Genomic DNA, 576,716 nt, shown 5'->3' on the forward strand with positions numbered 1-576,716 from the left:
ACTGCAAAATCCACCAAGGCAGACTGACTGCCTTGTAGGAATTTCTCTTACTGACACCTCTTTTCCTCCAATTTTAAAGGGTCTTAAAACTCCACTTCCCTTAATATTTCTCTGTCTTACTTCTCCTCTGGGAAACCCCAGTAACTACTTCACCAAAGGATTCTTTAGAACAAAGTGACATTATTGCAAAGGCAACCATAAAATGGAGGTTGGGGCTACCCACCTATAAAACCACACAGCACAAGCAGGAGGAAATATCTGGGTTATCAGAGGAGACATATCAGTTCAGATACTGAAAGGCTAATGAAAGTGTCAAGCTTCCAGTTTGACTATTAAAATTAGACCTGCTGTTGCTTAACTCAGAATATTTGTAAGCTGGCTTACCTCCAAATAATGATGCTATTTATGTGTAAAGGCATGTGTTTGTAGCTTGACTACTGGTGTACATGAATGTGAAATGCATAAATATGTGTCCTATTAGCAAATTCACAATGTCATGTACAAGAACATAGTTTACAAAGGGATGTCTAATAAACTGTTGGTGCTGCTGTGTCTCCCATTGAGATGCTATTTGATTAATGATGTAACTAACATTTTGTTCCCAATGCCATTATTTTAGTACAGAAAATGTAGATTATTGTGAAAATAAGGTAAATTTGTGGCTGAAGAAGTCAAGCTTCACAGTTAGCTGGAGACACAGATGCAAGTGCATCCATCAACAGTAAGATGACAGCACTGAACCGTAACAAAATTTTTAATCTGCAAGAACTACCACTTTGAGTGAAGAAACTGTAGCAATGCAGTTACTGATGCAAAATTAATAAAAATATTCTTAGTTTCTGAAGAATAAAGCCATTATTGTTGTAAGAAAGGACAATCTTGCTCTTTCTTGAGCATATTGGTCTGGCTAGTAATGTTATAGATGGGCAGCACAAAAGGAAGTCTCAACATCCTGTTCCAATCATGTAAGGAAGCTTAAGTATATCAAGGTTTGCCATAATGAAATCTTGTGAGAGTAGGCACCATGTTAAAAATGAAACAGAACAAAACCTGGACAGTTATTTGCTGCTTTTACTCTGTACTTTGCTAAAGCATTGCTTACAAAAGAGAGCAGGAATGTGCTTGAGAGCACATTATAGCATAGGATAATAGTGGCAAAACTGATTCACAGATCATCCAAATTGCCAGAAACTACAAAACAAAAAGACACAGCCTTTTAGTTAGTTTAATAATGTATGGTAATTTTTTCACAGTAATATGGAAATGTTTTTCAAAAACCCAGGCAAATTCACTAGATTCAAGAATTTACAAAAGAGCTGCATGTTGTTTAAAATAATTTCTTAACTTTGCACTGTTTTTTAGCATACAGGAATGTGCTCCCTTCTCTGTCAATTAATGTGAATTCTTCGGTTTATTACATACTTTCATTTGCAACTTCACTCTTGCATCAAAACCCTACCAGAATGTTTATCAGTAAATACTTATTTAATATCATGGATTTGTAAATCAGTTTCTCTAATTTCAGTAATTTACCCTTGTTATAATATGTCAGAGCTGGAATTTAGCATTTATAGACATTTTCTTGGTAGCAAGCAAGATATTAAGGAAATAGAAAATAATACAGAAAAACCATAATGTTGTTACACAAATTACTTGCCTGCCTTCCTATGGATATAGTGTTTATAAAAAAAAGGTAAAGATTATAATCAGAGAAGGAATATCCTGTGAAGGTAGCCTACCCAACTATATGTAGGTGGATAAGTGAAAGAAGTCACCAAGTTAAGATGGGATTAACAATGGAAGCACAGTCCAGGTAAGAATTGCCTGGCTACTTTTTAAGAATTTTGACATACTACAAGTATTTAAAGTGAGGTAGAATATGCCCCATGGTCACTGGGATGGCAAAGTAGGGCTACTGCGGTAGGGCTACTGCAGTAGGGTTAGTGTATGGCTACTGCTTCAGAGCATGGCAGCTGAAAGACAAGAACTAGAGTTCAGGAATTCAGACCACACCAGGAAAGCAGATTACATTTGTTAGTGAACCCACAAGGTGCTCCTGGGTTAGGGGTTAAACTGATGAAGTTTGGGGATGCCAGGTGTTGCTAATGGGAAATGTTGCTGGTGCAGGAATGTTTCAAGGGTTTCTTGTGGAAGGGGCTACAGATCTAGACTTACAGCTAATGGTGGCACCAGACATGCCCCTGGTCTAAAATTAAGAGTTGGACAGCTCAGAAGGTAAGATTATTAGAGACAGATAAACCATTTTTCTGCTACTGGAATATTTTATAATTTCACTGTGAAAAACATTTAAAAAATAATCTCTACTTTTGCAGGGAAAATGCTACACAAAGACTGGGTAGTTGCATTCATGTGCAAAAAAAGACTAGTTGTATTTGCTGGGAAAACAAAGTTTTTGATTCTTGGTGTTCAATGCTAGATTTCTTTTCTTCATATAGCAGAACAGCAGGCAATTCTGACACACTAAGCTTCTGCTAATGAGTTTACAGTTTTCTACTTCACAATCAGCACAATTAAATAAACTAGCTGCTAGCGTGAGTTTTCTTTCTAAAGGAAAACTGTATTGGTTGTTGATTTGACATTAATATTCTCCTGAGTTTTGCTGTTGGTTTCTTAAAATGAACGAACCCTGAAACTATTTTGACGTATTACTTCTCATAGCAAAGCCTCACCCTATTTTGTGCTGCCAGTGATGATATGTGTGACTCAGTGGTACATTGTAGGTGCAACTATCAAAAGGAAACTCTTTGTTCGTGTTAATTTGACAATGAAACTTCCTTTGTTAAGAAACAACATGCTCGGCTGAAAATATTGTACTTCCAGGCTAGTGCTGTGCATGCCCAACAATCAGGACATTACACTCATAGCAGAACAAAAAGTAGGTATGCTCAGGGTGACTGTAAAAAGCTGACAATCAGTACTATTCTGTAGCTGAAGCTGTTTCCGGGGTAACTTTTTACCTGCATTTTATCACTTCATACCCTAATACATGCAATATCCTTCAACATCCCTTCCCTTTCTTCATTTATCTTCAAAATAGGTTAAAGAATTCATGTATGATTGAGTTTCCCCAAATTAATTCTTGTTACAGAGGAACAAAGCACTTTGCTTTTTACTGGAATTCTGACATTACTTTCTCAAATGCCCAGGAGGCCAGTTGGCTCCATTCTCCTTCCAGCTAACCTCACTCCAAAGCTGCTTCACCAGTTGTAGATTGTTCAGAATGCAGAAGCATGTTTGTTTGTGGTTTCAACAATCAAGAACATATTATGCATTCCTTGCATTATTTATATTGGCTACTTATAGGTTGTTTATTTATTTATTTATTTAAAGTTTCCATCTGTAGGTTCTGGATACATTTCAAAATCTCCCCCTTTGAGCATGTTCTAATGAATATCTGTTCTCCCAGAACATCTGTCCTTTAGGGTCCTATTATATCTGTAAGCTAACCATGACACAATTTTTCATTTTATTATATGTGTACAGTTTTTTAAAATCCCCAGAAACAAGTCATGTCATTGTAAAAAAAAAATAAATAAAAAATTGTTTCAAGTCCTCATAGTATTTTCAGTCCTGACAAAAATACTAACACTGTATTTGCAATGGCAGACCTCAGGATAGGGAAATACTTTACACTGCTCTAAACCTGTTATGAAAAGAACAAGTCTATAAAAATGTGCTAGTTCAGATCACCAGGGGTCTCATATTCATAACCTTCTTTTAACCTGCCTTTTTTATTCTTTTATCTAACTCTTTTAGTAAAGGAAGAGACCTCCACAAAATTATTTATATAATTAAGTAGCTTTAAAATGTACAGAATATACTAGCATCTTTGTTTTACTTGTCTTCAAATATTTTAGATCCTAACATATCTACCATTATGGTATCATGGACATAATTCAGCCTGCTGCATCCAAGTGTCATGATCCACCTTTCTGTTAGAAGAATTGATCCACCTAGGGATGTCCACAGAGAAACGTGATGATATCAGCAGACTGTGGATAAGTAACAGTAATTTATCTCTAGCTTCTGCTGCTAATTGTATCAGTAAAAATATATCGGCATGGGTTTCTGCAAGTACAAGCCTGAAGATCCGTGGCCTAATGCTGAATGTTTTTACTGTAACTTTACTATTAGTATACTATATCTTTACTATTATTATGGTTTGCCATAGGAGATGACAGCAAGTGCAGGTATGTTCCAAGAAGGTCTTACACTTCACATGTTTTTAAATTCTATGTTTCAATAGTAGCTCTGCAGAACCACTATATTTTATACATAGCTGATGAATTACACACAAACCTGAATGAATTATTGTTGCTGTTTTCCTTGTTAAGGTAGAACCAGATTTACTGTGGGTATTACAGTTCAGCTTCTGCATTGCCATCTCATGTGTGCCTGTGCACTCGAAAGCCATTTGTGTGCTTCCTGACTTGGCAGGAGTGGAAGTGCAGATGCAAGAGATTTATCCTCTGAGGAAAGACAGCTCTTCAACTACTTTCAGATAAATGCTAAGCTCACAGGCTTTGAATTCAGACAGTGAATTCAGTGTGTGCACCGGAACATGGGCAAAGAAAAGACCACCTGGGTCACCGATCCCCAGAAACTGCAAGCAATCATGTGATAATATTAAAAGCAAAGTGTCCTGCAGGATGTCATAGTCTGCCCTCTCCATTTATTGCATGCCATAAAGTAACATTCTTCTAAAATGTACACTTTCATCAAATCATCATCTTTAGGAGATGAGCTGGAAAGTCTCAAAAATTATAGCATATGAAAGGAAAAGCAGAGGAGGTAAGGGGAGGAGGGTACCACTGACACCCTGAGGTGACTGAATATGTTACATTAAAACATCCCTACAAGACCAGTCCAACTATGCTGGAGGAAAGGAAGAATCCCAGAAATCAAGTAAGCATTGAAGCAAAAAGCTCCTCCTGCACTTCTGAAGTGGCTTGTGAAGTCCAAAGGAAGAGGAATAATCAAATGCAGTATTACTGTACAACAGCAAATATAACTGACAGATAGCTCAAGTCTGTTTCCTTCAAAGCTTGGGGTAGTGAGGTGGACTGTGAACTGGCTGAAGGAGAGAAGCCAGAGAGTTGTAGTCTACGGGGCGGAGTCTAGTTGGAGGCCTGTACCTAGTGGAGTGCCTCAAGGGTCAGTACTGGTACCAGTATTATTTAACCTATTCATCAATGATTTAGATGAGGGAATTGAGTGTACTATCAGCAAGTTTGCTGATGACACTAAGCTGGGAGAAGTGGTTGACATGCCAGAAGGCTGTGCTGCCATCCAGCGAGACCTGGACAGGCTGGAGAGTTGGGCAGGGAATAACTTGATGAAATATAACAAGGGAAAGTGTAGAGTCCTGCATCTGGGCAGGAACAACCCCAGGTTCCAGTATAGGTTGGGGAACGACCTGTTAAGAGAGCAGTGTAGGGGAGAGGGACCTGGGGGGCCTAGTGGATGACAGGATGACCATGAGCCGACACAGTGCCCTTGTGGCCAAGAAGGCCAATGGCATCCTGGAGTGTATTAGAAGGGGGGTGGTTAGTAGGTCGAGGGAGGTCCTCCTTCCCCTCTACTCTGCCCTGGTGAGACCTCATCTGGAATATTGTGTCCACTGGGCCCCTCAGTTTAAGAAGGACAAGGACCTGCTGGAGAGAGTCCAGCACAGGGCAACTAAGATGATTAAGGGAGTGGAGCATCTCCCTTATGAGGAAAGACTGAGGGAGCTGGGTCTCTATAGTTTGAAGAAGAGAAGATTGAGGGGTGACCTTATTACTGTATATAAATATATAAAGGGGGAGTGTCACGAGGATGGAGCCAGGCTCTTCTCAGTTGCAAACAATGATAGGACAAGGGGTAATGGGTACAAACTGGAACACAAGAGGTTCCACTTAAACTTGAGAAGAAACTTCTTCTCAGTGAGGGTGACAGAACACTGGAACAGGCTGCCCAGGGAGGTTGTGGAGTCTCCTTCTCTGGAGACATTCAAAACCCGCCTGGACACGTTCCTGTGTAAACTTATGTAGGTGTTCCTGCTCCGGCAGGGGGATTGGACTAGATGATCTTCTGAGGTCCCTTCCAATCTCTAGCATACTGTGATACTGTGATACACCCACAGATTGGGTACCCAGCTCCCAGAATTGCAAGTTGTTACTGAGACCTGCAGGTGCACTTCCACTCAGTAATCTCATCCTTCCCATAAACCTCACCTACAAAAAAAGGTGGTTTTGTGCCACAGCTATGTCTGGAAAGTCCTTCTAGAATTTCACTCATGTCTCTGGTTAGCATGTCTTTTTCTAATTTCCGGTCTAAACATATTCAAGACACACTTAAGTCCACTTGATTTTCTATCTGTATTATTATGTTCTATTCCCTCACTCATATCTGAACCCTCAATGTATTTTAAAAAGTAGACATTTCATTTTGTTCCAAAATCAAGTAAATCCCAACCAGTCCTATAACAGGGAGGTATGGAGGCACACAATGCAAATACTCATCCTCTATAACTCTCCCAAGTTTAAATAGGTCATATTTTGATGCAAGTAACCAAACCATGATAGTTTAAATGAGGCTTGTACAACTGGGCAAACACTTCCTTGTTCCTACTTCCTAGGCACAGCCCGAAATCCCTTTCAGCAGCCATCAATAGTGGCCCCTTGGTCCTCTCAGTTTAAGCTCCAAAACAACCTATAAACAGACCTTCACAGGAGAGTCTGTCAAACTCAGCAGTCCCTGTCAGACAGTAGTAGCCCATGAAGCACAGAGCTAACTGTCCCATGGGAGAATTTCCCAACTCCCAACTGACCCCCAGACACTTGCAGTTCACTCACTGCCTGAACAAAAAGTAGTCTTCATGCTTTTCAGGCCCTGCTACACTTTCTTCCATAACGCTGTCCTTTTGTTATCTGCACCTATGTGAAATGCTAGCATCCACCTCCTGACGTAACTCAGACTCCACAATATTCACCACCTGCTACGAAGACCCTTCCTTTGTATTTGCTGAGCATTCACCATCCTCTAATTTCACTTCCTGCCTCTGACTCTGGAAAAGAGAACAACCAGTGGGTCCCTGCTCAGTCTCAGCAGCCCCAGGGAGTGTTTTCAGACCTCTATCTCTTCACTATGCCAATGAATGCTAGTTTAATAGTTTCTTGGAAGATACCTGTGTCATGCTTTCCATCCTCCAAATTTTCTTAGCTCCTGCTATACCTGAGATGGAGAAAAAGAACTGCACAGTACTCAAGATGCAAGAGAGACATAGGTTTACATGGTAGAAATGTAAAAATATCACATGGTAGAAAATATCCATATATATCCATGCATTTTTTTGTACCTTTCCTTACACTACTTGCTTTTATAACCATTACCGACACTAAAGTTAACATTTTCAAAACTAAAGTTAACAGTCTTAGGAAAGTATCTCTTATATTCTACTGGTCTAGCTATGCCCAACATTTTGGTCAGTGAGTGGCAACACTCAGCTCAGCATTCATTACCTCATATGTGGGATTTTTCTCGTCTTCGTTTAGCACCTCCCTCCAGCGAATCTCACCTGCCATTGCCTTGCCCAGGAACTTTTTTTGCAAAATCCCTCTGCAGTTTTTTTACACTCAGCACTCATTTTCAGTGCTCTGAATAAAAGCATCACCAGCACACTCCTGTCATCTTTTCCAGTTCAGTTATCAGTTGAGTATCACAGGATTAAGCACAGGTTCTTTTGAGACCCTACTGCTATCATTCTCTCAGAAAACTGATCAAGTCCTACCTCCGGGTTCGGATTTTTTGATCATTTTTTTGTTGATCTGTAGAGTGTTCCTTTCATCTAATGGAAGCACAAATTCTTAAGTGTACAGTAATGAAGTACCACTTTCTCACCTTTTTGGCTTTAATAACTAGTCCTCAGAGGGTTAGCCATAGAGTATAGCTTACCCATATTTCACTGGGGAGGGCCCATTTCTGGGTTCATTTTCTCCTTTCTACCACCATGACATCATTTTGGCATGACTTTGAGGCTGCTACTCTGGAGGTGGAATAATGCTAAAATGTTCTCTTTTTTTCCTCTTTCTCAATAGTTTTAGGGTTCTTCAAAAAGATGTAGCTTTGTAGTTCACTAGCTTCAGTAGTGTGTCAGTGAACCTTTCAGTGTTCCTGAATTCCTCAAAGAAGCTGATGTTGAGGACATTGAGCTCTCCCAGTCAGCACACATCTACCAGTGGGAAGTAAGGCTGATGCTCAGTATATTTTGGCACACTTCAAGAAGCTGGGCTGTCACACCATGTGCTGGCTCTGACTGCAATTCTTCTGTGAGGTGGGACAAGCACTGAATGCATCAGTTTGCCTTTGTACCAGGTTGAGCTGACCCACAGTAAGTGCATTGCTGCACTCCTCCCTCCCATAGCCAAAACCGTACAGTTTCATACGTTGGCTACCTCCTGGGCCTCCCCTTGCTTCATTACAGTTATTACTCTGCCTTCAGCCTTGTATCTGTGGCTGTGCTTCTGCTACAGCACCTCTCCTAGTTGAGGTTTCTTACTTCAAAGTAACATGACTGCTCACTTAGTGCCTGAGATCTGCACTGGCTTGCTTCCAGGCTTTTGGTTTGTTTGGGGACTTTTGGAGCGGAGGAGGCAAATGGGCTGGTTATGCGAAGATCAGTTCCTCAGCTGCTACAGTAACCTACTTATTGGTAGTCTTGCAACTTTCTGTTCCTAAGGTAAGGTTAATGTTCACACCTGCAGCAGATTCAAACTTAACAGAATAAGGTTCAGAACTTGTTATTTAAAATCTCAGATATAATTTTACCAGAATTTGGATGCCTATGCTCTAAATTAGTTAAATTGCAGTGCTCTGGTAAACAGGTTTTCATGAAAATTATGTAGGTTACAAAAGCTTATGCTCTGTGCTACAACCAAACGCTACTTTTTTCTTTTAAGTCGAACTTCCATATGCTGAAATCCTAATTTGTAGTTACCCCCCAGCTATTAGTCCCTAACCAGCTAGGCAGTGTGCTTATTACATTTCATCCTGTCTTTGTTATACTAATCCACAAAGTCAACAAAATTCTTCCCTATAGTACTTCTGTCCTCAACAGTATTACAAGGGTTTAAAAAACTGTATCAAAGACCTTGTGCCAAGGTTACTAAAGGAAATATTACAGAAGACTGGTCCCGAGACCTGCCCCTTATGAATACCTCCTATAAATCCCCTGCAATCTGGTAACTCACCTCTCGGTACATCCTCTGACAGTCCCGTCTTTTCTCAACTCCTTATCTGCTTAAGACAGCTTCTTATAATTCCTGTATTAATCTGCACCATCTCCACTTTAAGTAATAACTTCCTTTGGGAACTACACTGAATGAAAGCTTCCTATAAATCTAGAGGGCTTAAGCCCACTGCGTTACTGTAGTCTGAGATGTTCGCTATTTTAGCAAAAAGAAACATTAGGCTTGTCAGACTAAATCACGTTCTGATCAGAATTTTGCATTTTATCACACTTTTCACTTATGATGATGCTCTCCATTACTCTTTTCTCAAAACTTGTCCTAAGACATTACACGGTGTTGAAGTGACCTAATTTGCATGTACTTTTCAGGATTTCTTGTTTGCTCTTTTTGCAGATATGTGAGTATTCACCAGTCAGACTACGTTATTCCTATACTGAAATTAACCTTAATAAACAAATTAACATGTGATAGTAGACTTCTGGTGACTAGAGGAAAAATCAGAAAAGTAAGCAGTTTCTACAAAGGTGGTAGCTAACAAAAACATGAGTTTTCCTCTCCTTTACTCATCCTCAGTTAGAATCAACTCCCAGCTGAAGGGAAACCAGTCATTTAGTACTCCAGAATGATTTTACAGCTTACTAGTTCAACAGCAATATTAAACCAATGGTGGAGCATTTAGAAGTGAAATGGAAATACTGACATGATAATTGCTTTGGCAAAAATTTGTTCATGTCATTTTACAACAACTGTCTAATATTGTTTGTTTTTAAGCTGGTGGCACAGATGTGCTACCCTGTTCATACTTTTTCTGCATTTTTCATAGGAAAGAAAATACTTTTTTCATTTTTGTTTACACTGCCATCCAAGTTCAGTGAAATCTGCCAACAAAAAGGAACAGAACATATTTCTACCTTCTCTTATCTCACTACTCCTTGTTTGAAGTCCCAGTTAGCAATTTACAAGTGAAAACATGTCTTGAAGAGAGATAACTCTGGTCATGATAGTTGTATTTCCAACAAAACCAACCACCTTTTCCCTGTGGTACACCAGAGCTGCTGAGCTGATTTTCATCTTGTGATTGAAATCAACAAATTCTTAGTGCCATGGAGCGTACAGCAGCCATAATTCCAAAAGCCTCCTATCAACAGATTTTCTATAATTCCCCTACATTTTCTGAGTTAATATTTCAAAGACATGACTTTCTGTCACAAATACATTATGCAAACATTATTCCCAGTATAAGTGTCTATGCAGACATCTGAAAATGTTACTAAATTTAAAAACAAAAAACTAAATGGAATATAAGGAAAAACATCTGTAGTTTTCAGGAAGTGCAGGAAACAAAGCGGTAAATAAAAAAATCCCAAAGTGAACTCAGCCTCAAGGAATGCAGGTTACTAAACGGATTATTGGGAAGAATATTTTGGAAATCAATTTCACCCAAAGCATGCCCATATTAAAAGGGAAATTATGGTACCTTAATCGCACTTCCTAGCCGTGGTTGTTGAGACTATATGTTGATCACCTGGGAAGCAAAAAACAGAAGATTAATAATATTGTGCATATTTTAATTATTGATTAAGAAGAGCAACTCTATCACATATTAATCCTTTATAAAAATAGTTTTATCCTTCTTATTTTAAAATGGAGAAAAGCAGAATACATAGCTTTTGATATCTGTTATTTTATTCCAGATAGAGGCAGCTTCAAATAAGAAAAATAACAAGAGAATGATGCCTGAGGTTTTCATTAAATAGTTTACATATATTCATGAAAGCTGTCAACTCAGAAACCAAGGAAAATTTATAAAAACTTTTATCGTTATAAAATATCTACCCTAAAACATATCTATCAGGTGCTTATCTCTAATTTGTTTAGACTCAAATATATTCTCTACCCTTCCACAACCTAAAGTATTTAACAGTAAAATCTCTGACTGGTGCTTTTCTATGTGTATATGGGTTCTCCCTGGGATGAAGTACATAACTGGTGAATGTAGTAGCATTCTGGGGGCCATTCCTCTGGTGTTTACCTAGGTGAGACATGGAATGTCTATAAATGTTGGGGGATTCAAGAAGCATTTGGGCCTCCAGACTGTCAGGGTTGAAGGTTTCACCTTTCTCACAGCTTCCTGGGGAGATGTGCAAGGACCTCTAACGCAAGGACCTCTAACAAGGAGTGTCTTCCAGTAGGGACAGGGCAGAGACCAAAGGGCTCCTAATGGTGTAAGACCTGGGATAGTAGGGGGCAGGGGCATTAGGAACCCACTGGGGAAACTGGGTGGCCACTGGCTAGGCCACCCCTCCATAGGTACCCCTCTTGCCTACTGTCGTGGTTTAAAACCAGTCAGGCAGCTCGTTTACTCCCCCCTTTCTTTCCCTCCCCCTACTCCCAGAGGGACAGAGAGGAGAATTGAAAAGAATGCAACTCCCACGGGTTGACATAAGAACAGTTTAGTAACTAAGGTATAACACAAATCACTGCTGCTGCCACCAATAATAATAATAATAAGGGAAATAATAAGGGAAGAGAATACACCTCACCACCAGCCAACCGATAACTCACCCCCCCAGCCTGACCAAGCACGAACCCATACCTCATCCAACCCTGCAGCCCTTCTGGGTAACTCTCAGTTACATCCTGAGCATGATGTGCTGTGGTATGTAATGCCTCTTTGGTCAGTTTGGGTCAGGTGTCCTGTCTCTGCTTCCTCCTGGCTCTCCCTCCTCCCTGGCAGAGCATGAGGCTCACAAAGTCCTTGGTCAGACTAAAACATCAGCGTTATCAACTCCGATCCCAGGCCGAAAGTCAAAACACAAAGCTGAACCAGCTACTAAGAAGGAGAAAAAATGACTGCTACAGCTGAACCCAGGACACCTACTCTCCCATTTTTTCCACTCTGTAACTACCCCTCTTGCCTCATCTTGCTAACATCTTGTGTCAAACTTCTGGAAATGCATGAGCTTACCAGCTATCAGCATAGTAGTACCTGCATCAAGCAACAGCATTGCTTGGATAGTTTACTGAGTTATTGAGAGAATGTGACTGTAAGTTATCCATATTTTACAATTAAACCTAAAGCAAGACTACAGTTCTAAATGCTTCAAAACTTCAAGGTTATACATAGCTTAAAATAAAATCTGAAGTTAAAAAGTTGTATATGGTGCCACTTTCATACTAGGCATACAAAATACACCTAAACCAAACCCATCGCAAACAGTTCCAGAATCAGAAGGCTTGCAATGACCAAGGCATAACTGCCTGCTGCAGCTTAGGCCAAGCTCTGCTTGCTCTGTGCAGCAAAAATCTCAGGTATGAAACCAAGTTTGAAATTGCATTTAACAGGATCTTTTATTTTGCGGTGGAGATTTTAAGTTGTTACTGGTTGCCTTTAAAAATTAATTTACAGTTGCCAGACTCATTCCACCTCTCTTTGTCAGCAGAATTCAGGTCTTTACTAAAAGAGCATCTGTCAGCATTATCTTCGGACAATTTCACATGAAGCAAAGACATTTTGCAGGTTGAATTTTTCTCTTTTACTTTAGTATTTGTAAGTTATCTGCATAATAGGACTCAATTGTCCAGAATATGCAAACAGCTATGACTCAATCAATAAAAGAAAAAAAACTTATTCTCAGGGCTGTTAATTGACAGCACAGAAGCTATTTGTTATATTGGAGTCAGCCAACTTGCCATGCTCTTAAAGCTGAAAGCACATATATTTGGTTATACATGGTTTGCTTTGCAATAACTGAAACTGTTGGTTTGTTCTGAGGTGGAGCAAATGCATGGTAGGCTGGAAATTTATAAAATAACTCATGGCTTTTAAGGCTGATGGAAACTTGTGGAAATACAGAGAAGTTGTGTGGACTTAAACAAAAAACAACAGAAGAAACAACAAGGAGAAACAACATGCTATTTTATTAGCCTCCAAAATGTAACTGCTTAAGTAAAAAGTATTAAGTTTCATTAACAAGACACCGTATGATTATGGGAGAACATAACCTTTCCCCAGAGGAGGTTTGCTTGACCAAATAATTTATCTCTACTATATATATATAAATACACACACATACATGCATACACACAAAAAGATACAACTACACAAAAATAAGGAATAAACAACATGCAGTTCATTACACAAACATTTGTCCACATTTCTGAAGACATCAAGCAATTCTACCTTTTTTTTTCTTTTTAAGGGAAAAAAAAATACTTCCAGCAGACAAATGTATTACTGAGAACTACTTCTGAAAGAACTCATATTCTTTCCTTTAGTAATGTTGTTTTAAAATTGAAGATGAAAGGATAGGTGCTCATCAAGTATGAGCGCTGCTCTGGATGAAATACAGACATGTGCTACCAATGCCATGGTTACCACTGACTTGACATTCCACCAGAATCCCACAAAAATCCAATAGTGTTAAGGCTGAAATTAGTTTGCCCAGACAATGACCAGTCTTCCATGTGTGTAGTAGAGGGAGAGGAACAAAATGAATTGCATTGCCATGGGAATTGAGTTTACTACTTGCTTTACTAAGAGATTAATGCCTATTGTCAGCAGATTTTATGATAAATTATCATAATTTTGCATTATTGTAATGAAGATGCATCATGCTGTGAGTTGCTCACACACTGTAGAACACTTTTCCTCTAATCACCAAGGGCTTTTAGTTCTGTGTATTATTTTACAAAAAGTAGGCTGTTTAGATTGTGACTATTTCAGATTTTAACATTAAAAAGAGACAAACACTTCAGCTTGGAGTTTTTTACAGCACTAGAAGATAACACAGCTAAAGACCGCAAGCTATTACATCAGCCTGTGATTTGGTGCAAGAGAATCAGATGAAAGCAGGCAATGTTGTTGCCATTTCATCTACACAATCTATAATTTGGGGTTTTACTTCGGATTTTACATCCCCACCATAAGTGGTCTTCAAAGGTATGTGAAGGATCAGTCACTTATTTGGACTGTCACACCCCTATTACAGGACACAGATAATTTTATGCCCACTGGAACAAGGCTTCTGGCTTAGTTTCCTCCAAAGGAACTCCATTTGCATGCACCAAAACACTCTGAACTGACACAAAAATGCGATAAACAGGAATAATCGAACAATTCACTTTAAAACCATGCTACTGCTCCAAACTAATAACTGTTTCTCTTGTCGAGAGGAAGAGATGGGGATATGCTTAGAGAAATACAGTACCATGGTAGGGTAAGGAAAGAATATCCCTTTATATAACTCAGTGCCCTTTCCTTGCCCTTGTCTGCAAGTATCACATAATATCCAAATTCATCCTGAAAGGGTAAGAACTTGGGAGGACCCTCCTGTTAGCAGGGATGACATGGTTATCTAGTAAGCAAGCATTAAGCCCATATATTTATTCAAAACTGGACATTTGGCCTTTTATTTCTTTGCTGTCCTTTCAGTGAAGTGCTTTTCCTACAGTGAAAGGTGTTCTGAAATTCTGCTGCCATGATTCCTTGTAACCAGAAGATGTATACGTTTGTTTTAAATTGGAGAGGAAGCACAAATGGCATGTTGGTATAATATTTTCAAAATACTGTGCTGATTAAATACATTTTCAAGGCTGTAATTCTATTGATGACTGCCTGAAAAACAGCTCCTGTCATTAAATCTGAAGCAAGTTTTGGTGTATTTTTAAGATTCTCATTTTTGAGGCTTTTTCTTAATAATACAATAAATTATTTCACCTAAAGGAGAGCAAAAGGCCAAGTTTGGGAAGAAGAAAGGTAAAGAGGTCTCTCTTCCTAAGAACACCCACAAGCAATGGGAAAACCCTGAAGGACAAGCTCAGTCTGTAGATTATGCCCAGATGCTTCCAATTTTTAATTTTCTGAAGATTGAAGGAATTGCTAGGAAAGTACAAGTCATAGAACTCAAGTGTATAAAGGATTCATTTTCCTGAAACGGGTCCCTGACCTTTTGCAACAGAGATCTGCCACGTCTCCTGGTATGCTGACATTATGAGTTTGCAATACCCAAGACCAGGGGTTTTAATCTAGAGAAGCTGGTTTTATTTAATGTTGACGGACTAGATGCCTCTTTGTGCATCTGCACTCACCCAGTTTTAATTGACAGGTATGGAACTGCTTAGGTATGTCCTGTTGAAGGCTGACAGTATGTTTCCAGATTTTTATACACAGCCAAATTCAGACAGCTATAGCCAGTGGTTAATAATAATCTGCAATCAGGTTTGGGGATGGGAATCAGACAGCAGAGCAGAGGCAGCAGCAACAGTGATAAAGTCAAGGCACACCAAACTGAAGCAGAACTGGCCTCAAAACTGACAAAATCAAACACTCTTTGATGTAAGGAGGTCAGGGTTTCAAACAAGGAGTCATGAGTAGATCAGGAATCCAACAGCAAGAACATAGACTGAGCATAAAGGTACCGGATCATGACCAAGCCTAGAGAGCAGACACAGATCCAAAAGATAGGGGCTAGAAAGAAGGATTCTAAACGCGAGATGATAAATAATGAAAGTACTAATTATGGAGCCCAGTGCCCAGAAAAGGCTGCCCAACAGCATAGTTATCAGACCGATATTAGAAATGGTGAGGTTTGAACCTTCCCTCTTGGGTGACCTCAGCCCTCCCTAGGTGTCTCCCAAGCAGTAAAGTACTTCTTGTCATTATGGGCACTCCTTGTCTGCTCCCATTGCTTTTTGCCTTAAAAGTATGTGAAGTAAAAGTTTTCATCTGAAAAAATACAAAGACAACTATACTGTCTGCAACTAATTATATTTACCTGTCCATGGTAAAACAATATGCTTACTTCTTAGCAAGCAAAACTTACAGGTGGTGTTCCTAACATCTCCTAGAAAACCAACATTTTCCAAAATTCTCCATCAACTATGAATAATACGTAAAAAGCATTATTCTGGCATTTTTATTGTAAGTTTTGTTGTCAAATTTAAGCAATAAAAACTTGATTTGCTTCAATCCTTTTCTGGAAAATCAACTCAATCATATTTTTCTTGGCAACAGAAAGTAAATTTGAGTCAAAGTAAGTGATTTGGTTTAGTATTATCTCTTGCTTTCTGTATGCATTTCATATGTATTTATGTCTGCCTTTGTTTATAATGCATGTAAATGCTGGTTTTGCACAGTTGGTGGAACCTGGTTGAGTGAACACAGGAGCAGTGATCAAATTCCAGAATTATAATAGTTCAGATTTTTTTTCTGTACTCTGTGCCACACAAGCTCACTGTATAATTCAACTGCATTCAAATTACACTTAAAGAATTTACTGCTTATAATAAAACAAAGCCTCCAAAATAGTTTTTAAAATGTTTTAGTGATTTTTTTTTTCCTAAACCCAGGTCACTCAGAATTTCACAGTGCCTCAGAAAAAGGTTTGCTTACCATTAGGGATTGCATGTTTATTCCATCTATAGAATAAATAAACAAAACAACTCAGTGCTTGTTCCATATTCCTCATATGTCTTTATAACATCTTACACTGCCTCATACTTAAATTCTTCAGGTATTGCTTGCTTTGATTGGCTGTATAATACAATGCATTAATACTTAAAAACCCTGTGTAAATAAAATAATCTTGACAATCAACAGCCATATTCCGTTAGACCTAGCACTTGCAGTGGAAAGGGATACCATTACAAATCCCATCAGATTAAAAGAAAGAAATATCTGTCTCAGTCCAGAGTGGCTTTCTATTATACCAGACACTAATGGAAAATGAAGTACACCTTGGCATTGAGCTTTTCAGTTTTTCGGAAAATTGATGTGTGGGGGGTTTGCAGCCCAAACAACAGATTACCCAGATTCACCACTGCAATCTGTTGTCTGTGACAGACCAATGATGAGTTGATAATTTCAATGATTGACAGCCTGAATTGTTTTAGCAACACACTAAAGGAGAAGACAATAAAATGTTCACAGAAAACATTAGACAAACGTGCAGAATTTCAAGACATTCATAATGCTACCTAGATACCTAAAGGACAGACAACTGAAATACATACTCACATAGATACACATTTACTAATAGTTTATCTCTTCTTCAGTTTCTCTCAGCTGATGATCACTAGGTTCTTACAGAAGATATACATTAGAGCCCCTCCCAGTCCTGGTATCTCAGCATGCAAGATCATCCAAATGGCTTGAGGAGAGAATATAGAAAATTTCATCTTTCTTTGGCTTGTTCAGGCTGAGAAGGCTTTAACTCATCTAATACTGACTTCCTTATAAGAGCAGAAAACATGGTGGCCTTCTACAATAGAGCTACAGCATTGGTAGATAAGGAGAGAGAAATTGATGTCATCTAACTGGACCTGTGCAAAGCATTTGACACTATCCCACATGACGTTCTTGTCTCTCAACTGGATGGACCACTCAGTGGATAAGGAATTGGCTGCATGGTCACACTCAAAGAGTTGTGGTCAACAGCTTGATGTCCAAGCAGACACCAGTGATGAGTGGTGCTCCTCAAGGGTTGGTATTGGGACTGGTGTTGTGCAACATCTTTGTCAGCAGCATGGTAGTGCACCCTCAGCAAGTTTGCCAATGATACCAAGCTGTGTAGAACAGCTGACACACTGGAAGGAAGAGATGACATCCAGAAGGACCTTGACAGGCTTAAGGCCCATGCAAACCTCATGAAGTTCAACAAGGTCAAGTGCAAGGTCCTGAGCCTGGGTCAGGGCAATCCCAAGCACAAATACAGGCTGAGCAGAGACTGGAGTGACAGCAGCCCTGAGAAGGACCTGGGGGTGTTGGTCGATGCAAATCTCAGGATGACCTCTTAGTGTGTGCTTGCAGCCCAGAATGCCAATCATATCCTGGACTGCGTCAAAAGAAGTGTGACCAGCAGGTCGAAGGAGATTATATTTTCCCTCTATTCAGCTCTTGTGAGACTCCACCTGGAGTACTGCATCCAGTTCTGGGGTCCCCAGCATAGGAAGGACATGAACCTTATGGAGCAAGTCCAGAGGAGATGCTCAGAGGGCTGGAGCACGTCTCCTGTGGGGACAGGCTGAGAGAGCTGGGCTTGCTCAGCCTGGAAAAGAGAAGGCTGTGTGGAGACCTTAGAGCAGCCCTCCAGCATCTGAAAGGGACCTGTAAGGATTCTGGAGAGGTGCTTTTTGCAAGAGCAAGTAGGACAGGGGGAATAGGACAAGAGCAATAGGACAGGGGGAATAGCTTTAAACTGAAAGAGGGTGGTGTATTTAGATTAGATATTAGGAAAAAGTTCTTTACTGTGAGGGTAGTGAGGCACTGGAATAGGTTTGCCCAGAGAAGCTGTGGCTGCCCTGTCACTGGAAGTATTCAAGGCCAGGTTGGATGGGGCTTTGAGCTACCTGGTCTAGTGGAAGGTGTCTCTACCCATGGCAAGGAGGTTGGAATTCAGTGATCTTTAAGGTCCCTTCCAACCATAACTATTCTAGGGTTCTACGCCTGTCCCCTCCTATGAAATGCTCTTACTCATCAAGGAGGGAAGTTGGAAAGAAACCCAGAGAAAGAAGAAACTGCAAATATGTCCTTACCCAGCCCCAGCTATGCCAAGTGAAAAGCTGCCTGGGCCTACACATCTCACAGCCTACATTCCAGCTGCTCCTCACTGCTGCTCTGGCAGAGGCACCCACTTCCCTAGAGCTGCTGGGAGCACAGGCTACCGGCTTGCCTTCCAATCTGTTTCAATCACAGTGAAACAAGTTTAAGTGACAGGCTGTGCTTCATTTGTCAAAAAATTCTTTCAGCAAAACTCCTAGAAGCTACTCAGTCATGAGGCTTGAGGAGGTGGGAATGCAGCGAGAGCTTTTAACTAAGCACAGCAGGCTGACCTCAGCAGAGTCACAGAGAAACTGGGTAACAACCTTTCCACTTAAGAAAGACGGGGTACCCACTGATGTGCATTTGGAAATCTTACTCCTCAAGGGAAGTTAAGTCTGCAGCAGATTCAGAGTTCAAACAGATCTATGTATGATCTGCAGTTGGAAACTGACAGCAACAGATTACAAATGCAAAATATGCATGAGACAAGAAAGATTCTAGGATTTCCTCTAAGCAAACACAAAGCTGCTGCTGTTCCGAGACCAAAATAATGCTGTGGTTTCCCCCATTCACTCCACATTCTTAAACCTGGACAGAACCAGCAGACAGACATTCCCAGTTAACAGTCCTAGACACAATCACTTGCTCACACTCTGTGCTTACACAAGAGCTCTTAAATAGGAATGACACAAATCTGTATGACATAATTACACTAAGCTTCTTAAACAAGTGTTCGTTCTTCCATGTTTGTTCGTATTTTACACTATCCTCCTGAAATACCCCATCTTAAGAAAGTTCAGGAAGGTTTGAGCAACATATTCTGAGATAAAAGCTCCACTGTCTTTCATTCCTCAGTCTGTGCAATATTTATGTTAGCCTGTTTTAAGTTGTATCTGGCTTGGTTAGTATTTCTCCCACTTACATGAAACTATTCAAGGAAACATTCAGCACTGCATAAATTCATGGTTCCAAACACATTTATTCCTTACTCTTTTTCCTTATTAGTCCTCTGTCCACTGATAAACATTAACTAACAGCAAACTCAAACTCATATCCTTTACTTTTACAGCTTACCCTTTACTTTTCTACATCTGCAAAAATTTCAGTACCAGAAAGCAAAGGGTATCTACAAGGCCATTCAAGTTAAGAATCACACACATACAGTTACATTATGTTCATGAATTCCCACACATCTCTCTGTGGCAGAACCTACAATGTAGCAAATGCATTTGCACATTCCCATATACGCATTGTGTATGTACATAACTGCACATGAGACAGGACAGAAACTTGGTTAATCAAAGATTAGTCACACTGATGTGTGACATAAGGAATAGCAAATTTTGCCTGAGATATTAAAACTAGAAGTCTAAGTTATTTTGATATTTGCAACAAGTGTTTTTTTAGCAGCCTGCTGACTTAGGCATTTGGGGTTCAATTTATATTTAGACAAGATCTATTTTGCATCATTTTGGCATTTAAAGTATCATTTAACAGCAAGCTACAAACAATTTTAGCCTTTACAGTAAATTCAAATAACATTTACAACAAAAAAAAAAAAGTACATTTCCAGAGCTTCTCTGTGAGATAATTTAAATAGTCAATTTTAATTTTCAGTAGGTTCGAAAATGCCATTAGAAAACATGCATTTAGGATCTGGTATATTGTGTTGTACAGAACAAAATCCCAAGGCCTGAGTAATATTACAAACATTGGCAATCTTGTTGCTAGGTGTTCTCAGACACTGCTAAAACTTGTTTCAAATTACTGGACATATTTGCTCTTAATCAGCTTTGATCTCAGGTCTGAAAAAGCTCAAAAATATTTCTACATCTCCTACTGCCACCAGCCCCTGCACTTTGAATTCATGTATTTTGTACGTCTCTACTTAACGCCCGGTGATAAATGAATACCTGCAGGATTTCCAGAATTTACAAACCATCTTATCCAGCAAATTATTTAAGCATGCAAATAGTTTCACACATTCCCTGACATTCCTGCAAATGAGAACAGAATCGGAGCTGTAGCATTAATACATCATACTCAAATTAAAACTTTGCAATGCATGAGTTGTTCAGATTTGTATTCAAATAGAACAAACATGTGTCAGATCCAGAGGGGGTACTGAAGCTGACATTAAGTTTTACTTTTGGGATTTTTCCCTGCATACTAAGTTTGGGTTCAAGGCCTTTGCTTCAGTAGGCACTTAAGAATAACCATCTTAAAAAAAAACATATTTCTCATCAAAGGAGTCTTTTGAATTTACAAAAATCAAATGGAATGCTCTTCTTGCCCCATTTCCAGATTTGCAATTATCTTATGATATTAACTACAGCAGCCAAACTCTTTAAAGAATGGTTTACACAGGTAGTTTTTTAGTTGATGCAGTATCACTGCTGTTTTAAAATATTTATGTCGCTTGTTTGTGTTACTTTGCTAATTTTATTGTAATTTAATATGAATTAATAGCTCTGTGGTTATAAAGTATTTAATCAGTTACAACTCTTAATTATGCCACAGCATTGCTTGATAAAACAATACACTATTGGGATTAAATCAAATTAATTAAATTAATCTGCTATCATCTTTTATGGGTAATTCATTGCACAATGAAAGCAGTTGTGAAATTATTTTCATGGCAACTAGCCTAAACAGACTTTGCATATATTCTTACTTTAATAACAGAGAAAAAGTGTCACTGTTTTCAATGGTTTCCTACAGATCAGCATGAGGATCCTAACTGTCACAAAAATAGACAGCCATAGAAACTTAGTAATGAGGTGACCTTGTTTCTGAGGTAATGCTGAAATAGAGGACTGCCATACTTGGCTCCAGTCAGTAACTGCCCAGCTAAGAAGCCTGTCCCCAAGAGTTGCCAACAAACCACTGCTTTAGGACTTACTTAGCTAGAGGTCGCACCTTTGCCTGATGAGGTCATGAGAAAACTTTTTCTCCATGAAGTTGTCAGATTGCATCTTGAACCTGCCTAAGCTTTTGCCATCTGCCACACTCTGTGACAGCAACATCCACGCACTAACCACTACATGGGAAAGTACTCCATTTGCTCACTTTAAAGCTGCTACTGGATAATTTAATATATTCTAATCCTACTTCTTGTATCATGAAAAAGAATTACTAAATTGCCCAAGACCACTTTTCCCCACTTTGGAACTTATATCTCTCTATAAGGTCCACACTGCAGCTGCATCTCTCAGGCTGAACAGTCCAAATCTGTTTAGTGTCTCCTCACACAATGTCATTCCATCCAGTTGTTCCCCCTTTAGGTATTTTTAGTTCTATTAGTTATGCATAGCCATTTGTTCTATTTGGTATTGCCTAGCACTTGTCATGACTAAATTGTACTTTAATTATTTCAGATCTTTTTTATGTGACAACATCATTTAAAATTATAATTCCGTCCTTGCTGAAATGCTTTCAAATCTCTCTGAAGCTGTTGTGTCTGCAACTTTTCAATTCTAGCTTTTATATCACACAAGCCATTTAAAAAAATAATAAACATGACAGTCTCATGTTTAATATTTGTCACAAGCTCATGACAGACTTTAAACCACTTTCCTGTGTGACAGCACACATTCAAGACAATGAGTTCACATTCAGCCATGACCATGTCACTGATGATTTACCCTAGATTATAATTCCAATGTTCACTTCCGAGAACAGCATGTGGTAAACTTTTAAAAAAGCAACTTAAATCCAAATAAACTGCAATCCTTGCCCTGTCCCCATCTACTGAATCAGTTAATTGTGAAACAATCCCTTGTCAGTCATCTGGGGCTTCTTCTGTCACCTGTCAATCTCAGGTGTGAGTCATAGATAACAGTTCAGAGACTGTTCTGACCAGCTCCACAGATGCTTTAGGGTGAATTTCTGTAGTCTGATGACGTGAATACAAACCATGTCCCTAATTATTTTTCTAAATTTATTCCTCCCTGGACCCTTGCATTATCTCCTTAAATCAGTGAAAAAACTGATTATATTTCCAGGGCTTCTCACAATGAGAGGAAGCATTTAATTAAATATTTGTAGAATATAATATTCAATACTGCATCTTTGAAAAATGACTGCCACGTATTTTACCTGGTAACAAAACTAAATGTAAAAAATACCTTAAAATAGACATTTTACTGAATGAAGTGTGAAAATATTCACACTCCAAAGACTGGTTCATCTCTTCTGACTTCAATTATTGTATGTTAAATGGATGGGTATCATCTTGTATCACAGCCCTACAAAAGACTTGAAGAGATGGAGCAAAACTGCTGCAGTTTTTGGAGAAAAAAAGTTAGAAAAAGGAACTGCTCACAGCTATAAAGCCTAGCAAAAAGATTTTGAGATGGCTGAGTTGATATGACTTCTCAGCACCATTTCTCATATATGTTCAATAGCTCACACGGTAGAACCTTTGTTTTAAACTATATTTTAGATTTTTCCTTCTCACAAAGTATTTGCAGAGATGCAGTTCTGTGCCTAACCATAATATAATTTGTCCTCTGTATAATTTGTCCCTTTACTAATTATCTACTTTTGCTGTTCGCAGGGCTTTACTGCAGTGACGCCTTATCAGAATGCACACATGAAAGGATGAAGATCGCTCAACAAAAACGAGATTGCGACTGCCTTTACCAGGAGGTATCTACTCCGTGCAACATCTTTGCATCACTAGCTACACCATGTTTTATAGTTCAGGCATTACTGAGCTGATTTTTTTTCCCAGCACTCATCTTCCTCCTAAGCCTGCTGCTTCTGGGTTTTTTTGTGTTTTCTGTAGACAGAGAAATTAATAAAGTTTTGCTTCTGTCTAAGTAATAAGCTGTCACATGAGATGGCAGGAAGGGTGGTACCAAAGGACACCAAGTGATGTAATTGTATGAAATCTGCACCACTGCAATGAACCACACTGAACCATGTTCACTGGGGTTCTCCTGGAGCAATGAAATTACATACTTCATGTACGTCTTTTTTGAACGTAGCAAAAGGTTTGTGCAGAGTGGCCGGGAGTTGGCTGTTCCACTGTGACCCTTGCTACCACTCAGTTCAGGCTTGGTTTCCTCTTCCAGCATTTTCATCCGTGGCGCTAAAAACAACCCTTAATATACTTGTAGGTAATTTTAAAAGGTGACCATGCTTCCCATGTCATACAGAAAAATGCCTCCACTGAAGAACAGTGTAGATGTCATGAGGTTGCATTGTAATTACTGAGAAGAAGGAGCACAGATGATTCCAGGCTGGTTCCAATTGCCTTTGAAACACAGGAGGAGGAGGAATGCCTAATACATAGAAAAGCAGGCATCAGATTTGAATTTGAGAGGGAACCTCACTGGTGACACTCAGCAGTATGGAAAGAAACTCCCTACATGACTCGGTCAAACAAATGTAAATAAAAAGTAAATGCAAAACCAAGAGCAAGTAAAAGTTCTACCTAGCACCTACATGTGCCTGGGAGGGGGCAACTCAAAGGAGACGCAAATACATTTGTGCATTTCAGCTGTGACCTCCCACCTCACTCCTGGACATCTGGGGGTTTAAGCATAGACTCACTCTGGCTGTCACAAACCCCTAAGATAAAAGCAAACAGCTCAAGAAACTCACTGTCCACGAATGAACATCATGATGTAGCATTTTAACTTACTGACTAAATACTAAGACTGTGTTCCGATTTCAGCTGGGATAGATTTGATTTTCTTCACAGTAGCTGATACAGTGCTGCATTTTGACTTTAGTGTAAGAATAATGTTGATAACACAACGGTGTTTTAGTTGTTGGCAAGTGGTACTTACTCTAAATCAAGGACTTTCACTTTCTCATGTTCTGCCAATATGGAGGGCACAATGAGCTGGGGAGGGAGAGGAGTGGGAGAAGTACAGAAAGGACAGCTGACCCAAACTAGCCAAAGAGGTATTCCATACCAGAGAACATCATGCCCAGTATATGAACTGGGGGGGAGTTGGTCTGAAGGGGCTAATCACCACTCCAATCAGGCTGGGTACTGGTCAGCAGATGGTGAGCAACTGTATTGTGCACCACTTCAGGGTATTGTCATTATAATTTATTTCAATTATGAAACTCTTATCTCAACCCATGGGTTTTACATTTTTTCTGATTCTCCGCCCCATCCCACTGGGGTAGGAGAGTGAGTGAGCAGCTGTGTGCCAGCGAGGGTTAAACCAGGACACAGCATTACAAGAACAATGTTTAAAAAATGTATCTTTCATTTTCTGAGGAACTTTATTCCTACAATGCTTTCTTATTTAGGAGGTAACTCTAGGTCAAGACCTAGCACTAACATCTTCTAGATCATATAAATTGTATAGAATCGCATCTGCATTTCTGCCCACAGCTAGTAGGAATTATGTTTCCTGATGGTTACTTAGCAACTGAAGGTTAGAAAGAGAATAACTAGGGCATTAAAAGGTTTTCTTTCTGTTACTCTCCTACTTTTTCCTTTATATTCAGCAGTTATAAATATTTCATTTGACATAAAAGAACACATGTAAATCTTAAAAGTCGGCTATTGAAGCTGTTCAGTCTGAGCAGTCTTCACACATACAGAGCTATCTTCAATATGCGAACATACTAGGGGCAACAGTTCCCAACTCCCTTTCATGCAAGCCTTCTACCTTTCATTACTCCTCATTCTAGCACATACACATGCTGGTTAGAGTTTGTGGTCTTAAGGAGTGCCTCCTTTTTAGTTCCCTGGAAAGCAAGAAGAAAAAAACCCAGAGCTCTCCACATTGCACTGTGCATAAGGCAATGCTGCTCACAAGTCACAGAGCTCAGTCATGAAGGTGAAAGGTGCTTATACAACTCTCTCAGCACGGACACACCTAAGTCCAAAAAGACAGAAGATTACAGATAGGTACCATGGTCTTAAAGGTCAAGAAAGAAAAAGAAAAGCAAAGAAACCAAAAAAGGAAGCAAGGGAATAAGAAAACATGACACATGAAGAGAATAGCAGACACTAGGGAGAAGCACACCACAGAGTAGGAAGATTCCAAAGAATAACCTTACATTACACTCAAATGTAGCCACTCCATCATGGCAATTATTCAGAAATATTTTAGAACTTGCCATCATCACTAACAGCTATTTACACTTGGAATGTACAGTTGAAGTTGCATAATACTGTACTTGTCCTGTCACTTATTTAGTACAAATTCAGTAATTTTTGCTGTGAAAATTCATGTGGAATCATAGAATGGTTAGCGTTAGAAAGGACCTTAAGATCATCTAGTTCCAACCCCCCTGCCATGGCCAGGGACGTGCCACACTAGACCATGTCGCCCAAGGCCCTGTCCAACCTGGCCTTGAACACTGCCAGGGACGAAGCATTTTCCACTTCTTTGGGCAAGCCATTCCAGTGCCTCACCACCCTTACAGTAATGAATTTCTTCCTTATATCTAACCTGAACTTTCCCTGTTTAAGTTTAAACCCATTACCCCTTGTCCTATTGTTACAGTCCCTGATGAAGAGTCCCTCTCTGGTATCCTTGTAGGTATGTCCAGATAGACGATGTCAACTGCTTTGCCCCTATCTATCACTTCTGTAGCCCCATCATAGAAGGCCACCAAATTGATCAGACAGGATTTTCCCTTAGTGAAGCCATGCTGGCTGTCATCAACCACCTTGGCATTTTCATATGCCTTAGCATGCCTTCCATGAGAATTTGTTCCATGACCCTGCCAGCCACAGAGGTGAGACTGCCTAATCTGTAGTTCCCCAGTGCTTCCATTTTCCCCTTCTTGAAAATGGGGGTTATATTTCCCTTTTTCCAGTCATTGGGAACTTCACCTGACTGCCATGATTTTTCAAATATGATGGGCAGTGGCTTAGCAACTTCGTTTGCCAGCTCCTTCAGGACCTGTGGATTGATTTCATCAGGTCCCATGGACTTGTGCATGCTCAGGTTCTTAAGATGATCTTGATCCTCTCCTACAATAGGCCTAAGGTGCTCATTCTCACAGTCCCTGCATTTGTCTTCCAAGACTTGAACAGCATGGCTAGAGCACCTGGCAGTGAAGACTGACATGTAAATCTTGAAAAATAGCTTGCAAGTGTTTTAAGCATGAAAAATCTGTTTCTGCAAAAAAACAAATGCCTAACAATGCCTAACAATGGCATTTCTTCATGTCATGGCTGTATGTTACAGGAAAAATACAAGTCACAGTTTAAGCGAGGTAACAGGGTAATATATGAGTGAAAGGGTTCCCGGCTGTCAGGAGAAGACCTGGCAACTGAAAAGTGAGAGAAAAATAAGGCATCATGAAAGAAGAATTAAAGCAGTGCTGTTTAGTCTCTCCTTTCTAAAATGGCACAGCTATGTTGAAGTATTTAAACCTATTATAGGAACACAGACACCCACACATTCCCCGATGCATGCAACATGCCACACTATCTTCAAGAGACTGATGAATGAAGTTTGTCAAGAAAGAGAAAGCGCGCCTTCATTTCAAGGAGAATTTCCAGAAAAACAGATCCAAATAGATTAAAAAAGAAAGAGCGGATGGAAAAAAAAAAAAAAAACCCAACAAAAAACAACAACAACAACAACAACAAAAAAGATGGATCAAGAGTTTGTGAAATGCCCCTCCTGTATGCTGTGAGTGTGAAATTGCTTAATTGGCTCTGCCAGCTTCAAAAGTTACTGCGGCCACAACAGTCCCTTCACCTGGAGGTTTCTTCCCTAACCTAGTAAAAGGGGTCGAATAAGAAAACCTTACCGTGTTAGATTTTAGTGATGTGGTAGACTTCCTACAGCTGTGGATGGAGACAATGGCTCTCTCTCTGGTAACCCCAGGTGGAAGACTAAAAATTGAACACCCTGTAGGCTGATTACCTGAGAGTGGCTGAAAGGCAGTTCACAATAACAACGTATTTTACAACTTGTAAGCATAATCCATTTGTATTTTCCCTCTCTCCACTTCCAGCAGGTCAGAAGATACTTGTGCCTGCAAATAATCAATCTGAGCTATATCTTGGCTACCTTAACACTGCCAGTAAAAAATAAAATGATAATAAAAAGCTTTTACATTCATCAAACACAAGAAGGCCAATGGCATCCTGGGTTGTATTAGAAGGGGGGTGGTTAGTAGGTCAAGAGAGGTCCTCCTTCCCCTCTACTCTGCCCTGGTGAGACCTCATCTGGAATATTGTGTCCAGTTCTGGGCCCCTCAGTTTAAAAAGGACAGGGACCTGCTGGAGAGAGTCCAGCGCAGGGCAACTAAGATGATTAAGGGAGTGGAGCATCTCCCTTATGAGGAAAGACTGAGGGAGCTGGGTCTCTATAGTTTGGAGAAGAGGAGATTGAGGGGTGACCTTATTAGTGTATATAAATATATAAAGGGGGAGTGTCAGAGGATGGAGCCAGGCTCTTCTCAGTGGCAAACAATGAAAGGACAAGGGGAATGGGTACAAATGGACACAAGAGGTTCCACTTAAACCTGAGAAGAAACTTCTTCTCAGTGGGGTGACGAACACTGGAACAGGCTGCCCAGGGAGGTTGTGGAATCTCCTTCTTTGGAGACATTCAAAACCCGCCTGGACACGTTCCTGTGTAACCTTATCTAGGTGTTCCTGCTCTGGCAGGGGGATTGGACTAGATGATCTTTTGAGGTCCCTTCCAATCTCTAACCTACTGTGATACTGTGATACTGTGAAACACACCAACCTCACCCAAAAAGGATTTTTATGTGTACATTTTGTTTTAAAAACAAGTACTAAAGAAGGCAATATCTCAGAGATCTCTGCTTGGGACAGTTACTGACAGCATCAGAAGAGATCCAACATCCAACATGCAGTGTTTAGAAAAAAGAATTAGTTGATCTTGTAATATCAACTTTGAAACTGCCTTCTCTAGCACCTAGAGAGAGCTTGCCCTTCAGGCAGGTTTTTACAGGCTCTCACAGCTTTACTTTGATTGCTGTTGTAGCTGAAATATATAGCTTTAATATGAAGGGATTATCTGTTATCCTGCCCTTTGGGAGAACCTCATGCTGTGACAAAGACTTTTCTGTGCTTAATCTCTTAAATTTAACAAAACTAACAAAAGTACAGCACATCTAGCATTACATTTTTTTTTTCCATAATGCCACTCATACCCTTGAGGGCTAAGTAATCACTGAATGGTATTTAACCTCATCACATCTGAATTTTAATTCTCTGATAAACTGAAGTTTGATGACATTTTTGGGTTCATAATCTGAATTGGCTAATGTCACGCTGCTCAATATGTCCTTTCTCTACTGTATTTCAGGGGAAAGAACCAAGTCAGAAAGGACTAGATCACAGCCCTGCAAATAAAAAAAAACCAAACCAACATCAACATCATGCACTTCAGGATCAACTGATTTTGGTATCCTCTGTCAAGTTTTACCCACAAGGATTACCCCTTGGTATCAACAGAACCATTTAATCCCTAGTTGTTATTCGGTATATTCCCTCCTGGCTCAGAAAAATCTTCACCAGCGGCTACTCTTTTCATGAGAGACTTAATAACCTGCTAGTGAAAGGACATTAGTTTGTTTCAACTTAGATCATACAAACCAGAGTTCTTTAAAGAACAAAAGCAGGAACAAAACCAGAGGGTTTATGCTGGGCTACGTGGCCCATCCTCATACTAGTGACACTTTCAAAGCTGAAGGGCACAAAGAAGGCAGAATATTGCTTGTCCAGAGTGTTACAGGCAAGCTTAGGACACTTAGCTTCACAGAGGTAATATGCCCAAAGAAAGCAGGAAGCCCAAGTCCTGCACCCTCCAGTGGGATATGGATTTGTGGGAATTGTGCTTGCAGCTAAGAACCATCATGTGTTACAACCAAGAATTTCAATTTATTTTAAAGACAAGGAAAACTGAATTTTATTAAAAAACTGTGTTTTTTTTTTTTAGAAAAACTTAATTTTTTAAGAATAAGATAACCCAACAAACTTTCTCAGTTAAAAACTGGATTTACTTTAAAGACAAAGACAACCTACAGATTGTAATTTTGCATAAGTAATTAGGGTTATGTTAAGTAAATCACTAAAAGTAAAATCAAATAAAAGTCTTCTCCTCCCATTTCAATTCACTTGCTCTTGGATTCAAATATGCATACAAATACAGGAGGTTATACCTTGTTCATGTTTTCTGACCTGAAGAATATGCTGCAATGCAGATGAACTTGAGCAGACACCACCATTTCTTCCCTTCTACTGGCAGCACTTCCAGGGAAGCACTTCCATGTGTTCATACATGGAAGGTGATTTCTTCGTGCCCTCTCAGCAATGCCAACTCACAAGCAAACAGTGTTATGCACTGAAAAGGATTATAAGGAGTTTCTCCTTAAAGGAAACATAATATTATGTGCCAAGACCTTCCTTTGGAACACACTGTTTCTACAAGCTCAAAGCAAAGTAAGCAATATAAAAGACTACTTGAATGTTAAAATAGAGAATTCAAATGTTAAAATAGAGAACATGTAATTACATCATATAACACAGCATCTGTAAGAATATCTTAATTGGGAAGAGCCTCACTAGGTTATGTATTTCTGCTGACCAAAACATACAGGGTTCACTTGGTGTAAGTCTACAGTCACAAAAGAAAAAACAACCTCACAACAGTCCCATCTAGCCATATAATCCATAAATCTAGTCATCTTAAAGGAAAAAACACAGCAATTCTTACACACACACAGCTCTACACTGAAGGCAGAATTCACACTAGCAAAAATTACCAGGCAGCAAAGCAGGAATAACAACAAAGATCATCTGTATGCTCAGTGCTTGTTTTGTTACTGCACAAAATCACCTCCATATATATATCCAAGGCAGGGAGGTTGGAACTAGATAATCCTAAGGTTCTTTCCAACCCTAACCATTTTATGATGCTATTATTCACCTTCCAATTTCCTTTTGCTTTCATTTTCAGTGGTTAAAAAGACCAAAGATCTTGTCAATAGCCCTTCTAACTCAGCACATTCTTCAATGAAATGTAAACCACTAACAGTAGCGCTGAAGGGTGAAAGATCATCTTTCCACGTCTCCAGATTTTTAAAATCGGAGGCAGCAGGCTACTACCCAAAGAACACAGTACAAAGCAGGAGCCTCTAACTGAATGTGCATGGAGAGCTCGAGAGCAGAGAGATGGAAAGGCTGTTGTGCTGGAGGATGCAGAGTTTATGTATTCTTTACCAAGCAGCTGAGGATCCTGTTTAATCACAGTCCAATTCAGGTCTCAGTCCTTGATCCTCACAGAGGTCTCCTTTGGCACAGTGTCTGCTTTTCTTACCTCTGATGAGGCCAGGAGAAGAATACTGAGCATCCACATAAGTAGAAAGGACTTAGATCTACTCATAGTATTCCAGTCTGTGAAGAAGAGGGAAACTGAGGAAATTAGCCATTAACTTTATAAGAAAAGAATTCTTATTTTTTAAAGATGTTTACTATGCTTTTTCTGCTTCTTTACAAAGCTAGTTGTACAAAGAAAATGTTTTTGTTTCAAGGGATTTTTGCATTACTATTTCAGTTGCAATGTTTGTGTGCCAAGCAGAGAAACAATATAATGTAAACCGCTAGGCAAAATATATCCATCTGGTGGCTACCCATCCCTACACCAAAGAAACAGATGGATGAACCCAGCCAGATCATAAGGCGACTGTGCCACTTCATAAATAATTTTCTTGAGGACTCCTAATACTTGTATCAATGCCATGAATGTTATATTTTTGTTGTTGCTTTTAAATTACTTTCTTCCAATTGTTACCATTTTGGTGGGTATGTAGTCTGAGTGTTAAATCCTTTTATCTTCCCTGTTAGCAGAATGGTAAAAATTAAGATTTTTGTTCTGCTACCAGATAGCCAGGAGAAGAAATAACTTTTCCATTCATTCTGGTGGGCATCACATTAACGTTGATGTCCAGTTTTGTCCTTCTTGCTGATGCCAGCAATATCCTTAAAATACATTTGTAGAGGTCAGTCTTGCAGTTCATCAATAAGAAGAGAAACCTGTCTCCATCTATGGCAAATGACAAAGAAGGTCTACAAGAAAGTCATTGATTTCCTCCTTTCTTTTTGCTCATTTGTTACAGTATTTCATTCCAGAAAAACAACCGTCTTCATTGTTAATATGTGTATTATTTTCTAAATAAAATTCTATTTATTTTATAATTGAATAATAGAAGCAGGAAGATATCTAGGAAAGGAAATGACAAGTAGATAAAAAGATGAACAAGAGGAATTCTAATAAGAAAACTATATGAGAAAATATGTTTTTTTTTCAACAATTCAAGAGTGAATATAAATTTGAAGCATAATAAAAACTAAATGTTTGTTTGAGTAAGAAGGAAACCAATCAAAGAAAGCAATCATGTAGAAAACCATCCCTTCCAATGGTAATTATACCTCTATTCCAAACAGGCAGACAATGTTTGAGACTTGGTGCAAGCTACATTTTTGTCTCCATGTTATCGTCTGCACTCATTCAAAAGTACAACCGCTGCTCCAGTTGAATCCTTGAATTACTCATGCTTCCATCCTGGTAATGTAGCTGAAGATGGAAAAAGGTATTATTTCTGAAAAATTATAATGAAGAAAGTATGAATATAGGTGACAAACTCAGGCAGACTTGGTTCAGAGAATTAACATGATAGCTTGTTTTTCACTTCCTAGCTAGTTTGCCTGTATCTGGATTCAGAACATGTTTATAACAAATGATGGAATTTACTTTTTTTTTTAATGCAGAAATTAGATGCTAAGCAAGGCATATTTTTATACTAATTCCATCCCTTCCATGCATTCCTTTTTAGCTGATCTCATTTGTGTGCAGTACAACACTTCTACTACGAGAAGTGTAATTTCTTCTTATGCCACATTAGGGGAAACTGTTTTATGATCCAATTGTGCTAACTTATTTTCTTACTATGAATTCTTTATTGATGCTCATACTACTTAAAAGTTAAATAATGTATAGTATACCATATATAGTATATTATCTATATGTAATATACAATATTTTTCACATTTATCATTGAAAAAATAGATCATCTGATACCATCCTTACCTAAATTAAAAAATGGACTATGACTCTTGTGCAGAACTTCCTTCTGTCCTCATACCTAACAAAATATATAATGAAATCAAATGAAGAAAAATATTTCATTAGCTGAATCAGTCTTCCCAGAAAAAGTAACTAGATTTGGTAATATAAATGTTAACTTTGCCATTGTTAAATCACTCATTAAACTTGTGAACACTCAGAACTCATTATCCTTTGCAGGATAAGAAGCAGTAGAGTAAGATAACATCAAAATACATATCTTTTGCCAGCTACACATACATACATACTTGCCTGTCTTAGCCATAACTAACGAATGAAGAGCCTCTTAATTTCCAGAACCTCTAGCTCAACTACGCTTAAGACTTTCAAAGATCAAGAATTCAGCGTAGCTGGCACTAACGTGTTTTATTACTTTGTTTTTGGTTTGTTTTGAGTTGGGTTTTTTTCCCCCTTATTACAGCACTGAACAATGAAATACAACAACTGCTCTTCAGCAGGCTGAAGGGCAATAATTCAAGGACATTGACTATAAAGTAAAAAATGTGGCTTTGACTGATGTAACAATAAGCAGAATAGTCAAAAAAAGGACATTTTTTTCTGTGAAATCTCTAATAAAATCACAGAGTGATAACCCTTTGAAACTAGCAAGGAATAAATATTTTGAAGATACTGATGTTTTGTAACAGCATTAATTTCCATGGATATTTGAGTATTTCATAGATATTTTAATTTTAAATAAAATTACTTTAAATTTTGGATGACTTTGATGTTTTCATTCTACAGACCACAGCTAAGCATACTTGTTCATTTCAATAAGGGGTATTTTCCTCCATCTTCTTGATCATTTAGAAACGCTTGCCAGAATTTCAGTTCCAACCATAGGTCCCTGCAACCTCTCAGTATGCAGCATCTGGATACCTTACACAAGCCCTTTCTCACTATTGCTCCACCACATCTTTTCCCATAAAGCTTCCAAAATATCCAACTCCCCCTCTGTGCCACAGTATGAGTACTTGTGACATACTTTCCAAGTGAATCAGGCCTGGTCCTAGTACAAGAACCTGGGGAACTTCATTGCTTCCCTCTCTTAAATGCCAAAACTGCTCATGTTTCCTTATCACACACTTCCTATGTACGACTGACCTTTCTGAAGTGCTTCAGTGTGCTCAAGCAGCATACTTGATGTGCAAACACTCAGGATGAGAATCCTATGAAAATACTACATATGGTGTAAGAACAGATTTAATTAATACACCTAAACAACAGCTTAACTTATATTCTACAGCAAAGATGCACAATCAACAAAACAAAGAATTATTAAACTAATAAAGGCTGATATTTCTGCTACCTTATCTGCAGCAAAGAATACTCCACCCTACTTGCCCAATTCACGATCAGCAAGGAAATCTAAAGCTTTAAATTGGCATATTCATATTGAGTACATAAGACCTTTTAGGCTAAGAGTATGTTATTCCTGTTTCTCATTGAAACCAAAAATCTAGATTCACATTTACTAAGTCCAAGTGGTATCGATGTAAAAAAAAAAAAAAAAAATTCCCTACACATCTCAACTATAATAAAATAACATTGTATGATTTTTTTTTCTTTAAGTCATCATGTAGTGAAATTGGAAACCAAGCATACAGTGGGAATACCATAGGGATTTTTACACTGCCTATTTGTTTTGTTATGATTATAGACAGGAAGTAATTCAAGCTATTGCTCCTCACTAATTCAGAAGGAAAAAACTCATTTTATTTTTCATTGGGCAAATGTCACATAAAAGTAATTTTATGAAATGCCTATAACTGGTACTGAAGAAAGACACACAGTGGTTTTCAAACCCTGCAAACCACCTGAGCTGTGACCAGCTGAATAAATTTCACTATAAATTTATTTCAGAATTCTCAGAAGACAATTATTTGATCCCTGTTACATGCATCTGCAGGCTGCCAGAGCTGGAAATTTGAACTCATGTTAATTAATAGTTTTAATTAAACCATGAAAAATACAAACACATTAAGTGTGCTGATATACTAAGCTCGAAACAGAGATGGATTCATACATAAAATGCTGCAAGGTATGATTGCATACTATGATTATTAAAGCTTACAAATCAGTTACAACTATAAAACTGCCACTGAGAATATTTACACAAAAAAAAACAAACAAGTTATTTCATTCTCATATCATGAAAGCTCTTCTATTAAACTGCTTCTTATCAAGACAACCTTAGCTAAAAGAGGCTGCATTAAGAAAATCACTCAAATCTAAAAATATAGACTTTTTTCTAACACAAACCTAAAAAGACTAAAATAACCTTGGATAAAACTGTACACGCTTATTCTCAGCGTAACAGGAATATTATGTAGACAACATGCAATTATGAAAAAACTTCAGAACAACAATGAAAAAATCCAAACAAGTGATAATACCAATATCATCACAAGGCCTATGCTGCAGGAACAAATCCAAGCTGTGCACAGGAAATAGTATAGCTATCACAAAACAAAAATGAGTAACCTTTGTCACTGAAAAATGTGATTTCAAGTGTCTTTCCTGGACAAAAATGGATGTTATTAAACTGCTCCTTCTCTCTGCCTCTGTACTGCTTTTATCATGGACACATGCAAATATCAAACCTTAACATGTTTACATATATTTTCCTCGGTGGGCAGAAAAAAGTTTGTCATATGTTCAACTAACCTTCACATTAGCTATTCTGTTCCACTCCTTTGAGGACTGATGAAAGCAAAGTAAATTACTTTTTTCTGTTCTCACAACTGGTTTCAGCTGGGTTTGGGTTAGTTTCCTTTCTAGTAGCTGTTAGTACTGTGCTTTTTCAATTGAGTATAAGAATAATGTTGATAACACACCTGTGTTTCAGTTGTCACTAAGTAGGCAAGAACTGTTCAGTTTCTCTTGCTCTGCCAAAAAACACAGAACTGTACCAGGTATTAGGAAGAAACTTAACTCTATCCCAGCTGAAACCAGGACATCTCACCCTTACAAGCTTTCTACATGACACAAACACACCAACTCATGGCAGAATAAAATGAACCACTTACAGAGAAGAACAATAATCTTGGCTCATTAAGATAAAGTGGACTATGCTAAATTACATGAGCACACTGCACCTATATTTTCCCATATAACACTTCCATTTGTCAGCAAGGTACTCTAAAAATGCAAATACTGTCCAATGTATGAAGGACAGCAGCAGCAACAGTGCCACCACAGTGACCCTTTGCCACCTCTGTTTTCCAGTGTTTGCCCATCCTTTGCTAACCCAGCTTCTGTGTCCCTTTGAAGTGGGGACAACCAAAGTACTGTTTCAGCAGCCCAAAAGCAACTCTGCTGCTCCATGCACCATGGGCTTCTGTGTTATCTTGGTCCTCCAAATTCTTCCATTTCCTTCCAGACCTCCTTCGTTACTGTAATTTCTTCAATATTTTCACAAAGCTACTTTGGAACCTAACAAAAACTGTATGTAACTCAGCTCTCACAACACACACCTTCTTACCTTTGCATAAGGCCTAGAAGAGTTTAAATAATTTTTTTATATAGCACTGAATATTTTCCTTATTTCTTCAAATGGTGAGGCAAATTGCAACACAGGCTCCACTAAATATCTGAATATTGCATTTGTTCATAAAGTGGAGATGGAGAGCAAACCTCCTGAAACCAAAATCATATTTCAGCAGCAAGATAAAAACAAGCCCATATCAAATAACAACTTTAAAGTACACTCCTGCATAAACAGCATGAGACTTGAAATGGAAAAAAACGCCATGTAAACTATGCCAGCTTGCAAGGTCTGCTTTTTACAAAGGTATAAGTTAAATACTGTGACTTTCTGGCAAGAAGACCCCGAACAACCCCAAACTACCCTCCATCAGTGTGACCCTTATAATTCAAGTCGGAGTCCAGTTTTAAAACAAACAACATTGTTATTGTAAACTTACAGATGCAATTTCATGCCCTTCTTCCTCTGCACAATCACACAGCATTAGATTTAACGTCACCGACTTGTACTAAATGCAGGGGCAGTCTGTGTGGGAGAATATTACCAAGACATATGGAAAGAAAAATATGTCACATTCAGGAAAATGCGACAGCTTTACATTTCTGATGTAAATGGCTACTCTTTCTTATGCTTTACGTGTGACTCTCTGGAGTAACAGCTAATACCTACCAACACTGTCCTCACTGCTATTCTAAGGGAAGCCTTACACACGTGCCACTGTCCTCCACATCGGCTCCTACTCTCAGGCTCTGGTTGAGCCTTCTGCAGCTGAGCCACCAGCAAGCTTAGCCCTGGTGCTGCTGTGCTGGTGCAGAACAGAGTTGTACTGTGAGGCTGAATCAAGGTGATCACAGTACATATTTCCCAGGAAAACCTGTAATGGCACTTCCGCTTACCTTTTCTGTATCATTTATCATGCAAGAAAATACATAATTTTTCACTAGAAGTGCTGCTTTGTGCATATGCAAGAACACTTGCATTAGAAAGATGCAACATAAAACTTTTCTCATCTGGGGAAATCTTCCTGTATTTGTTTTTAAGATGAAAGAGCTGCTGTCTGAGCCTTATGATATGTATCAGTCTATACTATCCAAAATACAGACTTAAATACTCAATGGGTCAAAACACCCTATTTGCTTCTGAACTGAATTTATAAGTATGTTTTCCAAGCAACCTCTGGGAGGTAATCACACCAACTGATTATTAGCAGGATTTGTATAATATAACCTTTGGGTGTACACCCTTATGGCACTCCAAATAATTTCTCCATGAACTTAACCTAGTTTGTGTGGGAAGAAGCCTCACCTATCTTACAGGGTTGACACTGTATTGTTAATAATAGTAATATTGTGATTTATGCTTAAATAATTCCTATATGAAAAAGAAGCCTATTTTAAATTTTAAAAATAATAATTTGTCCATGGAAATTACCTATAATTGGCAAATACATTATGAAACCCAGAAACCTGTAAAGTGCTATTTTGCAGTGGTGCTCCACAGCTGCCATGCTTCGCACTTAATCTTTTAAAATACGTAAGAATAATATACCAACAAAGGTATCAATGACGGGCAAAAAGGACATGAAAGAGTTCATAAGGATTCAGCTTAATACCAATATCGCTATCATTCATTCTGATGAATGATACTGGTGCACTAAGTATGTTTCATATGAGGAAACTACTTGGGTAAACAAGTCAATATCAGGATGACTGCGAACTACCACCTGCTATGACACACAGAAAGGCAGACATAATCCTAGGATGTATCAAGAAAAGATACAAAGAGAAATTTTATCATTATACCGAGTACACATACTCAAAACCACTGCAATTATATTGAAACAGGTACACAGGAGGCTTTTGCAAAAATGGGGAGAAGTGCACTTCTGTTATAACAGCATCATAAGTCTAACACTGCATATGGCTTTTAGTTGAAAATTTCTGGACTAAATATCATAGAAGAGGAGGTGCTGCTACTCATGCTCACCTTTTTCTGCTTCTTTTGCACAGTAACAGACAGTTATAAAGTGGGAATAATTCCACTGACTCTGGAAATGAGAAAGCTAACCACTTAGGACTTAGAGAGGGAAAGATTTCAGAAACTGGGAGCTAAAGGAGAAAACAAACAAGTTTCATATACACGACAATAACTTTATGAATGATAGACCAAAGCAGTCTCTCACCACCCTGACTGCACAATTTTTAGGCGTCCTTTGAAACTGTTTTTCTCCCCCTCATGTCCTAGAGCAGAACAACAGCTTTCCCTCCTGAACCTGCAAAGACAGTGCTATCTGCTCTGCTGCTTGGAAATAGACTAAGGTCAGACATTAATTGTATATTACCTCAACACCAACAATAGCAAATAAATCTTTATGCTCAGGGCTGACCTCAATTTAATTCTCATCCATAGCCCATGAATGAAAGTAAATAATAGCAGCACCTATGTAGTCCCAATATCCCTAGATTTCCTTTTGCACATACATTTTTTTTTACACCCAACTTCCCCTGTGCATGCAAGTCTTTACCAATTTGAACCAAAACAATGTGTAAGAGATGGGATAAAAATAAGAAGATGAAAAGGGAAGACACCAGGATCTGTAAGTATAGTGGCTATCATAAGTATATAATATGCATAGTAGCTACTTCATAAAGCCTTGAGAGATGTGTTTACAAACATTTGTTTTCACAAAGGTAGATTATAAAATGCAATTTGAATGATTTCATATCTGCTTCAAAGATCTGTACAGAAGAAACTTCAAAAGACAGGAATACATCATTCTGAAAATGAAACTGCTATCCAAAATCACATTACTGTTGTTCAATCTCCCCTGCAGAAATGAATACATAACTCACAGTGGTTGACTTCTAGAGAGAAACACCATAAAATTTTTGATATCTTGCAGGGCAAATGTCTGCATGGGCAAGATAGCATGGAATTATGTTACACGTGAACCTTAAGCAACCTTCCCACTGATGACACTTGATTACATGCCACACAGCTATGGCTGTCCCAACCATAAAAATGCATTGAACCACTGAACTTCAAGTGGACAGAGGTCAGTTAGGACCTTTGCAAAAACATGAAGGGCAAGCCTCTTTAGGCAGCAAATGTTTTACTGCCAGCAAAAACATTAAATGTATTTAACCATTACAACATAATAGCTATGAAGCAAAAGGTTTCCAATCAGTTTATACATTCGATTGCTCCTCCTTCAATGATTTCTGATTTGGACAGCTGCTATTATTAGATGTTATTTCAGGGAGGACAAATGCATATGCATAAAAATCTTAATATTAAAACCAGTATTTCACAGCTGACTCCTACTAGAGTCAGGAGATAATTACTTTCAGATGATGATGTCTTAGATAATATTTGTTCATTCATTTTCAGCCCTACTGCTTTATAGCAGTGCTGCAAGTCTTTCAAAATGCAGGACATCTCAAGCTGAAACTGCAGTGCCAGGAAGCTGCACTAGTGGCACGGCTGATACTGAGCTCTCTTAACCTCTCAGGGTTCTCAGACTTGCACTGGTTGAGGATTTGAGGGTGATTGGAGGAGCTGCTCACTACGCTCCAAGCTCTCTACATCGCACACAGTTCTGTTTACACAGTCCCATAGGTGCTCAGGGATCTCTGCTGCACTGCAAGCTGCTGTATGATGAAAGAAGAGGAATTGCAGCAGTTATGACCTACTTCATCATTTCAACCAACTTAAGGAGAGATCACATGACATTTAAAAACAAGAGCCCCCTCAAAAAATCATACTGTGATAGATATACTGAAACTGAAACAAGATCTGGAGGTCAAAAAGCACACAAATGAAACACTAAAGTAAAAGCATCCTTAATTTTATAATGCTGCTAAGTGGCCTTAAAATCTCACAAAATCTAAGAATAATTCCATCATGTAATGAAAGACTAAGGATGTGTGCATATAGTCTTTATGACTTCATCTTTTTTCTTTTTGTAGTCACAATCAGCTTTACAAAAGTTTTAGATAACCAAAGACTGGAAAAAAAAAAAAAGGTTCTGCTTTCTATTTTATGTGTTTTCAGCTAAGATATTGAAAATATAGGTAGTTAGAGCTAAAAGCATTTATATGTGGATTATTTTCATTAAAAAACGTTAGTAAGTTCATACAAGATGTTTCCATTGTATCAAGAAGTACCAAAGAATACTATTTACACTATTAAAAGCTTACATTGTGATTTTTGCATGTGTATTTATATATTCATCATACAAACCAGGTTTACATGAATGTAAAAAAATTACATTTTATTCTCATGGATTTTTTTTTCAGCAAGTTAAAGTATGGAATTACTGATAACCTATGTAATGAGTAAACTTGACGTGAAATAATTCAAGGTTTTTACAACCTTCTGGAGTCATTACGTTAAACATATAGCTGTATAAATGACTGAGTTTCTTCAAGCATATCTTCACAACCATTACCCCACCTTCCTGGCCTTAAAGTCTTCTGCTGGTGGCCCTGGTCAAACGAAATGCTGGCTTCAATTCTGGCAACTGAAGGCCTCACATTTCCTGCAGAGGGATATTGCTGACTGCAGGAAGCTATTACGATTTCTCTATTAAGGAACTCAGGAAAAATAAACTAGCACTGGGTAGAAGGCAGGGTAACTGCAACTCAATGCAATGCTGTCGTGTTTTTTTGGTGTCAGGATGTAAGAAAAAGCCATTGCACACCAGCATTACATCCTAAAATGCTTCCTCTGCCATCTCTTTCCCTGCAGCAGCACATCCCTTTATCTTAGGACTAGAAAAGTGGAGATTTCATTCCTGTCCTTGCTGTGGCATTACATCTTCTGTGACCTCAGCAGAGAACTGAAGGAAGTTCTGAACTAAGGAGTAACTTAGATAATTAACTTTTATGTTTCTTCTCAGTTCATGAAGCTTAATCTGTATCTTAGGGTTTCCTGTGGGGATTTTTTCCTGCAGCAGGGGAAACTTGAAATTTCCATATCACCACCATTAAAAAAAACCTAATAAATAAACAAACAACAAAAAAAAGCCTAACCAAAAACCCAAACTAGGATTGGCATTTCTCCATCTGGAATCAGAGACCACTGTTAAAAAGAAAAGAAAAAAGATTTAACATCCTTTGGGATTCAACCAATGGTTTGAATAACTTCTGAGGTTATGATGCAGTGTATGTGATGAGTGGAATTAGCCACTGGGTATATTCAAATTTTCTCACCATAGGAATAAGGCAGTTAGATGGTAAACACAGTAAACTGCTACAATGAACTGCCTCTCTAACACACACTGCCTTGTGTACCAATTCAACCTTAACAGAAATGTTGAGGGACCATTGTGACTTCCCTGCTGTAATACTGATTCACTTCCCAGTGGCTGGTGAAAGCAGCCTTTTCACATTCACCAATACGGATTCTGCCCACTCAGAGGAATGCAAGAATGATGGGGACAGTTATCTTTACCGTGTGGTTCAAAAGCCAGCAATAAATTGCTTTCATTTTTAAATTGACATGGATTAAGCTTTTTAGAAATGCACATAAGCTTGGAACTGTTTTTCCCAAAGCAGGATTTGCTAGTAATCTAGCTACCAGCATCTAGAAAGAGCCTGAAATCTTAACATGTTCTTTGGGTAAAAAAAAAATCACCTTCCCTGTTCCCTTGCTCTCTCAAGCTAATTTTCCATTTTGAAGCACAGTAAACTTGGCTCTCCACAGTAAGCCCATCTAGTCACAAGGGGATTTCTGGTGTTGCACTGATGGGTGACAAAGCTGCTGATTTACTAAGACTAATGAATTAATACTGCCTCCCCAACCATGATATTCCATCAGCATTTCCTAACTTATTTCAGCCCATTAAGTCCCGTTCATTTTTTTACTACACTTTTGCAGTAAGAATCTTTCCCTCTTGTTCCATGTTGCAGGCACTAGATCATCCATAACCTGTGTTTTCAGACACCAGTGGCAGCTCTTGGCTTCCAGGCAGCCACTCTAGGAAGTTTCCAGGGGCAGGTAGCTACCAGCTTTTCCGGTTACTCTAAAATTACAGGCCATCATGAGACTGAGTCATGAGATAGATTCCATTCAGGGGCCTTATGGGTTTGCCCACGATAAGAAGTTTTCAAAAGCAGGTAGCTTTTGCATTTTGGATTCCTCATTGCACAGATGGATAAGCAAACCACAACCATCAAGCACTTCCAGAACAGCACTTTTAGGAAAAGGCACATGGAGCTCTCCTGGGTTCAGCAGTAGTAGTCATTTTTTTCCTCCTTCTTAGTAGCTGGTGCAGTGCTGTGGTTTTGACTTTTAGCCTGGGAACAGTGCTGATAACACCGATGTTTTTAGTTCCTGCTCAAATGTTTAGTCTGACCAAGGACCTTCTGAGTCTCATGCTCTGCCAGTGAGGAGGGGAAGCTGGGAGGAAGCAGAGACAGGACACCTGACCCAAACTAGCCAAAGAGGTATTCCATACCATAGCACATCATGCCCAGGATGTAAATGAGAGTTACCCGGAAGGATTAGTTCACTGCTTGGTCAGGTTAGCTATTATCGGTCAGCGGGTGGCATTGTATTCTCTCCCTTTGTTATTTCCCTTATCATTATTATTATTGGTGGTAGCAGCAGTGGTTTGTGTTATACCTTAGTTACTGAACTGTTCTTATCTCAACCTGTGAGAGTTACATTCTTTTGATTCTCTTCCCCATCCCTCTAGGAATGGAGGGAACAAAAGGGGGGGCGGGGGGGGGGTAGTGAGAGAGTGACTGCATGATTTACGGCTGAGCTTAAACCACGACAGCAGCTTTGACCAGCAAAGCATCCAGTCTGACGAACAATCTGCCTTTAGTGCTGAATGCTAAACACGGTTTAGATAGACATGAAGAGGCACTACCAGTGCATGACTTCATATATACTCTACATTACGGCAGTAGTAAAATATTAATAAATGCATCTTTTAGAATCACACTTTAAAACGTTATTATATACTAACCTAGAACTATAGCTGTGAAAAATAACCAAATAAAATAGTATTCTTAATATTCCTCTTTCCTAGTTTTAGAACTGAACTCCCATTCAACCTTCAGCTTAGCAATTACTGAACAATATTAAACAAAGCCAAATAAAGGTTTTCATAGCATATGAAATTGTTTGCATAGACACTATTCAGCCAGTAACAGTTGTTTCACGTCTAATCTTCTTTCAGTATAGGGAAATCAGCACTACCAAATAGATTTAATTTGTCTTTAAACTACTAATCCTGGTCTTATTAATAGTATTAATACTGCATATTAAGTAACTGGGCCATACAGAAAGAAATGCAAATAGGTACTAGTGTTTCCAGCTGACCTACAGTGTTTCAAAGTCACTGTTTCAATATAATTGAACATGGAGACATAGCACCTATTTAAATATATCAGTGATTACTATGGCAGTACGATTAATTCTATAAACCATCAATCTCTAACGACAGAACATATTTTTACTAAGTAATTATAACAAAGTTAATACATTCTCTCTAAAATCAAGGCATATTTCAAACTGTTATCATGACAATATAGAACACTGCATTCTGAGTCACAGGTGAATACCAGTAATCTGGGGACAGTCTAGTCATAATTAACACAACTCAACAGAAACTTTTAATGCCTCATGTTTTATGTTACTGAAAATATGTGGTATAGAACTTTTTATTGAATACTAGAATAAAAGTGGTAAAATACTAGGTAAAAGCACTTCTATAAAAAGATGATTTGATCCTGTCTTTTAAGGTCTGCTTAGCTGGGAGTTGTCCTCCAGCTCTACATCTCTGAAGGGCCAGCTAGAGACTATGGTCAATCAGCTTGCAAGGGAACACTGGGTTTCCTGTGGTACTGGTATAAAACAGAATCTCTAACTAGGGTCCACAAAAAAAGTGAATGCACAGTCCAAACCCTGACCATAACTTTTCATTTTGATAACCCTGCTCTATAAGATCAGGATCAATACATGAGGTGACAAACAGGTACAAGGGAATTTGATGATACTGGTTCAGATATATTGCTGTATTGCACTTAAAGCAAAAAATTCTAGTAAATCCAAAGGAAATGGCAGAAGAGGAACAGATAGAGAGAAAAGCAGCCTGTCATTACACTCCTTGGTCATGGATGTGAAAGTGCCATGGACATGTTAACACGGTGCAGTCTTATGCTAAAGTCATATGCATATGTTTCTGTCGTGACAGCATGTTTGTCTTGCATTAGAGCAGGCTGGCCAAACCTTCTAGAGCTGCTGCAACTATATGAATAGGTAAAGGGAGTTAAGAAATACCCAGTGACAGAGTTTCATACCAGTGTAGCTCAGTAATCCAGTTATTTCAATTGCAAGTATGTCCTGAGAGAGCAAGTGACTGCCAGTGAAAACCAGCAGCAGAAGCACCTCATTCCCCACCTGATCTGATGAACAACCCACAGAACATACTGCAGTAGAGCAATTTACCTTTTTGTAGCATTTGGTCATGACTTCTGACAGAGCCAGTTACAGTAATATCTCCCTGTTACAGGGAAATATATAGAAGTGACTCTAATTAGAGTATACATGTATAAGGAGCTCTCACTTTCCAAGTTGGATTTTCAAGAGAACACTACAATACCAGATGCTGTTTAAGCTGGTTTCACTACAATCCCTCCTCCTTGAGACTTCAGAGTTGCTGAGACTCTTTATTTTTCTTCCATTCTCTGGAAAAGGCTCAAAGTATCTTTTGTTCTGTGTACGTTGGTCCTTATTTAATATTCAGAGAATCACTGAAATTATTCAGTGAAGTTTGTGAGACCTGGAGATCATCACCACCTCTTAGACAGTGTAAAAACACCAGAAGACAACGTAATGCTTTTCGTCCATCTGTCGCTACAGAGGTGCATACACAACCTTTTGCAAGCACAGAAGATAAAAATAGTGATCATGTATTTCTGCATGTGTGTATATTTAAATATAGTGCCTGTAAAGTACGGCAATGTCTTTTAAATTAATATTTCAGCAAGTGATGATCTCCATTCCAAATGATCATAATTTAGCGCTGCCAAAGAGCTTTCTGAATTTGACTGGCTGTTGAATTCTGACATTTTCCACATAACTGCTAGACTGCAACTACCCTGGCTGCTATATAATGTGCCTAAAATTATACTCTTCAGCAAAACTCACACCGAACAGTCTTATGTGTCATTAGAACAGTCATCACGTCATTCCTAGCTATATATATGTTCAGTGAGAGATCATGTATAAAATCAGTCACATCCCTCAGTAAAATTATTCTGGATAGCTGGAATAAGAGCTAAGAAACCATATTTAATTTTTGTAGTTGTACATCAATCTACATCAAGCACAGACAGACTGATCCTCTACCATTGCTGAATTCTCACTACAGATAGTTTTGTTTGTGAGTCTCAGATGATTAACCTATTTTCTTCAGTGAGTACAACATCAAACACAACCTTTGTTTCAGCTTTATACGCTCCCGTCCTTCCAAAATTTTGCTCTTGTCAAGAGCTAAATCTGGGGGGGCCAAGGGCACTTCCTAGCACCCAAATGCACACTCTACACCAACTTCATTAAATTCTCTTCCCAAACCAGTTCCTGTTGGAAGGAAAATCAAGAGCATGGAGGGGAGTGCAGAAAGGCTCTCCAGGCTACACCAAGGACATAGGGTGTGGGGCATACCATGACTTTTAGACAGTGTGTCCTAGCATCAACAAGTACTCCATGTCTAAAGAGAGACTTACTACTGTTTTATTCTGCGGGGAGTGAAGGCAACAAGATTTGCATGAAAAAAGAGTTTGGGAATGAGCTCTGAGAACTTGGTGCATGACAAGCCCTGGTCGATGAGTTGGAACCTTAAAGGACAGGAAAGATAAACAAGCGAGCCTTGGGAAGATGGCCCAGGATGTAGTTGTGGGGGGAATCTTGGAGGCCAGAGGATGTGGGGGTTGTGAGAGGGTCTGCAACATTGTGATTGGACTATTGACCTGGAGAGTTTCACAGTGGCCAATGAGATTGAACGTTGTATGTATGTGCAGGTTGGGAAAATACAAACAAGGGGATAAAAAGGGCTTGGTAATAAACGAAGGTTTGAGTCTCTGCATCAACTTGAGTCCATGTTGTGAAATGCCGCATTATTCTTGCTCAGTAACTGCAGTGTAAATTAACTTGGTCATTTGCTCCTTCTTCCCAGCAACAATAGCCTTCCCAAAGAGACAGAATTCTTATTTAAGACTTTCCAGATGCTTCTTTCTACACACTTTTCTGGAGTGCTCTAGCAGTAACATGGTCCATGGTCATCTGCCCTTCATCCATCCTTTCTATTCCTATGTCTCAACCTGAACTGCACTTTTTTATGCTGTCAGCCTGAGCCCCACACACTGTATTGAAAAAGCAACCATCAACATCTCCAAAGTACAGCAGATACACAAACCCAGAGTCAATAAGCAAAGGCAGTAGGTCTGAAACTCTTGCTTGGATTGAATGACAAATGCCAGAAGCTACCAGGATTTTAACTCTCAGGCCCGGAGCACAGATCAAGTACTCCAACACTGTCCCAGCAGGAGCTGAGAAGGGCATGAAGGAAAAGACCAGGAACAGACTGAGCTTCTCCTGCAGCAACAGTGGTTTCTGCCACAACTCAGTCATCTTACCCTTTTGTCAGCCAAGCACTTCGAGAAGTGTTGCTATGCTCCATTAAGCCAGAGAGAATCAGCCTGGAAGTGACCCACTAATGCAAAGAAATCATATTACTCTAAAAAGTACAATTTGTTACAGTATTGTACACAGGCTGGCAAATTATCCAGTACAACAAGAATTATACCCCAGCTAATCAACTATGCCCGCTTGTTGAATGGGCTTCATCTATGCTGTGCAACAGTCAGCACAAGAAAATAAAATGGTGTCATAAGATACCAGCATCTCTCAGTACATTTGTAGACATAGCAGCATGAGGTTCTTAAAACGGTTTAAGTAGTGCATACTGACAGTCAACACATAATTGGGGTGTTCATGAATGTGTGAAACTGAACTATAGGACTCTCAAGCAAAAGCCTTTTACTTGCCATCTGTATGAGTAAAGGCTGCTAAATTTCGATAACACTAGGATTAAACAGAACTGACATGTTCTGAATCCTTTCATTAATAAAGATAGGTGAGTTGGAACCACAAAATAGGAAGCTGACCACGTGTGCTTTGCACATAGCTGTTTAGGCTGAGAAAACTAGGGATTTGGGGCCTGAAAGGAAGGTGGCAATCATCCTGGCTGGAGGAAATGTGCTGGCAATGCAGAAAGACTTAGAAATGGGAGAGATCCATGCAGACGGATATCATGGAATTCCCAAGGCCTTGATCAGCTATACGCAAGACTGGTAAGTGAACACTGCAGAACATGAACAAACAGGACTTGTCCAACCTTTACATCCAGCAGCAATCCACCTGATGGGGAGGGAAGTCAATATCTAACAAATGTGACTCTGCACTGAAGGTGGTTCACAGGGGTGTGAGATAATCAAGTAAAAGCTCTAATCTCATTAGGTTCTTAAATAAACCCCAGTATCTAGATACCTTATGGGCTCCTATTTAACTTTTGATATGCCCAAATGCAGACTTGTTCCTCATTGCCACTTCACACTAGGTACAGCATTATAAGCCTGATCAATCTTCCAGATCCTAGAGAAGGAATAAGCTGCCATCTGGCAGCAAAGAGGAGCCACATGCTCAGACTGCTTCTTACTCCAGGACTGCTTGCAGCAGCACAGCTGTCACGAACATACAAAGGAGTAGGCATCACCCCTGAATCTTTAAACTGCAATGAGGTCCTCCACCTTTTCCACACTTGCAGACCAGCTTTTCTACTTTTGTAGTCTCCTCCTTCTCTCCTGACACTTTGCAAACTGGCACAGCTCACCTGTGCAGGAATTGAATGTGACCTGTGTTTCTCCCTACCAATCTGCAGCTCCAACTTTGTGGAAAGAATATGTCTAGAAACTGCTCACTCCTGTGCTCACTTGTAATCCTGCTCCCAAAGTGCTTCCCCCTCTTTCAGTGCTGCTGTTATTAATGCCAGTGGAATCAGAAAGAGCATAAAAGCACCAAAACAAGTGGGAAGAACAAGTAGCACTGGAGACAAGAAGACTGAACCTACCACTAAATGCAACAAATTGGGATAAGCATCTTAAAAAATTGAAGGCACATGGAAGACCAACAATTATTATTTGTCATTGGTTCAGCACCACAAAAACCTAAACATCATTATTTATAAACAAATATTTTGCTTAGTAAAGTTGTATATAATGAAGTAAATTATAATAACCTCCCAAACTGCAATTTCAACTTTTGTCTCAGAGTACACTGTAATAAGAACTTAATACCCTGTCAGGATAATGCTTATGTAGCTTTTAAAGAACCTTTATAACAGCCTATGGAAACACATGAATTTAACTCAGTTAGTTTTTATAACATTTACCAAGACCTGTCAGAATCAGCAACTCTTCCAAGTGAAAGACATAGTAATAATCACATTTAGCAACGGAAAAAAACCCAACCTCAAACCTACCTATCCCAAAAAAAGTCTTCAAGTCAAAGACAGCAAAATCTAAGCTCAAGTGGCAGAAGCTCTCAATAAACAAACTTAAAACAGCGAGTAGCAGCCATTTCAGTGTTATTACTTATTTAGAGAATATTTATCTTCAACAAACCACACTCAACAGACACTTCCTATTCCACTCCAAACCGATTCTCACTTCTTATCTCCTAGATGTACAAGATAGAAAAATGTGAATGTAGAAAAGGCTGATTTATAGAAGCATGAGCAGTTTTTAAAATCTACAAAGCTTAGTACTTGATATCACTTTCAAAAATAGCTTCTCTGTATAAAAGTATTAGCAGAAAAGCTAAAATATTTACAAAACTTGTAAAATATAAATTTGTCTTTTATTACATCCCCCTTAAATTTGTCTGCTTTATCTATGCTTTCTGCTTTTCCTCAACCCATTGGCAGGTTTTAGTGTCCTTACTCTTTCATGTGTTCACAAAGATGGACGAACTTAACATTTTGTTTGGGTTTTTTTTCTAGGGGGCAGGGAGGGAGCCAGAATTCAATTCATGGGGTCTGTGTGGTCTGCAACATTCCTGCACAAGACTGAGACACAGCCAGCTGCTGCAAAACAAACATAAAATTTGACTGTGAAATACTTCTGTGTTCTGTGCATGGAAACAAAACATGCAGCAGTCAAAAAGATGTCATTATATATTACAATGCTGTAAAGTGCTATTCAGTGGCAGCTTCAGGAACACAGTTTGAGACTTGATCCCATTTTACCTGGGCAGCTAAAGTTGGAATATCTTACATTCTGACTAAGAACAAAGTAAAAAATCAGAGGATCAGAAAGAAGAAAAAGTATTGGTGTCCAACCTTGCACATACCAGAAAAGACAACTTTCTCTTAAACAGATTGTGCTAATGGACTGTATTTAACATAAGGCTGTGTAAACATAACACTGTAAGTGTTAACAATATCATGTTAACACAACAGGAAAGACAACTTTCTCTTAAAGTGACCATAGGGTGACAAAAAACCATTACAGCTAGAAACACTTGCCTACTTTATTACTTTTGTAGGTTTTCTTATTCAAATCTATCCTTTCCTGAAAATATGGCACGTTGCTGACTCACTTTTTGGGTTCTTCTTACCTGTTTCAATCTCACACTTGTTTTCATTCAAACTCCTCTCACTTCTGAAAAAAACTACACTGCTCAAACAATGATGCATACTTTTAATTAAATAAATAGGTAATATTTTTGAGGTACAAAATGAACACACAACTCACAAGTATTTTCTCTACTCAGAAGGCCACAAGAAATTTCACTTTTCTACATAAATGAAACAACAAAATCTTATTATTCATGTTTCCTGTACCAAACCTTATTCCAACTTTGATCAAAATCAATGTCTTTTGTATTACTGCATGCAAAATAAAGGCAGAGTATGAGCCTAGGGTGGTGACATCCATGTCCTGCACACCTTGTTCATGGCAATTCAAAAATCTCTCTTGGAGTTTCAACTCATTAAAGAGTTAATATTAAAACATTTGTTAGCCCAGTTTTATTCCACAGGATAAACCCTTGGACCTCACTATCTTTTTCTTAACTGAGGGGTCCTTGTGACCTCCATCACATGCAGACTGGGGCAACAGACTGCTGCTGTGAGGATGAGTGATATGCTCTCTCAGCAGGATTTCAACACCTGCTGAGAACAGGTCAGAAGAGAAACCCAGCCACACGCTCAGATAGTATCACCAGCTGCCCTTTCAAGAAAGGTCAGAAGTATTTACTACCCTTGAAGCCCATAGGAACAGCAAATGCATCTCCTCAGCATCACAGAAGTCCAAAAGTTAGGTGACATCCTTTAATTGCACACAGCTATTTGCTGAGAAGTCTTTTAGCAGTACCCACTAAGAATTACATGTGGTAAACTCAAAAATTATCTTTTCCCCAAAGGAAAAAACTTAGTACTGGATCCAAACACTGAAGATGTTCCACTCAGATAAAAAAAGTTTGGAAACAAATGATTTCTGGAGCCTTCTGACACCATCTCCTTGCAATCTTTCACAGTGGTAAGGTCACCAAAGAGCAAATTAAGCAGGAACAAATTAAGCGAAGGCTAGGACTGCACCTGCAGTTAAATACTGAGGAAACATGAAAGGATTTAGAGCTATGAGGACACTTACAAAAACAGTAAGAAATCTGATTTTTATACAGCCTGTAAAACTAATGAAACAGTTACATTATAACTCTAACTCACACTTCCAAACTGGTATGTATTGATGTAGAAATAATGTATCCCTTTGATTGAACACACCCAGAAGAAATTAACCCTGAGATCCATGACTACTCCTAGAGACAAGAGCCGGCTTTGGCACTCGGTGCATGCAGTAATTTTACCATTTTTGTAGATGTTACTATGGTGTCACACAATAAACAGCAACATCACATCACACATGGGGAGTGTGACGGGACTAACGTAGATGCAAGCCTGTAGAAAACGCTGCAGCGTCAAGCAAGCTTTGGACATTACACATTATCAAAAGAAGCACAAGGTGAGCTGAGCTCAGCGGGTTCAGGGGTCTGCCAGCTCCCAAGCCCAGTTAAGGCCCAAGTACATGAGGCAACACAACCTGGCAGGTATCATTAGGAAGGAAGACATAAGGGAAGAAACTACATTTTGCACTCCTGAAAAGAAACTGGTGATGATACTTACTAGCAAATAACTCAAGACTCATACAGAGGTATGTCACACGCATCCTTAATACCACATACACACATTAAAAATAGGTAAATAATTTGATCCCTTCAGAGAAGCAAACATTTCTTATTTATAAGAAAATGCCCTATATAACCTTGTAGCAACACCAGGTCATCTTTAATAACAATAAAGTAACATATGGCAATATTACCAGCATTGCACAACCAGATCAATCTTAAAGGTGAAAAGAGGAAAGATTAAAACCAGGGAATAATAAACAACCTAAAAGCGATCCAAGTGGGACTTAACCATAGTGTTCTCAATCACAGGGTGCTAAATATCAGTGTACACATCTATCAGCTAAGGAAAACAGACTGAATCAAATGCTGTCACTTGCAGCCTTAAAATACCTACACCAGAACTCACCAGCAAATTCCTCAAATGATTTCAGGTCCACCATTTTTATGCAGCCTTTTAAAAGCTTCCTTATAAATTTCTCCTTAAATACATCAACTATGTCAGCTTCAGAAAAAAGCTTGCTCCTCAAATAACTTCTGTTCTAAGGAAGTTACAAAGCAAATCACAACTACATTAAGTTCCTACAATAAAAAAAAAAAAAAATAATAAAAAAAAATCTCAGGGGCACATAATCTGGAATTAAGGGACATGTTAGTTACAGAATTAATTACCACTGCCAATTCCTTCTCTAAGAAACCAGATATATGTATATACTTGTAATACATACACATGTATTAGGCATGATCTAGCCAAGGCCTACTCCTACTTTCTGCTATAACCTCCGAAGCCCCTTCAACAAATCTGCTATGAAATTCTCTGAAAATCCAGAGGTGAGTTTTGTCAGTGTTTCCATAAAAGTAGTCAATATATTAAAAGATCACTGTTGTGGTAAGATTCATTTAAAGAAGTTGGAAAGTTAACAAAGCTACAAACCTAGGAAAGAAATTAATAAACCTAGCAGGTCTGGACTCTCGTGAAATGCAATATGACTTTTGTGTATGGCTGATAGGTATTCCAAGAACCAACCACAGTCCATACTCTATGACAGTTTATGTCCATATTTCTTACTTCTCACACCATGAAAACGGCCAGCCAAAGCTACTAGGTGAAATAAAACCATAATACATCAGTGCATCACTAGCATTCCAAAAAGACTGAGCAAGAACAGGAATTATGTCAAATGGCTGAACACCCTGTCAAAGAGAGAAAGTGTCAGAGAAAGAAGATACTGCAGACTGATTTAGTGCCTTGAATTTCTCTCCCAAGATGGATACGGTCAGAGAATACTAGAGAAAACCAGCAACAACATTAGACCCTCTACTGCATGTTTCTCTTTGAAAATATACATATTCTTTGTACTTTCAGCTTTCACCAGACAGAAAGGAAAAAAAAAAAAGGTTACTCTGGTCATGCCACTCCACAGCAAGGGCTGCTGCCAGACACAGTGGTCATTTCAGCAATCCAGGAACTTAAAAGCCCTATATCTAACAGCCAGAGCTACATTCTTATCTACCATTAAGCTGCCCAATAATCAAAAGAAATGTGTTCACATCTTTAACTGCTAATACATAGAGCCCTGTTGAGAGAGTCCTAAAAAATGTATGAATATTTATAGCAGATCTTTAATCCTCGCCTATAAATGAACTCGATGGCAATAAAAAGTGTACATAAAGGGATAGCAGCATTGATACCGCAACATTTCCTGTGAGAAATGAAATGTCATTAAAAGAAAAACAATGACACATCATAAGTCTACTTTCCTCAGCCAGGTGAATGATGTTATTGTTCTGCAGTCAAAGCCGTATTTTACTTAATTTGCTGCAACTTAATAAAGTCACATAGGAATTATCTTACCATAAACTGTACATTTCCTGCAATTACTTCTGTTCATGTATCTTCAGCTATTTAGCAAAGCTACTCTTAGCCCTTCCACTTCAAGCATGACTCCAAACAATTTATGTGACTTCATCACTGCTCTCACATGTATCATAGAATCACAGAATCACAAAACAGTTTGGGTCAGAAAGGACCTTAAGATCTGGTTCCCCACCTCCTGACATGGTCAGAGATGCCTCACACTAGACCATGTCACCCAACTTTCTGTTAAGACATTATATAAAGGAAATGCTCTCCTGTTGTAGTGTATGACCCAGCCATTTCATGAGCATCTCCATGGGATACACTCACATAAGACCACTTCCTATCAGGTACCTTATGAAATCAGCTCCTACCCCTAATGACTTTGATCCACTAAACTGCAATAACTCAGACTACACATTCTGATGCGAACAACCAGGTTGCTGCCGGGAAGGCGACTTACCTGTGTCACCTTCAACATTTCAGCAGTTCAAGGAGTATGTTGATTCAGTCAAAAAAGAAACAGCATAATGACAAGAGCAGATCAAAATTACGGGGGACAATTTCAAATGTAGGGCTCAAAGGATGGAGAACTGCTAGTTTGGTATGAGAAAGGACTCCACTGCTTAATAGCTAGTGACATTTTCTCCCTGTTTTCTTCAGACAAAACCAATACTTCAAGATTACTATGTTTTAATTTGAAAGAGAAAAGCCATACTTGAAAGCAGTATTAGGGCATTTATACTTCCTTCTTTAATATGAACATGCATTACAGCTAAAAATAAAAATTAATGCTAGTGACTATAATTATTTCTTTTTTTTTTACACGGCCCTAACATAAACCTAAGAATGCAGAGAAAGTTTGATCAGGCATGATTAATTATACATACCAAGCCATTTTATTATAGAACTATAAAAATATATATGTTCTAATTAAAATGTTAAAACCTTTACACCAAGCTAACTACTAAATACACTATGAAACCAGTGAAACAGCATTTACTTCTGGCAAGTTCTCTAAAATATCTAACGAGGTGAGAACTTTATACAATTAAATTCCTTGTATTTTAGTAAAGGCTCTTACCTCAGCATATCACCATTCTGAAGATGCTGAAATTTTGAACCAAGTCTATTGGCACTTAGCAAGGCCTCTGGCTACATGCACTCACCAGGAGAGAAAGGTAAAACCAGTTTCATCTCATTAGCAAGCAGCAAATGCTTCGAACTTAATTTCATGATTGGAAAATAAACTTCCCTCTTAAAAAACTGTCATGGAGAAAATTCATTTGAAAGCATGGACTATATATATCTTTTATATATATATTATATTATATAACTAAATGATGTGCAGAAACAACTGCAAGAGACTGCATTGGCTCTGACCTTCCGTAATTTCAGTTCTGCTTTTAACTTCTTATGGGAGTTTTGCACTTCAAGACTTGATTCTTTGAGTGTTGCAGACTTAAACTGTAATTCACTAAGAGCTATGGGGTTTTTTTTCTATATTTCATATAACTAGAAAGGTTCTGACTAGGACCACAGCATACAAAAAGTGATCTTTTTCAGATTAACCAGCTCATAGCATGTCAAAAGCAGAGAGAGCTCCCTTTTGGATAATCCATGTACCCCTCTGCAACATTTTCTACAAATTATATACCACTCGAGAAATCCAAGCACCACTGGAGAAAGAAGCAAGGTGCTTTAACCTCCTGCTTTCTGACAGATGCCAGAAATATCTACCCTGCTCTTCTTGGAGCCCAGCAAATGCTCCTTACCTTGTTCCTTCCTATCTAGGAGCTCACTTGGCTCCTGTGCTCATGGTTCACATTATGTGGGTCATAATCTGCTCAATGTCTTCTCCTCATCATCAGTATGTACTCACCTGCTTCAATCACTCTGAAGAATGGAGACACTATGAAGTGATGTCAAGAGGAATTACCATCCTCAATCCCTACATCACAATAAAAATAAATTGAAGAACATGACCCTCCATTTAAATGACCTTGTCCCACTGCTTTTCAGTCAATAACACCAATCCCACTGAATGTAAGTATGGCTTTTTAAACAAAGCTCTGAAGGATCTTATTTGACTCCATCAGAACCTCAGGAACCCTAGAGGTTCAGGCCCCTGTCCTGGAAACCATAGGCAAGTGACTACAGCTCAATTATGTGCTTGAAAATTTCATGCAGAGCAAGTCCCAGTATTTCCTAAATAAGAGGAAAAGATCTACTTAATGCATACAAAACACCTTCTGGGATCAAACCTCTCTAGTCTTTAAAAATTATGATACCCTGCTCAAATATGAAATTATTTTATAAGTGCTGTTTATTTAATTACACATTTTTATTGCTTTATGTTCTTGTTTCTAAACCTTTATGGCTTATGTTTCCAAGGGTTTTGTTTTGAAAGACTAGAATTTCAGTTTTGTAGACATTTAAAAATGCTAAACATTACTTCTTCTATAATTGTAGTACATACGCATATCTTTGAAATGCTGCAAATTTAAATACATGTCAATTAGAGAAGAAGGAAAGGCAGCCTATTAGAGAAACTTACTGAAAAGGGTTCTATTATTTTAAATATATATATATTTATATATATGTATTTAAACAAGATGAAAAGAATGACAAGATTGATGTAATCCTGGGGCAAGCTGAAGAACTCCCTTTATTATAGTTTACTGCAGAAATGCCAGCTCTCAGCAAACCAGTTTCACAGTATCACAGTATCACAGTATGTTAGAGATTGGAAGGGACCTCAAAAGATCATCTAGTCCAATCCGCCTGCCGGAGCAGGAACACCTACATAAGGTTACACAGGAACGTGTCCAGGCGGGTTTTGAATGTCTCCAAAGAAGGAGATTCCACAACCTCCCTGGGCAGCCTGTTCCAGTGTTCCATCACCCTCACTGAGAAGAAGTTTCTTCTCAGGTTTAAGTGGAACCTCTTGTGTTCCAGTTTGTACCCATTACCCCTTGTCCTATCATTGTTTGCCACTGAGAAGAGCCTGGCTCCATCCTCGTGACACTCCCCCTTTATATATTTATATACACTAATAAGGTCACCCCTCAATCTTCTCTTCTTCAAACTATAGAGACCCAGCTCCCTCAGTCTTTCCTCATAAGGGAGATGCTCCACTCCCTTAATCATCTTAGTTGCCCTGCGCTGGACTCTCTCCAGCAGGTCCTTGTCCTTCTTAAACTGAGGGGCCCAGTGGACACAATATTCCAGATGAGGTCTCACCAGGGCAGAGTAGAGGGGAAGGAGGACCTCTCTCGACCTACTAACCACCCCCCTTCTAATACACCCCAGGATGCCATTGGCATTCTTGGCCACAAGGGCACTGTGTCGGCTCATGGTCATCCTGTCGTCCACTAGGCCCCCCAGGTCCCTCTCCCCTACACTGCTCTCTAACAGGTCGTTCCCCAACCTATACTGGAACCTGGGGTTGTTCCTGCCCAGATGCAGGACTCTACACTTTCCCTTGTTATATTTCATCAAGTTATTCCCCGCCCAGCTCTCCAGCCTGTCCAGGTCCCTCTGGATGGCAGCACAGCCTTCTGGCGTGTCGGCCACCCCTCCCAGCTTAGTGTCATCAGCAAACTTGCTGATAGTACACTCAATTCCCTCATCTAAATCGTTGATGAATATATTAAATAATACTGGTCCCAGTACCGACCCTTGAGGCACTCCACTAGATACAGGCCTCCAACTAGACTCCGCCCCATAGACTACAACTCTCTGGCTTCTCTCCTTCAGCCAGTTCACAGTCCACCTCACTACCCGATCATCCAGACCACACTTCCTCAATTTAGCCACAAGGATGCTGTGGGAGACCATGTCAAACGCTTTGCTGAAGTCAAGGTAGACCACATCCACCGCTCTGCCATCATCCATCCACCGTGTTATTTCCTCATAAAAGGCTACGAGATTGGTCAAGCATGACTTCCCCTTGGTGAAGCCATGTTGACTGCCCCTCATAACCCTCTTATCCTTGATATGCCTTAAGATGGCACCAAGGATAAGGTGTTCCATCACTTTCCCAGGAATGGAGGTGAGGCTAACCGGTCTATAGTTACCCGGGTCCTCCTTCTTGCCCTTTTTGAAGACAGGAGTGACATTTGCTTTCCTCCAGTCCTCAGGCACCTCTCCCGTTTCCCAAGACTTGGTAAAGATGATGGAGAGCGGTCTAGCAATGACCTCAGCCAGTTCCCTCAGCACCCGCGGGTGCATCCCATCTGGACCCATGGATTTATGGATATTCAGATTGCTCAACTGGTCTTTAACCCATTCCTCATCGACTAAGGCAGACCATTCCGTTGACCTATCTTCATCCGAGGTCTCAGCGGTACAGGGCTCTTCAGGACTGCCCCTGGCAGAGTAGACAGAGACAAAGAAAGCATTCAGTAACTCTGCCATCTCTGTATCTTCTGACACCAGGGCACCCGTCCCGTTCATCAGCGGGCCTACATTGCCTCTGGTGTTAGTTTTACCTGCCATGTATTTGAAAAAGCTCTTTCTGCTGTCCTTGACCCCTCTCGCCAGCTTTAATTCCAAGGAGGCCTTAGTCATCCTAGCAGCTTTCCTACATCCTCTAGCAGCAGCCTTATATTCTTCCCAAGTGGCCAGCCCTTCCTTCCATGACCTGTAAACTCTCCTCTTCCACTTGAGCATACCGAGCAATTCCCTATTTAGCCACGCAGGTCTCCTGACCCTCTTCCTTGACTTCCTACATGTCGGGATGCTCCGATCTTGAGCTCGGAAAAAGCAGTCCTTTTGTTCTGTGGAAACATGCTGGGAATAATCACGCAGATGCTTGCATGAGAAGACATACAAATTGAGATATACATCAGAATTAAGGACTTTTGACTTGAAGGAAAAATGAAAATTGCAGGAAAAACCCAGCAGCTGGCAACAGTTCTCAGGTGAGCAGTCAAGTTACTGGCTACTGCCAGAGACAGTGGTGTGGGCAGCACTCACAGATACCATTGCTCAGTTGCCTGGATGCAAGAAGCAAAGAAAGATTTTCACTGATGGAAAACTTAATCTTGACTGAACTGACAAGTCAGCACCCAATGTTTCAGCCTTTGCTTAGTGAACAACAGAAAACTAGCATAACTCCCACCTGTGCTACAGCATAAGGGTGAGAATTGAAAGAAAACCACGCTGCAGCTGATAGAGATTGCTTTACCTCTCTTGGATAGTCTCTTTGGTTCTTGGCCTGACACACATTAGCCATCTTTCAGACAATCCAAAGTCATATTTTAAAGGAAATAGGTGCAAGTTTAATGTTCTTGCATATGAAGTTCATTGCCCCAGTTCGTTCAGCCAGTAAGGCACAACAGCAGAAACAAATGCCCAATTCTATTGGGTAAGACCTGAGCAACCCAGCAATTAACTGTCTCTGACAGTCCAGAAGCACAGATAAGGTCCTACTACACAGAAAGGATCCCAGCCAGTTTGTGCATCAGAAGTTAGGGTGCTATTTTAGGATGTCTGCACTAAAACCCACAGTGCAGGTAGATGTTGGAAGTAAAGTTGAATTTGGTGGTCAACCCTATGGCTGATACAAGTGTAACAGCAGTCCAAAGACATCACAGCTGAGCAGTGGTGTCTGTTAGTGCTGCCCACACCACTGTCTCTGGCAGTTCAGGTTCAGCCTGCCTGAACTTCTTACAATATCAGGTTATTCATGGGAAGCATAAACGCTTGCCTGCGCAAGCTGTAATCACACACCTCTACAAGATAATATAGATGTATACTCAGCAAGGATCAGAAATGTTTTCTCAAGATTATAGCATTGTAAATTAGTTTAATAAACTTTAGAACTGGGAATTCTGTTCGATCATACATACAACTTCTTGCTGTTCTTTCAAAAAACGGTATTTTCCCCTGGGCAACAAGGAAATCACATGGAACAACAGCTTTTCAACTTCAATAATCTCCTTTTGTATTTACTAAAAAAGCTTAAGCTAATCATATATGTAAGTCTGACACACCCAAACAAAATACTGTTTTTTGTATTGAAATGAAGTATGGCATGCTCACTCAGTGACTGTGTGAGTGAAACAAAATACCCTTTATTGGAACTGGAGCCTCTAAGGAAATCATGGAAGGAAAGAAAAAAACCAAACAAGGCCTTGACTGTGACTAACAAAAATGCAGGGCTATATTTACACCCTACACAAGCCCATTCAATGTCAGGGCTGGATTCTGTCTAAAATTGCAGTTCTGCTGTTGCTTCCATTTCTCAAGGCCTCTATGGATGATGCATTTGTTTTGCTGCTGCTGTTTATGAGATAGATTTCACACTGAGTTTCTGTTGAATAAAGTGGTATGATTAATTTCTGCAGAGACATAAATACTGAAAATACTACTTACTGAAAATTAGTATGGTCTCTGAGAAGCAGGAAGTTACTCCCCCCCAGCTGCATTTCTGCCTAACATGTGAACACCATCACTCAAATTATAGTAACTAAAGATCTTTATCATTTAGAACACAAAATCTTAATGCTGACTCTATAGTATCAAATTAGAAACAATGTAATTGAAATTAACTCACATTCCATGAAAGGTCCTGCCAGACCTAAAAACTGAAGGCACTGGAAAATAAACTTATCGTGAATAATTTGGCAATATAAGCTTCTTCACAGTGACATTTAGTATACAGTCTGAGAAATCAAAACTCTCCTGAAAATCTCCGTTGTCAATGAGTCTGCAAATACCATTAGGAAGGTGTCAGCTGCTGAGATCACTGCCTATCACAGTAATGAACACCATCCTGAAATTTCCTGAATTCACTTCCCATCTCTGGTCTTAGACTGTAAACTCTTCTGAATTTCTCAGATCTGTTTTTGTACACTACTGACCCTAAGCTAGGCCTGCTAATGGATAATAAGCAGAAAAAAATATTAGATAGTCTATTTTGGTCTGTGCCCCAGTAGGTTATTGATACTCTAATACAATGAATCTAAGGCAGGCTAGTGCACAATTAGTTTCTATTTAGACGATGTAAACTATGATTTTCCTCCTGAACTAAATTACTAAAATTGGAGGAATTGCAAAGCTTACTTAATTTAAAATCAACAAAGCTGGACTGAGTTAAGTGCCTATTAATTGATTTAAAACAGCTGAAGAGGTAGTCACTCCCTTTGAGCATTTCAAAATCTCACAAGTTTTAACCTGAGGGATCACATTTTCTGGAATGTATTGTCCAGACACAGTGAAGATTCCTGATTTTTCAACTGGAAAGATCTCACTTATCTTCATAACTGCAGGAATTTCTTGGAGAACTCAAACATCCTATGTAAAGCATAACTTTCAGTCTAAAGAAACAAATGAGTATCTCAAAACCCTTCTTCCACCAGCAATTGCAGTCTCAGCAACATAAACGTAGCTGCATAAAAGTTGTCTAAGATGGCCATTTGCTAATCTTAATTCACTGTAGATTCATTTCTTTGCACATAACTTCAAGTGATTCTTAACTTTTTTTCTTTCTTTTTTTAAAAAACAGAAAGGATGAAAATTGAATTCATAGGTATCCAAGCTAGTAAATACCTGGCACAATAAAAAGGAGTAGTTTGAAGAGAATACGGGTTTGGTTCTTAAATTTGTGAACCGCAACATAGTGAATGCATCTTATTTAATTTTTAAAGCAACCTGAATAACAGGCTGTGTTTTTTTTAAAGTAGTTATTACCCACTGCGGCTGTGATACCAAGAAGTTTGAAAGGAGGAAATCTATGTTTCTTAGTAAAGGTCCAAGTCTGAAATCAGTACCAGCTTCATCCTTCAGACATTTCACCTTGTCACAGCTAGAACAAAAATCCATCTCCTTGTTCTAGTTATGTTTGGCATTAAAAGCACTGAAGAATGGAGCCTTGGGACACAACTAAATTTTTATCTATGCAGTGCATTTAATTCACAGGCTATTGAGACATGGTTACTTGTGAGAATGCTGTTTCAGAAGTGACAGGTAAGAAAATGTACATACATATAGGCTTAGAGAGGGAAGATTTTTAATATATATATATATATAAAATGATTCAACCCTTTTCTCATACTCCATGGAAAGCTATAGAAGAAACAGGCCATCTCTTTTATAATTCTGCACAGTAATGTACTTTTTGTTTCATCTTCTATATGCCTGCAAAATTAATCAAATGCTAATGGCAAAAGCTTTTTTCCTCCCCAATAAACAAAAGAATTAAATGATCTCAAAATCATCAATGATTTTCTAGAATACAAATACATGAAACAATAACAGACTATGAACTATGGGAACTTTTAAAGAATATTGCTGGAATTTGAATTACTCCAGCAAATCTAGTACAACACTCTCAACAATCCATCTTCAAGTACTGCAGTAAACTCTAAGGCCAATTAGCATTTATACATTTTCTGCAAGCAAACCTCCACAGTGAAAAATGATTTACCACATCGCACCTCAAAATTAAAGAAAAAGTACCAAATTGCTAAACTGGATTACTTGTCAAGTGAATCAGATCAGCAACTCTCATGTACCCCTCCGATTGAGCTCACGTACATCTAGCACAACTGTCTTGAGTAAATATGGGCATCCTACACCCTCCTCATCTTACGTCCTTGAACTTTTTGTTAACTCAGTTTGGGTTTGAGTTTGCTTCTTTGTTAAAGCCAGTGGAAAACAGCTAGCAACAGATTGTTTTATTTGATAGCCGAAACTATCTTATTTCTCTTCTCTTGTCCAAAAGCCATTTCACTTGTTGTTTCTAAAGTGGAAATTTAACAGAGCTCTATCTGTGCTTTACTTTTTTCTTCTACCAATGAAGATCTCTTTGTACCATAAATTGCCTTTTCCTCTCTGCCCACTACGTATCTTCTTGATTCACCCAGTCTAGTACGTTCTTTCTTAAACAGTTTCTGAGAGTTTGGTCCAGGCACTTAAACACTGTAATGGTTTAGACCAGCTGGTAACTGAGCACCATGAAGTCATTTGCTCACCCCTGCCATTCCCCCCCACTTTCCGGGCAGGATGGGGAGGAGAATCAAAAGAATGTAAACCCCACAGGTTGAGATAAGAACAGTCCACTAACTAAAATAAAGTAAAATACAATGACAGTAAAAAGAATACCAATAACAATAATAACAGGAAACAACAAGAGAAGAAATTAAAGCTCAAAAAACACAAGTGATGCACAAGCTCATCTCCTGCTGACTGATACCCAGCCTGAGCTAAGCAGCAATCTGCCCTTCCTGTGACTCCCCCCGTTTATATACTGGGCATGATGTGATACTGAATACCCTGCTGGCTAGTTCGGGTCAGATGTCCTGTTTCTGCTTCCTTTCAGCTTCTTGTGCCCCTCCTCACTGACAGAGCATGAGAAACTGAAAAGTCCTTGATAAGGGTAAGCAGTACTTAGCAACACCTAAACCATCAGTGTATTACCAGCATTGTTCTCAGACTGAAGCCGAAACAGCACTAGGAAATAAAATACCTGCTCCAGCTGAAACCAGGACAAATACAAAAACTTGTCAAAACTATGAATTAAGACAACAGACTTTTTTCTGTTTGTTTTATAAACTAAGACTGCGATGCATATACTGGTCATGAAGAAAAGGTAAACTTTCAGCACAATAAGGAATACATATGTAAGACCCCCTGCATGCTGCTTTGTACAGCATTTGTCAGGCACAAATATTTAATTCCAGAAGTCCACCTCCACTTCCTCTAGAAAATGTTATTTTTTTTTGATCACTGGACAATGGAATACTTCTGTAATACTAGAGTTTGTCAGGGAAAAAAAAAATAAATGTTTACATGTGTGCATATGTGCTTGATTATAAATATTTCCTTTTAAACTGTGTATTGACAAGATATGTTAGTGTTTTCATCACTTATCTGTATTCATACCCCACCACAATCTATCATTTATATGATACACATATTTGTGGCAATTTCATTTAAATTTTATAATTAGAGGTTTGGGATAACAGTTGCAGGCTATTCTTGAAAAGTTTCTCTGTAAGAGAACAGCTGTAGACTGCAATTTTGCTATTACAGCTATACATGTACAAACCAAATGAATCGATAAAAAATGTGAAAGCACTAACCGTAACTCATAAAATTTAATGACGCATTAAAAATGCAAATATTGGAGCAGTTTACAACTTTGCCTCTACGGTATTCAGTATCAGGAGTATCAAAATGGTCAAACTTCATGGAAAATTTTCATAAAATCTAAATTCACACATTTCTGATAAAATACTTGCCACAAATGGAAGTACAATTGACAGTGAGTACAGGTTGCATTTCTAAAGTTCTAAACCAACTCATGCTATTTTCTGCTTTTTTCTTCCAAACTTCACAACTACTAAACTAAATTGTGTTTGGACCTCAAAAATCTCTGCTTATGGCATTGTTCCCACCCACATAATGTTTGGTTCAACCTTTCTTGTTTTACATGAGGATGGAAATCCATATAAGTTTCATACTGAGCAAGAGTGTGCATGCACACCAGTTTTGTCATCATCCCTTTCCCCTGCTAGGTCTGTATGGATTAATTCACCTCAAGCCTCCAGGTTCCTTTAACTGTTTATGGTTTAGGCTTTTTGCTCTTTTAAATTGAGTCTAAAATATTTACTGGAGAAGTCAATCCCACACCTACTAGAAGGCCATTTAAAGCCATTCAAACTAAATTTGTTTCAATAAGGAATAGGAGGAAAAAACTACTGGTGTAACAGCAAAACAGTTGCACTGCTTCCACATGTAACTCAAAGTGCTGTGGATCTCCAGTGCAAAAGGAGCAGTGATCTGCTTTGTGGTGTGTATTGCTTACCAGAGAATCACAGAATCAACTAGCCTGGAAAAAACCTTTAAGATGATTAAGTCCAACGGTTACCTCAGCACCGCAAAGTCCACAACTAAACTGTGTTATCAAGGGCCTCATGGATTTTAAACACTTCCAGGGATGAGAATTCCACCACTTCCCTGGGCAGCCTGTTCCAATGCCTGACTACCTTTTCAGTGAAGAATTGTTTCCTAATATCCAATCTAAACCTCTGCTGGCACAGGTTGATGCTGTTCCCTCTTGTCCTATCACTTGTTACTTGGAAAAAGAGACCAGACATCTCCTGTCTCCATCCCCCTTTAGTTTAGTTGTAGAGAGCAATAAGGTCCCCATGAGCCTTCTCTTCTCCAGACTAAACACCCCCCTTTCCCTCAGCTGTTCCTCATAAGACTTGTGCTCCAAACCCTTCACCAGCTTCACTGCCCTTCTCTGGACCTACTGCAGCAACTCAGTATCTTTTAGTGAGGGGCCCAGAACTGAACACAGTATTCAAGGTGTAGCACAAACCCAGTGTCGGCTGCCTACCCTCTCATTTCTCCTTTGTCCAACCTCAGTGTTTCATTTTCTTCACTTTGCATCTCAGGATGAAAGAAATTGAGATATCTCCTTGAAAAAACGTACCATTTAAAGTCACTTACCTGCAGTGTTTTTTGTCCTCACAGAGAAGTTTTTTCCATTTTCTTCTGATGTATGTTGTGTCCTACAGTGTGAACATAATTTTCTTTGTATAGGAGAAAAAATAGACACTTTCTGGCAAGAGCTCCAAATTGCCCTTCCTCCACCTTGCACTTAATCCAGTATATACTCTAAAATATTCTGTGAGGTTAGCAGAGTACTTAAGCAGATATTTAACAGTGGTCAGGGCATGCACTCCATGTCCTCCATACTCCTCCATGTGCTTATTAGCTCATTCACAGTTTTGTCTTCAGAAGGATTCAAGTGTGTGCTTGCAGTTAAGTGCACATCTGAATGCTATGCTGAACTCAGTCCCGCTGAATGTGGGGAAAGTCCCCATAGAACCATGAGCTCAGATCTGCTGCAAAGCAGGGCAGCAGGACATTTCAAGCAAGCATACAGAAACAAACAAACAAACAAACAAAACCACAAAAAAACCCAAATAAAAAAAAACAAACCTCAAAACAAACAAACAAAAAAAATCTGAAACAAACCCAGTGGAGTGAAAGCACAATTTGAGTTACCTTTTTCTTTAGGACAGATTTTGTTAAAGTCTGTTTTAAACTTACTGCAGTAACAGCAATTGGTTCTGCTGCCACTACATCCTAAGGGGTAGTGCTTCCAAATCCTGAACGTTTCCTACACAGCACATGCGTGGGGTAATGAGGGCCTGATTTGCAAGAGCCTGAGTGCCCATAGCTCCAGACGAGCTTAATGTTATCATGACTTTGCTGTAAAATCCAGGGCACCTCAGCACAGAGCCAATAAAAAATTAGGGAACCTCAATTACAAATCTCTTTGTAAGAAGATTCTCAGTGTATTACTGACCACAGGTGGATTCAGACACCTGAGCTTGGTACTACCAGTTATAAAACCTCATTTCTAAGTTTGGCATTAAAATGCATGCTGGAGAAAAGGGAAGTTATAATGAATGTACTTTTTTTCATTAACTATGGCAATTGGGCAGCACTCAGTAGACTGCAGGGCATTCTTTTGATGCAGCACTGTCTCTTATATTGGAATATATTATGTACAAACCACATTTTACCTGGTAATAAGTGATACTTTGGACAGCACTAGAACAGTTAAATACACATAGGTAGCTCTCCCGCCAGTGCTCAGGACTTATCTTTTTAGACAGACAGATCATTAATTTCCCTAGGTGTTTATTATCCACATGAAATATCCTATTCCACTGGTATCAAGTGGTTTATATCTGTGGCTTTGCTTGTGTGAAATCAGTGAGATGACCAAAGACCTTGATATTATCCTGATGTTATTACTCAATATGACATTGCTAAGCCTTGGTCCCCTGAGCATAGCAAAAGCAGTTTTATAGTCTATCTTGTTGCAGAATAAATCAAACCATAATCCTCTCACCCCTCCAAAATCCATGATTTTTTCTTCCTAAGGTAGTCTAGGCACCAAAATACATACTATATGACTACGTACTAAACTTCAGACTTCCAAAGTAGGTGATGAATTGCTACAACGCAACTTACTATATATGCCAAATCACATAAAATCTTTAGATCTTATTCTTACACTGTCTGCAATTCATGAAAGTATGCTCTTTTCCTAAAGACCATGCTTTCAATGTTAAAAGATAAGTATGACAGCTTTATCCGTTAACTATCATGTAAATTTTCAGAGAAGTGACAGGTAGCCATATGTCATATTAAACTGGTATTAAATCCTCCTTTTTTCATGGCACACTCTGTAAGCTTTTTTAAGATTGCATACCTTCAGAAGAGCATGTATAACAGTGCAGCAAAGTATACTTTATCTATACAATATATATTACTATTTGTTTTTTCTCTTTTTCATACATAGTCTTAAGTGCTTCTTCCCCTGCAGTGGGGTGTCAGTCTCAGAGCTGCCACTTCAAACAGCTCACCTCAGCTACACCTTAATTTCACATTCTTCCTAGCACAACTAGACCCACCTCTATTGCATTTTTCTTCTTCTATCAGTTGAAACAATGTCAATGACAATTATGCCTTTTATGCCATCCAACACATTCATGCTTTGTTTTCTTCCCCCTCTGCTATTATAAAATTCCTTTTCATTGGTGGCACTGTTCAAAGGGAAGTAAATCAAAGTATCTGGATAATTCTAGAACAAAATTTGAAGCAAAACTTGGCTAATGTTTTTATTCATGTCTTTTGTGATCCTTTTAAGTTGAGCAACATTGTTAAGAAGGCTTTTGGTCCCCATTAAACATGAAGACTGAGAACTCTGTGAAAATGACATACTCATTTGCTGGCTTCCTCTCCCAGAAGACAGCACTTGCTAAGCATTAGGAAAAGTGCTATTTCAGCGTAATATGATAACAATTTAAGCTCTACAGTCACACATACCTTTAATGCTTAGGATTTTTAAGGAATAAAAGTATTTTTGCTCCTCACTGTGCCTACATACCTATTCCATCTCCTCTGGGAACTGGTCTGTGTCTATCTCTTTAGCTTTCTCACAGCCTTACTCCACAGCAGCCTTACACTGCATCATCCTGACCTTTCCTGCTCTGTGGATTATGCAAAGTCTGATGTGTCACCTTCTTCCTCTATCCAAGACAGAATCTGCACTAATTTCAAAGAAAAATTCCATTTTTTCTCCTGGATGGCCAGGAAGTAAATATCCTATGGTATGTGTCCTGCGGAAACCGGCTGATGGTGAAGACAAAGGATAATAAGTAAACAGGTAAAGCAAAAGAAACAGTCGGGGAGGTTTGACTGTGGTAAAAATCCTCTGATTTGAAGGTACAGAAAATTGTTGGACCCTTGGCCACTATATAGTCCAGAGGACTTAGCTTTTAAGTCTGACGCTCTCCATGCACTGCTTCAGGTGAGATGTGTATAGCAGCAAAGAACACCAGACAGTAAGCAGCCAACTTGCTCACAAGTAGTCATCCAAAAATGCTTACAGCTTAATAAGATTAGAAGGAGGATGTAGAATGGGAAACTAGAATTGCATGTTGCAGACAACTGCACCCTGCTGCAAGTAACAGTGCTCTAGCAAAAGGAAGCAGCCATATTTAGATGCGCTCTTTCACACTACTACTGAAGACCATCACTGTAAATGCAATTGCTTAGTCATTTCATCCCTCAAACAGCTTTTCTATTTGCATGAAAATACTTTAAAAACCAAATGGCAAGTAACTTCACTGATCAAAAGTAGTGTTGCACTTGTCCTCAAATGCAACTTTTCAAAACAAGGAAACTAAAATGAAAGAAATATGCAAATTGAGCCTTATCTCTACACCCATATGCTTGCAATGCATACACTCATTTGCTTTAGTATTATCTACAAATGGCCTCCAGTAAAGCTCTAAGCTGGTGCCACACAATTAAACCCACATCTGTTAAATTTCAGAAACTCTTTGTCCTTGATAACATCACCTATTTAATACTATGTTTTTATTTAACCATTTTTAAGCCCATAAACAAACCCATCTGCCACTTAATTACCATCAGTCAGGAGACGATCCATGCTCACTAAAAATGCCTTGTTTGCCCTGTAAGGAGCTCCAGACAGACATACAGACTCTCTCTAGCCATATCGCTCAACCACACAGATCAGAGTCAGGCAGGATAGCAGTTATTTTATCATTCTCTTTGAGCCCTCCAACATCCTCCAAATACAAAAGCTACAACTCTGTAGGGATACCACAGCTAATCCTAGGGCAATTCAATCCAACTAATACCATGATGGCAGCTGGAGGACCTGAACATAACATGTTCACACTGTCCAGTCAACAGCATGCAAATCACAATTTTAATATTTTCCTGACAACACTTAACAGAGAAAAAAAGACAAGAACCTGAACTAAAAAGAACTGCAGTATGGAAAAACACAACACCGTGTGATAAACTGAGAATGAGAAGACAACTAAACTTGCCTCACAAATCAGTTATTAATTAATGGACAGAACTGACTTCTGCATTTCATCTAAAACTCAACCATCTCTGAAGATATATATTAGAAAACAACAAGTCTTTCACTGTTTGTAATTTTTGTATCTTGTAGCAGAGATTAAAAAGGATGAAATTACTATTAAAATCATTAATGGCATAATATTGTCAGTCATGGCTTGACTTCGCGAACGAAGATTTGGGAAGGGCATTTACCCACGCTTACTACAAGCGTGCTGATGACTAAGAAGGCCAATGTGGGATAGGCAAATCCGGCTACAAAAAGCACAGCAGAAGGTCTCCTTGGGTGAAACAGGTGGGGCGCGATTCTTCCTGTGTTGTCTTTTCTCCTCGAGACTAGTTCTTCGTGAACTCTCAAAGGAGTCAGCGGCATTATGTATGGTGTGCCTCCAAGTCTCCCGATTGGAGGCCAAGGTGGACCACTGATGGTAGTCAATATGTCCAAGGCTAAGGTATTGTTTCAGGGAGTCCTTATATCTCTTCTTTGGGGCACCTCTCTTGCGGCTACCGGTGGCAAGTTCACCGTAAAACACGATCTTGGGGAGGCGGTGATCCTTCATTCTAGAGACGTGCCCTGCCCAGCGCAGCTGCAATTTCAGCAATGTGGCCTCGATGCTGGTGACCCCTGCCTGTTCGAGGACAGTGACATTAGACACATAGTCAGTCCAATGGATGTTTAGAATTGTACGGAGGCAGCGCTGATGAAAGCGTTCCAGGAGTCGCAGGTGATGACGGTAGATGACCCATGATTCAGACCCATATAAAAGAGTAGACAATACAGTGGCTCTGTAGACACTGATCTTTGTACTTTTCTTCAGGTGTTTATTACACCAGACTCTTTTATGGAGTTTTCCAAAGGCTCTATATGCCTTTGCTATTCTGTTGTCTATCTCTTTGTCGATCGTGGCATCCGAGGAAATGATGCTTCCCAGATAGCTGAACTGCTGAACTGTCTTAAGCTCTGACTCGCTGATGGTAATATGGGGATGGCGATAATATTCTTGCGGTGCAGGTTGGTAGAGGACTACTGTCTTCTTCAAGCTGACTTCCAGCCCAAAAACCTCAGCCGCCTCCGCAAAGCAAGATTTTAAACGCTGCAGAGCTGCTTCTGTGTGGGCAACAAGGGCGGCATCATCAGCAAAGAGCAGTTCACGGACAGATGGTTTAGGGTCTTAGTGTGGGCCTTCAGTCGCCTTAGATTGAATAGGCTACCATCGGTACGGTATCGAATATAAATGCCGTCTTGTTCGTTGAGGTCTGCTGTAGCCCTTTGGAGCATCATGCTGAAGAAGATTGTGAATAAGGTTGGTGCGAGAACGCAACCTTGTTTCACACCATTGGTTATTGGGAAAGGCTCAGAGAGTGCATCACCATACCTGACTTGGCCTTGCTGATCCTCATGTAACAGAATAATCATTTTCAGGAACTTGGGGGGACAACCTAATCGTTCTAAGATCAGCCACAAGCCTTTCCCGCTCACAGTGTCAAAAGCTTTGGTGAGGTCAACGAAAGTTACGTATAACCCCTTATTCTGTTCTCTACACTTTTCTTGCAATTGTCTGAGAACAAATACCATGTCTGTGGTACTTCTATTAGCCCTGAAACCACACTGACTTTCAGGTAGAAGTTCTTCTGCGATAGCAGGTACTAGTCTGTTCAATAGTATTCTTGCAAGAATTTTACCAGCAATGGAGAGCAGAGTTATACCACGGTAGTTTGAGCAGTCTGACTTGACACCTTTTTTCTTATACAGAGTGACGATGATTGCGTCACGAAAGTCTGACGGTATTTTGCCTTGTTCCCAACAGCATACAACTAGCTCATGAAATTTAGCGTGAAGTGCTTGGCCTCCATGCTTCCATATTTCAGGTGGGACTCCGTCAACCCCAGCTGCCTTGCCAGTTTTCATTAATGACATAACAATTAATGTCATAGCTACTTAAGTGCATAATAGAACAGCTTTCTTCAGGGAACATGCTTTCTGTGAAGAGTCCTTTTGTGAAACCTATCTAGCTATTTTTATCCTTGATTTACTAAATAGTTTTGCATGAATATTAGCAGGCTGGGCTCTTTCACCAGGACTCTGAAGCTTCTAAGTCAACTATGAAACACATGCTTTCATGTAGCCTAGTCTTATGTTAATTGGCCAGCTCAAATATCCTTTCTATAATAAATTTCTTACCAGTTAGGTTCCTCTCTAACAGCAGATCACAGTACCGGAAAATGTGTGTTTATTTGCCTTTTCTGAGGGAAAAAAGCACCAAGCACATCTTAGCCTCATTTTCCATGCTATATGAAAATATTCACTCCAGAAAAGGAAGATAAGAATATAACTTTAGCCTAGGCATTCTCCAACAACATCCTTTAAGGGAACAGCAACAGAGGGCACATGAAGAGAGGACAAAAAATGCAGTACAGAGAAACTTTTCTATTTAACCAGCTCCAAAATTGGCAAGACTATGGCTAAAAGAAAGATCCTGAGATGAGGCAAAAGCTAAATGGCAGTCAAGCTTATTTTCCTTTTGGTATTTTCTCAGTATATATATATTTAAGTAACAAAATACGTTTCACAAACCTTATAAACTTCAGGCATACGAAATTATGCAAAAAGTCTATCATTCAACAGTGTAGGCACAGCCCACTGCTGGCATATGTATTGCCATAATGGCAAAATTCAGTTATATATAAACCTCCAATCTTGAATAAACTTTTTTTTTTTTTAATTCTAAATATTTAAAAAAAACTTTAATAGCAGTTCTTACCCAACTGAAAACACAGCATCCCCAGGGGAGGCAGTTCATTTGTGTGGCCTGCAAATACAGCTCCCAGCTGTCCCTTCTGCTTTTAATTGCAGTCAACAAGAAAAAGACAAGGTAACTCCCATGACTGAGGAAAAAAGCTGAGTACATTTTTTTTTTATAACTACTACCTTCAAGGGACAGTCACTCAAAGAACCAATTTTAACCTCTCCCCAAAATGTATGTGATTAGTGGAGACACTATCATAAGGAAAGAAAAACTCAGAGGGAGTTAACTAATCTGATCTCTATCATAAATAAAAGGCATACCACATAACCATAACTCACAAACTTTATGAAGTATCTAGACCAAATACTTTCTTCGTCTAGGTGAAAGACTGACATTGCTTATGTAAATAATGAAATAAAAGACACAACTTAACACACCTGAGTGAAAATCAACTTTGTATGAAGAGTACCTCAATTCCTATACATCCTCCAATGACATTATAATATGTGAAAGTACACATTATTAAATATAGTCTTTACATATGCTAATGTAAATTTTATAATGTGAAACTTAGTGAACAACCCAGGCTATTACCCTCTATAATTGACCTCCTTTGAGCAGTTTTATGCCTTACAGAATATACATTCTTCATACATCACACGAAAAATCATCTGAAAGCCTAGTACATAATACAAGAGTTTTAAAGTTTAAGTTAATCCAAAGCAACATTATATCACACACAGTGACCTGAAAAAAATATTTCTCATGAGAAATCTACCAGGGAACAAAAGAACATAACCGTTCAATCCCAGAGACAAGTAAAGGTTAGGATCATATAAGACAACTTACACATACCTACTTCTATAAGAATCCCTATAATGGAAAACCATAGCAGTGATAATACGAAGGCATGAATGAGAAAACTTCCCTTTAAATATTCTCAGAGCTGTTGACACATGAAAGACAAGGCAAAATCCTTCTCTAATTTAACTGTATCACAGTTAAACAGTAGAAGCAGGAACAAAATCTCCATTATAAATTTAGTGTCAAATAGCAAAGATATATGAAGAGAAAATAGTGTCTCACTGAGTATAACTAATAGGGATCTCTAGTTTCCCAAACAACTGGCACATTTGACTTATCCCAGCACTAGAGTATGTGTCAATAACATAATGTTTTAGACACTAAAAACTACAGTGATCAAAATAAAAGATTGCAAAGACTTTAAAGGTGCAGCAAAAGACAAGCAAAAGTATTCAGAGTTTTGTAGACTGAGTCTTAAAAAAAAAAGGATTAGGAACTAGCTCCCAGCAAGGCAAAAAAGGGAAATCATGTTGACATGAACCAAATCCTGGAGGAGAAGGGTCAGATTAATGTGAATGCTTTTAGAAAAAGGCAACTGACTGAAAAACAAAGAGGTCATGTGCTGAGGTTTTGAAATGAACTGACCTACAAGCAATTACATGTTTTCCTCTGAATGAATGGCTAGAAAAAGGACCTCAGTAGTGAGAAGGAAACCATACCCAACACTGCTGTGAATGGCTGCACACCTCTATAGAAAACACATCCTGAAGGGACAGGTTGCAGCTCAGTGCTTTCTGGTTTGGAGGACAATAAAAGACAAAGCTTCTCAATCATCTCTACCCTAAGCTCCATCTCATACCTCTGTACATAAAGAATGACCTTTAGCTAGGAAGAGAAACTGGCATGCAGCCAGTTTTCCCTGAGGGGAAAAGTGTTGTACTGAGGAAAGCTATACATCCTGTGTAACAATAATATCTGTGGCACACAATGAATCCATAATATAGCTCTTTTATTGCAGCCTAAAAAACGGCTCAGTATGTACGCTAGAATATTAATGTATGCTACTTTGCATTCTCTACGATATTTGTGGAAAGGGAAAAATAATCTACAATTCCTTTGTCTTAAAACAGGATACGTATGAATTTTCTGAACTGTATTAAGAGCTGAATGAAGTTCTCACTCTTCCCCAGTAGATCAATATCTGGTTTATATTTGACTATCATATATGACAACAAGAAACATATTCAGTGCATTTTATACAACAAATGAAAATGAACACCCTTATCTTTACAAAGATTATGATCTCCCCTTAATGGACTGATTGAATTGCCCTATTTTATCTTACCATTTTCACTTTCCTAGGACCCGACAAAATGTTCACAGAAATTTTTCCATTAACTTCCATGGAAATTAAGTTCAGGCCTACATTGTCTTTACGGTTGTGGGAATTCTGTGTTCTCTGAATCGAATTGTTCCCAAAATAAATATAAGCCTATTTGGATACAGGGAAAAGCATATTCTAAATATAACAGTTTTGGTTTTTTTTCTCTTGTAAGTTTGATTTGTTGGTTTTGTGGTGTTTTGTTGAGTTTTTTTTCCCCTTCTTTTGTCTTTGTTTGTATATTTGCTTGGGTTTTGTTTAATTGAAAGAATTGTCACTTTTTAAATATATTTCCATTTCAGCATAACAAGAACATCATCTTTGCTCCTACCACGCCTTAGCATTAAACTAATTAATCTGATTATCAGCAAACATAAAGGACATTGCCTCAATTTTTCCTGCTGTTTTCAAGGTAAGGCATTGTTTGTGACAGAGAATAAAAGACTGCCAAGTGCCTGTAAACAGGAACAGCCAATGTATTGCCCCAATGTGGACAAGCAATGAATAAAGGATTGGAACAGAACTCCCAGGACTCCCCTGTATAGTCTCCTGCCACTACTTACCAGTCATTGGTTAAACACTGCCTAAATTTTTCAGGCTCTGTATTAAAACACAAGAACATTTTCTGTGCTTATGCTTTCCCCAGAGCCTCCTGAAAAGCTGCTTGCAAAAGTTCCATTCTGTGATGACCTGCACATAATTTCCACAGTTGATGGACTATTTTTGCTATTTTCAAGTAACATCTTTCATCTCCAGAAGTTTAGCTCCTATCACACCAGTGCTATCACTGCTCCAGCCAGCTTCCTACTCCCTGAAAAATACTCAATTTGATCCTTATTAATCCCAGGCACAGCTACAGACTGGGTAGAGAAAAGATTCAGAGCAGCCCTGTGGAGAAAGACTTGGGGGTGTTGGTCGATGAGAAACTTAACATGAGCCGGCTTCAGTGTGCGCTCACAGCCCAGAAAGCCAACTGTATCCTCTGCTGTTCTACTCTTCCTCAAGAATTCAACACTAATCCCATTCTAAGTATTATGAACTTCTTAAAGCACTAAAAATTATCGTACAAGATAAAATCCAAATTTGCATCTACACCTCCACACAGCCCCTTCCAGAATTTCCCAGGTATCGAACAAAATGTAAACAGTTATGTTCTACTCTTGATAGCATGGTTTGTGGGACCTTTCCCTCCTGTGGGTTTTCAGAGCCTTAGGGAATTACATTTCCTTTGAATACCATTTAAAACAAATCACTATTTATTTTAAATCTCAAGCTTACAAACTTCTGCTGTGAAACAGAGGGTATAAAAGCAACAGCTCATGAAATATTAGCAAGAACAAAATTTTTTTATCAAGAGCTGGCTGGTTTGCTGAAAACTGTCTCATATAATCCAAATACTGGAATGCCTCTGTGGTCATTCAGCCCTGATGACAGCAAGAATCCTTTCTGCTCTCAGCATCTTTCCTCCAGTCTCTGCATTTCCCATACACGACTATGTTTAGGTGATGCACAAGTGCAGAGGGATGATACATACTGACTACTGAGGAGAATGATCACGGGACCTCCCATATGAAGATAGGCAGAGAAAGTTGAGGCTGTTCAGCCTGGAGAAGGCTGCGTGGAGACCTCATAGCAGCCTTCCAGTACCTGAAGGGGCCTATAGGGATGCTGGGGATGGACTCTTCATTAGGGACTGTAGTGGTAGGACAAGGGGTAATGGGTTAAAACTTAAACAGGGGAAGTTTAGATTGGATACAAGGAGGAAATTCTTTCCTGTTAGGGTGGTGAGGCACTGGAATAGGTTGTCCAGGGAGGTTGTGAATGCTTCATCCCTGGCAGTGTTCAAGGCTAGGTTGGATGAGGCTTTGGGTAATATGGTTTAGAGCAAGGTGTCCCTGCCCATGGCAGGAGTGTTGGAACTTGATGATCTTAAGGTCCTTTCCGACCCTAACTATTCTATGATTCTATGATTCTATGAAAAATAAGGAAAACAGTAGCGTTTGGAATTTCACTAGTAATCACAGGTGCTAATAATGTGTTCTAAGAAACATGATTGCTGGATTGGAAATAGGAAAGGCTATGAAGCACATGTTTTCATTGCCATTTCTTCAGAGATTGAAAGGATGACAACAACGGCAATGCCAGAGGAGCTTAATGTGACTTGCCTGAAGGAGTTGAAACACAGGCTGTCTTCTGCGCTTTTCTTTAGCTTGACTATTTCTCATTCATACTCTAGTCTTCAGTGCAGAGACATCTGAATATTGCAGTTATTACATTCAGTTCAAATCTGACAATTTCTTTTATAAATCAGAAGGTAATAAAATTTTTATTTCGCATACTCTAAAATTGTCAGGGAACCATATAAATATATCAGAATGCCTGGATATTCCTGTGAACTGGGTGTATAAGATAGTACCTTGAAAGCACATTCTGAATATCTTTTTTTTATTATTTTATTTTTTAAGCAAGTAATTAAATCTGCTTTTGTATTAATCAGGTTTCTTTTAGATTAGGTTTTCCTAATATCCTTCTTTTGCAAGTGTAGTAATGAAAGCACCTCAAAGAGACAGCAAACAGTGCTAACTGTGCAAAGAAGCCATGAGCCACAAGCATCTATCAATTTGCAAGATCATGATAATGAGAAGTTTTTCTTCAATACTCAATACTTCCATATTCTAATCTAAAAAATATATCCACAGAATTAAGATAGAGGTTATTCTAAGTAATAGTCTCAGTAATATAATGACCACAAACAATTTGAGATGCATAACTTTAAATAATAATTACCTGATTCTAAAGTTGCAGTCTGTAGTCATTTATTTTACAGACCATGGTTGTAATTACACACATCCTTTTTTTAAAGTTTTCATACATTTGGTGACCTAGCTTCACTTTGTCAAATCTCAACAATGACCTGCTGTACTTTTAAATACTGAACCCAGGAAGTGCGCTCTTCAAGTCAGCTGCTCATGTGATAGATGCTGTGATCTATAACATCAGCTCTGTTTTGCCACTTGAACAGAATAACATTGCAGACATTTTTTTCAAGCAGGGTCAATTTAACACCTGGTTTCAGCTCTGCTTTCAAATCAGCAATATAATTTAGATGGACACTTGACAGTGCAGAAAGCCACACTTGCACATGTTTTGGTAAAATATTTTGTGGCTTAACAAAACTGGAGACAGAAACATATAAAGAAAAACTTGCATGGCTATCACTGAATGTAGGCAGGGATCTCAACAGAGAAAGCTAAGGACTGTAACTCCAGACACTCCCTTCCCCAAACCCTCCCACATTCCAGTTTTTAGACATATCACTTACTAGGTCTCTTTCCTCTCTACTTAACAGGCACAATACAACCTGCAATTACCTCTTCTGTAGCATTCACAATCGTGAAGGCTTCTCCCAGTCACAGAAAAACATTCTTTTGGGCTAGTTAATTGTTCATTTATTCTGGTATGTGATACTAGGACAGCTTATTTTCTGATTTCAGATAACACACATTCTTGGAATAAGTTTTCACAGAGAATCACAATCACGTGGGTTTGTGTTTGTTTTCTATTTACAGTAAATGTGTCATTTTTCAAGCTTGTCATCTGTGGATATATGGCTCTGTGTACGCACAGAAACAGACAAAATACAGCTTTTTTTTTTGCTATGCTTTCTGATTAAAAGTTTAACGTTGTTACTGGAATGTGGGGTTGGAAACAATGATTTGCCATAAGATAGAAACTGCAAAATGACTGGAATTAGCTCTGTAAAATGCATGCTTTCTTGCCTAGTTTGTAACATTTCCAGTTGCACTCCTGAAGCTTGATATGACAGTTAAACAAAGCTATAAAATATTAACTACATTCATCAGGGCACAGAGAAGAACATTTCATATGACAGGCCAAAGCAAACAGAATTGAAGATTCACCTTTTAAATGCAACAGATGCTGTGTTACTGAAACAGATCCACAAGAAAATTTCATGCTGGGAAACAGCTGGCTAAAATTCCATGCTTGTCATCCTTTTTGTGAGTTTGCCTCAACCAGCAGGTCTGAAACACACTTAAAGCTACCTATACCGCAAGTGTTAATTGTTCACATTTAACTTAAAGAGGTTCAAAATGGATGCACCAAGCTGAAGGAAAAACATTCAGAAATCAATGCTTAGTACTATCTTTCTAAAGCCTCTCTCCGTTTTAAAGCAAACCAAATCAAGCCATGTAGATCAGAAGTTGCAATAATATTGTCAAAAGATCATCTTCCAGAAACACAGGCAGTATGCAGCTAAAATGTAGAGTCTTGATGCTATGATAAAGACTGAGGCGAGGAGCCACACTCTAGAAAGTACTTTCGTAGAGCAGATTACCAGTACACGGCTAACATGATACAGTCTTTACCAAAGTTGTTAAACAAAGCATAACCCTAAACCAGTAAAAATAAAAATTGCTTTGAAATAAATAAATTGTACAAGCAGTCCTCCTCCTCTTTCACTAGTTTTCTAGGAAAGCCTATTCAGAGAATTAAGTGTTCACAAGTGACAGCACTCACCTTGCAGTCACTGCTGCACTGAAGGGACTGATTATAGCATTGCCACAGACTGAAAACAGTAGGCATTACCATTACTTGCACCTCCTGTATGAAGATGGGCTGAGAAAGTTGGGTCTGTTCATCCTGGAGAAGAGAAGGCTGCGTGGAGACCTCAGAGCAGCCTTCCAGTATCTGAAAGGGGCCTACAAGGATACTGGGGAAGGACTCCTTATTAGGGACTGTAGTGACAGGACAAGGGGCAATGGGTTCAAACTTTAACAGGGGAAGTTTAGGTTACATATAAGGAAGAAGTTCTATATTATGAAGGCAGTGAGGCACTGGAATGCATTGCCCAGGGGAGTTGCGAATGCTCCATCCCTGGCGGTGTTGAAGGCCAAGTTGGACAAAGCCTTCGCTGGCATGGTTTAGTGTGAGGTGTCCCTGCCCATGGCAGGGGGGTGGAACTTGGTGATCTTAAGGTCCTTTCCAACCTTAACTATTCTATGATTCTACTTCAGGATGTTTCATTTTTAACAGTCCCCCAAATTACAGTATTTCTATCTTCAATGAGACCAGTAAATACTATCAGGCCTCTGTGATTAAACTTAGGAACAGCATAAAATATTTGAAGCACTCTTTCTTACAAATGTTTTTTTCTATATCAAAAGGAAAAATGATGAGCTCACTGAAATAAATTCAATGCAGGTACACCAGAAGGCCAAGTTTAAAGATGACCTTCGCAACAGATGGAAAAGTAAAATATTTGGATTCTGTTGCCAACCCTGACAGAGATGAGGCTTCAGGCAGCTCTCTTATTTTATCCTGAATACCTGCCCACTGTAAAAATTAGTAAGTTTTATTTATGTCTGATAAAGCGCTAGTGCTATCTGTCCAGACAAAGTACATGTAAAATCACCTGAAGGACTGTTCAGAAGGTCCACAGAGGTCCTCAGTTTCAAAACATTGTAACTTGCCAGCATTATTATTTGATATTTTCTCTTAAAACATTGTTGCTCCTGAGCCTTGTTGTAGGGTAAAAATACAAACATCACAACTGTCACCCAGAAAACTGAAGATTTGGGTTCAGTTTTCTGGTTTTGCTGAAGGGATTCAAAGGAACAACTCCCATTCCCTTATCAGTGAAGCCACCTCCAATGTTTCGACTATAAATTGAAATCTCTTGCTCAGGAAAGAAAAGGGGGATGGGAAGAGGGAATATGGCTTTAAAGCACACACACAAAAACTCCTCCTTCATTTGGGCTAGTGGCACGTTCCATGACAGCAGGTATTTGGCTGTCAGAGCTTTCACTCAAAAGCAACCTTTTCTGTTTTACTGTATGTGAAAAAACTTTGAAAAATCGTCGTGTTCTAAAATAATAATAATAATAATAATAATAATAAAAACTATCGTAACCTTTAAGAGTGAGTGATTCAAACAGGGTAACAATCAAAGCTGAATTGTCCTTCAGATGTCTGCTCAAAATTTTCCCAACAGCTTTCATTTCTTCATAGTATTTAAGATGAAAGAAATGAAACAAATTGTTCGTATACTGACAGGGAAAGAGAATACATCCTGACTACTCACTCAATATTAAAGTGGGTGTGACAACCTTTCCCTTACATTTGCCACTTTTTCTTCCAATGTACCTACAGGGTTTTTCCCTATTTGGTCTTCTTTGTTTGGCTAGATAAACATTTCTTTCTGAAACAAAAAACATAACTAGAAAGTGATATCACACCACAACCTGTGTCTCCTAAGCTTAACACATATAGTTTCCAAGGTGAAAACTGCATGTGTTACAGAGATTTCAGCTTTCCAAATACAAACATACTAATAAATGAATGTACATTAGAGAGCCAAGCAAAAAGGATGCTTGCGACAAGTCACTAGCTGACAAGAACCCCAAAGTTTGTAATATACATTTTGTAATCACTTTATTTTAGCTGTCTGGTACCTATTTTGCAGAAGGAAAGAAAGAAAACTCCACAGAAATACTAACCTTTCACAAGTGCTTTTAAAGCAACCCCCTCGTAATATACTTCAATGCCATTTTTTATTGGCTACCTCCTTTAAAACAGGATTCTCTAAACAGCATTCCAACTCTGACAATTGCACAAATGTACACATATCTTTAAGAAAAAATAAAAATTGCAAACCATATTTAAGTTCTGACAAAAACCTGCATAACAGAATCCCCCCTAAACACATCATGGTGTTTTCTTCTCCTGTCATCACAGGTTCCCAGAGATTTTTGTTTATTTCCCTGATCTGCTTTTAAAAACAATGCACTCATCTGAACACTGTGGTCCTGCACAGAAAAGATTTATCTCAATCAACTTTAAGCAACATAAATGTTAAAAATTAATCACTGGATTTCAAATTTGCAGCTGATTTTGTATTTTCACATGGAGTGGGTGCTCCCACATTTATGAACATTTATTGATTTAAAGTATGTGAAGAACCAAACCTCCAACCCCCATCCTGTTGATAATCATAAAACTGCATTCAGGATCTTCCTTAAACCTCATCATGTTGTACAATACCCTTGCAAGGCAACTCTTTAGTTCCCCTTATTTGTCTACAGAATAATTGATAGAAGACTCCTGGAGGGAAACACTGTGAAGAAAAGACAAACTTTTATGAGCCCTGGTTAAAGCTGGCTGTGTCACTACAGGAGGTTTCCCATGAAGAAAAGGGAAAGAAGTATCATTTCGCACTATCTGCAAGGGCAAAATGTGACCTTACAATCATACATAACGAAAGAAATTATGCAGATAGTTTTAATTTGACTTGTTGATATCTGAAGTTTAAAACACTCACATAATTTGTCTTACTTCCTCCCAGTGCAGAAGTGCTTCTAAAATACCACACACTTCTAACAAAGTATTTGTTATACTCTGCAACATCTGTTTATTTAAACCATAGAATAAAGACCACAGACAGAGAAACCCTGGGTGGCAGAATATTAAGCAACTGGGCTAAGAAGAGGGGTGAAGTGCTCCTCAGCAGACAAGTGGTCGGCAACTCTGTAAAACACCTTGCTCCTGTGTAGCTGCTCACAGACTGCTAGTGCACATCCTGATTCAAATCCTAAATAATAATGAATAATGTGTCTGGGTATACACTGTAAGTAATAACAACAACTGAAAATGAAGAATACCATGGTGATGTGACCTACATCACCATGTAGGCCAGACAGGGCTCTCTCAAACACAACTGCCCACTTGTAGTCACAGGAAGGTAGACAGTACCCTCTATCTGCCAAGCATTAAGTCTTTGTCAAGAAGCTTAACTTTTACAGGCTGAAGGTATCCTCTGCTATGCTATTCTTTAGCACAAGTACTAGTACATTTTTCTTTATTTTCTCCTTCACTTACCATGTCCCTCTTCTGATCCTGTGGGGATATAGCTCTGCTAGTACATTTTCATTTACTGAGCCCAGGTCAAGGACTGCTGAGACAAACATATTTTATAAAAAAGTGTTACTCTATTTGGCATTGCTTAAAGGTCAAGTGCACAAAATATACACACATTTAGCTTTCAAAAGGACCACAGCTTCTTGAACATCAATAGTACAGCCAAAAATAATGCTGCACTTCCCGCAACCCCAAGAACCAAGACTAGAAGAGGTTAGCAGAAATTATGTTTCTCCCTCACTGGTGTAACTTGTGCTTTTGAAAGCACGCTGCCTAGAACTGGCACTGAGACTATCCTGTAAGATCAGTCAGGCTCTGATCCCATAGTAACAGCCATGCATAGGCTCTGTTACACCACAGGCAAGACCTGTAGGAGGAGTTAAACACTTAAACCCAGTTCTGATTCAATGTCGTTGGGTCATCCTAGCACCAGAAGAATGACATGCTCAGACCCAGAAGGAACAGACTCCTGCTGTGACCAGGCCAAGCCACCATCACCACCATGTAGCAGTTGCTCTATAAAGCACTGTGTCATTCCCCCATCTATAACTATTAACTTGATGCATATCAAGAAATGCAATTTTTGGAGGCTTAACTGACTTCAGATACAGCTCTGTGGGGATAGAAGGAAGGACAGGAGATGTTTATTAGCAGTGTTTGCAACCTGAAAAGATGAGATTTTTCCCTAGTCGCAACCTCAGCCTGTCTACTAACTAACATAAAGGTTTACCTGTAAAAATGGCAAAGGACTGCACAAGCATTAGGAATGCAAGTTGTGCCATCAGAGTGTTTCCTTTCCCTCCAACTCTAAATAACAAGATTAGGCTGGCCTTGTATGTATGCTACTCCTGTCCCCAACGACAGTGTGATCATGAACTTCACACGTGTACAGCCATCATTCTGCTGGCCACAAATTCAGAAAACAGAAATCTCCGCCAAATTAATCACAGAACATTGAGGCACCCTGTCAAAACAAACGAACTCAAAAACAAAGCAGAATACTTCAAAATCACATGGACCACATACAAACTGTGTGAAGAAACTATTAGATACATGAAGAAAGTTTATTTTACCTAAGTGTTATTATGCGCACTTGAATTCAACTTCGTCAGCACAGTGTCTTGACAAACTTACAATTTACATTATTGTCAAAACTCCTACCTGTAGTTTCTTCACACATTACTTTCTTCTGCTAGTCAGTGAGCAATTTCTTGATGTATGCAAACACAGCTTATATTAGGTTTTTGTGTTAAAAGGATATTTTTTACTATAATAATTTTTCTTTTCTAAAACCAGTGCCTAAAACAATAACAGGATAACAAAAAAAAAAAAAAAAAGAATCCTCAAGGACACCAAAAAACATTGTGGTCAACAAGGTGAGAGTAGGAAAAAACAACACTCTCACATTGTCAGTAGTAATGGGGTTCAGCACTGAAGACCATGTCTCACACTTCGGTACCTCCCTGAAGCCGGCTGTACTGCTCCATAGCCATGGTTACAACATCAAGGGAAACATCAGACTATTTAAATTCATTAAATGACAGTGACAAGATACTGGGGAAGAATGAACACCACATGTTGAAATATGAATATTAAAATTAATTTTTTTTTTTTTGACATTATCCACAATTCTGTCTTTCAAAACTCATCATGGATGCCAAACCAGAAGATGCTTCAAACGTTCTTGGCTGCCTTTTTGAAAAGTAATTAGACTGATGTCTTAAGAAAGCAACAATCTGATACATTGCTAAATGTACAGCACCACAGTGGTGAGTAGTCTACAATGTCTTTCAGATCTGTCTCACTTAGTACAAATTATTTCCTGTGGCTTAAATTAAAAAAATGGTGTGGTCTTTCCAGCTCATTAATAAATTGGATTTCTGTAGACATCCTTAATTGTAAGCATTTCTGTAGTCCCTCTCATTTCAGTATCCCCTCACAATTGAATTGTTTGTAAAACCTGATCACAACAATGAAAATATGTACATTATTGTGGTCTATGATCTCCTGTTACAGTGACGCAGCTGTGACGCAGCAGCCACCTTTACTAAATACTGATTCTGTGAGGGGAAAAAACCCAAAACAAACCCAAACCCCTCAAACACACAGCAAAAAAATTAAAAAATAAAGGAAAGCCAGCCAGAGAATACTCATTTGGTAAAATGAATAACAAAAGAAAAAATAACAAACACCCACATTTAATATTTCTGCTTAGTGGCTTCAATTAGAGGCAAGTGAAGAGAGCCCTTGAAACCCTGGAGCTGCATGAAAATTCTAAACGTCAAGATAATCCAAATTATATCTGTGCCAGGTGTTTTGCCACCATTATCCAAAATTCCTCTAGAAACACTAGGAGGTGATGACCCTGATGGTGATATACCCAGGGGATACCAGGGAACCATAGTTTACTTGTGCAATAGAGGTGACTTGATAGAAAATACAGTACCGTGGAGGATTCTGCAGAGACTATGAGAACAAGTAAGGTGTGAGAATTCAAGCCATGCACCCTCTGACAGCTTACAACAAAATCCTCCGGTCAGCTGCATTTTGTTTTCATAGAGAGAAAAACTTGAAAGTGACACTTCAAGTTGGATACATACAAAGCAAAATATGCTTTGCTCGGGACAAGCTCCTTTGGAGTTCAGACAAATATACTGCAGCATCCTCTTTTCAGAGGAGCAAGCCAGTCAGAAGCTTACCAGACAGATTCCTTGGGATTCTACAGCTCTGGTATGGCAGCAAGCCTTCACAGAGATCTGTCACCTCCCCTCCTATAAAAGGCAGGGCAACAAAGGGTGAAACAAAAAAAATCTGTCGCACGGCAACCACATATGCTAAAATAGTTTCATGAACCCCACAAGTGTCTTGAGCTGTGGCAAAAAGACCGTATTCCCAATGCACTACAGAGGAGGAATAAAACCCTCAATCCTGGTGCTGAGAAAAGCCATTCAGGAACTTTTTTCTCTCAGGTGATTCAGTGTATTTCTATATTGCATGGGAGGTGCAATGGTCCTTGCCCATGAAGGGGGTAGGAGCTTACATATTTTCCTCCACATGGAGCACAGCCCTTCTCTGGGGCTCTGCACAGCAGCTGTTTCTGGAAGACAGTGATAACTACAATCCCAAACTCCTGTTGTATTGTTAAAAAATACTTTCTGTTGGTTTACTGAAAATTAGTATATTTTTCTTCATTCTCCAAAAAAGCATTTGCTACTGACACCAACAAACAAATGCTGAAAGATTAGAATTATTTGTATCATAAACACGCACTTAATAGCAACCAAACACACCTCTGAAATCACAGACACTTCATGAGGCTAGACAGACCAAATGAAGGTTGGTTCACTCGTAGTGGGGGATATCTGTTGCAGATCTGCATCCTTCTTTCATACAAAGAACAAAGAAGGAAACAATTTTAAGAGGCAAGTATAAAAATTTCACTGTATTGTACATGACGCATTTCAAGGCTCAATCAAATCTTTTAACATGTTTAGAGGAAATTCTCATAATCTTAAAATGGAAAACTCATTGTTAACATGTTCATCATCATCTGTGACATTCAAAACTGCTGCCTGTTGGAGAACCCATTTGAAGTTTCTTAAGCCTCTAGTCTTTCAAAATTTTAAAGTGCATTTTAACATTTAGTGGCAGCTTTATGAATCTGAAAATTTTATCCGTTTTAGCAAGCAAGTCATTTTTTAAATAGAAATTTTAGCACACTTTGGGGTAATTTCAAATATGTATAATGTGTTCAATTTTGTGAAGCAAATCTTATTTATTCCCCTCTCAGGAAACTGTAATTTACCAAAACCATTCTTTAACCATGATCTTACAAGTTAGCATGTAAAGAGATGGTCATTAGTTTTCTATACTGTAGGCGAACAAATCATGCATTCATCAATGACAAAACTGGGAGTGAGTCTAAAAGGCTTTCAGCCAGATCACAGACAACCTCATTCATTAATAATCAGCAATATCACAGTTATGGTCCTTATTTTCTACAGTTTAAAAAGGATGAACTATCTGAACCTTGGAAGGAAAGATTATCACTCACCACCACCTCCATGGTCCAGCTCTGCTGTGGCAAGTGGTTTCACAAAGCACCACCACAAATCAAGTTTCTTCAGCAAGGCTTTTGCTATCTGATCATGAATCACCACTGGGAAGAACTGGAACGGGCTCATATTTTCATGAAAATTGAAGTGTCATGGTATGCAAAGGCAAACAGAAACATTTTATGCCTGAATGAGGAAGGTGAAAATTCACACCTACTAATTTCATAGAATAACAGAATCAACTAGATTAGAAAAGACCTTTAAGATGATTAAGTCCAACGGTTACCCCAGCACTGCAAAGTCCACAAGTAAACTGTGTTACCACGGGCCTCATCTACATGGATTTTGAACACTTCCAGGGATAATTCCACCACTTCCCTGGGCAGCCTGTTCCAATGCCTGACTACCTTTTCAGTGAAGAATTGTTTCCTAATATCCAATCTGAATCTCCACTGGCACAGGTCAATACTGTTTCCTCTTGTCCTATCACTTGTTACTTGGAAGAAGAGACCAACCATCTCCTCTCCACAGTTGTAAGACAGCAATAAGGTCCCCCCTGAGCCTTCTCTCCTCCAGACTAAACACCTCCGGTTCCCTCACCTGTTCCTCATAAGACTTGTGGTCCAGGCCTTTCACCAGCTTTACTGCCCTTCTCTGGATCTGCTCCAGCAACTCAGTATCTTGTAGTGAAAGGCCCAGAACTTAAAACAGTATTTATTGAAGATGTTTTTTGACAGCTTTCGAATCGTTTCTTCACAAAGGTCCACTCCAAATCAACCAACCTGGTTATGCTGGCACAAAATGTGTATCTGTAATTCAATAAACATTCATTTTTAAACATTTTAACTAAACTTTTATTGCTTCTAGAAGATTCTTTTTTAAACTAAATTGTCACTTTCTGAGTGCGTGAAAACAAAAAATACACTAAAAGAAATAATTTATTTAAAAAACCCCATATTGCTCACTTAATGGAGAAGACTAAGACAAAATTCAGAGAAACTTAAACACAAAAAGGTTCTCATATATGTAATTAGAAATTAAATATATTACCTAACAGTGGCAGACATCCTTAACAATATTTTCCAGAAGTGGTGCCCAGCACATTGCAGTAATGGCCCTAGCTTTAATACTGTGTGCAGAGGTAAGACAAATCAAACCATGTCTCCGATAAGACTGCTGTATCTTGCCATGAATACAGAGGATATAGCAGTCTGTTGAGGAGAGTTTAATGAAAAGACAGTTAAAGAGAAAAGGTTGAAAGCAAAGGAAGAGTGTATATCTTAGGTCTCAGAGCGTATATCTCAGCTCTTTCAAAGGAAGTCTGTTCATTTTATCAGTTCTTTAAGGAACAGTGCTTAACCTTGGCAAAGAAAACCCTCTCTCTGGTAGTAAATACAGTGCAGGTTTAAAACTGGTTTTGGAAGTTTGTCCAATTGAGTTTAAAAGGCTTCAGTAAAAGCTCAGAAACTTTAAAAGAGCAACGTCATTACTTTGCATGTGCAAGGACTTGTATGATATATGAGGGTTTAACCCCAGATCCTACTGACTTCATTTGATTCAGATACTCTGTGTAAATGAAAGTATTTTGCACCTTCACAAAGTAATATCTAAGATACAAACACTGTGCTAAATTTTATCAGAGCTTTCATAAAAGCCAACACCTTTCAAATAAAGCTCAAATTTTTATTAGTACTGCTTTTTAAAGCTTTGAGAACATCAATTTCCTAAACAATGATTGCATTGACATGCACCAGAATGTAAGAGCGCAGTTTCATTATTTTATATCTAAAACTAATGCGTTTAAAAATCAAGTACCAAACAAGCTACAATACTCAAAAGAAATCCCTTTGTATTTACACATATAGTGTCACACATACGACTTCTGTACACCTGCATAAATAACACAGTGTAGTGATCTAAGCACCTGCTTGAAAGTAATCCAGTAAGGAAAAAGAAGTCAACTGTGAAAAAAGTTACCATTTTGCTTTATGCAGCCATAAACCAAAAGTACCATCAGAAAACACCTGTGAAACACAACTGGAGACTCCTGTGTAAATCAGTGAATCATCTTTACATTTTATTCCTCTAGGAAATTACTGAAGGATTCAAGTGGCCAAACACAAGAACATAAAACAAAACCAAACAAACAAAATAAATAAAAAACCCCTACCCTGCTTGCAGTACTGAAACTCGACAAGGCTTTTGCTTCTAATGAGAAAACAGCCACACAGGCATCACTTTCACAAGTTTGAAAGAAATAAAAAACTCCAAAGCCTACTAGAAAAATACTGAGAACAGGAAACAGGCAAAAAACCCCACCCCAAACATATAGACACATGCACAGAGGAAAACTTCAGTGTGCTTCCAACTTTGAACCTGTTATAACCCCAAAGCAAATCAACCAGAGACAGCACATCACTATAACTCAACACACTACCAAATATGAAGTATATATAAATATCTAACTTGACTTACTGTATCTGCAGAAAGCAGTCTGGGAGAGGGCACCTGGCTTGGTGGTATTACCATAAAGGAAACTAGTACGATGCTGCAGGTAAGTAAAGTTAATGTGGTTACTTCATCCACTGAACCCAACCCAAAATACTGTCAAAATCCACACACACAACCTGAAAAAAACAGAAGTGTTTTTTCTTGTTCACAAAGAAATCCTAGGTCTCTTTTCCCAAGTAACAAGTGACAGGATGAGAGTAAACGGCCTTAAGTTGTGCCACGGAAGGCTGAGATTGGGTATTAGAAAAAGTTTCTTCGCTAAAAGGGTTGTCAAGCATTGGAACAGGCTGCCCAGGGAAGTGGTGGACTTGGGAGTGCTAAGTTAATGGCTGGACTCATGTGATTTAGAAGTCCTTTGCAACCTAAATGATTCTATGATTCTACTAAGATTTAACATTTCCCCAGTAGCAGCTTCTTTGTCAGAAACTTGGTCTGATCAGTTTTAAATCATATATATTGTAGAAGCAGTCCTTGAGGAATGCCTGAAGGTGAATTAAAAAAAACAACATATCAAATGAGAGCAATGAGAGCAAAGGATCACCATCACTGACAATGTGTACAATCATAAACATAACCCATTCATTTGAAGACACAGCTTAAACTGGTGAGAAAATATGCATGTGTTGCTTAATTATTACATCCTTAAGTAGAAGTAACTTTAAAACCTCTACTAATTTATGAAAAAACTGTTCTTTCATTACTAGAAATCAAATCTTTGAATGGCCTATGAATATATATTTAATCCAGCTCTCTGTCCTGGGTTCAGCAGTAGCAGTCATTTTTCTCCTTCTTAAGAGCAAGTTCCAGAATTTAGGATTTAAATCAGTTTCATGTAGGGTTACCTCAAAACTCTTGATGTTTTTATTTTATGTATTAATTTATTTTGTAGGTTTATTTTCTTCAATCACTGAAAAAGTGCAGATGATTTGCCAGTGGTTTTCTCCACCTACCTTTCCAACTAAAATCTCAATCATCGCCATGAACCATAGAGGCACACAACAGAATGACTCTTGAAGCAATTATGTTCTCTGGCTGAATTCATATGAACCATTTGCAAGACTAAAAGCACAATATGAGACATTTCTGGATCATATATTGATCATTTAATTATTTTCCATTTTAACTGCATGCTATTTGTGGCACAGAACATTTATGTTGGCTGGACATCCCAATTAATCTTCTAAAATATCTGTATGTCAAAAGTCAATTACTCAGGTGACAGCACTAATGTTTAGATTCTTTGTTAACCATGATTAATTTTTGAGGTTCTGAATTTAAAAGGTATCTGAAAGCAATAATATTACCTTAATCATGAAACCAATTTTCATCTTAGTATGTGTAGGTTGTATTTTGACCCACTTCACAGTAATAAATGAACATTACTGTTCTGTTTATGAAGTTATACACATAAAATATAAAAAATGTCACATATTACTGCTGAGACCGTTAAAAAGCTCCCTCCCCCAATGTTATTAATATTACTCTGTGTTTCTCACAAGCTTGTCTATGGGTGAGGTTGTCATCCATAATGATGGGCAGTTAAACCATCATCCTGGGTTAGTCTGCTAATTTCTCTAGGATTTACAGCTTTTCAATGAAACCAGGGACAAATTTTCTATTTAAAATTCATTTTATTGAATAATTTTTCCATAAATCAAAGTACACATGCTGAGGAGGAAATTACCTGATTTTTAGGTATCCATAATCTGTTTTGTGTAATATGTTACCATTATTCTGGAATTTAAGAATTTTATTACTCTCATTCCCTTAATTTCAGTCAATCCATGCTGGTTTGTTTTCCCTGCAATTATGATATTAGAATATCTCATACACTGTGTGATCAAGCTGAAATAAACTCTAATTACTATCAGAGTCAGAGCAAGGTTCTATATCCAATCTACTTGTTTTGCATGACACTGATAGCACAAAGCAGGTGGAAAGTTAGTTTATTCAGTTGGCAAGGGTACAAGCAGATGGCAAGCAAGGCACTAAAGGACCAAAAGGATCCTGCTACAGTGGTACTGAACTCTTTAACACCTGCCAGATGTCTGACAGCTGGTAGTGGATACTGCACCTATATAAAATTTGAAGACACTGACTTTTGACCAGCCTCAGGTAAAGCAGACCACTAATATTTCATATCAGCATCTCTGCTGATCCCCTCCTCAAGTCATCATCTTGAAAGCTGTCCAGTGAAACGAGGCTGCAATGATGATGTTTAAGCATAAGCAATGCCTTATACAGTGCAGATGACAACCTGCCATCTTTTCTTTAAGCTGTCTTACTATCATGTACTTGCAAACAAGGTATTATTAGAAATCCAACAGAAATTATGTAGGATCATGAAATTTGTGAGAACCAAATTACGTGATGCAAGAAAAGTGAATTTAGAGTTGAGAAATAAAGTGGTTTTGAAAAATGCTCGCTTGGGTTTTCTTCTAAAATACAAGATGAGCTAACAACAAAAATCAAGAAGGGCGTGAATCAAGACTCACTTCCTGAATGTGAAATTTTAAGGATGAGTTTAGGAGATAAATAAAATTCAATGCAGACTCTCTGTTCCCTGATATTTGGGATCACATTCCACCATTTTTATTTGTCTTACTGTACTTTAAGTGGCCAAATGTAAAACCTGGATCCAGATTTGACCTCTCTCAGTTCTCAAAACCACAGGGAAGCTTTGTTCATTATTTGTAAGATGTTAGAAAATATATACATCAAACCACGGACTGTGTATGGTTTGTTTTGTTTATTATGGCTTAAAATATTTTGTGTCATTGCAGCTAATTGGCATGTTTTCTTAGCAGAGTAAATACATGTTCAGAAAACTCACAAATCAGACTAGCTGTGTTTGTAAGCAAAATTGCTACATCAGACATTTTCTGGTTTTGTACACAAAAATCAAGCTGTTGAAATACCCAAACTACAACTGCACTCATCCATGATTGGGTTAGACACCCTTCACACAACAAAATGCTATGGCTTCTTCCAATAGAGAAGTGTAATAGCTAACCACAATATTTTTCCAAAATTCAGCTGTGTAGATGAAAAATAAGGGGAATATTTTTTAAGGTAGAAAGGGCAATTAGGTCCCCAAATCATTTCTCTATGAGAAATCTATTTCTCTCCATTTTTTTTTAGATTTCCTTTCCTTACAGGATTTGTGCAGTCATTTATAACAGCCATAATCTGTAAATTTCCCAGACAATAACTACAATGGTTTCCTGAATTTCAAATATCACCTCAACCTTGTGGCTCTGCCCTGAAGTTGAAAACCAACACAGCATTCAGTGGGTAAAAAGTCCAAATATATGTTTATTATGGATATACACTGTCACAGTTAACCACTGTGCTGGGCCTAGATAAGGAAGAACAGGGCACTGCCAGAAGGACAATCTCACATAACTGAAAATCGTAAGAGAACAGGCTAACTTTCTTTAAGACTGGACTGCAAGTAAAGCAAAAAAAGTAGAGGTGAAAGCAGGGAAGAACATCTTCTATTCTGAATACCTCAGTAAGTATGGGTATGGCAGAGATATGTATAAGGTGCAAGTGAAGTAATATGTGCCTTACCGCTCAACCAACAGTTGGGACATTGTAAAGCCCAGATGTTGCTAATGCATAGCTTGTGTCAGAGGATCAGTTATCTCCAGCCCCTTAAAACTTTCAGCCTAAGATTTAATGCTCACTACAAAATGTCTTGATTTTCTATTGAAATCTAGAGGATCTTGACTTGAACTATTTCCAGTCCCTAAGAGGTCTGAGCCCCCTGATTTTCAAATATCAAATACAACTTAATGGGGAAGTTACATTCCAAGCAGAGTATCAGGCATAGACAGCATACATCTCCAAAGTTGCCTGACACTGTTTTTTTTTCCACTGCACATCTTCAACAGAGAAAAAAAAAATCCTGTATGTACACAGAATGGCATCTGAGTTTTGTATCTGCAAGAGTCTGCCCACACAGAGCCAGCCAAGCCTGAAAATCTGGCCTTCTAAGTGCTCTGCCTAGATACTGCAACCTCAACATTTGTCATATTTTCCCCATAAAATCTAAGGGAAGAAAATTATTGAAGACCAATGCTACAGAAAGTGAAGAATAGAGCTAGACACAGTAGCAAAAATTAAGATAAAGTCCATTCTGATGTACTGGTTTTACACTGATTTAAGTAGGGCTAGACTTCCATACCAGTTACATATTTAATCAGGAACTGTTTTTATTTGCAGAAACCTGAAATATCTGGAGTGCTTGCTGAACCTTTCGCTCATAAAATAGCTTACAAAAAAAGCATAGAATTATAGAATCAGAGAATAGTTAGGGTTGGAAAGGACCTTAATATCATCTAGTTACAACCCCCTGCCATGGGGAGGGACACCTCGCACTAAACCATCTCACCCAAGGCTTCATCCTACCTGGCCTTGAACACTGCCAGGGATGGAGCATTCACAACTTCCTTGGGCAACCTATTCCAGTGCCTCACCTCCCTTACAATAAAGAATTTCCTCCTTATATCCAATCTAAACTTCCCCTGTTTAAGTTTTAACCCGTTACCCCTTGTCCTGTCACTACAGTCCCTAATGAAGAGTCCCTCCCCAGCTTTCCTATATGCCCCCTTCAGATACTGGAAGGCTGCTATGAGGTCTCCACGCAGCCTTCTCTTCTCCAGGCTGAACAGCCCCAAATTTCTCAGCCTATCTTCAGACAGGAGGTGCTCCAGTCCCCTAATCATTCTCGTGGTCCTCCTCTGGACTTGTTCCAGCAGTTCCATGTCCTTTTTATGTTGAGGACTTGAGAACTGTACACAATACTCCAAGTGAGGTCAGTGAAAACATAAAAAAAACCAAACTTTCTACCTAAGTGTTTCAATGAAGCACTTCCCAAACTAAAAGACTGATCCATCGAAAATCTCCATGTCATTTTTATTACGTGCTTTAAAATCTACTTTCTTTCTTGGTATCAGAATTAACTGAATTCTGTTATTAATATTCATAAGATCACTCCTTTCTTGAAGCACTCATTTATACATTGACACAGTGAAACAGTTAATATTCCTTGATCTTGAGAGATAAAGCCATACTTATATTAAAATGAAGAGTGCATTAGACACTGAGACCTAACGTTGAGACCTACAGTTCAAGAGCACTTGGAGGTAAGACTGGCTTGCAGCTCTTTCTAGCACACACATGCACATATGAGTGAAAAATAATGAGTCTGTACTTCCATCTAATAGATTAACCGCTTTAAGCACCAGAAGGTTATACTTTGATCCTTTAATGCTCTATTATGTAATCATTTTGCCAGTATTTCCTGGCTTCAATCTCAACAGTTTATAAACCAGTATAAACATACATACAGTCACCTGTTTGTAGGCCATGAGTCACATCTCTGTTTAGTTTGATTCATGCAGGTTAATAAATAAGATCCCCAGCCTCTGTTGCATATCCATATTTGATGCACTCATCAACTGTAACACCTGTCTGCGAAATGCTACTTTACAGGATCTGGCTCTTGGTTAATTAAAAATCCAGTCTAGCCATGTTTAAAGCTTTTTTATTTTGTTTTGCTTTTTTTTTTAAGGGATACTGAAACAGCTTGAGAAGCAAAGTTACGGTGAAATCTACCATATACTACAGCAAGTTCCAGCATTCATTCTTCTGAAACTTCACCTGTGCAGATGTGCCACAAGTGTATAATAGACATACAGAAAAATGTTACTTGAAATGTCTTTAAGAAACTTGTCTCTACCCAATGTATCAGTCGTTAGGCTACTATACATAAGGGCACTTTCTCCTGATTACACTGAAGATATGCTAGTGGGCAACACAAAAAGTCTGATTTGTAAGACTACTGAGAGAAAGGAAATGAGTAAGAATACACACCCCAGTGACTGCAGCACGTATCATGAAACATATGATGTGGGTGCATAAAGACCGACCACTGGGGCTGTTTCAATTTGGTCTAATAACTGAGTGACTTCGTGAATTTTCATGCCGTACTGTCATTGCAAGCTAATTAGGAATGTGCTGTGAAATCATTTATTATACTACATCTCCTGCAGAGTACAGGGACACATTGTTTATAAGAAGGGAAATATCCTGCTTTCCGTCTCTGCATGTGAAATGCTCTGTGTATTTAGGTAGAACTTTATATCTTGATAGTTACAGTAGACTTACCTACATACCATTGATGCAAATCTTGAAGATATCCATACTGTAACATTATTCTGTAAATCGTTACTAGATATTAAAGTACAGCCTTTTACTTTGCAGGTAATGCCACAATTCATTCCAATTCAAAAAGGAAAATAAGGCAAGAAAAGCTGCAAATCTAACAGAACTCTACCCGTCTCGCCACCAGGGGACACTGTAATTTCATTTCAAAATCATGAGGAAACAAATTTTTGATTTAACACCAGTAAGTCAAATTTAGATGGATAGATGAAATCTTTAATGTGATAGTTGTGTGCTTCCTCACAGTACAGCTAGTAAACATGATAAACACATGCCCAAAATAACATTGAAGCTGAGAATTGTCTTTGAGACTTTTATAACACACACACCTATGCATCTCCAAACAACCAAAATGGTCAAAATAGCTAAAGAAAGAAATGTGTTTACACTGATTTTATCTGTTGATGCTGATAGTTATTTACAACATGCAAAGTGAGATTTAGTAAATTCTTATTTGATATACATTTACATTTGGATTAATTTATGCATGGATCTATGATTGCCAAACAATGAGAATTGCATATCCACAACTCCTATAACGTTATGTTATAGGATTATACATTACATCACCTTATGTAAAGTAAAGTATAACACCTTATGTAAAGCAGGAACTATGTTCTTCAAAATTAACAATGTGGAACCAATAAAACATGAGATAAAAGAATGAAAACATAACCACAGAAAACATGGAGATGGATTTATGAGGTTTTCTGCTTCAATCAAATAGGTCTGCTTGTCAAATAAACACTTGTGCTGCTTCTTTATGTTAAATTGGCAAATATGTCTCTATATACTTCAACTGTGTCTTGAAGGCTACACAGAATCACAGAATGATTAGGGGTGGAAAGGACCTTAAAGATCACCTAGTTCCAAGCCCCGTGCAACTAAGCTAGGTTGCTGAAAGCCCTGTCCAACCTGGCCTTGAACACTTCCAGGGGTGGGGCATCCACAACTCTGGGCAACCTATGCCAGTGCCTCACCACTGGCAAACAATGTTTTCCTAAATATCTAATCTAAATCTACCCTCTGTCAGTTTAAAGCCATTGCCCATTGTACCATCATTACATGCCCTTGTAAAAAGGCCCTCTCTAGATTTCTTGTAGGTCCCCTTGAGGTACTGTAAGGCTGCTCTAAGGTCTCCCCAGCGCCTTCTCTTTCTCTGGATGAACAAGCCCACCTTTCAACCTGGCTTCATAGCAGAGGTGCTCTAGCCCCCTGATCATCTTCGTGGCCCTCCTCTGGACTTGCTCAAGCGGGTCCATGTGCCTCTTGTATTGGGGTCCCAGAGCTGGGTGCAGTACTCTGGGGGGTGGGGGAGTCTCACGAGAGCAAAGTATAGGGGAAGAATCATCTACTTTGACCTGCTGGTTACAGTTCAGCTGTTGGTTTTCTGGGCTGCAAGCACACATGTTGAGTTTCTTGTCAGCCAACACCCCCCAGCTTTTCTCCTGATGCTCTTAATCCATTTTCTTCCAGGCTGCATTTGTGCTTGGGTTTGCCCCAACCCAGGTGCAGGACCTTGCACTTTGCCTTGTTGAACTTCATGAGCTTTGCACTGGCCCACCTCTTGAGCCCGCCAAGGTCCCTCTGGCTGGGAACTCTTCTCTTCAGCATGTTGACCGCACCACGCAACTTGGTGTTGTCGGCAAATTTGCTGACAATGTACTAGTACCATATTGAGAAAGGTTGGAATCTATGCTTACAGTGAGATGAAAGTCCCCCTGACAGGCATTGACTTTTTAATTAGTGATTTAGTTTAATTCAATCAGTTTTTGAAGGTGTAGGCTTCATTTGCTTTTTGCAACTTTAGTGTTCAGTACTTGCTTCAATAAATTGAATGCACACATCAAATGATAAAGGTTATAGGAAATCATTAAGTGAATATTCCAAGCAGTATTTTACTCATCACCTTGGGTAGCTCAAGATTCAAAATTTCATTTGTTAAGCTTAAGAGTACACTTGAATTATGAAGGACATAGGAAACTGTACATAGGTTAACTACAAGCCCAGGGTATTACCATCTAGAGCTGAGCATTTTACTTTAGAGAAATTTAGTTAAAAAATAAGCATTAGTTCTGTGTATTCTGTACAACTTGAACATCTCAGCTAGCAATAAAAACAAAATCACCTCTCCCAAGTTAAAACCACTCTCCTGACTTATCTTACAGCCCTGTCAGATGATAGGACCAGCAGTCCTTTATTGCAACAGCATTCATGGCCCGTACTGTGCCTATTTCAGTTGTCAATATCATCAAGAGAAATGATCAGTCATGTTTTCCTTTACTGCAATTTTTTTCCTCAACTGCTGTTTCACTTCAGCCTCACTGTGCAGTCACCTTCCAAAAGCAAAATGAAGTATATTCATTCCAAAATCTAAGCAAAGAGTGAAGACTTTGGAAAGACTGGAAAGAAGAGATCTCCACCCAGAACTGTGACAAGAAGGGAAAGCTCATAGGTAGTGGTCAACAGCTGTCATTTGAAAATACAGAGGAAACAAAAAAGAGGTTGTCACTGCTTCCAGTAAAGCTGAGAATATAGATTCACTAGTCAATTAACAGTTTATACAGAACACTCTGTCGCATCTGAATTTGGGCCATGGAAACTGTCTGGTTTATACTGTATCTGCCAGGCCTGAGCTGAAGCAGCAGGTGTGCATGCTCTGAAGCATTTGCAAAGGTAATTAAGCACATCCTCTCAGGGTGCACTGTGGTAGGCCTGTATATCACTGTCCCCTAACACTCTCAGCACTTGTCAATTGTGAGCTAAGACTCCCACCATTCTGCACTAAGAAGAATGAGTGCTCCTATACCTGTTAGAACCAACCAGCTTAGCTCAAGCATTTATAGAGTTATTTCAGCCTCAACTGTTAAGCCCCTGGCAATCTGATCTAATTAGACCTACTTCAGGCAGGGACTGGATTTGGTCCCCTCCAGAGCTCCCTTTCAAACTAAGTTATTCTATGATTCTCTGATCTTTCACTGTTTAAACTAACCCAAGTCACTAAAAGAAATTGGGTTGTGTATTTATGGAGATGGCATCCTCCAGGAAACACACACAAAGTGGCTTAACTGGCGTAACAAGTGGAAGTCTGTGCACAGCCTTGGCTACTGTTTTCCCATGTGTTGACAATTCCATCTATAAACCATTTGTACAATATAATCATAGCATTTACAGCACACTTTCAACTAAAACTCTCAATGGGGAGAATATGGAGACAAAAGTTAATATACATTGATTAAGACATTACCTAAAGAGGACAATTTAGTTACCACAGATGTGTCATAAGCCTTGGGAACTCTGAACATTGAGGTGAATAATGTTGTTTACATTGCAGCTATGTCATTATAATCCGTACTGTTAACAGTTGGTGATATTAACTTTGGTAAGAATATATTCTTAATTATAATAAGAACTAAAAAACAGGAAAACACAACGTTTGAAAGGAATTTTACTTTACTGTGTTTTCGGTATTACAGACTTCTTGTCTTCTCTGGAAGACTAGGCAGGGATCAGACAGGCCAGATCTATTTAATATGTTTATATTGCTAATACTAGAGAAAAATTTGATGGGTTTCTGACCCACGCCTTTTCTTTCTGCAGGCAATAAGTACTAAAAATTGGATCTCCTGCTGTGCAGCCCTGATGCTAACAAACATTTTCAGTTCTGACATTTCTGTGACACTTTATGCAACTGTCAGTGGGCCTTATTCAACATACCAGATACAACTGCAAGCTTATGTCTCTGAGATGACATTGAACCAATTCAAATGTCTTTCATATAAATCAGCAAAAATGCCTTTTTCCAGGACCTTTTTAGTATGCACTGAAAGGGTTTGATTAAGTGTTAAAGTCTGATTAGTCTGTTTCACAATTAGGAAGGATTGCACTTGACAAAATCTGACAGTGTCTCAGGCTAATCTCAGAGCTACACAATATTTGTAAAATCGAAAAGATGCAAAAAAAGAAAAAATATTTGAAATTAACAGCTTTGTTAAAACGTGAGGAACAAAAGCTAAAATTCAGGCTGACATCAAAAATTCATTCCTTAATGACTTAAGACACCTAGGTGGACCAGTGCCCAGTATCTTTCAGCCTCCTCAGAGCTACTCCTTAAATACTCATATCACGGGTACATTCAGTCATGATGTTATTACTCATATCTGTGGTATGGACATAGGCCAGGACTATAAAGACTGGTGTAGAACTGGCAAACTGCATCAGTCTCAACTGAGAATGCCTAATCCTGACAATGAAAAATAGGGGAAAAACAACCCATAACGCACCCATGTGACTGCAAAATACACTCACAGAGGAACATTTGCTTCTTGCTCCTACTATTCATCAGCTGTGCCCAAACACACAAAAAGAGGTTACAGCATTCACCTTAAGCATACATGCACATATACTAAGTAAATGGGTGAAAAGCAGAAATTGCACTTTTTGTGCTTTATTTAAATTCTTATTTAATAAACTAATGCCTTTGTCACATTCTTAAAACAGTGTCTAGCATAACACATTTAAAAGCAGGCTGGGGTAGAAAATACCAGAAAAAGAAGAAAAACTGTAGTCTTAGAACTTGCCATATGAAGCCACTAATGAACTTCTTGCATTAAACAGGTTAACAGAGCCCTTTGGTTATAAGCAGCACAATCTTACAACCAAGTTGTTCTCCCTACAATTTGAAATAATTTGGATTAGAGTGGTTCATAGCAGAAAAACTGTAAGCATGTAAGCTTTGAGGATGCTTAAACACTGCAACAGGTTACCCAGACCGATTGTGGAGACCCATCCTTCAGGATACTCAAAACCCTACTGAACATGGCACTAAGCAACCTGCTCTAGATGACCCTCCTTGAGCAGGAGGGTTACACTGGACATGTTCAGAGATCACTGCCAAGCTCAGCGATTGTGATCCAGTAAGTATATTATCTTAAATATTTTTCAGATAAACAACACAAAGTAAGCATTGAAGGGCTCTAGATAAATGTACCAGTTATACAAAATCATTCTCCATCATCAGAAGATAAAGGACATGACTGAGCACTTCTTCATTCTCATATGAAATCTGCCCTCTATTATAGGAAGCAATAACTGGGTAACTGAAGCACCACGTGCCCAGTCAGCACAGCATGTGTGAGCACAGCTCAGTGAACAGAAACACAGGTCCCACAAGGTATGCAGAATCACACTTCAACCCTAAGTAGCACTTACTTCACTAACATCCCTTTGAGCTGACACAATAGGGCTTGGTCTGAGTGATATGGTTTCTTTAAACAACTGTAAATGTAATCCCATACTTGATGCATTTTGAGGCATGTAGCTTCTTTATTAAATAAATACTATCTAAATGTCATTCTTTCTGGGCTTTTAAATGTTATTTAATACTGTGTGTCTGCTTTACATAGAATCCTTTTTAAACTTGGTAGAATACTTTTTTTGGGTGCAAATAATTGAATCCTTTTATAAAGTTATCCTCCACAAGGTACCCTGATCTAAGAGCAGGCCAAGTTCAAGCACCAAAATTTTTTTCACTAGTTTCAGTACAAAGATAGTCCTGAGAAGACCACTAAAATCCTTGAACTTTAGAGACATTTAAGCTTCTTGATAATTTAGCACTATAAAGGGTACTCTTCTCAAAGTCTTCCTCAGAATACCTAAAGTCAGAAATCATGCCAGAGATGGGCTAGGTTTCTTGCAGATATTCATATAAGACAAAAAAATCCTATAGATAGTATCACCCATACAGGAACCCGACTTTTCACATATTAAGTTACTAAAACAGAAACTGACAGAACACTTGTCAGCTTCATGGGATTGGGAAACTGCATCTCTAAGGGGATATAAAACCACAAAAATGATGAAGAACTTGTCAAGTCAAATAATATAGACACAGACCTCATAAAAGAAAATGGGTACATTTATTAAATCAAATTTAACTTCCATGATAACTGAGGTAATCACTCCAGCCACTGCCCTTGTCAGTTTGAGAGCAGTGCCATGTTTGAATGGGAAAATATGCTTCAATACTTTTGAAATACCTAGAAATGTTGGGCAATGTTAAAAAAACATAAAACCTTTCCCTTAAAAACCTTCTTTCACTTAGTTATAAAATTAAGAAAAAGAAATGCCTGTGAGAAGCGAGAAAGAAGAAATCAATATTTTCAATTGAGGTACATTATCTTGCAATATCCTGAACTGTTCCTAATGTAAGCCTTGGAAACACAGAGAAATATTAATAATTTCTCAGAATTCTGACAGGAAAAAAAAAGATACAGCTTCAACAGGAATTATTGTAATTGGTGCTTGCTTTACACAGGAATTACTAGCTGGATAACTTTAGGTCCTCTTTAAGGACGCTAAAGAGAGTGAGTATTTTTCCTTTTATTGTGCAAAACCTGTCATAAATTTTACCTTCAGAGATGCAAATATTCCTACTATTGTATATATTGCTACAGTTTTTCATGAAATTTGCATTCAAATCACTCAGCTTACACTGTGTGGTTGATTTATTGGAGTTTTTTGTCTGTTGCTTTTCTACTTTACTTCATATGCCCAGGATTACTATGATTCAATCTGAACCAGATCAGCATTTTAAACACCTTTCTCTTTCATCCCAACCTAGGTAATCTGAACAGTGCAACACTGGGTATATTATAGTTGACATCAGGAGTGCATTCTGCTTGCAGCACACACACTGGGCTGCTTTCAGATGTAGCTAAACGAAAGGTATTCCACAGGACTAAAGGAACTAAACACTGCAACTACTACAGGTCATCATATGCCCAACACAACATCCCAAAAAGTACATATACCATGAAAGCTGGACCTTCAGATGTTTCACTCAACTGATCCTCTCCTACTACACAAATTACCAATGCAGACATGGCATGGGGCTCAGAGAATCTGATCCGTATTATTACCAAGCAGAGAAACATGCCGCATTTATGACTGCCTTCTGGTAGGAATACAGCTGCTGCCTTTGATATCAAGAGACCATTCCTGCTGGGAAAAGGTGGCAATACCCAGTAGAAAGCTTGCTGTAAAGTCAGCTCTCAATATAAGGAGATTTGAGTCTCTCTGCTTACAACAGAAGCTTAAGTCCACAGTTTAACATGTAGCTCTGTAGCGAGGATAAAGTAGGCATTGTCCGACCACCTCTTACATGCCTGTTAAAGGAATAATAAAATGTGCAAGAGAAAAAGAAAGGCCTAAGCAAGGACTAGCCCTCTGAGTCACCAGCAGAAAAACAAACATCTCAAAGATAAAAATTCTTTTTCTTTTTTAAGCCTGGCAAGTCGTCATAGCTATGCACCAGCTGTTCAAATCAAGAGACGGCATATTTTCAGCTATAGGCAGGAGAAATTACTCAAAAAAAAAAAAAAGAAAAAAAAAAAAGCTTCTAATGATCAGGAAAATGACAAGAGGAAGAAAAGAAAGCCAAAATGCTCCATCCCTGGAGCATACGTGTAATAATATGACCAGAGCATCTAAGGCCATGTTGGACAGAGCCATGGTCTAGCATAAGGTGTCCCTGCCCATGGCAGCAGGGTTGTAACTAGATGACCTTAAGGTCCTTCCTGACCCAAACTATTCTATGATTCTATGAAAAGGTATGAAGCCTCTTCTTTTTTTGTCTGTGTCTCAAATGATATTCATAACAGCTCACAGCATTGAAAAATGGACAAAACTTGACCGCTTACTTACTTGAAAAATAAAAAAGGAAGTGTCCTGCTACCAGCACATCAGGACTTGAATGAAATACATGCACCACATCTAACAAAACCTTATTTTGCAACTTAGTGGGAGAAAGAATGTTTCTGTCAAATAACTAAAAAAACCCAACCAAAACAAAAAACATAATTATCAAATAAAATGTAACTAAATCTAAATAGACATAGCTGCCAAATTACATCCAAATGAAATATACTATCAAAATGTGCCTTGGAAAGCCTCTCAGTGGAATCCTGCTGGTGTAAGGCCACAGGGCAAGACTAGGCATTTTCACCATTCCCCACATCTTTCAGGCTTGATTATATGCTGGGATTCAAAACAATTGCAACTTTCCACCACAAATTCATTGCACCCCTATGATGAAAGAGGGTCTGCAGCACACCCTGCAGCTGGGGAAGGCTGTCTCCCCCTCCTGCCTCATCAGGGCATGCACCATGCATTCCTCCCCACCCTACAGTTGCCAGACAGTTGAGCCTTCCCTATAAAGTCCTGGTGTGGAAGGAAGCCAACAACACAGATGAGCTGGGCTGCCAAACATGCCAGAAGAAGGCTCTCTCAGAGGTGACTGTGACATGAGCCCAGAAAAGTGAGCTTTGTGCTGAACACACAAACACCTGACATCCTACATCTAATTCAGAGTGTTTCTAGGGGGCCAAAAGGAGGATCAGGCAGCCAGCCACTGAAGCTCAAGGGCACTTAAGCTTATTGCACAAAACACCAGCTGCAGGGTTTGCAATTTATTCTCCATTTAGCTACTTCTACTGCAGGGACTTGAAAGTATCACTGAGTACTCGGTGACAATACAAAACTGACAGCCTTCTCATGTGATGTCTGATACATGAACATGCCGGTAGCTCTGGGGCAAGAGATGCCACCAGCCGGGAAAACAGGGAATAAGAAGTCTTGCAGACCATGCACTTAAAGCAAAGCTGGATCCTGCAAAACCTCTCCGAAAGAGTTTTTTGCTTCATAGCTAGGGTGGAAATAAAATGAGAACTCAAGCCAGAACTGGGCAGAGAATCATAACAATTTTTTTCTTATTGTGAATGGCAACTACAGAATCTCTAACATGCAATGGGATGAGAATTCCCTTCATAGGAAACGGCAGACATATCCCTCCAGAGCTCTTTGTGCCCTCCTCTGAACTCCAAAATGCATTCCAAGAGAGCAACTAAATATATTAGTCTTGTTATATTAAATCACTAGTTGTAACCAATAACTTCTATGACACTTAACTGAAGCTTGAATCCCTGTCCCTGCAAGCACGAACATGTGTATGAAGTGCATGCCTCTCCCCTGCACTTCCTAAAAGTCTGTTCTCTTGATAGAACCTTTCTATCAATAGAGTGCTATCAGGGGGCATGTATTAAGTGGAAAACTTCCTTGCTGATGGCAGCTCTTGTCCTACAAAAGCTCAACTGCCACATCATGTCTGATGAGGACATCAGATTTTATGTCTGCAGGCTTCTGCATTCATATTCAGAATACATATCTGAGCAATGTTCTATCCACTCAGAGAACATAGGGCTATTGAATTTCTCAAAGAAAAATCAAGATAGTAAGAGAATTAAAAGAATCTCTGTAACACACTAGCCCTTTCCAAGCACTGATTTATTGCCCAACCGCAAGTTCATCATATGAAGACACACCGTATTAATAGAGACTGAAGTGATCGCAACAGATAACCTAGCACATGTTCCAAGGTTTCTTTAGCATTCAGGAAAGAGGAGTAATTAAACCTGTTCTTACCGACAAAGACTCCCAAACAATGCATCAGAGATGACCACCCTGGTGTTTTTCAGTCTTTGTCATCAGAATTTTTTTCAGGCCATCTAAAAATCAAACTTTCTTCCTGCAGTTCAACTTCTTGTCCTACCTATCAAGGATAAGGGGAAAGGAGGGATTCAAACTTAATTCGAACTTAGAACTCAACAGAAAACAATTACCACAGTACTAACATATGCATTATATTGGGTCCTGCCACCCACCAATGATGGTAACTCATGTGCAAGCCAGCTTTTTAACTTTTCTCAGCAAATTTGGCATTTCACTGCTGTCAGAGTGAATCACTGCTGTGTTCTACTCCTCCACAAATTTATCTAAGTCTGCTTTCCAAAGCACCTCCTTGAAAAAGCAGCCCAAAAATTCTTATGATTCTCATGCCTAGGGAAGTGCTCCACATGTTTGGAGCATACGTGCCAATTTGACTACAGTTGCACAAAAAAAAACAGAGAGGCAAAAGACTTCTCTACTTCAAATACATAATGCACCAAATTAGTACTGGAAGGTGAACATTTCAGCATCCTATAAACTGCCAACCCTAGGAATGCCTAAAACATTGATTACTTACCTGTTGCTACCTTGACATAATTTTTTCTAAATAATACAATCCAATATAAAGTACACAGATACAAATGCTTCAAAATCTACAGTCTTATGAACTCCTATCCACGTGCAAGTAGGTTCAAAATAGCAAGTGCTTTCAAAATGTCAAATTCAATGTTTAGCAATATTGTTTACACCAAAAATCTTTTGAGAGACATCAGATAAAATGAATCTATCTTAGGCTAGCATCAATCCCAAATGTTATTAGCTTCGCTTTGTATTTCTTGTTGACACTTCAAATATTATTTGCGCAAGTTAAGCAATTAACAGCCTTCAGTCTTCAAAGGCTTACAATACAGGGGTCTGTAATGACTCCCACTTATCAAAGTGAAATGGCATCTGCTTGTAGGTTACTTTACCAAAGACCAGACAACTTCCACTGATTTCATCTTCTGCATTAAATACATCTGGACTTTTTACCAAATAGTCAACATGAAAGAAGACAGCAAAGCTTGTGCTTGTTTTTGACACCTCACTGGGTTTATAAATATTTCACAGACTATGCAATATATGAAACAATCAGAATTATTTAGCAGTCTAAAATTATGTAAATTAACACAAAGGTCCGATAGTCAACAAATACTGAATTTTCCAAATAAAGATTCCCCTTTCAGGCACTCTCATTCTTCATTTAAACAATAATTGTTGAAGGCTAAATGACCATGTTTCAGGTAGCAAAATGGGAGGTTTTTGGCTCCAAAAGTTGAGGCAATTATCTGAACACAAAAATTTGATTTGTCACTTACTTACAGAGACCCTCCCAAGTTTGTCTCATATGTGATTGTTGAAAAGTTAGAACATTCTAAGTGTGATTCAAAACAATGATATCTGTCATGGTTCAGCAACTAAGTACCACAGAGCTGCTCACTCATTCCCTCCCTTTTCCCACTCTGGCTGGGATGGGGAAGAGGATCAAAAGAATGTAAAACCCAGGAGATAAAAACAGTTTAACAGCTAAAATATATTACTACTATTACTACTAATAATAACAAAAATAAGGAAATAGCAAGAAGAGAAATATAAAAAAAAAACCAAAACAAAAAAAATCACAAAAAACCCAACAACCAAACCAAACAGAACACCATCAGTAAACACAAGTGATACACAATACAAGTGCTCACCACCCACTGAGTAACTCCCCCGTATTTATATACTGAGTGCTGTGGTATGGAATACCCCTTTGGCTAGTTTGGGTCAGATGTCCTGTCTCTGCTCGTCCTGGCTTCCCCTGCCCCTCCTCACTGGCTGAGCCTGAGAGACTGAAAAACCCTTGATCAGGGTTAAGTGGTACTGAGCAACAACTAAAACATCAGTGTGTTATCAACATTGTTCTCAAGATTAAATCCAAAACACAGCACTGTACCAGCTACTAGAAAAAAATAAAACTGTATCCCAGCTGAAACCAGGACAATACCATACTCTACTACACTGCTTGTAGTCACAAATCACTTAATTTTGCTAGCATTGTAATAATTTCTTTCATTATTTGCAACTTGCCAAATTGCTTTGCTGCAAACTTTTATTCATAAATAGTTTAAATCCAATATCCAAGGATCAAATAATCCTACACAGAAAACACCTATCAAATTAAAGTGAAATGAGACTGAATATATGAAGACTTTTAATAGCTATGAGGTGTATATTGGGTCTGGACAAGAGAAATGAAGGCAGAGCAACCATGGTTTATAATTTCATTGCTCACATATTGAAATCACACTATATTGGCTCCATTAAAAAATATTACTCTGAATGTCTCTACAATGAAATTAAAAATAGATTTTTCCTCATCAGACAAACATGTTTCTGGAACAGTCTCTCAAAAACAACAGTTGGGTGAAAATACTAACCACTACCCAGATGGAGCTTGCTTTTCTGCAAGGAAGTGCATAGTGTGATTGATTATAGTGAATGCAGTGAAAATTCATGGTGCTGGAGATTCCTAAGGTTTTCACAGTCTTTTTAAAGGAAAAACCAAACCAAGACAAAATCTAAACCAACAACAACAACAAAAATTCACAATCAGTAATAATTATTCAAGTACTTCTAAATACCACAAGTATTTGCTAGAGACCTGGCATTGAAATGGAGATATCCAAAGCATAATGAAAACTCCATTTCAATGGGAAATCAATATATATCTCTATCAGGAAAGACAAATCCTGTCAAGATGAAGAACAGCTGGGAAAAAAGTACTGTAAATCTGTGTTAATTTCATTAAAAAGCAAAATATATAACTTTGTATAGTCTTAAAAACTGCCTGTTATTCCCAAAGAGCTGAAGAATGCACACATTTCATATGTACACTACAGATGACTCCTGGGGCTACACGACTGTGCTACTTCACTGCTGCTTCCTTGGTTATTGTATTAGTCTTTCAAGTTTCACAAAGTCTCTGCCTCATAAACCAGCTATGTACTTCCAATATATTATATCCAGTGTAATCAGCTTATAGATCTTTATGATTCATGCTCATTTAAAAACAGTTTTCCTACTTGCTTGTATTGACAAGACACAAATTTTGCCACAGTGCCTTTTACCACAGGCTTGCTCAGCACTTGGTCTCAATGAGGATCTCTAGATATCACATCAATAGGTAAAATTACTAAAAATGAACATTTGACCCTGAGGATTCCCCAATACATTTAAATCTAAAAATTACATGCACTGCCTTCCTGTGCACGTGGTACTAAAACTGTAGATGCTTGTAGACAAAACGGACCTCAGAGAATACTTAAAAACTCTAGTCATTTTATTCAATACAGGAAAAAAACACAAATTTCTCTCAACAGAGTATTTTCTAAATAATGTTTCAGGTTTTCCCCTCTAACTGACATCATATTGGACTGTGTTTTCTTACCTTTCCTTCCACATACAGCCACCTACCTACATACATATGCAGACATTCTAACTGCAAAGAAGCATATCCTGACACGACAGTGAAAAAATACAGCAACAGGTTTTGTTCTGCTGTTCCATTTTTGTTTCTACTTTAAGAAATAAAACAATATCTGATACATTTCCTTCATATTTCATGGCTCTGTTGAATGAGCTAGTTTTGGTTTACAGAGCTATTAACTGATACAGAACTGGATAAACCAAAACTATTAAAAAAAAAATCAGGACAATTTAAGCTTTTACTTTTAAAAGTCTTTCACCAACTTTTTACTTTATTAAGCAATCAAATACTTTTTCAGGGTTTTTTATTTTTTTTTCCACATTTGCCAAAGGAAATTTGACAACATTTGGCATTAGCATCTACAAAATTACTGATTTTCATTTCAGAAGTAGCCTATATATTTAAACAAGACTGGATTATTCTCAAAAGAATGAAACATTTAACTTCTGAATAAACCACAGCTTGTGGGTTGAACCAAAATGAAACTTTTCAATATCTCATTTTGTTGAAGTATCTTCTGCATTTAGTTGAAGCTGCAAAGTTTTCATCATTTTTACTGTCAGTACATAAAAACTTTGATCATGTGTCTACCTTTAGACTGTCATAAAAAAAAAAAAGAACTTAAAAAACCCTGTGTTTTCACTGAAAAAAAAGATGTGATACAACAAATCTTACTTTTTTTTTTTTTTTTGTGTATGTACTCTTGCTAATGCATAGCAGGCATTATACAAGTACACACCTCTCCATGCAGGCACAAGCCAAATAGGGAGCTCTATCTAACTTTTTATCTGCTCTCCCAGAGAAAGGAAATATGAGCCTGGCATGCCAATGTAAGATGAGTGCAGGGATAACCTTGTTGGATACTTTGTCCAGACTTCCCTTTCACTAGAAAAATCCCTTTGTAGGTACACCACACAGTTGATACTCTAAAAAGAAGAAAAGCCTGTTCAGCCCTTCTGTACTATTCCACTGCCTTCAGTAGTTACAATGTTCTTATTCACCTGTGCATGGCCTGACACACATGGGAGGGGTAACCACGCAGGAACGGGCACAGCAGTGTGACCTCTCCAGAAATTACGTGCAGAGGATGTGAAGTTACACAGGAGAGGTGAACAAATACTAGAAACCATGTCACTCAAGAGAAGAATGTGACTGCAATATATTTTTTTTGCAGTCACAGAGGTTGGTATTTGTTACATGAAGGTGAACCAGGTATCAAGAAGGTAGGTATCACTGCTCAGCACAAAAATATACAATTACCCTTTTTTGAAATCACTGCCTGTTCTGTGATGACATTTTCCTTAAAAGGTTTTTAAATAAAAGAAAAAAGTTAACTGTGATAGAAGAGCAGAACTGAACAGGTGGAGAATGCCATTTTCCCTTGTTATATTATTATCAAAATAACATATCTTTATTAAGAGAGAATCAAGAAAACAAAACAAAGAATTAACTGCTATAATTGACAAAAAGGTTAGTCCAAAGCACACTAGTCCTCTATGCCTTTTTACACCTTTTTTCAAATACTTTACTAAAGCATTTGCTGTTACAGTGCATAGCAATAAAATTGATTTGTCATTCTGCAGGCTAAGAACGGCTTGAGGACTGAAAGCCACCCATCTCCGGAGAGCCATTAAATGAGGAGGGGAAGTGCCAATCAGGAGAATTTCCAATGACAGAACTATTTCCACAGTGTCTTCACTGATAAGGAAAGACATGTCCAGCAATCCCTAACAACCACTAAGAGGCTATTAGTGTTTAAACAAACAGTAACACCTTTAGACTTACAAATAATCTACAAGTATTTTGAATACTGCTATTAGTAACTTAACACTGTTGAGCTTCAATTTCATTTCCCTCAAAAATAAAGAGCCCAATATTTAAGACTGACTGAAGCTAGTGAATCATCTGCTTCATAACTGGATTCACATATGTTCACCTAAACTTGCAAAATCTTGAATTACAGCAGATTTCCTGGAGGAAATCAGGGTTATAAAAGAAGTCTTGAGTTATTGTTTATTCCTTCAATGCTGTTTAAAAATAATAAAAATAAGTTCCCAAAGAGGTAATCCAAAAGCTGTGACAGAAAGAAATCACAAATTTTAAAGCTCAATTTTTCTTTTGTTTCATTTCATTTTAATTACAGAATACTGTTACGCAATTTCCATGGAGTTCCTATTTCTCTTTTGAGCACTGCAGCATGCACCTGTTTGCAATTCTGCTGCCATGTTAAGCACAAATTTCAACACAACAACTTGTATCCTTGGCAAGACTGGTCGTCCCCAGACTCATCTACTATCTTTAAGTATGTTTCTCTGAAATGCTCCCAGATTGCCTAAATTCAGGAACGCACAGTAGAGGAATAATGATTTGCAATTCAACTTAAATTGTTAAGCACAATGAAACCTCAGTGTGGCACTCAGCAGACAGTATAACAAGGTTCAAGGAACCATGGAGATGGCCTAAGTGACACAGTTAATAACACACTGGAGCAGGGAATAGGTATCAGATACAGAACAAGGAAAAAGAAATCTTGTGCAAATCAACAGAAAAGGGCAAGAACTTGGAAAAAAAAAATGGGGGAAAAAAAACCAGGTGGTTAAACTGGAAAGCAAGAGGAAAATGGTGGCAAATGAAGAGAGGAAACAAGGGATTATTTTGTACACCTTGCACCTGTTTTTACAGCAGAACTTGTACTTATTTTGCTTACCAGAGAAAAAGGATACAAATACTTCCCAAGACAAGAAAATATTCTTTTCAATTCACTGGAATACGTCACATGAGATGAATATGAAAGAAGTGTTACTAAACTATTGTTTTAATGCACCTCATCAATTGCCTCTGCTATTCTACTCAGAAGCACGCAACTAAGCACAGGGTGAAATTTCACACTTGACAGAAACTACCATGATATTATCATTGAACTGGAACAGTCAGACAGTCCAGAGCTGGATACATCTGGAGACAGTCAGTTATCCTTTCTGCCATTGCAAACCAGCAAGCTGACTTGGCCTTAGAGAACACTAAATACTGCAGCTTTCCAGCTGCACCAGGGTACTCATACACCCAGCCAGCATCCACTGGATAGCCCAAAAGTTAAGACTTCCACAAACTCTACCAGCCTCAGCTCATACTGCATTTGCCTTACCTGAGAAAAATCTAATTTTCCACTGCTTGGCTCCAAACATAGGTCCTACATTTACTCTTTCTCCAATTTACAGACTTATACAGGAGTACAGCACACATCCCTCTGATGTGCTAATGTTCCCTTTCACAGACTTTTGGCAAAGGGCTTACTTCTTCTTCAGCTCATTCCTTTGGGAAGGAAGAAACCATGCCATTTCCAGCTATTTCTTACACCAGGCTTGAAGTGTCTGGCAAGTTTGCTAAAAGGAACCTTCGACCATAATGCTTGAGGGATAGAGGCCACCAGGGCAGACAGGGAAGAGGTCCCTCTGCAGCAATTCAAGCTTTACAAGGACTTGTAACAAGAATTCACCCTGAGGAATAAACACAGACGGGATATGCCAAGGGTGTGAGGGACACCTAGTGCAAAGGACTCAGAGGTGCTTTGTGTGCTTAAGGCTGACAGCTAGACTCTCTGCTGATTAGAAAATAAGTTTTGTGGCATGGGAAGATGGCAGAGAACAGGGGTATATTCTGTTACCTGAGTTCATTTTACCATTAAGAGATACGATTTCATATTTATCTTTTATTCACACTACTTGAATAGTAAGCAGAATTAATAAACACGGTATAACTTCTAATTTCTTATTCTGGGGTGATATGATCATCCATTATCCCTTAGGGAAAAAGGGAGCCAACTAGACTTCATACCAGAGCACAACCTCTATTTCCAAACACCCACAGAAGTCACTTAGAGAATAAGGAAACAGTATTTGAAATACCAAAGACTTTGACCACAAAATTCATAGATAAAATCTATTTCCACATCGGAGTGAAAAGTACTATGTTGGAACAGCGATCAAGTATTTCAGTATGAGCATTATATAGCATTGCTGCAGTTGAGAAGCTGCACTTCTTTCCTTACTTCATGGCAATTAATTTGATGAAGCAAATACCCTGCTGGCAAGGCACGCTTGTTACTGAAATGCCAGATCATAACCTGAAGAGCAGTCTGTCCAGAAAAGCAGCATGTCTTTTCCCCATAGTACACACAAAACCAAGAAAACTGGCTCCTAGACAATATTATCTAAGAATCAGAGAGCCTCAGCTTCAGAAATCAATTCACTTACCTGGACTTTCTTGTACAAGAATACAATCTGCCCCCTCTTCCCCATGAATAATCAGAACACTTCTGAAACACAGCATGATGCAGGCTGAAAGGGACCTCAGGAAATCTCTGGTCCAATTCCCCACGTCCCGAAGCAGGACTAACATCATCAGCAATAAATCGAGCTGCTCAGGATGTCCAGATGAGTTTTAAATCGCAAGTTGGCAATCTCACTACCCCTCTGAGCAACCTGGTTTCAGTGCCTCCATTGTGAGGTTTTTGTCCAATTTCGAATCAGAACCTTCCTTGTTGCAATTTGCAATTTACACAGGTCCCTCTAAACAAAACTAAGGATCTAGATACTTACTCCTTAATTTCAGCCAGTAAGGAAAACCAATTATCGCTGGCTACCATCAGTCTCTAAGACAATTTCAAACTTAAGCACCCTTATAGTAGCCTAAACACAAAGAATCCACTACAGTCAAACTGAATACATTACTGGTTATGACTTGAGGCATGCAAAGTTACTATGAGTTTAAATTCTGTATGACTAGGTATGTATTTGTATTACATGCTTAACAATGACTATTCAAATTAAGAAATAATGGAAAAATAAAAGCCCAAATGTGAAAATAAAAAGTAACTAGTGTTCCTAGGAGAAGAAAAGAAAGGCTTGTGAACTCTCAACATTTACAATTAAACACACAATAAAGGAGGCCAATTAAAATTTACAAGACTATTTTTGCATAAAAGCTTATAAATCTTATTTTCAAACAATAATGAACAAAAATATTTGCCAAGGAGCCTGTAGAAACAACAGACCTGATCAAACCATAGAAAAGAAGTTAACAGAAAGATGTTTTTGCATGCACATCTGACTCAGGAAAGTTTGGGAAAGCAAGAATACTTCTTTATAGGTGGCTTCTCAGAGGATATATTATAGCTGCTGGTAAAAGGGGCTATAGGGTAAACAAACAAAAAAAATATTCCTTAGCTGATTACAAATCATCAGAACCAGACATTACACAATGTTTTGCAACGACCTCACCAGTGAAACAATTAATTACCATTTGTAATTCCTTAAAAATGATTCTGCGTTGAAAAACTGAAAGGTGGCAAATATGATATTGATTCACTTTTAAATGCTTTAGAGAGACGAAGAGAGCTGCAGATCATTACATCTGCTGCCTGCTCCAGGTAAATTGGTAGGAGTAATAGTGAACAATAGAATCGGTATACAAAGTGACAGAGATTCAGGGAAGGATGGCAGATGCTGATCAAAAGAATCAAGTGGCTCCCAGAGAAAGGACAGTGGCATGGACCAGCACTCATCACACTGGGAAAGGGACAACTGAGAGAAAATACAAAAGGTGTCTATAAACAAGTAAGTTACCACAAAAAAGACTAGGGCACAACTGTTCCTTGCCTCCTTCAACTGACACTGACTATTACACAATAATAATGTTTTCTTTTGTTTGGCAGATGTATTCAGAACACAAGTGTTTTTGTGCTGTTCCAGGATTTTCTGTTTATATATATATATACATTTAAATAATTCCAAGTGACATCAATGAACTTACATGTTCAAAAGAAACAAAAATTGGCAGTTCCTCACTCATCATACCATTAAGCTCTAGAATTTTCTGTAAGTAGCATATTGTGAATACTGTAAATTTATTCAGACTCAGAAAGCAACTGGGGAAATTTAGAGAAGAAAGTGTCCAAATAAACCAGGCACTGCCTCTGGCTCAAAATGTCCCCAAGTCAAAAACTGCTGAAAACTTGAAAAATATTCTGGAGAAGGATGGCATTTTGTGTGCCTGGTACTGCCCCTCTTTCAAGGCAACTGGTACTGGCTACTGCTGCAGAAGGAATTCTGGTGCTACTTGAAACTTGCCTTGACCTTATAGTTTCTGTGTTTCAGGTTGCTGATGGTTTCCATTCCTGATAACTGCAATTAAAACCAAGACAATGCCACTGAAGTTCAGTATAAACTTTTTGATTTTTTTTTTGTTGTTTGTTTTTTGTTGTTGTTGTTGGTGGTGTTTTGTTTTGCTTCCTGGGGTTTTGTGTGTGTTGCTTTTTATCTGGTTGGTGGTTTTTTGGGTGGGAAGGTTTAAAAAAAGCTTCTGTCCTGGGTTCAACAGTAGCAGTTGTTTTTCTCCTTCTTAGTAGTTGGTGCAGTGCTGTGTTTTCAACTTTAGTCTGAGAACAGTGCTGATAACACACCCACATATTTAGTTGTTGCTAATTAATGTCCCCTAAACAAGGACTTTTGAGTCTCATGCTCTGCCAATGAGGAGGAGCACAGGAAGCTGGGAGGAAGCAGAGACAGGACACCTGACCCACATTAACCAAAGCGGTATTCCATACCACAGCACGTCATGCCCAGTATATAAACTGAGGGGAGTTACCCGTACAGCCCAGACTGCTGCTCAGGTTGGACTGGGTATCGGTCAGTGGGGGGTGAGCAACTGTATTCTCTTTCCTTGTTATTTCCCTTATCATTATTATCATTATTGGTGGTAGCAGTAGTGATTTCGTGTTACACCTTAGTTACTGGACTGTTCTTATCTCAACCCATGTGATTTACATTCTTTTGATTCTCCTCCCTATCCCTCCAGCAGCAGCGGAGGAGGAAGACAGTGAGTGAGTGAGCTGCTGCATGGTTCTGAGTTACCAGCTAGCCTTAAACCAGGACAGCTACTCTACACATTATTGAGGTATTAAATCAGATGATTTGAAAATTTTAGATGAATAATAAGCTGAAAGTATCAAAGCCAATAGAATTCCATGGGGTTTGACTTGAATCAATGGGAGTTCTTTTATCTGAATGAAAAGTTAGAGATTTCTGAAAGCTTCCTGAACTCAAGATTTGTCAACGAGCAGTAAGAGAAATTAAATCATATGACAAGGTCTTAAAATTCTATTAAATAAGCAAATATTCAGATGTGCAAGTAATTTATGCCTACCTAAGTATAACTGCAAGTTCAAAATTCAGGCTGGATATAACACAACACAGGTATGTCCTGTGTTTGTGTTTAGGGTGTTTTTGCTTTGTTGTTGTTGTTTGGTTTGTTTTTTTTTGGTTTTTTTTTTTTTTTGTGCTAATAAGAATACTTCATTTTGATTGTTTTGGAAACACCTAGAACTAAAATATTTTTGAAGTAAATCAGGGTCTCACTTATGGAAATCCTTGGAACTAATAACAGTTGGAAAAAAAAAAAACACCAATAAAAATAAAAACAGGAGAGCGGTTAAAAGTTAGATACATAATTCACTCTTGAGGTAGCTCTTTGAATGCACCTTTTGTGAATTTTAATACATATTTCTTATTTATCTTTTGAAAAAGGCATCTGAACACAGTTAGGGGTGGCGGGGTAGAAGACATGGAGCATATAACTGTGACCAAGTCCAACAGAATAAAAAGAGCTTTTCACACAAACAAAAGATAATGAGAAAAAAGTGTTATCAGAAGAAAAAAAAAGAAGAATTGTAAAAGTAAAAGTCTAAGTGTATGCCTCCTCCTTGGACCTTTGGAAAAGGAGAGTTAACAGTTCATAAGAGAAACGGCCAAGAACCCAGGACTTTACTGCTGCTACTGGTTATGATACTTACACAAAGCTACAGAAAACCACAGTAGGAGTTATAGATAAGGAAATGCCAGAGCAAACAGAAAACAGGCACTAGGCAACAGATATCTGCAGCACTTCCAGAGACTAAAACCATGCTTGTTCAATGGGACCCTAGCAAAATAAGTCCACACAAAGAGGGGTTTACCCCAGCTTTTTCTCAGATGGTTGAAAAACAGAAAAAAAGGAAATACTTGGTTGATAACAAAGCAGCTATATGAATATACTGCTCTCAATCTAATGTCAGACTGGGTGCTTTTCAGGATTTGACTTAGTTTTCACATTTATGGAATACCATGACGTCATATCTCCCTTATTTCAAAATATCATCATTCCCCGATGCTAACAGAAAAGAGGATTCCATACAGTTATGCATTATAGATCAGTGTTATAGAAAAGAATGGAATCAGCAACTTCTCAGATGGGTACTTCAATTCACCATTCTGCTCTTATAAATGGATATGCATAAGCATGTTTCTTATAATCTAGTGCAACAAGCAGGCTGACCTAGAAATCAACAGGTTCAAAATCTCTGCAAGACAGAACTACAAAGTTAATGTAAATAGACAGTAGAGATGGAAAAGAAAGATAGCTGGGTACTCATGGCTTGGTTGCGTGTACTAAACCTGGCTGGATGGCCAAGCCCAAAGAGTGGTGAATGGAGTTAAATTCAGTTGGCAGCTGGTCGCAAGTTGTGTCCCCCAGGTCTCGGTATTGGAGCCACTTCTGTCCAATATATCAGTGACCTGCATGAGGAGATTAAGTGCATCCTCAGTAGGTTTGCAGACACCACCAAGTTGGGCTGGAGTGTTGACATGCTGGAGGGTAGGAGGGATCTAGAGAGGGATCTGGATAGCCTGGAATGATGTGCCAAGGCCAACTGTATGAGGTTCAACAAGGGTGTCAGGTCCTGCACTTGGGTCACAACCACCCCAAGCAACATTATTGGCTTGGGTAAGAGTGGCTGGAATGCTGGCCGGCAGAAAAGGACCTGGGGGTGTTGGTCAACAGCCAGCAGAATATAAGCCAGCAATATGCCAGGTGGCCAAGAACACCAATGACAGCCTGGCTTGTATCAAAATAGTGTGGCCAGCAGGACCAGGGAAGTGACTGCCCCCCTGTACTTGGCACTGGTGAGGCTACACCATGAATACCGTGTTCAGATTTGGGCCCCTTTCAACACGACAGACATTGAGGTGATGGAGCAGGTCCAAAGAAGGGCAACTAAGCTGATGAAGGGTCTAGAGTACAAGTCTTATGAGGAACGGCTGAGGAAACTGGGGTTGTTTAGTCTGGAGAAGGCTAAGGGGAGACCTGACCACTCTCTGCAACTACCTGAAAGGAGGATATAGTGAGGTAGGTGTCAGTCTCTTCTCCCAAGTAACAAGTGATAGGACAAGAGGGAACAGCCTTAAGTAGTGACAGGGGAGGTTTAGGTAAGATCTAAAGAAAAAATTCTTCACCAAAGGGGTCATCAAGCATTGGAACAGGCTTCCCAGGGAAGTGATGGGATACCATCCCTGGAGGTATTTAAAAGACTTGTAGATGTGGTGCTTATGGACATGGTTTAGTGGTGGATTCGGCAATGCTAGGTTAACAGTTGGACTTAATGTTCTTACAGGTCTTTTCCAATGGAAATGATTCTATGATATCCACAGTAGTACATAACCTTTCAATCAAGAACAAAACAACTGGAAGTGGTATGCAGAATCACAGGAAATTATTGATGCTTCTTCTAAGATAGGAAATTTAAGAGCTGCCTTATCTAAGAGATCGATAAATTCTTCAAGAAAATGATCATTAAAAAAAAGTAGGGAAAGAAAGAAACTTGGTGTAAGGCATCAACAAAACCTGGGAATAGTACCAGATTCATTAGGACAGTTCGACTTCGGTAATACAGCCTTAGAGTAAGTATTTGATATCCCTTCTACTGTAAGTGGATAGGGCTGGAATTCTGTGCCAGAACACACACATGTTAAGTCATTGAATCAGCATCTGAGGAAACCATCACAGCTTTACAAAGAAGTAGAGTATATATAACTTCCAGCCGGGTGGGTAAAAAAAATAGCTGCAAAAGTTTCTCATGCACTAGGACCCAAGACTGGCTGACCCAGGACCAGGAAGGCTTTAAGATTTTGTATCCAGAACAGTAATGGAGAGGCCAGCATCTCATGGTTATTTGCACAATGGTCTGTCACTGTGCATCTGCACATCAGATCAGCTTTGGGACTGGGAAGCTGCCCACCCCTTAGGTGAAGACCAGAATCATTACTCATCTTCCTCCTTGCCCCCCTCCCCCTTTTTTTTTTTAATTTCAGTTACAGTTTAACCACTTATAAACTAATTCATTAGGAGCCTTACTTAAGGAATTTCCTCAATGCAAAGCCCCTCAAAATAGGGCTATGCTCCATGGACAAATATAACAGAACAAGACTAATTCCCTCTAACAGTACCTGTTTGTAGGAACCTCTTATTCCAAATCAGTGAGACTCTGGTAATAGGAACCTCTTATTCCAAATCAGTGAGACTCCGGTAATTTCTGCAGGAGCCAAAGGGATGAGAATTAGTCTCCACTTGAAATCAGTCCTGTTTGCTGATCCCTTCTGGTAACGGAAGAGAAAGGCACTCTTAACTGTATGAAACCAAGCATCACTAGGAGGTGACTAGTGATAGCTGAGAAATGGCAAGGTGTGACTCATCCATCATTCACACAAGCTTGACCTCTTGAGAAAGCTGCTTTGTATTTTAATAACTATATAACAGCTCTATGTGATGACAGAAGTCTTGATGTGAATCTCTAACCCATCTTTATGCCATGTGAACGACAGACATGTCTAAAAGTTAATTATCTCCCATGAAGTTATCACAGACTATTATGGAAGTTTATCTCTCAGGATTAACATTCATCTCTAATTTTTAAAGTGGCTTGTATTACCAAACGTTTACTGACTTTGCAGAACCAAGAACTTGATTAAGAAGAGAGATCCCTTTGGCTGAGACTGGAGGTGTTAAATACTGACTTACCCATTCTAATTGAAATTTAGGTACCATGCACTTTATTGGATTAATCGAAAGGAAGGTAGTTAAAGCCTATTATATCAGCTCCAGGGAGTAGTGAACAGACAGAGGTTACATCAGGATATATTTGACCTATAGTCTTAAATTATTACCATTCAAATAATAAAGCAAGAAAAGACTTCAAAAGTATTTCTAGCCCTCATGGATTTTCTGTCTCTGAGCAGCTGTGCATAATGTAGTATTGGAAAAGCTGTATAAAATACAAAGGCAGGTGATAAATCAGTCACCCCTATGCAATTATTATTAAAAAAAAAAAGAAAGAAAGAAAAAAAAAAAAGAAAAAATGTGCCTTTGTAGCTGGGGCTTTATCGGTTTCACTGATTAAAATCCTAAAAGTTCTCAACCTCAACAGATTAACTTTTTCATACTAGCTTCTAAGCTTCTTTAAAATTAGTGATATTACACAAATAACGTCCTAAAAAGTCATACCGATCAAACTTTTCACAGGCTGCTAGCATAATGCCCTAGGTTGTGAGTGGACTTAAAATGTTCTTAAAATGGGAGAGCCCAACATGAGTGCTCAATTCCACTAAGCAAGTAATTCCTTTTTTTACACTTAGCACTTGTTCAGAATAACATCTTTTAAGCACTCTAACCTTGTGTAGCTACCAAAAACAATATTAGTGAGCAACAGTGGAGGTTCCTGTTCTAAAGAGCTACAGACATAAACCAGCTCTTCTCCACTTGATCTTGGCAAAAGCCCTAACTGACAATTCTAATAAATAGGATAAAAGAATAACATTTATCAGGAAAATCAGCTCACTGGAAGAAATTATGTCACACTCTATTCTTCTCTGCCACCAGCTTCTTGAGAAGACACCAAGAAACAGAATTAATAAATGTTTAAATGACCCTTTTCCCAGAGATCAAATTAACAGTGTGGTCACTGTTGCAAGAAATAAACTTTGGAGAGTCTGTCAAAGCTATTGACAGTTCTATAAAGTTTTACGAGCACCATACTGCTGGGTGCTGAGAAAACAGAAAGTATTCATCCTGATAGAGATCATTAATCACAGGATTATAGAATTGTTTTGGTTGGAAAAGACCTTCAAGATCATCAAGTCCAACTGTTAACCGAGCACTACTAAGTCCACCACTAAACACTAAATAATGTCCCTGAGCACCACATCTACACATCTTTTAAATACCTCCAGGGATGGTGAGTTAAAGTAGATCACACTAGCAAATTTCTGTAGAAAGACAAACTGACACCATTTTTATCTTTTGGGGGTAGTGGGAAAGAGGGACAACACACAGACATGGACAACACCACCATGACACTTTCACATTTTATCTGAGGAAACTGTCCAGGTGAAGATTTCTTTTTCTTCCTTGTGTGTCAATAGTTCCTACACAATGACAAGACCAACAAGAAATGAAAGCCAGAAAGATGGGCTTGTTTTGTCTGTTTCTATTAAGATAAACAGACTGGAAGATTGCTGGTGAGAGGAGACCAAACTTGAGCTAAGTGGATATAGACCTGTCCCCCTTGGGCAGTTAATTCAATACTTGCACAGTCAGTGTCCCAGAGTACATTTCATCGGGATACCTTACAGCATGGTGCTATGCAGACTCCATAAGAAACAGTTTTTATCTTCACACTCGGAAAGCAGCCTAAACCTTGGTCTAATAGACCTGGGTGAATAGTCTCTGTGCTAATGGTCAAAAAGCCAGCAGAGAAAAAAGGAGGATGGGAAATCAGAAAACATTTGGGTCCCAGAACGAGTAAAAGATTTTTTGGACTATATCTGAAAAGTGTTGAAAATCATTCTCACACACTACTAACTCATGCAAAGATGATACATTCAAACGGTGTACCTTTTAGTCATACCCTAGTCCAGGTATTCAAGCAAATTTTCCTGAGACCCCTTTATCGATCAAGGTTTTTGGACAACAAAAAAAAAAGGGGGTGGGAAGGAGGTGTCAAAAAAGCAAGCTAAAGAGCATATGACCACACTAATTTTCTTAACTTTAAAAAATGTTTCCTTTTTCTATATTCCACTGAGTTTTACTGACTGTAAACACAACTAGATATATCTATAATCAAGTTAGATGATTACAATAATTTTAAGTTATATTCTTGAGAGATTCACATAAGGTTTAGAATATGCAATCTGTCTCGGTTGCTGCTGTCCAGGCCTGAGTAAAAATCCTGTAGTATCCAAATTCGACGAAAAGGAGGTGGGCCCTTGCATTTTGGCATTACAGCATAGCTATTTCACCCATCTTCAACAAGGAGGTACCCACACTAGCTATTAGCCATGCTTTACTGCTACTTATCTCTTCTAAGTAATATGACATTCTGCGGCAGGTAGTGCAAACCCAACGCTTTCAGTGCTACACAGCTTATCAAAAAAGCAAAAGATTTCCCAAGGCATACAAATGTATAAGCCAAAGAAAATCATGGGCATGTAAGTCCAACACTGTTTGCTTCCCTTCAAGTAATATTTCATTTAACATTTTTGTCCTCTTTTTTTTTTTTTTCAGGGCTAGGGGAGAAAAGCACACAATTACTATCCCTTGATCTAGGATCAACATTTGTCACTTAAACACTCCTAATTTACTGGGTTTTGATTTCAAGGTGTTGCTTTGGTTTGGGTTTTTTTTCCTATTACTCCACCTAATCTGTTATTTAGCTACTGCTTTTTTTATCTACCTATTTGTTTTATATGTAAAGCTTATCTGAAATAACCCCCACATAAAGGACTATGCTAATTTTTACTTAGTTTTCTCCTACTGTTTAGGTGACTCAGATTCTGACCAGGGCTAATCAGGTGAGAATTATTTCAAGGAAAAATTCATCAGGAAATTCTCTTTGTTTCACCTAAACAAGCTGCCAGCTTCCAAAAGTTTTCAGCTCAGTGACTTCGTGGGCCAGAGGCAGTTTCTAGATATTTAACTTCTAATGATTTTTTTTCTTCCATAATCATACGGAATTTCCCCTTACATCCACATAAACACAAGCCAGCAAAGTCACAGCTCATTGTGTCAAATCACCTCACTGTTTTAAATCAGCAAGACTCAGTTTGCCTTGTAAGACACAAACAATGATCACTTCTGTGCATCCTCTTGTGATGCCCATAACTTATTAATTTCCATTTTATATGCAGTTAATTGACACTTAATCAGGCTGTATCCACTCTACACAGAGAAGTCATTCTAGGATTTTGATTATCCTGACTTCCCTTTTCTGAAAATTTTATTATCCCAAGGAGTCTGAAGACAAACACTAACTTCACACATCAGAGGGCAATTTGCTTCATTCCCCATCCTCTGCCCTCCCAAATAGTAACTGATGTTGTTTACATTTTTGATAGGCAATCAACATTGAAATGACATTTCTGTCAAACCATCCAAAATAATCATAAGCTCTTTCATTTCATTGTAAGGTTGTTCTTACAAAGCTTTGTCTAGCTTGCTTAACTGCAATTAAAAATGCATTCCCCTACTGCTATTTCTGTTATACTTCTGAATAAGAAGATACACGTTACCAATTTTTTTCTTTTATTCCCAGAAGCAGCTTAGTTTAGACTACCAATGATGGCATCCACTAATGTTGCAAACCCTATGCAAACACCTCTGAATTATAAGGATCAGTCTGTCAAACTTTTATTAACAGAGGAAAACTTTTTTGACCATTTTTTAATCCAACTCCACCCTCAAAACCAAAATAAAACACAAAACAAACAAAACCAAACCAAAACAAACAAAAAAAGCAAACAAATCAAACAAAAGCCTGTGATCATACTTTCAAATATTTCTTCCACACATTTTCATTTTCTCAAAACACTCTCATCTGCAGCTTGTGATTCAAAACAAGGTATAATCAATAATTGCAGGGGGCGTTCTCATTTTTATTTCATTAACTACTATATCGTACATTTGTGCATTAAGCTTTCCCAGCTGTTTCACTTTTTAGGATCACTGGTGTCTGAAGCAGTGCAGGTTAGTTGTGCATCAACTACACATATTTGCCTTTTTACCTAATTAGAGTCAGTGTTACTTTAATCATATCTTCTATGCCCCCTCTCCCTTTCATAATCTTTTGGTCTCTGCCTTAGTAACTCCAGGTGTTCAAATCTCATGTGTCAGACCATACAAAGATTACGACTTTTAAGGAAAAATCCTCAGATACTTAAAAATAGATTGGGATTTTTTATTTTCCTTCTCCTGCTAAACCTTTTGGAAATACACATTTAAAGCTTTGTTATGTTTTTTTTTCTGTAGCCATGAGCCTTGCAGTCCTACTTATATCTTTTAATGAAAGCCAGGGTTCACATATATGAAACTAGGAGCCATCAAAAAAAAAATAATTAGGGCTTTTTACAATACAATTTTAATGGTTTTTAAATTGTATTTGCAGTATTTTTAGACTACAAAAAGAACACGTAAAAATCAGTATGCTCCAGGGTCGGTGGTCATCTGATACAGTTTTATTCACAGTTCCAGTAACTACTCAATTTTCACTGGAAAAGATTCTAAGGAATAGACTCAAGGAAGGACAGTTTTGAACTCCATGAAGCTGCATCTACAGTATACTACAGCAAAGTATGAAAGGCTGCCAGTCTACATGCCTATTTAAGTATTTGAGAGTACATAGAGAAAAGTATAGACTATTCCTAGAGCTCTTCCAAAAGTAAGCAGTCCTTTCTTATTTATAAAGTAACTACTTACTTTATAACATTTATTTTTAGAAGGCCTGAAATAATCTCTCTCTTCTAGTCACTGATGCTGTCTCCCCCAACTACAAGGTCTTCCTGCACCAATGCGGAACAAAACTCTAATAGACTTAAGTCACATTAAGAGACTTCTCTAGAACTCTGAGTAAAGTGTTTACATAGGGTTTTGAGGAGGAACTGCTAGCCAGCAAAATAGGAAAGAAACTATTTGAACACTAATTATGCAGTCAGTCCTACCACTTGCTCTTTAAAGACACAGTGTCTAACCAGTGTGACACATCTGGTCTTGCTTAAGTCCTTACACCTTTTTTTTCATCTGTGATAGGCAGTCCCTGTTGGTTGAGTTTCCCTCCTTCCCCTGCCCCAGTTGAGCAGGTAAGCCTGTAGAGGGCTCCCCCCCCCCCCCCCCCGAGCTGGAATCCCACAGAAAGCTTTCTTGTGCTACCAACAGGCAGCCTTTGCTTGACAATGTAATTTCATATCAGCTACATGACCATTTTTTAACATCATCTTCATCCAGACTTGCCATTGTCAATCTTCATGCACATAGGCTAAAATGATTTTTGAGAGCATTCTAGCCCAAAATAAGATGAAGCTTGCAACTTAGAAAATTACAGGATGGAAAAAGGCCATTCAAAATTATACTTAATAATGGCACACTGCAGTTTGAGAAACTCAGCAGTACAAATTAATACTAAGCTTCAGAGCAAATATGCATCTCAACAAGAGTAGCCATCTTATAATTACAGAATCAAATGAGTTATATGCTCATATATTAAAATATTTGTATGCAAGTTGGTATCAGTTGCACTTTAGAAACAAATAATTCATTTACAAGCTGATTTGAGCAATACAGACTGCCAAATTCAGTCTGAGGCTTGAAAAATCAAAGTTCGGCAGGATGAAGCTAGTCCTCTAATTTCTCACATGACTGGAGACACAAAATTAAGACAAAGTGTCATTTTATTAATTCTCAGAAAACATGCTTTTAAAACTAAGGTGCATTTTAATTCCTTAGCTTCTCCAACTTTTAGAAACAAATACCTGTCTAAAACATCTCAGTGATGAGGCTTTCTGGGGTGAAGGCAATCTGTGTTAATAGTGCCTACTGTGGAATGGAACAGATTTTTTTCTCTCACTGCCTTTAGCTTCAAAATAGATACTCTTTTTACAACTTCCTATTAGTAACAACAAGGGCAAGAAATTATCAGTCCATCTTAGATGTCATCTTACTTAAACTTAAGACTATTTCTGTGATCTAAGAAGTTTTACCATTGTTCTCCATGAAACAACTGCTAGAAACTTAAAGGCACGAAACCATTTCTCCCCTAATTACATGCATTGCTAAACTTCTTAACAAAATGGAGTCAGAATTTTGTGGCTGGCACTATAATTTGAGTGGAAAATCATATTATAGCAACTGAAATGAGAAATTACCAGGCTGAAAACTCCTGATTTAAATAGGTAGTGTTGTAACAATAATACCACCAGATACTGTACAACAGAAGGTACCAAAAAGGCTTCCTAAGGTTTCTGAAAAACTGATCAAGAAAACTGCCATTACGTTCTGTGTTTCCTCAATATAACACATTCCAGTAAATACGTCTCTTACAAGAACTAATTATCTTACACAGATATTTAAAACTATTTAAAAAACCTCTCTAGCTTCATGATCTATGCAGGCAGGTAAAAAAGGTGTTTCTCAATGTAAAATCAGCATAGCTATATGCCAACAGGTCTAAAGAATGGTCTTGACATTTAACATTTGTAAGAATGATTGTCTTTACTGTGGATTAAAAAATTAACAAATTTAGAATACTGCCTCACATTTCGGTGCTACATCCATATAGACTTTTTTCATCTATTTATTTCTTACAGAAAAAAACAAACACCACTCAATTCAGGCCTGTATCTGACTAAGTAAACCTGACCTCTACCTCTGTCACTTTCTTTTCCTTTCTCTGTGGTTCTTTCTCTTAACATTACTTGACCATTATAATATTATTTTTATTATACCACCTGTCTGCACCAAAGGTGCAGTTCTATTAAATTTAAAAGCCAGCTGAAAGCATCAACATAGACATAAACATGTTGAGGCAATTCTTCCTCCCACAAGGTTATACTCTGAAACAAAAATGGCTACTGCCTCGGAATTTCCATGCTACTTTTTATTGGAAGGGGAAAACTTCAATATATATAATCAAACAATATATATTTTCTTTTACTGACTGATTTTTCTGATTACTATTTTCCTGAACATAGCAAATAAGAGCACAAGACCACAGTTTTGTTCATTATTTCCAAATATCTTTCCTGCGCAGCAACCCAACATAAAAATATTTTACCATCACACTCCTAGCATCTTAGTTTTGTGCTTGTTTGACTGTTTATGAATCTTTTCTGTGCTTCCGTTATCTCTAGATACAGCCATTTGCATACAACTACTTCATTGTGTCTTGTCTCTAGTAACAACATACTGCCTAAGTAAAAGCCCAGATGCTGGCCAGCTGGACAAGGACCTGTGTTGACACAACGGTTGCCTTTGTTTCAATGTATTTTATAATTACATCAATTGTTGAACATTATTTACATTCATTTTTAAGTTCAATGTCCATCAGTTACAACAGTGCTTCATCTGCCCTCCCCCCTCCTATACATTTAGGACATTGCTTATCACACTTTTAGCAACAGCTTTTAACAGCTCTTACTCCTTTCTTTTCTTTCCTTCTCAATATGGTATACTAGCTCACAACAGGCTATGCTTACATTGTTAGTCCCCAACTTTACAAAGAAATACAAGCTCATACCTTTACGTTCATATTTGTGGCAACAGCAGATCAGTGCTTGATTTGACATCTGCCTTGAGGACCTCTTTTACCGTCATTTCTCCAATTTATATTCATTACAGAACACCTGTTGAATCTGTTACCCAAATTATTCTTTGTCATGTGGCACCCCCAAATATGTGATATTATTACTTGTGCAATCAAAGCCTAAGCCTTGTTTGAGAAACACCATGTAAAGAAGATTGATTTTAACTTGGAAACGTCAAAATTCTGCCTATAATGATCAGCCACATTTTTCTGAAACAGCAGTTCAGAAAGAGCCACAGACCTGATAGATCTCTAACGTATCATGATATATGTGACAGGTCTATACCTCAGTGCCAGAAATGTCCTCCAACAGAATGAGGCAATCAATGAAGAATAATAAAGTCTATCCCAGATCACAGAATTACTTTTTGTACATACGTAAGAGAAAAAACAGCACGGTTTTTGTATCCCTGGAGAATCCTATTTTAATAAAGTATCACACTAACTTTCTTTAATATTATACAATGCCAGTTACAAAGTTTTAACTTTATCTGTTTGATACTTCTCTGTCTAAGCTCCTAACACGCATTTTTGTGTTAAGCTACTGGAGAAAAAAAAAAAAAAAAAAGATGGAATTTAAAACACACTTTCTTGCTAAAAGAACAAGTTCTTCTTACCTTTTTTTCTGGTCCCTCTGTCAGCTAGAAGAATGACAGCTGTTCCAAATGAATCTGTTGAATTATGTCCCCATCATCCTAGAAGACACTGTTATTGATTAATACTGCATCAGAATTTTACCTTGAGTGCACAGTGTGAATACATTTCATTTTCCTTTTTGAAAATCTCCAGATTGGAGACAAATTACATCAAGTTTTGAAAAGTTAATTTGACATTCATAAATCAAAGCTTTCTAGAGAAATAATTGGTTTGATTTATAACTAATGTCTTTGAATGTATTCTACAACCTACATTTCAAGTAAAAGCCTTGACTTTACCAAGGGAGAATATTCTCCAAAATACGTATTTTCTGAAGTAATTTGACCATAACAGTAACAATACAACCACAGCAATAGCAGCTCAAACACAGTGATCTAGAATGCACTTTTTTTTCATGGTAACATGAGTACATTTAACATTTTCAGTAAGTAGAGTCAATAAATCTAAAATCTGCTGTGTGAATAGGTTGATAGTTGCTTGTGCTTATGTATGATTTAAAAAATACATCCATGCATCACTGTCATAATTCTATTATTTCCATTATGTTATACATTCATAAGTACATAAACAATATTTAATGTTGTAGTAACCAAGAGAGTTTGAATTAAGCAAAGCACACACTCGCAGAACAAGCAGATACGTAATTAAAGGTCACAAAATTCTGAAACTGGGAACTTAATGACATGAGGGTTTTCATGGCTAAAGAACTTTTTATTTATTCACACACAACCACAATCACTTAGGTTTTCTTAGACTGCAGTTTCAGTGTAAAAACAGCAGTATGACAGAGTAGGAACATTATGGCACTCTAGTACTCTCGACTCATAAAATACAATGGCTGCATTTATAAAGAGGCTGAGTAGCACCTGTGTAAGAAACAAGAAGCGGGGTTTGTTTTGCTTTTGAATAAACATTAAATGAACAAGTATATAAACAAGACATTAAGTCAGAGACACACCTGCAACATACCAGAAGTGTTATCATAAACTTAGATAACATAAGGCTCCTACATTTAATTTGATATTGCATTCTTTGAGGGTGTTTCATCATCAACAGTCAACGGTTAAACAGATGCAGTGCAAATGGGACATTCACCAATTTGCATCTTTATCAGCCCAAGCTTCATATCACATCATCATGCTCATAGTTACTCCTTTGAACTCATACACACTTCATGTTACAAAGACTCACTTGGGTCCCTGGCCAGCTGAAATGCCTGCTCCAGCAGCTCATCACACACCAACTCCCTCCTGCTTTAGTCTCAAAGGTCCTTAATCTCAATTTTGAAAGAGGCAGATCAAACCTTCTCCAGATAGCCCCTTTCTCCCCAAACCCCAGCACCCTCATATACACCATTTCTTCCACCCTCAGGCATTGCCCAAACCTGCTGCCCCTCAGGGCTGGGGCTGCCTTCAGGGCCCTCACACAGGCAGCATGTACCAATTGGCCACCTCTCCAAGGTGCCCTCCTGACAGGCTACTGGGATGGACCTCAAGAAAATGCCACCCTAAGCCATTCCAGATTGTTCTGGAATCTTCTGGATCACTCCTCCACCCTCAGTCACCTCCCTCTTTCTGCAGAAACTAACCCCCCAAGCATGCCACAAAGATGGCTCACCACACCTATTAAAAAGTAAAAGTATTAGTGGGCTAATCAGCCTGATGGAAGAGTAACCTGAATTTTGCCTGGAAAAGGTTTGGACTGCAAATTAGCAATTGCCCCACACAACTGCCTTTCCTTTAGCTTTCTGAAATCTGCCCAAAATAGATTCACCTGAAAAACAAGCAGAAAAGTCGTCTGCTTTAATGAAGAGCCTACTAACAAGAAAACACAGAGAAGCACACCTCCACCTAACAGGGAAGTGAAGAATCTGTTAGCACAATGTTCATAACCTCACAGGTAATGCCCATTTAAAAATGGTAGTGACACACTGCAAATCCCAACAACCTCATCGGGCAGCAGCTCTTCCTCCTCTGACTTTGCCTCAGTGAGGAATCAGGTACATGCCGCAAGATAGGCAATATATATCGTTAGCTCCTAATGCTGTTTTGTTCTGATACTTTGATAAAAGGGGTAGCTTGCTGCTCCTGAGTAGTCTAAAATAAGCAAAGGGGAATATGAAATAATATATAACCCCCATTTAATATAACCCTCATTTTCAAGAAGGGGGAAATGGATGACCCGGGGAATTACAGACCAGGTAGTCCCACCTCTGTGCCTGGCAAAATCTTGGAGCAGGTTCTCCTGGAAGGCACGCTAAAGCACATGAAAAACAACAAAGTGTTTGGTGACAGCCAGCATGGCTTCACTAAGGGGAAATCTTGCCTGACCAATCTGGTGGCCTTCTATGATGGGGCAACGGAACTGATGGACAGGGGTAGAGCAGTTGATATCATCTACCTGGACTTGTGCAAAGTGTTCGACACTGTCTCACACAACATCCTTGTCTCTAAATTGGAGAGACATCAATTTGATGGATGGACCACTTGGTGGATAAAGAACTGGCTGGATGGCCACACGCAAAGAGTTGTGGTCAATGGCTCAATGTCCAGTTGGAGCGGTATCCCTCAGGGATCGGTGTTGGGACCGGTCTTGTTCAACATCTTCGTCGCTGACATGGACAGTGAGGTTGAGTGCACCCTCAGCAAGTTTGCCAATGACACCAAGCTGTGTGGTTCAGTTAATAAGCTGGAGGGAAAGAATGCCATCCAGAGGGAACTTGACACAGTGGTGAGGTGAGCTGATGCCAACCTCATGAAGTTTAACCATGCCAAGTGCAAGGTCCTACACCTGGCTCGGAGCAATCCCAGACACAGCTACAGGTTGGGCAGAGGAGAGATTCAGAGCAGCCCTGCAGAGAAGGACTTGGGGGTGCTGGTCAATGAGAAAATGAACATGAGCCGGCTTCAGTGCGTGCTTGCAGCCCAGAAAGCCAACCGTATCCTGGGCTGCATCAAAAGGAGCGTGACCAGCAGGTCGAAGGAGGTGATCCTGCCCCTCTGCTCTGCTCTCGTGAGACCTCACTTGGAATATTGTGTACAGTTCTGGTGTCCTCAACATAAAAAGGACATGGAACTGTTGGAACAAGTCCAGAGGAGGGCCACGAGGATGATCAGGGGACTGGAGCATCTCCCATATGAAGAGAGGCTGAGAAAGTTGGGGCTGTTCAGCCTGGAGAAGAGAAAGCTGCGTGGAGACCTCATAGCAGCCTTCCAGTATCTGAAGGGGGGCTACAGGGATGCTGGGGAGGGACTCTTCATTAGGGACTGTAGTGATAGGACAAGGGGTAACAGATTAAAACTTAAACAGGGGAAGTGTAGATTGGATATAAGGAGGAAGTGGTGAAGCACCCCAGGGAGGTTGTGAATGCTCCATCCCTGGAGGTGTTCAAGGCCAGGCTGGACAGAGACTTGGGTGGCATGGTTTAGTGCAAGGTGTCCCTCCCCATGGCAGGGGGTTTGGAACTAGATGATCTTAAGGTCCTTTCCAACCCTAACTGTTCTCTGATTCTATGAAATGCTGAATGCAAAAAAAAAAAGAACAAAACCCAAATTTCATAATTATGTGTGCATGAATGCAGAAGAATCTCACAAAAAAGTTATCTTACAGTTTTGTACATGGCTTCTTTACCCCTGACACCTTCTGGGTAGACATGGTTTCATTATCAAGGCTTCTGTGAAGGAGAGGAATCTAACATGTTTTCATAGTCCAGATGTGAGAAGTGAAGTACAGCAAGATTATGATACGCTTTCAAAGAATAATAAAATGTTCTTATGACAATCAGCCTAATCTGTGCATCCCATACCTATTTCTAGAAAGCACTGTTTTTTTTCTTTTTCCAAGTGAAAACAATAGTACAGTAGCTGAGGAAAATAAAATTAATAGGAGCTGTGCATCACTGCTTTGTAATAGTTTCTGACACTTTAAAAAAGAATTCCATGCTAGGAAGTGCAGGGGGATGAGACAGAGTAATGCGAACTCTGGTATTTCTCTTCAAGCTTGGTAATATTTTTTGTACCGTATTTTCCCTGGAATCTGCCAAATGCTCTGAAAATGCCTATTTCATACATAACATTTAATTTCAAAACAACAACCTTAAAAAATTAAATTTAAACTTTTTTCTAAGAGCTTAAATAACATTTGAAACGTACTTTAATTTTTAACCATAGTAAAATATTTTGCATTTTTATAATGAAGTTGCTTACTATGCCTGAAGCTAGTTTTTAATTTTTCATAACCAACAGACCAGTTCACCTAATGATCTCTAATTTTAATGTCAGCATACTAATTTTCAGTAAAAACATAAGTTTTAAACAAATATTAAGTAGATAGCAAGTCTAGAATCAGTACAATTTTTGCAGCATCATGCCATTTTTTTCTTATTTTGTCATCAATAATAGTGCTAGAACCAGGCTTTCCAAACTTCACACTAAGAGATGCTCATCTGTATTAGTAAAATCATGGTACTGCTTCTTTCATATAAAAAAATAATATATATATATAAATGGTTAAATCAAATATTAATGATCGAAGTCAGTTGAACCTTAAATAGTTTCATCTTGGATTTCTTCTTATTATTTGTCTTGCAATCAAAACCAACAATTAATCATATAGCCATTTTATCCCAATGGCAGAAATAATTTAGAGTTGTATATCCATTGTACCCCAATGGTAGGGGATTATTGTATTGGGTGGCATGGTTTAGTGGGAGGTGTCCCTGCCCATGGCACGGGGTTGGAACTAGATGATCTTAAGGTCCTTTCCAACCCTAACTATTCTATGATTCTATGATTCAGTCTTAAGAGAATAAATATTTGAAAGCATAAGCTTCGACTGTTTGTTTTACAGAAGTTTTTCTTTAGCATAATGCTGGTTTTGCACATTTTCCTCATATTGCTGGAGCTCCAAAATCTTACCTTTGTGTCTTCAAAACTGCTGTATTTATTTACATTAAGAAAAGAATATGGGTTTTCCTTATCTTGTATCATCTCTAATCACACTGCACACTGGCATGGGAGGGAGGGTGGGAATTCATCAACAACCTATCACTGGCTAACTTTATTATTCTACTACATTAACAAATACTAAATTGGTTGCCTCAATTTCATTATGTGATTTGTCAAAAAGTGGAAAGTGAAAAACAGTTTCAAGCTAAAAGCAAAAGTTTTCTTACTAAACTAGGCAAACAAGACAAAATTTTGGCATAGTTTTCTCAGCTGGAATTAATTTTAGCTGCAAAATAATATTAACAGTTTCAACTAAAACCTTCTGAGAACTTATTCTGCAGGTAGTGTGGGGATCCCTCAGGATCTTATTTCTTTCCTTTAGTTATTACCACTGTTTGCCAATGAAAAGTCACCTAAGTCAGTATTTAAAAATAAACTAATAACTAAATCTATTCAAGACCAGCACACTCCTGTACCAATACCACTTTAGAGAGATTATTCAGATTGGCCCAAGAGAAGTGAAATTATGAGGGGATAATTGTAAAGACTTATTTTATTAAGCCTTACAATAAAATCTTTTCACTTCACTTTAGAAAAATAGAACAAACAAAAACCCTATTTTTACATCCCTTAAGCAGAGCTTATATGGCCTCACTTTCATTAAGAATGATATTTTATTACTTGGATAGAGAAACAAATCTTGATAGAGCAAGGGCAGTTAACCAACAGGTGTCTCTCAAAACCTCCATGGATATACCTAGCCACGCATGAAATAATCAGCTCTCGAGGCTTAATCCACAACAGGCAGTAAATAAAATTCATCCCTTCACTGTGTATGAAATATAGAACTCAAGTAATTTAACTCCCAAACAGCAATTACAAGATGTTGGAAGTGGGATCTGTCAGCCCTGAGGATGCAACAATGACCCCAGGTTGCTGATGCTTCCACTTATACTACACTGCAAAGTGGAGCACCTACTTTAAATTAAGAATCTATAATTCATGTTCCTGACACATGGTGGCTTTATAAATAATTTCCCAATATCCTGAGCCTGAAATGTTTGGGAGCCAAGACAATTTCCAAGAGCATACTGAAATCACCTGAGGAAACTTTTCTAGTACCTGCTTGCCCTGTCAGAATCATCTGGAAGAGGGATTCCTAAACTGCATTAAGCACTAGATCCACATTATACTCAGCCCACTGCAAGGTCACAAGCTGGCACAATAAATATTGGCAGCTCCCAAGCAAGCACCCAAGCACGCACCTAAGCAAGAGCACTTAGCAATGCACTACTGTGTAGCTAATAAGCATGAGACTGAGTTTCCAAAGAAAGCACAGCACAGCCATTTACAACTTCATCATACACCAAGCAAGATTCCCTTGCCTGAAATCTTGCTTCTTCTGATCATTTCATCATTACTGAACCTCACTATAGTAGTAACAGATCCAGAATACAATAAGTAGCCAGGGATTGATTTCCTGCACTCTCTTTCCTAGTATTAGCTGTCCATATAATCAGGGGAGCCCATCATCAGGATAAGATTTGGTCACAGAGAATTATGCCCACCTGGCTAAGCAGTGAGGAGGCCCTTCATAGATGATCTCTACCAAAACTGTTGTGGGAGGCAGACCATCCACAGGTCATATGGCTAAAAAGTCCCTTGAATCTTTTGTACTATGTCCTTGGCAGAAAAGCACATGTGTTGGTGGTGTATTCCAGGAAAGTAATGTCTCAAAGGTCCTCTATTTTCCATTAACTTCCTTTAAGTACTGGATCCAGCAGTGTCTTAAAACTGGTCACTACCATCTTGCTTCTTTGTCTTCTTAGCCCCTATTTAATCAATCAAAAATTAAACTGTGATATACATAATGGTCATAAAAAATAACAATTACCAAAAAAAAAGCACAGATAAAAAATAGGTCCAGCAGCATGTCTATGTCATCAGACTACTTTAAAAATGTTAAAGATTAGGCCTGTCATAAGGTTGACTAAAGGTACCTGTAAAACTCACTTTTACACATACTGAATCTAGAAAACATTGTACTGCAAGCACATGTATCTAATCAAGCCTTTCAAAGGCATCTTCGTTCCTTCTGGGCTTTTCATGTCTAGCCCATATAAAGGATACATATTCCTTTAAGTGGCAATGATTTCATTCAATGATACATTTCTAACTGATTTATATTTAAGCAGTGTACATAAAACTTGACAGGAAGCTCTAAATTGATGAGTATTCCTATCTTACTGGTAGGAATTGCATAATCTCTTAAGAAATTGCAAGGACTGAAAAATGCCATTCATATGGTGCTAAAGGCTTCCTTTTATTTTTTTTTTAAGTAAACAAAAGTACTGTGAAACAAAGTTAACAGACAGGCTGCTTTCAATGGCCAACACTCTCCCTGAAAACAATATGTTCCATTGAAAACAATCAAATATTACGAAAAACTATGACAGTTTAAGAATAGATGATGGGAAGTCAGTTTAGCCAACACTGATGAGGCAATTTTGATGTTCAAAGGTAAGTTAACATACTTAGACATTAAAATCAAGGGTGAAAAGCCCTAAATTTGAATTAACAAGATAAATTAATCTTTTTCTTATTATTAAGTAAAATACTTCCTACAAATTTTCTACAACCTTTTTTCTCAGTATTAGCTGCACCTGCAGCTGAAGACAAGTTATCAAAGTACCTTGCAATGACTTAGATGGTCACTTATCTTCTGGCTAATTAAAGGGTTTTTCCTCTATGCCTGAAGCCATCTAATCATGCAAGAAGTATTCCCCCATCCTTAGAAATGACTCCCTGGAATTGACTTTGCAGCTTGATGCAGACTGAATTTAGTACCTGGCTTTTATAGTTATAATAGTTATATATAGTATATATAATTATAATAGTTAGATGCAAACCTTCCTAGGTTTTCAATATAAACTTTTTTTTTAAATCTAAAAAAAAACATGATGAAAGGAAGAGGCTAACATGATTACAGATACAGTCCTAAAACCAAATACTTGGACACAAAAACTCAAGCATCCCTGAAGGTCCAGAAAATGTTTGAAACACATCTATAAATCAGTGAAAATGACAGGAATAAATTCAGATATAAATTTATAGAGCTAAACAGCAGTCCTGATCAGCTCCTCCAGCAGAGTAAGTGAATAATGAAATCTAATTATGGCTACAGAAGTGAATGCTTACCCTACTGTTCTTGAGAAACATAGCTGTTACCCATCATAAACAGGTCTTGGCTCGTGCGAACACTTGCAGAAGTAATTTCTGAGTGTCCCCATTTCCACTACCTAAGTTAAAACTAAACTAGCTGCAACAAAGAAGGTCATTCATAGAGAAGTCAAAAAGAGAAAAAGCAGGAAGGATCAGTGGAAACCTTTCCACTAGCCAAAGAACTCATGTAGTGGATGAACTGAGAAATCCAGTTATGATGTGAACTCCATCTTTCTGTGTACATAACAACATAAAACATATCAAAACATGGATAATGAAGAAGTTGCGGAAAAATGATGGAGATGACAGAGTTGTTTTAAAGGCTACTTTCAAGGCTGCCACAGACTTATGTGATTTTTTAATTATTCCTTTTACCTTAATTGTGCTGAGCTACTAAAATAATACATTGCCTCACAGTTATGGCCTCAGGTTTAGCCTAGCAAGAATCTGAAAACTCTTTGTGATTCCCAACTCAACCTCAAACAAAAGTTTCTTCTGGATGGGATAGGGATTTCTTTCTGGTTTTAAAATTAAGAAAGGCTTGGAGTGAATACACACCAGGGTAAATTTGGTACCCATCACCTGGAGAAATGTGTTTGTTTTAATTTGACATAAAGACTACTCTTTTTCAATCCAGTAAATAAAGCAGATGCGCACACACAAAATGAATGCCATGGAGAAATGGGACACATTTCAAAGAATGTGGATTTCTCTTTTTCTGTCATAAGTTATTAAAGAATTGTGCTTTGTGCTAGAAAACAAAAAGACGACAAAGGGAAAACATTCCCTTTGTGTTGCACACCATTTGCACTCACTGTATTATACATTTTCCAGTAGTCAAACAAGTCAGTTGATAAAGCTCTTGTAAGTCATCATCATCCCACATTCTCAGCTGCCAGGATTTCTTATAAGACACTCAATAACAAGTCCTCTGCTTAATGACATTATGCTCTCCTCTGCAAAGTAATCAAACCATTCACATTGCCATACAGTCTCTGAAATAAATATTTATGAGTGCAAGGAATACTATGTTGCAGAACACTTCTTCACTGTTTTGTCTGTGTGATGATTTTTAAGTTAAGAGTCTTATTCTAATCAGTGCAGCAGTTTTCTTAAAAATGAGATTGCACTCTTTTGTCATTTATAACTACTTAAACTGAGCAATTTTGTTTTCACAAAAGACAAACAGAATCCAAATGATTAACCAGCTAGAAGTCCATACATATCTAACACTGCTAGCCCAACTATGCCTGAGATAAGATCTGTATATAATTTCAGCAGCTTTATTGTTTTGGCTGTTTTAAGCTCTTGGCAGAATCAGAAGCAATTGTAAAGGTCTAAAATCTTTCAAGACATCTTTTAATTTCCGTTTTATTTTTCATAATAAACAGAATAAATGTCATCTTTTAATATGCTGAATTAGACAAAAATGTTTAAAAACAAAATGTTGACTGGTATCAGTATAAAGATAGCAACATATCCTTTATTAGCTTCAAAGTCCTTTACACATTTTTCTGTACACTGATTTCTGGAATTATTGGCTATTCTGGGAAAAAAAACACCTGCTTGAAATCAATACTTAGGTTGCACAGCACATTCCCTAAAAAATTCTCTTCGTTCTTGTTTCAAAGAAGGTCCAAGAGAGGCTCTTATCTTGTCTATGCCTTTCAGGGACAAGGCTGTAAGACATGAAATTGAAATTTTCCCTGGAATTCAACAATTCAAGAACTGTATTTTCCTGGTATTTTTTTCAGCTAATGGAGTATCTTAATTGCTGGCCTTCTAAATAACTCCAAACAGGATTATTCTTATCTGATTTTATACTCATGCCCTCAGAACAATACATGACATGAAGCATGTAGGACCTTCTAGTAAAAGCAGGGAAAGCCAAGATCTCTTGTTACCCCAAAACATGTTCTGGTAACACAGAACAGTAACACAGAATACAGTTTGGGGCAACAGGAAGAAGGCAATAGGCAGAAGAGGGTCTTCCACACTAGAATCACAAAGGTGTTTTCTCCCTGATGCTTTCCAGGATAAGGAAAGAGACCAAGCAAAACTTCAGAGCTAAATTCACTTCCCATCTTTTATTTTTAGAAATGAGATTGTGACCCTCAGTCTGTTACCAACCATTTCTTTAACTCTGGCATCACAGCTGTTCCTGCAGTAGCAATGTTCCTGTACCACTAACTGAAGAAACTTCCTATGAAACACAAATGCAGCATGGAAGAGTTCAAGACTGACACTCTGATGATGACTGCAGTGTTCCTTCGTACTTGGCACCACAACTGAACAAATGCAGAATACTCTATAAAAAATTTGTATTTTAGTGCTGCTGCATTGTCTCAGCAAAATTAGAGTACTTACTAAAGTAGCTTACTACATTTTCCACTGCTAAGAATCATTTGCTAGGTGAGATCAGGAGAGGACTCACCACAAAATTTCTTATCTGTTGTGCACGTTAGGGCACTTACAGGCTTCTGTCAGCAGCTGGTGCGCTGGCAGGGCACCAAAAGTAGAGAAGAATTTATGGAAATAATGAGTTACCAAATGGTAGTAAAATCACAACTAAAAAAAAAAAAAAAAACAAAAAAAAAAACCCACCCCAAAACCAAAAAACTGATTTGGGAACTTTGACAGAAATTGTAGAGGTTAGAACAAGCCTGTGATTTCTCAGCAGCAGCATAGCTGAATATATAGCAGAGTTTATTCCAGCAAAGGGAACAGCAATAATAAAAGTAGATGCTTAAAAAACAACAAAAAGTCTTGTCACTTTAAATTTATTTGAATAAACTCTTTATTAGATGGGCAAAACCATGGGGAGGCACATACAGACTTTAGTACTAGAAAATTCCTGGAATAAGTTCATGCATTCATGGCTTAACTTCGCGAACGAAGATTTGGGAAGGGCTTTACCCACGCTTACTACAAGCGCGCTGATGACTAAGAAGGCCAATGTGGGATAGGCAAACCCGGCTACGAAAAGCACAGCAGAAGGTCTCCTTGGGTGGTACAGGTGGGGCACGATTCTTTCTGCATTCTTTTCTCCTCGAGACTAGTTCTTCGTGAGCTCTCAAAGGAGTCAGCGGCATTATGTATGGTGTGCCTCCAAGTCTCCCGATTGGAGTCCAAGGTGGACCACTGATGGGAGTCAATATGGCCAAGGCTAAGGTATTGTTTCAGGGAGTCCTTATATCTCTTCTTTGGGGCACCTCTCTTGCGGCTACCGGTGGCAAGTTCAACGTAAAGCACAATCTTGGGGAAGCGGTGATCCTTCATTCTAGAGACGTGTCCTGCCCAACGCAGCTGCAATTTCAGCAATATGGCCTCGATGCTGGTGACCCCTGCCTGTTCGAGGACAGTGACATTAGACACATAGTCAGTCCAATGGATGTTTAGAACTGTACGGAGACAGTGTTGATGAAAGCGTTCCAGAAGTCTCAGGTGATGACGGTAGATGACCCATGATTCAGACCCATATAAAAGAGTAGGCAATACAATGGCTCTATAGACACTGATCTTTGTACTTGTCTTCGGGTGTTTATTACACCAGACTCTTTTATAAAGTTTTCCGAAGGCTCTGTATGCCTTTGCTATTCTGTTGTCTATCTCTTTGTCGATCATGGCATCCGAGGAAATAAGTAAGTTCAAGCTATTCACATGCACGTGATTTGCAACTGACTTTTGAAACTGTGTCCAGAAAGCTTGGAAAATACAGCAGTTATCTTGTTACCTCATGTTTCTATTTATACTCCACCTAAGTTTAGAGCAGCTGTAGGTCTAAAATCCTTGTCAAATTTTCACAAGTCTGTTCTCTCCACAGATCATAAGAGTATGAAATCTTCCAAACTACCCTAAAATGATTAGTCAAATGGAAAAGTCAAGCAGGGAAGACAGAAAGAGGAATCGGGCAGCAACGCTCTATTTCAAGCCAGAAAGACATTGTCTACTTTTACGCTGATACGAAGAAAGTAGACAAAAAGGTACAGTTTGAAGCACAGGGAGACAGCAGAGCCTCACAGGGACAACAAGGAAACAAAGACAAGAGACAGTCTAATGCAGTAGCAAAACCATCAGGGGCAGAAGTCATTCCATGACAAACATAAGGATTTAAGTAAACTGGGGTTATATTTTATTACATATGTGGTTAAAGTGTTCCCTACAGGTCACAGGTGAGAAACAGAAACTGTGTTAGGGAAAATGTCACCCATCCATGCCTGGTTATATAGCCAAATGTAGCTTTGGGGTTAACTGCAACAGGTAAATTGTGAAGCTTTCAGAACACCAGTCCTACTGGCCTTACCTTACCATGTTTCTTCCCAATGTCATGCATTGAGATCCGGATTAAGATTTTCTTTCTGGTTTTACCAACAGGACGTCACTTCAGCCCAACATCAGTAGATTCCACTATATAAACAACCTCTTTCTTATAAAACATTTTGTTTTGTTTGAAGTTTGAAGGCACCTAAACATTCACACTGTTTCCAACATTGGTGCACCTGAAGTAGTCTGTGTTTAATTCTGTCTCTTTGGCTGAATGTCTGACAATATAGAAGTTAGAATACACATACTTCTTCAAAGAAGGGTTTGGTAGTCCTCTAAAGAATAGCAAGACTTAGTTTTAAGAATAACCACAGTTATTCAGATCAAGCCAACTCAGTTGCTGAAGAGCAAGAAAATTAAAAAAAAAAAAAACACAAACCAACCAAACACAAAAAAAACCAAACGAACAAAAAAAAAAAAAAACCGCACAAAAACCCCCTCCAAAACACAACTAAGAAAACAAGCCATATGAGAACACTTTAAGACACTATTTAGAAGGAAACATGGATTTAATGCAATATGAAACTGTATTTTAGCAAAAGTCATTAAAGCAATAATTTTAGTGACAATCAGCTATATAAGTTAAAAGGTTCTATAATAAGTAAAAAATAATTAGCCATGTAATATGCTTGAACTTTTGCCACAGATACTGTTGTGGACCAGGTTTTCATTTAACCCAAATAAAAACCCAAGAAGTAAATTTTAAACTAAATGTATTTAACTGGATTACTCATCTGTAACCAATTTAAGACAAGGAATAATGGGCCAGGCAGAAATTCTGTAAAACAGGATCCAGATTCTATAGAAGACCCATATTCAGGTAGAGAGATTATTTTAGGTTGCTTTAAGAGTAAACCATCCAAACATTGTTTGTGACTATGCTTTTAGTACCAACCCACTGCTCCTAACAGACACACAAAAAAGGCCACCTATAAAGCCTAATTAAATAAAAACTGCTTGAGCAACTGTGTTTCAGCATTAATTTTGAAGTCCAACACCAAGGATTTGAAACTACCATAAAAATTCTTGAACTAGATTGACAATTTTTTATTGTAGCCTACTACAGAATTTAAACAAAAAAAATCTTTTTGAGAATTTTCATAGTTAAATCTAGTATACTCTTATCATGTAATTCTGTAATTCTAAAATACTAAGTAAAAGAAAATTGCACTTAAATAGTGAAACTGAACCAAAATTAATGATTCACTTATTTTGCATTTTAAGTACAGAAAGACATTGATGAGTTTCCTATATGTATTTAGCAGTGACTATTAAAACAGTGAAATTGATCCTGGGTGCATACATGACTCAAAATGTACAAATAAGGCTAAAACGTCAACCCAAGTAGTACTGTCACAAAAATGCCTGTACAGCCTTATTTTAGCCCCTTGGGGTACACTTTCCATAATATAATGTGTGACTGCATAACATTTTTGCCATGGGATCTCTTCCTCAAATATTTCACAGGTTGGATAGAATCAGGTTAGTAATGAACCTAATGTATTTTCTCCTTTAGAGTATGATTCTGGATTTTATTCACTGCACAACACTGAAAAACAGCCATGCTAAATTAGACACTCCCTCCTGAGCTTTTCTGTAATGCTCATCACCAGTAAAGTAGCACAGAGACTGAGGCACAGACATTAACTGGTCTTCCTAATGCGTCGGGAGCTGCTTTCCCCACTAGACAGACTAGAAGCAGAGCACAGAGGACAATAAAAGCAATAAAGATTTTGCTGGTTTCAACAGTCAATTAGAAGTCTCCCAGTTTTCAGATTAACTCTGACAAATAATTAATTTACTCACATTTAGGAGTTTCTTCAACTCAAGAACAACGGAATACAGAAGCAGAAATAACCAAACCGTTTGGTGAGGCCAACTGCCCACCTTCAGTAATGGGGCTGCAGAACAAAAGAAGAAAAAGTACCTATTTTTCTAGTAGTGCACTGTTCAGTAGCTTTGATAGATATGCTTTCCTAGTCCTGCTTCATGTACAACACACTTTGCAATTTCTAAAAATGGGCAACAGTCATAAGGAACTACATGATCTGTGCCTGCATCAGAGCACCATGTGTCACTACTAACATACACAACCCGTGGGAAAACAGGATATTGTCTTTACAATAACAGACCAGATAACAAGCAACCTGTTAAAAGTTCTGAAGGCTCCACTCTCCTACTTCAAAAAATCATTGCTGAATATATTCTTAGTTACAACATGATTTATACCTCAACACTGGAGAAAGGCTAGATATATGCTCAAACCTCTCACTTTCAGAGACTGCACCAAATACTCATAAAAATATTCAGCCTAACAGCACTGAACATTTATAAAATCATCTGAAATGGTATTTCCTAGCTCCCAAGTTGTTCGTTTCATGAAGATCCACTGCATTTTCTAAAAACATTTACCCTTATATACACACACACATCAATTATATGTAGCACAATATGCACCAAGAGTGCAGCAGTTCAAAACGTGTCTAGCAGTAAGAAAATTTCAATCCAGGACATGCATAACAAGCACTGAGGTTTATCACAGTACTGGAGCCAGATCTGCAGAGCAGCAGTAGCTTCCCTTCTGGCAAAGCCAAGAAAAAGCTGTTTTACTGAGCTTGTGAGCACTTGCTCTCTGAACTGCTTTCAGTGACAGGGAAGTCCCTACAGAGTGAAGAAAATTAATTTTATGACAACTACCTTGTCTTGGTACATTTCAAGTGTCTGATAAAAATACAGATTATTACAGTGCACTGAAAAAACCCTTACTTTGACTGTTACTTCCTGATTCTAAGTTTCACAAACAGATAACTAGCCAGCCTAGAAATGTCTCATTAGTGCTAGAGTGCTCTGTTCTCAGCTAATGACAGACTGTGTGAAAACACGGAAGTATCATAAGAGTGAAATAAGTTAACTTTCTAAGTCAGCAGAGGCTTAATCTAACATATTTTGCAGAAACTTCAAACATCCAATCAGAAAGTGCCTCTTGGATCGTACACAAATTGCTCTCACCCTGAATTCCTTAAATCCATTATTTATCAGTGGACAGGCAAAGGATCAGTGTAGGGGAGAGCAAGAAAATACTTCTGCATGACCAGATGGGCCTAATGTCTAGGATCAACAGTGACTTTTGATTAAACAAAACAGTTCAGAGAAAAATTAACCTAGATTTACCACTGAATAAAAAAACAAACAAAAAAACCAAAACCCACAGAACCAAATCTAAAATAATCAGTCTATATGATCAAACAATATGATTGTAAAACTAGTAAAAATAGAGAAAGTAAAAGCTGAGCAGAACACTCTCAGCTGTTTCTGCATTTTGCACATCAGTTAAATATGGCACTCTTTTGTAATCATAAAAAATATTAAATCATATTTCAAATGCCATAGTTACTGTTATTTTACACACATGGCAAGACATGCCAACTGCTTGATTTTACATTGTAATGTCCCATTTTCACAAACTGCTTACCTACAACCCATTTATTAAATATTTTTTAATCATGAACGTTTCTACTTTTTGCAAAGTCCGTTTTGCAATTTTACCATTTCAGGTAGAGCTAGGGGACTGCTTAGATCCTAAGGAGCAACACATGAAGTTTTATCTTCAGTATGACCTTTTGTCCTGCCTGTTTACTTGAAATTAATCTTTTTTTTTTTAAGTGCACAGGAGATGAAGAGAATACAAAATTAGGGAGGGAGAAATACCCAGAGGCTATTTAACAACACAAGTCAAGGTGGACTTACCTTCTTAAGTCTGGCAAAATGAAGGCCATGAAAATATGTTTTTACCCTCTGTATATACACCAACTGTGTGAAGGGCAAACAAGCTAAACTAAGCAATATGAAACTTAAAAGCAAAAGTATAAATGTATATAAAAGAGCCATAGGTAGTTTGAAGCAGTATGTTCACAACTGCCACACTGTAGGAAATACAGGAACAAAATGACCTACTCAATTTGAGACTGTCTTGATTAATGTGCAGAAAGATTATCTGGCACAGCTAGCTGAAAGGGCAGCCACCTGATGGCCTCTCCAGTCCAAAGGCTTTATGTTGGAGCAGAATCTATGGACAACACTGGGAAAAATCATTAAACACTTGACACAACACATCTGGGCAATGTGCAGCAACGCACACACACACAGTGCAACATGGCAAATCATCTCCGCCAGTGCTAGCAGCCCTAGCATGGCCCTCCTGCCTCAAGGACCTGCACACTTGATTCTACAGGAACCGCTGCTGTTCTGTGCAGTGCAACACACCCACATCACTTTTTGTAAGCTGTCTCACCCAGTCACGCCACCACCCATCACACCTGCCTCATACATCTGTGTAAAAACAGACACAAGGAAGTACTGACGCAAGGGTGCAGAACCCCCAGAGTTAGAGGAATAATCCTAAAGAAACATGAAAGTTCCATCTTTCAGTGTACACAGACATAGCTCATATTTAAAGCATATTTAGGCTGACAGGGAAGAAGACTGAAGCTTTAGTGCATTCATATTCTGTTGCTGTCAAGTTACTGACTTCCTATCATTTAAATACAGACTGCATTCTTATCAAAATATAGATATATTAAAAGTGAGGAATTCCACCTACACATTAAAGGCTTCTAAACAGTCGTAAGAGAAGCACCAGCTGCCAGTCACTAGCAAAAAAAAACAGCCAGAGTTCTGTACTTAGTGAAAAAAAAAAAATCTAAAATTTGGATTCAATCTTTCTATTTAAGAATGACCTACACTCTCAGGGAGGTGATCTGACTGTAGTTTCATTCTTTTCGCAATAATATTGTTATTCCTAGCATCTACCTATCTATCTAGCTCAAACTACCAAGGATATTTTTAGAACAGAGTTATCAAATATCAGACGAAAAAGGATGCATCCCTTTCTGTTCCCTGCACAAGTCAAGCAAAAACCCGAAGGTATTTCTGAACTGTACTTACACAGACTAATAGATGCAAAATATGTAATTATATAGAAAATATAGAGGAGCTAGCCTTGAGAGCTTTCTCTACTACACAGCACAGTTCAGATAAAGGGACACAAACACAGAGAGGGATTGTTGCTGTAAATTCAAAGAAAACTCACACTTACACTGGAACAGCCCCACCGAACTGCATTTGGATCTTCAGCCCTGAGATTTACTTCCTGATGGCAGTAGGCTCGAAGAAGAATTTAGAATTAAAAAAAAAAGAGCATTTTTGCTAGATGGAATAGACAGGTCTTTATTGGCATGAAGAAAACACAAAAGTATGTCAAAAGAAAGAGATCACAAAGAGGTAGAGGTTCACTTTGTACAAAATGTAAGTCTAAAACCACTTTAATGATAAAATTACTAGCATCAGTGCAACAGTAGAAATTTGCATGAAGACAATGGAGTGATTGAAAAGTCACACCTCATTGCTATCCAGCCAAGTAAAACTAGATAAAGAATCTAACCTAATTAACTTAGAATTGTAAAGGCCGAATAAGGATGGATCTTATAGATACTAATTAGGATCAGAGTAAAGCAGAACAAAACAACTCTGCACTACAAAAACAGGGATGGAAACCTGCCTAATCTGTTAACACCCGCACCCCATTAAAAAAAAAAAAAAAAAAAGGACAAAAAAAATACACACAAAACATCACCAACCCCCCCTAAAATTTTAGGACAAGACCTTTTAAAAATAATTTGCGCAGGTATCACTTCAATTTAAGAAGGTAATTTCAGGATGTTCCTTTTGCAGTATTTCTATTCCCCCATCGCCCAGGCATTTCCAGTGCTTACTTTTTTTTTCTATACTGCTGATTATTTTTATTCTATTAGATTCATTAATCTACAAGTTCCTTTCCCTGCTCAATTGTTGCTTGAACTCTTCAAAAACTCATGTACCCCGTTGAAAACTATTAAGGGTACTTTGTGCATATGATTTGTACAAGATTACTTGCTGCAAAATCCAGCCATTCCTAGACCACATTTTGATGGATATGAACTTTGATCAGGATTAGTCAGAAAACAGTGCCAGAAAACAGTGCCTTATCTGCATACTAATTTACATCAGGATAGCACTGATAGTATGATGGGTGTTTTCTCATTGTGAAGATGCAGAACAATCTTACCTTTTCCTCCTTTTAAGGGGAAGGGAGGAGTATTATGGATATTTTCTTGCTTTATTGGATTATTTACTGTAAGGAGCTTCAGAAGGGCACAGTTCAAGGAAAAAAAAAAAGTAAGTAAGTATTCACTCAGCTCCTGACTTACAGTTATTGCAACCAATCTTAAAAGGAAGCACAGGGAGGTTGCATTTGTCCTCTCAGGAAGCCGTATGTGCACTGATAAACCTTCAGTAGCAAAAAATACCATTAATATATAGTAAAAATGCTGTATATAGACCTTTAACACCTTCTTTTAATTCAGTAGAGTAGAGCAAAAGCAGGCAACAAAGCTTATTCAAGGTAGCTGCAGTTTTAAAATTCATGTGCCATTTCCAAAGAATAGGAGCTTTAGGACTCCGGACAATATCAGAACAGCAGCAAAATATGACAGTCAAATACAAAGAATACTACTTTTAAGTGGCTTGTTTGGGTTTTTGTTGGTTGTTTTGTGTTTGGTTTTGCTTGTTTGGGTTTGGGGATTATTTTTTTTTGTTCATTTATTTATTTTACATTTTCTTTTTAAGCAGGAATTTTAACTTCTATTTAGAGAAAAATGTCACAATAAGACCAAGTGCTCTGATCAGAATGTAATAACAAAACTGAAGGCTAAGAAACACCACTACTGCATGCTGGTAGACAACCTAGAATACAGTTGCTAATTGGTGCTTCCCTTTCAGGCTTTTCAGAGTCTGTAATATTTCCCTGAAAATTTTAAGTAAAAAGAAATCAAATATCTGGGAACACTACTGGTTCCTAGCCAAAATGCCAGGATGGAGAAACTTGCTGGAATGCCTTAGAGGGTTACTCTCTAGCAGGACTTATTTTTTGTGCAGTTCCATTGCAGCAACATTTTATTTACTTTTTGTCAAACAATAGTTACTGCTTTCAGAACAATCATACCACTCCAAGTGGCACGATATCGCAACAAACATTTTCAACAGCTCTTGAAAATGCATGTGGATTTGTGGACTGCTTGTAAAGGGTATGTGAAGAATGACTATGGAAAGCAAATATATGGCAGCCTATGTATACAAACTGAAAATACAGAATTACACTCCACAAAGTCAGTGATCTATTAAGACCTATTTTCTTCATTTTATTGCATTAAATTAATTAAGTACCACAGAAGATATATGATGCATTGATTCTGCCAGCTATTTTAACAACACTTTTATTGTTAACAAATAGAGTCCTTAAAATTTATAACTTTTATTATTAACTTTGAACTGAAAGAATTACTAGTATGACATAGTATGTGAGAAAAAAAGTTGGGACAAAAAACTATAAAAGTATTTCCTTAGAACAATCTGTCTGCATTAACAAAGAAACAGTACTAAGAATTACTATGTGAATAAGGGTTGCAGATTTTGCTGGAGGTAGTCATGACAGGACATAAATTTTTCTATCACATTCTCTGAGCATTCTGCTTAGGTTTTCTTCTGAAAAACAAAATGACAAATGGAAACAGACATCTCCAGGGTACCTAAACCTAAACAGACCTAGGATTAAAACGCATTTGTTGCATGTGATAGCAGCTGCACTGGATCACGCAGAAGTTTCATCTTGCTGAAAGGCGTGTCATTAGCCATAGTCACTAATTGGTGATTAAGGAAAATAAGTGAGGACAGGAAATAAAGAGCAATTTTGTCATTATCCACCTCGAGAGAAATTTAACATAAAGCTTTAAAATTTCTTCTTCAGAAAAAGGACCCTTTGCATGCAGCATTTGCTGGTTGCTTTTTAACCTCTCCAAAATCATATTTAATACCACTTTGAAGATCCTGAGTGTTCTTAAATTTAGAAGTACTTAAGCTTCAGCTTCAACTCAATTCCAGCTTCAGTGTGGATTCCTCTCTCCTTAAGCTCGGCATCATCCCCAACAAAAAAAGCTTTCCCCAAAACTATTACTAGAATTTAAAATTAAACTGTACTCTTGAACCTGTATAATTTTAAAAACTATCTTGATATTGACTATTTATGCAGTGGTGTAATTTCTCTTTCTAAAAAAAATAAAAAACAAAAACAAAAAGAAAAAGCATTCAATTCTTGAAGTCAATTTCCAGCCTTCACATGGCACAGCCTGGCAAGAGCAGTAGGCAGATGCAGAAATCTAGAATGCATTTTTCTACCATGTTTCTGGGCCTTTCCTGGTCTCACCAGCAAGGTCGTGGGGCAGCTTTACTTTTAGTATTTTGGCAATGTGGTGGTCAATGTGACAGCCTAATGGAGAATCCGTTTTATTCCCTGGAATTCTTGCTTCACATAATGAAATGCTTTTCTGTACAACAAGAATACTCTGCAATATTTTTCCAAGTTTCCTCTAGCAGCAGTATGAGACATATACTTACATAAACTACATCTGCAAATGTAGTTTAAAACTGCAACTATATCTATTTGATTTATACACATACAGCTTCTAAGGAAAAGATATTATATGATTAAGTGATCAATGTAAAATAATTTTGGAGATGAAATACCCAATGTGACTGAGGGATTGAGGATTAAATTCCGTAATCTCAGCATTATCATGTCTCATTTATTAGCAGTTCTGTCTAACATTTACAGCCTTCTGCAAACTTCTGCAGCATGGAAAGATAAAAATTAAACTAGGTATCTGAAGTGTGAATTGTATGTTCTAGAATTAGAATATAGTCCTTGACCCCATGAGATTTCTCACCTTGTGATTCTGAATACACTAAAAGTAGATCATTGCTTGCACATTTACTTCCACAGATGTTCATTTTACTCAAGAGGGTTGTAAAACACACAGCCGTTATTTCTCGGTATTTAAAAAAACTAATTAAATAACCTCTGTTCATTCTGAAATAAAAATGATCAGAACTTGCAACATTTTCTCCAGGGCAGGCATAATACTGCTCAGCAGTAGAGGCAAAATTGAATTCTACTGCCCCAAAGATATTAACAAAATAACTATTTTTTTTCTTATGCCCAAAGCAACAGCATGTATTTCTGAGAGCACAGTGGACCTGCAGGCTCCAGAGTCTTCAAGCTCATTGTTAAAATCTCCCACACAGGCTTAGCCCAGACCTTCTCATTGCAAACACTCATGCCCTCCTTATTTGTTTCTGCAACCTCTTCTACCTCCTCAGGCTCACAGTGCTGGGTCTGTTCAAGGTCCATCTCCTGAAACCAACAGCCAACCTATCATTTTCAGTAAACCTCCATTTCTAAACACAACAGGCTCCTTCTCTAGTGCTTTCTTCCAACCCTTAAGAGGTCATGGAAAATTACATCTAGGTTGAGAAAACTAATTTGCTGCAGTGCCTCCTGAACAAAGTATATTCCTGCAGCTTGGAAATCAAGAGAATTACATAAATTGCATGCAAAAGCACAACTGAGGCCTAGAAACCTAAAACAATGTGATGAAGAAATGTTCACTGTAGCAGCTACTGAAAATGATATACTGAAGTATTTGGATAAAGCAGTGGAGCAGAAAGTCATTCAAACCTACTGGTACTTTATAAGCTGCAGTGAGGACAACTGCTATTAGATCCGGGCATTGTACATTATGTGTCACTCTGAGACTCAAGAAAACATGTTATTTGTACTTCTAAGGAAGCAGTGTCCAAAAAAACACTACCACCAAAACAAAAATCAGACAAAACCCAACATCCCCTCCCCAAAACACCCAAACAAAAACAAAACCACAACCAACCAAACAAAAAATAAAACCACCCCCCCCAAAAAAAAAAAAAAAAAACACAAAAAAACCACCTCTCTTCTCTTAGCACTCAAGTTCCATTTCCTCTTGAATTTTCTGGTTTTTATGTCCTGAGAATGCTCAGGATGCCAGCAGCATCTGGGTCACCTGACATATACTGAGCGCAATGAAAGATGTTTTATGTATAATTAACACATTCAAGCTTCCTAGTTTCTGGCATTCATATGAGATTAATTATGTTTAGTATTTAGAGCACTCAGATTTAAATTCTGAGCAGCTTTTGATTCTCATACTTGAAAGCACTAATGAATCATACTTTCATCCCATTTGGCTTCTGAGCAGATACAAGTACAAAAATTATGTAAGAATTAAAATGACCTACAATGCTAAATCACAAACAGCAAAAGGTAGGAAAGATTTAAGTTATCACAATGTATTTCAAAATAACAGAAGCCTCAGCAATAAAGTTTGTTTTAAAGTTCATCTGTATGAAACTTGTTCCTCATTCATTACACTAGGATTTTGTACTGAAGTGCTGTCACTAAATGTAAGAAACAGGTATTTTTCACATTGAATATTTCTTACTCCAAGGCCAGTATTTTACATCCGTTGCACATTCACTCATTCAAAGCTAGTACTCTATATTTTAACTTCACTTTCTAGTTAAAATAACCTTGCAAACACTTTTAACAAATCTACTTCTGCAGTACTTTTGTAAATTGGCAAACAGGCAAATTAAGCACAGTGCACAGACTGCTATGAATTCCCCTTTCTGGAACACATTAAATTCTCCCTACATAGTATCTGCAGCGGCCAGGCACTACTGCAGGCATCAGGTTTAGGAAAAGGAAATACTGTATTATTATAATGCCGTACCACTGGATGGTCGGGCTGCAAAGCATTTACCATCTACAGATAAATCAGCAAGATATATAGATTTTCCCCATTTCCAAGCCAATACTCCCAGTTTTTCTTTTTCCTACTTAGATTTTAAGAATCTTTTCTGACACAGGGAAATAGATTGGATCTCTGAAATCTCTCTCTACTATACCTTGTGTTCTCTCCACTATAACTCAGTATTTGAAAAAACAAATGCCAGCAAAATAAATACAATCTAAAATATACCCAAAGGAGATGTCACATGTGTAAATCTTAAAAGCAAACAAGTTCATAAAAATAAAATCCTTTTTTATGCAAATAAACATCTTAAGAATTTCAGTCCCATTGTACATTTCAAGCATTTTCCTTTAATATACTTCTGTTATTTAATGGCCTATCTAATCCAAAAGCTATGTAAATTCCATTCTTCTTGTTACAGATAATTATTTCTTGAATCATAACCTTGAAAACTAAATCTACAACTAAAAGGTTTGACTTCTCACCCACCAATTCACAGCAACAAGACACTTCTCACTTTGAAAATCCAAGTTCATCGTAGCACTGCCTCTTGTTGTAGCCAATTAGCATTACAAAGAACTTAGAATATAATGTTCCACGCATTTGAACTGATTAAAAGCTATGCTTTGGTTCGTTATAGTATTTTAACAAGGTTGCCTAGATCCTTTTAAACTTATTACAAATCAGGTTCACAGTATGTATTTATATTAGCATTTATTAATCCAGATGTCATTAATTCACAACACAAGGTGAACCCTAGCAAAATAAGGAGTTAGTCATAAATTAGTTTTAGAAGACATACAATGCTGACTTTATTTCCATGTTCTCCCAAGATAAGCCCCTCTACTATCACCACACCTATTTACAGAATATTTCCTTCAATTGTTATGTTCTTTCCATAAGCTACTTTCCAGTAAGTAAAATTAAAGTAAAATAAAATTAGTCTAGATATAACACTTCTGAGTCTCTGAAGCAGTAACGTCTGCATGGGACAGTCTCTTAGACACAGACAGTTCTCTTGTCACACACAGCTCATATTTTCATATTTAAGTTAGTGAAAAGTAGAGAAATAGAAGTCTTAACCTGCTACTTACCCCAGGAATTGTCTTTCTTAATTAGTAAGGACATCTAAAAGTAGTTGTATGTTTGTGAAAAGCTAAAAGAAATGCAGGTAAGAAAATGTTTCAGAAACAAAAAAGATTACCTCAGTATGAGCTTTTTTCTTTAAGAAACGTGAGTACCCTACTCCAGTCTGATCATGTTCCTTCCTCCCTGAAAGTACAGAGATGAAAGAAGAGAAGCAATGTGCAGTAGAACTAATGCAAGCTAATGAATAATTGTTTCCATCTTATTTATATTGGTCCCTACAGTCATCTTTCAATTTAAATGACCACAAAGTGCAATATGTAAGAAGTATGTGTAATGCAGTAAAGAAAAAGTTATTCACAGAACTCTAATTTATAAATTTCATGGACAGTTAATCTAAGTTAGAAAACTACTTTGAAAAGGAAAGATTTTCTGTTTACAGTTGAATGAAATGCCAACATAAACATAAAAGAAAATAGAAAAATAAATTGAAAGATCTCCACTTAAACTTTGTCAACATTTGCATAGGCCTGCCTATCTTGCACTCGCTATTTTATGCAAATAAATCTATGCCAAATGACAAAAGTTATCATAACTATAGAATTCATGCTAAAAATGCAGTTGCTCCTTTTTAGCAAAAAATAGCCCCCTAAATCTGATATCAAGCTGCTGACCAAACAACATTCATACAACAGGAAAAAGGAATTAAATTAATCTTGAAGTAGTTCTTCCATTCCAATTATCTTTCCACCACAAAAACTTCGAAGCATACCACCCTACATAAAGGGATTCCAAATCTGAGTGAAAAATTTAATGCATAGAGAAAATATTTTTTGTTTAACTGATGCTTATATTTAACTCAAGTGCAACCCCCTCTTGCTTCTAAACCTTCAAGGTCACTGGTGGATTTTTAAAGATAGGCTTTAAACCCTCCCCGTGTTCCTATGTTACCAAGTCAGTCACAGCTGCTTTAACTATAGACTTATGCATTGTAGCCCACCTATCTTGCGTGTGAGTAACCCTTAGGTCTTCAAAGAACACTAAACAACACCAGCAAACTGGTGTTTTCTACATTTCCTATTCACACATGAACTGATAGTTATTTCTGGCAGATAAACCTGTACGTAAACAACAGCAACAGCAGCATTATAACTGCTACGCCGCACAATATTTAAGTTCAACCACAGGCTGTACAGAAATAATTTTATTCACATTACAGAAACTGGTAGTGGAGAGGCTATTTCAGATATCCAGAGAAGGGAAACATATCAAAATGATTTATTCCTCAGACATTTCAAGAAGTTTTTATGCTGTACTGTGGTTAAAAGCATTCTTTCAATATATAAGCTTTATCTCACTCCCACTAAAAGGTAAGTGAAAGTCATATTTTAATCTATCATCTAAATGTTTTCCCTCCAGAAAGGGATGTGTAAAAAGCCCATGTGGTTATCTAATGCTCTGTAATGCACTCTCATGAAAAAAAACTTGGGAATTCAAGAGCCTGTGTTGACCATTTGCTCTTTCTCCATCACTGGATGAGAATGACACAATGACATTAATTTTCTGCTTCAGTGCCTGCTGCTCATCAGACCATGCTAGGCCATACAGGGCCAGATCCTCAACTGGGATAAACAGATGTTATTTCAATTTAGCCCAAATGAGAAGTTATATGCAGGTTCTCATGCTATTCTTAAAACTGCATTTCAAAATATTGAGGAAGAATACACAATTTTTCACAGTTATCTGCCCTTAGAATCCTGAATTGCTGTAAACATATTTCCTTAGTAGTATTTCAGGTCCTAGTCACCAACTACGTGGGTTTAGGTAAAGCACTGTCTCCAGGGGCTTGATATGAGTATAACAGATACACAGATTACTCTGCAATCTCACTGCCCATTCTCATGCTCTCCTCTAAATTTAGAGAATCATTCTGAATCTAGTACAAATATTTAGAAAGAAATTATTATTTAGCAGACACACTACATCCATGTTATCTATGCATACTGCCAATGTTACAACTAATGAACTGGCCAAAATAAAACTTGTGGTGAATTAATCCTTTTCTTTCTGTCTTAATGAACATCTACCCCAACCTCCTGCTCAATACAGTTCAACTCAAATAGGTCACTCAGTGCCTTGCTCAGTTACGCTTGAAAATCCAGAAGAATGGAGTTTCTTCCTTGTCTGGGCCCCTTTTCCAGTGTTTAAACACTCTTCTGATAAATAAATGAATAAATAAATAAATAAATAAATAAATAAACAAACAAACAAACAAACAAACAAATAGATAGATAGATAGAATCTTACATCTAACTGGAAGTTCTCATTTAACCTACGCCTTATCTCAGGTGGGAGGAGCTCTGACCCTCTACACCCCACCACCAGATGGCTGAAGGGCTTTTGTACCATGAAGCATTCAAAAGGTGCTCACCTTCCCAGCTTGCTTGAAAAACTGAATACTTCATTGATTGTTAAAAAAAAAAAAACAAACAAAAAAAACCAAACAAAAAACCAAACAAAACCCAACTGCTGAGAAAAAAAATAAAACAAAATGCAAGAAGGGTTAAAAAAAATAATAAATCAACACTTAAATAATTCATTTACTGAACTGTCATGAAGTTTGCATCTTCCAATTTTATTCACCTGGGTACCACAGAACCTAAATGTAGTATTTCACTTTTTTAAAGGCTCTTGAGACACACAGCCTGTGCACCTTAGAATGCAGATTCATTTTTTTAATATATTCCTAATTTTATAAAGTTTAAAATATTTTCAGATAAACAGTATCAATCTTAAAACCAAAAGGCACAGCATCTACTGATATTCAGTCCTTTCAATAATCTACTTATACCCCATGCAGATAACTGTCATAACCACAAGAGGAATGGCAAGGGAAATTTTATAGGCTATCTGGAAAGTTACTAAGTCTAAAGTGATTAACTGTGAAAGGAACTGGGATGCTCATAGACATTAGTTTGAGGCTTTGCTGCTGGAGTCCTGATCCTCATGTCTACTTGTGACAAAGCAGGTCACATGGCACAGAAAGAGGGACAGACTTAGATGAAATGCCAATATGTATTAGTGAGGGTATAAAGCAGATTGCAAATACAAGTACAAAACTCGCTATCCTCATACATTCTGTCCAAAGCAATATGGGACTCCTGAAAAGATCTGGTTTTCAGATCAAATGCACAAAAGCAATTTTCAGGACCAGTAGAGAAAGACAATTTGAAGGTTAAGTTAGCTCATGGAGAATGAACTACCTTTTTATTTCTCCTTTAACGAGACAATTCTGCTTAAAGTATGTCACCTTGTCAGAGTCATCACTGTACAGCACAGACTACTACTCAGATAGACACTGACCTCCTCAGCCTTCGGAGATCAACTTCCAAAAATCACAGAGCAATGATCTAACATGCCTGCCATACAATTTCTCATATCACTCATAGAGGATTAGCTTCCAGCTTAATTGAGGCTGACCCATAAAAGGTCACGAAAGTAACCTGAAGTCATGGTAACAAAAACATAAATTGATCTTACTGAATTGCTGAATGTCAATAACAACTCCACCTACCTGCTTCAAGTTTGACAACAGGGACAGGCTTTCTGTAGCAAGCCTTTATTATGTTTCTGTGTTTAAACTGTTCTATTTATTCGACTGAGGTCTTTAAATTAAACATTTTCTTTCCCCATAATCACAGAAAACCAGAATATTTCCCCATAATCACATTATTTTTGGATGTAAACAACATTAAATGAAACTTTTCTAGAGGATAAGAACAGCAGCAGCAGCCTAAAAACATGTACCTTATTTCAGAAAAAAGGTAGAGCAGCAGCTTGTAACAAAAGATAGCATTTTTCTTCAGAAGTGCAAAAAAAGGAGGCTATTATTTGTAACAATATAACCTGACAGCCCAAGAAAATTCCTAAGCCATTCCTGGTAGCTGCATACCAGCATGCTAGTATAGGTGTTTCCTTTAAAAGTAAGATATTTTCTTTAAACCTCATGAAATTCGCATACAAAAAATCGATATAGTGGATATAGAAACCCTTGTCAGTATTCTTACTATATTCCCATATATAGCTTTGCAGTTTCCTTATAACTTACAGAGGAACAGTAAAGAGAAGACACTGTAACTTTGTACTAACCCACAGCTGCTATGCAACTGCAATAAAGTTCTGCTATCTTCTGCTAGAATTCATTTTAGCCAAGGGACCATGACTATATTCATGTCCAAGGAACCATGACTATATTCAGAAAATTAAAATGTCATCAAGTTAAGAAAATAAATTACCTTGGCTGCAGAAAAAGTAAATTTAACTGTTGAAGTTGATCCTCTCTTTTACTTTATGCCTTGAAGTCACTGTAATTTAAAAATGTTAAAATAAAATTCCTCAATGTCATAGTCTTTAAAATAGATGTACCCATTGCATGACTGCATTTCACTACCTGCCAAGTCAAGCAACCAGTTTGCATCAAAACATTTGCCAAATACTTTAAAATCTATATAGTTGCAAAAAATATTATTCATACACAATTTGAAAAGGCAATCCAAAAATTAAGTGACAAACCACCCACATCAATCTCCAGCTGTTCCCACGTACATGCCCAGGGAAGTGCATTCTCCTGAATGCAGACTGCTACAGTGATCAATTCTGGTTTTCTCTGATTGTTCCAATTATTCAAGTGACAATTTGATCATGCATTGCTACTAACAATACTGGCAACAACTTCTATTATAACAACATTCTGATGTCAAGAAAAGTAGGGAGAACAAAAAGATGATGTTTGGCTAATGGGTTTTAAGATTTTTAACATAAATTCTATTAAGTTAATTCTGTTTCAGCATAATCCACAAGTGATCAAAGTGGTTTTAACCTGTTTCCACTGAGTGTGCTGGCTAGCAAAGTGAAGCTTTTTCCCCTAATTTATTCAGGGCCTTCAGAAAATTCACTCATGTAACTATATTCAACTGTCTCTGCTGTATTTAGATATTTAGAAGGACTAATAAGGAATTGAGAACCAAATGGAACTACAGACATGCTGTAAACAAAGTAGTAAAACTGAAAAAAGGCAGGAAAAAAACAAGGTTTTGCCTAAGCTCCTCAAAGCAGTGAGAAAGAGCCACCCAGAGTTTAAACAATTAGGGCAGCAGGGAGATGAAAGTGCTGATCAGACTCCTGCCTGAAGTTTCTCCCATTGAATAGGACATGAGGAACTATGAGTCATGACAAGAAAAATTGCCTGCCATGTCAGGTAACAGTGTAAGAAGTGACAGACGTGATCGTGATGTAAGGCAGGGTAGGACTTCGTGGTGGTTAAGGGGAAGTGATGCAAAAGTTTGTGGAAATATCAAGCTGAGGTACAGACGCTTCAAACTAGCATCACTGTGTCAGTGCCCTTTCTAGGTCAGATGAACACCATCCTAACAGATTTCTATCTATACTAGTTTATTTAAACCACTTTAGTGCTGCAGAGGACACAAATAATCCTGTACATGTGCTGAGACACAGGGAATGAGGAAGGGAGGAAACTGGCTTATCCTTCCCAGCTAAGTACCATCACAATGGGCATGCATGTGATTAACATCAAAAGTAGTCCCCAAAGGTCAACACAAACAACTTCTGATTTTCTTCTCCTTGTTGTGATGTGGCAGACATCTATAAGTATTTCACCTAGAAATAAATGATATAATAATATCTATACACAAAAGTTTGTAGCAAGAGCTTTTCAGTTAGTATCTTTAATTCTGATGAAGAACATATCCAGACAAAAGCACTCCTCTAAAATGAATTAGAGCACCAATGCATTAAGAAATGGATCTATTTAAAAACCCTTTCAGATTTTATGACCTGAGGAACTGATTCACAAAATAAATATGTATATCTGAGAAGAGTCCCTGAAAAAATAGAGAATTAAGGGATATCATTTGCAGGTACTCCAAAAATTACTTCTGCTGCAAGCTTATTTCCAGTTCTACTCAGGATGGCCTGTCATAACAACGGTACAAAATACACTGCTCCTTCAGTGCAAATTAGCAGTACTTAACTCCTCATTCATCCCTCTCTCAGTTCCACATAACCGGTGGTTGAAACATGGAGATTAAGAATCAGAGAGATGCATTTGATTAATTTACACAGATTATGATGGTCATTATTTCAAATATGTCCTACGCTCTCCCTTTTTGTTTGTGATGTGGTTTTCTGCAATCAGTACAGATGCTTATTTTTTTAATATATTTACACAACAGTTCCTGATCTTAATTGCAAAACTGAACTTTAAATAACCGAACAGGTGGTTGAGTTTTCTCATGTCCATGAAAAGTTACACACATGTTCCCAGTGGCTGTTAAATTGAGCCTCTGCCAAAATACATGAACAAGGACCACGAACTGAAAGTGGCACATGGAAATTGAAAAGCATTCTATACAAGCCTGGTGTAGGCATTCTTACTCAGAAACGAGTAAGGTCAGCCTGTTCCTCTCAAGCATTACATGCAGCATAATAATACTGTGCTGTACAGAAAGAACACTCATTTCGTTTGGCAGATAAATTATGGTAGATTCAATTTCAATTCTTCCATTAGCACAGCACAAAACCAGAGAAATTTTGTCTGAAGCCCACTGAGACAGGAAACAGACAGACAAATTGGGATTGTGGGGTTCTGAATGTCATATATAATGCTCTAAGTCCCAATATTTATTTCTTAAGTGAAGCAATTAGTGAACAAAATGATAAAACAGTCATTTTAGTCCAAGTGACTATTCTGCAGTTATTTTAAAGTGGATACGTCGTATAAGTTTCTAATTTCACAAGGATATAGTATCTCTGGGAGATCTATTAAACATGTAAACACGCATGTCCACATGCCTAGTGATTTCCTTTATATGTCATTTAAAATTGCCCAGATAAAATAATCCTCCAAAATCAAGTCTTAAAAGGATATTTATACCAGTAATTTTGTTTCCAATGCATCCCATATCAGTTACTGTTTTACCATTACTACTTTAGGATAGGAAGTTGAATTCCTGTTAAATATTTATTTTAAATTAACCTCTCCAAAAAATTACATTCTCCCACCTAAGTCCATATTCTCTTTTGTCAGAATGGGGCAATAGGTTGCATTTCCCAAAACAAGAAATATCAGTCTTTGATTGCTGACAAGGAGCCGTGGGTTTACTGCAGTAGCAATGAGCTTAATAAAGTATCGTGTGCTTTATCCTTACCACTTCCATCTTCAAAGACTGATGCAGGCACGTATTTGGTTGATCAATGTACTGAGCTTAAACTAGCACTGAGTCATGCAAAAACCTGGTGAACAAATTAAAAGCTTGATTTGCCATATCATCTCCTATTTTTACACCAACAGTGTTACTTATGCTCTTAGAGAATATCTAATCACTCAAACATAATCACCCATATTTTGTCTTCCATTTCTTTATATGCCTAAAGTTAAAATCTCATGAAAAACCCTTTAAAATTAATTTTTCCTTCTGATTAGAAGAGGCCCTTTCTAAGCTTAATGTCTCTCCATGTGCCACACACTGTTTTCAGTCAGTTTTGCAAGGTGTTCCAACAGACATTTCTACAGAAAACAAAACCAAGTTACAAAACAAACACAATGAAAAATCCTTCTTGTATTAAATTAGTCATCTGCAGGGAAAAACAACACTGCACAAATGCTATTTGCATATATGGCATAATAAATATAAGCTATGGAATACTCAACACAGATACAACAGTCCTTGATTATGCTGCTTTCACCTTGCAAATTCTTGAGATATGAAGGTTTAGACTAATATGATCTATGTTCATATATACAAAAGTGCAAAAAGCATAGTCTTAGGGACAAATCCAGCAAGTAGACTGGTCTATTTGGACTCCAGTACTGTGACTCCTGTCTGTAGTCCAGTACAAGACAGCAAGGTCCTAGTGAAAGCAAAGTATAAACACAACTAGGTGTTTCTGAGACAGTCATTATGGTATTATGAATTCTTAATTTGAAGACAGACATTAATAAATCACTTCCTATGTTTTTAGCAAGGAATGTTTTGATTAAGTGAAGGAATATGAAAGCATACCATGTTATTCAGATAACTTCAAACAAACACTTCCATGATATAACCCATTGGCTGCTGCTTTTTAACAACTCAACTTTACAATTACAGGGAATTCTTAAAGCCTGACAGAAGATCAGATGAAGCTGTGTTACTGAAGCGGGACTTCACAGTACAACAGAGAACCACCAGCAACTGTAAGACTAACTGCAAATTAGAGAATATTCAGATTAGTTGCAAGTATCAAGATGGTGTTCCATGCAGGTTGAACCACCACAATGACGACAATGACTCATTGAAATCACTCATAATTAACACCAGTAATTGCTGGTATTAATTTTCTTATCAGATGGACTAGATGAATGTATCTCTCTCTAAAGCTGTTTCATGTAATGCTTTAGAAATGAAGCAGTACTTTCAGCATGCCACAGTAAAATGACCTAGGAAACCCAATGACTTGATGAACACACAGGTCAACATTCACATGCTCACAAGCTTTACGCATACCAGAAAAAGCTCTTAGGTTGCAAGAGCTTTAAACAGAAACCTCTGACATTTCATAGAACAGGTCCCAAATAAAATCAGTACGTGCACACAGAGGCTACAGTTTACAGCACCTAGTTAGTTTATCATTTTGTTTACCAAGAATAAACTGCACCTCTTTACAATTGCAGCTGATACTAAAAACAAGAAGTATTCAAGCTAGAATGATACACAGTTACAATTATGAAAGACATTAAGTGAGCAGAATTGAATTCAACAGCCCATTTGATGGTGACAGGATGATCTACAGTAATGGGGAGAGTAAAAATCAGACTATGCAGACTAATCTAGACTTCTTGATGAGGTTGCTAAATAAAGAGCTATTTGACCAAGTCATGGATAAGGCCTATCAGATACATCAGCTATAATACAAAAGAAAAAAAAAAAACTTTTCCTTTCATTCTTCATTTTGGATTCTCTGAGTTCTTACTGAATGACTTTTTTTCTAGCTTTAAATCCTTTAGGGCTCAATGTTCATTCTTCTGAGGAAAAGCAGCGTGATCTTGAGCATGCATGTCCAGTGGTATTTAGTTAAATGCAGGCAGCATATTTGAGCATCACTGCATCCTTCTTGCTTGTTCACCCCAGTGTTGAACACACTGCTCTACAGACCACAGAGTTCATGTAAGATAAGACACAAGAAGATTAATTCACAGACTTCACTGTTATGTGAACTATGAGGACATTAGGCTAAAACATTCTCTCACATTTTATGGGAATTTTAGTAACAATTCACAGCTGTACAGGGTAATGGAAGCCGTTTGCAGAAACAGGTAAGAATCACAGCCAGTCACCAAACACCATACACTTGGGGGCTGGTAAGGGTTAGAAGTAGAGATTGAGTTTAAATAATTCAAGAAAAGTAGCTCATGTATGATTCTTCTATTATTCAAGTCCCTAAAAAGCACCTCAATGGACCTAAGAACTAATAATAAGCATACAAACACCTTTTGAGCAATTACTTTCAAATTCTGGTTTCTCTAATCATTTAAAGCCTTTTTTCCTCTTCAATCCTTTTCATTTCCTGACTTGCAGTTCCTTCAGGTTTTCTGCAGTTACTCAGGACCATTCAGACAACCAGGTGGAAAGGAAATCACCTGAACTGAAGTCCACTAATTGAAGTGCTGCTGTAAGTCACTCAGAGATCACTACATACTTAAGAGTGGACTTCTGTTTGGAAGAGAAAAGAGGTACGGGGTTTTCTCTTTCATTTGTGTTATTACTTTACTAACAATGCTTTATAGAACTGACTTGTTTCCAAGTTACCTAGATCACTCTACACATGAAATGGCAAACAAGTCTTTTTGAAAGGTGGTATTAAAACAATCTTACACACGTGCTGAGAATATATTCATCTTGTAGCTACTCCAAGCAAATACAGAGATGATATGCGTATCATTAAAGACACTTGTAGAGGGTCTTCACCTCTTTCCTATTCTCTATTACATTACCCCAGTCTTGAAATACTGTTCCAACTTCCAGACACTGCACAACTTAAAAGGTTTGCACTGAAATAAATGACACATCATGCAGCTCCAGAAATATTTATATATCCTCTCGTGAGACCCCACTTGGAGTACTGTGTGTAGTTCTGGTGTCCCCAACATAAGGACATGGAGCTGTTGGAACAAATCCAGAGGAGGGTCACAAGGATGTTCAGCAGGCTTGAGCACCTCCCATATGAAGACAGATTGAGGAAGTTGGGGCTGTTCAGCCTGGAGAAGAGAAGGCTGCATGGAGACCTCATAGCAGCCTTCGGTGTCTGAAGGGGGCCTACTAGGATGGGGAGATTCAGGTTAGATATAAGGAAGTTCTTTACTGTGAGGTTGCTGAGGCAACTTGCCCAAAGAAGTGGTGAATGCTCTGTCCCTGGCAGTGTTCAAGGCCAGGCTGGACAGTGCCTTGGGCAACATGATCTATCTAGTGTGAGGCGACCTTGCCCATGGCAGGGAGGTTGAAACTAGATGATCCTAAGGTCCTTTCCAACCCTACTCATTCTATGAATCTATGATTCTATGAATGCAAATAACAATTTTCTGCACAAAAATATTCCAGAATACAAAAGATTTTTTCATTAGTTTTTGAAGAGTATCTTTTAAAGGTGAATGTCACAGTTGTTCAGTATCTGAGCTGTAGCGATGACCTATGGCTAGACACAGGCTCTATTTTCAATGTCAATGGGAAGGGATAGTTTCCTACAGGCTGGAGAAATGTGCTGGCAGCAACCCTCTGAAACTTCCTGCCCAAAGAGATGTATGCAGTGAAGCACATGCAGTGAAGCATGATTCCAGTTAGGCTGTGCAATCTCCATCCTCAGAGATTTTCATGTCCCATGTCCCATGGCTGGATAAAGCCCCAATAAGCCTAGTTTGACCTTACAGCTGACCCTGCTATGAGCAGGAGAATGGACTAGGTCCTCTCACAGGTCCTGTTCTACTCAAATTATTCTTACTCCCATCCCTAGTTTCTCACTACTACAGCAGTCCTTCGAGACGATGAATGAAAGATGATGGATTCCATGCTGTGAAGGTCTTCTTTAAAACTGCTTTCTCAGAGTCCCTTTAACTTTCAGTCAAATGATGGTAGCCAAAGAACATGGTTATACAGGAAGAGATATTGGAAAGCATGCAAGTGACAATTAAAGAAATGTCTGCCATATTTGCAAAAAAAGGGAATATTTAATAGTATATTGTGCAATGCAGGTGGCCAGTTTTCCTCTGCCATAAAGACAAGACTTTCTTAGGGGCAAAAAATGAACACCTTGTTTACCAGTACCAGCAGATCATAGCATATTATCATCATATAAAACTAAGATAAACCCAGATATGCTGTAGTTTAGCACTTCCAGTTGGGTCTTTGAAGCAAAGTGACAACTGTGTACTTATCACAACATTACAATGCAATTAAAAGCACAGAATTAACAATGAGGAACTTAATACATTTTATATATCTCACATAACAAATATTCTCATCAAGCACTTGAAAAAAGCAAAAAACTACACATCACAGAACACTGATCTTAAATGAACTATTATATTTTTACTTACACGATCTCCAGCCATTAGCACAATATTGTCTTGCTATTGGCATGAATATTATCTAAGATTTGAAATCCTATTTTGATATAATGTTTGCTAGTCTTAAAATTAGGAACAAAAAAAAAACCAGCATAGTGCAGAGATGCCAAGCTTGCCTATTTTATTCATAACAAATTACAATTCTTGAATAAGAACTTTTGTATTCTTAAATAGATTTTTTAAAATCTATTTTAAACTGTAAAACCACACAGAGTTACATGGCCACAGACAACATCCATTTTGAGCTCCTTTTGAAAGTATATACAAGGAAAGCTGCTAGGTTAATTTTTGGCCACATTTCTTCATCTCTGCAGCAAGAGATAAGTGACACAGATGAGAACACTGTTGGGCATCATCAAACTTCTACTATTTACATACCAACATTTGTGGTTTAGAGAATCTGTAGAAGTTTTCTTTAATATTCTGTGCATGATTTAATTTTATTTGCAACAACTGCATTGTAATAAAACACCTTTTTTGGCAGTTGTAAAATATTGTGATTTCCTCCTAGCTGTTATACCAAAATTGCATTTACTTCATTCAAAACCACCACTTGTGTATCACAGTGTGAGCTAGAAATGTGGGTTAATGAAACTTGTGTATGTTTCTTTTTATTTCAGTCTGAGTTAAATTTATAAATTATTAAAGGTGTATTGAATTATGTTTTTATAAAAGTACAATACAGTAAGATAATAAATACTTAAAGTTTGTTTTGAATCCTTAAAGCATGTTGCATCCCTGGCAGTGTTCAAGGCCATGTTGCAACAGGGCCCTGAGAAGCTGGTCTAGTGCAGAGGTGTCCTGCCAATGGCAGGGGAGTTGGAACTAGATGATCTTTAAGGTCCCTTCCAACCTTATCTGTTCTATAATTCTATGACTATCAGTTAGGACAAATGTAGTTAAATCCTGAAACACACAAACTATCTCTCCTACAGTATATAGCTTAGTCAGCGAGACATATTAAATAAAACTACTAAAGCACGAGAACTGATCAATAATGTTTATGCTTACACCTGTAAAGTCCAGGGATAAAATACTAGTACACTACACAGATCAGGAGTTTTAGTACCTAAAACACTCAACACTACAGAAAAAGGTTGAAGCAAAGTATGAAAAGATGTAGTCAAGTGTGATAAGATGCAATATCAGTGATTTGTTAAGTGTGTTAGAAGTAGGTCTTAACTGTGTTAAAAAATAAAAGTGTAAGTAATTCACGCACAGGCTTGCTTAATAAACACACATGGTCAGTTACAAAACTGCAAATAGAAAGAAACAGCTATTGTATAGTATCTAAGAAACATGAAAGTTTAATGAATGAATTGCTATTTAAGAGTAGTCTATAAATGAAGTTAACATAGTTAGGGGACCTGCTGTTGAGCACAATCTTTCAAGCTGAGGAAAAATGAAGAAACTTATTCAGTTCAGAACAGCCCTAAATTTAATAGTAGATATACATACTACATTGGTAATACTCAAACTTCTTAAATTTTTCTTAAGCTGCGGTTCCATTGGGATCTCTTGTATATCCATTTAACCTTTTTTTAAACAACACTGAATTAACAACATTAATACAAATTTAAATTAATTCCAAAAGACTGTTTGGACACAAAAGGAAAAAGGGAGAACTGAAAGCCACAATACCCTTTACTGTGAACATGCATCACATGTACAATCTGGCCTAGAAGGAAAGGTGGTGTAAATACTGAGGTAGGTGGAAACTAGCAAAATATTTGAAAAACGCAAGCTTACCTCAAGCAAATAATGAACAATCCCACTGAAAAGACCAGAATCTATCACTTTTGTGTGTGTGTGTGTGTGTGTGTGTGTGTGTGTGTCCTCTTGCCTTTAAAATTCATCCTTTTTCAGCTATTATTATTTATTTGTTACTAAATCCATACAGAAGCAACATATTCAACTTGGTAGTCAAATTCCATTCTTAAGGTTGGAAATAATGGTAATACAGTCACAGGAAAAAGAGGCAGCAGAACTACTTCTCTGAAGGCTAAACGTCTTCGTCAAACTGATCATTGGAAAGTCGTAAAACTCTAAACCAAGCTATTTTCCTCTTTCTTCCTCTACCGAAAATTCAGAAACATTCCAAACATTTAAAATGTTATCAAAACTTGCATGCTTTGTAGATGTGAATACAAACAGACTTGTTAATACTTGCCTTGTGGCTACAGTGATAAGGGGAATATGCTGCAGGCAGACAAGAGCTTGCTGTGAATTACTCTGTGAGCTCATCAAAAATTGCACAAATGATGAACACAGTTCTATGATTTTAGTGATATAATTCACCACTCCACAGAGCTTATTAGCTCAGGTTCAGAGCCACACTAACTGCTTTTAGTTTGCTAGAGTACAAAAAGAAACCGTATTTCCTGATTATACACACTCTGATGCCATATTCAAATCACCTTTAGAAGCTATAAAGACACCCTGTGTGACTCATACATACATATGATTAAGATTTAAATTTATCATAAGTATTAAAATTTCTCATTTTAAATGTTTTGTTTTGAAAATATTTCCCTAGTTACCTACAGAATTTTTTATGCTAAATAAAAATTGCAATGATGCTTTCAGCACAGTAGAATCTTTGCTTACAAAATTTCCATTCAGAAGTACCAAGAAAGTTAACTTGACCCAGATAATCAAGGTAAACACAAGACAGGTTTAAAGGCATCACCTTGCATGCCTATCTGACTTGAAATAAAACAAAGATCCTATAATAACTCTACTTACCACAACCATTAATAACTTTGAAGATGCAGAGTGTACAGATTTGGGGGTCCACATCAAATAGGGACTGGTAACAAACCATCGACCTCTTCATACATAATAAGAGGATAATGTAAGGGAACCTAAGGCAGCACATGTGACTGCTTCTTGACATCAGAATAAGGCAAACTTCAGAGAGGTCTCTAGTTTCTCCATCTTTTGCTCTTCATCTCACTAGTTTTGCTACTTTCTGGCACTTGCTTGCCCTTGTTCTAGTAGCAAAGCACGGCATCTCTGAATTTCAGCTTTTAACTCACATAATTGCGTTGTCTCAGATTCAAAAAAAGAGGTGCAACCATCAAAAGCTTCCATTTTTATAACTTCCTCTCACGATCTTTTTCCTCATATCAATTCAGACAGAATTTATTGTATGTTGGAGTGTCACACACTGTTCTCTGCAGAACAAACAAAAATGCTGACCTCTGCCCTCCAGCTGATACTCATGTCCCATGCAAAGGCACCCTCTGACTTTGTTTTTCAGTCATCTGTGGCCTTCTGTACAATATCTTAAAAACACAGGAAAATTTACTTTCCAGCTTTTCTGGAACTGTATCTTCCCATCTCTTCAAAACTAGAGAGCTTTTTGGATAGAAAGCTTTCTTTTATTACCAGATTCTTTTGCACTAGAGAGGGTCTTACAAAACTTCAAAATCAAATCATTACTGAGCTTTGAGCAATGTTTTTTTAAACTCCACATTAATTTTCCTCATTTGTTGACAGCTTTTTTGTCTTATCTCTTGGTACCCCACCCAACACAAAGCATACAAATAGGATAAATTGAGGAGACATCTAGTCAAGACGAAGGATGGAAACCTGAATTACACAAGCATTTTCCTTCCTCTCTCTCTTAATAGATAGATAGATAGATAGATAGATAGATAGATAGATAGATAGACAGACAGACAGACAGAAAGTCTTGTTCGGTGCATGCTTGTAGAGTGGTGTGACACTCAGTCTTGTGATTACAACACTCCATGACACACACATCACAGTCACAGTCTGTTCCTGTGTTAATATATTGTTGTGTCATGATAGATGTCTTTCAGTGGAATCTAAATGTCTTTGAGTGAACTGAAAGAAGAATTTTACATCTGAAGTGCTCAGGTTTGCTACCTCATCACCCCTCCTCAGACTTGAATACAGATTTGCCTTTCTCTCAGAGTAAAACAAACACCAACCCCAAGACAGAACATTCCAACTCTGACTCCTTCACTCCTAGCAACTCACATCACAAAGTCCCTGCATACTGCAGGGACTTGCCTTATTTGGCAAAACCACACCCCACCATTTGGTGTTGTTTTAATCCATTATGGAACAAAGCTAATCCCTGCAGACACAACTGCAGGACCCAACTCCCCTCTGAATACTAGCAGCAAAATCTTAAACCAATCCATACAGCTCAAAACCTCTCTGAGAAGAGCTGTCATTTCACCTTATGGACTGATGCTCTAAGTTGGGCAAGGCACAGCATCCTATAGTGGAGGTCATAGAAAAAACTGTACATAGTGCACCTGTCATTCAGTGGTTATGAGCAAACCCCAGTTCCAGTCTTAATTCTCATTTTCATTCCCATGTTTACTTAATGCAATCTAAACTGAAGTTGCCAGGGAGGGGAACCTCAACTCATCCTACTCCTACTAGGTTGATATCAATGCCAGAGAGAGATGCCCCAGAGCCTGAAGACAGATCAGAAGTCAGCAGGAGAGCACTTGAAGACTAGTACAAAGGAATTCCAGCCACTCCAGCCAGTAAGTCAGCTTCATCAGGGGCCCAGCTCAAATACTGCTATGCAAATGCATGTATCATGAGGAGTTAGAGAAGTGTGCACACCTGCAGGGCTACAACTTTTATTGGCATCACAAACAGAAGTGGAATGGCTACTATGACTGGACTGTTGGAATGGAAGAATACCGGCTCTTCTGGAAGGACATGCAGGGGAAACAAGGAGGTGGTGTTACCCTCTATGTCAGTGACCAGCTGGAGTGCATGGAGCTCTGCATGGGGATGTATGAGGGGCCCAAAAAAGCTTTAAAATTTATGGCACTTTTGACCAATATACATTTCTTTGGTGCTAAATGGTTTTCGAATACAAGCTGTATCTGTATTAACTGATACCAGAATAAAAACCCTGAAATACCATAAATTTTCCAATTATTAAACAAAGCCCACAAAATAACCCAGGAAGATGCATATCATTTGAATAATATAATACATGTATATATCCAAAATACAGACAGATAATCTATTTTTATGCATAATTCTAAGCCTATTGTAGTATCTGCAACTCCACCTTAGGTAATTTAATTTCATACTATATCAAGAATATACTACCGCAGTTTCATTTAAAACACAATTATTCTTTTGAAGAATTTGTAAGGAAAGATGATAAAGTTAAAAGAAATTCCTTGCCCAGGTGGGATTTCTTAGGAAGTTTTTAGTAAGCAAACCTATAAGTGTCTGCAGATTTAAAATCTGATCACACTCACGATTACCCCAAAAGGAAGCTGTGAAATTGTCATTTCAGTGAAAAGATCTCATCAGAATTAGTGATCTGTCCCTGAAAATTGCTAAAGGATAGGGGATGTGGTGGGTGTAGCAAAGGCAGTCAGAATCAATATAACAATACTGTGTGCTATTTATACTAGCAGGTCTTTAGTTTATTTGTAATGTCTGTTATAAGAAAGGTTAAGATTTTCCTTATGCTTCAATAAAATATTCAAACAAGATTGGATGACTATTTGGGGAGGGCCTGAGGAGCTATAGATAAGTATGACATTATGATAATTAAGTTTTATTTCTAGTTCATCACCTGCGAATTTAGAGCACCAGTACTCTGTGAAAGCTACTGGATTCACTTTTTGGCCCCCCAGCCCACCCCCCCAGATTCTCCCCACTGTTTACCTTACTTTTACTAAAACAGTTGCTGGTATGAAAAAGTAACTGCTCATTAAGACTTTCTCCATATAAATGATTGATAGAGACAAAGTTGACCTTCGATAGAAACAAAGCCAAAATCTATCTTCATGAAAGTTTTAGAGACCCCCTAAAGCAAAATTATGATTACTACCTATGCCTTCTCCATGGGCACAGGAATATCCAGATGACATAACTTCTGAGAGATTTCACTCGTGACTCAAACTTCTATTTTACAGGATGCCAGTGTTAAAGACAGCTGTGCAGGAATCTGCTCTTCCAGCAGCTGCACACTAGAATAATGACAGGCAGGAACAGTCAAAAATTTAGAATTCTAGAATTTACTTCTGTGACCTGGCTTTAGCCAGGCCCAAGGCATCCTGTTGTTTACAGCCACCTTTAGCATCTAGCTGTGGCTCTCTCAATACACAGTATTTTAATTGCTACCATATGACCTCCATTTTTTTCTTTCTCTCAATTACACTTGGGTTCATGCTGCAACCACCTTTCATACCTAATAATTTCAGCTCAGATACTGTAGCTATCTACAGCTATCCCTTAGCTGTTCTTATAAACCATATTTTTGTGCATGCCAAGTCTGCCAACTTCTTACAACTTCTTTACTTTTTCATCAAGAAAATGATGTCATCTGAGAACATGCTGCAATGAAGCCATATCCCATGCATGGAAGAAAATCAGGAATGTAAAAAATAATTTGCTATCCAGAGTAAATCTTTGTGTGCCTTCCTCACATTAAGGGATGAAAGAGGGGAACTGACTTTCTCCAGTTCCATTTCGGTAAGCCTACATGGAATATTGCACATAATGTTGATTTTTTATCACCCATGGATAAGCTAATAAATATTTTGACTTTATATGTATTTTTGTATTTTGCATTACATGTTTGACTTAATACATATTTTGACTTGTTCTGTTACAAAATCAGAACAGAATCAAATCAAACAATAATTAAAAAAAAAACCCACACAACAAAACACAACAAAAAACCACACACCACAAAAACATCCTAAAAGCCACAGCTTTCTTTATTCTCCTTTGTTTTTATTGTTATTTGTCTTGAACACTTCCTCATCTCTCCTCCTTTTACTATTACTATGTAGGCATGTTTCATGTATAGTATGAGCAAAATATTAGACTGAACTGAAGCTACAATTCAAGGACTTACTTGCTTTAAGACAAGTCTCTCTAGTGGGTCCAGAAGACAGAACAAATTACTCATTAAAACTGGAGAGATTACTAACATTGTCATGAGAACTATCTACAAGACATTAAGATTATGAAGTCGATGGGCACTTTATTATTTTGCTCATGTTGCTTTTCCTCATTGATGTAGCACTTTGTTCCTTCTTGTGGCATCAATAATAGATCTTTATAAACGAGAACAGATGCCAGAATTACACGTCAGATTAACAGTGAATGTAGAAGGCAGTAACGTATATTGTTCACAGACATGCCTGTACATTGAGTATGGGATTGCCCAAAGCAGAATAAACTACACAACCTCCCCATTCAGGAATCTCCAATTCTGAAAGAGCAATCCCACCTCCTATTTTGTTAATGTATGTAACTCCCTTCTACAGAGAAATATGTGCTGTCAAATATCAAATGTCCTCTAAGAATAAAACCTTGCTAACACTTGAAGGAAAAACTCTTGTGGAAACAGAGGAGAGAACTACTAATTAGTAACAACTCTATGACAACTAGAATGACAATTTTATTATCGTAACAAAAATAAACATGAAGATATTTTCTTCAGTCCCATATTGTACTGAGGAGAATAAAAAGTACTTTTTGTGGTCTCAGAAACAGGTAATCATTTTGTTTCATGCAAATAAACAATTACTACATTTAACTATGAGTGGCCTTCTGAATGGCCTGAGATCCAAGAAAACAAATGAAGAAGTTAAACCATAGGAAGAGCAAGGAGCTGTAAATAGATGCTAACAACCAAAGGTGCTTCTCAAAATAAAACATATGATCTAGTCAGCCAATATGGACATAAGGGTCCCTTCCTGCATACAGGATCAATATGGCAATGGCAAGACACACCTGCTTCAAATACCACATGGAAAGGACATTTCCCTGGTGGGGATCACTCCCTTGTGTTGCTTGACCCATATAACACGAAACCCTAGGGAAAAGGCACTCTGCCTCAGCTAGATGCTAAGCTACTTGATTCATACTACAGCTCACAAATATCTTAAAAATCAAGGCCAGCACATACACAAAACCTCAAAAGCCTTTTCAGACACTTTCAATTGATGCCATTAAGTTGATCTCAGATCCTCCAGACTCCTGTTGTGTTTCAGGTCTACTGTGCTTACACTACTACCAGGAATGTTTATACTGCTGAAGAAAGCTCTAACATTTAATTAGAATTTCCTTCATAGGCCTTTATAACTTACTGTGGAGAATAATGTCAGGAATAAGATAATTCCATAAGTAGCCATTTGGCTAAACTACAGTGAAAACTGTAGTCAAGCTTTAATGAATACAAAGCAGAACTACTGGAAAAAACATTAAGGATGAGTAGAAATGAGTGAAACCTGGCTTTTACTTGCAGAAATCAGTAAGCCAATGTTATTGCAGACAGATGTATGTTACCGCATGTAGAATAAATTAAAAATACACAATTTTCCTCTCATAGACACACATATTAAGATGGCTTAGTACTAGTGATTATAAGAGCTCTGTTACAAGGCTTCTAGCACTGAACCAGACTCCATGTTGAAATGCCAGTTTACAAGTGCTTTTTAATCTGCAAAATTTATTTTCTGAACTTAGATGAGTTAGGCTACAAATATATCAGACAACTGATGCCTGTCAGTGTTCTCTGAAAAGAACAGCTCTAGAAATCTGGTAGTATAACTAGCACAAAACTTGGCTTATCCCGGGAAAAATGGGAGCACAGCCAGTACGCAGGGATGCTGGTCCCCTGGAGTGACAGACTTGCTCACAAACAGCTGAATCTGTGAAATACTGCAAAAATACGGCTACTGTGAAATACAGTTCACAGCTCCAAGCAAGCACCTGAACTGGTAGTAAAAGAAATGCCGACTGAAATTACATTCTTTGTGCAATGCCTATTAGGGAAACAGACTACATTACAAAGCCCCTCTTTTATCACCCAATCACCATAAAGATTTTACCACAAGACTGAGGAACAGACCTTTTTTTTTCCTCTACCATGTATGAAAACTTATCATATGCTCATAATAAGTTAAATATTACAAAATACCTCAAGCTTGGAGGTAAAAGAGTGATAAGAAGGCCATGAGGATGACTTTTAAATATATTTTCCTGAGTAAATATGGAAATCCTCCTGATTGGAAGAGAAACATGGAAATTACCAAAACTCCTCCTCACATTTCTGAGACACCCAATATCTCCCAGTGCCTTATAAAACCCGCTACAAACCCATCTCAATCTTCCTCAGTGTTACACTTTATTTAATCTCTCAGACCACCTTCACAATTGCCTTTAATCTTTCGCTCTGCAAATTCAATTTTAGACCATAGTGAGATCTGCAGGAGTTGAATGAAAGACATATGCCTCCAATCTGGTGCTTTGTATAATCACATTCTGCCATAAATCCTTCTGAAATCACAAAAGCCTGACCAATATAAATGAAGTTAATTATAGTGGTGTTTTAACATGATTATGTAGGTTATGCAACTCAGAAGAATAACTCGGTAACCATTTTATGGGGGTAATCATTATTCAGAGAGACATTTGAGAGAATGCTCTATATGGTTTAATAATTTAAAAATGAAGGCTTCAGCAATCACAAAAAAATATTTTTATGTTCTCTATAGAACAATGTGTCTTCACTACCATGAAATAGAGAAGACAACAGAAAACATCAGAAAGAAATAGGAAAGATCTTCTCATCACCTTTAAGTTCCTGCTGTGCACTGGGCATTTAAGCTGAAATGGCCTCTTTTCCTAAAGGGAAATTTAAAAGCTCTTCTTAACTGAACATGTATTAGACTTAATCAATAGGCAGCTAGGGATCAAATCTTCAAAACTAGGCAGCACCCAGCAGCTCTTATTATGACCTGAATGTCCAGTTCAGCAGATGTTCAAGCAACTAGAACAATTTGGGGACTTAAGATTGACCTTGTCATAGACAAAAGACAAAATGTTTTGTAGAAGCACAATTTTTGTTCCCCCCTACCATTCTACTCTAAAGAAAAAGTACTCTTGCTTCCTGGACACTAAAAAAAGGCTTATAAAACTTAAAATAGATCGTACTGCTTTTGTGGTGCATCAAAACCTCAGCAGTTGTAAGGTATCATATTTTACATTGACAATTGCAAGAAGAAATGTTTCATCGATAGGTTATTCTATTCCCACTCTCAAAGCACAAACTTTGAATAAAAACATACTTTGTGTTGAGGATATCCTTCCCACCTCATGAAAATCTGATTGTGACAAGTCACATATCTCCATAAAAAAAAAAACCCACAACAAACCCTAACAGCATTCCTAAAGTGTATACAGGTACTGAGAACAGTCACCATAAAACTTAGCTAAAATGTCCAAAGATTAGGACCATGCTGGTATGCCAATACATTTTCACACAGGTTTTCCCAGGACTTCCCCTGAAGTTGCACAGCAGACCCCAACTAGAAATTAAAATAAAGACATCATCTGTCTCCTGTCCTCAGTGAAAACTTCACTGGCAGCCACACAAGTTGGGAAGAGAACATGTCTCAAATTAATGAAGCAGACAAAAAGCCATATGCTAGAAGGAGGCATTAAGTTTGGTACTGAATGAAGAGGGAAGGAGAGTTACGGCCAGCTGAGACAGGAGATGGAACAACTCAGTTTACCATCCTTACCTCCTCCCTTTATATTACTTTCAACTATCAATCAGTTAAACCCTACAAACCTGCCCCACTGCTTTAAGTATCCACAGGAACACCTCCTCTTCAACAGCATCCACAGTTTCTGGGAAAGACAAGGTCAAGATGGACAGGGTCTAAGAAAAAAAGTCTGATACTAGTCCAGAAAATCCTTTCATAAGAAAATGAAATTAACAAAAAGAAACCAAAATGATGATTTTTTTATTCTTCTAAAATGATGAAGAGAGGAGACAGGATTGCCTCTAACTATGACGCAGGATCAGTCCTGATTCTAGAGACCTCCAGAATTAGTGGCCCTCTGCACAATTTATAAACTGACTTAGCTGCTGCAAAAAGACTAGCTAAAGCTTTCTCCAAACAAGATACATATGCAATTACATATTGATAATACAATGAACTAGTCATGGTTTTGACATGTGCTTGAGAATATTAGCAAAATTATCATTTTGGGAGTACTGAAGAAGGGAGGAGAATTCTGTAGAAACCTTTTTCATGTTATGATAAATGAAATGGTTCTCTTTCCTGGTATGTTTGGCACAAAAATCTCTAAGAAAGCTTGAGAAAATGGGGTCTTAAGTTTAAGTTTTAAGCTTCTAAAATGTCTCTGAGTCCAGCTACATTCCAACAATGTTTTACGTCCATAGTGCACTTCTCCATTGAAAATTCAGTCATAAGAAATGTCACTGGGGAGGTTCAAATGTCCAGTATTCAGTAATTAACAGGTCAAAATGCTCAGGCTGTATGCTAAAATAAAACTACCAATTAATATTATATTTAAAAGAATCCCTGAGGTGTAAAACCTGACATACTTAGGAAAAGCAGAAAAGTCATACTGGATTTTTAATTATACATTACCGGAATTGGTTCAACCAAACTGATTACAACCTTGGGGACACACACTGGCAGCTCCACTGACCAAAGATCACTGGCTGGAATTTGGTAAGCAATGCCTTAATGAGAGAAGGAAATGGGTTATAAGCAGGTTCCAGAGCAGAGGGCCAAAACTCAGCTTTTGAAGGGGAAAAATATCAACGTCTTCACAGACACACCTTCACATTGAACTCTAACATTAGACACTTCTTCGATAGTTCACTAAAATTTATGCTTAGAAAAAAAAAAGTAAAATGCAACAACTTTACAAGTGCTCTGGAAGGGTCTCAGCTTCATCTGTTTTAGACAAAGAAATACGTGGCACTAACGTTCCTTTGACTAATAAAAAAGCTCTCTGACACACTACGCTTACTTAATGGCTATTTCAATTCAAGTATTAAAAGCTATGTAAAGCTGAAAAAATAATCAAAAATTAAACCCTCTTAAAGGGTACTTTTGCAGTTCTAGTCTTGAGCGAAGAAAAGAAACTTTGTGCATTTAATAATTCAAGCTTTATAAGCAGTAGGAAGTTATACACACAGCAGAGCTTTTGACAGGCATTTCCTGTAATTGCAAATGCTTCAATAAGCACAAGTTTGGACTGTTTAAGTCACCAATGCATTTTTAGAAGAGGGAATTAGAGATACGCATTCCAGGTCATTACTCATGGAAACCAAGGAGATTTCCTACTGCTACAACAGGTGGATACTAAAGAACTATCCTTCCACCCTGGCAGGTTGTACACACTCCCTCTATTATTCCCTCTGCATTATTATATGGAATTCTTTATAACTGAAAAATAAACTTGATTATCAATAGGTCCTTCTGGACTGCACAATGCAGATCTGTAATATCATTTCATCTTATTTGAAGGTTCAGGAAATCCAATTTCCATGGGCTTGAAATCTGTTCCCCTTTCATTCTGCCAAACCGAAGCACAGAACTGTGTTCACTGGGGTGTTTATTATTAGACTGTCTAGTGCAAAAAGGGAAAAACATCCAAAAAGGCTCCCAGCTACAATTTTACTCTGAAGTCACACTGATAGCAGGCAGTATATAACACATTTGAATGTCATCAAGCTACTTTGACATAGAACACAGAAGAGAAATTAGTAGATGTATTCAGAGATGTGGATCTCCAGGTTTCAGCCCTTCCCAAAAGACATCTTGTTTATATCAATGTAAATCCTGTACGGTACCCAAAAATATTTTTTATCTGTGAAATTTTTCATCATATTCCCTCTGTATTTTCATAGATGTAAAATAACAAATGGAATGAGATATTTATCTACAGAAAAAATGATTTATATTTTAATGGCCATATATATGAAGCACCAATATATCTGAATATCACTTCTGCTCAGTAAGCTCATTTCTATTAGTCACGACACCCTTTTGACCTCAGAACTGGCTGCATTATCTTTTAAAATTGTCACAACTTTTTTTTTTTTTTTTTTTTTTTTTAAAAACTTCAAAATGAACTGTTCTCCTGAAAGATTGTATATAATTTTCTGGCTTCCCTCTTCTGTACAATGCAACCCATGCTACAGAGCCATTGAAGGCCTGCATAGAAAGTAAACCTTGACTGTCAATTCCCTATAAAGGAATAGGCTGGTTGACCTCAAAAACCTACAGGTTTTCTTCTTTCTGTCCCCAAAAGAAGAACCATAAATTATTTTCTGTATCTTCCTTTAACTGAACCCAAAAGCATTATGAAGTGAAACATCGGGCATCTATGAGAGAAGTATCATTTGCCCTGTACACCTACTAATGATAGCCTCATTTCACCAGATTACAAAACTCCATCAGTCATTTATTTTGAGAGTAATACTTCTTGGAGACAGGCTGATGACTAACAAAGTAAATGAGGGCCAGGAGCAAGCTAAATGAAAGAAATTATATGCCAAGAATCACCAGTTTAAAGGAATGTGCATCAACAATTGCAAGCAAAACTGATGGGAACACAAGGGCTGGGCAGTCAACACAACTTAGAAAGATCAAGTATTACTTTCAGTGCTGGTGGAAGTTAAGAATAGCACAACATAGCTAGATTTGTTGAGGCAGGTGATTGTCCTACTCTACATGGCACTGGTGTGGCCCAACCTCAAGTTCTATGTGCAGTTTTAGGCACCTCAATAATGAGGACATCTGTCACCAGACGGTGAAAGGTCTTGAGGGCAAGACTTACCAGGAGAAGATGAGGTCACTTGCTTTGTTCAGCTAGGAGAAGGCTGAGGGGGGACCTCATGCTTTCTACAACTTCCTCGAGGAGGATAGCACAAGGGAGGTGCTGATGTCCTCCCTCTGGTGACCAGTGTTAGAACACATGTAAATGGAACGAAGCTGTCAGGGGAAGTTCAGATCTGACATTAGGAAAAGGTTCTTCACTAAGAATGTGGTCCATCACTGGAACAGGTTTCCCCAGGGAAGTGATCACAGCACTAAGCTTGTCATAGTTCAAGGAGCATCTGGATGATATTCTCAGCCATATGATTTAGTTTTAGGTAGTCCTGTGAAAAGCAGGGAGTTGTGCTCTATGATCCTTATGTGTCCCTTATAGTTTGAGATATTCTATGATTCTAAGAATCTCAGCAGAAAAATAGCATTGGTGGCTCAGAAAAGTGTCACAAACAATACAATTAAGGTACAAAGGTGTTCCATCTATTGTGGAAAAGGTCACAGTTTGGAGAAAAAAAAAAAAAGCATGACAGCAGATATTATACATCTGCTCAATTAATGCTTTGTCCTTAAAATAACAGCTCCTTTACAGAAGACAAGGTATTTAGGAACAAATAACACACATATCCTTTGGGAGATGACCTGTCAAGAAATGAACTGAATATTGCTCACCTGGGTAGGAGCAATCCCAGGCACAGCTACAGGCTGGGCAGAGAAGAGATTCAGAGCAGCCCTGCAGAGAAGGACTTGGGGGTGTTGTTTGATGAGAAAATGAACATGAGCCAGCTTCAGTGTGCTCTCACAGCCCAGAAAGCCAACCGTATCTTGGGCTGCATCAAAAGGAGCATGACCAGCAGGTCGAAGGAGGTGATCCTGCCCCTCTACTCTGCTCTTGTGAGACCTCACTTGGAGTATTGTGTGCAGTTCTGGTGTCCTCAACATAAAAAGGACATGGAACTGTTGAAACAAGTCCAGAGGAGAGCCACGAGGATGATCAGGGGACTGGAGCACCTCCCATATGAAGACAGGCTGAGAAAGTTGGGGCTGTTCAGCCTGGAGAAGAGAAGGCTGCATGGAGACCTCATAGCAGCCTTGCAGTATCTGAAGGGGGCCTATAGGGATGCTGGGGAGGGACTCTTCATTAGGGAATGTAATGACAGCACAAGGGGTAATGCATTCAAACTTAAACAGGGTAAGTTTGGATTGGATATAAGAAGGAAGTTCTTTACTGTAAGGGTGGTGAGGCACTGAAATGGGTTGCCCATAGAAGTTGTGAATGCTCCATCCCTGGAGGTGTTCAAGGCCAGGCTGGACAGAGACTTGGGTGACATGGTTTTGTGTGAGGTGTCCCTCCCCATGGCAGGGGGGTTGGAACTTGATCTTAAGGTCCTTTCCAAACCTAGCTGTTCTGATTCTATGATTGTGGAATATTATTTAAGAAAAACCACACAGGTATGATCTTAACTGTTTAACTTACAATGTAATACAATGTTCAAAGTAAGATCAACTATCTTGTTTCCAACCATCTTGTTTCCAACACAAGTTCATCCTATGTTTTACGTTTAAAGAACCTCTCTTCGGAAATCCCTATCTGCTCCTTACTTTTTCTTAGTCACACCAATTTACTACCCAGAGCAACGTCCCCAGCTAAAGTATGCAAAAATGCATATATATCCAACACTTTTCTTAAATAATACTTTTAAAAATAATTTTCTTACTGTATTATGAAGTTTGTGTCTTTGACTCAGTGAAATCAAAATTAATTGTCTAAGTACATATATCTTTGCACCCAAACTCAAAAATGCTTGTATATTAAATTTCAAACTTTAAAACTTAAGCCATCACAGCAACTGGAATGTTGCTCATGCAGGTAACATTTCTTAAATGGAAAGAAAAAATGCCTTGTCCTTTTTTACTTTTGTATTGAAAATTTCTAATTAAACAAGTCAGGTAAATAACTGTTATATATATATATAATTTTAAAGGCTAACCATGAAAATCTCAAAGAATTTGAAAGCTACAAATATAAAGCAATTGTTAACTTAAATAAAGGCAAGTTTATCCACTGCTCATGGTTTATATATGTATAAATTGACAGAAAGACAGAGACACTCAAAGTTAGAATGAAATAATCACAGTATCACTAGAAAAACCTGACTTTAGCATTAAGATTGTCTTGGGAGAAAAGGCAAAGCCAGTTCTCAGGGCAACATAATGATTGCCATATATATCAGATAACATATAGGCATGTTTGGAAATACCACCATATCAGAAATATGGGTTGTGAATAAGGTATCATTTCAGTTTCAATGTATTATTATCTGTATTTCTTTAGAAGCATTTTTTTCTAGTAACATCCATTTAACTTATTTGCACCAACAGTTAAACCTTTCTCTCCAAACACACTTGTGACTTACCATTCTGTGGAGGCCTATCATCACTGACAGGGCTTGAAAATTTTTGCCCTACCAGTTGCACTGGGTAGGAAGATAAGCTTGTGAGGTTACAGTCCAATGTACTTTAAGACATTTTCTATGATTCGGTGCTAGTTTGAGAAATTGAATCAAATGTATCTGCCTTCTCAGTAATGTACAAACTCTGGTTTACTATTTAATAAATATGGCATTTCAATCACTTGCATTAACCAAGCTCTCTGTTTCTACCACAGAGTCACAGTAAGCGCAAAGGAAAGCAAAAGCAAATAGCTGGATACCAGAAGAAACCTGGCACAATTGCATGCTGTCACTTCATCTCTTCTGTCTGTTCACTGAAAAATTAATGCGCCCATTACTACCTGTGATGATTATAAAGATGTCATTTACTCGATCTAAAGTGGATGTCAGAATATACATTGTCTTGATGACAGCAATAAAGAAATAAAAAAAAAAATCACTTCAGGAAAAAAGCGTTGAAAATTGCCATGAAATTCCCATTACCTCTGGACTTCTGATAAAAATCACAACCTTGGCAATCAGTACATCTGAACCAGAAGCAAGTGAAGTATAAACTAGGCCACTAGTGAAAGGAAACCAACTCTAAAGTCAAGAAATCATCAAGAAAAGAACTGAAGTCTGGATTACACTTACAGGTTAACCCCATGCAAGTAGCACATGATTTGGCCCAGATTTCCTAAAATCATACATTAAATAAATTTGGCAGGAATCATTTAACATTTCTCTTTCTAATAGTTATAAATTTGCTTTCACCATTGTATGCTGTATGGTGTGTTACAGCACAATTTTAACAAATGAAACCTTTCTGAGCAGCATCTTAGAGCCACAGTATTACCATAAATAATGGTATGACACTAGTTGAACTTACTCCCCTGCCTTTCTTGAGCTGTGATGCTAGTTTTATCTCACCTGCAGGCAGTGCTGCAAGACTTAATGCTGCAAGACATGGCTGGTGAACACACTTGTGTTCTCTCTGACCTCTACTGTTTGTTGTCTTTTTCCATGAAAAATATTCCTTTTTTTGTTTCCATTCCAATGTAAAAATGAAAATTCAAAGTCTCTGATATGGCCCATAAAAGATACAAAAGCATATTACATATATGCAGATACTCCCATGCATAGCAGTTATTGACCAGTCTCAATAACAAAGATAATTAGTATTTTTACAGATGTTTGTTGCTAGTCCTATTTTCCCTATTCTTATTACAATATTTTCTTCTAAAAATAGATGCAATCCTTCAGGTTCCTCTTTTCAATATCTGCTTTCAGGGTAATTTTGGTTGTGAACTCACTTATTCCAGTAAAACACAAATTTTGCACCTATTTCCTCATGGAGCAAAGCCTAGTGAGAGCAAAGCACTGAATGAAAGCACATTACAAGAACACTCTCCACAAAGCTTTACAAATGTGTCAGTCCTTATATTTCTCTTGACAAAAGGAAAAATAAAGAAAAAGAGACAGTAAATTACTGTAAAACCTCTTCTGAACTCTAAGCTATAATGCAAACACTACATAGGAAAATGCCTTCTTTAGCTTAATCTTTCCATCTTTATATGTTATGCTTATATACAACCACACAGATACCACAATAAAAATGACAATTTCAGTGTAAGCACAATGGTGAAAATCCACAAAAGATTTCTGAGAAGCTGTTATTAGCTCTTATATATTACTCATAAGTGTATTGTACTTCAGGCTTTCATATGATACTGAGAACAGTTGACATCGGCAAAACTCTGTACGCTGTTGCAGGTAGCAAAAAGTGCTTTTTGCGTTCCTTGTCTGCCAGCAACACCACAACTGAACTACACTGCCTGCTGGATCATCATATGCCAGCTTTTCCTGTAGAAAACAATCGTAAGAAGCAAAATGTGAGAAAGACAGACAAGTCTAATATGAAGCATTAGATATCAAGTACACACACATGTATGCGGCTACTAATGGTTCTTCATCAATTGGATTGCAAGCTCAAGATGCACAAAACACAGAATATATTATCTTTTATTTCTTGCACTGCCAGAATGTAGCATATTGATTAAGTAACACTTCTCCAATTTTATCATTATAAAACCAGAACATATCAGAAAAATTTATAACTTCTTCATTTATAGCAATCCAATTAAATAAAGAACTGTTCTTCCCATTTTACAGAAAGACACTGGGCAGAGGACAGACTGAGAATGCTGTTATGTAGAAAATCAAGTTTATGGTTGAGATGGGAATGAAATCCATTAGCCTAATGTTACTTCAAGCACATACTACTTTTAGGAGGCACAAACTAAGAAATAACAAGATTAGCACTGCAATTCTGATGAATTACACATGGATAATTTGGAACATTTTGTGATGATCCGCTACAAAGTTCAACTGATAACTTTAACCCACTTGTCAGATTCTCACACCCTCATCCAGTTTGTCTCCACCAGTTGAGCAGAAGTTATCAATGAGCACCATTGACATTACACTGGCCAGCAGGAAGTCAATAATTTGACCTTATACGTTTAAAAGATGTGCAGATTGTGACCGATTTATTCTCCTGCCTCATCCTTCATATACCGCCTCTCTTTTCCAAACCTCATCCTACAGTCAGGCATGCGTGTATGACTCCCAGACTGCTCCCAACTCCAAGGCTTTCAAGATGGTGGCAAATATCTCTTACTCTTCAGGTAATGCAATGCATTTCTCATCTCAGTTAGGGACTCTGGTCTCAGCTCTAGGTCTGGTTAAGTCCTATACATTCACAAGCAGTAGGAAATTCAAGACAAATCAGGAAACCTTAGAATCAATTCAAGATTCTTGAAGTATGAGTGACTGTATTGTCTGACTTCTAAAAGTGCACCCTTCTAAAGCACTTGACTGGGGGTAGGGTTGCTGTTAAACAAGTCAGTAGACAGCTGACATAAGGCTCTGTCCAAGTAGAAGTTATTTATCAGAATATGAAGGCTACGTGCTGTAAACTCTGCTCTTTTGCCCTCTCTTTTCTCCCCCAAGTGAAGTGACAGAGATTTAGGTTGCTGTTCTCAGAGGTCTGTATGAGATCTGGGAAAACAAACTTTCTGTATATAAATGACAAGCCATTAGATACACAATCCTTATCCAGTCAGACAAGAAATCTTAGAAAAGCCTTAAGGGCTTTTGAACACAACAGCCATTTCACCATAGCTTGTGAAAAAGTGCACTACTACACTGAAAGAGAACCATGTATAGAAATGCTTTTATTGAGATTATTTTTATTAGGTAATATATCTTTGCAAAGTAGTAAGACAATATCTGCTGACACAAGTACTTCTGAATAAATCCCCATTTTTCATATTCCAACTCCATGCTGACTGACCTAAATTCAGTATTCAGAATCTGTATTGATGCACATTTCTTAAGTATTTGATACCACCTCTTACAGTATCCTTCTGCAGGAAATGTATCTACTCTTGGCAATATGCTGAGACAGCCGTAATGACAGCAACAGGACTTATACCATCATTGCACATAACGGCTATTTCTTAATGGTGACATTCTGCTTGCATTTAAATAGACAGAAAAAAAAAAATCACCAAAAAAACAACAAACCGTCCTGCTTAAAGTGCTTTCTTTAAGCTGTCATTTAGCCATCATTCTGATACACTAGGAAAGGACTGAGGTAGACACATAGACCACTGCCTTATTTATAAAATCAAGTATACAGAGTATAAAATTTCTTCTTTAAAAATTTCCTCAGGGAAACAGAATTGGCAATATGGGTGTGAAAATGTTAACCTGGCTTAAGAGTATATCCTGAGACAGACATTTCATATAGAACTGCCCTGGAACTTTTACCAGGAGGCTTTCTACCAGTCAAACCTGGAAGGAAAGCCTTTCACTTAAACTAAACTGAGCTTGAAAGTTTTCTATTTCCTTTTAAATATAACGACTAGTTCAAAATCCACGATTTTCTGAAGAGTAGATACTAGATCCACAAGGATCAGAAAAGTTGAGACTTAAGGCTAAAACCTTTCCAATGTACCTTTACTAAGTCTCTCTCTGCAGCACAGCTGACACCTGCCCCTCTCAAGTATGTGATACCCTGTTTCACAGCCTGTTCCTATGACCAGACCACATAGCTCAACAGTCTTTCCTGGCCTGCAGCCAGAGTTAGGCTGCCAACATGCACCATGCACTACAAAGCTTGAAAGAAAATGTAGTCCTTGATATAAACACCCAGAAAACAAACCAAATTCACAGCACCAGCAACAATGGAAAATTCAATATTTGTGGAATGACCTTAAAAATATCATAATTTAGGGCAATACAAACCAATTTGCAGCAAGATACCTTCTTCTTCATATTCCACCGAAAAAAAATTGTATTCTGTATTAAAGTTCCTATGAGAAAAGGGCTAGAAAGATAAGATTCATCAACCTACCTACAAGTAAAAAAAACCCAAAACAAACAAAAAACCCAAAACAAACAAACAAAAAAACTCTCCAAAAAACAAAGCACCAAAACCAACCAAACAAAAGAAAAACCCCAAAGAAAACCAAAACCCCCCCAAAACAAAACAAAATAACCATAGAAGGCAACATTGTATAAAACACCTAACACAAGGAACACAATTTCTCCAGAATTCTCCTTGCCATGCAACCTAGCTCTTTCTGAGTTTATGGAGAGTAGCTGTAGCTGGAGAGTCCCCTGTCAAGATGTCCAGCTCTCAATAAGCAGCGTCCTCAGTCCACGCAGCCAGGCAGAGAATGCAGAATCTTCCAACCATACCCAAACATAATTTGAGAACACCTGATACTACACCAGTGAAGGATTTACCATTTCACTAATCCACAATGTTCTTATGTCATGTCTGAAAGATTGTATAAAGCTATCAAAAAGATTAATTCATCCAGCAGTAAAGGTTTAACCTTTAAGGAGTAAGCAATCCTGGGTTTTGTTTTTTTTTTTTTTTTGCGTAACAAACAACAGAGCATAATCCTGACTCTACGAGTCTAAAAGAGATGAATGGCATTTTCTAAATGAGAGTGACTTCCCTGTTATTCAGGAGAATCAATCTGCCTATGTAAGCTTTAGATTACCTTCAGGTATATGTCAAACTGCAACATCCACCTGACATTTGGGATAAATACCAGAAAGGTAGCAAGCACTCCTACTCAGACATACAGTTATCATGAATACTCATGGAGACAGATCCTTGTGTCAGTCAAAACCCTATAAACTGCAGCCAAGTAGGCAGAAGACATAATTATCAGAAGTTTTCAGCCACAGAGCTTCAATCCTCTGGGGTTAGATCATCCTATTTGAGCTTTCACCTGCACAGAAAAAAATTACAGGCATGTGCATCCCAATAATGCTCTCATTTTTTTTTCACGGAACTCGATTAAAGCAGTAAAAATCCATTTGCTGCTGAGAAGGGTAATAAGCATTAAGGAACTTTAGTTTGCTCCCACTTAGACAGACAAGGTGGCAAAAATTGGAACAATGCCAAAATTCAGAAAAAAAGGCCATACTGGAGCTGTCTTGAGGGGTAGGCCAGTTCATTGCCGCTGATCAGATCAAAAGTACAAGCCAAGGGAGTAGAACAATAAAAGAGGGGACACACATATCCTTGACTCTTTCTCCACGTTCAAGCATTTTCAGATTAGACAGATGTAAAACCGTATTCAGTTCAGTTGCTCAGTAACGCTTTGCAATGGGTTTATACTCTAAAAACACATCTGCTCCTCCCTTTAGCCTGTGTGAACTTCCAGCACCCACAGTATCCCCTGGAAGTGTGTCCCAGAGCTCAAACACCAGTGGGGTGAAAGCCCACCTCTCCTGTTTGCATTGAGCCCTGGCTCCAGCAAGCTGGTTCTTACACTCAAAGCAGTAGTGAACAACTGATTCCCCATCTACCCTCTTTACAACACCTTTTTAAGTTATTGATTGATAAATACTGAATGGATATTTTTATGGAATTATCTGATGTAAGTCCAAATTATTGCTCCCGAATGGTAACAATGAGCTCACAGATGAAGCTGTTAATTATTATTATTCCTCCATGTGCATCTTTTGCCAATTACTTGTACTAAATTTCATTTGGCATTTTAATGGCAATCACTCTCTCAGGTCTTCTTCAGATCTTCCTTGTCAGCTCTTATCTTTAGTACACCTTAAACAACTTACTAGCATCTCTTAAATATTCTCATCTCCCTGACTAAGCCTATTTTCCAGATCATTCATGAACATAATGAACATCAGAGATCCTGATGGTGCCCTGGTGAGGAACCCCTTCCTTCATGAGGACTGATTCTAGACTTCTAATCTCTGTTTCTTACTTTCTAATCAATTATTTGTCCATCTAAGGATTTCTTTGCTAAAGTCCCAGCTGCCTAACTTCCTTAAAACACACCAGCGAGGAATTTGGCCAACAGCTACTGATGCATAACCCTTCCCCATTGTTTGATGCCCAATAAACCATGTGAAACAAGAAAATCCATACCATAGCGGTTTTAACTGGGACACATATACCAGATACTTGTATCATCATGAGATGTCGTAAAGCTTTATCACTACAGTCTACAACAGCCAAAAAAACCCCAAATAGTGTCTTTAAGTCTCTCAGTCTCCTGCAGCAAGATTTTCATGCAAAAATCCCCATTTACCTTAAATCAGAGAAGAAGGGGTTGTTATTGTTTCCTTTAGAAGTTTGCTGGTGGATATCCTCACAGAATGCTTTGATGCATCCAAGAGACACAGTATACAGTTGAAAGCTTAGAGGTTCAATTAGTTTCATAGACTGAAAAAACTGATACCTATGAACTAAGGGCAGGTTGCTGTTGAGTGATTTTTAGAAAGTATTTATTAACAGTGAAAACCAGATTTGAAGGCAGGCATAAAATTTCAATCATTTTCAACCTGTTAGATGCATGTTTCTAGAATTACTTGAACCATACATGAAAAAAAGAGAATCTCTAGATATTTATAGTCTATGTAAATATGCAGCACAAATGAAAACAAATATACATATAGGTATATATATGTATGTAAAGACTATGTGCATGTGATTACACTGAAGAACGCAATAGTTAATTAACACCAAATCTCAGTTTACCTTCGGGTGAAAAAGCACACTTGGAATAAACAGTTTATTGCACAGTGGTGATAGCTTCCTACATAGTATTGGCTTATGTCACTACCTATTCAATCACAAACTGATTTCTTAATTACCTAGTATCTTCAGATGGCTTCAGGTCTGCATTTTAACTTCTATCTCCTGCATAATAACCAGTGTCATTCAAATGAGAACCAGGAAATTTCTTATGATAGATCAGGGCACAGTGAGCACAATTACTTTCAGTTAATACGCAACCAGTATCTTGCCACAAGAGGTTTCTTGTGCTAAATACAGCTACCCTTCTGTCAGCAAAACTGGGTAAAAAATCCTCCCCATAAAGCAAGAGTATTATTACAAGATAACAGAATTGACAATGGTTCTTGATAATTCAGTTGTCATACAGAATACTGTAAAACTTCAGAGCTATTGGCATCTAATCTCTTTCTATGCAGTATGAAATGCTAAATCCATTATTGAAACACTACAGCTGGTTAAATAAAGCAGGATTTTTTACTATTCCCTTCTGCTACTGATTATTTTACATATGCAAAGCAGCATATTCAAACCAACTCATTCACACATGCATATTTTTCTCAACTCAGAAAGGCCTACTTTTCTTTGTTGTACAACTCAAGAAGAGTCTGTGGACTTAAATTAGAAATGGAAAGACTGAGTTACTGTGATTCTGTAATTCAGTTAAAATCTGACCATTTCAGGCTGGACATAAGTTGATAATATTCAGCTGTCTGAAAGAGAAAACAATCCTTGACATACCTTGAAATCTCTATCAGTTTTTTTAATGCCACTTTATCTGGTTATACCTGACTCCCTACATGATACAGCAAGTTTCCTTAAAGAAAAGATGAAACAGCTTATTCTGAATAGACAAAAATTACAAAACAAATCCCATCCCCTAAAGTGAGTTCATTAAATGTTCTCTTTCTAAATGCAGCACATTAGAAACAATGTACAGCATTTTGCTGATCCTATGACTTTGGGTTTCATGACACCGGCCACCTGCTCCTTCACCACCCCTCCTTTTTCCTGAAGGATGTTTTTATTATATTCTGATATTGTCCAAGCAAGCCATAAACGAAGACCACTAAATAAATTTGCTTGATAAATTTACACAAGGTTTGAAAGTTTAATGTAACTGCCAAAAGATTTTTGGAGTGCTGGGAGAATTAATCTAACTATTCATTACATTTATTGATTCAAATCAAGCTTCCGGACGTCAGCATAGGTGCCACTGCTAAGAAATAAGAAGTTTCCAGGAAACCTGTACGTAATTCTAAAGTGACTGCCAGTTTGGGGATGGGAATACAGAAGGAGAGTGCAATCTATATACCAGTAAATGCAGTGCTAATACGTTATCATCCACTACTTGGGGTGGTTTCACTAAGATGTTTCTATAACCAACTGAAGATGAAACTACATCTTCAAGCCTGTAAAAGAGACAGTACTCATAACAGATTTTTCTCTTTAAAGATTTTTTGAATAAAATTAGGGATAAAAGAAGCAATAAGGAGTTTCCATATCCAAAGGCTGGATTTAATTTTATTTTTTTTAAATTAGAAGTTGAAACTGGTTGAAGGTAAAGTTGAACAGGTATCTCCAGCCATTAGATCATTCTATGCTAAATAAGTAGGAAGAGTCTAGTTTTGTTGCTACTTCTGCTCTCAAGTATAAGTGATGGATTTTGATGATGGAAGAAAACAGTGAGTGTGAGTTTTATAATTCATGTGCTACACTTGGTAGAGCAGACCTGAGATTAAATAAGGATCTGAGAAAGGATGAAAAATAATGAAGTAATTTTATGTAAAATAACCATTACAATATCCACTTTACAATGAGTACCATCTGACTGCAGAAACAGACTGGTTCAGTTGCAGAGAGAAGTACTTCCTGGGACATAAATTTTATGGAACTGTTACGTGATGACAAAACCAGAACTCTCAGCATAAAATATGGAGTCTGCTCCACACTAAATAAGTTGCTATATATAAGCGAAGTAACAGGAATATTTTGCCCTCATAGCTCACCACTGTAGTCAGGGAATGAGAGAAGAAAAGGGAAAGTGAGAAAGTTCTTACAGTACCTACAAAGTTTGTTGCAACTCTCAATTTCTTAAGTATAATTTTTATTTGCTCTAGTGTGCTAATAAATAAGAGCAATACCAACAACAGGTCTACTGAAAGACCTCTCTGGAATACCTGTAATGCAACCTAGAAGTCTGGGCACTAAAAATATCACACAAAAAAAGGGAATAAAACTTAACAGATTCACAGATTCACCTGTAAGTCCTGAAAGGAATACCCAGAAGAAAAAAAAAAAAAAAAATCAGAGAGACTTCATACAGATATGGACTTGCCATGACATCTTAGCCCATTTTATTAGGGAAAAATCTTATATTGAAGAAAAATTAAATGTAGGTATTAATTGTAATCAAAAAAGAAATAGAGGCAAAACTGAACAACCTTCACTCAAAATCCATCTTGGACTTGCATTCTTGGAATTTGTTGTTAAACCTTTTTTTAGTTAAATTCCTGCATTCTTTGGAAACACACTACATCCACAAACCCCTTTGCTTTTCTCTAATGTGTATAATTCAAAACATTTACATTTCACCCACAAAGAAACATCATCAAGTCTTGCAAATGGTTTCTTTTTAAATGGACCTAAGCAAGTCCTGAGCACCCTCAGCTTTCTGCAACACACATAGGCAGACTTCATCTTGCTTGCACTGCTGTAACTTGATCAGAAAATAACAAACCAAGAGAGAGTACCTAACACAACACAACCCCCCCAGCAGCACACCTGCAGGCCAAAACACCTCAGTGCTTGTGCCACTTTATATTTCCACAGAAATAAAGAGCAACAAGTGTCCTAGACTTGAGGTGGTCCTCTCTCAAAAAGTCCAAAAATTAAATCTAAAACCAGATTCACCATATACACAGGTTTTTTTTTGTTTGTGATTTGTTTTGGGGTTTTCTGGTTTGTTTGGTTTGTTTTTCCCTCCATTCTTAAGCTATGGATGGAAACAGGACAACATTTAAATACAGAAATGTTCAACCCAGATTGAAAACGTAACTCGCTCAAATGACTTAAAATTCACATAAATTCTCTTGCATAACTTGTTAGGCAGTTGGGGTAACAAACCAGGGGTTTTGTGTTGGTGGTTGTGTTTTGGGTTGAGCTTTTTTCCTTGGATCAAGGAGGAGAAAGTAACCTCAAATGGTGAAAGCAAGAGACTGAAAAAACAAAAAAGGCATAGAACAAAAAACAGATTGCCAGCCTTAGAATACCCACACAGTAATGATAGAAAATAACTGATAAAGATCTTTAACTTATGCAAAACGCAGCTGGTAAGACAGTATTTCTACAGACTTTTCTCTTTGCTCTCAGATGACAGCTATGGACCAAGATCATCTCTCACAATAAAATATTGAAGTCTTCTTGGTACTGGTCATGCTGCTCACAAATGCATATTCTGGGAAGTTGAGTCCTAGCTTCTAAAGCACATGTGAAGACTCAAGCATTACCCTGACACCCTGGTTTTGATTATCTGAACAGATGTGCTATTTATTACCTACAAATAAAGACAGGACAGTACTATCCATTCACTAACGAACAGAGCAACTGGTGAGAAAAAAAATTCCCATAAAAATTAGATTTTATTTTATACCTAACAGTAGTTTACAATCCAATCCAGTGGAACAACTGAGAATTTTTTTTCTAATTTAAGAAGCAAATACATAGAACAAAAGCTCATGCGAACGGCCTTTTCTGTGTCTTTTCTGTGCCATCACTTGACTTTGCAAATTAATCCTATTTTGAGACATGCTACTAAAACAGTTGCATAAAAAGTAGTTTAAACTTTCTAACCAAGTCAATTCTAACCCTGTTTCCTCCACAAAAATAATTTACTGCCTAAGTAATACCCAGAATATTAACCTATAGGACAACAGGATCAACTTGTTAAATTTGTATACAAGCTTTCATTAGTTCATGATTCCAAGAAGGTGTTGCTGCTCTACTCCCGCCAAAAGTCAGAGTTTACTACTGATAGATTGTTTGACTACCCCTGTAACAGAAAGCTCAAGTACAGTCACAAAAACATTTGCAGTATTTTTCTTGTCTATAAGCTAGACCTTACAGGTTCATGGGACAAACCTTGATAGAAGGAATATCAACTAAGACACAGTGTGCTAAAAGATCACCTATTAAATGGAAGGGGAAAGTTGGAGCCAGAAAAACAAAACAAAACCCCAACAGAAAACAAAAAAACAGCACAAAACCTATTACCACCAAAACATCTCTGTGTTGTCATTTGTGTATATTTAGATATCCGACAGAGAATCAATAGTATGAAGGCTAATTAATCAGATTGACTGACAACGGAAATAGATGCAAATATAGTCATTTTATGCACTGGAATTATTTGCATTAAATTTTAGATGATACTACAAATAAAGCTCAGGTTGTACTACTGATACTATCCAGAACACCAACTGCAAATCTGTTATAACATTTAATAAATAACACACATTCCCCAGCAGAGCAGCATTAGGAGCCTTTCCGGCAAGCACCTGAAGAGCAAATACTTCAATGTAACACTTAGAAAATTAGTTAACATGAAACCCCTACCTTTTGTCAGTGGTTCCAGAAAATAGCTATTTCACCAGAGAAATGCAGAGTCAGGTCAACATTTCAGAATGGTGCCATTCCTAGCACTTTGTCTCTACCTCTCCCCTTCAGCATGCTGTGCCTTCCACCATCAGATAATTCCCATTTAAAGCATAGCAAGAGGAACACTGTGTCTAAAGCATTTAAGACAATTCACACTGTTTTCCTCATCTCTATCCTTGCTGTGGCTTTCCTCCTCATCTTTAATTGCCAGCTATAATTTTATACACTACAACTTAAACTGGATAGACAATGCTTTCTTATCAGCTCCAAACAGAGAAGAAAAGGCTAGAAGGGAACACTACTTTAATCAGTTTGGACAGCCCCTGCAAACCATAGTAAAGAATGTTCTAGCTAGACCCATGGTGGTATTTGCTGAAATCTGTATAATTTTGATTTAAAAGCATCAAGTAATTATCTCATCTTCAAGCTGTTTTTCAAATACTTCTTTCTTCCTATCTGTTTCTATTCTGTATTTGTCTGACTTCAGCCTCCTACTGAGGATCTTGTCATGATCCTTTCTGTCATTCCAGGCTGCCTCCAGTTATCAAGCATCTTATTCAGTCTCTGCAGCTCCCCAGTTCTCTTCACTAAGCTGTCAGGCAAGAGTCATCTCCTTGGAAACTTATGCTCCAAGGACATTCAATCACTATTAACTGCCCTAAAACAACATTCTAAGTGACCAAACTGAAAAAAATTAACACACGTGCTTCTTCATATAACTTTCATAGAAATGCACACTAAAGACAACTGTCTTCCTTGAATCAAACAGATAAATAAAAAAATGACATAAACAAACCTACAGGAAATCTCACCTTTCAATCCTGGATGGATCTGGCTTCTAGTAACAACTCCAGATGAATATACTATATCCCTTCTGCTTCTCTGAGCAATCTTCTTCCACAGCTTCCTCGGTTCTGACTTGCTAGCTGGACCTTCTTCTACACATGTGCAGAAGAAGCCAGTGCATATCCATAGAGTATCTTACAGCTTTTACTCCCTCTCCACAGTATTTGCTGTGTTACTTTTAGTTCTGAAGTCAGTAAGAAGACCATGCGTCAGCTCTGTGAAAGAGAAAGTCAGAATAAGCCAGGGTATATGGACACAGAATAGGATGGTCAACTTCACAGATCCTGATCACACTGCCAGAGTGACAATAAAACATCCAAAGCTGAAACGATCAGAAGAGTAGCTTGAAGGAATAAGACAAAAAGTGTTTCAAAAGCATGAAAAGCATCAGAAAAGAGAATAATATTCAAAGAGAAATCAAGATCCGGTATCAGATATGCAATTAAGTTGGTTACAGAAGAGATGCCCAGTGCAGAATTTGTTAGCCTGAGCCATTCCAAGCCAAGTACCTTGTAAAACACTCATTAAAGGTCAAATGAAGGACTTCACCCGTATTCTCGCCCAACCATGTCTTTTTTTCTAGACATTTTAAACTAGCAGCAAGCCAATCCTTGCAATTCTTCTAGAAAAAGAGTTCTGCTTGGTGCATTGTTCTTCAGACATGGGGGGGGGGAGAAGGCAAAACCAAACCAAAACTAAACTCTTACTAGTTTTCATTAACTAAAAACTTAAAACCATGTGGTTTATCAGTAAATCCCAACTGATACTTAAACAGATGTCCAACAGCATCATCAGAATATAGAAAACACGAAAGGAATATTTCTTGTACATTCTCATCAGAAGTGCACTGTAAATAGGGTAAAGATAATTTTGTGGAAGCATTTAAAAAATACTAAAGAAAACAGTAAATGTGAGAATTGTTCTGTTTCGATATTACTCTTTGTAATGAAGCTGGTAATAAAAACATGAAAATTAGTTAAAATGTCTTTAAAATATTTAAAAAATGCATCTTGAAATAGTAATGATTTAATCCAGGATAAACTAAGCGAAATGTACCTTAACACATCTTTAACATCCAACTAATGCACAGCTGACAATTTCTACTGAGCCACAGTTCTTCACCCACATAACACAGGCAGATGGCACAGTAATGCACATCTGAAGTCTTACCAGACAAACAGGTGAACTTTAGCCATACTTCAAACCACCAGAAATGATTACAGAAAAGTTGAGGATGAATTAACATAGACTCAGTGTGTCAAGTGAGGCCAATGACATTTACACATTATGTCTTCTTCGCCTGCAGACCATATGCAAGAGTTACCACAACTTGCAGTTTCTTTTATATAACACTATGACCTGAGTGCTATTTATTTCCATATCAGGGCACTACCACATGAGGCACAGCTCAGACAGAAAGCAGCAGCCCCCCAGGACAAGGGGGAATGGCTTTAAGCTGACAGAGGGGAGATTTAGATTAGACATGAGGAAAACTTTCTTTGGTATGGGGATGGTGAGACACTGGAACAGGTTGCCCAGAGCTGTGGCTGCCCCATCCCTGGAAGTGTTCAAGGACAGGCTGGATGGGGCTTTGAGCAACCTGGTCTAGTTGAAGATGTCCCTGCCCATGATAGGGTAGTTTGAACTAGATGATCTTTAAGGTCCCTTCTAACCCAAACCACTGTGTGATGACCCTAAAATAATGGGCTTTGCCAGTCTGGGTAGCTGCAGTGGGCACAGATGCCTTGAGCTGAACAGCAGAGAGCTGCTGTACAAGCAAATGCAGAAGCAGAGGATGAACTGGGCCAATGAGTCTATTTTTTCAATCACTTTTAAGGAAAAAAAAAATTTGCAACACTTTTCATAGATAAGTAAGAAAAAAACGTGGCCTAAATGGAGAGAAAACTGCAGTGCAATGGCTGAAAACCTTAGGAACACAATCTATAATGAGTTTTGCTGGTAGGGAAGAACAGCAGAACAGTAGAGCTCCTTTAACCATGGAAGGAAATCACCCCTGAAAAAACTATTCAGGTTCCAAATCACTTTAAATCCACAGATATGCAGGAAATCATGCCTGAACCAAGTATTCAGCTTCCAAATTACTTTAGATCCACAAATATGCTAGAACTGCTATAAACCTTCAGCAGCTACTAGGAATTAGGTCTTTAAACTCATCTCTATGACAAAGAACTAAAATGCTTATTTAAGGAGCTGGTGTTGAAGAAAAATAATCCCTACTTGTTTGATGCAAAGAAAATTGGAGCCACTTGAATAACATACAATATTCCTCAACTACTGTTCATATGTTTAAAAATACTAATAATCATGAAGATCAACAACAGCTCATCAGAAAACTGATCCTGCTCCTAAATTTATTCAGCAGTATGTAATAAACTTTTCCAATGCTTTTTAAACAAAATTATCCACAGAAAGATACAGTAAAAGAAGATTTAAGAAATGAGGTCTCACAGTGCTGAAAACATCAGATTTACAGCTACTGGTGCAATCTTAGTTTAGCTCTGATGCATACATTTATCATGAAACCATCCGGAATCGTGTTCCTTTACTCCAGAAGGCTCCTGCCCTAGGCTCAATGCCAAAGAGCAAAGAAAAAAGTAGTGGTACATCCAAAACTTCTGAGTGTTTGAATGCCTAACTTAAAAAACTTTGATTATAGCCTTTGAACAAAATGTGCACATACCTATACAGGCATGTATCAACTCTGTGTCAAATGTTTTGCAGTTCAAAGAGACAGCTTCCTCCTGAAAAAGACTGACTCTCCAAGACTCACTTTCCATCAAAAATATTCACCAACATCCTCCTCTGGTTATCAGTGCTATGAAAAAGAAAAACCACCGTGAATTTGCACAGAACCTTTTCTCCAGGCAAGTGACGTTTAGCCCACTGTTCCTTCACATCTCTGGCAACCTTCTCAAGCATGCTAACATTAATAAAAACATTTAAGGTAAAAATTCTTAGAAATATGTCAAGGACTGGGGAAGAAAGTCAGCATTTGAAAGAAAAATCCATTAAAAGAAATGAAAAACAAGATTTAAATCAATTATGATCCTCAAATTGCAGGACAACAAAATTGCCTTTTAAATTTGCCTGTAAAAAGAAAAACAAACATAATGGAAAGAATTAGGAGAAACAGAGACCTTCCCAGTAGGTTTCCTGACCCAAACTATCTGAAAGTTTCTTTTAAATTTAACAAACATACGTAAGATTGAGAAATTCAATTACTTTTTCCACGAACACTGGCTTCTAGGCATTTTCTCTACTGAAATCCACAGGCAGACATCTGTTTTCCTGAGATGTATGTCCATGCACATGTGTGTGAGGGAGGAAAAGAAGGCTATAACATTAAAGGTATTTGCTCAAAAAAAATTTCTTCTCTATTTTCACCCACCAGGCTTCCCTGTCTGTAGGCTCAGAGGTTTTGGTTCAGCAGAACAGTGGTCAAGAAACTCCTTAAGTACTCACCCTAGAGCAGTAAGTTTAAGCAAGAAAGAAAAGAGTAAATCAGGCTACAAAGTTCAAAGGTTCAGAAGTTTTCAGAAGAGCAATTGCTTAAGGGATCACATCAGTAAAGAGGAGAATGATGCTAGAAGCTCAGTCTTTGACAGTGAAAGGGTAACATAATGGTAGTGCAATCACAATTACAAAAGGGCTGGGAGCCTGTTTTCAGCTGACATAAATGCAACAGCTACTTGACTGCACATCTGGCAGGTATTTACTACCTCATTTTAATATTTGTTACCAGCAGTAATTCATTAGCTCATTTCTTTAACAAAGTACCTGGTTATCTTATACAGCAATAATCTATAAAAGACAGAAAACTAAAAGATATCTGGATATCTCGAAATCCTAGCACAACAAATCTAAAACTGAATTTATAACCATCCGCACTATGGACTCCACCAATGTCCTGGGATTGAGGACGCTCAATCTCCTGTCTCTTTGGGGGAAACAATGAGAATTTGTCAATCTTACAATAAGTTTTAGATCCACTGCTAAACTTTCCAGAGATCTAAGCAGAGTTTCATGTAATGAACTAAGTCCAGAAGGGACTTAATTTATTAAGCAATAAATTACAACCTGACAGATCCTTTCATATTTCTACCAAATACAAGATACAAAGGGCTTCAGTTAATTATTAAGGATTGCTGAAATCATGTGAAGTATCAGAGAAATCAAAGGTAGGGTTATCCTTCCTAAGAGGGAGAATAAAAAAATTAACAAAATCACTTGATGGCACTGGGGGGTGTGGGGTGGGAAAGTTGGTAGAAATCATGCCTGTGCTTAACTTAAACACTATAAACTTTGCAGAGTGGGGTTCCCAAAATATAAATTGAGTGATGCTAATGTATGGGAAATACATGCGTCCAGCTATAGTTGGACCCTAGTAAATACAGTATCGAATGTTTCATTACATGCATATAAATTAATATTACACATATTAATTAGAATAATTTTAACTAGTGCTTACATTACAAAACTACTACATAAATTAAAACCAGCCTGAAACCAAATTAAAATTCTGAAATTTAAGAATGGCAATTTTCCAGGTTCAAAGAGCATGTTTCCTAACAACTGGCTAAAAGTATACAAAATAAAATGTAGTTCAGACATCAGAAGTTACTTTTTCTTATACATAGTTAGCTATTTTAATGAGGATGTTTCCTATGGGAAGATGTACTGTAACTTGAGCAGTTTTTAAGTAAAAGGCTAATGAATACAAAGTACGAAAAACAACCCTATACTGGTAGAGACAAATGATCTCATTAAGGTTGGTGACACTCCCGGATTCAGTTATAACAGAACTGCACACCTCAGTACTTCAGCAACCTTTAATTGATTTATTTTCCCAGGCATTATCAACTGTTAAAAGGAATGAAAGTTTCATAATGTGAATGCATAAAACTCATTTGAGGAGAAATCCAGGGTTGTTTTCAAATCAGGAAAACAAAACTTTATGACTTTCTGAGGACAGAACAAGCCATTATTGTCCCGCTTAGAAATATAATGTTAACATGAAAAATAAACAAAGCCTCTAACGTTAAGATGGACCCGTCCAGATGATTTCCTTATAGTCAGCCTCCCAAAACTGTCTGAAAGATACTTGAACACGTACCAAAAAGCCAAAGTTGATGAGAACAACTAGGCTAATTAACTTTTCAAATAGGGAAGATCAAACTAAACAAGGAAGAAATGTAAACAACGTATGCGCACAACTCTCTGTCCAGTCACTCCATCTTCCCAGGCAGAGCCTTGCTTCCATGCAATTTCATGACCTGTGGGAAGTGAACTCTGCTCACTCTTCTTTAGAGCTCAGGAAACTCTCACACCTCCACGCTACGTTTACAGGCAGCTAGCTTCACTAAGCAAAAAGGAAGAGAACTGAGGCCACTCCTGATGCCAAGAAGCATAACCTATTTCCAGCTAAGATTCAACCCAATCCTAGGAAAAATTCCTTAAGGTTAGCATGACTGGGTAAAGATATGACAGGTGGAGACTGAACAGATTTACACAGGGAGCTCTGAAGTAGTCTTCAGTTTGTGCTTGAACGTGAATATCTGAAGCCTGAGCTCCTGAACAAACCTCATCTGAGGCTTGAAAGTGCAACACTGCTCCCTCTAACATCACACTAGTATTGGCAATGCAGGTTTGATGATAGAACAAAGAGTAGCAGCTACAGGGGAAAACAACATTTTCAGTGAGCAGTGTTTTCTGACTCAATTTTTGTATCTCCTATTTGTTCTCCTCTCCAAGTGTATGTTCTGGCAAGAAAACTTCTTTCCCAGAATGCTCCTTGCATCTCATTACTAATACATCTGCTTCATGCCAAGTCTTTTTTCATCCTAATGCAAAATTCTTCATTAACTGAAAATGCCAAATGATCTATTTTTCTTTAGAGGTGAGCCAAATCTGCATACTTGATTTCTTAATTAACAATATCCATTTATACCAGCTACAGATTCCGATTTTTCCTACCATGATATGCTCTTCTTCATCAAAGACATTTAACTCTCCAAAGAATACAAAAAGGAATATATCTACTTATATATAAAGTACCATTCTGTGCAACTACGGCAATAGATTTTACCCCCCCCACACTTTTTTTTTTTACAACACACCAATAATAGGTGTATTTTCAGTAAATATAGCTGAAACAGTTAGCTAGGACTAATATATATTCTGAAATAAAACATTATGTTATTTCATCCATTTTAACTCTAAGACTAGAGCCAAGTTCTGTAACTACATCGATGGTCTACTCCTTGAAGCAGAATACTGTTCACAGGCCTGTTACACATGAGAATAATCTTCCTAACTTCCACACTTCTGAAAATAAATCCTACTGGCAACATTTTTGTCACAAAAACTCTAAAATTCCTCAAAACACACCGTATATTATGAAACCTCTAAGTGAGGCAATGGTTCAAAGCCTGGCCCTAGCAGAGATATGAAAATCAGGCCTATTCTGTAAGCTTTTGAAAGTATCTGCTTACTTATCTTATCTGACAATTAATATTTTCTTCTTTGCACGACCAAAAGACATCCACAGAAAACACATCAGTACTAAAAAAGTAAACAAAAAAGAAAATACCACAGTGGATATCAGCAAGAAATTGACAAAGCTCTCTTAATATCAGCCTGACCATTTGGCTTCAAATATGGGATACACATAATAGATATTATATTATTCTTAATTATATTATACTTAATTCTCTTACTGTCAATCTCTTCTAGTGCCACCAAGACATATGTAATCAAATATATAATGTGTAACAGTACTAAAAACATAATGTGTTTTTATGTTGCCTTGAAGCAGGTATTAAATCAGACCAAAATAACCCGATCAGCCGATATATTTAAAAGTATTAAAGAGAAGAAGAAAGCTTTCTACAGCCCACTTTTCTCAGGATCTGCAGTCCTGATCTTCTCTTCTGTGTGTGACAGGAGACATTAGAAAAAAGTTACATGCCCCATGCCTGCTTAAAGTCATCTGTCACAGACATGTCCTTTAGATAAAGCAGGTAATGCCACCATCATTTATTCCATAGACTTATCAAGGTCTTCATAGTCTTTAAATGTTTAATGATCATGTGATTTTCCTCTAGACATATAGGGTACCCTTTAATGACAACCAACTCCAGTCAGCCTATTGAGTTATTTAAAACAGGAGCAGAAGATTTTCAGGTGTTTCAAAACATCCTACACCTGAATATCTACTCATATTTTAACCCAAGTCTATTGTACATCATCTGGTTTATATCTTAAAATTTCAGACATTTCTCTGAAGAATACTGAAATGCCTTATAGGATAAGCTTTGAGAAACTGATGAAGTAAGCTGAGTCAAATACCCATTTACAGACAAACCCAAATCAAGAGCTGTGAAGCCACATACACTCCTCAAGTAACATGAGAGAAGTCAGCTTCTCTTGTTTTTACTCAACAGAACTGCTTTCTGAGAAGTATACATTAGACATCTCATGGATTTTCTGCTCCACAAATAGGAACAAATTACAGTGTTTCCAAAGAGAACACACAGAGATATGGTTATGGCTTATATACATAAATATATATGCTTGTTTATGTAACCATATACCTATATCTTCTTGTTTTGTTATGCTACCTGACCATCTGAAAAACACTGAGACGAGTAAAAAGTTTTCAAGAACAACATGAAATGTACCACAAATATATTAATTATTTTCCCTGGTTTCCTTGTTTAAATGTACTGCATGACAGATTTTGTGTTCCACACGTAACACCAAAGACCATAGTTATGTCAGTTAAAGTTTCTATGGAAATCTAGAAGTTAGACTCCACAATTTTTATTATGTTTTCTTGGAATCTGAACTTTAACACTGTTCATACATTTTCTACTTCTAATTTAATTCAGAAAAAAAAAGGGTTTAACCTAGAGCCAGGATAAAAAAATAACAACCCACTTCAAAACAAATCCCAAAATTTAATTTCTTGCAAGCTCATATAAAGTTGCCTATAATGCTTTTTGATATATGAAACTTTTCATCCAAGTTGCAATGAATCAAAATAAATATTGGAATTTCCTGTAGGTAGCCCCAGAACCACCCCACATTTTGTGTTAACTTTGAAGGTTCTAAGTTTAGCTGTCAGTATGAGCAAGTAAACAAAATACTAAAGATTAATAAATACCTTGCTGTGCTTTTTCCAAGAAGAAACAGGTACTACATAATCTCCCATTTCTCAGCTGAGTCAGTGATGGCTGCTAAACAAAGCAGAGGCACACCACACTTGCCACACAGGGAAAACAAAGGATGTTATGCCTCTTCACAAGGTTGTTCTCTTCAGTTTAACAATTCTTTGACTTCCACACTATATTCAGTGTAACAACAAATGTGGGAGCTGTTTAAAGAACCAAACCTACTAGATCAAGCACCTGGTTTATCACATACATTTTTGACAACACTTGTGTTCAATCAGATTACAAACACTTTATAAAGTCAGCTGGGTGCTGAGAAACGGTTTACCCCTGACATATTTACCTTGAATTTTACTGATAAAACATTTCTGAAAGCCATAATCAAAGGTTATTGAAACCACCCTTAAGCATGGGTGGAAACAAAGAGTTTTTAAATAGTTCTTATTGTACCAGCAATTAACATATTCTATATTGAGTCTATTTACCAGGTTGAATCTAAAATTATACCAGTGCTATTAATGATTTGTCTGCTGCACAGACAACTTTACACTGCTCCCTGCCTTCAGGGAATCCTCTGCCTGGTGACTCCACATTTCAGATTCAGAAAGAGATTTCAGATATTTTTCTGGCATTTCTCCAGTATTAACTATGACACAGTTAATTCAGCAGAGAAATGACAGATTCCATATAGCTCCTGAGTAGGCGGGATTGACAGTACTTTACTAACAACCTCCATCTCCCTGCTTTTATTGCAAATAATTTTTATACATATTTTTCCTAATAAAACTTGATTTTGTCAACATATCCAGTGGGCATACAATACAGCTATTGTTGCTGGAAATGTCAGTACTTCAAATGTGATTCTTGATGTAGCTCTCATAGGATATTGAGAAATAGCCAAGTAAACTTATTCTTTGTATCTAAATGTCAGTTTAGGTATAAAAAAATTAAATATCATGAATAGAAGTATGTGCACCATATATCTGATGTGACAACTTCAATAAGACACAAAATTAAATCTCTTTCATATTTGACGATTGTACCTAACAGAGGAGGATGTCAACAGCTCCTCTATAAATTGAAATGTATATTACAGATAAAAATTATTTTGCAAGGTCCTTTTTTATTGTAACGATAAAACCTAAAAACATGATGAAATCAAAGACATATTAGAGTTTAAAATACAATAAACCAGAAACTATTTATATCCCTAGCACAGTGGATACTTTACAGCAAGACATAATCACTAAATAAAAATCTACCTTATATTAATAACGTAAGATCTGTATTCTTATGAACCAGACAGTTTTCAGCAACTCTCCTTCTCCCCACAAAAGTTAACAATGCCTTCAGTTATAGAAACCAAAATAATATTGGATGAAGGTTAGGGTCTTAGCATGAATAAATAATTGGCTATCAAGATACAAAACAAGGCAGAATTAAGTGCTCAGAGTTTTCACAGGGGAGTCAGCTTACCAGGGAAGTCTTGCAGACAGCCAAGCTAGGAGCTGTACTGCTCACATACTCATAATTAGTCAGGGAAAAGAGTGACCAGATGATAGCAAGGACAGTAAAGATGAAGACCACCTGCAAAGATCTGAAGATGGACCTTCCATGTCTCAGTGAGTGAGCAATCAAAATGATAGATGGAATGCAACAGGAATAAATGTAGAGTGATGCACCTGGGGAAAAAATTAATAATCCTGGCTTTGCATACAAAATGATGGACACTGTGCTGAATATTAATATGCAGAAATAATAACATGGAGCTGTTACTATTAGTTCTACAACAAAATTGACTCAAGACTCCTTGTAAGTCAAATAAAAATTGAAACAATTAGAGAAAGAACAGAAAAACAGAATGAAGTTCCTGTATAAACCCTATAGCACATACTACTTGTACATAATTCTGATTCCTCACCTCAAAAAGCATACAAATAAAGGGTTCAATAGAGGGCAAGAAAGCTAAGACCATTCAGTCAGGGAAAAGAGATGACTCAGAAAATGGATGACCAAGAGACCTCTGTAAAATCAAGAGCAAGATGGAAAGAGTGAAAGTCCAGCCTGGTGCTCACTATCTCTCTCAGGATCAGAGCTAAAGGGGAATCAGACAACAGTTCAGAATGAACAAAAGGCAGTGGGGTTTTCCTACATAGCCTGTAATTAGGACGAGGAACTTCACTCCAAGATACCAAGAAGAAAACTAAGAGGAAACTAAAAAAAATTGTAAGAAAGACCCTGTGACTGTGCCTCTAGCTCCCCAGCTGCCTGAGCACATGAAGTCTGCAAGAATTTTCTGAAGTTTTATTACATGCTTAACCTAAATTTATTGTGCCATACAGGTATCTGCTTTTCAAGTGAAGAACCCTAAGAATGCTGCAAAGGCACAAAAATTAAGTAGCATCCATGAGTAGCAGAGAAGAACCCTCCATCTTGAGCTTAAAAGTGCACAACTGCAGCATTCAACATGAAATGTAAGTGCACAAACACTGTGAATATAAGAGTCAAAAAAAAAAAAAAGGTAAAGATCACAATCAGCCTTACAGTGTTCCTTGGTGTCCTGGTTTCAGCTGGAACAGAGTTAATTTCCTTCCCAGTAGCTGGTGCAGTGCTGTGTTTTGTCTTTAGTCTGAGGGCAATGCTGACAACACACTGATGTTTCAGTTATTGTCAAATAGTGCTTAGCCTGATCAAGAACTTTTCAGTCCCTCGCGTTCTGCCAGTGAAGAGGGGCACAAGAAACTGGGAGGAAGCAGAGACAGGACATGTGACCCAAACTAGCCAAAGGCGTATTCCATACCATAGCACATCATGCCCAGTATATAAACTGGAAGGACTCACCCAGAAGGAACTGATCACTGCTCAGGTTGGGCTGGGTATCAGTGAGCAATTACATGGTGCATCACTTGTGTTTTCTGAATTTTAATTTCTTTGTTATTTTTTTCCTTATTATTATCAGTAGTGCTATTGTTGGTAATATTTCTATTATTGCTACATTTTACTTTATTTCAATTATTAAACTGTTTTTATCTGAACCCACAGGTTTTACATTTTGATTCTCCTCCCCTCTCTCCACTTGCTCAGTCTCAATCACAGGAGAGACCATTAACTGGAGGACTGATGTGTGACTCCAACTGCGATTTGCACTGCTGGCTGGGGTGGCAGGACCCACTCAGTTGCTTTTTCGACACAGTACTCAGGGCTGATGCTGTCCAACTCCTGCAAGCCTAAGCTCCTCTTTAATCTCTGCCAACCGCTACACCTGTTCCTAAAACACCCTCCAACCTCATTCCAGTCTTCACCCAAATGCGGTGTAAACTCCTTTCAGACTGACATATCCCCTCATTCTTTCTGTCAGTGAAGATAATTTCCTGTTCACAGCAGTAATCCCTGGGCCAGAACATCTTCACCCAAGTCAACAGGTTGGTACATATATGTAAATACACAGGCACATGAAAATGAATACTGAGTACCAGTAAAGCAAACATATTATCCAGGGATGTACATTCTTCTCCTTCACAACACTTGGCTCTCAAAGACCAGCATCTAAATTCTAGGCTAAGACTAGAGGCCTAATTAATTTGCTGAAGGTTATATAGATAACTTTGGCAGAGATCAGAATCAGACTCCAGTCTTGTGTAGTATTTTAATTGTCAAGTATCATCTCCACAACGAGATTCATTTTTCTTGATTCTACTCTAGTATAAATAATAAACCTTACTCTGTAATTCCTAAAAGCTCATTACGTGCTCCAGTAAAACTATTCATAATTATTAAGTCATCTGATTATGTTTGCCCTTTTGTGTATTTGAGCACTTCAGAGTCAGAGAAGGTTTTAAAGCGTTACAAAATAGGCAAATAATTTATTTTCATATCTGAACAGAGTTCACTGTGGTCATTTGCTCTTTCATATTGTATATTATTACATGTAATCAGTCACCTAAACTACATGTTGTGACCACTTTCCATATGAATACATGAATAGCCAATAATGTCAGCTCTAAGTAGGATTTCTATTTAACAGCAAATATTCTTGTCTGGACATGAATACCCTGTGCGGGCATGAATATAGATTCCCACAGAATTAAAAGTTGTTCTCTGAATACTTGCTAAAACAAAAACATACTATAGATACTTGCAAGGAGCCTGAGAATGACTGATAAGAAAGAAACATAAATCTGTGGTGTACATTTGCCAACTCAATTTTAAAACATTCAACTGATTCTAACTGTAGATTACTGACTTTCTCCAACCATCCAACCATTTTCATCTTCTGTTGAAAATATTCATTTACACAGACCGGCAAACCAGCAATCCAGGACACCCAAACTTTAATAAATCACAGACATCTATTTAATCTCACACAAATGAAGCTTTCCCTTGTCCTTTTAAAATAAACAAGGAGGACACAGAGGCCTGCACATAATCACTAAATTACAAAGAACAGATGTGAAACATTAAGAAGGAAATGCTCATGCTGGCAAGGAGAAATCACTATAAAACAGCACACACTGTACCAAGCCAGATTGGCTTTTAAATGACTCATACTTACAAGATTACAAACAACAAGGAACAAAAATAAAATAGTTAATTTGACTGGGCCTAATACACATTAGTTACTTTAAATTAACTGCTAATTGTGCCATTTCTTTCCCTTCTACTTTTCCTTTTGACATCTTGGTTTAAATGCCTTAACGGAGAGGTAAATAATAAAACCCACACACATTTCATATCTAGTCATTTACCTATCAAATTCATTATTAGTGCAAGCATTTCCTTCAAGATAAGCATTTATTTCTCTGAAAAGAAAGCATCTCTCTCCCCTACCTAACACATTACTATGCCATGTATGCATACAATGAATTTTTTTCTCAGTTTTTAGAACAGCTCTCTAAAGATTTTATTCCATTCATCCCATGTATTACCAGGCTTTTTTTCTCACCCTTCACTGGGAGAAAGAGAAAAAAGAGCAGGAGTTACTTCTTACAGTATTACCAAAGGAAGCAGAACAAGATATTTAGGATAACAGAGATGAAGAGCCATCATGAAGTGCAGGGTGATGTAAGTAAAATGCAAATAGCAACTGAAATTTTGTGTGTCCTAAGCTCTTTTGGCAGTTAATGGTATTTTCTGCAAACAGGCTTTTTAACTATAGTGCTGACACTGCCTGCTTCTCACACACACACATTTTCTATTCATATGCCTATCCTACAAACACTCCCTCATGTTTCAAGCAACTTCACAGTTTATTGTCCAGGGACAATTTAATTGGCTTGCCACCTTTACTTGCAACACTAATTTATGCAAGCTCCCCTAGTCTAGGTGTACTCTGGCCATTATGCCCCCCATGTGAGATAATGTCAAGAAAGCTCAGTTTCCTTTCCTTTTCACCTTTAACAAGGACCTCAAGCAACATGAGACTTCCAAAAGCCACTAAAATGCCAATGACAGCAGCCATTGCTGCTCTATGATTTGATACTGAGTCAGACAACTACAGCATCAGGAATTCACTGCTCATACTCTTCCCACTTGGCTTCCTTAACAAAAAATTTGCCTACCTAAACCACCTCATATTCGTACTGATAACCAGAGAACCTTCTAAATTCAGAAAGTTACCGTGGAAAACATTTTAAATCAAATAAATGCTACTGGTGCCTCCTTCCCTTAACTGCCCCTCTCCCACTTTCAAATAAAGATAATGATTTCAGCAACTTCAGTTGCAAAATGAGTTTCTTCCATGTCTTGTAGTATTTGCATCTAATAATAACAACTCAGAAAGCAGCTCCATGCATGGGGCAGTGCAAGAAAGGAGAAGTCAGAACAAAGACTGACCTGTACTAACTGACCTAGAACTGGTCCCAGACTTGCATTACAGAAGTATAAGCTCTGACTTTTGTAATTTCCAACTTATGACTGCTGCTAGGGCTGACTCAAACGGTCCATAAGAATTATTAAAAAAAAAAGGAAGTATTTTGGTGTAGACAGCACACTGTACCTAATGTGGTAGAAAGGACCCAAGGAAGATCTACACAATCAGTTCCAAGAGAGTCATAATAATGAGGATGGAGTATGTTGGGAAATTTCTGCTGCTCCAACCACTCATAAATGAATCATTTTTTATTTTTTCCCATATTTCTCATAGAGATACCTGCATGCATGGTTAAAGCAGAAGTCCTTCATTATGACCATCCTGGATTAACCTCTTGATAGCACAAGAGACATCTGGTCTTCCTATTACCTACTGAAAGGGGAAATCAGGGAGGCAGTGAATGTCTTAATTTCTTAAGATTTCCACTGGTGGAGAAATTAGCACATCCTTCAATAAACTGCCAGGAATTATTTATACACAACTGTTAAATATTCAGGCTTTATTTGCAATCTGAGCTTCTCTACCTATAGATCCTATTTAACAGACCTTCTTATGCCTCCATCTACTAAATTGAAGAGTCCTTTAGTATTGCATAATCTGTAAGGACTTACGCAGACAGAAGTTTCGTTAAAACACTCCATGCCTTTTTTTTTTTGTTAGATTGAGATGAACAATTCACTTCTCTCTTGCTGCAAGTCAAGCATATAATTGCTGTGGCTCTTTCATGCACCAGCACTATTATCTTTTTCCAATGTTGTTGCGGTTTAAGCCCAGACATAACTCAGAGCCACACAGCTGCTCTCTCACTTCCCCACCTTCTTCCCCTCCACTACCAGAGGGATGGGAGGAGAATCAAAAGAATGTAACTCCCACAGGCTGAGGTAAGAACAGTCCAGTAACTAAAGTATAACACAAAACCACTACTGCTACCATCAATAATAATAATAATAATAAGGGACGTAACAAGAGAAGAGAATACAACTGCTCATCACCCACCAACCGATACCCAGCCCAACTGAGCAGTGATCTAAGTCTTCTGGGTAACTGACCCCAGTTTATATGCTGGGCATGACGTGCTGTGGTATGGAATGGTATACTTTGGCTACTTTGAGTCAGGTGTCCTGTCTCTGCTTTCTCATGGCTTCCCCTCCTCCCTGGCAGAGCATGAGACTCAGAAAGTCCTTGGTCAGACTAAACATTACTGAGCAGCAACTAAAAACATTGGTGTTATCAGCACTGTTCCCAGGCCGAAAGTCAAAAACACAACACTGCACCAACTACTAAGAAGGAGAAAAATGACTGCTACTGCTGAACCCACGACAAATGTTGATACCCAAAGCAGAATCATCAAGCCTAGGAATGATCTTCCTACTACTTTATATGGAAATAGCACCACTTCTGAGTTGAGATTGATATTGCCCTTTATTTATTATTATTATACATATGCACGTAAGTCTGCTCTAAAGACCACTAGAGAAAATACAAACAAATTTAACTGGTTGCAGCCTTTAGTCTTATTATCCACAAGGTATCAGTCTATTAACAGATTATGTTTCTTACTCTTTGTAAGGAAGAGCACTGAAGCAGCTATTCTTACAGAAAGTACCTGAGAGCTAGAGAAATATGCACTTTATGAAGCTGAGGAAGCAGCAAATGAAAGAGACAGGCTTCAGAAGGTGATCTAAAGGAAGTATCTGGAAACAAAAGCTGGAGTTAAGCAAAGAAATTGTTTTGTTTTGTTTTTTTTTAATGGTTTAATCACTTTCATATTGAAGAAAAAGAGCCATCATTGCAAAGGGTGCCAAATTGTGGCAGTTGTGAGAAATTCCACTGATTTATACTGCAGAAATGCACACTTAGTCTTCCCAATCAAAATATTCATATTAGTAATGAAATTTTAACAGAGTTGTTAAAATTCAATATTCACGCTAAAATTTTCTAAGATTTTTTAAGCAAAATTGCAAGAAATAATAGAAGAAAGCTTTATGGCTGTGGTGAACTTTAAAGCTCAATTTCAATGCCAAAGTTTTAATCTTGTTCAAGCTTAAGGGAGCCTGAGAACCACACATTTTGGTGCTTCCAACCTACTTTCACATGTAACCTTAATGAAAATGCAGAGGACCACGGCAGCACATGCATTATTCAAGCCACATTTTCACTATTAGCAGAAATGCACTACAGAATTAAAATTAAGACTTCATACCAATACAGAAAATTTCCAAAAATCACTCTCAGTATTTCCCATCCACTTGACAGAAATAAATAAATAAATAAGTCACTACTGGAACAATAATAACAGAACATTCTGCCTGTACAAGGAGAAGAATCAATATACAGTGACCAGAGCACAATGGGAAACACTGAAAAAATAAATTAAAACAAGAACTTTAACTGCTCTACTAACAAAAGGTTTTCTACAAAAAGGTCTACAGGGCAACAATTTAAGGGATCAGAACATTTATTTTCATACAGCAGCGGAACAAACATTTACAGTTATTAGGATTCTTCAGCACACTAAAATCATCATGCATCCAGCAAAGCACAACAAGCCAGGAAAAAGTAGGTATTGGGCTTATCAAGGCCACACACAGGAGCCCAATGCAATTCTCTCATAAGGCATAATAAATGTAGTAGTTGAGACATCAAATTATTAATAAATATCCCTTATTATTATTAGATATGAGGAAGAATTACAAAGTCACTGCCCTGCATTTAGCAGTAGCAGTCATTTTTTCTCTTTCTTGGTAGCTGGTGCAGTGCTGTGTTTTGACTTTCGGGCTGGGAACAAAACTGATAAAAATGATGTTTTGGTTTGGCCAAGGACTTTGTGAGCCTCATGCTCTGCAAGGGAGGAGGGGAAGCCGGGAGGAAGCAGAGACAGGACACCTGACCCAAACTGACCAAAGAGGTATTCCATACCACAGCACGTCATGCCGAGGGGGGGGACTGGGAGTTACCCGGAAGGACAGGGGTGCTGCGGGGTCCGACTCGTTGTTCGGGATGTGGTATTGTACTCTTTTCCCTTGCTGTTATCTCTTATCACTGTTGTTAGTGGTGGTAGTGGTGGTGATTTGTATTGTACATTGATTGCTAGACTGTTCTTATCTCAGCCCCTGGGGGTTGCATTCTTTCAATTCTCCTCCCCATCCCTCTGGGAGTGGGGAAGGGGGGGCAGCCCCTGGGGAGGGGGGGGAACGGGGGCCTTGATTGCTTCCAGCCTGGCACCACTCACTGGGAGTGAGTGCACAAGTTGTCTGGCTGGGGTTAAACCACGACAGTCACTCATGAAATTGTTCAGGGTGAGCCCTCAAGGTCTCATATGAATATTCCTGAAGAACAAAATGAATACAAACTTAGTTTTATTGAAACACATGCGTGTTTGAAAGAAAAGGCTCACCAACAACCTGGTAGAGCAATGTCTCCATGGCCTACCTGGAAAGTATACACAATAAGGGACATTCATCTTCAGGCAGACTAGAAATCAGCGCAAAGAACTGGACAATCAAATTGGCTCAGTTCTGTTACGTTCCCAGACAAAAATGCTTTGTGTGCCCACATTATCCATCCTTTCCTGCTCTAGAGTCTAGAATGGTTTTAGGAAAAGATGAGTAATTTAGCTCGTCCTGAGAAATAACTGCTGATCACATACACAGCTAGAGAAGCACTTGGTACAGATCCTTCACCGTAGGGGTACATTTAACATCAGACAATTAAACAAGTCCAGTCTCTAGAAGTGTTACTCTGCCAACCAACAACATCCGTCTTACCAGCTTAAGTCCAAAACCTGACTTTATTTCTAGGATACTATTTCCAGAGAGACCAAGGACTTTGACATGCACCTACGACACAGACAAACAGCACAGGTGGTGGAAAATGCTATTTCAGACCCTAAGAAAAGCACTGCCTTACCCCTTTCAGATGTCTTCAAAGCAATGGTGGGCAAGGCCTTTGAGATAGATAGACATGAAGGAAGGACATAGCTTCATAGGACAGGCTCAAGCCTCCCTGGCACAGAAAATCATGTGTACTTCTCAGTGAGCAGCTATGACACCCAAAATAAACACATTTCAGGAACTACTCCTCCTTTGTCACTGCCGCCTACATTTTTAGAATTTAACAGTGAGTTTCTTTCTGTTGCTGGAATATGTGAAATGACCACAGCTACCCTTTCCCTAGGGTAATTTTCATAGTCTGAAACACAGCCTTTGTATGAATTAGGTGATAACTAGATTCTTCTTTGCTTATTTATGTTCTTCTCAATTTATTTATGTTAGAACATTACTAGCATGAGTGACTCCACTGTTCAAGCCCCGTTGAATTTGACAGAATAAGAAGGATTAACATCCAAACAACAGGTACAATAGGTACAAATAGGTAGCCTGACACATTTCTGCTCCAGAACAAGGCTTTCCTTAGATCAAGTCTGTGCATCCCCAAACAATACAGCAGGCAAGCATCTGTGACAAGCATCATACTAGGGGGCAAGAAGGAGAGCATGAAGCTTTTAATGTTTGCACTTAACTGGTCACAATATTAATTCTCATATAACTAGGGGCAGAAGCAGCCTTTTATTCTGTCCTGGGCCCATGACATATTCACACAGAGCCCACACCGGGTGGATAACAGTCAGGTGGCCTAAAGAGATTGAAACACAAGCCCTTCTTACTATATCTTTTTGCTCTCAAACAGTAATTGAAGAGACCACCATCTCCCCCGCTCCAAACAGACTTTGGTTAGAAACAAGTCAAAACTTCCATGAAGTCTATCACTTTCAGTGATACAAGGTGCTATTTCTCTTCACCAAGAAAAAAATAGTACGTATGCTACCTGTGCTACTACCTTCTGCTTGGCCATATTGCTAATCAACCAGGCATCTAGACACAGACATGAGCTCCTCATGTTTTTAATCTGCTGGATCACTCCCTTGCCATTCTGTGGCTAGTTACAACACCGTGAATTTCTGAAGTTAACATTTCCCAGTGATCTTCCCTAAGAAAAGTCCTAGAAAACGGATGGGATACGTGAAGAACAGAAGTTGACAGTGACCAAGTATTTCTAATACAAATACCGAGCAGGTAATTATAATATATATGCTGAGTAAGTATTTATAATAACTCAGTAATCAATGCTGCAGCAAATTCTGCTCACCTGAACAGCACGTATATTTGCTACATCAAAGATGGATCTCAGTAAAAACACTGATCTTGTTCACACACCACTGAGAGATATATATTAAGGACAACTATGGTTTATATTCTCTATGTGCTGGTTATTTCTTTTATGATACAAAGGCTGCTCACGCTAGCAATCAAAACAGGTTCCAGATTTTTAATAAAACAGAAAAGATAATAAAAATATTTAACTGAAACTTAAAAATGACAGAATGAACACCAACAAATAGAAAACCAAAACACACTTCCTTTTATTTCTACTAATAAGCACATAGCTTGTGGTATCTGGTACTAAAAAAAAATTAAATTCTTAGCTACAGTCCTGCATTCCTAACAGCTCACTGCTACATACCCAAACCAGAGCAATTTTTTCCTACTTAATATTACTTTTCAGAACTGAGGAACAGGTCCCCAGCAAGTATAAAACAGTTCAGGATCTGTTCTACACTTTACTCCATGCTTGGGCAGAATGAAGGCCATGTCACTATATTTTCCCTTTCTGGCTACCTTACCCAGCCTATGCCCCCTAAGATCTGTAGAAAAGAATGCACCATTTCAGAGATTGGACGGACCTCTAACACATCTTAAAAATCATAAAACTATCCCACCTTGTGCAAATCAGGCCCTCTGCAGCTGTGACTGTGAGCAGATCAGCAATCACTTCATTTTGTTTGGAAAATCATGTAACTGGAGCCAAATGGACCCAAGGGGCAGTCACTGGGCTGACCAAATGACTCAGGCCAGGCCCCGAAGGGCTCCACAGCATGTATGCACGTGGGTGTGTTTATAGGGGTCTGCACCAGCAGTTGAAGGGGGGCCATGGTCCTCTGCGGCTCACATGATCATGTCAGCAACTGGGGAGATGGATCCAGGGACAGCTACTGGATAGACCAAGTGTCTCTGGCTGGCTATTGAAGGGATCTGAACTGTACAGATTTCCCACTAAGGGACCTTCAACCTGATCACTGAGAGCAACTGGGATTTCCTGCAGCAGCCTTCTAACCCATCAACCCTTTTACTTCCACCTGCTTCACTGCCTTCCTAGTGTTACTTACCAATGTTACGTGTTACTTACCAGTGTTACTTAACAAGGTGTTACTTACCAATGAACCCCAAGCAGTGACAGCTTATCTCTCCTGCATGTTTCCTCTAATTTCATCACAGAAAGGATCTTTCAAATACTACAACATGACCTTACCACCTTTCTTAGCATGTGAGCACAAGAATCATACAGACATGTAGCAAAGCCTGCTACAATCCGTGAAATTTGACCCCAGAAAGTGCCAGTGGCAAACACAGCAGCAAAACCAAAGTCCCTTAGGAAGAAAGATGGGTGTATTTGGCATTTCAATTAATCAAAATCAGCAAACTAAAGATACAGTACTGCAAAGAGTGAAACTGTCTACCTAGTATCTTTGCTTTCTTTGGAGTTATGCATCTTACTTTCACTGAAGAAGGTAACATCCTTGCTGCAGAATGTTTTTTGTTGAAAGCCTTTAACTACTACCATTGAAGATTATTTTGAAATATGTTAATACCACAATATCTTCCCTACTTCAATTATAAAGTTTATTGGTAAGCTATTCACAGGTCCCACTACACCCAGACTGACTCACAAATTTCAGAACAACCCTTTAAACTGCCTTTCAAGTCTTGGCAAGGCTAAATAATACTAGTAGCAGTACTAGTACTATTAGTACTATTACAAATAATAAAACCTTCAATCATGAAAACTATGAAATGCTGAGGACTGGTATCAAATATTTAATATATGTTTGAAAAACCTTCCTCAAAAGTTTTAAATAAAATGTTAATCAGCATGTAATACTTTGCAATATCAGTTGCACTATCAGCCATTAATAAATATACATTATGTGTATACCAGGAATTAGCTTTAGTATAAAAATACACATTCAACTCCAAAATATTGTCAGCAAAGGACTTAATATTTTTGCTGAGGGCTGGGATTTGGGGCAAGGTTGGTTTGTTGCCATTACTAGGACGTATATTTTCTTTAGCTGAGAATCTCTCCAGACTTACTGGACTGGTCTCAGCAGTGATTGTTGAACAGAGTACTCATGGTAGTACATGTTGATAACAACAGAAAATTTCAGATAATTCATATATTTTAATTTATCTCTCATTTTTTAAGTCATTTCAACCAACAGTGATGGCACATCTGAGAATAAAGAGTTGAAGGACAACATTCCTCTTGGTGTCATAACTATTCACAAGAATCAGGGGAATGACACCAGCAGACAAGTCTGCCATGTAGTTGGGGTAAAGTTTACCTGGGTCTGATTCCAGTTCCCATCCACCTTTCTCATGCACTGGCCAGGCAACAGCATCCTGTGCTTATTAGGTCATCTTCACTGCAGAAGCTACTGCTAAATATGTACCTGCAGCTGTCCCTAGACACACTGTTAGGTTTCAAATAATGTTTGTGGAGTAGTTATTCCCTACTACACCAGAACTTTTTCCAACCTCTCAAAGACACATAGCTTTAAGATAAGCTACTTTGCTTCACTTCTGAAGCCAGAGACAGCATTCCATTGAAGAATCATGTTAAACTGTGTCACATATAAATGATGTGGCTTCTGCACACAACACACCAAAATTACGGCAGATCTGAGATTCATTTTTGCATGCTATTATTAATAGCAAGCAATGCTGACAGTTACTCATTGTAGCCTGTAGGGAAAATTTCTCTTGGGCAAAAACTCCAGACATCGCTGAAAAATCTCAAACACTCCACACAGCATGAGAATATTGAACATGTCTCTCTTTCTGCAAACAGACTAAAAGGAATTATCAAGGACTCCACTGGTGATGAACATCAGGTTGTGATACACAACATCACAGGATACCAGATAGTAACAACAGAAGGAAAAGAAATCTGCTGGTTGCTTTCATTACCGAAGACTAGCAAGTCACAAGAAAAAGTGCTGAGAATTTTAGCACTAGGTCTGTCCAAAGCAGAACATTCCATTAAAATAAAGAACCCAGAATAGATAAGACATTGAGGAAGGCAACGGAGACAACATGGTTCCCCACCAACACACTGCAGGAAAGCTAACCAGATAGAAATAAGGCTATGGACATTAAAACAAACAAACAAACAAACAAACAAAAAAACCAACCAAACAAAAAACAGACCCACACTACAAGAACAAAACAAAAACCCAACACCATAGGGTTTTGTCTTCATCAAGACTGGTAGCAATTGATAGAAGAGCATAGAGCAACATCATGTAGATTTGCTGTAAGACTACAGCATTGTTAAATTCAGAAAATAAAAGGTATTATTTACTATAGAAAAGTGTGACCCTATGTGATTCCTCAAGCCTAAAGTTAAAAGCTGGAACACACCTGTCGCTCACTATCTCCTGCTGTCTGAAATACTTTCTGGATGAAAATTCCTATAAAATTGATTCAACACTGGTTTTGTTGTTGCTTTTTGCTTTGTTTCTTGTTGGTTTGGGTTTTTTTGCCACTTATCATTAGAAGAAAATAATATCACTTTCCAGGTACACTAGAACAATTCTCCCTATCTGCTGCAACATCCACAGATTCAGTAAATGGATATTTTCAGCAGCATGCATTCAGCATAAAAAGCAGAATAACCTAATAAAACCAGACATCTAATGAACAAAACTGTGCAGTATTAATTCCTCTGTGCAAGGGCGTGAAAAGACTTTTGCCAATAAAAATACTAAAACCAAACAACCAGCAATCACAATTTTGTAGGCTAACAGATGTAGATCAGATCATCAAAATCAGGGAATACTTTACTATCATTGATACTGTTAATGCTTGAAAAGACGTGATCTTTCACAAGAAAGCATTCTTCCTAAATATGTTTAGGGAATGCATGTTTAGACAGTGATGGAGGTTAAAAGCCCATCTCTCACTGCAATAAAAAAATACCACTGCCTGGGACATGGGCAAGCAGTCAGTAAGAAGCATAATGTTATGTCCTGGAGGCAATTACAGCAGGTACAGCTACAGAGGCAGTAAAAGCTTCCATGGTTGTGCATTTATGACCTGTGAAGTTGAAATTAACTTGATGTCCTATGGAAACGTTTATATGAACCTCCCCAGTTTAACACAGCAGTTAAAATAGAGAACTTACATTGGCCAAAAGAATAAATTACACATTAACTTTGCCTTTGGGATCCATAAGATCAGACACACATTTTGTGCTTGTTTCTTCCCCACCAAAGAACAGTTCTTGCAGCACCAAATCAAGGGTGGGAGAGAGATCTGTAATCCAGTGCTAAGTTAATTAAACTTGAGATCCACAAGCAGATGAAAAGAGCATGAACATTTTATGTCAAGGTTTGTAGTTATGAGCAAAGATAACTACCAACTTAGCAAGCAAAGACTCACAGGATGTAAGCTACTAGTTTAGATCAGTGGTTCTGATGCAGAGGTATTGCAGGGCTTCTTTTCTGCCCTCTTAACCGTTTAGTGAACAGAGTGTCAACCATGAGGCCGTCAAACCAATTCCCAGTCAAGTACTTCTGGCTACAGAAATCACTCTGTTAACCTGACTTCACATGTCTGTTTCCTTCTGCACATGGGTCATGCACAAAAAGGAGATTTCAAACCATGCAAAATGGGAGATTTCCTCTCCACCTGTGAACAGCTCTATTAGGCATCACAGCAGTTGCGATCAGGACTACTCTTTTGTTCCCTCCACCCCCTTCAGTGAAAGTACGTAACAGTTACCCAGAACAGACTAAGAGAGCAACTTTGACCAACACAGAAACCATGTTTTTATAACCATGAGACTAGTCTTAAAAATAAAATATGATATTAACTTATCTTTTCCCTCCCTCTCTGAACCCTTGAGGACATCATCAAGTGGAAATAATTTTAGGAGACAAAAACTTAAGCAATGATTTTTTTAAATGAGGACAGCTACAGAAGATGAAAACTCCCCTCAGAGTTAATCAGGAACAGTCCTCTGCTCATAAGCCCAAGAATTTCTGGTTTTACCCCAGTGTACATTTGGCCTGATACCTGCTTTCTGCAAAGGGGGACTGATTTCCCTCTTCTAAACAGATCATACTGAAAAAAAAACCCAACCCCACATTAAGTTGTATCTGCAACCCAACAAAACCTGAAAGGTATAGCCTAATAAATTATGATTTTGCCATTGCTGGTAGACATCAGAAACTTAGCATTATCCTATCAGTGAAGGGTTTCAGGATGTGCCAAAATAAAGGAGTGATATTCATACTGAGAAAATGTTTTTTATATAGTAATTATCATGAAATTTGACAATGAGTTACAGGACACTAAACCAGCTGCATGTGTAAGAGTAAAAACAGTCAAGGACTGAAAGTTAAAACCTTCAGGGATTCTAAGAGCATCATCCTTTACACAGATGCCTTTTCTCATAAAACTCAGTAAATCAATTTTTGAAATTTCTACCCTTCTGTCAATTCTGGTTGGAATTGTTCAATGTACCCAAGACCTGCTAGTGCAAGGGAGAGAAATGGAAACAGGTAATTGCACACAAGAGGCTGTATGATCACATAAGCCTTATTTCCACAGATAAGCTAAACTAGCAATGCATGAGAGAAGAAAAACAAAGAACACATGAGAAAGAAATGGGACAGAAACTACCTTATTATATCAGTTTTGTTACGAACCAAGCGCATGAGTCCTGTTGAAGCCTGAGATGTACTTTACGTACTTATTTGAATTGAACCTATACACCTTAAAGAGTATATTAGAATGTTGTGTTTTGGCACTCTAAAAAAATTAGCTGTTTATGGGTTCAAATCTCAGCGAACCAACATTATTAACTGCCAAGTTATATCACTTGCACCAAAAAAGAAAATAAATCAGTATAATATTAGATCAACTGGATCAGACAAAATCAGATCAGATTTTTATGCCTCAGCAATTACCTGAATGTTCACCTGAATGTTCACCTGAATGTTCACCTGAAGATTTTTTATTTTAAGTTGTATTGTCCAAAGCTTCATGTCAAATAAACTATGACATGGAACTGAAGATTCAAGAGAAAACCGTACGATAAGATAATGACATGACTTACTATAATGCTAAGTACATCAGTACAGCAAAAATAAGCAGCAGTCAGACTTTCTTGCCATAACGAATTGTTTCCTTTTTCAGCCCTCAAATACAAGACAAACTCCTCTCTTGAAAAAAGAAAAAAAAAAAGAAAAAAAAGTCTGTTGTTGACACACACACACTAACAGGTCACCTTCAGTCTGCTGCAACTTCCCCATGCCAAAGCCACAAAAGGAGTGTCCAGTGAATCTAGAAATGAGGCTTCACAGAAAAAGTACAGATTTCCTGAATTGTGGGCTACATGCAAAATATACTTAACAAAGATACGTATTTATTTATATAAATAGAAAGACTGCCACTAAAAGATGTTAAATCACTGCTGGGAAACACTAGGCTATATAGGAAGTAGCCAAAGACTGCTGGGAGTCACAGGAGCTTTTACCTTAAAGAAATGCATCAACTTGCTTATCGTGAGCAGCCCCCTACTGCAGAGGGTGAAAAGAAATATGAAGTATTGGAAACTGTTAAACAAATAAAGTATTATTAAATCCTAATACCAATAATGGCTCACTTTTAATTGAAGGGAATGTCTGCTTCCCCCACCTCCCAACAAAGAACCTCTTCAAGACATTCACATTGAAGAAAAAAAAGGAAGCAAAAGGGAAAAAAACCCAAACAAAACCAAAAAACACATAACAAAAAAAAAAAAACAAACCCAAAATCCCAACAAACAAAACCCTGAATTTCTTAATCACAGATCTTCTCAGAAGAAATGGCATGAAATGTAAAAATGATTTTTGCTGTTACCTTGGTTTGCCCCTTCTTCATGCTTCATTAAGTACATACACACAAACACACCATGTTTTATAAAAAAACAAAAGACAATAAAACCTGCTGAGTTCCCAGGAGCGTTTTATTCTACAGTCTTACTGGTTTCTGCAATGCTCCATATAAGGACAACAGTTTACAAAAAAGGCCCCTAGGAGTTACCACTATGACTCATACTGTCTACTCAATAAATAATAATAATAAAAAGCTTTAAATATGTCTGTCTACAAATAATGAGGGAAGCTTACCAGCCCTCTTCAAGAGCAAGTAGTAAGCAAACCCTGGGGAGGAAAAAAAAAAAAAAAGACTTACAAAAGAGACCAAACATGCTTTCAGCAGCTTCCTTTTGATAGACAAGATAGCAGTTTAGCAAACAGGTTCTGAAACATACTTTAAAAAATGTATTCCACTAAAACAATAAATCATTGGTAATATCCGCCTGTATATAAATGGTCTATTAGCATATTTAATAAAGAGCAAATAAAAAGCAGGACACCTATTTTTTTCATCCAGGAATGAGGCTGCAATCGTTAGGATGATAAAAATCACTGATAGTGATGCACTGGTTTATGTAGGTGTTAACGTGAACGCTGAGCGAAGACTGAAAAATGGAGACCATTATTCAAATGCCAAAAATTTATCTGAGGTCATCTAATGGGCTGGTAAAACAGTATCAAAATGCCAGCAATGGACCAGGCAAATCCAGCAGAGTGATCTTTGAGGCACTGAATCACCAGGAGGGAAAGGGTTTCTCTTGGGTTTCTGTAGCAAAGCTGATGATGAGCATTTAATCAGGTTTTACAACCTCTTCCAAAGTAAAATTTTAAACACTCTGGACCCTTCTGGTCTCTCACTTTGACATGCTACATTGCTATAATTTGCACAATAATGCATATTCTTCCAAAACAAAGGCAGATTTGAAATACTGCTGAGATTTATTCTGAGAAAATGAACAAAAAGAAACGTCCAAGTGCTTCAGCAGCTCAAGGTACAAAGCCCAAAATGTATACATTCATCCAAAGCAGAAACCTGACAAAAAGCCTTTAAGCCTAATTAAAGAAATGCTAACACGCCAAGCAGTTCCCCATCTCTTTTGAGACTGTAATACCAGCTAGTCCTCTAGCAACTTCAGCCCTATTTTATTACACTGTACTCTGCAAGGGAACCAAAACATCTTGTTCTCCTTTTCTAATGCCAACTCCTTCATTTATCCTGAGGGCTACGAAACATAACTCCCTAGGGCCCCAACTTCTACACTCCGCTTCTGCTAACACCAAAGGCCAAACACAGCCCAGGGCAGCAGATGATTCATATGTTCCCTTACTATCCAGCAATTATCAGAGTTTGGCTACAAGTGGAAACAAACTATGGAGCAATGCTTCACTTTATCATGATTGCTTTTTTTTTTCCCCTCCTCCTTAATTTTAGAAGTATGATCCCAAAGGAGCAGGAGAAAGTACTTACATGTTACTGAGGGATATAATTCTGGGTAGCGTGGGCCTTGCAGGCTATGATCACCTAGTTCTTCCTCTGAAAAATCTTTATTTATAAGTCAGGTGAAATGGCAAACTTAGCATAGTAGATGAGGAAGAAAAAAAAAGGAATTTCTTTCCACAACTTAGAAAACTGTCTCTAATAGTGGTATTGAAGCTCTAGAGCCAGTAAAAAGAACTGAAAACTAGCATTTCAGGTTTTTATCTGGAGGAACTGGATGACAGCTTTACTAATGGGATTAGAAACAAAGTTTTTAGGAGTAGTTTAAGCCCTTCAGACAGCAAAGGATATTTGAAAAATCTGGGACTTTTTTTGCTTATAATTAGCTTTTTATTCAGTCTTCAAAAACCTATTCCAAGACAGTTCTTTGCAACAACTGTTCTTTCAGATCTTTGTTAGTCCTCATCCTCCCACTTAAAAGAATGTGGCTTTTCTTTGGCACTGTGAACTTTTTAATTTTCTAAAGTAGAATTTTTCTCCTCTGCATTGCCACTCAGACTTTTAAAGATAGAAACAAGATACATGTGTACAGTAAGTATAGGAACAATTTTGTATGACACTGTTCCTAAATACAATTTTAAAGCTTAATGTATTAAGCTGTTTACAGAAAAACTCAGGGCACTGGAATCAGAAGGTTCCCTTTTGATTGGCACCCCTCCAACAAAAACATCACAGCTTTTGCTCCCCTCCAGGTCTTGTCCAACACTTGAATAAATAACAAGGGAAGAGCTTGGGCCACTGGGCCTACCTGAGGCTGCTCCAGAGTAGAAGTTTGGAAGAGGAATACAAACAACCCTTAGAGGCAGTCTTGGGTCTGAAAAGGCTTGTGGGGAATGGCCTGGAAACCAAAAGGAAGAGAAAAATTATTTGCATGGTAAGAATATGGAGGAAATTTTCCAAATCAGTAGTGAACTTGAGGAGAAAAACACATGAATTGGTTTGAGAAGGGTTCTGCCATGGTCATATAACAGTGGTATAAGGGAAAGACCAACTAATTCCTTCCCTATGTCTCTGCCAGGAAAACTCTTCTTTCTTCTCCATAAAGAAGGGGTGAGGACACCCACCATAAAAACACACATACAAATTTAAACAACATTCCTATCACTCACTTTTAACAGTTAAATAGAGTGAAATACCCAAAGGAGAGTGCACAAACACCCTAGCAAACAGTCAAGACTTCAATGAAGCATATTGTATCTCCCAGAGTCAAAATTCCACTACTTTCAAACAAGTCAGAGTCTCCACTCCTACTACAAAAATGTTTGCAGGCTCTATCCTTGCCCCACTTGCTTCCCAATAACTTCAAAGCTTCATTTAAAGTCTTCTCTCTGCACCAGCTGACTAAATTCAGCCCTGAAGATCTCCTGCCTTTCCCCAGCCTTTGAGAGACAGGTTTCTGGAGCAGTACGGAGCTTGAGAGATTCATTTACTCCCACTGGGCTTCAGTAAAAGCTTTTAGGTATAATCCCATAAAACTACATTCTTGACATGTATTGCATCCTGGTCCTAACATGCATTACATTCTAAATTCCTCCCACCTCCATTAAACTTGAAATAAATTACAAAGCACACAGACAGAGAATGTCCTTTAGTATTACTTAGGAGAAAAACCCTGCTATTTTTTATTATTTTTTTTTTTTAATTTAAGGGGTTGTTTCCTTTCTTCTGGCACGTTTTAGGGCTCCAGAGATGCATAGAACTTGGTCCAAATTCAATTACGCTACCAGCACCTGGTAAAATGACATTTTCATTCAATGCATGTCCTGCTTTTCCTGTTTCTTCTTTTCTATTTAAAGCCTTTGGTAGTCACTTGACAAACATTTATTTTAAGGTTTGGATTTATTTTTTGATAGCTTCCCTTTTTTAAATGATGACAAGGCCTTAGCTATCATAACACCTTACTCCATTTTAATTCATATTTTCTTTAAAGATTATTGGCAATACACATATAGCCAAAAAAAACTGTGTAAAGATTACTAAAACAGGTAAAGAATGAGGGTGGAGAGAAAAAAGAAAGAAAAAAAAAGTAGTGTTCAGCTGTTGGAATTCATCCGTCAAAGATAGGCTGTGTTGTGCCTGCATACTGCATCTGTAAGCTAAACTGAGTAAAGAAATTAGTTTTACTTTTAAGTAAAGATTTACGTACTGTTTTCTTTTTTCTTAGTTCTTACAAGAACAGTCTTGTAAAGCAGTATACTTTTTAATTTTTATAAAAAATGACAAAGATTAGGAAATGGGCTTTACTCTTAGTCCCAATGAACTTTACTCATTAGTTCAAAGAAGTGTTGGTAAGCTGTGGCTTTCATGACAACACATGTTACAACAATGTTAAAAAAAAAACTAACAATTTCCTCATGGAAAATTCCTCAGCAATGACCAACATGATCAAACTATTATTTTCAAACTCAGGAATTTCTGGTTCTTCATTTTTGTACTTTAATAAAAACAAACAAACAAAACAAAACAAAAAAGCAAAACAAAACAACCTTCAAACTATCAAATAAAGCATGTCATAGTAAAAGAAGATTTGACGGTGAAAGACACCTCTGCATTTAAGCATTTCTGTGATAGTGCAAAAAGCAAAAGCATGAGATTGCAGACAACATCTCTGTTTAAATAACTTTCTTGCCATGTACTCTTTTAAGTCAATGTCAAAGACATAAAAATGCAAAAAAACTGGCACAGCAGTTTACTGTACTACTCAAGCATAAATGTCATTGCTACATAGACTTTATATTATCAACTTGACTATTAAGGTTTGCGATTACAACTCTTTAAAGCCAAGACCAAAAATTGTCATGTAGACCACTACCTAATAGTAAACCTAATCAGTGCTGAAGACCTCTTTCTAGAAATATTCAAAGCATACTGTTCCCCCGAATTCAATTTCTCTACTAGCCTACAACTTCTCTACCTTTTTTCTTGTAGCACTGAAAAAGGGATTGCAGCTTAATTGTCATATATAAATTTCTAAAGTTTTACCCTGCGAAACATGTAATGTTCGGAGCCATTATTCAAAGTATTTCAAAAGAATTATACTGTCAAATTTAGTCAAATAACTCTGGGAAGATCAATTAGATTATTCTTCTCTTACTTTTAGTTTGAAATGTCTTTGACATCTTTCCCCCAAAACTCTTAAACCTACCTGGGGTTTGAAAAGACTGCCAATATCAGAATCCCTCCAGGGTTACAGTGAGGGAGCAGATGTGAGAACTGGTTTCAAGAAACATTTACTTCAGATAAAACTTATGGAGCAAACAGACAACATGAGTAACAAGCAAGCAAGGTCACATGCCATTCACTTGGGAACTATATAAAGAAGTTGGATATAGAAAAGCTGGATTATGAACTGGGAGTTAAACCACTCACTTCAAAACAGCCTCTGGATGTATTGATGTGAAGGCAGCAGCAAGAGGCCAATGTTTAAAAAAGAGTGGGAAAGTACAGATGAGCAGGTCTAACCCGAGGTTAGGCAAATGTAGTTGCAAAGAGCAGAAACGGGTGAAATGAGTAAATACAACATATGGGGAAGAGTCAACGCAGCTTTTATAAGGTGAAGGTACATGTCAAATTTCCTGGAGTTTCCAGAAAACAAGGTAGTAGTGGTGGTTGACAGTCTACTTTACTCTTCTACAGGTTTCAGCAGTCTTCCAGCAAGAATCCTACGAAAACTGTGCTGCCATAACATGAGAGGAGGCCCTTGCCTGTCTCTGCAAACAGCTTGCTAGAAGACCATAAAAATAACAGGCAGGAAAAAGCAGACCCTGGAATATCCCAGGACCCATGCTCAGGTTTGTGCCATGCAAGATGTTTCTTAGATGACTTGTAAAGCGAGTGGGATGGTGAGATGACAAAGTTTGCATCAAAACAAGGTTTGAGTTTAGACATGCTTGGAGCTGAACCACAGAAAATACTCTCTGGTTTCTACTCAAACCTTCAAAGATATCAGAAAATTACTGGATGACTGTGGCAGGTTGACAGTGGCACTGGCTTATGGTGGAAAAGCAGCACCCATTTGGTGAAAAAAGATTAAAAGTTTCAACTTTTTTTCTCAACAAATCTTTTAGCTTTACACACTGTCAGATATTGATATTGTAATATTCATGAAAACCTAAAAAGCCATCCCTAACTAGCTGCAGAAACAGCTGAGTGACATTAACAAGACTGTCACATAATAAGTAGTCTCTCAGAAAAATAGTTTGAATTTTATAATGGAGTACAGCATTAATAACCTCTAGCCCAGCAAGATTTAAAAAAATTACTCCTTTTCAGATAAAATGTCAGTAGCTACCTCCAAATTGAATTATTTTTTTAGCTTCAACAGCCCATTTGAAGGGGAATTCGGAAAGCACTTTCAATAAACACATCTCTCAACAGTGAAAATGTTTTATTTCATAACTCAGTACAGCAAAAACCTATGATGTTAATACAAAATTTTAGGTGCCTTACTATCTCTAGAATGCAAGTGCCCTGTCCGTATTTTTAAGTTGCAGGGGAGTTGGTTTGACCCTTTGAAAGCTAGACTGATCAAACAAAAAAAAAACCAACCAAACAAAAAGACTATTTGCTAGTAAGCAATGTTGTTCAAGATCTGCACCTTCAATCAGCAGGTGGCATGTGCCCTGCCATGCAAGACAAGGAACGTTGCTGTCCTGTGTTCATTCAGGTTGCATGTATGCTTCTCAGCAGAAACATTTATACCCTCTCGTTTGGCTTAACCATCAGCTGTCGCTGGTGGACTACATACCATCTTGTCTTTCGACAGAAAGGAGAATATCATGCAGCCAAAGCAACCTAACCTTCATTATCTTTTCCTTCTGAAGACATCTTTTTTTCTTGCTCTCCTTGCCTTGGAGACTGACTTCTAGGAAAAAAATCCAAGTAGTTTTCATGTTCCAGAAAAAAAAACCTAAACCACTCCAACTATTAAATCATGGCATTACATTAACATTTATATTTTGTAGTAGCTATTGTTTTTTTTTAATCCTGAAATCATGTGACATACCATTGTCACGGTCAGCTCCTGTAAAAATACTGCTCCAGCCTAAACAGTCCTCATGCAAACCCTTTCCAACCTAAAAGGCAGTAAGAGCTAAATACACTACGCAAAGCTGATTACAGTATAGGATACTACTGCTAATCAGAATAATATTAGCATATTTATAAAAACAAATTATCACTGCTATAAAATAAAAAGGCTGAGTCTTCTTTGTACCTTTACCAAATGCCTAAAAACCCTCAAAGAGAGGCTGGTACGATTTTTTTCATTCATGATAAATTAATGCAAAGATAAGACAAAGGTAAAATATTAACAGAGCAGCATACTGATAACTCAGATGTCAAATACCTTTGTAACTCTGTCCTGCTGACCTGCAGCAGCAGAAACACACTAACCTCACAAAATACCTAAGATAGCAACAGCTATCTTAGATAGCTGGATAGCTGGATCTCATCCTCACTAACAAGGAGGGTCTGGTTGAAGGAGTGAAGGTTGAGGGCTGCCTTGGTTGCAGCGACCACAAGATGGTAGAATTCACGATCTTGTGTGGTAGGGTCAGTAGAATAGCAAGTAGAATTGCAACCCTGGACTTTAGCAGGGCAAACTTTGGCCTCTTCAAGCGATTGCTAGGGGAAATCCCATGGGCTAGGCTGCTTGAAGGGAAAGGGGCCCAAGATAGTTGGTTGACGTTCAAGGACTGCTTTTTCCGAGCTCAAGATCGGAGCATCCCGACACGTAGGAAGTCGAGGAAGAGGGTCAGGAGACCTGCGTGGCTAAATAGGGAATTGCTCGGTATGCTCAAGTGGAAGAGGAGAGTTTACAGGTCATGGAAGGAAGGGCTGGCCACTTGGGAAGAATATAAGGCTGCTGCTAGAGGATGTAGGAAAGCTGCTAGGATGACTAAGGCCTCCTTGGAATTAAAGCTGGCGAGAGGGGTCAAGGACAGCAGAAAGAGCTTTTTCAAATACATGGCAGGTAAAACTAACACCAGAGGCAATGTAGGCCCGCTGATGAACGGGACGGGTGCCCTGGTGACAGAAGATACAGAGATGGCAGAGTTACTGAATGCCTTCTTTGTCTCTGTCTACTCTGCCGGAGGCAGTCCTGAAGAGCCCTGTACCGCTGAGACCTCGGATGAAGATAGGTCAACGGAGCGGTTTGCCTTAGTCGATGAGGAATGGGTTAAAGACCAGTTGAGCAATCTGGATATCCATAAATCCATGGGTCCAGATGGGATGCACCCGCGGGTGCTGAGGGAACTGGCTGAGGTCATTGCTAGACCGCTCTCCATCATCTTTACCAAGTCTTGGGAAACAGGAGAGGTGCCTGAGGACTGGAGGAAAGCAAATGTCACTCCTGTCTTCAAAAAGGGCAAGAAGGAGGACCCGGGTAACTATAGACCGGTTAGCCTCACCTCCATTCCTGGGAAAGTGATGGAACACCTTATCCTTGGTGCCATCTTAAGGCATATCAAGGATAAGAGGGTTATGAGGGGCAGTCAACATGGCTTCACCAAGGGGAAGTCGTGCTTGACCAATCTTGTAGCCTTTTATGAGGAAATAACACGGTGGATGGATGATGGTAGAGCGGTGGATGTTGTCTACCTCGACTTCAGCAAAGCGTTTGACACGGTCTCCCACAGCATCCTTGTGGCTAAATTGAGGAAGTGTGGTCTGGATGATCGGGTAGTGAGGTGGACTGTGAACTGGCTGAAGGAGAGAAGCCAGAGAGTTGTAGTCTATGGGGCGAAGTCTAGTTGGAGGCCTGTATCTAGTGGAGTGCCTCAAGGGTCGGTACTGGGACCAGTATTATTTAATATATTCATCAGTGATTTAGATGAGGGAATTGAGTGTACTATCAGCAAGTTTGCTGATGACACTAAGCTGGGAGGGGTGGCCGACACGCCAGAAGGCTGTGCTGCCATCCAGAGGGACCTGGACAGGCTGGAGAGCTGGGCGGGGAATAACTTGATGAAATATAACAAGGGAAAGTGTAGAGTCCTGCATCTGGGCAGGAACAACCCCAGGTTCCAGTATAGGCTGGGGAACGACCTGTTAGAGAGCAGTGTAGGGGAGAGGGACCTGGGGGTCCTGGTGGACGACAGGGTGACCATGAGCCGACACTGTGCCCTTGTGGCCAAGAAGGCCAATGGCATCCTGGGGTGTATTAGAAGGGGGGTGGTTAGTAGGTCGAGAGAGGTCCTCCTTCCCCTCTACTCTGCCCTGGTGAGACCTCATCTGGAATATTGTGTCCAGTTCTGGGCCCCTCAGTTTAAAAAGGACAGGGACCTGCTGGAGAGAGTCCAGCGCAGGGCAACTAAGATGATTAAGGGAGTGGAGCATCTCCCTTATGAGGAAAGACTGAGGGAGCTGGGTCTCTATAGTTTGGAGAAGAGGAGATTGAGGGGTGACCTTATTAGTGTATATAAATATATAAAGGGGGAGTGTCACGAGGATGGAGCCAGGCTCTTCTCAGTGGCAAACAATGAAAGGACAAGGGGTAATGGGTACAAATTGGAGCACAAGAGGTTCCACTTAAACCTGAGAAGAAACTTCTTCTCAGTGAGGGTGACGGAACACTGGAACAGGCTGCCCAGGGAGGTTGTGGAATCTCCTTCTTTGGAGACATTCAAAACCCGCCTGGACACGTTCCTGTGTAACCTTATGTAGGTGTTCCTGCTCCGGCAGGGGGATTGGACTAGATGATCTTTTGAGGTCCCTTCCAATCTCTACCATACTGTGATACTGTGATTTTATTCTTGAAGATGATTCAAACTGCACCCTAAAACAAAAGCAGTCTAAATGAAGAGCTGTCAATACAATGTACAGAGACTCAGTTCTGATGTGCAGCCTTTTGACTCCATTTTAATTATGAAATTTTCCTTTAAGGTTATAAATCTATTCTTAATATTATCCCCAGCAAAAGAAGAACAGATTGCACAAGCAGTGAAGTGCCCAGTTCCCTGTGCACATGCTCATGGCCATCAGAAAAATAAAGCTGCTTTGAAATGAATTCAGGGTTAGGATACCTAGGAGATAGCAAAGGGGAAGGATAAAGGACACAGCCATGAAATATCTAGTCAAACACAACACTGCATCTCCAGTGGAACAATGAGTTTTGCTTAAACTGAATAGGTTTACAATACCAGACAAGACAATGTTACTGTTCCCCTCCAGGTATAGAACCTCACTGATTCCCAGTTATGGGTGTTTCCCATAAACCTGCTTATGTTTTGATTATATGCCTAGGAATGGTAAAGCCAAGAAGCTCATCTCTTGCAAGGAAGTAGGAAAATAGATCTTTTAAGGCAAATTCCAAGTTGGGTCTGGAGAAGTCAAGATTGAACCCTTTGCATGGTCCTTTTCAACCCAAACCATTCTATGTTCAATTAGCTTAGAAATAAATCAGTAAGTCACAATACCTTCCAACCCTCAAAATTTGTATGAAGTAAGTAATTTGTAAGTAAGTAATGTGAATCCCAGTATTAACCAATGAAGAACCTACAATAACCAAGAATATTTAACACTAGACACCCTCACTAGAAGACATCTTGAAGAGTACAAGAAACAAAAGTTTATCCTGACAGTATAATACCTGACAAAATCTGATACCCCAATCACTTAACTCAATGTTCCTGTCCATAGATATAACATTATGCTTTCACTGCTAACCTGTATTTTGTAACATTATTTAGCATCTGGAATATTTAGCTGAAAACAAAACAGGAAGAAAAAGCTGCATACTGCAAAGCTGGAAACCGAACAGTGGTATTTTCATGTGACTCTATTTCAGACAGAACTTTATATATACCTCTGCAGTTTATCCAAGTCTTTCAACCTCAGATGATTTAGCCATTTTAAAAGAACCCCAAATAATCAGCAGACCAAGAAAAACTTTTCATATAAACATAAATCACAATGCTGCTGTTTCTGATTGTCCTGGGTTCAGCAGTAGCAGTCATTTTTTTTCTCCTTCTTGGTAGCTGGTGCAGTGCTGTGTTTTGACTTTCGGGCTCGGAACAAAGCTGATAAAAATGATGTTTTGGTTTGGCCAAGGACTTTGTGAGTCTCATGCTCTGCCAGGGAGGAGGGGAGGCCGGGAGGAAGCAGAGACAGGACACCTGACCCAAACTGACCAAAGAGGTATTCCATACCACAGCACGTCATGCCGAGGGGGGAACTGGGGGGGAACCCGGAAGGAGAGGGGGTCGGCCGGGTCGGACTGGCGGTTCGGCGCGTGGTATTGTACTCCTTTCCTTTGCTGTTTTCTCTTATCATTGTTGTCGTTGGTGGTAGCAGTGGTGATTCGTATTGTACCTTAGTTACTAAACTGTTCTTATCTCAAGCCATGGGAGTTGCATTTCTTTTTGATTCTCCTCTCCGTTCCCCCAGGAGTAGGGGGAGGGCAAGAAGGGGGGGGAGTGGGTAACAAGCTGTCTGGCTGTGGGTTAAACCACGACACTGATACAGCTGCATTGTCAGTTAATACATTACAAGTTGCTTAGAGTCAATGAACCCAAACATGCCTTTCAGTTCGTGGCTCAAAAAATCATTAAAATTAGATAAATCCTTCCCTACGTCTTTGACCACAGGACTGAAATGTAGAAGCTTATTCCAAAAGTAAAAGAACAATTATGGAGTGAATTGATTCCTGTATGTCTGCAACAGGAAACATGATCTTCATCAAAGTCATCCTGCCATAGCACTCACAATGGTGTTATAAATGACACGATTGCAAGAAAATTAATTCAGTTAGTATGTTTTGGCTTACGTCTTCCAGTAATAGAGACAGTCAATGCATCACATTTTTTCAGAGATGTTTATCTTAATGTATTAGTATTAGTATCTTCTTTTGAAGTATGTATTTTCTAGTAAGTTTTCTAATAAGTTGATATCTCTTTGCATATTAAAATTTTCCAATCTTACTTTCTAGACTGTGCTGATGAGATAAACAAAGATTTTATGCAGGTGAAACATGTTCCAGTAGAAATAAAGTTCTTGGGAGCTACAATTTAAGTTCATTACACAGCATTTGACTTGCAAAACTCTGATTGTCCTTTCTTCAATTAATTCTGGATTACATGCTATCAAGTGTGTAAAACCCTTTTGCTCACAAAATCGGCACATACTAAGGAATATTCAAGTGTATTTAATTCCTACTTCATAATAAATAAATTCAATAAGTAGTTATATTTCTCATTATAAACCATTTGGACACCAGCCTGCCACACTCGCATTTCTGTGCATTCTTTTCCCTTTTTAGTTTGCCATTTTGCTCATATATTACATTAGTTAAGAAATTATTTTTTTGTGTCTTCTGCATAAAGACACATAAGAGTAGCCTGAGTATATTTATTTTACTTTTTAGGATTCTATACATTCAGTAAAAGCATATTAGTTAACAAAAGAGAAGATAGCTTAAAAGAATGGAATCCAAGAATATGAGAAATAGGAAGAAAAAAAATGGAAAATTGAACTGAAGTGCGTAAGAGATGAATGAAAATAACACAATATCAAACAGACATCTTATGTATCATCTGACATTTTATTACGCCAATGACAATAGCTCCATGAAACAAGAACAGGACAAAAGGTGTACAACTATATCATAGGCAGGCACAGCTTATTTAGAGAGCACGGGTAACAGCAACATGTGCTGCCAGGTGTCACAAGGTGCATTTGTAGCAGGAAAACACAACAGAATTATGGTCTAGGCAGGACATGACATTAATTATAGTCCTCAACGGCTTTTAGAAAGCAGTATAAAAGGCTCAAGCCAATGCACTAAGCATGAGAGTGCAATGGGGACAGTGCTGCCCCCCCAAGAGGCTGCAGAAGTTATCAAGAGAGCCAATAGCTCATATCTAATTTTAACTAAGAAGGAACTAATAGAACTCTAAAAGCAAAAGTTATTTAAATCAATAGAGTCTTGCCAAAATATAAAGGAGAAATTAGCAGAAAGAGAATAAAAATAGAAATGCAGAGCTAGAAATTACTTTCAAATATTTTTTTTTCATTTTTTAAAAGTAGGCTAAGTTGTAGCCAAAAAAACACTACTGACAAATATTTGTCCAACATACTATTTGAAAATGCCTACAGCAGAGATCGCAGAGTTGCTATCATTTATTTCCATGTTTGACTCTGCCTACTCATAGGACTTTTTTTTTAACTGCCTCTGTGTTGTAACTGAACATCACCTCTTCCCCCTGTTAATTCTTTACCAAAATAACGCAGACACATTTAAAACTTCCAGGATAGTCTTATGTATCTAACTTCTCATCCTTTTTCCTCTCATTATCACACACAGCCAATACTTACAGATGTTGTAGCTTTCAAATATTTTTTTACTGATATCTGGTTTTGGAAACAGCTTGACCATTGACTTGCATTAGTTTTCATTCACCATATCTCCAAAGGATTTTATCTGAAACTGATGTCTAGCTATCATTCACCAAGTACATTCATGTGGATTATGGTTGCCTAAGTTCAGTACACTGCATATATTCCTCTAATTACATCCCATTTATGTCAGGCTACTTTTAACTAGTGAATATTCTCCTGAAACTTAAGCCACACTTACAAAATACATCCATCTCTTCCTTCCTCAATGCTCAATATTCAAAAATGTAACAAGTACATTCCACCAAGAAAGACATTAATTAAAAAGCTGAATAGGACTGGACCAAAAAAAGACACTATTCAACATATCTTTGCTGTACATCAGCTGTGAACTCTGATAACTGCTCTGAATAGCTTCAGAAAGCTGCAGGCTGTGAAGAAACCTAATAGCAGCCACATGGCCCAGGCCCAGGATTTTTTTTCACTCCATGCTTTCTTGCTATCACTCAAGATCCACTCTGTCCTCCTTGTTTTCGTACTACATTCTAAGCATATGAGAAGGTTCTCAATTTTTGCCTCAATGACAAAGGTTCCATCGTTGAAAACTCCTGACTCTATAGACCCTGGAAAACTCTGGGAGTACTGGAAACAAGCTGAAGAATAAAGGAAAGGTCAGCCATTCTTGGAGCTGACTGCACTAAGGAAGAGCTGAGCAGCTCCAAGGAAGGAATCCCAGTATGAATGCTGGGGCAGCTTTATAGCACCTAAAAGTAATTTCCTTTTAAAGAAAAAAAAACCAAAACACATGATGCATTCTCATGTCACACTCAATCTAAGTGGGGGCTGCCACCAAATAGGGCCATCTGTTTTGCCCTATGCACCATCAATTCCTGCTCCTTCCTGTGTTGGATCTAGCGATCATGCAGCTGCAGGATGAATTAATCAGCTTATCAATGTGATGGAAAAAATAATCTGCCAAAAACACACCCAAAGATGAAACCAAACTGGTTAGTCTTGTTAAATGAGAGTCAACCTAGAGAATGAGGATGGAAATTTGTGGCAAGGTGAAAGAAAGCAGGACAGCTCCTTCTGAGGCATTCTGCCCACTGATTGTATCATTTTGCCAAATGGTACAAGCACAGAGGCATAAAACCAGAAGTCTAAGGTATAAAATAAATTACAAGTAGCATGGAATGCAAAATGACAGTATTTAAAGTACTGTAGAAGTAGAGACAAAGGCAAGTACTAATGACTGCATAATAGAGAAGATAGTAATCCTCTAATGTAATCCTCTAAGTAATGCTCATACCATTTTAGTGTCTCCAAGGAACTATTAGGCCTGACCAGGTATTTAGGCTACCTAACCACAGTTCAGTAGTCTCAACTGTGTGTGTGTGTGGGGGGGGGATACCACAACTACAGAGTATTACGTTTATTAAGAATTATTCAAATTAGCAGGGCTGGGTAAAGATTACTTTTTATTATCTTAGGTACTAGCAGAAGCAAATGCCAAACAGAGAGGACTTGAAATGTCCCTAAGGACTAGAGAAGGACAAATCTAATACTATGTTAAGGGAAGAAGGACTCAAGAAATTGGAAATCAGTAAGCTTAACTTTGCTACCCAGAAAGATACCAGAACATATTATTAATCAGTTTATAGGCACATAGGCAATAATAAATTGACAGCAAACAGCCAGCATGAATTTGTCAAGTATAAATCATGTTGAACCAACCTAATTTCCATCTCTGACACAGTAACTAAATTAGTGCATAAATGCAAAATGTCTTCACTAAAGCTTCAAACAGTGACATATATTTTCTTCACAAAAAAGTGAACCACATTTTGCAATTAGGTAAAAAGGCCCAAGAGTAGTTTTTGAAATGTTCTCTTTTGACCCAAAGGACATCTGAAGTACAATTCTGAAGAGATATGTCCTGTGTTCTTTAATATCTACAATAACGATTTAGAAGATGAATTATAGAGTAGACTTACAAGAATGTGCAGATGATGATGATGAAAAGGGTAATAATAACTCTGGAGAACAAGATCAAAATTTGAAGCCATCTTAGGAATCTGGAAGAAAAGTCAGAAAATCTTATCCAAACAAGACAATAAACCACACAGAAGAATTTACATCAAGAGAAAAAAAACATTTTGATGACCCCACGGCAAGAGGACAATGTTGCACAAACAGAATTACGACTTTCTATAAGCAGCAAATTAAATGCTTGTATGACAAAGTAATACTGCTGCAGAAATAAGCATCCGGTTCATACTACTGCATCATAAAAGACAACATGGATTAACTGGAAAAGGTCAGAGGAAAAGAACAATAATAATAACCAAGAGCATATTAAAAGCAGCTGAAAGAACTGAGCTAGTTTTTTTGCAAAAAACAAAAAACAAAAAAACCTCAGAAAAATTGTGGCCCTTAAGTCTTCAAACTTATAAAGGTTATCAATAAGAGGAGAAAAATCAGTCCCAGTCCTGACTCTTTTAGCAAAGACCAAACAGGAGCAGGTTCCATTTTCAGAAGAGATTACTGAAGTCAGAGTTCAGACAAAACTTTCTGTGCAGAAGGCCAGCACAGACATACTACAAGGCACCTGGGGAGCTTACAAACCTCTTCTGTGAGAGCAAAATTAGGCAAACATCTAACAGGATACTTGTTTCCTGCTTCGAGGTAGGAAGACAAACAATGATGAACTCCCTAGTACCATTCCAGTCTTAAACTAAGGTAACTTTTGCTTTTACACAGCCAGTTAAGCCCCAGTTTACCAAGCACACCTACTCATGAGCTGATAAAGTAAAATCACAGACACAAGATCAGCCTCTCCACCACTTGAAATGTCTGTCTTGACTAAAACTTCTACCCTTTTTTCAGCTTGTAAATTATAATAATACAAGTGTGTAGTCCAATAATAAAATAACAGAAGTAGCTACAATGTTTTTTCCCTATTAATTCTATAACTATGCTAAAAGCAAGTTCTAGAAAGGATCCAAAGTTACTGTTATCAGTTAGACTATGTTCAGGGTGTCAGCTTATTTTAACCAGTTCCATGAACTCATTTAGCTGGTTAACATTCAAACAGATTATTTTCCCCTATTTTTAATTGGAAAAAGTGGAAGACAACAATGAAAGAAATTCTCATGCTGCATTGTATTTTGACATATCATTAGCAAAAAAAAACAAAGATTGAAAATATATCACATTGAAAACTGACACTGACTTGAGGGGTTCACCCATTAAAACAAAAAAAGCATTATTAACCACCTCTCTCCTCAGCCTCAGCAAGCTTGGCAAGGAATGATTTCTAAGGCACTTTTTAGCACCCAATCTGACTGACTGCTATTATTATCTTCAGATAAGAACACAGATGTCATGTAATTTGATTTGGATCAGAGCAGGAGCTTTCAAATCTACAGTTTTATTCGTGGATGTTTATTAAGAAACTTTCCAAACACATGGCATATTATTGATTCGGTTATATCCAAATGTAGTCTAACAGAGTTACTCTTTCTTTAGGCTATTTTTATATAGTTTCCACCTTAGTCTTCACTTTCAAGAGTGCTGAAGAGAATTGTAGCTGCAGCATGAATTCCTTTTAGTTATCAAAAATGTGGAGGTAAATATTAAATATAAAATAAAAAATAAAAAAAAGGGTTTTTTTCCAAGTTATTTTTAGCTTTGCTTTTCCTCTTTTTTTCCATTTTACATTTAATCCTTCAATACAAAATTTTTAAGGAGATCTTAGTGAAACTGGGTGAAGTGCTAAGTTTACACAGACAATTTGCTACTACTAATGGCACTAATGGAAATCATAATTTTCATGCTCTAATGTACGGCTTAAATAGACAGACTTGTATCAACTTTTTGTTCTTCATTTCTTTGAAAAGGTAAGAAGCTCTACAATTGTGTATCATAAGTCCAGGAACAAGTTGCCTTTAGAACATAAGCACTGACTTAATTCACCAATTTTGGTTTCCAGCACAATGGTCAACACAAGAGATCTATTAAAAAAAGTATCCCTGGCTTAAAATCAGAGAGAGCTCCCAGGAAGGCTTCCCACACCCTCAGAATCAAGAGTCTTCCTTAAAACACAATGATGACTTCAGAGTGCTGATATTTTTAACTTTGATTATTCATTGGTGGCAACAGTTCTTCCTTTCAGGCCTGCTTGCTGTGCAAAGCAAAAGGAAACCAAGCTAGGCTATCTGCCAGACAGCGTTCAGAGATGCTCATTAAGGGACATGTGCAACGCAGCGGTGTCTTATCTCAAGTGGGGGTGACAATCAGTGAAATACTAAATCTTAAATACACAGTTCCTTTGCATCAAGAATTTCCCAAATTTCTTTGTCGAGGACCCACACCAGGAGGTAACCAGAATTGAGTGTGCTTCACAACTTCACTCAACAGTTTAATTACCAGCAACAGAAGCAAACAGAAGGTGACTTCACACTAAGCAAAAAGCACACATAAACTTTTTATCCCTCAGTAGTTCATTTGTGCAAGTGGGTCTCTTTGGTGAGGCAACTGCTACAAGCAAATGGGCAGGAGAAGCAGACATGGGAAACACTAAGAAAATTGCCAACTGGAAGGAAAAGTTTTGGATGAGAGATTTTAGACAGGCTCACACATTCCAAAAATACTTTGCCATTCCTGTTACAATATAAAAATAAAAACCAAATTAATAAAAAATAAAAGCCACTCCAGTTTCTTTCAACACTGATCACAAATTTCCCACTGTAGGGATTTCTCAAGGAAAACCCGATTGTGCCACGGCCACTATGGTATTCTTCTGTCACATTTCTGGTTTCTGGGACAAGTTTAGGAAATGAGAAACAAGCGACATTCCTCAGGGGGTCTGTACTGGGACTGGCGCTGTTCAACATCTTTGTCAGTGACGTGGACAGTGGGATCAAGTACACCCTCAACAAGTTTGCCAATACCACCAAACTGTGTGGTCAGCACACTGGAGGGAACAGGTACCATCTAGAGGGACCTGGACAAGCTTGAGATATGGGACCATGTGAACCTCATGAAGTTCAACAAGGTGAAGTAGAAGGTTTTGCACTTGGGTTTGGGCAATCCCAAGCACAAATACAGGCTGAGTGGAGAATGAATTGAGAGCAGTCCTGAGGAGAGGCATTTGGGGGCGTTGGTTGCCAAGTTCAATATGCCCTGGCAGTATGCATTGCAGCCCAGAAAGCCAATCATATCATGGGTTGCACCAAAAAAGGAAGCAGTCAAGGGAGGTGATTCTCCTATTTTACTTGGTTGAACATGGCTTTGAGAAACCTGGTCTAGTGGCAGATGTGGGTAGATGCCCACAGTAGGGGAGCTGTAACTAGATGATCTTTAAGGTTCCTTCCAATCGAAAGCATTCTGCATGATTCTATGAAAACAAAACCCCTGGGACTGAGCTAGTCTGTGACACTCCATCACCACAGTATTAGCAGCTTGTAATGCTTCACCTGCTGCTGCTCTTGGCATGCCCTGTTCCGCGAAACTTTTGAGTGCTGGGTACAGTGTGGGTGAACACCATTCAGCTTGCCACAGCACTAGGCTGCAAGAGGATTTAAAAAAGCTCACACAACCATCAACAGAACAGGTCAAGTATTGCTTCTTTAAAAAATTCAGGCTATTCCATAAATAACCTATCCATACAAAGATAGTTCTACACATAAGCTTAGTGGAATATAATATGATTTATAGGAAAAAGAACAAAAATACCAGTTTAAAGTTTAAAATAAATAACAAGTTAATGTATTCCCTTTGATTTAGCATGCTAATTATCAAATTACAAGCAGATGCAAATTTAGGGACTATATTTAAAGAAGATAAACTACTTGTTCTGATGCAGTGATAATACAATGATTTTCATCTACCCATTCATTAATAGTAATGGTTTTAATTTGTTTGCTGTTATGTTTAATTTGTTAGCTCTGCTAGCTGTTGCTCCATTTCATCTCTGTTCAAACAGTTGAAATTTTACCCTTCAGAATGAAGACAGCAACAGAGAACAAAGCCCTGCATTTTACTGCCAGTTAAGAATATTTGGAACTCTATTTTTGGTTTAACTTACTGAAAAAATTCTGGTTGGATTTTGGAAGAATAAGAAGGTACAGGCTTCACAGCATGTCAGGATCCTTTTTAAATAAACTTAATATCACTGACAGAAAGCCATACCAGTACCTAGAATATTGTTTATGTAATGGAGATTAAGATGAGAGCTTAACTTTGCAAAAACAAAGCAGTCTTCTGAAACTGGGAACTATAAAGAGCTTTCTTTCCAATGTAAAAAAACCCCAACATATGGCCATATAAACAAAGAGGCCCAGAACATACATTAGTAAAATTTTTTCACCACATACATGTAGTTACAGCTTTGGATTGACTTGTTTTACAACTAACCAAGCAGCTGGGAAGACAATTTGTCTTACCCCACCTATCTGGATGGTAGAAATCAACAGACCTTTTTCCTGAGTGCTAGAGCCTAGGCATCTTGAAGGAGGAAACCTGGGAGCTAAAACCTCAGACCTGCAAACAGAGATCCATTTCTCCTTGTCAAATTCGTATTCCCATCTTGGATCAATTCAGTGATACGTTGTCAAGGCTCTCACTTTCATAGTTATCATTGTGTTTCCTAAATGCATCATTTATCAATACATATTTACACTCTTCCAGGCTGGGAGGAGGGGTGAGAAATGCAAACTCCAAACAATACAAGATAAAACTGTTATTGGAGAAATACACTTCAGAGAAATTGATATAAACTAGTTAGCCTTGCTGGAGTGAGCCATTTCTTTTTATTATTCATGGAACAAAAAAACATGAAGGAGAACCTGGGAGTGTTGGTTGACTGTTGGTTAACAAGAAGCTCAACACACCCTGGCAGTGTGTGCTGTAGCCTGGAAAGCCAACCATATTCTGAGCTGCACCAAAATGAGTGTAACCAGCAGAATGAGGGAGAGGATTCTTCCCCTCTACTCCACTGTCATGATAACCCCCCTGCAGTGCTGCACCCAGCTCTGGGGCCCCGAACACAGGAAGAACATGGACTTGTTGGAGCAAGTCCAGAGGAGAGGCACAAAAATGCTCAGAGGATGGGAGCACCTCTCCTATGAAGCCAGGATGAAAGAGCTAGGCTTGTTCAGCCTGGAGAAGACAAGACTCCAGGGATAGCTTAGAGTAGCCTTACAGTACCTAAAGGGGGCCTACAGCAATGATGGAGGGATACTTTTTATAACAGCAAGTAATGACATGACAAGCAGGAATGGCTTTAAGCTGAAAGAGGGTAGATTTAGATATAAGGAAGAAGTCTTTTACTGTAAGGGTGTTGAGACACTGGACCAGGTTACCCAAAGAAGTTGTGGATGCCCCATGCCTGGCAGTGCTCAGGGCCAGGCTGGATGGGGCTTTGAGCAATCTGCTCTATTGGAGGGTGTCCCTGCTCATGCTGCAACTGCAGAAAGTTAGCTTTTAATCAGTATAAAACCTTTGCAGGCATTTTGTATATTGCTTCTCTTCAGATGCTGGGCAAGTCCATACATTAAAAAAAAAAAAAAACCAAAACAACCACAAAACCAAAATCCATTTCAGGGATGACTTATAGTAGTCGAAACACCAGCAAGATAAGTAAGAACACCAGTTAGGAATAACCTGAATTTTGATAAACACACTTTAGAGCCCATTAGCTCTCACCCCTCCAAAATCAGATACATGTGCTGAAAAATACCAAATTTTATCAGCTGTAACATCAAATGTATTTGTGTGTAGACTGCAACACAAACAGTAATTCTGTAAAGCACTACTATTAAGGCATGAGAGTTGCTGAAAAGCAGATTTTCTTCATTAGGAATTACCACTGTATTAAGTGGTGGCAGGGAGAAGCATGTAACAAATCTCTAGGAGATACAGCGAAGGAAAATTTTCAAAAGAACAGAAATATATATATAAAAAAAATAAAATACATCCTGATGGTATTCCACCATACAGAAGTCTACCAAACATTCTAGAAGAAATCTGGCTGAATAGTGAAAATATGAAGAATCTGGAAAGATAAATGGGTGCTTCTCAGTCCTGACTCGTGAGAGATGACTGAAAATAAGGACTAAGCAGAAAACAGAAATGAAAGAAATAAGCACCAATATAAGAACTACTTTTCTGAATGCAACCCTCAAATTGATCAGGGATAAACTGTAGCATTATGCAAGCAGTGTGCTTTACCCAAGTAACACAAGGAGAAGAAAAAAAAGGCAGCTGAAGTCTGTTCTTCAATCCTACACCAAGCTAACTAAACCAGGGCAGAAGGGTGCAATCATGCCACTCCATCACACACTGAAACACCACATAGATCTACAACCACAGAACAGTACTTCTGCCAAGCCCAGGATTTTTGTTCTCACTGCAAAGGCAACAGTACACATTCTGTATGGGTTGCATTTGAGCTCAATGCATAGAACAAACACCCCATTCCCTTGAGTAAGAACGCTGATCCTGATGTCCTCTAGTTTCAGCTTCATCTTGCTTCTATTTTCTACAGGAACAATTGTCATATCCTACCCAATGTTCAAGTTCAGACTTGTTCACCTTATAACACATACCCGGAAAACTGAACAAAGGCATTATTTATCAGTCGAAAGATATTTGGCAGGCTTCCTTAGCATCTTATTTTCCAGCAGGATTGCATTAGTGTCAATGGACAGATGTGTGACTGCTACACAACCTTCTCCAAGAGTTATCTGCCTCACTGTCACTTGATAAATTAATGTCATTATGAATATGTATGGAGTCATGCTGTTCTACAGCCAAAGAACCTAGTGATATTAAAGGAACAGCATAAATCAGTGACTCTAGGAGAACACTGAAATCAGCACCCATCTTGGTGAATCACGTAAGTGTAACTGAAATGTCATTAAGTTTCTGCCACAAGAAGGGTTTCCCAAACACAACACCCTCTTCCCCAGCACTGCAGTTACCAAAGATGACTCTTGTTACACGACTAGTCTGAGGCTTCCCTCTATATACATTTAACTGAATTACAGATAAATTTTTTAATTAGCTGGTGATGGTTTTGCACATGCACACCAATTTTCTCAACTCCAGTAAAGCACTAACTAGTTTTAATTTGGTATCAAACGGCTGGCATGAGAGTGTGTCAGATGCTATACTATTTTACCTATAGAAAGCTGATAAAAACAAACAAACAACAACAAAAAAAACACACACACACACACACAAAACCACACACCTTTTCAACTCAAATGCCAAGAAGATTCAGCAGGAAGTCAGGGATTTTTTAGCCTTTTCTTGTGATCAGACTTTTTCTGTAAACATCTTGCCTATGCTGCAAGTTTTTACTAGTGCATAATGCCACAATTGTATACATGAGCTTAATGGTATGTTATCTGTGCATCTCATCTGCCACTATTCTCTCAGAGCTGCCTACGCAAGTTTGTAAAATAAAATAAATAAAAAAATCCATATTACTGATGGGTCTGGTATCAAAAGAGACATTCTCATTTCTTTACAACAGAGTTGATTTGACAGTTGTTGATTTAACAGCCAAAGTCATTAGGAAAAAAGGGTATACAGTTTTCATTTTGCATTTTCTCTGCCTTGCTTTCTCCCAGCTGCCTTTCTAGAACACAGACTTAGCAGCCTCACTGCCATCACCTTTGTTATGTACTCACAAATTAACAGTCTTAAGAGTCCCAAACAGTACACCCCACTATGGGCAATGGATTCACAGATCACAGCATTGCCTGAAAGAATAGCCAAATTAATAATTTCTTTCAAAAGGCATTCTTCTGCTACATGATCAAGTAAGAATGGGCAAAAGAGGCATTTAGGGTCTTCTTTCTTCTAATTAAGGCTGTATCTACATACAGAACAATTACTGCCTTGCTCTGAGCAGTGCTTCAAATCATTTGACCAAAACACCACAAAATGCATTGTTACAAAAATGCAGAACTTTCCTGATTAACTCGACGCTATTTCTTTGCCAGATTCTGTCATCACTTCTCATTAAAAATCATTTATTCCACAGCTGTCCTATTGATTTATAAAGTACTAAAGGATGTATGAACCTGGCACAGCATGCCTTTTTCAGACAAAAATACAACTGCTGGAATTCAATCATTTAATTTTCAACTCTTTTCTTAGGCTAAGTGTATTATCTATCAAAATGATACTACCGGAAATAGTATACTACAACCATCAGAGACAAAAACTGAGATGACATCAATCACACTCAGGTTAGCAAATGTTAGCAACTATGGCATGCAGCATAAGTTTAACACAGTTTTCACTGGGCTAATAGGAAACAAGATGATGGGAAAATGCCAGAAGGGACATTCTGAAGACAGAAATGAGTCAGTGCCTTACACTGGCAACTTTCACCTTATTAACTTTTGCCTTATTAAGATGATTTACCTTTTAAGGTAAATCATTTTATTAGGATGATTTTACCTTATTAAGATGATTTGAGTTCTGTCCTGTTACTTTACACAAGATAACTTCACAGTTGCAGTAGAGAAGGGCTAATGAAAGAAAGATTCTGAAACAAAAATGGTTTTCAACATGGGTGCAGATATTCCTATCTGAAAGCACTCCAAAACTTTCACTGAAAGTTAGTGTTTAAGTTTAAATAACTAATACATTTCACTCTAAATTCAGACTTTTTCTTTCAAAGTTCAATTTTAATCTCATCTAGCATCAACATAACTTGCAATCACATATATGGGAAAATTGTGTAGTAATATCAAATGTGATATCTGTATTGCGCTGCCTTCTGATTAACTACTATGAAATTTAAAATGCACTGAGTTTTAACTTTTTGCTAAAAGAGCTACTCTTCAGGGCAGGCTCCTTGAACAGTTTTAAACCCCATCATTTAAATCCCGTCTGGAGGTCAAGCCTGACGAGAATGCAGTATTCCAACCACAGCGAGATGAATAGACAGAGCAGGAAGTTTCCAATGATTTGGAAGCAGTGGGCTTAAATAGCATTATGCAAAACCAGCCAGCTAAACATGATGGATCAGAGTAATGCATCATTTCTATTCAGCTGCAGAAGTTATTTTGTGGTCTTCTGTTTCTTGAGAGGGAAATCCAAACAGCAGAACAAGTAGCTTCACCATTTAAGTCATAATCAAAGTTGATCTGCTGCAGGCTGAACTTCTGGGAGGAGAGAAAGCAAAGAAAATCCCAAGCAGGCTATCTCCTCCTAAAATACTCTTGAACAATATATGAAGAGGCAAGTCTGTACAGTGGAGGCCAGTGCTGGATGAGCTCCCAGGTAATCACAGACAGCCCTTCCCCAGCAGCATGGTGTGGGTACAATGCCAGGACATGACAACATCAGAACCTCTCAACAGCTGTGGCTCCACCAGAGAAACAGTCATGGTGCACTCAGCCAGAAATGAAGCAGAACACACAGAAACAACTGCTGCTTAGTAATTGTTAATCACTCTTAAAAGCTGGGTGAGTAATTCAGCCATGGTCACCCTTAACTACACCACCAGATCCCCAAGGCAGCCTCCACCTTGCTTGTTTCAATGGTTATCACCCTTCCCCCAAAAAACAGCTAAGAACCCCTTTTTGTTGAACATGCTTGTGAGCACTAAGCATCAGCAACTGGAACAAGACAACAATGGCAGAGGAGGAAGCCATTTTGTCTTTCCTCAGGCAAACTCTCCACTGTATTAAAATTGCATTTTCATCTCAGTAACAGCAGGGTTTGGCCCTACAGTTATTTGCACTGTAATTTGAGCTCTATCAATAAAAATGACTGAAGTCATAAGAAGACATCAGAGCTGCAAAGGGCAAGTAGAAACAGAAAACTGCACTCCCAGATATAACCAAAGAAGCTAATGCTAAATAACCTGGATATCCCTCCCCCCCCAAAGCACTTGTAAGGCTCTGCTGTAAGCCAGTGTCTTCCTTCTGTGGAAGGATTCCAGAATCTTAATGTAAGGAAGCATAAATTCAGCGCTTGGATTGAGATAAATGGAGTTGATGTGTGACTTCCATTATGTTTTCCATCAGAGGACCTCAGCAGGTATGCACCACATGATTCCTATAAACTGTAAGACAAGAAACATGACCAGGCAGGGAGGGAGCCAGCAAAAATGAGGAATTTGGATACAAAAATACAGGATTATCAGTCTTCAACTTCTATATTCCTTAGAATTGCTTCAAAGGCAACAAATGTCAAGCAAGTTGATACAAGCAGGCTTTATACAAAAATCACATTTAGTGTGTCACAGAAGTAGAACAAAGCTGAGGCCAGCAGGGTCTAGAGAGACCAGGTATAACCAGTGGCATATTTTGTAGACAGCAGTAAATCAGACATTTTTGGAGAACAACTAAGGAAGAAAAGAAGTTTATCCTAAGGTACTTACTCCTGCATTTATCAGCATTAACCTTCATAAGAAGGCACAGACAGCTTAGGACTTCATGGCATGGTTCTAGAACGCTATTCACTTTGACTTGAAAATTCATCCAATTCCTGCTCCCTTTCTCAAACTTGACATTTTGCTGGCAGTGACCTGTGTAAGAAGAGAAGCTGTTCCTCTCTCAATACTTTTCAAAGTGATAGGCTACATAACAACTGACATGATTTTTGTAAAAACTCAAGTTAAGCTTACTCTGATTTTGTAAAAATGCAAGTCAGATTTATTCTGAAGCAAATTTAAGTAAATAAATCTCTTTCTCTAGATTACTGTAGTGCAATACTGGACACAGCTGCCTTTGTTGTGTTTTTTGGCAGACCTCTCATGAAATAAATATAAAAATTCATTTGGCAATTCCAAGCTTAAAGAATAATAAGTTTTAATTTGATTAATGGGTTAAAACTTAAACAGGGGAAGTTTAGATTGGATATAAGGAGGAAATTCTTTCCTGTTAGGTGGTGAGGCACTGGAATAGGTTGCCCAGGGAGGTTGTGAATGCTCCATCCTTAGCGGTGTTCAAGGCCAGGTTGGACGAGGCCTTGGGTGATATGGTTTACTGTGAAGTGTCCCTGCCCATGGCAGGGGGGTTGGAACTTGATGACCTTAAGGTCCTTTCCAACCCTAACTATTCTATGATTCTATAATTCTATGTGCTTCAAAGTGACGTTCACACTGTCCCCATCATGGGCATCTGGCATGTCAGCAAAAGCAGTCTGATGCATGCTGGGAGCCAAAACGCATTGCTGAAGCCCACACTAGCATTGTTTCTCATATGTGTATATTTTTTGGTTTGCGGTTTGTTAGGGGTTTTGTTGTTGTTGTTGTGTTTCTTTTTAGGTTTTTTGGTTGGTTGGTTCTGTTTGGTATTTGTTTTTGTTATTTCTTTGCTTTATATAAGCAGTCTGGGGATTAGCTCCCTGTATAGGAAACGGCTAGGAGAAAGCCAGCCATCTTTCCATATATTTTGTTGTAATCTTAGTTCCCCCTCCAACATAACACAAATGTCTTCTCATATGGCCATAATATAGACAAAACTCACTTATTTTAGCCATTATTAAGGTTTTGATGGCATGGAAGCCCTACGTGGAAGTAGTGCTCCTGTAAAATTTAGTAGCAGGCTCCCTGAATGTAGGCTGAAAGCACAAACTTAGATTATTCAGTATCCTCCTGGGAAGTATTTGGACACTGCCTCCTAAAAGTTTTTCTTCCAGGTGAATACGTGTTTCAGGTTAAAATTTGCCATTTAGCTCCATTAAAGTTCACAGTATTGTGCATACATCAAGTTTATCAAAAGCAATACAAGAAAGTTAAATCCAAGGAAGGTCCATATAGTTTGCTAACTTTTTAGTTTGGGGCCAATAACGTCTCTACTAATGCTTCCTCTGTAGTTTAGATCACTGTTTTTTTTTTCTTCATCATACTCGCAGTTTGCAATAGGGAAAAACACAAGCAGAACCAACTCACCAGCTCACCAAAGGCCATGTGATGATGCTATAGGCACTACTGAGATAAGCAGCAAACTGCATTTCAAAGCATTTACAAACATTTCAGTCCAGAATATTTAATAAAATTAAGCACATCTTACCTCTATCATTAATTTATTAAAATAACCTGTATCTGTGGTTTCTTAATCTGGTATCTGTACTATTGACCTGAGTTTCCAAACTTGTTAGCCCACAATTACTTATCTTGGCATATGCAGTACTATAAGGATAGCAGAATCAGAATGGAGCTTAGACACATGAAATTAAGCTGTCCCTGCTTAAATGCTTGAGTAAGTAGGAGCCAAAATACTCAGTAGTATAAAGCAAGCATCATTTTTCACACTTTCACAAACGATTGAGTAGCTTTCAGAAGTTACCTATACTTCATACATACATGGAGTTATTTTTTATTATAATCTTTCCCTCTGGAAATTCATTTGATGAGTAAAAGTCTCCACAAAAATGCCAGCACTAAGTTTATCCTGGAAAATCCTGATTACATAAATAATTAATTACTTGGTTTAGGAGTGCAGTTTTCAGCAGAATCTCTTTGGTGTCTAAAATGCAATAAACCCAGGAAATTTCATGTATTTTCCCTCAAAAACTTTTCTTCAAGGTCCACTTTCCACTAGGTAATTATTGCACAAGATATTGATAATTAAACCTCTGTATCTAAATGTATCTCTCAGTTCAAGCAACAAGATGATACAGTTGGAGAATACTTACAGGACTGGTTACAAGGAAAATGGCAGGCACAACTTTCACATACAGTAAATTACACAGCCTTTTAATGTGTCAGATTAGTATCAATTTAAAAATGCTTGGAAACTGGTTTTCACAAATTACCTGGGCTCATAGAATCATAGAACAGTTAGGGTTGGAAAGGACCTTAAGATCATCGAGTTCCATCTGTAGTACTGTCTGTAAACAGGAGGCAGCAAGCTACGAGAAGTTCCCATCAATTAGGGAGGGATAACAATACGTACACCTATGACCAGTCCAGCATTAATCACATAAAACTCTTTCTTAGGAGTCAGGCCTGTATAGCTATCAATTACCCTGCAGAATTAGACCAAGTGACGGGCTTATTACATTCCCAACCCAGAGCTGCTATCTCTCTCAGTTATTGCACAGGGCTTGCAGCAAACTCTTATTTAGGGCAGTTGTTTGGTTGGAGGTTTTGGGGGGGTTTATTATGGTTTTGGTTTCTTTTCTAGTAAAAAAAAAAAAAAAAAAAAGCCTTCATGCTTCTAGAGCAAAAGGGGCACATCAGCTCCCAGTATAGCAGAGGGCACCTATAAGGACACAACAAAAGCCCACCTTTTTATGAAACAATCACCAGTCAGAGAAACCAGCCACTTCTTAACATACCCACAGCTCCAAAAAGCCTGGTTTATGTCAAAATATAGCTGCATGTAAAATTATTGCTTTTGTACATGGAGCCAGACACCCTGACTTCAATGGTATGACATTTTTAGGGGTTTAATAAACTAAATTTCTTACCTAGGAACATGTCTACATATATATACATATATATGAATATATGCACACACACATATATATATCACATTACCAACACATATAAATGGCTTCACTTGGGAAGTGAGAACCAGCAGAGTTGTTTTGACATAACCATCTCTCTTTTATATTGTCAATACAATGCAAAGTTTATTAATGGCTCCTCTTTCTGAGGGAAAGGATATTTTAATCTCATTATTTCCTCATTAAGTGACAGTAACAGAAGCACTGAGTCAGACTAACACAGACAGCACTAGATCCCACAGCAACCCAGCACAGATTTATGAAATGCTAAGAAAAACTTAGGTTTCAAAACTGAAAAAACCCAAACCATATAAGAAAGCTGCGAGATAAATATCATAAATATATAGCCGTAAGTATGATGCAGCCCTGACTTGCAGTTTTATTGTTCCTGCAAATAGAGGAACTGACATGTTATAGCTTCATCACATTAAAAAACATAAATATCTATTAACCACTGTGCTAAATTGTTCTTACAAAAGCTATGACATGATTTCTAAATGCACGTTTTGTTTATTTTTCTTCCCAACTGACAGTTTGTGTCACTATTATAACCCTTCACTCTTCTGATTCCAACCACAATGATTCAATTCCCACACAAACATAACACAGAGATGCCATGTAATTCCCCTTAGTGCACTCTTTTCTCAATTTAACTTAACATTTGTTGTCCTTCCTGCAATTTTTATTGTGTGGCCTTTTCACTAATCCAGGACTTAATAACAAGAGCTGGCAGCTGCTACTTCTGCAGTGTTCTGGTCAAGAGCATAAATTACATTCTATATTTACTTTATCTGCTGCTTAATATTATGTCAGTGCTATCTGGCAAATATCCAAAAAGTGAATTGTTACTCTTCTTTCATTCTTGCAACTGAATTGATCTAGAGTCAAAAAACTATCAATAGGTCTTTTCACCAACTTTTTTTTTTTTTAAGACTACATACTCTCTAATTACTGTTTTTTCTGGTGTAAGGAATCAAGCCATATCCTAATAACAGCTACCAGAAGATACTTTGACACCTGTTTTTTACTAAAAGAAATTACAGAGTCTGCTCATTCTTAACCAGACCCTTCATTTTTATCTTTAGCCTTTTTATCATTTTTCCGGATATCAAAAATAAGTAGGAATTATGAATTGCTCGTTACTCAATCAAGATCTGGATCCTAAAACTGCACAATAGCCTTGGATAGCCTTCCCAGAGTAAACACTAAATAATTAGTTACCCGTTAAGAAACCAGTTTCATGCAGTGTTAACCTATGATCATCAGTGGTAAGCAAAGATCTCAGTGCTTTGCAGTCTTCCTGTGATCAACATCAGATAGAGCCAAGGAACCTAATAGGATTATTTGCTGTTGCTACTGGGACAGAAGAGTGGAAAAAGGACATCTGTATGGTGCTTCAGCAGTGCTTCCCGAGGACATTATCTGCCTCAGTGATGATGACAACTGGTCACCTCCTCAAGGCTAAGGATTAATAGAGTGCAGGGAAAAGAAATAGTGCTGCACTGTGTTATGTTGATAACATAAACCAAAAAATATGATCTACTCCCCCCAAATATATATATATTTCTTACTCTTTTCTTCCTCACAGTCAAAATTTCAGGATATTATTAAATATTCTCTTATGAAAGTTTCATTAAATAGTAACAAAGATTCTTGCTTTTGTCCCCTCCTTCCTTTCCCTCCCTCACCCCCCTAAACCAACAGATAATCTCAAATACAAAAACCCTCCAGATGGCAACAGTGTGTCATAATGCAAAAGTTAACAGTTTGTGCCGGTGAAGTGGAGAATGAGACACTGGATCAGGTTATCTCTTCAGGTCAGACTTTTTTTGGGACAGATGTAGGCACTCTGGCAGCTTGGGGGACTGCCTCTCCTTAATGCGATTAGTTTATACAATAACACAAGTACTCACTCCTTTCTCATGTGAAATACATAAATTACATCTACTTTATCTGGCTACTTCCCTCATCTTCCAAGCCAGATACCCATGATGAGCTCTTTGGCACCATGCACATGCTGTCCACATGGTGAGCAGTACCATAGCAGCACAGTTTTGACACAGCTAGTATTATTAACAGTCTGTATAAGGAACTGAGATTAACTGCACTTCACCCTAAAGGTACCCACATCTAGATTCAAATGCCACAGTAAGAGACTTAAAAACCACAACAGTGCACACTGTGCCAGACCCAAGTAATGATGACCATTCTCCTGACCCAAGAAATACACTAGAGGTCTTCCTTCTGGGCAGACACTACCCTAGGCACCAACTCAAAGCATGTATTCCCTTGTCTCTTCTAGGGATACTCCTGAGCTCATTTCTAGAGTCAGTGCAATTATTAACTTTTCTTAATGCCCTCCAGCAAAACAGGTGAAAACAATGTACCTACCCAAGGGGTAGGGCCAAGGGCAGGTTGCTCCTATCTATACAAAGCTTTCTTTATGTGGAGGCCACAAACAGCAGTAGTGCAAAACTCTAGGTAACACAAGGCTAAGATGAGTTGAGAGGAAAAGAAAAATGCAAAACTCCATGTGGCTCCAGAAGAGGCAGAAGGAGGGACACCCCTGCTACCAGTAGCCATGAACTGTACCTAGTTTGATAAGTGATCAGTGAAGCACAGAAGTGGTGACTGAACTACTCTTAACAGGTATGGAGACAAAAAAGAAATACCACTTTTTTAAGGCAACAAAACCAGAACAAAATATTGGACATTATTTTTAGTCCCTCTCTCCTTTCCATGTTTTACATCTGAGAAAAAGACCATCAGATTCATCTGCATGCTGACTGAACTACAACTGCAGCAATGGAAACTCACCATAAACCAGATTTAACTGTTTGCTAAAACATGTTTACATACTGTGTTGATATAGCAATGAATTTGTCCACTGTGTTTTGTGATACTGCATTTTATTTATAAAAATAGTCAACCTAGTTTAAAGAAATCAATTATATATAAATTATTTGACACATCAATAAACCAGAGAGAAATCGTTCAAAAGGGGATCTTCCTCTTTCTACAGATAACTTTTGGGAACACATAGTGTATTTTCAGCATTTAAGTGTAACTCCACTACACTGGGCTAGGTATGTCAATAAACACAATACATGACACTTTACAGGCTTCCTACTCCCTCCAAGAGAATATTTAGAATTTGTTTTCTCGTGAAATTTTTAACATTGCTAATTTGATTTTGATCAGAAGCATCCCAAATACATCGCATCACACTTAAGTCAAAGAATCTCATATGCCATAATAATGAAAATGTAAATGTCCTTTTCCCTGTGAAGAGAATCTTCAAAACCAGTCTCTGAAATGGACCGAAATACCTAATTCTTGAAAAAAAAAAAAAAAAAAAATTAGGAGATTTAGCTGCTTCTTTCACTCGAGATCATAAAGCACCCCCTACCCACTGATATATGCTATATAAAGTGAGCAGATACTGAATAGCATGCCAAACATTCTGAGAAATATTTCCTTCATCACACCACCTGTGCCACCCATTGGGACAACAGAGAAAACTCTTGCTGGTGGTGTGACAAGATGAGCAGAAAAAGGGCATCTGTAGACACTTGAGCATCTTAAAAATTCTGAGTTCTACAATTGAGAAGGTACTCATGGGACTCTACCTCTGTGTCTGAAGTGTCTGCTCCTGTTAGAGAGGTACAACTGCCATTTTTTGTTCCTTCAAAACAACACACAACTATTTCAAGCACACAAGGATGCTGAATCATTTTACAAACAAATTGTATTTCTTACTGAATAAAGCTGTACATGCTGCAAATACTACTCTGACTTCCGTACTGCCTAGGCAATTCCTGTTGTCCTTAGGTGCTCCTGGCTAGTGCAGGCATTTTTCAACACACCAACTTCCATGCAAAATTTCACTGAGGAATTTGGCAGAAGTGTAACTGCTAAATGAGCAGCGACCAAATAGTTCACCCAATAAGTTTTCTAATTCACCACAACTGCTAGAAATACTACCCATTATTACTGAATGTAGCTTTTAGGGGAAAAATACATGCAAACTTCCTGCAGTATCTAATCTATGTGAAAATTATACAGAACATCACATTAAAATCTAAGTAAACACTTTGGCATACTCTTAATGTATGTGCATAGATTACTCGGGTGTACTTCTAGGATAAGTACCATTTGATGTTCAGATTATGGGTGGATATTTAAAGTTGATTACCCTAGAGATAAGATATAATTGGTAAACAAGGAACGCATACAGAACAACAACATAATAACCACAAGTTTTACGTATTTCACAATTTATTTCTACACTTGGGACAACAATTACATAAAGATACTAATTATTTTTTTAAACTAACAAAATGAAATCAGAAAGTACCAAAAGCATCACTTTTCATTATGTCACATTATGAACTGAATGGAAGACCTTACCTTCACTATTACAGCACGACAACTGACACTGTGCTACTTTGAAACTTGAGCTGCATTGCAGACACAGAGGCAAAACAAGAGCTCTCAAAAGGTACAAAACACTGTGCATCCTCTCAGGGTTACTTGTAGAGAAAGACTTACACAGCCCAGCAGTAAATCTCAGGGCTCCACTTCAGACTTCTTTTTGGTTTACAGCACTACAAGGCAAGGAAAACTCCACTGGTCATGGCAAAGGCTGGTATTTATTTCAGCAGCAAAGTGTCAGAGATGGAAGAATAAACATGCAGCAGCAGATAATAAGAGGAAAAACAAAACGCATGTACATAATAAGAAATCAAACAGAGAAGAGACACTGGTGCGCTAACAAGATTACTGAAGAGATCAATCAACTCACAGATGTGATGGTAGGGACACGTTCACTTTGCTAACACATATTTAATTACCTATATTATTTATCCTTTTCCGTGTAGGCACCTTGTCTAGACATTGTTTACACCCAGCTGTAAGCTGCTTCTGGGTTTTTTCTCTCTCTCCTCTTATTTTTACAACATCTTTTGCTACACAATATGGTTCAACTGTAGTCTCCTTCCAGATTTCTGCTCCCTTATAACTGTAAAGCACTGAAAATAATTGATGTTTGTTTTTTCCTCATTGATGACCTGAATTATCCACTACCATCAGAGCCAGGCCATCAGCCTCCCTAGTAATTGAAGTTACTGCCTCTCAGGATGGAAAACAGCTCCATTCTTCTGAATGGCGTGGGAAGCCAAACTAGAGACAGGTACCCTCATCCCCTTCAAACATCAGATGTTACAGCTGACAGCCAAAGGAAAGTAAAACCTATGGAAAAGATCCTTCACATTGAAAGTATTATTGAATAAGGTGGATATTAATAAATAAAAACTAGATAAATAAAAAGAGTTACATAAAAAAGACTATTTAGACAGTGTCCTACACAGTTGCTTATGCTTGGGGTATCTGTTAATAAATGCACAGCCTGACTGGATCTGAATATAGGACACATCAGGATCTTCCCATGAGGCTACACTTCCTCCAGAAGTGCATGTGCCCAATGCCAGCACATATTAAACTGATTTCAAGCACAAAGAAAGTAAATGCCCTGAATTGCTGCTAAAAGACAATGTGAGAATCTCACAGAACTCTATCACAACAGATGTACTAAAAGACCTTGGAGTAGCAGTCTGAGCCTTCCTCACATAAAGATGAGACTCCAGCAGTCAGACAGATGAGGCAATAAAACACTCAGGAAGAGGGAATGGGTTCTGGTTAAATCCTACCCAGAGCAGCCATAGAGGGAAAGTCTAGCTAAAGTCCATTTAAGCACTGATCTAAGCAGTGGGAACGGCTAGATGCAGCTATGAAGTAATTTTAGTCAGTTAAATCAGCACATTAACATGTGAGCGGGAAAAAAACCCCATGTGTTGTAAGAGTATGGAAAAAAAAACCCACTGAGACCTAGAATCACGTGGCTCAAGGACACAGCAGCAAGAACCAAGCATTTTACAACTTTTTTTAAAAAAATGGTGGCATATTCATAACTTGTATTTCTTTCAAACATCTGACACCAATTTCTGGAACACTTGTTGCTGCAGGCACATCTGCAAGAACAACCCTCTTAGCAGTACCCTAAGCTGGTACCAACTCCAGTGCTAACTCCAGATCTCTTCACAGAATTCATGTGGGCTGTAAAATGGTTACTCTCTCCTTGGAGTGGCTTTCATTGCAAAAAAGTATTGCCCATATAATCTGTGAAGTGCTTTCAGAACAAAGTCACTATAAAAACCTCACACCTCAGGTAGCAGGCAGGGTGGTGTTTCCACAGAGTTAAAAATGCAAACTTTGTAGGTGAAAAAGCCCTCTGGAAGCTGTACTACCATATCTCCACTGCAGACAGAGCCAGTTTACAAAAACAAATAATCGAAGCCTCACACTTTGATGTGCAAAAAAACAAGCCAAAAAAAAACCCAAAAAAAATAAAAAATCCACCAAACACAATTAAGGATTTACAGATGGAGAGAGAAATGGGAAAAAAAGTTACTTAAATCACCTTAGATAAGAAAGATTTGAACCAGGAACAATTATATTCTACTGGAACCTAAATACTGATTTTAACAACTTCAAGAATCTCATGCATGCTTTTGTCTCCTCACCATTTTGATTTCATAGAGCATCTAATAGAAACCTTATGTGCTTCACAAACAGGAAGAGGAAAAATGTTTTTGTTAAGCATTAATTCTTGAGTTTTGGTGGTAGTGAGCATCTCTGCCACCTGTCTTAACAGAATTTCAAACAGCATTAGAAACATGGGCACACTGTTCTCATTATTACTTGCTTTTCAGGGCAAAGGCAGTGCGCTCCAGGTACTAAGTGCTCCTAAAAAGCCTGTAAATGTTTCAGTAAAAGATCTTTGGAATCCAGACATGAAATTCCTGAATTAACCTAGTGCCACTGTATCTAAAGCTGGACAGGTGCAACTTTTAAACTGTTCTATAGAAAATGCATTAAAAAAATCCTACCATAACACAGCTTTGCCAATAGCTCATTCTTTCAAATTAGTTTAAATTATATCACAAATGGAGAGCTTGCAAGGAATATGGAGAGATTCTGTGCTAAGCACATGACACAGATAATGGAAATCAGTGTAATCCAGAAAATCCAGTTTTGCTACCTGAAAGAAAGGACAGTTATCTGCCTAGAAAAATAAAATCCAACAGCTCAAAAAAATTGACAAAACAAACAAAAAAGGTCTTTATCATACAAGAGCAGTTTTCTCATGTATTTCAATTACCAAAGCATCTAGGATTCACTTAACAGCTTTGCTGACAGATCTCAGAGGCACTGAACTAAAAAAGGATTATATAAAAATAATGTATTTAAACAGTGTACATCAAGTCAGCTTTTGCATAAACACATCATCGCCCATGTGTGAACATGGGAAAGGCGCACTGATGTAATTCATCAACCACTGTTAAACACAAGGCAGGTATGATTCCCTATCTTTTCTCACATTACTAAAACAGGGAAACACTGTTCACACTGCGGTTCAATTCTTCAGTGGCTGCGAGATAATGAGGAATGTTGCCCACTAAAAAAAATATTCCCAACCATCGCTACGAGTTTCTGTATATTAAGTAGCCTGATGTAGCAGGCAAATGTAGTCCAGGCAGAATCACAAGACAACTAGAGACTATATGCTCAAATAATTCTTCTGGGTTTTGAGATTATCAGCCCAAATAAGTAACAAGGTAACACAGCATCTTACTGTGTGTCAGCTCACCCACATTTTAACTTTTGAATTTTAACTGCAGTCTTTGAATCATTACAATAGAACCAGAAACAAGTCAGATTCTTTTTCATAATATATAATCATTCTCTTTGGCAACCTAAATAATTCAAGTATTCTGCTCAAAAAGCATATTCTTAGATTATCTTTGTAGATTTCCTCAGCTTTTGTTCTGAGACAGGTTAAGAGCCCAGCAAGCATAGTAAGACATAAAAGCTATGATCAGAGAGTCCAGAGAGGCTCGACATGCCTTGCTTGATATCAAGGACAGAGTGTGGTATGCTCATTCTCCACCCTTCTTTTTACTATTTCCCCCTTCTTGTTTTATGAAGGAGAAACCGTTCATCTCATCTCCTTTGCACGTTACTGCTCCCCAGTTCTCCATGCCAACAAAAATTCTGTTTCATTCTCTTCTTGCTGTTTTGGAAATACGTTACTTAAGTCATTATTTTAGCTCATACTGAGGAGACTTTTAAGACTCATACAGTTGACCAAGCAGACACACAAGGCACTGTGGCACAAATACCTCTGAGCTTTCCAGTGTGCACATCATGATGTAGTCCTGTCAAATGGCACCTCAAGTTTAGGAAGAGATTGGCTGCTGAGTCCAAAAGCAGCAGCAGTACAGATATTACTACACTGTACCTATATTTCAGTTTGGCTAATGCAATCATTCAAAGCAGCAGCTCATCAGAAAGACCCTCAAGAAGAAGTGTAAACTCTGTGGCTTTTGTCAGCAAGATTCCAAAGGGAGAAACAGAAGTGATGAAGAAAAAAAAATTCTACAACTTCTAGCAGCCAGCAGATCAATGAAATACATCAGTACACCTCATCTCAGGCCCTAGCAGACAATGTTTGGCCTCATGGAACATGCAATTAGTCAAAACTGGTAAGAAAAGATCTTCAACACAGAGCACCACTTTCACTGAGAATTGTGAATTCTAACCTACAGCACAGTTTTCTAATACACAAAGATCTAAAAGTTGCTCACAGAACAACTGCTCTGAAGTATGAATTTGCATTTCTCCTCAATCACACACTTAAGCCCTAACTTCTCGTGCATGTCTGATTAGTATGTGAGAACAATGCATACATACGTTAATCACAAACTGCTTTTGTTACAGGACGTTTTTCTAATTAAGGTTAAAGGAGAAACTGGCTTTGAATGGCTTCAAATTATAAGGAAAATTAAACATGTTTGGTTCAGCAGCCTATCATAACCTTATCACAGAGCTGAGTGATTTCAGAGAAACGAGAGCACTGTATTTATATGTGCCTGTAAAAGCATGTCCCATAACAAATACACAGCCCATAAGAAGTGATTACTTCATTGCATTCCTGCAGAAGACAGCATCCAAGACAAAACTTTGTTTTTCCCCTCACTCTCTGGAGGCAGTGTTGCCCCAGTACCTGTGCAGCCAGTACTCAATAGAGAGGACTCGCAGACTACTTCAGACAGCACAACAACCATGCTTTTCCTCCACTGTGGCAGCAGAACTGAATCAACTGGCACCTGCCCAATTATAAAGTTGGAAAATCCGAAGAAAGTCAACAACTTCAAGAACCCTGCCTACATTTTGGGTGACTTCATTACAACTGAAATCTTCATCCCCCTTGGGTTAAACATATTTTCACATGCAGCATCCTTTACGGGATACGTGCTTTGGGGCAACGGGAAAGGCTGCCTCACCTTAGACACAGAGACATACTGGCCTTTCCTCTTTCCTCCTACATGGAAATGTAGAATGCAGCTTAAGAAGCATGCATAGATTTATCAACCCACCACAGGGTTTTAAATTACCATCCAGCACAAATTACTTGACAGAAAAGTTGCAGCCCTGCTCTTAATTCTTGACACAATTCTGGGCTACAAAGCAAAGGAAAGCAATGCTCTAGCTTTTACAACACTGGCTATGTAAAATAGAAAGACTGCCTTAAGGAAGAACCCAAAGACTTTGTTAAATGATGTTACAATTACTGCTTTTTGCTTCCTTGCTTAGGAACAAGTTTGTCTGTCTCTGCCATTCATGTGCTGCAGTTATAATATGAAATCAATGAACACTGCTCATTCCTAGTCTCTCACACTCAGTTAAGCAATAGCTACATAAAGTCATGTCTCTTTCCCCAAGCACAAGCTTTAGGGCATATAAGCCATTTACTGTCTCTCTTCATGGGTTTTTATACACAAAGTATCTTTCCTTTTAAAGAAGAAACCTTTTCTGGGGAGTAGTGAAAAACACATTGGTTACATCATTATAATGTAATCATAGCAGTATTTTGTTCAATAGTTTGGAACATAGAATTTTACTGGCAGAAGGGAGAAAGATTTCCATGCAATAATAAATGCTACAATCCTAAAATAATCACTTCACTTGCATACATCTTCAAAACATATACTAGTTTATTATTACTGGCATGGAGGGAATTCTTTCTCTGTGCTAGATAAAACTGTCAGGTGTTCAGAATCACAATTCTTTTTCTCCTTTTACTCCCACTTTCAACCCAGCGGTAACATATCCCATTATCTGGTTTGCACTAATTAGCAACTATAACAACAACAACAACAAACACAGCTATTTTAAACACAGATATTTTTTACGAAAAACAACATAAATTGTCATGGCAGCCTTACTAAAAGGATGAAAAGGAAGAAAGTAAAGAAATCCACAAAGCTGAGTAAAATTACTTTAAATTCTGACTGAGTGAAGGCATATTTCATGGCATGAGAGAAAGGTATATTGGTTATTACTGCCTTGCACAATCAAATAATCCACCTGGTTACATGGGAAAAGTGCTACCTATACAAAGACCAAGAGAAGACCCTAATTATTTATTAGCACATTTTTTAGAATCTTCTATTTCAGTAAAACAGCAAAAGGAGAAAAAATGTTTTATCAGACCTGCCAAAGAGAACCAGTATCACAGTTAATATTAGAACAATTATTAGGAAAACTTTCTTTACAGAATCCAAAAAGTTTTACAAACATGGTCACTTGTTAAAATGTAAATATTAAAGTACCGGCTCAAAGCAGTGTTTGCAAGCTCAGCAGCTTTCTCTCTTGAAGAAATTTTTCCCTCAGTTGGGCACTGCAGCACACCCTCCATCACTACAGACTCACAGGTAGCCGTCAGAAGCTGCTTTCTGGGTCAGAGCCTGTGTGAAGACCTGGTGGGATCAAAATCTTTGCAGTTGTAGCATTGGTGGCCATTAAGTCCTCCAAAACATGTTCACTACAAAATCTAATACACCTTGTTTTTTCACAGACTTCTTCAGCCGCAGGTGCTACAGTGCTATGAATGCTCAGTTTTACAGGGTTTTCTAGCAAACTGGTTCATTAGTAGAACAGATGCTAACTAATGCTTTCAATTCATTTCCAAAGCCCCACTACTCTGGGAATGCTTGCTGCTCCCTTGCCTTGGCTGCTTTGCAGCAGTAAACAGAATGCTGTATGGCAGGGGGAGAGGGAGGAGGAAGCATTCATTTTCTGTTCAGATCCAGCAAATCAATTCAGAAGTCGTGTTCCACTAGGTAAGACATATGCAGTGAATATTTTACAATTACAAGAAAAAGCATCCTGTTAACAGGAGTATAACTGAGGATAACATACAGGCAAGCAAAGGCATCTGGGGTATCCCACCACACCAGACAACATCCCCCCAGTAAGGGCTACAAACTTGAAGCTGTGTGGCAAGGCTGACAGCCCAAAATCATAGGGTAGTTAATAATTCCCAAAAGAAACAAGAGCAAGTGTGAAGTCCTGTACCTGGGGAGAATGAATTCAAAGTGAACACCTAGAAACTTGCTACAGGTTTACAGATCATGTTCCTACTGACACATAACCTCCCAACCTTCAAACTGCCAGAAATCCTGAAGAGAAATTCAACAACATATTTCAGTAACAGAAAAAATATTAGCAATACAAACCCATTCAATAGTTCTTAAAAGCATCTCTGTTCACATCAGCATTCAAAAGCAGAAAATCAGAGCAGTTCAGTGCACACATATGAGAAAGAATATCAGAAGTGCTCACTCATACACTGCTATTAATCTATATCCACTGGCATTCATAAGCCAACCAGGCCGCTTAAGGGACCATTCATCAAAAATAATTCAGAAGATGAGCAAAAGGTAAAAGTGCCATTTTAAAGATAAATAGTATTTATTACTTCAGTTTAAAGGTTGTGTTATTTTGGTAATGTCACTTGTGAAAGTAACTTTACATGCTACAGCACAAATAATAGCTATGAAAATAGACAGGCAGTTCAATCAAGAGTCAATTTCCTTTCATACTCATTAACTAAAAAAAGAAGTTTATGTTTTCCAAGTCATGAAAAATTAGGATAACAGACTTTAAAGACCCGTTCCAACCTTCCCCTGCAATACCACCAACTACCCTTAAGATCCCCATGGATTTATCTAATGCAGCATTCTAACTTCCCCTACACATCTCCCAAACTTACTCCATATACCACTATTCTATGCTCCCTCCAACATCATGAAATTATCACTGCTTAAAAGGTGGCATAAAGCATGGCTGATTCAGAGCTACACATCCTGAATGGTGAGAAAAGATAAATACAGCCAGTAATTGTTGAACCCACACTGCAGTTTCTCTCCCATTGCAGATACTAATTTGAGCATGTTTTCTACAGTCAGATGCAATTTTCCTTCAAAGTAAACAAGCTTTGAGAACTCTACTCCTGTGTCAAAACTGATCAGAAATGGATGATAGGACAAAAAATTACTGGAGATGCTGACAAATGGCGGAGGAGGGGGGAAAAGGCATGTAAGACTTCAGTGAAAAGCCAGACAAAGTGTGTGTCAGTGCTATGACCAGCAACTTGGTTCACGATACAGTATAGTAGGAAAGTATTAGCTGAGGTTTCAAAGACTGATAATCTCTTAGATCTATGCTCTACTATGCTCTTTCCTTTAACACTATCCACTGACATAAGCAAGACAAGTACCACCTGAGTGTGAGAGGTATTGCACAGTACTGCAACAACATGTTTTGTGCTGGCTGCCAAGGAGCAAAAATTAGACACTGAAAGATGCCAGTAATATCTTTATTTGCTACCATTAAAAAGGTCCAAAATCATCAATTAGACTACTTATAACTTTGGAAATATCAGCTGACCATATAGACGTGTATACTGAGAAAGCTTTTTCACCCAGGAAACGAGGAGGTTGCTCCAAACTTCACAAGCTTTTTGATGTGCTTCACGTATACACACCTTCCATTGTTCCACCAGTGTGGCATGACAGAAACAGCCAGGTGGCTTCATAAAACATTTGCGCTGGAAAAGCAGAGAAAGGCTCCATTATAGGAAACCAGCCTTCTGCACATAAACTTTTCTGGCACATTTTGTGCCTAATCCAGGTCAGCAAAACTGCTTACAAAAATACAGTTAATGCTGTTAAGGCAGTAAGTACTTACTCATCCTTGAGGTTTTACAGGCAGCTGACACTTTCCAAAGCCAATCTAGTTATCTGAAATCTCTATGGAAGGCACAGCACATTTATCAAGAGATTATCAAGGTGCAATGTTGGTACATTAATAGACGCACCCTTTATAATGTTCAAAAAGTAGATGGACATAAAACATCTACTGCCTGAACTGCTGAAAGAATTCATTTTCTTAAGACACTATGCAACAAATCGAGTTCAGCTAGCATCAACTTTTGTGGTCAACATGTTTAACATGAGCACCATAGCTCAACTGTTTTCACCAAAGATCCTGTATCAACACTGATTGTTCATTCACTCTGTGAATGAATTCTGTGTCAAATGAGTTTCACAGTTGGCACTTACCAACAGATGCTTTTCTTTCTTGAGCATCTGGCAGACAAAGTGTACCCTGTCATAAATCACATCCACATTATAAGCCACCAGCACTACTGAAGGTCGAAAGCTGAATTTGTGCTTATCAGTAGTTGTCTTTACAGACTGTCCTCTCCACCACCATTTTAAGACCATATGAATTATGTCTTATCATGTTAAGACAATATCTTTGTAGGGAATGTAAAAAAGGGGAAAAAAGGAAAAAAAAATTAAGGGTGGAAGAATTTTTAAGTGTCTGCCTCTAAAGCAATGCTCCTACATGGACCTCCATTTGGTTTGTGCCTTCAAGGCACTAGTAAAATTCTGTCAGCATGTCAGTCAAGCTTTCTATTTTTTCTTTCCTTCATTTACAAAAGGAAGATAGTAGTACCACCTATATCAACTGCACAGCAATGTTGAAAGGATTAATTAGCTAATATCTCTACAGTCTTAAGCATGCAGAACATCACAGATGCACAGTGTAATTACTGTTATTAGGGAGTAATTTCTTTGACTCATTGGGACAACACACATTTTATCTGTCATTTTTTCACGGCACAGAAATCTACCGTCAAATGTCCTCAGCTAAAAAGAAACTTGAATAGCATGGCATAAACTATCCACTGCAGGGCTTTACTTCTGAGCATCTATTGTTTCTCACTAGCATTTAGGGATGGAAATCTGTGGGCTGCTGATAGCCAAAAAGCCCTAAAGCTAGCCACAAATGAGTGCTGACAGAAAAGATACTGACCTACTTGCTAAGTGAAGTAACATCCTAAAAAACTAAGTTATGCTGGGTCTGCTGTTCCTAGCTGCTAGCAGTGTCTGTAAAGGCTTTAACTGCTGGCCCAAGCTGCAGCATCCAAACCAGAGAGTTCTCCTTAGGATATACTGGTGTGACTGAGGTCAGTAAGGGTACTGAAGCCTCAACCAGATACGGTACACTGGTCACACATTTTGAAGAATGCTATAAAACTTATGATTTCTCTTTCTCAGACCTTGGTACACAGTATCTGTAGTATAAAAGCTCTGAGACCTCCTGCAATGCTGAACCGCCTTCCTAAAACAAACCACAGAACAGAACAAAGTCATCACACACAAACAGAGACCATACTTACTGTGGACTCAAAAGTAAAATAAGCTAAACTAAAAGGGATGAAAGTTTGATTTTCATGCAAAATCTGAAGAAAAACCTTAGCAGCAAAGGACCTGAAAGGAGTGACAGAAATGAAAACTGTAGTTGCACGCGTATGTCAAATATGATGCTAACCCAATGTTAGTAATTTCACACTAACAGGTGATTCCAGGACATTGATATTTTTTCCCTGGAGTAAAGCTCAATGTTTTTCATAGAAATTCAGGCCAACACACAGATACAAGCCTCCTGAGCACACATCAAATAACAGTTTAAAGCAACATGAAACCAAGCAGCCTAAGAAATACAGTTGACAAATACATCATCAAAGGTCACAGTAAATTCTGTCTTACGGATTTGCTGTTGGGTATGCATTGCCACGAATCCTTGGTGCTCCTTAAGGAAAGCGTAGCAACAGAGCTACTCAAAAGAGTGCAACCACACCATGTACTTACCTACCTAAACCCACCGCGGTTCCTTACAACAAAAACCTTTCAGTTTGTTTGACAGTGCTTATATGGGAATCTGTAAGGCAAGTCACCTGGCAGACCTTCATTTCCTCAGCACACCTGCACTAGACACTAAGTAACACCATTCTTACCATCACACCTTCACAAATGGGTATCTCTGGTAGCAGCCAGCTGGGATCATTTAAATCAACTTTAACAGTAACACTGCAGTGCAAAGTAGGAAAGCACAGCATTGTTCTCACAGCTTCTTGCTTTTACCAATCTGTCATCCACAGAAAGCTGCTTGCAAAGCCTATCAGTCACAGCTGAAATTCTAACCCTTCATGATTAGCTAGCATTAGCTAAACCAAATCAATGGCTTGATTGCGGATTTGCCAAACAGAATTGCAATATGCATGCATTAGAATGATTAGACAATTTGCAACTTCATTACCTCCTCTAGAGATACATGAGATATTACCCTAAAAGTGGCATGCAGATTTTAAATAGTAATGAAACATATAGCTGTCCTTTTTTTCCTCCCACAGCAGACTACCTGATGATTAACAGCTGAAACACTGAGGCAAAGCCTGTCATGGCAGGCCCCTTTGACAGCCTTGACCATACACACCATCATTAACCTACATTAAAGCAAATATTCAGAGAAATTTTGAAAATCATTTAAAGAGCACTGTCATACCTGATTTTATTACTGCTTCACTGTTTGCACCTTCTAGGAACTGTAGATAGGTAATTAGTGCTTCACACATTACCATTTCGAGGCAAAGGTGAGCAGCTCCAGTGCTGACACAATTTCATAGAATCATAGAATAGTCAGGGTTGGAAAGGACCTTAAGATCATCAAGTTCCACCTCCCCCCTGCCATGGGCAGGGACACCTCACACTAAACCATGTCACCCAAGGCCTCGCCCAACCTGGCCTTGAACACTGCCAGGGATGCAGCATTCACAACCTCCCTGGGCAACCCATTCCAGTGCCTCACTATCCTAACAGGAAAGAATTTCCTCCTTATATCCAATCTAAACTTCCCCTGTTTAAGTTTTAACCCATTATCCCTTGTCCTATCACTACAGGCCCTTAAGGAAGAGTCCCTCCCCAGCATCCCTATAGGCCCCCTTCAGATACTGGAAGGCTGCTATGAGGTCTGCACACAGCCTTCTCCAGGCTGAACAGCCCCAACTTTCTCAGCCTATCTTGAAGCAAAGTGCTCTAGCACAGTGCATAGGGAGATTTCCCAGACTGGGGAAACCTCAGGCACAGCCAAGAGAGCCACCAGGAAACAGTCTAGGTGGTTCCTCAAGTGTAAGATAACTTCCTGACAGAGGTGGTTGGGGATCCAACCAGGGAAGGCAGTTCACTGAACCTGCTGTTTGAGAACAGAGAAGGACTTGTGAGTGATGTGATGGCTGAGGGCCATCTTGGGCACAGCAATCACAAAATGGTAGGTTTTTATTCTTGGAGAAGTAAGGAGTGGGATAAGTAGAACTACTACCTTGGACTTCTGGAAGGCAGTCTTTGGGCTGTTTAAGAGCCTGGTTGATGAAGGCCCTTGGGGACAGCCCTGAAGGGCAAAGGAGTCCAGGAACGCTGAGGTGGTGGGTGGGAGTGTTGATCTGCTTGAGGGTAGGAAGGTTCTACAGAGGGATCTGGTCAAGCTGAATCAATGGGCCAAGGCCAACTATATGAGGTTCAGTAAGGCAAAGTGTCAGCTCCTACATTCGAATTACAAAAAAAAAACCAAGCAACTTCCCCCAGGCAACAGGTCTGGGGAAGAGTAGTTGAAAAGTTGACCAGCAGAAAAGGACCTGTATGTATTGGCTGACAGCTGGCTGAATAGGAGCCAGCGCACAGTGTGCTCAGGTAGCCAAATTAGCCAATAGCATCCTGGTTCAGCAGGACTAGAGATGGACTGTCTCCCTGTACTTGGCACTGATGAAGCTGCACATCAAATACTGCATAGTGAGGGGAAGAGAACTGAAAAAGAGGATATTGAGTTAATGGAGTGGGTCCAGAGAAGGTCAACAAAGCTGATGAAGGGTCTGGAGCACAAGTACTAGGAGGAACAGCTGAGAGAACTGAGGTGCTTTACTCTGAAGAAAAGGAGGCAGAGGAGAAACCTTCTACAACTACATGAAAGGAGGATGGAGTGTGATAGATGCCTGTCTCTTCTCCCAAGTAAGAAGTGATAGGATGAGAGGGAACAGCCTCAAGTTGTGCCAGGGGAAATTTAGATGGTTATTAGGAAAAATTTCTTCACCAAAAGCATTGGAACAGGCTGCCCAGGGATGTGGTTGAGTCACCACCCCGGAGTTATTTAAAAGACATGTAGATACGGTGCTTGGGGATATGGTTTAGGGATGGACTTGGCAGTGCTGGGTTAAATGGACTTTATGATCGTTAAGATCTTTTCCAAACTAAATGATTCTATGATTCTGTGATTATCCCTGGGCAAAACAGAAGCACAAATGCCAAGTGTATGAATGGAGTGACAAGTTGGGCGTGCCAGACTCTCCTTGATCGCCCATGCACAAAGATACACACAGGAGGAGATGGACATCATGAGAAACAGCCTATTAGGAATCTTATCTTCAGCTAATAGATGAATGACTACACGGAAGCAAACTACATAGCTAGAGAAAGACCAGTATTTTCAGGTAAAGCACTTGAGTTTTTTGAAACTAAAAGTAGTTTTTGCAGACAGAAAATTATTATCCTTACTCACCACTTGTGAGGTGAAAATTAGAAGTTGCATGCAACTCTAGCCACTACACAGTTGTTTAGAAGAAACCTCTGGCTTTTATGTAAAGTCCATGTCAGAATTGAGAAAAACTTGAATCACTCTGCAGTCTGAACAGTAACCTGCATTTTACTAAACCATTATGCTTACATTTTTAATGACAGCTCTCCCGTGCATCCTCCTTAAACTGACATTGCACAAAAGCAGGGGAGTTTCCATGCATGTCATGTAATAAGCACTCAATAATACAGCAGACACCTTGCCTACTACATGTCACCCTGAAACTCTAGTGTAGTTGCATGCTGTAGAAGTAACTAAAATTACAGCTTTAATACTTAAATGAAAAGTAAAGACATTTACCTAGTTTAAATAATTTAATGGGGAGAAAACAAAGAACTTTCCCACATCTAAAACAACTTGCAAATACCATAACTATGGAAGGCAAACAGTGACCTACAACCACTCCATGAAGCCTCATCTAAGCAATGCCTACGCATATGTCAAACTTTAAGAATACAAAGCATACCAGTACAGGCAATGTCCTGCACTTGAACACCTACGTATGTGTTGCTGAAGAGTAAATCGTTTTGTTTTGGTTTTTAAACAGAAAATCTTCTAAAAACCCAGAAGAATACGTATTATCCAAGTTGTACTCCTACAAATAATTTACGCTACCTGTAGATAAAAGATTGTTATCTAGCTTGTTGCAATTGGGTATCATTGCACTGTTATATTTTATATTTCTATTCATTACTGTTAATGAATTGAAATTATTCCAGATATCAGTAACTACAGTGTCTGCAAAATTTTAACAATACTTCCACAATAAAGCAATAATTAAATCTAATTAATCCTGACCAAAATCCCCCTCTCAAATATAAATTACCAATTAAGTAACATTAGAAGATTTAAATCAGAAACCTTACCTATTTTAATATTTAAAAGCAAGAACACTGGATCAAGTACTACAGATGCATACGGCTTATGTACTCCAGAAAGGCTCTGGCAATTTGCTCTGGTAGCTGATGCCATACAATAGTGCCATAGGCAGCCAAACTAGCTAGAAAGCACCTGCAGACTACCACATAGACCAAACCAATCTTACATACCTGTCTAATCACATGCAATTAGGCTAATGCAACTGGAGTGAAGAAACTGCAAGGTACTGGCAAAACTTCTGGCTTTACCATTACTAATTTGCAATGGATTTCCTAGCAAAAGTCTAATTTGTCAGTCTTGCTACATCATCACAGCTGTGTTAAAATAGTTGTTTTAAAACAGCAATAAAAGAAAGCAGTAACTTGAACCCCAATACTTCGGCTGGTTTGAAAATGAAGAAAGAACCTAACACTATTGTTCCCTTTTTATCTCTGACAGCTGCAACTGCACTTAACTCCAGCACAGAACTGTCAGGTTAGACACACAGTACAACTTATATACTAACTAGCATCCATGTAATCAATATATTGATAATTCAAGGTCAGTTCACACTACATGACACAGATACTCCTCTTATATTTCTCCATTTTGCTGTACTGTTAGATGCCACAATAAGCTCTGTTTCACTTGCGTTTTCTAAAACTATAGACCTATGAGTTCTGTGTGCAATACCTGCAAACTCCTAAGCCTAAGCTGATGGTAAAGACAGTTACTGAGAACACAAAAAAGTTATGATTATTTGTTATCAGAGTGTGAAACAGGCTTCTTAAGATGTGTCCACACTGATTAAAATAACTGGAAAAAATAGTTGCTGCTATATAATCAGAAGCAAAGAAGAAACAAAGCAGCCCAATAAAAGTAAATAAATACTTGCAATATGACCTTAAAAGACAGACACAGCTGTCTCGGGCACCAGCTGGAAGATCTGCAGAACTAGGAGGAAAACCACCGTCATCTGAGGCACAGCTGCACCTTGTATGCTGTATAACTGTTTTGGCAAACAAGCATTAGAGAGAAACACCCATAGAGAAAAGAGTTGCCTCTTAATAAAGGTAAGCTCAAACACACTAATGTCTAGTTGCAGTTGATCAAAATAGCAATTTTTGCATATTATGATGATAAAACAAGTAACACTCGGAACGGCCTACAGGCAGGACAGCCTGAAATCTAAGCACATAAACTGCAACAGAGAGCAGAGGAATCTCTTTGAAGGACAAGGATTTAAAAAAAAAAATTTGAAGACATACTTAAATCGAATACTAATTCGATAAATAAAGTTTTAACTGTGTGCAATGTAGTGGTCTGTGAATAAAGAAAAACAAAACAACAGTAATCATAGAAGATCTAATAGCTTTCTTGTGCCGTGTTACATATGAAGGAAGCTTTTAGAAGAAATTTGAAGTTGTTTGTTCATTTGGTTTTGGGGTTTTGTTGGTTTGGGGTGGTGGTGGTTTGCTTTGGGGTGTTTTTTTTCTTCTTGTGGAATACAAGGTGTCTATGAACAACTTTAATTATTTTACTTTTTTTTTTTTTGTAGGAAAGGGCATCTCTAAGCCAACCTTCACCATGGCCAGCACCAAATTGGGTCATCTCTCACCTGTTTGCTAGAGAAGCCCCTTTCCCTTGTCTCTATCAGAATTAGTCAGTTTTGGACTGGGAGAATCTCTTGGGTTTATGTCTGTTAGTACAGAGATACAAAGCAAAGCATCAAATACAAAACTGATTTTTATCTTAGTGTATGAAAGTTTTGAAGAAAGTGAAGCCATCACATCTTTGAATTGATAAAGAGCTGCTTCTAAGAACATCATCTGCATGTCATATTTAAGGCTTGCTTTTGTTATAAACACTTTAGTAATGGCCTTGCTATTCTGTTTCAGATGGTTTTGAGTAAGAGAAAGTAGATGTTCATGTGCTTTCAATGTTTATAAGGCAATAGATATTTTTTTTCTTAGATATAAAAACTGATGACCATGTATAAAATATTTACTGAAGCTGTAACTTTTAAACTTGTCACAGGTCAAAGCTTTCATGTTTATGCAGGAAAAATTCTGATAAATTTTTCAGATTGCCTATAGGAACTTAGGTGAGGTGCTATCAGAACTGATCCTGCAATTAAAAAAAAAAACAAACCCAAAACCTTGAAACCACCACAAAACCATTTTTACCAGAATCCTAGATCTCTTACTAATTCCATATGTGGAAAGCAGTAGAATAGCATAAACTGTCAGATTAAAACAGCAGCACTTTCTTTAAATAGCCCTTCCTACAAGTAACTGTTGCCATCAAAGAGCAGTTAAATAATGTACTTTATATCACCCAGAGAAGTCTTAAAAGATTTCTCTCTTTAGAAAGTAGTAGTCAATGGCTTATTAAAGAAACAGATCCATCTAGTGGTAACACTAGTTTTACGCTAATGCCTATGTCAAATACGAGCAGCAAGGATTGAGGGCTGAATTAAGAGGTTAAATTATGCCACCAAAAGGAAGACGGGTAATCAAGGTTCCACTTTAAGTCAAGTAGGGAGAACTCCTTCTCTAGTGAAGGTGATAAACAAGCCTTTTCAAATAATTTGGTTTACAAAATATTAGCACTTGTAATCTTTAAAAAAGATGGAGCCTCACTACTCAGCCTTGTCAGTTAGTATCAATATCAGATTATTGTAGAGAAAAATCAAATGCACGAGGCAAAGGAACTGCTGAAATACTCTTCAGGAAATGTAACTTGAGTTCAAAATATCTAAACTACTTAAATTATTTTTTTTATTATTACAACGACTGAGTACATCTCTGTCTAAACAACCTGCAGTTTTGAATAATAGATGCTTTGTTAATTTGGTCTAGTATTGTTGCATATGACAATTCTGAGTGGAATGGTCCCAGGGAATGGGGGGAGGGAGGGGAGGGGAGGAGTGCCAAAACCTGAAAGCCATACAATTTTGGGCTTGTCAAAGCATTCCCAGTAAGAAGTGCTAAAAACTAAAAGGGGCTCATCTAATAATGAACTGAAAATGACAGTAAAACTAACATCACTGGTCACGATTTCATGGTAAATAGATCTTGTCAAAATAAATCACTATGCAGTTTTTCAGTGGGAATCTCTGACTTTATTACTTGGCACCCTCAAGCCATCTTTATTACAAAACAAGAGCACTGCAGCAACATAATAAAAGGATTAAAATCTGTGATGGACCTCAACATGCAGCTCTAAAGGAAAGCAAAGATTAACACATTGTTCCAGAGAGATAGTTTCCCACCTTGCCCTAACTCCTCCTCTGCCAATGTATTATAGAATCACAGAACACCAAATTGGAAGGGACCTCCAGGATAATCTGGTCCAATGCTTCTTGGCAAAGCATGACCTAAACTAGACGTCCCAGCACACTATCCAGCCAACTCTTTAAAATCATCCAGTGTTTGGGAATCCACTACTTCCCTGGCAAGGGTATTCCAGTGGCTGACTGTTCTCACTGTGAATAACAATCTCCCCAGGAGTAACTTGTGCCCATTATGCCTCATCTTTTCCATGTGACAGTAGGTAACAGAGCACACACAAAATGACCATGAAGACATTTACAGGTAGCACACACAAAAAAAGTACAAAAACCATCAAGTAGCAAAGTAAATAATTTCACTTGCTACTACTGCTGGGATCAAGTGAACATGGTATAGTTTGTCGAGCAATCAGCTCAGCAGAGATCTATTCTTATTTTTAGGTGTCTTAAAAATGAGCAAACAATTTAAAAAACCCCAACATACTAAAAAAACTCTAAAAAACAAAAACAAACCATGCAACCCTCATTACCCCTTTCAATAAATGGCCCCCCCCTCAAAAAAAATCTTCAACACACCCAAACAAGCAAACAAACACACACCAAAAAAAAACCCACACAAACAAAACCAAAGGACACTTCAGAAAGGAAAGGTCATCTCTCAGACAGTAAAATTCTCCAAGGATGATTTCAGAGAAAACCTACTAGTATGAAAGAAGAAAAGGACTTCTCCACATTTATAATCTGAGCCACAGTTCCCCCTCATCCTCAGAATATATCAGTCTTGCAGTGCAAAAGAGTATCTCTTGACTACAGTAAGGTCTCTTTAAGAAGTTAATTTTCACTCAAACACCCCTTTTCTTCTACCATGCATTATGAAAATTATTATCGCTTTGCTTTTATTTACTGATCTGACAGTATTTGGCAGTGTCTCAGATCTAGAAGGTGGCCAAAACCCTCACCTGGTGATGTCAACAGCATCAGCAGCAGGAGCTGCATTCCAGATGAACAGTGTTCATGCTCCTATCTGATGCAAGCTTTAGCTCCTTGATTGAACTTGAGCCCAGACAGCACCTCACACAGCTCACAAAGCTGGGCAGCTGGTTCTGTTACCTGACAGGGCAGAAAACCTTTTAAAGGCTGCGTAGTAACTAAGTTATTACAGACTAAATATAGATGCACTTATTTAAATGCAGCAAGCACACAGGTGTCTGTGTTGGTCACAGCAATAGCTTTCAGCTCCCCCACTCTCTGAATCTCCCAGCAAGAGAGCAGGAATATGTCTTTGCTCTAAGGTACCATTTACTGTCCATGCATTCAGTAAACTATTTTGATTATGTGTGATGAATCAGCCCAGTAAGTGTAAGATCTCTGAGCTCGAGTCACAAGTAACAAATTGGTACCCAGTTCAAGGATTCTATGCTCTCTATCTTTTTGGGTGCCATGAAGTTGCAAATTTAATTACTGGAGGAACGGGGAGGGAACCACACCTTCAGTGAGCTGGGAGTTTTCTTTTAAAAGATTAGGCTTCTCCTAGAGAGCTTCTTCCCAGGCAAGAAAAGCAGTAAGGAAGTCAACCTCAAGCCCACGGCACTTTATTGGCTCCTGGGACTTTCTAAAATGAATATAAAAAGCCTACAGGGAAGTCACTTGAGAGTGGTAAGAGAAAGGTTCCCATAAAAAGCTATCTGACAAATAATTTGTCTACTATACAAATAGCCCAATGGAGTCCTGGAGATAAATTAAGTACTCAAATGATGCCCAAAGGAAAATAGAAATGAAATTGAGCAAAGGAAGGTAGAACAAGGATTGCAATCACACTTCTTAGCAAAGACTGATATGCTTAGCTTTCACTAGTGAAATGTATTGCCAAAGCTACTATTTCTATTCTTTCTTTTTCCTCTCAGATTGGTGCAAGGCACCAACCCTGTGGTTAGCAAAGACATTTTTTGTACGTGGCTAATGCTCACTGTGCAAACCAAAAACTAGAACTCCAATGCCAAATCAATTCTTTAAATAACTGCTTTGAGACTGAACTTACAAACTTACAAAACAGCATCTGTATTGTAAAGCTGGATTTGATTACTTCATTTTTATTGTTACTCCCACTTTCATTTTTAAGCATCTTTTATAATAATACCCGCAGACAAGTGACCAGTATTGTTATATTTATATTTCTCTGTGCAAAGGGATGCAGTAACTACAGAAAGATGGATTGGACCATTATGCAGACAAGTGTCCAGTAACTGAATTACAAACTATCAAGACTAAAATAAGTTTAGATTATAATAAAACTACTAAAACTTCCATGAAGAGACAATATTTTTGTACAGAGCTTAAATATTTCAGAGAAAAACTGGTTTTATGTCTTTCTCATACTTCATATGATGCAAACCCTGGTAGAACCAGCTGGAGGCTGCAGCAGGGTGGGGGAAAAAATAAGAGAAAAAGGAATGTAGTGGGAAAACAGGAGTGACATTAGTACATGATGATAACACAAACTTTATCATACCTACAATTATGCATGGTAGAGTTACATGAAAAATGGATTTAACATGCCTGTACATGGCTCTCCACTGGGACTCTTGCATAGTTTTGGAAGTAAGCTGATGGATATGATTAAATCAAATCAAAAGACAGTAAATGAAAAAACAGCCTTTAGTTCAGCACAATGCCAACAGAGCTGCAAAAGGGAACTGCTGAGCTGCAAATTAATTGATAAACTGGTGGAAAACACTTTTGGGACACTCACCTCCTGCTTTAGGAGTTTTGAACTACACTTGCTGTCTGACCATAGCAATTCACGCACATAACATCTAAGTGGCTCTGTTGCCAACTATGTGATGTTGGCTTAAATGCATAGATGCGTCAGTTTTGAAAATTTAGTGCAGGAAAGGAAAAAATAGAGCACAATAAAGCCTATCTTTTGGCACAGCTGCTATTAACATGGAAAATGAGAATAATATCAACTAACTGTGGGAGACACAAATTCACCCAGCACTTTAACCCTGGAATAGGGTGGAAACCATCTGAACTTCATGCCACCCAAAGCTCAAGCACAGCACAACACAGAACAGGACATGTGAGCAGTGGAGCTACAAACTACATCTAGTCCTTACAGGTAAGAAAACAGGAAGTCTTTTGAAGCTGGGAAACCACATTGCTACTGTATAAATTTTATATATGTATATATATACATACAGATACACACAGAGGTATTTATTTCCATACACACAGCAAGTCAACCTCACTGCCAGCACTGGGAAGAGCTGCTTTAAGCCCTTTCTATTTTCTTTTTGCCTATACAGCAACTGCCTCTGTGCTTATATATTCATTACTTATATTTTGATTCACTTTGATGTGCATGAAAGATTGCTTCATAAAATCTGATAACTCTGGTCTGGAGGGTGAAAGTATAGCAGATGGCAAGTTTGGAGGTTTTGGTTGTGATTTTTTTATTTGGGGGGGTGTTTAATATTTCTTTAAACATACTGATCGATTGTTCTAAAGCAATGACTGATCTATAGTAAATTTAAAAATACTGGTATTTTGCTAAAGCTCTGCAAGCAGACTCAACAGGCAGAAATCAGACAACCTTTTTTTTTCTTCAGAGGAGCAAAGGAGTCACTTACTATCCTGTGTGTTTAAGTACAGCAAGATGATGAAGAATACTGATGTGCAGAGAACTGGTTCCTTCCTCTGGTGCCAATACTCTTATTTAATACTGAATCTGGAGATGTAACCCAGAGTGCAGCAATGTGTCGACGCATCTCTCAAAAACTTTCCTGTGAAAGCAAATGATGTCCTTTAAGAAACAGACCAAGAATAATATTTTGCCCTTGAGCCTATTTTGAGCTTCAACACCTGCCTCCCGTGTGAGCCACTCTTGTAAACCCAACCATTTGTAAGCATAAGTTTCAGAGAGTGCAGGACCAAGAAGCCTTTATTAATGCACACATGCTTGTACTTATCACTTATCTGGTGCAGCTCAAGCTCTGCCAGGTCCATAGCAGTACTTATTTATTGTTATTTGATCTCTGGAAGAATAATTAAATGGGATGGTATTCATCATAAGGATTAAATCAAACTCAGCAGAAGAGCTAAAAGCCAGAAAGGTACTGGAAAACACTGCAGGGGAAAAAAAGTTGTAATTCTAGTAATTATTTTAGTCCTACTTAACTTTGCCTAAGCACAAAACAGGATTCCACTTTTTCTGAAAAAGTCAGAGGGACATATATGCTCAAATTGCATTACTTCAGGATTCTTCATTTTTTAAGAGATTTCCACACAGCTTATTCTGAGAACACACACATTTGTACCCAGAGAACAGTGTAAGTGGAGTATGTAAGACTGGGGTGTTTTGTAAGCAAAAATTCTGTATTCTTCCTAAAGAAAGACTGCTGCTTTCTGATGCCCCCCCCTTATTCTTTCTACTTTTGTTAGTCAGTAGGTGAAAAAATACTGTACTAGCTCACACTTGGGTTTTCCTCTGGTCTCCCTGTGACAGAACCACAGTTAAAAGCAGTTCAGCTAACTCCCATGGTTGGGCAGCCTCTTCAGGTGAGAATTATTTTCCTTCCAGTTCTCTGCCAGGCTTAGACATTAGCAGTGCAATGGGATCAAGCTTTACCCTAATAAAGGAAGATGTCATTCTAAGTAAAACTGGAATAGTAATCCCCTGCGTGAAGAAGAAAGCTACAACTGGCACTCTGTCATCTTTCACTGACAAGCTAGTGCATCCACAAAGCTGGTTTTAACTCTTACCACTACAGTCCTCCTAATACTCTGTACTACTTTGCACAGCTATTTAAGGTAATGAAGCTGCAAGAAAAAGGTGACATCCATAGCAGACTAGCCTCTGGTAACAGACATATTAAGGAAAAAAAAATTAAAAAAATCTCTAAAATAGCATTTTTACCTCTTGCATTAGGATCACATCCTAGTTTTAGAAGTTGCTATGCCCCTTATTGAGCTGACTTGTTCAGCTGTGTGCACATACAGATACACAGGGTGCCAACCGAAACCATGCTGTCTTTCCAGAGTTCCTTTCCCTTTTTTTCTTGGCTATACAAAGAATAATGCTGCAATATAAAAGGTGGGTTTCAGGTACAATAGGGAAGAACAACAACAAATACCATAGCATCACTATAACTTTTTCTTTGTTTCTTTAAAAACAAATAAACAAAAAAAGGAAAAAAAAAAGGAAAAAAGCACCCCCCCACCCCCACTAAACCGTTTCAAAGACAAAATAAAAATGCTGCTTATTCAGTATGAAAAATCGTGTTTTACCATTTCATCTCCAAGGTAAAATACTGAAGCAGTACTTCACAGCTATCCACTATTACTCTCACCGCCACATGGTGCTGACAATTCCACTAAAATCCAACTTTGGCAATTTACCAGTGTAAGAATTTACACCTGCACTAGAAATTAGAATTCAAAATATATCTAGAATCATCCATTCTATGTTTACTAACGTCATTTATTCTGCTTTGTGATGCAGAGTTAAATTGCTTATTTATAGCATATTCAGCACTGTTTTCATAACTGTTCTTTAGATGTAAAAGGTGTGTATTTTTCATGTGTGTGGTTTCCATTTCTGTGTGTGGGTTTGTTGGGGTATTGAAGTTTTGGGATTGTTTTATTTTGGGTTCCGATTTTTTTTGTGTGCTTTGTGGGAGGGGGGAGGTGTTGGTTTTGGGTTGGATTTTTTTGTTGGTGGCTGGAGTGTGTTTGGGTTTTTTCAGTATTTACAGAGCTTTATTTTTCCACTACCTGCATAGGATGAAAAATCATTACAGTGTTAGACTTGTCATGAATGAAAGTCACATTCCAGGTAACTTAATTGACTGTAACAAACCCTTATTTCAGCACGCCTTCTCAGTACCCACTCTGATAACATCAAATGTTTGTTCTACAAGAATTGGTTCAACAAATGAATAAAAAAAAAAAACCAAACAGGCCTTTATCCCTAAAGATGCCATTAACAGATGTGAGCATTCAGCATGCTGGAAGGTTAAGAAATACAGTAGTATGTCTCAGACTGTTTAAGTAGCAGGGCTAAACTGTATTGTCCTTCTACCTTAAAATATGTTTAATAAATATTAGTAGTTGAACTTACAGCTGTAATATACTGTGACCTAGTATTTTCTCCTAAGCAAAACTACTGCTGATCATCTTTTGGATAACTATAGATGACGATCTTTACATTAAAAAAATTAAGAAAAAAAATTGAGCTATTATCTGCTCAAGCTTCCTTAAAACACTACCACTCGTCATAATGATCAAAGTACTTTTAAGAAATACCACAATGTCATAAAGAAAACTTTAACCATTTTGTCTTTTTCATTTCAAGGAATACCATCTCATTTTTGCTCCAGTAGATTAAATGTATAGAAAAAACAGATCCCACACAGGAAATGTGAAGCACTGTCCTGGGTTCAGCAGTAGCAGTCATTTTTTCCTTCTAAGTAGCTGGTGCAGTGCTGTGGTTTTGACTTTCAGCCTGGGAACAACACTGATAACACCGATGGTTTTAGTTACTGCTCAGTAATGTTTACTCTGACCAAGGACTTTCTGAGTCTCACGCTCTGCCAGGGAGGAGGGGAAGGAAAGCAGGGGGCAGAGGGGGGGGAGTGAGCGAGCAGCTGCATGGTTTCCGGTTTGCTGTCCCGGCTTAAACCGTGACAAGCACTCCGGAAGTCCCTGAGAAATAAACTCACAACAGTCACAAATATTTATCAAGGTTTCTGGGAAGGAACAAGTAATTTTGATGTCTGAAAGGCTTCAACAAGTCACTCCTTTTTATGGAACACCCTGGGAGTCACCTACAATTACAAGTCACTGCTGAAATTGTCTACTCTTTATTTTCCTTAATGCTTAGAAGCTTTGCCCAAATAGAAAGCCTGATACATTAGGAATGTTTTACTATAATCTATCCAAATGAGCTGCTCTTCATAAAAATTGAAACTTCTGTTCCACACAACACGTGTGCCATTTTGCAGTTCTTTCAAGACATAATGCAGTTCATCCTGCAGTCTTCCAAAACAATTTGTTGTCAAACATCACACATACATATGGATAAGGAAGTGCGGAACCTAAGGCCATGAATAACAAAACTGAGATTCAACTTCACACTTCTCTATTTCTCTCCCCAGAAGGCTGGGACTCTTCTGAGAGAGACTTAGAAACCCCTGAACATTCTCGCCACCATCCCCACTCCAAAAGTGAACCCACCTTGCACAAGAGAGATTTCTCTTTCACCAATCTGAGTGCTCACAAGAATGACAGCGATTATGGAGGAGAGGCAGGCAGGGAACCTGGGACTTCTAAAGGCTCAGAGAACACAACAAAGGCACATCCCGAAAAGAGGCCAAAATCAAGTGAAGTCTATAAATTTCCTCTACAAGAACTTCAGCAGAAAACATTTAGGAAAAGGAAATTCTGCAAGTTTCTACTCAAAAGACAGCTAAAGAAAGGACCACCAAATGTCAACAAGCATCAACATCCTGTCAGGGATTAGTTGTTTATCACCTTGGACTCAACTGAAAGCATCTATCAATCTCTGAGAAGCCTTCCTCATTCATTATGTGTAGATCACATATCTACAACAGAAAGTTACAACTGCATTCTTGCTCTGTCATCGCTTCAGAGTTCATGCTGCCCATCCTTCAAAAATTTAAACATGGAAGACAGAGGCTGACAGTCATAATGCAGTATCAGCCTTAAAATGTGATGTTAGATTAGGACTATGAGCTGCCCACAAAATTTAGGGTGAAAGTTCCCTCTGTCCCCACAGGTCCCTGCAATCTTCTGTAAAGACTGCAGATATTACCTACCAGCTTAGAAAATTAAATTATTAGCTGTTATTTTCTATTATTGTTGCAGAATAACACCACAGAAAACATACGACATGTTAATTTTGTATTCACTGAGGCATCAGAAGATTAAAAAAAAAACAAACACCCTGTCTGTTTCATGTCTGCTGATTGAAGAGGGCTCAAAACTTCAGCCTTTGCTTTAAGAACTACAAAAAAAAAAAAAAAAAAAAACCACCACACACACACACACACACACACACACACACACACACACAAAATACAATACCACTCAAGTTCTGACTTTTCTCCCAAAAAGGACATAGCTTGAACTCCATCCTGCCTGCTCTAAGGTGACATGAAACTCTTAATTCTGAGGGGAAAAAAAAAAAACAAAACCAAACCAACAACTGAAAACCAACCAACCAACCAAGAAAAAAAAGAATCTCTGCTCCATATGGCAGCTAATCACTTCTATTGGTTCCCCAACAGGTTTGGTGCTTTAGTAGCAGATCCTGAAGTTCAAAAAGGCTCATGATCTCTATGTATTTTTATTCCCTATTCCAAGAATAGAGACCACAAAACCAACAAATTGAAAGACCTGAACAACAAACTCCTGAATACAAAACTGCAGGAGAAGACACAGTCAACACAAAAGATCCAATTCTGTCATGTCAGTGAAAGAATCTCACTGAAAACACCAGCGCTCTTGTGGGATATCAAAGCTCTACCAGATGCAGAGGCTTGAAGGACCCTAACCCAGAAGCAAATAAACCAACTTGAAGTGTACAGTTATTTTCTGGGCTTGTACCTAATTATCTGTTGACGTACACTTGAGACAGCTGCTGTACAAAGACTAACCTCAATCAACAGCATCTACAGAACTACTGCCAAGTGACTGTGCTGCTTCTTCCTGATAGAAGCTAGCAGAGGAGGGAAAAAAAACCCCAGCCACCAAACACATAGCCTAAAAATAAAATCTGAAGAAGATAAAGAACTTGAAGTTCAAGAGTAGAGACCACCATTACATATGGAAAAGGATGAGTCCAGGATCAAAGTCAAATGAGGGGAAATTAATTAGAAACACCACAAAAACCTGAAGACCTGTGGTCTAGTTTGGTACATACATACATACGCACATATTTACTGGGGTTCAGCTCAACAAGAAAAGCTCATTAGTGCTTTAATTTCTGTACCTTAATTTCTAGAGACTTAGTTGCTGGTTAGGGAAAGTGGATGGCAAAAATTTTGTAGGATCTGCTTTTACCAGTGTCCTTAGCCAAAAGTCCCTGAGAACAAAGATACCATTATCCAAATGGTATTTATTAATAGAAGCAGCCCAAGCTATTTCAATAAATAAATAAATAAATACACAGGGAAGCAGGGTGGTAGGGAAGTAGGAGTAACAGATGTTAGAGGAAGCTAAAGATGGCAATGTTCATTTATTACACACTACTTGTTTGTTTGTTCTGATTACAGGCAGTTTCAATCTCTCCTGAACTACTACAATTTGTTTCATTTATCCCATGAGTAAATGGAAGAAATAATATCAAATACTCAAGATTTTAAGAAGCCAAATACACTTAAAAAAAAAGGGGGGGGGGGGAGGGGGGAGAATGACATTTTTAAGGAAAGTACAAACACAGTACAATCATTTTCGTATGACTGTCCATAGCAATTACACGGAAGAAAATGGTACTTAAATGAACTAGCAAAATGTAAAGCACTTTATTTCCCCCTCTTCATTTCATTCCTATGCAAATACTTAAAACCAAAAATGTGCTGTGCTTCATTACAAATCCTTGTCTTCAGATGGAGAATGCCTTTATTTTGGCAACACAGCATACGTAATCCAAGAAGCACATGACAGAAACCATATATGAAAAAAGCATTTTTTGTATCTTTTTGTTGGCTTTCATACATCAATTTCATTGACCTGCTTATTGATTTATTTTTGTAAGAACACATGCAGTTAGGGGAGTACAATATTTTTATGGCAATACATTACTATAATACTACTACTACTAATAATAATAATTTGCATTAAAAAAGAAAAAAAGACAAACCTTCTGAAAGAAAAACTGTCATTTAGAACAGAAAGGAACAGGGTCTTTGACATTTTATTGAGATTTGTCAGTCAAGATGTGAAAAATTATTAACTAATAACTTTCTTTAAACAAACATTTAGCAGAGGGGCATAACAAATCTCTTAAGCTAGTTCATGGAACCATCATGGAAAACTGCGGAACATGGCAATTTGATTATTCACTTTACAACACCCCCAATGGTATTATTCCCAAGTTTTCTCAGACATCTTTTCAAAATAATAAGCGGTTACAGATTTTAACCTTAACAATCACCATCAGTTTAAAACAAAGTTTAAAATCCCCGCTAGAAAAATGGGTTTACTTTTGGTATTACTGTCAGTACTTAATTGCAAGTATTGGAACCCAGTTTCAATCCCTAGTTCCTTTCTTGTGACCTTCCATCAGCTAATACCTGACAAATTAAGATTGCCTACATAGAGATCAATGGAAAAAACTAGTTTTCAAGAGGAGGCCAAGTACGCAGATCACTGAAATGGCACAGATTTCAAGAGAAAATTTTTTTTTTGTCAGTTTGTCAGTGGTTTCAGCCCTAAGTTTTCAACTGAGTTTCAAAAGACTACAGGAAAGAAGAAAAGGTTCCACCAATAGCTGTGTTTTGAAAATAGAAAATGCTGAAAGCATCTTGACATATAGGTCAAATATAAAGTACTTTTTAAATCCTTAAGATCTTCTTTACCCTGTTACAGTTACACAGAACCAATGAAACAGACTTTGTAATTTGTAGGTAGTTAGGGTCTGGCGATCGGAAGATGTCGCGCTGTACGGAAAGATAAGACCCCCCTCTGAGTAGCCAATAGGGCCTAACCTAGGTCGTAAGCAGACGGATGTGACGTTGTAAACCCAGGCTATATAACACCGTGTTACTCGCCAATAAACGCCATTTGCCATCCATCACATTGGTGTCGGTGAGCTGATGGACCGAGCAGCCTGGGATTGGTCGCTGTGTCTTTCCTGAACCAGGTCGCCACGCCAACAAAGGCAACAGTAATTATGTGAAATTTATAGAGTAATAACTGAGAAGTAAGAAAAAGTAACACAATTAAGAGCATTAAGTGAAAATCTGGACAAAAGCCACTGGTTTGGAAGGTAAAGAACTAATAGCATAAAAATGCAAGTACGAGTCAATCAACATTTGATAAGTCAAGTGAAGAAAAACACAAGTTTTTGTTCTGTACCATTTATATGCCAGCCTTTCTGCAGGTGATAGGCCAAAGAAGTGTGCTTAAAGGGAGAAATTTAAACCAAGAGACCTTTCATGGATACGTATGGGGTGATTTTTATCCAAAGTCTGTGGGGCAGAAAGGGCTTTCACAGAGGATGAAGACCTGTACCATAAACCACCAAGAGACAGTCTCCCTTTATAGCACAAGGCATTGTTTGTGAGATGTTTACTGGCTGTGAAGCATCTCAGAAGAACCCCTGGTTTATTTTCTTCAAGGCCCATCCTTCCAAGTTCAAGTCTCTAAATGTCCTACAAAGAACCAGGTTCCTGTTGATCAGGTACATATATAAAAAAAAAGGGGGGGGGGGGTGAAGAGAAGAGAAGAACACCCATCATTTGTTAGAGCAAAAGACGACAAAGCACAAAAGGAGAGCTCCTCGGGTCTTCATTACACTCTATATCCATGCAGGTACATATGCTCTTTCTCCATTTTAACAAAATAACTGTACATTTGTCTCATATTTTTGGACTTCCAATATAAACAGCCTTCTCGAAGATACAGCAGTGGGAACACTCAACACGCTAATTTATGGTGTTTGAATTCTGTGATGAGTGACAGACTGCTCATTCCCTCAGAGGAAGCCAATTTCTTCCCTCTAACCATCAACATCTTTCATATTTCCAGCTTTGATAAGATCAATGGTTGCAGCTAAATTAACAGAAAGTTGATTTTTAGTCCAAAGTTCTTTAAATTCTCTCAACTCTCTATAAATAAGCATCCTCTCTGGTCTTAGGAAATTCAAACTACCAATATTGAATAACTGTGCTTCTCTTTATCTTCAAGGCAGAAGTATCTCTGGCACGTTATTATTTACAACCATTCAATCAAAATTATGTTCAAAGGTTCAATATTTCATGACAATTCACTATGTATGCCAACAATGCCTGTATTGAGAAACATTTTCTAAATTACACATTTTGGGTCTTTGAAAATGTTAGCTAAACCAAGAAAAACTTTAATTAAAAGAAAAAAGTGAAACATGGCAACAGAACTAGTAAGACGCACACGCGCGTGTTTAGCAATTTTAAAGACACAGAGAACTTCACACCACCATCATAAAGGCATACAGTTTTCTGTTATTAAATTTCCTTCAGATTTCAGAGACAACATAGGACGCAGGGTTAATCTTTGATTACATCCTAACAGTAATTCCTTGTAAGACTCCTGGACAGGTTTCCCTCATTTGGGGAATTTCCGTCATTGCTATCCCCAAGCACACAAGACAGTACACCCAGCATGTGATCTTTTCAGCTGCTGAACAGCAAAGACAGGTGACTAGCAAATTTAAATTTGCTTAAAACCACTCTCTACCCCTCAGGGCCTCTAAATACATCCATGGGCAGCTTAACACAAAGCACTTTGAGAATCACAAGTCCTAAACTTTGACTGCAACTTCTCAGCAGACTTCAGTAACCACCAGTAAATTTGCCCTGCCTCAGGTCAAAGTTTAAAAATTAGCTTGTGCTTAGGCATGGCCCTATACGAACTCTCCTTAATACCAAAACATAATGTCTATATTCTTCCTAATATAATAGCACAGTTCACTATTTCATGCAATCAATCAAGAATTTTTCCCCTTCAATATTCCATGCAAAGTATTTTTTCACATTTCCACTCAAACTGACAACAACTCTTTACCTATTCTTGAACATAACTTGCTTGTATACTCCAAGAGGTATTTTGGGGACAATAACAATTTCATCTAATTTTTAATGCAGATTCTTACATCAATAGATCTTAAAGCTTTTTGTAAGGGAATCCTCTATCATTAGCTCAAATTCAGCAGAGCACAGAGCCCTGAAGGGCTTGCTATCCACTGAAGTGGCAGAACTGGGTCCCACTTGAACTACTAAAGAAAAGGAAAAAAATTTCAACACTGTGGTGAAAAAGGATTCTGAACTTCAGCTATTTGGGACATTCTTCATAAAGTAATGAACTTTTATCAACAGGATACATTCTTCTGATTTAGAAGGGCTATTTGCTTTGTTCAGATAAGTAGTAATATCTTGGTAGGATGTGCTAAAGTCCCCCTAGTCAAGCTCTCAATGTAGTAAAATCAGCTAATCTCTAACTTGCCATCTGCTCACAAAAGCCATAAGGATAATATAATCTAGGAACACAGTTAATAAGAAAAATAGTTATGTCAGAAGCGTTTGGGTAACGCAACTAAGGAAGTTAAGTGGTATTGGCCTGAATCCAGACACCAGGCTGGAAGGAAACAGTAACTTTAACCTATGTTAGTTTGACTAAACTTGAGTCTACCAGCACAAGATAAAAACCAGCCAGGGCACCATTAAACCATTTTTTTGAACCAAAGCCTTGGTCTGATGCTACCAACACACTGGCCCTCTAAGAAGAATAAGCATTAACTGTGAAACACTCTAACTATAAAACCAAATGACACAGCTGCTGCTGTAAAGCAGATTTTGCTCACTGCATCTCCAGAACTAAGCATTTGTGAAGATTAACTCCGTTACTTAGTTTCACACTACTAGTTTTTTTCTTATTCTAACTGTAGCACTACTATAATGATTGCATTGTCCAATTCTAGTCTAGATACAATTCCAAATTTCAATTGTTACCTTTATGGACTTATTTGTGTTAACTGGTAGCATAACCATAAATATATGTGTGTGTATATATATATATATATATATATATATATATAAATATGACAACAAGAAGCCCAAACAAACCAACCTACAGCTTTTTTCTTGAACCAGTGTTCCCAAATCTATGAAAGTTCAGAAGTAATTTCAAATCATAAATCTTCTGGGCTGCCACCAAGTGCTAATTATTCATAGAACATTCAGACTCCAAGCTTGTAAAATTCTACATATAATACTGAGCAAATTGGAGAAAAGCCTACACACAGAAAAAGAATGCCAAAGGGCTGCAAGGCAAACCCTCACTAAGCTCCCTAGAATGCCATACATATACAAAGGAAGAAAACACTTCTCAGAGTCCGTAAAAATACTTGTGGTTTCATCCAGCTACAGGATTATTTTATGAATAAACAAACTTCCTTGTCCACGCCACTGAAAAATCAGACCCTTGGAAGGGGTCCTGAAAAGCATTCTTCTACTGAGGGCAGCTAGTGAGCATCATCTGTACCTAAAGACAACTTCGGAGGATGTGTCAGTCTCAGATCTGGCCAGAAAAGCCACATCAGAAATCTGAAGGAGGGCAATGATCTCAGCTGTAACTGCTACCCCACTAGAAGCGTCTGCATCAAATGTCAAGCAAATCATGTGTTCATGCACCCTCATATGTCTAGAAATCACATCTTCAACATGAGGGTTTATATGGAAGTCAAAATTTAGACGTTTTAAAGTTACTAAATTTACCTTTGGCAATGAAGGCTAATTTGGTCCTTATTTTAGGGAAAGCTCTCTTTAAATTTAGATTTAGAAGCTCAATGCAAATAATTGTTCTTTGTTCAGAAGTTCTAATAACTGCCAATTCTCCTTAGCATGCGGATACAGAAAAAGTAGAAAAAGTCTTCCAATCAGCCTTCTTTCTCAACTTCCTTTGTCTTTTGATGGGTCTTATTGCTGACTCTCCTGGACAGTAATTCACTGCACTGACAACTGATGACCACAGGACTAAATACACATATAACTGCTTTAAGCCCTCAAGATATTTGGTAGTAATCATCCATTGGTTTCGATGTGTATGCCAAAAAAAAAAAAGAAAAGAGAAAAAAAAAACAACCCACAACCAAACCAAACAAAAACAAAACAAAACAAAAAAAAAAGAAAAAAAACAAAGGCAAGCACACAACCAAGCAAATTAGCAGGCTTTGAAATTCCTCCGTTGCTTCATAGCACAACATGCTCACAAACATGTGCGCACCATCAGAATCTCTCTTGTGTGCTTAATGGCTGTTCCCAGCAAGTCCTGTCTCTGCCCCAGATGAGATAGAAACAAGAGCCTTATCAGAAGAAAACAATAGATTGTTTTCTGGCAAAGGGCAGTACTTTGTATTCAGCTGGCAAAGAAATAGCCCAAACTAGCTTTAAAGCTTTTTCTGTAAGAACAGAGGCAGGGAAAAAGAAAAGAAAGGGGAGAAAAAAAAAGTGGGGGAGGGAAAGGGAAAAAGTGCCCTTCTGAATTGGGATACAGATGCTGGCCTATTGGTGTAACACAGCTATCCTCATGCTGCCCAATTAAATCAAGGTTACATGCACACAGAGAGGGCAGATATCTAATTCAATCTTAAATTTTCTTAGAGGAGATGTTTAATTAAAAAAGTATCTGCTTTTAGTTTCTCTATTTAATACTACAAAACTCTGCCCTCTACTTTCCATCCCAATACATTCAGAGTAAAGGTACAAAAAAGCGTCTTGTTCAGAGCCACAAAAACAATTAAGTTTTCTTCCCTAAGAGGCACAGTCACAACACCTATTGGCCCTCATGCATTCAGCTAATGCTATGGTTTGTGAAGAACTAGTGCTCTGAGTACCAGAATAATTACTGTCACTAGCAGAAGTAAAAAGACAAGACTGTTGAAATGGATGGGATGTAAAAAGATGAACAGATCCAAAGGTACTTTGAAGTCCTAGAGGGCTCTCATGTAAGCAATCTAGCATGGCTGATGGATAAGATCAGCCCGGAAATGGATTCACTCAACACATACACTGTGCAACACATCTAATCACATTCTCTGTATCTGTATTTTTTAGCAGGAATAAGCAAGCCTCATCCCAGATTCCCTCCTCTTTTTTTTCCAAAACAACTGGTTAAAAATCTTCAAGATATCTTGTGCAATGTACTCAAGACAAGCATTCAAAGAACTACACTACAGTCTGTAACGGAATGAGTGTACTGTATATACTAAAAAATAATGCTGGGAGGTTTTTTCCCCACCCCTAAGGTATGCTTTCAGAATCACATTTTACAATTTAAAATCTCTTCTAGTCTCTTCCCTGCAGCTTCCTGACCAGCAGTCAGCTTTATAAAGTTCCATTAAAACTGCCCTATTTCATGATGGAGACTGACTACCATCACTCAGCAGGGCTGAATGAGATGCACTTTGGGTTTGTCATTGTCTCTGTGCGTTTAAGCACTTGTCCTGTGCAGAACAGCAAAAAAGGAGCCACTTCTCTGAAAACAATTCCGCTCCTATGCGAGTAGCACAATTTCAGACAGTTTCCAACATTTCAGTTATTTTTCCCTAAGTGAAATAGTTTACCTTACACTGGAGAATGAGGGAAATTTTTGTTTAAGAGTAATCGCTCTCCATTAGCACTCTCCTTCACTCACACAGTGCTGACTCTCTGTTCTGGCAACATGCTGGACCCCCACAGAGATGTTAGGCTGAACCCACCAGCACAGCACAAGCAAGTTACATGCAAATGAACAGAACATCAGCCGTTATGCATATCCCCTCCCCTCCCTTCCCCCCCCCCCCCCCTTAACCTTATTCTCTTTCCCACACAGCCCCCTTTCTCTTTTTTACAGCTTGAGAAACTAACTGAGGTCACACTTACTGCTTGGTACCTTGGTCATACATAAGAACAGTAACCCTAGGGCAGATGAAGTACACAAAGTTCAAATATCACCTCACTCTGTACATTTTTCCTTACTCCCAGTCATTGTTTTGCTATTTCATAATCATTAACTTAACCTGCAAAAATGTGTATCACCTTAAATTCACAACACAAGCAAGATTTCCACGAATTTTAGCATGCAATGAGTACAGAATTGGCCTGCATCGATTCTAGCATAATTCAGATGCACAAATAATAGTGTTTCAGCAGGTACCTGTTTCCTTTTAATCAGTGATGTTTTTTCCCTTCATTCTATACTTTGTCTCAAAGCCAGTCTTATACAAATCTTCTTTACTAACCTTGTTCATTCCTCTTACAGGTATTTTCCTTTCAGTGACTAATAAACTCAAGGAAGAATTATTTAAACACTTATGCATCCCAACCTATGACAAGTTTTCTGATCATTACATAAAGTCTTTTTCTATGCACCATTTCACATCTATACTCCAGCAATGGCAGTCAAGCTTCAATTCAAACACCATTTGCAAGTAGCTGCTGATAGCAAAGCACACAGCACTTCACAGTCTGCATAGCTAAACAGCTTCAATCAAACTGTGGTTAGTATCATCTTTCACTTCTCAATCACACTGATCCCATTTTACACATGATAATTACTTTTTAAAAAAATATGCATTGAAAAAGTCAAGCATGATTTTCTTTTAAGGCAGACAATTCTGATCTGAAAACAAAAGAAACAATTCTGGTTTCATTAGTTAGCTTTTCATAACTTCATTCCAATTCCAACAAGAGTACAATTATAAATGTATTTTGGACAAAATGATGATTATTGAGCTTACATCTTTAAATTATATTTTTCTTTTCATATATGCAGCTTTGCTCTGGTTCTTTGCAGTGAAAATTACAAATTTGCTTACACTTTAAACTGAAGATACATGCAATTATTTCCATGGGAGATTTTGTGGGGGTTTTTTTAAGTAACTCAGCATTTGAAATCTAAACCTTTTAGTGCTGACAAATACACTGCAAAAAAAGTATTTCTACAGGCATTTTAAAACCCACTCATCCTACATTTTCTACTACTTTCCATCCTAACCAGCCATACAATGTTCCAATCCCTATTTCAGTCTTATCTGTGAACTGTAGCTCCAAAGTCTAAGAAACAGTAAACTGATAAAGTAAATTGCTTCTGCACAGAGAACTGAAAAATAGTAACATTTCGGTTTTTTGTTTTGAGCTCATTCAGCAACTACTATAAAATGGCCATGATCAGTTGAGCTTCATTCAGGTTTTGGTTCATTGTAGATGAATCACATCATACAGGCAGAATATATATCCTTTAATTTCACACAAGGAAACAGATACTTCTTCTAAGTTGCTCCTTGTAGCAAAAGCCACACTCTCAAAACAATGACTTCAACTGGATCCTTTAACAGGAATCAAACTACTTCAACAGAATTCAAGTTCTTCAGAACTGGAGCTCTTAGACCAGACACCGAAAATAAAGATTCATCTACCAACAGCAAAAATGAGATACCTCCCAGCAGGCAAGCAGGAAACACTGGCAGCTTATGCAATGAAAATGTGCATGTAGACACTTAAGTAGCGATAAGACAAGACAAATTCATCACTGAGATTACAGTGAACCATTTTTTCTAGTTATTATGTAACTTTATAAACACGTAAGAATGCTAAAACACCTACAGTACTCAGACATGCTCCCTGCTACTATGGCTCTACTTCAAATGGTGCCATTTGAAATTTCTGCTTTGAGCTGAACAGTCATTCAAAACCTCCCTACAAAACTGCCATTTTAAGACTCCTATACATACCACAGGATGGGGATAAATAAACATGCACTTACCTACAAATTTTAGAAACTCTGTGAAAGAGATTACTTTAAAGATTAATCAGGATACTGCTTTTTTACTTAGGAAATAAACTTGATGACCTGAGTTATGGTGATGAATTTCCAAGATTTGTAGAGCTTCTTTCATGGGGTCACAACTAATACATGCATTAAACTGGAAAAGCCTAGACTACCCCAGAGAGCAGAAGGGAAGCAGACAACTGTACCTTTGCCACCCTTTTGGTCTCTGCACATGAGCACAAGGAGAATTTCATACACACACAGCTTTGGCAAGCAATGCTAGCTAAAGGTATAAAATTCATGAGAACAGGACACATGTTTATTAACATGAAATATGTAGAAAGAAACATCATGACTTGAAACATCAGAAATGAGATCAACAGCAAGAACTGTTTCCAAGGAATTGCTTTCTGTATTATGCAGCCATGAGTTTCCATCACTATAAAGGATGACTTTTTACTTCTTCACAACTGATACTGTGAAGGAAGAAGGCTACCAACTTGAAGATTTAATACAATCTTTCAGAGTCATGAAGTAGAAGATAGGGTTGACCAGCTGGTATCTGTTTACTTCAAAAGCCTTTGGATCATAATAAATGTTTACTGCACCCACCCCCCCCCACACACCCCAAACTGTTCAGTCAGACCCAGACTTAACACATGAAAAAGACCACAATACAAAAAGACCTGCATATGTAGTATATGCATTTATTCTCTCCATACCTTCCCTGTTCATGCCAACCTCTCCAGATTGCTCCATTCTGAACAACATAGACTACACGTGATCCCAATGCAAAAAGTCTCAAGGTAGTTGGCAAATTTCTTCTAAAAACTCTCAGTTCTTTATAGGTCCCTCCAGCAAGTGCCAGCTGTTTTAATGGAGGCAAGTGCAACATATCTGTTGGACACAACAGCCCTTTTTTACAAGCAAACTAGAATTCTTTCCTGTTAGGGTGGTGAGGCACTGGAATAGACTGCCCAAGGAGGTTGTGAATGCTCCATCCCTGGCAGTGTCCAAGGCCAGGTTGGACGAGGCCTTGGGTGGTATGGTTTAGAGCGAGGTGTCCCTGCCCATGGCAGGGGGGTTGGAACTTGATGATCTTAAGGTCCTTCCCAACCCTAACTATTCTATGATTCTGCCTCCAGAAAAAAGTACATTTCATTATACCTTCCCTCCATGCAAAGAATACACAAAAATCCATTGCATGGAAATACAACAAGGGATATAATTTCTTCTTCTACATCTCACTCAAATCTGCCTTCACCTCGAACATGACAATCCTAAGCTAGAACAGACAATGAGACTAACTTTCCAACTGATCTCACTAATTTAGCCTGGAGCAACTTCATCCATCCAGAACTTGGTAATAACTTTTTTTTAGGGGGAGAACACTCCTCTGGCAGATTAGATTGTGATTTCACAGTTTTAGGATTCTACAGCAGTATGATGCCTCCAGCACTGTTCCTACATCAACACCAGCAGGGAAGAAAACGTGCACTGGCTGAGCAAGAAAGACAGAGATGGGAGTTTTCAGAAGTCTCCTCTGCAAGAAATAAAGGATTATACAGAAGAGGGAGGGAGACACGAAAGAACCCACTCTCATAACAACTTCAAAGTGCACCCAAGTCTGAATGTGAACATGGAAAAGCAAAGGTTAATTCTATTTGTTCATAGCCAGGAGAAAAGCTCAAGGTTTCTTACCCATCTTATTATTCTCCATTGTTTCATTTGCCTCAACCAATCTGGTTCCCATGCACAGTGGCTTTCTAAGATAAGAGAAAGATGATAAAAAAAGTACAAGACCTTAGGGAAGTTTTAAAACCTACAGAAAAGTATTTTGGTCTTTTAAATTTATGTTCATCTTCAATAAAAAAATTATTTTTCTAAAAACTGACTCTGAAGTCACAGAACCCCAGATACTTTCTTCTTTATTTTCACCTATAGGAAATGATTTTGTATGGAAGATCTTCTGAAATGCCAGAATTAAGTCATAAAAAGGGTACTGTTTGTATCTTTGTAAGAATTTTATGTATCTGCTTAGCAGTTCAGTGAAGAAAAGCATTTTCTAGAGCACGGACTTGAAAAGAAATTCACTTCCGCTGAATTTGAAGGAACTGAAATATGTGTAAGTGCTTTTCTGAATGTCAGACAAGACCTGCAAAACAGCCAAAGTGAGGAAAATAAAACAAGGCTTCACTCCATACATACATTTAAAAAATGTATAGTTTCTTATGTAACATATCTGTTCAGACTTTGGCACATGCTGATATGGTCAGAAATTTGCCTGCCCTGCTGTGAAGAAACACCCAGGAAATACCTTGCACAGCAATTATTCAAAATAAATTTGTGGTAATTGTCATTAAAATTTAAAATACATCTAGATCAATAACTTCACTCAGACATAGTCCTACCATTGTGTAAAATGTTTCCTTCTAAAAGGCACAGAAGAACTTCAGCAACTGAAAATGATTTCTCAGGTAGAATATGTTTAGTTTCATATGGCAGTGTCAGCAAGGAAAGAGTTACCAGATTTTCCTCTCCAGAGAGCTGAAAAGGAAAGTAGAAAACAGAAAGCACTTCAGAGCAAAGAGCCTTCTCAGGCTATGACACACAGGAGGAATACAAAATGACATTATCTCCATGAGATCTTCTTAATGAGCATCACCTCTCAGCTTGTGAAGACTTTGCAAAGATACTCCAGAAAAGCATCTTCACAGAAGAAGGATTCCTATAGATGAAAGTAAAGGACAGTTACCTGGGGTTCTTGTCTCACCACTGAACACATTTACACCTTTTACTATATTTGCTGTGTCCTCTTGATCAAAAACAGGGCTGCACAGCTAGAGTTACATTCCCACAAAAGGTTTAACGGGCAGTAGTCCATGTAGAACAGAGAAAGGAACTGTTACTAAGGCCTGAAGTAAAAAAAAAAAAAAAAAAGGAAGAAGAAGAAAAAGAAGTTCTGACTTGGCCTGGACTACACAAACCTACCTAGTTAAGAGTAAAAACCAAAACCTCAAGTGAAAGTTCAAAAGCACCTTCCAACTCTCCAACTCAAATTCTATCTGTTGAGAGTAGCATCAACAATTCCGTTATTGTCTGCTAAAACCTACATCTACAGCAACAACAATAACTTCCTCCTTCCTTTATTCCAAGTAAAAGGAATTTTGATGGTATGAGAATCTTCCACATATGCTGCAAGACTCAGTCTAAGCCGGAATCAACCAATTGAGTAAAAAAAAAAAAAAAAAAATCTGTCCAGAGTCCAAGAAGGTTCCCAAGTCACTTTTAAGTTACTTACAATTTTCTACTCATAGATAACTTTCCTTTTACTTCTCTCTGTTCTGCATACACAAGAGAAAGAAATGAAACTTGCAATCTGAAAAGATGACAAAAAATTCAATTGTTCCGGTTTTGCTTTGGTTTGTTTTTGTTTGTTTTGCACAACTGTAGCCTTCAGATGGGTCTCCATTCCATATATCTGCCAGTTAATTTAAATTCTGCAATCATAAAAATATCTTTCCCCTTAAGCTTCTGGTTTCTGCACTATTCGACCCAAGGGAACAGTTAGGAGAACATCCCTATTTGGGATAAAGACACATAATTCTAAATGAGAGCTAGTTCCAGTCAACCAGAACAAAGCAAGAATACAGACAGAACAACCACCAGAACCCTAAACTGAACTCAACCCAAATTTTTAAGGATCAAGCTAACTCCAAAACGCACGCATACATGAATGCATACATACATACATATACATACACACACACACCAACACCCCATCCCAATTTGATGAGCAAAGGGACGTCCCTAATTCTGAAGTATTACAGGAAAAGCAGCCTTCCTGATGAGCTTCATCTATCATGTTTTCTGACAAGCCAATTAATTTTACTTGCTTCTAGAAAAACGTTTGTGGTCCTATTCTAGAAAGATAAGTACACACATATTCTGCATCCACTGCATGCTAGTAGATCGGTTAGATTTTTATTCCAGCTTGTTGGCTCAGCCTGCAACTGCTACATTAGAAAGTCAAGTCAGGAGCTGCAACAGGAAAGGCTTGAGTGAACTTTTTTGTTTGTTTGTTTAAAATAGATATTTTATTTTCCTGTCAGGCTGTAGGCAGCTGAAAATCTTCTCCAAGACCAAGTTGTACATGACAAAGGGTTTCAGCTGAAGAATGCAAGTGATTTTTCCTGACATTTCAAAAATTAAATACTTCCTAAGGGACATCAGCTTGCAGTACACTTTCCCACTTAGTCTTCCAGGATGGGCACAGGAACATGGAATAAGGGCAAGAAAAAAAAGTATAAGAAATCCTTTCTACCTATTCTGAAGATTAAAAAAAAAAAACAAACCCACAAACAAAAAAGCACTAAACTTCTTACTGGGATCTCACTACCAGCACTAAAGGCATTGGTGAATCTTATTCATAAAATAATCGGCCCTCTCTCCCATCTCCTTTTTTTTTTTTTTTTTTTACAAGGGTTTCCAAGTCTTTGGCCAGGTGAGAGCACTGGCTATAAAGGTCCTTCAGAAATGGTCTGCCTTTCTCTGTACAGAACTTCACATCCCTCACATGACTCCCGATCACTTCTCAATGGTCAAAGCCATATACAAGCTTTTATTTCCCTCATGTATTTTATCAATGAAAGATTCATAACAGAAACCTCAAGTTGCTGAGAACATCTGAGCTCTTCCTGCACAGCTGGTCCTCTGTTGGGCAGCACCACACTAATTTGGCTGGAATAAAAAAGGATGAAGACAGCCCTTGCTCTCTTCTGATGACAAATGTTATCACACAGTTATGTGTCACTAGCAGCAGACACAGGGGTTTATGGATTTGGGTTTGTTTTGGGTTGGTTTCTTTTCAATTCCACAGCAATGTGACCTCCTATAGGGAAGTAGCAGCACTTCAGAGTAAAAGGATGAATTGGGAAAAGAAGGCATGGCATAATTGTACTCTTCCTTCCCAACAGTAATAAAACATTAATTTAATCATCTTGCTTTTTTTTTTATCCCCAAGCCTTCCAAATATAGAAAGTCATTTACAATAACAAAATTTTTAAAGAATTTTCATGAGCTCCCCTGCTGTTTTAATTAGGAGTCTGAGAAAAAAAAACAAGACTTGGTACTGTTACTGTAGAGTTAACTATCCCTAGAGGATTTCCCACATACATTTATTTCATTAAATTAGCAAGTTAGTAGCACTATAGTATTTCGAGGTTTGGGGGAAAGCAAACGTACTGTTTGTGAGCTGTTTCAGTCACCTTTCCTTGTATTAGCTTATGGAGGTGAACGATGCCAAACACGCACCCTAGGAAACCCACCCAAAGGGATTGTATTCCTCCAGAAAATATTCTGAAATATTACTGCTAATTATTTGAGTTAGATACTCAGAGTGCTTCTCATTTTTTTTAAACATTATTCTCATTTGTATTCAAGCACTGCTTACCTAATTAACTCAGCAAAACTGTATGTTGCATTGCATCACACAAGTCTCCTCTGTAATCAGGAGCTGTCTCTGTCACAGTTTATAGCACTACAGCTCAACACGTAAAGCAAGTGCAAATTCAAAACTCACATACATGCTCTCATGGAGAAATGGTAGATAAGTGAAAGATGTGTTTTTCACTGCCAAATAAGTTTCAAAACAGAGTACCTTCTGAGCCAAAGAAAAGCAACTGTCAGAGGGACACATTAAGCCCACAAAAAAAACCTTAAACAATACTAGAATCTAAAGCCAGAATCTCAAGTAGAAGCCTCATGTATTACCAAGTTTTTATTTGAATCAATGCAAACCCACTCTTCAACACCATACAATGAAGCTGAGAAATGCACGCAAAACTTGATTTTGCTATCTCATATAATGCACAAGAAAAAATTTAGATTTTTGTCAACTCTTCTCACCATTAATTCACATTTCTACCTCAGTTTTTTGTTTGGGCTTTGTTTTACTCTCCTAACTAAGTGGGGTAATTCTTTAAATCACAATGTAAATAGGAGATTTCACCGCAGCATCCTGCCAAGGACCAATGCACCAGGCCCCACAAGAGAAGCTCTCTCCCTCTGCTACTGGAGTTCATACCACTGAAAAGTTAATTTACCCTGGCTGGCCTGAAGAAATCTGAGCAATTCTGCCCTGTCCTCTATTCCCTCTGTCCCATCTCCCCAGTCACATTAAATTGGAAAAATATCAAAGAGAAAAATTAAGCAAATCCAGTGAAGATTAGTAACTTTTTATTAGTATTATAATTATTCATTAGTAGTTAAAATTATTAACCAAATCCAGGCAAATATTTTAATGCTGACATTTTCCTTCTGGAGCAGCAATTTTTATTATTTTTTTATAAAAAAGCTTTTATAACTCACTAAGATGAGAACACAACTAAGATGAGTCAAACTGCAGACTGCAGTTGCCTTGCTGCTGGTATCAGATGACAACTACATGTCTTGGTCCACTGTGCATAACTAATTATCCTGGGAAAAGGTTAGTGAAAAAGTGAAGCCTATGCTTTCAGTAGCAGTTCTCTTAAGGCCACTTGTTTGCTCTCTCCCCCCATACGAAGCACCTGTGAATTGTTTCACTCAACAGAAGGACTTCTGAAAATCATAGCTGGTACAAAAACACAAACAAAAATTACTGCAGTGACTGAACCAGCTACTACGTAATTTCTCTCAAGAAAGAACAAAAAAAACCCCACTTCATTAAACTTCTGCTATTTCAGGCAATGTTTCTAGGAGGAAACCTCCTCTTCTCTACAACAACAAAAACAACAAAAAAACAAAACCAACCCCAATATCTTAGGTGCCAGATAAATTGATCTAAATGAAAATGATAAAAGCAGACCTAAGAAATTTTACTATCAGTTAGTTCCATTGTTGTAACTGTGGAGACCAAAGTTCATTATTTTCAGCTCTCATTCACCTCTGTTGTATCCCATCCTCCTAAAAATGTGCAACAAGTGTTCCAAGTGAAAATACGCAAGTCATCTTCATGTTTATTAACTTACACAGTTTTATCACAGTATTTCCCACACTCAAAACTATTTTTTTTTCTTTCTATTATCACAAACCATGAATAACTTCCAGCATACTGTATTCAAACATCAGGACTTCTTTGTTTCCAGCACAATTCATGTTCTCAAATTTTATCCTGAGTAAGGACTTGTAAGCTAGGTCCTTTCCATCTAACTATAGCTGCTATAAGTTCTCTATAGGTTCCTCTTGCCAACAGTTAAATCTTACTGTAAGATGAGGAACATGTTTAAGACCAAATATGAGGAGAAGAAGGTGAGTCAGGGAAGCTGGGAAAAGCAAACGGGGAAAGTAGAACAAGTTTTTAAGTGCTTTGTCTTTTATTTTAAAATTACGCCTATACTATGAGACTAAGAGAAGGAGGAGGTGTTGGTGTTTTGTGTTGTTTTCTCTTCTTCTAAAACACAAAATAACAAGTTCAAATCTAGAATTCCTTGTTCTCAGCAATGATAAATGCCCTTCATCGCTATTTCTGAATTTTCTAAGCTCAAACCTTAACAATAAGCAACATTAGAGACATTTGCACCAGAGTCGAGTTACCCTTACAAGTAACTTTCCAAAGAGATATATATATATATAAACACTAAAACCAAAGTAATTTTGAGCTAAATATTTTACTAAATTGATGTAAATCTGGAAATTTGCAAAAATACCAGGTCATACCAAAAATCTATCTAGCCTTTTTTTCCAGTCTGCAAGAGTGACCACGAATAGACGGCAAAGGAAGGTAGGAAGACCAAGGTATTAATTTTTCCCAGCATTCCATAGGCTTCAAAAACCTGCAGTCCAAGTGCTTTGAACAAGAGGGAATATGTGTAATCACATCAATGAATTTTTAGTTTACCTATTTGCTTTCACCTGTATATGAAAGTATGACTTCTCTGCACCCCAACACCTCACAGCAGAGTCCCATGCCACACTTGCATAAGGTGTAATTAATTCCTTGTGCTATTTTGAACCTTTTACTTTCATCAGACAGCCTCCAGGTCCTCTCTGAAAAGACACCAATTCCCTACTCTCCTTCTCCATGTCACTCATATCATCACAGACCTCTAACAGTCTTTTACTCCTCTCCCCCATATTTATTTTTCATACTGACAAGTATAGCCTATTTAATTGTGCTGCAGACACCATTCTGTATATAGATGATGCCTTTCATCCATCTCTGAATTGCTTCCATTGCTACTGCTGCTCTTCTTGAGATTGGAAAGATGATAGCTGTGCAGAGATGCAGGCAATGCATGGATTTATGTGGTCATAGAATGTTCCCTTCTGTTTTCTATTCCTTTTCTAATAATTCCTAACCCTTGAGTCAGCTTTTTGACAGCTGCCAAGTGCCAATCTGACACGTTCATAGAATTCCCTATTTTAAACACAAAGATCTCGCTCCTGAATTATAACATTGAGTTCAGAGCCCAGATTTCATATGAAAATTAGGATTCCTATGTACATCACTCCACAGTTATCTATACTGAATCTCATCTGCCTTTTTATTACCCAGCCAGTCAATACTCCAAGACCCTGCTCTTCACAGTTAGCTCTCATCTTTCCTCAATAGTGATCATCCGCATACCAGTACTACATTCTTCCAAGGCAACAAGAGAGTAGAACAACACAGATCCGATAGTAAGTTCCCTACACTGTAACACTTAATTCTTTTAAGTTAAATTCCTTACATTTTATCATCACCTTTTATCAGTGCAAGAGCCTTTGTTCTTTTCACGCTTGGTTACTTAACAGCCCAAACTGATCCCTTGGAAGGCTTCAATAATTGCATTAGGATAAACTTCCCACTACAAAACTTGGATTCTTCCTTATTTTCCTCCATTTCCACACATCAATTGCTTCTAGTCCTTAGTAGCTTCAACCAGCTTGCCTAGTACTGACAGAAAACCTGTTGCTCTGTAGTTTCATCCAACACCCCCGAACTGCTTTAAGGGCCATCTTTCTTTTCCCAGTTGTCTCTCTGTTCCTGTTCCCCATTTTTGATACCAAGTCCAGCTGATATGAATTATTCTACAAATATGATCAATACAAGAAGGGCTCTGGCAGTAACATTAGGAATCACACCTTCTGCATTTCTCAGGGACAGGTAAAGAGCTGTTTCTTTTGTGGGGGTCTCCAAGTAGCTGCTTCTTGCAGCAGCTGCAGCATTACATCATTACGTTCCTCAGTATTTCTTAAAGATACACCTGCCCAAGTGTCCTTTTCATCAAGTCCCGATTACATAGTGTTCTGTTCAAAGCTCACTCTTTCCTATTTGAGTTTTACAACATCTGCTGTATTTTATTCTACTGAAGGTTTCAAACACACCCCACTCTTGGGCAGTGATTCATCCCAAGCTACACACACAATTGCGTATGCATTAGCTTTCCACCACTTCACTTTTTAAGTTACTTTATTGATATTTTGACAAAAACATTTAAAATGCTACACAGGTATCCTGGTTCAGACACTCCCCCCATTCTCCAGCTCTTTCTATATATATATATAAAATAGATATTATATATATTAAATATTACATATACGAAAAAATATATATATATTCAACCACTGTTTTTCACTTCTCTAGTCCTGTGCACAACACACGCAGCTTTTCAGAAGATGTTACTATTGAGGTCCCCGTCACACACTGTTAAGACCCCTCAACAGTCCAAGAAAGATACATGGACCGTGACCACTGGCTCAATTCCAGACCGAGAATCTGTTCAGACATGCAATGAGCTCTGAAATATTTTGTACTTTCCAGGCAAGTTACCTTGTGATCCCCCAAAATGCAAGTAGGCATACAGCTAACAATCACACCCCTGCATGACCATCCTCTCTCTTCCTCTTGGCTAGGATCCCTATCGCTGAAGGGGGGTTCTTAACAAAAACATGAAGTTACCACTTGGATGGGGAAGGCCTACTTACAAGACCATTTCTGCCTTCACTGCACTGATGAGCTCTGCTGAAGTGCTTTTCCCCTTCTCAGCAGGTCTATAGCTGCTAGCCTAGAGATGAGATTGTCTAATATGAGAGCTGTAGAGCAAAGTTAACAGTGCATGGCAGCAGAAGATTGAAGTTCTGAATCAATTTCCTGCATGTCAAGTTGGTCAGTTATTTTAACTAAAGTTTGCAATTACCAAATAAATACCAGAAAGCAATGAAAGGAACAGACTTAAGACCTTTTACACTGTTTATTTCTGTGTCTACCAAACTGTAATTTAAAAATTAGCAGACGCATCAAGCATACAGCTGCAGCCATCATTAATCATTGAGTGAACAAAGATGGAGAGAGAAGTCACCCTTGGACATGCTCAAACTGACTAACTGTAAGCTGGTCTCAGTGCACACACACACACATCTTGGTTTTCTTGTTACAAAGGGCTCTATGCACAGCTTTTACCTGTATCTGCATATTGCTAAAGCAAATACAATTTCCCCACTGGTTATTTTCGTAAGAGTTAAAATTGATCCCCACAGGACATTCTTGCACAGCACCCCAGAAGATGCAACTGAGAGCTTCCTTATTTGGAATTAAATATTTTGGAATTAAAGTTAGCTTTACTCATAAAAACATTAAAGGAAAAGAAGTGGTTACTAGAACAACCAGAAACACAAAGAAAAGGAGTTTCTAAGTATAGATCTTGATATCATTTGTAGATCAATTAAAAAAAAAACAAAAAACAAACAAAAAAACCCCAAACTATGTGCAAACATATAAGAAAAATTGGCCTCTTGAATATTAACATATACATACAATATTATTTTTCTGGGAAAATCCTCTTTTTAAATTAAGAAGAATATCCTAAACACCAAAATCATAGAATCATAGAATAGTTCGGGTTGGAAAGGACCTTAAGATCATCAGGTTCCAACTCCCCTGCCACAGGGAGGGACACCACACACTAAACCATATCACCCAAGGCCTGGTCCAACCTAGCCTTGGAACACTGCCAGGGATCAAGCATTCACAACCTCCCTGGGCAGCCTAAGTCATGTGAAGTTACCAGGTCTAGAATTATGTTTTTCCACAATTGTTAATTGCCTGAAAAAAACAAGCTCCCAACCAAATTCGGTTTCTATTAGTGCTGCAAAAAGCCATAACTGTGAAGTTCTTATTTACTACTTTGCCAGATTATGGTGCTATAACATGATTGCCTCACTCCAGCATCAGTACGATTACCAGATAATTGAAGTAGCCTCCACAAAAAAATTAAATCCAACAGATTTCCAGTTTGCAAGGTACTGTATTATCCAGTCGTAGTATAGTACTATACGTATATATATAGATATAAAATATTTATGAAATAATTGCAGGAGTTGATGGCAGCTTTTGAGAAGAAATGCTTATCCTTGGAGGAAAGAGGGCATGAAGTAGGTAGCAGGGGAGAACAATCACAATGCAGTGATGAATTATGGTATGTGACATCCCTAGACCCTCTACCTTGGTAGACTTGATTTTATTGTCTCTGCCAATTCCTTCCCTCACACACATACAATACATCATGTCTTTCAACTTGGCAGACAACTGAACAGTGCAGGCAGATGATTTTCCTTCCAATATAACTGCATTGAAGAGGTTTGGTTTGTGCTGGGATTTTAGTGTGGAGCTTTTTTTGTTTGTTTGACTGACTGGTTTGGGGTTTTTAATCCAAAAAGGTTCTAGGAAGACTTTGCAACCCCTTCATAACTCTAAGATCAAATTAGTCTCCCTGCCATAACCATAAGCCAAAAGAATTGAATTAAAAAAAAAAAAAAAAGCTAAGCCTTTCTGGAAAGAAGCACAATATAAAGCCCCCAGCCTGCACAGCAGGAATTTGTGTAATAATTAAGACTAAGACAAAACTGAATAAACAACCAGGCAAGAATTTGAACAAACTCTTTCTATTAAGCTTGAATCTTCTGGTAAGAGCCCAGCCACAGCCAGCATCTCTGGTTCCCATATGACATACATGAATAAGGGTGGCACCAGATAAAGCTATGCTCATTTAGGACAGCACTTGCTCATAATTTCCAAAGCACTTATGAACAGACCATTAACCAGTCAAGTTACATAGGAAGTAAATTTTAAGATGCAAGTCATCCCATCTGTGTTTCAATGGTGTTACAAAGGGAAAGAATGTGAAATAATACAGCAAGTGTGCTGCTCCTTGGACTACAACAGCAAAACTACACATATAAAATCATATTGTTGCTCCAATAAGGCATTAAAGCATAGACATGATTGTCCAGATGTGCTTGCATATGTATTACCTTTAAAGGCCTTTTGTGGAAAATGTAACTATTACTATCCTGTCTTTATCCTTATTTTATTTATTGCTTAAATTACACAGTTTGGGATATCTATTAGCAGGCTCAACCATTTGAACAGGGCTTCCCTGGTATGTGCCAAGTAGTAATAAGGTATGAAGAAAGCTAGTGCTACACAGTGGTTTCACCTACAACCAAAATTTTATTGGCCCCTCCCTATACAAAATGCACAAATGAGACAATAAGTGAAACAACAACAATACAGTATTTCAAGACACAACCAGAACTACTTTTCATACACTTTTTTTCTTACCAAAACATTAAGCTGTCAGCAGTGGAAGCACTGCCCAAGGTCTGCTGGTCTGTACAAATGGTGTAACCACCATGCTTAGCAATACAGAGGCAGCAATGCCTTAAGCAACTATTTCCTGCAAACACTGAAGAAGAAACCCTGTATGTCAAATAAACTGTAAAGATTTTTTTCCACCCCTTGCTAACAGCCACTGACACTCAGTGCTTCTGGACAAAACTGCCTATGCACACAGCATCCCCCAAAGTAAAAAGAGATTCCGATAAGTCTCACAAGTTGCAAGCCAACATCACTACTGAAAATATTATGTACTGGGAGAAAGGAACAGGATCTGCTCTCCTAATTAACACAGCTGTCATTTATACTGACCTCAAAATCAAGGACTTGTCTTTGGGAAACACAGAACTGCTCAAAAGCATCTTTGCTCCTTCTGCTTTGCAGCCATACTGCTGTGCAGAGCAGTTTGCCTGACTTCTGAAAGTCACAGTGATGACAAGTTGCAATACTCAGCCTTGAAAAGGGTAATGAAAAGTACAAATGAAAATGCCCATCTTCATAGATGAAAAAAAAGCATGTGACACCATGGCTGTTCAGAGATGTATATTCTCAGGAGGCCTCAGAGATGCAGGAAACAAATATCATATTGTCACCATCAAGAGCATACTGGATGAACACAGATTAAATGGCTGTTCCTGCTCTCTTCCTGTGGCAGACTGTCAAGCTGGCTGATCAAAACGCTCTCATCTGGATTCAAGTCCTGATGTTCAACACAGAGCATCTGGGTAGAAGAAAAAGCTGTACAACACATAGCAGGTCAGGCCAAGATGATTGGCAAACTGTGAAATTCAGCACCCCTGTTAGCTCCTCAGACTGGTTCCCTCTTCTGCTCAGGATCAGCTATTTCAATTCTCTGGATAGGACCCTCAGCCTAGGAGCATACGACCTTCATGCTAATTAATCATACTAGTCTTCCCAAAAATTCCATGGAACATCTGATCTCTGACATTCATATCCTAGCAGCAACACCTCTCAGGGATTCAAATTGCGTGGACAGCAATGAGCAACACAAAGTTAAAAATAAAAAATAATGTATGTGTGTATACATATATATTAAGTGCTGGCATGCCAAGCATTTTACCTAGTGGATCATTCATTTAGTAAAATCATATATCCGGTATTTACTCACAAAACTGAATCAACTGAGAATTTATTCTGCCTAGCTCTGTCGTAACACTGCACAGGTTCAAATCAATCTAATGAACATTTCCCTATGAAGAGAAGTATTATTCCTACAGTAAACTGCTAAATCATATACTAGAATAAATGATTTACATAATTATTAGTAGCAGCACCATATACTGTCATTTCTTACCTCCCATCATCAAATAATATATTCCTTACCCCAAAAGCAATGGGCCAACTCCCTTTAAACACTTACCATTTAACACTGGCACACATTTCCCAGTATATCATAGGAAATAATCTTTTTTGTTTGTTTCAGTAAGGTATTTTTCTTTCTCTACAGTTCCGTCTCAGATGCTTCATAGCTCAAAACAAGGTCAGAAAATGTTTCATTTAAAAAAGCCCAAATATCTGTTTCATACAGCCCATTACATCAGAACATTATAACAATTTCATCTACTTCAGCTCTAGTAAGAAATAATTTCACATATTATTTAAATAGAGAATTTTATGTCAAAGAAAATAGCTTTCAGTTATTTTACAATACTTTTATCCACAAAGGAATGCTTGAGGCTTATGAAAATGCTCAAGGATCATCTGAGAACATGTCCCCCCACCCCCAGTGGAAGGAAACAAAAAAAGCAAAACTATGCAAATGTTATGTCCTCCACACTGAAAAAGCCAGCCAGATACAGAGACTGACTACCACAGCTAGAAAAAAAGCAAAGTGGAACCACATCCCAAACACCCATGAGACTGAAGCTTCTGCCCTGCAGTATAGCTGGTCCCCCTCTCAGTCCACAAAATGGACCCACTAAAACCAGTGGCATCTCAGAATCTTCCAGTACCCACAAACATTTTCACCCTGTTTGGAAATGTAAAATATCAATCTTAGGCTCAAAATCCTTTCAACTCACAGTAAACCACACAGAAACTAAGTTGCTCCCTTGAGTACGAGTGCACCAATAATGCAGGTCCTGGTATCATTTACATCTATAACACACAATCCTATTACTTCCTATTCAACCATAACAATGTGCAACATAATTCACAGCAAATAAATACTTTCAGTCATCAGCAATTTGTATCATTAACTGATCAGTGCAAGAAAACATATATTTTTCTGTGGGTCTTGCAAAAGAGTAACCTTTGTTCCAGTCTGCTCAGCAGGGGACGTTTCAGAGACACACCACATGTAATTTGGTATAGTCTAACTCCTGTTTCAGTTGACTTTAGCACAATTAGTTCCATTCACACGGTCCTAATCTCCACTACAAGTCAAGTTTCATTTTTCCATACACCATGCAGATATTCCTCTCACAAAGGACACAGAGGAGCACCAAGGCATAAAGACAATTAAACACACTTACTTGCCCTCCTCCAGCCTGAAGCACTTACTTGCAAGAAGTGGCTTTCACATAGACAGAAGCTGCAACAGCAAAAAATATGCACCTGTGTCTAACCATGATGGTGGGAAAATGCAACTGCTTTCAGGATTTTCTCCTGTTCTCCAGCAGCTTTGTTCAAACCCCTCAGACAGTTTCTTCACAAGACAAAGTAATAGAGTAGGATAAGACAAGCACAGTCTAACATCTCAGAATCAGCTTTTTCAATAGTTCAAACTGAACCACCATTTCTCACCAAGTGTAAAGTCAAAACAGAAGTCACAGCTGAGCTTTAATGAAAACAGAAAAAAAAAAAACCATATTATTCACTTTCCTGTAACAGAAGAGCACTGGTAATGGGGGTGGAGGGGAGTGCAGGGAAAACACTGTTGATCCTATTAAGAAGAACATTTTAAACATTTTAAACATTTTAACATTTTGCCGTACAGTTCTGAGCAACAAATACCTACAAAGCACAGGGTGGACACAGATCATTTCCATGGCAGCTGCTGTAATCTGTGCTTAGGCAGAACATCACAGTGGATGATAGACGTTTGTTCAGGAAATGCCCTCAGAAACTGCCCACCATCTCAATGTACCAACAGGGTGCCTGGAAATCCAGACACAGCAACAGCTAAAAAAGTCTAGCAAGACAGACATCTTTGACCTCCCAGTGTGCATACCTACAAAAACCACACCAAAATTCATCCACGTATCTACTGTAGTAATTTATTCTAGTTTTCCAGAGACAGAAGTATTTTTCAAAATAGAATACTCAATACCACCATCCTCAAAAATGCGTATTGATTTCTGCCCAGACTGAACAAATTATTTGACTTTCTGAAGCTCTATTTAATTTCTTTGTCACTATATTGCCTTTCCCTAATCTGTAGTCCCTTCTAACATTTCTTATTACAAGCATCATTTTCCTCTTTCTTTTAACCGTGAAAAAGGCGGAAACGTTCTGTATTTAGTAGGCCATATCGGGAAAACTGTGACTGCTTCTAGTTCTTTTGGAAGGGAACATCCTGAAATACAGACAAATGCAGGGAGATAGCTCACCAACCATAAATCAATACTTTAAAGAAAATTAGCATTCTGTTTTAAGCAACTTTGCATAGTTTGCAATTATTTCATATTCAAGCACCGGAAAAGGAAATTAAAAACCAAAAAATGTTCCAAGATTAATGATGCAGCCTACCTACTTCCTCACAAGCTTACAAGACACTGCAATCTGCCAGCACCCACACGGTTTTCTGTAAACTGAGCCAGAACAACTTGGAAAAAAAAGAAATACAACCATAACAATTAGTTTATTAAGAAAAAAAAACATAAATTAAGCCTGGATATAAGCAATGTGTTTAATTAAGAAACAATGTAGAAATCATGACTGACAAGGTCTACCTTGGTAGTTTCATACTCTTACTTTCTATGGATAGTTTCTTTAAATTCAGACATCTCATAAGAATTAAGACAAAAACCTGTCTTGGAAACAGGGTAATGTGGAAAGCTATGCTTTAATATACTTTGGATTTCAAATACAATAAGCAATATAAGAAACCACCAAGTGATGAAGCTGGGAGGCAGAAACAGAGGGAGCAGCTGATCATGCTCTGGCACAAACATCATAAAACCATTATACCCCAACTCATACCTCATAAAACTCCCAGCACAGCAGCAAAAGGTTTAAGCAGTGGGGAACGAGTTTAAGGTTATTTTTACATATATATTTTCCTCTAAAACAATATTTTTGTGACAAGAGACTTTGAGGGCAAAGTTCTATCTGCAAGGATATATGAATCTGAAATCGCTTTCAAGGAATAAATATTTGCCTGAGCTCAGAAAATGCAATATATCAAAAAAAAGAAGATAAGCAGTATATTTCAAGGCATTTTACCAATGCATTTACTGATGGCTTATCCTCTACTATTTTACTTTTCAATTTAGACAGTATTATTAACTGATTATTTATATCCTTCTGTTTTCCTAATGTCACACAAGTAAAACCAAGGTCAGAACAAATGCATAACTATTTTTAAAACAAATCCAGATGAAGCACTCACATGAAATTGTTTTAGCAAAAACTAAAGGGAATTAGTCCACATGGGTCAAATTCTGCCTGCCTTCTCATCTCGGAAGTGGAACACACTAGAAAGGTGCAACTTAAGTGAAAGATGCACCTTCAGAGTGCTGCAGGGGAAATAAAAAGAGGATAGAAATTAACTGTCAAACTTAGTTCTTCACTCCTTCACAGATGAAGGAAGAGATTAAAAAGACATTCGACTAAAAGGAAAAGGATTTTTAATATTTAAAGAACAAAAATGGAGAAACCTCTATTGTACCAAGGCTGAAGCAGCAGTATCAGAAAGTAAAGTTACTGCACATAAGGGAGCTTATCAAGATTAACAGGAAGATCCTTGCAACCAATGTTCTACTCATTTTCAGTAGTTCCTCTTCTTCTTACTCAGGTGTACTGTGAGTAAAGAACCACCACAACTAAGGGGAGAACACAAAGAATGAAAAAGGCAAAACAGAACTGGAACTACAAATCTCTAGCACAGAAGTTTTGCTCCTCGTCAGTCCATAGCTGAGGTGTTAATGGTCCTTCCAAATGTTGCTTCTTGAGCGTTTAAAAAACATTGTAGAAAATTAAAAGGCTGTAAAAATGCTTGGCTCTTCAAAGCAATAAATGAGGAAGAGCTGAGAAGTGCTGAGGTAACCCTGCTGTTCACTGGTAATATAATTATACAGGAAGGTTCTGCAGGTCTTCTGTTCCTCAATCTGGCCTATTTGCCAGCCTATAATTGCCATCCTGGAGCAGTAATAAGGCAGATGAAAGCATACATCTGGCTACAGCTGTCAAGGAAGAGCTTTTAAAATTCAGATTACCACCAAAATTGTTGGGCAAATAGCAGTGTTCACCATATAGGGTTCCCAGTAAAATGGATGAAGTGAAAGGCATTTTGATCTTACACTGCTTTAAAATTTCAATTAGCTCTTATTTGATGCAATCTTCTAAAAGTAATTATAATTAGTTGCAATAGCCATATAATAGTCTAGGTGGATGAACACATACCAAAACACATTTCTGTGGTACTATCAGTTTCAGACATTTGCTTCCATTCCCTGCCTCATGCCCCTCCCTTATCTAGGTGGATGAACACATACCAAAACACATTTCTGTGGTACTATCAGTTTCAGACATTTGCTTCCATTCCCTGCCTCATGCCCCTCCCTTATCTAGAACCATAAAATAGTTAGGGTTGGAAAGGACCTTAAGGTAATCTAGTCCCACCCCCCCTGCCATGGGCAGGGACACCTCACACTAGACAATGCCACCCAAGACTCTGTCCAAACTGGCACTGGACACCGTTGGGGATGAAGCAACCCTGGGCAACGCATTCCAGTGCCTCACCACCCTCACAGGAAAGAGCTTCTTCCTTACATCCAACCCAAACTTTGCCTGTTTTAGTTTGAACCCATTCCCCCTTGTCCTGTCACTACAGTCCCTAATGAAAAGTCCCTCCCCAGCATCCTTGTAGGCCCCCTTCAGATACTGGAAGGCTGCTATGAGGTCTCCACGCAGCCTTCTCTTCTCCAGGCTGAACAGCCCCAACTTTATCAGCCTATCTTCATACGGGAGGTGCTCCAGCCCCGATCGTTCTCATGGCCCTCCTCTGCACTTGTTCCAACAGCTCCATGTCCTTTTTATGTTGAGGACACCAGAACTGCACACAATACTCCAAATGAGGTCTCACAAGAGCAGAGTAGAAGAGCATAATCACCTCCTTCGACCTGCTGGTCATGGTCCTTTTGATGCAGCCCAGGATACAGTTGGCTTTCTGGGCTGCGAGCACCACTGAAGCCAGCTCTGTTCATTTTCTCATCAACCAACACCCCCAAGTCCTTCTCTATCATGACATATGGCAAAGCCCTGAAGTGAGAAGAAAATTAGTTGTTAAACCTGAGGCAGAAAGAATAGCAAAGAGAGTTAAGGTATCTTTGCAAATAAGCAAAAGACACAAGCAAAACAACTGAATGGGACTATACATTTCAGGTGTGAAAGTCTAGTTCTGTTTCCTTGTACTGATAGGAGGCTCTTTAATGAAAAAGGGCTCTGCAGTCACTTGTCAATGACCTATGGTTCAGCGCACCCCCACTGCTTATTACCAAATTCACTCTCTCTTTCCTGGAACAAACAAAGACCAAGGTCAGACACAGTAAATGAGCAGCAATCACCAAAAATATAGGATCAAAAACCGGCTGTTGCCTTCCACACCTCCCAGTAACTTTAAAAGAAGAGTGTACAATTAACTGAAAGAGCTCCTTCTCAGAGATTAAGAAAGCATAAAGTGAAAACTGTCAACAGTCTATTTGGCTACAGCAGCACATTAGGCAGAGGAGTACAACACAGAACAAAAGAATCTCTTCCACCATATATTACAACGAGACAAGAAATGGAGTAATGTGACAGAAAGAAGAAAATCCAGGTAATAGACACAAGGAGTTCACCAAAGAGTGGAAGAAACATTTCTTCTGAAAGATGCAGAGGCAAGACAGAAACTGAGGGTACACAGCTGGTAATTAGTACCAGTCAGAGGAAGACAAATTAAAGAAGTTCAGGACATTTGAAACAGTAGAGCCAGACAGGCTGTCTACGATTGCAGAAAGCTCCACCATATGAGTTGCGTTTCCTGCTGCTGCAGTGGTTTCAAACATTTGAAAACAAGAATGGTATCACTACTTTCAGTATAGGAAACACAAATTTTAATTAAGGGAAAAGGGTAAAAAAAATACAAGCAACTAAGCTTGTTTGTAATCCAACGCGTATAGAGCTTTAGAGGGGAAAGACTACACTGAAAGTTTTACAGGTCAATGAAGACTTGGCAAACACTAGTTCACTTCCCAAGACCCACAAGCATGAAACAAATATAACAGCTACACAGAATAAATCTACAAAGGCAGCAATAAACAAAGCAGATGTGATGCTCTCCTCTGTCAGAACTATAGTGACATTTGGTACATTATAGAGGAAGCTATACCAGACATAAACAGATCTAGAAGAACTGGTTTGAAGAGAGACAGGAATAGAACTGTAAAAGAGCAAACCTTGAGGAGGGATACAACAGTACCCCCCTAGTAAACCCTGGAAAACCCACACCGTGTCCAGCTCTGGTCTCCTCAACATAAAAAGGACATGGATCTGTTGGGTCAAGTCCAAAGGGGGGCACAAGGATGATCAAGGGGACTGGAGCACCTCTCATGTGAAGACAGGCTAAGAAAGCTGGGGCTGTTCAGCTTAGAGAAGAGAATGTTTCATGGAGACTTCATAGCAGCATTCCAATATCTGAAGGGGGCCTATAGGGATGCTGGAGAGAGACTCTTCATCAGGTACTGTAGCAATAGGACAAGGGCAAACAGGTTCAAACTTAACCTGTGCCAGGTTCCATCCCTGGCAGTGTTCAAGAACAGGTCGGATAGAGTCTTGGGTGGCACTGTTCAGTATGAGGCGTCCCTGCCCATGGCAAGGGGGTTGGAACTATATGGCCTCAGGGTCCTTTCCAAACATAACTATTCTATGATTCTATGAAGAGTTTTAGGGATTGTAAGTGGGTGGATGTCCACCCAAGAAAGCAAGTCATGCCTAATTTTATCCCCCTGGAGCTTTTAAAATGATTTTGTAAGTCAGATTTTACAACATGTGCCTGCTTTGACATGTTGCAGGTTTTAGGAGAGCTTATTATTTGGGTGCACACACAAATCAAGTTGGCTCTATCTACTATATACTCAAACAAAGCTAACAGGATCCTGAAGGGCTTAAGCAATACCAGGAAGAAAGGGAAAACACAAGCGCTTCCACTGTAAAGGCCCATTCAGATGTGATCAGATCGATGAGCTCCAGCACTAATTGTGACCACAATGGACCCAGGCTACCTTCTAAAGGCTCAAGGGTATTTGTAAATCATATTCCACATTACCCTACAAAACTCCTGTGGGCTTCCTACCCACATCACAGATACCAAACACCAGCTGGCCAATGCCCTCATGTGGCACCATAGCCAACATGACAAGCCTGCATGTAACCAAACATGCTTTGGGGACTCTCACACACAATTCACAGGCAAAAAAAGCAGCATAACCACTCTCTCTATAAAATACATTGTGGAAGCAGGGGACACCAAGGAGGGCAGGAAACTACCTAAGCAGAAGGACAACACTGGCATAGTAACAAACATGAATATATGGGCCTTGAATAAGAGTGGACTATAAGTGAGAGGCACAGTAATTTGACCCATCAGCCTTACACTGAGAAAATAAGAGAATATTAAACACGACATGCTTTGTTTTGCAAAAGGGAATTTTGAGTCAAGCAGCTGCAATAGCTGGCAGGTTCAATGACCTCAAAGGTCCCTTAAAGCATTATATTCCTATGAGAATTTTAACAACAAATCCAACTGTTTACTTGAGCACTTGGATGAAACAATTTTCTAAATGACCACTCAAGAGAGATAGGAAATAAACAAGAGTTTAATAAAGACTATAGTAGAGGTGAACAGAGCAGGTCTATTAGCAATGCATTTATGGGAGTCTAAGACAAGAGGCTGTCTAATAAAAAGTGGTATCCTGCAAAGACACTGCAAAAGCTTTGGTTTGTGTCTAAAAGCTGTGTCCAGTGTTTCTCATTTACTTTTTCATAGTAGTAAAAACAGCAGGAAGTTTGATTTAAAAGAGGCCAAAATCAAATTCAGTTTCAGATACCTATAAAAAAAAACAAACCGAGAAATCAAAACTTGCATTAAAGAGCAGTATAACTCTAACACATAATAAACATTAAAAAAAATAATTTAAAAAATTGATACAACATAACACCAAAAAAAAAAAAAAAAAGGCACAGAACACGGGGAACAAATTTTTAGCCTACTACCTAACAACATATTTTAAGAGAGAAGATCTGTTGCTCCTAATAGGGCTGGTTTTGTTTGGTGTTTTTTTTCCTCTCCTCCTCTCTAATTCTACCCATTTCAAAAAGAGCCAGGGTGCACAACTGTCTTGGAGCAGATTAAAATCTTACAAACACTCACTTGCCATTAGACATGCCTAGCTAACTTAAAAGATCAACATTCAGCCTTGCAGTTGAGAAGTGCTATTTGTTTCCAATAACTTTCAAAAACAATTTTCCAGATTTTGAGATCCTTATTATAAATTACTTCAGAGTCCAAAACTCATTAGCTGTGCTTCACCACCTCCCAGCTGATAGCATTACACAATATAACCAATTCTTTCAAGCACAGAAAGTAAAAAAGTTTGGTTGGTTGGTTGTTTTTTTTTCCCCTTTTTGTATAATAGAACAGCAATGGAAAAATAAACCCACTACTTTTTGCAGTAAGATTGAAAAGGTGGGAGGATCTCAATATATAAGCAGATCTCCACGTCAGTAAAGCTGAATTTTTGTTAGCAAGTGAAAGCAAAGTACATGGTCTGCCTGATACTGCATAAGAGACAAACAGACTGGGATGCTTTTTTTAATCTGAAATACCCACGTTGTAGTTCATGTTTTGTCACAGTTCATTACCAGCATGATGATTTCTAACACTGTATGTAATTTCAACAGCATTAAAACCACTCGTGCCACACAGCTGTTTAAAACTTCTTTCCAACAGGTTACTACCAGTACATATCTGATGAAGCAGCAAATCATACTTTTGTAGAGTTCTCCTTCACACTCCCAATGACATTACTATAAAATATCCTTTAACACCACTGTAGGCAGTCCTGTATGCAGGGACTAACTTCATATAGTTAAAGCACAGTACACTCTCCTGCTATGAATAAATCAGTTTGCACTGTTTAGATTGTAAAGTGAGGCTACAAAATCTTTTCTGTCCACAGCTCTGTCCTTTCAAATTATTTCCTCTGTGTAACAGTCAAGGAGAACAGCAATCACAGATGTTAACATGATAAAATACAAATGCATTATAAAAACTTGCTGCACAGAATTTAGCATTTGTTCTAACAGTAATATAACATGTCAGTTAAAACATCTAACCAAATGGCTCCATCTTAGCCATGAGAACAAGTCACTGACAGCAACTTGACCCTGTAATTTGTGAAATGTAGATTTTTTTTAAGTAGCTGCATTTGGATGCATATTTTTGAAGTAGATACACTTTGCTTTACTCAACCTCTATATCTACTTGACAGACATGATATTGTTAAAATTAAGAACTAGATTTAAATGTATAAGCAGGTATTGAAAAATGCACAGTAGGACAACACTGGCATACAGCTGCTCAGAAAAGACTGGTGATCAGACTGAGGAACTAGTAACATCTGAAGACAAATCTTTACACACAGAGAAATGTAGATTAATCCTCTTACCCTGGTACTGGTAATGCTCAGAGCAGCTACACTCCTTCAATGCTATTTCAGATTTCATATATCAAAATTTCCATACTAAGCTGCTCCTTTACATGGAGCAATCAGCCCACAAATGCCACCATTTTGCAGAAAAATAATGAACTCTTGTAGACATGTATGTGATCAATGTGCATATCAGCTCTTATTTGAGCAGAACATAGAGAACAAAACCTCAAAACTCCTCCAGGGCTTTTGGGAGGATCTAGAGACCATTTAAATATGCATGAGTGGATATATATGTAAAAATATGTAAAATGATATGTACTGTTGGAGCTCCTATTGTACCTTGACCTCTGAGGTGCTGTGAACAAGACACTGCATATGTGTCATCCCTGCCTTGTTTCCCAAGTTGCCAAATACCCCAGTTAGCTCAACAAGTGAGACTGGTGCTCTCTGGCTGCAACATCATTCACCCCATTCATCCCCATGTAGAAAAGGCCCCCTCAGCACCCTACCAAACACACATCCGCCAGCCAGGCCCAGGCTGGTGCTCCCTTTAGGCAGTGGTCCAGAGCATACAGTGTAATCCCAGCCTGCAACTTCCTTCCCAAGTTCTTGATTCATAGAATCATAGAATGGTTAGGGTTAGAAAGCACCTTAAGATCATCTAGTTTCAACCCCCCTGCCATGGGCAGGGACACCTCACACTAAACCATCTCACCCAAGGCTTCATCCAACCTGGTCTTCAACACTGCCAGGGATGGAGCATTCACAACCTCCATGGGCAACCCATTCCAGTGCCTCACCACCCTCACAGGAAAGAATTTCCTCCTTATATCCAATCTAAACTTCCCCTGTTTACATTTTAACCCATCACCCCTTGTCCTGTCACTACAGTCCCTAATGAGGAGTCCTGCCCCAGCATCCCTATAGGCCCCCTTCCGATACTGCAAGGCTGCTATGAGGTCTCCTCGTAACCTTCTCTTCTCCAGGCTGAACAGCCCCAACTTTATCAGCCTATCTTCATATGGGAGGTGCTCCAGTCTCCTGATCATCCTTGTGGCCCTCCCCTGCACTTGTTCCAACAGCTCCATGTCCTTTTTATGTTGAGGACACCAGAACTGCATACAATACTCCAAGTGAGATCTCACAAGAGCAGAGTAGAGGGGCAGGATCACCTCCTTCCACCTGCTGGTCACACTCCTTTTAATGCAGCCCAGGATACGGTTGGCTTTCTGGGCTGCGAGCACACACTGAAGCTGGCTCATGTTCATTTTCTCACCAACCAACACCCCCAAGTCCTTCTCTTCAGGGCTGCTCTGAATCTCTTCTCTGCCCAGCCTGTAGCTGTGCCTGGGATTGCTCCGACCCAGGGGTAGGACCGTGCCCTTGGCATGGTTAAACTTCGTAAGGTTGGCATCATCCCACCTCACAAGCATGTCAAGGTCCCTCTGGATGGCATTCCTTCCCTCCAGCGTATCAACCGAACCACACAGCTTGGTGTCATCGGCAAACTTGATGAGGGCACACTCAATCCCACTGTCCATGTCAGCGACAAAGATGTTAAACAAGACCGGTCCCAACACTGATCCCTGAGGGACACCACTCGTTACTGGTCTCCAGAGTACCACAGCCTTATCCAAAAATACCATAATGAAGTGCAACAAACTGCTTCTTGCAGGCAACCTAAATGCAGAACACCTTGCGGTTTGCTTCAGTACCCTCCCTGCATTTGAATACATGATGGTCCATTTTCTTCTCAGGGCAGAAGGTCAAAAAAAAGCATGCTATGCAGACATAAATGGTAACTTCCCATGCCTACTGCCAGAAAAGTAGATGACACTGCGGTCAGTGCATCAACACAATCCAGACCAGCAGCAAGCAGCACATTACTTTCAACCCTGCAAAATTATTTACGCTAAAACAATGAAGGGACCAAGAATGGGCAACCCATCTCTATTAGTTTCTGTGGCACAGAAGCCTGTGGTAATATCTGCTATCATTTTGCGGATGAAAGCCTTTTTCCCACCACTCTAACAGTTGCAGACAGCCTTGAGAACACAACCAATGTGTTACAGTCACCATTTCTTACCAGCTCCTTCTACAATCTCTCTCACCTCAGTCTACTGCTTTGAGCATAATGTTCAAATGTTCAATTCAAAGAAACCTACAGATGTGACTGTCATGTAAATGTCAAACCTCATGTTAAAATTTGATTAGGTGACTGAAAGGGAAACAGTGTTGCTAAAACTAAACAAATACAGCCTGCCTGCTTCAACAACAACCTCAGTGATAGATTTCATTATTCTTAATTTTCCACATAATATTAAGCTGTAATCAATTTCGCTAAAATATATAACAGTATAAGAAATGCAAATAAATTTTTATTGACAAGGTGGATCTACAAAGCCTTTATAATAAATTGTTATTTGCTGTGCCCACGACTACATTCAGGCAATTCAAGAAAATTTTTGTTTCCTTTGTATTACAAATAAACATCCATGTACTTAGAAAGACCAGGAGCATATGCATCTATTCATCTGTAGGCTCTTGTGTCAGGGAAACAAAAGGTGGTTTCACATTAAATTCTTAAAAGCAGATTTACAGTAGACACTAAATGGATAAACTTTGGAGCCCAATTCATTGCAATTTTGTCTCAAAAAGGTAGTATTTTTCCCAGACTGCACAACCCCACTTCCCACATTTCTTGATGAAACTTAGGTACTAGCTATTCCTGTCTCATAAACTTTCTTCCCACTGAGTGATCTCAGTTCTGCTCATTTCTGGAGGCTGGATATCTCTAGACTAGCTCAAGTATTTCAACAGCCTTAGCAACATGAAGATGAACCATGTCAGTAACATGGAAATGTTACTGATGCAGGAGCAGAGATATAGTTATGTCCAGAGGCAGGAGAAAGTTCTAAATGAACAGAAGCTACTGGTTTTAACTACTACCTAAATATTTGCTTCAGTCTAAAATATTAAGAAAATTCTACAGTACTATTCATATTAGAAAATGGAAAGTTAAAAGAGAAAAAAATAAAACAATTTCCAGACACAACACTTCTTTCATGAGCTTTACATGGCCCCACCAAATCACCACCACACATCATGTAACAACTAACCCTGGCACAACCAGTGTCAGCCTCAATTCAGTCCAGAATGAATCTCAAACAGTCCAGCAATTGCCCAAACTGATTACTTTAAACCCGAAATGCAAATTTTTATCCCTAACTTGTCTTAGGTCCATGTGTCCCACAAACGACCAACTTAATTTTGCACTAGTCTTGATATTTTTGTTACCTGTCATGCCATCAAAATAATTTGCTTATTTCTTCCATAGAAGTTATACACGGGCATTGTCAGAAAGAACTCGGAATTTCATGCCCTTGATAACATCCACTGTGGTTGAGACCAAGTCATAAACTTGTCACTATCTTGATAATTGGTGGGAGGGCAAGAGGACATAACATCCATATCTCTGATAGATGGCTCCCTTTGGCTTTAAACTCTCTTAACAGTCAGAAGATACTTTTTCTTTTTGTAATCTGCCTTGAAAGATATTAGAATAGGAACATTATTAAATACTCAAAGGGAGATCACTGTACCCCCCAAAATAGTTTATTAAGGGATTTCACTAATCCTCTGTCCTTTACCTTCTATCAGGCAAACCTAGGCACTATCTTCCACTGCTTCATTGCTCTTTAAAGTTAGAACCAGGAAGAAACAAAGAAAAAAGAGAACCAAGTTGCAGTGCCAGTGGGCAAAGCTTCAATTCATTATGAATTTCAGGAACAGACCCATTCATCTACCCAATAGAGTTTCAGTCCCACCAGCATACTTCAGACCACCTTCCTAGATGAAAAAGGACTACTACAACATTTTTTCTGACCCTCATGTTTAGCTTCTGTTATACAGATAAGCCTCTAGACAAATCTAGATGAACTACTCAGGAAAGGAAAAACACCATTCACCACTAGCATTTCACCTCCCTCTATTCTGCTTCCCAAGTTGGCTGCCAAGCAGAAAGATACCATATTGTAACAGAGGCTGCTGCAGTATTCCCGAGGTTGTACACTCTGCTTCTACTCCCAAGTGTGGCAGCAACTAGGTTTTTAGCAGAATTTAACAGTACCTTATTCTCTGGAGTTTCTGAAAATGCAAGAAGATTTTTACCAGCTCAAGATCTGCCCCATGGTTCACCAGCCATAAATCCCATTTTATTAAAGACTCTACAGCTCTAAAAAACAAAACCCTGAAACACCATCATCCAAAATTCACCAGGTGCATTTATCCAGATCTTTTCAGTCATAAGTACTTATGTAAATAACCTTGTTTCACATTAAATGTTAAAAGAGTATTTTCTTTTATATTTTCCAAACCAGGAGTTTCCTTCTCAGGAAATGCATTAGTCTCAGATCCTAGTAGGCAAAAATAATATGTAAAATAAAAGTAAAGGAAGATTGCTGAATAAGATTATCTATTGCCCTAAGATTGATTTGGGCACCTATGGGGAAGGGAGAGGGGAAACCCTCCAACTGAAGTACAATGAGTACTGGAAACTTCTTTGCTATCAGAACTGCAGCAATTTTGTTATTTCTTAACAAATTTATGCCAGTGGACATATGAGTAATAGCATTCAGACTGTTCTTGAGAGACTTAAAGATCCTATTTGTGAATGTTAAATAATTTAAAGCTCTCATGAATTAAACGGATTCAGTAGCCAGACAGTGCTCCTTCAAAGGCAACAAGCACTATGCGGAGACCTTCATTAGAGACAGCTAAAGAAAGCATGCGAGGTCTACAACTGAAGTAGTCCAAGATACCTACCCTCAATATCACAAACTCACTAAATCCTTAAAAACAGTGGTTATTTCAAAGTAACTCGTATTTTGAATTTTATTTCTAGGTATTTTAGGAAGAGGCCACTTGATCTGCTGCATCCCACTTCTAGGCTTGTATCACTGATAGCATTTACTTTCTGTGTAATCAAAGACAACTCTTTCACGGCATGCAAGCAGGCTTCAGGTAAAGCTACACCAAACCACATGAACTTCCTTACAGCATATCCTGTTCAGTACAGGAATTGCCTTAGCAGAGCTCCTTCCCCTCCAAGAAACCACAGACCCAAAGGACAGTTCTAATGCATGAAAGAAGAAACAGTTATTGCCTTAATACAGCACACAAAGTGACATTCAACAATTGCAACACATGAATATTTAGGTACTATATAAACCAAACCTCCATAGTGCAGAGAGATCGAACACTTTCATGATTCTACAACATGGCTATCAAATACTTTTTTTATTAATACTTTAAGCCTACTTAGGTTTTCATTTAGCACATTTAACTTCTGCTTCCCCACCTACCACTTTTCTTTGACAAAGACTAATACAAAAACTAGATTCAAAGGCAACACTGTATTTCTGTTTCAAGTTGTTAATTTTTTCCTTGTCACACACAGCACTTAAGCTGTCAATAGGTAATTCCATTAGAGTGCTGGTTTCATTTCTAGCTTGTGTTTACACTCATCTTAGGTACAACAATAAAAATATAATATGCCGTATTCTAATTACTTTCACTGTGCTGACAAATATTTTCTTTCCCAAAACTTGCAATCTCTGCATGCAGGCAACAGCAGAGAATAAAGACGTGAGTTATTCCATGTTGTCAGATACACCAGACACCAAAGATTTTCAAGTAAGTTATTTCAAGCTTCAGTATTCCCCAAGTGTAAAAAATGGAGGAGGAAAAAAATAAAAAAGAGAAGAAATTTTCCTAAGCTATAAATTCAGTTTGCCAGAAGGAGCACAGCTCTGATCAGTGGAGACTCTTGGGAATAAATTCTCTACCATGAGTACCATGGTACTCAAAAATTCAAACACCATCATAGTTAGCCATGCAACTTGATACTGCCAAGTGAAACGTGGATGAGCACAGAACCGAAACGCAACAACCTTACCTTCACTTGGAAAGAAACTGCCGGCACAGCACTTACAAGCCCTTTCCCAGCTCTAGTGGAAAAGTTCCACACATCATCCCTACACTCCCATCTCTCACATTTCCAAAGATCTGCTTCCCTGTCAGCCTTACTGCTACCACATTCCAATAAAATAAAATCCGATTAGCTTAAACAGCTACTCTGGAAGACTAGAGCTAGCGGTAACCCAGAGAAATAGTCTCTGCAGCAGTCTCTGACAGGTCTAGGAGTGTCTTTGAGCATATTCGCCATTATGAACCAGAATGACACACTCTAATGTTACACAGTCACATACACATTGTTTACAGAATGTGCAAAAAATGCTGTTAAAAGAAAGCTCAATCAAAAATCACCAAACTCCAGAATACACAAGTGTTGGGGTGTGTGTGTGTGTGTGTGTTTATTTGGGTTTAGGTGTTGGGTTTGTTTTTTTTTTTAACATGTTTCTCCCACTTTTGACAGAGCGTAATTAATTTGTTTCAAAGAGATTTATTTTTGCCACAAGAGTCATAAAGAATACCCTTCACAAAAACATTCTGCCGATTACTCTAAAATGCATCACCCTGAAATTTTAACAGCTCTTGTAACAAGCAACATAGTTACCTGCTCTCATCCCTACAAACGAAAGTCAAATCTGCGAGAAAACACAATGCTATTACCATCCCTATGTTGCTACTCATCAGACAACAAAATTTGGGAGCTGCTGTTCCAAGTAATGTCCTTATGTTGAGATAGAACTGTTATCTTTGAAATAGGGTGGCTCCCTCATTCCTGTGATATAGGACGGATGTTGGAAAAACATGGAATCACAGTCATGCATGTGTGATGGTGGCATGCAAGTGTTGCAAGATGTCACAGAGCTAACAGTATCTATGTGCACTGTTCCAAAGATGCTGCAGGCAAGACTGGGAACTGGCCTGGAACTCACGAGTACTCACAGAGCCTACCATTCCCATGGGGTAGTTCACAAAACACCCAAACCCTATGCAGGAGTATCTCCCTCTTCCCAAATGCAACCAAGCGCCAGATTGAAAACAGCAACTGTTGACACAGAAGCATTGTTTCTCAAGATACAGTGAGGGGGAAACAGTAGGCAAACAGAAAATGCTGTAATCAACTATTCAAATTACACTGGCATGCTGGGATTAATATTCATATTTTTGTAGAAAGCACTACAATTTAAACAACAGAGCAATAAAAGACTGCAGTTTTACATCTCATACAAGAGATTAAATCACTAAAACTCTCCAACAGTTGTGTACTGAACCATATTTGAAAGGAAACCAAGAAGTATCTTCTGTTTAAAATACGTGATAAGGAAACGTGAATGAAGTAAATGAGACAAATAATAACCTGGCTTTGCAGGAAGGCTCCTGAGTTATCACAATAAGCAGTCTGTAAGATGAACATTCAACAGCCCTTCCCACACAGTCCTCCCAGATCCTCAAGCAGCACTATTCACACATTTCAGTGTTGCAGCCTGGGTCTTCAATCACTTGCTACAGGATTTTGTTTTGTGGGTTTGTTCATTTGTTGGTTTTTTTCTTGTTTGTTTTTTGTTTTAAGTAGGAGTGTGTGCTAAGGTGTAACTATGGAAAAAAAAACAGAGCTGTTGTATCCACAAATTCTTATTAGGTCTGACTACCTAATAACCAAAGTAATCAAGAAAAGTACTGATAAAAGTAGTGGCCAGCATATTTTTCCCCACTAATTAAATCACTTCAGCAAGATGAGCATTTTGGTGCTTAAACATGATCTGTACATTAGAAAGGACTCGCTACTGTTTTACCAAGATGGCTCCTGAAGCTGTTTAATCAGGAATATTTTTCTCCCTAGGTCCTTCCCAAACACCTTATAACCTTTCTATCAGCGTCTATCAGTCAGCTTTGGTATTTTTACTCAGTTTCTTCTCCCATAACCTCAAATGCTTTATTCAGTTTAGAAAATGAAACAAATTAAATGTATGATCTAAATAAGAAATAAGCTGGTACTTCATCAGTGACTGAAAATAACCAGTCTTTGTGGCACTTTCAGTTTTCCTCAGTTTCTCTTTTTCCTTTGCCCTTCAGACTGCACTGTTTCAGGGAATTCATTTGAACCAAGACTCTATGTTTCTAGGTTGCAGGGCATTCTCTCAATGATAGACAAAATAGACTGGAGGAAGACTACAGTCGCTGCCCCTTCCTAAAGGCAAACATTCACTATGGCAGTATTTGCTTGCTTGAACTTCCAAGTAAAATTAGGAAAAAGCCCAGGATTCCCCTGTTCACCTTCACTGTAAGATTACGGTCTCAGTGCTACTAACTTAAACTCCCAATAATGGAATTCAGAGTAGTTACTCTCAATATGAGCCAGCACAGTTGAGATGAGAGTTTCATACACAAGTGAAGAAAAAAAACCCTGGCTGAGACCTGGTTCCTCACTGTTCTATGCTGTCACTGCAGCTGTAGCATCCTAATTGAGATACACTACTAGTCCACTTGGTTACCAATTGCCCTTAAAAACACCTCAAAGGGGTTAACCATCAGAGACAAAGTTCCAAAGGGGAGGGAGAGAACAACAACAAAAGAAAACAAAACAGGAAACAAACACCCAAAAAACCTTCATCTGCATTTCACACAGAGGCTAGAGAGCAGAAGGTGCTGACTTCCTCGTTCATCTTTCCCCTTCACAGCGCTGGGTTTATGCTGCATTCTGGCACCTCCAATGATGCTTATTAACATCAGCCAAGGATTCAGGGCAATCACACTGACCAGGTCAAATCTCTGACAACAGGGGAATCTACAAGGGTCCAAGGCAAATGCAGCCACTCTATAGCTATAGGTCACACTTCTCAAATATTCTCATGGCTTTTCCCTTCTAGGCTGTATCCAGAAAGAATAACCTTCTTTCTCCCACACCCAGAGCTGTATGTTTTGTGAATCTATAAGTGTCGTACAAAGGTCAGGTCGATTTTATATATTCAAGATAGACACTATTTTAAATTACTTTAGCTCTTTCTCAGACGTTTGTCACCAGTGATTAAAAGCACTTGTTCTGTCTTCTTTTGTGTAACAACTTGAAAAAAAACGCAGTCAGGTACCCAGCCACCAAAGAACAGCACGTAATCCTAACAGGTAGAAAACATATAAACCCACTGCCAATAGGATTACACCAACTGCCTGAACTGCCAAAAAACCAAATCAATTCCAATTACTGCTGAGCTAGTATTTATTGTAAAGTCTCTTTAATAAACCACCTAAGCATCCAAATTTGCAGGAGGATCTTCTCTCCCAGAAGCCTGCTCTGTTGTGCTCATACAACATATTTAGGCACTCGATGTATCCTTCCCCAGAATATTTCATACCAACAAACACATAAAACAGAATGCTCCAGTAGCAGCAAAATGAATATATACCTGCAAGGTACTTCCCCCCCACCCTTTCCTTCATCAATCAGTTGATTAGTTATTTTTAATTAAACCAGGAAGCTCTGATTGCAGAATTTTAAGCAATAAGCCTTTCCATTTTAACTACTGTTTTCTATAGTTCACATACTGAATTCATAAACTATTAATAGGACAGAACTAGCAAATCTGGTTTTAAGTCTCAACCAGCCTTTCAGCTAGATCCAGATCTCAAGCTTGAACTGGTCAGTTACCCATCTGCATGTTTTAAATCCTGAGAAGTACATATTAATTCGCTGTTAGTTCAGTTTTCAGCTACACACACTAAGTTTATGAGAAAGTTAGCCGTTTCACACAAAAGCAATGCTTCATTTTGCCAGAGATCTGTTAAGTGCTCTTCAAGTTTTGACAAAGATCCATAAACCACCTTCATTGGGTAAAAAGGTTTAGTCTGCAAAACCAATGGGGTTTATACCAGATCTACTGTTACAGCTGAGCCACAACCAGCATCTACTTTCCTAGTTTCAGATTTTGTTGCTTAGCTGCATACAGGCTCTGAAGCATGTGCAAACATAAAAACAAAACCAAAATAAAACCAGGAAAGCTAAAATTTTCCTGTTTAAGAGCATTTTGTCTAAGGCAAAGTTATTCCCCAAAGTTCACTAAACCCACCAAAGGAAAAGTGCAAAGCTACTGGGTTTGTTTCCTTCACCTGCTTGCTAACAACAATCAGCTTTAACAATATATTATGCCCTGTGTTTAAGGTTTGCCACAAATGACTTAAATCACAGAGTTCAGTGGTAAAGCTCCATGTTAACAGGCTGCTAAGGCATGGGAAGAAGGAAAGGAGCAATAAGCACTGGAGACCTCAAGGATCCTGCTTTTTAGCCATGTGTCCCTCTAATTACAAACATGCAGATCCTGGTAGTGATACATAAGGAATTTAGGGAAGATTTCTTTAAAAAGTAGAGGGAAGAGAACTCAGCCCAACTTCCAACTCCTGTCTGATATGATCTTCAAACAACAAAATTCTACATCCCCAATTCAGTGCTGTATCTGCTTCTAAAGTCCTAAACTTAACTCCACAGTATGGACCCATGCACTCATCCAGCACTGCAGCGGAGTTGTCCCTGCAAGACACCAAGGTGCTGACAAGCCACTGCTACCCCACAAAGTAACAAATGCATATGCTTCACAGATACACAATGCAGCAGCAACTCGGACTTGGTGCTTCAGACTTCCATTAGGGTGTAGAAAAGAATCAGTGCCTACAGAGAAGATCTAAAGAAACCTCCACACACATTTACACAACTGGAATGATGCTTAGCTGGTGGATGGTAGACCAATAAACAGCAGCTGCACTCTCAAGAACCTCACTGAAACTCTTTATCTGTAAAATGCACATTGAATTAATACCTTTAAAAATGTTTAGGAGGTTGCTCTAGTAACTACTCCCATTTTAATAAAGCAATTAGACACTCTTACACTTTTCCAAATAGCTGTACATGTTGCTGTTTGAAAGTTACAGGGGAAAAAAATAATTAAAAGAAGTACTTAGTGCAGTGGGATATGAAAAGCTGAACTATTAAACTTTGATAAATAATTTAATCAAGCCTGATCTGACCCTAGATATGCCTTTACCCGTCTACGGTCTTTCTCTTGAAAATTAAGTATGTGTCAAGTACAGTCACTGTGCCTTCCAGAGGGTGGCATAAGGGGGCTTGCCAGATCAGCAGCAGCTGAAACTGGAGAGGCTGTAGTATCTGATTCAGAAGTAACCTGTTCGAGATCTTGTGACGCTTTGTGACACACCAAGAAGTTTAAAGCACACTGGATTTCCACACCGTTACTGTACATGTAGGGTTTATACACGTGACAAAACTGTCACCCCTGCTGCAGTGCCAACACGTTCCCATTGCCTGTTTAGGAGGCTGAGAAAAAGCACTCATTTACATTATATGATTGACTAGCCACACAGATTTGGCTTTGCTGGGAAGCAGGAGAAGATAGCATCTTTCAGAGAGAATCGAATTTGGAAGAGGTACAGAGCAAGAACAGTTTGCATTCATTCCCAGCTTGTTACGTGGGATCTTGAGAACATTTGCTTTACCACTTCAACTATACAGTCTGATTTTATTTTTAAATCTCTCTTTTCCGCCAGTTTCCAACTATCAGAAAGCAAAACAGCTTTCACGCAAAGTGAAAAACATATCCACTTAACCTGCACACTCCCCAAAGAGTACTCCGAGGACGTTACATGTCATGGACCTCCTCCCATCGGGGTGTGGCTAGGAACAAACAAGCAAATGTTTCCACCTTAACTTTTAATGATGGGAGGTGGGAGCAACCCAGAGGTTTTCCCGCACTTCAAGGGAATCTAAATAAGTCACCGTGAAATGACTGACAAGTAACCCACCCCTCCAGCCACCACACACCTCCCTCTAAACTGACATTCATACAATTGTCGTTAATAGCCACTGCTGAAACATGTAAAGGGTCTGGAAAGCAGGCATCTGCTTCTCCCAGCATGTGCCCCCAGATGATACCACCCACACGCTTATCCTGTTCTCCTAAAGGTAATCTTGTATTCCTCGGGCTCCAGCCCACAAGGCTGACTTTACCGTACATCTCTCAAGTTACTGCAACATTTCAAACACAGAGCTCCGATCAGTTACGGGGAAATCACTGGGGTGCGTAAAAGCCAGGCATCAGTCACATCACCTACCAGGAGTCGGGGGACCAGGGTCACCCTGCTGATTCCGCTCTTAGTCCACTGCTGCAATCCCAAATCCTGAAGCATTCACAAGGTTTTCTGATCCCGAAAATCTGTCTCCCCGCAGCTTTACAGCTACAAGGCAAGGAGCTTCCCCTCTCCACTCCGCAGGGCTCTCCGATGCCTGAAGGGCTCAGGCACTCGGGAAAAGGCAGCAGATAAGGTACTCAGCATCACTCCGCTTCTCTCAAACGAGCTTGGAAATGAGATGTAACAGCAGCCTCTCTCCCGCACAAGTATTACAGGGGCGGAATACTAACTGATTATTTTATTTTACTGATTATCATATGCAGATATTAAAGTCTAAACATTTCATTTCTTTCACTATCCCTTTCAAATTAACCCTACGTTTTAATGCGATAAGACAGTACTTAAGGTTACCGTTTATCCTCTGCAGGGACCCATAGGGAAGGAGACAGGTGTTAGTCCTCGCTGAAGGAGGCTCTCCGGGCTCCACAGCCCTGCCCCAGAAGGGTGGGGAGCCCCCGGGCAGAGGCAGCCCGACTAGCCGCGGCAGCCCTCCTCCGCATCAATTCCACCTGCGCCTCCCTCCGACTTAACCCCCTTCCGCCAGGCTCTGGGAAACTTTCCGCCGTGGCGGGGAGCGGGAGGGGCCGAGGCCGGGCACTGGCAGCTAGGCCTACGGGGTCGCTGGTGCCACCACCGGGTCCGTGCGAAGAGATGGGGCAGCGCCGGCGCCGCTCCGCCTGCCGCTGGCCAACGCCGGCTGCGGCTGTCTGCGCGGCGGCGGCGCTGCCGCCACTGTGGGGCCGCTCGGGGGGGGGAGGGGGGGAACTTTTGAGGCTCGCAGGGGGACCGGGAAAGCGGCGCCGCCGCTGCCGCCCGCAGCAGGAGGGACCAGGGAGCTCCCCAGGCTCACCCAGGCGGCTGGCACTGCCGCTGCTCCCGGCTGCGGAAGCGTGGTGAAGGAGCCACGCCGCGGCTGAGAGGCTGATCGTGACCGCCTCCCCGCTCCGCGCTTTATGAATCGCCAAGAAAAAAAAAGTGAGGAAGAAGGGTTGGGGGGAAAAGGGTGGGGGGGAGAAAAGAAGCTCTCCTCCAGGTATCCCTGCCTCGGCAGCCAGCCCGCTGAAACCCCCTCCTCCAGGATGGAGCAACCAACTTCGTCGCAACCATGTCGTTCCCCTTCCCCAGCCACGGCGAGCGCATCCAAGGAGCGAAGCGCACTTGAGGCAGGGCTAGCTAGCGCTTTGCCTCGCCCGCGTCGAGAGCTGAGCGGCACGCTGCGCTCCCTTCCGCCATGGTCGTGTGGGAAACTGCTCCGCTGTACCAGAAAGCAAGCCTCTGTCAAAACCATTCTCGGCACTTACTGATCCAAACTTCGGATTGACGCGCATCGGCTGCCAAGTCTGTATAGTTGTTGGTGGTGCCTTATCTCCCAGTGCCACCTGTGGGCCTTCTCCTGAGAGGACGAAATGTCTCAGCTACCACCCATGTGAATTCAGCGTAAAAAGTTTCAGGTAGCGAACCAACACAGTCGCGACCTACTGGGTGTCCGGTTTGCTCTCGGCGTTGCAGGGTTAGCCCCGCTGCAGGCTCCCACTCCTCCCTGAGAACGTCCCACACAAACCTGGAGGGAATCTCACCCACTGCAGACGCGCAGGAAGCCACGCAGTAGCAAGCCTCTGGCTACTACCTCAAAGAAGCATATACTTTAATTTGTTAGTAAACAAACTCCAAATTGATGCTGCCATTTAGCACAAATAGAAGGGACAGACTCTCACTCGAAGGTGAGCAGTGACAGCTAAGCCACTGCTGGTTTTAAATACAAATCTTAACACCTGTGCCCCCTCACCCTTGGAAGAGGACTTTCCTAAGCAACGTTAACCGAATAAAATAACATCCGACTTTGCCTCTTTACACCAGACTCCTCTCCCCTCCAGATCCCTTTCCTGGGTTCACCTGTGCTCCTCCCTCATTAAACTGCTCCAGGCAATTCCACCAGCTAAATTACGAGCAGCTTTCTGCAAAGCCTTTGAAAAAGGAAAAGAATAGCTCCTGACCTTTCAAGTGAAGATGACCATGTAAATCTTTACTGTCTCAATATCATCTCAGATCCAAACGTTAAAGTAGATTTATGAACCACAAATTTTCTGCACAGAAGCTGAATAAAATCTGAGTTTCCCGAAGGATTTTCAGATGAGCCTGCTAATTCGCTTGGAATCCTAATAACTAAAAGCAGCCTTCAGAAGGACTCAGACTATGTTTCTAGAGTACTTAGTAGCTTAAACACGCTGGGTATTAGAAGAGAAGCAAGGAGTCTAATGTGAGGTCGCCCCTCGCAAACGGGTTGCAGCCAGCTATTAATATGTTTAAATACCTCTCCCGCGGACGGCGCCACTTAAGCAGTGTTGAGCCCCTCAGAGTCTCTCACCGCAGCCGCGCTCTCTGCCCCCAAAGTGGTTCCAGGAGCTACCTGGACAAATGACTTTACTCCTTCCCGGCGTTTCCTTCGCCGCTCGGGGCTCCCCAAATCGGGTGGCCTGAACATTAAGGTCCACTGACCTCTAAGGGGCTTTCCCATTCTCCCACCCCCCCCGTCCCGCCGCGCCCCTCACCTCCACCTCGGTGCCCTCCGACCGCAGCCCAGAGAGGGGCAGCGTTTCCCCGCAGCCACTACCGCCGCTCAATACCGTGGCATAACCGCGCTGCGACTGCTCCTGCGGAGCGGCGCCGGCACTCGGCGGACGCCGGCCGGCCTTCTCTCTCCTCCGCCTTCCACCTCCGCTCCGCGTCGGGCCTTGGAAACCCAGGCGGGTGGGAGCCTAGCGAAGCCGAGGCGAGGCAGCAGGTCTGTCAAACGCGGGCGGATTGTGCCCCCCTCTCGGCTCGGAGGGCTGGTGAATTGCAGCCACAGATAGAGCGCTGAACCGCCTGCCTTGCTTCTCTCACACCCGGCCAGCCCGAGCGGCAAATACCACCAGCGCAACATCGTCTGCCCCGGCACCTCTCATCGTGGCTTTAAATACCCGCCGTAGCGGACTTGGAAGTAAACAACGTGAACGTTGCGGATGCTTTTTAACCTCAGAAGCTGATCTGCTTATGGGAGCACACAAAGGCTATATGCTTACTTTAGTTTGCTTTGTTAGGGAAGGAAAAAAAGCAAGCTTAATTGAAACAGCGAGAGTGGTGAGCTGCCACAGGTATGGTTTTGTGAGTGGGATTAGTCTGGGGATGCTGGCATTGGCTAGGAAGTTAACGAGGGGAATGATTTTCATGAAGCAAAAATGAATTTTAATTATGGCAGCTGAAGGGGGAAGATATTTTCAGCTCATTAGTAAAAGTGTTGGTTAGGCTTCCACCAATTGTATTTACACATTTGTTTTTACAAACAAGAGATATCTATAAAGATCCTCATGCACTTCAGTTGAAGTCCAGGAGCTTTCTTGTAGTAGCTTATTTGCTTTAAATATAAGCATTTCCTTAATACGTGAGCTTTGCAGGCTTCAATGTGAGATTTTTGGTGAACTGCCTTAAGAAAAATCTTAAAGAGGCTGGATCAGCAGCCTGTGGAGTCAGGGGCTCAACCATTATTAATTTTCTACTTCAAGATTTACAACCTAAACCACACACGCTGGAATTTCTGTCCCGTATTTGACGGAATATTAGCTTGAGCCATGATCACTGCAGTAGGCCAGGCCAGATTCCTCCACTCAGTACAAGATACAAAGAATAACTATTTAACAATAAAATCTCAAGAAGACTGGGGTTGACTGGAGAATCCAGCAACATCACTGCTGCTCTTCTATTCCCACAACATTTACTCACATGAAAACATGAGACAGAAAATAAGTTCTGTCCTGTTACATTTTCCAGAGCTGTCTTAAAAATTCAGTCTCCCATGCTACCATGGGGAACTGATTCAGGTTAACAATACCCAGGGTTTTTTTCTGGATTGAGTTTAGCATGGATCAGTTCCCTGATCTCATTTCTTGCAGCAGCCCAAAGGGCAGAGCACTGCGACAGTGAACTACAAAGAGCAAAAGCAAGTGACACAGGAGGGAATATGGGATGGCAGTTATTTAAAGTGGCTCTGTTACCAAAAGAATAGTTTCCCAAGCCACATGTTTCTACTCTTTACCTCACAACAACTTCGTGTGACCCTGTGGCATGCCAGTTCAATTCATTAAATCAGCAGATAACTAACCTGGCAGGGAAAAGCATCCTTCATCTTTAACAAGCCAAGTGGGATCACTGAGAAGTCAGAGATTGCTGAGCAGGTCAGGAACGAGCAGACCATGCAGGTGGTAGAGGACCATCCCTTCAGCTGCCAGGACTAGTTAAATTTGCTCAGCCAACCTGACTCCTTCTCAATTTCATCTGTGTAAATCCTGATTAAATCCCCCAGCTGCAGTTGAGTCCAGAATTTCATCCCATGTGTTCTCTTAAGTCAAAAGCAAAACTCAGTATTGATTTAGATGGGGCCATCTTATATTCCTCTCCCCTACAAAAGTGATAAGAGCATGACTTTAACCTGTTATGCCTTGTGCTTTACAGCATTCCAATAAACGTTTACATAGCAATGGACACTATGGAAATAAGCTCACAGTTCATGCTTCAGCCCTGTTTGTAAGCACACAGTTGCATGAAGACACATGTAAGGACTTCTCTCTTCCTCCTATGCCATACCTCCCTTCTTTCAGGCTTTTTAAACATCCAAATTCTTCAAATTAATTACTGGAGGATGAAAAGGAAGGTTAGGAGGATGAAAAGGATGATAGGGAGGTTGAGTATGAGGAAAACACACAGCAACATTTGAGCCAGCTGTTGCAGCAGCCAGGTATTTCTTGCCACCACTATTAGATGAGTCACATAAATTCTATCAGAGAATCTTGTTTGCTTATACAGAAGACTTACAAATTTGAGAGCTCAGGAGCTTCTGTACTAATGCAGATTTCAGAAGTACTTATCACAGTACACGATCTTATGTGAAAAGTAATGCGTTTAGTGAAAAATTTCACTTCTACTGCAAAATTTGGTGGACAATTTTAATAAGAGAGTAGGAATTGCAAACTAAAGTGTCAAGACCCCAATATTTAATTATTTGCATGTGCTTACATGTAATTTAAATGACTCTGCCATTTATTTGATCTTAAAATTCACAGTGAAAGAGCAGATTCACCACTGTTTGTTTACATATGGCTACATTCAGTAAACTCATGCCTTAAGACACTTCTTAATTTCTTTTACTATTCAAAGTAATTGCAAACAGGGTAATACCTACTATTACATTCATACATTCTCTTCTCGTTTAAAGAACAGTTAATCATAGGGAGAACATGCAGAGGCATTTGCAACATTTCTGATTCTTTTAGTGTACTGAGAATTTATTCAAGGATCAATGTACTTTTTATATAAATGCAATTAAAATTGTGAATATAATTCCCCAAAGCCCCAAATTAACTTCTCTTAATCCATCATCTCCTAGCACTATGGAAATGAATGGGAATTTCAATATTGACTTCAGTGAAAGCAGGTGGAGCTCCTTTATGTGCTAGTGGCTTTTCAGGCCATTTTCTTGTCTGATATTTACATGAACAAATTCAGAGTAACGCTACTGACACAATTCAATTGTCCACTAGAAAGATACATTATTTTCTAAGACTCCAATGCTCACCCTTAATTATGTCTTCCTATTTATTTTTCTTTAATATCATATGAGTCCCATTCTGCCTTCCTGAAGTTAATTAAAACCACTTGAAAATCCCAAATGTAAGGTGAGGAGTGTCTGAAGCAGCCTCCAGTAGTTACATTGACAGCTTTACACAGAGCCAGACAGAGGGCAATGCCTCTAGGCTCATTAATAAACATTCTCCACCTTAACCCTTGAATTAAGAATGACACCTATTCAGGAAAAATAGATGATACTATTAGAAAATCAAGTTTAAGAATACATTTCAAATACACTTATAAATATGTAAACAGAAAAGCACTAAACAGTGTTTTCAGTTGATGACTGGGAGCCACCAAATGTGCAGAGTTAGAAGAAGTCTTGTGGAAAAAAAATCAAAACAGTAACGTAACACCCCATAATTGTTAATTTGTAAAGGCAATCCAAGTAGTTGCTGTACAGAACTCTTCTATCACCAGTTGAAAGCCATCTTTACTTTTTTTTTTTTTTAATGCACACATATATTCATCTAGGGATGTTTGTGAATGTGTGTATGTACATATATGTGTGTCACATGTATACTGTGTACAGTATACATCTGCATGAATATTGTACCCTCAGTACCATCCAAAATCAACAATGCATAGAAAATATATTAATTTCACCTGTGTTACCTGGGGATTTTTTAGCCAGCAGTGTCTCACAGATATTAACGAATTTAAATTTACTCCAAGAAATACTGTGTCTATGACACAAATACCAAGACAAAAAAAAACCCAAACAATCCACTCCATAAGCCCTGCTGCAGATCATTTGCAGAGAAAAGAATGGCCCCCAGAACCTACTGTCCTCCCCATGTCCAGATACCTAGTCTACTCTGCCTTAATTCCAGAAATGCTGACCACACTTCCCATTGATTTCATTTGCAGTTGTGAGTGCTCAGCACTTCTGCACATTATGCCTGAGGGGTCTAGGAGATCAGACAGACTAAAGCCACCTTCTGGTGGTATTTTGGTTGAAGTGGCTTGCTCAGCAACACACACAAAGACTCCAACAGAAACAGGTATAAAAGAGAATTCTTATTCACCTGCCTTAATCACAGGATGATACTTTCTCTTTCAACAATCCCCTTCATTGTTCTCTTTTCCATGCACCTTCAGATTTCCATACATGAACTGAGAATGTTTCTCATGCACACAGATATACTTACATCTAGATACTAATATGTGAGAGAGCTGACGAGAGATTTAAGTGCTGTAATTAAAGATGACATCATAATCATAGTATCATTTAGGTTGCAAAGGACCTTTAAGGTCACCAAGTCCAATGTCAACCCAGTACTGTAAAGTCCACCACTACACCCATATCACCAAGCACCACATCTGCACATCTTTTAAATACCTGTAGAAATGGTGACTCCACCACTGCTCTGAGCAGCTTATTCCAATGCCTGACCAACCTTTTCAGTGTAGAAATTTCTTCTAATGTCCCCTGATGCACCTTGAGGTCAGTTCCTCGTTACTCGGGAGAAGAATCCAACACCCACCATGTTCCATCCTCCTTTTAGGTCTCCCCTCAGCCTCCTTTTCTCTAGACTTGTGCTCTAGACCCTTCACCAGCTTTGTCGCCTTTCTTTGGACATGCTCCAGCACCTTAATGTCTCTCTTGCAATGAGGGGCACAAAACTGAACACAGTATTCAAGATGATGGCCTCACCAGTGCCCATAGAGGTTTAAAAGGTTACAAAATTAAATTAAAGTGAAATTGAAAGGTTACACTGATGACTGTCAGTCTGTTTTTTCGTAACTTTTGAGTGCCTGACTTTGCAACTGAAGCAGCTTTTAACACAAGAAAATGGTTGTAATGAAGAGAGGGTTGCTGTTTTCCCTGCTTTTGAGTGAAATTATTTGTTGGTTTAATCACTAGAATAGGTAAGACAAGACTCTTTTTTCCATATATACTGTCCCCGTGACAGTGCAAGATGCCATTATTCATAGCAGCACAGTGTGCTGGGTTACACTACTTATGTTTTTGACATCCGGCCAGCATTTTGCTAAGAAAACAAGTGCTAAAAAGAGAAATTACCAAGTTTAGTTTTCAGCCAGAGCTGAACAGAATTTCATGAAGTAATAAATGCCTTCGTATGCTTCTGGAGATTTTCTTCCCTGCCAAGTTCCAAAGGATCATGGAAAAACAACATAGGTGCTTCAGCCTCTAAAAAAAAATTTTCAGAACCTCTTACAAGTGTAAATTCTAATTAGCTGCAATAAACATGCTGTGCTCAGAAAGCAGTAGAGATTGAACCAGAAAATAACAGCGAATAATAGCAAGCATAAAACCTTTTGTACAAGAACATATTTATGATTCTTAACAAGTACAGCACGTAGTCCCACTTTTCAAAAATGTGATACTGCACAGAGGGAAGTTTTGGAAAACTCATTCCTCATGGGATACACTTTGCTCAGAGCTTCTGATCCCTGTCCTAGGAAAAGGGCTGATTTGCATCAGTGACCATTACTTCCCCACATTTCTGTAGTGCTGAGGTACAGCTGTCAGAATCAGGTGCACTTTTTTCAGAGTTAACACTATTAAGGTTTCTGTTCTTACGCACAGAAAATACTGGAGTCAAGAGTCAAATATCTCTGACTGGTACTAAAACTAGTAACAACTAAGAGTAATTAGCAGCTTCCAGAACACACTCAGCAGTTTTTATAAGGCTTAGTTGTTAACACATTCATCAAGAATGATTAAAACTTGCCAGTAATTAAATTACAAATTTATATTCAGTATCTTAAAACAATGCCTAGAAACACTCGTGATCATCTACTGAAGTAATATCTTCCACCATTATATAACTGTCTACTCAGTTCTGCCAAACCTTCAGTACCAAAGCATTAGCAGCATCACCAGTGTTAAGTAAGGCAGCACATTGAAGCCATCTCACTAGGGGCCCAGAGAAGTGTATGTTATTCTCTGCTGAAGACAGCAATCTGTCTCAAAGGCCACTGGACACAGTCATTTGGGGACTCAAGGTGGTAGGACATGAGCACTCTTCTCTGCTGTTGTCAACTGTAAGAACTGGTATCTCTTAACCATAGTAACCAAAAGGTGCAGCTAGGTAATGCATTTGTCAACACTGCACCTTGTTAATTCACTTTTTTGCTTAGGTCTGGTTTGGTTATTTTTTTGTTTGTTTGTGGGGGTTTTTGCGTTTGTTTTTTTTTTTTCTAAATTCCTCACTCTGGCTCAAGTCAGGGCAAGAGCTAGCTAACTCTTACAGATTTTCTGCTTCAATGCAGATCTGTATTTTGAGATTAATAAGTATATCAGACAAGAGGACACCTGCTTTCATTTTTTCCCCTAGTGAAACTAAAATTGAACCTTCTTATTTTTCATCTCCTACCCAGTTTCTGGCCCAGAAAAGTCCCTTGTGTCTTGCACTGCGATTAGCTAGTCTCTCTAATAGCCCTCTGAAGGCCATATGAATATTTAATTAAGGTGTTGCTTCTACATCCTCTACTTCACTTACACGGCTGGAGAGAGAGGTGGCACTGTTATGCCTTTGTTGAATCTATTTTTGCTCAGCCCTTGATAGGACTATTAGCTATTCTGAGTTAATATTTCATCCCGATTGCTAGGTCCAGGTGTAAACCTTACAGATTTTTCATTCCCCAAATCACTTTTACAACTTAAAAAAACCCAAATGTACAGTTGCTCTTTTTGATGGACATTTCACCCTCATCAACTGTTTTTTGTTGGTGGTTTATTTTTATTTTTAATTTTATTTAGCCCATCTACTTTATAATTCAAGTCCTGGAACTGGAGCAATTTACTGCATATTCAAATCAGCATCTTTTTCTAGTATCTCTTTATCTCGCACCTCAGTTTCTGGGAAACATCCAGGCTTAAGTAGGACATGCCTGCTCTTACCAGTAGCAGAGTGTGATGATCCAAACCGTTCAGCTGCTCAACAATGTCATGTATTTGTTACCTTTACATTTCACATTCTTTTTCATTGTGTTCTTGTAAGAATTTGCACCTCAAATTCCACTTCTAGTCCTTCTAATCTCTTTCTTTTTGTCTGTTCTAAATCAGACACAGAACTACCAGAGCTAAGTAACATGGGAGGACTCCTTTACACATCTTGCAAGCTGTACTTCTTTTTATATACCTCAGTGCATTTTTTCTTGTGGCAGAGAACAATATTGTTTCCTGTTCAACTGTGATTATTGTTTCCCTCAGTTCCTTTTCTACACACCTGTTATTTGGCCAGTTATTCTCCAACGTCTTTGTTCACAGTTAATTATTCTTACTTGAATGTTACATTATGACTTTAATTTCATCCTGTATTTCATGAAGCCACTCGACTTACTCAGTGATTTCTTATTCTCAGTTTGTCTGACAACACACTTACCGTTCCTCCTAGCAAATAAATATTTGTGCTGTTTATGTCATCATCCAGTTCTATGATAAAAACACCAACCAGAACTTGCTCCTGTGCAAAGCTCTCCAGATCTCAGGGGCAGCACCTTTCTCTTTTGATAGTGAAGTAGAGATAACTTTCTCATGTATAGCTATCTAACCAGGTTTGTATCTATTCTTTGGTACTTTCATTTAGAGGATACTTCCCCATGAGACAGAAAAGAACGCCTACTGTGTTTGCTCTATCCACAAGAATCATTTCCTTGTTTCAGAAGAAAATTACATCAGCTATATGTGATTTTTTTTTTTTTCTTTGAGACAAATCCCTTCTGTATGCTGTAATTCTAGGGGCTTACAAGGATGGATGACTTGCTCCAGCATTTTTCCAGGAATTGAAATAAAGCTGATAATCTTGAAAAAACCCTGAAGCAGGTACTTTGTAAGAGACAAGACAGAACCAAGAACAGACAGACTAGACTTGTTTTGTGGCCCTACTCCCTCATTCCTAACAAGACACACACAGACAACTGTGCTACAAGGGCTTTACAGTTATGCCAGTAACAAGGCACTTGCAGCTTTGGTAATAACCTTCCCCTGGCTTAAGCAAACACAATCTCATTGCTGCACTGCTTTATGGAAAAACCCAATCAGTCCCAGTACAAAGAGTCGTTAGACAAGGTCATTCTGGTGCATGGGAAGTTGTTAAGGTAGACAGCTTATAGTTTCCTCCCAGAAACAAAATACATGCATGGTTCAAAAGCATGCCCCCTGGATGGACAAGGCTACTCTTCTGTGCCACTGATGGATGCTAGAAAAAGGTGCACTAAAAATAAACTGGGACTATGGTACCATAGCACCAAATAATGCCCAGGACTTCCCAAAAGTGTAGTAAAATGTCAGTTTCTTGATATTTTGATGTACGAATATTAAGCTATAAAGGAAATCATATTGGTTGCAATCTTTGATTTCTATGGTGCTGCTCTGGATTCATGCACAAAGGGTTGTCTCAGTTTTGCCCAGTTCCATGTGAAGTCATCTATATTCAGTACCAAGTAAGTTATAAAGAAGCTAATAAATCACACTACAGTATCAGGATGGTAGCAATCTGCATTACCTTATTACTTAAGGACACTTTTGTACAAGGTGCAATGCTTTGTACTGAAGACACCTGAAAGAATATCAGATCCTCCGCCTGCCATAAAAGGATTGTAACTTTGAAATCTCTGCTTCCTTCAAGCTACCCAGCAAGCTGTAGGAAGAAATGTTAATGTCCTGCAGCTTCCTGTTCTGGAGTGCACATCTGGCACAGTCTAGCACAGAGGCCTCAGCATCAAAGAGAGGAGAAAACACATCTGGGAATAAAGTTAACTTTTTACTCTGTTAGAATTTTTTGGTCTAACAGAGGGTGAAAGTCAGGTAAGTGACCTTCACAGGCAAGAAACACATGCTACATAGCTACAAAAGGTCTAATAGAATCATGACAAATCTTTTAGATGGATGAATGGGCATCCCATTAGAGTCAAAATGGTTTCCACAAATGTTCCATTGAAGACCTTGTCAAAGCAAATTATTCAATGATCCTATGATTCTATAATTCACTAGCAGTAAATGTCACACAGTAGTTTCTACTTAGCCATTTAGGACAAGAAGTGGAGATTCCCTTAAGCCACTAACAGAAGCAACTGTGGAGTTAGAATACAATCATGCAAATGGAATTTTGCCAGGACCGTGAAGCTAATAACCTTTACTCTGAGAAAAGTGTAATGTTTAATAGCCGAAAAGGTGAGTGTTGTTCCTCCGGTGACTTCTTGACATTAGCCTGAGGGAGAAGAACAATCTTTGGTATTTATCAGATCGCTCCCAATCTTGCTAGCTCTGGTACGCTCCAGCCATTCTTTAAAAGCACACATTTACTGTCCCCCATAATTATTCCTCTACTATTAAATGCTGAACACCCTTGATAGAAATATGTGAAACACAACCCGTGGCATTTTCCCCTTATAGATTGATGGCCAGGGCCAGATCAATACTAATCTTTGTTTACATCAGTATAAATCTGTAATAGTCTCACTGAAGTTATCTTTGATTTATATGGGCACAACAGAGATAAGAGCCCAAACTAAAAATCCCAACAGGTAATTTGGTTTTCTTACTCAAGAGAAAGGGTTTTAGGTGGATAAAACCATTTAAACAATGAATTAATTTTTGAAACTATTTGCAGTCTTTCAGAATCTTTTATCACTACCACTGACAAGAGACTACAACCATGAAGAATGCTTATTCAAGAATCTTCTTAAACTAACTACTATTGTCCCTAATGCCTGCTAGGCTGTCATGTGTATTTGTGCCACTTGTGTATTTGCAACATGAGAAGACAGATTTCTGATGTTACGAGACTGACCTTTGCAGACTTACATTACATATTGATGAGTTTTGTAGCTGGATGTCAAGAACTGACTAAATCTTAACTAACTGAAGTATCCAGTGTCTCACCAATGCAGTAAGGTATTTGAACAGGCCCAATTTGAATAATCAGCTCATCCTGTCTCAGGTAAGTTTAGACTTGCAGAAATTGGTAGAGAATAGCTGTTTGCATGCAGTATTGCTGTCTGAGTATAAAATAGTTGTTTTGGTCTAGGAATGAGCAAGAGACAAGATAACAGCAAATGAAAGTGTAAGCAAAACTTAAATAGAGATTTGAAAAGAAGACAAAAACATTATTGTTAAGTGCATTTCTTTTACAGACAAATTGGATGGAAAAATCACCTACTGTTTAGCAAAGACAGAAAAAATACTTATACACATTATGGGGCAAAATTCCTTTATCTTAACACTGCTGGAGAGCCTTCTAAAAATGCAATGCAGTTGTCCTCTCAGAGACAATGCTGACTCTTTCCATAGTTGAGGCACCCCATATTTCCTGAAGTGTTACCCGTGTGATAACAGCACATAAATGTACTACAGTGGCTCTATTTCTTCAATGAACATTTGTTCTCCTTCACTATCCTTGGGCTTTCATGCCTTGAACTTCACAATTATAATCAGCATTATCAAATTACCTGAGAAAAGAGAAAAACAGTTATGTAGTCTCTGAACAATTAGCTATATCACCAGCAAAGCCCCCACTCCTATCTCTGCCTCTTCACTTACCTTTCCTGGAAAACAAAATAAATCTTGCAGGAATAGTTTACTTAAAAACAGGATACCGGTTCCAAGAAAGTGAAAGGAGAGTTTTCACAATTAATCAGAATGGTGGAGTTCAAGGTGTTTGGTATTACAGACCTGAGGTTCTGCTATTGCACAAACCGCCTATGCCTCAATGAGACTAAGAAATTCAGTGTTGTATGAAAACTCAAACTGGGATGTCCCCTTTTTAAGCTTCCCAGAAGCTGTATTCTAAACCTATTCAACAGGCTCAGTGCTGACAAGACTGAGCTTGCATACATGCATCACCTGCAGCCACTTTAATCTAAATATATATATAAAACGTGGTTTAAGCCCTGCCTGTAACTCAGAACTGCACAGCTGCTAGCTCACTTGTTCTTCCTCCCCCCACTCCTGGAGGAATGTGGAGGAGAATCAAAAGAATATGACTCCCACAGGTTGAGGCGAGAAAAGTCCAGTAACTAAGGTATAACACAAAACCACTAATGCTACCACCAATAATAATAATGATAAGGGAAGTAACAAGGAGAGAGAATACAACTGCTCACCACCTGCCAAGCGATACCCAGCCTGACCTGAGCAGTGATCTAGCCCTTCTGGGTAACTGGCCCCAGTTTATATACTGGGCATGATGTGCCATGGTATGGAATACTCCTTTGGCTAGTTTGAGTCAGATGTCCTGTCTCTGCTTCCTTCCTGCTTCCCTTCCTCCCTAGCAGAGCATGAGACTCAGAAAGTCCTTGGTCAGAGTAAACATTACTTATCAACAACTAAAAACATCGGTGTTATCAGTGTTGTTCCTAGGCTGAAAGTCAAAAACACAGCACTGCACCGGCTACTAAGAAGGAGAAAAATGACTGCTGCTGCTGAGCACAGGACAATATACATGTAAGTGGTGTTGCTGGTAAGCTCTTTTTTATGAAAGAGGTCTATGGGAGAACAGCTCTCTTCCCAACTTATTTGGAAAGTGTCCAAAATTACATCTATCACTTCCCCTAAATGGAAGCTGTCCTAAGGCAGACGATATCTTGCAGCTCCCCACTTTTCATAATGTTACCAGGGAAAAAAAAAAAACAAAAAACAGAAAAAAAAGAAAAGGGTAATTTGACTGTTCCACAGAGAACAACAACTTGTAAGGAAGTACACTACCTCACTAAACTGGTGAAAAGACCTGCATTGTTGTCCCTGACCCAGAAATAGATATCACAATTCTTATTCACTGAGAAGTGCTAAAAATAGGTCCATAGAAAGCAAACTAGAAAGCCTAACTCACACTTCTCTCCTCCTATAGCTGTTTCCTTGTTGTTCACAAGTGTTTCCCATGAGGGCTTTAGCTCACTTGTGTGTTTGAAATGAAATAAGGTTAAACACCTCCAAGAATTGCAGCCTTGGTAAGACACTACATCACTGATTAAACTCATCAAGCTGGTTTAATTACCATCATAATTTCTGGTCATTCCCTATTAAAAAAGGGATTGTGGAAAATGATACAGCACTAAAACTTACCACAAACTTACTGAAGGAAGACTGGCAGATTAGAAATATCTAGCTAAGAGACAAATACAGGGGAAACAGATACATAGGCTGATGAATGATATGAAAACAAATTTGGTCATAGCAGCATACCATTCTCATGACAGAACAGCAGGGGATCACTGGAAGCAATTAATTTGAAAATGGTATAAAAAGACATAATTTTATATAACAAAAAGTTGGAAACAAGTTAATCAATTCTTTTGTTTAAATTACATTTATATGAAAGTAAAGTTACATCAGATCATAATAAAATTGCAAACATGAAAACACAAATTTTCATGTTCTAGGAAGTAAACCAAGTACTACCAAGTAGAAACTGGAAAAACAGACAAATTATGTGGAGGTGGAAGGGGTGGGGATGTTGGAGCTTTTTACGTCCCTTTTAAATGCATCTGATTCAGCAAACTGTCAGAGACAGGATTCTGGACTATATGAACCTGATGTAATATCACAGTTCCTAGATTCTTACTTTTGATAACTTGAACCCAAAATGAGAAGTACTTTAACTGTGGAACACAAGTAAGCATATTCAAGGCCAATGAACTGGCTTCATTTGGAACTCAGCTCAGATGCCTCTCTACAAACGTCCATAACATCGGGAACAAACAAGAGGAATTAAGAGTTGTGTGCACGTGTACGGGGGTATGATATAATAAGCATCACAGAAACATGGTGGGATGGCTCCTGTGACTGGAGTGTTGGAATGGAAGGTTACAGGCTCTTTAGAAAAGACAAGCCCAGCAGACGGGTAGGGGTAGTTGCTATTTATGTTAAGGATAGGCTGGAGAGTATGGAACTCTGTCTGGGGACAGGTGAGCAGTTAACAGAGAGTTTGTGGGTCAGGATTAAAGGAAGAACAACGATGGGGGACATTACTGTGGGGATCTGTTACAGACTGCCTGACCAAGAGGAATCTGTGGATGAAGCACTCTACAGATAGGAACAGCCTCACGCTCGCAGGCCCTTGTTCTCATGGGGGACTTCAACCACCCTGATATCTGTTGGAGTGATGGTACGGCCCAGCACAAGCAATCCAGGAGGTTCCTCGATTATGTGGAAGACAACTTCCTTCTGCAAGTAATAGAGGAGCCAACAAGGAGAGGTGCCATGCTTGACCTCGTGCTCACCAACAGGAAATGTGACACTCCAGGGCAGCCTTGGATGCAGTGATCACAAGATGGTTGAATTCGAGTTCCTCAGGACAGCGAGAAGAGTGTGCAGCAAGCTCAGGGCCCTGGACTTCAGGAGAGCAGATTTTGGCTTCTTCAGGAACCTACTTAGTAAGGTTCCATGGGATATAGCCCTAGAGGGCAGAGGGGCCCAAGGCTGTTGATTGATACTCAAAGGTCACCTACTGCAAGCTCAGGAGTGTTGCATCCCAACTAGAAGGAAATGCAGCAGGAGGGCCAGGAGACCTCCTTTGCTGGATAAGGAGCTGCTGAGGAAACTTTGAAGGAAAAAAGAGGCTTATAAAAGGTGGAAGCAAGGACAGGTGGCCTGGGAAGAATATAGGGATGTTGTCCGGGAAGCTAGAGACCAGGTTAGGAAAGCTAAGGCCCAGTTAGAATTAAACTTGGCTAGGGATATTAAGGATAACGGGAAGGGATTCTACAGGTACGTAGTGAATAAAGGACAGACTAGGGACAATGTAGGCCCCCTTCAGAAACTATCAGGAGAACTGGCTACCCTGGATTTGGAGAAGGCTGAGGTTCTTAATGACTTCTTTGCCTCAGTCCTCACTGGTAAAGACTCTGACCATACCACCCAAGTCCTGGACGGCAGACACAAGGACTGTGAGAAGGAAGACCCTAGGCCCACTGCAGGAGAGGATCTGGTTCGAGACCATCTTAAGAACCTGAACGCACTCAAGTCCTTGGGACCTAATGAAATCCATCCATGGGTCCTGAAGGAGCTGGCAAATGAAGTTGTTAAGCCACTGGCCATCATATTTGAAAAATCATGGCAGTCAGGTGAATTTCCTGATGACTGGAAAAAGGGAAATATAACCCCCATTTTCAAGAAGGGGAAAATGGATGACCCAGGGAATTACAGACCAGTCAGTCTCACCTCTGTGCCTGGCAAAATCTTGGAGCAGATTCTCCTGGAAGGCATGCTAAGGCACATGAAAAACAAGGTGCTTGGTGACAGCCAACATGGCTCTACTAAGGGGAAATCCTGCCTGAGCAATTTGGTGGCCTTCTATGATGGGGCTACGGAACTGATGGACGAGGTAGAGCAGTTGACATCATCTACCTGGACTTGTGCAAAGCGTTTGACACTGTCCCACATGACATCCTTGTCTCTGAATTGGAGAGACATCAATTTGATAGGTGGACCACTTGGTGGACGGGTGGATGGTTGGCTGGCTGGATCCACCAGATGGTGAATGGATGGTGGACCAACTGGCTGGATGGTCACACACAGAGTTGTGGTCAATGGCTCAATGTCCAGCTGGAGACCAGTAACAAGTGGTGTCCCTAAGGGACTGGTGTTGGGACTGGTCTTGTTCAACATCTTCGTCACTGACATGGACAGTGGGATTGAGTGTGCCCTCAGCAAGTTTGCCGACGACACCAAGCTGTGTGGTTTGGTTGATACGCTGGAGGGAAAGAATGCCATCCAGAGGGACCTTGACATGCTTGTGAGGTGGGATGATGCCAACCTCATGAAGTTTAACCATGCCAAGGGCAAAGTCCTACACCTGGGTTGGAGCAATCCCAGGCACAGCTACAGGCTGGGCAGAGAAGAGATTCCGAGCAGCCCTGAAGAGAAGGACTTGGGGGTCCTGGTCAATGAGAAAATGAACATGAGCCACCAGTGTGTGCTCACAGCTCAGAAAGCCAACCGTATCCTGGGCTGCATCAAAAGGAGTTTGACCAGCAGGTTGAAAGAGGTGATCCTGCCCCTCTGCTCTTGAGACTTCACCTGGAGTATTGTGTGCAGTTCTGGTGTCCTCAACATAAAAAGGACATGGAACTGTTGGAACAAGTGCAGGGGAGGGTCACAAGGATGATCAGGGGACTGGAGCACCTCCCATATGAAGACAGGCTGAGAAAGTTGGGGCTGTTCAGCCTGGAGAAGAGAAGGCTGCATGGAGACCTCATAGCAGCCTTCCAGTATCTGAAGGGGGCCTATAGGGATGCTGGGGCAGGACTCTTCATTAGGGACTGTAGGGACAGGACAAGGGGTAATGGGTTCAAACAGGGGAAGTTTAGATTGGATATAAGGAGGAAGTTCTTTCATGTGAGGGTGGTGAGGCACTGGAATAGGTTGTCCAGGGAAGTTGTGAATGCTCCATCCCTGGTAGTGTTCAAGACCAGGTTGTACAGAGCCTTGGGTGAGATGGTTTAGTGTGAGGTGTCCCTGCCCATGGCAGGGGGGTTAGAACTTGATGATCTTAAGGTGCTTTCCAACCCTAACTATTCTATGATTCTCTTGGAAACATTTTCCTCCATGTTATTGTACTTGACAGGTAGTACATACCATTCCATTTCTTTCTTAAATTAAGCAAGACATTTACACTATGCCAATTAAATAGTTCTTACTGCATGTTTCTAGAACATCAAACACTTTTTTAGAGCTCAGTATGTTTCAGGCTATGTGGAAATGTGAAGTTCTTACGTATTTAGAAATGTGATATTTCATTATCTAAGGGGAACAAACTCTGCTAACTTATAAAAAAACTACAGGCTTCAGTGAAATTAGGCACATAAATATTGTAAGTAAGTACATGCTAAGTAATTTTTCCATGCCTATGAGCAAGTATTAAAGGAATAATGTTACACAGAAAATAAAGGTAGCATTATACTATATGAAGAATATAAAACCTAACAAAAAGAGGCACTAGTAGGATATTTTCAATTAGATTTATGTTAAAAAAAATAAAATACTTCTTCCCTGATATGCAAAGTTGACTTTGCTTATCTGATTACTGATAACATTACTAGTTTGAAGACACTTCCAGATAACATTACTAGTTTGAAGACACTTCCACCAGGAATGTGGCTTTCTTTCCAGCACACATTGGCATGGATATACTAGTTTACACAGACAGGAGTCCAGTGCTTTCTCCAGTCTATCAGTGCTACCTCAGAGAAATGTTTACATAACTCTTTTCTCCCAACAGTATCCATATTGCATCCTACATCTTCATAGTGTTAATTTATTTAATGGTAATTTCTAATTCTGAGGTAACTGGCCCAGCTTCAGAAGAAGCTTTCAGCAATCTCTGGAGACCTCTTGCAAGGCAGACCTGTTCATTTGTCTTGCTCTGAGGAAGAGCTTAACATTTTGCTCCCTGACAGAATCTGTAAGCTCAATCAGGTGTGTTGATCAAAATCTAGTTTATTGAGTTTAGTAAATCAATAGAAGCATTTACTAGCCAGTAAAAACATGTGGCAAAAAAATCAGAATATAAATTAATGTGTAAAAAGGGGTAAAATAATAAACAATGCTCCAAAGTCCATGGAAACAGAAAAAAAACCCAAAACAAAACAGATTTGGGCACGAAATGCGTTCCAAATCATAAAATCCTTTTTACCCCATCTTAAAGCTGTCCTTCACAGGTTTGGTCCATCAAACACTATGATGTATCACTCATCCTCAGAGAATTTTATACTGATGAGAAAGTATCAGTAGATCAGACTGTTCATTTATAGCATACCTAAGCTGTTGCCTGACACAGTCAGCCTGCTAAGGTACAATTAACAGATGTTTTGAGTGTCAGACCCTTTGAAATATCTTAGTAAAAAAAAATATATATACATATATGTATATATATCCTTTCTTTTTATAGAAACAGACACAACCATTTGGACAAGAGACTACTTCCCTGTGTTCCAGGCCACCTTCCATTCCGTACTAACGTTCAACATTTGACTAAATAAGGCTTTGAATAACATTCTTTACATTCTTCTCAGTCTGAAAGCTAAGACATCTCAATGATAAATTTTAGTGAGGCCTCTGTGTTGAGAAAAATAAATTTTTGTTAACTGCCTAAGAGAGAAAGCCAACTGAATGATCAGATTCAAATGCATCAATTGAAATTCACTGGCCTAAATGACTATCTTGGGACAAACACCATTATCAATTACCTTTATTGAAACTCACTGGGCAAAGTAGGGTAGAATGTTACAAAAAAAAACAACCAACACAACAAAACAACAACAACAACAACAACAACAACAACAACAACAAAACCCAACAAAAAAGCTTACTCACGGAATCTAATCTGTAAATAATTAAGCAACTTTGCAAGAATTTCTATTTTTCTGTAACCTGGACAGATTTTTTTATATATTTTTTTTACTACTAGACCTATTTGTTCGCTTCATTGCAGCTGTTCACTCAATCGTGTTCATGTATTCCAACTGGTAGGAGAACAAGCAATATTCTTGTTCTGCAGGGCTTCCTGACAGACAGCCTGCCAGCTGGGTGTAGAGGTTAATTTTAGCCCTCATAATCCTAAACATTTCTCTGCCTTCATGGGGTTGTCATCTGATCTGTGAGAAGTTAGAATTAACCTGCACACATCCTGAGCTCTGCAGCCGCCCATCCAAAAAGTACATTCAAGTGCCGTTAAGAGGGAGAGCTTCTGCCAGCATCAGCTTGGCTCAGCTGCTGTGGGTCAGGACCAGGGCTAATTCAAGTACATGAGGAACCCTGGAGGAAACTATTTCCTTGGTTCTTCTGAGCACTGCAGCAACCACATTCTTCCATGTATGGCTTCATGCCCCAGGTACTTTATGATACACCAGCTGCAGCATATACTTACTGTAGAAAAAAAGACGAAGGAGCAGTCACTGAGTTTACAGCTATGCGGACAGGAAAGAAATTCCCATTAAAAGATAAAATGGAACCCTGAGCTCTGACCATCCCATAGCTGCCCTAAGAGACAAACTATCCCAGTTTCAGAAGACGCTGTCATCATCAGAATGTCAGCGCGGAAGAGCTCCTATTTCACTCCACACTGCTTTGGCTTGTTACAGGTAAGATTAAAACAGCCTTCCATCTTTATTAATTTAATGCCATCCCATGATCTCCTTTCACTTCTGGCTTCAAAGTCTTCCCGCAGTTCATGGGTTTAGCAGGAGGGAGATTAGGAGTAGTTCTCATTCAGTGTGGAAAGTTTATTGAAGGGAAAATTAGGAAAATTTTCCTTTTCCCCTAAATAAATAAAACTATAACGTGTTCCGCATGCAGTCTGTATTTTCACATTAGCCAGCACAATAATCAATCCAATATTTAGCAATGTCATTAAAGAGCAATTTAGCCCATCCTTTTGGACATTCAGTCAGGTTGCCATCTGTACTTAGATATTGAAAGGTAGTATTAAAAATACTATGGCTTAGAAATACTAAAGTCAAATAGTTTAAATTTAGAATAGAATTGGGATCCATACTGAGTCGTACAGTCACATCTCAGCTCTGCAGCTTGATACCTGTAGAGACAACTGCAGACAATAAAAGACTTTTGTTAAATAACACAAGTACCATCATCAATCCTTAAGAGTGACTTCCATATGTTACTAATAAAGCACTGAAATAGCAAATGCCTTCTTTAAAAATCTAGCTAATTCCTGTACATCCTTATGGATAATTTCAGTGGGACTAATTCCAGGTGATCTGAAACTTTGCAATTCAGAGACCAGGCGGGCTGAGCAGCACTTATTCAACATAGTGACTTTCATGTAAGTACAAAGCAAAGTAAGTCCTGGATCTGTTAAGAAGGCCACTGAGGACTTTTAGCTCCACAAAGTTTAGTATTAGTACAGAGGTCTGAAGAAAGAGATGAAATGCCATTCCTGTAAGGCCCAATGTCCTTTTCCTGGATATCCCACTGAGGTTGCTTTATGTTTAGACTTGCTTTGAGGCAGCAGTGGCCTGCAGTAGTTTCTCTATGAACAGACTAATTGAGAAGAGCAAAATGAACTGTGCATCCAGGTATGCAAGTTTGACTCCTGCAGATCTAATTAGTGCTGGCCAATTAACAGTTTTATGGTAAAGGGGCAATTTCATTTATAAATTAAAAGCATGCCATTGGTTGTTTATTTTTAAAATTTCACATTCATGGGGAAGACTTGTATGCAACTGAAAATAAAATGGACAAGTGAAGTTCATAAGAGGAAAAGAGAGAAAAATGGACTAACACAACCTGTGAGAATAAGAAACAAGAATTAATAAGACCTATATTTTGTTCACATAGAATGCAGTATTTTTAAGTCTGAAGGTCCAAAGGCAATTACTTAGCACATTTTAACATTTTTCTATTTAAACAGGTATTTCAGTAAATTATTGCCATCTCAAGATATAATATATGCACCTACCTATATTACTACTTAGAAAGTTTTGTATTCAAACTTATAATAAATTTAGCAAATTTTGTTAAGCCATAACTATGTGTATTTGTAAAATTTATAAATTACTTAACCCAAATTATATTTCATTAAAAAAAAAAAAAAAAGGATTCAGGACATGCACAATATTGTGATATAATTTTAAAACAGTAAGGCTATAGGAATGTGTGTTTCTGGCAAAATATAATATATATGCATAGACAGGGAATTAAAACAATTGTATTTACTATTAATGGCCTCCGATCTACATTGACTATCAACCATCAAGGTATTAGAATCATTCAAGAAATGGCATGCTGTGAGAAAATCATGATAATCAATTCAGTAATCCAAATTTCTATGAATACGTGAAAAAAAACCAGGCACCAATTTAGGTGGGTGCCATCCCCCCCACACCCCAAGAGAAATTTTATGGGTTATTTCCAGGAGGGAAATCTATGCTGCATAGAAAATGTATAATTAAATTCACACTGAATGAATAATCTCCCATTTATATGGTAACTCCCGACACATTCATGAGCTTTCCAAATGCACTTTAGAAATGGATTTGCTAAGTACATGCCTTACAGGAATCATTTTCAGCCCCTTGTGGGAAAAAGATAGCTGAAGTTTACTATACACATACACAACTGCAATACGCAAAAGTTAGTAAGAAGTGAGAGAAAGATGAATCATTTGGAATTGCCAAGAGAGGTTTAAGCATACAGCATAACTATCAAAACTAGAATTGAACCAAAATAATGAAGTTAAACTTCTCCAACTACTTAGCATGGGTAACATCAATACAGTAAAGCCAAATATAATCTTTTCTCATCTTTTATATTCAATATGCACAAGTGAAAAATCAGGGAGCATGTGAAGCAGAGGAACAATTTACAGAAAACAAGAAATGGCCATATCGGCCTAACTACTATCCCAAGTTTCCTCATAATTCTAAATCATCACTTACTCAGAGGACATGGGCAGGCAAGTGCTTAACAGAGCTCCTTTTCTTCCTTTCATGAAGATTTCGAGAGCAAGAAGGCCTCATAGGTTGGCATAGGTAAACTCATCTTCCATTGAAAAGAGTTTGATAAGATAATCTGGTCAAAAGTAAAGCTTAGACATTGACAGAAGAGCTCTCTTACTGTTTCTGTTCTGTTTTCCAGACAATTAGCGCAAAACAGGCCTTGAGTGCTCCAAACAATACAAAAATTATATTAGATGAATCATCCAAGTCAACACATTACAATATGTGAAATACTAACTGCTCCTTTGATACTAGAGAACTAAGACATTCCTACACGTTGGCCCCAGATCAGCTGTTAGGAAGGTGCTTTCAGAGGAGTGGATGTATGTTCATGAGCTCTCCAGTCATTAAGAAATTAATCTGTATTTTTAACAGGCATTTCTACTGAAGTATTTAACTAAGTGCAGTCCCCACAGACTTTTGAAACCAACTCACCAGAAGAAAAGATGTCCCTCAAAGGCAAAGCTGCTGCTGCTTAGATCCTCTGTGGGTTGTAGTCTTGTGGATCGCTTGTTTCTGAGAGTTTTCAGGTATATCCCTGGCAATACATTTCTAAAAGAAATTGTATACTCAGTGAAAAAGGGAAACATCCCCTTCTCAATAGTTTATGGACAAGCAGGTCGTACCATCCAGTGGGATGCATTTTAAGGGACATCTGCGACTGGGAAGTCTGCTTGTGTTTAGTGTAGTGTTAATGCCCTCCAAAGACAGGCATTTAGGTAAGTTTTGACAGAGATACAGCCTTATGATTTCCATTTCCCTTTGGAGGCTGCACCACACACATATAATCTAAATTAACAGAGTGACTGTGTAGTACTGGCTGTGCTGACATCTATCCCCACGTAGGAGAACAGAAGTGTAACTTCCTCCAAAGCCTTAAGCATTCTGGTGAAAGCTCATTCCCAGTACACTAATGCAGTCCTCTTGGGTGGCTCCTTAAGAAAAATATCATAACTTTTAAATTTGAAGTATCTAAACACTTTAATTACTTGTCTGTATTAAATTTCCTTCACAGCTGCTTTGCTTTCTTTCCATCAACTGGCAGACTGATGCTTCTGCATCTGTGCGCCTGAAGAGGTGGACGTGCTGCATGGTACCAGGGGAGTGGTTTCCCTGGCAACAACCATCACGTGAAAGCCCACTGGATATCTGGCTACTCCTCCAACTTCTTCTACTTTAGCTATGTGGATAGCCGAACGGGGTGCTAAGTACCCAAATCAAATCAATTGCAGCAGAAAAAGCAGGGCTGAACAGAAAAATATCAGACATTAGGATTCTTTTATTTGCTGTTCAGTTTAACTGAAAAAAGGTTTTGCAGATATGTAGTATTTGAAAGCAAGTTTGGGTTGTTGTTTGTTTTTTTTTTAATTGGTCTCACAGAATTATTCTATTTTTTTTTTATGCAGCATGATCCTTATTCCTTCTATGTACACAGTTTCTTGGGAATCTTTATTCTGAATATGATGAGTTTAAAATACGCAAAATTTGAAGTAGTACTTCATATTTTTCCACCTCCCAAAGGTTGTTCACATTCATGTCCCTTGGTGTTTTTTAGAAGTCTCACTTTAACACATATTTTAAAACTAGCAGATCAAAATGCTATTATATTTTCACTTGTGTGTTGTTAATACAAACCAGCTAATATTGTTTCAATACATAAAGCTTATTTTGCTATCTGGGATATGAAAAGATATAGAGAATTCAAATGTTGCATTAATCTAATGAAATCTTGCTAATATGTGCTTAAAAAATCTTTGTTTCCTTTAGTGCAACAATGATCTTATTGAAATATCTCCTGGAAGTCTTTTCACACCCTTTGGGATGTTTAGAGTAAGTGAATAGCGTATTGCAAATAATACAGTAAAAATAATCTGTCACATATGTACTGAATTTTTAGAGACTCCTTCATCTCCCACATTTTGTTTCTATATAACTCTGCTTTCACTCTGGTCAGATAGCAAAAAAACCCAACCAACCAACCAAACAAAAAACAAACAAACAAACAAATAAAACCAGCTATCAAAATGTACAACTGATCTACATCAGGTAAAGACTTCTCAAGTTTTTGGTCTAGGCAGTCATACAGCTGTGAACTTGGATATGCTCCAAGAAGATCACATGCCTGGATGAAAAATGTAAGCAAGAAAACATAACCATTGGGTGTAGGGAAGAACAAATCAATCCTTATAGCACAGCAGCACAGAGAAAGAAAACAGCAAAGAAAAAGGTCTATATTTAACTGTCCAAACCTATAAAAGTTCATGTCTATTCATTCTGTAATCTTAAGTTTTGGCCACTGAAGATTTCTGTATGGCTATGAAATTGTTACTTGTACACACAACTGCCATAACCTCAGCTTATCTGGTGCAAATGTCTCCGTGAAAATCTCTTGTAATGCACAACCTAGGCATTCCTACAGCTAAATCCTGTGGGGATCAAGACCGGGAGGTGTGGTAACTTGTAAAATACAGAAAATCTGCCTAAACCCAAGGCACACATTCCATGGCAATATTTAGGCATTGGTCCCACTCTTGTTAAACTACATAACTGGGTAGAAATTAATTGCTCACCATAGCATACAAAAGTTGAAGCTTCCCTGCCTAGGGAAATTTTGATCACATCTCTGCTTTCAACTGAGGACACCTTACAGTATCACTTCAGAACATAAGCACAGTCAAAATAGACAATCTCTGCAGGTCTACTGAAGCTGCATCAGTGTACAAAGTCAAATAGCTGTCTGAATAAAATGTATATTTGCTGCTATTTTTTGGGTGGAAGTGGGTCTGCTCTTCCACTGCACTTCAAGAAGAGGCAAAGAAATCAAACCAGATTTATGCATCTGCCAAAATATGCAATAAACAATATTTTCCCTAAAAAAAAAAATAAAATAGCCTTTGTTGGCTTTGCTCTTGAAATAAAAATTGTTTCAAGATTTATCTGTTTGCCAAAAATCTAGCCTGTTATCAGTAGTGTCTTAAGACTATTTTCACCATCTTAGTCACAGCTTTTCTGTGCACTGAAGAGTCATTTCTGAGCAAAACAGAGGAAGAAGCTTCTTGCTCCTTGAGCAGTTTACCACTGCTTTTGTAACTGCCATCCATGACCCCAGTGCAGGGCACTTCCCAGAGCCATAGTGCAGATGGCCAGAGCCAGTGTAATACTATTATTACCATATGGCTTATTTTTCATTTTACTTACACTTAAAGCAAATACAGCACTGCAGGAGAAATTTAAACTTGCCTTTAATGTAAAGACTTTCATTAGCCTTAAGAACTAACTATTGACCAAAACCAGGAAAGAGACAATATTTATAGTGCAGGACTGGCACTCTGCAAATTAGCATAACCTCAGCCTGTCTCAGTATCTCCTGGATACAAATTCTTACGACTGAGTAAGTTCAGATTCCCTTCCTCAACTATAGAGCTGAACACGGATTATTCTACATTATAGGAACAATATCATTTACCACCTGCATTACCTCACAAAATATAAAGGAATTAATGTTCTGAAACCAGACAAAAAAAAAAATAGCCTTACTTTATTTCAGATTGAATTCTTAGACTATATTAATGTATGAAATTAAATGTATTTATTGAAATCAGTATTAATCACAAGTTCCCTGTACTTTTATTTTTATCAAGCTTTACTCTTTTGTGATCAAGATTTTTAGAGGAAAACAAAAAAAATCTAGTCCATAAAACACTTTACTGAGTTTTTATATTTATACTTTTTTCTTTCTAAGACAAACTTGTTCTATTTGCTTTAATAGAAGCACTCTAGTACTGGGCTTATGACCACAATTCTAAAGTGCTATACACACATACGATTACTATGAACAAGCAAATATTGATTCTGAGAGAATATAAACACAAAACAATTCAATAAAGTCTTTTTCAGAATCAGTAATAAGTCATTTCTAATAAAAATGGCTGATTTTATGGACACTTACTAAATATACACTTGCTTATTTGAGGTCAGTTTAGTAATTTTTTTCATAAACAGTGAAATTAGACAAAGTTAATTTTTATTAGCATAATTTCCAGCAGCATTAGAACATGTAAATCAAATGGGGTTTTGACACTCTCCTTTGAGAAATTAAAGAATAAACATGTATTTTGACAAATGGGATTATAACATCCACCATGGGTAGAGTATGGATACTTTTTTGTGATGTTAAATATTCAGTGTTTCAATGAAGAGTACAGATGAGCTTAGCAACACTGGCACAGAAAGAGTTTTTAAAATTATTTTCATCCATGTTCCTTTTGCCTGCCACCCACCCACATACTTTACTATAAACATCAGAATCATGCAGAGGTGGTGGTGTAGAAATAGCCACATGCAATGCAATTTTCTACTTGCATTTCCAACAAGTCACCTGGAAAGGCCTGTCTGGACAGAAAAATAGGAGAGGACACTCTTGTACAACAGTGGCTTCCTGGGAAGAAGATTTGTAGGGGGGACTGGGAAGAGGGGATGTTGTGGCAGTTTGGGAGGAATGGCTCAGAGTGACAAGTCACAGAACACTGAAAGCTGGGAACCAAGCTGTACAGGAGCTTCAAAGGGATGGGGTGCACAGCGTTTCAGCCGCTGATGTGCACTCAATGCTCAAGAGTCCAGTACATTATCCAGAAACAAACCTCAGAAAAGCATTAAAATACTATTACACACATTCAACCCCTGGCAGGCATATATGCAATTTTCTGTAGACAAGGCATTAATAATATGCTCCTTATGCTGCTGCTTCTTAGTTTGTATGTGTATAAATTAATTCCCTGGTATTTGACTGTGGGGACTCATGGGTAGCCACCCAGTAAAATTGTGAATTTATTTGTCTGCATTTAGTGTGTGTGTACATGCATAAAATACACAAGTTTCTCCTCTAATTATGCTATGCCATAACATGCGGATTGTAGCATTAAGGCCTGAAAACTGCTTCTTGCCACCACCATTACCTCAGTTTCAGAGACAGACTTGTAGTACAGGCACTGCCTTTAAGAACGCAGAAGATTTAACAGGTGGAGAAACAGAATCAGTTACTGGACAACTCATCCAAAAACCCCAACTAGGGTGATTTTTATTTTTTTTTTAACCTAATACAATAAATACATTCCTGTGAAAACCTACAACAATCCTAACATCCTAATGCCTAAAGTATTTTTCAAAGTTTGTTTTTATAGAGTTCTATCATTGTAACTGAAAATCCACAAAATCATAAATAAGCAGAAACTTAAACATATTTCTCTTGGAGGCAATCAACACATGCTGATGTCACACAAAAGTTATAAAAAAATTGTAACATTATCAGACTAGGAAGTTCATTTATACCAACAAAAAACATGTCCCTGAATTCAAAACAGTTTTTCTCTTTTAGTTTGGACTGTCTGTCCATTACTGTGCTATCTACTTCAGATGAAGTAATTCGAGTTGCAGCTGTTCTAGCAATGTGAGATTATGAACTTTCAAATTAAAACCTCCTCCTAAAAACCACCCCAAATAAACCCTCCCACACTAGAGATAAAACACTTCACTAGAACAGCAGAAAACCTAATTTGATTGCCCTTGCTGGCAAACCATTCTAAAGAGCAAACAATGTCCAGGAAATAAAACAACATTCAAGAAGTCTGTTTTTACAGATGGCTCCTGTGGATGCTGTTGTCCCAGGGTGTTATGATTTATTGTTTAATCGTTTAGGACTGGCAGCTTCTGGAAGGTAATAACATTAAAGGGCATAGGTTAGGTTGTATACCATTGCCAATCACTTTTTACACTGCTAAAACTTTTTGTTAAATGTGTAAATCATTTTGAGCTTGTATATGTCAAGACTTCAGAGCTCTTGTACTACAACCTGAAGAGCAGCTAGTAAAATTAATCAGCTGCACCTCCTGGATGGCAAAATTAATGTCCTCTAATTCACTAGGCTCTTGGAGAAAATATATCAAATACGAAATTAAAGATATTCAACAGCTCAAAGTGATGTCACATTTGTCTTAAAATCTGAACACAGGCAATTTTGAGAAGAGAAAGTTTGTACTACAGAGTTTTCAAGAGTCAGTCTGGACCTTTTATGAAGTTTACTGGTGCTTTACTGAGCTGGATGCAGTGAGAAACGTGTAGGCAACCTTGAAAATTGACTGTGAATCTCTTGATGGAGATTAAGGTCACACATAAAATTTAAAGAGAACTGCATTAGTAAGCAAATAAAAAAATACAGCAAAAATCCACATTTCATCATCAGCACAAAAGCAGCCACAGTGTAAGGTTATGGCTAAAAGCATGGGAAATGCCATATCAGACATACTGATCTCCAACCTCCAATGGTGGTACAGGAAATAAGGTCTGATGAAAGCAGTAACTCCTCAATGCACCAAGTCAATAGGAGAAGGTGGAAGAAACACCTTGCCATTGCTAAGGCACACCCAAGGAGAAGTGTGTTAAACCTACATTTATAAAAAATGAGTGGATGACAGAGTTCTGTGGGTTTTTTCTACATAAACAAGCTAGCTGAAACTCCCTAGTCACCTCCAAGACTGAAAATATCATTCTGCTTCACAGTTTAAATATGGCTTCTCAACTGTTCCCATGGTATAACATCTACACTTGATCATCTTGTGTTTCTGAAGATCTAGTTTTGATCTCATCAAAATGCTGTGACTCATGAGGAAATGAAGCAAAAGCTTTCAGTATGGACTAGCTCAGAAAAGACCAGAAGCAGAGCTACAGCCATAGCACAAAATGTATGAAAATGGATGAGCAATCAGCAAGCGTTCAAAGGCATGACTAACTAGTCAGTGGGTATAAATACCTTTGCCAATGACCTCTGACAAAGGTATTTATATATCTTAACCTTTCCAAAGCAAAATAACAGAACGAAAGTCTCTCATATTCACAAACCTAGGACTGATCACCTCAATGAATTTAATATAGACAAGTTTTGCTGAAGAGTTCTACACTATCTCCCCTCTTGTGTTAACCACAAGGAATAAGTTTTCAGAAAAAAGAATTTTAGATCCATTTCTTGGTTACATGAGAAAAAAACCAGCTAACCAATTTTAAATGCCATTACCCAAAATAAACAGTAGCACACAGTCAAGTCTTTGCTTAGCTTATGAAGTTTCTGTGAATACTGATTTTATATGGTGTTGAAATTTTAGAACTGCAGCAGTTTTATAACTGCTGTAATGCTTCCATTTTCACACACATGACACATTACTGTGTCAGCATCTAATGGAAAGGCCAGTTTATCAACAAGCAGTGGCCAAAACATATGACTGTGTAGAAACAAGACTGTATAAATCTCTCTGTACAAAATGTATTGCTCGAACAAATCCATAAACAGCATAAGTGAAACCAAAATCACTATGCTTAGTTAATTGTAAAAAACGAATGTATAGGAGTCATTTGGGAAAGAGGAAGGGGTGAAAACATGCAGCAGAAAAAATAAATAAAATATTTTTGCAACATACACCACCACATAGAAAAGCAGGCAGCAGTCTGGCTTCCTCAAAGAACTATTTAAGAAAAGGTCCCAGTAGTTGTATGCAATTTGGGCATTAAAAATGCTTTCCCTTCTGAAAATACCCCAAGTTGGACACCCTGAAAATGGTAACAGATCCTAGGACTTGCCTTGCTCTGTTATGCATCATCATTGCTTCATATAAGCATAATCCATAATCTTGAATTTCATACCACACCATTATATTGTTTGTATCTATTGATCCAGCCCTCAGGTTCAGCCAATGCTACCTACTCTGCATTCAGGATGCAATACTTTCTCTCTCTCTTTCTCCTTAAACCCACATATCATATATAAGCTTCAGAAGTCCCTATGTTTGTATACAAATACTCCCTGAAAATACAGTCATTTATTCATGTTCAATTTTGTGTTTTAAACAAGAAAATATTCACATGTACTTTGTGTTCCTTTATTTCTTAGCCCATCTTTAACAATGACTTGTGCAAATATTATTTTTTTTTAACTATTCAAGCAATATAAATGAAGTGGGCTCAAGCAATGGAAACTCTTCTTTAGTTCTCCAGATGACAGAATTGAAACCTGGGAATTGGATGTCGTATTAGAATAACCAAAAAGATCAGATAGCTGCATGCTTTTGCTAGAGGTTAACTCTGCCTTTGCAAGCACATATTCTGTGTTCAGAGAAACCTTGAAAAGATGCAAACAGTGGTACTTCTACATTTTAATTTGAGCTTTTCCTACAATGTAGTGCACATCTACATGAGTGTTACCTATAACACAATTTTCATGGTACATGTAATGAATTAGTGTTTAAGAATATGATGTAATGATTAAATGCTGAAGAAGCAAACTTCTTGAACGACAAAGTAAGACATCTGTTCCTTTCCAGTATGCTTTTTTTTCTGACAACTTGTAGCATTTTCTCTACTCCATCTATAGCACCCCAGTTTTCCTTCCTCCCCTGTAACAGTTTCAGCTTGGCGCTTCCTGCGTTCCTGCCTCAGACCACATTTCCATGTGGCTTCCCTAATAAATTACACTTTGGCATTGTTTCTTCTGATTCTGAAAATCTGCTTGTTTCTTTTCTTTGTTTTTAAATAAGGACTCTCCATGTGCCCAGGGACCACTGTGAGCTCTTTTAAATTTACTCAGCAAAAGCAATATTAGTACATCAGTCTGTGTGATCTGTGGAAAAGATATGGTGGAGTAGAGGCAGGCAGAGGTCTGGCCAGGTAGCTTGTCAACCTGATCTAGGGACACCTTGCATTTCTTTGATACCAAACTTTTGGTTTAGTATCACAAAGATCACTTGCATTGCTGAAGGTTAATTACACACACTGTTAGAAGCTACAGTACATGCGAGGGCATCAAGCTAGCAGATGTAAGGGTAACTGAGCCTTGAATCATTTGAAATGGTAAAGTCCCTCAAGCATCCTGGCAAGTACTAGTCAAATGGAACATTCATGTTCACAGCATGTCTGAGTCACATAAAAGCCACAGTATCTTCCTCTTCCTTACAAGCTCTTTTTCCCTGAAGTTTATCTGGCTATTATACAATTGAAGAATTAGCATACAATAGTATAAAATCTTCAGAGTTCCCATTAATAATCACAAAATAATGCAGCAGAAGGTGATATAAAAACAAAGAAATAGACTGGGAGCTTTTGGAATCAAAATCCATATTTATGACAAGTATGTAAACAAACTAAGGGTGAAGAGAAAGGTATATAGCAAAGAAGCAGTCAGTATGAATATTTTCAATGCTCACTATGCTCAAACTGGCCCCAGCTTCCTACCAACCCAATTAAGGCTGAATAACAACAAATTGCAGACATTAGACAGAGACAGGTTTCAAAGGGAGACTATGAAATAGAGAATGACAGGGAACGAGGATGGTGTAGGACAAAAATTCATGCTCCCAAAGCAGCTACACAGAAAAAAAAAAAAATTAATAAAAAAAAGCAGTGATCATGTTAAAAATGTGAGTGCAGGGGTCAGATGATTAAGACAAATATTATGGCCACAGCAACAGTCCCAACAATGATCTCAGGAAGGAACATTACAGAATTGCTCATCCATACAAATAGAATCATAGAATAGTTAGGGTTGGAAAGGACCTTAAGATCATCAAGTTCCAACCCCCCTGCCATGGGCAGGAACACCCAGCTCTAAACCATATCACCCAAGGCCTTGTCCAACCTGGACTTGAACACTGCCAGGGATGGAGCATTCACAACCTCCCTGGGCAACCCATTCCAGTGCCTCACCACCCTAACAGGAAAGAATTTCCTCCTTATATTCAATCTAAACTTCCCCTGTTTAAGTTTTAACCCATTACCCCTTGTCCTATCACTACAGTCCCTAATGAGGAGTCCCTCCCCAGCATCCCTATAGGCCCCCTTCTGATACTGGAAGGCTGCTGAAGACAAAGACAGAACCCCTTTATTTTTACATGGTAAGTTAATCAGAGGTGAGATTTAAACTAGGTAAGGGGGTGAAGACAATGACAGGTGATGCTGGTAAAACTTATTGAAATATGACTGATAATCTAAATTCTACAATTTAAATTTCTGAAGCTATTTCTTTCTAAGAGAGCAAGGTGTTCCAGAAGCAGAATAAATATAGTATGCCATTCATTAATAACACAGACACAAACAGATGTCTTATTTCTAATTAACACATATTCTCTAAGATTATTCACATTTACTCCTCCCAGGGATTGTTTTCAAAGAAGAAAAGGTGAGTGATGTCTCAGATTAAACAATTTCGCACACCATTATCTTAGTTTCTATACTCTCAGGCATACTTACCAGCCCTTCTTAGTTATTCTCCTCTTTATACTGGCAGATCAATCAAAATCAATTAAATTGGTTAAAAAATCTTAACCTAGGCACAAAAATATTGAAGAATCTTCACTAAAAAGACATCTTACATAATTTTCTTAATAGAAATAAGTTAAAAATAGCATAAAGCAGATCTTTTCCAATACAAAAACTTGCAATTACAGCTACTTAAAAATTTTCACTGGTACAGTGTTTAAATCAATGCCATGCATTGTTATAAAGGTAATGCCTAAGCTGGAAAGGTTTTAGTAACTACCTAAAAGGTAATTTAATGGCAGTATTTTAGGACAGGTCTCATTATATATCAAGCAATGGAACTTAGGATTCTCTACCTAGATCATAAATCCAGACAGCCAATTAAAAGACAAATACTGAATGTCTAGTATAATTTAAACTTTGATGACCTTAAAATACTATACACTGTTAATTGAAAAGATGCTGCAAGGATAAGAGTCTTCGCGATGAGCCTCAGTTCAATACTTTTATTTTAGCTCTCTTCAGGGACATCCCTAGTGTAACTATCACTTTGAGATTTGAAAGCATTTTCTTATGTGGACAGAAGCAAAATCCATTAAAATTGTCCATTTACTCAATTAAAGTTATTTCTTCCTTGCTTACTGATTAGTTGTGTGAAAACAGTCTATTTACATTTACGCAAGGTGAAAGTAAGCTTTGTCTCCCTCAGGCTGGTATTTTCCCACAAGCTGGTAGGAGTTTGAACTGTAAGCAGGGCCAGTTTAGCAACCTGCAGTCTCAGTGCACTAGATGGTGTAGGCACAAGGTTAGAGTAGCACTGGATCTGGCATATGGAGTGTGTAAAATGTATGCTCAGGAGCAGGAGGAAGACTGCCTAGCCTGGTGTGGGATGACACTAACATGTTAAATGCTCTTGTCGCTCTGTGATAGCAGTTATCATGCTCAAGGCACAAGTAGTGAATACCAAGACACACTCTGCAAAATCCTGCTATGCAGAACCTTGTGGAATCATGTTTAGAAAGCCTTTGGCTAGCATACTTTCATAATGTAGCATGCCTAAATCCAGGGATTTAAGACCTAACCCGGTTGCATTTTAACACTTCAGGTATAGGAACAAGGCTTCCACAGAAAAGCATCACCTCCTGAGAAGTTGTTTCCTCCTTTATTTTATGCTGTTGGAATGGATTTACTCTAATGCTAGCTTATTAAAAGTACCCTTCTTGGGTTTCTTCATGTTGCTTTAGCTGTCAATTTTCTTCCATCCCTTTTATAAATAATGCTTTCTATTTATCCTAAACAGCAACATTCTGCTTTCCAACTTCACAAGCTGTCAATCGCGAACACTAATATAAGACCCAGTCTCTTAAAGCCTTAAAATACGCATAAGAGAGAACTGCAAATTAGCCATAATGCACCTAACGACAGTTCTGCAAAACACCCAAGTGAAAATTAACACTTCAGTTGCTAAGAAAGCTTAACAGAAAACCTTGCCTGTTGTGCCCCCACTGCAGCTGCTGCCTCACCACAGACCTTGTGAATTCAGTCACACCATTAATACAGACTGAGGGATAATAAGAGTACCAAATATCTGTGCATTAACTCTCAGGTAGAGCCAGCCATACACCTGCTACAACAGCAGCTGCTGGAAGACCACTGCTCAGTCATTGTGTACTGGTGTTCAGTGTGTGTGAGGTTCCTGTGCATGATTACCAACATCCCTGATTTTTTTGGCATCTCCGTGTAATTTCTCTGAATACAGTCTATGCTACAAGTGGAGCTCTAAACATCATGCTCCTGTCACCTAACTTGGTGGGTCAGAGCACACTCCATGCAAGATGCTGTCTTTCTCTGTTCACTGGAAGAATGCTGAAAGCTGCTAAACTAGCTGCCACAAACAATATAAAGTATTGCCACAAATAGACCCTGCTGGGACTGCAAAATAAATACTTGGCTGAAGAAAAATAACATTCAGCAGTCAATACTGTAACATAAACCCCTGGAGAATTTAATCCCACTTTGTATTTTTTGAGTAGCTTCAATGAAAAGGAAAAGGGTTGCTTGGCTAAACAAGAATCCACTTCATGAATGGTTTTGATGAAGTTTGTAATGACAAAGTCAGACACGGTAATATATATATATATATTTGAAATTAAAATACTGGATCAACCACAGAAGTGACTGTTAAGACTTACAGCAAACAATGACAAGGATAAGCTAGAGCATGAAGATTTGTTTTAGTGAGACTGAACATTTCACTGAGGTTTTTTTCCCCATCTTGCTTTAAGCAGTTCATACTTCATGTTCCTACGGCTACCTGGACACAACATAGAGCTGCACATGAACAACATCAGCACAACAACATACCTGACTAAGCTTTGTTAATATCATGCCTTAGCCCAGGTTCCAGGTAGGTGATAGCCCAGGACAAGCCTCTCAGGCCCCCAAAAAAAGAGTTTCAGGTGAATCAAATGTGAATACTTTATATTTGGAAAACAATTCTTGAAAAAAATCTGAAATAAGCAAAATATTTTCATTTTTCACCCTTAAGCATCTTGTCCCAAAATTATTTACAGTTTGATTTTTGATCACAGGCTCCAAAAGTAGCATTCAGATATTAAGCAGCAAAATAAAACTTTGAAACTAATGGTAAATAAGACACTAAGGCAAGCACACAATTATTAAAATGTAAAAACAATTACAGGAATCAGTCCATTTCCCTTCTCCATCCCACTTGCAATACTGGTCATGAGAAGGGATTGTTTTCATCCCTTGTTTCAATTTGTGCCATAGTGGAAGGTATCTGAATGTTAATACTTACAGTATGCACTGAACCACAGTACTGTATAGACTTGTTTTGACCTTTTCAACATTCTACATTTTGAAGGACTCACTCTTTCAGCAATGCATCAGGTCCCCCATTTACAACCTCAGCAGCTGTGGGGAAGCAAGAGAATGTCTGGTAAGAGCTGAAAGAGTCTGTGAAAGTGCATTCTGAGAAAATCTACTGAAGAACGAATGTCTAATCCATTCCTGACAAAAAGATGAAAGAATGGAAAATGTCATAAAACTAATTCATCCTCTTGAGAAAGCCAATAAGGAAAAAAAATGTATCTTGTCAAACTCCTCTGCTTCTAATTCCCCCAGACCTGGCTTGGGTCCTCGAGTAAAACCACCAGAATTTACAGCCTTTTGAAAAATCTACTTGTAAATCAGCCAGGCTTATGATAACTTTCAAGGATTTTAAGTTTTTGCTCAAGAAAAGCAAAGTATGACAAAGATCACTCAAATATCCTTGTTTTGCACAGTTTTTTACAGGACATACTTGAGGTGGGCATGGAAGAGGCATAGTTCCTTTAAGGCGGATTCTGGGGTTGTCTGGTGGCCCTTCCAAAGCACAAAGTGATCACTGATATGGAAACTAACTGTGGGAAGTAATCCTGCCAGGAAGTACAGGTGCCATTATCACCTGTTACATTTGAAGGCCAATTAATATTTTACAAACAACAGAAAGCAAAAAAACACTTCCCCTTCAGCCATCTCCACATCCTTGCAGACATAGAGTAAAATATCCCTTAGTACAGAGGGAGAGTTTCAAGTCATAATTTGGAACATGATAAAGAGAACAAGTACAGTTCACATCTAGTTAACATTACCTCACATTCAGAAGCAACCAAAGCAGATCAGAACAAACTCTCAACACTACTGAAACCAGCACCAACTATAAGGGAACATAGAGGGCATAAAAAAGGTACTTATATATAAAGGCTGGCAACCTATTTCTATTTTATAGGCAGCAGCCTTTGCCACAAGTAAGGGAAGTGCAGGGAACAGTGACCTAATCAATGCATCTCCTTTCCCTGGCCAATTGAGTGCCTAGCCAATGGATTACAGAACCATTTTCTCACTGTTTTATGTGTATCTGTGCATTTTATATTCCCTTCTTTGCCTTGGCACAGCTTCAAAGCCAAGGCATCCCAATTCCAACCGTTTCTTCTCATTATTAGCAGAACCAACATGTAGTGCCCCCATGCTGAAAAGTGAATTAATCTCTCCAGGTGTAATTTTTGCATCTCTAAACCACTTATTTATACTACTTTCTATTTCTTGAGATTAAAGAGAGATGGTGCTGCAGGGGTGATAAATTCCTGTAAGAAAGAATATGAACTTCTGGCTTGAGATCCCATTTCTGTTTCAAGAAACCAGAAAAATCCTCTTTAAAATCATGATGGAAATATTTTTCCCCAACAAAAGTGAGCCCAAGCAGTAATGTACAAGCAGGTACAGATTTCATTAAAGCAGTTTACAAGCTAATGTAGAAAATATACAACCTTTTTATTTGCTATACCTATTGGAGTTACAGTTAAAAGCTTATGGAACCCCGGTGCCATTACAGTATATAACTTCCTGAAGTCTAAGACTAAAAACCAAGGAGTTGTGAGCTTACTTCATTCTTTTTGTATACTGTTCAGTGCTCAATGGATTAGTATTTATCTTCCAAGTGGCAATATCTGTGCAGATACAAAGCAGCCATAAAGATTTTTGAGATCCCAGGCTGTGACCTTCTAAAGTCTGCACAATTTAAACAAAGTTATGTGGTTATTACCACACTAGGGCATCATGACTGAGAGCTATCACTGACTGAAAATGTCTCTCTCAGAGGTGACACGCAACCTGTCTCACCAGAGCAAGGTTTTGGGTCACTAGAAGACAGCACTCAGGGAATAAAAAAATCCTGTACATGTGTGTGGGAGGACAGGTAAAGTCTGCATTACTGGGGCTGAATGAATCAATCAAATATGCATCAGGCAGACAGCTAATGAACCCTTATGCTTTGCATCTTGCTGAAGCCACAATTTTATTAATAAAACTCATCTGTTGCTACTTGTGATAACTCCTATGTTAGGGGTCATAATTTGCCCATAATCATTTAGCAAAAGGCAGTGATATCCTCTTTCTCACCTTACCTCCACAAAACACATGCATACCCACTGCCCACACCCCGTTACCTGCTCTTCCTACCCTGCTCATCGCTTCAGGGTTAAGGAACACAGGTACATTAAGGAACTGGAGGGGATTTTGTCCAGTTTATTAGTTGAGTGCCCTCTACTCTTCCCTCTTTGAGGCAAACGATCTGACACGAAGAGATGCTGATGCTTGGCTCCTTCCTCCAAGTCTGCCTGTTTATTAGAAAATTAGCTAAACCCTCACTAATGCTTTCTGAAACATGCTCACAGTATTTTTTCATAAGCATGCTCTTAACATCTAGGCCTGACATAGGGTAAAATACTGAATCAGATCATTCAATGCACCTGTATTTGCTGTTGTACCTCATACTAGTCAAACTCAGCATAAGGGCCAAACTATTCAGCTCAGCCCAATGAACCACATCCACATGTTCTTAACATTGTTCTGAAGAGTTGTATTCTGTTATACAGCTTCATGATCTAGTATTTCTAATATTTAAAACCTAGGCTTCAGTGTATAGCAGGGTACCATGCCCACATGGAGTGTTTTCCTCACAAATTGACAAACTGTTCAAAAAGTTCACCCCCTTTTAATTGGCATCTCAGCACTTAATTTACACTTTTGAAAAGTCACTTTTATAAAATACTGCCATTCTCACTTTTCCCATCAAAACCTCTCTCACAAATATTTTCTATTTTAGTTAACAATGATCATGCCCATTTACATCCTGACTGCAGTCAATTTTCTGTAACAAAAGGTTTAAATCACTCCCACTGCAGTCTTTGTTTTCCAACCTACCTCCAGCTCAATGGAGCTGTCCATCTCCTTTATATTTTATGCTCTCTTGCCCTCCATAGCTTGAGAAACAGAGCTCTCAAGCTTTAGTTTCAGAAAACTACTTTGGTTTCTTTTTACCCAGGTATTTACAACAGCAAGAGCTGTATGTCCTAATGAAAGGCTGTAACTACAGCAAATCAGAACGGAAAGGGGGAAAAACCCCACACAACTCTCACCACAGGATCCTATTCCTGCTTTCTGAGAGAGTTCCAATTACTTTCTTCTCTCTTCTTGTACTATTGCCTGCCTCTTTGCAGTCCTTTCTCTTTAAAACACCCAGCTGAGCCTCTGTTTATGGATTAAGTTCTTTTCAGCTGGGCCTCATGACTTTCTCCTGCTGAGGTAATAATTTCTATTATCTCCTTTTTCTTACTTATTTGCTCAGTCTGTGACCACCATGTCATTAATGCATATATGCATAGATAAGTGGCCGAAAAGATACTCTATTACACACCATACATTTCCCCTATAGATATTTTTGTTCGTAACAGGTATCTTGCTCTATCATCATCACATCTCCTGTGTGAGGATGATCCAAATCAGATTATCCTGTTTTTCAGTCAATACTGAAATCAGTACAAATGTGACACTATAGCAGAAAGAGCCAAATGGCATATTAAAATGGACTGAATATCAGATTTGTCTAATTCCAGAACTCTGTGATTTATAAAACCTGTAATGAATATAACATCACAGACATATAAAGCCCAAAAATATCTTAATACCTCCTTAGGTTTCATGCCAGTCCACATAAACTTTGTGGTTTCAGTTCACTAAGTAAGAAAAAACAATTCAACTTTGAAACAGTTAATATAGAACTGATCTGATTAGAAACATCATTCTGCTGGAAGAAATGCATTTTCCATATGCCACAATCTATGTAATAAAAACAAAGCCCTATTCCAACCTCAGGTAAGAGAAGAGTAACAAGGTACAAGAACTGCCTTTCAACATACCAGACAATACTGTCCCACATGTGCTGCCCCATTTTTACTACTGTTTCTGCAGGCAGACATCTGTCTGCTTCTCCACAGCAAGGGGGACCCTGCTGAGGGAAACTGGAGAGGGAAGAGCATATTTCAACGTAAAACTCATCCTGAGCTAGGCATAAACAAAGAAACTTCAAGGTATGAGCTGTGAGGGAGGTGTGACCTCTCTTGAGCCTATCGAAGCTGGTTTCAGCCAGGTGGGCATCAGATGGCACCAGCTTGCACCACTTGAGCCAATCAGAGAAGGGCACCTATGTACTCCAGCCAATCAAAGGAGCTTGTGGTGCAGTTGCTGAGGTAAGATGCTGGGGCACATGTAGAGAACGTAAGTGTAAAAGGACATTGCTGGTGGCTGCTCTTGGAAGGAGGTGTGCTGTGCTAGAAGAGGCACTTCTGCCAGGATTGCAGGGGATTCTGTGAATTGCAGTGCATCCCATGTGAAAAGATATGGAATGGACCTCTTCAAGGCTCACCTCTGTGGTGCAAAATCAGCAGCCGAAACTAAAGTGGTTAAACAAATATTTGGAGAATATATCAGTTCCTAGATGCCCATCTCCCACTTCTTTTACAAACATAGCCAACACATTTTCTATATATTCCCACCTCTCAAAAAACACCATTCTCATAACTACAACCAAAATTTCAACTGATACTGACTATATTTTTTCCATGTTGACTATCTTTATTTTTCTGCAGCATTTGGAAGAGAAGTCCCTCTACCTACAACCAAAATTCCCTTACCTGCAACCAGAATTTCAACTGATAGTGACTGTACTTTTCCATATTGGCTATTTTTAATTTTCTGCAACATTTGGAAAGGAAGTCCTACAGCAGATACAGTAATCCTGGTTGAAGAATGCATCTGTTTAAGTGGAAATGTGAGTTTCAAAGGGGACTGATTTTAGAAAGAAGAAAAACAGAAAGTCCAAATAATTTTTTTTCTTCTCAAATATAAATCAATTTATTAATGCAATCTTAAGATACATTTCATTAGATGAGCATTTTTCTTTTTCTATGGAAAAAATATTAAAATAATTTTCTAATTCCAAAAATGAGTAACAAACCAAGACCACTGCAACCTCCTGCAGTCCACTTCTGCACGCAGATAGAAACACCATCAGAATTTGTGATTTCATGGCTACTGTTCATCATGTTTATCCTTTGCCCCACTAGAGTAAAAGCAGAAAATGCCAATGAATAACTTTTCAAGTACTCAGATTCAGGAAAGTTTTTGTACCCTACCACATGCAATTGTCATCATCCTATACAAAGAAAATGGTCAAGGTAAAAAGATAAACAAGAGACTCTAAAAACACATTGAATTTTTTCAGCAAGTGTCATTTTCACTAATTCAAGAAGTGTAGTTGACTTTCCATACCAGTCTACTCTGTTATCAGTTTTATATCAGACCAGGTATGACAGTTGTTCAAAAAGATAAACTGAGATGTCAACATACTTTCCAATTTTGAAATTGTCATATGTAAATATTTAATGAGCAGATTTAGATACTTGGATTCTACATCTGTGTTTGATTTATTTGCTAATATTGTCAGGATGTTTTTCTTATCCTTTTTCTTAGTCACTTTTTTCTTTACAAATTTCTTCAACCTGCCAATTCTAGGACTAACACATTTCATCTGTAAAGTCCCGGTCAGTGGTCAAGAAAATAAATGTCTTCTCTCCCTTCCCTCTCTCATGCTAAGCCATGACATTTTTGTGTATCTCAAGATAAGCAGAACATAATTCAGTAAAACAGCTTTGCAGAATATCCATATTAAACTTGGAAGGAAATCTTCCTTAGATGCTGACTTTTCAGGGGGTTGCATAGAGTTCTTTTTCACATTTAAGGCTAGTCTGGATATCGCTTTATAATGCATTGCACTAAGTGAACACTCTTCTTGATGTTTCAATTTTGTGCAAAAATCTAGTGGCTAGATTTCAAACATGATGACATTAATTTTCCAACCTGCTAAATAATCCTAAATTAAACTTGCAATAACCGGCTAAGAACCAAAAAATAATTTTGCCATTCAAGGTAACCACAAAAAACAGGGCAAGCATAGCAAAGTGACTATAATGTGATTTGCTGTTTCAGTCAGTTCATCAGTCTGTTACCTGGTGCCACCATGGTGTAATTGTGTGTGATGTCCTCAAGTAAGCTGTGGATTCTGGTCATGCCATTCAGGGTCTAGTTTGCTTGAGTAGCCAGAAGGGTCACGACACATCAGCAGGATGACATGCAAAGTTAAGGTTTAATTTTAATCTTTGCAGACTAAAATATGAGCTGGTATATGTTGGAGTACCACAACTTGTGATATGCACAGCTGCAATAAAACAGAAATCACCAAATCTAACAAAGGAAAAAGAGAAGGGAATCTTGTCATTTTTCTTTTAGCATTGGCACAAATAAATGACAACTTTCTCAAGGACAGGTTAGAAGCTCAGCACCAAATCTTCCAGGCTTACAGTAGTTATTTAAAGAAGCTTCATGTACAATAAAATAGAACTGGTGTCTTAAAAAATTAGGTTATGCATATTTTTAACAGTTGGAACTCCTGGAAAGAAGATGTGTGTTTGATATTCTAATCAGTTTGTTAACGGAAGCTATCTAATCAAAACTTATTTGCTTAACTAGACAAAATATTTAACAAACTAGTTGCTTACAACACCTGCTGAAAAAGTGACACAATATCCTTTTGAACTAAAACACACACACAAAAAAAAAAGAGCTATGGGAGCAGGCTCACCATCAATTACGGTATAAAAATGACTTCAGAAAGAATTTATTCTGATCTCCAGCAGTATCTTTCATATAATCTTCTTTGTAAAAAATTAAACATATTTTAAGTAGCACATCAGCAACTCCTACTTCTAACAACTCAACTCACAAGACAGACAAATACCTTTGGTGGCATACTCAGAGCTGAAAAACTTAAACATTTGCTAACTTCGATGTGCATACACATGAAGAACACTTTTATGGGACATAGAGTTTTTTAATACATGACAGGACACATAACAACCCAGATCCTAGAGTACAAAGCACTGACAGCTAGAGACAATGCACTGAAAATTACTGCTGGCACAAAGCACATTGTTTGCCCTACTTGTTAACACTGAAGAGAGATTTTAGGCACACAGGATTTGACAGAAGTATTCCTAAAAGCCATTGCCCAATGTCTACATCCATATTCAGTTTCAATTTATCTTGGGGTGAAATCCTGGCACTGAAAAGGCAATAGAACGACTACCTTTGGTTTCTGTGGTAACAAAGTTTCCCTCTACATCATTAATCTAGAATGCAATTCCTTATCATTATGATTTAGAACAACCTGTCAAGAAATGGAAACAAATCCTGAAAGTTTTCATAAACTGCATGTTATTTCCATGCTCTTCGTTGCAGCAACAAATTAAGAATCCACATTATAACAACATAGTACATACAAGCTGGAGGAGAAATAAAAGAGAAAAGAAAAAGGGACAAGAAGCTTCACATTTGATGCTTTTCACTATTATGCAAGTGCTCAAAGAACAAATGGTTAGCAACATTCAGCAAGCAGCTATTTGTGAAGTTTGTTGAATTACATGGGGACAAGGAATGACACAAAAAAAAAAGCCCTCTCAAATCTTCAGATGTACAGTTTCTTTCTTTCTGAAGTAAGTAATGAACAATGTAAATAAAGAATGTTTATTCTGCATTTCAAAGATCTCAAGTGTGACACAATGCAGAGTCCCACTCCAAACAGGCAACAAAATGCAGTGAGAACACTTCTTTCAGAGTGTTTGGAACTATTAGAGAATAATCATCACCCACATCAAACAGATAGTTTTGTAGACTGTAAGGCCCACTGTCATCAACAGGAATCACCACCAGACTTTACATAGCTTGGATGTTGTCTGTTATTATCAGTGACTTGGGCTGGGGGTGTAAAAAACAAAATAGTAACAAAATTTGAGGTTAACACCAACAGTGGTGGAACAGCTAGAATCAGTGGATGACTCACTGGCAGAGTGTCCTGGATGACTTGGCAAGCTGAGGACAAGGAAACAGCATGCCTTATAGCATAGGCAAATATTAAGTCAAAGATCAAAACCCCCGATGCCTGACTTCCAAAATGGAGGACTCTATCTGGAGAAGCAAAAGTTTTGAAAACAGTTTGAGAAGAATGTTGTTAGAGCACAGGACTGCTGTATTTATTTTTAGGTGATAGCCAAACCAAAAATTAAAAGAAATTATGATCAGGTGGACACATAATATTAACTAACCCTTAATAGTCTACTTTTAGATTCTTTATTTTTTGTGTTTGGTTTATTCCTTTTCAAATGTTAAGTCAATCTCAAAATGCGAATGAACTTTTTTAAAAATGCCCACCATTACACCTCATCCTGCCACTTCTTTTTCATTTGAACTATTCACTAAAATTATCTTGGATTTGCAAATAGTTTTAGTGCCTTAAAGTTTCTTTGTTCAATTAATAAAAGTATTCAGGCAGAAAATTCCGGTGTCTACTATTATTTCAATTAATTTATCAAAGGGAAGGTGAGCATATGGGGAACAAAATACGGGTCTAAGATGTGGAAAAGAGCCTTGAGAATTGGCTCTTGAGTATAGAGGAGCAGCTGATGCACTCTCATAAAAATGTCAGGGAAGAGCAGATAACAACATTAATGTAATAGAATTGTGGAGAATGGCTTTCATTCCTCCACAGCACACATCTGTTTAAGAATATATAGCAATCACTTCACTTGAAGTCACCAAGACAAAAGCTGTGGGTGACTTGAGATCTCTCTCTGCTTGTTACTCTATTCTGTTCTTTGCTGTGCTCTTCTGTTTTTCTGTGTCCCATTTCCTTTGCGAACAGAAGCATTCTTTTCTTCTCATTCCCTATTGCTTTAAGGATATGCTTAAAAAAGGATTCACTACTAAGTCTATTACTTGATGTCACTCCTGTCTTCAAAAAGGGCAAGAAGGAGGACCCGGGTAACTATAGACCGGTTAGCCTCACCTCCATTCCTGGGAAAGTGATGGAACACCTTATCCTGGGTGCCATCTTAAGGCATATCAAGGATAAGAGGGTTATGAGGGGCAGTCAACATGGCTTCACCAAGGGGAAGTCGTGCTTGACCAATCTCGTAGCCTTTTATGAGGAAATAACACGGTGGATGGATGATGGCAGAGCGGTGGATGTGGTCTACCTCGACTTCAGCAAAGCGTTTGACACGGTCTCCCACAGCATCCTTGCGGCTAAATTGAGGAAGTGTGGTCTGGATGATCGGGTAGTGAGGTGGACTGTGAACTGGCTGAAGGAGAGAAGCCAGAGAGTTGTAGTCTATGGGGCGGAGTCTAGTTGGAGGCCTGTATCTAGTGGAGTGCCTCAAGGGTCGGTACTGGGCCCAGTATTATTTAATATATTCATCAATGATTTAGATGAGGGAATTGAGTGTACTATCAGCAAGTTTGCTGATGACACTAAGCTGGGAGGGGTGGCCGACACGCCAGAAGGCTGTGCTGCCATCCAGAGGGACCTGGACAGGCTGGAGAGCTGGGCGGGGAATAACTTGATGAAATATAACAAGGGAAAGTGTAGAGTCCTGCATCTGGGCAGGAACAACCCCAGGTTCCAGTATAGGCTGGGGAACGACCTGTTAGAGAGCAGTGTAGGGGAGAGGGACCTGGGGGTCCTGGTGGACGACAGGGTGACCATGAGCCGACACTGTGCCCTTGTGGAGAAGCATGGAGAAGCAGGCCAATGGCATCCTGGGTTGTATTAGAAGGGGGGTGGTTAGTAGGTCGAGAGAGGTCCTCCTTCCCCTCTACTCTGCCCTGGTGAGACCTCATCTGGAATACTGTGTCCAGTTCTGGGCCCCTAAGTTTAAGAAGGACAGGGACCTGCTGGAGAGAGTCCAGCGCAGGGCAACTAAGATGATTAAGGGAGTGGAGCATCTCCCTTATGAGGAAAGACTGAGGGAGCTGGGTCTCTATAGTTTGGAGAAGAGGAGATTAAGGGGTGACCTTATTAGTGTATATAAATATATAAAGGGGGAGTGTCACGAGGATGGAGCCAGGCTCTTCTCAGTGGCAAACAATGAAAGGACAAGGGGTAATGGGTACAAATTGGAGCACAAGAGGTTCCACTTAAACCTGAGAAGAAACTTCTTCTCAGTGAGGGTGACGGAACACTGGAACAGGCTGCCCAGGGGGGTTGTGGAATCTCCTTTGGAGACATTCAAAACCCGCCTGGACACGTTCCTGTGTAACCTTATCTAGGTGTTCCTGCTCCGGCAGGGGGATTGGACTAGATGATCTTTTGAGGTCCCTTCCAATCTCTAACATACTGTGATACTGTGTGATACTGTGGTAATTATTATACTTTATGTTTCCTATAGAACAGTTTCTTGCATTCATAGTATACAGTTCCTTCCTTAGGTTGCTCCATGCTGCTCCTCCTTTCTTGCAAAGTTGATTTCCTCCTCTCTTCTTTCCTGAAATGACTTTTCTCAACTTTTGGTCTTCTTCCCTGATCATCACCCCTTCCTTTCTAAATGCTCCTGCTCTTTGCAGGAAGGAGTGACCCAAGTCCCCAGACTGAACTAGGATCTTTCTTTTTGTCTCTTCTTCCAGGTTGTCTGACCTTTAGGTATTTCCAGCCACACTCCATCTTTACCTTTACTATGTGCTCCCCAGAGAGTGAGAAAGCAAAACTGAAAGGTATCATTTGAGCACCACAAAGATGATCAGATGGCTGGAGCACCTCTCCTGTGAATAAAGGCTGAGAGAGATGGGATTGTTCAGCCTGGAGAATGTTCCGGGGAGATCTTAAATCCTTCTAATACCTAAAGGGGATCTACAAAAAAGTTGGAGAGGGATTTTTTTTTCAAGGGCATGTAGCAATAAGACAAGGGGGAATGTCTTGAAACTGGAAGATGGCAGATTCAGATTAGATACCAGAAATAGATTCTTTATTGTGACGGTGGTGAAGCACTGGAACAGGTTGCCCAGAGAACTTGTGGATGTCACATCCCTGGAAGTGTTTAAGGCCAGGTTAGATGGGGCTTTGAACAACCTGGTCTAGTGGAAAGTGTCCCTGCCCATGGCAGGGGGGTTGGAACCCAAAGATCTTTAAGGTCCCGTCCAAAGCTAACCATTCTGCGATTCTATGAATCTATGGTTCTGAATGCCTTCATAGTCAAGGGAGTGTTTTGATATACCTGAGAGATGAGTTTTGGAGATGCTGAGAGCCCTTTCATTCATCTAAGCAAGCAATCAAATTCTTGATAGTACAAGAACAGAAAAGTGGGAGATAATTATGATTTATTTGTAAGAGTGAAACACAATTACTGATGTATGAAATATAGCTGTAGTAATATGTTTGTTTTTTTTCTCATATGTTTATGAACTGCACTTGCTCATGGCAAAAGAAATATATTACCTAGGCACCTAAGCAAAAAATGAGGCATTCTAAGCGTCAGACCCAGCTTCTTACTTAGGGGCTACCAGCATAACAACAGGAACAGAGGACATAATCTGTTTGCAGACAAAGAAGCCAGTTTCTTTCTTCACAGCCACTTCACCTGAGTCAGCAGACACAATGGCTTTTCACAAGTGCCTCCTTCAGCTCCCTACATGTCTTTCCTTGAAGACTATTGTCACTGGGCTAGATATTTCCAAGGACAAAGTAAAAGCAGGTGGTATTTTGAACAGCAAAGCTGTCATGGAGAACTTGCTAGAGGAGAGGTGAGTCAGACAGAGGCAAATCTTATTAGAAGCCAAAACAATTTAAGAAAGCTACATTCCAGGCATAGAACATAATTACAGGAGAATGAGAAGAAAACTAAATTTTGGAATCTAGAGTATGTATAGCAATTTGTAAGCTCCATTCCAATGCTACTGCAGAAAACAAGGGTCAGAGGCATGATGTTGCCACACCTATGGCAAATAAAATGTTTCTGTCACAAGCCATAAGCACCACAATCTGAATAAAAATAAACAGTTTCAATTTATTTCTGCTTAGTAACTGATACTCTGTTTTAACATCCAGAGGCTTTAATCAAGATGGAATATATCTGCATTAGGTATGTACAAACACACAGAGTGTCTAATCAACAGTACTTAAAAAGCTGAAACAGTCAAAATGGATGGGACAATGAAAATTTGAACTCTGCTATGGTTGGTTGAAGAGTAGAAACCACAGGACAGACAGACAAAACATGTTAAGTAAGACACTACATTTCGCCACAGCATATTTGCACATAGTTGAAAACAACTGAATCTGGTTTTCAGATGGTGGTAGAACCATGCAAAAAGACTTCAAAGCTATCTGCTCACACTGAGCTATTTTCAATGATTACTACTCAGTCATGTTTGGAAACCCAAAGCTCAGCTGAAGCATTAGCCCCCCCTTCCTCCTACAAGGAGAGATACAAACAAAAAAATCCCCTAGTTTAAAATTAGCACACCTCCAGGAAAAGTCCCAAAACTACTAAATTGGAAAAAATCAACCAAAGGTCACCTCAGATTCTCACAGGAAATGGTAGGTCAGCTTAATAGGCTTTATTTATGATTTCTTTATGAATTTAGACTGATGTTTTAAATTTTTAATTACAAAAAATATTGAGAAGTCAGATAGGCAGGTAATAAGAATTCACAGCTAGAAAGTATTCATTTTTCAATTCATTTAGTAGTGTGTCTCAATCTCTTCAAATTGTTATGACTTGCCCACTGCTGACATACAGCTCCGGGACAAAAATGTGTTATTGTCATTTGGAAATCCTGCTGGTAGCACAAGGTGTCCAATAAAAAGACCATCAATACAAAATCTTCAAGAAAAGCTTTGGGCATTTTCTGCACATCATAAATATGTTTGAAATGCTCCCTTGAAGGTTTGACTTATTGATCATTATATTGAAAGCACTCTGATCTGAAACATTAGAAAATATCAAATTAGGTGCATTTGCCATTAAAAATGTGCCATCATCAACACTTTAGTATTGGAGAATCTGTAGCATCACAGAGTTGTAGGGTTTGGAGTGACTTCACTACATCAATGCATTTTTCCACCCAGGATAAACTATCCTGCATCTTTTCTGACTTATGTTCTGCAAGATCAACAGCATCCCTTGAGAATCTAATCTTAGATATATTAATTTAACATTGAATGCAGTATTTAATTTTCCTCACCATGAAAACACCACACTTTCTTCAGGACTCCAGTTTCTAGACAGCAATGCTTGCTGGTTTGGGTGTGTTTGTTTGTTTGTTTGTTTTTCCCAGTTGAAATAGATAATCAGCTACCATTTAGCTTCCTTCATATTACTGGAGACTTGACACAGATTGTAACTTGTTATTTTAAGGTAAGCTGCAAAGGCATGGTTCCTTTCTTTTCGCTGTGTGGCGTAGTTCAGTCTTGCCAGGAGGTACAACCCTAGGTAGAAGAATTTGATATCCCCAAAGAAATCTATCACCTAGATCCAACTATATGAACTAGATCTGGCTTCAGAAAGTTGTCTGAAAGCCCATCAATGTTTGTCATCTGCATATTTATTAGCAATGCCATTGTGCTTTATTCAAAAAAGATTAATACAGATTGTATAAAGCATTAAGAAGAGATCCGTTAAAGGGATCTCATGTATCAGTCATATAGTTAATAACGGTATAAATATACTGCTTCAGCACCATTACTTTCATAATCGAAACTTGCAATCACTTGAAAACTTACCCCCAAATTTGTGAGACAATATTTTTTTCCCATAAAACTTTTGATTGGCATTAATTATGCTCTCCTGCTGTTTCAAAAGAGAAGTTCAACATTAATATATTCGTACTTTCTATTTTGGATATCTGTTTCAGCCAGTCTCACAGCAGTGATCTGAAGCCCTACTATGTCAGTGAAGTTCTGGATGCAAAACCAAAGTTCATTGCGTATAAACAGCAATATCCACTTAGATTTAACAGTAGGAGCCTAGTGATCACAATGACACATTATCTAAATACATTCTGTAGATTCATTCTTGCAGGTTTCCCTAACCAATGCACAAAATCTTTTAAAATATACCTCTTTGACAAAAGATACTGTTAAATTTCCTGTCACACCAACTCTTCTACAAGCAAATCATAAGGAATTTGCTATTATTGTTCCTCTATGAAGTTAACTGTAATGGCTGAAAAAGAGGTCTCTGACAGATACTGCTGCAATAACATCTCGATAGCTCAACATTTTGCTATTAACTATCACAAATCCATTTACTTTACAGCACAGCTACTGCAGACACTTGGGAGTGATATGAGGCACTGATTCAGCTTTCAGCTGTCTGACACTGGCCTGGGGCAGGCCAACAACCTGCCCCAGGATAACAATACCTTTTCCTCATAAAAAGAAAACAGCTGGTAATACTTACCAAGTTACTTAAACTACTAAAGACAATCTAAAGGAGCTTTTAAAAATGGTTCAAGTTCTGCAATTTTGATAGAAATTATATTTTAACTGGATAACTAAAAAAGCAGTAATTTCAAATTACTCTACCTTGACACAGGCCCAGGAGTGGATTTGCTGAGGTCAGGGGAGCAGGGAAAGGGTGAAGGAGCAATGGAAGAACAACAGGGCCCAGGAAGTAGTAGCTTTTCTGTGATTATTACTGGTGCTACCTTGTGCATACCCAGCTGCAGAGCCCAGGAACAGACATGCCACTCAGTGCCTGCTCCAGCAGGAACACAGAATACATTTCCAGCACACTGGCCAGCAAACTGCCCCCTACATAAGGGAGAACAAAGGTCCCTGAAGCGGCCGAGGGAGAAATTTAGACAAGGCCTAAAAAGTACCTAAAGAAACTCTATTAAGGAAAAAAAAAAAGTGTAAACAGTCTGTTTGAATCCACAATTAATCCCTTGTTGCATCTATTAAAGCAAGAAAAGCACAAGAGAAAAACATGAACTGTACTGCAGAGTACTGCATATAGGCTTACATGCAAAAAGGGAAACATCTTGAAAGGCAAAAAAAGTCTGCCTTTACAAAGGAATTATTTCTGATAATGTTCTCTCATTTTGCTTTTAGGAAAAGCCTTTTATTATGTATATGAACTTGAGAGTTTTGCAATATTTGAAGTGTATGGAGAAGCACTTTGTGCTCCTGATCACTAAAAGCACCATTACTCTCTTGACTGAACCACTTCTATGATTCCTCCTGAGCTTCTAAAAACTTTTGGTCTCTTACCTATGGTTGAAGAAAAAGTCAGATACTTTACAGTAGCATGTGTCCAACCACCTCTTCCTTCAGTCATACCCTTCTCAAATTCATCACTTCACTGCTATTCTTTCACCAGCCACCTCCATTTTCTTTTTGTCCTCATCAACATGCATTGCTACATACTAATCTTTCTCTTCCTGCATATGCAAGAAAACTCTGGGGTTTTTTATACCCTTGTCAAAGACTATCACAGTGGTCAGTGGCTGCTGGGCTTTAGTTAATTCCATAATCTAATTAGACTGAACTATAATACAACAGAGCAGAGCTTATTCATTAATCTTACAATACCCTAGACAAGTAAAAAATCTGAAATCAATACTAATGGTGAAAAAGCTTTGTGTAGAGTACAAAAAATATCAGTGTATGCCAATACTTTTCAATCCACTCATGCAAAAGAGAGGCAAAAGGTTAGATGTATCTAATACTCATGTGTGACCAGGCAGTTGATACTTAATAAAGTAAAACATTTCTACAGCTACTTTATTAAAATGCAGATGTTAAACAATTCCCTGCAGCAGAGACTAGAATTTTGTTACAGTCCTTGTTATAGTCTCTGTTTCCAACATACATGTGATGGTATATACAAATGGCCAGTTGCATACAAGTTGTACCAATGACTTGAGTGTAGGCGTATTTGGGTTGCATTCTATTCAGTGGATCAAAATTATGAAAAATATCTTCAGTGACATTCATTCCATCAAGTCTGACAAACATTACCTAGATGAATTAGTTACAGGCTGCTCCACTGGTAGCAGTGGAGCAGCCACTTACAGCTAGTTATCAGTGATTCATATCTTGATTAAAACAACATTCTTTTAATAACCAGAAAAAAGAGCAGATGTCACTACAATAAGGAGTGGGATTAGAATTCAATATCTTGAGAAACAGTCTGAAAATTAAGTTAAAAATGGACTGCAAAATTCTATACCTGAAAAAGAATAATCGTAGGACCATCCCTCAGGAATCCCTGACACAGGAAACCAGGAAGAAGATCTGGAGAAAGAAAGTCTTTCCCTTGGTTGAGGAGGATGGGTTAGAGATCATTTAGAAAAGCTTGACAACCACAAGTTCATGGTCCCTGACAGAATGGACCCATGAGTGATAAGGGAGCTGATGGACATCACTGCTAGACCACTCTCAATCATTTTGAAAGGTCATGGCAATCAGGAGAGGTGTCTGAGGACTAGAAGAAAGCAAATGTCACCTGAGCCTTCAAAATGGGCAAGAATCATAGAGTCATAGAATGGTTAGTCTTGGAAAGGATCCAACCCCCCTGCTATGGGCAGGAATGCCTCACACTAGACCATATTGCCCAAAGCTCTGTCTAACCTGGCCTTGAGCACTGCCAAGGATCGAGCATTTATCACTTCTTTGGGCAACCTGTTCCAGTGCCTCATCACCCTCACAGTAAAGAACTTTTTCCTTGTATCTAACCTGAACTTCCCCTGTTTAAACTTATTATCCCATGTCCTATTGCTACAGTCTGATGAAGAATCTGTCTCCAGCATCCTTGTAGGCCCCCTTCAGATACTGGAAGGTCTCCATGCAGCCTTCTCTTCTCCAGGCTAAAAAGCTCAGATTTTCTCAGCCTGTCTAGGAAATATAAGGCAGTTAGCCTCACCTCAGTCCCTGCAAAGACAATAGAACAACTCATCCTGGTGGAGATCTCTAACCATTGGAAGACAAGAATGCGATCAGGAGTAGTCAGCATAGATTCACCAAAGGGGAATCATGCTTACTTAACCAACCTGATTGCCTTCTACAATGGGATGATTGGCTGGATAGACGTGAGGGGAGAGCAGTGAATGTTGTTTACCTGGGTTTCATCAAGGCTTTCAGCACTGTCTCATATGACATGCTCATAGGGAAACTCAGGAAGCATGGGCTGGATGAGTGGATGATGGTGAAATGGAATGACAACAGGCTGAATGGCTGGTCTCAGAGGGTTGTGGCCAGTAGTGCAGAGTCTAGTTGGAAACATGTAGCTAGTGCCATCCTCCAAGGGTCAATACTGGGTCCAGTATAGCTTAATTTATTCATTAGTGACTTCAATGAAGGGAGAGAGTGCTTCTTCAGCAAGTCTGATGATGATACAAGTGATAGGAAGGGTGGCTGATAGCCCAGAGTGATGTGTTGTTATTCAGAAGGATCTAGAGAGGCTGAAGACATGGGCAGAGAGGACACCTTTGAAATAAAATAAAGGCTGAGAAGATCTGGCATGGAGGTGATTAGAAAACATTTTATTTTGGGGTACTTCTTTTCTAAAACTGCATGGAACTCTACATCAGAAAAGGTGCAAAGGAAAGGTGCTTGCATGACAAAAAATCTGACAAATACCTAAGCTTCCAGAATCCACAGCAACATAGGTATTTTTCATTTTTATAGTTTTCATTTTCCATATTTTTCCACCTTTACAGGGCAACTTTACCCAGCTCAGTCTAGAAATAACACAAGACTAAAGATAATTCACATTAGTGTCTATATTTTTTTTAACATGGTCTCTGTAGTTCTGGTTTCCAAAGATGTAGTAAATTTTCAGAGGACTACTTAGAAAAAATACAAGATTTGCTAATGTAACAGCAAGGGTGTATTCTTATGCTTATATACTGAATCATGAAAAAGACAGCTATATATGGCATACAAGAGAACTGAATAAATTAAGTTTCTTGTTTTGATGTATTTTTGGTGTGAAAAGAAGGAACAAGTTTCTTTACAGGGAATGATTTGAAGTCAGGAGGTACCCACCATTAAGAACTCAATCCTGCCATCCCTGCATTCCCAGTGCCTACTTTGAAGCTTCCATTCACCTTTGAAATTCCTATATCAGAGCAAAGTTTGTGTCTTAAAAGGCGCTCTTCAATTATTCTGAAACTTAGTTAAGAGAATCATCTTCTCCTTCCATCAGCTCGGCACAGAGACTGGCAATACAGTGACACAGCAGGAGTTTAAGGGTTGCTGAAACAAAATTACTATTCTAATGATGATTACTTTGCTGTTATGTCTGTTAACAAAATGAACGTTTGGAGAGGCCGATGATCCTTGAAATTTGTTGTTTCACTGTTATCAGAGTTGCCAGAATGATCTCCAAGTGTGGGGTCATTTTTCACTATTGCTCCTATACAAAACATATGTCTGAAGTTAAATCTACAAGAAAAAAGTCAGTTAGGAATTTCAATACAATGTCTTGGTTGAGAGAAGAGATAGAAAGACATGGATATTCATAATCAAGTGTTTCTCAAAACTCTCACCTTCAAAAGAAAAGCAATCTTAAAGTACTGTTCTAAGACTTCAAGTAATGGAACTAAGTTAAAAGCAAAAATGTCAAATGTTATACTAAATGGCAAAGTGATAACACTCAGCTTGTTTACTAGGAGGATGTTATCAACCTCTGGGATAGGGCTTCAGCCTGCTCTGACTGCCCATCACATTCTGCCTCATTGGCAAAACATCGACAATTTGAGTGAACTGAATATTCTTTCTGAGACTGTTGTGCAGTTTACTGCTCTATTTATTGCTATAACAGGTTAAGGGGAGAAAACGGAAGACCCTGTTATATGAGAAACATTTGTGTCAGGGAAAAGTAAGAGAAGAGACAGAAAAGAACAAAATGAGTTACAGGTAAAGAGCCAGAGGTTCCTGGGTAGGTTACCACATGGAGGAAACCTTGGGCTGATTAAGCAGCTGCTTTTTTTTTGCCTGGGTGCCTATGCAGTTGGGAAAGGAAGTGTATGGGGACAAATTTCTGCTTATTCCTGAAAAGGTGTCTTTGCCTATCATTTAAATAACATTCACTGAGATACTGTGAAGGTAAGTCCTCTAAGCAGAGGTGGGCAATAAACAAATTAGTGGGTGATCAGACCTAGACAGGGCAGTAGATATTTCCACACATGAAAGGGCTGGACCATACCTGCATTTGACACTGATGGCAAGCCCTGAATGATGGGGCAGTACTAATGCTGGGCTACCAGGCTGGCCTGGATCTAGACTCCAGGGGAAGAGGAAACAAATAGCATGCTGATATGAGCACAGTCTTACCTGGAAGCTGGGAAAGACTTTGCTCTTGTACCTAAACACTGAGAATAAGACTATAGGCTGTTTTTCAAGTCGTCCTCTTTTCAGATACATGTGAGAAAGGCCATGGGACTGCCTGACACATTTGATATGAGATGGATGCTATTCTAGAACCTGTGGAGCTGTTGCTTCTGCCCTGAAGTACTCTTTCATTTCTGTCTAGGCATCCAAATGGTGCTTATGACATTGCAGGAGTGTGGCATTCACCTTTCAGCACCTGTAGTGGGCTGCTTGTCTCTCACAAGGCAGTGTCTCAGGCAAGCAGTGTGGAGAAAGATGAAACACTGGTTTTGCCTCTTGGCAGAAAGTGGATTGTGCTTCTGTCTTCAGCATGGAATGATACAGGGAATTCCTTACCATATACACTGTAAGTAGGCTGTTGCATGTGCTTTTTCACAGACAAGGCCCGTAGAAGGGGCAAAGATCTTAGCAGGAGGGAGTAACAGTAGACAGCACTGAAATGAATGTCTGTGTGCAAGCAAGGAAGAAGGTATGATGGAGTTAGAACCTCTGACAGTCATGAGTTTGCCTAAACATGAGCTGGACTGAAATATAAAAGAGGCTAAAGGGAAAGGACCTGCCTGATAAAGTCTTGTTTATGGATTTTCAGGGGTTTTCAGTATTACCTGAAGGAGGAGGGACTACCCTCACAAGTGAACTGCTATTTAATTAGAGAAGACAAACACTCTTCATCAGTGCTCTAGCGAAGAAAAACATCTTCCAACACTTTGCCTGTACACTTGACACTTCCCATGGTACTTCATGCTGACAGGCCACGGACTTACTATGTTTTGCAGAGCAAACATCAATACAGTTTATCACAAACCAAGAGCTGTCATGCACCCATACTAGATTCAAAATCCTCATTTCTGGCCTCAATGAGAAACAAGCTTCTAAAATATTGTACCTGGTTGAATCTTTAAGATCAGATATAAAATAAAGTTATATACACAACTTATAATTGTAAACACAAAAATGGAATGTGTGAAAAACCTTGATGCTGACATAATTAAAGGCAAAAATGGAGATTGTGATGACTGGAAGGAAATACTTACATACAGAACAGAGGCAGCAAGTGTGTTTCTTGAATCTTGAAGCATATCACATGGCAAGGATATTCCAAACAATCTTAATAGTACATATGATGGCAGATAAAGGAAATTTTCCAGAATGTAATGGAAGCTCTTGCCTGTAAAACAATGGGTCCACAGTGAGATACTTTTAGATTTATTTTCTGAAACTAGAATATAATTAATACATTATTGTGAAAAGTATAAGGTACACTTCAAAAACAGCCTCTTCTTCTCATTGCCTACATTAGCTAACATCCTGGAGTGCTCCATTTCTCCTTAAGTATACTCTTAGAGAATCCCGTTGAAGATTAAGAGCCCTCAAGACAATCCTTTTACCTTCTTACCCTGATGCTTGTTTGAGGCATCTGCAGCAGAGTCACATACTTGAACTAAAATGCCACCTCTCTGCTCCTCTTGTTTTGCAGACTTTACTCTTCTCAGCATTCATATGTCTGCTCATTTTTTGATGCAATACATCACTAAGACTTTTGTGATTCAGAAGTGCACTTTTTAAAAAATTCTACAATTACAAAATTCAACAAACAAACCAATATAGGAATTAAGATCATAAATGGTGTGTAAAACATCACAAGATGCAAATTCCAAGCTTGAAACTCCTAGTGGATGACCCCAAGTCTTGGAATATTAGGCCATAACATCCTGGAAACAGTGGTGTAGCCAAGCACATGGGTCAGCTGCCTGCTCTCTGATTTATATCCCACATACATCTTCTCCCCCTCCTGTGCCCTTTTCCCCATGTCTTCCACCTGTGCCATTGATGGTTTCTTCTCATTACTTCTAGCCACTTCTGGAACTTACTTACCTCTTCTCTTCTTTCCTTTACTTACTATTGCTGTGTCTAAGAGCACACAAAGAACAGGGAAGAAAAAATAGTGAAATGGGAAGAAGTGGCAGAGACAGGTAACAAAATTATGAGTGGAAGAAAAACACCTGGTTAATTCTGTCTTGATAAAGTAACAGATCCAGAAGCAAGGCTTCCTTTATGCACTTCTGGCACAGCCCTTCAAGACTTTCAGCCCTGCAGAAGAGAACACAGCAGCAGCTACTCAGCTACAGGAAGCCCTATATTTTTGCTGCCTATTTAGAACATTATTTATTGCTCTGGACTAAAAGGAACCATTACACTATCAAATCCCTGACTGCAGAAATATACACAGGTTCCCTAGTCAAGGCTGGGCTGTATGAAGACTGACTCAGTAGAAGAGCATGTAATTTTTTCGGGCTTTGACTGTTACAATTACAGTAATGATTGGATATTCATCTTAAAAACAATTCACCTTTCTCATACTTATTGCTTAAAAAAATGTAGCATACCAGACAGTGACACTGTTATTGACCTCGGGAATACTGCTGAGGTTGCCAAAAGGCAAAAGAAGTCACACTAGCCTACAGCTGCTTTGCCAGAAAACCTAACTTGATACTCATGTTTCCTTTCAAGATTTTGATTTTCCATGCTAACATGGAAGAATTAGCATGGCTGGCACAACACAACCAGAGCAGCTACAATCAACTTGCTGTATTTCCAGGTGAATATTCCTGTGAACTTCTACCAACTTGAAATAAATGTAACTTCCTGCTGTGTGAGAGAACATTATCTCTTAGGAATGAAGCTTTTATTGGAAGAGCTAAGAGAAAAAAGTTCCCTCACCTACCGGAGAGTGCAGATTAGACATATTGCCTTTAGATTAAACCTCTCCTAATTAACCTTCCAATTAACCTCACATCACTCCTTTGAACAAGTCTGTAAACAAAATGAAACTACCTTTGCTTTTATCAAAGAACAGTTTTTGCTAGATGGAATTATGATATATGACCATAGCCTACAGTGGATTATATTAGCAAGAGTTTTAAACTCTGCCATTAGTCACCAGAAGGAACAGAGAAGGCACAGCTGCTATGACAAGCACAAAAAGCAAAGCATGAGATTTTGTGATTAAAGTTTTCTTTTGCAATGAAGCAAACTCTGAGATGCAGGATCACTTGAAAATACTGGTTGTGTTTGCCAGGTTTAAAGAAAACATGAGTTGAAAACTGTACCATTGAGAAATTAAGGAAACAAAACCAAACCTAAGTATCCATAAGACAAGGATCAAGGGATCTGTAGCAATCAAGAAATGCTCCCGATGAAGTCTTCCTCTCACTTGTGTGAGAACAAACAGTTCTACTCTAGTGGATTTTTTGCATGATTTCTGTTATGCTGAAATCATAGAATCATAGAATAGTTAGGGTTGGAAAGGACCTTAAGATCATCAAGTTCCAATCCCATTTTGTCCTGTCTCCCTCCTTACCCAGAACAGAGCCTATCTTTTTGCCCTCAAATACTGTTTTTTTCTTGTATGAAAAGTTCTTTCAGTTAGAGACAATGTTCTGCTGAATGTGCAGGTGGCTTTTATTTCCACAGTGCAATATTGGCCAGTCCTCAGACCATGTAACTCATGACACTTCCGTTTAAACAGTTTAATGGCTTCCTGCTATATCAGCTGCTTCTGAAGTAAGATTTTTTTGTAAGACTAAGATACCACCAAAAATATTTCAAAAGAATGATTACCACACTCCCACTCCCAATAAAACAGGTAATGCTGTAGCATCCGAATGTAAAATATGGTAGGAATTTAAAATATAAGGAAGTATAGTTTGTTCTCATGAATCCTAGAATCATAGAATAGTTAGGGTTGGAAAGGAACTTAAGATCCTCTAGTTCCAACCCCCTGCCATGGGCAGGGTTACCTTACACTAGACCATGTCACCCAAAACTCCATTGAACCTGGACTTGAACACTGTCAGGGATGGAACATTCACCACTTCTATGGGCAACGTATTCCAGTTCCTCACCACCTTCACAGTAAAGAACTTCTTCCTAAACTTCCCTGAACACATTATCCCTTGTTCTATCACTACAGTCCCTGAAGAAGAGTCCCTCTCCAGCATCCCTGTAGGCCCCCTTCAGATACTGGGAGGCTGCTACAAGGTCTCCATGCAGCCTTCTGTTCTCCAGGCTGAACAGCCCCAACTTTCTCAGCCTGTCTTAGCATAGGAGGTGCTCCAACTCCTTGATCATTCTCATGGCCCTCCTCTGCACTTGCTCCATGTCCTTTCGTTGAGGACAACAGAACTGCACACAGTACTCCAAGTGAGGTCTCACGAGAGCAGAGTAGAGGGACAAGATCACTTCCTTCGATCTACTGGTCACGCTCCTTTTGTTGCAGCCCAGGATACGGCTGGCTTTCTGGGCTGCCAGCGCACATTGCCAGCTCATGTTCAGTTTCTCATCAACCAACACCCCCAAGTCCTTCTCCACAGGACTGCTCTGAATCTCTTCTTTGCCCAACCTGTAGCTGTGCCTGAGATTGCCCCAACCCAGGTGTAGGACCTTGCAGTTCACTTTGTTGACCTTCATGAGGTTGGCATTCTTTTGCAAGAACTGCTAACTAACTTGTTGAGTTTAGGATACAAAGGAATGCTCCTTTATAGGATGAAATTTGTACCAACTACCCTTGATGTCTGCAAGCTTTCATATCCTTCTATCCATCTATCCCATTTCTATCTGTATCTATCCTATCCATTTCTTAGTTCTGTTTCACACCAGCACTTTCTGTGAGGAACTGTTTGGAGAGAGAAGAAGGAAATGAGCTATTAATAAACCCAGAGGCTGGCTGGGGAGAGAGAAAGAGCAAAAATGGTGTCCACAGGACATGGAGGAGTGGATGCAAACTTAGCTTTATTGCCTGTATACTGCTCTAATACAACATAAAGAAAATCTGAAATGTGTGAAACAGGCCAGGCTGAACCAGTACATCCATGAATACACAAGCCAGGAAGAGAAAGACTTAAATAATGAATGAAGGAAGGTCCACAGTCCTTGCAGGCAACATGCTTGTCTAATACCAATGAAAAGTCTTGGAGGAGAAGAGAGGGAGCTACTGTGTTATCAACTACCATCACAGAAAATTGCACCTTCCCAGTTTAAAATATAATTAATTCTAAAGATACGAATAGGTTGAGGAGGAAAACTAGGAAAAACATGCATTTTGAAAACACGGATAAATATAACATGAGCCAATTACTTGGATCTACAACATTCTACTGCTTTACCTTTCTCCCTACATCCCCTTCTCCTCCCCTGCATGTTTCATTAGTATCAGATAACTACAGCAGGCTCACAAATTCTTGTGCTTCAGTTGTAAGATCACAGGGGTTTTGTTTTCCATTATTTTTGATCTTCCTAACAAAATTTGGGCTAGTGAGAAAAAAAATTACACCAAAACTCAAGAACAGGTACTTAGCAAGAGGGACCAGCCAGGTTGATACACTCAATAGCACTGTTAGGTGTTCCTTCACCTCCAGAATGATGATAAAATAAGCAAAACCAAGTAATGAGAACATTTGAGGGATAATCTGAAAAGACTATCTGGGGAATAAGGTTAGCTTAATATTTGAAGTAAATACACAGCATAATATCACAAACTCTACCATCTTCTTGCATTAATATTTTGCAATTAATGTTCTTCTGTATTTATTTAATGCCTTGACAACTTTATATTAAATACTCACTATGTTTGGTTCTACTAGAGGCTGACAAAGTTTGCTTGGAAAGAACCAACTCTGAGCATACAGACCTGAAGTTAGAATTGTAGAAATCAGCCCAAGCTGTAGTCTTGCATAACTCTTGCCACCTAAAGGACTGAAACTTGCGTCAAGACAATCCCAAGCACAAATACAGGCTGAGTGGAGAATGGATTCAGATGAGCCCTGAGAAGAAGGACTTGGAGGTGTTGGTTAATAAGAAGCTCAACAGGCCTTATCAGTGTGTGCTTGCAGCCCAGAAAGCCAATTGTATGCTGGGCCACATCAGAAGAAGCATGACCAGCAGGCTGAGGGATGTGATTTTCCTCCTCTACTCCAGTCTTGAGAAACTCCACCTAGAGTAGTGCATTCAGCTCTGGGGCCCCCAGCATAGAAAGGACATGGAACTGTTGGTCCAAGTCCAGAGGAAAAGCACGAGGACAATCAGAGGGCTGGAGCATCTCTCCTGTGAAGACAGGTTGAGAGCTGGTCTTTTTCAGCCTGGAAAAGAGAAGGCTCTGGGGATACCTTAAAGCAGACTTCCAGTATCTAAAGGGGGTCTGTAAGAAATCCGGAGAGGTACTTTTTATAAAAGCAAGTAGTGAAAGGGCAAAGGGGAATGGCTTTAAACTGAAAGAGGACAGATTTATATTCAATATAAAGAAGAAGCTATTTACTTGGAACTAGATGATATTTAAGGTCCCTTCCAGCTGTAGCCATTCAGTGATTTTATGATTCTATGAACTTTCTGCAAGTAAGCATTGAATATTGACCTCAAAGGAAGATACGTACCCTCTGCTTCTCACTGTGGGCAGTGGCATTTGTGGGAATATCCAAGACGGTAGCACCACAGACAAAATGAAGGGGACAGACTGTAATAGGGCCACTCACAGCTTTGTGTATCATGCTCGAGTAGGCACCTAAAGTGGAGAGAGGAAAACATGCTCCTGTGAGCAGATGAAGGTGTGGCTTAAGTTTCAGATGTGATGAGCATCTGTTATACAAACCAAATCCAAGAGGTTCTCTGGATACTCAGCCAATATGAACACCAGAACATATGCAGTGTACTCAGTACTCTACAGAATTATTAAGTTTTCATCCTGATATGTATTTTTAATAGAAAGATCTTAAAGTCCAGTAGAATTTCCACCAATATAGTCATAGAATCAGAGCGTCACGGAATGGTTGAGGCTAGAAAGGACCACCAGAGGTCATTTCATATTCCAGTCCTTAGATGCTTTCATTAGTAAATAGTTTATAAGATTTATAGGATACAGACCTTACACAAAATTCAAGATTTTAATGATTTCCATGGATTTCTAGGATGATGAGGATTCACAAAAATAAGCAGTGAATTTTGGAACTCAGTACTAAAATCCAATTCACCATTTTAGAGCAACAGGTGCAAGTGAAAATGTTTCCATAAACAGGAGGCATAGTGACATTTTAATGATTTATATCATTTAGACCATTCCAGCATTCACCTATTTTCAAGACCTGACTGGAATGAAGAAGAAAATATTTAAAAAAGAAAGCAAAACATTTAGAGTCTTAGTGATCTACAGATACTTTTAGGGGGTTATTCCCAGGCTTTCACCAGACAGAAAGCTTGACTTTCAGACAATCAACCTGCCTAAGGAAATCTGTGCAGCTGACAAATCTGGAGAGAAAATTCAGAGCATCAGCTTGACATACAAACAGCAAAAACACACTCAGGTCTTCCTAATATATTTCAGTATTATTCACCTGTTGATTCAGAGTGAGTCTAGTACACTGAGTGTATTAGAAGGGGGGTGGTTAGTAGGTCGAGAGAGGTTCTCCTTCCCCTCTACTCAGCCCTGGTGAGACCTCATCTGGAATATTGTGTCCAGTTCTGGGCCCCTCAGTTTAAGAAGGACAGGGACCTGCTGGAGAGAGTCCAGCGCAGGGCAACTAAGATGATTAAGGGAGTGGAGCATCTCCCTTATGAGGAGAGGCTGAGGGAGCTGGGTCTCTATAGTTTGGAGAAGAGGAGATTGAGGGGTGACCTTATTAGTGTATATAAATATATAAAGGGGGAGTGTCACGAGGATGGAGCCAGGCTCTTCTCAGTGGCAAACAATGAAAGGACAAGGGGAAATGGGTATAAATTGGAACACAAGAGGTTCCACTTAAACCTGAGAAGAAACTTCTTCTCAGTGAGGGTGAAGGAACACTGGAACAGGCTGCCCAGGGAGGTTGTGGAATCTCCTTCTTTGGAGACATTCAAAGCCCACCTGGACACGTTCCTGTGTAAACTTATCTAGGTGTTCCTGCTCCGGCAGGGGGATTGGACTAGATGATCTTTTGAGGTCCCTTCCAATCTCTAACATACTGTGATACTGTGATACTTGACAATCCATAACTCCAGGACAATTACATTAAACAAATTAAAAGAGAATTCCACATGACTGCTGTATTAATCATAAAAGAAAGAAAATTCCCAATAAAACAAACCAAACCAACTAAACAAACAAAAACCCCCAAAACCCCCAAAGAACACCAAAAACAAACAAACCCCGCCCCCCACACACAAAAAAAACACAAACCACCCAAACCAAAACAAAAAATGTAAAAAGGGCTACTCTGTGTAAAGACAAATCAATTTTAATTCTAGTGTGGGAGAAGGAAAGGATTTCAAAGTGAAAAATTAAATGCTGACAACAGAATCATTGATAAAGATTAAGAAAGATTTTTGGTTTGGTGGTTTTTTGTTTGGTTTTACTTTCCTGTTTTTTACTAGTTGTATAGTAAATAAGCTCATTTCATCAAGTGAAAACAGACACTTGTGCATCTGGACGCTAGACTAGGAACAGCAAAAAGACAAGAAGTTCCAAATTTGGGCTTTTGCAAATACATACATGCTTAGCAGACAAAAATATAAACTACTAAAACTAATTCTCTGAAATACAGTCTCAATAAATAAGTTTTTACTTTCTATTCCAATAAGACCCATATTTTAAACCACAAATCTGAGTATCAGTATCCATTTTACTGACCATTTGCATAGCAAGCATTACTGCTCCTGTTCTCTATAGGCATTTAGCACCTCATCTCAGAGGCAGACAGGCCCTGGTTTGCTACTTGTGGAATTCTGAAATCTTCCTCAGCACATTTTCTTACCCAGCTTTTCTACCTCACCTCCTACCTGGAAAGCACATAGGTGAAAACAAGCAGCTAGGCAAAATCAGAGGAACATTGTCTAAAACCAGAAACACCCACATACCAACTGGAGAAGGTTTTCACAAAGTCACTACCTGTCTGTCTTCTCACATCTTACCTTTAAAGGAGCCCAATGAAACACCTTCAGAAGCCTAAGAAGCACAGCTGGACTAAAAAAAAAAAATCAATATTTCAATCACAGAATCAACAGTAATATGAGTTTTATAATACTACAAGGTCCATTCTTTAGCCTTAACAGCAGCTTTCTATTCCACATATACTAATTAGAGAAATAATCCATCACCTCTTCCTCTGTTAATAGTTCCTGCTCCAGAGTTAGCTATTTTTTTTCCTACCAAATCTGTCTCAGTCAGCACTGGGTGTGAAGTTTGCCATTGTTTTGTCTGATGAGGAGACAAGATGACCCAAAGTTCATCCACTTTTTCCCAGATACAATCAGCTGGTATAATAAAAGATACTCACTACCTCTTCCAATAAATCTTGCATCTTTCAGACCTCTCACTTTCAATGGTTTCTTACTGCAGCATGCTCCTTTTTCAGTATCAAATTAAATCCCTTTATTCAGTTTCTTTTGAGGTTTGCTGCAATAATCTCAATGAAACATCTATAAAGTTCATTAGAAAATGGTCATATTTAATGCCCAAGTTGTATTTTCTACTTTAACTCACTTGTTGAGCAATGTTTCAATGTTCAGATAATATATACAACATATGTAAGAACCATCGCATCAGAGGCATGCTGGAAAGCTGCTCTGTTGTAGTTGGATTACAATTATCTGATTTGATGCACACTTCATACACACTTACTGAATACAGATTTTATTTTATTTTTTCCTAAGGCTGCTTGTGAAATCCAGGAAGCATGAAATGAAGGTTACTCCCTCCTTCTTCCCTGTTGCCCGAGAAGACATTCCTGTCTCCAAGGTTGGTGTCCTATTTTGACACACAATTTATTTTTGCTGTATCTATCGTATAGTGACTATTTTTTATTTAAAGCTTTTTGATAAAATAATTTAAACCCAGTCATGCTAGTAATGAACAACTGGTAAATATGGTAAGTAAATGTGTTATTCCAAAGATAGAAGTAGGGTTTTTTGAATAAGCCATCAGTCTTCTTGTTTGGAGGCACACATTATATCTGTTACTCCTCTGGAGTCCAGTTCATGTTGTTTCCAGGCTCTCCACATCTTTTTTTTGACATTTTTTTCTGACACATGTCAGGGTGTGCGGGACTGATCAGCTGAATACAGCACAGTACTATGAACAGGGGAAATGCTCATCTGTATGCACTTGTTCCAGTAGATAAACTCCATCAAACACAGGAATTCAGAATCACCCTTACCACTCCTTGGAAATATTTCAGCATGTTCTGAAATTTATCCATCTACTAATACTTCCTTAATATCTTTAAGACAAACCAGGGTACAGAAGGCTATATACAGCATCTGACCTGACAGTGACTAACAACAAAATGTTTACTTTAACTGCAAGGAAAGAACTGCCTATTTCTGTACCAAAGGGTTTCCCTCTGACTCCCAAACTGACCAATGCCCACACTTACCTCTCAGAGAAGTAACAGACCATTAACACGAAAATCTCACACCCACTACAAGTTTTTTCCTATGGAGATGATTCAGTCTAGCCAACAGTTTCTTTCTGCTGCTTTGGCATCCCCTTCCCCCTTCTTGTTCACTACCTCTTTATTGTGTAACTTTAAGCATAATCTTATATAGCACCAGATACCTAAATCCAAATAAGTACTGAAATACTATATTAGTTAATGTAATAATCAAGAGTCCCAAACAATGCAAGGATTGCAATCGCCTGGCCAATCTTTCTCTCAGGAAAGTTCTATTCTTGGATAACTAATATCAGGAAGTCCAAATCCCAGAAGAATTTTTACAGAGACCAAACTCCAGTTCCTGATGATGAAGAGCTGTTGGGAAGGGAGAAGCAGCAAGACAAGACATACAGTGCTACTGGGAGACTTCCAAACACTTGGCAAATTGTTACACTAGGAAAGATGAAATTTTCTTACTCTTGTCACTGGCTCTTTCAAGAAGCCACTGTTTTGAGGACCATAGAATTGATCCCCTAGGAAAAAGTACTTAACAGTTAGGAAGGTACTCCAGAAATCCTGTTTTTTTTTAATCTTGGCTATTGTTTGACACAAGTTACTGTGCTAAGTGTCTTGTTGATATGAATTGTATGGTAGTTCCTATGAGTACGTTTAATACAAAAGTTCTAAGAACTGGATATGTAGTATTGCAACGTTGAAGTGTGCAAGTACTGCAACTCCGAAGGCTCTTTGTCTATGTGGTGGTGTTCCTGCAGGATGAAAGGAGCCTAAGGCGGATCGATAGTTCCCACCAAGTTCCTAGCATAGCATGATGCAAAAAAAAAAAAGAACGAGCTTGCTAGGTAAGAGTTACTTGGGCAAACTGTATGCACACACTTTAATGAAGGCTTAAATTTAGGCCTGGAAAAATTATTTAGCCATTTACTTTGGGGAACTGAGTAGTTTTGCAGCATGAACGTTAGGCTCACATCCTCTCTTTGCATCTGTTGAACAACCAGTGCAGTGATTTGGTTCTGCATACCTCTCTAGAAGACTTGCTCTGTCATAAATCTACTAACGTCCCCCAGATGCTAAGATGCTAAGCCATTTGTTTATCATTACCATCAGATAACATGGCATGTGATCAGCTCATGCAAAGGGTGTGCTACCTGTCAACAGTCAGTGGAATAATTCATGACAACACTGGAACAAGTATTGGATGAGTTACATGCAGTCTCTTCTTCCTGTCTTTCTCTTTTATGTTGAAGAAGAAAGCTATCTACTCTCTTCTCTGCAACTATGTCATGCTTTCACCCACCTATCAGTATCAAACATGGTTTAATATTATATTTATGATATAATTGACATTACATATGAGGAGAAAAAGCAGCCAAAAAGTGTCATTCATTGCATCCTTTCAAGAAATTCTGCAGATAAGAAAATATTAAAAAATTATTCTGTCTAGAGGCACAAAAGAAACAAAATATGTTACAGTCAGAAAACCAAGCCAAAACACCTCATCAGTCAGCAATAAATGACTAAAAAAAAGAGGGTACCCATAAATGAGGTACTTAGTATGATAGATCTAGATTAACAAGATCTTTGAACATACAAATGTGGGCATGAAAAAAATCAGATGTTGTTAGCATCATAACATGTATTTTATGAGCTAAAACATTAGCTCTAGACTTCTCCAAAGAATACCTGTAATCTAGACACATTTTCCTCAAATAAATTCCATTTTTTAATATTCCTTCTCTTTTAATACGTGACATGGATCTAAATCATCTAAACATGAATGCAGTCAAAGATCCTTTTAGCATACTTTACAGCAATTCAGACTGTAATGGAAAGCCCTGGTTATGTGTCTAATTGTTAGCTGTACTGGCTACATGATTGCCTTCTTGACTGACAATCACAAATTATTAAAGGGCAACATAAATGGCACTCAGACTTCAATGACTTCGCTCATTATGACATTTAGAGTACTTACTGCTTATTGTGAGTTTTGCTGATTGCTGCTAATCCACAGATTACAAATATTGCAGAGTACCTTAGACAACCACAGCCATTTTCTTCCAATTCTGCTTTTCTCAGCTGACACTTTGCTTTCTAGGTAATTTGACTGTAATCAGCAGACCTACAGGGAAAAGCCAGAAGAAAACTGGAAGTCAGCTTGAGTTAGGTGTGCCATCAACTGCCCCACCACACACAGAAGTGGAGGTCAATTTACATGAAAGGAGATGCTGCAATGCTACAGACTTCTTTAAGGACTGAAAGTCCAAATTGTCCCATTTTGTCACAACTGGAATCCAGTAAACCGCTTCAAACATTCTCACTGCAAGAGATACATTAAGAAGAATTCAAGTGAAGAACATTTCCTTGTAGGAACAGAAGAAGGGGGAAAGGACAGAGCTAAGGCCTTGATGCAGGGTTGTAGTTCTATTCCAGGGCAATTCTGAAAATGTTGATATTTACTATTTCAGATTAGCAATTAAATCTTGTACTTATCATCTTAAAGAGGTAAATTAGAATGATTTTGTTTTCTTCAAACTAAAGCCTCACCTCTTAGTATTTTCCATTTGATTAAAATTATTTTCTTTTGAGTTTAAAATGACTGTACAGGTGACTTCGTTGGGTGTGGGCTGGCACAATCGAATCCCACCTTTCTGTTTAAGTGTCACTTCAAGTCAAGTCAAATGCTGGTATGGCATTCACCAGTTACAAAATCAACCAAGTGGTGTCCCAGGGATGGATCTGTTTCACAGGCCTGGTTTTATGTAAGTCCCTGGAAGTGCTGGCTTGTAAGCAATGCTCTGTGTATGTTCGAGAAAGAGGTGAACACCTTGGTTAAGACAAGACCTGCTAAGTCAGACACAGGTTAGTTCAGAGCTTCTGAGAGCAGGAGCAGCGCCCAAGTGTGCAGAATTCAGTCATCAGTTGCACACTAGGACTTCTCATGACAGTGTCATAAACTACATCATGTATCATTTATCAGATTTTTTCTGTAACAGACAAAATATCTGCAAAAAAATCTATTTGATTTCCTTAACCCATTAGCAGCTTTTCCTACCATCTTAATTAATGATAAGAGTGCTCTGAATATTCTGTATTGTTTGCATGTGTTCTTCTTACTCCAGTTTTAATATGATTTCCCTGGACTGCCAGGGAGAAAACACTTCTTAATGTTGTCGGTACCTCTCTGTGGTAAAGTTTCTCAGATAATGAAAATAACTGTGTTTAATGCTTCAAAGCAAATGGTCAGGAGCTTGCCAAAGTGCAAAGGCACTTAAAATAATGGTTTCATCATACAGACTACAATATTTTGAAAACACACTGTAATACAGGAATCAAACTTTTGAAATCATAGCTTTGGCTTTAAATATTTCTTCTTTCTTCCTGAACTTTTCTATCTTCCTTAGTTTACCTTCTTACCTTACTTTGTATTTCATGTAACAGCTGGACTAAAACTAACCTCAAGAATTCATTAATCCATACCCAGCTCTAAAACAAGATCTTTTCTGCTCATCTCTCAGACAGTTATAGAGAGCTTCAAAGGCCAAGATTTCAAAATGTCCACAGGAGAGCTATTAGAGTACCTTTTTATCCTTCTGTACCTGTCCCATGTCTTCCCTGCTTAAAAGTCACAACCACCAAAACGGAGGAAAACTTGTTCACTTCTTTCTTCTGTCTTCTATATAACTTTATTAAGTGAATATTAACAGTGAAACAACATCTTTTTCTTCAGTGTCATTTTTAATCTATTAGTGTTAAAACTTTTTGCAAAGATGCCAGCACTCATCAGCACTTCACAGACATGTAAAATGAAACATGGACAAGCTGAGACCAGAACCATAATCCCAGCCCAGGGCCTTCTGTGCTGTGGCTGCATGTGAGTATCCATCATGTCTCCACTGTGCCAGAAGTAATCAAAATCTACTAACCATAATTCAACTTTACATCACACACCGAATATTTTTAACTTTCTTAGTAGATTTTTCCCTAGCTTAGTAGCTAAGGGAATGCATTAGTATTGCCTAAAAGCAAACAAATATCCTTTGCCTCAAGCATTACTAAATATCTTGGATTAAAGAGAAAGCCAACTACACACTGGAAAAAAGTTGGGAGTGTTGAATTTTCTTACAAACTGTGCCTGTCTGCTGAGTTGTGACCCAATATTCAAGACCCAGGTAAGAAAGTTTTATGGCTTCTTTTTGTAGCCCTGCATGGTACGTATCTGTGCTCATGTTACATGGAGTAACCATATAGATAGGTGATCTCCCAAAGTTTTTTTCTTTTTGTGTTTTTTTTTTTAACTTCACCAGTTGCTGTACAGCTACTCTCCTAGAAGGTAATCCTGTTTCTCATCAACTGCTTCTATTTTCTCCAGCTCCACCTTCTAACTATTGTCTTTGCCTACTATAGTCACAGTTCTTTTCTACAGCCTTTAACAGCCATGCAGATCACAAGGCTTATTACCAAGCTATGCCATAAACTGCTTTTTTGATAGAGAATGTGCTCTCCCTCACTCACACATTTTCTCTGGTCTTGCAGTCCTTGCAAAGAGCTGCTCTCTAGTTCACTATACTGTGTTACAAACTGTGTGGTCTGTTCATAGATGTACTTCACAGCAATCAACTCTATCAAACTGCAATCTTTACAGTATGTGGCAGGGAGGAAACATATAGATGTTCGTGGAGGTTCATGGGCATTACACAGTTTTTGCCTGTGAAACTTTTGCCTTTTCATGAGTGCTCCTCAGCAGCTCTGAGGAACTGCTGCAATAGCAATTCTCAACATCAGCCAATGTTTTCTCAGCAGACAGAGCAAAACTCTATTGCCAAAAGAATCATGCACAAAATTTCACATAAGATCTCTTGCAGAGATTCCCCCAAGACAGTAGCTATAGGGAAGAAATAGATCTCTGAATTTTGCTTGTGAATGGCAAACCTGTCTGTATATTTTAACCACCCAGCTGCTTCTCCAAGATATGGGGATATACGCAACGTTCAGCAACTAACTACCCTGGATGGTTTGCACTATACTTTCTTCTGAAATCTCAGTGCATTTATTTGTCAGAGGAAACAGTGTGGTCTGTGTTTTAGGTTCTTCCTGAAGGTATTGACAGTCACAGAGAAAACCTGATTAAAAACTGCTCCTACCACATTGCCTACTTCTCTATCACATGATGCAATGATTTACACTAGTAACAGTAGAGTGAAGAGAAGACCTGCTGAGCCTTTAATAAACTTCCTTTTTCCAATCACTTAAAATGTTCTTTAAAGTTGCAACTGAAGTAATACAAAGCCTGCATAACAGTATACTTGACATTTATGATCTTGGCAATAAATCTGGTTTTCATTTTTACAATGTTTGATTTTGAATAATTGTAAAAAGTTTGCTATAAATACTTTAAAAGGAACAGTGGACTGATTAATAAACTAGGCTGTGCATGGTAATACCTTAAATTATAATGGAGTAGATGCCTTAAACCATGTACATTAAATTCAAAGCACTACAAAAAGCCAAACACTCACAAGTTCAACTTTCATTATTATGCTCATTAGGAAATAATTGTGAGGCAACCTGAATTTCTTCTAGCCTCGGTGTCTTTTACTGTAGCGCATAATTCTGATCAGTTTTTAAGTTAAAAGTTCCACTGTGCAAGTGTAAGCAATGTTTGTAATGCATCTTAAACCCTCTTAATTTTCATTGTACAGCATGATTAAGTTACAATAGAAAGAGACTGTAATCTAGACTTGAAAGTATAAGAATCAACTCCACTATTATTATTTTTTAACATGACACAAGTGGAATCCAAGAAATGTAATTATACCAGAATTCTGTAGCAGAAAAGCCCTGGCAGCAAGCTGCGTGTGGTGCTTTTTTATCGTTTCAGGAAACTGTCTAACCTGTTACTCATGGGTCCTTTTCTGGGAGGGTGCCAAAGCTGAAGGGTAATAGAACTATAATGAACAGCACCAAATTAAATTATGCTGTTGTAATGTGGCATTATTTGGTGTAAATTATTTCATTGCAATTAAGAAAACAGATATATAGCCCACAGCAGGTGGTCAATGATGTAGCAATACCAGATTAAGTTGGCCTGCTGACAGAAAAAACAGCAAGAGAAAAGATTCTGCATACAGAAGCAGGTCTGCTATCCAGTACAATAAACATAAAGGTGCATTATGAAAGGAGTAACTGATATTGCAGGGAATCAAAATAACTACAGCATAAATGTTTCTGAAGTGTTTGTCTGACTTAGTGTGAAGGCCAGAACCAGACCTGTGTAGTGGTCAAATCTCATTAGTACCTTACCAAATAGGTGTGAAATGATGGATGTGCCATGATTTCTTATCTGACCAAGAGTTCACCATTCTCCTAATTAGTAGTAGATTTAGTGCATGCAACTAAAATCAGTACTTTTGGAAGCATATTTTGCTTGTGATTCTGACACTTGCAGACAGTCCTACCACACTAAACAGTTGAAATAAATCAGACTTTATAATAGTTTTGAAGAAAAGCGGTGTTTAGTTTGAATTGCAACTAATTTTTAACACACCGAATAGTCAATTTTGTTGATATGTCTTTACCCAAATTTCTTGTGAACTTGTAATGTTTTAAAATCAGCCATTAGGATCAACATGAGACAAATAAAGTGCTGAACAAGAGAGGAATCAGGTAATTGCTCATTACAGTTGAATAGAAAATAAATAAAGTAGTCATCTTTCAAAAGTTCACTAGGCTTGACTATTTCATGCGTGCATGAACACACAATGCCAATGCAAGTCACAGCTCTTTCAAGATGCAACTGAAAACTCTAAACAAACAGGAAGCTCTATTTATACAAACACATGCTCTGTTCCCTCACTCTGAGGGCCATGCAGAGAGGTAACAGCACAGCACAAGGCAGTACAGAAGAGCTTTTGGAAGCAAGTTCTCCAGACGATATAAAAATCTATACAGCCATAGGGGACAACTTATTTGCATGAATCAAAAGCCATGCAAAAAGATAAAGATGAACACGTATGTCAAAGGAGTCCATTCAATGTAAATTCTCCAAGAATATGAAAAAGAATATTTTAAAATTCATATAGATGGATTAAAAATATTTATGGTGACTCAAGACAATGCTGAAAATATGCCCAAGCCTTAGGAAGTTTTCATGCTCTATATTTTCCTTAGAGATGGTGAATGATATGAGTAGCTTACTTTTTAAATATAGTTGTTCTTCACTGCTGTGTGTTCCTCTGTTCCACACATAACCCAAAATTATACTTCTCATCCTCTTTTCCTTCTCTTCATCACGTTTCTAGAGGCACAACACTTAGAATCAAGTATCCATAAGTTCTCATCATGTTAGTCTGTCTAATAATTCATCCTCTGTTTCAGACTGAAGTAAACAGCCTCCAGGTTGATGTTTTTTCCAGAACCATGCATCCAGAACCAAGAGATCTTCCCATAAGAGATATTTCTGCAGAGCCTGTTAACAGCTGCCATTTTAAACAGGTTAGGGGAGCTCTGGCTTGGTCCAGTTTGTGATTCCTGTCTTGGGAAGAACCCATTGGAGAGCAGTAACATAAACACAAGATAAACATCAGGGAATCACATCAGTTGAAGCTCTGAAGACAAAGCGGCTTATGTTTACTGCTCAAAACTGAGACAATAGAGCTCTTCTCTCTCCTTGAAGAATGGTTATTCAGAAAGTATTGTAAAAAGAAACTGACAATTGAGATCTTGATACTGTTAAATCCCACGGCTACCACCAGACATCACCTTCACCATTAATACCAAAAAGCATCAAAAAAATCCAAGAATACGTAATACTACAAGTGACTACAACGCAAGTTAAAATAGCCTAAAACTGGATCTTAATTAGAAAAACTCATTAGAGAAAGCCAAGGAAGTTATTAAACTAAAGAACAGAATCCAAAAAAAGTTGCAAGCTTCATACTCCGTTTCCCAACTCCTAGGTAAAATAAAACATGAATATATTTTTAGCTATCAAGTGTTGGTGTGCTGAAGCTGGTTCTCACTCCTCCGGCTATCTCAGTCCTGTCTCTTCTTAAACCCTGTTTCTGAAACCCTCGAGCAAGTCTGTGATAATTTTCTCTAGACCTCTTCACATTCTTGTACCATGACAGCTCCAGCGGCTGGGGACACTGCGTATATCAGGAACGTAGCTACAGACACCAGAGGGCAGGAAGCAAAAACTTCTCCAAGAAAAGCGCTTGACTGTGGGAACATAACTCTGGACAAAATAAAAAATGCAGTTTTAACCATGCTAGCTTCAGATGAGACTGTGAAGCATACTTGTCAAGGACCCAGGAAGGATATATCAGCTTCAGGCTGTCTCCTAGGGAGAATACCTTTCTCAGTGCTGTGCTTTGTCTTTCCATGTCAGACAAGCAGAGCCTTTCAGTACTCCTGCTTTACAGCTTACTCCTGACTTCAGCACCACAGGTCATAGGTCTTGCAAGAGCACTGAGCCGTAGGAAAACAGCGGAAATTTGTAGTGACACAGAACTGCCTTTTTAAAAAGGCAGGAACACTGAACCTAGAATCACAGACTTACAAGATAATTTAAGTTGGAAGGGACCCAAGAAGACCTTTAGTCCAATCTCCTGCAACAGACAGGGTCAGCTCTGAGGCCACACCAGGCTGCTCAGGGCTTTGTCCATGCAAACCCTGAGAACCCTTGGGACATAAAACCCCTCCACTCCCTCCAGATTTGTTGTAATTCACAATTATGATGAGAATGCACTCCCTCACCTCCTCCAGGTCACTGATAAAGTGCTAAACAGAGTGAGTTGCAGCACAGAGCTCCCACAATATTCTGCTTGTCACTGACACCCATTAAGTTAAAACATTAGGTTAGAACAGGAGAAAAAAGTCCAAAGCAGGAAAAAGCACTGGCAGCATAATCCTCTGACGGTGCCCTAGGTTTGTGGTTTTCCCTGCTCTTCACTGACACATCAAAGCAACTCACCTGCATCTTTTTTCGCTTCAAGATTCAATAAAGCTATATTCAACTTGGCCTGTATTCAGCAAGTCTATATTAATCAGCTGTCAAGTCTTTCACTGCTCCTCCACAGCAATGTTATTCACATACAGCAGTTCATGACAGATCACGCCTAACCCTCTATTTACTCTAACAAAGAAGAGAATAATCTTTTCAAAGTTAATGAAAAGGCATCATGTATGTTTCATACGTACATAGATATTATTTCTATATGTGGGTTCCATTAAAGCACATATTTTTTTGTCTTCTCTGCAATGCAGAATCATGCAACAGATAGATCAATAATGACAATCCCTTCAATATGACTACAAAGAACCTTAAAAAAGTGAGTACTGTGCTCACTAAATGGTCCATATTCCACTCCAATGGACTTCTTCCAGCAGCATGCTGGCCATCACTAGTCCATGTTAAAACTACTCTTAAAAAAGAGGGACATTTCTGTTTCTTCCCAGGTCCTGTGTTTGTTTCCTCAGGTCGCCCTGCAAACAGTTGTTCTGGTACACTTTCAGAAGCCACTGTAGGAACAGGAGCACACAACTAGAAGAGTTTCCCCAGATGTCTATAGCTGTTTCTGATGCACGTAGTGTCCCCAGCTGGTGTCGGTGGGAACTGAAATGCATGTGGGATCATGGCTTAGTTTATGACATTACATGGATAAATTCTATAACAGAAAGCAGTAACAACCTTGCATAAGCAGCAATAATCTCCTTTCATAATGCTTATGTAAATATTTCTTTTATTCAGTCCATATTCCAAAACCAAATAGAGTTTTAGGCAATAATATCAAAATTACACATTAAAAAGAAAAAAAAAAAACAGACAACAAAGCAAAAAAAACCCATGACTGATCCCTGAAAGAGAAAGGAATGACTAGATAAGTCTGTGTGTGCATGCTTCACATATCCTTTGTGGCTGCTGACTGGTTGCACAGCACAAGGAATTTCATTTTCCTCCTGGGGTCAGAACCCTGCTGGGTGAGGAAATTAAGATACAGAGGAAAGGGGGAGACAAATTTTGTTACATTTTTAAACCACCTTTTCCAGACACAGAGAAATGAACAGTCTAGATATGGGAGAAAAGCCTTACTAGTGGTAGAGTTTTTAGGACTTCTGGTAGGGTACTACTGAAAAATTAAGTCTTCCTTAGCTTTGGTTTACTTTCTTCTGATTTTTTACTGTCTTTTCACTTATTTATGATCCTAAGAAAGAGGAGCCAGGGGACTGCATGGTGCAGAATGAGACAACCAGCCTATTACACCATGCATATATCGCAGGAGTTGCTGATACTCTTTTACCAGTGCTATAAGCCACTTGCAATTAGTTCAGAGACTAGAACCTCATATATTTCCAGCTTAGTTTGTTCTGAGTACCTTCTGACCATTGTTCCTATTGTTAAGCTCTAGGACTGGAGGACCTGTGTGCTTCCTTGTAGGGGATTCTCCACGTAATCTCGCAGATTCTGTAACCAGTAGTCTGACCTGTCAAACTTCCTTGGCCCTGCACCATTCCCCATTCCAGCCTAAGTCACTCTCAGCAACCCCAAAATTCCCTGTCATTTGGGGTTAGCTGTTTAGGGTCTACAAAGCAACCAGAGCAATGCTACAACCTCTGCAAAGGATTTTCCAAATAGAATTGTCTGTATGACCTCTGTGTTTTTAGATGCTTTTGGTAAAGTAACAATAACCTCCTCATTCTGCCCTCTGTGGTACCCTCACCATACTTGCTATCTTACAGAAATGACAGTCAACTTTTCAGTAAGTCAGGACACTACCAGGGAAACACCTAAACGCAAGTGGTTTTCAGAGACTTTTCAGGTTGTCTTTTATATGGTAAGTCATCCATATTAATTCCACCCTTATGTGGTATTAATTTGAGGCATCAGATGTCTATGGTTACATCTTTGACATGTGCTGGTAAAGTGAGAACTCTGTGACACCCCTAAATTTACCAGCAAATGTCACTTGTATTAAAGTGGTAAAACAAACTCTGGCAATTTCTTGATGATTTAGGTACCTCTCATCCAGCTACTATGCTTGTATGTCCTCAGGTTTGCAATTCCTGATATTTATAGAGCTTCAGACTCCATGTTTTTAAGATTCTGAGGTAATTATGATTACTAAAACAAGAGAATAAACAAACACACTCCTTCCCTTTACTATAACCTAACTGACTTTTGCTGCTGCCTTTGTAATGTGCCTGACATATTCTTCATAAATAGCCACTGTCAACAGAAAGAGCAGCTTGCTGGCTAGAAAGCTGGCTTGGTCCCAGAAGTGCTGTCACATCCCAACTTCCTTTCCTCAGAAAGCTAATTTAATAAGAAAGCTCATACTTGAAGAGGAAGAAGCATTCTATAGCACTGCTTTCTCAAGCTCAGGAAAATCAGTTTTTCCAAGTTTCCAGAATGTTTGCATCTCTCCATCTGCTGCAGCTAGTGCTGGCATCACCAAATACTGACAGCAGGGATTTGCCAGTTGCTGTGACTTGCTATTTTTTGGGTTTGTAACAAACAAACTGTGAGAACTTTTTTTTTCTTTTAAATGATGTCACAACATTAAAAAATGTTTGCTTTCAGGGTGGTCTTTCTCATTGTCTTTGCAAAAATATCTCTCTTCTTACTGAAAAAATACCATTTGTTGGTTGCTCAAAGCCCCTGGGTGCACTGCCTTAGGTCTTGCAGCACTGTTAATCCTGAAACAGTTCAGAAGCCAGCTGTGATTCCTTCTCCACCTGCCTGCATACCCTGTGGGGATGGGATGTGGCTCTGCCACCTCCCTCTCCTTGGTGCTGAGCCACCCAGGACTCCTGTTACAACCAGCCCATGGGCAGATAATGCCATGCCTGACAGGAAAGACCTCAGAGTTAGGGTAAATCAAACATCTATTACATTATCCACCCGAAAGGTGCAATTCATGACACTCCCCAGCTAACTTTGAATCGGGCTCTGTAGCCTTTGCACCACACTACCTCTTCAATGAACGACTTTACTAAAGCCCTTGGAGTTATCGACGTAAAATCATTTGCTCAATGCAGGTGACAGAAGCTGGGGCACTGGGGCTATTCAGCTGAACAGTGAATATGAAAACCAACGGCCACTTCTAGCTGTGCAGCAGCCTGTCTTCTGATCCTAATCAACCTGTACCCTACATGAATGCAGCTTACTTTATTACCTCAAAATTTATTCTGATTCCTTTTTACTGTCCTTTCCTTCCCCTTGGTTACTGACCCTTTTTCTTCTCTCTGATATTATGAGAGAGCACAACATCAACAAACCCTTTCCTGCATGAGGAGGGGACACTGTCTTCTAGAACTTGTCTGTAGTGATTGTGTACTGGGTAGAACATGACACAAGTTGCTTCATTCTGTAGGATCTAAGCTCAGTGACACCAAAGTCTCCTCTCTCTTGACTACCTGCTGGGTTAACCCAGATTCTATTTACTATACACTGCTACTGCTTGTGAAGTAGAAGCAATGATTGACTGTGCATCATTTAAAAAAATTATATATCCATTAAAAGAATACGATCCACTCTTAAGCTTTTACATGAGAAAAATTACATTAAATAAACTTTAAATGTGGTAAAGAGTGAAAGTATTTTCAGTTATTATAAGTACAAAATAAAAAGTTAAACCAGTGTTTTAAAAAATTATGCTCTATCCTAACCAGCAAAATTGCTCTACATTTTGTCTTCGTTGAAAACAATCTGAACAGCAATCTAATTCAAGGTTGGATAAATGAGCTGTCACACACTGGCTATGCATACACATGGCTTTCTCTCATATAATGTCAATTGTGCTTTTCGTTTTGTGGATAAAACAAGCTGCCATGTTCAAAAAGAGGTTTTTCTGGCATTGTTATTCAATAGCGAGGTATCTAACTAGCTAGTTTTTAAAAAAAAAAAAAAAAGTAAAAAAATCTAAGGTCTCATCCCAGGTTCAAGGTTATGGAACCTTCTGCTCTTTACAGTAGTGAGATATAACAGCTATTGAGACACTAAGAGAGCAGTAGCCTCTTCTATGACATTTGATAAGATGAATTGAAAAGGAGGATCATCACAGGAAATCCCACATAAGCCTGCATTCTCCATGCCGACAAAGCCTGCCATTTAAATACAGAGAGACCAATCACTAAGGCAATGTCTTCTTGCACACGAGATGCTGGAGCAAAAAGGCAGTTAATATGTTATGCTGGAAATCTAGTGTCTGGTTTGTCAGCAAAAAACAAAAAGTGTAAAAGGGGTGAAGTTCAGCATTTCCACTTTTCATTTGTGAACCTCCTTTTTTTGTTTTCTGCTCTGATAGAGCTGTCAGGGCAGAGCAGAGATCCTTACTGTACAGCAGCCTCCCCTGCAAACCACTTGCCTTTCCTATGTACTGACACCACTTTGCTCAGCAGGACCTCAGGCTGATGCAGCATTACAGCATTGCCTCTGGACCCTGGCTTTGCATGAAAGATTGAAAGAGAGTTGTGCCATTAACTGCTTAAAGGCAAATACATCAAACACACAAAGAAACTACATTAAAAATTCTGGCCAATTTAAGTGACACAAAAGTCTGTTTGTGGCAGGGATCGTCTCTTTGTTATGTGCTGTAAATGTCTTTTGCTCACAAAAGCCCAGCAAGAACTCCAGGTGTAACACCAAAAGGATTGCTACTGAATATATTAAACAGTGAGTTGAAGACTGATTTGAGTAAATAAATGGAAAAGATAACTGAATGCTAATGTGTGCATAATGTAACTGAAGCATCATAAATAAAACGGATAATGAATTTTAACTTCACAAAAACAGAGGAAGAGAGACACTTTTCCAGAGTTCAGCATTTTGCATTACCACAGACAAGTTCTCGGTAAAAGCAATTTTCCTTCTCTCTCCCACTGAGCCATATTTTGTCCCTGTGGCTCCTGATTTCAACAGAGTATCATCAAGAAGAATCTTGCAAGAGCTAGTTTGTCATTACACATTACACAGTAACAAACTGAAACATGCTGTGTTGCAAGTGAATGTGGTGAAACACTAAAAGAGAGCAATTAGGAAAATGATAAATACCACGTCTCTTCCCATTCTAGAGCTAGCAATTTCTAAATCCAGATTTTGTGCTGGCTGATCACTGAGTAACTCAGTTGCTCTCTCAATTATTTACTTTAATATCCAAAGAACTATTTTTTAAATAGTGGCTCCTCAAACTTGAATGAAGAAGTTGGTATCTTAGATGCTACTTTGAATGTAGAGAATAGGTATATTTGAAGCCACCTTCAATGTTTTATGTCAAGTAAGAAGAACAGTAATAAATTTTTGAAATTGTTCCAAAGTTTGTAATCTCCCCAAAAGAGTAAATACTTAATTTGTAAACAATCAGGTGTTTTAGAAAATGCTGCAAAAAGAATATGAAAGAGGAGCTACTTAGCTGGTTTGAATTAAATGTTAATATTAACAAAAGCAAAAAAGAAGACAGAAGAATCAATGGAAGGAAAAACGGTTTGAAAATCCACAGGAATATTACAGCTCTCTCCTTTACTCTCTGTGAAATAACTTAAACAACATCTGTTTGCTATAATATTTAATGAGCACCACAGAGCTAGGGAAATCCCAGCTCAGGCATTTGCACAAAGCACTTAATCTTGCTATAGTTCTTGATTCTGATAGATCAGCCCAGAGACTTGCAAATGTGAGAAATCAGTCAGATCTCCTGGGTGCCTGGTTCTGAAGGAGTTTTGCCAAGACTCTGCAGAATGCACTGTCACGGAAAATAAGCAGAGAGCAAAGGAAATGTTTGAAGACTAAGGAGAGTTATGGAAACTAATGATTAGGCTATAACAGGGGAAAGGAATGGGACAGAGAACATTAAGTGAGCCAGAAGGGAAATCAAAGCTTTTCTAGGCTAATGTGAGTTATGAAGGGCTTCTTATGGCGTAAGTAGACAATTTATCTTCCTGTAGAAAAAATAAAACAAACCTGGAAGAGTAATCTAGCTAATTATGCAATGACTTTATAGACACTGCCTGAACAGAAAATACTTTTTCTATGGGCTGTTTCCTCTTCATTTTCTGCCTGTTTATCCATGTAAGAGCATTCCAAAATCTTCCCTTAGACTGCACTGTGTCAAAGAGAATAATTTGGCAGCAAATTATAATCTCAGTGATAAAGATGTCCTGCTGTGGTCCTCAAACCTCTTATTCTCTACCATTTCTTAATTAATGGCTATGGAAGCAAGGGACTGCATTAGAGAAACTCTGCTTAGCAGTCCTAGTAAACTGCCATCCAGTTTAATCTTTCAGTCATCAGCACCTAACCAAAGAGTCTTGCTGCTGTCATGAAAATAAATACTCCGAATGCAGTTCTTCATAGTGGTAGACAAAATAACATTCCTCCATAAGAGCTGAATGCTCTCAGAAACAGCTATGCTGGACTGGTGTAGGCCTCACAAGAGCGAGGCAACATTTGCCAGAGACCATTTTAGACTCCATAGCCTGATTTATATTCATTACCAAATATAACATCTTTTGCTGTGCTTTATTATTTGAATACCAGTTTACCAGGACCTGGCACAACACTGATTTCAAACTGTTCACTAAATGAGGATTAGAGGAGGATTGACACTTTCTTGACATCGTTTTGGTCCCTATTTAAACTAGTAATCTTGACTGTAATCTGGATGAATAACTTGGTAAAATTACAATTACCAGTCACTAAATTCAGAAATACAAAATTGAATAGAAATAAAGTTATATATCTTACAGGTATAAAACATAAGAGAAGTATCACCAGAGAACACTCTTTATATTGGCAAACTGGACAAGTGAGACAGAAAAGCTTGCTGACTTTTTCTCAAGCAAACACGAGTTTGAGTAAGGCTGGAGTTCAATTACTTTAGGAGTGGAACTTGCTGACAGTGTAAGATGGTGTAACATTAAAAAAAAAAAAAAAAAAAGTTACCTGGTATGTAGAGGAAGAAAAACCTCATTTCAATTATTTTATAAAATGGATGCAGAAAGTTCTAATGGGGATGACTAAAGTCAACACGGTCACAAGAGTGTTAATCAGGACACCATTCAAATCAATGAACATGAGACTGCAGATAAGAAGGCATTCCTAGTCTTCAAGGAGGAAAATAGCTGTATTGGATCCTCAAACAATAACCTGAAAGGTGAAAATTTAAGATGATCTTGTTCTGCCACCACCACGTAACCACTTTCTCTCCCTCGTCTTTTATAGCTGTTCTGCACTACATCTCTCTGATAATGAGTTAGAAATGTCGTAATTACACTTCAAAGGGCTTAGTGTAATTGATGATCACTGAAAACTGGCTTTCCTGTAATTTACTAAGAGGAATGGAGTTGCTTGTGTGCTTCAGGGGCCACCACTAGAGCAGAGATGTCTAATTACTAGGAAGTTCAGTTCAACAGCTGTCAACATAGGAGCTCTAGTAGCTATTTCATAAGGACAAAGAGATGACATGGACTGAAGAACTTTTTCTGTACTTGTGAAATTTATTCTGCTGCTTGCCCAGCATTCAATAAGAGCTACTAGAGAAACCTGTGAAAGACTTAATTCCAGCTGCAGCTTCAGCAGCATTCAACATGGGCTAAATGATGTTTTTCCTGAGGCGTTGATAGTGTCAGGCTGAAGGGCAGGAGATACTGTTGCATGGTGAAAGTTTTTTTTCATGTGAAATACCTTGGCAAAAAAAATAAATAAAAAAAAAAAAAAAAAAAAAAAAATAAAAGCATAAAGTGAGAAGGAGGAGGAAAAGAAAAACTAAGATATTGTCATTACCACCGTAGTTCCTACAAGGGAAACCAACTCTATTGACAATAAAAGTTCAGGATTTTATCACACTGAAAAAGTCCATCTCCAATGAAGTTAAGACAACAGAGGAAAAAGCACCAGAGATATCTTTGTGGTGACCAGCACCTGCCCTTTTACAGACAATGTGTCTTCGATGAAAAACTAGTTTTTGCACCATTTTGGTTTCTGCCAGCTCAGAGAAAACTGATGATGATTATTCCCCCAAACTCTGACCTTACAGCAACAGAGGGACACATCACAGTAAGTGGAACCCTGTACAGCTTCATACTCCTTGTGCTTTAACTCTCTAGAGTCAGTAATGACTAGAGAACAGATCTGAGCACACACACACACCAAACCTGCGTCTCCTTGTGGAACAGACCCTCAGAAAAGACTATGAGGTGCTGGGCCACCTCTATTGCACAGAGCAAGTGAGAGCATGACTGTCCATAGAATTTCTACACAGAAACCTACCAGCACTATTTCTCTTAGTTACTACCCCATTTTTCCCCATTCTCTTGAAGAAGATATTATAAGTCAGAAGGAAATTCTGTTAGATGGTATACAGATATACAAGAAACAGAGATAGACGGTAGTTACAGGGGAAATGAGATCTGTGGCTGTGCTGTTTAGACCTATCATGAGGACAAAATACACAAAGTAGAAAAACAACAAAGCTTGAGCTGTGAAGCAAAGTATGCATCTCCTTAGTATTTGTCTCTGTGCCCTAACACACAAAAATCTGAGCTTTTTTTTTTAACCACAACTACACTGAAGTTCAATTAAAGTAAGCACAGTGCTTAATGAGCTTCCTGAAGAGGTAAGAAGTCACCAGAGTTTTGAGATACTCTCCGTTCCTTTGGATCTACTCCAAGGAGAAAGAAATCATTAAATGATACCCATTTATAGCTATCAACTCTGACTTCTCTGTTATATGCAGAATCCCTTTACCAATCTTTTATTAAGATAAACAAAGATATGTTTCTAATAATTCTCTCTTGTCATAAGATTCCTAATTTAGGAGAATAATATCTTCCTAGCACAGAACATGCCCTTCATTAACATTTATCTGCCGGATTTTCAAGCTAGGACAACTCAACAAGGAGAATTTAAAATCACTGTATTTGGCAGCATTGTCCAATGGTGGTCACTGAAATGAGACAGAAGATTAAGTGAGCTGTTCCTTTTTCTTTAATTTCTCTTCTTTTTTTTTTTTTTTTTTGTGGATTTGTATTATAGTTTCATCTTTCTTGTAATAGGGAAATAATATACTTTAAAGGTATTCAGTGGCTACTCATATATTGTTGAAAAGCTGGGTGTTAAAGGCAACAAGTGTTACGCAGAGAAGCTGATAGTGATTTCTTATTTCTTTTTCTATTCATTCTTGTCTTCACTTAACCCCTCACACACACACTCTTCCCTTCTGGCAACTCCATGTTTTCACAGAGATCTCTTAAAATAATCTTATTTCTGTTTATTTCCTTGGCAATTCTCTGTTCACTATAAGTTCATGCTTTTTTAATCTTTATTACATTCTTCCAGCTTTATTTTCTAATCCTCTTTTTTTTCTTTTTATTTTTGATGTATTCAAACTGGGAAAGACAGCTTAAAACTGCAAGTTTAAATGAGTTGTTTAATCATATGAGCAGCAACACATTCTCTTGCATGCTGCACTCACCTTCTGAGGAGCCTTTCCTGCCCAAGTGCTTCCTCCTGATCTCTCTTTACAGGTTTTGCTTACAGAATGCTAAAAACTTCAAAAGTAGCTAATAGAAAGAACAGAGAGTATCAAAACCCAACTTTAATATAGCATTCACAGGCACCAGAGAGGTGTGCACATGCACTTGTGCACAGTCTTAGACCTTATTGTGAGCAATTTCACAATAAAGGTAAAAAAATCTACTCCAAGTTACTAGCTCAAGTGATGCTGCCATGAGCAAGGTGTACGTATTTCCCCAGTGCTTACCACTCTGTCTAGTCACTCACTCTTTAGCAATCCTTACAGAACACAACCACAGCCACTCTCCTGTCCCACAGTCTTACTCACCCATTTAGCGTTAGCAGCATGCATTTGTCCTACTAAAATGCAAGAGTATATTGACAACATTCATAAGTGAATACAGAAGTTCACATATGAGATCTGATAGGATAATGTTTTATTCTCACTTGGCAGAGGTAAAAAAAAGCTATGCAAGCCCATGGAAATGTAGTCTTATGAACCTAAGGAAACACAGTACCTTAAAGACTTTTTATAATACAGATTTTCTTTAGTTTACTGGTTCACTAATTTGATACTGAAGTCTCACAGGTAGCACTCAAATTACATCAAACTTGTAATGCTGCAAATCTAAATGACTGCAGGCAGCAATTAATATCATTGAAGTAATTTCAGAGACAAACCAAATGAAACTATTATTTCTCCAGATCAGGCTGAGTTGATGTAACATTTTTGTATGTTGTGTGTGCCAGATTCACAGAGGTGACCATACTGTTCTTGCTTTCTTTTTCAACTTCATAAATACAATTGTGAAGAAATGTGGTTTCTTTCTGCAGTGAAATCCTGCCACACCAATGGCCAAAAATAATCAAGTAATATTAATTAATCTCCTTTTCATCCCCAAAGAGATTTGCAACATTAGAGAGGGAAACACAGCCTTAAATAGTCTGATCACACAAAAGGAAAAATGCCTGGTGACCTTTGCACATAAATCAAGGGATAGAAACTGCATCTCAGAAGGCAAATATTAATTTTCCCCTTGATCTCAGACTAGGTAAAATCTATAATACTACTTAAATCCTGTAGCAGAATAGCTACATGCATGCAACTGAACACTGTGAGAGTATTTTTAAAATACATGTACTGATTTCTTGGTTTGGTGAACATCAATATGTGTAAACCAAATAGTCACTGAGGCAACCTTTAGGCTGTTACTTATTGTGAAAGACAATCAATCTTAAAATTTGCCTTAATGCAGTAAACATTACATGGTTCCTAAGTTACTAAAAAATGTCCCAAGTACTAAATATTTCTCTAACTCCAAGTTCATTTGAGTGCTCAGTACTTACAGGCCTTGTGCCAGGTATTTCACTTGCCTCTCTTTTATCTATGCACTTGTTCAGTGAAGCCAAACTTTACAAGTAGGCATTTCAGAATCCATTTCTCTGGAAGAAACATCTCAACATCTTCTTCGGGGCTTAGCATTTGAAACAGATACACCAGTGCTGCTTTCTAATGCAAATCCAAATTCACTTATGTGGAATGTGATTAGCCTGGGCCGGTCTCACCAGGCAGAAACTCTTTGGCCTCAAATGTTACAAAGTAGATACAGATGGCTTTTGACTGAGAAGACCAGGATGAATTTGTTAAAATGGAAAGTAGAGCACAATTAATGATGGGGTTCAAGATGTAAAACACAAAGCCAGGGCAAGGATACAGAAAAGCTCTGAAAAAGACAAACCTGTACTTGAACTTAATGGTGAGCCACGCTGTCACAGTACTGCTGCAACAGGAGAGAACAAAAAGTGCCTTTGCTTTCCACACAAGCAGCTTCGCAGAATAACTCCATCTCCAGAGTGCACTTGGTGCAGTGCAAAGCTACACCTGCAGGATACACATCAACTTTCTCCTGGGGATTAGGAATGCTGGAAGTGCAGCATGTTTTGCTCATCAGCCTGTTAGCATGCCTGCTTCAAGCAAGAGCAAAAGTTTCCAGAGGCAGCTAGCCAGCTGAAGAGCTCCATGCTCTGCAGCTGCCTTGCACTGGCAGCAGGCTTCCCATGCCAGCAATACAGCTGGCTAGCCTGCTGCACTGGCATTTTGCTCTAAGGGTTGCATTTGTCCCTTAGTTATGTTGAAGCATTTAAGTCTATGGAAACCTGAGCAATTAGATATAAAACTATGGCAGCTATAAAGCCCTGAAATATAATCACACAATGGGAATGACAGAACAGTCCCATTTATAACTTCGCATGTGAGCGGTGCTTTGTACCATGAAACCGCTCCTTAGCCGTACCATGGCATCTGCCTAGAATGCTTTGAGGATACAGAAAACTTTTTTAATCCAAACTAAAGCAACTTTATTCATTACATAAATATATTCATAATAAGCATGTTTCCACCAGGGCTTACAGGAGAGAGAATGGCTGTCTTGTATGGTTCCATCAAAACTACATTATGGAAACAGAAGAGCACAAAGGGAACCAAACACATACAGTCTACAAACAAACAGTAACAAAATAACATTATTAAGGAAGGCAGTGAATCCAAGTCCTGAAAAAGTTAGGAAATACCAGATTCAGCTTGTTTGTGTGATAACAATTCGCCACTGCCTCCTGAATATATGCAGTCCAGAAGAGTCTTCATGAAAGGAATATTCACTTTGTCCTACAGGATCACTCTGCCTCCAAACAGACAATGTTCCTTGAGTAAGTAGCAATTCCATATCTTCACCTTCTGCTAGAGAGCCAGTGTGACACTCTATGCCTTATTTACTGTGTGCTGCTCTGAAGGCAGAATTATTCATTCTTTCAAAGGGTTTTCTCTGGTACTCACTCTGCAGTATCTGAGAGTTTCTCAAATATTAATGACATCTGTTTGTACAACATGCCTATGAGATGATACGATGTGTAAGAAGGATGCTTGTTTTGGACTGGGCAGCAGTCAGCCTTTTAACAAACTTTCCAGCTCCAGGAAGAAAAACATGAGGTGTTCTCTATAAAGGGCTGAAAGTGTGACAGACGAGACTAGAGCCTTTAGCTAGGAGAATGAGGGAAGAAGTGCTTGTACTAAGGGTGTAGAGCTGTGATAAGGGGGCTGTTCTGCTTGAGAGTTGAGTTTTGTGAAAAATTAACACTCAGCCAAAAGAAAGGAGAGTGTGAATCCTACCCAGAGCTGAAAAGCAGCTCATCTTGCTTTATAAGCACACAGACAGGTTGTTACAGACCACTGTCACCTCATTTTTTACATGTGGAAACTGAAACACACTGAAATAAGGACACATAGTAGTCACCGGTGTAGTGTACCCAGTTTGGCACCTGGGTGTTGATTTTGGGGAACACCTGCTGCTTCACAAACCATAATAATATTCAGTTGTCACATCTAAACACCTCATTTTTAACTACGAGTGTGATGACTTTCAGGCCCCAGGGTTTCAAGGCAGGCAGCAGGTGGTCGGGGACAAGTGATTAACGACCCTCTCTCAGATTTGTCATCTGATTTACACCTCTGGGAAAGGCTGGAAACTCACTCCATAGACAGCACTCAACAGCCTTGAACATGAGACAGCCCTCTAGCTGACATCCATCACTCACTACATCACCTCCAGTTCCAGCACCGGAAAAGTGCAACAATGCTGGAGAGTTTAGGCGCAAATGAGGCAGGGTCATGCCAAATAGAAGCCATGCCTACAGCATCATGTACCAGAAACTGGAGTATGACACTAGCCAGTGTCAACAAGAAAGTCTGTCCTAAATTGTGTGCTACAGTTGATTAACTGTCACCTTAGATAACTGTTATTTAAACTGATATTGAACTAATCCTTTAAGTAAAAATATTTGATACGAGACTTGTCCCTCCAGTGTCTTGAAATGAAAACCTTTCCTAACAACAAAATGTCTTTTTATCTGAGCTCACTGTCATCATTTTCCACAGTATAGTAACAAATACCTTAGTTTGCTTCCATTTTCTTTAAAAATATAAAAGTATCATTTTTTCAGTAATTATGCAGACATAATTATATCAACTAATTAGCACAGGTCAGTACTGCCGCAGCCACCTTTGACATCTCTCATGAATAGAAGATCCCATTCTCTTGCTGAGACACAAACTACAGAAGCACCTCACCATACTCCATGAATCTGCCAAAATACTCCCAGTGTTACAGAGACCCCCAGACTTTAAAGAAATAAAGGAAGATTTCAGCCACTGCTGCAGAACTGAAAGCCTCCTATCCTTGGGCAAACAAGTTTGATAGTCAGTAGGTCACTGTATTTAGGAGGTTTTAACAGAATGAAGTTAGGATCTGCTTCCTTACATAAGTAAACAGACTGAGTACATAAAGAAGGAAAGGTATTAAAGAGAAATAGTTTGCAGCAGTCACAACATCCCATGCTTTTCTTCATCTATCTCAGGGACAAATACAGTTTCACTCTTCTGAACAGCCACACACTCCTGCCTGGATCTGTGCTCCTCCAAGGGGAGGAATTCTCTCCGCTGCATGGGTAAATAGAGCCAGTCTGATCACATATTCATATAATTCTCCATTGAAATTTAGGAAATAGTCTTTCACTATAAGGACAGCATAACTAATTAGAAGATTATGTACTGTATGGTAAGGAGTAGATTTTTTCAGAGGAAGAGTTCACTTACATCAATGCTTAACCACCTGTAGCTGGGGGATGCTTTTATTTTATTTTTTTATTTTTTTTTAATGAATGAGTGAAGACTGGTTACAAAAGCTGATACATCCAGCTTTTCTCACATGGAGAAAACCAACTGAAATTAATGGGTGAGTGACCACTACTTAATTGACAAAATTCTTTTATGTACAGGGTAATATGTCAACATGAATTTCATTGCAGGTAATGGAAAATGGATGAATGAAATAATTTATAGCATTATAGGGCTTTTTTATTTTCTTAAATGATTTTTTTTAGGGTCAATTTGATTTGCTTGTATCTCCTTTAAATTCAGGGACCAGATTACTTATATTATGCACTCTAGTCCTCATAGTCTGGCAGGTGGCTAGTTAGCAGATGTCTATATATAGTATGCAAATGTACACACACACTATACGTACAGTGTGAAAGCAGATATATATATTTATAGTGATAAATCTTGCGTGGGAGAAGAGATGAAGAGTAGTCACTCAGGGACAAATCTGAAACTCAGAGAAGAAAACAAAATACAATAAAAAATAAACTTTACTATTGTAAAGTGTTTGTAAAAACAGTTAAAGAACTTATTTGCATAAAAATCTTAGAGCAGCTGCTTGTAAGATGTACTCTGGATGAATAAGGACCAACAAAAGAGCCACTGAGGCAGGTTTAAGCAAGACATCACTGTTAAACTGTCTTGTTAAACAAATACCTGTCCTGAAAGCCTTCAGCTTTGTTGACAAAAATGCTGAGAAAAATCAAAACCCACTCAACTGGAATAATAAGCCAAGAGGACCCAAAGGAGTCCAAAGCTAGACAGGCTGGATGAACAGATGCTTTAAAAAATTACACGCAGGAAATAGGTAAGTGAGGGCAAAAAGCTGTGGTGCAATGTGAGTTACAGGAACTCACCTGAACACCTTCATAAAAGCATTGCAGGCATGGTCAGTTCTGTTAATGAAGCTTTTCAGTGACCTGATATTTTAATTGTTTTTCTTCTCTCTGTGCAAAGGCAATTTTATTAAACAGTATAATTTGCAAGCAGATCTTGCATGCAGATTTTGCTTTTCTTTCCTGTCTTTTAATTTTGTCTATAGAAGTGTTAACAGTTGCGTGACTCACTAAGTAGAAATGAATGAGAAGAGTGACCTTTTCTCCTCCAAAATTAAAACTTAGAGTAGTCACTAGTAGTGCTGTTTTGGACTAACCATCAGATATCAGCTGTGAATTCCTTAAGCAATGCTGAAGTACTGAACTATCAGGTCAGAATAGAAGCAAAGAATCAATAACCTCCCCCTTCCCCCCCAAGCATCCAAAGGTTGGGGCTACAAAGGAAAGAGATAATTTCCTACTGAAACCCTTTCTGTTGCTCTGGGGGGAATTTAGAAGGGAGTATTAGAAGTAAAATTAGGCCTCTTTTTTGTCTTATGAATGAGTGTTATCTATGCAGGTAACATTTAAAGAACTTTTTGTTCAAAAGAAAGCTATTAATCAAGAAGCTTTTCCTTCTCTGTGAAGACAAGAGAAATAAAAGATTTGTCATTTCATAGTCCCCAGACATCTGAATAGGAATGCATACAGTGTTAAAAGTACCTGAAGCAGCTGGTTCGGTGCTGTGTTTCTTTATAGCCCAGAAGGATATGAAACAGCTAATTGTCCTGGGCTTGAGACTTGCATTTTGGCATATTTTCAAAAGGATACACAGCAGAAAGCATATACCCCTTTATACTTGAAATGGTGGCATGAACTGGATCTTGAAGCACCTGGGGTTCCTAGGCTTTTTGGGTACATAATGCAGCAATCATAGTTATATTATGACAGGAATTATTGCTTAGGAGTCTAATAAAAAGTAAGATTTTTTTGCAGAATTCTTTAAAAGTAAGAATGGATGAAGAACAGTTCCCAGTTTCCCTGGTGCATCAAAATTTTTTTTGTTTGTTTGTTTTTTGTTTTGTTTTCTCTTCTAAAAGAGAGTGTCTTTAGGTGTTGAATTATAAACAATCCCCCAGGAAGAACCATTCAATTGAAGAGTCAAAATAGCCTTTCTGTGCCTGTTAATTCCTTCTTTGAGAGGGAATGTAGGACAGGGAGCACTTTAGAAGAAACTTTTATTTACAAATTCTAATAGCTTTGGACACTGATACTCAACTTGCTCAGTCTGTAAAGGGTTAATTTTTATGGACTAGGCTAAGCCTGGCAGACTGTGAACTGTCTTCTATATATTGTGTGATGATCAATTTAGATAACAGGAAATATTTAACTAAGAGTAGAATAGGTGTAAGCAAGACAGAAAAAAGGGCTTCGGCCTAAGCCTTGTTGAAGCAAACTAGTGAAACACTGATAAAAGAGAACGCTATTCTTGAGTTCCAAGAAATTATTTAAATATATATGACTTTTGCAGGAAATTCAATTAATATGTATGTATTACTGTCATATAATGCCTGCTTTTGAGAATGCCAGGCAGACACGTTTGGTGGAAGGATTCCCCCGTGTCTCCAGTGCTGCAATAAAGAATGCCTGCTTTCTAAGATCTCAACACAAGTCTTTGAGAATTTTATTTGCCAACTTTTACACTATCAACATGAGGATTTCTTTCATGACACATCTCAACCAGCTCTAATGCATCCTTACATTTTCAAATATCAAGTAAACATAGTGACAGATGCTGCAAAGAAGCTGAAGAGATAACTCCCTGTGATTGTGTTATTATGTATTCCATTCGATAGTGCAGCTCAGCTGAGCTTTTAAAGGCGGAATGTAAGATTAACAGAGGAGGAAAGGCTTATTAATTAAAGTGATGCACTGCCAATTGTAAGGGCGATCAAATATTGGTTCAGTCTTACCACTACTGCTTACTTTTAAAACTTATATTTGCTAAAGATGACAGAACTGCCCAGAAGAGCAGAGGCTGTGTGCAAAATCTCTCACCTCATTTAAGATGAGATTTGTGCAGATTGACAAGACAAAGACTTATGAAGAAAACAGATCAACAGGTTCAAAGAGACCATGGTACTGAACCTGAAAAACAAAACTGTTTGTTACTTGAACAGTGTAACAAGGCAGTTTATAAGCACTATGCTTATTTATTGTAAATGTTGCATCTAAGCTAATGATTTTTGTTTCAGTTGGAGTTCAGATTCTCACTTTCATCAGCATTATCTTGCCAGATATGTTCCCAAGCTTATTGTAATTTAGGATTTGACACTAGTGATTGCCTTTTTTCCCCTCAAAGGATGAATTAGTTCACAATAAAAGATACATATTAGGCAATTTATTATGCTAATGACTTGCAGAAAAAAGCCAAATTACCTTGATGGTGGATTATATTGAACAATAAAAAACCACAGTCATCGCAATTCTCAGTGAATGCATAGTTTAGCTGTAGTTAGCTACAGGATGTTTCCTGGTAATAGTATCCACATTAAAGACAAACAGACACGAATTAGCAGTAACCACATGCATAGTGAAACAATACAGACAGATCTCACCCAGATTTGTAATTATGTCTCATTACCCTTCAGTAGTCATTTTTAGCTCAGCTCAAAAGCAAAGCTTGTCTGATTATGGCATATGGTGCATGCACTGGCATTTCCTACCTGATTATTTTAAAATTTATCATCTGATTTCAACCAAACTGAAAGAGAAGTTGAGATTCAAAAGACTTTAAGGTTTTTACAAATTTTATGCAAATAGGGAGTCAGGCAGAAGAAAAAGCTGACATTAATGCTTATTATTGATATAGAAGTGTGACCCGAGAATATGAATCCACAGGAAACACAGTGTCTTGCTTTACTCCTGGAACCATTACTCACTTCGAAGTGTGAAATGTTTCCTATCCCATGCTGTGTGCCCAGCCACTTTTGCTGATCCCTCTCAGAACTGAGGACATAGACATTTCAAGGCACAGGGCTGTTAGTCAACTGGAAAAGTAGGAGACAGTGTAGCTGCAGTGTAATGCAATATCTACACATCATTAAGCTTGCATTGTGATAAGGATAAAGGTGGAGAGAAGCATTTCCAATGCAACCTTGAAATGACAGATGGATTAACATGCCTAACTTCAATAAAAGAAAAAAAAAATCAAATGAGACAATGAAAATTATTAAGTTGGATCAATAACAAGATTCAATCAGCCACAGAAAAAAGTGTTCTGTGATAATGGTGGGAGATAAAATAATCAGTTTTAGGTGAGCAAGAAAATAAGCATATCAATTTAATTGGAGGAAAAATAGAAAGAAGCCGAAATACTAATGCTACACCAACTCCATAAAACATCTGAACAATCTAAATGAGAGGGAGCAGCTCAAACACTCTCCCAGATCCAGGGCTGTTCAGCTTGGAGAGCAGAAGGCTCTGGGAGACCTTAGAGCAGTCTTCCATACCTTAAGGGGGCCTACAAGAATGATGGAGGGGGACTTTTTACAAGGGTAAGCAGTGAGAGGACAAGGGGGAATGGCTTTAAACTAGAAGTGGGTAAATTTACATTAGATACAAGGAAGAAGTTCTTTATTTTGAGAGTGGTGAGGCACTGGAACAGGCTGCCCAGAGAAGCTGTGGATGCCCCATCCCTGCTCAAGTTCAGGTTGGATAAGGCTTTGAGCAACCTGGTTTAATGGAAGGTGTCCCTGCCTGTGGCAGGTGCGCTGGTACTAGATGATCTTTAAGGTCACTTCCAACCTGAACCATTCTGTTCTATAATTCTGTGATTCTCCAGTACTTCAAAAAGCCAGCAGCAGTGTCAAAAGGCTGCGGTGTAATGAATTTTGAGCACACTTACAGAATGAAACCGAGTAATTTTGAGCAGATGATCAGAGGGATTATTACCAATAAGAATAAAAGCAAATGCCACTTCAGAAGTTGGTCAGCTTATATTTTCCAATACAAATAATAATGGGTTTGGTTCTTTTTCTCCAACTGCTGCACCCATTACCTAGTACCTCTGAGTTTATGGCTCTGGCATAAATGTGCTTGTTTTCAAATGACTAATTACAACTCACTTTGTCTTCTCACTTTTGTAACCTATACTTCTGAAATTAAGCTTTTATATATTTAACTGGCATTCATTTCCCTGTTTGGGGAGAAAAATTAAATAGGTCAAAGCCTTAATTTTCCTCCACTGGTTACTGTGCACGCATAGACCTTATCATGATGACATGGATAGGTAATGCCATGACACGAAAACCAAGGACAATGATCTAGAGCTGGGCTAATGACAAAGGTTTGTGTTAGCAGTGAAAGCTCATCATCACTGTAATGACATCAAAAGGCGGAGCTGCAACTTACTGTTCTTGAACCAGTGTATTATGAAAATTAGCAGTTTCAGTGTGTTCTGTAGCAGGAAATATTTTATCTGCTATAAAAACAACAGCTTTTGTAAATGATTAAATTCTCAAGCTTCTTTTCAGAATTTAATAAGCTGTGAAAGTTGTTCAGTGTTGGATGTATAGCACCCTTGCTTTTAACCTCCGGTGTCATGAAAAATATGCAACTTAAATGAAACCCCCACTTCTTTTCCTGTATATCACTGTTTTGCACTTTGTTAAAGTATGCCATATGAAAAAAGAAATTAATTACCTAGGACCAGTTTAAAGTTCAATATCAGCTTGTGAGAACAGCTACCTATTTCGTTCCTGTTTATCGATGGAAGAAAAGCTGAAAACACTTCGAAGAGTGGCTACAGCATTAGCACAAGTAGGATCTGGGGAAAGCTGTTCCAAAATACAGTCTCTGAGTAAAGCTGGGGTCTGGACTGCATGGAGGAAGTACATTTTCCAACACAGAATGTGATTTAAGAGTAACGGCTTTTCGCTGCCTGAGCATTTTCATATCAACACAGCAGCATTCTTATGGAAAGAACCTGGAGGTTTTGCTATTATAGGGAAAGTGCATCCAGTTTGGGTACACCCAAAGAAATATTTTCCAGTCTAGACAGGACCTCAGTTTTGACAAGCGTAATTTTCTGTTTTATGAAAAAAACCAATAACTGCCTTTCTCCTAATTTCCTTAAATCCTACATTATCTGCCCGTTTCAATACATGATCTAGTTACTTGTGAAACAATGAGTCATTTTATTATTCATGGATGTGTGCATATCATTCACATGGAAAACCATAACACAAGCTGAAGCATACACTGCAAGGAAAAAAACTCACAAATGATTAAATAATTCAATCAAAACCCACCCAGAAGCTGTGACTAAGACAACAGACAAAGATTCAAGCTCTCAGCTTCCTGATCTCAATACTGCATGACACAAAGCATGTAATTTGAGAATGCTGTCCCTGGCTTCCCATCACTAAAGCAATCACAAGCATTAAGATGTCACAATGTATGTGGAGAGATTATTGAAACTGCTTCCTTTTCCAATGATTTCCATGGGAAATTAATTTCAAACTCTGCTAACGGTGCTCACTTTGGTAAGACAAGCAAGCTCAGTGAAATAACCAAGAAAGTTTAGTCAACTGTCATTTTTCTATGCACAAAAAGCAGAGCATGTGGGGTACACGCAACACAAGGAAAAAGGCATTTCCCTGTGGCTCTGCCGTGCCCTGGCATGCGCCTGCACGGATGGTAAGCCTCTATCGCCCTTTCGCACTCATCTGCATTTTTACACTGTCTGACACTCAACTTTTCCTCACTTTGGATGAGCTGCTTGCAACCCACAGCTCCTAACACTTCCCTAGATCCCTTGTTTCCAGCAGTGGAGGAGGCCAGATCCTCCTTTCGAGTATTTATAGAGAGTGCTAAGGTCTCCCCAGTTTCCTCAGCTATTCCTCATAAGACTTATTCTCTGAACTTATTCTGACTGGGCCTGTCCCTCCAGTTTTCTGGCATGTGCTGTGATCTCACTCAGGATGACCAGCTCCATGACCTTCGCTGGCACTGAGATTAGTCTGACAGGCCTGTAGTTACCCGGGTCCTCCTTCCTTCCCTTTTTATAAAGAGATGTGATGCTGGCCAGCCTCCAATCCTCTGGGACCTGCTCACTAGATCAGGGCTGCTGATAAATGACGAACAGTGGCTTGGTGAGCCCATCTGCCAGGTCCTTCAGCATTCTTGGGTGAAACCCATCTGGCCCCATAGGCTCGTGTATATCTAAGTGGAGCAGGAAGTCACTAGCCATTTCTTCCTGGATTATGGAGACTTCAGTCAGCTCCTTATTTTTGTCACCCATTTAGTGAGGCTTTGAGCCATATAACCCAGTGGCACATTCATAGAGACTTTGAAAAAAAAAAAAAAACAGACCACAGAGACATTTTAAGGAAATATGTGCCTGTCTTGCCTGTCTGTCTGTATTTGCTCTCAGATTTTACTTCATTGTCCTTTCAAAGGACTGGTCATTCAATTTCGGAATACACGTTAACGGTTTGATAGAGCTAGATCCATGTTAAGAAGTTCTAACTACAGCTAAAAACAGTAATATGCCACACTGTTAGTGTGTCACGTATATGCCCTGATGGCCACTGATGAATTAGTACTTTTATTATAAAACCAGCCGTTTATTTCACACATGCAGCAAGACTTTCTCAGAGCAGCATGCAGTGCAAGCAAGCATTTTGGAGGCAAAAGGCCTCAAAGACAGCCTTTGTCCAAGCATTTAGCCTACAATTTAAATCATTAAAACAACTACTAATAGTTTGAATTCTCTGAGCTTTCCCTCTGTCACTGCTAGGATCAGGGAAACATGAAGTTACAAACAGGAGACAAGGAGACTTTGCAAAGTGCCCCCTTTAGTAGCATTGATCTGTATGGCATATATTGCCACATGCAGAATGCTGCCATATCCCCGTGGCTGCATAGCATGATTCCCCTTCCTGGCATTTAATTCAGAACAGTATCCACCTGAATCAGAGAGGTCCGTCTGCTTAAAATGAAAGATGACATTTTCATGAAACCAAATAAACCCAGAAGTGGCAGATGGTGTGTACATGCAGGGAGGGAGGTGGAGGAAGGAGAGTGTGGTTTAAAAAAAGTACCTGCCCCAAATACAGTGCAAACTACAATCAAATTACAAGTACTGGTAGAGTGAAGGGAAGAGAAGGGAAAGAAATAATCCTCTGACAAAGACATAGGGAAAATGTCGAAGTGTAATCGGTGTGATTAGAGTGTAACTCTGTGGATCCAGCAAGCAGAAAGGAATCAGATAACCAGGTGAAATGGAGTATCTAGGTATTATACACTTCATGGTTCCTGTCCATCAGACAAAGCACACATGAGGTGAGGTCTCCAGAAAATCTCCTTTCAGATTTGCAGCAAAGTCTTCAGCAGTCCAAGTTACACTTGATAAGCCCAGAGGCAGGAGTAAACATGACATGTATGCCTCTTGAAAGCCTATATCAGTTCACCTTCCTCTCTCTGTATTTAAATAACCAATTATATTTAAGCAGATGAAATCCATCGATTTACATAATGTCCAGGCTACACTCAGAAACACTGACAGTGTTCAAAGATCCTAGTAGTTGATTTTTTTGGGAACATGTTATATAACCACAGCAAATCCATCACTGTCTTGGAGATCACCATAGAAACAGGCTGATAACTCTGTGCAGGAGAAAAAAGCCCTGATCTCAGCTTTAAAAGATGCTGATGTGACTGGTCAAACACATGTGCCTCCTTCCTGTATTTCCAGCATCATGGACTTGCTCACTCTCAGTTTTTTGGCTGCAGGACTGGGTAGGTTTCCTGATCCATGTAAGAGATTTAGTAAAGACACTAAATGATTTTCTGCCACAGAGAGTAAGACACTGAGGCTCTATTCCAAATTAAAGATCAGAAACCAAAAATAACTAACTTGGTATTTCTGCAGGAAAAAAGACTGCTTTAACTATCTGAATTGTAAAACAGTGGGATTCTTGCACACTTTGAGGTGCAATCGTTATGGACAATGGGTAATGATTGCTGCCATTACCTCTTTTTTACTGCTGCCTGGTGCGTCTCCCCAATGACCTGGGCCACAAGAATAGGGGAAAGTTATGCAATCTACAAGGCCTGAGACTGGAAGTGCTCTGCTAGAGGGGGAAGAAAGGGGCAAAAGAAGGGGTTCATCTTATTCAAGGAGAAATGTACTTGCTAGGGACTTCTTACAGTCTCTCTGTGTCATTATATTTGGTATCAGTCTAGAAAAGTTTCCATGGGCTTTGTCCTTGGCTGAAGTATCTTCTTGGACAAGTACTCACTTTTCAGTGGTCTTCACATAATGTGAAGTAGAAAAAGTGTGTATTTCCACATAATTCTTAAAATTGCTACACAATAAATTAATTGCTTGAACTGACAATTCACAAATACTCACTGTACTTGAATAGAGAAGCATCCAACCATTCCCCTGTTCATTGAACTGAAAATATGTTCCTCGAGTTAAAGTATTTCTGTAAATTTTTATTTGATGACAGTAAATCTTTTAATCACTCTCTCATAATATCATGACTTCAATTTAAGACCATTCCAATCCTTCAAAAAGAATTGACATTTAGTCAAACAACATGATTAATTTCTTTGCACTGCAGTAAGTGTTCATATGCTCAATTTATCTTAAGCTTAAAGATTACTTAACCAAAGCTTGTCCCAAAGTGAGTTCAGTTTAAATATATATTTACACAGTTATTATGGCTCAGTACAATTTAAACTCTAGTGAAATACAGGAAAATATTGACGGGTGCTGCTAACTGCTAAAACACAGTAAATTTAATTTTGTTTCATGTTACTGTCCATGGTTCAGTGTGCTGTCACAAGCTCAGTTTAATTATATTTCATACCACTATCCTTGCAATGTTTATTTTCTGTATATTTAGTTCCGTCATCCCAAACTTAAGCATTTTTTAGAGTAGTTACTAATCCATGATAACTACAGAAGAGGTCCATAGAATTCTTCAGGTTTGTTTTTTTCCCCCACATCTTTCTATGGAATCCTATGATTATTATCCTTTGATATTAAGAGAAAATTCTTTGCCAAAAGGTTTGTTAAGCATTGGAATGGGCTGCTCAGGGAAGTGGTGGATTCACCATCCCTGGAGGTATTTAAAAAATGTGTAGATGTAACACTTATCGACATGCTTTAGTGGTGGATTTAGCAGTGCTAGGCTAATGGTTGGACTCAATCTGAAAAGTCTTTTCCAACCTAAATGATTCCATGACTCTGTGATTTTATGCTTATTGTACTTAATGATAAATTAGTGCTATAATGCAAAAACTGTGGCATATTTTACTTAAATATTTAGCTACGTTTGATTCATTTCAGTGAATTAAAGCCATTTGGGAAGGCATGCAGATGCCAAGGGTTGAAAACCTAGTTTCTGTGGAAATGTTTACTTAAGGGGTGGCTCTTGCTGGATAAACCTTTGGGGAAATCACAATATAATTAGATAATTTTCAGTATTTATATAATAATTCATTACTACAAAATAAGAACTCCTCTGATTCTTTCTCAAGAAAGATACTTTTAATGTGAAAAAATATTAAAACCTATCCTTGTCATTGTTCCCTCACAGGGCCATCTTGGCTGGATCCAGTACAGCAGACCAGGTCATCTAGCCTAACTGCTCATTCTTTGCTGTCTTTTTTGTAATGGATGGCTCTGTCATAACTGAAGAACAGATAATAGGATTGACACATCATTTGGGGTCCTTTCTCAGGTGCTCTGTTTCTCTTCCTTTCTGCATGACCAAGAAAGTGCATCTGGTAATAAAATTCAAATACTTCCTTGTCATAACATAAAGTATACCTGTGCGCATCTAGCTCATCAACAAGACACCTTCTGTGTTCCATGACATGACCAGATGCAAGAGGAGATTTAGGTGTTTCTGCCTAATGAAGGGCAATCCTTCTGCCACATGAACAGAACTGTCCTTAGTTGTATGACTGAACACATACGTCACAACTGGCAGGGAAGAACTGCATTTTTGATGGGGCAAAATACTTACTATCACATGACACAGGAAAAATGTGTAGCTTATTTGAGAAACAGTCTCCTTTTCAGAGGATATACAGATGTGGAAAAAATTGTGAGAACAGAAAAAAATGGGGAATGTGTTGAGTTTCCTATAGAAACAGATGGAAAAATGTATTTGATAGCAATCGTGACAAGAAACTTATAGTATACTACATTCAATTTGATTCTCTATGTGTCTTAATAGACAGGACTATGAATATCATTACTGGCCATAAAAACTACATTAGTCTTTTCCTAAGAAGAGCAATAATATCCAGCTATAATGTTCATCTTCCACCCTCTGTGGCTGTGAATTTTGCAAGTTGATTATATGTACTTTAATGAAACAGTTTTTCAATTTGTCATATTTGCCATCAAATACACTGAATTATAACTGATTCTTTTAATACAGGTTTGTTGTTTTTTTCTTTCATTCTGTTTAAGACTTGCAAGAAGTGCTCACAAGTGGTTCAAAACATAACATTAGCCTTGCTGTCCTCTGGATCTTTTCAAAATTATTTCTGTATTTTATTAATGTGGAATTCACATTCCAATCAAAGTTTCATAACTGTTACTGACAATAAAATCTTAACATTCTTTGTATTGCTTTTCATTTTCCTAACAAATTGAAGATCTAATTTTTGCTTTTTCCTACTGTTAATATATTCTGGAAAGATCTTTACTTTGCAAGTGACAATAAGAATTCCTTTTTCTCAGAAGAATGGGAAAGTTTAAAACTCAACAGCATGAGAGGTTTGGATTGTTTTTGCCAGCACACATTACCTTTAAATTTATGCAAGCTGAATCTCATATGCCAAGGTTTTAAAATTAATCTGGAGTCTCTCACGAACCCCTATGGTTTCCACAAACGGAAAAATTTATGGACCAAAATGTTGAAAAATGGCTCTGGATTTGTTTTCTGCTTTGGCACGTGCTAAAAGCATCTGCAGATACCAACCATTTTGTTTCAAAATCACTATGCTCACCTTCTTTTTTGTGTGACAACTGTGACAAACCATGGAGTTTTAACTGACCTAAGGAGTTTAAATACTAGCAAGCTATAATCCACCTCCAAACATGTCATCACTCTCTAAAGCAGAAGTATCTCACATAGTGTGCTTGTTTCTATGGTAGAGAGGTCAATGGCTGAAATATAAGTAGGGGGCCTGGCAGACTGATTACATCATAGTCATAGAAACCTGCCAAGGCAAGTGCCATGTACTTACAATAGTAGAAGTGATCACTGGATGGCTGGAAACCCATGCACTATGCTACCACCCAGAGCTATCCTGAACCTTGAAAAATAAGTCACATGATGACCTGAGAAATAACTGGGATAAAAGGACTCATTTCCAGAATAACCTCATAGAAATCTGGGCCAAAGACATGGAATTGGGTGGGTATATCGCATCCCCAATCATTCACCAACCTCCAGGAAAATTGAACGGTACAATGGACTGTTTTAACAGTTTTAATGGACTACACCAAGAGCAGTTGTGGTGGTACCTTCAAACATTGGGATGCACATTTAGCTACAGCCACCTGGTTAACCAACACTAGGGGATATGCCAACAGGGCTGGCCCAGCCCAATCAAAACTTCTACATACCACAGAAGGGGATGAAGATCCTATAGTACATATGCTAAAGACTATGCTAGTGAAAACAGTCTGGGTTATTACTGCCTCAGGCAAAGGCAAACCCATTTTGCTCAAGAGCCTGGGTGTACTTGGTGGGTAACGTTGGAAGATGGGGAAATCTGGTGTGTATCTCAAGGAGATTTGACTTTGGGTCAAAATAGCCAATTAATTAAATGGTATGTTTTTAACTGCTATGTAACACTGCTGTGCCAACTAGATGCCCATCACCACATTGGGAACCTTGCGGCACCCATCTGTGCCACTCTGGATCAAAGGCCTGAACCTGACTGCCTTTCAATCATCACATTAATGAAGAAAGAACTTTGATGAAGTCATAAAAGTGGTGACGAATTCAGAACTGACTTCAGCATGCAACAATCCAAAAACGCACAGCATCTCTCCTGCCCTAAAAGACTGTTAGGACAGATGATGCCCAAAGTCATGGGTTGAATGAACTCAACAATGTTGAGTTGGGATGGTCCAAAGACTAAGGAAATTCTACCTGTATGTGTATGTGCATATATATATAAACACACACACACACACACATATATAAAGAGATGGAAAAGGTGACAGTATATTGGAAAGTGTGGGATCTGAGCATGATGTGAACGGTATAGAATAATGGGTGGGTACTGTCCACAGGTTTTGGCTGGTGGATACCATCCATAGGTTTTTCTTTCCAGTAGCTGGTACAAGGCTAAGTTTTGGCTTTAATGTGAGAATAACATTGATAAGACACCAGTGTTTAAGTTGCTGCTAAACAGCTCTTACTTTAAATCAAGGACTTTTTAGTTTCTTTTGTTCTGCCAGTGACCAGGTGAATAAGAAGCCAGGAGGGAGCACAGCCAGGACAGCTTACCTGAACTAGCTAAAGGGATATCCCATACCACAGAACATCATGTTTAATATAAAAACAGTGGGGAATGAGCAGGGAGACACCATTCACTTCTTGGGGGTGGGCTGAGCATGAGTTAGTGGATAGTGAGCAATTGTATTGCATGTCATTTATGTTTTATGAATTTTTATCTCCCTTTTTAATTTGTTGCTCCTACCATTATTATTATTGTTGTTATTTTTCTATTATTATTATATTTTACTTCATTTCAATTATTAAACTGTTCTTTTCTCAACCTGTGGGTTCTACCTTCTTATGATTCTCCTCCCCATCCCATCAGGGTGGGTGGTGATGGCAGGGATGCAAATACAGAGGAGTGAGTGATGACTGCTTGGTATTTAGTTGCCAGCTGGGCTTAAACCATGACACACAGTTCAAGATGCTTGGAGTAACAATGTTAAAGTAGCTATTTCATTGAAAGGGTTGCCCCACTTTGCTCAAAGGAACTCTTTCTGGAAAGTCTGTTTTCTCAGTCTTAATGGATATGTCCATACTGCTCCATGAGAGGGCTTAGAAGTGTATACACCACAGCCCTCAACTATGCAACTGAGTGATTTGTCCTTACTCTTCCTCTGGGCTGTTCCAACAACCTGTCCTGGGCAAATTCAGGTGTTGGCTTACTATCACTCACCAAAAAATGGTATGGGCAGGAATGTGTGAGGTTTAAGTCCCTCTGCCCTGCACAGACCTCCAATAAGATCTGCCCATTGCAGAAGTCCTGCGAGTCTTCGGGCCACACCACAGTGCAGGTAGCAAGTACTCTTGGCATTATGACATAAGAGTACCTTGGGAGACTGCAACATATATCTTGCAGTGTTACAGACACTGAACTGAAACACATGAAATAATAACCTTGTAGCCAAGCAGGAGAGCCAGGGCTCTGTGCAACCTGGATGTGGGCAGTTCGTTCTGGAGGTTTCTTCCCCTACACAACATAGATGCAAACCAGTTCCTGCCTGACAGCCCGTGTCCAGGAATCGGTCCAACTTGAATTTGCTGCAGTTAGTATCTTAAGTTAAAAAAAAAAAAAAAAAAGATTGATATTTGATAAAACCTCCTTGGGGGGGGGGGGTCAAAGTAATTCCTTCAAGAATTCTTTTAATACTGAAACTAGAATTTAACAATAATTCAAGAGCATGTATTTTGACATTTATGAAAATATTAAGCATTGTCCTCTTGATAGATTTAGGGTTATAAGCATTCTCCTAAACAAAGGTAAAAGTCTTACGTACATACATTTACGTCTTTTTCTGCATGGGAAAGTTGCAGCTCTCTTTTAAATTGCAGTGTTGCAATTTCTAGATTAGAAGAATAAAAAGTATTTAAATGATTCAAAACATCATGAAAGTCAAGCAGTGTTGCCAGTTTTAGACGGAGGATCAGGGTGAATATTATTTTCTGCAATACAGTCACGAAAGCATGTAATTTACACTGCTCACTCTCCTTCAAGTCCAGCAATTGTTTTAGCCTCCTTGCCAGCTTCTTGAGAAAATGCTCCTACTATGGTCTAGTTTCTCAGACAATTGAGGACTACAAAATATAAGGGATGATGAAGGTCAACATTGAAAGAGTTACCTTTTCCTAAGTTATTCATGCAAAGAATGTAATGTTCTGTACAAAGAAGCTTTGCAACCAGTCTTTTATAATCAGACATAAAACCTGAATAAAAGACACTCATGCTTATAGTTTTCTTTCATAAGTTATGGATTTCTAATTCTTTTTCTTTCACTAGTTTCTTGGAATACTATTTACAGCTCACATCAGAAAACTGTGGTGTTGTTCTGTGTTGACTTGACTGACATTTTACTCTAAATGTGCCCATTTTTCTGTCCAGTTTGTATTCTGAAATTGAAGGGTACTGGCTGAGCCAGGCCATGTGCAATGCTTGATATTGATTGCTCATGTGTTGCAACTCCACAAGACCTAACCACGTCACAGGTGTCAGCCCCTCATGGCACCTCTCTACAAGACTTTGCTTCACCTGTGTATTTGCTATCATCTTCATCACTTTGGATGATGCAGATAATTTCTTAAATAAATCTAAGAGGAAAATTGTAATTTGACTAATGTAAGAATAACACTTTACAGAGTATGATTTGCATAGGTTTTTATGTAAATATCTGTAAGTGTTTAAGCCTTCAAAACACTCCCACATTTTAGGCTATTATTTTTTCACTTAATAAATACTCTCTGTTGGGCTATTTAGAGACCCACTGCAAGCATATTTGTTTACAGAGTGAGTTAATTAATACAGTAGGACACAGGGATGAAACGTTTTTCTGCTCTTCAAACACATACAAGAGTCAGTGTGAAATGGTGTGATGTGGTTGAAAACCAAGGCAACTTTGTTGACAAAGTAGCTAAAGTTCGTGATGAATCTCCGGCAAATTTTCAGTGAACTTAGGACAATATAATATTTCCCTTTAAGAAATGTGAAAACAGCCACTTTTGTACCCCTTTAAACTACAACTATGTGAATAAATGATTTTTACAGTTTACCTGTAGTGAAGAATATTCCAGGTTTACATTAAGAAAAGAGCAGATTAGTCAACACTCCCCTTTCTTGCTTCAAGACCTGTTTTATTTCAATTACATGCATTTTAATCACAGAAATAAAAATTTTGAAAGAAAAGGCCTGATGGAAAGGAAACTTCAACACTCCATAGGACTAATGACATCTAGGTCATAAAACAAAATCCTGGTTCAAATGCCCTCTTAAGGCTTTGGAACAAGATTTTAAACACAGTTCTTCTGCTTCTCAGTGCCCTAACTCTTTGGTTATAACTTACACCAGAGAAGGTCTTTCAATTTGTCTTGTCAAAGTTGCTCCAAGATTAAGCTATGATAAACAGGTGTAGTAATGTTGTAACGTAGTAATATAATAATGACTGTATGACAGTCAGTGCACCCAATTAGGATAGTGATATCTTGATTATAGCCCCTGTTCCACTGACTAATCCTTTATAGGTAGTTAGAGCAACTGGTAAACAAAGAAAGAAATAATATAATGATACTAGGGGAATTCACACTGAGTTATTTGTAGCTCAGCCTGATACAGCTAACAAAATTAGAGAAAACAGTATTGATCATCGATTCACTCAGGGCTTTATTCCATATACCAAACACAAAACCAATTCCAGACACCTTGAACTCATTAATGGTAACTTTCTTAATGCTCTTTGGCCACTTGCTGCAGTGTAGCTTATTTGTAGTGTGAGGGTAGTACATACCTGGTATACACTTAGTTAATTAGTATAAGTTGGAAACGCAGTTTTGTATTTCTTCCTCTCCTGGTAATCTGAACACTGGTATGTGTTAAGATTGGAGAGAAACCTTTGGAGAACATAGTGATGAAGTACAAGGATACAAGGAAAATAACTGTGCAAGCAGTCTACAGTTCCAGCAATGCTACTTGACAGGGCAGCAACACCTCTTACAGTTTCAATCCATACAATCTCATTAGCTTCTCTGACAAAAACTATTAGAGGTAACATTTTCTTGGCTTCACAATACAATTAAAGTGGGAGGAGACCTCCAGAACAGTCCAAGAAACATTCTCTTTAAAGAGGCATAAGCAAAGACCCCATGGGAGTAATGCTGCCTGTAAAAGCTCCCTTAATATGCAAAAAAGGATAAATATTTCCATAATGCTGCAGCCCATACCAGTTTCTAAACAGTTAAGGGAAATTCACTTTGAAGGATGTAGATTGCAGGCAGCCATCCAAAACCACATATAGAAACATTTGATATAAGTCTGAGCTGCAAGACCAAATATTCTTTTAAACTAAGAAAGCTCAACATTGTTTGTTGAGTACAGAAAGGAAAAAAAAAGCATCAAGCAACAACCAAAAAATTCCCAAAACCCCTCCCAACAAATTAGGTATTGATACTGAAACTCAATAAATACCCTAATTTGTTTATTTATAAAGTGAAATGGCATCTAAAAGACAACTCCATTACAATTTGCTGAGGATGTGGGAAACACTTTTTACTGTTTTGTCAAATGTGAATAAAATTTTACCTGCTTCTGTCCTTATCTGTTATAAAGGGCTTTCATCTGCAGTGAGATCAACACAAGGAATGGCTCCCTTGCAGTTTGTGGTGTTTGCTACCACTGAAACCTCTCATGAGAGTCGTTTGTAAAACAGGAAAGTGAGCAAAGGGAGCTCATAATAAATATAAAATAGCAAAGCCCTTACATAAATGACAGAATGAACAAATAAGTGAATGACTTGTTATGGTAAATACGAATTATTTGAATACTGAATGCTTACCCTGAAAACAATTCCAACAGAAACAATTTATTTCACTGTTACAGTTCATAGTTACCTCAAAAAAAAAAAAAAAGTAATCAAAAGTTTAGCATTGTTGGAAACTGGAACCACTTTTTACAGATCCTCATAGATGTTTACATAAATTGCCATATGACAATTGAAAATTGTGAGTGGGCATATCTTAATCCCATAATGATTTCTGAGATAATGACTCACTAGCTTGAATCTTGATTTCAGTTCACTAAAATGGCAAATATTTGGTCTAATGACTTTTAGTTGTAGAGGGATCACTAGACATTCCTTCATGGTATCTGAATTATTGAACTCTATTTATCTAGAAAAAAAACAGTATGAGTTCAGACTGTATTGCTGTTTCACTACCAAAAAAAAAAAAAAAAAAGGAAAAAAAAAGGTCAAATTAAGCAAAATAATTGTTTTTGAATGAAAAGCCATGTAAGTAGAATCTGTCTGTGTTCCCCATCCTCAGCCCTTTACACAGCAGCTTCTTCAGCTGTGGATGAGGCACACACAGAACCACAGAGCACACAATGGGAGAGCACACCCAGATATAAACACACACACAAAAAAGTAATGTATCCCACAGAAGTATCTTAAATCCTGACTTTACCAAAAAGGGGAACATTGTGTATCCTAACAACCATCTCAAAATGTTTTAGGTGAAATAAAGATTTCTGAATTGCTCTAAAACCCATTCAGTGCCACTGCAAGCAGGACACCTTACCAGCTACTGAGGGCTACTGGGGCTGTGGGAAGGCAGGAAGCCCTTAAGGCTAGCAGCACTGAAGGTTAATTTTATTATCACCCGGAAAGCAGTTAGCTTTCCCAGGGAAATAATATAACTTTCCTTGTATTTAATATTTAAAATGTGATTTAGATGTTAATAATTAATGTCAGTCTGTTTTTAATTTCTATCAGTGAAAGCGTACGCTGCAGTCTATTCCATTTCCAGTGGGAAGAAAATTGTGGGAACTGTAATCTTTTGTTATTAAAACATTACAGTAGCAGTGTGACTCTGCACAAATGTTAATTTGTCACAATTTTCTTGTAGCACAATATTTACAGTATTTCAGAGTGTATGAATGTGATGAGCATTTTGTAGCCATTTGGCAGCTGTATCTGAAAATCTGCTTTCAGGGATTATATTCACAAAGGTCTGCATTTTTTGGTGCTGATGTGGCATAAAGACTAAAAAAGCTGCAGCACAGTGCTAGTGTTATGGATGTGTCACATTTACTGTTCACAGTCACACAAGCAACTTCCACAATGTTTGTTCCTTATGACCCATATAACATTTCAACTCAGAGTGTAATAAAGTCCTTGGGCAAGCCAAGATCTTTAGTAATGATGGTCATCACTGTTTTCTAAAAAAACTTTTTAAGACCTATCAAAGCTGAGGGGGAGAAAGATGAAGGAAGAGAAATAGTTAAAAGAAAGACTCAAAGAGCTGGGGCAAATGGCTATACTACATCGGGCACTGGCTTTCTTCTTCTCCTTCCCTTTTCTGAAATCCAATGGAATTGAAAACAGTGTGCATACCCACCAGAAGAACAGAAAAGTTCACACATGGAAAAAAGGAATGAAAAAACCTGCCCAAGTAAAGCTACCAAAGAAAAATTATTAAAAATCCCACACCTTTTAGAAACATTTAGAAATTTTAATATAACATAAAAGAAACTGATAAAATATATTACAAAGAGCATAGAAAAGAAGAAAGAACAACTCATCTTGCACTATCATAAAAAGTGAAAAAAAATTGTTCACCCTAACAGAGAAATTTATACTTTTACAAAAGAGAGATGAAAGCACATGATCATATGGATTTTAGAGTTAGATATATATAGTATGCATATATATATACAGTATATATATATTTGAAAATTAGCGTCTCTTCAACTAAAAGGGATGGGACATAGGAGATGCTTGAACAGCCAATTGGCTGTTTTGAGACTGGACTGATCGCAATCAAAATGACCAAAATGACTTGTGTATCCTGTTCCTAAAAATCTTGATGAAGACATTTTTCTTAGTGAAGAAGTAAGGAAGATCTCACCAAGGATGCTCCTTTGTTACATTGCTCTTTGTGTCTCTAAGTTTTTTCCTAATGTCAAACTTGTATTGACTTTGCTGCATTTTAAACTCTTGAACTCTTGATTACTGATCTGACGTACTGTGGACACTGAGAACAGAGTGTATCATTTAGACTAAGATTTTACACAGCTGATGGCTTATAATGGTATTTGTCAGCCCACTCCTGACTAAACAAATCACTTTTTCAAACTTGTTGCCTTTCTAGTCCTTCTCACCTGTGTTTTCCATATGCCCCACTTTCCCTGGTGTGCAGCGCCCAAAACCAAGTGCCACATTCCAACCGATGTCTACGAACACAGCAACACAAAAAGATCATGTCACTTGTCTTGCAGATCATGCTGTCCTGTCTGGGCCTTCCATTGTGATGTTTGCCTTTCCTGCAAAAGGCTGACATTGCTGAGTTTATGATTCATAATACCCTCAAATTCTTTCTTGCGTGTTTGTAGCTTACTGTTTTTCCCCTTGCCTGAATTTGAGCAGATGATTACGCCTGCTCAAGTATAATAGCTTACACTTCTCACTGAATCCTATTCTCATTTAAGGTCAGACAGTTTTTCAAACTTGTCAACTTCATTCTGAATTTTCATCTTGTAGCCGCCTTATAGCACTATCTGAAACTGCATAAATGTGCTGTCTGTTCCAGCATACTTATCATTCATGAAAATGGTGCAAGGCTAAACCTGGGAGGAATCATGCTTATGAGAGGCCTTGAATTTCAGAAGAGAACCACAGACAGTTACTATAAGTATAGACACTGCATCATGTTAATTTATCTATGTTCTTTTATTTTCATTATGGGAATGCCATATGTAAAGTTGTCAAAAGCTTTGCCATTACTGGAATCTAAGCATAGGACTTTATCTGCTTTTTCTTGAGGAAGGCCTGTGTTATCATCAAAAGAAATCAGATTCCTGTGATTTAATTTGCTTTTGACAAAATGATGCTGCTTCTTACTGATCACCCATCAGAGGTCAATTGTCTCAGAGGTGGCCACAAATAGTTTATTTATGCCAATATTTTTTCATCAGTTGCAGTTAAGCAGACTGGCCTGAATTTTTTCCTGCTCACCCATCCCCTCTTTTTATGATGGTCACTAGACTAACAATGCATTTATTTACTGCATCCCACCTACCCTTTTTAAGATTTCAAATAAATTTACTAATGGATCTGGGACTGCTTTACTCATTTTAAGAAATCCTCTCTGATTAAAGCCTAAAGGCCCAATTAATTTCAGATCATTCAACCAAGCTACATTTTTTCCACCTCCGTAGCTCAGCTCTGATAGTCAGCAATTAGCCCCTTTTGCAATGGTGTCCATATGTGTTTTTCTCTTTGAAGTAAAGATGTACATTCACAGGAGAATGACAATACTGCCTTTCTGTTTTTCCTTATCCTGAACAGACTTCAAAGTAGCCTCCAAACAAACAAGCCTAGCAGAAGGTGAGAAAATCAGCATAATTTTTTTTAAAAGACCCTTTGATTTTGTCAGAGGGCTACACATGCTCCAGCCAAGAGATTACAGAAGGATTTTTCAGTTTGGAGCCAAATTAATTTCTGAATTTGCCTTCAAATCAGTTGAGTTTACACAACCACATTCAGCTGAGATTTCAGAAACACGTAGTAAGAAAATCTGTGCATCAGATGCTTTGAGAAAAGTAAAAAATCAAATAATCATTTACAGAAAACTCTTACGCTGCCTGAGACGTTTAACAAAAAATTAACCTTTACCAGTGGCCAGAAAAAAGGAAGGAAGCAGCTACAGGCAACTGCAGAAAAATGCATTCCTGATGCTGCATTCATCAAGGTGATACTTGACAACACAAGTTGGAGCAACAATCTGACCTATTTCCCAAAACTTTGACAAAATTATAGACTGGCTGTGAAACCAGCTAGCATGTACCAGGGGAGCTTGTGTACTATTGAGTAGGATTTCCTCAGCTGATAGCTGGGAAATGAATTGTCCACCCTTAGATCCTGAGAATATAGACTGCAGACACACCAGCAACACAGCACTAAAAAGGAACCTGGTTCTGGCTAACTGATTATCTTTTTGTTGGAACTGACGCTGATAGGTGGTTTATTTCCTGTCGTTTGTATTTCATAAACACAGCCTTTAAACAAATAACCTTCCTCACACATCCAGCAAGACAGAGGGAGTGCCAAAATAAGTTTTGGAAAAGCAGCTTCACAGCATTATTACACAGAGCATGCAACCTTTTGAGACTGCTTTGTATGCTACTACGCCACAGACCATGAAACAAATTGGTAATTCCCATCTCTGAGGAAAAAAAAAAAAGTATCTCTAATCTAACATTTACCTCAATAAAGAATAATACTGCAACTACACAACTATGAAGTCAATGTGCTATAAATCACTACTAGAGCTTTCCCTTTTCAAAGAGAAAAAATAATTTATGTATGAATTCATTTAGAAGAAATACAGACTTAATGGGTGAATCATACTTATCTGTTGACTTAAAATAATTTCAAGTATGTCAGGGATCCCGGAATATCTTAAGTAGTGTAAAATTTTACATCTTATTCTGTACAGAGTTACCTAATATTGACAGAAGGCTTGAAATACTTATGTTTGAGTAAAAGGTGAGAAGGTTGGTTGAATTATCTGAAGTCAGATGTAATGCTCAACCCTGTTAGAGGTTTTGAAAGTTTCTGCATGCTGAGGAAAACACTTTCCCCTGCAGCCTCTTGCTCAGTTGAAATAACTGGAAGAAACTTAGACTAATTACCAGAGGTGAGCTTGGATCTCTGCTCCAGGAAAAGTGTTAAGCCATCTCTACCACTGCTTATACATTACTCTTCACTTCTTCTAACACCAGTGAGAGATGGGCTGGACTCACATCTTTGGATGATAGACTGACAAGCCACAGGGAAACCTGCACTATCGTAACACCATGGGCTGGAGTAAAAAGCTTTCTGAAATAGCAGCAGTAGCTTTCTATTCAATGCAATTTAACAGCAAAATCCACAAAGCATTTTCATGCAGTCTCCAATACATGAAAATTCAGTGTATAAATGACTATAAAATACCACCTGCTTCCTGCATGGCAAACTAATACAGACATGTAGTTTGAAAAGAAAAAAAAGAAAATCATATTCAAGTTTGTCTTTGGTGTTCTGAAACTTGTCATGGCACTTGAGGAAACAGACTGCCTCCAATTTTTTAGTTCAGCACATCACCTGTACCGCCAAACCTCAGACATGCACATATGAGGATATAGGATGGAACTATCAGGACAAACCATCCTATCTCTAGAAAGAAATGCACCGTCATGACAAACATAGGTAATAAGGACAGCTTTCTTCCTACAGCAACTTCCAGAGAATGACACTGGTAAGAATAACAATGAAACTTTTCAGCATTATACAGCTCCAATTCAATGTCATTTGAGCATGATGATAGATTTTTTTGCAAAAATTATAAAGCACTTAACCCGTATATAAGCCAGGCCAGTTTCAGTTCTAAAACATGATTTTGAGCAGCTTTCTTACATGCAAGAAGAGGAATAAGCTGGCTTTTGTAGCTACTGAAATGAAACAATAGGGGCAGGAGAAAAAGAACAAATTTTCACATTGTTCATGCATACTGCAGAATGAAAGGGCTGTGCAGAAATGATCTGTGCCCCCAAATGAGTCTTCTTTAAAGTCACAGGTAAGAATTAACCACACAATGCGGGGTGGGGAGGGAGGAGGAATACATTAGAAATGTAGCCTTTAATGCATGAATAAAAATGCCACCCTACATATTTCAGATTTATACTGTATTTTCATTATGACAAAGAAAAAAATCAGGTGAATTAAAGACCTTAGCAAAGTGAAGTCTGCATAAGACTAAAAAACTGAATGCAAAGACTGCCATAGAGAGTCCTCACAATAGGAAGTAAATGGTGAAAATATCCAAAAACCCTAGTGTTTCAGGGATGAATTCTTGGGTAAGATTGCAGATTGGTGACTCAGCCTACTCCTTGTGGAGGAAAAAGTGTGGTTAGTGTGGTTAGAGGACATAAGATAGATGCAAACCAGAATAATTCGGTTGACTCAGTAGGTTTGACACCTGGGCACAGGCACCTTGCACTGTCTCAGAGAATCCCAGCTCCCAAGGCCAAAGGCATCGGGAGAGTTACTGCTTGAAGATTTTTCTTTGTATGAATGCTCGGTGTTTGCATAGCAAATGTCTACCTCCTCCCTCTGTCACAGCAGCTTGACAATGATCTATGCCTTAACATTTTGTCATTTTAGTATCTTTATTTCACATTTCCTCCTTTGACACCCATTTTTTTCTGGTGTAGTCATAGTAATACCAACAGAGCAAGCCTTAGCGGTATTCACAAAATCAACAGAGATATGTTTAAAAGAATGTAATGTACAAAGATGCGTGTATCTATTCAGTGATTTATAATAACCATATATCATAAGTGATGATCTTTTACTCAGAAGTCAATATCTCTCTCCCTCTTATCATTGCTGAGGAGACCTAAACTTAAGTTTAGGCTTCATGCCTTATTTCTGCATACACAGCCTACAATTTCCCACCTATTTCAGGATGTCTAAACAGACTTTTCCATGTGTGAAGCACATGATCATTCTTCCTTCCTCTAGAAAAGCCTTCAGTTCAGTGCAGAGTAACTCAAAGGGAGGGGGTTCCTGCTAATCGCAATCCAGCAAAGAAATTCTCTGTTAAAGCGCTTATGATGAGAAATTGTAGGCAAGAAAGAAAGTTATAAGGTGAAGCATGACTCGTAATCTTAGAGAATTCCACTTTTTCCACTGGATTAATGGTTGATTTGGCTAGTTAGCAAACATGTAGATGCCTGACTACTACCCAGATATTTTGTGGTACATCAGCAGCAGGCAGGATGCCAGGATGCTTGATGTTGACATTATCTATGTGTGACATCTTCAACAATGAGACATTAGCTAGGGAGGGAGACACCATATATATCTGTTCGTCAATCTTGATGGAAACAGGAATCTTCAGAAATTGCAATGGAACTTATAAAATAACCCGAGAACAAAACAGAAACCCATTCTGGATTTCCAAACTCTAAACAGGCCCACTAGATTTGACACTAGGTCTAGTACAAAAGAAGGCAAAGCTCATGCGTGCTCATGCATAGGTACTTAATTACAACTTAGAGTTTTTTCTGACACCATCCATTTCAGCAGTACAGCATCATCCCGGGTTGGAATTTGTCGATAAGTAAAGTGTAATGTTAAAAAGTTTGCTAGCTATTTTCTTCCTATTAAATCAGATTTCTCCCTGTTCCTCTTTTCCTCCTTAATTATTTTTGCCTGTGATGCTTTTCAGTGTTATAACACTCAGAATTTGCATAATAAATTTTATGTCACTCCTACTCCTTCTAGAATTTTTCTTGCCCTTAATAATACCATATAACAATGAAACAATTACATACCTCAACCTTTGGAAAACGAATTTAAAACATTCTGCACAACTTACAAAATTTAAAGGATTCTGTACAACTCACTTGCATACCTAAAATCTTGAACTTAGAGGCCACTCTGTGTGAGAGGCAGACACATTTGTTAGATACTTTTTCCAGTAACTATAAGCTTAGTTATTAACATCCCATGTAATCAGAAAAAGGGTGGGCTGGAAGACATTTGTGGGGCAAAGTATTTGTCTACTTATTTGCCTATCTTATATATGCATCTGAAAGTACTGTGGGGGATTTGAATCATCTGCTAGCAACAAGTATTCTTAATAAGAAAATGTTTTCCCCCTACCATATCTCACTATCTGCCATACCTTTTTATTGGCTTTTCCTCTTAACTAGGCTGCAGCTCAAAGTGTAAGGATAAATTTGGCGCTACATTCTAGACAAATTTCAGAGGCTCTAATCTATTTTGGCAGCACATATGAAAGCTTTGCCTTAGTTCCCAAGGAAGACCTATCTCCTGTTGTTCAGAGAACCTTTCCTAAAAGATTTGGCTTCACCACTTCAACGTAACTCAGGTGCTGAAAGGGAAGGGAGGAAGAAGAACCAGAGAGACGCTACTGTTTCATTAGCACTGTGGAGTTTAGTGATAACCTGAAATGTGAAAGGTTTAACTGCATGCGTTAACTACCCGGAGAGAAGTGAAGCTGTCATGGACCAAGCACTACCCAAAATTCATGCTGCTGTTCCTGATTGCTTTCCCTGTTATGGAAATGAAGAACAAAGAAGAAAGATCTCTTAAAATAGATGAGGAGGATTATGCAATCTCTGATGAGAAATCAAAAGGAAGATTGTGTTCATACTTTCTGTGGTAGGGAATCATGTAAAGTGTGACTCGAGTAATTTAATCTTGCTTTTGTAATAGTCAACAATACTTTGGTTGGTAATTAGATGAGGTTGTATCAAATATATGCACTGGAAAATTAGGTCTTAAGTTTTCTATAAAAGGGCTTTTTAAATGTTCCCTTCTCCCTTACAAAGTGAATTTTTATCAGCTGAGCAAACAACATGTAGCTGAGTGAAATTAGTGTGCTGCTCATAAAGAATATCTAACCAGAAACAGCTTTTCAGCAATGTCTTGAAATCAATTGATTTAAATACACAATTCCCAAACTCTTAGATTGACTTTTTTATATCTCCATCTACACTGCATAAACTATATCTTCAGACACTTTGGCTTTTTTTTAAACTTAAAAGGCAAAACACATGCTCCACAAAGAAACATAGAAACATAGAGTAGTTAGGCTTGGAAAGGACCTTAAACATCTGCAATGCCAGTGTTTCTCTCCTATTCTACATACTCTGAAACAGCAAATTAAGAGGGAAAAGTTTAGGATTCAGAAAACTCTTACAAATAGTAGGTCTGTGCTTTTTGCTTGTGAGCTATGGCAAAAACTGAATATTAGAGCTAAGTACCCCCCACAAAAGTGGGTCAGTCCTTATGTGTAATATTAAAGGAAATTTTGAGCATACCAGCTGATTTCAGTTGTTTTTACAGAACATTAGAAAAGAGCCAGTATTTGAAGTATCCACAACCAAAGCTATGCGGTGCTTTAAAAAACAAGGCATGTTAAATATATCCTAAAATGATGAGGAAACTACTATATTCTGTGGCTTCCACTCTGGAACAGGATTAAACTATTAATCTAGTTCTGAGGTGGCTGACTGGGATATGAGGCAATTTTAAGTTTTGTACTTAGAATAGATTTCCCAATGAGGTCTTCAACATACCTATATTAAACCACATTCAGTGGGTAAACAATTTATTCTTCATAGCTGGGTGTCATGCTACTGCCCTCATAACTAGATAGAGATACATTTAGTAAATGGAAGATGTCACAGAAAGAACACAAACTTTTATAATGTAGATTTTAAGGGTGACATTGGTATACTGATAGTTTCAGTACCCTGGAGACATGAAGAACATTTACCAAAACCGAAACCTTGTACATGCTGGGTTTTCCTCTGTTTTCTTGCATAAATCTATTGGAAATGGCTAAGTCAAACTGTACAATACTTAATGCATCTCAGTATGGAAAGATAAAACAATAAATAAGGATCAAGACCCACAGAAAGTTTGCGCACCTGACGGAGAATAGCGTACTGACAGCTATTACGTCTTGTACTCTAAAAGCAACAGCTCCAGGGACAACTGCAGTTCTGATGACCAGAAACTGGAAAGAAGCATCAGGAAAGGACTGTTTCATACTTGCCCTACCCTTATATTCTTTAAGTCTCTTCAGAAGAGATAGAGCCTCAGTTAAAGAAAATACCCCCCAGCTCCACACAAGTTGGAATAAATGAAAACTTCATTCTTTATTGGTCTGCTCCCTTTATGCAAATTACATACATTTTAAAATTACAAAGGGTAAAAAAATAAGTGAATTAAAACCCATCATATTACAAGAAGTTTAATTCTTTTTCAGATCAATGTTGTCACATACAAGAACAGAAAATGTGCTCCTGGCACATGTTGGGAAACACTCAGATTTTTTAGTAGTATATTGACTGGCAGATACATTATAAGTAATAAGAAACCTTTTCTCTATACAGCACCCATGACTTTTCAAAACATTTGTCAACACTCTTCCACAAGGTGTGTTCCCCACACTTTTTGGATTATACCATACTGCATGAGGGAAGTAGATATTCTTTTGTGTCTAATCTGAAGAGCAAGTTTCCCCCCTCCCCACCTGACAACATCTATGAAAACTATGCTGGCTTTGGGAGATTATTTTTTCCCCCTTAAACAGTCAAGATAAACTGTATTCTTTCACAGCTGGCAGCTGAATCCCAGAAGATTTCTATCTGCATTTAGTGTGGCTATTTTTAAGCCAAGAATGAATCACCATCAGGAGGACAAGACAAAACACTGAAGCATACATTCTAGGTAGCTGAACTATAGAACAATCTCTATTCAGTAATTTGGTTATTTCTGGAAGAAATGAACCACATAAGCAGCAGGTGCGTATGCTAATAGTATGACTTTGTGTTTTAATTAAACAGTATTTCCCTACAGAATAATTACATATGTAGTTTACTCAACTTTTTTAAAGACTGCTAAAAATAACAACCTGTGAACTTTTTTATTTCCCAGGCTACAAATTAAAGAACTCAAGAACCTTAAACTGAAAAAAAGAAATAAAAAAAAACTAGCAGGCATACCTAGTAGATCCTATACATCCACAATAAACACTTGCTGGGTACAATTTCATAAAGGAGCTTCTGTAACAGATGGTGTTATCTGAACTCCTATCAAAAACTGTTTAGATTCAGATAATGTCACTGATTCTACTGAGTGTAAAGAGTGATGGGAAATTTTCCATTCACTGTCATGGCTGTAAGAAAACTAATAAATAAATATTGTAAAGTACAATTTGAAATAGAGACTATAGAGGGCAAAGAAGAAAATAGATTTAATGAAACTTTGACTTCCTAAGCTTGAGCAACAACTACAAAATTTTCCTCAAAGGGTTTACAGTCGCTAGACCCTCTGACTGCCTTGCGTCACTCTAAAGGTAGTCCAATAACAGATGAGATCTGCTGCTGCACAAGTGATCTCACTTTTGCCTCTGGTACCCCATAGCTACAACTGCTATTGTTATTATTCAGTGACTGCCCAATTGTTCTGCACTATTTGGTACTAGTTTCTTCTGTGAAAAAAATATTACTATGTTGTCTATATGAAGTTAATATTACAGAAATAAAAATAATAATACAGCCAAAATATATTTGCTATTTCTTTAAGTATATTCACATATTTCTCTTTCACGGACACCCCCTTGTCATGGGGAAAGAGCTTGCGTGCCCTTGTGAGGTTGGGAGCTATGCTGGTGGTGCCTTATGCTTCCAGTAGGGTCTCCCATGCCAGACAGGTCTCAGCTGAAGGGTTAGACAAAGTGCGTCTATGGGCAGGATGGGCTCACTAGCCTTCGGGCAACCATCCTAGGAGAAGGACAACTCTAACTTCAAACCCGGGCAGATGGAGCTTGCATAGCCCTGTAAGGCCATCCGTCTAAGGGAAGGACACTCTACTCAAACCTATGACCTGAGGACTTTGCTGTCACCATCCAAGCTCGCTAGGCCCTGGCAGATAAACCTCTGGTGTAAAGGTTGGGGCCAGTCCTGTGCACGCTGTGCCTCACCTAAAAAATCCACTGTGCAGGCCCAAAGGGTTTACCCGCACTTGCAAAACCCTGTAGTGAGAGGTGAGGGACGAAACGGCAGGTGATAAGGTGCACTTGAAGTCGCAGACCCAACCCTGCATGCAGGCGGTTCAGCACGTTGATCGCTCAAGACTGACCCAGGAGATGACAGTTGTTCGGCAGCATTCTGAATGACCAAGCAGCCTTTTTTTCAAGGAGAGCACTGCTTGCACCATATGGAGAGAGGACTAGAAAAGGTGGCCTAACCAAAGCTCATCTCCCCCTCCACCTGGTTTGCTAGCCGTGGCCAACGGGCATCTTCTGTTGGGTCGATTAAAGACAAAGAGACAAAGGCATACACCTGCTGCCAAAGGTGTGTCCAGATTGACACTCGCATGTTGGAACATCAGAACCATGCTTGATACAGCGATCAGAGGGCATCCTGAACACCATTCTGCGCTAATTGCCCACGAATTGTCACAACGTAACATTGATATTGCTGCTCTCAGTGAAGTTTGCCTTCATGACGAAAGTAGCCTTAAAGAACATGGTGCCAGCTGTACACTCTACTGGTCAGGCAAATCCAAAACTGAAAGTCATCCTTTGGAGTTGGCTTCATGATTAAAAACTACATAATCTCTAAACTTGAAAATTTACCAATAGGTCGTTCCGATCATATTATCTCCCTACGTCTTCCACTACACAATAAGCAATATATTGCTCTTTTCAGCATATATGCTCCAAATCTGCAAGCTGACCACGCAGAAAAAGAAAATTTCTACTCCTACCTGCATCACCTCACTCAAAAGGTTCCTATAGAAGATCATAATCCTTGGTGACTTCAATGCCTGCGTAGATAAGTACTTTGAAGCCTGGAAAGGAGCACTAGGCAAGTACGATGTTAGCAGCTGCAATGATAATGGTCGCCTCTTAATAGAGTTTTGTGCAGAGCAGCAGCTTACCATCACCATCACTATTTTCCACAGAGAAACAGACGGAAGATAACCTGGATTCATCCTCGATCTAAACATTGGCACCTTATTGATTATGTCTTAGTGAGCCAGAGAAATATTTGTGATGTCTGTCACACCCGAGTGATGATTAGTGCAGAACGTCAAACAGACCACCGCCTTGTGCACTGCAAACTTAACTTCCACTTCAAGCCCAAACCTAAGAGGGGCGGCATTCTGAGGAGGAGGCTCAATGTTAAGAATCTCCAAATAACTGCAGTGAGGGACAGCTTTCAGGCTAACCTTCAAACGAGGCTTGAAGACCAGCTTATAGATTCTTCTCCTGAAGCACTATGGCAACATACTAAAAATAGCATCCTGCAGTCCTCCATAGGAACCACTGGGTTCTCCTTAAAGAAAAACAAAGACTGGTTTGACAATAGCAACTAGGAGGTCCAGGAATTGCTGACAAAGAAGAGATCTGCTCATCAAGCACACCTCGCTCAGCCACTCTGCTATGTAAGAAAAGCAGTTGCATGTAGCAAACTTCAACAAAAACTTTGAGACATCCAGAATAAGTGGTGGGTCAACCTAGCAGAAAAAACTCAATTATGTACAGATTTGGGTGATCACAGAGGATTCTATGAGGCTCTGAAAGCAGTGTATGGACCCATATTTCAGGTTCAAAGCCCCTTACTTAATGCAGATGGCCAAATGCTTCTTACAGATAAAATCTCCATCCTGAATTGTTGGTCTGAATATTTTCAGACACTCTTTAGTGCTAATCGTGTAGTTCAAGGTGAAGGAATTCAGCACATTTTACAACATCCAGTGAAAAATGAATTGGATTTAGCCCCTACCATGGGAGAGACTCTTAAGGCCATACAGCAGGTGCAAACTGGCAAGGCAGTTGGGGTTGACAGAGTCCCACCTGAAATCTGGAAGCATGGAGGCCAAGCACTTCATGCTAAATTTCATGAGCTAGTTGTGTGCTGTTGGGAAGAAGTTAAATTACCATCAGATTTTCGTGATGCAATCATCATCACTCTGTATAAGAAAAAAAGGTGTAAAGTCAGACTGCTCAGTCTACCAAGGTATAACTCCACTCTCCATTGCTGGAAAAATTCTTGCAAGATTACTATTGAACAGACTAGTACCCGCTACCGCAGAAGAACTTCTACCTGAAAGTCAGTGTGGTTTCAGAGCTAATAGAAGTACCACAGACATGGTATTTGTTCTCAGACAACTGCAAGAAAAGTATAGAGAACAGAATAAGGGGCTCTGTGGAACTTTCAGTGACCTCACCAGAGCTTTTGACACTGTGAGCAGAAAAGGCCTGTGGCTGATCTTGGAACGATTAAGTTGTCCTCTCAAGTTCCTCAAAATGATTATTCTGTTATATGAGGATCAGCAAGACCAAGTCAGATATGGCAATGCACTCTCTGAGCCCTTCCCAATAACCAATGTCGTGAAGCAAGGTTGCGTTCTCACACCAGGTTTCTTCACAATCTTCTTCAGCATGATGCTCCAAAGGGCTACGGTAGACCTCAATGAACAAAGCAGCATTTATATTCGATATCGTACTGATGGTAGCTTATTCAATCTAAGGCAACTGAAGGCCCACACTAACACCCTAAATCATTTTGTCTGTGAACTGGTTTTTGCTGATGATGCCGCCCTTGTTGCCCACACAGAAGCAGCTCTGAAGTGTTTAACATCTTGCTTTGTGGAAGCTGTTGAGCTTTTTTGGGCTGGAAGTCAGCTTGAAGAAGGCAGTAGTTCTCTACCAACCTGCACCACAAGAAGATAACCATCATCCCCACATTACCACTGGCGCATCAGAGCTTAAGTCAGTTCAGCAGTTCAGCTATCTGGGAAGCATTATTTCCTCGAATGCCACGATCGACAAAAGAGACAGACAACAGAATAACAAAGGCATATAGAGCCTTCGAAAAACTCCATGAAAGAGTCTGGTGCAATAAACACCTGAAGAAAAGTACAAAGATTAGCGTCTATAGAGCCATTGTACTGTCTACTCTTTTATATGGGTCTGAATCATGGGTTATCTACTGTCATCACCTGTGACTCCTCAAACACTTTCATCAATGCTGCCTCTGTACAATTCTAAACATCCATTGGACTGACTATGTGTCAAATGTTACTACCCTTGAACAGGCAGGCGTCACCAGTACTGAAGCCATATTGCTGAAATTGCAGCTGCGCTGGGAAGGGCATGTCTCTAGGATGAAGGATCACAGCCTCCCTAAAACTGTGTTTTACAGTGAACTTGTCACCAGTTGCCAAAAGAGAAGTTCCCCAGAGAAGAGATATAAGGACTCCCTGAAAAGATACCTTAGCCTTGGCCATACAGACTACCATCAGTGGTCCACCTTGGCCTCCAATCGGGAGACTTGGAGACACATCATACATAATGCCATTGATTCCTTTGAGAACTCAAACAGAACTAGTCTTGAGGAGAAAAGACAACGTAGAAAGAATCACACCCCGCTTATACCACTCAAGGAGACTTTCTGCTGTGCTTTTTGCAACCGGGTTTGCCTATCTCACATTGGCCTTTTTAGTCATCAGTGCACTTGTAGTAAGCATGGGTAAAGCCGTTCCCAAATCTTCGTTTGCAAAGTCAAGCCATGATTCTACGATGGTTCACATATTTATCACTGAGTTTTGCACATTCACTCTCCTCCTCACTCGAAGAGAAACAAATCAGTTCCCAGACAGTAGAAACCCTTTAGGTCTGAAGACAGTTTAGCCAAATACAACACAGACTTTTAAAAATATAGACACAGAAACAAATGGCCACATTCTGAAACGAGTGTGGATGCAACTTCATTAAAACCTCTTCTCCAAACTGTGCTCAGACAGCACTTGGAGTTTCCTCCAAAGGACAAAATATGCTCTCTACAATAGATACTGCTATAAAATCCACGTTTGAAAAACAAACTTGTTTTGTGCTTAAAAAGAATAATGCACACCAAACGATGTTTAAGAGAAGGAATTTTAGGCAGCCTTTTAAATTCTTTTTCATGCAAAATCACACAAATCCAGATTCTGTTGCATTTGTCATAAATGCAACTCCACTAGAGAGAAATATTACCCAGAAAATAAAGACGGGAAATCATCCTGTATTACAGGAGAGAGTTGTTAAATGTCTGTTGCATAGCTATCAAACTGAAAGATGGAACTCACGGGAAAATTTGAGGACGGTTTTTGAGTGCTAAAAGCCTCATTTGTACTTGTTTTTCTTGTACAGGTATAACATCCATATAATATTTTAATACAGCTTTTATTTTCTTCAAGATTCTCTCTGTCCATTGTCCATGAGAAATTTGTGATTTTCTGTCCATGCAGCACTTCTACTGCATCCTGGAAGAGCAATTTCAACAACTTTCTCAGAAATGAAGAGTTTGAATAAATCAAGGTTTATAAAGAACAGCTAGCAAATACAGCTTACGCTCCAGATGCTCAACTGTCTGTAATATTAAAAATAAATAAATAATATGGCCAAAGCACCTGGTTTATCCTGAAACAGCTAGAAAGCAGGAAAACAGACTAAGAAGTGGTTTGGTGTGGGGTTTTTTGGTTTTCTTTTTTTCTTTTATTTCTTTTTTTTTTTGTTAAAGCAAAGATTTGATTTTAGAGAGACACTTATAAAAGCCATCTACTTTGAATCTAACTTATCCAATGAATTTTCCCAGTTTTATTTGAATCTTAAACCTGAAGACTCAGAACACAGATTTTGATAACAAACCGATTGAAATCACAATTGACTTCACAGGGCGCTTTCAGTCCTAGGAGTTTATAAATAGAGCAGGGAGAAAAAATTGCCACTTTTGAAAATATTACTGTTTAGAAAGACCCTAACAATCACAATATACCATTTGAAACATTAGCTAAACAGAAGATACACTACTTCAAGAGAATAACCACCACCAAATATCTGTGATCTAACTGTATAAGAGATGGAATATAAGCTTTTCAGAATAGTATTACTTATGCTGCAGTACTACTTTTAGGCTTATCTTACACTTAATCAGTAAACTTCAAGCAAAATTGCTTGAACAATTTTGAATGTTTTGAATGCTATGATGGGACGTCATCTACATGGACTTGTGCAGAGCAGCTGACACTGTCTCGCATGACATTCTTTTTGCTAAACTGAAGAGACATGGATTTGATGGTTGGATCACTTTGTGGATAAAGAATTGGCTGGATGGTTGTACTTGAAGATTTGAAGTTAACAGTTCCACGTCTAAGTGGACACCTATCATGAGTGGCATTCCTCAGGGTCCAGTACTGGGACCACCACTGTTCAACATCTATGTCAGCAACATAGACAGTGAAATTGAGTGCACCCTCAGCAAGTCTGCCAATGACACTAAGCTGTGTGGTGCAGTCAACACACTAGAGGGAAGGGATGCCATCCAGAGGGACCCTGACAGGCTTGAGAAGTGGGCCAGTGCAAACTTCATGAAATTCAACAAGGCCAAGTGGAAGGTCCTGCACCTGGGTCAGAGCAATTCCAAGCAGAAATACAGGCTGGAAGGAGAACGGATTGAGAGCAGCCCTGAGGAGAAGGACTGAGTTGATGAGAAGCTCAGTGTGACCACACAATGTGTGTTTGCAGTCCAAAAAGCCAGATGCTCGGCTGCATCAAAAAGAGCATGATGAACAGGTTGAGGGAGATGACTCTCCCCCTCTACTCTCCTGAGACCCCACCTGGAGTAGTGTGTTCAGCTTTGGTGCTACAAACACAAGAAGGATGTGAACCTCTTTGAGCAAGTCCAATGAGGCCACAAATTGGCTACAAGGACCAGGGCACCTCTCCTATAAAGACAAGCTGAGAGAGATGAGATTGTTCAACCTGGAGAAGGCTCTGGGGAAACGCTGTAACAAGGGGCCTTACAAAAATACCTTTTTTTTTTTTTTTTTACCAGGGCAAATAGTGCTAGAACAAGGAGGACTGACTTTAATTTGAAAGAGGGTATGTTTAGATTAGAAATTAGGAAAAATTTCTTTATTGAGGGTGCTGAGACACTGGCACAAGTTGTGCAGAGAAGCTGTGGCTGCCCCATGCCCCCAGCTGTGTTCAAGGCCAGGTTGGATGGAGCTGAATGTGTCCCTGCCCATGGCAATCGGGTTGGAACTAGGTGATCTTTAAGCTCCCTTCTAACCCTAACCATTCTGTGTTTCTCCTATATTCCTCTTCTTTTTTTTTTTCTATTTGATTTTAATATATTTTTTATAGCTAACTCTCCTGTCAAGACTCCTCAAGATCCCTGATTTGAACTCAATAATTGTTCATTTTGAATTTTATAAATTAAGTGATCCTCATATTCCATGATCGACACTGACAGCCAAAAGATGCAGAATATTAGTCAAGAGGAAGCCAGGAACAGTTTAGCACCTCTGACCACAGACTTTCTCAGAAAACATACTCAGCAAGTCACGAATTTTGCCTACCATCAATTATTGTTTTGCATGAACTCTAAAGTCTACTTATATAGACTATTTAACAAGATTGTAACAAGAACTCTTTTTGCCTTTATAATTTCCGAGGAGAGTTACATGGCTAAATTACCCTTGGCACTGCCTAATTTTGCTCTGAGAATTAAGTGAAAAACAAAACGACACAGATCTTAAATTCCAGCCAAAAACCACTTATTCTCATCTGAAATGTTATTTCTGTTGAAATGTGAAATATGCAAACCACAACACAAATACCATGAACTTTTGCTTCTTTCTTTCACGTTCAGCCTCCCAGAGCAATGGCATCAATTCTCAAGGTTATTTAGCCACATGACAGTTGGAAAAATTATGACACTGACTTTTATTTCCTAAACTGAGACAAAATTTTGCAAGAAAATTAAGATTTTTAAAAGCAGGATTTCTGAAAAATTTTGAGAACTTACAAAATTAGTGAGCTTTTTTGTCACTGGAAGACAAAAAAAAAAAAAAAAAAGGCAGCAGTATCAAGCTCCTTGGTAGCTTCAAGCAACCAAGACATTGAAGACTATGCCAGTAGAAGGCAATTTTAGCTTTTACTAGAGAACTCAACTTACTACAATCTTAACATACACACATATGCATGATGAGACATATGAAATAAATATAAACTGAATTCTAAAGAAAAGTTTAGTGAAAAAGAAACAGAACTGAAATATGTCACTGAACATACATACAAAGTGCTAGCTGCTCAGGAAATGCTTCTGTGTGCAAGTTACCGAATATCCCACCTTTGTAAGATTAACAGTTTTGCTTCCATATCAGCAAAGGAAGCTGTAAATCTGATAAAACTCACTGTGCAGTAGCTGTGGAAAAAACACCAAATTCAGTCTTCTTTCTCCTCCCCCCTGCCCCAGTATTTACTTGGAATATATTTCTGACAGGTTTGGTAGCTAATCCTCCTCGTCTTATTTCTTATCAAGTCACTTAAACGTTACAAACTAATATATGCTTATACATCCTAGTGAAAATATTCAGAATTTGAATACTGTGCTGCTCAGTAGAAAATTCACTGTACACAGATTGGGGTTTTATGATCCCCTAAGTCCAAATTTACAAAGCCCAATGATGCCACTAAGAAATATATGAGCTTGCTGATGGCAGATTTTTATTTTATGAAGCACTATTCGTTCCTTTTGCTATTTGGATGATACACAGTACACTTTATATTTGGTTTTGCTGGAAAAAATAATTCTTGAAATATACAGGATTTGTCATATCAGTCTCACGATTTTCCTGCAACCATTTTTTTGTAAGCATTATTTTACCTGTGGTAAAATAACAGTCAGAATTTATCTGGGGAAGAAGGTTTGGAAAACCTTTCTAGCAGAAGTAGATATATTCCAGCTTAAGACCTTTAGTATTACTCAGATATTCTGAATCAGACAGGTGCAATTTCATTTATTGTTTTCCCTATGCTTTGCAGCAGGATAACATCAAGAACAACAACAAAAAAAAAAAGAGATTTATAATGTAATGCACATGGAAACAAAACGCACTTCGAAATCTGATTTTATTATTCCAGTCCAGGTAAATTCAGAAACATCAAGACACACAAGTAAGAACTGATTGCTGTGGTACATGGCAATATTTGATGATAAAAATCTACCTCAGGGACTATATAACTTCTTCTGGCTGACTTTTATGTGCATGCCCAGTTTTCAAAATCTGCAAGAAAAACCAGAGTGAGAAAAATCTCATCTGAGAATATTTGTCCCTCCTATGTGGTGAAAACAAATTACCTGAACAAACCTTTGAAACATAGTCTAGCAGAAACACAACTGATGTTTATCTTTTTCAATACTGATTTGGTTCACTGCACATTTACAGGAGGTTCCTGAAAACAATTAACAATGTTCTAGTGGACAACTTACTGTGAACAGAGAATATATTCTTCCAACTTAACTCTCATGAACAGTGAAACATGAAAGCTATGCTCTTTCACAAATCTTTTGGGAACTGCATCAAAGAGAAGGATGACAGAAAATGTAAGATACAGGGAACAAAACTCCTTTTCATACCTCTTCCTTACTAGCCCCCACTACACTTCAGGCTGTAAGTTACTGAACATGAGTGACTGCTCCAACTTGTGGAAGTTTCCCCATAGATACTTGTGGTGTCCCTGTGATTTGGACAGAAGACAAAAAGCAACTTTCCTCAACCCTCTGCCCAGCACTTTGCATGCCCTTGCAAGAGCAGTGACAAAGGGTTCTGTATGGTCTGTTCCATCCTGAAGGATAAGCACAACACTCTCAACTCAATGATCATGCAAGAGGTGCTCAGCCAAAACGGCTACATAGGTGATAGGCTAACATGCCCAGCAAGGCTATGTAGACCATGACTTAGGCAGTTGAATGTCCTCTGGTGATAACTCATCTGCTGATTCTCATGGAATGCAGATTTCTGGTTTAGAACAAGCATCTAACTTTCAAATAGCTACAATTAAGTGGGATAAATTCACCTGCAGTATTAGGGAAAAGGGTCAGTTTGATCCAAAAGCTGCAATAGTAGCTTTTAAACACAGTCCACTAGAAATGAAAGAGTCCAAGAAGAGAAAGAAAGAAGCAAATCACATCACCTGAAGCAGCAAAGCAGTGGCTGGCTGAGTGAAGACGTGAAGTTACAAAATAACTTGTTGACATGCAAAAGAAATCTATTCTAAAATTTAAGACTAATGAGGGGGAAGCTGATGCAACTGTGGAGCTATGTGGTGTTGTTTGTTTTCTCTCTCTACCTCAGTATCTCAGGATTTGAACTGGAATACTGCATCCTCCCTTTTCATCCCCCCCTGAAGGTCTGGGGAGCAGCTGCAATAGTGCAGGGCCCTGCTTTCAGATCTCAAGTGAATGACAACTCACAGTAAGCTGGAAGGCCTGAGCAGAACCTGGCAGTACCCAGAGCTGGAAGCAGAAGACTAAAAGAGACTTATGCAAGAGGCCATTGGAACCCATTGGTGAGCTACAGGAAAGGTGATTTTCCACAATGTGGAGAAATTAGACACTGCAGGAAGCAAACCTCTTGTAACATTACCTGAGAGCAGGATTCATCTCTATAACCACCCATTTTAAGCCAGTCATTTGCACTCTTGCTATAATTGTTGGAAAGAGATAAATACCACCAGAGGTGATTCAGCCCACCAATTTTAGATAATTACCTTAGGATGATATAAGCCATCCTCTGGAGATGCTTATTCTTTTCTATTGATTACTGAGTGAACCCAGGGCACTTGGCAAGGCCAGCTGCTGGATGATAATTAGGTTAGGTGAGACTGAACAAGCAATTACAGAAAACACATTGGAGATTTATATAGTTTAGGAATTAGTCCCACTGCCTTTTAAGAGATGTAGAAGGTATTGACAAATATATTCCACACAGAGCTTTCTTCTTGCTGAAATAACTCCTATATTTTCTTTTTCCTTGCAGCAAAGCAGAAGCAAGGTCATAGGAAATGCATGCCCATGTACTTCTTCAAAAGACAGAGAAAAAGAGACTGATGGGAGAGGAATCATGAGTATGTGTATGCAGCAACACACAACTCCAGGATATTTTTGAAAAACTTTTGCAGGGCCTTCCATATTGTTGTGATGGTGTTTTCCTACATTCTTCAGTCAAGGTTTACGGATATGTCTGTACATATGTGCATTGGGCTTGATTAACTAACCCATGGTTTTCAGCTATGAAGTTTAGCTTGTGCAGTGAATTTTCCTAAAGTGCAATCTAGAAATATCACATGGAGACATTAAAAGCAACTTGTTTTGCTCTCTTACTCTGTGCTCACTTTGTACCAAGTGTAACTACTTCCTGCTTTTTGTGATAGTTGTGCCCTGAAAGCCTAACCCTTATCTGTTCCTGTAAATTCATCTTCCACATAGCTGTAACCAATATATGAGCAATGTGAACAGTTTTTTTGCCTTTTTAGACCTGATTACAAACATAGGGGCTAACATATTATGCTCAGGAAACAAAAAAAAACTAAAATGGGAAGAAGATTCATCATACAAGAGGTAAAAGAATGAAAGGCAAGAAAAAAGGCAAAACAAAGGAAAAAGATCCATCCAACCAAATAACGGCAGCATGCCAACAGCACAGCATAGTTTGAGCAGAACTTTAAATATTTGAGTTGTCAGAAGTCAAGTGCTTATGTGATTTGCAGGACAGGGAGCTAAATAAACCAGGATATTATTTCATTTTAAAACAGATTTGTTCCATAAGGCATTCCTATGAAAGAGTCTAGACCATGAGTCCATTGAAGTCCAAATTGATTTTCCTATCAATGAAAACCAAGTGAGAAAATATGCAGTGAAATGAGAGAGATCATCCGAATGATTCATGAGTTATGCAGTGATTTTTGTTATTTATAAACTACTTGAATCTTTTCTTCTGGAATGACTTTGTTCCTACTTCTTACTGCAGGCTGCCCGACCAGTATGGACATCATAAAAAGTAATTTCAGTCTAAATCACTGGCAGAAGGCATGCCAGAGAACAGAAAGCATCATTATTTCACCAACACACTTCCTCCCATACTTTAACGATATCCTTTATTTTTCTTCCCTGCTTCCATGAAGCATATACTCCTCATTCCTCTATGCTGAGCATAGCAGACAATGGGCTGACAGTGTTCACCCTGTGAAAAACCCATTAAAAAAACATTAAGACTGTGACACAGAACAATAAAAGCAATGGAGATCTCAATTCTCGGAAAAATGTACCATAAGTCATCTCACACTCACCGAATACAAGAGATTATGCAGTTTGGGTGTCTAATTATGCTCAGGTGTTGAAAAACATAGATATGCAAGGATAGACTGGGAAGACCAGAAATTAACATAGGTATTATTCACACATTTGTTGCTATTATGTGTCAGTTGCATGCGTAAAGCAGGATAATCTGTGAAACATTTAAAATTAAAAATATAAAACTTGTCTTTTGCAATATTTAAACTACCTGTGTAGTGAGACAATGCTTAACACTAGTAGTTCCCTGAGAAACAGAATTTTTTTGTTCTTATTTTCCCTTTCCACTTTCCTGACAACTTTTTATTAATTTCACCTAAGAAGAGTGTATGTGTGTGTGTATATATAAAATAAAGAATGCAACTGCCAGCACAGGCTTTGGTTGAGAAGTTGAGAGGAATGTTAGTGGGTACTGACTCTTCAGATGCTGACTGACCTGTCTGAAAAACTGCATCACTCTTGAAAATGCAAACAGCATAACCATTAGCAACCTACATCTTTCATCAAAATTCTGCCTTCCTGTGGCCTGCTTGCTGAGACAAGCAGCTTGTGACAGTGTCTACAGCAAATTTTTGAAAGCACCTAATCAGAAATTTGGGCTCTAATGTTCAGTCTGAATTTCTCCTCCTTTTAGTATAATAGTTAGCAAAGTTGGGAAAATACATATTGTAAATAAATCCTGTAATGTAGATAGTCCTCTCTTTAGTCTTTGAGATGGTTTTAATCTTAAGAAATTACTAAAGCCATCAGAAAAGTATTGTTAAGGCTATGGATTTGCTTCTGCTCCTGCTGTGTGTGAAGATTGCTCAATTCCAAATGGAACAAATGAGCCAAAGCTGATTTACTGAAGTAGCGATAGGGCTTGAAAGCATCACCAAAACTCACTGCCACCGACCTCAGTGGGCTTGCAGCAGGCCATTAAAAAACCTCAGCTCTGCAAACATGAAAAAAAGGTCTTAAGTCTCAATACAGAGCTCAGGAGGGAAAGCCACAAACCCAGACCATACTAGTAAACTAAGCAGCCTCACCTTATCAAGGTCTTACTTAAATAATCTTGATATATCACTGCTTTTCATGTGGATGAAACAAAAACTACAGCTGGCATTTTCTAACTCCCAATGTTTTGTCCTAAGAAATGCTTTAAAAAATATGCCCTAACTATATAAAATAATAAGTCAGGAACACCTTAAAAATATACACCATGTGGATTGATTTGTATTTGTCACATTAAGTGATGTAAATTACAGACCCATGGTTTTGTAAGAGAAAAATTACAACACCTCAAAGTACATTTAATCTGTAGGTTTGAGACTGTTCTAAGGAAGTCAGTAAGTGGGCATGTTGGCTCTGCAAAGGGAAACATGGTGTAGAGGCACAGAAGCCGGCAGCTACCTTGCTGGTGTCATGACTTGCCACAGGTCTGCAGTGTGCTGTGTAGCCTGCCTTGCCATTCCAGCAAATAAGCACTGTCTGAGATCTGAGCCAGTACCCACCAAGTAGGTGCCTGTCCCTGCCTCAGTCCAGAGCACCTCCATGGGTTCCCATCAGCTCACAACACTTCCCCACTCCAAGAATAGCATCAAGCTGAGTGGCTTTTCTAAGGCTTCACAGTAGACCAGTAAGCCAAGTCATTCAGAGAGTGCCATGAGGAAAGCAAGAAGAATCAGTGAGCTAGAAATCATGAGCCAGAAGAAAAGACTGAAGATCATGTGATTTTTTTAATTTAAAATTATGTCACCCCTCCATAATGAGTTTTCAATTATGCAAAAGGTTGCTGTCAAGGGAAAGGTATATAACTTATTCTTCACGGCATAGGACAAGAAGGGATAAACTGCAGCAAAGGAAATTTAGTTTAGGCATTAGGGAAATCTTTCTAGCTGCCCAGATAGTTCAGCACTGAAATCAACCACCAAGGGAAAGTGGAATCTAAGTCACAGGAGGGTTTTAAGAGCAGCTTAGCTAATTAACTGCCAGGCATGGTTTAGGTATAATTGCTCCTGCTGTAGGAGGGGACTGAGCCACTTGACCTCCTGAGGCTTCATCCAGCTTCACCTGAATTGATCATAGGATCTCCAGAGTATCAGAATAATCCATGTCCTCATAAATGAGATATAGGCAGAATATAAAAAAAAACCCAACAAGCTTAAAAATTAATTACAGGTGCTTAAGACATCTAATGTTATGTTGCTGGTACCATATTAATTATAGAATTAAATTCATAATATTACCTCAGGAAAAATAATATACTATCAACATTTTAATCTTATACAACTATAGATACTTGAGTCTTACACTGTAAAGCACATCACAGACTTATTTTTATATTCCATAAACCATTCAACCCTTTCATTCACAGTATATTGTGATCATATTTTTGTAGCAACTCTAGCAGGACCTGTGTGCTGCACATGCTATTATCCATGTATGCATATATAACTGCATGAAAGCACAGAGGGGAAAAAAAGATAATGAAAGACAGTAAGACTCCATTCTGCTAATCATACATGGAAAACATCTAACTATAATGTGGTATCTCAGTGAGAGAACTCCTGACCAAAGCACTCCTGAACAGCTTCAGCTCTGTTTCCAAGCGGCAGATTGAAAGAGATGTTCTTGAAGGATACCTCTTCCACTACTGCACTGTTCTACATAAACAAAAGTTCAAATTCATGCAATTGAGACTAATTTGACACAATCCCCTTCTTTACTCCATCTGTAATTAGCATCACTGTCATGCTGCTACATTCCACTGCTTTTTGTCTTGCAGAAAACTGTTCAAATTTGTATTTCATTTATTCCTCATAGCTAAATGGCTAAGAGGTAAAAAGAAATTAGTGCCTTTACTTTAGGAAAAGCCATTCTCTTTGTTAATTGGAACTGCAAAGAAAAACCTATTTAATAAAATTAGTTTAAAAACCTCTTTAAATTGAAGCATGCAAAAATGTCAATCTTTCTATGAGAATATGGAAAATATTTGTAAGATTTCTGCACAGATTTCTGTGGTTAATTCAACAACCAGAGGGGCTGATAAAAGCTCACAGTTTAGTGAAAGTGGGCATTATTGGAAGAATTGTTTAAACTCATTTTATAATTAGAAAATATTCAATATAAACAATAAAGTTGCAGGAAAATAAGTTACACAGCTGGAAATAACAGAGTGAATGGTAACATTATGCTATGACTCAGGCCATAGTGAGGAACTTGCAATATTTTCACTGAGAATAGAAAAGTCCTTTAGTCCTGTCTAGAACACTACTTCTACTAATGAATCTCTCACTTCATTGAGAGATTATGAAGCCAGCCCCTGCAGGGGGACTCAGATATTTTGCTAAAACCTAGATTACCATGTGCTACGGATCCAGTCAAACATCTACAATATTTTCTACAAAACAACCATTATTTGCAATCACGCCTTACATGTGACTAGCATGTGGTATGCCCACATTTATCTCCATTCCCACATACCATGACCATCAGGGAAAAACAGGCAAATGATCATACAGATTAAGCATAATTTATGGGAACATCAGTAATTTTGCATACAATAAAGTATTCTTGAGCGTAGCCCCATAATTGTGTTATTATGTGTATCTGTATTGAAGGAGTTCATCGCCAGCAGTACTTCTGTCAATGGTAGGCAGTGCTGCTGTACTCTGATATGGAGACATTTAGGAATGATGTTACACACAAGTGTAGATAAGTAATAGCTAGATCATACAAAGCCTGAGTGCAACTGTGGCAGAGACAGACACACCATGACATATACACAAACAGTACTTTGTGAGCTGCTAGACCCCACACTCAAAGATACAAATAAGCATATTTCCCCCCCTTATGACAGCCAGTTTTGATGACTGTCCCCACAGGATGAGCTGTGCTTGCTAGACTAAGCTTCACTTTGTGGTGAGTCTCATGCCAAGTCACAGTGTCAATCTCAATGCGCCACCACACCCAGTGTGTAGCAGTAGTAAAGCAGACCAGAAAAAATTCAGTCCCCACTTTTAATTCTCTGTTGAATGAGCCTGCATAGCGGGGAGAGCCAGACCCCTCCAGGAGGGTTAGGCAGAGATCCAAGGCAAGTCTTTGCTGGGCTCCAAATTGGTTTCTTTAAATCATCTGGAAGCACATGTTCCCATGCATTATACAGGCTCTACAGACAAGGCAGACTGATAACTTTGGGTAAACAAAGTTATGTATCAGGAATGCCTTTCTACCCAGGGAATCCCTAAGTGCATAAAGAAATTATCCAGATTTCACATGCCTCAAATTATATGCATCTTGTAATACCATTACTTCTCTGCAGTTACTTTTTCATTTCCCTCATTATATTGGGTAATAACAGTTCATATTTTTTTATCGCTTCCATTTAGTCCTTTAATATTACAGTCATAATGCTGAGTCCAAAATGGTTTGTTGTTTTTGTGTTGGGGCTCCCCCCCCTCCTCATTTTTCATTGTAAAATACTGATTACAGGATAAAATACTCTTTTGAGTAAAATAAAGTTGTTTTTCTTTTTTACAATAAAATGAAGCATAGAGTAATACATCAACACACATAAACTAACATATTTGAATTAAGTATTGAAACTTGCAGAAAAAAATACTTATACTACTAATATAGCAAAGACTGGAAATTCAATAAAGTAACAAGGGAAAACTAGAATAAAATTTATTCAAATCCTAAATCACTATAATCTTCAGTACATGCATTGCTAACCAGTGGCTGTATCTTTACTGTATTATCTTTTCCAGTTGAGACTCTGGGTACCAAAACAGAATATTTCACAAGCTCTGGATGCTGTTTTTCTTTTTACTGTACCACTCTGTTCTGTATTTTTAATTTGTTAAAACTACCCAGTTTTTCTCTTGCATTACAACAATTCTTCTGAAGGATACTGATCGCCTGGTGAATACCAGATGTGAAATATGCTGGAGTGCAACATGTGCCAGTGAAATCCCCATATCCTTTTATTTATCTGAGAAAGATATTTTTTTTTTTCAGTATTTCAAGTAACAATATATGAACACATTTTGAATATGTAATCCTTATGCTGTAAACAACAGTTTAAAATTTTAAAGTAAATATTTGTTTTATTAATTAATGTACCTTCAAAAGTTGCTTTTCTTTCCCAGGTTGTTTAAAAAAAAAAACAAAAGAAAAACAGATTTACTTGGCTATTAATCTCCACCATTTTGCTCATAAGTTGTTGCCAAAACAGCAGTATCAATTAAATATGTACCTACCAGTTACCATGTTTATATATTAATGTGCACTTACTACACTTCTAGATGTGGACATTTCAGAACTTCTGTACTATTACAAATAAGGAAGATACAAAAACATCCATGTGGAGTTACAGGCTCCCAATATTATGACCAAAACATTTCATATTGTACACCACCATTATGTAATGGACACAATAAAAAGAACTTGAGTGTTTATTACCTTATTAATGAAGGAAAAATCAACTGGCCAGTTGTTAAACCTAAGACAGCATTTATTAGCTTGTTATTGTGTGCTTCTATATGAAACACAGCAGTACTACTGCTGTACAGTACTGACATAAGATATTTTATCTAAGACTATGCTAAATTACCTCTGCGGGTTCTGTCCATGATATATGTTTGTCAGCTAAGGGTGGGAAACCATAAAAAACTCATTCTTACTCAGTTTTTAAAGCTTCAGATATATTTATCTAAGTGCTACAATGGCAAGTCACTGGAAAAGGAGAATTTCAGATAGGAAATATACCATTTATTCTGGTTCTTTTGTGACCATAAGGATAGATACAATTATCTGAATTAAATAAGAATCACTGTTTTCATTAAGTCCTTGTATGTAACTGTGTAGTCTGTCTGGACTTCTGCTTTCCTAGCTCTCTTAGATGTGGCTAGGTTAAACGTGACAGAGAAGAGAGAAACCCTGCAAAAAGCCATTTCCACAGCATCCCTTAACCAGGAACTATTGCAAGTAGTTATACAAAACTGTTCTTACAACCCAGCACATGGAGTCTTGTACTATATCACACTAGGGAAAAAAAAAAAATCATTAAGCAACTTGGAAAAAATAGTAAATGTTCTCTTTTAGTTTCACTAGTTACACACAGTATATTTGGGTAATGTTGATGAAAGCTTTCTAGACTAGTAGAATGGCATGTCTCTAAATCCTATAGCTTATAGCCTTTTAAACAATTTTAGCAAGTTAGTCTGCCAATCCATTTGTTTCTCTGCAAAGCAGCACTAGCAAATTTACTAAATTTTCCTTTCCATAAACTATATTTGAGAAAAACAAACAAATTATATTTCTCATTCACTTTTAATGAATGAGAGATTCACTTTCCAGAATCCAATATCTGACATAACAGAATTCAATTCTGAGGGTTAAATAAAAAAATGTACTGTAGAATTGGCAAAGCTTGAGCACCTGAAACTCGCACTAGTGTCTTTATAAACCTAGAATTGAAAGTATTTCTGGCAATAATTTTAAGACTTGGCAAGAAAAATATATCACTATAATAAATTGGGTTAGAAAAGCTAAAGCCCTGACAGAATTGTATCTGTCCAGGGACATTAACAGGAACAAGAAAAGTTTCTATAGGTACATCAGGCGTAAAACATACACAAGGGAAGATGTGGGCCCTTTTCAGAAGGAAACAGGAGAGCTGACTATCTGGGACTTGGCAAAGGCTGAAATATTCAATAACTTTTTTGCTTCAGTCTTCGCTGATGTCATGGTTCAAGGCCAGCCGGCAACCCAGAACCATGCAGCCCCTTGCTCACTACCCCCACTTCCTCCCAGAAGGGTGGGAAGGAGAATCAAAAGAATGTAACTCCCACAGGTTGAGATAAGAACAGTCCAGTAACTAAAGTATAAACCACTGCTGCTACCACCAACAACAATAATGATAAGGGAAATGACAAGGGAAGAAAATACAACCGCCCACCATCTGCCGACCGATACCCAAGCCCAATCCAAGCAGTGATCTAGCCCTTCTGCGTAACTGCCTCCAGTTTATACACTGGGCACAATGTGCTGTGGTATGGAATACCTCTTTGGCTAGTTTGGGTCAGGTGTCCTGTCTCTGCTTCCTCCCAGCTTTCCCTCCTCCCTGGCAGAGCATGAGATTCAGAAAGTCCTTGGTCAGAGTAAACCACTTAGCAGCAACTAAAGCCATTGGTGTTCTCAGTGCTGTTCCCAGGCTGAAAGGCAAAACCACAGCACTGCACCAGCTACTAAATAGGAGAAAAATGACTGCTACTGCTGAACCCAGGACAACAGGCAAGAGCTCCAGCCATACCACTCATGTCAGGGGTGTTGGAAGTAGATGATCTTTAAGGTCCCTTCAGCCTAAACCATTCTGTGATTGTATGAAATTGTCAAAACGCTGAACTGAAGTCTCCGAGATAAAATAGAACATGAAGAGTCTCTTGCCACATCAGCTTTGTTTGACTGAAGTCTATACTTTTTTTATTCCAAAAGTCTTGCTCAAAAGAGGGTGATCTGTTTTTCTTTTTCCATCTTTAATTGATCTTTACTAAATGCAGTCAGGCTATGCTTCCCAACAATCTATGGTACTATGTCTCCTCCAGGAATCCAACTGTCCTGCTAAGCATTCTTCTTGTCGTGGTTTAAACCCATCCAGACAGCTTGTTAACTCACTCCCCCCCCTCCCCTCTCGCCCTCCCCCTACTCTTGGAGGGATGGAGAGGAGAATCAAAAAGAATGCAACTCCCACGGGTTGAGATAAGAACAGTTTAGTAACTAAGGTATAACACAAATCACTACTGCTGCCACCAATAATAGTAATGATAAAGGAAATAACAAGAGAAGAGAATACAACACCCCATCACCAGGCAACCGATAGCTTCCCCCCCCCTAGCCCGACCAAGCACTGACCGATACCTCCTCCAACCCTGCAGTCCCTCCTCCCTTCTGGGTAACTCCCAGTTACATCCTGGGCATGACATGCTGTGGTATGGAATACCTCTTTGGTCAGTTTGGGTCAGGTGTCCTGTCTCTGCTTCCTCCCGGCTTCCCCTCCTCCCTGGCAGAGCATGAGGCCCACAAAATCCTTGGCCAAACCGAAACATCATTTTTATCAGCTCTGTTCCCAGCTGAAAGTCAAAACAGAGCACTGCACCAGCTACCAAGAAGGAGAGAAATGACTGATACTGCTAAACCCAGGACACTTCTGTAAACGAAGCCTTGAGCAACTCTTTGTAGAGTTCTTACCAAGATGATTCTTACCAAGTTCACAACCACTTTACCCAACATATGTTCATAACCTCAGAATAGTTTTTTTGTTCTTTCTGAGCATTCCAGGTTACTGAGCAGATCTTTAGCTTCTGGATTTGTAAGCTTTGAAGTTTTACCATGTAGTTAGGGACTTTAAGTGCTAACATAATTACATATGTTCTCTAATCTCCAGTTAGCTCTACAAATATTTATTTCCCTATTCTTGCTGTGCCACCAACACTATACACAACCGATTCGTGTTTGCTTTAAGAAAAAGCCTGAAGCTCAGCCTCTAGTTTGTTAATCCAGATTAAGTACTAGACAAACACACACTGAAGAGCAATACTTCACCAGTGGCTAAAATAGCTCTCCCTGAGGGAAGAAGACTGCAGGATGGGGCTGTACTACATTCACTACCACTACCATAGGCTATCTGCCTGAAGTCAAAGGCTGATTACTTACATGAAAATGAAATTATTTTGCAAAACTCTCAGTGAAAAAAATATTCATATTGATAAAAAAATAATAAACACATGAATACACTGGACTCAGACATGATTAAATAAATGGTCTTTCACCTAGTGTTTCTTAACAGCTGATAGGCCAGCAGTTGCTTGTAGCTGCAGGATATTTATTTAAAATACAGAACACAGATTAGATTAATTATATTAAATCAGTGCAGTTGAAAAAGTATTTGCTGAAGTATGTTACAAACTTAGCAATTAAGATAGCTGTCTATTAGCTTCTGTTATAGAATCAAAACAAGCAAAAGAAAAAAGGGTTTGATTCCATAAGTATAAATCCCTACCTTGCCCACTCACTTCAGCTCTTAATCTGCAGTTCAGTGCACTCCAGCTGTGCTGAGATTATTTATTATGAGCATGTGCTATAAATCAGATAAATAATAACTAAATTCATGGGAGCAGATGTCATATTCTGCAGAGACTAGTAGATGGATAAGTCTAAACTAAATATATTAAGGTAGCTATCTGAAAGCCAGTCAACAGAAACTGTTGTATTCCCCACTGTTTAACACTTAATCAGCCACACAATAGAGAAACTACAGGCATCAGAAAACAGAGAAACATCTCTGGGCCCCAAACTGTGCACCATACTGGTAAGATGTGTAAAGAAAACAGTAAATGGATGGGTAGTAGGGACATACATTACTCTGAGCTGAGCATATAGCTGAGACAAAAAGCAATCTGCAAATTATAAAGCTAAATTATCAGTTATAGAACATATTAACTGCATAATGGCTTTTCCATAGAAAAAGCAACCCTGAAAATTTTATAAATCAATATTTACTTGATTTATATTGATAACATCAGGGTGATATATCACTACAGCTCAAGATAAACTGAATGGTTATGACTGCAAATGGTTGTAAGAGCCACTTAAAACCATTTAACAGACATTCAGTCCAGAAAAATTAGCAGAATGTGCCTCCAACCTACGTACAATGGTTGAAAAACTGCTCTCCAAATCCCTGTTGGGAGACCAGGAAAGATCACAGCCACCGTCAGGTCCTAAGGCCCTGACATAACAAGAGTTTTTCAGATGAAATTTCTAGATGCCCCTAGGAAACAGACCACTCCCCAGACTACAGAGCAAGGGAAAACCCCAAGTGGTCCTTGCCAAAGGTGATGCGAGAGAAATACAGCAGTGAGTACAAAACCCAGTTGTTCTGTGGAGACAGACCTATGGAGATTTTGTACCAGCAAGGCTACTACACATTCAAATATTGTTTAAATGCAGCTAAGATCAGAAAAGCCTCAAAGTTACTGATGACTACTGTCTTCAGCTGTGGAAAGTTACTAATTGCACTTCATTTCCTCTGAAATAGCAAGCTACATCCTGCCAATTAAGAAGCTTTAAACCACAGCTTCAAATTCATTTAAAAAAAAAGGTTCTTAAATGACATTGGGTTTTTTAACATTGCTCTTTTACATTTGATCAAGAAAAGGAAAATCACCCTCATTTCTAAACAGTTTGTGGAATGTCTTCCCTACCTTTGCAAATGAGTTTTTTTTCGTTCTTTTTCCAGTGTCGCATCTGCCTCCCACTTCTGCTTTGCCTGTATCATTTACTCTCACTGTAATTGAAGAAATAATTTTATTACTGCCACTAATTGATAGTCATACATATTTGCATTCAGATTAAATTCCTTATCCACATTACGACAAGTATGAGTCTTCAGTTTCAGATTGAGAACATTTGCAGTCTTGGTCTGGCCCATAATCTGTCAAATCTTTTGATTCCTGACCTGTAGGGTACTGTAGTGAAAGAACCCAGCACTAGTGACGTTTATTTCACAATTCTACACACTGTTTTCTCTCTGAATTAATGCTTCTCATAAGACATAATTATCTCTGACCACCTTAGATTTCATTGTGCACACCCAAGATGAAAATGTACATTCAAGCACTTTCATTCAACATGGATATACTCTTACCACTCCAGTCTGGGGGTCTTTCACAGCATTAGATGCCAAAACATTTACACTCACTTCATAAACACCAGCAGTCACTGGTGTTCAAAAGCACTGATAAAATGCATTAACAACATCCATCCTACTTCTGGAAAGCTGTGGGCTGGTTTTGTTTTTCTGTTCTAAACAGCACACACTCTTTAACCTGAACATGCTGTGCAAGCACTATGCCTCTGTGGTGAGTTGACCTTGGCTGGCTTAATAGCTCATAAGAGATGGGGACAAAATTAGCTCATGGGTCAAGATGCAGGCATGGAGATCACTTACCAGTTACTCACCAATCACTATCATGGGCAAAACTGACCTGACTCAGCAAAACTTAATTTATTTCCAATTAACACAGAGTTTGATGTTGAGAAACAAAAACACTTTACTCACCTCCACCTTTCCCAAGCTCAACTTCACTCAATTCCTAACCCCTCTTCCCTCATAAGGGGATCAAAGAAAAGGGGTTAGGTCAGTCTATAGCAGCTCCACTCTCCCACTCTTTCCTCTCCACACCCTTACACTGCTCCACCACAGTCACCCCAAAGGCCTCAGGGGAGTCCCTGCTTGGGCACCTGGAGCACCTCCTCTCTCAGTGCTCACAGAGCTGTTCCTCACCTTTTCCTCCTCATTCCTCTCCTTTTCTGCATTTTCCCCTTTTGTGAATCCATTTCTCCAGGGGCAGCACCAAGACTGAGGGGCTGGTTTATGACTGCCCACAGGGCAACTGGAACTAGCCATGTGACAGCCCCAGCCTCTCCTCACAGAGACAGACCTATCAACCCCCGCTGCTCTTATTTAAATAGGGGAGTAATTAAGCACTCAGGTGTTGCAGGGAATGATCACTCTTCCCCCATCCCATCTTCCCCAACTGCAGTAGCCAGGATAGCATATTGACATCAAGCAGCTGAGATCTTTTCCTTTTAAACTAAACATTTTAAAGAAGCACATCCTTCATTAGCAGATATTAAATCTGCATACAGCAGAAGACATCCACTGCACTCTTCTACCACTGAAGATCTGGAGCTCTTCAAAGAAATGACAGGACAAGGGAGCCATCAGCTATTGCTGCAGGGCTGAGCATTGTTGAGTGATGGGGATGTTATTCACCTGAGTTTGCAGGTAGCTTTATCCTAACCTGATTTCAAACACTGTTTGTAAGCTTGAATATGTTCAAACATGTCAAAGATACATGGGAAAAATATACAGTCAGGATGCTGAGTGGTGTGTGTGTGTGAAGTACATAAAAGTGACTGGGCAGCTCATTAGCAACATCCCATGCAAGGTGTCGAAGTGCACCTCTTACATGAGAAAGTCCTTACTAAGAGTCTCGACTAGTGATCAGACAGGTGATGCTCATCTCTTTCGGTCAGTGGTATGCTTGGCATTGAAATGTTCTGCTGCTTATATTAAGGACAGAGAGAGACAGATATTGGGGGAGGGTAGTGTTACCTTTTTGAAAGACAAGAGCTTTCAGACATGTCCAGTGTCCCAGGGCTGGTGCTCTCTGCTAATCTTGTGCAGGAGGACAGAGCAGGCAGGCACAGAGCACAGACTAACTGCTACCATTGCAATCACTGATTGCTCTAGAAGGATGAAATAAGATGGTTTAGTCTAGAAAAGGTGAAGCTGAGGTGTGGAAGACTTGGCCATTGTCTTGATCTGAGAGAGATCAGAAGGGTGGCAAGAAGGAAGGAGATAAGGAAGATGGCAGGGAGTGCCCAGCTGATCACCAAGGTGTCTAACCCTGGCTCTGGTTCACATAAGTGATGACACTGCATCATTCTGCTTGCTTTCTGGTGCAATGACATTACCTTCACTTGAAGGAAAATGAATCACATGAGAACATTAATATAAGAGCAGTGAAGTCATCCTAGAAGAGGTTATAAGTGAGGTTTGGAATTCCCTTCCACAGAAGGAACAGGTTAGACAAAGTTAAACAAATGTCTCTATTTCAATTTGACTCCCTGCAGACAGGAGCAGCTCTTTTCTTGAGATGCCTTTTTTCTACAGTTCTACTCTTATTTACATGTATTCTGTATAACCATGTTAACCCAGGTTCTGAAATGCAAACTTCATCTTCATTGGAATGGATTTTCAAATATCCTAAATTCAATGAAAACGGTAGACAATGCTATATAAGAATAGAAAAAAGCTTCTGTTTGATTAACTGATTTTTTTTTCCCTAAACTGCATTACCAAGGATATAGTGTATGCAGTAATTATATAATTAACTCTTCTAAGACAATTTTCTGCTTAAATGACCATACATTATATATAACAGTATTCTGTGTTTTGCTTAGAGGTGAAAAAATAAATGTAGATGAAAAAGCATCTTAAGAAGAGCAAGATGACATAGTACCATCTGTATGGATCGTGTAGCCTCATAAAGGGTTTTACTGAAAATAAATAGTAATGAAATGTTATTCTAGGATTTTGGGTTTTGAATACTGATTCAACTGGGCAATATCACCAGCTTTTATAGACCAGTGTTGCTCCACAGACATAATGGATATGTATTTATTCCTAAAATGAAAGCAGAGGCAACTCCAGGAACCTGCAATAGTTTTTATTTGAAGTGAATGCCAACTTTTCTATTAACTTCACAGAATGACTTCAAATGTTAATTTATATTTAAAGGGATTCTGATACAGGTTTCAGGGTTCATTAAGACACTATTAGTGATATTGACAATGTATATTCAGTTTAATATTCTGTTAATTTAAATAAAACTGGTGTCTGTGATCAGCCTCACACTCACAGGCCCTTGTTCTCATGGGTGACTTCAACCACCCTGACATCTGTTGGAATGACGGTATGGCCTGGCACAAGCAATCCAGGAGGTTCCTCAACTGTGTGGAAGACAAATTCCTTCTGCAAGTAATAGAGGAACCAACAAGGAAAGGTGCCATGCTTGACCTTGTACTCACCAACAGGGAAGGGCTCGTTGGAAATGTGGCACTGCAGGGCAGCCTTGGATGCAGCAACCACGAGATGGTTGAATTTGAGATCCTTAGGACAGTGAGAAGAGAGTGCAGCAAGCTCACTGCCATAGACTTCAAAAGAGCAGACTTCAGCCTCTTCAGGAACCTGCTTAGTAAGGTTCCATGGGATATAGCCCTAGAGGGCAAGGGGGCTCAAGACTCTTGGTTGGTCTTCAAGGATCACCTGCTACAAGCTCAGAAGTGTTGCATCCCAACTAGAAGGAAGTGCAGCAGGAGGGCCAGGAGACCTCCTTGGATGGATAAGGAGCTCCTGAGGAAAATTCAAATGAAAAAAGAGTTTTATAGAAAGTGGAAGCAAGGACAGGGGGCCTGGGAAGAGTACAGGGATGTTGCCTGGGAAGCTAGGGACTAGGTTAGGAAAGCTAAGGCCCAGTTAGAATTAAACTTGGCTAGGGATATTAAGGATAACAGGAAGGGATTCTACAGGTACATAGCAAATAAAAAACAGATTAGGGAGAATGTAGGCCTCCCCTGGAAGCTCTCAGGTGAACTAGCTACACAGGATTTGGAGAAGGCTGAGGTTCTGAATGACTTCTTTGCCTCGGTCTTCTCTAGCAAAGGCTCTGACCGCACCACCCATGTCTTGGAAGGCAGACGCAGGGACTGTGAGAATGGAGATCTTGGGCCCACTGTAGGAGAGGAATTGGTTCGAGACCATCTTAAAAATCTGAACGTGCACAAGTCCATGGGTCCGATGAAATCCATCTGTGGGTCCTGAAGGAGCTGGCGAATGAAGTTGCTAAGCCGCTGGCCATCATATTTGAAAAATCATGGCAGTCAGGTGAAGTTCCCGATGACTGGAAAAAGGGAAATATAACCCCCATTTTCAAGAAGGGGAAAATGGATGACCCAGGGAACTACAGACCAGTCAGTCTCACCTCTGTGCCTGGCAAAATATTGGAGCAGATTCTGCTGGAAGACATGCTAAGGCACATGAAAAACAACAAGGTGCTTGGTGACAGCCAGCATGGCTTCACTAAGGGGAAATCCTGCCTGACCAATTTGGTGGCCTTCTATGATGAGGCTACAGAACTGATGGACAGGGGTAGAGCAGTTGATGTCATCTATCTGGATTTGTGTAAAGCGTTCGACACTGTCCCACACGACATTCTTGTCTCTAAATTGGACAGACATCAATTTGATGAATGGACCACTCAGTGGATAAAGAACTGGCTGGATGGCAGCATACAAGGAGTTGTGGTCAATGGCTCAATGTCCAGCTGGAGACCTGTAACAAGTGGGGTCCCTCAGGGATCGGTGTTGGGACCGGTTTTGTTTGCACCCTCAGCAAGTTTGCCGATGACACAAAGCTCTGTGGTTCAATTGATACACTGGAGGGAAGGAATGCCATCCAGAGGGACCTTGACATGCTTGTGAGGTGGGCTGATGCCAACCTCATGAAGTTTAACCATGACAAGTGCAAGGTCCTACACCTGGGTAGGAGCAATCTCAGGCACAGCTACAGGTTGGGCACAGAAGCAATTCAGAGCAGCCCTGCGGAGAAGGACTTGGGAGTGCTGGTCGATGAGAAAATGAACATGAGCCGGCAGTCTGCGCTTGCAGCCCAGAAAGCCAACCGTATCCTGGGCTGCATCAAAAGGAGTGTGACCAGCAGGTCGAAGGAGGTGATCCTGCCCCTTGATTCTGCTCTCGTGAGACCTCACTTGGAGTATTGAGTGCAGTTCTTGTGCCCTCAACATAAAAAGGACATGGAACTGTTGGAACAAGTCCAGAGGAGGGCCACAAGAATGATCAGGGAACTGGAGCACCTCCCATATGAAGATCGGCTGAGAAAGTTGGGGCTGTTGAGGCTGGAGAAGAGAAGGCTGCGTGGAGACCTCATAGCAATCTTCCAGTATCTGAAGGGGGCCTATAGGGATGCCGGGGAGGGACTCTTCATTAGGGACTGTAGTGGTAGGACAAGGGGTAATGGGTTAAAACTTAAACAGGGGAAGTTTAGATTTTATATAACAAGGAAATTCTTTCCTGTTAGGGTGGTGAGGCACTGGAATAGGTTGCCCAGGGAGGTTGTGAATGCTCCATCCCTGGCAGTGTTCAAGGCCAGGTTGGACGAGCCCTTGGGTGATACGGTTTAGAGAGAGGTGTCCCTGCCCATGGCAGGGGGGTTGGAACTTGATGATCTTAAGGTCCTTCCCAACCCTAACTATTCTATGATTCTATTATATTGGAAAGCTTTCATATTTTTTCTAAGCTGATTCTTCCAGATGAATTTTATAAAGCCACTTGGATTTAAAACCCTTTGGAAAAAAATAATCAGTTTGTTTTTAACCACCTTTAAATAAAATTTACTTCCTCCAATGACCTCAGATAGAGTGATTCATGGAAAATTTTATTTCATAACCTATGATGGGGTACACATCAAAGTAATTGTAGCCTAGGAATCCTTCTTTTTCTTGTATGCATTTACATCTAAAAAATAATTCCAAAGTTATTACATCCCTAGCTTATGCAAACAGAAAGAGAAATCAAGAAGCAGAGTTCTTTTTTCCTAACAAAAGAAAAAAAACAAACCCAAATCAATGTGCTTCGGTCTCCCAAAATATCACTGTAAGTTCCAACTTCTTTAAATGTGCTTTTCAATAGTTATTCCATATATTTTGCCCATTAAGTTTACAACCATTTCTTAACCTCACTGGCTACTATGATGCTACTTTCCATTCTGAATCACCATGGTTATAGTATAAACTATCCTGCCATATCATTAACACCAAATGCTCCGGTTCAGCAAAATTACTTTGTCTATAGTCTTACCTTTTAACCAAGAAACAAGGCCAGCTCAACCTTCTGAGGTAACTAAAGTCCTTCCAAGTATCTACCAGCCCATAATGCAATTCACTTGAATCAAGTAATATTAAGTTTAATTTTTTTCTTTTGCAAATCTAAAACTCTTTCATGGGAGTCACTGAGTCGATTACTGTACTCTGCAACATGCGTGACATGCAGCAACTTTAGAGTTTGTTTTCAGCACCATTATTCCTATTAAATGAAACACCTGTGTTGTTTGCTAGAGTATATAATACAATTCTTTTTGTGACATTAAATTCTACTGGACTGTAGGCCTAGGTCTGTTTTCTCTTTCTGTGTGTGGGGCTGAAGGGTAAAATATTTTTGCTGTTTCAAGCACCATGAAGTACTTTTCATTGTCAAGCTACAGGTCTTGGCCAGGAATAAAAAAGGGTATTTTGAACATGCTCAACATCATTGGTTTACTGCCAAATATAAGGATTACATCTCTAATTTTTTTACTGTGGAATGCTAACATTTCTCAGCCTCCATAAGCAATTGGAGTGGATGCCATTGAAAAGGCACATCTGCTATTAGTGATTGCAGCAAGAAGGACAAACTCTTCAGGTCTATTCTTTTAAGCACATGTTTGTAAACCCAAAGTTAGCCAGGACAATTATTTTGAAGATAGGAACTTTTAATTGTTGAAGTCCTTTAAAAAAAGCACTTCCTAAAAATAATACTTTTAAAACTTTGGCACAATAACATTTCCTAAATATGGAAGGCATGGGAATTACTATATACACTTACAGATTTACCTGGGTGACACACTTCTAAGCTTTAGGTTTACTGGCATAAATTTTTGTGTGCTACAAGCCAGCCTTCTGAAGAGCACAGGAAGGAGCCCTAGGTCCTTGAGGGACTGGACAAATCAGGGAGAAAGAGCCACAGTGTCCCTGCAGAACAACCAGAATGAACGTGTTTAGGGCACTCAAAGGGCATAAAAGAGATTCTCCAATAAAAAACCCCAAATTAGTGATCTGGAACTAAGCAGGAGTTTTCCCTGGCTTGTCAGGCTACCTTATTGTAAGATTACAACACACATAATTGTTTTATCAGACTGAGCTACTTCACCCAGCATAATTACTCTTTTATGCTCTTGCTTTTGTGGTTAGAAAGCTGTTCTGGGATCCCAGTGCCCTAAGGTACAGGAATGCTCATAAAGCTCACTCTGACATCCAGCTTAATGTAGTCAACATCCGTTTGAGGTTTTTTGTATTTGCACCAGTACTAGCTTTCAGCTTGAAAGGCTCTTTTCTCACCCTGCAATCATATCCATGCTTAAGCTAATGAGGTCTAACTACATATTACCACATCTTTGGTCATGTTTGACAGGGCTCCTAGGATTCATTTACATTTTTCAGTTTTGTATCTCATTAGTGACTCACAGTCACCATGCACTAGGACTTGTTCATTTGAATTCTGCTCTTCCTCCTTCATCACTTCTAAATTGCATATAAAATTATTTTTATTCCCTAAATTAACAACTTTGAATTGTGTACTCCTGAACTACTTCCTATTCCAATTATTGCAGTCATTCAATTTTACTAATTTTCTTCTCAGAAAAGGTTAGCAGCACAATCTTACTCCCCATCAGAGTTATTCATTAAACTACGACACAAAGCTTGTTAACCAGAAGTTAAATCTGTGTTCTCTTCTGTCTCAGTTTCTGTGTATCTCTGAGTTAAGTCTCCCCCAAACAGGGACTTAGGTTGTGATCTAAGTCACAGTCAAATACAATTGCAAACTCCTCGGAATTGGGTTTTCATTCACACAACATGAGAAATTTTAAACCTGAAGGAAGTTTTTGGAAGAGTAGAATCAACAATTAAAAATACATGTTCAAAGTGCCACCTCTGCTTTAATTACGACATTATTACTTTGATGCTACACTTGATTAGGTAGTGTCACAAAGCTATGTTTTAAGTCTTAGCAGCAATGCCAGACTCAGTTATACAGGGTGATTTTACAACTGTAGCATACAGAGGTTGTATGACTTTTTCTTAGCATTCCGTACTTGAAACAAAAATTAAGAGGTCATTTTTTCAACTTCTCTGGGGAAAGACTGATCACATTAGGACGTGGGGCATCCTGAAGTAAAATAGGAGGAACTTAATGTTGACAGGTTCATTTAACTTTTGATAAATTCTATCAGTGAAAACATTAACAATAAAGGTCATTGTGAACGGAAAGTAAGTGTTCATATTTTGCTTTTCAGCCAGGATGAATTTGGTTTGTACCCAGTGACAGTACAGAATTTAAATGCCAACTGAGATGTCCAATTTTAGCTGTGAAAAACACAGAGTTAAATCATTTAAGAATCAGAAAAAAAAAAAAGCATTTCTTCCTTGCACATTGTGTTTGTAAAGAAAATTATGTACCATTGCCAAGTTCATTGCAAAACCCAAATTATACCAGTTTTATGATTAACATCACTAATAGATTCAATTGTAATGCAAACTTATTTTGTGATATGAAGTTACTTGCTTAAATCCTGTTTGCCCTTGTACTGGATTTGCTCTATATTTTGAAGTATGATTATTCCAGGGTCAGGAGAATAATGTTTCTTAAAACTTCAGATAAAAGCATTTTCTAAACAATTAGCTGGATGTATTCCCAACAAGATTTATGACTTAGATGTTTATCAGTGATTAAAAAACCAAACCCCACAAACAATAAATTAAAACAATATGAATTCACACCATACATTCCCAGGTTACAGTAATTGCTCTTTATCTGTAGAACACTTGTAAAATATGTGCAAATCTTAAAAAAAAAAAAAAAAAAAAAATCTTTACTAATTCTTAAAAATCTTTTAAATGCCCCTATAAATAATTTGGCATTTTTCTGTTTAATTATACTTCATTTCCATTTCTCATGTTTATATGAGTTTGCAAAATGCAAGCCTGTCACAAGCAAGACAAATTCAAAGCAGACTCAGAATTACTCAAAAAGAGCCTGTATTGCTGAAGAAAGTCTAACATGCCATTCCACTGACAACTTAGACTTTCTGAAGAAACTGGAATATCGAGCTGTCTCGCTAGGAAAAAGGAAGATGGATGACTCTTCCTGAATTAGGTGCTTGAAACTTACTTCTGTTTTAAAGGTATTACAGCAACAGTTTATTTGTGCAGTTACTCACTAAAATGGGCTAGTTTCCCAGTTTAGGAAATATTCTACCCTGTTCTTTGCATCCTACTTTTCATATTTATCATTAGCCCAGTTTATTTGTTCTTATTTAGGTTCAGAAACAACAGATCTAATACCTTGCATTGGCATCTGAAGGGCATGCTGGCAAACATGAGCTCAGACCATCCTCTTCAGGTAAAAAGCTACAAATGGACTCTCTCAAGCAGCCACTTGGTTAGCTTCAGATCTTGCTCTGTTCATATATAACCTTCTAGAAGGAAGCAGGGTACTCCAGCACACAGCTTTAAAGGTCATACCCTGGGAGAAGAGATTCTATACTATAACAAGATAATTAATTCTAACTCTCCAGGTGATGACTCCTGAAGGCTCAGAACCACTTCCACTCTTCATAAATTAAATTAATTAAGGTCTGGCATGAAGCCTTTTCAGCAAGGAAACCTGAATCGGGGATAGCAGATACAAAAGGGGAAGCTTCAACAATGAAGTTACAAGTAGCCCACCATGCAAGTAGCTACATATAACTGTTTTGGGGGTTTTTTTCAACCAAAGTATAGAACTGGCCAGAACGTGATATACATGAATCACAGATACTGTTGTTACTCTTAGAGTGTTTTCTGGAAGAATTTACATTCTGCTGCAAGCATCCTATCTGAAAAATTCTATGCAAATTATGCCCAGTATTCATACAAAAATGTCTTTAATGCTGGTTGTTTTGTTTTTTTTCTATAGAAGAAAAGTAATTAGATCATGACTGACAAAAAAATATACCTAAATTCTGGTGCCATTTTAATTACTATTTGAAAAATTCAGCAACCATACAGGCCCTGGATTTAATGCATATACAGCCTACATTTGATTAACTAACAACATTAATTATTTGAAAATAAATTTGTATAGCTGTTCTTACACAAAAAGAGATACCCACTTCCATTTTGAACCTGGCATGTATGCATTTCTTTCCTTCAAAATCTTGTGCCTTAGTTCTTTCTTTGAGAAACAGATATGTAGATCAGGAGATTCAAGTTTTTTACAGAGCAACAAATATCAAGTTACTAAAAATTAGTAAATATTTTTTTTGTTTTCTATTATGTTGAAATATATGCTCAGTATAAGGCAGAACTCAACTAAATTATTTTAAAAACATTTATGTTTGATTTTAATGAAACTAGCATTGGTGTTGTAAATCCATATAAATGACAGGAATATAAGTCATGCAGGAGAAAAATGAAGAAAGAAGTTAAGCTTAACAAGCTTTCAAGGACTGTTTTTGTTCACTAAATGTACTGAAATACTTCATTAAATAATGCAGTAATGAATTGTGAATTTCTGTAATAGTATAATATGGCAGAATTTCTAGGGCTGATAAATGTTGAAGTACTATGTTTTATTTACAATATAATCAATTTGTTCTGAAATGCCATGCAAAAATGCTTGATTTAACTATAGACATGATTCAACAGAATTCAAGTGAAGGAGGCAAAGTTAAACAAAAATCCAATTTTGGGATATGCTTTTTATGAAATGTACTAATAGATAAAGAAGATGCATACCTCTCCAAGGTGAGACCTCTGCCCTGTCATCCATGAGACTGTCTGTAAGGGACGTGCTCTCTTTGCCTTTACCCATAGCTCCTCTACGAAGGTCTTCACTACTCCAGTGCCACAGTGGTGCCATATTAGAACATGTGTCAGAATAACAGCACAGAAACCACCTCAACTATGGATAACTGTATGCAGAACTGGCAGAGTTTTGTTCTTTTTTTTTCTTGTGGCATACAACACACCAGCAGCACCAGCCAACGTTGCAAGTTTGGTGCCATTCCTTGTATTTCATGCATGGAAATAGCTAAGGATAACCCGTCTTACAAATTACTACTTTACTGCAATGCATTGGTTATCCAATACTATATGCAAGGTACAGAACTTAAAACAGTACATACAACGTACTGTAGCCTATTGATGTATCCAAAACTGAAGCAGCTTTTTAGGGAACCATACTGTGAAACAAAGATGACTAAATGCATTGGGCATTATTACATCTTCAAGCATTTAATCCGTTTTAAAAAGACCAAAGCCACATAGCAAGAGAAATAACAGTACAGGGAGGGGTGACATTCACAGAACAATTAACAGCCTTTTTTCGTTGGTTGGCTGCTTTCTGGGGATGAAGGGGGGTTCTTTTTTTTTTTTTCCCCTCTTTACTGTAGAACTTTAAAAGATTTTTCAAAATATTTCATGTTTCTTCCTTTGAGCATATTCTTCTAAACTTTATTTAAATGCGCAGCTACCAAGTAAGAATTGCTCATGCAGAAGGATGCATCAGGGACTGCTTTCCTAGAATTTCCCTGCATAAAAATGTAGGCAGGAGCAGAATGGAGAATAGCAAGAACGGCAGGAATAGGTTCTGTAACCTGCTCCCAGCTAGCCTGAATTGTTGTTGGGCATAAAAGAGTTACCTACCTCTTCAGGATGGGATGATCTCTAGGCTACTGCACAGAATTGCCACAGGCTTAGGCAGGATCACCTATCTTTCAATAGTTTTAAGGTCACATTTTGAAGGCCAAAGTGTTTACAACCTTTTAAAAAAGAAAAAAAATATTATTTTGTTACAATTGTCAAGCATTAGAAAGAGCTGAGCACAGTAAAGACCCATGACAAAAGGATAAGCTTACAGCCTCTGTGAGGAAGAAATGGGTTATAGCATACCTAGTTTTAAGTTTTCAAAACAGTAGGGCCTGATAACCTTTCTCTTACATACTTAAAAGGCTGGCTAGACTAATCCAGTCTTTCTAGAGGACTCCTGGGAGATGAATAGAATGCCAGGAGACTGAAACCAGCACCCACAAAATCAAAATCTCTTGCAAAATGAAAAGTTGGATGAAAAAAATGAACATGGAAGTTCATTATCAATGATACCCTATAAAAGAGGAGAGATGGCTCTAACAGAGTTCTGCAGGATCCTTCCTATGGTCAGCACTAGTCAATGCTTAGCAATTGGGATGTTAGTAGCTTGGTTGACAGCTTTAAGCAAATAGGCTGCAAGAAAGCAGAATTACAGAGGTCTGTGGATAGGCAGCTGTTCCTGACTTGACCATCTCAGGCTGAGGAACAACTAGTTAGTGTACAGGTTCTGCGGAATTACTGTGGGTCCCAAAGTGAGGAAGACTCAGCAGTGCCATACTGAAAAAGAAAAACCCTATGCAGTAAGTATAACAAGAACACAGACCGCTAAACACATGTAGTTCTTTTTTGTTCCATTCACCAAGGACATCTCAGCTAAAGCACTGCATCCAGCCTGGGCACAATCCTCTGAAAAAGATGTAGGTTAACCAAAGCATAAAAAATATGACAGACAAAAAAAAAAAAGGTTGTCGTGGTTTAACCCATCCAGCCAGCTTTTCACTCACTCCCCCCCTTCTTGCCCTCCCCCTACTCCTGGAGGGACGGAGAGGAGAATCAAAAAGAATGCAACTCCCACGGGTTGAGATAAGAACAGTTTAGTAACTAAGGTATAACACAAATCACTACTGCTACCACCAATAATAGTAACGATAAAGGAAATAATAAGGGAAGAGAATACAAGACCTCATCACCAGGTGACCGATAACGTGCTCCCCCAGCCCAACCAAGCACTGACTGATACCTCCTCCAACCCTGCAGTCCCCTCTCCCTTCCGAGTAACTCTCTGTTACCTCCTGGGCATGACGTGCTGTGGTATGGAATACCTCTTTGGTCAGTTTGGGTCAGGTGTCCTGTCTCTGCTTCCTCCCAGCTTCCCTCCTCCCTGGCAGAGCATGAGGTTCACAAAGTCCTTGGCCAAACCAAAACATCATTTTTATCAGCCCTGCTCCCAGGCCGAAAGTCAAAACACAGCACTGCACCAGCAACCAAGAAGGAGAAAAATGACTGCTACTGCTAAACCCAGGACAAAGGTGAAAAGGAACAGGTCTGCCTGAGCCTACAGACTAGGAAGGGGAGCACTATTTTCAAATACATGAAAGGCCACTACAAAGACAACAGAAATAACCTGATCTCCATACTTACACCTGATACAACGATGGAAAGTACAGAAAAGAAGGTTCAAGCTGGACTTTAGAATATGGCCCTTGAAAGGATCTTTAATGACAGGCTAGAGAAACAACCGTCAAGATTATTTTAAGAATCTGCCCTTTCCCATCCTAGAAGTCCGAGCTAAGGAGCAAGGTTAAGGTATGATATAACTAACTCAATGCTGTTACTGTGAACTTGATAGATATGTAAGTGAAAAATAACATTAGCTGGTTGCAGTATAGTACTCTAACACATAATGTGGATTTTTTTAATGTATTTTAGAAATAATCATGAAAAATATCATGACAAAAAGTTAAAATGAGGGGTGAAAAACTGACAGGCTAGATAAAGACATTTTCTGAAGAGTGATAAGAATTTTCCCAATATGAAAAAACAATACATAACATCGAAGTATTTAGATCCTGATGAACTATGTCTTACATTTTCTATTTTGAGTTATTGACATTTTGATTTTTAAAACATTTTCTAATGCTAGGTCATTTTTCTGTTTTTCTAAACCATAACAGTGATTTGAGAGGAGCTTTTACCTCACTCCTAAAGATTACAAACTTTATGGAGATTTATTCTTAAGAACAATGCTTTATTAGGGGTGAAAATTCATCATCCTCTTCTGTTGAACAGGCTGCAGTATTCTACACAGCATTCACCATCTGTACAGCAATGGTAGGATCCTTAACACTTTCATAATTGAAGATGTTGCTAAAACGCAGAATTTCCATGTGCAATTCATGTTGTTTGTTGTTGCCTTTTTTTTGTAGGAATGGCCCTCTGGACTCCAATCCCATTACACCTCTGACTTGCTATGAATACTAAGGAGGCAGAGCTATCCACTGCTGCCACATCACACAATTTTAAGGTAGTGCTGCTGAAACTATTATTACACTCACTGTGTGCTTAAATCTGTCCTCTAAAGGGTCAACGTGAGAAAAACTGGCTGAAGAGAATTCTCTGAAAGTTTCAACGGCAGAAAAGACTTCCTCACGCCTTTTTAAGAACAGCAGGGATACTCCAAGAGATAATTATGGAATACGTGTAATCCATTCTTTCCAGATGACAGTATGAAGCTGGATAACTGCAGAACTCATTCACACCAGTACTCTAAGACAGAAAGTCTGTCCCTTTACATCTTCAGTATGAGTATTTCAAGTGAGCCACATAGCAACTGTGAGCTGATTGGAGTGAGGAGGTGATAACATTCATCATTACAAAAGAGTTACAGTGTGGTAGTGGGAAAAGGGGAAGACAAAATAAGACATCCCTGAAAATCCAGCTGAGGCAGTATAACAAAATGACATTACTGTATTAGAAAAATGCCTAAAATGAATTATGGAACTAATTAAGGAAATATAAAAACCATGGATAAAAAGTTCCTTGTTGAGTATAATTGATAGTACAACTTTAATTTGAAAGGTTAACAAGATCTTGAAAACTGTTGAATCAAGTACAGACTGATGTTTTTAATGTAATTATACACAGCTAGCTGATGGTATAGTCCTTTTTATTATATTACCAGCTATTAGAATTTCAGTTTTAAGGCAAATACTGAATTATACTAAAGATATATATGGGTATTTTAAAAGATTTTTTGGTTTTCTAGTGGCTGTATATACTGATCAAATTCATAATATTTGCCATTTATAAAAATCGGAAAGACAAGATTTAAATAAGAAATTCAGAGTATTTCACTGTCTTCCAAAAACATTTATTTTAGATCTTCCTAATTAAAAGCTCAATTGTCTTAATGGATGACAGCATTTTAGATGTGTGAATATCTTTTCAGAGCAACTGAGGATTAGAAGTAGTTTAAGAAAACAAAGCTGCAGAAAAAATTACAATTAATGTAAAAATTCTAGATCCAAAAAGCCACTGAAAACATAAAGGCAGATGATACAGCAGATCAACCAATTCAGAAAGCTAAGGAGAAGCAAACTGAAAAACACCAAAGGAAAAAACCCCCATATATTCCTATTTATGCACACAGTTAAGTTCTCATTATACCATGTCTCAGGGATTGCAGCAGTCTTTCACCTTGGTAAAAGCAATCCTGATGTCTTGATAACCGTCTAGAACATCTTTATGAAGCCCCGCTCTCCACTTGCTACTAGGACCATGTTAAAACTCATCACAGTCCTTTCCCTTCCCTGACTCCTTTCTGCACTACATCCAGCACAAGCCAGCTGTCTTCATTGCCAAAACCCCTGCTGGCTGGTTCCCCACTGAGGAGCTACCCCCTTCCAGCTTCCCATCTTTCACCTTTGATTCTGTATCAGGTCAGCAGTTGCACTGGATGTTCCACACCGTATGGCCCACAATTCCTCCACTGCTCACTTGTGACTTCAAGCAAAGGCTTTGAGTTCCCCATGTGCATTTGTGATACAGAAGAAGAGTCTCCAAAAAAAGCTCCTGCAAAGCCAAGTTCTCCTCCTCCTCCATGAATGTCTTTAAAATTGCTTTTTATTCAGCACTCACCAAACAAAAACCTCAAAGGGCAATCATCAGGCAATTTGACTGTTTTCTGTTATGCTAAGTTGTTATCCCATTCTTATGCTCTCCAGTCTGCCAGTCTGTATCTGATCATTACCTTATGCATGTTCTGAAACTCTGTAAGTAGTAACATTTAATTCAGTGTTTTTATAACAGAATGTTCATCTAAGACTCAGACTTCTGTCTCCTATTGTGCTACTTTTACTACTAAACAACACAGTCTAACAGTGGTCTCATATATCAAACTGAAATTTTGAGGAGTTCAGGATTCATAGATGGATTATTACAATAACAGGAAATTTTTATCATTATGGAAAATGAGATTTTCTTAAAAGGGAGTGCTCTAATTCATTCTTATAGGTATCAGACAAAATCGATTTAGTCTAAACTGAATTTGGAATTTACAGCAAGCAATATTGAATTGAAATCCTTATGAAGCTAAGAAGTTGGATATAAATTACATCCTTTGTACTAGTGCTCATCTTACCTAAAAGTAGCCATCTAAAAGATAAGCATCTACTTTTTAAGGTTCCTGTATAATCACAGGGGCTGACTGTCAGAAATGGGCCATGCCGCTTTAAAGGTGCCTGTTTCTATTCATCAGCCATAGAAGAAATCCAAACAGCTACTGAAGAGAATAAGACAGTTAAGTTAGACAGAAAAAGGGGGATCCTATACGAACCTAAGAATAGCTTCACTAAGTTACAACAAATGCCTACCTAGTCTCCAAGTCTGTTCCCCAAACTCATCAAGAGTAGTTACCTTGGGAAGGGAACCAGGGATAGCAGAAAGCAACACTTCCCTATATACCTACCTGGCTGTGCTTTCATTACAAATTTTGCAGTCTAACGCTCATCCCTAACAATAACCTAAACCTCTGCTGGCATAGCATGTGAAGAATCCAGAGACGGCTGTCGACGAGGCCATAAAAATAGATAGCCTGAACTTGATGGCTCTTGAAATAATCACAGTATATCACTTCTTCAGTTGGTGTAGGAGATGAAGTATGGGAAATGCTCATTCTGTGAGCTACAAGTGAATAACTGACCTGGACAAGTTCGGACATTCTGCAGTTTCAGCTTAATAAATTCACTGGACTCTTGACTAGAGTAAAATAAATAAAACATTACACTTTCTCACTTGCAACTTGCCTTAAAATAGTCACAAAAAACTATCAGGTCACTTGAAGGAAACTAAAAGTCATCTAAAACTTCATGGGTGTTAACCAACTGATTATAATCTAAAAGCTGTAATAACAACGGAATAAATCGTACTATTTCCCATGCTTGTAGTCATTGTCAAAAAACCTGAATTTATGCAGGGCTTTCTGTCCTTGTTACAATCTTGGCCATAAGAATGAGACATTGCAATTTTATAGACTTACGTGTTCTCTGAAAAATAACAATAAGCAATATTCTCTTGACCTTTTCAAGGTTCTGTAATTTTACTGAATGGTCCTTCTTATTCTTCCTTTTATATTTTTAAGCACTGATGAAAAAGTGATGAAATGACCAACAGAATAAAATGAAGAACTGTTAAAAGGTTAAAGTAGTGAGCCTGACTGCTGTCTCTCATAAAGCAGGCAGGGCATAAAGATTTTTGTTTCATTTCTGGGCATTCTTGTCATAAATTTCTTGTGAAGTAACAATATAACAAGCTCCTGCAGAAACTACAGAACATATCAAACATCACCACTTTCCAACATAAATAGTAGGCTCATTTGAGTTGATTCCATGTCCTTTAAAAATGCTTAGCAAGGTGTACATGCTTCTGTCTCTTTCTGTGCAGATATGTGTAGGAATGGATCAAGATAAATCCAAAATAAACTACTCCTTTGCAAACAGTCCTCCTCCTGAAGAGAAGATGAAAAAGCCAACATACAACAGATGTTTCTCATGCTGCTCAATAGAATACTGGAAGGGACATGAGTCCGCAGTAGTGGGGATAATATAAGAAACTATACTGCAGAGCATTAATGGTGCTTTAATAAAAACTTAAATGGAATAACCCAGTAAGTTCTCTGTGGGGAAAACAAGATGCAGTGCAGTTATCCTTGCATGTAAAATTCTTGAACAAACTCTCCAACTGATCTACCATGTGGTTTCTCTCTTACTGGAGGCAACATAATCACAGGGAAAGAATCAGTATGAAATAGGTACAGTGCAGACAGAATAAAGAATAAGGAAGAACAGAGACTACTGCACCACTACTGTAGGATAATTTCCTGGGCTGTGAATGCTTTACCTACAGTGTCATTTCTGTCTTATGCAGTATACCTGCATACATAGTATTTTTCAATGAGAAATATACATTAGCTATTGTAATCAAAGGAAAGGAAATGACATCATTAACACTTTTCTGGTATTCAAGTTAGTTCTTCAATTTAATATTAATTTTAATGTTTTCTATAAATACAAATACTTCAGGTCAGTCTTTGAAGTGTTTTATGCTGGCAACAGCTCCAGAGATGTACTTGAAGGAAAGTCTAAACTTTCAACATCTGAAGATGTGAACCTGGGGAAGGACTGGAGAAGATGTGAGCAAGAAGACTTGCAACACTGCGGAGTCTCATTCTGACTGGTTCCTCATTTGTTTGGAAATTGTCCTGATCACTGATCTCTCTATCTTCCTCCTCACACTCTTCTGGATGCAGTGCATCTGTGCTGGGACCTGTCTCCTGTCCTTATTCACCTTACAGGAGCAAACACACACATAGAGTGACAAAGAGACATTACTGTTCTGTTTCATGTTCTTACCTTGAAAATTCATGATGTGCAAAGATTTAAGGTTTCTGACATTTGATACAGAGCTTGCATCAAATGGGAACCCAAGAAGGGATTTTGCATAGTGGCTTGCATCTTCCAGTCTAATTTCTGCTGCTATTTGGGAAGCCACTATGTGCCAATAGCGATAATCTCCTCCATGGTAGTAAGTTTTTGAGCCTTTCCTAAGTAAAGGGTAGAAAATTCTCCCTCAAGGACAAAATCCAACAAAATATTTAAGCACATTCATGACATTTAAGGGAAGAATATTAACTACTTTGCTGAATCGTCATCTAAAATGCTAATTAATATTAGTCTGTGTCTTTATCTAAAATGTCATAATCTAATAACAAGCAAACTAAGAGGGTACAGAAACATTTCTCCTATAAAACCCTATTTTAGTACTTTGTTGAAATGTGATCTTCCCACCTACAAAACCCCAAAACTTACAAATAGCTGAAAAATAGCTACAAGTTGTTACCAAGGGAGTTTTTTTCTTTTTTATTTGAGTGTTATCCACCTTGTTGTTCCTTTGAAGCTCTCACAAACACCGAATATTATAGAGCAATACAAATAAATGTAAAAGGTTCAAACAAATATATTGAAATAAATACACAGGCTAATATTAAGTGGCTTTTAAGATACTGTCCCATTACATTTTCTTTTTATAAAAGTTCAAAATAGGTTGATATATATTACTGTGTGAAATGTGGCCTGACTATGCTCACAGAAGAATCAGAGGAGTTTGGATGCATCTGGTGGCCAAATACTCCAAATATAAAAGAACATGAAAGACAGCAGGTAATTCAAAAATTGGAAACATCTTTTGACCAAGAAAAATTGGAGGGGAAATATGATCTCACAGACAAAAATGAATCAGATCATTTTCAATTAAACTATTCTAGTGTCTAGAGATTGACAAACTTGGCTTCAAGCTATCACAGATCAACAGATAGCTCACAGTTGTTTCTGCAAGGATCCTTCCAAGATGTCCAGGCAAGAAAGAGGTCTCCAGCTAGCAGACTTTCCACAACAACCACTGTCTCACCTCTCTGAAATCAAAGCTGGCAGAGTGCAAAACAAGAACATTAATCTATAAATTATGTGAGTGATTTTTTAAATTCCTTTTAAATGGAAGAAGATACTCAGATAATGCAAGAATATACAGAATATTAACATCAAAGGACAAGGGGAAAGAAAGAGAGAAAGCATTAATAGAGATCAAAGTAAAAAGAAGGTGACAATGAGATTACTTCAGGGTTTAGGCTCAATTTAGTTAATACATTGGGCAAGGCTTAAAAAAAATGTAATTTTTGTAATGCAACACAGTGCTCTTCACGAATAGAAGAGAGGAACTAGAAGTAAAATATAGGATGGAAAAACAGATAACTGAAAGATAGTGGCTATCATGATGGGATTTGAAAATAGAAAAGAGAAAACAGATGGTGGTGGTGTGTAGCATTTTACATATATTACTGGGTAAGCTATGAAGAAATAAATACGAAAATAGACAGAACACTGGCTGGGAAGAGACACTCTCCTAGAAGACCACTATAAATCTCATGGGATACAGGCTGAGGCCACTAATGTTACTCAGGAGACACATTCCAAACCAGACAATCTAAAGCAACAAGAGACCAGTGGCCTGCTGCTGTGTTGCTCCTGTTATTTTTACCAGTGGATTATACAGCATATTGCAGACATCCTGCTCAGGGGAAGAAGCAGTTATTGTTCTTGTAAGGTCCTACTGCATACCAGCAATGGCCTCCGGCATTGCTATAGAAGGCAGTAGCTTCCCTGGTTTACACTGGAGAAATAGGTCCATAATAACAGTAGGGTTTGATTATTTCCTGGATTACTGATAGGGCCTTAGATAATTCAAGGGCTTTGACACAACAAAATATATATTACACAATATATAGACCAACAAAACACCAAACACAATATATACACAGATTGAAATATATATTCCCCTCTACTCTGCCCTGGTGAGGCCTCATTTGGAATATTGTGTCCAGTTCTGGGCCCCTCAGTTCAAGAAGGACAGGGACCTGCTGGAGAGAGCCCAGCGCAGGGCAACTAAGATGATTAAGGGAGTGGAGCATCTCCCTTATGAGGAAAGGCTGAGGGAGCTGGGTCTCTATAGTTTGGAGAAGAGGAGATTGAGGGGTGACCTTATTAGTGTATATAAATATGTAAAGGGGGAGTGTCACGAGGATGGGGCCAGGCTCTTCTCAGTGGCAAACAATGATAGGACAAGGGGTAATGGGTACAAACTGGAACACAAGAGGTTCCACTTAAACTTGAGAAGAAACTTCTCAGTGAGGGTGACAGAACACTGGAACAGGCTGCCCAGGGAGGTTGTGGAGTCTCCTTCTCTGGAGACATTCAAAAACCCGCCTGGACACATTCCTGTGTAACTTTATCTAGGTGTTCCTGCTCCAGCAGGGGGATTGGACTAGATGATCTTTTGAGGTCCCTTCCAATCTCTGTGATACTGTGATATTAAGCCAATAATAATCAATACTATTTTGGTTAAACTATCAGATACTAATGTTATTCCCATGGAAAATATCTGATGATCATCAGTTGGTTCCACTTATGGATAGTTGAAATACAAATAAAAACAGACTGTAAAGAAAGGTTTTATATTTAAAAAAAATAAAAGCAATTGAACAAAAAACCCATCACACAACAAAAAACCCTGAAAAATTAAGAACACTAGTACCTGAAATGAATTGAAGAGCCTAAGGACTTAAACTAACTCAGAAATTCAAAATAATCTAAAACCCAAAGAGGTTGATAACCATCCCTAAAGAGATATTAGATACACACTAGAAGATATACAGGCAGCATGAGAAAGCTAGATCTTAGAGATAAAAGTGTGAGAATAATTTGACAACCACCCTAAATCAAATGTTTTCTACATAGTAAAAATGTCGTCAGTCTTGCAGTAGAGAACATAAAAAAGAAGAAAATGCATAAAAATGCTATAAGAATGGAATTAAGATTATTGTTTAGATTTTTTTTTAAATTAATAACTTTCTTTGGTTTTCAATAAGAAGAAATAATGAAGAATCTAAGGCAAAACCCACACTGTCTAATGGGAATAAAGTACTGAAATGGAGGTTATCTGTGTCAAAAAGGAAACAGATCAAAGGATTTAAATGTGCTTACACTGCGAGGACCAGATAGTCTCCATTCCAGAATATATGAAAGCATACAGAGATGAAGTGTAAGTGAAATCGGACAGGCCTCTATCAAATGGAGGTGAGGCACTGCCTGACCAAAAAGGAGCTGAAATCTTACTTACACTTCAGAGAGAGAGCAAAAGGTGAGCCAAGCATCAGCAGATCCATTAGTTTTATCTCAATGATACTCAAGGCTCTTGAACACATTCTGTAGAAAAGTGTAACTGAAAATATGGTAGTGAAGAGAACAGTGAGATTCAATGTGAGAGGTTGTACCAAGTTCAACAGGCAACTTGATGTACTGTGCCAACTGTATTGTTTTGGCTTGCAATTCAGGCAAAGGAAACGTGATAGACCTAATTGATGTGCACCTGTATGAAGCATTCAAAATAATACCACTGAAAAGTTACCTAAACCAAACAATATGGAGATCAGGTAAACTGGCAAAACACATAAGGAACTGTCTAAGAGGTGAGAGGGAGAAGGACAGAGAATATAAAATGCAAAATCAGACATTCATTGACTAATCAGAGGAACTCTTGTGAAATGCTGGGGTCTTGGAACCTGGAAATTAAAAGAAAACAGAGCACAGTGCTGAGACCTCTTCCAGAACACAGCTGCAAAGCTACTTCCCACATCTCAGTCAGGACCAGAACCAGAGCAGGCAGGAGGGTAATTAGAGATTGTCCCCCAAGAAGAGATGAAAAAAGATTAATAGAATTTCTTGTTTAGTCCAACAAATTGCCCGCTGCAAAGAAATACATCTGTATTCAATATACACAGTGAGAGGGTGAAAGAAGTTCAATCATAGTGCTAGCAGATGACAGAGAGGTTTACACTGGCAGGAGACAAGGCTTGTCATGCTAGTTGAAGCCCTCCACCCCTGTGCTTTTTGTTCATAAGCACTTCACAATAGTTATTTCATCATAAATGCCTCTCTTGATGTTGAGTATACTGAATTTGTTTTGCACTGAAGACACTGTGTGTGAATTTGATAACTGAAGCATACTTTACAGTGTTTTTACATACTGGGAGGGGGATGTCTTTTCTCTATCATCAGAGGGAGGAAATGTCCCCTTTCAGCTGATAAGCTCGGTAGGAGTCATAGGAGCAGAGGATAATTCAGCTGAGAAAGGACTTCAGAAAGCTTCCAGTCCACCCTCCTGCTAATGGCATCATCAACTGCATGAGCTTAAATGGTGGTACTCACAGCTTTATTCACTCTCGTCTTGAAAAGCTCCAAGAATGGAGGCTGTACCACCCCCCTTAGCAACCTGTTCCATTGCTTGAAATATTTGACTGGGCTAAAACTTTTTCCTCATATCTAGCTGGAAGAAAAAAATGCAACCAACCCACCCGCCTCCAAAACATAAGCAAACTATGAAAGTGAATTTAGCAGAAAATAATTATAAGTCTTAAAACAATTGGCTTACCTCAGACATCTCTGGTTTAGAAAGTATACATTCAAATATGGAACGGTTTTAAACCCACTGAGCAGAGGACTTCAGGTAAAATATAATGCTTAATTCTAATCACCACTTTCAACTCCAAATGCAGACTAGAAACTAGACAGTCTGCATTACCAGCCTGTTCTACATATATGCTTGAGATACACAAGCGAGCAACCAAAGCTAGGTGTATGCTGCCTTCAAAGAAAGCAAGAAATCCTGCAATACCATCCTGCATATACCCTACAACACAGAACAGAGGAAAGCGAGTTAGTAGAAACTGCAGGGCAGTACTCCTGTCTTTCTGGAGTGCAGATTTTGATTATAATGGGATCACAATTCCCTGCTCTATTCTTATGAACAAGGCAGAAGAAACATTTGTAAACTGCTTGGATTTAAGTTAATTATTAGGACATCTTTCTGGTGGTTTGGATAGGTACAGACCAAAACAAACTGATCAAATATTCTGCTGAACATCCATTGGATGGATAGACAGATGGACAGACAGATATATTGGTTAGATAACTATCTGCCAGAAACAGCAGTGATCTAAATTGTCTCTTCAAATCCTTTCTAGCCCTGTGATCCAACCACTGAGCACACAAAGCACAAAACAAGAAGCTGTGGAGTGCTTGCCCCACTTTTCTGTCATGTTTATGATAATCCATGCTATGGCAGAACAGAAGGAACAGGCACCATGCGACTCAAGAGACAGCAATAAAATGGTTTGTTACACTGAGTAAAGCTCCCCACTTTATTAAATCCTTGGAACCTGTTGGAGTTGGTTAAACACAAACAATTTCATTTAATTCCTGCGCACGCACGCTGTCCCACATGCCTTCCAGAAACCTCAAAGACAGTCCCCATTTCAAGACACTCAAAAATCTGAAGCAATAGGGAATGAGATATTGGTTAAGGGTAGGAGAACAGAAGCAGGATGTAAGTTAATTCAATTCACTGTAGGCAGCATGACAGAAACGGGTCTTTAAGATGGACATCAATGTGCACAGTCCTCGAAGAAAAGTTCAATTAGGTTATACCATGCTTGAGAGCCAGCAGAGATATTCTGCAAATGAACTGGCATTACCTTTTCCTTGTGAGTTTTCTGAAGAATAAATTTCATGTGATCCAGTACAAGAATATTTTTTAAAATTGCACATTTAAGCAAACACAGGACAGCAGACTTTTTTTTTTGGCCTAGAATTGCATACTATAAAATTATTTTATCATACCTACTCTATGTAGACTTTGAAGCTGAACATAGCAGGCAATTTGTGGGTGTGCATGTGAGTGTTTACAGACTCATTTAAATGTTCATAGGCGGTTTAACAGGACTATACCTCCAAGAAGAAATACAACTTATCAGTATCAACTAAGCACCACACAGCAGCTTCCCCACTTCCCCTGAGTGGGATGGAGGAGAGAATCACAAGAGTACAAGTGACAAAACTCGTGGGTTGAGATTAAGTTTAACAGGTAAAGCAAAAGCCATACACATAACAAAGCAAAACAAGAAATTCATTCACTACTTCCCATCAGCAGGCAGGTGTGCAGCCGTCTCCAGGACAGCAGGATTCCAGTGAGTGTAATGGTTACTTGGGAAGACAAACACCATCACTCTGAACATCCTCCCCTCTTCCTTCTTATTCCCCCAGCTTTATGTGCTAACATGGCACCATATGGCATGGAATATCCCTTTGGTCAACTGGGGTCACCTGTCCCAGCTGTGTCCCCTTCTTGTTCACTCCCAACCTACTCACTGGTAGGGTGAGGAGGAGAAAAGGTCTTGACTCTTCGGAAACACTGCTCAACAATATCTAAAAGATTCCTGAATGTTTTCACTGTTTTCTGCACAAATTCAAAGCAGAACCTCATTAGCTAGTATGAAGAAAATCCCAACAAAAACAAGTACAATAGTTCAAATAACTCTTTTTGTTTTCATGAACTAATTCCTACCACTGTTAACAAGTTGTAAAACATCCTTGTAATTTTCACAAATACTAATCTTTTAAAAAAACACTGAAGTCTTGTTGGATTTTGCAGCTAACAGTAATTTTGGTAGATTGATGTCATGAAAAAATATTAATTTCACAGAAGATTCTTTTTTCCTTTAAAGGAACAAACACCCTAAAATACTTCATAGCATTTCAGGTGCCTCCTGAAGAACTACAGAATCAATTTTAATTAAAAAACTGGATGTAGACCTGACCCCATTTGAGGGTAACAGTTTCTGTCTGTGACATGTACCTCAATCAAACACACCCTGACATCAAGATGTACTTCAAGACAATGAAATTAAGTTCAACTCATGAGCATTACTGTTCATTCTTTTTGCACTGGTATAGCAGTCCCACAGAAAGAGTCAATATATTTTAGCTTTAATGGGGTCTTGTTAAATATTCTTTCATCCTAGAATGAATTAAACATTTCTCCGATGAGTACTTTAGTTAATTGTATTCTTGTATTTCCCTGTTAATCCTACAGGTACTTTAAAGAAGCCACTGCTTTTGTTTATTCTTATTTCAGCTTTTTGTTTAATTACTTCATCTGATTTGCAAATCAATTTCTTCTTTCAAGTGTTGATTAAGAGCAAACACTCAGACAAGTATAAACACAAACAAGAGAAGTTTCCCATCCTGATGCCCAGAAGCTTGATTTCCTTTTATTATGAGCAATTTTTTATATTTTCAGGTACTGAACACACGACTTGTTTTAACAGATGTGGAATTTGCCTTGGATTAGGATGTTTTGTCAGACTCTGCATTACAATATAGAGCATGTGGAGATGTGGTAACCCTTTGGAGGAATGTTATCTCCAAAGTCTAGATAATACGTTCCAGGAATGGTGACTAACTACTAAGACACAAGAAGCCTTTAGGCTGTGTAATGCTGGAACAACTCTGAAAATCACACTTTTTCTTCCTCAAAATAATTATGAAAACTGAAATTGCTGGTGAGACCAGCAGGGCTGATCAAAAGTGTTCACCATAATCCTAAAAGCACTAGCAATTTCTTCCCTTTTATTATGCAATAGCAATTTCTTCCACTGCTTTTGACACATTATTTTATGAATTACTAATTATAGTAAGTGTAGCTAAAGTGTAGCTAAAAGAATTGCATGTTGGACAGTATTTGTTCCAGGCCAAGAGGACTAGAAGCTCTCATTAAAATTCCCCAACTCTCTAGCCCCTAAGAATCTATAATTATTTCTTCTTTACATCCCATCCCTCAAGAAGGGTTACATTTTTTGAAACAAATAAAGGTACACAAAAGTTGAAGAATTGTCTCTCTGTGAGCAGAATCATATTCAGGGAGTGTATAATCAACCATTTCCAAACACTAAGAAGAGAGGCTTTTAGACATGAAAGGCAAAAAGCCAGGAGAATTAGGCTGTCCTATTTATTTGTCTTATATCTTGTTTTGAGTAGATGATAGCATGTAATAGCAAATATACTTCGGAGTATATATATCTGAGACACTTTAAAAAGTAGCTCAAATGTCTATCTCCTCCAATGACCTTGATCACCAAATACTGAAATTATGTAGCTGCGAGACAGCTCTTCTGCAGCTAACAGCTCACACCTTTCATGGTTTTTTGTGCAACATTAGACTCTCCATGGTGTCTGCTGGGGTGTGTGTAGAACAAATGGGGTTGTCTGTGTGGTTTATCACTGTGGATATTTCTAGGTAGAAATACCCTTTAGGGGTACAGAAACAAAGACCAGTAAAAGAAGTTGGTTCTGTTTTGAAGTAAATTCTGATTTGGAGCAAGACCAGTGATTCTTTACAGCTGCTGCATGCTGTTGTGGCACAGGATGATCCACTTTAAATTACTCCTGTAAAGGACACTGAGAAAGACAAACCTTAATTCTATTTTCAGTGTAATGAATCCATCTTAGTAAATTCCAGTCACTAAATTAAAATAAAATGAAGAAGGTTGGTATATTTGATATACCCTTAGTATAGTGGACAGTATTGCATGCAATAACATATTAAAAAAAAAGTAATGAGAGCTTAATTCCAAAAGAAACAATGAACAGGACATGCAGACATCCTATCTGGAATTTTTCAAAAGCTACAAAGAAGTCCTGCAGGAGTGGGCAGTGACATAGGAAACTGAGTACGAACCAAAACTGTTTCAATACCTGGAGACTGAAAATGTGATCAAGTTTTGCAGTTTTCTGTGCAAACAAGGATTAATAAGTTAGGATTCTTCACCCTGATACAGATGACTGAGGAAGAGACAACAAATTCCTACAGCCATGAGTAGCGTGGGAAGGGGCAATAAGGTACTGGTTTTGTTTGCTTTGTTGTTTGGGTTTTTTTTTTGTTTGTTTGATTGGGTTTTTTTTTACTTTACTTTCCAGTACTAGAAACAGGTGGCATCCAGTAAAGCTGCAAGAAACAGATTCAGAAGAACCAAAAATGGTCGGTTCTTCACACAATGTATGGGTGAGCCACAAGACTTTCATTCTCCATTATTATTGTTTAAAGATGTATTTTGACCTGTTTTATAAAGACTTGAGTCAGAACTTCAGCTAACAAGAATAACTAAAAAAACAACCCCATTTCTCAGGTAAATAAAGCATACAGCCTATCTAGCATTGTAGTACACCTTTCTGCATTTGATGTATACTTACCCGTTTCTAAGGGGCTTAATTATAAAATGATCTGTAACAGATCTTGCATTAACTTATGTAACAACTGCTCCTTAGAGATCAGTCTAGATCCCAAGCCTCCTTGAAGCTGTGAATCACAACAGCAAAATCTTTGTATGGTCAGGATACGCAAACCAGAGACTATCTGCCTTGGCAGTAGTTCACAGGTGAGAGAGGCCAATGGATCCCTCAGTGTCCTGACAGGGGTGCGTGAGGCTGGCTATCCTTCAGTATTTTCCAGAGATCTGTTAATGGCAGTCTCAGTTCCAGACTCTGAATGACATGTTGGACAGGTATTTAGCAGTTTCACAGCATGTATTTGAAGTGTTTCTTGCTCAGCAGACCTTTCACGTGTTGCTGCTGGAACAGATGTATTTAAATAATTTTGGTTTCCAGTTGTGTGTGTTATATCTACTTATAAAAGATAATGATTTATTTGCATACAAACAAAAGTACACAGGGTGTGAAACAAAAGACTTCCTCAAGTAAAGAAATGACATATGCTTTCTGAATAGTGCACTTGGGTTCCGATGGTGCTGCTGATGAGGTGTTGAAGCAGAAGGCAGTAGTCATCCTGTGTAGGACCTCAGTTTTGAAGTTGCTGGCAGTAGCGATAACTTGAAAAATTAATCTTGAATATTGAGCTTTTATTTTTTGTTTTTTTTTTTGTTTACAATTTCATAAAATGAAAGCTAAGAAAATTTAAAATGAAAAACTAGCTTGCAAGGTATTGCAATTCACAATACTAAAATGTAGCATCAGTTTCCAGGTTTCTTATTCTTCTGGTATGAGCAATTCAGCAAATACAAGAAAATAACAAATATCATTAAATGCTGACAAACCATAAATTTGCATTTTTTTCTTCTCAAAAGCAATATTTCACTGAAGAACGCTACCTGTGTGTATTTTCCAAAGACAAAACATATTGGTGACCAGCTGAGCATATGTAATCTTCACGTCTCTGGGCCTCCAGCTCCCCGCGTCCAGAATTGAATGCTGTATTTTCTTATACATGCATAGTGCCTAGCACAATTTGATTATAATGAAATCTTTTTCCATTATGTCTCACAGCAGTGTTGCTGCCACTGATCCTGATTTTTTTCCTCCCCACTTCAGTTTATTTTGAACACAATCATGTGACCATTGAACAAGGGGCTGCCTGTGACTGAATGTCTGGTTAGGTACATTACAACCTTGGCTCAGTTCTGCTAAGAAAATTGTTGCTAAGGCATGAGAAAGTATATGAGCTAAAGTAATGTAAGATAGGACAGGTAATCATGCTGACAGCAGAATAATTGCAACAGAAATAGCTGGCAGATCAGGAATTCCAGGAGAAAGCATAGCAACCTAAAGTTGTACACAAAGTAAAGGAATGGTAGTTAGCATTCTCAGCAGCATCTAGGATCAGCCAACTACAAGACTTGGCGGACACCAACACTCTCCAGCTGTTTGACAGCTGCTTGGTCAGTGGAAACATTATGTGTTGTGAGCATGTTACCACTTAGCACATTAGTGCCAGCTATCTGTTGTAGCTGGTACCCACTGAAGGAAGTCTTTCTATTCTTGTGTGTACTCAGTGAGTCTCTTACTGAACAATATGATGCTAGAAAAAAAAACCCACTGTGCAATGGTCACATTCAGAATGCCCTCAGAGATAAAGGAACCTGGCTTCCTTGTTGTCCAATAAGCAGCAAAGAAATTCAAGGACTGATGGGTTTTTTAAATGTACCTACTGCTGACAAATTTCCTTTGCTGTGCTTGTTTTTTCTTTGCTATGGAGAAACTCAGATTCTGCCCCATCAAAAACATAAGTAAAAAAAAAACACAAAAAACAACCAAACAAACAAACAAAACCCAAGGAAAAAAAAAAAAAAAAGGGTATTTGGGGATTTCAAGGACCTCCAGAAGTTGAAGTGGAAAATCTTAAACACGTGGTAAAATATTTCCTATTTTTCTCTTTGAAATAAACAAGAACTAGTGATACTACATTAAATAGAAACTTTTCTTCTCCTGTTTGTTTTCTGCTTGTTGAGTAAAACCACGAGCAAGTGAAAATTGAATGCAAGAAGAAAAAAAATAGGAGAATGAGAAACATGAGTGGAGAAAATTCCCAAGACAGAGCTGTCTATGAAGTACTTTCACAGAGCATTACTTTCATTCCTCAATACTGAGGAATTTGATTTTCACCTCATCACAGGCCATCCATTCAATGAAGTCATTCTAATCTGTCTTTATTTTTCCTGACTGTATTTCTTATTTCACTGTTGCCTTTTTTCTCTACCAGCCAGTCTGGAATAAAGCACTTGCATTAAATGAGAAAATTAATGGCTAGTCTTATTTCTCCCACCAGATGTAAGATCACTAAAATACTTCAAAAGCACACAAGAATAAATTATATATTTCTAATGTCCTTATTTGATACCACAAAACGCCCAACCTTACAGGATCTACAGAGAGCCCCTCACTTCGTTGCTAGCCAGGAAAGGAACAAAGATTACCTGAGAACACAAGGCAAGGCAAAGAACTCCAGCAGAAGACACCGTCTTGATTTGGATTAATTGATGGGATGAATCACCCCACAGAGCTGGCTCCCTCACTCCATTAAGAGTCCAGCCAGAGCTGATGACTAGCTAAGCCCAACTTGTAAACAACTGGAAAGGCAGAATGTGTTGGAGTTTGCTAATCTTCTTGAAAGGAGAAAATATTTATATTAAAAAATTTGAGCCATTTCAAGACAATGGTATAACCTTTTAGTACATTATTCAGGAAAACAGTGAATCTCACATGAAAACAAGCCACAAGATGTTGAGAAGCTGCAAAAAAAAGAAATAATTGCAGTTAGGGGCTGTATTTTCACATTAAACAATTTGTTCCTGTAATAATTTTATTCATCTGGCAATATCAAGATGAATACCTGTTTTCCCTTAATGCTCTCCTCCTGAGAATACTGGCACTCTGTAGACTGACAGCCAAAATAATACATTTCTAAGTTGAGAAGGCTTAAAGAATCTCAGAAGACAACAAGAACAAATTCCAAGGAAAACCACCACTGGCTGGAAAAAAAAGAAAAGCAAACAGCCTCAATGGCAGCCATAAAAAAAAAAGCCATAAAAAACCCTTGACTCACCCGGATATAAATGTCTGAAAAAAGGCATATACCAGGGCTGTCATTTAGATTTTTTTCCTTTTGTTATATGTCCCAGAAAAATGTTATTTACTCACACTTCTGAAGTGCAGTGGGTTTATTCAAAAGTAGTGTATGGCTTAGGAGTACTCTTTACACACTGTACGTACACACAGCTTTGCTCCTCATAGATAGTTATTCATGGCCAAAACACAGTCCAAACTTTGGCAAACTCAAACTAGTAAGTTACAGAAGTGTACAGAAACAGTTTAAGCTACAAAATTATACTTTCCTGACTCACTCTCTGTTCTTAAACTGATTGGCATTACTGGCATACAAGAGAAATAATTTCATTCTTGAACTAAGCATCAAACACCTCTGTGCTTTCCACCAGTTTCAAGGGAAAACTTGGGAGCTGCACACACCCTGATTATGCTTCACCCCATAAAAGGAAATGTTGTACAGTCATTTTTAGGGAGGAGGGTGCAACTTGGTGATGGAAGATGTTTATGTTAGTGCTCTGGAGCATAGGAGGTTAAGAGGTAGACCACAGAACTGTGAGTTCATCTTGAGAAGACCTTTCTGTACTTCTGGACTACCTATAACATTATGAACACAGAAATCTGAACCTAAATGCAATAACTGTTAGCTATACATAAGCTTGTTTTGCCTGCACAAGTGCAACTTCTTGTGCTGCTTTGTATTTCATGTAAAAACTATTTCTTCTGTTCCTTTATGACATGCTTAAAACTTAATATAAGAGTAACTTAATAGCAGAGCTAGAACCAAATATTCCAAGTGTTTGCTTTTACCACTTCATCATTAGTAAAATGCTTCTACTCATAATTATTAGCTGAGGAAAAAAGCAAGAATATAAACAATACTGAGCTTGGTATGCAGGAGATAACATATTCATGGCTGAGATGAGTATGCATCTGTACACTTCTTAAAACTGGAGTCAACAATTACTTCACACACGGGAAGGAATGAAGTAGAAAATCAAAGGAGGTCACAATCTGCCATGTAGCGTGTAATTATAGTGGCATCCTTAATAATAAGGATAGCCTTAATACAATTAAAGAATTTTCAAAATACATCATTTTACAAATATTATGGGTTTAAAGCATTTTTTTTCTTTAAAAGATGTAGTATTTCACTTCCTTGATCAAAGTGACTCATTAGGAAGAATTTATATTACGTATATTTTTCCCTTCAAATTGTGGTGAAAATATGCCTTTAATTATTAATTCTTCTTGCTAAGAAGTATCTTTCATGACTACATTTGATGTAAGGATTTGTCTTTAGCTGGTTTATTTAAATGACTTTAAAGGCTCTGATATCTGGAGAGCACTCTTTTCACAAATTGCAATATGTCAGCTTAGAAAATCAACTCCTGTTCCACACTGAATGGCCAACTGTTCTGAACAAGGGGAGTTCCTGGAAAAAAGACCTGCAGCGCACTGATAGCATGAGTTGAAAAAGAATATTTTAGGACTTTTTAGTCATCACTTGAATTTTAAAATTGTATTTTAGAAATTGTTTTCCACCTTGTACTTCATTCCCTCCCTTTGTCCTGAGTGAGAAAGATCAAAGTCAGATTTGCTGGCTCACTAGCACATGTTATGTTCAATTTTCCTCTGTCACATTCACATAAGTAACAGCAGATGTTGCTAGAACATTCATGAGTTTAGTTCCGAAGTGTGCAGCCAGACATTTGTCAGGCTAATTTGATTTCCTGACGACTGCAAGGAGAGTTCTGGTGGATAGTTCTCCATCTGCAACACTGAGCCACTCTTGCCAAATTCACTTGAAGCCTCCAGTGAAGATGTTCTCCTTTGGATTTTTGCTTAAGGCTGCTTTTTATTAGATTTCTTCAAGAAGATTTTCTTTTTTTTTTTTCTCTCTTTCCCGTGTTAACACTGCTATTGAGATGGGGAGGAGCAGGCTTTAGCATTTACCAAATGCCTACCAAACCCAGTAGGGGAGAAGCATATAGATTTCAGTGAAATAATTTTGTATTCTCACCCAGCTGTAGAAACATTAGAATTTAAATATATACATGTCAGATGCAAACTTTCTTTTAGGACTAACTGCCTGCAAACCATTTTTCAAGAGACTTCTGAAAATGGCAAGTCACTATCTGTGCATTTGTATATAAAAGAATAAAACACATTTTGCAAAATACCTTAGAAAACCTTCATTCTTCAAATGGACATTATTACGTTTTACTCCTATATTCGAAGTTGTAAATAAAATGAAATTCAAATATGGTCTTGTTGCTGAATATTACCTTTGAATAGAATATCAAAAGTGAAGAAAGGTTTCCTAATGCTTTCTACACGACTGAAATTAAATTTGTGCACACAGAGGAATTAGGAAGTGATTTTCTTCAGCCAAAGGGAGAATTAAAAAAAAAAAAAAAAAGAGAGAAACATTATAATAACATGCAAAAGCCATTTTTCAACTTACTTTCTAAAGGGATTGCATCTAAATGTTAAACTTTATCTAAGTGATGCGTTTAGTTATATCTGTGAATCAGACAACCTGTGGTTTTATATGAGTGACATGGAGATCAGAACACTGTGGAAAAAAGCCCGATTTTTGCAAGGCTTTAGGTGTTTCATCTCCTAGTACGTAGCTCTGCGTTGTACGTTTGAAGGTGTCTTTAACGCAACCCTCCTCCGGAGATTTTGAAAAGCAGAGGTAGGGTTAAACTCTGTTAACGTGCACAAACGAGGAATCCCCTCCTCAGGGTGGGTATCAGCGCGCCATCGACTCGGGTTTGCTCAGCCCCTGTTCTATTCCCAACCCGGGAGCTCACGGCGCGTCCCCGCCGCCAGCGTGGAGGGTGGGAGGGGACAGGCGGGGCGGGAGCTCCCCCTGCTGCTCCAGGGCTGCAGGCGAGGCCCTGCGCGCCCGCCCGGTGCTGCTTTGCACGGGGAGAAGGGAGCTGAAGGTTACGTTGGTTTCGTGTGCCTTATAGAATTTCCAGCTATAACACTGAAAAGTGAAAAGAAACTCTAGACAAGATTACTGTTTGTTTCCATTCAGATCCAGCTTCTCTGTTCCTATAGAGATTGGGGGGACTGAAGCGGGAAAGAGAGTGGAAAGTATGTGTGTGAACTTAATACATAAATTGGTGAGTTATGCCCCATTTAGAAGAAAACCACTGTCTATATAGGGAAGTTTCTTTTAACATTACTTTTAGAAGTATAGAGGCTTTGATCATGCCACCATCATCAGTGTGGCTCAACTATTAGCACCTAACTAACTTCATTGTCCTCCAACAGGCACAGGAAACTTTGAAGAGCCTCTCTTCCCTTTCTTCCTGTACAGAGCTACAGAGGTCACATAAATGTAATGCAGCTGAAATGTTCATAGGAATCCAGCTTTCTCTAAGTATGTGTCTTGTTTTTACAAGTCAAATTCTTGGGAAAATATTGTATCTTAATATTCATTCTAAAATGTAAAACTCAGGCCTGAAGTTAAAACTAAATTTATTTCAAAATAAATAACTAAACCATTTCATAAGGTGAAAATCTTAGGCCTGATTTTCTCTTGTTTCTATTAAATGGATGAGGAAGCATGGCTGTTGTATATAACAAAAAGGTAAGTAATCTTCACAAATATCTCAAAGGGTCATTTATCTCAAGCAGCAAACTCGGAAAATGAGCTATTTAGCATAGTTTAGTGACTCAGTTTTCATTTCAAGGTTGAATAATGGCTTAAAAAAGAAAAACAAAAGAAGCTTTGAAATTTTCCCTAACCTTCAGCTCCACTAAACATGAAAACTAACTGCTGAATTCTGGGGAAGTGACCTATTTCTCAACACTTTAGAAAGCTTAAAACAGTGTGCAAATGACATTGACAGAAAACAGGAGCCATGTTTTCTAAGCTTTCTTTACGCAATATGATGAAAACCAAACGGAATGTAAGCTCTATCACAGAGAAAACACTTAAAGAATAAATTCCCGAGGTGAAAAGCACGTTTTCTAAACTTTTTATTTATTTCCTCTTTTATAACACCTTGACAAACTGGATAATGAACTAGATTATGAAGAACACACAGTCAAAATATGCCCATTTGATGGAGGGTTCAGTTACAACTACAAAATAAATTGGGAAGTTTTTCTGATCATCTACAAATGTAGCACATTACTAGCAGAGACAGGCTGACAGTCTTGTACAATTCCTTGTGTTTGGAACAGGAAAGATCTCGAAATAGAAAGATCTCTTTGCAGAGGCTAAGGGAGTTCAAGTTTTACCAGTACCAAGCAAGTAAACCTAGCTGTAGACATACAGAGAAAAAAACAACCAAGAAACAGAAAACCCCTGAACTCCTTTCAAAAGGAGCTTTCTTCCTTTTCCTCCTTTCCAAAACACCCACTGGTGTTTTGCTCAAGTGTAATTTCTCTGGTATGCATAAAGGCTAGTGCAAAAATTGTCAAACTGATCTTCCAAAAGCCATAACTACAGTTCTTCATAGCAATGAGAGAAAGATTCAGTGTTGAATAGCCAAAAGAACAATCAATATTAAAACCTGAGAACTATAGATTCTCTCCAAGAAGGTTAAATAGGGGAGGGTGATGGGAAGAATCTTCTTTCCTGTTAGAAAAACAGCAATAGATGCCCAAGACAGGTGATGATCAACATTCTTTATATGAAGAGAAGACTTGCTATCAGGCAGTCACGTGTAAAAGAGTGATCGAACTTCACTGAAAACTTTACCACAGAAACCCAACTTTCAATAGAAAACCAAATATATATTTTATAGTTTTTATTTTATGCCAATTCTATAACTTATAAAGATTTTCTCATTTTACTGAAAAAGATTTTGTTAAGGTTTCTGTAAATTGCAAAATGATACTGTGAAATCAACAGTGGGTGGAAATCGAAACCTTATGACTCAAAGACATCTCATAGGACATACCTCCCTGACAGCCCTACAAGATAACCCACTTCATCTGGGACTACACTTAGTGGGGATTCTCAATACTTCAGGAATGGTACTACTCAGAAGTTTACCTTACCCTCACTGTTTAAAGCACAGTCCTGACACAACACTGTGAGTTATACTTCGTTTACTTCTTTATAAGCCTTTAATTAGAGCCCAAACTTTTATGGAAATTAATGATATCTGGGCTTTATTTAACTACAGGTTATTCAACAGTTCCTATGTTCTGCTCAAATGGCAGAGGGAGTTACAATCTATCCACTGAAACTTCCAAGCAAATATAGAGGTATTACTTCTCTTGTATGTCCATGCAAAGCCAGTGTCAACAGGATATCATCACTGTATCATAGAATCATAGAGTCATAGAATTATAGAATAGTCAGGGTTGGAAAGGACCTTAAGATCAAGTTCCAAACCCCCTTCCATGGGCAGGGACACCCAGCTCTAAACCATATCACCCAAGGCCTCATCCAACCTGGCCTTGAGCACTGCCAGGGATGGAGCTTTCACAACCTCCCTGGGCAACCTATTCCAGTGCCTCACCACCCTAACAGGAAAGAATTTCCTCCTTATATCCAATCTAAACTTCCCCTGTTTAAGTTTTAACCCATTACCCCTTGTCCTATCACTACAGTCCCTAATGAAGAGTCCCTCCCCGGCATCCCTATAGATCCCCTTCAGATACTGGAAGGTTGCTATGAGGTCTCCACGCAGCCTTCTCCAGCCTCAACAGCCCCAACTTTCTCAGCCTATCTTCATATGGGAGGTGCTCCAGTTCCCTGATCATCCTTGTGGCCCTCCTCTGGACTTCTTCCAACAGATCCATGCCCTTTTTATGTTGAGGACACCAGAACTGCATACAATACTCCAAGTGAGGTCACACGAGAGCAGAATAAAGGGGCAGGATCACCTCCTTGGACCTGCTGGTCACGCTCCTTTTGATGCAGCCCAGGATACGGTTGGCTTTCTGGGCTGCAAGCGCACACTGCCGGTTCATGTTCATTTTCTCATCGACCAGCACCCCCAAGTCCTTCTCTTCAGGGCTGCTCTGAATCTCTTCTGTGCCCAACCTGTAGCTGTGTCTGGGATTGCTCCAACCCAGGTGTAGGACCTTGCACTTGTCATGGTTAAACTTCATGAGGTTGACATCAGCCCACTTCACAAGCGTGTCAAGGTCCCTCTGGATGTCATTCCTTCCCTCCAGCGTATCAATCAAACCACACAGCTTGGTATCATCAGCAAACTTGCTGAGGGCGCACTCAATCCCACTGTCCATGTCAGCAACGAAGATGTTGAACAAGACCGGTCCCAACACCGATCCCTGAGGGACACCACTCGTTATAGGTCTCCAGCTGGACATTAAGCCATTGACCACAACTCTGTGTGCGGGCCTCCAGCCAGTTCTTTATCCACCAAGTGGTCCATTCATCAAATTGATGTCTCTCCAATTTAGAGACAAGGATGCTGTGTGGGACAGTGTCGAAGTTTGCTAAGAAATGAGAACCTGACTGGAAATAGTGCTCACATCTATTCTTGGCCTTCCACTGGAAGGATGTCTGTTAACAGAAACCCTTTAGCTCTTCCAAATTTGTTTTGATTTTGTCTAACTCCTCATTGCTAATGCAACTTCTTCTAGAAGTGCAGTCAGACTGCTCTCCATAGCCTCAGGCAGTGTAAATTTACTATAATGACCGTATTAAAAACGTACAGGGAGAGTGGAAAAAGCCACAGGCCCTTTGTTACCTGCAACCAGAAGAGGGATACACATTTATAAAAGGCAGAACTTTCTACATGAAATGGAACATCACTCAACAGGAATTGATTAAATAATGTTGCCATTAAAGTACACAGTCACCTCAATGGGAAAGCATATTATTCTGTCAACTGCACTGATGCCCCTCAACTTTAGACTGCTTTCTATGGAAACAAGACTTCTACGACCTGCAAGTAAGGGAAGGAAACAGAAGAGCGAGGAAGAGCCTCTTAGCCTGGTTTTGCCACAGTAGTTTTTTAACAAGCTGCTGTCTGTCCATCAGATTTGTAAGACAGACTGACATATTTAATGCAGTTACATCTCTGCAAGATTTATGCAAATCACAAGCCGGTAAAAGAGGCAGACCCTTAGGCATCTACACTAAGACTATCTAGCTTTGGTAATACTTAAAAACAGAGAAGTTATGGAGCTTGAAAAGTAATGACTGAAAAGCAAAAAAAATCAATTCCGAACAATAGGAAAAAGTAGGGAAAACTTAATTTACTGTGCAGAACTTAATTACTTATAACTATAAAAGTTCAGTGTCTACACATTTACAGAAAGCATGTCTCAGTTGTACGTTCAACATGCTGGTCACCTGAATTAAATTAGGAAGCATAATGCACACATGAGAAGCTCAGCAGGCTTCCAGAAAAACTAAAGAGTAAGGGCTGGCCTTACTGATATTTTTAGGATAGAACATAGGAAACAAGTTTAAAGGAACCTTCTTTGAAATGAAATACTTTTATAACTCCCTCATAAAACACAGAGCTTCAAGAAACTGAGCAACTTTTTGTTTTGCAAAATTCCATTCAGGTAACTTTTCATATATATATCTCAGTACAGCCAGTTCTGCTTTTGTTTCTATAAAACCTTAGCTGTAAACTGAAATTATAAAAATATTAACGTTAAGCACTTGTTACAGATAAAAGTGCAACAGTGCCTCTAAAGAAACATAAAGTCTTTGGAACTGCTGAGAAAGTCAAATATATGTAAAAAAAAACCACAGCAACCTCCCAGGACCCCCAACCAAGCTTCTCCTATGCAAAGTATACAGAAAAAGCACAAGAATAAATCAACAAAATTATCCTTTGATATAACGGGGACATATTAACTCTTCAAAGTCAGACACTGGATCAGAATAGTTTTGCAAAATAAGCTGTGATCTAATTTACAGCCATGAGCAGTGTATGAAAAGAAGTGGCTATCAAGAATTCAACCCCTCCTTCTTATGAACATAATATGAGCATTTAATTGAAAGATTTGGGTTTCCTTTTAGGTTGCGCTTCACAACCACTTTCAAGGTTTTCGAATTGTTTATCTATTTAAGAAATTAAGGGGGTTTGGCCATCTTCTTGTACAAAATACATTTCCATCAAACTGTAAATGAGACCATTCACACATTAAAAATAAAATATGCAAGCGATGCTATAAGATAGGAGCTTGCCATGTTCTCATCTCATTAAAGATAATGAAGATTGCCATAATGGCTTCTATATCTTTATCTATTTTCAAACACAATTCAGTTCACTGCTTACTCTTTCTTGTCAAGAAATGCTGAAATTCACATAAACTGGCATTCTTTTATGTGATTAGATACTCTGTCCAGAATGCTGCATTTAAATCTATTATACAAACAGCTTCTCTTCAGCAATGTCTTACTTGTAAAATACTGTTCATCCTGTCACTATGCTTACACAAAGCAGCTTAGAAATCCTCCCGTTCCAGTTTTAGCTGAATCCTTTCCTGTCCCTGTGAATAACTGTGAGAAGTGATATTGACAGAAAGCCTGAAAATTCACTTGCATCTACAGGAACAGATAGCCAACTACCCCTTGCACACAAAGACTGGTACTGTTTTACTGCCAGGGTTTTCACTTTAATCACATTTCTAATAATGGACACCACTGCTTAAAATATGATTGACCAAAGTGTGCAGTAAAGACACTTGCTCTTGCTGTGCTTCATTTGGCCCTATGTGGGACCTTGGGGAGGAATTCCGTATGAATGCCTCTTGCACTGGTTTCTAAAGCACTTCTACAGCAGCAAGAGATGTGAATATTTAAAGGAGCATACTTCTGCTCTCTCCACCCTGCCCTTTCCACCTCCAGTGTCTTTCTTATTCCCACTCCTGCATGCTCTATTAGGAAAGAAATTTAAAAGGAACTTTGGCCCTATCCTGTAAGCATTTTCTCTAGTAGACGAAAGCAGCTTCATCGATCAGATGTTTAAACTGGTAGAGGCTTACAGTCACAATGTGAAACAGGAGCTTTCCTTTGGTTTGTTATTAACACACTTTAATGGGTTTTATGGAGTTAAACTGCATGGCTTGCACTAACCTGTGTGGAACAGCAATCAGACTCACCTATTCCATTCTTATTGATGTCTTCAGTCATATCAATCTCTTTATGCAGTAATGAGTCGAACCAGAAAAATGTAGCCATATTTTTTCTGATTTCTGGTTATAAATTTCTAAAGACAGAGCAAGGTGAGGATCCAGCATAGAAAATACTACCTTATGTTTTAAAACAACAATATGTTTTAAAAATTGAATTTTATTCATACTTACATTCTGGATGAGACAGCCTGTTCTAGTGTATAAATTATATCATACTGTATTTTTACCATCAGTATTAACCAGGATCACAAAAGCTTGGAGGACACTGTAGAATCCTATTACAAAACTGCCTGCTTGATAAGCTGCTTTCCAAAACAGATAGATTCTGTTAATTTAAAATTTAAGAGAGTGAATCACTCATTTTGGCACTTGTTCGGTGTGTGCTAGAAAAAGAAATTACATTTCTCAGTTCTGTCAAAGGCTGGCTTTCATAGCTACCTCAAAGATGTTAATTTCCCAGATGAGTGTTCACTAGATTATTCCCAGTAGCCATCATTCTCCATCCTCCGTAAACCTGACTCTGTTTCAAGCAAAATGAGGTCAACCTGACCTAAGCAGGACAACATAAGTGAAGCCAAATGTTTGGGAATCTCCAGAGTGCTCTTGAGTCGATAAGCATCCTTCTGTTGACTTGAACAGGCCATGAATACCTTAATTCCTGCAGATAAAAATTTAACCATGGTACTTGTCCCTATAAACAGCACCTTTTTCAAACACATCTCACTCCAGAGAAAAAATATTTTACAACAACTTCTCCCCCTTCCCCTTCCTTCTTTTACCTTGATTACAAATATCATGTCATCTCATCATTTTCCATCCAAGTTCACAAAAACATCATGCACATCAACGAAATGTAACATCCACCCCCCCACCCCCCCCCCCCGATGATCATTTATTACTAGCTTCATAACTTACCATCTTTGGTCAGATAACCATTATGTTCTTTCAACTGCCAAGCATTGTTTAAGCCTCTTTAAGAACTTTCTTTGATTTTTGATACTCCCCTGTCTTCTCCAATTATATTTTACAGATCATAAGCCATTAGTAAATATGAAAAATTTCTTCTCTCCCTACTGTAGATTTTTTTTGCTGTCATTTCACTATCTTTAGTTTGAATTAAAGAAGCAGCACTGAATCTTCCCTTCCAGTTGTTTGTGGTTGTTGGTTTTTTTTTTTTTTTTTTGACGTGCATAAAATATATATGCCCTCTATTTTTATAGGACGTATGAATTTGAAATTTCAGCTTTATTTTCTTGCTCAAACATAGAATTTACCAAGTAATTTCTTTTTCTCATATATTTTATAAAGCTAGGAAAAAGGAAATTCCATTTACTCATGTAAATTATACGGAGAAAAATGGCAAGTTTGGTAAATATTATGAGGTATAGAACCCTATTTTTACTTAAACATTTTTAAAAGACAAGTGAAAAGAAGTGGTATCTAATTTATGGAAATAGATTCAATAGTAGCTGACACTGTATTCATCTCCCCTCAAATTTGCAGTCGTACATTAGTTACTTTAGTGATTCCGTTCAATAACTTTTTAGGGATTCCACAGAGTCTGAAATGATGCCATTATGCCATGACTCACAGTTAATGAATGTTCTTCCAAATCTCACTTCCATAGGAAAAAAAAAAAAAGTATGAATGAGGTCATTAGTTTCTAAAATAAGATTTCCTTTCTAGTATTGCAGAATCATTTGGTACTGACCATGGTCAAGCTGTCAATGAACTAATAATTCTGATCACTGTATGTATTTTCTCTGGAATTAATTTGTTAATTTACCTGCAGGAGGGAGGCAGGAGAATCATAGCCATTTATAACTTCTAGCCAGTAACAGAGTAAATTTTTCCAGTATTATTTGAAAAGCCATGTGAAATTAGATCCTGAAACCTGGATAGTGTTACTTGTCTAACTTGGGAATACACTATTAAATCAACATAGACAAGGTTCCTTATGAGTATGCTATGCCTGATTCAATCTCTGTTCAAATGTTCCAATTTATATGTGATAAGTCCACAAGAAATAAGATTTCTTCTGTTTTGACAGAGAATTCAGAAAAGTGTAACGATCTACTATAATGTTTATTTTGTGGAAATCTCACTCAATGCATGAGACTAAATCTAAACTGGGAGGTGAGAAAAGAAGCTTTATTTTCCTCTTCACCCTTTCAATTTATTAGATGTTACTAGGAACTTTGTTAACAAATAGACCCATCACAGGATTTTACACTTCTTAAGACCATTCCTACACTTTCAAAGTATTACTGTAGCTCTTTTCAGTAGCTTTCTGCAAAGTACTGGAGATTTTCTGTTATCACTTCAGTTTCTCAACCCACCAAATTGTTTTTTAACCAGCTTAAGGAAGCTACTAATGTTTCAGTGAAATCAAAATATGCTAAACCTGTCAGTTAAAAACTGACATCTCCCTATGCCCAACACACTTTGCTAATTAGGCACAAATAGGAAAAATAAACATCCCAGACCTGTAAGAGCACAATGAAACCCACTCTGCACAAAGCTGGAATACCATAATTGCCTCGAGGCAGGTTAGGAGTTTCCAGAGGCCCAAAGAAGCAATCCTCCTCTCTCCAAGGCTCTTAAAGGAAGAGCATTACAATAGCAACATGCATTAACTAAGAAACTCCAAGCTTAGCAGAGACCAGTGTGAACAGCTGCAAAGTAAGACTGAAGAAACCCTCTAAAATCTAGGGCACAAGAGGCATTTCATAATGATAACTAACCTTATCTTAAAGACCCAAATGGCAATACACCACCTCTGGAAATCCAGTCTTTATTCATCGTCCCTGCAGCATATTACTTTTTCATTATTGAATTTGTCTTTATGTTAAATTTCAGCAACTGAATTTTTCTATGTTTGTCAGCCATGTGGAAAACCCTGGCACTATCACTTCTTTTCTGTACATAATTAGCTGCACAAAAACGTAAAATCACCTCTCAAGTCACTCTTTGGCAAGTTCCATTATTATTTTGAGTATTTCCCTAAAAATTAAAAACAGTTGTGTAGAATTTCTATTCAGCATACATTTTTCCATTGCTGTACCTGGAAAAGCTTTCTAAAAAAGCTAAAAATTGCCACTATGTTTCATTGTGATTACAAGAAGGAACAAATTTACCATTATGTTTTATCAAATCTTCCAGAAAAAAAAAATATTTTATTATTGTGACAAGATTTAATTCAGCTACGGACACTTCATTTGGACCTGCATTGCCCTGAAAAAGTGAACCAAAGAACTTTTTTAGTAGCTTAAATGTGCTTAACCTCTCTTAGCAACTTGCAATCCAAATGCAAGAGTATCACTCTTCTTTATTATTCCTATATCAGCATTAGATATCCTGAGGATATTTTTAAAGTCATCTATAAAACACTTAAGTAAAAGTATTAAAAACCTTTGAGCAAAATTTTGTGGTCCCAAAAACACTTTGAAGGAACATTTTACAATCTGATTTCCTCTGCAAGGTCAGAGATTATAATTCATTTACAGACGAAGGTAGAATAGATGCAAGAGACATTCTTTCTTGTCTTTTCTAGAAGAAATCAATCTGACTGTCTAGTGCTTGTACAAATGATGAAAAATCGTATCTGCATGTTATTTGCTTTTGCCTTCTTTAACAACAATAAACTGAGCAGCCTCTGAGCTGCCTTGTGTAATATGCTATGGCAGTCAGAACTTCTATTTTCAAGTCTTTGAGTATTTTTCCATCACCAATATTTCCTAGTAAATTTCCAAATATAGACAGACTGATATGATGGCAGACAAGTTCATGACATCTGCTTTCCAGTATCATTGTTGACATAGAAGGTCGTTAAAAGACTCTACAAACGTTGGTAGGGCACTGAATATAAAGCAAGCACACTGAAAGTTCAATGGCAACCTATTCAAACTGCAGTGCAGTGAACCATCTGTGTAGCTTACTTTGTTTCAAGTGTTCTTACACATTTCCGACACCTATGTATACAGACGCACGATTTTGGTCTGTAATGCTTCTATTACTATCAGCCGCTGAATTCTTTTTGCTTGATTTATTGTTTTTGAAATTATGGATGGTTTTGCAAATACCCATAACCTCAACTCCTGTTTGAGAGAAGAAATATATTTATTTTAACTCTTCTCCTTGAAGTTTATTTGGAGCAGTGGATAACTGCTTCAGAGCTGGAGAGTTGGGCGGGGAATAACTTGATGAAATGTAACAAGGGAAAGTGTAGAGTCCTGCATCTGGGCAGGAACAACCCCAGGTTCCACTATAGGTTAGGGAACGACCTGTTAGAGAGCAGTGTAGGGGAGAGGGACCTAGGGGTCCTAGTGGACGACAGGATGACCATGAGCCGACACTGTGTCCTTGTGGCCAAGAAGGCTAATGGAATCCTGGGGTGTATTGAAAGGGGAGTGGTTAGTAGGTCGAGAGAGGTCCTCCTTCCCCTCTACTCTGCCCTGGTGAGACCGCATCTGGAATACTGTGTCCAGTTCTGGGCCCCTCAGTTCAAGAAGGACAGGGACCTGCTGGAGAGAGTCCAGCGCAGGGCAACTAAGATGATGAAGGGAGTGGAGCATCTCCCTTATGAGGAAAGACTGAGGGAGCTGGGTCTCTATAGCTTGGAGGAGATTGAGGGGTGATCTTATTAGTGTATATAAATATATAAAGGGGGAGCGCCACGAGGATGGAGCCAGGCTCTTCTCAGTGGCAAACAATGATAAGACAAGGGGCAATGGGTACAAACTAGAACACAAGAGGTTCCACTTAAACTTGAGAAGAAACTTCTTCTCAGTGAGGGTGACAGAACACTGGAACAGGCTGCCCAGGGAGGTTGTGGAGTCTCCTTCTCTGGAGACATTCAAAACCCCCCCTGGATACGTTCCTGTGTAAACTTATCTAGGTGTTCCTACTCCGGCAGGGGAATTGGACTAGATGATCTTTTGAGGTCCCTTCCAATCTCTAGCATACTGTGATACTGTGATTTAGCTCCTTCCACTTTAATTCATGAAGTAATGTCAGACTTCTAGATGGTAATATTTATTGTTTCTTTATCAAACTTTTCCCATTTAAATCAAAATTGCTCTCTCTGTAAACTCACTAACATCATTAGGTATGCAGGAGATGTGTCTGACCCTTTTTAGGTCACATGGAACTGAAGTGAAGACATCCTGGGCTGTGGGATGTATTGTCTGGCTGAACTGGGTGCAGAGGACACAAAGGTAAACATCTATCTGTCACAAAGACAAAAGTATTACCCAAAGGTACCTGAATAATTTTGGTACCTGGAAAAACAAACCAGTTACTTGGAAAATGTAGAATACCCAGAAAAATGTTGTGTTTGTTGTTCAGTGTGATAAACACAAGGAAAACCAAAGACACCTGAAAACATTTTTCCAAAGCATCACCTCTAACACCACCAGTTCAATAAATAATCAGATTTGAGGCTTCAAGTTCTACTTCCTAAAAACAGCAGGGGACTTGAAACATTTATCTAGTGACCATACACACGGTAATGTACTGGTAGGGAAAGCAATGAGAACGAAATAAGGAATATGTTGCTGTAGAAGGATAGGTTGTTGCAGAAAAAAAGCAAGAGAAACCTCACAAACATGAAAAAAAAGTTGTTCTCTCTAGAAGGGAAGTGCACATCTGTTTTCTGGTGGCAACCGTCACAGGACTGAGAGGATTCTTCCCATACTATTTGGCTGCTACCTCACAGAGGGTTGGTTGTGTCTAGTCACTGTTCCACTGGAATTTCTAAAATTCTGAAATGCAGCAGACTTTTGAACATCAGGTGCTAGTAGGAGACAAATTGTCCCAATCTTTCCAGCAGAACTTCAGCCTCACAGCTCCTTTTTTCAACATCTGTGATACACGTTAACTTTTCTTTACAAACAATGCTTTTATGTAAATGAAGCCCATGACAATCTCCCACTCCAAAGCTGAAGTGGCAATGCCAGGTTCCCACCAGAAAAACTCCCTGTTAACTTTGTTTAGGCAGAGACTTTTACTCTCCAAGGAAAATATGTACAATTTTCAGCCTAGTTTGAATCAGCATGAGACCTCTGGGATCTTCTCTACAGCAAAATCTTTTGATATGCATATGCTGCCAGTAAAAACAAACATTCATCTGATGCCAGCTTTACAAACAGCACAATTTTGCAGACAAAAGAAGACCAAATAGAGGTGAAGTGCTGGAGACTTTCAGTAAGAAAAAATGAGATGATGTTCTTTCTATAACAGAAACAGCTTCCTCAGTATCCTTTTCAAGTGAGCTGGAAAAAAAAAAGAAAAAAGGAAGAAAACCCTTGTTTCTAATGACCCTCAAAACTGAATAACTTGCTTCAATATAGCTGTGAAACACATTCAATTGGAAGGCAATCTGTATAAGCATATGTATTTTAAAGCACGAAGAAGACAGTCGACCTTTAAAAAGAAAAGAGTTCACAACCTTAACATAGCAGAACTAGTGCTCTGCCTATGGTACTGATAATCCTTTCTCTGCTAGCTCTTAAACACCAAAGAAGGAAAATTACAAGGATGACTGATTCTTTGGTTTCTATGTTTAAATATCTATCTGAAATATCAGGCTGCTAACCAAGTGAGCATTACCTTGAGGTATTATACACACCACTGTGCATGGCAGAGAATTGTAAAGCAAGATTATCATCTTGGTTTTATTTATTGTGAGTCCATGTCAAGTTCAGCTGCTTATATTTCAACTATAGTGGGACCATTAAAGTGACTAAAAGACCCTGATCAGTTCAAATAAACCTATTAATGATTAAGCATTAAGATAAGTTTATAAATAAATAGAAATTTTTAATAGCTATTTTAATGTCTAATGTTATCATCATATGCTTTTAAATCAAAGTTATCAATGGCTTTCTTCATTACTGACGTACTGTGTGTGTATATACATACCTATATATGTATAGTCAAGTCTCACATATCCATGTGAGTTAGTCCCACATACACTCTATCTTGAAAGAACAGGTACAACAAGCTGTTAAACCCCCTCTCGTTTGTTTCACACTTTATTGTTCACATAAATGGAGGGAAAAATTTCAAATTCCTTTTCAAAACGGAATGTGGAGAGAATAATCTTGCTTTGTAATTTAATAAGGACTAATATAGAAAAGCTCAGGTCTATCTCTATTTCTTTTAGGGGCTTAGGCTGAGCCTTATAACCTCTTCTCCTACTGTCAACAGCAAGATAAGCACATTAAGACAGGAATCAAGACCACTTCATATCAAGCTTGCCATTTGGTGCTAGCTGACCCACTTCAGAGTAAAACACAGTTGTTAATTATGTGTCTCTCACACCTAATGTAAAGTAGGATAAATACTGGACAGAGATACATGTATCATATGTAATTACAAAGCTTCCCTTCTTTCATACCAGGAAGAAATAAAGGTGAGCAGCAATAATTACTCTTACTTGTCAGTCAAATGCAAATAGTATATGAGTATCTGCAAAATTGAAGGAGTAAGTACCTGCAATAATACTTGTATATCTCAGACTTTAGTGAAGTCTTTCTCCTTACTGGCTTTAGCAGCACCATTATAGCACTTTTACAGAAGGAGGCATGCCCAATTCAAACTCAGGGTTCCTTTTCTTTTTTTTTTTATTTATTAAATCAGAAGCGAGAAGATTCTTAAAAAAAAAAACACCACACCAACAAACAAACAAAAAAACAAACAACCAAACTGTTTTCCAATTACATTCAGCCCTCTAACTTCTTTTAATTTGTCAATAAGCCCCACCCATCCAATTGTGCTTTCCTCTGTTGTGGCTAAACACAGCCTGGGATAAGACAGCTCTTTTTCTTCCTCTTGATGTAGTCTGCGAAAACAACTATATACAGAACAATTCTTTATTAATTTTCATCAAACGTAGACTGGATGGCCTTTAGAATAGACTTATCTTGCCAGAACACTAATTCTGTGGATGTCATCAGAAACCTATGCCTATCCCCACTGAAACTAGAATGAACAGATTGCATATTACACTGGGAAGTGAATTATTCTGGGGCAGAAATGGTTTCTCATTATGGAGATGCTGTATTCAGTGATTATTCAAAGGCCTTCCTGAACTGGTATCAAGTACAGCCACAAGTCTTCACTGAATTTACAGCAATGACAACAAAGGCAGAAGCTTTTTTATTCTACAAGGGATAGTCCTGTGACATCTGGAAGTCCCAGGGAGTATTTTAGACCTTGTTCTTTCACACTTTCCCCTGTAGTGTATGAAGCTTTGCACAGAGGAAACTATCGTTGGCATAGAAAAACACCGTGATTTGTCTTCTGAGAATGAACATGGGACAACTTTTGTTTCACCTTGTATATATTGAAACAGTGCATCTGAGAACAATAGAGTTGCTTTGTGCACTGTATATAGAGAAAATGATGAAAAATTGTTTCATTTAACTATCACACTACTACAGAAAAAAAACCACAACTCAATCTTATTACCAAATTACACTGAAATTATTGCAAACTAATTATGAAGTATGAAATAATAAATTATTTTGCTAGATCTATAGGGCCTAAAGGCCCATGAAAATTAGTGTTCCCAAGTTGCAACTAAAAAGTATGCACTAAAAATTTTACTCTAAACCAATGATGTGCAAATTACATGACATTACAATTACTTTCCACTGATGAAACAACACAGTCAAATTTCTCAATCAGAAGTACAAAATCATGAAAGAAGTACAGGCTTCCAGTTTGGCACCTTGAAAGTAACTGAAGAGTGATCTAAAATATGTTATAAAATAATAGCCACCAGTAATAATTAAAAAAACCCAAAACACCCCCCCCAAAAAGAAACCTCCCCCAAACCCCCCCAAAATGCAAGTTACCCGTGTTCTGCAGTAAATTCCTATCTTTAATGACCATTAAGTTATAAAATACACAGTGTTCTGCTGCCTATATTACAGAATAAAATCTTTACTTCGGCTCCAGGTCATGTTAATGAGGAGAATGTATTCACTCACTGTGAAGCTCTATTTGAAAAAAAAAAAAATTGCAGCCTTATTTAAAACCAAATCAATTTCTAGTTTTTTCCTGCTCTTTCCTTCTACCAAAATCAAGAAAAAAATCCCACTTACAATAGCATAGTCAAGGACAAAAAATTACATTGATTCTCCCACCTTTGTATCCCAGCAGACAGATAGAAAAAAATAATACAGCAAGAATCTCTGTTTATAAACATATCTACAAAACTTAGGTTACAGTTTAAAAGCAAAAGTACCTCCTCCGTCATGAGACCCCAGCCAATTTCTATACTGGTAGTTTCTAATTCACAGCTCCAAGCAACAGGAACTTAAGAGCCCAGAGGTTCTGTTTGTTCTTCTCCAGAGAAGAAAAGCATAGAGCAGTCAGCCTCACCTTGGTGGAAATAAGTGAAGGTTAATTGGCAAACACCTACTAAATAATACGTCATTAAAAATACCCAACCTAACAGGGTTTGCTGGAAACGGTGCCAGAAGGGTCAAATCCCTTGATAAGTACTGGGATGAATAAGGATGACACCAGCTGGAATCTTTGAAATGCTGGCAGAAGTCAGCAAGAGGCAAAGTGCCTTTAATGCACTAACTTTGTTCTTTTGGGGAATGCATTGCTGGCCTACAGCAGTCCTGCTAGAAATCCTTCTGGGTGATGTGCAACAGGGTACACAAAGAAAAAAGTATTCCAGTGACATTGCTCATTTCTTGTACAAAAGTTCAGGCTTCCTTAGAGGTTAATAATGGTTGTGATATTATTGATGTGACATGTTTAGAAATATTTTTAGCTAAAACGAGTATTGCAGGAAGCACACTGTTACAAAGAAAAGAAAGTCCAGCTGCATTTTTGTAAGCTATATCAGCATCAATTAAATTAAACAAACTAAAGACCCCAATCAGTTATTTCAGAATTGTCCATTTCAACATTAACACAAGGACACATTTATATTTTTGGCAGGTGGCAAATAAAAAGACTGCATGTAGTATGTATTACATTTGCGTATATTTCACACATACATGTATAACCTCAGGTGGTAATCAAAGTGCCTCACACTTCTTGCTGGTAATCTAAGAGTTTTTCCTGTGACTGGATTTAGACAAACTATACTGAACAGAAATTAAACTTTCAAAAGAGAAGATAGCTTCAGTGTGACACCAGTGAATTTCCTCAAGGATAGAGCAATCAGTTAAAGTCAGATCACCTAAAGATACATACATTTCATCTAGTGGAATGACAAACTATGTGTCTAAGTAGCATCTTAATTTCTTTTGGATAACAGAATTACTTTCACCAAAAAACAAGGTAATGGTTGTATTGCAGTCATTTGTATACATCTGTGTGGGTGTACATGCACAGAGTCTCAAGTGAACTGAATTAATCAAATAGAATGTGGATAAGCAACCAGTGTGGGATTACATCTTTAAGAAAAAAGTGAATAAATCAGGGATTTTCACCAGAAGTAGTCAAGTCTACACAATTCTGAAAAAACAGAATATCACTAATATAATGTAATATGCACTTAGTCCCTCAACAAGATTAGGTTTATCTGTTTACTGCTCACTGTGACATTTAGAGGCTGTGGTTTAAAAATTCAAAGTACCAAATTCCCAGTGTGGTGCAAAGAGCACAGTTCACAATGAATCTGCCAACAGTTACCCAAGAGGCTACCTGCCTCCTGATGATGATCTGGACAGGTACATCCCTCAGGCAGTACGAAACTGTCATCCTGGAAGGTGAGACTCATACAAGAAAGACACAGAGTTTGCTCATACATTAGCATAAGACTCCTGAAAAGGAATGTATAAGTGTAAATTTCACTGCTAAGTGTGAATAGATTTCTTCAATCTACACAAGTCAGAGACAGAAATGGAAAAAAAATTTACTTTTAAACAGGAGTTTCGCTATCACTCTAAGTAGAAAGAAAAACATTTATTTCTGTCAAGTCCCAAGCAATGAAAATACACTAAACACTACCACAGGGGAAGCTATACATTCTCTACACATCTCACATACATGGTTGCAAAGCCCTGGAAAACCTTTAAGCATCATGAAAAGAATGCCACAGACATACCGAAGCAGGAGCAGATGGCAACACTGTGACTGACATAACAGAAATTTCCTCCTTTTTTTTTTTTAAGTTAACAACTACCTCCTCCACTGGACAAATAACTCTCCTTCAGCACCTCATTTGGACTGTTAGTATTCAGCTTGGTTTGTTTGTAGTCCACCCTTGGCTGGTGGAGGGTATTTCCAGAGTAAATAAGCATTTTGTCCTCAGAAACAGATCTTTTTTCTGAAATAAAGCATCTTCATCTCCTCTTTCCAGAGCTTCACAGATGAATTAAGGGGCCAATCTTATCATTTCAAGACAGTAAATGCAAACTGGGTTGTTGAAGTGTTTGCTATTCAGACAATTTCATATGTTCCTTAAAGGGGTAGGGGGTAAGTGCCATTGGCAGACCATTGTATTCAAGAAAAATTTCTGTTCTCAGTTCAGAATCTTTCAGATTCAAAATCTTTTCCCAGAAATAGACACAGTTCCTTGGGAGTCACAGGAAAGAAAAAGTCTTGTGGGATTTCCAAGGGTTCAGCAGCCCATTTCCAAACATACAGCAGCTTGTTTGCCTGGCAGCAGCAGAGGAAACAGCTGTGTTGTGCTCCACTTCTCCAGCTGCCCTTCAAAAGGTGTTGTAGGTGTCTCATCCCGATAATACAGACAATTATAGGTTGGGGGTTTTGTTGCTTTTTTAACCTGAAGAAAAGAGAAGAGCTCTACTGAGGACCCCCAAGCTGCAGAAAATTTTATTTTCAGTAGCTCAATTATAGTATATTTTAAAAGTTCAATCCATAACACGAGACCATTACAAAGAAGACAGTTCTATTATAATATATTCCCTAAAGAAAAGCAGGAAAGAGAGTTAAATGCAAGGGACAAATAGCAAGAGAGAATTTCAAAAGCAGTTTAGACAGGCAAGCAATAATGCTAGTGCTAGACTTGGAGACACCTGGAGGCCAAGGATAAATTCCTGGGTGTTTATCATCAGTGGAATAGCATTAGGCAAATGCTCTGATTACCCCCAGAAAATGACAGATTCAGTTCTCTGATGAGAGTAAGTAGACATACATCTTGCCTAGAAGGATGGGAAAGAGTGCACAGCTTCAACTATTCCTTCCTGAGTGTATAACTTGGCACAATGAAGAATCTTCTGATACTTTGTAAAAATGTTTACCTCCCACAAAATGCAGATCAGGGAGTGTCTTATGCTTAACCATAGAGACAATTCTAATAACATAAAAACAATCTGAAATGTTTAAAACATTATTAATAGGCAGTCTTTGATACAAAACTCCTGAAAATGCAGGAAGCTGGCAGTTCTTACAGCTGAATTACTGTAGACAAAACTGCCTGCTTCGGAAAGGTATTCAGAGAAAGCTAATAAAATAGCAAAGTCTCCAATTCTTATCTTTGTTCTGTGGCTGGAGGAAAAAAGAAAATAAGTCTGGATAATACCAAGTTAAAATTGAGGATTAAAGAAAAACCAGCACTGCTATGCAATTGTTAGAGAAAGAAAAGGATTTTGGTGAAGCGTGTTTCATGCATCAGGTTCTTTTGTGAAAGCAGCACACTTGACTAGATAGTACTTGATCCCACTTGTCCCAGATATCATGAAGTAGTGCCCAATAGTGGAATTTTGAATAATAAGTAGGGGACTTTTCTCTCATTCACATTCAGATTTTGCTAGTAGTACAAATTATATTTCATTGCTGAAATATAAAAAAGATAATGAAATGTAATGCAGAGATTTTTTTTGGTGCTTAATTAAGGATAACCTGATAATTTTTGTGACTCCTCTGAAGTGGCTATAGAATCATGCAGATGATAAATGCAAGCATGAGGCAAGGACAATAAACAAGAAAACAAACTGAAGAAAATACTATACCAGAAGACCCCCAAATCTTTACATTAGTGTCTATGGTACAGCTGTAATCAAACTTTAGTGGAGGTCTTAAAACTGGAATGCTGAAATCAGAACTATCACCAAAGAAACAGTGACTTAAAGTAGAATTAACATCAGTCTCACAGACAGAGAGGGTCATGGGCAGTGACACTGCCTGGAAAAGGAATGTAAAAAACACATGCAGATAGAAGAGGTCCGTGGGCCAGGCCATCAGTACTGTGAAGCAGCTGGTTCAAAGTGATGTTTAGTTTGAGACCCTGAGAGGTGAAGTGATGTCAAACAAAAGCTTTGGAATAAAAATGAATATTAAGGCAGCCTCCTGACATGTAGCAGTGACATAAATCTGTCAGGGCTGGACAGTAAGGGCTTGCAAAGCACTCTTCAAGGTCAGGGAATGGCTGGAGCCGTGTATCAATGGGGATCAGTGAAAGCCTGTGATTTTTCTGCCAGGAAACAGAAAAAAGTGAAACATACAGATGCTGAAGGAAGGTGGACAAGACAGGAATGTCTGTTTGGCAAGCCTCATCTTGCAAGGCAGCAACTGCTGTAAGGAGATCACATGGGGATACGGCAGGCAGGGTAAGCCTTACATAAACTAGTGCTCTCTAGAACCAAATCTGACATACACACTGTAAGAGTCATCCACTCTGGACCTTGATCACTTTAAAGCAGAGAACTAGAGTTTCAAAGGGACCAATCACCCCTACCCCATTCTCAGTCTGTTGATCAGTGAAATTAAATGTTACCAAACCTTTCTTGTGATTTGCAAGGGTATTTCAACAAGAAGGTCCTCACAAAAAAAGCTGGTGCCAGAAAGATAACAGTGTCTGGACAGACAGCAGGTCCGTCAGGTAAAAGTCAGGTTTTGTTGAAAACAAGGAAACAGCAGAACAGACTCTTGAAGCAGCTGGAATAAAGCAGTCCCAAAGCCAAAAGGCCATGGGTATAACGTGACTGGCCCCACTGCTTTTACTGCTTTAAAAATGAGACCAGCCACAAAGCTAAGTGTATGCCAACGGAGAAGTCTCTCAACCTGGTTAATAAAAACAGAGGATCAAACAGCTGCAAGTAAAAATTTGGCAAGTTGAACCATGAATTAATATTCAATTAGATAGCAAATAGAATACGGAAACACTGGAATGGTTTACTAAGAAAAATGTGAGTCTTAACACTGTTCACACTATGGTTTAAGAGTGCCTAAATACTGGGACCAAGCGCTGGTTTTGATACCCTGGAGTATTCCTCACCCGACATCCACCTGCCACTCAAGAAGAAATAATATTCCCATACGTCTTGACTCATACCTGCAAGTTGCATGCTGATGTCTCATACCCTAGGGCATCTCACGTCCTACAAATCTGCTTAAAAGAAAGTCTAAGTTATGGAAGGAAATATCTGTTTATGTTTCATGATGACTGATCTTTCAAACTGACAACCTGTAAAGTTGTAAAACCCTTTTAGCCTCTTCCTCAGGCCTTGGAGAAGGCAGCAATTTCTGTTATTCTCAACACATACTGAGCACTTTATGGATTGAGCATAGGACTCAAGTGAGCCAAAAAGCCTTTTCTTTTCTACACTATGTAAAATCTGTTTTTTCTGCCCTTTTCTGTAGCATTTAAGTTCATCAGTGGAAGAACTGCATGATATGGATCACAGCCCTGTGACATTACAAAAACCCTCACAGCTTCCAGGCTGGTTCAGTTGGCTCATGCTCAGGACCACTCTGATCTGAGGGTAGGAAGGAATTCTACACTTAGTGAAAAACCCACTGAGCTTTTTTGCCTTCTCTTTGTACAACAAGAAGTAATTTACCTGCTCAAAGGATCTGGTATACCTTGCCATATCACCTGTTCTTTGCCCATGACAGTTTCTAACCTGAGGAATGATCTTTTTCTTTCTTTTCTCTCCCCCAGTGCTCACCCCCCCTTTAAAAAATAAAATAAAATACTTTAACTGAAGTCTTTGTGCCTGTTCTAAAGCACACAGGCATAACATGTGACCTGCGGTGTCCAAGAAGCCAGACCACATGCCCCAACTACAGCTCTGTGAAGCATCAAGCAGTTTTAAACTTCCATTACCAGTCATTGTGGAGACAGATCCATAGCACCCATTTTCTTATTTGGAGAACAGCAATATTTTAAAGTGGGCAAGGGAAAATATTAAGAATTTAGTTTCTAGAACACCATTTTTCAGGATTCCAAAAGTTCCCACTTTTTGTACCCTCTGTAAACAAATGACTATCTTGGGGGGGAGGGGGCTGGTCTGTAATTTTGCTGTTACACTAATATAATGTCCACTTACCCAATAATTACACCACTCACAGACCTCAGCATTAACAGAAGCTTATCACTGACTGGGAAAAATGAATCTGGAATATTTCAAAACATCTAAAGAAATGGACAGATATTTGAAGCTGTTGTATACGATGCATCAAATTTACTTGACAAGACAAAACGCCCCATAGCTGAAAGCATTTTCTCAGTGCAAGGCTCATCACAGATGGAACACAATACTGACAAACCCATTTCCATTTTTAAGTTCTTAAGCTTTGATTTCTTCACTACCTTTGTCTTTATAAATTTTACTGTTCTGCATTTATAACAGATAAGAATAGACTTTCATTATCAACTACATTTTATAGAAGTGTTACATTAAGAGAAATTTACAGAGCATGGAAAAGAATGGCCAATATCTATTCCAAATCCTCCTGTATATCTCCTGCTGAAAGCTGTCTGGCATGTGTTGGTGTGATCTGATCTGAACCCAACTACTTCATTTGTGATTTTTTTCTGAAGAGAAGGAAGTTAAATTAAGTGTGCATATTTACTTAGGGGTCAAGATTACTATAGATTATTGATTTACTGCACTCTGCAGCTTAAGGTATTTTTAATGTCTTAAAAGTTAAAAAGAAATAAATTCTGTGTACTGAATGACTTATGCAAATATCTCATCAGAATTTATTTTCTAAGCTACTGAAATATAAAAGACTAAACTAGCACGACACTTTTCTTGTCAACACCTTCATTCTTCAAAAGAAGTAATGCAGAAGCATTTCCAATCAAACAGCCTGGTGTCCCAGTATCACAAACCCTCACAGATGATAAGGAGCTCAGCATATTGATTGATAAAAAATACACTTTCATTAAGGACAGTTACAGAATTATAGACATTTTCCACTACACCAGCAACACTTTAATCGCAGGTCCCAGCCCTACATTTCTTGAAAGTCTATGATGTAAAAGACAAGGACAACTAATGCTGTTGGACATGCTGTAGGCTTAATTACCTGTATGACTTCCCACCAGTTATGGTGGAAATGGGGCAAGTTAAGAGGAAAGGAATAGCTAGAGAAGCAAAACAAGGAAGGACAATGCATCTCCCCTCCACACTCAGACATAATAGAGACTCACAGGCAGTCAATAAGCAAAGAGCAGTCATATGGGAGAACTAGAGGAAAGACACAGAAATGAGTGTGCAGCTCTATTGGAATGATTTTTCTCTTATGCACAAGGGTTGACATGGAAAAAAAATAAAGGTATATTTATGAATGAGGTGGCTGAGGAACAGTAAATCCTGTGAACAAGGGGGGGACCTTACGTGAAAAATGGGCTTCACAAGGAGAACATTTGAGTAAAGGCAAATTGCTCTTAAGCTTCATGTGTATGTCTCAGGAATGAGAGAAGACAAAAGCTAATGTAGGCATTGAAGTTAAGATGATGATGTTCATGTAGTATGAAATGGAATGTATTAATGAGCCCTACTAAAGCTGAAGCATGAAATGTTGAGAACCTGGGTTTTGATAAAAGAAAGTTGAAATCCATCACAATAGTAGTGCCGCATACTCTTATGTACATAACTAAGAGAAAGGTGAAAAATGACCACACTGGAGGCAAGAGTGACTAGAAAGGCAAGTGTCATCTCCAGAGACATACATTCAAAGAAGCAGCATTTCAAGTAGATTTTGCCAGGGTTAAAGTTGTATTTTTTAGCTACTGATGATTATTTAGATGAGGATCATTTTTCTAGCTCCAGGGAGCTAACCGTAGAGCAATCGAGATTCCCCTTCTTCAGTTCCCCAGACAAGTCACATTCTGAAACCCTCTGTTATGCAATATGAATGGAAATGAAGAGATTTACAACAGCCATAAAGACAACTTTAAAAGGACATTTTACATGTGAATTGTGACAGTTCACAGACACTTGTTATGCCTACAGTAGTGCTTCCAGGAAAAAAAAAAAAAACACAAAAATAAACAAACCCCCCCCTTGTTTTTTGGATGAAACAGTAGGTGGCAAGTACAAAAGCATAAAGAATCACAAAAGGAAGAGTGTCTACTGAACTGGGTAAACACAGTGGTGTGGTAAATGGGGTGTGGTAGTTCATGGCTGAAACAAATGCCAAGGTGTCCTGGCCAAACTGAACAGCCCACACTGGGAAACAGATGTGTTTAACAAAATATCAGTGCTGTAGAATGCCTTGAAAATGGGTTGATTGTTTGCAGAAAACATCAAGCAATATTACCAAAAACTTCTGCGCTCCTTCAGATTTCATAGTGATACATAAACTTTGTGTGATCTAGCAAGCAGGAATAGATGAAACACTTTCTTTTTCGAACTACATGAATTTATCTCTACATTCACACTTAGTCTGAAGGAATGCCAACGCTGTAAAAATAGAGCAAAATATCAAGAAACTTAGATTTTTTATTTAAGAGTACATTTGTTCTGTGGACAATAAGTATTGAGACTGAATAGGATATGAAATTTGTCATAGACTTAGAAAATTGTTTTATGTCGCTTTATGGCTGCCAGTGTTGAAGGCATGTTGTACTGTAAGAAAGATGAAAAATCCACAGTGCTCACTCATAGGTTCACCCATCATTTTAGCAAGGTAAAGGTCAACTGAAAGGAAACCAATGTTAAGTGTGGCTTCAAAATGCAATTGTAATAAATGATGCAGACAGGTGACACATACTACCTCATTACCTTTATTCCTTCTGAAATCAAAGGATTGTGGTGTACTGAGACACAGACTCAGGTCAGTGAGAATATTGAGACTGAGACCCAACTTTACTACAATCAAGCCCTTTTACCCCTTTGCTCTGTACTTTCTCAGCCTGCACAAGCATGCCACGTTCAGTCTCATTGGCCCCTGTAAAAATCCCCAGGTAAATAGTCCAGTCACAATGCTGATCACACACTGTTCACACAGCGACAGTTTCACCTTCTTGCTTCAGTTCTTTTCACGACCCCCACATCCTCTGGCCTCCAACTGAGATTCCTTATTACAACAACATTCTGGCCTATCCCCCCAGGGCTTGCTTGTTTAGATTTCCAGTCTTTCAACGTTCCTTCTTATCGCCCCAAGGCTTGTTAGGTATCAACTCCTCAGAGCTTGTTCCCAGAGTGTTTCTTATGCAAATCCGATCACCTTCACTTCCCACATCACCCCCTTCTTTGTTTTGTATATCCATTACCAATAACTGCTTACTTGATCAATAAGAGACTGTATAAAGTTTCATTAAACAAGGAATACAAATTAACATGCTAATGAACACAAAACAAAGACTCCTAATACAATCAATTTTTTCATCCATGCTCCTAGCCCAGCAAATAAACCTGAAAAAGGGTTCCAGTCATCCTCAACCTAAAGTTTCCCTGCAAACTCTTTGAGAGTTTGTATACTTTTGTGAACCGATTCTGAATGGTCTGAAAGGTTCATGCAACATAGGCCTTCATAGTCCTCACACCCATGACCACGGGCAAGGAGAAGAAAACCTATGAGAGCCCAATTTTGTAAGGTTGCATGTCTTACAGAATCAGCATCAAGGAGACTGCAAAGAGCATTAGATGTAGCATTTGTTTGCTTTCCAAGCCAATATCCCAATTTGTTTAAAGTTGCAACAGCTTTGCAGCAGCTACTCCTGCTGCAAAAAGAGACAATGAGATTATCTCTGTAGGATTCCAGAATGTAGCCGTCTTGTTGCAATCGTGAATAAAAGCATGAGCAAATCTTTTTATCCTGTTGAGATGGTGAAAGAGTATAATTCAGTATCAAGAAATATTTGGGGTTAATACTGTTAATCTACCGAGACTATAGGGGACTCCTCAGAGGTGAAAAGGGATACCAGGCCATTCTCCTCTCCAGAGATTAAAAAGATACCTCGAGGAAGTGATATCAGTGTGTTAGAAGAACAAGAAAAGTTGACAAATATAATTACAACACAGAGAAGCATTTTGAGAAACAGCTAAGGAAGAGTTAACATTTTGCACTAACAATTGGTTTCATCCTATAAAATGAAAGTACAAACACATGTCCATTTTTACAGATCCTAACAGATCATTTTCTTCTGGTTCTAAAAAGGCTACTGGTCATTGTACCACCCACCCATCCCATATGTCCACAGGGTTTGAGGCTGCCACTGCTTGGGGTGCTGAGGGGATGACAGCCACCGTCCAGTTGTCCAACGGCAGCCCTACCAGGCATGTACTGAAAGGATTCATAGGTGTGGCAACTGAAAGGCACAGGGTGTCTTATCCTATTGCATTACCTAATGTTGCCCAGATGTTTTCTTTTGGCTGGGAAGGAAGCCACCATATGGTCAATCCTCCTGTGATGAAGAGGCAGAATACAAGGCCGGATGAACCCAACGAGGTCCTTTATCTATTGAAACACAAGCTTAACCTCATCCCCACGTTATTAAAGGGAACAGGCCTCCCATTCATAAGTTTCAAGGTTATATACTTTAACATGAGCTTTCCCTTGTTTAAAATCCTTAGAAGCCCCAAAATTGCTCTGTATAGGAGAGGTCCATCCTAATCCAAAAATTTAAAAAGTTCAAAACATAACAGGCTTTTGCTACACCTGAACTCCCCCGTTTTTGTTTCTGCAACATGGTTTTAAGAGTCCTGGCAGCACAAAAAGGCCTGTTTTTGCTACAGAGGATCTTCCAATTAACAGTGCTGCCTTTCCATGCCCGAGTGGCCCATATGTGCCAGTTGGGATAAGAACAACTGATGTGTCTTGAATTCTTGTCTCTCCTGAGGTGGCCAGGTCCACTCCGACGCTGCTGCTTGTGCTGGTGAGCAAACTGCAGCAGCTCCGCGAGGGGGCCATTTGGAGGGGTGATTTCTTGTCATGGCACAGCCCCTTGCTTGGGGTTTCCCAGTGAAGTTAAAGGCTGGCCATCCCGGTCAAATTTCAGTCGACATTGATTTGCATAAAGACAGCCTTTATGACAATGCGGACAGATTCCAGGTGTTCTCCTTTTATTATTTGCTCTTACTTTTGGACAGTCCTTTCTTAAATGGCCATACTGACCACATGAAAGCCACTGCTGTGACTTAACCGACAATGCCGCAAATGCTTCTGCAATCGCACAGCTCTTGTTGTCTAGACCTGACATTCATACAAGCATTTAACATATCATCTATGCTAGGATTTCCTAATGGCCGCAGTACTTTCTGACAGTCAGGGTTTGCATTTTCAATAGCAAGTTGTTTGAAAATATATTCACGTGTTTTCTCATTATTAATCTGTTTCTCCAGAGCCTCATTAAGTCGGTCTAAAAGCTTCATAAACAGCTCATTTGCCTCTTGTTTGATTAGGACAAAAGGCTGTCTCTTTTTACCAGCTTCAGGGACAGTTTTCATAGCATGAAGTGCCAATTGTTTAACTTTCTGAAGCCTGCCTGGCAAATCCTAGCTTGCACAGCATTGGTGCCAAAATCAGCTTGACCCAATAATGCACTGGCAGTAACAGCCCACAGTGGGTCACGCACCCCCAACACTAGGTTTTCAGCAGCCTGGGTGCCTGTGAGCTGCTTAATTTTGACTCCCACATAGTGTATTGCATGTCCATCATTATCAAACAAAACAATGTTTTGAAATCTTTTGGGATAAATCACATCAGACTGTATCAAATGGGTTGTATATGGGGTCCTGAGTCCATAGTACCTCACCATTCACCTGATACCTTCAAAAAAGACCATACGAGAGACCTTCCCAACACGGGTCTCTATCCAGCACATACACCACAGGGAAAAGACACAATACATCTGCATCCCCCGCCTATCTCACTTCTCCTTTTACAGCTGCCCATTTATCATGAGGGTCTGGAAGATATAAATCAGGCTTCTTTCCTGGATCCATAGACCCCAGGTCAAAAGGACCATCCAGGTCATCATCGAAATTGTCAGGTGGCAGAACCACAGGAGCAGCAACAGAAGACTGATTTTTGATCTTACAGCAGAGTCCAGCAAAGAAGGTGGTGGTACGGAAGCCGAGGGTGCCTCTTCTGCTTCCTTTGCCTGTGAGCCAATATAAACTCTTTAAGATTCAAAAATAATTCTCCAAAGGCTCATCCCATACTTCTTCAGGATATTATCAAAGACTTGTAAAACATTTCTTTGCTCTTTTATTAAAGCAGTCCCCATACTTCTCAGCCACTTACCCTCCTCCTGCAATAGGTAACTGGGCACGCTGGATACGCTTCCTTTCAGTGTGTAGACTTGCTTCCTTTCAACATGGTTCGTCTGACCTATGCCAGCGGATCAACAGCTAGTCATTTTCGGGCCTTATGTTCCCACCATTTGTGGTGTACTGAGACACGTACTCAGGTTGGTGAGAATACTGAGAATCAACTTTATTACAGTCAAGCCCTTTTATCCCTTTGTTTGGTATTTTCTAAACCTGCACAAGCATGACACGTTCAGTCTCACTGGCCCCTGTAAAAATCCCCAGGTAAATAGTCCAATCGTAATGCTGATCACACACTGTTCACACAGGGACAGTTTCACCTTCAGTTGCTTTCATGACCCCCACATCCTCTGGCCTCCAACTGTTACAGCAGTTAACTGATTCCTTGTTACAACAACATTCTGGCTTATCCCCCTAAGGCTTGCTTGTTTAGATTTCCTGTCTTTCAACATTTCAATTTATTGCTCCAAGGCTTGTTTGGTATCAAGGCCTTAGAGCTTGTTCCCAGAGTGTTTGTCATGCAAATCCTATCGCCTTCACTCCCCACAAAGAATGACTAATATTTGTTTCGTTTTACATGTTTAGTTATGAAGCAAAGGAAAAAGGATGGGAAAAATATTGGTCTGACCTGAGTTAGTTAGTTGCTGGTTGCCTTTAGCCATGAGATATGTTTACCTCTTGCAAACCATCAGGAAGATACAGCCTAGCCCAAAAGTTTTAAGCACCTGGTACTTACATGCACACATGTTGCTGGTACTTACATGCACACTTATAGGTACAAAAACTATTGTATGCTAAGACAGACATAATAGTGGCAGTAAGTTACAGCACAGGCTTACCTCCTGGGTGTATTGGGATTCAAATAGAAGTCACTTATGTGACTCTTTAGGCTGTATTTTGTAAGTCATGGAGATGACTCAAAATAAATAAACCAGATTCAAAACCTAGGCTTGCTTACTATGTCAAGAAAAAGTTCATGGGCAGAGTATCTCCAGGACAAACAATTAATGGCTGTGTCTAACAGACCAAGGTTATTAGTCACAGTATCACAGTATGTTAGAGATTGGAAGGGACCTCAAAAGATCATCTAGTCCAATTCCCCTGCCGGAGCAGGAACACCTAGATAAGGTTACACAGGAACATGTCCAGGCGGGTTTTGAATGTCTCCAGAGAAGGAGACTCCACAACCTCCCTGGGCAGCCTGTTCCAGTGTTCTGTCACCCTCACTGAGAAGAAGTTTCTTCTCAAGTTTAAGTGGAACCTCTTGTGTTCCAGTTTGTACCCATTTCCCCTTGCCCTTTCCTTGTTTGCCACTGAGAAGAGCCTGGCTCCATCCTCGTGACACTCCCCCTTTATATATTTATATACACTAATAAGGTCACCCCTCAATCTCCTCTTCTCCAAACTATAGAGACCCAGCTCCCTCAGTCTTTCCTCATAAGGGAGATGCTCCACTCCCTTAATCATCTTAGTTGCCCTGTGCTGGACTCCCTCCAGCAGGTCCCTGTCCTTCTTAAACTGAGGGGCCCAGAACTGGACACAATATTCCAGATGCGGTCTCACCAGGGCAGAGTAGAGGGGAAGGAGGACCTCTCCCGACCTACTAACCACTCCCCTTTCAATACACCCCAGGATTCCATTGGCCTTCTTGGCCACAAGGGCACAGTGTCGGCTCATGGTCATCCTGTTGTCCACTAGGACCCCCAGGTCCCTCTCCCCTACACTGCTCTCTAACAGGTCGTTCCCCAACCTATACCGGAACCTGGAGTTGTTCCTGCCCAGATGCAGGACTCTACACTTTCCCTTGTTATATTTCATCAAGTTATTCTAATATATTTCATCAAGTTTATTCACTTACTAAAAATAAATCTCACAGATGTCTTTTAAAGGTTGAAGCATAAAAAAATAATAGATAAAGAATTTTTCTTTCAAGTGACAGTTCAGATAATTATTCTTTTCAACATCTGAAATGTCATTTACATCCTAGCTTGAAATAACTTTTAATGTGTTGCATTTAGTTCACTGTAGTATCTTGCAGCCCACAACAGAATCTGCATTTTCTTTATTCAGTACACAGGCTGACTTTAATCGGTTTTCCACAATCCTCTCTCTCACACACAAATAATCGTAAGACACAGAGCCAATACTAAAAACCCTCATAGTTGTCATAAAAAATAAAAAAAGAAATAAATATGCTCCAATTTCGATACAGATCATGTTAAACAGCAACAGATTCTGCATTTGTAAATATGACAGGAAAGCTACATTAGACCTGCAAACTGGAAACACAGTACATCAGCTGCAGCTAACAGTTCGAAAAATGGGAAAGACTTTTAGGAGATTGATGTAGCAGAAATTTAGACCTCTCTCTGTGCCTGTCTGCTGGAAAGAAGGGATGCAGTGTCTAAAAAATTGAAATATTGGGAATATTCGTTAAAAGAAAAGAAAATTCTTCATGAAATTGTTTTTCTGTCAGTGAAAACCACAAACTGTTAAGAGCACTGGTGATCATATAAGCCTGTCACTGGATAAATTCTCATCTCAGTCAGGATGATGAATTCTTGTCTTCCTCATCTTTCAGCTGCTTCTTGGTAAACAATTTGAAATTCCAAACACTGAACGCCCAGGCAGGGGGAAAGAGGGGCAGATCCCTGCTGAGCCCTGGCCTCTGTATACAATGCCCACCAGTATGTCTCCACCTGCTGTTGCTTTGTTACAGCCTTGACTATTGATGGCCTCTCAGTCATCATCTTGTCACCAACCTTACCGTGTTTCTTGAGAAAATGAATTTGCAGCGGCAGTAAAAGAGCAAAGAAACTTTTCATACAAGATTCCTTCTTCTTTTTCTAGGATGAGAAGCTAAGCCACTGCTACTGTTACATCTTATTAAAACATCACTTTGCAAGAGCCTGCTTTGTTGAAAGTTTAAGCAGAATGATACCACCATTATTTAATAAAGCTAAAAGAATTACTGTGCAGAGCAATGCATTGGAAGAGACGGAATCTGTTGACAAAGCAGTGAGAAGTAAGAGTAAGAAGGGCATAAAATACATTGACGTTATAAGAAATAAAAGGGGAATTTAATATTACTATATGGCAACTTAAGTCTACATTTATACAAATATGACTGAAGCCTGACTCTCCCCTTATGAGGAACAGCCTATACAGCAATAACCTTCTCATGGTTAGGAAAGAGTGGTGGTGAACAACTAAACGTCACATCCTGCTCCCCATCTCATCAGCAATAGAGCAGCCAATTTGTACAGGCTACTTAAGCACCTGCCAAGCAACAAAAGTCATTTTGGTTTAACAAAAGGTGCCTTGTAGTAAGACATTTGCAGAGAATACAAAAGCGGGCATAACTCTAGATTGGGAATCAATATCCTGAAGGAGATATTGTAAAACACCCTGCAGAGGAGGTGTTCTGTCACTGACTCTACGTTCCCCCCATGGAGGTCTATGCCTTGACTAGAAATCAGTAATGACTGCCGAGCTGTAACTTAGTCAAACATTCTGTCTCATACACTGGAATCCAGCTGCCAGGGTGATTAGCTTCCTCCAGCTCTAGTGACAGAGCAAGTTAAACTAGCTGGAGTGATTTGCTGAGGAGGCAAGAAAATCAAGTACTTTGAGTATTTTGCTTCATCAAATCAAATCCCACTTGAAAAAGAAGTGACCAATCACTCTGGAAGAAGCCTTGATGGAGATTCAGCACACACTGTGGGTGAAATGAAAAGCTTGAGGAGAGGTTGTCTTGGCAACATCATCTGATTCATATTTAAAGATAAAATCACTCTCCAAAGCTACCTTAAAGAAGATGACAGAGATGATAGGAGAAAAAAAATAAAAAGCATTCATAATGTCTTCATGGAAGAATGCACTGCCTTCTGTCAGTTGCCTGAATTATTTTGGGACTGTTTGATAAGGTTTCCTTGCTTCATTGTAAAACACTGTTTTTATAACAACTATTAAGACAAACAAATAAGTCTTCAGTCTAGAAAAAACACAGCATAAACTCCTCCAAGTTAATCATCAGGTAAAACAGCATGATGCCTCAAATCTAGTGCCACCTTTTTTAAATATATATATAAAAACACATGAGCAGAAAATCATAACATTGATGGCCACGTATAGCCACACTCTCACTAACAAATTGTTCATGTTCCCACTTTACAAAAAAAGAGACTGGTAAAGATTTTTCTTTTCCTTTTTTTTTTTTTTTTTTTTTTTTGTACAGTCATTGATTTTAGTGGCCTTAAGTGACACGGGTACTTCCTTCCAGCAGTAGTCCCTTAGGTCAGAAATTCCAAATATTAACCATGTTTATTAAATTGCTTTGTTGCTAATATGCTCTGCCTCTAATTTCATCAGAATTCTCTTTGCTCCACCTTAGGTGAATATAGAAAATGCCTGATTTTGCATACTTTTTGTTACTGATTTTGTTACTTTGTGTGCTTATGTCAGGATATTGAGAACAGAGCTGAACTGGAATGGCTCAAGTTTATTAGTCTCTTTTCCAAGTCTTTTAATGCCTTAAGAGAAGAAAAAAAGAAAGAAAGAAAACAAAGCGCTAGTGTAACCTATATTTTCCTTATTTTTTCTTTTTAATGGCTGACTGCACTCAGTCTAAAATTCCACATAAAATCAATTCCAGAAGAAGAAAAAAAAATACGAAGTTTTGCCCTGACATTTCAATCTCCTTTATCACATACTTCAGGAGTTGTTTTTTCTTCTTTTTTAATAAATCTATATATAAAAATAACAATAACAGTGACACATAGGCAGTAGTTTAAGCAACATCCAAATATTAGTTTAAACAACATCCAAATATTTTTCCCAAGCAGACACACTTCTTTGCAATCTGAGGAAAGTCAGAACATTTTGTCTTCCAGTACTCTATACCAGCCAACCATGTGACATATTGTTTTCTAGTCAACAGGTTGCTCATTTGCTGGGCACTCTAAGGTCACCAAGCAGTGCATCCCTTTCATCTCTGATCTTGACTGACCTACACCATTTTCTCATGAGCTAATACCAATTTACTGATTATCACTTTTCTCTGGATCATTAGCTCCAAGTCAAGTACCTTAAGACACTCCCAACTTCTTATAACTTGATAGCTTTTACCATTTCTCTTTTATTGGCACTTTCTATATCCACAAAGCGCTTGATCACTGCTCTCTATTAGTCTCCTGAATTGCTTCTTGAGACAACTACTGCTGAAATTTGAAGAATTGGAGTAAATTGGTTGAGAAGATTGATTTAAACACAGGCAATATCTTCATCAGATCTTTCAGTTCTGTGAATAATAGACATTCCTTAACTCCCCTCATAATAATATTCATGCCACTACATAAAGGTTCATTGCTCCCTCATTCCCAGGTTCAGTCAAGCACTAAAGACATGCAGTTTTTCTACTAGTCACCCCACTTTTAAAAGCAACCTTTATACTAATTTCACCACTTTGACTTGAATTTCTTTTATTAGCCATCTTTTTTTAGTCCTGATTTATAGCATTATTTCGCTAACAGATGGCACAATCCTTCCCTCAACAGTGCAAAGTGTAACACTTCTATAAAAGGTAGTATTTTCTTAACAGGAATGAACAGGTGGGAAGACCAAAAGGATGCAACAACCACATTTAACTGGTTGGCAATGCAGGATGATCCCATACCTGCTGCTAACACAGTACAAATCTCAGCTACAAAAAAGGCAAACCAAACTCCCCAACATGCTTGAAAACTTGGAGAGCAAGAGCCACTACTGCTTTAGCCATCTCTGTGATTTTGCAGGCACAGGGGCAATGTTCTCCCCTCACATACATATGGGATTGCAGAAGAGCTGCAAAGTAATTACTTCTGACTTCCAGTGAGGTGGCTTAGAGACCCTCTGGAGGACATGCTTGTCTTGCATGAGATTTCCTTACCCTCATTCAACCACTCAAAGAAAGCTCTGTCTACGTTCTCCAGGACTGTGTTTCTGAGAGAGTCTGGATTAACAGCTGATTTAGGGAGTCATTTTATAAAGACATTTTCCAGTCATTTCTGCCTACAACTGCTTGGCATTAGCTCTATGGAGCTCTCCTGCATTGCAGGCTTTCCACTGCAAATTAATATAGAACTGTGTATAATCTTTTCCTCACAAGCTTTATCTGTGGTTGAGGGAAGTGATGAAGTGGAAAAGATAATTGCCTGTCTTAATACCAACAGCAATTAGGGGATTTGAGGCCAAAACAGTTCATATTTGAAGAAAAGATTGGGTCAAAAAATGCTTGGGAAGGTTGCAGAGAAAATCATTCCCAAAGAAAAGTCTTTGTGAATATATTACAAAGTCAACAGTACTACTTTTAGGTATAGGAACATGAAGCATACCTAGGTAGGCAGGAAAAAAGAGATTGGTTTTTTTCCTTATCTTTCCTCACAAATGTAGATACTACATTAAATTCATTTATTTCATACTTGTCATGTCCTTTACAGAAGAGACTGTATCTACTGGTAATTTGTCTTGATAATTTAAATCAGTAGTATGATCCCACCATTCAAGCTAGTCACTGGGCAATCCTCACTGACACCTAGTCACGCCTGTAGGCACAGTCCCAGCCATGCAAAGCAGGGTAGGATTCCATCCCATGACCCTTGCCTCTCCTTTGCAGTAAACCAAAAGAGAAAAGTTATGTGAAAGGAAGAATTCAGGACCAGAGTTTTGCAGACATTCAGCCTACAAGACTCTGAAAGGCTCTACCCAAGCTACAAAGTAATGGGACTTCAGTACCTGGCCCACAAAGCTGCTTCAGGCATCCCACTTCGTAGTTCAATGTCTTCATAGCACAGCTTAGTAAAATACGGAACTTTCATCCCATTTAATTTTTGGTTTTAGGTTGTTGTGATGAACAGCTCATTATTTGGACCTCAGTATGAAAAATATTCTCTTCTAACATTTTCCATCCAAAGAATGGCTGCCATTTCTCCATCAGCCTTCCCTCTGGGTTCACTGAAGTGGATCAGAAGAGCTTGTGCCAGCCCCGTGCTGCACCGCACTGCCCTGGGCTAGTGCTGCCTCCTCAGAGTGGTACTACATGAACAGAAGCCTCAATTTTGCTTTCTGGAAATTAGGCATCTCTTCCCAGGATGCACTGTGAAGTTCAGATCAAAGGAGGAATCACACAGCATGAGAAAAGAGGGATTTTGCAGACAGCTTGGCATATGGGAACATGAACTTAAGGACTGGCAACAATGGTAAGGACTGGCACTAGCAGAAATGCTACACAATCGATATGAAAGGAAATGTTTATGTTTTCTGCAGACTCAGAACTGAAATACTGGAATTGTGTTTAAAAAAAATGCATGCCAAAATACTCGTATATCACATGATTAAAGAGACCATCATGGGGAAAAAAAATCCATTTTCCTGACAGAAACTACAGTTTTGCAGGAAGTTCTTTCATGAGAAAATTGTTCAATCAAAAATTCCCAGTCAGCCTTAGAAGACCTTTGAAAACTGGTCCCTGTTATCCAAGGGTACATTGTTCTGCCATCAGAGCTTTCCAAGCCCTTTAAGGGCAAAAAAAACCCAAATACACCCCTCTAATCAATGGTGTAGAACTCAATCCAGTGGACAAGAACATATACCTTATCCTCTCACCAGTTTTCCTTCTATAAACAGAAGAAAACTGTGATTAAGCCTAAGCAGGTTAAGTGGAATCCACCCTCCAAGTTCTTCTTTTGAAGCCTACATTAATCATCAAGCTTTCTGATTGATTTTGGCAGAATGGTAACATTACACAGTTATGAAACAACAACTAATGATGCTGGACTCTCTATTTAGGCTCTCTGATACTCTGCTAAGGTTAGAAATGTGATTCAGAGGCAACTCTCAAGTCACCCTGTTACTCTTAATCATGCAAGTGTTACTGCACATACTCATTAGAAATACCAAAGCAATGGTGTATTGCAAGAATCAGGAAAGACTTCTGGAGTTCATTTAGGACATTTAAAAGAACTGCCAATTTTTTTTCCTGAAATAAAAATATTTAGCTTTTTCAAAATGTGAGTGAAAGGTCTTTAAATAAACAAATAAAGCAGCTAAACAGTTTGCCAAATTACAAACTGGCGACCAAATTTTTTTTGTTTTATACCTGCTAAATTTCCTAATAATGTCAACATTCTTAATCTATGTAGAAGTTTGAATTATGCAGAGCATAAAACTTTCTAAGTTAGCATATGAGAGGAGAAGTGTAAACCAAAGAGTACGTCACCACCTAAGGTATGTAATCAACATCTTTCTATGAATAACTGAAGGGGTTTAATAAATTGTTGTTTAGGCATTTGGAGTACCTGATCATTGCAGGTCCTTTCCTACTGAACTATTTTATTCTATTCTAACTGACTTCTCTCTCATTCATGTTTACTCTTTTCTTCTCCTGAATGGTCACTGGAATTTTTAAAAGAAATTACACATCTGAAACAAATTTTCAATGTAGAAATTGCACTCAATTATCCTAGCAGGAAATTACTGAAGCAATGACAAACATATAACACATCTGCAAATTTCCCAAATTGTATTCAATACACAAACAGGCAAAAAACCTTGGAAGTAAAAACAAAGCCGCAGGAATATTCCTACTAACACTCTTTAAACAGAAAAAGGAGACTAGCTTTCACCTAATTAATTAATTATGTCTTATGCACCTGAAAGCACAAGTGATATTTTACTTGCATAGCATGCTTCTCTGGACAAAGTATTAATCATCAAGTTCAGTTTAAATCTTATCTATGCTCCCATCGAAGAAGATTATAAAAAGTAAAAATAACTACTAATGGACAGATTAAAACACTGGCCTCATTCTGAGTGGGATATCTTTCTAAATATCAACTGCCTTTGAAAATGAAACATGGCAATGTCTATACAAATGTACTACAAATTAATAAAGAGATGAAGTGGTAATTTGCCAACAATTCTACACATATATATAAAACATGGTGCAGAGATATTTTATAGGGAAATGAACAGGATATGTTATATATTTCAGCTTTATGATTTATTGGATACCTACTCAGTATAAGTATAAAATAAAGCAAAAGGATGTTTTCACTTCAGCAGACTCATTAAGCTAAAATGTATGAAAATATATGGAGCCCTGAAATCCTAGTAAATTTTTGCCAGATAAGTATGTCCAGATATTTTTTATTTAGTAGAATTTTACACAACCTATTATACTAAAATATATTTTGGATGGCTTAGAATCAACATTTGAAAAAATATTCCTGACACATATAACAGTGAAAGTGGGGAAGCTTTGCTCTCATTTCTATTAATTGCTGGAGTTTAGTGGGTATGTTGCTGCTGCTTATAGGTAATCATATATTTAGCAACATTAGCGCATGAGGTCAGCAATTAGACTGCTAAGGGAACTGTCATGCATAATCTAGTTACATGTTAGAAGCTATTAACTAAATAACTTGAGAGATAAACTATGGAATCACCCAAAATATGGCAAAAAGGAAGGTGAAAGACAGGAATCCTGACATCAGCCATCAGCCAGTGCAGAGAGGACAAGAAAGCAATGTAACTGCCTTTGAAAAGCACTTGTCTAGGTAATTATGTATTAGCTGCAGAAATGTCATGCACATTCTGTTAAATAAGCCCCCTCTTTCAAATCTGAGCCATAGCCTGCTCTCCCACAAACGCTGAGCAAGTCACTCCTGAGTTCCTAATGGGGGGTAACAAGACAGCAAATTTGCCTTTCTTTTCTCCCTGTTCCCCTGGCTCATTCATTATAATGCAGTTCCCTCCCTGAGGAGCTTCACACTTTGTTATGACTCAGTGTGCAAAATTCACAGGCATATGATTCACAGTTGTACTGTCTACCTCTGGAGAGTAAGAATAAAGTGGCTAGTAGGGATGGGATAAGCATGAACAAGGCTCTATGTCTATGTGAGCATTCCTCCTCCACAGAGGCTAACATACAGATGTAAAAAGCTGATCTTTTTCTCCTCTCTCCACTCCTACTGCACCCCCTGCAATAACCATACTGCTCTAGAGCTCTCCCCTGTGATACAGGTATGATTTTTGAGAAAAAAGCCCCTCTCATGAGATTCGTATCATGTGTGACTGCTTTTAATGCTGCTGAAAACACTTGGTAACAATTCATCATGACCTTTATGTCTTCATCACCAAAGGGTTACAAGTCTTACTACAACCAGAAAACAAGCTAGGACTCCTGGTTTATCTGCTTCATACCTAAACCCAATCTAAATGAAGATATTGATTGAATGAAAGCACAGTGCAGCAGGCTGTAGAGAAAACCTCTCACTATTGAAGCAAAAGTAATTATTAGGAAACTATGACTTTATTGTGATCTTCCTGTTGTCTTCTGGGTTTCATCATGTGCATGACAATTAGAATATATGTGCTTAAGTTGCTTATTTTAATAATTGAAATGCTTAGGGTATTTCAAAGAAAATTTATTTTCTGTCACCCAAGGAGAAGCCATAACATTAATTGATATTGGCTTACATTCATTTCTATAAGGAAATTAAGATTTTGCAACTTGCATTTTGATTCAACCTTTACAGCTTATTTTATGTGAAGTTTTGAAAGATAAGTGTGTGTTAGTTATGGAGATTTGTGTTCGGTGTTTGAAAACTCCAATTACACTTTTTTAATTAAAAGCCTTAAGTGACAAATTTTAAGCCAGTGTTCTACAGATAAAAGAACCAAATAAATGTAGCAACGTCATTTTATTGAAGAACCAGGACCCAGTTAACTTGGTGCAACTTTTGCTACAGAGTGAATTTCAGCTCAGAGAATACAAAATATGTTAAGTTTTAAAACACAACAGTAACAAAACAAAACCAAAATCTATTTCCTATTTCAAACAGAAAAAAATAGTGCAGGGTCAGACACATAAAATTCTATTCTTTGGCTTTGTTATTTGCCTTTCAAAAAAAAAGAAAGCCTGCTCAAAATATTATTTTTTTTTCAATCATATATTTTATACAGCCACTGATGCCTATAGTCTGAAGATTTTATGAAGTTCACTGAAGGGTAGAAAATGTTTTCTAGAAATACCCTTCTTATCCTTTCATACAGTTGCTTCAAACAAAACTTATAAGGGACAGATGCAGAGAAATGTATCTGAAGCTGTAGGCCAGGGCCAGCACCACAGCCAGTGCCTGTGAACATGGGTACTGCTGACTGTGAAACAAGTGAGCTGCTAGCGATCCTGCCTGGTCCGCCTCCGAACTCTCCTTATTGAAGTAGATTATCTGGCTACAGGCATACTGTCTCAATGGGAACAGCCCTGGGATTCAATTCAAAGGATTCCCTTGAAACCTCAGTAAGTTATGAGGGGGATTTTGGGGAGGGTGAAGGACAGTGCATAATTTCTTTCGCTTTCCTTCTCAATCTTCTCCATCGGTCTTGATAGCTCTTATTCCGTCTACCACACCTCACCCCCCAGTACTTTTAGGAATGCAGTACAAATATTAGCTGGGAAAACCAAATTGCAGAGCTGAAGCACCTACAGGCAGTGGATTCAATTACGGCATAGCAAACCCTCTATGTTAACTATATTGAACTCATGAAGATGACTGCTAAATTAAACAATGCCAAATGAGCACAACTCCTACTAGAGCAAGGGTCTTAACAGTAGGACCAAAATACCACAGCTCAGCTGGACAATTAAGTAATCAGAGAGTACCTGTAGTCCTCCTTGAAAAACACCATGTAGGATAAAACACCTGCTGACATGTCTGCTGCAAATTTTTTCAGATCTAAGCCTTTCAACTAGTAGCTTCTAGAGAACTCTTTTGTTGTTTTTTTATGAAGTGGACTGGCATTTTTTGGAGCCATCTCCCTTAAGCACACTTCTCATTTATAGTTAGATGTTGTTATTTGCTTTACTAAAGTTCATTATCATCTTAAACAGGATACTGGCTGAATGGCCAGCACTGAACACTTCAGAGGAACCTGATGCTTCAAAGGAACCTCAAAGCACTTCCACAAAGCAGTGAAACAATAAACAATGCAATAAAATCTCCTTTCAAAAGCTCTTGAATTAAAAAAAGTTTTTGGGCATGCATACCATGAAACTTGCTTTACTATTTTGTATTATACAGTATAATATATATAGTTCATGCTCACATAAAATTCTTAGGTATTTATTAAGGTAATACAAGCAGAACATAATCCAGAAGTGATTTTTTTCATAACATCTTATATGTTTCTGATCCTCCTGAGTCTTCTCAACATTTTATATTATGAGGAGCAAATGTCTGAAAACAGGAGGTTTCCTTGCAAAACATGGCACTGAAACACTAAGATTCTTCCAAATATTTTGATCATTTTAGGCTTCACTTTTTATTTGTAGTGTTGACACACTGGATATATAATGAGATATTCTATCTATCTTTATGAATAAACAGACTTAAAAATAAAATCTCACTAACCTCTTAGTCTCAGTGAAATCTTGAAACAGCTAAAAGTATGTGCTGGGTGAAAATAAGTAATTTCCTTTTGAACAAATGTTAGCTCCCTTGTTTAAATGAATATCTCTGCCTCCAGTTGTCATGGGAGAAGGAACAAATACAAGGACCCCCTCTTAGCTTCACAATAACAAATGAGAGAGAGCTTCTCATATCTGTTCTTATTTACTGCTTCTCCATAGTGAACAGTATCAATCTTTTCACTCTTTCATAAAAAAGTTTTTCCACATCCCTAATCTGCTTGTTATCCCTCCCTGGTCACTGTTCTTTAACGTGGAAGAAAACCTCATTATCAGGTCCAAACCTAGATGAAATACCTTGGGAGCATACATTTTTATACTATGACAGCAGACACTTGCCCAGCTTACAGAGGGATATAGTATGCATTTTAGTTTCTACGTCACAAATGAGTATTTTTTAGAGATAATTTAGTTCAACATTACCAGATAAGGCTCTTTAGGCAGGGCTATAAAGGCTATCAGAAAAGATTGCTCTAATGATAGCTGAATGTAAAAATCTGTGTCATTATCCTCAATCTAAAGCAGCAGGGAAACCTAGCTATGTAGACTTTGTCTCCACCCCAAAATTTGCCTACTTATTCAGAGGAAAAAGGTGCTATAAATAAATAAATAAGTAATCCAAGTCTCAATGTGGTTTCTTTCTGAACAAAATCTTATGAACCAATATGAGTCAGATCTGTTTGATCTTCCCTGCTTCAGTCGTGCACATCCAGAAGAACTGTCCTAAACAAGCTGATGCATAAACATTCACAGAGGAAATGACTGGCACAGATGTATCAACCTGCAAATGCTTCAATCTGGGGAAAATACAGAGGATTTTCAGTGCTAGTTTGAGGAATACTTAGGTAAGAAAGGAATAGTTCTAAGATCACTGACCATTGCAGTAGAAGAGGGAGAAGAGAGCTGATATTTTGTATTACTAGGAGTTTTCCAGGACTATTTTGTCATAAAGCAGTTTATCCCATTTGTGAGATAAGGATAGCCTCTTGCCTTTGAAAAACCTTCTGCTGATAAAACCAAGAGCTGAAATCAAGGGGCTTAAGAACACACTGAGTTGCTTTACTGAGTAGGGACAGATTTGTGTGTGTGCCTAAATGCCGCACAAAACATTTCCTACCATTGACAGGGACTGAAGATTACATAAGTAAGAAATAAAGTTCTCAAAATATCCACTTAGAAACATCCATGTAATACACTGTATTTGTCAGTGAAAATATTCCGTATTAGCTCTACCAACATAGTTCCTTATGGTTAAAGAACCGAACCAATCCCAATTCACAGAACTGGAAGAAGATACAGTGATCCTTAAGTCATATCCTGCCTGTTTCAAGATACCTGTTTGGTTTTTTGATCCCACCTCTCTGCTACCACTGGGTGAAAGGAGGCAGATGTTGGGGCACTTGGGACTTCAGACAGAAATTCATCATCATCTAAGTGCATTACTTATTAACCATATCAACAAGATATTTTGTATAACTAAATATAACTGCAGGAGCCATGACCCAATATGGTATGGTGTTTCTGAATTTGAGGCTTAATCCTCACCGTGCTTTCATCCCTCCTGACAGCTGTTCAGACAACACAAAAATTTTGAACACTGAGATCATGAGTGATACTTCTCACTTAATTAGATTTTATCTGCTTTAAGTTTTTCATGACATTGTGTGTTATTATGATTTCTTTGTTTTGTTTTTTTTTTTTTTTAAGAGAAAACCCAGAAAGCTCTGTATGAACAATATCTTTATTTAGACAGAGATTACCCACTCTGGATTTGTAAGAACACAGGAGGATAAATATTAATAAGATTAGTCTTTACAAGGGCATTAAAAGGACCTATGTTGCTCTGTGTAATTTAACACACAGATCTATCACACTATTAAGTGAATCTGATTATGTCTGATTTGCAAAACTGGAGAAAGTGAAATAATCAAACTGATTAATAAATGAAATTGGGCAAAAGTATCTGTTCCTAGTTTCTTGTTCTGTTGTATTGAAGCCTGGCATCTCCAGAGCTGACATGCACAGCTGCCTCATTCATCCTCCTGCTACAGACATTTCAACCATGTTTACCTATTTTAAAGAAAGATGAACATAATGTAATACCACCAAACGAAGCAAAACATGTAAAAGGGCCAGGCTGAAATACAGCTCGCATACTCTATTCAGTTGAGTGGAGTTAAATCACAGGATTATTTTTATTTGTGTAACCCAAGGTACTTTGGAAGGTTTATGTATGATTCTTCAGTATAGCCATTACAGGATGAGCCAACGGTAATGATACCTGCAAATGAGCTCTTCAGAGCAGATATTCCCTGACTCACACAGGCTCAGGCATTAAATGAGTAAATCCAAGCTATCAGTAAAACAGACCACCATGTATCCCTAGAAAACTGAGTGTCTTAAGAGGATGTTAATGTTCAAGGTATTGACTGTTCCAGGCAACAATTAAAGTGCGCATGACTACAGCAGCAAGGAAAATAAGAATTTTGCATTATCTTCATAATGAATTTAATTTCCTGAACTTGGTTTATATTTTATTTAATTTACTGAAAGGCACAATCTTCAGTGATGCAATCTTAATGCTTCTAAAATGGAAGGAGTTACATCAGATATGTCATACTATTTACTACAGGTTATTTATTAAGAGTTTTCCTTTAATGGAATTTATTTTCTGCATGAAAGCAAATGAAAATGTAAACCTCAATGGAAGGAAACAAAAAGAAAAATGTTACTGTTTCAGCTGCCATTAGTAATATCCTTGAATTGTAGCACTAGTGTGATTCATCAAGCACTCCAAGCAGTTCCATTTACTAAGACCCATAGTAAATAGAGTCTTTAAGCTAGGACAGAGCATTCACATCACAATCCTCTCTAAAATGATGGATTCACCTGAGCACACTTTTGGCTTTTCTTCTGCTTTGGAACTGTAAACAGGTCACCCCTTCAGCACGTTCAAAAACTGAACATTTAGAGGTTACAGAAAATGGCAGTCACCTACCCACAATTGTCATCATCATTAGTAGGGACTCACTTTTTTCCAAGTGTTAGGTACTGTTTATGCAGTGTCTAGTAAGTACATACATTTTATTTCATTCTTTGATGTATTATGTATGTACACCTGCCTCTATTTTTTTCTATTACCTACATAAATTCCAATTAAGAAGGTCTCATAGGAGATCATTTTTACATAAGAGTTAATGTTGCAGGAAAAACATAGCTAGATAGATATAGGGTATAGATATAGATATAGATTAGATATAGATAAATATACACACATAATTTTTTTTTTTTTCCCAAATCAGATCTTTGGTTTTCTAAGACTGTGTCTGCAAAGGCACGAAAGAGATCTTGCTTTGAGAGAAGTCTACTTCAAATGACACTCTTTGTCTGTAGAAAACTTGCTTAGCTTGTTACAGTTAGGTACTGAATGAGTAAGATGAGGCCAAGAAGGAAAATGGTGTCTTGCTGTGAAGGCAGTTGCTGAATGAGGAAAACAGCAGGGGCAGAGGAAGGATTCAATGATCCTTTTACAAATGAAACTTTTTACTTAAGACCACAAAGCTGTTAGTGATACAGGTGCTGAAATGGTAAGTGGGCTGCTGCACAAGTGATATTTTGCTTCTGAAGTGTTTATTTAAAATATTTAACAGTAACTTTCTCTCACTAAATTACCTTGAAGACTCTACTGTATTAATATTGGTATCTTTCCCTTGTGCTTTGCATGTCAGAAAATTAAAGTCATTAAGCACTTCCATTTCATAACTGCTTAGTATTCTAAATTAGTAATCTGCAAACATTTATGAAAAGCATTATAATATCAGAATATAGCAAATAGTGTTTGAATATTTTAGTAAGAGACCACTTTCAGCTAACAACAGTTACAGATTAGTGTGAGGCTGGTCACTTTTCCTGTGCTATGCACTCAACAAGAGGCTAGAGCTATTGCAGAAAAAAAGAAATAGCAGTGAAAAACACCTGTTGCATGTATAACTGAGGAGTTCTGCAGTGCACTGATCCTCTAAATTATATACAGAGGTTGTCTATATTATTAGTTAACAGGATATGGTGGTGGTGCTCTGAATTTGCAGGAAACTCTTGCTATTTGCTTAAAAATGCTGAGGCTGAATGGGAGAAGAAGAGAGAGGCAGGAGGCCGATCACGCTGGTCATGACATAAACCATAGCTCAGTAGACTGTCCTTTTAGCTCTTTTCAGTCAAAACAGACTTCTTTCTCACATTCCTATAGAATACCTTATATAAAGTTCTTTAAAAAGTCTAGTCATCACATAAGAATTTAAGCTTTTTGGGATACATACCATGTTTTCTCATTTACTTAAGCTTTTCAGAGTGCTGGCTCAATAAGACCTAGATCTGTACTGGTATCTTTGAATGTCACAGTAGTACAAACAGAAAGTGCAAACGTAGTCACTGCATAAACATTTAGCATGCAAGTAAAAGAATGACCCTGGCAATGAAGCCATATGAGCTGTCAACAGAGATGGGGAGAATCTACTACTCAAATTGAAAATGTTTAACAGTTCTGAGTATCCCAAGAGTTGCTGGATACACAAAAGATTTAAAATTAAGCAGAATGGAGCAGGAAACAGATACAGAAGGATATCAAAATAGATTCTGCATAAATAGGAACTGGAGAGAAAGAATTATACCATTACTCTGGAAGTAATGCCAGTAGTGAAACTGAAGGAAGGCGAATCTCTCTTATTGAAACTATCTTTTACAAGCTCCAAGGAAACATTCCCTTTTGTTCTTCATGTTTCTGGGAGAAGAAAAATACTTTTACCTTCTGGGGATCTGAGAAAAAAGACAGGATGGATAATTTTTTTTTTAATGAAACCTACATTTGTAATCATGGTCTTGCTGCAGTTTGCAGTGGTAGCTTCACTGGTTTGTGAAGTATTAAGGTTTCATTCAGTGACATGAGAATCCTCACGCATCCATGAACAGAAATGCTCTAATCTGGCAGAAAAACCCATAGCCCTTCTTGAAGCAGATCGATCTAGCCATAGATTGGACTACTCTGAGCCTGATTGCCATGTTATGAAGAATACACCATCAAGGACAAATGGAACATGCAGAAGTTGGCTGCTGCTGTAGTCATACCCAGCCTTCAGAAAGAGGATACAGACAACCAAGGGTCTGCCAGTCTGAAAGGATCTCCTCACATGGTATGCTCAGGTTTCCAGCTGACATAAACTATGCTTTCTCTCCCTTCCCATTCTGGCAAAGTTTTGTTTTTCTGAACACATTTATATATTGTGTCCATAGGCTTAGTACATAAAGCAAAATCCATTCAGCAGCTTTTAACTCAAAGTTTCAGAGGACAAGAAACAGAGGAGCAGTCTGGTAGCATCTAGCTAAAAGGAGGAATGATAAACAAAAAGGACAAACTGTCAGGCATTAACAGGCTTGTTTTCATAAGTTATTTTGCTAAGCTAAAGATATTTCCTATAAACAGTGATACAATTATCATACAGCAGAAAAGAGCTTGCATTTATGATAATGTATGAAATTATGACAAATAACCAACACATGCCTGGGTGAAGGCTCAGCCTAATCAAAGCCAATAGCTTCCAGCATTGCGGTACAAAAGCAAAGAACGCACAAAACTGAGGATGCATGCTCCAATGTATAAACTGGGAGAAGTTGTTACAGGGTCACTGATATGCTGGGAGAGTGTGTTAGCTCTCAGTGCTACATGTCCTCTTGCTAAGACCTGAAATAAGAAGTGCTGTCAGCAAGGTTATAGCTAGCTAGAGCTGAAGGAGGCAGGGAACAAGGTATCTCTGAAAAAAAGCAGGTCACCACACAGAACCCTACAGCTTAAATCAGACCGTGCTACCTAGCAAGCTTTAACAATCCTAGGCTGGAGTCAAGCATTACAACAGAGGGGAAAGAAACCATCCAGTTTAACACTTGCTTCAGCAGATGAAAGAGCACTGAAAGCATTATAGCCGAGGACAGCAAGATACTCTACCCACCATATTACAATTGTACTGTTGCCCTTCAGTATAAATCTTGTTTACTGAGCTAATTTAACCATGCAAGCATGGAAGATTAACTCATTGTCATCAGAAAGTGTAGTTAATTTTCCTCAAGTTTCTTGAAAGAGCTCAGCTAATGCGCTCACAATGGTGACAATCTGAAACAAGATTTGGTTGCTGCACGCTGAGAGCTAGCAGAAAGGCCACCCCTGTGAGTACTTTCAGAGCACCCAGCCAGCATTGTTATTTTTCTTCTTTCCAGTGGAACCGAGTAATTTTAATAGCCAATGCTGAGCATCAGAATATGAAAGACAAGACTGAGGGGAAGATGATTATGCTTAATTTTTTTTTTCTTTGAGTCTTGAACCTAACTTTTGAAATCCAGACATTTCTCAGAAGATAGTGACATGGAGTCACAAACCTCACTGCACATTTTTAAGAGAAACCTTAATGCCTGCCTACAGAAGCATACCAAGGTTTCATCACTTCTCATGCTTTCCACTCATTTTTGCTTCACCGCTAAGGGATCTGGTGAGTAAATTAGTTGCATTTTCAAAGGCAGGCTGTGTCATTTTTCTTGACTGTATATTCCTAACAGTATTGTCCTTTTTGTGGTAGCACTATCAATTTGAGGCCCAATGCTGAAATCAGAGAAATACAGAGAATCCCTCTTTACTGAAGTCACTGAGGTAATAGAGATGTATAATCAGAATCAAACCCATTAAATATAGAAGATCAAACTTTGTTTTCTCTCTGTGTCTCCTAAACACAAGGTACCAGATGGAGCATTTGAAGTGTCTAAAGAAATGCTCTGGTTCAAATGCAACCTTGACAGAAGCAAAAATCCACTGAGTTTATGGAATACAAGAGGTCAGCTTTGCCATCAATGCAGTTTCCAACCTTCTGTTTGCAAACCCCAGGGTTCACCTAACTATTTTCAAGGGATTCACAAAACCTGCAAATGATCACTGAGGAAAGCATGTAATGTCTGGGAAGAAGGTATGGAAGGGCTGGTACAAAGTAAAACAGGTCAAAAATTACTGATTGATTCCATGACATCATTTTTTTGACAATTTATGTAAAGGTAGCAGCTATAAGCAACTATATATATAAAAATGTTATATTTACATATTCTTAATGATGTATACATTGAGTTATATATATTTATTCTGCTATTGCTTTGAGAAGCAGGCATATTCTTAACCCATTGGAAAGCAGTGTGGCAGTCATTCAGAGTGAGATCAATTCAGGATTATTAGAGTACATAGCTACCAGCAATTCAGCAGTTTGATATTATAAAGCCATGCAGAGTTAAATTAATCCCTAGCCTGGAAAAAAATGTTCAGTACAGTCATGAGCTGTAGCTTGGAGTTGTTGCCAAATCCTATTCCCCAAATGCTATTCCCTCCAACTTCAGTGATTCTATGTGACTTTCTTCCAGATTCACTCAACCATATCAGGAATCAACACTGAGTTTTCAGATCTGATCCAGTTTATAGTTCAGGCATAACATGGTCAACAAATTTACTGCCAGAGGCCAATACAGAAGCAGAGATCTCCTTCCTCATTTCTGCCAAAGAAATACAGCATGAAGACATTTCCTACTGCAATGCTATCAGGTTGGACGTCATCAGAAGCAGCTTTTGTATGACTGTGGCATATACTGGAAGCTGTGTGTAGAGATACAGCCAAAAAAAAAAAATATTTTCAAACCTCAACATAGGGCATAAAAACACTTCTCTATGTGGCATTGTTCTGTTTTGTTTTTTAATAAATATTTCTCAAGAGCTACACATAAACTTTCCACCACAAATGGAAATTAGCGTTTTTGAAATTAAATCCATTATTTTATTCTCCATAAAGAAGCTGGTACCAAATAGGTGTGACTGTATTAAAGCCTGTCATTTGAATAAAAACTGCAATATAACGACATCCACCAACATTATTTTTTTCCCAGAAGCTACATGGGCCAGAAAACTACAACTAGTTTCAGTACAAACCTCCATCACACTTTTTCATATCATTTCAACTGTATTTCCTTGCAGATAATCAAGTCCACTAAAAAGGGAATGTAATGTTGTCTGATTCTGCTTTCCTGAGTGACAACTTTATGCTAAAGATCAAAAATTAAAAAAAACCTCCAACCCCCTTCAAATACTGATCATGCCTCCTCTATCACTGACCTTGAGGATGATTCAAATCAGTTTGGATGCAATCAATTCTTTTAATGCTGTCAAATGTAATGACATCATAGCTACAGTAGTGATACTTGCTGATGGGTGATGCAGGATTTGATTTGCCAAGGCAGGCACATTCCTACCACACACCAGCCTGCAATCAAAATGGGCAATATGAGCAAATTCCAGTAAGCTTTCCAAATCACACACGCAACAAACAACAGGAGACAGAGGACAAACTCAGTGAAACTGTTCACAAACCCAGTATAAGCCCATAGCCAAATTTGCAACACATACTGCAGCTGAACACTGTAATAGCAGCTTGCCATCCAAACCTGAAAAATGTAAAAATGGCAAAATCCTTCTACACTGATAATATCAACTGAGTCCATACATACATGAATCCCCAGTTAAGTAATTTCTCATGCTCACTGGACCTTATGCAGGGGAGCCAAAGTTTACCTCTCCGCACTTTACATACCTGTTTCCAAAAGGTGTTGAAATCTGACAAGCTCAAAAGTTAAAACAATCTGAAATGCACATGTTCCTCATGCTTGATTATGGATGTCATTACATCTCCGAGAAACTTTAGTTTTAAAGCAGCATAAGCAATGCCAGTTAGAATAATTGCAAAGGTATTAGCAAGGCCACAGAAAACTTATGATGAGTAAGAAACTACTGATACTGACAAAATGGTTATGTTTGACAGCCAAATTTAGGCTTTGCATCTTGTATAATCCTGCACATAGCTAGCCAAGCAACATGTAAAATGACATGTGACAACCTGTAAGGCAGTGTGCGAGTGATTACTGTGACATACCAGGGTAAAGGCCAGGAAAATGTAGGATTTTTGGAAGTGTTAAGTATGCCTTAAGTCTGAGCTGTCAAACTTCTTAGTCCTTGGCAACATTATTTTTCTTTTAAGCCTCAGAGACGGATGTTCTATCATGTATATAATTTGTTAATTAGAACACTTTCATACAGTTCCCCTTTTCAAATGTATTATGCAAAAATCATGCTGTAGTGAACCTGAAAATGCAACTGGTTATCATTCAGCAGCATCTTTTTCAGAGCACTGTGTGGCTGTGGTTACTGACTTATACAGTCAATACTGAGGAGAAAGGCTTTCCTTGAGCTATTACTAAATACTTGTCTAAGTGTCAGTACAATATTAAATGTACTTTAAGAGGAATTGCATTTAATGGGTTGCCTTTTTAAATAGTGGTTTGTATGTATTTTCATTCCTTCTGTAAGACACAGAGTTTTAATTATAAAGCAAACATTTGCTGCTTGCAACAGTATTTGAAACAAATGTAAAGAATAAACTGTTGGGGAATTTCAGCAAAACAGCGAGAAGTTCTAATTAAGGCAAACTAATCAAAATTACTATGCTTGTCTTGTTACAAGTAGTGTCTTCCCAGTGTAGGTAAGACTGTAGAGTCAATTGTCTCATAGGTGTGCACCTAAAGGACAGGGATCAACCAGCACAAGGTATAACAAGGGAATCTTTTTTGTTGTTCACCAGAGCATGATCAAACATTGAAGTAGGGGTTCAGAGCAGCTGAGGAATCTCCATCCTTGCATATATTCAAAGCTCATCTGGACAAGGTCTTGAGCAACCTGATCTAGTTGAACTGCTTTGAGCAACGTGTTGGAGTAGGGACCCTCAGAAATTTCTTTCAACCTTGATTATTCTTCCACACTGTGAGTCTGAACATAGTTGGGATTAGGAATACAGAGAAAAAATACGCTGATTCCTTTATTCCCTTTTCCCAGCAGGCACCTGAAACTACTCCATAGAACTGGATTAATTTCTTCTATAACAAGTTTGAGTTAAGTCGCAAAACTATTTTCTATCACAAATACTTTTATAGAATGTACATATGTGAGAATGGGTGGATAAAAGGGACAGAACAAAGTAGCACTGAAGTAAGACTGCTTACACAAGACTGCAGCTCCCACTGAAGTCAATGGACAGACATGGGGAAAAAAAATGTCTTGGAGGAAAAAAATCTGGTAGTAATCTGATGAGAGCAGATTGGTAGTATAAAGAAAAGAGTTATATGATTGCTGATAATAAAAGAAAAAGCCTTTTTGGATTAGCTTTTGTACATGAAAAAGTTAGTCCTCCTCTGATACAAGTACAGACAGGTATGAGAGATGGACAAAAGTGTCCGAGGAACACCAATATTTTGAGCTAGATTTTCAGTGTGAATTGGAACACTGTTGTCCTAATCAAGCCTTCCTAAAGACCAGCCTTGAAATATCTTTTATGAGTAGAGAAATGTTGCTCAAGATTTTAAAAGCCCCATTCTTTCAAAATGGGATTCAAAATCATGTACATCTTTTAGAAATATGTTAGGTGCTCCTGAAAGACAGAAAAGTAATACTTCTAGCACTACTGTTCATACTTACTTGGATGATTTTTTAAAAAAGATACCTGATTTGAAGAGCTAGAATTTATCAAATTTAATAATGACAACAATAATAAGAAATACAAATATAGTGAAAGCAGATAAGGCTTTTTTAGTCCAAAAGTTACCACTCAGAAATAGGTCTAGACCTCTCTGAAGAGCCTTATGTTTCAGCTGATTAAACATTTCTATAGTTGCTGCCAAAATCATTAGATTTTCTAGTACATTGTCATCTGGGAGGAGAGCATTATTTAAGGGGATGTGAGTCTAAGGATTCTTGTGGTTCGTTAATCTTAGCATAAATTACAAGCCAAAGCTAACATTCTTATTGTTCCATCTAATATTTTCTTGCTAGTCCCAAATACATACTCAAAACTCTCAAAACACTCAAAAACATCCTGCTATAGACACAAAACCAAATGTGTGCCACAAAGAACACAGTACAAAGGAAAAAAGTTAAAGCCCACCTCTGATAAAATATATTCCTTGAGGATAACACTGTCTTTCCAAAGATGAAGGGAGAAGTACAGTACCTGTTGGCCTGGGGAGTGACTGGAAAAAGTAAATGAAAAGAGAAGGTAGTTTCAGCTTCATTTAAAAATCAGTGCTCTACCTTTGCTATTTCTGGCATGGACAAATAAGGATTTGCACCTTCTCAAAACAACATAATGGAGACTTAGCTCCAGTCAACAGCCCATGAGAGATCTTTCTAAAATAAAGACTAAAAATAAGGGGAATTTTTAGCTTAGTTTCCCTGGGACCTTCTTCCATTTTCTCTTCCAGTAATTTCTTCTTTTCCCTCTCCTCCTCTCATTTGTCAGCAGACTAAAATTAATATAAGCATTAAATATTACTTGCAGGTATGATGAAAATATAAATGATGCAGTTCCTTTCTACAAATATGATGCCTTTCTTATGCCTTCATTAAAAAAATTGAAAAAAAGAATAAATCAGTATCTAACAGCAAATGAATGAGCTGACAACCATATGGTCCTGACAAGAGCTGGTGGCAGAATAAAACAAACACCTTCCTCATTAAAGTAACTCTGGCACCCTAACTGGATTACGCTTCTCATAAAGGTAATGTTTACTTCGTGCTTAGAGAATCACTGTTTACACACTCCAAGTAAAGAACGCCAGTCTGTCTGACACATCTACTCAGCAATAGGCCTCAGCTCACCCGTTACAGGCACATGAAATAACTGTCAATATAAAAAGAAAACAACTTTCAGCCCCAGATGAAATAATATAGCTTAATCCATATACTGTACCATGTATAATCTAGCTGAGAGCAAACAAACAAAAGAGTAGCCATGGAATTGATTTTCTCCTGCTGTTGCTTCTGCAATGCTATAGTCTTTTTAGTGAGTTTTTAACACCTCTGGAGACCTGAGCAGCACATTCCTTTTCCAACAAGACCTCTTCAGAAATCAGTAACACCTATTCAAAGGATTTCTAGCATGATTCTGCAAAACCCTTTCACAGTGGCTTGCATAACTTGTTAAAGAAACTGTACAGTATTATTTTTACAAGTGTTCTTCTAACATTTTTTTTTTAAACAGAAGTCAGTGAAGGGATAGTACTAAAAGTAGCACACAAATACCTAATGAACTGATGGAAGATTTTAAGATACTTTTAAGAAAGACAAAAAGGGAGGAAAATTCTTGTTTCACTGGCTTTGAGAAAGGTATTGCTACATAAAGGCAGAATACTACTTCATATGACCACAAAGGACTCTATGAGGCTCTGAAAGCAGTGTACGGACCCACATTTCAGGTTCAAAGCCCCTTACTTAGCGCAGATGGCCAAACGCTTCTTATAGATAAAATCTCCATTTTGAATTGTTGGTCTGAATATTTTCAAAACCTCTTTAGTGCTAATCGTGTAGTCCAAGGTGAAGTAATCCAGCACATTCTGAAACATCCGGTGAAAAACGAATTGGATTTAGCCCTCAGCATGGGAGAGACTCTTAAGGCCATACAGCAGGTGAAAACTGGCAAGGCAGCTGGGGTTGACAGAGTTTGACCTCAAATATGGAAGCATGGAGGCCAAGCACTTCATGCTAAATTCCATGAGTTAGTTGTGCGCTGTTGGGAACAAGGCAAAATACCATCAGACTTTCGTGATGCAATCATCGTCACTCTGTATAAGAAAAAAGGTGTCAAGTCAGACTGCTCAATCTATCATGGTATAACTCTGCTCTCCATTGCTGGTAAAATTCTTGTAATAATACTATTGAACAGACTAGTACCTGCTATTGCAGAAGAACTTCTACCTGAAAGTCAGTGTGGCTTCAGGGCTAATAGAAGTACCACAGACATGGTATTTGTTCTCAGACAACTGCAAGAAAAGTGTAGAGAACAGAACATGGGGCTATATGTAACTTTCGTTGACCTCACCAAAGCTTTTGACACTGTGAGCAGAAAAGGCCTGTGGCTGATCTTGGAACGATTAGGTTGTCCCCCCAGGTTCCTCAAAATGATTATTCTGTTACATGAGGACCAGCAAGGCCAAGTCAGGTATGGAGATGCATATTCCGAGCCTTTTCCAATAATCAATGGTGTGAAACAAGGTTGCGTTCTCACACCGACTCTATTCACAATCTTCTTCAGCATGATGCTCCAAAGGGCTACGGCAGACCTCGATGAACAAAACGGCATTTATATTTGATACTGTACCAATGGTAGCCTATTCAATCTAAGGCGACTGAAGGCCCACACTAAGACCCTAAATTATCTTGTCCGTGAACTGCTCTTTGCTGACGATGCCGCCCTTGTTGCTCATACAGAAGCAGCTCTGCAGCGTTTAACATCTTGCTTTGTGGAGGCAGCCGAGGTTTTTGGGCTGGAAGTCAGCTTGAAGAAGACAGTAGTCCTCTACCAACCTGCACCGCAAGAAGATTATCGCCATCCCCATATTACCATCAGTGAATCAGAGTTTAAGACAGTTCAGCCGTTCAGCTATCTGGGAAGCATCATTTCCTCAGATGCCACGATCGACAAGGAGATAGACAACAGAATAGCAAAGGCATATAGAGCCTTCGGAAAACTCCAGAAAAGAGTCTGGTGTAACAAACACTTGAAGAAAAGTACAAAGATCAGTGTTTATAGAGCCATTGTATTGTCTACTCTTTTATATGGGTCGGAATCATGGGTCATCTACCATCATCACCTGCGACTCCTCGAACGCTTTCATCAGCGCTGCCTCTGCACAATTCTAAATATCCATTGGACTGACTATGTGTCTAATGTCACTGTCCTCGAACAAGCAGGGGTCACCAGTATTGAGGCCATATTGCTGAAATTGCAGCTGCGCTGGGTAGGGCACGTCTCTAGGATGAAGGATCAATGTCCCCAAGATCGTGTTTTAAGGTGAATTTGCCACCGATAGCCGCAAGAGAGGTGCCCCAAAGAAGAGATATAAGGACTCCCTGAAACAATATCTTAGCCTTGGCCAAATAGACTACCATCAGTGGTCTGCCTTGGCCTCCAATTGGGAGACTTGGAGGCACACCATACATAATGCTGTTGACTCCTTTGGGAGCTCACTAAGAACTAGCCTTGAGGAGAAAAGACAATGCAGAAAGAATCACGCCCCACCTGTACCACCCAAGGAGACCTTCTGCTGTGCTTTTTGTAGCCGGATTTGCCTATCCTACATTGGCCTTCTTAGCCATCAGCACACCTGTAGTAAGCGTGGGCAAAGCCCTTCCTAAATCTTCATTTGCGAAGTCAAGCCATGACTTCGTATGACTTGGGAGTCCTGGATTCTTTATTATTTTAAGCCCAGTGTTGCTGTATCCAGAAGGATGAGAGAACACTAAGATTTCTGATCAATAGCTGTCATCAGCAAATTCTCAGTGTGATGCTACGGGAAGTGATTAATCTGGTAATAAAGCTTTTAATAATTTGCTTTACTGAAAAATAAAACATGACCCAAGCACAACAAAGTCACAGTTAAGCCCCAGCTAGAGCATGTAAATCTTTACTTCTCAGGTCCTTCTGCAGCATTGTGAAATTTCTTGCCCAGCCCAGAGTTGTTCCTGTTCTGCCCTCCTCTGACTGTATAATAATACATACAGCAAATGCTATTTAATGTTCACTGTGCAATTGAATGATTCCAATACTCAGAGCACAGTAGTTGTGTTTTTAGGTTACCTTTCAGATACGTTCAGGTGACACTGCAAAACACAAGCACAGAGGTAGGTGAAATTTCCTTACTGCTGTGAACAAAAGCGATCAGGTGCTGATTTGGGGCACACAAACCACATGGTAGCCATTATGGACTATCTCAGAGTGCTGGACAGGTGGTTCTGAACAAAATTCTTCTCTTTTTCCTTCAAACTCTTTCCTTCAGAAACCAAACACAACCAGGGTGTTCAGAAAGTTCCATTTGTGAAAGCAAAGTACTAAATAACCTGACAGCAAAACCTTTGACAAAACCAAGTTTAGGATTACCCTATCCTAATAGCATTGTGATCTCTACTTTTAAGATTCAGACAGCATGAGAGCATCCTAAGTTTGCCATAGTCTTGAGATGGAGCTGCCCTAATATTTCTGTATACATGTTTCTGAAAGAGGGCTGAAAGATCATTTAACACAGAAAAAGCCAAAATTCATTATAACAGTCCCAGTATTTCACCTTTAAACAGAGAAACAAAGTGACCATGAAAGACAGAAAAGTAAAACTAATGATCTGTACACAACTCTACCTGCTTATTGTGTCCCTGTTTGAAGCCAAATAAGTGACTGGGCAAGATCTGCCTGATGGCCTTCAGTCCCAAGATATTTCTTCCTCCTACTGATGGGGCCAAACTCTGTTGGTCCCACATGAGGTGCAGGCTCCCAGCATGGAGTTGTGGTTTCCTTTACCTGCCACCTCTTCCGTTTGAGCAGGGTCAGTAGTGGGTGAACTCACTAAGGAAAGCTAAGACTTTGCTCTCTCCCTTGAAGAATTTCATAGTGCAAAACAGTGGAAGGTGAAAATTAAAAGTTGAGAATTAGACATATAAAAAGTACTGAACAACTACTCCACTCTTCCTTGTTACCCAGCATATGCTAACAAAACTTACTGGCTATAGCTGTTACTGTCTTATACAAAGACTGCACAGACACAGATGTGCATTTTTTAATCTCCCCATATTCCTGTGGTGGATGGAACAGAAAGGTTTGTGTAGAACAAGATGGCAGGAAATAATATTATGGAGATGTTTTTAAGGAGACAGAAGAGTGGAGTAATTGCAATTTGTTCCTTAATACTTGCACTTGTCTTCACAAAGGAAATCTTAAAAATTCAGTATGTGTCATATTTGATGGTGTTGAAAAGGAACGAACTGTAGTAATATATGAATAATATATCTGACATGGTCAGGGCTTCAATCAAAACTAAACTACTGGGTACAACACTTAGTAAAAATTATGTATATATCCAAGAGGCTTCATTCATTTGTTTCAGTACTTTGTCAACAAAAACCAAGAGAATGAAAGGAGCATAAATAAGAGAACAAACCATGCAAATATCACATCACGGAAATGGACACATCTCATCAGTAAATGAAGGCTACTTTTTTAAAGTCACATGCAATCAACTGTAGCCACACTGAAGTGCTTTTCTTTGCTCAATTTTGTTTTAGGGTACTTTTTCACAATGAAGTTGAAACAAGATACTTAAAAAAATTTTCATAATCCTATTTTTTTTCTTCTTTGCTACAGAAAAGAGCAGGAAGATATAACCAATATACTGTAGTTCTGTTCTTTACAGCCAACATTACTTAAAACTACCAGTTAGAGCTATGAAATCATGTGCACACATGGACTCGCTATCAAGAAAAGCAGAACAGAGTGACCCAATCTTCTCTGAGATAACATAATACAAAATAGGTTCTAAAATGAGCTCAAGAGATCAAGTTTATCTCCCAGTATCAGAAGGAGGGCTGGAACCTCTGCAGGGAAACTGCTAGTGATTGTACATTTATCTAACCTCTTCTTAAAGGCCTTGGGGACAGAAATACAGCAAATGTCACCAGAAACCTATTCACAACCTATTCCCGTGCTTCAGTAATCTTATTATTAGAAAGTACCTATTCTCTAAATCCACCTTGCTGCTCTGCTTCCAACCATTTATGTACAGCTACTACAGTTTTTACTCTGTCCCATACTGTTTTTACAGATGCTGCATTTCCTTAGCTTGCTTATGAGAACGCACCAGGAAACAGGTGTCAGAGCTTTCATTAAAGTGAAGCTACAGCATGTTAAATCTACTGTTTCTTCCGCAGCCACAAGGTCTATTAGCCTGTCACTGTTAGTTTGACAAGATCTTTTTCTGACAAATCCACATTGACTGCTACTTACCATTGCATTATTTTTTAGTGCTTGCAAGGCCTGAATATTTGTTCCACTATTTTTCCGCAAATGGAAGTCAGGCTGACTGAGTTAATCGAGTTAATTTTCATAGTAGCTGGTGTGGGGCTATGTTTTGGATTTGTGCTGAAAAGTGTTGATAATTCAGGGATGTTTTAATTACTGTTGAGCAGTGCTTAAACAGAGTCAAGGCCTTTTCTGGTTCTCATCCCATTTTACCTGTGAGTAGGCTGGGGGTGCATAAGAAGCTGGGAGCGAACAAAGATGGGACAGCTGACCCGAGCTGACTCAAGGGATACTCCAGACCATATGGCGTCATGCTCAGCATATAAAACTGGGGAAACAAAAAGGAAGGGGGTGACATCTGGAGTGATGGCATTTTTCTTCCCAAGTAACCAATTACACATGATGGATCCCTGGTTTCCTGGAAATAACTTGAACAGCTGCCTGCCCATGGGAAGTAGGGAATGTATTCTTTATTTGCTTTGCTTGTATGTGTGGCTTTTGCTTTCCCTATTAAACCATGTTTACCTCACTTCTGATTGTCTCCACCATCCCACTGTGGGGGGAGGGCTTGGGGTTTTTTTTTTATTTTTTTCTTCCCCTTTTTCTGTGCTAGAGTTCATGCTGACATTCTTCTTTCTTAAGAGCTTAATTCTAAAATATGGCAAGAAAAATCAATGAAAGCAAAATAACAAAACCTAAAAATAGCTGCAACTTCCAGCTAACTTCGTTTTCTCCAAACAATTCTTTTTTAAAGTGTATGCAATGTTGTGGTTTAAACCCAGACAGACAGCTTGTTACCCACTCCCCCCCTTTTTGCCCTCCCCCTACTCTCGGAGGGACGGAGAGGAGAATCACAAAGAAATGCAACTCCCATAGGTTGAGATAAGAACAGTTTAGTAACTAAGGTATAACACAAAATCACTACTGCTTCCACCAATAATAGTAATGATAAAGGAAATAACAAGGGAAGAGAACACAACACCTCATCACCAGCCGACCGATAACTCGCCCCCCCAGCCCGACCAAGCACCGACCGGTGCCTCCTCCAACCCTGCAGTCCACCCTAGCCCTTCCGGGTAACTCCCAGTTACATCCTGGGCATGACATGCTGTGGTATGGAATACCTCTTTGGTCAGTTTGTGTCAGGTATCCTGTCTCTGCTTCCTCCCGGCTTCCCCTCCTCCCTGGCAGAGCATGAGGCTCACAAAGTCCTTGGCTAAACCAAAACATCATTGTTTTTCAGCTCTGTTCCCAGCTGAAAGTAAGAACACAGCACTGCACCAGCTACCAAGAAAGAGAAAAATGACTGCTGCTGCTAAACCCAGGACAATGCAAGCAAGCACCCCTTGTAAAGGGCCTACTATGCAAGCCATCTGGATTAATATTTAAACTGCATTAAACTGCAAGATAGCACATCTCTAAGATACCATCTTCTGATGAGGGAAGATGCATTTCTTTCTGCATTTATGTCAACATCCATCATAGACGGCAACATGCCATTAGCTCCATTTATACACAACAAACAGAAATACAGCATTTTATAATTTATTAGTCCTCTCTGAACACATATCACAGCTAAAAGACTTTCTGATAATGACACATCAAACTTAAGCATCAGTCATATTAAATCTTACATTTCAACCCAAATAGCATTTTATGTCATATGGTCCTAGAGTAGGCTTGATCAGAAAAAAATCTGCAGTGTCACTAAAAGAGATTTATCATCAGCAGCAATGATTTGGTTTCAAGACCCCAGAAGTCACTTGAAATACGCATTTGTATACACAGACAATCAAAGAATTTTCTACCTCCATTGTTTGCATTAAAGTGACAGTACCAGACAGCTACAGGAACAGAGAGATTGAAAGCAGAGAAGAATGGCCTTTTGTTACAAATGACTGACTTGCAAAATTACTGCTTCCTATTAGGTTGTTTTACAGCTTTAAGTCAATTCATATTATTTCCACTGATGAGTGCATCATCACAACTGAACATGTTTAAAATAACTTGTAAAGAAGGCAGAAAAAAAAAGTGGCGTTTGCTGTTGAGGTTTTTATAATGGTTGTTTCCTGACAGATACTAGCCTGTACAACTCTCAGAAAGGTATTTAACCTGGAGTTTAAGTCAAGAAGTATGAAAATGGCTACACTGTAAGTAGGGAGTTAGCTACAAGGAAAAAGTAAACACTTTCCCTGTTTCCAAGTATCCTGTATGCTCTTGCAGGTGTCTAGGCTCCTGCTTATGGCAATGTCTAAGATTTTCTCTATGCTTTGGGAGGAAAGGCTTCAAAGTAACCAACTGCCTAATTTTTTATTTATTTATTTTTTTTAATGAAAGAAGCCATTCCAAGACATGAAACAATGTAAAATATTCTATTAAATGGGTTTAAAAACTAACATGTTACAGGTGAAAAATATAAGCAGAGAGGTGCACAGCAAAGCATTTTCTGCCACAAGCTCTGCAAACCAAAACAAGCTTTACAGCTGTGCAAAGAATTTGTTTAGCTTATGGGGAACAAAGCAGTGTTGTAGTGAAAGATTAGTTCCCCTGTAGAGTTATACTAATAACAATTTAGACTGTGCCTCACTGTGCACAGACAATGCTGCTCTGACAGAATCAAAGGTGGAATTTATTAGGGGCTTAGTAAAATGCAGTCAAAAACTAAGTAGCAAGATACTAAGTGACAGCCAGTAGATCCAGATCACTGATGAATGCTGAAGAATAATGAAACTACATGCCACTTGATATGCCTGAAAAATACCATCTAACATCAATGTATAAACTAAAAAGGAGTTAGAAGTCATGTACCAAGACATTTACCAAGGCAACAAACCAACCTAGATTACTATTTCAGAGCAATCTGACTGGTCTATCAAATACGTTGTTAGGATCCTAGCGAAGCAATGATCTTCAGAGGAGACGAACTGAAAGGCTCAAAAAAGTATTACCTCAGAAGTTTGTTTCTTTCCTATAATTTAATAATATAAGACAAAGTGAATAGCAAAGGACTACTGAAGAAAAGATAATACACAATCAAGATCTATGGGAATACTTGAGTCAGAAAACGCTTTACTGTTTTACTGGTGACCAAAGAAATTTTAATCTAGGATGATGACCAATGGTCTGACCCAAGGATTAGTTTCTTCCACTTCTAGCTTTGGTAGAAAATGAAAACCTATTCACATATCAAAATCCTGGAAGCCTCCAATAATAATGAAATGGTTCTACATTAGTTTTCAGAATGGGCTCTTCTCATTCTGGATTTTTTCTCTGTCCCTTAATAAACACTCTTTCATCTGTTAAGCTACTAGGAGATATTTGCAGAGACTTCCCGTTTGATGAAGAAAAAACTACCTCTATCCAGTATGCTCAAATTCCCCAGTAAAATCGGTCACCTGTCAAGAAGTCAACCCAGAAAGTTTCTGCAGACTACAAGAAACTGAAAAGGGTAATTAGAACGGAAAGTGCCACAGGGCCTCTATCCTGCACATTAATAAGCTTGTTTGTACAAAGCATAACATAGGATCATAGAATCATAGAACCATAGAACAGTTAGGTTTGGAAAGGACCTTAAGATCATGAAGTTCCAAGCCCCCTGCCATGGGCAGGGACACCTCACACTAAAACATATCACCCAAGGCCTCGTCCAACCTGGCCTTGAACACTGCCAGGGATGGAGCATTCACAACCTCCCTGGGCAACCTATTCCACTGCCTCACCACCCTAATAGGAAAGAATTTCCTCCCTATATCCAATATAAACTTCCCCTGTTTAAGTTTTAACCCATTACCCCTTGTCCTGTCACTACAGTCCCTAATGAAAAGTCCCTCCCCGGCATCTCTATAGGCCCCCCCTTCAGATACTGGAAGGCTGCTATGAGCATAAAGGATGCATAATGGCGTTGTTTCTATCATCATCATCTCTGTGCTTCCTGCTGACTTTCCTTGCCTCTATTTGATTTTTGTGACATTTTTTAAAATCTAAAGCAGTAACATTTTGAAATCTAAAGCAGTAACTTCCCTATTCCCCTTCTGTCAGTGTTCAGTGCTGAATCAGTGCTACCCAACAGTAACATTTTTTTGCCTGCCAACAATACTTTTTATACTGTAGACATAACTATACTAGCACAAAGTTGCCAGGTACTGAAAGCAGAAAGTTTTAAGATATGCTATGGAGATAAAATACAGACAGTAAATTCAGGTTTCATTAACTTTGTATTTCTTAAATCCTGAGTTTATAGGACAGGTACAGCACCTGAAAAATGGAAGGGCTGGGACATGACTGAGTGTCCTGACCCTGTGACTCTTCACTGGTCAATGTGGGGAAAGAGATTCCTCATACAGCTTTGTAGGAGTCACTTATGGCCTAAGATGCCCTCTCAAATGCAGCTCTGAAAAACTTCTTAGGTATTAACCTTATACTCAGAACAGCAGTTCAGTGTTCTCATCTTCTCTGCCTGTGAAGATGCTAAAAATGAGAGTAATCTGGCTAAATATTTCCATGAAGGATAAGGGACAAGGTCCAGGTACAATATTTTATCATAAGCTGGGTGCTGCTAATGAACACATTTTTTGTAGCATTGCTGATTTTTAACCCCCAGCTTAATCATCTAAACAAAATTTAATGCATACATGATGAAGACAATGTCATTCACTAAACATTATTCTTCCCTCTTTCTTTTATTCAGTGTTCACACTACTGATATTCAAGTCATGGCATTAACAAACTGGAAAGAACAGTGTTGAAGACAATAAATTAATAATTAAAAAAAACCCAACAGACAAAAGAAATTTACAATATGAGAACATCAGAATGGATTTGAGAAATTTATAATATTTTCCTGCAGACTTTAAACCCCAAATTTGTCAAAGACACTTCAATATTAGAAGACATGAACATATACAACCCCTTCAGGCTTATATAAAGATAAAAGGAAAGTTCGATTTTCAAAAATAAAGTAAATTTCTTTCATTTTCCAGCTGAAGTATTTTCTCACTTTTTTGAATATTAGATAGCCTAAGTCCAAAGACACATCAACATGTTACCAAAAAAAGGGTATCAAACATGAACTTGACAGGAATAGCTATGGTCTGTCTGCCTTGAAAGAAAAAGCATTTACTGAATAGCTAACAATTAAGACAGGTTTCTCAGTTAAAACAGCCATAACTTTTTGAACTATGCTTTCCTTATTTTTATTATTGTTTTAGAAGCTGCAGCCACTACAATTGGCTTAATGTATTTTAGAAAAAGAAAATAACCTTTTCACTTTTTCAAGGGCGTTTTCTGAAGTAGTCATCAATTGTCATTAAAATGTCTGCACTGGCAGTATCTACATTGGTAGTAACTCCAATGGGGATGTCCTGTTAGCAACAATCATGCACTCTCCTTATTCTCTTCAAACAGTGAGCTTTTCTAGAAAACTGGGGATTGTGACAGAACCAAAATCTGCCTTCAGCACCTCCTGTGAATTAAAATGAAGTAAACTTGCACCTACATACACTACATGTTTTAGAGGACATGCAGTGATAATGCCTTCAGTGTAATTCTTTTTAAATGAAGGTTGACATGGTTTGTTTTTTTTTCTATTTATTTGGCAGGTTTATTTGTTGTTGAGGGTTTTTTGTTGTTGTTCAGTTTTGGGGTTTTTTTTGTGAAAAAATACTTTTTCACTATGCAAGAAAATTAAGCTTTAGGAAACTACATATATAGACCATAGTGGCCTTTAATGCAATCCATAAATTAAAAAGAAAGAAGATGCCATTCCAAGAGTAGTCACAATAATGAGGACTGTGCAGAACAGCCACGCAGACCAAGCCTGAGAAACACCCATTATGGTAATTAGGAACAATAGGTTTTAAAAGCTTATTGTCTTTTTTCCACTAGAGTTCATTTGTTCAAGTTTCATAGTTTATTATACCTTTAATTATAACACTTTTTCCCATATCACTTCAACTTTGTAAAATTATATCTTATGGTGGGTGACTGAAATATCTAGTCACAGAGAAAACATTGGCTGAATGAGATCTGGGAATTTATCGCTATGTAAATGAGGTCATAACAGCCTCAAGAGCTCCCTGCAGGATGACTTTATAGTAGAGCTGCAATTCTGGAATATACATGTGGAGGATAATTCTAAAACCACAGAATATTAGATTCAAAACACTGACATGGGATTTTGATGGAAGAAGCTGGTGAATTTATGAGAAAATAAATAGAAATAAACTGCATGCAGACTGGCTGTAATTATTCCAGGTACCGAGAGAACGTATTTTTGAACATTATTATTACAGTAATGTTTGTCTAAATGTGGATACTTATAAACAAATATTTAAACAGTCTTCTTCACACACCAACTTTTGATACGGTAAAGCTTCAGATTTGCTTTTTCATCTCCAATTTCATTGGAGATGATATAACTCCACATAAAGCACGAGCTCATAACTACAAATATATTCTGCTTTGCTATTGCTAAAGAGTCACAGAATTAATTTATCAATTTACAGAAATTTCAGCATAAGAGATTTATGTAACAAGCTATAAAATGCATCTGGATTTGTAGGATATCCCAAAGAGAGAACGCTCGTAGATAGTCCCTCCTAATGATGCTTTGGATGGAAAATATCCCTACAAAATCTCATTTTCCTCATTGTAGGTAGTGCTGCTTCTGAGGCTCAAAAAGACTGAATATGTTTTCTTCTTATGTTCGTCTTTATAAGCACACCAAAATAGCAGATCACATTGCCCTGCTGAAAGTAATCACAAGGCAACCCTAAATTTTGGGTGAAAGAAATGAATTAATATAGTCTTGAGATACTTGGAATAAATGAAAGACTGTGAGGAGAAAACTGATGCAGATACAGTTGCTGTACCCAGCTACCCAGTGAAGAAGAAAGAGTTCGACTCTTCTTAAAGGGCAATAACAGACAAATTGTAGAAAGGGAAATTGTGGCTTAAGTGTAAGGGGAAAAACAAAGACCCAAGTGAGGGCACTGGGACTACTTTGCCCAGGGACATAAAGGAATATCCAACCCTGGAAATATTCAAAACTCATCTGGACAAAGCCCAGACCAACCCAGTCAAACTTTGAAATGAGCCCTGCTCTGAGCAAAAGACTGAACCTTATGACCTTCAGAGAACACTTAAACTTTGTGACACTCCTGATGGTGGTGCTAGTCCCAGGATGTAACTTGCTACATGCAAGTTACATTAGAGGGAACAAACTCCTGTCTTCAGAACGAATTAAATTGTGCTTCCTGAATCAGCATAAGGTCTCTCTTCCTATCTTTCTCTCCTCCCCCTCTCTTGCTGCCTCTCATGCCCGTAATAAGGAAATAAATTTGCCTCTCAAGATCTAGATGTCTTTTCTGTTAGGGGAAGTAATGTCATTCCAACAGATTACTCTTACTCTTTGTCTCTCTAGCAGAAAGAAATGTTTTTGCAGTAAATAGCAGTATATGTGTTGATTAGCCAAAATGCACAAGGTCATTGAATGAAGTAAACCAATGACTGAAAGACAGAACCTATATATTCTGCTGCTGCTGTTTCTGTTTCACTGCTTGCAAAGGAGTCAGCAAAAATAACCAATTATTTTTATGTTAAATCAACTACAATCTTTTAACAGGCAGTAAATTTTTTTATTAAAAAAAAAAAGAAAAAGATAAAAGAAAAAGAAAAAGAGACAGTAACACAAATAAAGGATGGGAAATATCCTAAACATACAGCCGATGCAAGTCTCACTCCAAGGATTTTTTGGCTACCAAATGAACTGAAAACAAGATTCTGAACCATTAGTTGACTACTATCATCTAAGAGGTACTCAGTTCTTCACGCATGTCACTCCATATTGGCTGCCACCATCTTTGCTTCCACCCGCACCATTCGCAGCTGCTGTTGAAACTGCTGTAGCAATTTCAGTGGGACTCCAGCCTTTTGAATGCCCATGCATGTAGTAATTCTTTGACAAGCCCCCAGAATTTTCCAGATGTACAATGTTCATGCAGAAATAAAATGTTATGTAACCATTTACCAGGAAAATTCTGAATGATATTTTAAGGGACAAAATGAGGTAATCTACTAATTTAGTAGCATCCTTCCTTCTCCCTCACTTTCGTACTTGATGTTGAAGATTTCATGAAAAATCTACAGGTCCTATAAGGCTGTTACAAACAAGCAAACAAAAGTAAAGGATTTTCCAGTGTATAAATCAAACGTGGTTACCATCAGCTTGTCCTGAAGACAGAGTAAAACACGGAAACTCTCCTTCTAGGCATATTACAGAAGAAGAGAGACATGTTATTAAAGACAGAAGTTGAAAACTGAGATATCATAGAAGAAAAGCATGGTTTTTTATACTAAACATAATTGAGATGCTTACCTACCTAAAGGATGGGTAAGGTCAACAGCTTAGTAAGACTTAAAAGGAGGATTAGACATTTATATATGCACTAAGAATTCCCACAGTTACTTCTGATAACATTAAGCATTTATAAAGAATATTAATCCTTTTATTACAGGCATGACCCAGACACTTGCTGCAAAGGGTTAAAAAGGAATGTGATCACACTGAGCACCAGAGATATTGGACTAGATGGCCCAGCTTTTTATGCTTATTCCAGCGCTGAAACAGACTACATATCTGCTCTCACTGAAGTTTGCTTCTTGTCTGGGAGTTGTACTTTGGTGGGGCATAAGAGGGCTTGTGAGCATCACTGGTGTTGCAAGTTATACCAATGGCAATCAAATGGGAAAAGCACATATAATGTATCCAAACGATTGTGTGGACTAGGCTAGAGGAAGATGAAAATAAAAATTTATGATTGAAAAATTCTTACTGAACTTGTTTAAAAAAAGGATAAGTTACAAAAATAAAATGGAAACCTTCTTAGCAAGGACACCAAAGTAGCAGACTATGTTGTCTTGATGAGGGCATCAAACTGAGAGACAGTGTAAGTGGCTTTCCAGAATAATAAACTGACAACAGACACACTGTGGGTGACATGAATTAACATAATCTTTGAAATCCTTGGAATACATTAAGGACATCTAGAAGCTGGCAAAAAGGAAAAAGAAAATAATGTTGTAACACAAGGAGATGGGCATTTATCACTCAAATGAAACAATAATATAATGCTTTCAACTCAGTAATAAAAACAGTGAATACGTTTTCCACAATTAGCAGCAAATTCCACCAAACTGACACACTTACAGTAAAAAACAAAACAAAGCAAAACAACAAACAAACAAAAAAAACCCAACCAAACAAAAAAAAAAAAAAATACACAACAAACTTCCAGACAAAGTTGTACAAGGGAGAGTATGAAGCTCATTCTTTTGAGATCCAAGACCGCTAATAACATTCCCTAGACCTGCATCTGCCTGACAGTAGGAAAACTTCAGCACAAAGTCTGGACAAATTTACTAAGCCAAAACAACATTTGGAAAAAAAGAGCCACAGCAAAAAACCCATTGTTTCTTAAGTCAGAGCAGTGACATTAGATCTTCTCTCACTAAGGAAACATACTGCTTCAGAAAACATATCTATACAATTACATGGAATTCCTTAGGTGGAATTGGACTGAAACGTATGTGCATGGAGAGACCAGCTGATTAATCCTTCAGCATGACAGAGCATGCACAGATGCCATACTTGGATTTGAGCAGAGTCTTCACCTAAATGGTAATTTTTCATGGTCCCATCTATTGTGGCACAGTCTGTGGCTCTACACATTCACCACCCACTAGAAGAGCTGAGAAACCCTCTGATCTCTTCTAAGAAAGGCTGAGGTTGGGCTGGGGAGAAACCCTTGTGGCACTTTGAGGTGGCTTCCAAGTTACAATTGAAAATATATAAAAAATATGGTATCAAGCATAGCAAAAAATAACCTGCATGCACAAACAAATCAAGGATGGACACCAGCAATATCACTCCCAGATTCACTCTGGAGAGCAGAACAATATAAATGAAGAGTTAGTCCATCAATCAACACATCTCAGCATTGATATATAAGAATACATCACAAAAAAGGACCTTATAACATGATTATGTTGTGCATGTGGCCTGGATTGAAGTTCTGCTGAAGTGTGTCAGCTTATCTCTTTGGAGAGAAGAAGCCTACTCTGTGTTCAGACCCCTGCACTGAAGCAGAGGAGATGTACAGCAAATCCACTATGGCTATTTACAGAGAAGTTGACAAAGTATCTGGTAAATACTGTTACCATTCTGCTGCAAATTCACTTTATGTTTGTTACGGCTGGTGCCTGAGGCTCTTCAACACACACTGCTGGCTGAATTCAAATGGCCAGTGACTTGTCAGTAGAGAGAGAAAGGACAGAACTGGGCAACAAGCTAATGCTGTTTTTCAGCAATGGAAGAAAATGGATGACTCAGGAAATATATTCCATTACTTCCCCCCCACTATTAGTGACAACTCCCTAAAAGTTGAAGGTGGTTTTCAGCAATAACTAAGACTAATTCTTCTTGTCCTTTCATACTAATAGATAAAATTTCAACTAGCAGGTCCCATAAAACAATTTATAGCTCAAGTGAGGCAAGGGAATCATGGTGTTAACCTCAGAAGGGCCGGTTCTTACAAGGCCTGAGCGAGGGTACATTCCATCTTGGCTTTAACAATTTGGACAGAAGGCTGCAGAGATCTGAACTTAAAATTTGAGCCACGATGCAATGCAATATAAATACATACTTTTAAGAGGTTAAATTGTCAAACTTTATGTGCATATTATTTATACCTAAACATATGCAAAAAATGGAAATCCAATCAAAACAATCAAAACTTTCTAAAGACTTTTTAAGAGGAATTTGTGGAAATAGATGTAAAACTGAATTTTATCATTGATTCCAAGACCTGCAAGAATTCTTACCTGTAAGCTTGCTTAGAAATATAAAGGAAAACACTGGCATGTATGTTCAAACCACATAAAAACCATTTCATTAAAGAAAATCTAAAAAAAAAAAAAAAAAAAAGATAATATATAAAAATCTATCATAGGCCTGATACTTTCTTTCTGCAAATAACTACGGACTAAATCTTGAATTACAATAGTATTCCAAAGTTACAATAACACTTAAAAACAAGTTGCATAGAAATTTTCAATGCAGTTCACTTATCTTGTCTCCAAATGCAGTATCAAAACATACTGGAAATCATGCAGTTTTGAAATGGCCTGCTTCCTAAACATGCTTCTTCTTAAGCTCAAATAATTAGAAGTTGACTAATCTTCAGAAACATGAAATACTGCTCACCTTACATCCCACCACTTACCAAGCTTAAAATGAATAATATTACATATTTCTATTATTTTAGTTCTTTTTCTGAGAACAAAGTGATTTCACCTTACAATGAGCAGTATTAAAAAAATATGGGAAGATCTACAGTATAAAACAAGATACACAAGAGACTGAACTGGATGGAAGTGATAAAAGACAGATTCTACCTAGGGAAGCAGCAAAATAGACTACTTGTGGTGGGGTTCATCTCATCTAATTTTAGGTTAATTTAGTACAGTTGTCTACATGTGAATCAGTCTTCTGGATTAATTTTATAGTCAGTGGATACAGGCAATTTCAGGGGCGGGAGGGGGACATCTAAAAAGTACAAAAACAAAAAACCAACAACAACCAAAAAGCACACAAAAAACCCCCAAAAACAAACAAAAAAAAAACCCCAAAACAACAAAACTAAACCAAAACCCACCCCTACCCCCCCCCCCCCCCGAATCAAAACACAAAAAAAAACTACACAACCCAACGACAAAACCCAACATCAACCTTGTAAGTTGGCTCATAGTATACTCTAGAGACTGGGATTTTTTTCATGAATCAATAAGAACTGCATGATGTGGGAGTAGATCACTATCATTTAAAGTCAATTATAAGTTGTACCTTTAAATAGTATTAGCATGAAAGTAGAGAAGACTGATATAAATAATGCAGTCACTGCGCTACTCCATCTTCTGCTTAATTCAGAATTTATCCTCAGTCACTGTCTTGTTAGATTGGCTGCACTAAAACAAAACCTCCCAAACACTGACTTTTGAAAACTACATAATTTATTCCGCTACTACCACCGGCTGAGAAATACTATCTCTACAATGCAGCAGGTCTATTTTCAACTATATGATCAGTTGTGGGTAAAACGTAAAGTAACTTAAAATTAAATCCTTTTAATTCCTTTGCAAAAAAAGACACTTTCCCTTTTTGCTCAGCAATGATTTATGAACTATTGCAAGAAAAAAAATAATCATTTTAGTAATTAGGAAGCCTCTATGGATTAAAATCTCTGGAAGCTTCTGTAATCGTTCCAAGAGCTAAACATGTTTTCCTTGTGTTGCATTAGTATTCTGACTTTTAGCCATGAAAAGAAACATCTAATCACTTCATGCCCTAGGGATCTATCATTATATACTCAGAATGGTCTCAACCTGTGTAAGCATTTTAAGGCATATTATCGGATAATATAATCTGATCCTGAACCTTGACTTTTCTTCATTGGTATTTGCAATCAGCACTAGCAGGATAAATCCACCTATATACTTTATAAATATATATATATAGGAATATTGCTTGTAGACATAATGATATTGAACTTCTGTTTAGGGTCCTCAGGATCACTCTGAGGGTCCCTTCAAAACACACATTTCCCATTTTTTATTCCAAGTTGGGGAAAGCCTGTGCAGCTATTCATGGAGATTAACTTTTCCACTGTTTGACTAGGGGTAGAATCTGGTAAGAGAAATATCAGCTTTGTCAAATAACTGCAAGCATCTTTTAAAATGTATTATATATGCTGTATCACAATACTTGTGCATCTAGAGATGGGGACAGCTTTGCAATAACCCATATGTGAACTTATTCTTCCAAAGACCACTCCTTGGGATGACTAGGGGTTTACTTTCCCAGAAGAAGTCTTAGAATTGAATCTTAACTTAAATTGATAGAAAACCCACTCAGATACGGACCAGGACAAGTAACCATGTAAACGAAGCCTGTACTTAAGTCCTGATGTAGAAGCATAACAGCACAATCCAATAGCTGCTCAGGCAGGCAGAATGCTATCGAGCTCAATGAAAGCCTGCCTATGGATAGTGCAGTCATTAATTCCACGATTCCCTGTTTTTCCTGATGTTGTACACTTGTGGAAAGAAGGTTTTTGTACACATCAACCTTCTTCAGAGTACTGAGCATTTTGGCTGAAGACACAGTCACATCATAAAGCCGCTGGGAAACGGTGTAAAGGAGAAAGATAATCTGTGCCTTATAATGTACATTATGTTAGATGAAGAATGAAAGCAGGGAAAATTTGGCTTCTACATTGAAATGCTGATTACAGTGTCACACCTAATAACAATCCTTGTTATTGGAAAACTATCAGAATGAGCAGCTTTCCTAGCATTTCTGAATCAAGCGTCACTGTGTATGACACTAAGGGGAGGGACAAGGAGAATTCACTCTTCTGATAATCTAAATCTTTTCCACAGTGTTTTAACCCTCTAAAGAAGATACAAACAAATGACATTTAACTACTTCTTATGAAGAAGAAATATTTGTTCTCAACCACCAATATGTTGCCACCAGTAACACTGTGACTCACAAAGTCAGTGCAGCACACCCTATTCAGGGGCATCATGTTTCATCATGGTTGAACACCATGAAATAAATGTAGCAGTGAAATAACTTCAAAAGACACATCTTACGATTCTCAGTATCTGATACACATAGGTGATTTTTACTGATTCTCAGCTGAAGCTATACTTATGTATCTGAGGACAGAATTTAACAGGCACAGCAAATCAAAAGTAGTTTTGAGAAGCTTCCAGCAAAGTGGTACAAAAGGGAGAGTAAAATAAAATATCATCAGCTGGACTTCTTTCTTAATGTAGAAGGGTGCAAATACAGAGCAATCCCTGAAGCCAACAACTACCCCAGTAGAGAAGGAGGCTCAAGCACCTAACATATTACAGGAAATACAAATGTAAATCAGTGTTTAGGGGTATAAAGGAAAGCAAGAAAGTTAATAAAACAGCTTCACATGCATATAGAGCAGCTGCACTAGGGACTTGAAAAAAAAGAATAGAATATTTGATCCCTACAAACAAGTCATGGGCCATCCCACAGAAGCTCTTACTCTTTTTACCTTAAAGAATCAATTCCACAAATATCTTCAATGAAACATCTGCAGCTATGAGAAAGAAACTGCAACACCTCATCCCACCATCCACCACAATTTCTGCACTTATCTTCCCTGCAGGATAGGTTGATTCATTGGCTGCCCCAGCATAATTGTCTCTAAAAAGATGTAACATAATAGATATTTAGAAATAAAAATATTTTCTAAGAGGAAGACAGTAGAAAAAGAGTAGTTTAAAAACACAAATGTAAAATGCATAAAAAGAGAGATCAAAAAAGCAGGGGATAACTGACAGGAGAAGAATAAAATACAGGAGATTCTGGGAGCAGCAGGAGTTACGGGCTTCATTTATGCCATAGCCAGGTGCTGCTCTGTTCAATCCTGGACAAAGGCAGAACTCTGCTGCAGAGGTGACTCTGCACTGGCACATCAACTGGGTCCAGCAGTTGCCCCAACCTTCCTTCTCACCTCTTCGACACAGCTCAACTGCAAGCCCCAATGCAAACACACCCAGCTGGCTGCACACACACTCCCATGTCTGTCCCTTTCATTTTCCTAATGCTGTCCCTAACTTAAATGAGTCTACAATCCTTCCTAATCAACTGCTTGATTGTCCATTCTCATGGGAGCATTTTGGGACATTAAGGACTTTTGGCAACTGGGTGACTTTATTTTACCATGGGTTTTTTGCAAATGGAGTAACTTGAAGGCCTATATAAATGAGCTTCAGATGTGTGAGGTAGTTTAAGTATGCACTCAAGGTTAAAGGCTGCATTCGAGTACAAGTCCAGATTAATTCCACCAGGAGGTGACAGTTCACAGTCAGAATTCCTGCTCTCATTTTTAAAAAAGCAACAATCATGGCCACAAGTTTTGCTCTTATTCCAGTCAGGCAGACACTGCACTACACACTTAAAAAAAACCCACTAACAACCATTTACATTTTGCCTTGTCAGTAATCAATCCTATTTAACCTAAAGTAGGTTTTAGAAAATGCCATCATTTTACTGTGACACTTCGGTCAGCCGTCTGAATAGAATCGATTAACAATATGATGAAATACAAAAGGCTGCAAATGTTCTTCAATCATCACTATTAACTGTGCAGCAAGACATAAAACAGACTCATCAACAGCAACACACTGGCAGTAATGAGAGCTTAATGAAAATGCAGACTCTATACTAGGTATTACAAAGAATAATTTGGAACTGTAAAGTATGCAAAGTATGACAAATATAGCATGTAAAGAGCATGTGTAGTATCTACTTCAACAGCCTACTGTGATGATGTGTAACTTTTGTTATAAATTAAAAGTAATAACTTACAGTTAACTATAGTTATATCACACTGGGAATCTGCAACATTATAAACTGCAAGGGCCTTAAACTTAAATAACTATGTGTTAATTAAAGTTACTCAATTAACCTATTTTCCATTTATAACTGCATTTCATCTCAGAAGCTTAGAGGTGTAACACATGTGGTCTTGGAAGTTTTATTCCTGAGCAAAACTGTTGTTAGGCTGTTGCCTCCCCCTGTAGTTTTGATGCTGATTTTTTTCTACAAGAGTTTTACAGTTCCTTAGTAACTGTACTACACTGTGCTCCACAGACACATTGCTCCTTCTTCTCCATCTTTTGCCTCTTCTCCTAGTCTACTCTCCCTTTTGTCTCTAACATCTCATGCTTTTGTGTCTCAAGCAGGTTTTCATGATGAAGAGTAAGAACCATGGGATAATGCTAATGATTTGGAAAGAAAGCTTCAGTCTTGGTGGACCCTGATAAACTTCATCTATAACCCCATTACAAACACAGCTATGGCTTTTGTGCTCACTATACAAAATGCCACTGTTTATGTTATTTACCCCATTATTGCATTAGGTTTAAACCATGAAGGAGCAGTTCTTTACCCCTTCAAGCATAGAATGTGGGCTTGAATGGTAGATAAGAAATGGCAGACTGTAAATTTAGAGACTTTCATTACACGAGAACAACAAGGGTTTATTTGTGAAGGTAACACAATTGATGCTGAGGACATACACCTTGATGTGGAGCAAGGCATCTATCATTTTGAAGCTCATCTAGATATTACTCAAAAAACTGTAATTATATATATTGGTCAAGGCTCACATTAGTAAGAAAACTAATAAAACACCAGGACTTGATTGATATTTTGAAGGAGGTCCAAGAAAATGGAAAGAAAATCTTAATTACTGTACATCATGATACAGAGAAAATAAATAAGTTTCTTCTAAGTATAAGGCAAGACACAAATCATCACTGGTGGGATGTACTTTTTGGGTGGTCACCCACCACAACTGGTGTTCTACATATGTTACTTCACCCTATCATTGTTCCTTTAATATTAGTTGGTATAAGCCTCATATTCTCTATTGTGTTATTTCTTTGGAATTGGAGAATGTTGCAATGAGTAACAGCTCTGACTTCATTATCAAAGGTACATAGTAAAGCTAAGAGATACCTTTAGTATAATTTCACTAGGAGAAAAAAATCTATGGATTTCAAGGAGAAAAAAAAAAGAAGTTACTAACTTTATAGAAAAGGGGGGACTGATGCAAAGGGTTAACAAATGTACAGGGGGGATAGGTCAAACCGCTTACTTAACAATGTTACTGCTTGCTCATGCTTATCGTACATGGTATTTGCAATGTACAAGGGGATAGATCAGGATGTTTGTTTAACAATATCATTGCTCAGTCATGATTATACTAGGACAAGCTATAAGGACATAGTTATTGTCAAGAAGTAGGGACCACGTCTTGATTCTCGTCCTTTGGATGCCTCCGTGTATGCTAGAACTAGATATAAGGACATATCTATTGTTAAGAAGTAGGGACTGTGACTTGATTCCAGTCCTTTGGATGCCTAGGCTGGCTGAAATTGGCTCTGCGCTTTGGACAAAGACCAAGCCTGCAGGGAGCACGTGCAACAACCAGAGCTGAAAAGTTCAGGCTTGAGGAAGACCCATTTACTTCATCTCGAGACCCTTGCTCATGACCACTAGGAGGCACTGCACAGGCGCAAAGGACTTCTTAGCTCATTATACGAAGTGGGACTAGGACATGAATATGTATAGGCGTGTTGTGCAACCTCATGCATATGTATAACTTTAGAGAATAAGTGTAAAGGGGAAATGATGCTGAGGTGCTCATGCTTTTGGAGGAGTTATCCCCCGTGTGCCTCAGCGCTGAATAAAAGGCATACCTACTTTACAACTTTGATGAGTTCTGGAGTGTACCCGCGCATCAGTACTACACTGTTTTCCACAGACACATTGTTCCTTCTTCTCCATCTTTTGTCTCTTCTCCAAGTCTACTTTCCCTTTTGTCTCTAACATCTCATGTTTTTGTTTCCCAAACAGGTGTTCGTGGAGAAGATTAAGCACCAAGCCACAAGCAAAGGAATCACAATGCTGTAGAATTAGCGGTAGGGCAGACAATACCTAAAAGTAAGACAGTAAGTGCCACAATTCAGCCATATGTCATGTCCAGGAGGGGAGACAATGGTGGACCACAGCATGCAAGTAGAGTTACCAAGAGAAACAGAGCAGAAGTTCACTGCAGGGAAATGATACACAATTTCTTTTTTTTTTTTTTTTTAGGGGAGAGAGGGGCCTTAGTCAATGCATGGAATGGATTAAAAAAAAAAAAAAAAACACCAAAAAGACAAACAAACAAACAAAAACAACAAAAACACACCAAAACTCAACCAACCAAACAAAAAACAACAGATGTGTCTTCTCACCTTCAATTTTAACGCAGTCACAGACAATAGCAGCACACTGTAAGGTAGAACTGACTTGTACTTCAAGCTGTGTGTAATAGCAAGCCTCATGTTTCTAGTCCAACAGATGAATGTATTTTCTATGAAAATCTCACAGGTTTACAAAAAAATATAGGTCCACAAATTATGTATCCAGTTTTTCTCTTTTCTTATGTTTTCTCTAGGTACAAAAGTTCTTATGAGGTTATTCAATAACATAAATTTTTATTGTGCCTTCCCAGCACTATGCTTCTGTGTAGCAGGAATAAACTTCCCTTTTGCTGGGGTCAGCTTTCTAATGCTACCAAATATATAGCACCTTCTGCCATATTTGGCTTAACCCTGTTTTCCACCTAAAATATGCTTTCTGGCTGCCAGAATGGCCAATTGACAGTTACAGGTACTGATTCTTTACACTGATCTCTTTATAATGGCTGAGAAGGTTCCTTGTTCCATTAACCTGGAATTCAGAATGATACGGACAGCTACTGTAACACTAGCTGGTCCACTCCTTCGACACAACAATGAGTATGGCAGCCTTTTGCCCAGCATGCTGCAAATCCATCTAAGAGTTCCCAAATCTCTCAAGATAGAGATTGATTTTAGAAATACCTAAGAATTTTTCTTTCAGAATCAAACCACTGTGCTAGACTGAATCTAAACAAAGGAGGAAACAGCACAATACCAGCACACTGTTCAGCCCTGCACACTTGCCACCACATTGCCAGCCTTGTTCACTTGAGAAGCACAACATAATCATCAGTTATGAATTCCAAAAATGAAATTTTAGTCATTTTATTTTCTCCTTTTTTGAATATGTACAATAAATTCATACAAATATACAGATACAAATACAAGAATTTCTCTTTGCACAAAAAGGCACACAGGAAGCTTGCTTCAGAATTCATGCTGCCACAACAAAATCAGGTAGGAACTTGCTAAAACTTGCCATAGATCAATAGTTCCCAAATTCTTTGCAAGAACTCTGTGAACTGTTTTCCATGGCCACTTTTAAGGAACCACTTGTTACCATCAAGTTTTGAATGAAAATAACAAAAATAATGGTTTGCCCTGTGGACCAGTTTTGAATTTCTTCTACAGTCTCAAGGTCTGTCAGATTGTCTTCAACAGTTAGAATAGTATAGCAGAGGTGTTCAATATGGGATGTTAAAATTTAGGCAATCAAGTAATCAACCTGATTTTTCAGAAGGCTATGTATGGACAGCTCATTTTGAAGCTACTTAAGTTACTTTTGGAAAATGTGGCAATTTCAGGTCAGATCAGAGAAAAATAAAGCCAGTTCACACCAATGGAAATAGAATAGCTTTTTATTTAGGTATCTGTTACTGAATGTTGTTATGGTTTTGTTTGGAGTTCTTTTTTTTTTTTTTTGGGGGGGGGGGGGAAGGGGAAGACAGAAAACAAACAAAAAAGCCCACCACAAACCAAAAGCAGAGACCTGTTTGAAGCTCTACTAAATTTATCTTCCAGAAAAGGTATTTTTTCAAGAGGCATTTTAAAGAGCAAGTTGTCATTTCCAGGTGTGTCACCTACCCAATTAGTACTCGTTGAGCATGGACATTTTATTTTAAATTACTTACAAGGGCAGTTTGCCTTGTCTTTATAGATGAAGTATATATTTTGCAGTTTGCTTGTATCAATTAAAGTGACCTTCAAATTGAGTCGTGTTCTTGACATAACTCCCCCCAGTGATCACACTGCAGCACAGGCATTCCAGCTCCCTGCTTATACACTTAATTCCTCAAGTCCTACTGCAGTAGCCTAATATCAAACAAGGACCACAGCTGCCTTTTAACCACATAAAAACTGTAAGATTACAACAGTGCATATAACCTGTAAACATCGTGGTATGCATATGATATCATCTCAGCAACACATGGCCTTAGCAACAAACTATGGAGATTTTGAAACAGGCTTGGTAAATTGCTTGCACAAAACCACTTCCATTTAATTTCAGCTTCTGCCTTTTAAATGGATTTTCAAATGTTCAAAACTGTCCAGATATACTGAGGGGTTTTGTTAAAAGGATGAGGGTTGCAGTATGGTATAGTCCAAGAAAATATCTAAGGTTGAATTAAACAAAAGGTACAAGACAGCAAATGTGAAACACGCATGACACTTACTAGAAGTCTCTTTATTGAATACGTTCACAACTTTCTCTGACAGTGGATCGTCTTTTCTCTGACATTGCAGTGTTGCAAGACCAAAACTGTTGACATAACCTACTCATAACGCATAAAGTAGCACCTTACTTTCAGAATCCTGACAGGACACATTATGACATAGAACTGTTCAAAACAATGCAATCTATCAATAAAATACTACCCATTATATTAATTCTAGAGATAAAATACCATCTATTAAGGTATGACAAGAGGAATAATTAAATAAATTAAAAACAAACAAAGCTGTTTAAGACAAAGTATTTAAAAGGTTTGGGTATCACAACAAGCCAACTTATTACAGTAATCTGGAGTCCATATACATTTGGAAACAAGGTTCCTCTGACAGTTGCTACAATTGCCTGTGCTACAGCCAATGTGAATTGGGTCAAGCGCCACTAGCCACAGTGTATCTGTGGCACAGCAGCCTAGTTGCAAGAGACAGTTTTTTTCCAAAGCCTAAACCTCTAGTCTAAAACCAAAGCAGTTCCCAAAGATGCAGCCCTCCACCAGTGTCTGCTTGGTGGGCCAGATAACTCTGATTCACCTACCATTTTACTCTAGACCCAGCAGAGTTTATCCAGTTGTCTCTAATCCTTCAGCTTCTCCCTGATGCCAGTGAGATAAGGCTCCAAAGGCTATTTTCCTAGGATCTTGCCAAGGACAAAGCATGAAGGCAGACTGGGGTGGTGGGAGGAGATGGAAACATTCATCATACCTCAGCTTCTTAGCAAGCACAGCTCTTTTGTGAGGAAAGAGGACAGGTAAACTGCTGGGAATTATCTTAGTTAATAGCTCTTCTGAAACACTCTGCTAAACTTCTTTTAAACAGTTACTCTGTTTCACAGAAGTCAGAGGATAAGAGAGAAAGGACAAAGACACTGACACAAAGAATACAGGCATGGGCTTGAAATGCAGAAGTGCAACATTCAAGACACCAAGGTAACTGAGCTATTTTAACCTGGGAGGTGAGTTAGATGGAGAAAGACTGCTTAAAGAGAATACGGCTCTGCTTGAGGAATACCTAGCACAAGCCTGTACCCATCCCTGTTTGGACATGCCATGAAACACTGGCACTCTGAAACATGAGGGAATTTTCAAGTGGGCCAGCAGAAAACAGATTTGCTATTTTGGTTTACTGAATAGCTTCTAACAGGCTAGCCAGACCATTATCCTCTTTAGCAAAGCCAGTCAAATTAATATTGGAAACAACATATTCCTCAGACAAAGCACTTAGTGAATGGTATTTTGCTATTTGAAATACACGTACGCTTAATAAAGATTTTAATTAATATACTTGGGCCAACCTTCAAGAAATGATGCATATTTTTATCCAGCATTGCAATTAAAATTCCATCTGTGTGGCTGGTTAGATGACACACCATTCATTTCTACTCCTTGCTGACTGACAGAAGTAGTTTCAGAAGAAACTTGTCAATCAAACAAACATGTTTAGAAAATGGTAGTACCCTCTCTGGTTGGTGCCCTGCCCTTTCAGCCCATTCACTAGATGCTCAGAATTTATTGCTTGGAGGTTTTCCTTCAGCTCAGATGCTAACACAAAAGTAAGCAGGTATTTATTGGCAGTTTCCATAGTGATAGTAGGTAAGGAACTACTTGTGAGTGACAGCACAGTGCTTGACGTAATGTTGCCTCTTTAGCTTGCTAACAAATGTCTGATTAAACATTCATGTTCCCACAGACATTCAATCCATATGGATAACTGAATTCATAAACACTTAACCCAAATCCTGATTCATTATGTGGGTGAGGTAAGAGTGAGGTGGTGGGGAAAAAAGACCTGTCACAGCACAGCTTTGCTGCAACAAGGCATGATTCTTATTTGGAAACCAAATGAACAGCAGGAATCAAGCTCCTTTATCTGCACACACTACTTGAGTAGTATACGCATGCATAAGCGCACAAAAGGGTGTTGAAATCACCATGTATCAAAAGGCCAAATGGCTTTTGGAAAGGGTCATAACAATCTCTTTGAATTTAGATGTACTCTCAGTCCCTGCAGTGATCTCCTGCTCCACAAAAGAGAAAATCATTCTCTGCTGAAGTTTGCAACACAGAGTGTAGGACAGGTGCTACTTTTCCACTTCTCAGTGGATCTCAGAAAATGGGATCCTCCCTCCTCTTTACTCTCACACAAACACTTCCACTGCCCTGCTGCCCCTCCAGGAATTACATAGCGCTCTCCTGCTAAATCACTGTGCACTGCTGGGAGAGAAACAAAAGCTTTGGCCAGGGAAATGGAATGAGGAATATGAGCTGCTGCCCACCCTCTGTCTCTCAGGCTGGAACAAGTTTGTCAAGTGATGTGCTTCTGAGGAACACACAGTTGCACATGAAAGCTGGGACACAGTAAGAATGTACTGCACTGTGGAAAAGGGCCAGGGGCAGCTGCACACAGAGGGCATAAAACAAGTTCTGAGATACTAACTTTGGTGCCTCATGACTTTGGGGATTTTTTTTTTGTTGTTGTTGTTGTTGTTGTTGTTGCTGGGGATTTTGTTGCTTGGCTTTACTTTTAGAATCTCATGCTATTGATGTATTCACCATTGCTAGGAGGGGCTGCACAGGCTCCCTAGAGAGGCAGCCTAATGACTAAATTGAGACCTTTGTTAAGTCACTGGCATACAAAAAATGTTCTCTGCCCTTTTCCACAGTAACAGTAAAACACACTTATTACCCCCTTATTTCTAACCCTAAAAAAGAATTTTAAGCCACAAGCAAGAATAGTAGGATCTGTTCAAGGACAAATGCACATTATCAAGGAATAGCTCACAGAGCTGGGAGACCCATAGAAAATTTCATCTCATTTTCTTTCTCTTTTAATCTCATCTTTGTCTTGTTTTAAACATTCCTTCTGTCATTCCCTGCTAGAGGTCATGATAGTAAGCATCAGCTAGTGACATTGTGATGATATATAGGGCTACTAAATCACAAGTGTGAAACCTCTCTCACTAGTACTCTGTTAGTGTTAAGCTGTGTATCGCATTAGCAGAGTATCGTCACTCTGGTCATGAATTAGTGTGAAACACCAGATGAGAAGTGTTTGGTGTACAGCTCTCAACCTCAGCAGCAGGAGAAACAAATTCTGCCAACATGGCTCACATAAATATTCATACAACAATTAGCATCACAAATTAGCGGGGTGCTTTGTTTTCTGTTTTAAAATCAACGTTTACTGAAGTCAGCTTCCATGATTATCGGTGGTCATTCACAGCCCCTGTGAAGCTTTAGAACAGCTTTCATATCACGCTGTCAATACACAATAGTTGCCCATTTTCACTTGGGCC

At 38.5% G+C, this 576,716-nt stretch overlaps 1 long non-coding RNA gene across 1 annotated transcript; it reads right to left on the reverse strand.

Annotated features, from left to right (window-relative positions):
- Positions 1 to 10,649: 10,649 nt before the first annotated feature.
- Positions 10,650 to 322,703, reverse strand: LOC133223299 (uncharacterized). The gene is made up of 5 exons (XR_009728518.1): positions 322,477 to 322,703; positions 191,382 to 191,630; positions 126,710 to 126,787; positions 31,080 to 31,156; positions 10,650 to 10,776 (listed from the first exon to the last, which is right to left on the reverse strand). It is a non-coding gene; the product is annotated as an uncharacterized LOC133223299 (long non-coding RNA).
- Between the last annotated feature and the right edge of the window lie 254,013 nt (positions 322,704 to 576,716).

This window comes from Neopsephotus bourkii, unplaced genomic scaffold (assembly GCF_033783945.1).
Source record: "Neopsephotus bourkii isolate Nb327-2 ecotype Australia unplaced genomic scaffold, CSIRO-AGI_Nbou_v1 NB_1634, whole genome shotgun sequence".
NCBI classification, from domain to species: domain Eukaryota; kingdom Metazoa; phylum Chordata; class Aves; order Psittaciformes; family Psittacidae; genus Neopsephotus; species Neopsephotus bourkii.